The 489129-nt window shown below is 36.9% G+C and overlaps 4 protein-coding genes and 1 long non-coding RNA gene across 5 annotated transcripts; 3 read left to right on the top strand and 2 right to left on the bottom strand.

Annotated features, from left to right (window-relative positions):
* Positions 1 to 23165: 23165 nt before the first annotated feature.
* LOC100019931 (mitochondrial carnitine/acylcarnitine carrier protein-like) lies at positions 23166 to 24997 on the bottom strand. Its single transcript, XM_056806332.1, has one exon. It carries the CDS (start codon positions 24657 to 24659, stop codon positions 23754 to 23756), a length of 906 nt encoding a protein of 301 aa, XP_056662310.1. The 5' UTR covers positions 24660 to 24997; the 3' UTR covers positions 23166 to 23753.
* A 70073-nt stretch (positions 24998 to 95070) lies between these two features.
* On the top strand, positions 95071 to 141753 carry CARNMT1 (carnosine N-methyltransferase 1). Its single transcript, XM_001372623.5, has 8 exons — positions 95071 to 95451; positions 100766 to 100961; positions 101874 to 102037; positions 113579 to 113719; positions 116046 to 116224; positions 129173 to 129286; positions 137799 to 137902; positions 139121 to 141753. Exons 1-8 carry the CDS (start codon positions 95105 to 95107, stop codon positions 139220 to 139222), a joined length of 1347 nt encoding a protein of 448 aa, XP_001372660.3. The 5' UTR covers positions 95071 to 95104; the 3' UTR covers positions 139223 to 141753.
* A 31299-nt stretch (positions 141754 to 173052) lies between these two features.
* C7H9orf40 (chromosome 7 C9orf40 homolog) lies at positions 173053 to 186455 on the top strand. Its single transcript, XM_001372659.4, has 2 exons — positions 173053 to 173821; positions 185352 to 186455. Exons 1-2 carry the CDS (start codon positions 173393 to 173395, stop codon positions 185493 to 185495), a joined length of 573 nt encoding a protein of 190 aa, XP_001372696.1. The 5' UTR covers positions 173053 to 173392; the 3' UTR covers positions 185496 to 186455.
* A 36711-nt stretch (positions 186456 to 223166) lies between these two features.
* Positions 223167 to 479768, top strand: TRPM6 (transient receptor potential cation channel subfamily M member 6). The gene is made up of 39 exons (XM_007498544.3): positions 223167 to 223409; positions 294156 to 294235; positions 296718 to 296756; positions 311513 to 311690; positions 318037 to 318250; positions 338387 to 338511; positions 341020 to 341191; positions 345562 to 345736; positions 346746 to 346869; positions 351843 to 351915; positions 352032 to 352132; positions 360854 to 360988; positions 363611 to 363664; positions 367169 to 367309; positions 370973 to 371092; positions 375208 to 375491; positions 376855 to 377083; positions 379337 to 379489; positions 385689 to 385835; positions 388419 to 388547; positions 395227 to 395478; positions 398616 to 398790; positions 398971 to 399085; positions 404572 to 404771; positions 408788 to 408920; positions 421025 to 422145; positions 422341 to 422453; positions 425378 to 425504; positions 432487 to 432572; positions 432830 to 432888; positions 435704 to 435729; positions 437627 to 437677; positions 444829 to 444894; positions 450519 to 450805; positions 451352 to 451434; positions 452503 to 452708; positions 461905 to 461956; positions 468287 to 468393; positions 472407 to 479768. Exons 1-39 carry the CDS (start codon positions 223401 to 223403, stop codon positions 472538 to 472540), a joined length of 6075 nt encoding a protein of 2024 aa, XP_007498606.2. The 5' UTR covers positions 223167 to 223400; the 3' UTR covers positions 472541 to 479768.
* LOC103093110 (uncharacterized) lies at positions 283299 to 305942 on the bottom strand. The gene is made up of 2 exons (XR_469979.2): positions 305414 to 305942; positions 283299 to 283582 (listed from the first exon to the last, which is right to left on the bottom strand). It is a non-coding gene; the product is annotated as an uncharacterized LOC103093110 (long non-coding RNA).
* Positions 479769 to 489129: the final 9361 nt, after the last annotated feature.

Here is a 489129-nt window from a genome sequence, read left to right as displayed (position 1 = left end):
CCCCTGTCTATTATCACCAGTTATTGTGATAGCCTCCTAACTTTCCTCCTGCCTCTAGTCTAGCACCACAGGTCTGATGATCTTCCAAATGATCTGCCCTAATAGGCACAGCTAGTTGGCAAAGTGGATAGAGCACCAGGCTTGGAGTCAGGAGGATCTCAGTTAAAATCCAGCCTCCAACACTTTCTAGCTGTGTGACCTGGGTAAGTCCCTTAACCTTGCTTGCCTCAGTTTCCTCATCTGTAAAATGAGCTGAAGGAGAAAAGGGCAGACTACCCTAGTGTCTTTACCAAGAAAATCCCAAATGGAGTTCAAAGAGTCAAACGTGACTGAAACAACTCAACAACAAATCTTTCTAGCACACTACTCTGATCATGGCACACTTGAAGCTTCCATGGCTTCTTTAACTTACCACCAAATCAAATATAAACTCATCCTAGCACTCAAGTCACTCTACAATCTGATTCCAAACTACTTGTACAGCCTTTCATTACATTTTATATTCCAACTAAGCTGACCTACTTTCTTTCCCCCATTCTGGTCCCACCTTCCCTCCTCTCCATGCCTTTGCTGACACCATTCCCTGTACAGGCAGTGGGCTTCCTACCTCCATCTCCATCTGTTGTGCTCTTCAAGGTCTAATTTAGGTGCCACCTCTTCCATTACAAGCCTCCACACCTCAGGTGAAACGATTTCTTCCTCAGATTATTTTTTATATTATTATTTTTATTTATTTTTAATTTTAAAAAATATATTTTTATTTTATTAATTATCTGTGCTAATTGTCTCCCTACTCCATTATATTATAAACTCATTAAGAATCAGGTAGGTGCATGTGTGTCCCCAACACCTAATGCAATGCCTGCACAGAGTAAGCATTTAATAAATGTTTGTTGAAATCAATTGTCCTAATCTAACCATCTAAGTATTTCGTACTGTCTTCTTTTCCTCAACATACTGATTTCCAGTGAAAGTACCCAAATATTGTAAATTAGTCCAAATAGTATGGAAAGCAATTTTGAATTAAATTTAAATTAAATTAGATTTGGAGCAACTGAATTCAAATCTGGCCTCAGATACTTCCTGGCTTTGTGACTAGGCAAGCTCCTTACCCCCACTTGTCTAGCCCTTACTGCTCTTCTGCCTTAGAATCAATGATTCGAGAACTAAAAGTCAGGTTATTTTAAATTTTCTTTTAATTTTTTTAAAAGATGACTAAATTGTGCATGACCTTTTGACCTAAGCATCCATTTGCTAAGCACTTATGCCAAAATGGTTAAAAATCGAACAGAAGATACCAAATATATATCAAAATATTAACAACTAGAAACTAAGAATATGTTCATTGATTAATGGATGACTTATTAGATTATGGTACAAAGTAATAAATTACTACTCTATCATTAGAAACAACCAATATGAAGAATCCAAGGACCACAGCAAAAAATATATGAGATAATTTTGAGTGAAGTAAGCAGAACTAGGAAAAAAAAGAGTACAATAATTCAACCAGAAAAACAAAGGAAACTTAACCTTGTTAAATTCTGTTAAAATACACAAAACTGTCCATATCCTACAACCTCATAATTCCACTTATCAAAAAATATTCAAAAGAAATCAGGCACATTAAAAAATGTTTATAACAATGCCATTTGTAATGATAAAAAATTGGAAACAACCCATATGTGCAACAATAGAGGTAAGAACTAAGCAAATTAGCTAAGTTGAGTGAGACATTGTTAATATAAAATAATGTTAGGTAATAAGAATCAAACTAAAGTGTATACTTATTTGTGGCCGGACCTCTGTCCTCATTAACCCAGAGGAATTTATTTCATTGAGAAAATTCTCTCCACAAAGAAGATTGGTACTTGCTTTGTAATTTATAGTCCTAAGAAGTTTCCTGGGCCAGAGATTAAATGACCAACTCAGGATAACACAACCAGGCTGTGTCAGAGGCAAGGCTTAAATTGAGTCTGACTCCAGTATTGGTTTTCCATCCACCATATTATGCTTTCTCTGTATTATAACTATAAAAGGCACAATAATAACAAAAGCTATTTATCACTACAAGATTATAGCACTTCTATTACTTGATCTTCACAGCAACGCTGTGACATTGCAGCTATAATCACTATTTCAGTGATAGGGAAACTGGCTGAGAGGTTAAGTGATTTGCCCAGCCATATAGCTAGTAAGTGCCAAGGGCAGAACTCAAATTCAAATCTTCCTTCTTCCAGATATAGATAGCATTCTATCCACTTGCAATGTGATTGTACACCACAGATCAGAAGAACATTTAAAATAATAGTTTGACTTCTTATAAAGTTACTAAATTATAATTTTTTAAATCATATTTCAAACATGAGCTTTTTTCCCTCTAGGTTAGCAGTCTATAAAATTGCAAGGTAATATGCATTTAGCAGAATATAAACTAAACTAAGATTATCTTCAAGGAAAAGGCAGGCAGCTGGGTAGCTCAGTGGATTGAGAATCAGGCCTAGAGACAGGAGGTCATGGGTTCAAATTTGACCTCAGATACTTCCTAGCTGTGTGACCCTGGGCAAGTCACTTAACCCTCATTGTCTAGTACTTACATATTTCCAAAATATGGAAGTAATCATATTTTAGGATATGAACAATTTTACGATTTTTTACATTGACCCAGATGAAATTTTAGAGACTAAATTTGTTTACAGGGACACTAGCAATATATTATGAATACAATTTCTCTTCAAAAAAAGGTTCAACATAGATACCACAATGAGTTAGTAACAAGTTATTACACTTTTGGAAACACATTTGCATTCTTATAGTTAGTCCTTGATAGAAAGCAGCCATCATTCCTAAATGACAGTTTACTTGTTATCAGCTGCAGGACAAGTGAAAATTTACTGCATCAACTATTTAAACTATTGATGATAAAATGAAAAGTTATTTAGGTAATGGTATTTGGTTATTGGTAGAGCCCCAGTGTCCAACTGTGGGTTTGAGCAGCTTAAGTCTGTAAGGATCTGATCAGAAAGTCAGCCTGAAATGATTAAAATGCCATTAAAATGACAAATTAAAAGTGAATGAAGGACTTTTTTTTAACATCTTTTTGAAAAAATCACATTAATTTCTGGATAAGCCTTAACTCTCCTACCAAGAGAGCCCTTCCTTATAGGTACAGAAAAATGAAGTTTCAGGTAAACCAAACCACACGTTGACCTTATGTGTCTGTATATGCAGTAGTACCCTCTTGGACCCCAACTTGAGCAGCAAAAGAAAGGTAAGGTTTTTCAGCTCTTTGTAGAGAGTAAGTTTGTCCTACTGCTCGTCTGTCACTACACAGCATTGCTTCCAAGAAGGAAAGAGTGTTGTGTTTTTTTTTTTAAGATTATATTTAAGGCTGGTAATGTAGTATTTTAAAGTTATTTTTTAAAAAAAGAAAAACAATCCACATCCCCAGGGATCCTTTGCACTTGACACAAAGGCAAACACTCTGAGCATCAGTACTGTGCCTTTCTCAGAAACAGGTATCTGAAAGAAATCAAAACTATTAATAAGCACATGAAAAAGTGTTCTAAATCTCTTATAATCAGAGAGATGCAAATCAAAACAACTCTGAGGTATCACCTCACACCTAGCAGATTGGCTAACATGACAGCTATGGAAAGTAATGAATGCTGGAGGGGATGTGGCAAAGTAGGGACATTAATGCATTGCTGGTGGAGTTGTGAACTGATCCATTCTGGAGGGAAATTTGGAACTATGCCCAAAGGGCGATAAAAGATTGTCTTACCTTTGACCCAGCCATAGCACTGCTGGGTCTGTACCCCAAAGAGATAATAAGGAAAAAGACTTGTACAAGAATATTCATAGCCACACTCTTTGTGGTGGCCAAAAATTAGAAAATGAGGGGATGCCCTTCAATTGGGGAATGGCTGAACAAATTGTGGTATATGTTGGTGATGGAATACTATTGTGCTAAAAGGAATAATAAAGTGGAGGAATTCCATGGAGACTGGAACAACCTCCAGGAAGTGATGCAGAGCGAGAGGAGCAGAACCAGGAGAACATTGTACACAGAGACTGATACACTGTGGCACAATCAAATGTAATGGACTTCTCCATTAGTGGCAATGCAGTGATCCTGAACAACCTGGAGGGATCTATGAGAAAGAACACTATCCACATTTAGAGGAAAAACTGTGGGAGTAAAACCACTGAAGAAAAGAACTGCTTGATCTCATGGTCGATAGGGATATGATTGGGGATGTAGACTCTAAATGATCACTCTAATGCAAATATTAACAAAAGGGAAATAGGTTTTGATCAATGACACATGTAAAACCCAGTGGAATTGTGCTTTAGCTATGAGAGGAAAGTAGGGATAAGGGACGGAAAGAACAAGAATCTTGTAACCATGGAAAAATATTCTAAACTAATTAATTAAATAAAGTTTACAAGAAAAAAGAAACAGATATGTTTTCATACACATTTTTTAAAAATAGATAACAATTATAAATTCTATTTCCCTGACTACAGCTTTCTAAAAGAAAAACAAAGATTGTCTAGAGACATCTGGGTCTTCATAAGTATTAAGACACACGCTCACTTTATAAGAAAGCATCCCAACAAAATATTCCCCTCTTTCCAGGCTGAACTGCTTTTGCTTTACACAGTGATGTGAGTTTTCTGGGTTTTCCCATTACACTAAGTGATGCCAAGAAGTGGAAGACAGCCAAGTAGTATATTAGATAAAATGCTGGGCTTGGAGACAGAAAGATCTGAGTTTGAACCCTATCCCCAACACCTAATAGCTGTGTGACCTTGGGTAAGTCAACTGTGCCTCAGTTTGTTTGTTTGTTTTCATTTCTTGAGGGAGAAATTTGGATTTGGCTACCTTTAAGATCTCTTACAATTCCAGATCTATATTCTACTGAGTCTTAGCCTCTTCTATAATGTAGATTCCCTAGGAAAAAAGATTTAACCCTTTCGTTTCTTCCTTTTTAGCATGTAATTCAGACAAAAATAATTGTATCTTTTATTGACTAGTAAGCCCTTATATTCTCTGTTGGAAGCATGAGTATTAATGCCAGAGGAAATTCACTGGATTCCAAGAAAATATTTGGATCATTTTGTGAGAAAAAAAAATATCACTATTCTACCATCAGTCTCACAAATCTTTATGCCTATAAACTGTACTCCTAGAGCTCCTCAGAATCTGAAGTGAGGAAAGATTAGCCTCCTCCCCTGTGTACTGTTTCATGTTAAAATAACACCCTGTCAAAGCAGTTAGTCATAATACTGTATAAATAGAAACATATATAGAATCTACCAGCACAAGCAGTAAATCTGCCAAATACTTTTTAGTGTACTGGCAGGAGAAAGAAAAGGATTGGGTTAGACATTAATATATATTTAATGATACATCATGAAAAGAAAAAACTGGGAAATTGATAGACAGGAACTGATGAACTAACCAACTCTGAAACAAACAAACCCCAAAAGATGTGTCGAAAATGAATGGTTGCCCATTAAGAGAACCCTCTTTCCTTCCCTCCCCACCTCCCACCCCCACACATATGTTCTACAAGCTCATGAGCCTAGATCTTTCTAGGCAATTTTTTAAATCCAAATGAGCTCTTAAGCTCTAAAACAAAATAACTTTATAAATATATTCCAATTGCCTTTTACTTTGTAACAACTCTACCTACTGAGCATCTAGTTAACTAGGCATCTCAGGACACCAGCAACCTTATATGTGAGCCGAGTTCAGTTTCTCTAAAGAAGCTGATCCAAACAGTAATGACAGTAATTGCCTTCCTCTGATTCACACACTTTAGGACAGGAAACAATATTCAAACTAACAATTACTTACAGCTTTAGCAATGTAGTATTTGATAAACTCAAAGATCCCACCTTTTGGGATAAGAACTCACCATTGGACAAAAACTGCCGGGAAAACTGGAAAACAGTATGGCAGAAATTGCGTCTTTTGAGCAACATCTCATACCCTATACCAAGATACGATCAAAATGGGCATAGGACTTAGACATAAAGGGTGATACCACAAGTAAATTAGGGAAACATAGAATAGTTTACCTGGCAGATCTATAAGAAGGGAAGAATTTTTGACCAAACAAGAGATAGTGAATATTACAAGATAGAAAATAAATAATTTTGACTATATTAAGTTTAAAAGTTTTGGTATAAGCAAAAGCATTGTAGACAAAATTAGACTGGAAAAAACAAACTGAAGGAAATTTTTATAACAAATTTCTCTGATGAAGGTCATTTCTCAAATATATGGAGAACTAAGTCAAATTTATGAGAACGTAAGTCATTCCCCAACTGGCAAATGGCCAAAGGATATGAACAAGCAGTTTTCAGATGAAGAAATCAAAACTATCAATAATCATAAAAAAGGGTATAAATCACTCGACTTAAAAATGCAAATTAAAACAACTGTGATGCACGACTGCACACCTATCAGATTGGCTAATATAACAGAAAAGGAAAATGATAACTGTCAGAGGGGATGTGGCAAAATTGGGACACATGTATTGCTGGTGTAGTTGTGAACTGGTGCAACCATTCTGGAGGGCAATTTGGAAGTATCACCAAAGAGATGTAAAATTGTGCATGCTCTTTGATCCAGCATTACCATTACTAGGTCTGGATTCCAAAAAAGATTTTTTAAAAGGGGGGGCAAGAGGACCTACTTTTACAAAAATATGTATAGCAGCTCTTTTTGTGGCAGGAAAGAATTGGAAATTGAGATGTCCATCAATTGGGGAATGGCTGAACAAATTGGGATGTATGTTAGTGATGGAATACTATTGGTCTATAATAAAGGATGAGCAGGATGATTTCTGAAAAAGCTGAAACTTGATTACATAAACTGATGTAGAGTGAAATAAAAAGAACCAGGAGACCATTGTACCCAGTAACAGCAATATTGTATGATGATCAAATGTGAAAATCTTAGCTACATTCAGCAATAAATGATCCAGGACAATTCTGAAGGACTTATGACAAAGAATGATATCCACCCTGAGAAAGAACTGTTAGAATTCAAATGCAGGGGGCAGCTGGGTAGCTTGGGTGGATTGAGAACCAGGCCTAGAGCCCAGAGGTCCTAGATTCAAATCTGGCCTCAGCCACTTCCTAGCTGTGTGACCCTGGGCAAGTCACTTGACCCCCATTGCCTAACCCTTACCACTCTTCTGCCTTGGAGCCAATACACAGTATTGACTCCAAGATGGAAGGTAAGGGTTAAAAAAAAAAAAGAATTCAAATGCAGATCAAAGAATACTATTTTTCACTTTAGTTTATTTGTGTTTTTATTATGGGGGTTTTGGTCTTTTATGAGTATTTTCCTACAACAATGACCAAAGTGGCAGTAAAAAAAAAGAAAAAAAAGTCACAAAGATTTGGCTTTCAGTACTGTCTATAGTAGGTACTCTCATAAAATATTAGACATGGGAGATATTACATTGTTTAGACCAACACCTTCATTTTACAAACACGGAAACTAAACACCCTAGAGAAGCTGGATAACTTGGCCTAAGGTCATTCGCGTAATAGGGCCAAAGCTGGGTTTCCTAATTAGTGATCCATATTTTTTTCGGTCTTTGTTGACATGATTTGAGATTTTTAAAAATCTTTCAATATTTTATTTTTCCCAATTACAAGTAAAACAACTTTTAATATTCATTTTTCTAAAAATTTGAATTCCAATTTCTCTTCTTCCCTTCCTCTCTTATCTTCTTGAGATGGAAAGTAGTGATATGGCATACATGCAAATATCACACAAATATATTTCCATATTGGTCATGTTGTGGAAGAAGACATAAAAATATAAAAAATAATATGCTTTTATTTGAATTGACTATCAGTTCTTTCTCTGGAGGTGGACATAATTTTTCATCCTAAATCCCATAACTCTTGAGGATCATTTTATTGCTAAGAATAGCTAAGTCAGTCACAGTTGATTATTTGTACAATGTTGCTCTTATTGTGTACAATGTTCTCCTGGTTCTGTTCACTTCACAGTTGAAACAAGCCTTTCCAGATTTTTCTGAAAGCATCCTACTCATCATTTCTTATAGTACAATAGTATTCCATTACAATCATATGCCACAACTTGTTCAGCTGTTCCTCAATTGATGAGTATTCCCTCAATATTCAATTCTTTGCCACCATAAAAAAAAAAAAGCTGTTATAAATTCTTTTGTACAAATAGGTCTTTTCCCTCTTTTTTTTAATCTCTTGGGATACAGACCTAGTGGAATTGCTGGATCAAACATTATGCAAAGTTTTATAGCCTTTTGGGCATAGTTCCAAATTGCTCTCAAAAATGGTTGGATAAGTTCACAACTCTACCAACAGTGTATTAGCCTAATTTTCCCACATCCCTTCCAACATTTATCATTAACTTTCCCTGTCATTTAAGCCAATATGATAGGTGTGAGGTGGTACCTCAGAGTTGTTTTAATCTGCATTTCTCTAATCAAAAGTGATTGGTCATATTATACCTATCAGATTATGCATGAGAGGAATTTGTGAGTAAACAAGAGGAGAGCACTATGATATGTAAAGTGGATAATGTTAATTATATTAAATTTTAAAGGGTTTGTACGAATAAAACTAGTGTAGCCAAGATTAAAAGGAAAGCCGGAAATTGGGTAGAAATTTTATTGATAGTTTCTCAGGCAGAGGCTTCACATCTAAAATATATAGAAAACATTGTCAAATGTATAAGAATAGAAGCCTCCATGAATTGATAAATGGTCAAAAGATATGAACAGACAGCTTTTGGATAAAAAATCAAAGCCATATATATACATATATATATATGTATGCATACATATATATATAATGCTCTAAATGACTACTAATTAGAGGAATGCAAACAGAACAATTCTGAGATATCATCTCACGCCTTTCAGACTGGCTAAAATGATAAAAGGGGAAAATGACAAATGTTGGAGGATATTTGAAAAAATAGGGACACTAACATATTGTTTATGGAACTGTGAACTCATTCAACCATTTTGAAGAGCAGTTTGGAATTATGCCCAGAGAGTTATAAAACAACAAAGTGTGTGTGAGAGAGAGAGAGATTAATTAAAAAAATTCTTTAACAATGGTTTAATTTCTCAAATATATAAGGAAAATAATAAATGTTGGAGGGAATGTGGCAAAATTGGGACACTAATGCATTGGTGGTGAAGTTGTGAATTGATTCAATCATTCTGGAAGGCAATTTGGAATTATGCCCAAAGGGCTTTGTAAAGATTAAAATTAATATCCAATACTCCAAGTATTATATTTAATACTATTTATTTAAATTCAACTTAAAGCAAAGGCAAAGTAAAAAAACTAGAGAAACCAAGGGAGCTGCTCCCCTCCTCTATGTGGGTCCAGCCAAAGAGAGTGAGAGAGTGTGGGTGGGCAGAAATCCAAGTCAAAACCTCAATCAATGTAACAATGCACATACAGGAAAGGGAAAAGGGACTTGTGGGAATTATAGTCCAGGGCACACATTCTATACATACCTCCTTGTGATCCTTTGGGAGACCAGTCTCCCCAGTGGATCATGAAAACATAAGTAACATATAACTTGAACTAGGGATATATACAAATACTACAGTTTTTAAAGAGAAATTACAATAATTTGGGGATAACAGGAAAATAAAAAAGGAAAGGAACAAAACGAATAATAGATGCATTGACAAAAAACAATTAAGGGGCAGTCCCCTTTAGCGTAAGAGTGTACATTCAAAACAAAAGCATTTCAACGCCCCCAAAGTTCAAATTCACCATATCTCAAAGTTCACTCTGGATCTTCTGGTGCAGCGTGTGGTCTCTGCAAGCATCTTTACAGTGCCTCCTAGATTTTGGGATGTAGTTTCTTGTTCTAAATTAGGCTCAAATTCAAGTCAAAGTTCACAACAATAACATTGTTCCCCCTGAGGAAAATAATAATACAGTTTTAAAAGAATGCATATTCTTTGATCCAGTAATCCCACTGCTGGGTTTTATCGCAAAGAGATTTTTTTAAAATGAGAAAGGATCTGTTTGTAGAAAAATATTTACAGCTGTGCTCTTTGAGGTGACAAAAATTTGCAAAACATGGGGATGTCTCGATTGAAAAATGACTAAATAAATTGTGGCATATGGTGGTGATGGAATACTACTGTGCTATAAGGAATGGTGAATCGATGGATTTCTGTAAGAACTGGAAAACCTACGGGAATTGATGCAGAATGAAATAAGCAGAAGCAAGAGAACATTGTACACGGTAACTGAAACATTGTAGGAAAATCAAATGTAATTGACTTTGCTACTAATAGCAATGCAATCAGGACAATCCTGAGGGACTTATGAAAAAGAATGCTATCCACATTTAGGAAAAGAAACATGGGAGTAGAAACCCAGAAGAAAACATACAATTCATCACTTGTTTATATGGGCATATGATTTGGGGTTTGGGTTTTAAAAGATTACTCTATTATGTAAAGATTAAAATTTAGGGGAGATGGGGAGACTGAGGCAGGTAGAAATTAGTTTCTCTCTGCAAGGAGTACTATATTTTTTAGAGATTTATTAAAGGTTAAAGATTAAGAACAAGTAAGAAACATGTGCCTAGGCCAGAGGCCTAGACAAAATAACCTCACATCATGGAAGAGACGCCTCTGCTCCAAACGGAAGTCCAAAAGCGCCGAGCCCTTCAAAAGCCTTTGCTTAAATATCTTCTCGATCTCGGCCCAGGTGAGATTACAAGGCATTCTGGGGAAGTGGAGCAAAGGCTCATGGGGATTGTAGTCCTGTATTCGAGTCTATTTTTTATAATTACAAAAATGAATACTATGGAATTTAAAAAATTAATTAAAATTTCAAAATCTATGGATTATAATCAAGTCTATGCTGGGAAGAATGGATTATTCATCCAAGGTTCACTTTATATCCAATGTGATAAAAGTTTGGTTTCACGATAAATTAAAATACATATAAAAATCTTGTATATTCCACAACCCATGTAAAACAGCTGTTTGCAACAAAAGGACATACTACCTATTGATTTTTTAAGTTATTAAAAGTCATAACATTTATTAAACATAAAAAATAAAGCAACCTGAACCCTTGATTTGTAGAATTTTTTCATATCCCCATAGATAGCTTTGATTTCTTTTTCTGAAAACTACTTCTTCATATCCTTTAACTATTTATCAACTGGGGAATGACTTGTATTCTTATAAATTTTACTCGGTTCTCTATATATTTGAGAAATTGGGCTCTTATCAGAGATGCTTTCTGTAAAAATCTTTTCCCAGCTTTCTGTTTTCTTTCTAATCATGGTTGCATTGGGTTTGTGCAAATTTTTAAAAATTTAATGTAATCAAAATTATTCATTTTACATCCTATAATGCTCTCTTATTTGGTCATAAATTCTTCCCTTATCTATAGATCTAACAGGTAAAACTATTCCATCCTCCTCTATTTTGCTAATAATATGCTTTAAGTCTGAATTATGTATCCACTTAGACTATCTTGATATACAGTATCAAATGTTGATACCCAGTTTCTGACATACTGTTTTCTAGTTTTCCCAACAGTTTTTGTCAAATATTGAATTCTTGTCCCAAAAGCTTGGCTATTTGCTTTTATCAAACACTAGATTATTATGATCATTGACTACTGTGTAATGTGCACCTCATCTTTTCTACTGATCCACTACTCTATTTTTTGGCCAGTGCCAGATTGCTTTGATAACTTTATAACACAATTTAGGAGCTGGTACTGTTAGGCTACCTTCTTTCACATTTCCTTTCCTTTGATATTCTTGACCTTTTGTTCTTTCAGATAAATTTTGATATTTTTTCTAGCTCTTATGAAATTTTTCTTGGTAATTTGATTGGTATGGCACTGAAAAAGGAAATTAATTTAAGTAGTGTTGTCATTTTTACTATACTGGTTTGGCCTACTCATGAACAATTAATATGTTTTCAATTGTTTAAGTATGACTTTTTGTGAAAAGCATTTTGTAACTGTGTTCATATAGTTCTTGTGTTTGTCTTAACAGGCAATGCTTTATATTGCTTATAGTTACTTTAGATGGAATTTCTCTTTCTTAAAAAAATATTTTGTTCAGCCCCTCCCCCCACATAGAAGAAATCATTTGGTAAAATACATGTATTATATCTTTCGTGTTTCCATTTCTCAGTTCATTATCTGGAGGCAAACGTCATGTTATCCTTCAAATATTAAATTCATAGTTATATACAATGTTCTCTTTGTTCTACTTATTGCACTCGTTATCTCATGTAGTTCTTTCCAAGTTAAAAAAAATTAATCTGCTCATCAATTCTTACAGTGCAATAGTATATCATCTTAATCATACACTACAATTTCTTTAGCCATTCCCCAATTAATGGACATCTTCCCAATTTCCAGTTCAATTTTCTCTATCTCTTCCTCTTTTTTGCAAACATATAGGAATGCCAATTATTTATTTATATGGGCTTATTTTAGATACAGCAATGTTACTTTAAAGTTATTTCAATTAGTTTTTTTGGTTAATTTTCTATCATTTTCTAAGAATACCATCATATCATCTGCAAAGACAGATAATTTCGTTTCCTCTTTGCCTATTCTAATTTCTTTAATTTCTTTTTCTTGTTTTATTGGCATAGCTTGCATTTCTAGGGCAATACTAAATAATAATGGTGATAATGGACATCCCTGCTTCACTTCTGACCTTATTGGGAAGGTTTCTTACTTATCCCCATTACAAATCATATTTGGTGATGGTTTTAGATACTTACTACTTATCATTTTAAGGAAAGTTCCACTCATCCCTCTGCTCTAATGTTTTTAATGGGAATAGGTATATTTTTTCAAAAGTTTTTTCTTCATCTATTGAGAAAATCATGTGATTTGTTAGTTTTTTGGTATTGATATGGTCAATTATGCTAATAGTTTCCTAAATGAATCAACCTTACATTCCTGAAATAATCCCTTGTGGTTATAGTATATAATCCTTGTGAAATATTGCTGTAATCTCCTTAGTTATACTTTAAAATTTTTTATATCAATATTCATTAGGGAAATTTATCTAACTTCTCTTTTACACTCTTCCTGTTTTAGGTATCTGGACCATGTCTGTGTCATAAAAGTATTTGTAGGACTCCTTCTTTACCTATTTTTCCAAATAACTTATATGATGTTAGAATTAATTGTGCTTGTGTTTGGTAAAATTCACTCATGAATCCATCTGATCCTGTGGAATTTTTTTTAGGGAATTCATTGATAGCTTGTTCAATCTATTTTTCTAAGATGGGGTTACTTCCTATTCTATTAATCTATTCATTGATAGCTTGTTCAATCTATTTTTCTAAGATAGGGTTACTTCCTATTCTATTAATCTATTAAGTTGATATTTTTGTAAACATTGATCCATTTCGCTTAGATTGTCAAATTTATTGTCATATAATTGATTTTTTCTTTTTTCTAAATCAAATTAACTAATAGTTTATCTATTTTATTGTTTTATTAATAAGACCAGCACCTACTCTTATTTTCAATTTTAATAATCTCTCCTTTGATTTTTCAGTATTTATGTGTTTAATTGGGGATTTTTCATTTGTTCTAATTTTCTTTAATTGCATACCCAATTCATTGATCTGCTAAAAAAGAAAGTTCATTTTAGCGAGGCCTAGGAAATGAGCATACAACTTGCTCAAACAGAAGTATTGATTAGACCTCTCAAGCCAGTTTTTTATGAAAGTATCACAAGTCCCTGAAAGTTAAAGAAGGCATCAAAGGAATCATTTATGTAACAAGTAAGCAACATGAAGGAAAGCAGTAATGACTGACATCAGGATTTTTTTTTGGTCAACCACTTTTGGCTTCCAGGGGATGAGATGAAGCACCGCTGTTCTCAGGAGAGAGACATAGGATGAGGTAAATTCTATGAGATATGGTCCTTATATAGGTTTATTAGGCTTTGCTGCCCTTCATTGCTACAAATGAGGATTCTATTAAGAGGATGAAGTAGTATTAGGAAATAGCAGCATTGTAGGCAGCTGGGTGACTCAGTGGATAGACAGCCAGGCCTAGAGACAGGAGGTCCTGGGATCAAATCTGGCCTCAGGTACTTTGCCCTTACTGCTCTTCTGCCTTAGAACCAACACTTATTATTCTAAGGTAAAGGTTTTAAAAAAATGAAAAGATGGGTCTTTGGGGCTCAGTTAGAGTAAGACTTCAGGGCAAGGAATTGCAACCTGGGATCAATGAATAATCCTTTCTTCCCTCCTCCCTCCCTCCCTCTCTTCCTTCCTCTCTCTCTCTCATGCAATATTGAATGTAAAAATATGATTTTATACATGAATTTCTCAGAAAGGGACAGGTATATCTTTCAAAAATCATGAAAGCACATTATCTTTAAGAAAGTGGAATAATAGGCCTTTCCCTGAGTTAGGATAAGTATTTAATTGCTTTTGCATATCTTATGGCAATATTATATAGAAATTTATGCTGTTCTAAAATGAACTATCATTGTAATAAAATGATTTTCAAAAACCAGACAATTACTTTTACAATGATTACCTCTTAATCAGCAGAGTTTCTCTCCTGGGACTCTATTGGCATCTAGAATGCCATTGAGACAATTATCACTATTTTATAGACTTGGATTTGCAAAGCCATCACTCTGGTGTAATTTTGCTCCTCCTAGACATTTTGCTTAATTTAAGCTTTATCTTGCCAACTTCAAAGTAGTGTGGATATTGTGTTGATCTGGGAGTCAGGAAGAAGTGGGGTTGAATCTTTGCATCTGACACATACTAGTTGGGTGAGCACTAATCTGTTTCTGAACATGTTTCTTCGTTTGCAAAAGAGAAACATATGCAGCCTATTCACAAGATAGTTGAGAAGCTTAAATGAGATAATGTAAAATGTTTTCTAAATGTAGTCCTTGGTTTTCAGGCTATGGAGAATAGACTTAAGGAAACAAATACTATTTCAGGGTCAAATCAGTCTTTTGAACTTTAGTTTCAGTTCAAGAAAAGACACAAACAGGACAATTTTCTTTCTACCATGTTAAATTTAAAGAATATATTCCATATCCCCTCAAAAAATTGAATGTAGAATAAGTTACAATTACACACACACACACACATAAACTTCTTGGAAGGAAGGAAGGAAGGAAGGAAGGAAGGAAGGAAGGAAGGAAGGAAGGAAGGAAGGAAGGAAGGAAGGAAGGAAGGAGGGAGAAAAGAGGAGAAACTCACATGGGACAATGTGTTAAAAGTTTACCTTTTCAGGGGTAGCTGGGTGGCTCAGTGGATTGAGAGTCAGGCCTGGAGACAGGAAGTCCTAGGTTCAAATCTGACCTCAGACACTTCCCAGCTGTGTGACCCTGGGCAAGTCACTTGACCCCCATTGCCTAGGCCTTACCACTCTTCTACCTTGGAACCAATACACAGTATTGACTCCAAGACAGAAGGTAAGGGTTTAAAAAAAAAAGTTTACCTTTTCACCCTGTATATGCCATAGCTCTGAGATTCCCAAGATAGTTCAGTCAATACCATCTGCCAAGGTTCTTCATTTTAGCCTTCCTTGAATTCTTATACTCATTCCACAATTGAAGTTTCATGCTTTTAATTATTCCTGTTTTGCTACTACAGTAAAAACTCAAGAAGCTGTGTTGTTGCTTCTTTACTGTGTTTATTGTTTTTTAACTTTTGATGTTCCTTCAGCAGGTAGAACCAATTAAACTTAGCTTCTAATTAAAGAGTTAATTAGTTAAAATAAGAAGCTACCTACCACTTCACATACATACTACTTAGTTCCTCAGTCATCTCCCAGGTGAACTCTATAAATTTTTTTCACTAACATAAAATGGTATTTATTATTTCCTGATAGAAGAGGATCCCCTCACTACAAAGTACACAGAAGGGGTTCTCTCTCACACACAATTTACCCTTACTAACTCCATGACTGGATTTTTTATTCAAAATTATCCTACTCACAGGGTAAAAGTTGAGTGGGGAAAGGGATATTCTCCCACACAATCCTGCCAAAATTAGATTATTTCACTTCACAATTAGTGACATACAAAATCAAAACCCAATTATGGACAAGCTAGCAATATGCTCTTAACATACATATAGAGTGAGGTCAACTCTAAGATTGAAAACAAAAGGCAGACTTGCCTGAGATCTCCCAAATTACTCTTAAACAACTTTAAAATAAAACTTCAAATTGAATTCTGGAGTAATGAAAGATAGGATGTGAAGCAATTTTCTATCCCAAGCCAACTTACAACAACAGGAAAGGTTTTCTCTCACTGGGGTGAGAATGGAGCACTGTGCAATGTAGGAACATTGCAGTGGCAGATATTGGGGGCAAGTGAATTTGTAGCTGTGACTTCCAGAGAGATCAGCCCACCAACAGGAAAGGGGCCAGAAAACTGATGAGGAGATTACAAGGGATACTTTTTTAGCTCTGTATGCAGGACTCTGTTACACTGCCCATAGTGGATCTGGGTTAGTAGTCCTGGGTCACAGTTACAGAGTGAGAAGGAGCACTAGCATTCCAGTTCCTGTCATGCTCACAGATCAGAGCACAGGCTAGGAGACTAAAAAATACAACTCTCCTTAGATCATACTACCATGAAAGAACTGAAAACTTAAAGACCCCTAGAACTAGCTCTGAAAACATGCGTACAAAAAAACCAAAAGCCTGGGTCAGTGTGCCCATCACCCTGGGAGCAGAGACCAACTTTGATATCACGTTAAAAGTCAAGAAATAGAATACAGAAATGAGCAAACAACAAAAAAAAGAGCCTGACTATATAAAGTTACTATAGTGACAGGGAAGATTAAAACACAAACTTAGAAGACAAAAAAGTAAAAAAAAAAACATGCCACATCCAAAGTTTCAAAGAACAATATGAATTGGTTTTAGGCTCAAAAAGAATTCCCAGAAGTTCCCAAAAAAGATTTTAAAAATCATTAAGGGTGGTCAAGGGAGGTCGAGGCAAGATGTTGGAGTAGAAAGCTGGAACCTCTCTGAGAATCCTCTCCAACCAAACTTAAAATAATCTTTCCGAATGAAAATAAATACTACAGTGACATAAGCAATAAGGAAGTGGAGTGAAGTAGTTATCCTACAAAAAACAACTTGGAATCGTGATACCAGACAAAGCTAATGTAAAAATTGATCTGATTAAAAGAGATATGGAAGGTACTATAAACAATAAAGTAATATCAATACTAAACTTTTATGTACCAAATGGTATAGCTTCCAATTTTTAAAGGAGAAATTAAATGTGTTTTAGGGGGAAATAGACAGTAAAACTACACTATTGGGGGGGGCTCAACTTTCCCCTCTTAGAACTAGATAAATCTAACAAAATAAAATAAACAAGAAAAGAGAAAAGGAAATGAATAAATTTTAGAAAAGTTAGATTTAATAGCTCTCTGGAGAAAACTGAATGGGAATACAAAGGAATATACCTTCTTTTAAGCAGTACATGACAAATACTCAAAAACTGACTGTGTACTAGGGCATAAAAACTTCACAACCAAATGCATAAAAGCAGAAATAATGTGTATTCTTTTCATATTATAATGCAATAAAAATTTATAATCAGTAAGTGTCCATGGAAAGACAAGTTAAAAATTAATTGGAAGCAAAATAAGCTAATCCTAAAAAAAGGGTAGATCAAAGAACAAATTATAGAAACAATAATTTTATTAAAGAAAATGACAATGAGGAGACAACATATCAAAATTTATGGAATACAATCTAAGCAGTCCTTAGGGAAAATTTTATCTCTCTAAATACATTCATAAAATAGAAAAAAAGCAGATCAATGAGTTGGGAATGTAAATTTAAAATACTAAAAAAGGAATAAATTAAAATCCCTCAATTAAAGGCTAAATTGAAAATCCTAAAAATCTAAGGAAAATTAATAAAATTGAAAGTAAGAGAACCACTGAGCTAACAAATAAGAGTAGGAGTTGATTTTACAATATAAATAAATAAATAATAGAGCATTTATTTAAAAAAAGGAAAGAAGAAAATCAATTTACCAATATCAACAATGAAAAGGGTGACTTCACCAACAATGAAGAAAAAATTAAAGCAATCATTAGGAGTTATTTTGCCTAATTATATGATAATAAATCTGATAATGTAAGTGAAATGGATGAATATTTACAAAAATATAAATTGCCCAGATTAACAGAAAAGGAAATAGAATACTTAAATAATATAGCTCAGAAAAAGAAACTGAACTAGCCATCAATGAACTCCATTAGAAAAAGTCCCCAGGTCAGATGTATTCACAAGTGAATTCTATCAAACATTTAAAGTACAATTAATTCCAATACTATATGAACAATTTGGCAGCTGAATCCTACAAACTTCTTTTATAATTCAAATATGATGCTGATACCTAAGCCAGGAAGAGCAAAAGTAGAGAAAGAAAAAAAAAGATATATATAATACTAGCAAGAGGAATACAGTAAAATGTCACAAGGATCATTCACTATGAACACGTGGGATTTACACCAGGAATGCATGGCTTGTTTAACATTAGGAAAATTGTCAGCATAATTGACCATATCAGTAACAAAAGTCACAAGTCACATGATTATCTCAATAGATGAAGAAAAAGCTTTTGACAAAATACAACATTCATTCCTCTTAAAAACACTGGAGAGCATAGAAATGAATGGAATTTTCCTTAAAACAATAAGTAGTGTCTATCTTAAACCATCAACAAATATTGCCTGCAATGGGGATAAGTTAGAAGCCTTCCCAATAAGATCATAAGTGAAGCAAGGATACCCATTATCACCACTATTATTTAGCATTGTACTAGAAATGCAAGCTATGCCAAAAAAATAAGAAAAAGAAATTAAAAGAATTAGAATAGTCAGTGAAGAAGCTAAATTATCACTCTTTGCAGATAATATGATGGAGTACTTCGAAAATCCTAAAGAATTAACTAAAAAACTAGTTGAAAAAGTAACTTTAGCAAAGTTGTAGGATACAAAATAAACCCATTTAAATTGTCAGCATTTCTATATATTACCAACAAAATCTAGCAGCAAGAGATAGGAAGAGGAATTCCATTTGAAATAACTAGATAATATAAAATACCTGGAAATCAACTTGCCAAGAAATACACAGGAATTATGTGAATACAACTACAAAATACTTTTTATATAAAATTGAATATAAACAATTGGAAAAATATTGATTGCTCATGGATGGGCCAAGCTAATACAATTTAAGATAATAACTCAACCTAAATTAATTTACGACTGGTCAGTGCCATACCAATCAAAAAGTTGTTTTATAGAACTAGGAAAAATAACAAAATTCATATGGAAGAAAAAACAGTAAAGAATATGATGGAAATTCATGAAAAAAATGTGAAGGAAGGTGGTCTATTAGTACCAGATCTCAAACTGTTCTATATAAAGTAATAATCATGAAAATAGTTTGGCATTGGCTACGACAGAATGGTGGATCAAAAGAATAGATTAGATATACAATATATAGGGGAAAATTATTTTAGGAATCTAGTGTTTGAAAAACTGCTGGGAAAACTAGAAAACAGTATGGCAGAAACTAAGTATAGACCAATATCTTATAACCTATTATACCAAGATAAGGTCAAAATGGTTAAATGACTTAGACATATAGAGTTATATCATAAGTAAATTAGGGAAATGTAGAATGGTTTACTTGTCAGATCTATCGAGAAAGGGAGATTTATGACCAAACGAGATAGAGCATTATGTAAAATGAATTATTTTGACAATATTAAATTTTAAAGTTTTTGTACAAACAGAACCAATGTATCCAAGATTAGGAGAGAAACTGGGGAAAAAAATTTTATAACAAATTTCTCAGACAAAGGTCTCATTTCTTAAATCTATAGAAAACTAAGTCAGATTTATAAGAATACAAATCATTCCCCAATTGGCAAATGGTCAAAGGATGTGAACAAGCAGTTTTCAGATGAAGAAATCAAAATTATTAATAATCATATAAAGAATGTTCTGAATTACTCTTGGTTAAAGAAATGCAAATTAAAACAACTCTGAAGTATCACATCATATATATCAGATTAGACAGTCTGACAATAAAGGAAAATGATCAATGTTTGAGGGAATGTGGCAAAATTGGGACACTAATGCATTGGTGGTGGAATTGTAAACTGATCCAACCATCCTGGAGGATAATTTATAAGGGTTATAAAACCATGCACATATCTTGATTCTGTAATACCAGTACTAGGTCTTCAATCCAAAGGGATTTTTTTTAAAAAAGGGGAAAGGACCCACTTGTACAAAAATATTTATAGCAGCTCTTTTTGTGGCGGCAAAGAATTGGAAATGGATCATTTCAGAAAAAGCTGGAAAGACCCACATGAACTGACACAGAATTAAATAAGAACAATCAGGAGAACACTGTACCCAGTAACAGCAATATTGCATGATGATCAAATGTGAAAATCTTAGCTATTTTCAGCAATATAATGATCCAGAACAATTCTGAAGGACTTAGGACAAAGAATGTTATCTCCAGAGAAAGAACTGTTGGAATTGGATATCAGATCAAAGCATTATTATCTTTCACTTTAGTTTATTTATGCTTTTTCTTATAAGGTTTTAGTTTTATATAAGTATTCTCTTAAAACAAAGATCAAATACAAAAGTATTTTACCTGATAATATATATGTAACCTAGAAAAGAAAATGTTCCAAGGAAAAATTAGGAAAAGAAATGAGAGTGATATAAGAAAATAATTTTAGGGGGAAGCTGGGTAGCTCAGTGGATCGAGATCCGGGAGGTCCTAGGTTCAAATCTGGCCTCAGACACTTCCTAGCTGTGTGACCCTCGGCAAGTCACTTGACCCCCATTGCCTAGCCCTAACCACTCTTCCACCTTGGAGCCAATACAGAAGGTAAGGGTTTAAAAAAATAATAATTTTTAAAGAATCAAATCAATTAATTGGTTCAAAAGAATTAAAAAGCTTGGTAAAACTACTTGGTTTGTACCCCAAAGAGATAATAAAGAAAAATGTTTACACAAAAATATTTATAGTCACACTCTTTGTGGTGGTAAAAAATTGGAAAACTAGGGGATGTCCATCAATTGGGGAATGGCTGAACAAATTGTGTTATCTGATGGTGATGGAATACTATTATGCTGTAAGGAATGATGACCTGGAGGATTTCTATATGACCTCTCAGAACTGATACTGAATGAAATGAGAAGAACTGTAGAACATTGTACACAGAAATTGAAACACTGTGGAATGATCAAATGCAATAGACTCTGCTACTAATAGAAATGCAATGTTCAAGAACAATCCAGAAAGACTTATGAGAAAGAATGTTCTTCACATCCTGAGGAAGAACTATGGGAGCAGAAATGCAGAAGAAAAAAACATATGATTGATCAGTTTGATGTGTATATGATTGGAGGCTTTTTATTTTAAAAGATCACTCTATTACAAAAATTAATAATATAGAAATGGGTTTTGAGCAATAATACATGCATAACCTAGTAGAATTGGTTGTCAGCTCCAAGAGAGGGGGAGGGGAAAGGGAAGGGAGAGAACATGAAATATGTAACCATGGGAAAATATTCTAAATTATTTTTTTAAACCCTTACCTTCCATCTTAGAATCAATACTGTGTGTTGGTTCTAAGGCAGAAGAACGATAGGTGCCAGGCAATGGGGGTTTAAGTGACTTGTCCAGTGCATAGTTTCACATAGCTAAGAAGTGTCTGAGGCCAGATTTAAACCTAGAACCTCCTGGCTCTCAATCCAGTGAGCCACCTAGCTGCCCCCAATTAATTTTTTAAAAAAGCTTAGTAAAGGAGACATTGAAGAAAATAATTCCTTAGACATTACAACTGAACAAGTGAATGCTAATGACTCCATGAGACATCAACCTCACGCTCATCAGAAATTGTTCAGAGGTAATAACATGCACTTATTTGGGTATAGAAATCTGTCTTATTCTACATAAAAGTTGGAGGGAACAAAATAAGAGACGGGTGGTCTTGATAGAAGGAAGGCCAGATCAAAGGAGGCAATCATCAAAAACAAAAACTTCTGGGGATGGAAAGGGTGAAAGAGAGATAGAATAGGATAAATGGCAGGGGGGGGGGAGGGGGGAATGGAGGGAAAATACACAGCTATCATAACCATGAAAAAAAATTTCACAGTATTTTCTCTCTGATAAGGACCTCATTTCTCAAACATATACAGAAGTAAGTGAAATTTACAAGAATGCAAGTCATTCCCCATTTGATAAATGGGCAAAGGATATGAAATGGGCAGTTTTCTGAGGAGGTAATCAAAACTATATAGTCATATGAAAAAATGTTCTAAATCACTATTAGTTAGGGAAATGCAAATTAAAACAATTCTAAGGTGCCATCCCATACCAATCAGATTATCTAATGTGACAGAAAAGGAAAATCACAAAAGATGGGAATGTAGGATAATTGGGACATTAATGTACTGTTAGTGGAGTTGTGGAATGATTCGACCATTCTAGAGAGCAATTTGTCACTATGTCCAAATGGCTAAAAAGTGTGCATACCCTTTGACCTAGCAATGCCACGACTAAGCCTGTATCCCAAAGAGAAAAGAAAAAAAAGGAAAAGAAACTATATGCAGTGGCAAAAAAATTGGACCTTGAAATAAGCAACATACTTTCAGAAAAATCTGAAAAGACTTGCATGAAGTAATGCAAAATAAAATGAGTATAACCAAAGCATTATACACAATAAGAGCAATATTATAGGATGATGGAGTGTGAATGACTTAGCTATTCTTGGTAATACAATGATCTGAGACAATTCTGAAGGAACTGGGATAAAAAATGCTATCTACTTCCAGAGAAGGAATTGATGGAGTCTGAATGCAGATAAAAGCATATTTTTTTTACTTTATTTTTTCCTTGGGGTGTTTGTGTTTGTGAGGGGAAGAGTTTGTTTTCTTTCACAACATGACTAATATAGAAATATGTTTTGTATGATCTCACATATATCGCCTATACCAAACTGTTTGTCTTTTCAATAATGGGGCAAGGGAGGGAGAGAATTTTGAATTCAAAATTAAAAAAAAAACAAATGTTAAATTTACTTTTATATATAATTGGAGAAAAATAAAATATTAAATAAATGGAAAAAAGCATACATCCAGAGAGCACAAATAGAGACAGTAAACTATTGTAACATTTCAACATGTGCAACCAAAGGTTAAAAGATGTTCTGAACTCATCAACGGTGCTTGAACAGTCTCTCAAAATGTCTAGCACTTTTAGTGAGATTCTGGGCCCCTCTAAAACTGAGGAAGATATCCTAGATAGCAGGTTTATAAAAATTAAGTAGTGATGGCAAAGGTGATAATCAATTCTGTTTTGAAGGTAGCTACTACTGACTTCCCAGTTCCAAAGGCTTATGAAATTGCCTGAAATCATCAAGACTGAATTCAAGTTTCAAAATGGTACAAATTTACCAGCTAAAGAATGTCTTTAAGACAAAAGTTATGTACAAAGTTCCACTAAATGCTCTTATTTCTTCATTCTCTTTCTCTTCCCCAACCCTGACCCCGACCAATATGTAGCACCTTCTGCCAAGTCCAGTTCAGTCTCTTCCCTTCACTTGAAATTATACTCCTCCTCCCTTTGTCTAGACACCTAAAGATTTCTGAGTTTCAGAACTTAGATGTGATCCAATTAAGGACTGCCAAGGCAACCTCAAAACCAAGGAAACAGGCAGCATTTGCTGGGAAGGCACGGATCATTACGGCTGTAAAACCTTTATACAAGGATGATACACCCCCTTCTTGGACCACCTCTTTCAGTACATCTCGGAACCCATTAGGGTATTTTCCAGGTGGGGCAGTCTGGAAGCGAGACTTGAGCACATCAGGAGGGATAGCCACCATCCAGTTGAAGATGCCTGCCATGCCTCCAGCCACCACAATTCCAGCAGCACCAATTTTTCTTTCTACGGTGAAGACATTTTTCAGCCATTCGTAAGTCATGAAGTACACCCCACTGGCAGGTACATCTCGCATGAGCGTGAGCACAGTTCCTTTGAAAATGCCTCTTATTCCAGCTTCCCGATAGACAGCTTTGAGACAGTCCCAAGAACCAGTATATTTTGTTTTTCCTTGAGAAGCTTGAATCTGTAATAGGCACTTGATTCTTTCTATAGGAGTCATGATGGCCGTAGTGAACACACCAGATAACATCCCAGCTACAAACAGCTGGGGGTAAGTCAAGACGTCATCCGGGTTCTTCTGTTGCAGTTGTTTCCCCAGTCCAAAGCCAAAGAAGCAAACGGCGAATATGGGCGTGACACCAATGAGCGGTGCGCTCATTCCTCGGTAAAGGCCTCCAATACCCTCCCTAAGAAAGGTCTTTCGGAAACAGTCAAAGGTCCCAGAGTAGAGGGTAGGTTGTCCTAGCCGGCTCTTCGGCTGGGTCTGTAGCCTTACCTTCACCGTGTCCAGCGGGTGGCCCACGAACACCACGCACATGCCCCCGAAACCTCCCGCCAGGAAGTTCTTCAAGGAGTTAAGGGTTCCCTCTGTTTTCCTCTCCTGGGACACCATGGTGCTGAACTCTCAGCCCTCCACCCGTCCCCACCGCTGTCGCCTTCGCTGCTGCCTCCGCTGCTGCCTCCGTGGCTGACCGTTCTCTTGCTACATCGGGGAAGGAAGCGGGGCCTCTGGTCAATGAATGTCTTCTTAGCTGACCCCTTTTGAAAATTCCCCTCTCCCCCAATGTCCCTAAAATGGCCTCCCTACTGAAAGCCCCAAGATGGCCTCCACTCCTACCCCCACACAGGGCTATCTCCCGAAGTCTGGGGGGTGGGGGGATGGGGAAAACCTCGTGTTCTGAGACCTGAGGTCCCTCTCCCTTCCCAGACCCCACGTTTTGTACTATTTGATTCCGGAGGCAAAAGTTACTTTTCTTAGCTCTATGATGTAACAGCCTTCATTATGCCACATGCAAGATGGGCTGGAGTAAATATGGGTTCCCTACCTCCATTCAGTTCAACAGCTTTCCGCTTTTAGGCAATGAGAACTGCCTAGTTTACCGGGTCTTAGAGCCCCAAAACTTGTAATGATTTATCCTTTTCAACATTATCTAGCATTACTTTCTTTGAAGATTGTTCAGAAAGATTTTATGTAACCTCAGATTGACTGACCAACCACTTAAGTAAACCACAGAGTGCTCCCCCAAATGATGGTATTTATAGTGTTGTTGAGTCGTTTCAATGGTAGTGGACTCTTCATGATCCTATTTGGGGCAAAAATACTAGAGTGGTTCGCCATTTTCTTCTCCAGTTTATTTTACAAATGAGAAAACAAGCAGGGTTAAGTGACTCGCACAAGGTCACAGAGCTAGAAAGTGTCGAGGCTAAATTTGAACTGATAAGAAATGAGGAACAAAAAATCCTGAAAAGACATATATTAAGTAAGGCAAAGTGAAGTGAGCAGAACCAGGAGACCATTGCACAAAGTAACAGCAATAAGGTAAAATGATGGGGGAGCTAGGTGACTGACTCATTGAATAGAGAACCAGGCTTGGAATTGGAAAGACTTTTTATTTAACCAATTCTTGTACTTTAAAAAAAAAACACCTTATTATTTTTAATAAAATGTAAATAAAAATTACTTCTCCCCCATTAAAAATGGAACAGCCATTAACTGTTCCCCCACATGTGCATGTGTGCATCCGAGAGAGAGAGAGAGAGAGAGAGAGAGAGAGAGAGAGAGAGAGAGAGAGAGAGAGAGAGAGAGAGAGAGAAGAGAAAGAGAGAGAGAGAGAGAGATGGTTGCAACTGCATTGCAAACAACCATCTTTTAGAATCTGAGGTCTAAACTGGCTCCCAATATTGGAACAGGAAAGCAAACTGATATTTTAGTGATAATCAGATGATATTCAATGATATTCAAAGATAATGATATTCATAGATTCAGCTGAGAAAACTTAGGTCAAGAGTGATAAAATGACTTGTCCACAGTCACACTGCCTGTAAATGTCAGAGGTAGTATTTCAACAATTCTCTGAATCCAAATCCAGTCACCATGAAGTGCTTACAGCTTTGTCAGACACTGAAGACTTAATCTACTGCATTCTGAGCTATGCGTTGTCTTATTTTTCCTTCAGTCATATTTTTTTTCTCCCAATTACATGAAGAAATAAATTTTAACATTTTTTCTAACAGTTTGCCATCTACATTCTTCCCTCCCTCCTTCGTCTCTTCCCTTCCCAAGGTGGCAAGTAATCTGATATAGGTTATAAATGTGCTGTCATATGATACGTATTTTCATATTCATCATGTTGAGAAAGAAGACACATATTGCACATACAAGAAGTAACTCATGGAAGAAGTAAAGTATTTTTAGATCTGTATTCAGTCTCCATCAGTTCCTTCTATGGTGATGGATAGCATTTTCCACAATGAGTCCACTGGAGTAGTTTTGGATCTTTGCTGATAATAGTTGGCATTCACAGATGATTATTGTACAATTTTGCTGTTATTGTGTACCACTTTCTCCTCGTTCTTCTTATTTCACTTTACATCACTTCCTATTAGTCTTTCCAAGTTTTTATAAAGTCCTGTTCATCACTTCTTATGGCATAATAGTATTTCATTACAATCATATACCACAACATGTTCAGCCATTCCTCAGATTATGGGCATCCCCTCAATGACCAATTCTTTGCTACCACAAAAGGCGGCTATAAATATTTTTGCAGAAATATGTGCTTTTCCTATGGCTGGGTCATTGCCAGGATTGATTTTTGTGTTGCCACTGGACTTTATTGACAGAGAGACTGAGACTGATGGCTATGCAGCTTTGCCTCACTTAAATACAATTCATTGGCATGTAAAGATGTCATTTGCTCCTCTTAAAAAATGAAAGATGAACAACAGCAAGTGATGATGTCCCATCTTCTAGAAATAAGGTACTTAATCTCAAAAGTACATTTGTAAATTACATGAGTCTTTTTTTCTAGCTTGGGCACAAGCCTCAGTATTTTCTGAAGAAAATGGACAACTCTTATGCTACACTTGGAACTTTGAGATACCAAGTCCACTAACACCTTTATGTGAACTAGTTTAATCTCCTAACAGAGTAACTCAGATCTGGAGAGTACACCTGGAGTCTAATGCAAAGTAGGAGAGGATTCAGAGGGAAAACAAGGAAGATAGATAAGGAAAGGTCCTAGAATATAAACCCCAAGAAAGGTAATGAATACCAGATGGAGAGGCAAGAGCCCTGAGTTCTAGTCCTGACACAGCCACTTACCAGCACTATACTAATTTAACTACGCTAATTAAAATAAAAATTAAACAAGTTACAATCCCGTGGAACTGGTAATTGGGAGCTCTGTGTTCAAGTCCTAGCTCTGGGACTTACTGTTGTGTGGGATGAGATACAGTGTATAATTCTTAGAGTAGTATTTGGCTTGTAACCCCAATTCTCAAGACCCCTTAGTGTTACTATTCCTTAGACTAAAACTGCCTGTCCCACCCCACAAAATAAAACTTCTAGTTTACCTGACCTATTTTCAAAAACCTTGAGAAGAATTTATCTGTACCCTGGGAAGAAAGCCAACTATAAGCTAAACTGAATGAGGGAAAGTACAGGGAGTTTCAAAAGTATCATTATGGTCCTGGGAATCCCATGATAGTCGTGGGGTTTGGGGGATCATGGGGGTCTTTAGGGGCACATAATGTTGAAAATCATGCACTCAGGATTGTAAATGTCCCCCTTCTGTGGGATTGGACAGAGGGGAGGAGAATCTTGCCTCAGGATTGTCATAAAAGTCTGTGATTGTACCTAGAAGAAGAGAGGACATTTTTGCCCCACACAAGCCTCTTGTGTGGGCAGAATCCCTTTTCCTTCCCTTCCTTTCCCTTCCTTTCCCTTCCCTTCCCTTCCCTTCCCTTCCTTTCCCTTCCCTTCCCTTCCCTTCCCTTCCCTTCCCTTCCCTTCCCTTCCCTTCCCTTCCCTTCCCTTCCCTTCCCTTCCCTTCCCTTCCCTTCCCTTCCCTTCCCTTCCCTTCCCTTCCCTTCCCTTCCCTTCCCTTCCCTTCCCTTCCCTTCCCTTCCCTTCCCTTCCTCCTCCCCCCCTTCCCTCCTATCAGCTGTTTTCTCTAAATAAAGCAGTTTTTCTCTGCAAGCATCTTATCAAGTCTACAGTCTGCTCATTAGAGTGATTTCTGCTGGTACTCCACACACATGACTTTTGGACTAATTATTTCCTGTCTCTGGGTCTAACTTTGCTTAGACATAAGATAGATGGGTTGGATTAGATGAGTTCCAATGTCCCTTCCAGGTCTAGGCATGTAGAATTCTTTCTTCAAATAACAATTTGTTTCAAAACCATAAGATTTAAAAATGTATTATCATTTAGTCATTTTTCAGTTGTGTCCAATTCTTCATGACCCCATTTGGGGTTTTCTTAGCAGAGTTACTGGAGTGGTTTGCCATTTCCTTCTCCAGTTCATTTTACAGATGAAGAAACAGGTAAATAAGGTTAAGTGACTTGCCCAGGGTCACACAACTAGTAATTGTCTGGGGCCAGATTTGAACTCAGGAAGATGAATCTTCCTGACTCCAGGCCTGTCATTCTATTTTCTTGTAAGGGGCCCTTAACCATCTATTTCAACTCCTTCATTTGAAAAATGGGGGAGGGGGGTGGAACTGATAGACAGAGAGGCTAACTCAGTTGTCTCAGGTTATGTTACTGGTAAGCAACAGAGCCAGGAGATGAGTCTAGGTTTTCTGACTCCAAAATCAATGCTCTTAACACTTTACTACTCTATTCTGCCTTCTCCATGATGACAGACTCAGATCTGTCTGCCTTAGCAGACTGTTTTTCCTCCTCACATTTATTTTTATTCCTATATAATCAAAAGTGTCAATGAGATGGTTTTCTGAATCTTAGACTGTTCAAAAGGATCTCAAAGGCTATCCAGGGAGGCAGAATGTTACAGTCTTTTAGAGCCAAATAACATGGGTTCAAATTGATACTCTGATGCCACTGATTTTATTTATTTACTTATTTTTAATCTTTTTATTTATTTAATTATTTAACCTTTATGCACTGCTGATTCTTAAATTATTTGAGAAAAAAAGGAGGGTGTTGGACTAGAGAGTCTCTGAGATCCATTCTACTTCTAAAACTATGACTCTAATGTCTGGGTTATTGTGCAAACAAATGAGATATTTGTAAATTGAAATACAAACCTTAAAATATTATATAATATTACATGGATATTGTTACTATATGTCCAATTCATACCTAACCAGGAACTTCCTTTAAAACTTCCTTGAAAAGTAATTATAAAACTTAAAGACATTTAATCACAGGCAGCTCCATACTCCTCTATAGCTCATTCTTTTTGTTATTGTTTAGTTATTTCAGTTGACTCTTAATAACCCCATTTAGAGTTTTCTTGGCAAAGAACCTAGAGTGGTTTGCTATTTCCTTCTCCAGTTCATTTTACAGTTTATGACACTAGTGACTTGCCCAAGGTCACACAGCTAATAAGTGTCTGAGGTCAGATTTGAACTCTAGATGAGTTTTCCTAACTCTAGGCCCAGAATTCTATCTACTGGGTCACTTAGTTGCCCCCTCCATTCTTCTTTTAAAACACTCTACTTGTTAGAAATGTTCTGCTATCAAGCCTAAATCTGTAATTTTTTTCACATGATGCCCCTTTAAATATCATGCCATCCATCTAAGTTTTCTCTTCTCCGAGTTAAACAGTGCAGTTCCTTTACTGACTTCTCACTGATGCGATGAAAATAATCACTTTTTAAAAATAGAGCATATAATTGTTTCTTTTCTCTGAGTCCCTAAAAAAAAGTTTTATTTATGCCTTTTCTGAAAATTCCTTGCCTTTCCCATTCTGATAGAATTCTCCTTTGTAACAAAAACAAAAGGGGGCAGCTGGGTAGCTCAGTGGATTGAGAGTTAGACCTAGAGACAGGAGGTCCTGGGTTCAAATTTGACCTCAGACACTTCCCAGCTGTATGACCCTAGGCAACTCACTTGACCCCCCATTGCCTAGCTCTTACCACTTTTCTGCCTTGGAACCAATACACAATATTGATTCCAAGATGTAAGGTCAAGGGTTTAAAAAAAAACAAAAAAACCCAGTTGGGCTAAGGGAACTGGGAGTAGCTAGGTGGCACAATGTGCTTACTACAACTGGAGTCAAGAATTAGATACTTCCTAGCTGGTTGACAACAGCAGGCTCTTTGCTCTTTAGATTCCTGCCTACCATGCTTCTGGAGCACTGACTAGCTTATATGGTCTCACATTGGTTATGTGGTGTAAGCAACTAGAATGGCAGTGACTAAGTGTCTTACTCAGATCATCATGATGCCTGTTGCAAAGAGATTGAAGATTGCTTCTTACAGTGACCCAGACAAACTGGGTACCATTCCTCTAAGTCTTAGTGGGAGGGAGAGACCATTGTTTTTCAACACAGCCAAAAGCCAGACTGAATAGATGGTAGAGATGTGGGAAAGCAAGTTGCTGCTGAAAGGAGCATCATGGTAGTAGAGAATGCTTGAGATAGGGTCAGCACCGCTCAAAGTCCATGTTGGGGCCGCCATACTGTCTCTCTGAGCAGTCTCATGATTAGCTCCCCTACATACCCTTTCTAATACCATGAACAACTAAATGGAGAAATAGCACACACTTCTTACCAAGTCTGCTTTGTGCTAAGTAATGCATTGGGCAGTTAGAAAAGACAAAAATGAAACCCCTCAAAGAACTTTGTTGAAGTGGACAGATTAAAAAATAATAAGATCATAGATATAGGGACATTAATAGAGATCTAAGATGAGGAAATTGAGTCTCAACAAGGAGAAATAACTTGCCCAGGGTCCCCAGGTTGCAAACATAAAGGTAAAAGTTGAATCCAAGGTTTGACTATCAGTGTTCTTTCTACTGTACATATAAATAAATAATAAAAACAATATCTTTTGAGGAAGGAGAAAGCCCCAGCAACTACTAGATGGCCCTGGGAAGTCTTACTTTTAGAGGTAGTACTTAAGCTGAACCTTGGAGAAGAAAATAAGGATTCTAAGAGTTAAAGGTGAGGAGGGAACACTCACCAGGCATGGTGAAAGGCACCATGATTCATCAGTTTATTTAGGATTATAAAACTAAAAGAACTAAATTGCAAGGTCTGGTGCCTTAATAAAAAAAAAAAGTGAGAGATAATATATAACATCTGGGCATAATTTTACTTCATAAAAGCATGGAAATTAATACCTTAGTTTTAATAAGACCTTCCTTAGGAACAGAAAATGCTGCCACCTTTTATTATACCATTTATCCCTCACCATTTCTCTATGAGGCCAATAGGACTCAGGAAGTATTTGACCCATTTTCTGAGGAAACTGAAATAGGAGTTGATAAAATAGTCACCTAGCTAGTTAGGAATGGAATCAAGTTTATTTTGATAAAAATCTGATATTCGAGTTTCATAAGGAATTGAAACAAATCTATTCATGTAACATTTTAAGACTTACAAAGCACTTTAAGTCTGTCAAGTCAGTTTGATCCTGGCAACAAACCTATGAGGTAGAATCTATTATTAACTTAATTTTACAGATGAAGAAATTGAGTCTGGGTCACACAGCTAGGAAGCTGGCCCAGAGTCATACAGCTAGTAAGCATCCAAAGCAGGATTCAAATTCATGCCTTCTGAAATCAAAGTCCAGCACTCTAAATTGTCACCCAAGAGGCATTCCCCAATAGATAATGGTCAAAGGCTATGAACAGTGTTCTTTTGAAAATTATTTTAATTTTTTTAATCCTGAATTTAATAAGCATCAGATGAATCAAACATTACCACATATAGGGTAGAACAGAAAAAGAGAAGTGCATGTAAAGCCTTGAATCTCTATGATCTCTTATTGTAATTAATAAATTCAGCATGTAACAAAACTGTCTTGCTTATCCATTTACCTCTGGCCTTCCTTCTATTTTCTTCTGAGCATTTGAAAAATATTCTTTTTCTTTTACTTTTATCAACCCCACATCTAGTCTTCTTCTCCCTCCCAAATGTTACTTTATAAAAAAAAAGTTGGGAAAAAACAATACAACTTTTGTAACAACAAATATATATACATACATACACACATACATATATATATTTTTTATATATATATAGTCAAGCAAAAAAAAAATGATTGTCACAAAAACATTGATAGTCATCTACTTCATTTCCAGTCCTTTGCTATAACTGAAGGTGGTACTTTAAAATTGTTTGTTATACAATTGTTAGAATATAAAGAAGCTGTTGTCTCTTTTTTTACCTTCTTGGGCTATGTCCAATAGTAGTATTGGTAAAAGGATATATACTGTGATAGAGACATGAAGAAAGAGAGGTTTTGCAGGACTTGTGGACCAAGATGCAGGGCTGGAGATCTAGCTCTAGATGTCAGTCAAGAGAAGATTCCAATGGAATGTTCTCAGGAGGGGCAGTTGGGGGCTTTTGCTGGCCACACTGAGAAGAGAAACTGGGCTTTTGGACTTGGTCTCTGCTTCTCTGGCTCTGAGCAGTTGAAGTTGACACTGAGAAGAGAAACTTAGCTTTGGGGACTGGGTCTCTGTCTCTCTGGCTCTGAGCAGTGGAAGCTGACCAGGGGAGAAGCTTTTGAGTTGGTGGTCTATAAGAGTGTTGAGCTGGCCAGGAGAAAAGGAGATATTTTGAACTTTGTTTCTTTCTGGGGTTAAGCTGAGAGACCTGGCTGATTTGTGAAGAAGGAGAAGAAAGAAGATTTTGAACTGCTGTTGTCCTCCATTTCCCTAACTGTCTCAGAGTCACAGTTTGTGACTGGAATACTTCCTCAAACCTTTCTAAAATTATCCCCATAGTCTAGGGAAATCCTCATCCCTCTCACCTCAGTTTCCCATCCTGTTATCCCAATAAACCCTCTGACTGAGAAAGCAACTGGAGTATCTTTATAGTTCACTCAGGAAGGAGGGAAGAAGCAAAGACTTCAAGAAGATTTGGGAGGTGAGGGAGGCAAAAGGGAGAGGTTGGTTAAGGGAGGGAGTGAGGGAGGAAGGGGGTTAGGAAATAGATTGATCCATCATCAATCAGTAGGGATCAATAGGCAAACCCCAGAACAAACCCCAGAGTAAACCCCAGAGCAGTGTCCTCTGTGTACCAGTATACCTTGTGTGGCATCCCTCAGCATTTTTCTGTTCTACCTCCATTGCCAATAAGCAGCCTCAGGTCCCAGTAGCAGCTCTCTCACGTCATAGCCAGAGAACAGCAGTTTCTGCTCAGTTTACATTCAGTTTACCTTTATATTTCAACAAGTAATAGTTTCCATTCCATTTACTCTTTTATTACAATACTTTAGTGAATTTTCTAGTATAAATCCAAATTGTTTTTCAGAATGGTTAGAACAATGAATGGTTCTACCAGTAGTACATTTGTGTGCCTATTTTTTCATTCATTTATTTTTTGTCTTTTATCAATTTTGCCAGGCTGATGTGAATGAGATAACAAGCCTCCATGAAGACTGAAAAAAAGACCATTATATATAGTACTCGATTCCCTGATAATTTTGGAGTGAGCAGTTTCAGTTGAATTATGAGGTTAACATCTAGACTGCAGAGAGTTAAGAAGAGAAGAAATGAGATGAAGGCACCAATTGAAGACAACATTTAGAAATGAAAAAGAAGAGATATGTAAGATGATGGAGGCAAGAATGCATGGATCCAATAAGAAGTTTTTGTACATTAAAAAAAACACTAAAAGGAAGTCAAATTCTAAATAATAGTAATGATGAATTGTGGTGTCAGAGAACATGATAAAACATTTCTGTCCTTTGGGTAAAGAGGTAGAAGATTATTAGTGAAGAATATTGCATTCATTGTCCAATTTGTGTTTAAATAATAAAAATAGCTAACATTTATGTAGTACCTACCATGTACTAGGCACTGTGCTAAGTGCTTTACAAATATTTTGATGCTCACAACAACCCTAAGAGGGAGATGCTATTATGATAATAATTTACTAATATCTGAGGACACTAAGGCAAGCAAAAGTTAAATGAGTTGCCCAGGGTCACATAGCAAGCAAATGTTTGAGGCAGCATTTCAATTCAGGGCTTCCTGACTCCTGGCCCAGCCAGCACTCCATCCACTGAACTTCACAGCTACCCCTGGTACTACTGGGGATTTAAAAAAAAAACTTTTACAAGGAAAAATTCTACAGGAATAAAAGATGTAAGGGAAAGGAATATCCAGAAATGATTGATATAAAAATTAAAGGCATAAATAAAACTATAATTTTAGAGATTTAGAAAAAAGAATTATATACACTTTTTAAAAAAGATATTTTATTTTACCAATTACACAAAATAACAATTTCCCACATATGTCTTCTGAAGTTATAAGGTCCAAATTCTCTCTCTCTCTCTCTCTCTCTCTCTCTCTCTCTCTCTCTCTCTCTCTCTATTCCCTGCCCCTTCCCAGAGAAGGTAGGCAATTTGATCTGGGTTATACATGTATTATCATGCAAAACATTATTTAAAGTTGTTCATTGTTGTAAGAGAACAATCATATAAAACCAAAACCCCAAACACAAAACACAAAAAATAGTGAAAAATAGTATGCTCTGATCTGCATCGACTCCAGTAATTCTTTCTCTGGAAGTGGATAGCACTTTTTTTTGTCATGTCAATTCAGAATTGTCCTGGATCATTGTAATGCTGTGAGAGTAGCTAAGTTGATCATCATACAATATTGCTGTCACTGTGTACAATGTTTTCCTGGTTTTGATTATTTCACTCTGCATCAGTTCACATAGGTTTTTCCAGCTTTTTCTGAAATTATCCTATTCATCATTTCTTATAGCACAAAACTATTCCATCACCATAACATACCAGAATTTGTTCAGCCATTCCCCAATTGATGAACATCCCTTCAATTTCTAATGCTTTGTCACCACAAAAAGAATAGCTATAAATATTTTTGTACAAGTAGGTTCTTTCCCCTTTAAAAAAAATATCTTTGGGATACAGACCTAGTAGTGTTTTTACAAGACCAAAGGATATGCACAGTTTTATAGCTTTGGGGGTATAGTTCCAAATTGCCCTCCAGAATAGTTGGATCAATTCACAACTCTACCAACAATGCATTTAGTGTACCTATTTTGGCATATCCTCTCCATTTATCATTTTCTTTTACTATCATATTGGCCAATCTGATAGGTGTGAGGTGGTACCTCAGAGTTTTTAAATTTGCATTTCTCTAGTCATGAGGGATTTAGAGCATTTTTTTTGTATGACTGATAATTTTATTTCTTTATCTGAAAACTGTTTATATCTTTTGACCATTTGTCAATTGGAGAATGACATATTCTTATAAATTTGGCCTGGTTCTCTACATGTTTGAGGAATGAGACCTTTATCAGAAAAATTTGATATAGATTTTTTCCCCTAGTTTGTTGTTTTCCTTCTAGTCTTGGTTGCATTGGTTTTGTTTGTATAAAATCAAAAAATTATTCATTTTACATCTTGTAATGTTCTCTATCTCTTGTTTGGTCAAAAATTCTTCCCTTCTTATAGATCTTCCAGGTTAACTATACTATGTTCCTCTAATTTACTTATGGTATCGCCCTTTATGTCTAAATCATATATCCATTTTGACCTTATCTTGGTAAATGATGTGAATGAAATATTGGTCTATACCTTGTGCCTGCCATACTGTTTTCCAGTTTTCCCTGCAATTTTGGTCAAATATTAAGTTCTTATCCCAAAAGGTAGAACCTTTGGGTTTATCAAACATTTCTAGATTCTTAAGGTCATTTACCCCTATATAATGTTTACTTAATCTATTCCATTGATCCACCCCCCTATTTCTTAGCCAGTAGCAGATTATTTTAGTGATTATTGCTTATAGTACAGTTTGAGATTTGGTACTGCTAAGGCTACATTCCTTTGCATTTTTTCATTAATTCCTTTGATATTCTTGATCTTTTGTTTTTCCATATGAATTTTATTATTTTTCTAGTTCCATAAAATAACTTTTTGGCAGTTTGATTGGTATGGCAATGAATATATGTACCCTATTTTTAAAGATTATTGTTAGACCTGTTATTTTCATTGCATCTGAGTCAGTTTTGATGTATCTATATATTTGTATTGAACTCAGAATTTTCCTGATATCCCTTATATTTGATCATCCCTATTTCACACCTCTTTCTGACAAAATTGTGTATTCATTAATGTTTGTTTAATTAAGAGGTCTGGCTAATCTTTAGACTATTGTCCCCTATGCTATCACACTGGCCCATCTTCAGAACATGTGCAGCATGCTCTGTGCCTGCCCACATGAAGAGGCCAAGGATCCAACTTCTAGAAAGGTCTATTGATTTGGAATGACAGGACCTTCCTGTCCCTTTAGAATACAGACAGGGATTCTCATTATTTCTGTTCTTCATACTATCATACCACATGAAAAAGAGGAACTGTTTTATTGGCTGCAGTAAATAACTATTTATTGGAACAAGAGATGCCTTATAAGAGTACTATGAGTGTAGTCAGGACATTTCTTTTCTCTGTTTGGCTACATTCCTGAGAGAAGGAATGTAAATCTCAGCTGTAAATCTCAGAGTGGGGAGGGGCCTCTGGTCCTCCCCACCCAAAGCTTGCTCATACATGGTATATAAAACCTCTGACTGAGGTCTCAATAGTTCCTTATAATTCTTCCTTTTAGTGGTGGGGGGGGGGGGGGTGTACTGGGAATAGCTAAGACCTTGTGGGTTTTGAAAGGTTGGAATAATCAGTTCCAGAGGTCAGGGAGTTCTGGTCCATGCTGGGATTTGCTAAAGGCTGAGCAAGAGGAAGAAGACAGGCAAGATCTTAAAGTGGCATCTCTGACCCAGCCCAGAAGCAGAAAATTGAACATGGTAGGAAAAAGCTTTGTAGAAAATGCTTTCATATGAGCCTACTCTTTCCAGGGTTGAGATGTGACCCACTGATTTGGTAGAGGAAATGCCTAGCAACTTCTATTCATGTTGTATCTTCATAGGAAATATCCCTTTTGTGAAAATGAGGTGATACTAATTGGTAAATAATAATCATAGATCAGTAATATAAGGGAGAAAATGAAATATATAACTTGGTGATTGACATGATGAGGAATATACCTGAATGGGAGGATAAGCCTATAACCTGTTGGTGAACCTGTGGCACACATGCCAGAGGGGGATGCTCCCCTTCCCCTCTCCATAAGTGCCTAGGATTTTTCTCACATCACTCACCCCTCTGCCTAGCAGCCCAATGGGAATGCTTCTTCCCTCCACTGTCTGGGGTAAGGGCGGGGGCTTATATGCAGCATGAGAGTTGCATTCTGTTTTTTTCTTTTTTTTCTTTTTAAACCCTTACCTTCTGTCTTGGAATCAATACTGTGTATTGGCTCCAAGGCAGAAGAGTGGTAAGGGCTAGGCAATTGGGGTCAAGTGACTTGCCCAGGGTTACACAGCTGGGAAGTGTCTGAGGCCAGATTTGAACCTAGGATCTCCTGTCTCTAGGCCTGACTCTCAATCCACCGAGCTACCCAGCTGTCCCCGAGGGTTGCATTCTGGGCACTTGATCTCTAAAAGATTTGCCACCACTGGCCTATTGCATTAGAGAAAGATACCCTCAACTCAAGCTCTTGGAGGTACCCTTAGAACTCTAATTTACTTATAATATTACCCTTCATGTCTAAATCATATGTACATTTTGACCTTATCTTGGTAAATGGTGTGAAATATTGGTCTATACCTAGTTCCTGCTCTCCTCTGATGGGAGAGAAATAGCCTTTGTTCTGGGGCCCCCAACTCATCTTTGTGAGTAGGAGTTAGGATGAGGACCCCCAGAGTATATATATATATATATATATATATATATATAAGCTACATTAGAAAGCCCATCTGGCAGGCTATTGCATTGTCCAAAAAGATTCCCTAGATGGAGAGTATTGGCCTTTATAGATCTGGGGAACTGTAATCTCAATCCCAGATAAGTGGCAGAATGTGCTCTCTATATTTATATATGTGCTTGTTATCTCTCTCATTGGAGTATAACCACATTTTTTGAGTAGGAGTTTCAGTCTTCATCCTTTGTATCCTCTGTATCTAGCTAGCGTCATGCTTGGCACATAGCAGGTGCCTAATAAATACCTGTGGCTTCGCACAGTGATCTCATGCTCTTCCATTCCTTGGTGCAGATTGTTGGTAAAGGATTGTGAGCAGTGCAGCCCCAATCATGAGCTCTAGTGCTCAGAATGGATAATTGGCAAAGATAATTGGACAGCCTTGTCAACAATTCTGTCTGCTATCAAACAAAGTCAAATTCTAGAGTCTCCTTTCTGTGGAGGCAAAAGCAATGTTCAGCAACAGAAGAATACTTGCCTCAGCAGAGGGTTTTATCCTTGTCTGAAAGCAGGTCAAACCCATAGGTGGAAAAGAGTGCTATAATTTTTAAAATTATTCATTCAAATAAAGCAAAATGTATATGAGCAATGTAGAAATTGTTCAATATTAGAAAAATAATCAATACAATAATAAATAATACCAGTAAGAATAATCATTAAAATATATGATTATATATATCAACAGGAACAAAAAAGACCTTGGTAAGCTTTCCTATTTAAAACATCAGTTTTCACACAACAAAAGAAGCATTTTTCAAAATATAATTTTTATGTATCAATTTGAGTCCTAATACTAGCATCATATGTGATCATTAAATATTGGAGACATTCCCAGTAAAAACAGGAATAAAGCAGGTCTGTCCACTGTAGCTATTTTATTGAATGTAGTTTTAGAAAGAGTATAGAATAATTTTTTTTTAATTACAGTATCAAGTACAGATTTTCCTTTCAGATTTGAAAACAGACTAAAAGATGGTAATTCTACCATCTTTTAAATCTAAAAATATTTTTAAGACATAATGAATTAGAAGGAAAATAGTAAAGTATTCTTCTCAATATTGGAAATGGAGATAATTTTTTATCTAAAAAGAAGCCGATTTTTTTCAAAAGTAGTTTTGTTACTATATCTGAAAAAAGTGATGTCAATTGTCTATATGGAATTGATATGCATTTACAAACTGTAGCACATAGCCAAGGGATATCTGGGGTTCAATGGAAATAAGACTAAAAAGGCTGGAAGACTGATTTGAGTTCTATTTTTGGCACTTAGTGACTAACTGACCCTGGGGAAGTCAACACATTATGTGATGAATAAGTTTTGAATTACACTTGTCAATATTCACTTAAAAATTGTTCAGACTGTCAGAAAAGGCAAATCAAAATTACTCTGAAATATTACTTCAAACTAATCAATTTCCTTAAAGTAATTTAAAATTATAAAACTCATTGTTGGTGATGGTATGAAGAAAAGGAATGCTGTTGCATTGTTGATTGAACTATAAATTGGTGCAAGACAAGTTACATGATTGATGATAACTGTTGATCAGTGATTTTACTACCATATTGCGTCTCACTAGTTGGTATGAGAAGGGAAAGGAAGAGCTAGTCAATCTTCTATCCTTAAGCATCTTATTTAAAAGGGGAAAATGATTTAAGCTTATCAATGCTTAATTTATTATAATAAAAAATGTAAACAATACAAATGCCTAGAAATTAAAGGATAATTAAACAATTGCTGTTATTGTTAAGAAATAGAATTGTTTAAGAGATTCAACCTGGATTTTTATCAGTATGTGGATCTCCCATTGTGGAAGACAGAACAAATAAGCTATTTTCTTAAAGTATGTTCTTTTTAAAAATATAAATGGTTTGGAGTTTAGGATTTTATTTGGCAGTTTGTTCTTTATTTTGTTTATTTTTTACTTTGTCATATTTGATGAGTTTTTAAGATAAAAATAAAATTGTTTTTAAAATATCCCACATATGAATAATTACTTGGTTTAGCACTAAATTTATTTTAAAATTGTACTCTTAGACTTACTTATAATATATAGAATAAAATAGTAATAATAGTATATAGAGGAATAAGAAGATCCTATCTGTGGTTCTTCCTTATCCTTAAGAGATAGTTTGTGAGAAGGAAAGTGTCTACTACCTGTTTTGGTACTCTTCTAATTGCATTAGCACTCAAAATAGTGGTAGTCATGTCCACTTATGTGTTGGCTGGTATACCTACTGCCTCCATCCTGGAATGGAGGCTAATAAGGAAATTTGTATTTGCCTAGAGGCTTATGAATCTGATTAGCAATATTTATGCTGAAAATTGAAAGGAAGGAAGAAAACAACCAGGATTTATGGGCCAAGTCAATTTCCATGTAAGAAAAGCAATTCAGAGGACCAGTCATACAGAAGATAATAAATAAGTAGAAAGCCAGCCATAAAACCCACCTATTTGCATAGAATATAAATAATGAACAAGATAAATCAAAGATCTTAATATTGAGATGTTGGGATTAGGCAGAGGACCTCTTATCCACACAGAATGAATTAATAATATCATAGAATTAAGATCTTGAGCCTCAGTGGGTAAGATAGAGGTAAGTGAAAAGTACACCAAACAAAAATAACAAATAAGCAGGGTATGCTGATTAACAGAAACTTTATGTAAGGACCTTATATAGATACCATTACCTCACTGCTTGGATTTTACAAAAGAATTAAACCTTAAGGTCATATTATAAGAAATATGATCTGAAAAAAAATGGGACAAAAAAAGAATAGCAGAATATGTTAAGTGGAGGAAGGGAGAGATGTTTTAGGATCACCTAGAAAGAGTTTGCACATATTAATTAACTTCTATTTATATGACACTTTAAGGTTTGTCAAGCTTATAGACATCTCATTTGAACCTTGCGATAACATTGTGATGTTGGTATAAAAAGTGTAAAAGGGAATTTTGTCCCTGGATATCGATCACTGTTATACCTGCCACTAGTGATTGACAGTTGATCCCTCCACGGTATTCACTTTCAAGGAATTGCTGGCAATCAGTTATAGTAAAAGTTATTTTTATTTATTAAGGTAATCAAAGTAAAAGATAGGAAATAAAATGGTAGTATTTAGTTGAGGTAACTACAATTTTCCCTAATCTAATGAGATCTAACTAAAAAACTTCTCTAGCAACCACTCCACAAAGTGAAAGTTCTTCTGTTTCACACAGCAGAGGTCTGCACCTCTCTGCAGGGGTCTGGTCAGCACAGGCTAAACTTGAACCTCCCTGTCTGGGGAAATCAGCTCTACCTGTAGTCTTCTTCTCTCTCTCTACCCCAACTCTCTAATGACCAGACTTTCTTCTCTTCAGGCTACTGACTTTCCAGATTGAGTTTTCCAAACCTTTCCAGATGATTTATCTTAGTTTTTAAGTTCTTTTCCCAATTGTCTTCAGCATCTCTTAATTGTGTTTTGAATTGCATTTTGAGCTTTTCCAAAGCCTGTATCCAATTCGCTGGGATTGCTGATTTATCATTTGATGATCACTCCTCTGTTCCATTTGCTCTTTGTTCGCTGCCTGTATAGAAGCTGTCTATTGTAATTTCTTTCTTCTTTTTCTGTTGTTTGCTCATATTTACCCCTACTTTACTCCCCATATTTGTCTGTGCTCTTGCTCCTCTCATTTTTTTGTTTTGGGGTTTTTCTGTCAGTCTCCTCTCTTGGATCTTTGACATAAGATCTCTCCATGCAGTCTGTGGGGGAGGGGTGTTGGAGTTTGAGATTCCCTGTTCTCTGGAGGCTTTTGATTGGATTAAAGTCCAACACTCTGGGAGGGAGGGGTGTTGGAGCTTGGGCTTCCCTGACCTCTAGAGACTTCTGATGGGATGAAGTTCAGCTGGGTTGTTCTGGATGTGCTCTGAGGCCAAAACCTCCTGGAAGGCTGGAGCAATATGGAGGGTCTCCTCCTCTGTGACCAGGCTACCTGCTCCATGCTCCCTCTCCAGCTCCTTCTCCACTGCCTGTGTTCAACACTCTGAGCCTGGCACAGCCCTGCCCACAAGGTACACCCTCCAGACAAGCGCCTTTGCCTGCTCAGAGGTTCCCACTGCCGCTGGAGGCTTAGCACTCTAGGTGGGGGGGGGGGAAGGGGGAGAGGTCCTAGAACCTTCCTTCTGCCTTCCCCTTAAACCCAAGTGTTCTCAAATCCTGGCTTTTGGGGGGCATATCTTTTGGATTGAGTCCAGCAGGAGGGTTCTTTGGCTCTGTCCTCTTGTTAGGTTTGATTTTCAGTCCCCTAGGAGCATTCAGTTTGTGATTGGTAAGGAAGGGTTTTCAGAGGTCTGAACTTTCGCTGCTTCTAAGCCTCCATCTTGACTCTGCATCCTCCAGGCCTTTCCCAAAGGGATCACTGGAAAAATTGTGCTGCTCCTCTCTGAGTGTCCATCTTCCAGAGCGAAGTGCCCTCCAGAGCAACCGGTGAATTTCCAAATGTTCCTTCCTTACAGGTCCTCTTGGAATTCCATCCCCCTCTGGCCTCTTTAGAATTCCACCCTTAAGGGCTCCTCCGGTACATTTCCAACTCTCTATCCTGAAACCTTTACTTTTGACTAACCATCTATTCTTAATTAACCAGATTAATTAATTAGCTCTTAATTACCTATTTCATTGGTATTACTTGTATTATTGTTACCACTCTACAAATGAGGAAATTGAGGGCCAGGGAAGTTAATGACTTGTTCATGGTCCCATAGCCAGTGTTTTCTATGAAATGACAGGATTTTGAGTGTAACTCTAAAACCAGGGGAATGATGCAGAGAAGGAAAGATGGGTCAGAGAGGAGTATTGTTAAAAAAAAAAATCTATATAGAGACCAGGATCCAGAGAGTCTATACTAGCAAAAAAAGAGCAGGTAATCATAATAGGTCTAAGTGGAAGATCATTATTTAGCTGGGAACTGGGCAAGCAGGAACTGGGTAGGAGAGGAATAGAATCAGGTATCATAGGGAAATTGGAACTCAGGGGCAGCAAATCCAGTGACTAAGACACATCAGAATCTCTAGTTGGACCTCACGTCCAACCCAAACTTGATTGAGAATCCCTTCTATAACATTTGCAGTAAATAACCATACAACTTTGTGTGTGTGTTTTTCATTTTTCCCAGATTATATATAGATATAATTTTAATAATCATTTTCTGACATTTTGTGATTCCTTTTCCCATATTTTACTCCTCTCCAAGATAGTGGGTGTAGCAGTCCACCCCTAGCTATGGGCAAGGGGAACAGTTGGTATGTGCGGATTGCCTTAAAAGAGAGCATGCTTAGTCTTGAGCATGCTCAGTATTGCACATGGCTGGGAAGGCCTCTGACCCTTGACCCCAGCTTCCCCCAGGTTAGGCGGGAAAACAGGTTTCTTTGTTCTTGCCTGGTTAAGAGAAACCACACCTATGCCTTGTCATTAACCAATGAGGATCATCCCTATGTACTGTGTATATTTGCATATCAAAGGGTATATGTAACCCAGCAAGCTCCGCCTCTCTCTCTCTTTCTCTTTCAGGCTAGCTGATGGCTGTCCTGGCAGGAGCTTGGCCTCTGGCCAAGCTCCATCTTTAATCTTTCTCTATCACCTCTCTGATCTGTGTGGTATTAAATGTGGATCTCTGGACTGGTAAAAGCCTTCGGAAGGGTCCTTTGATGAGAGCTTAGCTGTGGCTCATGGAAAATTAATAAAGACTCATTCTGGCCACCTCATATCTCTACTTCGACTCCATCATCCCCCTCGTGGTATCTAAAACTTCTATCCTGTCTCTATCTTCCTACCTTAAAGCTTCTCTCCCCTCTGAGGAAGCTTTAGTGGGTAATATGATATTGTGAGAATTAAAATTAATATATAATAACTCAAGTGTTATATTTATAAAATTTATTAAAATAAAAACTAGAGTTAAAAAAAGCTAACTAATTCAAGACCCGATCTCGAGAAAGAAGAGACAGAGGGAGGAGTCACAGAAAGTTATAAACAATAATGGAAAGATGCATATAAACAAAGGGAAAAGGATGCTGGGAAATACAAAAGGAATTCTACAGAACATAGTTCAAGGGTAGAAAATTTCCACTTATACAAACATGTTATGAAAGAAGATACATATTGCTTATACTAGAGAAAAATTCATGGAGAAAATGAAATGAAAATGGTATTCTTTAATCTGCATTCAGATTCCATCCATTGCTTCTATGGTGCTCAATAGCCTTTTTTGTTATTAGTCCCTTAGAATTGGCCTGAATCCTGCATTACAGATAACAGTCAAGTCACTCATAGTAGATTATGTATTATGGTTTTTATTGTGTACAAGATTCTCCTAGTTCTGCTCCCTTCTCTTTGCATCACTTCATGTAAGTCTTGTCAGGTGTTTTTGTGATTTTGTCATTTCTTATGGCACAATAGTATCCCATCATTATCATATACCACAATTTGTTCAGTCATTCCACAATGGGTGGATAACCCTTCAGTTTCCAGTTCTTTATCACCACAAAAAGAGTTGTTATAAATATTTTTGTATAAGTAGGTTCTGACCATATAACTTTCACTTGACCTAGAGTGATGAGGAACATTCTGCCTCTTAAAGTAGTTCCTCCTCTTCTGTGTAGTCCTAATTATGTTGGGAATTTTTTTCTTTACATTAACATTAAATCTAAATCTTTGCAACCTCTACCTAGTGCTCTGAATTCTGTCCTCTGGGGCCAAGAAGAGCGAATCTAATGCCTGTTCCTCATGATGACTCTTCAGATACTTGAAGACAGCTGTAATATATACTTTTGTCTTCACTCTTGTCTTCTATTCAGCTTTAACAGCTCCAGTTCTTTCAACCTACCCTCATATGACCTAATTTCAAGGCCCTTCATCTACTTGACTGTCTTCTGGAGTCCTTCCTCAAACATGGTATCCAGGATACTACTCCAGATGTGGTCTGATCAAGGCAGAATATAGCAGCCCATTATCTCTCTTACTCTGGACAGAATTCCTTTCTTAAAGCAGTCTAAGATGGCACTAATTTCTTGGCTACCATATCACACTATTAACTCTTCTTAAGGCAATCTACTAAAACCTTTAGATCTTCTCCAGATAAGCTCTTATTTATCCATCTCTCTCACATCTTGCATTTGGACAGAGGGCATTTTGAACCCAAATATAAAACAATATGTTTATCTTTATGAATCATCATCTTATTAAATCTGGCTCAGTCAGCCTTGTAGTCTTTTAAGATCTTCTGATCCTGACTCTGTTATTCAATACTTCCTTTTCCCTCCTAATTTTCTGCTATTCAATTCAGTAAACAATTATGAGGCACTTTCTGTGTATAGCTGGGCTAGATCTTAGGGACAGAAAGACCATATACATACACACACACTCCTATTTCTGACCTCTTTTAATCAGGGGTAGAAGGAAGAACAGGGAAGGAGAAACTCAATATACACAAATATACATATACAATATACATCATATATATATATATATATATCCTCAAAACTCAAATACATAAATTATCAATTAATCAACAAATATTTATTAAATGCCTACTATAGCTGGCAGTAGGTGTTGGGAGTACAAGGACAAAAATCAAACAGACTGCCTTCAAGAAGCTGAGATTTTATGAATATGTCATTGGGAGGAAGGGGAAAACATTAATAATTGACAAGATCAGGGATACTTTAAAGAGAAAGCACCATTTGACCTGAAAGCGGAAGTAAGACAATGCCCCCAATATTCTATCTTCACATTTCATAATGTGTATTCGCTGCTGCCTTTTGGGGGGACCCAAGTTTTAGACACAAATGTTAAACACAGAGAGATACGGTCAGATCCTGGAGTGTTCTAGTCATGAGGGAACAGGGAAGAAACTCAATTAAGAAGGCATTAGAATACCAATGACAGAAAATGAGCAACAGTAAAATTTCCTCAGTGATGAGCCAGGGACAGCTGTTGGCCTGAGGATCCATATGCTTCCCCTGCCCAGGATGAGGACTAGTTCCAGAACTGGGGAAAAACTAAACCTCAGGTGAGGGGATCAGTTGCTCTACCTTTAAAAGTTATTAATAGGAGTAAAGATAGTAATAACAGGAGTAAAGAATAGAAATAGTGTGCTTAATTGTAATATTAGCTCACATTGGTATAGCACTTTACAGTTTGCAAAGCATTTTCCATGATATTTAATTTGATCTTTATAACAACCCTGTAAGGTAGGGATCATTATTATATTATCTCCATTTTATAGATGAGAAAATCAAGCCTCACAGAAGTGAAGTGACTTTCCCAGTATCTCACAGCCAGTAGGTATTGGAGTCAGGATCTGAACTCAGCTCTTCCTGACTTCAACTCTAGCACCATCTACTGCACTTCCTGGCTACTACTACAGGAGTGCTTAGGAGGGAAGGCTAAATTTCTATGTCTGAGGCCTTGTCATACTATTCAAGGGACCTGGACCTACATCTTTCAAACTAGCTACTGGTTCACACTCAATTTTACATCATTATCATAATCATGTGGGTATCTTGTTGCAGGATTTTAGGGCATTACAACTGGAAATGTTGTGGGTGCTCACTTTCCATGCTTGGCCTCCAGCTATGGATATATTTTCACTTTATATACTACATATCATACATAAAGCTACAACTATATAATGCATTCAGATATTCAAGAGGTTTTTGAGTAATCATGTTTTTTTTTTATGCTATAATTCTCTACTTTTTGTAACTCTCAGTTTTATATGTTATTGTTCAGTCATTTCAGTTGTGTCTAATTCTTTGTGTCCCCATTTGGGATTTTCTTGGCAAAGATACTTGAGTGCTCTGCCATTTCCTTCTCCGACTCATTTTATAGATGAGGAAACTGAGGCAAAGAGGGTTAAGTGATTGCCCAGATCACACAACCAGTAAGATTCAAACTCAGGAAGACTCACCCAGCGTTCTATCCACTCCACCACCTAGCTGCCCCTCAGTCTTAGAGACAAGTATATATTTATAGGAGCAGCTAAGTAGCACAGTAGAGAGCCAGACCTACAGTCAGGACTTTGTTTTATATCTGGCCTCAGACACCTCCTAGCTGTGTGACCAACTGGCAAGTCTCTTAATCCCCACTGCTTAACCCTTACCATTCCTCTGCCTTGGAACTTACAAATAGTATTGAGGAGGAGGAATGAAAGAGGGAAGAAGAGAATCTCTCTAAAGAGACCAATATGACTCCAGGGAGAGCTCATTGTCAATTTATTATTTTTTAAAAGACACATGTAGAAGCTGGAAACAAGGGCAGGTTTTAGAATGAATATAAAAGAACAGCAGATATTCTGACTCATACCAAGACTTTGCCACAAAATCATAGAACCTCAGAGATGAAAAGAATTGTGTAGTTAGAAGAGATCCTTACTTAGGTAGAGATTGTATTTGTTATATGATCTCTCAGGTCCTTCTTATTCTGAGATTATAGAATTTTGAGATTCCATAACAGGACAATTACTCAGGATTCAAAGAAAAATGATAACAGACAAGAAATTCTGTCAGGTTGTTTGTGGGTTTTTTTGGTGGGGTTACAAAGGAGAATGGTCTTTAGAGTGGGAAATATAGACCCAAATTGGATAACAGAGATGATGAAGTTGTGATTAATAAAACAAGAGCACCTAATTGCTGTGAATGAATTCAAGTCATTAGTCATAAACTAGATGACAGGACACTTGAAGCCTTGGAAGATGTTTTGCTAAAATCTAGATACACAAAGCAGTTGAAGCACCTTCAGAAGTTCCCTATACCCTATGTACCTATGTAATATAAATAAAAAGTCTTTAAGCTGGCTTTTATTAATTCCATATCCTAGTCAAATTGTACTATTAGCTAGTCCCCAATATTTCCCACCTCCACACATCACATGGCAATTCTCAATGCCTGGAATTCATTCTGTCCTCATTTCTACCTTTTCGAAACCTTATATTCCTTCATGGCTCAGGTCATTACCCATCTTCTATGATATCCTTGCTCCCCTAATATCCTTGCTTATCATCTCTTCCTTTAATTTTCCTTGTCAAATCTCTTACACACACACACAATGTAAGTTCTTTAAGGGAAATGACTACTTCATTTTTGTCTTTGTATCCCTAATGCCTAACATGGAGCCTGGCACATAGTAAGGAGATGCTTAATAAATACTTGTTAAATAGAATCGATGAATTTAACAGGATTGAAAAGCCACTATCACTGATACTTAAAAGTCTATGGAAAAATAAGATTGGAACCAAAAAGGCAACATTTTTTCCATTTTCCTCAAAGAAGGAAAGAGGATAAGAGTTTAAGAATGACAACTCCGTGTGCCTGGATTCTAGTTGTGACAAAATTATAGAATATATTTTAAAAGAATGGTTTGCAGCCTTTAGAAAAGGAGGTGGTGACCCCTAAATTTTAGTAAGGACTCATCAAGAACTGGTTATGCTAGGCTAACTTCATTTTCTTTTTTGTCAGACTATATTTATGTACAAGATGAAAAGATGTTGGCTAAAGGAGGCTACAGTTAGGTGAATTCAGAACTGGTTGAAAGACCTAACCTGAAGAGTAATAATTAATGGGCTGATGTCAATCTGAAGGGATATCTCTAGTGAAGGGCCCCAGGGACCTGTACTTGGCTCTATGATGTTTAACATTTTTCTTAATATCTTGAATAAAAGCATGCTCAAGTTTTCAAATGACATGAAGTTGGTAGGGAAAGCTAGCATGTTAAAGTAATTCTAGAACCATGGGCAAAATGTAATGATGATAAAACACAGTAGGGGTATATGAAATAACTAAATGCATGAATTTTTTAAAGTTTTTAAGTTTTCTATCTTTCCCCTTAAATGTCCCCCCCTTCCAAACTTCCCTATTACCTTTGAGGGTATCACCATCTTCCTGTCTCCCAGGTTGGTAAAGTACGCATCAACCTTGAATTCTCACTGACTCCCCTTCCCCATAGCCAATCTGTTGCCAATATCTGTCAATTTCACTTGTGCAACATCTTTTGAATGTCTTCTTTCCTCTGACACTATCACTACCAGAAGAGTGACCCTCACCTTATGCTTTCACTATTGCAACAGACAGTTGATGGGTCTACCTGCCTCAAGTCTCTCCCCTCTCACATCCATCTTTCATTCTGCTGCTGCTAAAGTGATTTTCCTAAAGCACAAGTCTGACCATATCGCTAATTCTCCTCCAAGTCTTCATCCCCACACCAAGCCTGTTCCCCTGCCACTCAATAAACTTCAGTGGCTCTTTATTGTTTCTAAGATCAAATACAAAATCTTCTGTTTGATATTCAAAGCCCTTCATAAGGAAGTCACATCTCCAACCTTTCTAGAATTCTTAGACTTTATAGCTTGCCATGTGCTCTTCCATCCATTGATGTTGATTCTTTTATGAGCATTTTTTTCTAGCTCTTCCCCCATGCCTAGAATGCTCTCCCTTTTCTATCCTGATTACTGGCTTCCTTCTGATTCCAGTTAAAATTATATATTACATAGGAAGCCTTTCCCAACTCCTCTTAATTTTAGTTTTCCCCTATTTTAATGATTTCTTATTTTTTCCTGTATATAGCTTATTTGTTCATATGTGTTTATGTGTTTTCTCTCCCATTAGATTGTGAGCCCCTTGAGGGCAGGGATTATCTTTTGCCTCTTTTTGTATGTATATGGCTAAGTATGATGCCTAGTCCAGAGTAGGCACTTAAATAAATGTTTGACTAACTTCTGACTTTTGACTATTGACTGTGCTAAACACTGGAGACACAATCAGAAAAATAAAGCATCCCCATTTGAGTTAAAAACATTTACTTCACAAGAAAAAGATAGAAGAAGAATGGCTAGAAAATTGTACTTGTAGATAAAGTATGGGGGTTTTGTTGGACAAAAAACTCAATGTGAGTCAGCAGCTGGCATGGCAGTCAAAATGCTAATGCAATTGTATGCTACTTGAAGAGGAGTGTAGTACCCAGAATGAAGGAGATGAGAGGCCCACTGCACTTCGCCCTGACCAGAACACATCAGCAATTTCTATCATATTTTGGAAAGGACACAGACATTCACAAGCATGCCTAGAAAACAAAGTGACTCATTTGGTTATATGTGAGTGTGCTCTTACAACAATGACCAATATGGAAGTGTGTTTTGTATGACAATAAAGAAAAGTAGAAAAAAATAAAAGAGTGACCCAGGATGGTGAGGGGGCACTGCGGATAACTATGTCTTATGAGGTTTGTTAAAGGAAAATATCCTTTTGCCTAGAAAAGATTTGGGGGTCCAAGAAAAGGGTCCTCAAATATTAGAAGAATTGTCATGTGGAAGGCTAAATTTGTTGTGCATGGCCTCAGAGATGCATTATGTGAAAGTTGTTAAGAACTGGGTTTAGACTTCCTAAAGTTACAAACTATCCTGAAATGGAATGGATTACCTAGGGAATCAGTGGATTCCGACATAGGTGATGACTTTAAGAAGAGACAGAATGACAATTTCTTAGAGACGATGGAGAAAAAATTTCATTTCAGACAAATGTTGAATTTGTTTATCTGGGAATTTCCTTTCATTGATAAAAAGACATGATTCTAAGCATTCTGGTTCATCCTGAAAGTCTGGTAGGAAGTCCCAAGATAGAGGAATCTAGAATAGGGTTGAGGGTAACACCTTATAGGGTCAACGGGGAACACTTTAATTAGAAGGCACATAATACAAAGAGTATGAAATCAAGCTAGTTTAGGTAATAGTTTGTCCAGAGTCAACTCTGTGCAAGGTGATTAGGGCAATACATATTTATTAATAATCAAATGAATACCTAGGAATTTCCATTGACATCAGTAAGCTTATACTCTCAAAGGAGACATAGTTGCAATATCTGTTCTTTGATGATATTGAAAATAATTTAACCAGACCAAAATAAATTTCTGGGTCACTGACATTTCTTTTCATTATATAATGCCATTAACAATAGGCATGAGTTGATAGGTGTGACTCCACTGGAAAATCAAATAAATGAAGCAGATTTTCCATCTTTCAAAGCAGTTGCACCCTGGTTTATAGATAGCACATCAAGTTCCATAAAGCCAAATGAAGCCAAGCATGCCATATGTATATGGGTTTAATTTGTTATTCTTATAATGAATGTGTACACTAAATTGTAAAAGAAAGACTCCTGAAAGTCCTGTGCTAAGTGTCTTTCCTAAAAAGCCTGTAGTTTAGAGGATCCAGAGAACCACAGGCAATCAAGGTTATATATCAAGGTTAAATGTGTTAGCATTGTAACTAATTGTAATATTGTTAGCATTCTGCTACATATTTTTAAAATTAGCTCTAATGGAAGGTGTTACTAAAACCTAAGTAGCCCCTACAGTGCTAAGAGGCCTGGAAGTAATACAGAATCCAAGAGTAAACCAAATGTCCTAGTATTAGCATTGAAGTAAATCTGATTTGTTTCAGGAAAGGGTTAACAAACTTAAAAAAGGAGACAAATCAGAGACTGGTGCTAGGAGCTGAAACTTGAAAAGAAAGTTAATGGGGTGGGAGAAGATGAGAGGAGCAGGTCCTTGTTCCTTCCACATAGAGACCAGGCTGGTCCAGGACCTCTGGTGTCAGTCAAGGGGCTTTGGGGAATTCCAGTCTAGGAAATGCTTTAAAGGTTGTCACATTAAAGGTTGTCAACAAAAAGTAGTCTGTAGTCTGTGAGATGAGAGAATAACTTTTCCCAAATCTACTTTCTGTTCCAAGAAAGGACTTCTGACTTCTAAATAGTGATAAAAGTATAGAAAGCTGGATAATTGGTATTTATATATTACCTATTTATTTTAGATTCAGTAGTTTACACAATTTGCCATTTACTTTATCATTGGTCTACATCTCCGAACACCTCTCCCCTATATGTGCTGTCTTCCTCTATTAGAAAGTAAGTTCTGGGAGGATAGGGAGTTTTAATTTTAGTACTAATCATTTTTATTATAATACGACAGCACAGTGCCTGGCACATAGTAAGTGCCTACTAAATGCTTCCTTCATCCATCCTACCAAGCCTGGTAGTGCCAAAGAGACCTGGAGCAAAGCCCAGAAAGAATGTTGCCCACTTAGTTCAATTCCTCAGAACTCAAGATTCAATAAACTAGAATGTCTGGTCACTTTGAACGTAAGATAGTTTCAGATTGTTGCCAACTCTGAGACTCTATAACACATATTTGTAATAAATGAGAATGTAGTTTAAGGAAAAGCATGATGTACTGCTTTTGAAACTATTTGTGTGAACATAAGCAAGTCCACTTAAACTTTCTAAGTCTTCGTTTTTCTTTGCCTGTAAAATGGAAACAATTTCAAGTTGACAAGCATTTACATTGATTAAGCATTTACATTGTGCTAAGTGCTATGTATATGCATATAAGCAAAAAGAAAGCCCGCCCCTGCCCTGAAAGAGCTTACTTTCTAGTAGTAGCAGATAATATATAAAGGGAAGTTGAAAACAGAGTGGAGCATGGTAAGGAAAATCCACAGTCAAGAGTTCAACCTGGAAAGAAATGAAGACATGGGTGTTCTGGGCAAAATGGAAGTTCTGAAAAGAACCAGCCTATCAAAGGGAGAGGCTGAAGGGATGGAGAAGGAATGGCGGGTTCTTCTAGTGTGAGAAGTAGTCCTGGGTGAAGTGAATTTCAAAATTAATGGGTTTCTGTGGAATGAATGAGAAAGTCCAGAGAATTGGGTGTGTATCCTGGAGAGGAAGGAAGGAATAAAACCTTTAGTACTTTTCCTCACAGTTATTGTGAAACTCACTAGGTTTGCTACTTAAAGCGCTTTGCAAACCTTAAAGTACTATTTAATGTCAGATACAATGATTACCCTCTTTAAGTAAATCGTCTGTAGCTGGAAGGGAGATTGTTTTTCAAATCAGTGACTCAATCTGTTAAGGGTTAATTCCTTTTAGAACTCTAGTGTGAAGGAGGAAAGGAAAAAGGAAATGAGGAGAGAGCCAGAAGCAGGAGAAACAAAGGATCATTTCTTGCCAATTATCTCCTTTCTCTCTCCTTAAAAGGGTAACCATCTAAGTATCTTTTATATCCATAACCCATTTCTCTACAAAAGATCTCTTTACTTTGAAAGTAACAAGTAGCAAGTTCCTTCAGAAACATGTGCCTCTGGACCTGGCTTTTCTTTCCTTTTTGTTGTTTTGTAATCCTTATTGTCTATCTCAGAATAAATACTAAATACTGGTTCAAAGGCCAAGAGCTGTAAGGGCTAAGGCTCAGCCCTTGGGGTAAAGTGTCTTGCCAAGGGCCATATAGCTAGGAAGTGTTGGAGGCTAATTTGAACACTATACTTCCTGCCTATAGCCCTGGCTCTTTATCCTCAGAACCACCTAACAGCCCCAAGGATTGGTAGTTTCTAAAGAAGCCAAAACTTCAGAAGATAGTTAACTTTAATCTTCTTTAGTAGACATTTTACAGAGTTGTATGTTGATATGTCCTACAATCTTGGAATCAATTCAGAAGATTCAGGACCCACAGCTAGTTCCAGGGCCCAGGTGTAGTGGAGAATGTGTTTAGCACCAAGTTCAGCATCTTGTGGATGAAAGGATAGCGAATCTATGGGTATCTACACACTTGGGATCAGTAATGTAATATCTTTCTCCCTATTATGTACATGGATTATTACACCATATAAATAAATGCTTATAATATGCCAGGGGAGATGGTTGCTTGGTTCTCACTGCTGTCTATGGAATGCTTTGTACTTCCTAGGTACTTATGTGTGCAGGGTACATCTTAGAGTCAAGAATCCTTGGCCATAAGATGCTTGGGTAGCACCCATTTCCACTGTTTATCCTTTTGTTCCACTGAAGAAATCATTCTATTGAATCTCCTTTGTAAGTGTTTCAGAGGTTTCCTCCACTTGAAATCACTTGAACCAGAAAACAATCACCTCGTTTGATAGAAGGAATGGCAATAATAGTCTGTAAAAGTCTATAGATAAAGTTTTAATGGGTTGATATTTTTTAACTTATTTGTCTCTAATACATTAGTCAACCAAGCAACTAGCATTTATTAATCACCTACCATGTTCCAGATATTGTGCTAAGTAGATAGAAAAAAAATGGCAAAAGAGTTCTTTTTCTCAAACAGTTAACAGTCCAATGGAAGAGAAAACATGTAAACAATTATGTACAAATAAAATGTAGATAAGAAAATTTGGGAGTAGTCTCATAGGGAAGAAACAGATTAAGTAGGACTAGGAAAGTCCTCTTGTAGAAGTGGGGCTTGAGTCAGTGAGGAAGACCAGGGGAGCCAAAAGGTTGAGATAAAGATGAATAACATTCTAGGCATACAAAATACTTCGTAAAAAATGCCCAGAACTGGGAATATCATTGTCTTTAAAAGTAAAAAAACAAACCTACAATGCTTTAGCTGTATTTGAATCCAATCTTCTTTCAACCCTTAAATACTTTCTTGTTAGCTCTCTTTTCTCCCTTCATACTCTACTTTGTATCACATTTATTTGTTACCATGCCTTATCTTCTTCAATAGATTATGATCCTCCTGTTGAGAGAAAGAATATTCTCATTCACTTTTAAAATCCCTCAGTTCCTAAGCCATAACAGTGCAAAACTCCTAGTTATCATCATTTTTTTTCTTTCAAGAAGAATGATGAGAATTGGCATGGCATAGCAGAACGAACACTGAAAGACTAATCAAGTCCAAGACTGTATTACTCACAAGTTGTGTAGCTTTAGTTGTCATTTAACTGCTCTGGGCCTCAGTACCTTCATTGGTAAAATGAAGGGATTGGCCTAAGATAACTCTCAGGTTCCTTCCAGCCTTTGATCCTCCTGATGATTTTACTGACAAAATTTTACTCAGGACCTGCATGATTTTGGTTAAGCTGCCTCAATGAGGCAGGTAGATTGGATCATCACAAAGGTCCCTTCCAACCACTAATTTTCAATTTCTTTAAACAGATGGTTTGTGAATACTTGAAAAAAAGGCAACAGTGATAACATGGTCCATTAGAAACAAGTCATGCCAGACCAACCTTATTTCCTTTATTTTTGATGGGATAATTTATTTACTTTGACATTGGTTTGTATCATAATCATGCCTTCTTCTGTGCAATTATTGTTCATGTCTTTCCAATAATCAATCAATTGGAAATATTTATTAATTTCCTGCTGTATGCCAGATACTGGACTAGATGGCGGAGGATCTATTCAATGAGCAGGAGGCCTTTTTCTTGTTCTTTTAATATTTTATAAATAGCATTGTAATAATAAGGTGTCCATTTTTCATCCTTCACTCTCAGCACAAGCGACCCAGTTTTTCTTTTCCAGTCATAGATGTACATGTACAATGACATCTTTTATCTGCCCTAACCTCTCTGCTGACCTCCAATTTCACATCTTCAGTTACCATCCAGACATCTCAAACTGGATCTTAAAGTCAATAAACTCAAAACAGATCACATTACTTTCCCCCCAAACATCCCCCACTCCTATGTTCCACAACCCAGGAGTCATCCCCACTTCCTCACTGTCTCTTGTTCCTCATATCTAATCTGTAGTGAAGATCTAATGGTTCCACTTATGTAATATTTCTAAAATATGCCCCCTTCTCTCCTCTGACTACTACCACTCTAGTGCAGACTCTTATTCCCTCATGTCTGGACAGCTACAATAGCCTGTTGGTGGGTCACCTGCTTCAAGTTCCTCTGCTCCAAACCATCTTCCATTTAATCCCTAAAGTGATTTTCCTTAAAGCATAGATCACTCCCTACTAAACAAACTCCAGTGACTCCTTGTTGCCTCAAATATAAGATGTTATTTGACATTCAAAGTCCTTCATAACCTAGTTTGTTCCTTCCTTTCGAATCTTCTTACTTGTCTCCCCAATATCCTTTCATCCAGTGACACTGGCCTATTGGATGCTCTGCCAGGAACAAGCTCCATCTCTTGGATCTGTGCATTTTCTCTGGACTGGCCTCCATGCCTGAAATACTCTCTCCCTTCTATTCCACTTACTGGCTTCTCTGCCTTCCTTTAAGCTCCAAATAAAATCTCATCTTTTATAGGAAGCTTTTCCCAAACTTTCTTAATTCTAGTACCTTTCCTCTTTTAATGATTTCCTTTTTATCCTCTGTATATAGCTTGATTTGTATATATTTGTTTGCATATTCTTTCCCTTATTATATTGTAAATTCCCCAAGGGCAAGGACTGTTGTTTGCCTTTAAAAAACAATTCTAGTATTTAGCACAGTGCCTGGCACATAGTAGGTACTTAATACATATTCCTTGATTGATTATAGCACTTGAAACAAGTTATTGTTAATACACTACAATCTATTTACTCCAACTATGATTTTCATTTACCTTTGGATAAGCTACGGTTTTGATTCATCTGACATTATGGCATTCTCTGACACTATAACACTAGCAATATACCATCCAGAGAATATTGCTATGGAAAAAAACGGCTTTTTGACCAGTGAGTAGCTTGGGATCACTGAAAGCACTGCAAAGCTCAATCTCTCCTTTTCAACTCTGAGCTTGGCTCAATTTCTATTATGATGTGATATCCATTCCTGCCCAAAATATAGTTTTACTAATGGAAGACCTCAGTGTTCATGAAATCATGCCACATAATCTGAACATTATGGTTCCTCATATTCTTTGATTTTCCTATATGTGGTTAAGCAGGCCCCTTTTGACAACACAGATCTCACTGAGAAGGCCTTGAAGTGTTCTAGGGCTCACTGAAATTGGGATAATGTGATCCCAGAACAAGATGATCTGAAAAACCTTAACTCATATAGAGTATCTCTTCTCTTCAGAGACTTTGTACAGAATATTGTACATGATACTAACTCCCTGTGTGTGCATGTCTTTCACTTGATGCTTTGATGATTACAGAGAATCATTAAATGAAACTTTATATGGTTGAATCTTTCATGGACACATATGTAACTATACATGAACATGTATACACATATATATACTCACATATATGTATTTTTATAGATGCATAAGAGATGCCTTGTTGAAGCAAAGCTTGTGCTTTTCTCCACCAAGTGAAAAGCTTTCTTTGTAATCAACAAAACCCAAAAACCTTTTGTAACATCTAAAGCTGAAACAATATTCTCTCTTGCTAAGGTAGCTAGGTGGCTTAGCATCTATCAAGTTTGATTTAGAGTCAGGAATCCTTGAGTTAAAAGCCTACTTTGGGCACTAACTCATATGCTGTGTGACCCTTGGCAATTTATTTTTCATGTTTTCACCAAGGATATCTTAGATGCATGCAAAGACCATTTTTATAAACCTTTTGTATATACATGAGAGAATAGACCAAAGGATTGGTTATTGCTGATGACTTCATGGTCATATCTTTTGTTACCAATACTTTCTTTTGGAATCTTCCTTTCTTTAAGTATGATACCATGGGAAGATCACTGGAATTTGATTCAGAGGATCAGTTCAAATCCCAGCTTTATTACTACTTATTACCTATATGACACTAACTGAGTCACTTAACCTCCTGGCCTGATTGAAATTAAGTAAATTCTTAAAATCCCTTACCAGGGCTGAAGTAAAGGAAAAAGGGCACAGGACCTCCAACCCATCTGATAAACACATCCTCCAGCTATACTGCCCAGTTGCAAACATTTCAGCAGATAGCTGACCATAGGTGTGTTTCAGGACTGTTGCAACATTTCAGAGAAATAACTAGCCATAAAATGCTCTAGGGTTTAAACAATCATCCAGGTTAAGTAATATTGTGAGGTATATATGTAAGGTCCCAACTCTGAGAGGACAGAACTGCTTTGCTGAGCTTTCCCCTAGCATGCTAGTAACAAAGGCTTTCCCTTGCTTGAATTGCATTGTCTTCGTGTGCTCTTTGGGTGGTCTGCAACTCGGACCCTAACATTTGGGGGCTCATCCCTGTGACCCCCTGAGGACCACCGTGACAAGGGAAGCTCTTTTTCCAGGTCCTGTGACAATTCTCGAGAAGTGAGACTGGGGAAGTGTGAATGGTTGTATGAATGTCTATAGGGGGATTTGGACTCTGGTTGGACATAAGGCTTAGTGGACAAGAGATCCTGTACCCCCGGATTGTAGGGGTTGTCCTATGCCAAGCTCCCAGGGAAAAGTCCTAATCCTCACTTGTTTCTGAGTGTGGACTACCAAGTATCCGCATTTCCTGTTTTTCCAAGAGGAATCAGGTCGGGAACGGTGGGAAGTGATTGCGGTGAGACGAGTGGGGAGAATTGTCCGGTGCCTTGAAATCTCATCCGGAACATGAGGGGGTTTGAGTCCCTCTGCCCCGACATTGTGTCGGGGGAACCAGAGTTCAAGTCTCTGGTGGTCCAGGGTTCAAGTCCCTGAGACTGGGGTTAAAGTCCCCAACAAGGTAAGTCCCATAGTGGACGCACTAGGGCACAGATTAAGTGAATGGGCACTGTGCACTGCAGGCACAGGACAAGTAAAAGGAGGGAATTGAAAGAGAATTCTTCATTTGTCTGTTTGTCTCTTTGTCTGTCTTGTTCTCTTTGTTATTGAGCCACAGAAAAATCCTCTGTTTGGCACTCTGCCTAACACTTCTCTGTCTTGCTCTCTTCCTCTTCTTTTTTTTGCCCTTGATCCTTTCCTCCATCCCAGTCATGGGCCAGGGGCAGTCAGTCACCTCTGGACTTGGTTCTGAGCCATTATCTGGACTTCAAAGCCTGTGCCCATAAATTGGGAATAAAGGTAAGTCTGTTCCTTCACTTCCACCACCTGCATCTCAACGGGGTAGGTTATGGAGGAGGGACTGTGCCTGCTCTGGCAGCAAGCTACTAAGCAGGAGAGAGAGTCTGCTAAGTAATAAAATCTAAATCAAGCCAAGCAACTTTAAGATCAATTGCTCAGAAGCTATTAACCCCTTCCTTGCTCACAGGAAGGAGAAAGAAGTTCTTATAAATTGTTCCACACTGATACTTAGGGACTGAAATAGGGACCTCAAAAGGTTGACAATCACTATGTGATAGAACTTAAAGATGAATACATTTTAATTGTACATTTTGGGTGTTTTAAGGTGCTCCAGCAAGTAAACGTTGTCAGCCCTGTCTGACCAAGATGCTTGTTTGAAGCAGTGGGATATTAATGCAAACATTCCATGTCCAGAGTGATAAAATGAGTTGGGTGATATGTAATTGATGTTACCTCACATGAGTTTTGGGGATTTGTTGGTTGATATTTTGATTACATTTTTGTTCTGTATAAGGATATATGTTGCAAACAGTAGTCAAAGAGTGGGTAGGATGTTGAAAATGACATATGTGAGAAATGCTTGCTCAGAATTTTACAATTATTATGAGAGTTGCTGCTAAAATATATATTTTAAGTATTGTTTGCATGTAAACAAAAGCTCATTGTAAACCTGTGCCACAGATTTTTGTTCAATACTCAGTGGTTACCTCAGTTTACCATTTTGTACTATAAACTGAAATTTATAATGGATGAGCACTATGCTAAAGATAGTGTTTCAATGATGTAATCCTTTAAATCAGAATTCGTTTGGGTTACCGATTAGCAATTGAAGTGATACCACCAGTATGTTTGTTTGATATGAGTTAGTCAGAGAAGGTGGGATGGTGTGTTGAATTTGAATTTGGAAGGAAGGGTCTTTTATCTAAAGTCCATAAAGCTTCCTTAGAGAAATTCCTGACTGATTTTGTCTTAGGTTCAGATGGCCTAAGGTCAGGATTTGATCTGGCCCTGATTTGTGTTTACTGTAGAGCTAATAAGTTCAACATTCCTGTTCAAGTTTTATGACTAAATTGTGATAAATTAATTATTGCCAAAATATGCAAGAATAATTGCTATGTAGACTCATAGGCTTTAGGGAATCCTTAGAGAGGGCAAATGGTCAGAAAAGCTTGTTTAAGGGTATGGAAATTGTTTCTGGACTGCTGATAAGCAGAAATTCTCTGAAGCTGTAATGGGGTCAGACTTGTCCTTTAAGGAAAACAGAAGGCTTCTGGGATCCAGTGGCAAGTGCTCTAAGGAGAAAGTCCCAGGATGGTTAGAGAAGGCAGCCCAAAGCTCACCTTGGACTGGACTTTCCTGACCATCTAGGCTGTTAATCGAGTGAAACAATAATGGCAGTGACAGCCTTGCTTCGTACACAAAGTCACACACTGTGTCCTTTGTGACATGAGGAGATATTTTCCCTTCTGGGCCTTCTTCCTTTGTGACATACCCATAATCAGCACATAATAGAAATTGGAAAATTAAAGTTTCCATTCCCCCAAACAACCTATTAGGTTAAAAATTGAGCATTCTCAAACTTTTAGGGAACATACTTTGAGAAGTGAGGTTTATTCATAGATGACTTATATTTGCAGCCTTAATTTTACCACAGTTGAAGTTTGGATCTTCAGCTTGGAAATATAGCTCAAAGCTTTCTCGAATTTTCCCCAGAATCTGAGGTAAAGGAATACATCTGTAAAATGTTGTCACTCAAGTGTTTATAGAGGTTATAGTTAATGAGTATTTTGCAAAAGGATATTCTTTAACAGAGACATCACATACCAGCTCTGCAAACAACTCAGGAATCCAATTTCCTAAAGGGATCTATTCCTGTCAGAAGATAATTTCTGAAGAAGTCTGTTGATTAAGATACCCAAATGCAAATGTGTAATCTCTGTTTCTATCTGGTGTTCTAGTGTTTGCCCAGATTCCCAGCTACCTAGGACCCAGACAATCACTGAGGACATGTCCCTAAGACCCTGTGCCCACAGCCTTTCCTTCCCTGCTTTCTTAACCCCTTTTACTTTAGCTCTTAACTACCTGACCATAACAATTTCTTTCCTTAAATTTTGGGTCTTCTTCTATGTTTTAAATCATGCATACCCAGCCAGCTGGACATATAATTCTCTGATTCAGCTTGAGGAAGCAGTAGCCAAAGTGGATCCCTCTAACTGTTGGGTCTGTATGAAGCACCCCCAAAGTGGAGGGAACCCCAGGCCTCTAGCCCAAGGTCTCAGTGCCTCTGAGGTGTATCCAAGACCTGAGGCTTTAAGGAGATTAGCAACCACTCCAGTTTTGGCTACTCCCCTGTGGTGGGATATGTAGACCTTGTATTTGTAACCTTGTCATCTCTCCAGTTGCTTCTAGGGTAAAAGCACTCATGGGAGTCACCCAGATGCCAGATGCCACCATAACTTCGGCAATCATCCCAGCCTGAAGCCCTGGACATGGCCTACAGTCAATACCTCTCTCTCCTAACATAGGCAGGGAATACTCTATGCCCATTCTCAGCTGTGAAGAAGTTACAGAAGACAGAGACCGCTGTCCATTTTCCCTTACATATTAGGAGAGGGTGGGAGATGACATGGGCATTGTACCCCAAGAAACTCAGGCTGACTCTTGTCAGGGAAATTCCTTTGCTCCCTTACATCCTTGTGACTCCTAGCAACAGTAAATACCTTCTCCCACCCGAAGGTGCCCAATGGTTGTATGCATCCTCAGGTTTAACTCCCTGTGTAGCTAAAGACTCCATAGACTCAAAGGTCTTAATTGGAGAGGGATAGATCTATTCTCTGTGCTGCCCTTTGGGAGGAGTGTTGCTTCTACACAGACCATATTGGAGAGTCCCTGGCAGAACTTCAGAAGAGCCTAAGTTCCTGCAACCTGGCTCTGTCCGAATCTCAGGCGTGGTACCAGTAAGTAATGTTTTTCAGACATCCCCCTGGCTCACTACTTTGATCTCAACACTTGTAGGCCCCTTCCTAGTACTTCTCCTCCTCTTAACCTTTGGGCCTCGTATCCTTAACCGCTTGGTTCAGTACAGTGATATCTACCCATGGCTACAGAAGAGGGTTCCCCATGTGATGAGGCCTTTCCCATGAGGATGATTCCTCATGGTGGTCCCTGAAAAAAAGTGAGGAATGAAGTAAAGGAAAAAGGGCACAGGACCTCCAACCCATCTGATAAACACATCCTCCAGCTATGCTGCCCAGTTGCAAACATTTCAGCAGATAGCTGACCATAGGGTGTGTTTCAGGACTGTTGCAACATTTCAGAGAAATAACTAGCCATAAAATTCTCTGGGGTTTAAATAATCATCCAGGTTAAGTAATATTGTGAGGTATATATGTAAGGTCCCAACTCTGGGAGGACAGAACTGCTTTGCTGAGCTTTCCCCTAGCATGCTAGTGATAGTGTGCTAGTAATAAAGGTTTTCCCTTGCTTGAATTGCATTGTCTTCGTGTGCTCCTTGGGTGGTCTGCAACTCGGACCCTAACAGGGCTAAATTCTAAGAGTTGAAATTTGCACAGGACATCCTCCACCATTAATGTAAACACTTATATTGAAAATTCACCCCAATTGACTTTGAGATATGTCATCTCCAGTATACATCTCTTCATATTTAGTCAAGTCCAGTTGCTTTCCTTTTTTCTGTTTTTAAAATTAAAACCTCTGCCTTCTGCCTTGGAATTAATTCTATGACAGAAAAATATCAAAAGCTAGGCAATTGGGGCCAAGTGACTTGCCCAGTGTCACACAGCTAAGAAGTATCTGAGGTCATATTTGAACCCACATCATCCTGACTCCAGATCTGGCAAGATTATCCACTGTGCTGCCTAGTTACCTCACCCCTTTTTTATTCTTGTCTTTCTTGGTCTCTGCAAATTTTGATACTATTGACCATCCCCTCCTCCTCAATATTCTCTCTTGACCTGCTTGAGACAGATCTTCCTTCCTTTTCTCTTCTAATCATTTTTCTATCTATATCCCAATCCCTATGTTGTGGGGTTCAGATGTGTACCCCTGGGGTTCGGGAAGGATACCTTTTGCAAGAATGCAAGACTCCAAAACTTATCTTAAAAACAAAACGAGAAATTTATTAATTTAGGAAAGTAGTGTTGAGAATGGCCAGGAGGATAGCAAGGTGGAACAGCAAGATGGAAGGCTCCTCCAAGAACCCATCACTTCTGGGGATTTTATACTCTTGATCATAGTGTGGACATGACTCTAGAGTGGTCGTCACTCAGGTATTTGTGTAACAGTTAAAAGAGTGGCTGGCATAAACTGTTACAGATAAAAGAGTGGTTGCCTTAAATTGTGACCGTGAAAATATGGTTTCAGGACATTGTCTTGAGTTAAATCAAATATAAAGTGGTCGCCAGGAAAAAATTCCCAAATATGAAATATACCCAAGTCAGCTGGGTTTTATGGAGATTTTTAACTAATACAATAAAGAATTAAGGAAAGAGAGAGAGTAAGGGAAACAATGAGAAAAGGGCTAGGCCAGCCTAGGCCCCAGCCCTAAGAGAGAGAGATCAGTCAGTCTTTTATCCACTCACCACAAGATTTGTCCCAAGCAAGATTCTAGTGTTCAGAGAGACCCAGCTACTCCAACTAGTCTGAGCTCCAATTCAGCTTTGGCAAACTGAAATCCCAGATGCCTTTTCTGACCTCCTTTTAAAGAGAATTTTCTCCTATGTCACCTCCCCTAGGTTCTCACATCTACCAGTCACAGTAGACGTTTTCACAGGACTGACCATTCTTAATTCACACCTTCTTTAGTTCTCAACTTCTCTGGGTAGACTAAAACTTCTGAGTAAGTTCACACCTCTTTGCCCCTTACAAGTTTGCAAGTTTCTTGACCTTTTAGTGATTAATTTGACCTTCATAGGTACTTAGCACCCCTTTTGTATTAGATCTAAAAATAGACTTAGCTTAAGGGCTTTTGCCTCACTATAAGTATAAGTTAAGTACTTTATTGTTCACTTTATTGTTCACTAAGGAGTTTACAACTTTATCTTCCCCTAAATTATGCTTAAGTATGGGTGGAGTAATGTTAGAGTTCTCACATTCCTGACTAAGTCCCTTCATTGTTTAAAATGGGGAATGGTCTTAACCAAATGTTCTAAGGTAGAGTCTGAGAATTTTTAACATTCACAAGTTTGAGAAATTTTAAGATTCACATTTGGTGGGGTGGGGTGGTCATCTGACTGGGGTCTGCCTGGAGACATAGGGAATGACCTTCATAAAGATTCCTTAGTTTTAGGGAACAGACAGATGTCTGAGATGTAGCCTGATAGGATCGAGGTGTAGCCTGGAGGTGCATCTCTCTGTCCATCTTAAATCTAAAGAAAGATCAAAGGAGGACAATCATGACAGGGTCTTATAGGGGTCATTGGATGTTTTAGGCTAGGAGTCATGAAGATGTAAAGGAGCAAAGGAATTTCCCTGATAATAGTTTGCCTGAGCTTCTGGAGGTACAGTGCTCATGTCGCTTATATATGAATGTATCCCAGGATTCTCTCTTTGACCCTCTTCTCATACTCCCTCTCTGGGTTAGGTCATCAGTTTCAGTAGGTTACATAATGCAAATGAATCCCAAATCTAGATATCCAAGCCTCATTTCTCTCCTAAGTTGCTGGCTACCATTTCTAACTGCTCTAACACATCTCCATTTAGATGTAATATAGATATCTCAAACTCTCACAGACATCTTAAACTTAACTTTTTAAAATGAGACTCATTATTTCCCACCAAAAAAAACTTACTTCTTTTTCTCTCTAGGGCAACAATATGCTTCTAGTCATTCAAATTTACATTCTTGAACTTACATTCAATTCTTTATTCTCTCTCAGTGCCTACATAGCTGATCATTTGATAAGTTCTGTTAATTCTGTCTCTACATCTTTCCCATCCATACATGTCTCTCTACCCACATAGGTACCACAGTATTGTGAAATTGATTATTGATGAACAGTTAAGAGTTTTAGTTAATCACTCTAATTAACATCTGATTCAGATTTGAATTAAATACTGTAGGCCTTAGTATTAAAGTTCATCAGGATGATTTCAGAAAGAACTAGAAAGACCTATATAAACTGATGAAATAAGTAGAACCTGGAGAACATTATACACAATAACTGAAATATTGTGGAATGATCAAATGTAATAGACTTTGCTACTAACAGCAATATAATGATACAGGACAATTCTGAAGGACTTATGAAAGAGAATGCTTTCCACCTCTAGATAAAGAACTGTTGGAGTATAAATGCAGATGAAAACATATGATTTGTCACTTGTTTATTTGGATATATGAATTGGGGTTTTGGTTTAATAAGAGTATTCACTTATAAAAATGAATAATAAAGAAATGTGTTCCATGTGATAATACATGTATAATCCAGATTGAATTTCTCCTCAATTCTGGGAGGGTGGGAAGGAAAAAGAGGAGATGACATGAATTGTATAACTGTGGAAAACTTATGTGGAAATTTGTTCTTAAAATAAAATAAAGATAAAATATAAAAAATACATAACTAAGTAGTAAAGTTCATAAGAATTTACATATCCAAATCTTAAGACTGGAAGCTGGTCCTATCTCTTGAAAGAGATAAGGAAGATGAATGGTAGATGAGATGTTTTGCCCAACACTGGATCTCTTCAGTGTTAAATGGGGTTGGTTTCAGGAGTTTCTAGAGGTTGTTAATGAGCTCTGTTTTCCCCATTGTTAGAGAACATGGAGACCCATCTCTTACAAATCAGTGTGCTATATAGCCCACCTTTCACCTTTTTTATAGCTCAATCATGGTCTTGGTTTAGATTGAGTTTCTGGACTTTATGTAATCATGTAAACTGTATTAAAAAGCTGCTTTAATTATAAGGAGGTTTTGGTCACTAAAGGGTGACTGACCTCTATTATTGGCAAGTTCCAGCCTTGCTAATAATTATATTATGCACAGATTTTGGTGCCTCAGTATTTTTCATTAAAGATTTCTGTAGTGATAATTTAGGGACCCAAGATAGGACCTGAATAACATACCAGTTTGCCTTCTCCAAGGAAACTTCTCTGTGCAGAGGATGCCCTGGAGATTTGAGTCAAGGTAAGTTTCGGAATGGGAGATAAACTAGTCAAAAGTTTGTCTTTCAAAAACCCTGTCTTTTGATAAAGGAAGAAGGAATCTTATTGAAGATAAACAATTCCTCTCGTGGGAGGGGAAGGGAGATTTACTTCTACAACAAACTAGAGAATCTTTTTTTTTTCATAGCCAGAGCAGCATCTCCTATACCTAGGAAAAGTTTTGAGGGACTTAGCTATTACAAAAGTAGAATTATAAAACATAAGAAGGCCTTAAAGTTAATTTGCATACTAGACTTTTAATAGAAAACTTCAAAACAGAAAGTAAAAACTTTACAGGGAGATTTGAAAAAAAAAAACCTGTTACATTTACCTCCACTTTTCTCAAGTGTCAGTTCACCAAGGCAATTAAAAAAAATCAGCTGGAAAGGCAAAATTTTTAAGTAATCATTTGGCCATTTTCCAAACAGTTACAGCAGTCTTTAGGGTCTCCTTATTAATTCTATAAGTCATGAACAAGAGGCCAGCTTTGTCAAGAAAATCAGTAGCAGCCCTAAAGATGTCTTGAACATGTCACTGTGGTAGTTTGGAAAGCAAGGGCTACTGGTTGGAGTGTTCTGAGCCTTTAAGAGGGACCCCCAGTAGAGTATCTTGGGTTTTATTAAATTCATGAGCCAAGAATCACATCTCTGACTATATGCTCTCAAGGTATCTGTAACCCATGTGGCCGAGTAAATGAGTCACTATAGAAAGCAAGAGTTGAGGGTGAAACCTGAATTACATGACTCCTTGGAAAGGAATTCTTGAGGGATAAAAACAGAAAAGAAGGGTATGCCAATCTTTAGGATTATATCTCTAAATTATTGCCTAAAGGTAATAAGTTCCTTAGCAGAGAATTAGACACCTTGACTGGGACAAACTGGGAACAGCTCACAAGTCATAGATCTCTTTCAAAAGGGTACCACTCTGGGGTTACTTGTGGTAATATTCTCTAATTAATCCTCTCAAGTTCACTTATGATTGTCTGCTTATTGCCCATTTAATAGCAATATTCCTCCAGAGGTTCAGAGCATCCCCACCCCACTCGCAGAAAAATTACTGAAATTTTAGAGACAAAGGCATATACTGTTAAGCAAACAGTGATCTAAAACTTCTGAGGACTAAGCTGATAATTAATTTCATGTTAGAAAAATGCCCATTGAACAATCTCACCCAAAATGAATTAACCATGGTATGGGTTGACGAGACATGCACACTGCTTTTTATTTTTAATAATATTTCCTTTTTAAAATAACATGTAAAAATAATTTTAATCTTTTTTAAAATTTTGAGCCAAGTTCTCCTTCCTTCATCCTTCCTTCCTGACTCAGCAAGCAATCTTATATAGATTTTTCATGTGCAATAATGTAAAGTGCTTTTCCATATTAGTCATTTTGTGGAAGAAATTCTCAAACAAAAAAAATGAAGAAAATGAACAATAGTGTTTGTAGTCTGTATTCAGACTCTATCAGTTCTTTCTCTGTGGGCAAATGGCATTTTTCATCATTCATCTTTGAGAATTAGCTTATCTTTTATTAATTTGAAATTTTATTAATTTGGAAAATTGTATTTAATTAATTAATTTAAAATATTTTTCCATGGTTACAAGATTCATGTTATTTCCCTCACCTTCACCCACCTCCCTCCTATAGCTGATGAACAATTCCACTGGGTTTTACAGGTGTCGTTGATCAAGATTGTTAAAAATATCTTTAATTTGGATGGGGGAAGGAAAGTAATACAGAGGGAAAAACATAAGTATTGTATTTATTTTAACATAGAAGGGATGAAGGAAAGGGAAAGGAGAAAAGGTGAAATCTAAATTCTTTAACCCACTAAATAAATAATATCTGACTTACACTAGACTAAAACTTAAGTTATCTAAAAGCAAGTCCAATAGAGTCAGTCTCTCACAAAGAGTCCTTGGTGAGCCAGAAACAGGAGTCCAGCTGATGTCCTCAGATGTCCCAGCAGGGTAATGATCTTTTCCCCAGTCTGGCTGTCCACTAGGAAGACTGGAGTTATTCTTTCACCACAGCCAGAAAATCCTCAAAGCCAGTTGTTTGATGGATGGGTTCAAGATGATTCACAAATACACCTGTCTCCTTCCTCTCACAGGTCCAGAGTGCTATTGGGAAAACTTTCTCTTCAACAGTTTGGAATCCGAATAGCCCTGGGAGAATTCTGAATCTTGAGAGTTTGTCACTCAAACTCTTTGTAATTTCCCTTGCTACAAGACCTATTTCTGTATTATTGATATTTGCACTGGGATGATCATTTAATCTATATCCCCATTCACATCCCCATCAACCCATGTGATCAAGCAGTTGGTTTGTTTTTTCTGTGTTTCTACTCCCACAGTTCTTCCTCTGAATGTGGATACTGTTCTTTCTCATAAGTCCCTCAGAATTGTCCTGGATCATTGCATTGCTGCTAGTAGAAAAGTCCATTACATTTTATTGTACCACAGTTTGTCAGTCTCTGTGTACAACATTCTCCTGGTTCTGCTCCTTTCACTCTGCATGAGTTTCTGGAGGTCATTCCAGTTCTCACGGAATTCCTCCAGTTCATTATTCCTTTGAGCACAATAGTATTCCATCACCAACATATACCACAATTTGTTCAGCCATTCCCCAATTAGAAGGCATCCCTCCATTTTCCATTTTTTTTGCCATCACAAAGAGTGCAGCTATGAATAATTTTGTACAAGTCTTTTCCCCTATTATCTCTTTGGGGTACAAATCCAGCAATACTATGGCTGGATCAAAGGGCAGGCAGTCTTTTAATGTCCTTTGGGCATAATTCCAAATTGCCATCCAGAATGGTAGGATCAACTCACAACTCCACTGGCAATGTATTAATGTCCCAATTTTGTCACATTCCCTCCAACACTTATTACTTTTCTTTGCTGTCATCTTAGCCAATCTACTAGGTGTGAGGTGATACCTCAGAGTTGTTTGGATTTGTATTTCTCTGATTATAAAAGATTAGGAACACTTTTTCATGTCCTTATTAATAGATTTGATTTCTTCATCGGAAAATTGCCTATTCATGTCCCTTGCCCATTTATTGATTTGGAAATGGCTTGATTTTTTTTTGTACAATTGATTTAGCTCCTTATAAATTTGAGTAATTAGACCTTTCTCAGAGGTTTTTGTTATAAAGATTTTTTCTAATTTGTTTCTTCCTTTCTAATTTTGGTTGCAATTGGTTTTATTTGTTTTTTTAATTATATTTTATTTGATCATTTCCAAGCATTATTCATTAAAGACAAAGATCATTTTCTTTTCCTCCCCCCACCCCCCATAGCTGACGCGTGATTCCACTGGGTGTCACATGTGTTCTTGATTCGAACCCAATTCTATGTTGTCAATATTTGCATTAGAGTTTTGTTTAGAGTCTCTCCTCTGTCATGTCACCTCTACCGCTGTAGTCAGGCAGTTGCTTTTCCTCGGTGTTTCCACTCCCATAGTTTATCCTTTGCTTATGAATAGTGTTTTTTCTCCTGGATCCCTGCAATTTGTTCAGGGACATTACACCACCACCAATGGAGAAGTCCATTACATTCGATTATACCATAGTGTATTAGTCTCTGTGTACAATGTTCTGGTTCTGCTCCTATCGCTTTGCATCACTTCCTGGAGGTTGTTCCAGTCTCCATGGAATTCCTCCACTTTATTATTCCTTTTAGCACAATAGTATTCCATCACCAACATATACCATAGTTTGCTCAGCCATTCCCCAATTGATGGGCATCCCCTCGTTTTCCAGTTTTTGGCCACCACAAAGAGCGCAGCTATGAATATTTTTGTACAAGTCTTTTTGTCCATTATATCTTTGGGGTACAGACCCAGCAGTGCTATGGCTGGATCAAAGGATAGACATTCTTTTGTCCTCCTTTGGGCATAGTTCCAAATTGCCCTCCAGAATGGTTGGATCAGTTCACAACTCCACCAGCAATGAATTAATGTCCCTACTTTGCCACATCCCCTCCAGCATTCATTACTTTCCTTTGCTATCATGCTGGCCAGTCTGCTTGGTGTGAGGTGATACCTCAGAGTTGTTTTTATTTGCATCTCTCTGATTATAAGAGATTTAGAACACTTCTTCATGTGCTTATTAATAGTTTTGATTTCTTTATCTGAGAACTGTCTATCCATGTCCCTTGTCCATTTATCAATTGGAGAATGGCTTGATTTTTTGTACAATTGATTTAGCTCTTTATAAATTTGAGTAATTAAACCTTTGTCAGAGGTTTCTATGAAGATTTTTTCCCAATTTGTTGTTTCCCTTCTGATTTTAGTTACATTGGTTTTGTTTGTACAAAAGCTTTTTAATTTGATGTAGTCAAAATTATTTATTTTACATTTTGTGATTCTTTCTATGTCTTGCTTGGTTTTAAAGCCTTTCCCCTCCCAAAGGTCTGACATATATACTATTCTGTGTTTACCCAATTTACTTATGGTTTCCTTCTTTATGTTTAAGTCATTCACCCATTTTGAATTTATCTTGGTGTAGGGTGTGAGGTGTTGATCTATTCCTAATCTCTCCCATACTATCTTCCAATTTTCCCAGCAGTTTTTGTCGAATAGTGGATTTTTGTCCCAAAAGCTGGGATCTTTGGGTTTATTGTATACTGTCTTGCTGAGGTCGCTTTCCACCAGTCTATTCCACTGATCTTCCTTTCTGTTTCTTAGCCAGTACCAAATTATTTTGATGACTGCTGCTTTGTAATATAGTTTAAGGTCTGGAACTACAAGGCCCCCATCATATGTTTTTTTTTTTTCATTATTTCCCTGCATATCCTTGATCTTTTGTTATTCCAAATGAATTTTGTTATGGTTTTTTCTAAATCAGTAAAGAAATATTTTGGGAGTTCAATGGGTATGGCACTAAATAGATAAATAAGTTTGGGTAGGATGGTCATTTTTATTATATTGGCTCATCCTATCCATGAGCAGTTAATGTTTTTCCAATTGTTCAAGTCTAGTTTTAGTTGTGTGGAGAGTGTTTTGTAGTTGTGTTCATATAGTTCCTGTGTTTGTCTCAGGAGATGGATTCCTAGGTATTTTATTTTGTCTAAGGTGATTTTGAATGGGATTTCTCTTTCTAGTTTTTGCTGCTGAGCTGTGTTGGAGATATATAGAAAAGCTGATGACTTATGTGGGTTTATTTTGTATCCTGCAACTTTGCTAAAGTTGTTGATTATTTCAATTAGCTTTTTGGTTGAATCTCTAGGATTCTTTAAGTAGACCATCATGTCATCTGAAAAGAGTGATAACTTGGTCTCCTCCTTGCCTATTTTGATGCCTTCAATTTCTTTTTCTTCTCTAATTGCTACTGCTAGTGTTTCTAGTACAATGTCAAATAGTAGAGGTGATAATGGGTATCCTTGTTTCACTCCTGATCTTATTGGGAATGCATCTAGTTTATCCCCATTGCAGATGATATTAGCTGATGGTTTTAGATATATACTGTTTATTATTTTTAGGAACGAACCTTCTATTCCTATGCTTTCTAGTGTTTTTAATAGGAATAGGTGTTGTATTTTTATCAAAGGCTTTTTCTGCATCTATTGAGATAATCATGTGATTCTTGCTGGTTTGCTTGTTGATGTGGTCAAATATGTGGATGGTTTTCCTAATATTGAACCAGCCCTGCATCCCTGGCATAAATCCTACTTGATCGTGGTGGATGACCCTTCTGATCACTTGCTGGAGTCTTTTTGCTAGTATCCTATTTAAGATTTTTGCATCTATATTCATTAGGGAGATTGGTCTATAGTTTTCTTTCTCTGTTTTTGACCTGCCTGGTTTTGGAATCAGTACCATGTTTGTGTCATAAAAGGAGCTTGGTAGAACTCCCTCTTTGCTTATTATGTCAAATAGTTTGTATAGTATTGGGATTAACTGTTCTCTGACTGTTTGATAGAATTCACTGGTGAATCCATCAGGCCCTGGGGATTTTTTCTTAGGAAGTTCTTTGATGGATTGTTGGATTTCATTTTCTGATATGGGATTATTTAAGAATTCTATTTCCTCTTTTGTTAATCTAGGCAGTTTGTATTTTTGTATATATTCATCCATATCACCTAAATTGGTGTATTTATTGCCATATAATTGGGCAAAGTAATTTCTAATGATTGCCTTAATTTCCTCTTCATTGGAGGTAAGGTCCCCCTTTTCATCTATGATACTATTAATTTGCTTTTCTTCCTTCCTTTTTTTAATTAGATTGACCAGTACTTTGTCTATTTTTTTTTTGTTTTTTCAAAGTATCAGCTTCTTGTCTTATTTATTAAATCAATAGTTCTATCACTTTTGATTTTATTAACTTCTCCCTTAATTTTTAGGATTTCTAGTTTGGTTTTCTGCTGGGGGGTTTTAATTTGATCGCTTTCGAGTTTTTTTATTTGCTTTTCCAATTGATTGATCTCTGCTCTCCCTACTTTGTTGATATATGCATTCAGGGATATGAATTTACCTCTGATTACCGCTTTGGCTGCATCCCAAAAGGTTTGAAAGGATGTCTCGCCATTGTCATTTTCCTTGATAAAATTATTAATTGTTTCTATGATTTCTTCTCTAACTAAACTATTTTGGAGTATCATATTGTTTAATTTCCAATTAGTTTTTGATTTGGTTTTCCATGTACCTTTACTGATCATTATTTTTATTGCCTTGTGATCTGAGAAGGCTGCATTTATTATTTCTGCTTTTCTGCATTTGTGTGCTATGTTTCTGTGACCTAATGTATGGTTAATTTTTGTGAATGTGCCATGTGGTGCTGAGAAGAAGGTGTATTCCTTTTTATCCCTATTTATTTTTCTCCATATGTCTATTAATTCTAATTTTTCTAAGATTTCATTCACTTCTTTCACCTCTTTCTTATTTATTTTTTGGTTTGATTTATCTAAATTTGATAATGGGTGGTTTAAGTCTCCCACTAATATGGTTTTACTGTCTATTTCTCCCTTCAATTCTCCTAGTTTCTTTATTAGAAATTTGGGTGCTATATTATTTGGTGCATACATGTTGATTAGTGATATTTCCTCATTATCTAAAGTCCCTTTTAACAAAATATAATTACCTTCCCTATCCCTTTTGATCAGGTCTATTTTTGCTTTGGCTTTATCAGATATCATGATTACCACTCCTGCCTTCTTTCTGTCAGTTGAGGCCCAGAAGGTCTTACTCTATCCTTTAATTCTGACCTTGTGGGTGTCAACCCACCTCATGTGTGTTTCTTGAAGACAACATATGGTAGGGTTTTGGATTCTAATCCATTCTGCTATTCGTCTGCGTTTTATGGGTGAGTTCATCCCATTCACGTTCAAGGTTATGACTGTCATTTGTGGACTCCCTGGCATTTTGATAACCTTCCCTAATTCTAACCTTTTTTCCTTCAGCTCTACCTTTTAGTCCAGTGATTTACTTTGAATCAGTCCCCCTTATCTCCTCCCTTGATATGTTTCCCTTTTTAGTCCCTCCCTTTTTGTTCCCTCTCCCTCCCCCCTGTCTTTCCTTCCCCTTTTGTTTTCCCTCTCCCCCTCCCCCCCTTGGTTTTCCCTTCTCCCTACCCTTGTTGGGTAAGATAGAATTCAAGATCCCAATGGATCTGGATGTTTTTCCCTCTCAGAGTTGATTTCCCTGAGAGTAAGGTTTAAGTAAAAACTCTCTTCCTCTCCTGCTTATAAGAGTTTTCTTCCCCTCCCCTTCCCATGTGAATCTTTGTGTGAGAATGATTATTCTATTTGGTCTTTCTTTTCCCCCTATTTACACATTACATTTTCCCCACCTGTTAGTATACATAGATTGATAGAAATGTAGTCCTTATAGAAGAGAGTTTGAGTAAAAGAAGAAGATAACATTTTTCTCCTTTTCCCTTTCCTTCATGTTTACCTTTTCAGGTATTCCATGCTCTTTGATTTTCGATATCAAACTTTCCACAGAGCTCTGGTCTTTTCATTGCAAAAAGTTGGAAATCTTCTATTTTGTTGAATGCCCATACTTTCCCTTGGAAGTATATAGTCAGTTTTGCTGGATAGCTGATTCTTGGTTGAAGACCAAGCTCTCTTGCCTTTCTGAAGATCATGTTCCATGCCTTATGATCATTCAGAGTGGAACTTGCAAGGTCTTGTGTGACCCTGATTGGCATTCCTTTATATCTAAATTGTCTTTTTCTGGCTTCCTGTAGAATTTTTTCTTTTGTTTGAGAGTTTTGGAATTTGGCAATTACATTCCTGGGAGTTGTCTTTTGGGGGTTTAGTGTAGAGGGTGTTCTGTGAGCTCTGTCAGTGGCTGTATTGCCCCCTTGTTCTAGAATCTCTGGGCAATTTTCTTTGATTATCTCTTGTATTACGATGTCGAGTTTGCTGTTTATTTCTGGCTTTTCTGGAAGTCCAATTATTCTTAAATTATCTCTTCTCCCTCTATTTTCCAAATCTGTCACTTTGTCAGTGAGATATTTTATGTTCTCTTCTAATTTCTTGCTCTTTTGGCTTTGCTTTATTAGTTCTTGCTTTAAAGCCTGGTTTTCTTTTACAGTTTGGTCAAACTGGTTTTGTAGATGCGTGAATTTCTTTTGCATTATTTCCCACTTTTCCTCCCAGAAGGCTTCCATCTTTTTGATCATTTCAGATTCAAATTCTTCATGGGTTTGTGGAGAGTTTCCATTTCCTTTGGAAGTTTTCAGAGCATTTGCTTGTGTTTCCTCTTCTATCTCCTCTGTGTTTTGTATTTTTGCTCCATAAAATGTGTCCAAAGTCGCCCCCTTCTTCTTGTTTTTTTCTTTTAATTTTGGGACTTTTGTGCTTCTGTGGAGTTTGCCATCTCTATCTGAGTGGGGGGAGGGGAATTAGCTTTTCTTATCTCTGTCTGTTGTTCAGAGGTTTTAGCCCTAGGCAGATTGTCTGTTCTATGCAGTTGTTGTTCTGTCTTCCTGGGAAGCCAGGAGTTGCTGGTGTGTCCCTGTTACTGCCCTCCTCTCCTCAGCACCCTCCTGATGCTTCTCTGTTGCCTTACTTCCATGCTCTAAGCCTAGCTTGGCCCTTGTTCCTGTGCCTTAGCTGGCCAGATGAGCCTGCTCTCTGAGGGGGGAAGGGCTGCGGCTTCCTGGAGCTCTGAGGGCTCCTAATGAGATTAGCTTTCCCTGAGTTCAATTTATGCCTTGAGGCAGGCACTTTTTTTGTGAGACTCCGATGGAAGGATCCAGCCAGGGGGTTACAAGCTTCCCCCTCTCTCTCTGTTTCCCTGCTGTCTGGGTGCCCCCTCGACTGGGTTAGGTTGTTTTCAGGATGTAGCCTTCAGAATAGCTGGCTCCCGAGGCCCTTTTGCCAGTCCTGAGGGTTGCTGTTGTTTCAGAAGACCCTGCTCTCTGAGGGTGAGGGGCCCCGGCTTCCCTGGGCTCAGGGCAAGGACTCCTGATAAGAAGATTAGCTTTCCCTGGGTTGAATTGAGTGTGCCCTGAGGCAGGGACCTGAAACTTGGATGGAGGGATCCAGCCAGGGCGTTATAAACTCTCCCCCATCTCTCTGTTTCCCTGATGTCTGGGTGCCCCCTCGACTGGGTCAGGCTGTTTTCAGGAAGCAGCCTTCAGAATAGCCGGCCCTGGGGTCCTTTTGCCAGCCCTGAGGGTTACTGTTGTTTCCAAAGACCCTGCTCTCTGAGGGGAGGGGCCGCAGCTTCCCAGAGCTCCGAGGGCTCCTCCCAGGGGGTTATGAGCTCCCTGTCCCTCTCTGTTTCCCTGCTGTCTGGGTGCCCCCTCGACTGGGTTAGGTTGTTTTCAGGAAGCGGCCTTCAGAATAGCAGGTCGTGGGGCTCTGAGGTTGCCTCTGCTGCCTCGGACTTGGTCTCGGTGCTCTGGGTTGGGGGGGAATGGGTCCTAGGACCTTCCTTCTGCCTACCCCTTAGGTCCGAGTGGTCTCGGGTTCTGGCTTTTGAGTGGGGGCGTACCTTTTGGTTCAGGTCCAGGTTCAGGAGGAGGACTCCCAGGGTCTATGCTGTTGATCGTTTTGAATTTCGGTGCCCTAGGAGCATTCGGTTTGAGATCGGTAAGGGAGAGTTTCAGGAGATCTGAACTTTAGCTTTCTCTAAGCCGCCATCTTGACCGCAATTGGTTTTATTTGTACAAAAACATTTTAACTTAATGTAATCAACATTATTTATTTTACATTTTGTAATTTTTTCTAACTCTTGTTTGGTCTTAAAATCTTTCCTTTCCCAAAGATCTGACAGTATACTATTCTGTGTTCATCTAATTTACTTATAGTTTCCTTCTTTATATTCAAGTCATTCACCCATTCTGAGTTTATCTTGATGTAGGGTGTTAGATGTTGATCTAAACCTAATCTCTCCCATACTGTTTTCCAATTTTCCCAGCAGTTTTTGTCAAATAGTGGATTTTTGTCCCCAAAACTGGGGTCTTTGGGTTTATCATAGACTGTCTTGCTGAGGTCACTTACCCCAAGTTCATTCTACTGATCCTCCCTTCTGTGTCTTATCCAGTACCATATTGTTTTCATTACCACCGAGTTATAGTACAGTTTAAGATCTGGTACTGCTAAGCCACCTTCCTTCACATTTTTTCCATTATTTCCCTTGATATCCTTGATCTTTTGTTCTTCCAGATGAACTTTGTTATTGTTTTTTTTTTAATTCAGTAAAAAAAAGTTTCTTGGTATTTTTATGGGTTTGGCACTAAATAATTAAAATAGTTTGGGTAGGATTGTCATTTTTATTATGTTAGCTCATCCTATCCGTGAGTAATTATGTTTTTCCAATTATTTATATCTAGTTTTAATTGTGTGGAAAGTGTTTTGTAGTTGTGTTCATATACTTCCTGTTTTTGTCTTGGCAGATAGATTCCTAAGAATTTTATATTGACCAAGGTGATTTTAAATGGAATTTCTCTTTCTAGCTCTTGCTGCTAAGATGTGTTGGAAGTATATAGAAATGCTGATGACTTATGTGGGTTTATTTTGTAACCTGCAACTTTGCTAAAGTTGATTATTTCCACTAGGTTTTTAGTTGATTCTCTAGGATTCTTTAAGTAATAAGACCATCATATTATTGGCAAAGAGTAATAGCTTGGTCTCCTTATTACCCATTTTAATACCGTCAATTTCTTTTTCTTCTTTAATTACTACTGCTAGTGTTTCTAGTACAATGTTAAATAATAGAGGTGATAATGGGCATCCTTGTTTCACTCCTGATCTTATTGGGAAGGCTTCTAATTTATCCCCATTGCAGATGATGCTTGCTGATGATTTTAGATATATGTTGTTTATTATTCTTAGGAAAGGCCCTTCTATTCCTATACTTCCTGGTGTTTTCAATAGGAATGAATTTTGCATTTTGTCAAAGGCTTTTTCTGCATTTATTCAGATAATCATGTGATTTTTGTTGGTTTGCTTGTTGATATGGTTAATTATGTGGATGGTTTTCCTAATATTGAACCATCCTTGCATTCTTGGTATAAATCCCACCTCATCATAATGAATAACCCTCATGATCACTTGCTGGAGTCTTTTTTGCTAGTATTCTATTTAAGATTTTTGCATCTATGTTCATTAAAGAGATTGGTCTGTAGCTTTCTTTATCTGTTTTTGATCTACCTGGCTTTGGAGTCAGTACCATATTTGTGTCATAAAGGGAATTTGGTAAACTCCTTCTTTGCTTATTATGTCAAATAGTTTGTAAAATATTGGGATTAGTTGTTCTTTGAATGTTTGATAGAATTCTCTTGTGAATTCATCTGGTCCTGGGGATTGTTTCTTAGGGAGTTCTTTGATGACTTGTTCAGTTTCTTTTTCTGATATGGGATTATTTAAGTATTCTATTTCTTCTTATGTTAATCTAGGCAATTTATATTTTTGTAAGTATTTATCCATATCACCTAGATTGCCATATTTATTGCCATATAATTGGGCAAAGTGGTTTTTAATGATTGCTTTAATTTCCTCTTCATTAGAGGTGAAGTCTCCCTTTTCATCTCTGATACTGTTAATTTAGTTTTCTTCTTTCCTTTTTTTATTAGATCAACCAGTACTTTGTCTATTTTATTTGTTTTTTTCAAAGAACCAGCTTCTAGTTTTATTTATTAATTCAATAGTTCTTTTACTTTTACTTTTATTAATTTCTCCTTTAATTTTTAGGATTTCTAATTTAGTTTTCTTCTGGGGATTTTTAATTTGTTCTCTTTCTAGTTTTTTAATTTGAATGTCAAATTCATTGACCTCTGCCCTCTCTAATTTGTTAATATATTAACTAAAGAATATAAATTTTCCCCTCAGTACTGCTTTGGCTGCATCCCATAGATTTTGAAAGTATGTCTCATAATTATCATTTTCTTCAATGAAATTATTAATTGTTTCTATGATTTGTTTTTTAACTAACCAATTTTGGAGAATTTACAATTAATTTTTGATTTGCCTCTCCATGAACCCTTGCTAATTATTATTTTTATTGCATTATCCTTGAGAATTATCTTGGATCACTTTTTGCTAAGAAAACTAAGTCCTTCAAAATTATTTATCATACAATGTTGTTGTTACTGTGTACAGTGTTTTTCTGGATCTGTTCACTTCACTTTGCATCAGTTCATGGAGGCCTTTCCAGCTTTTTCTGAAATCATCCTGTTCATCATTTCTTATAGCACAAATGCATTCCATTACAATTATATACAACGGCTAGTTCAGTAATTTCTCAACTGACAGACATCTCCTCATTTTCCAATTCTTTGCTACCATGAAAAAACGAATATTTTAGTGAACTAGGTCTTTTCCCCTTTCCAACTGCTTCTTTTTTTTAACCCTTCCCTTCCATCATCTTAGAATCAATACTATGTATTGGTTCCAAGACTTGCCCAAGGACACAAGGGTAGGAAGTGTCTTGGTTCAAATTTGAACCCAGGACCTCCCATCTCTAGACCTGGCACTCAATTCAATGAGCCATCTAATTCCTCTCCCACTGCTCCTTAAAATGCCTACTTTTGATTACTCTGTTATGACTGTATCCCTTTCTGTTGCTCCTTCATCCTATTCTTCCTCCACAATGATAAAAAAGAAATTTACCACATAAGAGAAGGGGGAGGTCTTATTTGTGCTTTCTGTTCATTTATATTGCAGGTGTTTCCTAGCATTTATTTTGTTTTATGTCAGGATAATTCAACCTATGATTTTTCTTTGGGCCTGATCAACCAGAAGAAAAGATTACAAATAGTAAGTTTCAAAAGTCTTCAGAGAAAACAAATTTTTCTTTTCTCACTATATTTCCAACACTGGCCACATTGGAAATTATAGAGATGATTAATGGAAGCTAATATAATTTACTTGGGAATATTCTTGCCAAGGCAAACTCAGGAACTATATGAACTCAATTACAAAATACTTTTCACATGAATAAAGTCAAATCTATATAACTGGAAAAATACTAATTGCTCATGGGTAGACCAAGAAAATAAAATAAAAATGACAATTTTACCTAAGCTAATCTACTTATTCAGGGTCATATCAATCAAACTGCCCCAAAATAATTTTATAAAGCTAGAAAAAATAATACCAAAATTTGTATGAAAACAAAGTCAAGAATATCAAGGGAATCAATGAAAAAATGTGAAGGAAGGAGGCCTAGGGGTACCATATTTCAAATTGTATTACAAATCAGTAATAATCAAAGCAATTTGATACTGACTAAGAAATAGAGTGGTGTAATGGAATAGGTTAGATATATGCCTACTAATCAATGACCATAGTAATTTAGTGTTTGATAAATCAAAAGATCCATGCGTTTGAGAACTCACTATAAGACAAAAATTGTTGGGAAAATTGGAAAATGGTATGGCACCACCTGGGGATACATCAACATCTTACATAATTTTCCAAGATAAGGTCAACATGAGTACATGATCTAAACACAAAGGGTACTTGATACAGTTCCCTGCTAAGGAACTTGTTACCCTTACAATAAACAAATTAGAGAAATATGGGAAAGTCTGTCTGTTAGATATATGGATATGAGAAGAATTAAAGATCAAACAAGAGAAAGTAAGCATTATAAAATATAAAATGGATTGATTTTATTAAATTGAAAAGAATCAAACAAACAAAACTGTCTAAGATTAGAAGGAAAGCAAAAAGCTGGGGAAAATTTTTTACCACACGTATTTCTGATAAAGATCTCATTTCTCAAATATATAGAGTACTAAGTCAAATTTATAAAAAAAAAAATCATTCTCCAATTGATTAATGGTCAAGGGATATGAAAATACAGTTTTAAAATGAAGAAATCCAAACTATTTAGTCATGAAAAAATGCTCTTATTCTCAGAGAAATGTACATTAAAACAACTCTAAGGTACCACCTCACCTCTATCCAATTGGCTAATATGATAAAGAGGAGAAATGATAAATATTGAAGGGCATGTAGGAAATTTGGTACATTAATTAACTATTGGTGGAGTTGTGATCTGATCCAACCTTTATAAAGAACAAATGGAACTATACCCAATGGTCTCTATAACTATATATACCCTTTGATTCAGCAACCATTACTAGGTCTATATCCCAAAGAGATCCAAAAAAGGGAAAAGGACATATTTGTACAAAAATATTGATTATAGTTCTTTTTGTAGAAGTAAATAATTGGAAATTATGGAGTTGTCCATCATTTGGGGAACGGCTGAACAAGTTGTGACATATGATTGTGATGAAATACTATTAAGCTATAAGAAATAAAGAGCAGGGTGATTTCAAAAAATATATATAGAAATGCTTACATGAATTGATTCAAAGTAAAGTGAGCAGAACCAGAAGAATATTGTACAGTGAGCAATATTTTCTGATGAGCAATTGTGAATGACCTAGTTATTCTCAGCAATGCAGTGATCTAAGACAATCCCAGAGACTCATGATGAAAAATGCTCTATTCTCTGAGCCAGAACTGATGGAACCTGAATGCAGACTGAAACATACTATATTTCATTTTCTTTTTTCTTTTTCATTTGAGATCTTTTTCACAAAATGACCAGACTAATATAGAAAATGTTTTACATGATTGCACATGTAAAAGCTATATCAGATTGCTTACTATCTCAGGGAGAGTAAGAGGTGGAAGGCAATGAAGGAGGGAGGGTATAAAGGGGGGAGAGAATTTGGAGCTCAAATTTTTTATGAAAATGAATGTTTAAACATTGTTTTTATATGTAATTTTGGAAAAATAAAATATTTTAAAGGAAGTTATAGGGATGAAAAGAGATATGAAAACTAATTAAAGATTAAATTTTTTAAGATGGGATATTTTCTCTCCTAAAATTTTCTAAATTATGATTTGAATTTTTAAAAGAATATTTTGATGGGTTCTTATGGTATCACTAAACTGAAAAGTTTAAGAACTGTTTATTGATCATGAAATCTATGCAAGAGAGTTTCAGTAAAATTCAGAGAAGTGTTAAGAAGAGCCTAGGAAAATAGTGGAGAAGATATTTGAGTAAAACTCCTAAGAGCTTAGATAATTCCATAAATCATAATTTAAGACCCTTATGTTGCTTATTGCTTTTAAACAAACTTGAAGACACCAAGCAACTCCTGTTATCAGCCCCTACATTGAATCCTAAAGCTCTCTTAGTGAGAGAAAAGCTTGTTTCAAAATCAGGAAACAATTGAAAAACAAAATGTAATGTTTTCTGTGAAGACTATAATAAATTAAGGTAAAAAAAAACAGAAGAAATGGATCTAGTCTTTGAGTGATTTGAAAGGAAAGAGAACAGCTAGATGGTAAAGTAGATAGAATGCCATGACTGGAGTCATGAAGATTTATCTAGAGTTCAAATCTGGACTCAAGGGCTTACTTGCTGTGTGGTCTGGGCAAGTCATTTAACCCTATTTTCCTCAGTTTCCTCATTTGTCAAACAAGATGGAGAAGTAAATGGTACAACACTCCAGTATCTGTGCTAAGGAAATCCAAAATGAGGTCATGAAGAGTTGGACATAATTGAAAAATTACTTAAAAACAACAAAAAAGAGGAAAAGTTATACCTAGATCCCATCAGAAAATTAGTCTCCATTGAAGGGTTTTTTCAGTCGGATAATTTCTATTAGTTCTAATTAACTAAAATGGTATTTTATTAAAAGTAGGTACTTTAAATTTAGAAATTATTGTGATATAAATCAAAGGATACTTCTAATGCAAATCAGTGTTGATCTTCTGACAAGGGGTCAAGTTCTGTTATAGATCATAAAGGATAATAAGGAAAAGTAACTGTGGAGGTTGGAGGCTGGAATGCAGGGAATGCCTCTGATAAAACTAATGGGAGCAGAAGCTTCTTACCCACTCTGAGACTCCTGTAGGCAAAACTTTAATTAGGGAGAACCAGAACCTCTATAGTATTTGATAATGATATTCAATAATATTTGACCATCCTCTTAAATTTATACAACTGTTTGTTTGAAAAGAGGGAAAGAAGAGCTGGGTGGCATAGTAATATGGCTTTGGGGTCTTCTGTTCCAAGGCAGCTTTCTTTTTATATCGCCATCATTCTTTTATATCTCTTATGTTGTATCAGTCCCAGAAGTTCTTGTGTGGTAGCTGAAAACTGCATGAGGTCTTATGAATATTACAAATTTTATATGACGATAAGTTGATAATTCTGAATCACAAAGTTAGTACATTTGGAAACACTTTCTGAGTTCCTTGTTATTCTCTCAGAATTGCTAGTAATAGAAGTCCTTTAATTTTGTACCATTTCCTGAATTCCATATATCTATTAATGGTACCACCATTATCCCAAGCATTCTTATTTAAAATGTTGGTGAAATATCTGACTCCTTCCTCTTCTTCAACATAACACATTTAACCAGTTTTTTATGTCCAATCAATGTTATCTCTGCACATTTCCCAACCTAGAACAGCATACTAAATCTAATAAAAGAAAATTTAGTGGGAATATAATGGGTTACATAGAGTTAAAAAACTGACCTAGCATGATAAGAATTGGGAATTTTAGTGGATTATAAGCTCAATATGGACAATAGTATGATGTAAAAGTTTACAGGGCTGTATTAAGAGTATCTAAGAAATAGCAAATATCTTTTGCATGTTATACTGGTTAGGTTGTATCTGAAGTTATTTTGTCCTATTCTAGCCATGATATTATGAGGGCACTGATTAGCTGGAAAGTATCCAGAGATGGACAGTCAGGTTGATGAAAGACCTCAAGCTCATGGTATATGAGAATTAATGGAAGGAAAAAGAAAGTTTTTTGCCCCATGAATAGTAGACACAGTGGGAACCTGATAGTTTTCTTCCAATTGGGTGAATTCAATATCTGGGGACCTCCAACCCATACCAATCCCAGAAGACTTCCCAGAATGAGTAAGCATCAGAAGAGCCATGTGTCTTAATTTGCCAGCTTGACATGAGAGATTCCTGACTGGAGGAAGTTAGGGGATGTGACATGGGGACTGAGGTTAAACCTTGGTGAACTGGAGGATCTTGGAGAAGGACTTAGACTGAGCTTGAAAATCTGGCACATGAAGCAGACAAGGGGTTGCTCTCTGTCACTCTTTGGGCTTGTGAAAGGAGCCCTATCTTAGTCTTCCTGGCATATATCTATGTAAGCCATCTCTGGAAAATGGCAAGGTGGGGACCACACCAAGCTGCAAATCCAGGAATTCAGTCTCTTGGGCTCTGGTCCCTTCCTAAACTCAAGCCCACTCTTTGGCTGGCCTGAATTTGGCCTGATCATTGGGTAGCTGGGCTTTCACCCTGATTTGTGAAATGCAGTGGGGGAAGGCAGGGTGTTGGTGGCTGGATCTAGGTTCTAATAGTGTAGAAGTAACTCAGTTGGGAACTTTTTTGAGTTAGATAGGCTAGAAACCTTATTTCTTTCTTTCTCTTTACTAATAAACACTTATAAACTTAGTATAAAGTCCCAAGAGTAATTTTTATTCACTGTTTTGAAAACTTTTGAAAGCCTTTCAAAGTGAAAGGAATTTGATTTATCTTTGCTTGGTAATGAGCAATGGGTAGGAATTATAAAGAGTAAAATTTAAGATTGATGTCAGGAAAGAGCTTCCTGACAATTAAAGCTGATCCAAAGTAAAATGGGCTGCCTCCCAAGGTCATAGGTATCCCCACAGGGAAAGTCTTCAAAGCAAAGGTTGCAAGAAAGGAATCTTGTGGATGTTCAAGGATTCTTGTTCATGTATCAGTTGGACTGGATAGCGTTTGAGGTATCTTCCAAATCTGAGATTTTTGTGAATCTGAGAATCTCTACAACCATTCCTGTTTCTGTTTTGTTTCAGTTTTTTTCTTGCCTATACTATTATAATACTCCTTAATATCTTCTCACCTCCAGTATTCTCCAGATGTAAACCATCTTACCTAAAGCTACCAGACTGATTTTCTAGGTACTCTTTATTCCAGTTCTTTGACAGAGAGAGAGAAAGAGAGACAAAGACAGATATTGAATAGACAGAAAGATCATTTAAAATAATTTTAAAATATAGGGGGGAGCTGGGTGGCTCAGTGGATTAAGAGTCAGGCCCAGAGATAGGAGGTCCTGGGCTCAAATTTGGCCTCAGATACTTCCTAGCTACATGACCCTGGGCAATTCACTTTACCCCCATTGCCTGGCCCTTACCACTAAGACAGAAGGTAAGGGTTTAAAAAAAATTATATATATATATATATACATATATATATATATATATATATACACTGAATCCCAAATTCTCTACTTTCCTTGCTCAGTTATATATAACATATTTCCCTATTAGCCATGTTGTGGAAGAAGGCAAAATAAAAAATTTAAAAATAAAGTAAAATAAAGTACTCTTCAATTGACATTCAAACTTTTTCAGTTCTAAGGAGGTAGGTAGCATTTCTCATCATAGTCCTTCAAAATTGTCTTGTATTGCTGAGTCACAGTTGGTAATCATACAATATTACTCTTACTTTATGCAATGTTCTCTTGATTCTGCTGGCTTCATTTTGTATCAGTTCATCTTGGACATTCCCTCAATGACCAACTTTTGCCACTATTATACTATAAGTATTTTTGTACATGTAAGTCCTTTTCCTTTTTTTTTTTATCTATATAGACAAGATATAGAAGATATAGACCTAGTAATGGTATTGCTGGATCAGAGTAAGCACAGTTTTAGAGCCCTTTGGGCATAATTCCAAATTGCTCTCCAGAATGGCTGGACCAGTTTATAACTCCACTAACAGTACATTAATGTCCTGCTTTTTCCATATCCCCTCCAATATTTCAAATCTTGTGAATAACAATGACTATTTTTATGACTTTGGTCAAGTCAGTCAACTTCTCTAGGTCTCAGTTCCTTCATTTGTAAAATGGGGTTAATAATGCTGGAACAAATATGATGAAATTTATTACCTTCTAGGTTATTGTAAAGATATAAAATGAGATATATAAAGTGCTCTGGTAACCTTAAAAATTCTATTATTATTGTAAAACAAACTCAGTTGACTCCTTTATTTTTCTCTTTGGGGCTAACTGCATTTGGTTATGATTACTCTATGTCATCTTGGTTCACTCACAGTAAAGAGTATCAACATTGGCACTCTAGTTCATCTAGTTTAGTTTCTCTAATAATATTTTCATTGTTGGACAAAAAGCTTCCATTTTTAGTATTCAGTATTTATGTTTAAAGATAGTATCATTCAACAATGTGTGACTTTAACCCCTTCTACCCCCATTTCTACCACTTTACCATGTCACTATGGAAAAGATCTGAGATATTTTGTATTTTTCATGCTTCATGGGCCTTGATGGCTAAAGAATTCCTCACACTATGGTCAGCCTTCTGATAATGAGCTTTATGGAACATCGATTTATAGCTTAAAAGGCCTTTAGATGTCATGTATCCAACTCTCTCCATTTACGAATGAGGAAACTAAGGCTCAGAAATGTTATATGACTTGCTGAGAAATCCTCTGGCTGTTATCTGAAGCGGGATTCAAACTCAGGTCTTTCTGATTCTAGGGCCAGCAGTCTATCTACTCTGCCGTCTAGCTACCTCAAGGTAAAGCAACTTGTTCAAGATCAAATAGCTAGTAAGTAGCAGAGCAAGGATTTAAACCTTATTCCTCTAAATCTGAATCCAGTATCTTTTCTACCATACCATGTTGTCTCCAACAGTATTTAGTAAAGCTAGTCCTCAAATAGCAGATGTAATTACTATCCTGAACCACACAAAGCCTTCTCTACTTTCCAAAAGTCTATCAGATCATATGCTCTGCTGGTATAACATTTAAAAACACAGGGTCACCTATGTGCTATAAGTATGAAAACAGAACTTTTATGGAGGTTAATAGCTTAAGAGAATGTCTTTATACCTGGATTTAAGACTGATAAAAATCTCTCACAATATGTTCCTGGATATGATAAAGATATATGTACTGAATAATAGTTTAGTTAGGTACATTAAGAACTGGTTGAATAACTAGAGCAGAAACCTCCCACTCCTCCCCCAACAATAATGATTTATGTTGATAAATGGCTAATAGAGACTTCTCTAGTCAGGTGCTACAGGGCTAGGCTGTCTTTATTCAAGATTTATTATTAATGACTTAGCTTACAATATTTTGTATTGACACAAAGTTTGAGACATAAACTAATGTTAGATAATAGAGACCCAAGAAAAGTGTACAGTTGAAATGAAGGAATAAGATGAAATTTATTTGTTTATATCTGAGTCTCCCTCTCTCATCCAGCTTGGAAATTCAGGGGTTACTCTCAGGCTTAATCCCACTACTAATTATCACTAGAGCTTTACCCTGCTCCATTTCTGGCCTGGGTCAGGTCACTATTTCCTAGATAATACCTTAACTTATGCCGGGGCTTACCATAGAAACTCTGAACAAATTAGGGGAGCATGAAATATACCTGTCAGGTCTACACATAAGGTTAGATTTTATCAACAAGAAACAGAGAATATCACAGGATAGGTATAAAATGGACAATTTAAATAACATTAAATTAAAAAAGGTTTTGCGACAATCCTACCCAAATTAATTACTTATTCAGTGCCATACCCATTGAACTACCAAAAACCTTTTTTGCTAAACTAGGAAAAAACATAACAAAGTTCATTTGGAAAAACAAAAGATCAAGGATATCCAAGGAAATCATGAAAAAAAAATGTGAAGGAAGGAGGACTTGCAGTCCAAGATCCCAAACTATATTATTTTTTTTAATTTTATAGTATTTTATTTGATCATTTCCATGCATTTTTCATTAAAGAAAAAGATCATTTTCTTTTCCTCCCTCCCACCCCCCGTGGCCGACGCGTGATTCCACTGGTATCATATGTGTTCTTGACTTGAACCCATTGCCATGTTGTTAGGATTTGCATCAGAGTGTTCGCTCAGAGTCTTTCCTCTGTCATGTCCCCTCAGCCATTGTAGTCAGGCAGTTGCTTTTCCTCGGTGTTTCTACTCCCTCGGTTTGTCCTCTGCTTATGGATAGTGTTTTTTTTCTCCTTGATCCCTGCAGATTGTGCAGGGGCATTACACTGCCACTAATGGAGAAGTCCATTACGTTCGATTATACCACAGTGTGTTTGTCTCTGTGTACAATGTTCTCCTGGTTCTGCTCCTCTCACTCTGCATCACTTCCTGGAGGTCGTTCCAGTCTCCATGGAACTCCTCCACTTTATTATTCCTTTTTGCACAATAATATTCCATTACCAACATATACCACAATTTGTTCAGCCATTCCCCAATTGATGGGCATCCCCTCATTTTCCACCCAAACTATATTATAAAGCAGTGGTCATCAAAACAATTTGGTACTGGCTAGAGACAGAGAGGAGGACCAGTGGAATAGACTTGGGATAAGTGACCTCAGCAAGACATTCTATGATAAGCCCAAAGATCCCAGCTTTTGGGACCAACATCCACTATTTGATAAAAACTGCTGGGAAAATTGGAAAACAGTATGGGAAAGATTAGGTTTGGATCAACATCTCACACCCTACACCAAGATAAACTCAGAATGGGTGAATGACCTGAATATAAAGAAGGAAACTATAAGCAAATTAGGTGAACACAGAATAGTATACATGTCAGATCTTTGGGAAAGGAAAGACTTTAAAACCAAGCAAGAGCTAGAAAAAAATCACAAAATGTAAAATCAATAATTTTGATTATATCAAATTTAAAAGATTTTATATAAACAAAACCAATGCCACCAACATTAGAAGGGTAGCAACCAATTGGGAAACAATCTTCATAACAAAAACCTCTGACAAAGGTCTAATTACTCAAATTTATAAAGAGCTAAACCAATTGTACAAAAAAACAAGTCATTCTCCAATTGATAAATGGGCAAGGGGCATGAATAGGCAATTTTTTCAGTTAAAGAAACTAAAACTATTAATAAGCACATGAAAAATACTCCAAACCATTGATTAGAGAAATTCAAATGAAAACAATTGAGGTACCACCTCACCTTTATTGGATTGGCTAATATGACAAAAAGGGAAAGTGATAAATATTGTAGGGGATGTGGGAAATTTGGGACATGAATGCATCGTTAGTAGAGTTGTGAACTGATTCAACCATTCTGGAAAACAATTTGGAACTCTGCCCAAAGGACTTTAAAACAGCAATACCCTTTGATCCAGCAATACCATTACTAGATCTGATCCCAAAGAGAAAAAAAAAAGTGTGTGTGGGGGGGAAGGGGGAGCCTACTTGTACAAATATTTATAATAGCTGTTTGTTGTGGCTAAAAATTTTTTATTTGAGGGGATAGCCATCAAATGGAGAATGGCTAAAGAAGTTGTGGAATATGATTGAAATGGAATGTTATTATAAGAAATGATGAACATGGTGATTTCAAAGAAACCTAGAATGACTTATATGAACTGATACAAAATAAAGTGAGCAGAACCAAGAGAACACTGTTCACAGAAAGAATAATATTGTATGATGATCAACTATGAATTTAGATATTCTCAGCAATGATGATTAAGATAGTTCTGAAGGACTAATGATGAAAAATACTACCCACCTCTAGAAAAAGAACTGATGGAGTCTGAAAGCAGATCAAAGCCTCCCATTTTTCACTTTATTTTCTTACTGAATTTTTTAAAAATTTAGTGATATGTATCTTTTCCCACAACATGATGAATACGTCAGGGAGGTGGAAGGGGAGTGAAGGAGGAAGAAAATTTGAAACTCAAAATGTGAGAAAATGAATGTTAAAAATTGTTTCTTGACACTTCCCAGCTGTGTGACCCTGGGCAAGTCACTTAACCCCCATTGCCTAGCCCTTACCGATCTTCTGCCTTGGAGTCAATAGGACAGAAGGTAAGGGTTAAAAAAGAATTGTTTCTACATGTAATTGGGGGGAAATATTACTGGGGAAAAGAGAAATACTGGACTTAGTAAGGACACTAAGTTGATACAGCCCACTGCTCAAAACTCCTGATCTCAGGAGATCCACCAGCCTTGACCTTCCAGGTAGCTACATTATAAGTATGCATCACCACACCCACCACTAAAATAAAATTTAATGGGGGTGGGGGGACACAGTTAAGTGGCTCAGTGGATTGAGTCAGCCTCAGAGATGAGAGGTACTGGGTTCAAATTTGACCTCAGAAACTTCCCTGTTGTGTGACTCTGGGCAAGTCACTTAACCCACATTACCTAGCCCTTACCATTCTCCTGGCTTAGAACCATTACATGGTATTGATTCTAGGATGTAGCTAAGGGTTTTTTTTTTTTTTTTAACCCTTACCTTCCGTCTTTGAGTCAATACTGTGTGTATTGGCTCCAAGGCAGAAGAATAGTAAGGGCTAGGCAATGGGGGTCAAGTGACTTGCCCAGGATCACACAGCTGGGAAGTGTCTGAGGCCAGATTTGAACCTAGGACCTCCCATCTCTAGGGCTGGCTCTCAATCCACTGAGCTACCCAGCTGCTCCCGAGGTAAGGGTTTTAAAAAAATTTAATAGGGAAAAACATTGTGTACTTAGATTAAAAAAAAAAAAAACCTTCACAAGGACAGCATGGATAAAATATGAGTTGATGGCATTTCAAATGAAAAGAATTTGGAGTTTTTAGTGGACTACAAACTCAAGATGATAAGGGAGGGGGCAATGTATACAATACCTCTGTTTCTTAGTTTCTTTATCTTTTAAAACTAAGCTCATGGGGGCAACTAAGTGGCTCAGTGGATTGAGAGCCAAGCCCAGAGACGGGAGGTCCTGGGTTCAAATATGATCTCACACTTTCTAGCTGGGTGACCCTGGGCAAGTCACTTAACTCCCATTGCCTACCCTTACCACTCTTCTGCCTTGGAACCAATACACAGTATTGATTCCAAGACTGAAGGTAAGGGTTTAAAAAAAAAACAAAAAAACTAAGCTCAGATTTCATCGAGGCCTTTTACAATAATGCCTCTGCCCCCATTTCCCTACCCTCAGCTGCTAGTGCTTTCTCATCTCAGATTATCCATCCTCTATGTATACATTATGTATCTAAATATTCACATATTTTCCCTATTATAATAGGAACTCCTTGAAAGCAAGGATTATTTTTGCCTTTATAACCCCAGTCTAAATGTTTGTTGATCAACAATGTTCATTGACTAACAGAAGTATCATGTACAGAATGAGATATGGGAGGGTCCCACAGTAATCTGACACAGTAGTCAGACCACATAGGAAGCATTGTTTTCCACTCAAGGTGTCAAATTTTAGGAGGGGCATTAAAAAGTTGATTTGAAATCAAAGAAAAGTAAACGATATGATAAAAGGACTCTAAGACATATCCTTCAAAGATAATTTAAAGAACTTCAGGATGTTTAGTCTAAACTTAAGAAATTGTACTCACTTCAAATATTTGAAAGAGCTATAGCAAAATATTAGGCTTATTCTACTTAGCCTTGAAATGTAAAACAAATACTTAAAAATGGAATTTTCAAGAAGAAAATCTTGGTTTAATATGAGAAAGAACTTTCTAACAATTAACATTGCCCAAAAATGAAATAGGCTAGATGGAAAGCTAATGAGTTTGCTAACCACTTAAACAAAACCTGGGTGATTACTTGTAAAAACAATTAATTCCTCAAACAGCTTTTAGACTATGACTTCTAATGTACCTTCCAACTGTAATTATCTGGGGCTAGAGCAGTCTTATAGTTGTAATTCTTCAAAGTAGAATTTTATACTTTTAGAAGGAAAAGATTTTAGACATTGCTTACTTTAACACCCTCATTTTATAACTGAGAAAACTGCAGTTTAGAGATGTGATCTGATTACCCAAGGTGATTCAACTGGTTAGTGACTTTGTCAGATCTTCTTATTCCTGTATACTTACTCGATAATGACTGACATTTAAGTTGGTTTTAGAATTATTAATCAATCAACAAGCATTTGTCAAGTGCTTATTATGTGCCAGGTACAGTGCTAGTTCCAGTAGATATAAATACAAAGAAATTAAATAATCCCTATTCCCAAGGGGTTTATATTGTAATAGGGAAAGATAATACATATTGATCATATGCAGAATAAATATAAAGAAAATAAATGCAAGTAAATACAAATAATTAATTACCATATAGTTTGGGAGAGTGGACACTAGCAACTAGAAGGATTAAGAACGGTTTCATTTTTAGGTCTTTCTTGAGTCAGATTTTGAAGGGAGTCGGATTCTATAAAGCCAAATTAGAAGAAAGGGTTTGTGGGGAGAGGGTGTCAGGCAGTTCATAGATATACTGGAATGACAAATGTGAAGAACAGAGAGAAGAATAGTTTAGTTGGATGGAAGCACTCAGAGAGATACATTAGGGCTAGGTTGTGAAAAGGTTTAAGAACTAAACAGAAGAGTTAATAGTTGACTACAGGGGCAATAAGGACTCCCTAGAGTTGATTTTTGTAGGAGAGTGACATGGTCAGATTTGTGCTTAAGGAAATTAAGGAAAATAATCTTTGGCTTAAGGAAAAAAACACTGTGGAGGAAGGACTGAGGCAGAGTGCCCAATTAAGAAGTTGTTGAAATCTGGCAAAGAAATGATTGGGGCCAAACTAGGTGGTAGCTATGTGATGAGAGGATTCAGACTTTAGAGGTCACTTAAGAAAATTAATTGCATATTACATCTATCTTTCCCCCCACCCTTTTAGCATTATCCAATTTAGTTATCCTCTTCATTTATTAGATGCAGCTGCACAAAACTTTTAACTGTTTCAAAAATCAAATTCTGCAAATAGATTTAGTATATTGATCAAAAATCATTTATTTCCTGGTCACAAGTTAGGCAGTACTTCCTATTCCTGGGGGTTAGCTGAAACTGGGGGAATTTTAAAGTGCTTTGCATCAAGCAACTATGAGGCTCTGATGGCACAAAATTTATACTCAGGGAAGTGTAGTTACAAATTTAAGTTTTACATAATTACTAGACACAATAGTCAAAAATAAATTAGTAGGTGCCAAGAGTATATGAAATTGGTTATTACCTGAAGGAGGGTTCAGGTTGAGGGATACAAAAGCAAAGATGAAACAATTCTTACTCTCAAGGAACTTATAGTCTAGTGAGAAAGACAAGCACATAAATAAATATATTCAGAACAAATGTAAAAAGAATAACTACATGGAAGATGTATATAACCTTACAAGAAGAATACTTGTATTAAAGATTACCTCACTGGGGTGGATGTAAAACACTTTTGACAATGCAAAGAGCTATACAAGAATATGCTTTATTATTCTGGTATGTTACTATTTAGAGTTTGCATTAGTTTTTGATAAAATTCCTAGAAGGGTATTTGGTGCTTAGCAAAGCATAGTAAATAAGGCTTAGTTGGTAACCTGGATAACAAAATTCAGCCATCAATAATTTTTTAGACCCAGACCCAAGAAGGAAAAAAAGAGGAAAGAAAGGCAGAAAGATCATAAAAATATCTTATCTTTCTAAAATGCTGTAAGTTTTTCTCAGAAAAATTCTGAGTAAGATAATATAAGGACTCAAATTCATTTAATAAAGATTAATAAAGATAACTCTTAAACTCAAAAATCTACTTAGGGTAAGAGTTGGTAAGGATCCTAGAGCTGTAATACCAGTGATCTTTTCATATCATATCACATTTAGAGATGTGAAAAGTGTTGGGAGTTCTGGAAAGTCAATAGGTAACCTCTTAGTCAGGCTGCCTACCCAAAGACCAAGTGTGTTATCAAATGATCACAGGCTATAAATTAGAAAAGACCAGGTCCTTTCTTCTCCTTTTACAGATTAGTAAATTGAGGACCAATCGGAGGAATAATTTGCTCAAATATTTACTAAGAAACAGTTATAGAATATGAACCCAGATCATCTGACTCTAAATCTAGGGATCTTTTCATGACAGTAAATTCTATTCCACGGTATGTGGTATTTGTTCCCAAGGAACATAGACACTGTAAATAATTTGACCTTGATCATCCAGGAGACAGGAAACCTGGGCCATAGATCCTGCATAGGAAATCTTGGAAGGTAAACCAGCTTTGTATGGTTTAGACTTTGAGGTCCTTTGCAGTTCTGAGATTCTATGGTGAAGAAAAATTGTCTGGCAGAAAATCTTATCTTGGAATGTGAAGCTAATTTTTTAAATCTCCTAATCTGATGTTTTAAAATATTAGATTAGTATAAACTTTAGGTCTGACTCTAAAGAACTCTTCTGTGATAGCACATCATGTTCTAAGGTTTGTTCTAAAAGACATGGCCATTTTGTCCTCATTATTACTAGACTTATTGGTGCACAAACTGCATCTAAGACAGTTTTTTACAGGTTGTGTTTGTGAGGTAAAAGAACAAATTAATAAACAGTTTACATTCATACAGAAATTTGAAAGTTTCCAAAGTGTTTTACATGCATTAATCTCCTGGATCCTCATTAAACCCTTTAAAAATAGGCAATATTATCCTATTTTTAGATGAGGAAGTCTAAGTGCTTCTAATTGGCTGTGTGAGATAAAAGAAAAAACAAACAGCTGACATTTATATAGTTCTTGAAAGTTTGCAAAATGTTTTACATACATTTTCTCTTCTGATCCTCATTAAATCCTTGTGAAGAAGGCATTGTTATCCTTATTTTACAGATGAGGAAACAACTTGTAGTAAAGTGACTTGCCCAAGGTCACAAAGCCAATAAGAATCTGATGCAAGATTCGTGGGTCTTCTTGACTCGGAATCCTGCTTTCAGAATATATATATATAAATTCCCCTAGCTTGTAAAACCCTCCAAAATCTGGGACCCCTCCTAGGGAGTTCCAGTCTTATACCGTACTCCGTTTTCCTCTCCACTTACTCTTAGATCCAGTGACAGGTCTCCTTGTTCCTAGCCTTTGCACTGGCTTTGGCCCATGCCTGAAACTCCCTCCTCATTCTCCATCTCCTGGCCTCCCTTAAATCTTAGCTAAAATCCCACATTTTTCAGGAAGCTTTTCTCAATTTTCCGAAATCTTAATGCCTTCCCGGTTGATTATCTTTCACTTACTCTTCATACTAAGATCTTGTTTGCACACAGCTGTATGCACTTAGTCTTCTTCTGTGAGCATCTTGAGGGCAGGGAGTATCTTTTTATTCTTTGGTCTTTCTTTGTACCCACTGGCTGCGCTTAGAAGGCGCTGATTTCCCGGTAGGCTCACTAGCTAAGTGACAATGGTATTGTCACTCTACCCCACCCCACGCCTCAGTTTACCCATCTCTGGGGTTTTACATCCTACAGACAACCCTACCAGCAGACCTTACAAGGAATCAGCGCAGTCTCAGGCCCGGGGTCTCCCAACTAGAATCTCCTTTGCCCCACCCCTTCCTCAGGCCCCTCCTATCGCACGATCCGCCCTCCTCCCTCCCATCTCCTGTCCCTCCCAGCCCGCGTGCAGCTGTCGCCGTGACGTCGTTGCGGCGTTGCGGACGCCGAGTTCCATAGAAGGGGAAGGGGGTGGGAGTGGGGGCGGGGGACGGGGCACTGGGGCACTAAAGAAACGGGCAGCTCGCGGGTCGAGCTCGAGCCCGACCGCCAGTCCCACTGTCCCACGCGCGCCTCCGCGACTGCCTGAGGGAATAGCCTCAGCCGCGAGGGCCCGCGCGGGGGAGGGGCAGAGGGCGGGGGAGGAGGGGGAGAAGGGGGCGGGGGGGGCGGGAGCGGAGAGGATATGTCTGCCGCGTGCGCGGTCTCTCGGAAGGCTGAGCAGCAGCCACCACCTCCGCCGCCGCCGCTGCCGCCGACAACACAGTCTCCGCGAGAGGAGCGGGCCAGGCCAGCGATGCATCAGCGGCGCCGACCTCAGCCTCCCGCCACTCAGCCGCCGGAGGGCGGAGGCGACATCAGCGGCGGCACTGGAGGAAGAGGAGAGAGCGAGGACGTGGAGGTGCTGTTCTCGGCCGGGCGGAGGGGGCCGTCGGCCGGGGCAGCTGCGGCGGCGCACAGTCCCGAAGAGGAGGAGGAGCGGCTGGAGCGGGAGCACTTCTGGAAGATCATCAACGCCTTCCGCTACTACGGGTAAAGAGCCGTCCTCCCAGTCCTCCACCGACCTCCCCACCCCCCTCACCCCTTCTCAGCCTCCAGCGCACCCTTGGGGCTGGGGGCCTCACCCGGGGCACGCAACAATGCCCACTTGTCTGCCTTCAGTAGGTACCCACTCCACTTCTCCCGCTTCGCTCCCAGGCATCCCCGTTCCCTCCCACCCACCCACCCCCAACCTGAGAGTCACCCATCCCGCGGTCTCCTCCTGTTTGAAGTTGACTTCAAACTTCCCAGGGTGACTGTCCACCTCCAAGCACACGCCGTGTGCTCATAAATGCTCGATAAAATGTTTGTTGAATTGTATTGCATTTCAATCGGATCTGAGGATCCCTGTTTTTCCTTCAATAATGGGTTTCCCATCTTTTGAGATTAATCAGTTGGTCAAGTCTGGAAGCAAAAAGAATTTTTTAAGCTCCTACTAGTTTCTCAGGAAATGTGCAGAACGCTGAGAATGCCCAGAAAGGCATGAACAGCCCTGCCCACAGGGAACTCACGTTCTACTGGGCAAGACTACATGCAGACAACTTTTTACATACAAGATCATGTACTAGGTATACTGGAACTAATCTCCGAGGCAAGGGTAGAGGGTACAGAATTGGTACCTCCCCAGCGACGACTCATTCTGCCTGAAGTACCTCCTAAGACTTTGAATCTCCCCCCCAATATTGATGTCAGTTGGCCAGTCTACAAGCATTTTATTAGGTCCTTATTATGTGCCGGTTCAGAGCGAAGCTCTTGAGGTAGAAAGAGTGGCAGTCATAATTACATTCTATGTTGCATTTTATGTGTCAAAGACAGACTTTTATAAAATCTTATCTCTAGCACTGTACTTACTTTTATTAAATCCAAATTATAAATATTTTTAAAGCCGGATTTAGAAAGAAGAGTTTTTAGTTTTCTCATATGTCATAACGACAACATATTGATCAATACTTGCTCAATATATTAGCACAAACAATTCTGTTTTTTTTTTTTTTGCTAGATTCATAACATGGTTTGAGGAGGGGAATTTGTATTTAACAGAGACAGGTTTTCATTTAAGTGGAATTAAGTCTCAGACCTTGTTTTTGTCATTGCTTTTTACTTATGCATAACTACTTTAGTCCTTAAAAATTGATGCTGATTGAACTTTGAAATACACATCTTTTGTAAATGCAGACAGGTGAACTGTTGTGTGATGCAGCATATTTGTTATGTTGAAGGTGGGTGGAGAATAATTTGCATTGGTTCAGTTTTGGTTTTATAGATGTTAGAAATTTACAAAACCCAAGGCCTTAAAAAACCTGCTACTGTTACTAAATAAGGAAAACTGAAACCAGATTAAATAGAGTCTGATCTGTCTTTTACATTGGTACTCCCATTCTGCCATCTGCACTTATCTATAGATAACAATAGTTTTAGGATGGATGTCTATATATTGTTAAGATACCCCCTGTATACACAAAGGACAGGTTTCCATCCTTTGCAGCATGTTGCAAAATGCCAAGTTAGATGCTCTTAGTGGAAGTGAAAAATAATTTTAGTTATCACAAATGTCAACATAACCAAATGAAGCCTAGATAACAGTAGATATAAACCATGCATGACATCAAGACAGAAGGGTCCTGGTATTTTTAGGGGAAAGGCGGGAGGCAATGCATTTTCTTCAGCTTCCCCACACTAGGCAAATCTTGTTCTTTTAAAGGAATTTCTTTGAATCAGCTCAGTCAGAAATATTAGATATAATCTAGTCCAGCCTCCTGCCTTCGACCTAATTAAGTAATTTTCCCTTATCCTATTCTCTTCCCTTCAAAGATGAGCTGGTGGAGAAAATTGTTAGTAGTGTTTTAGAAGTGCCTCGCACAGTGCTTCAAACATGGTGTATGCTTAATAAAATGTTTGAATTGAAGATAGTCCATTATGAGCTTTTTGCTGGTAGAGACACTTATTTATCTTGCATTTTCCTCAGGACTAAACACATTTTAAATTATATCACCCCTTTTATGTTACTGTTATTAGTGTGCATTGAGAAAATGTTAATTTAATGAAGTGAACTAGCTTGTTTTACTGTTGTGGAACTTTTCTAGTTATAGAAACTTTTCTATAAAAAACTCAAAGTGCTCTCTATCCAAAAAACTGTTTGGAAATTCCTCCAAAGTTCTGTGTTCCTACCACCTGTGCAAGAAATGTCTTGGCAAAATATGTATTGGTTTAATTACAGAAACTCTTAAGATTGCTCCCTTCCTCTGCCAGCGCCAGAAAGGAATTAGTGTGGAACTTCAGTTTCTCCAGGTTTTATTGACCCATCATATATATATATATATATATATATATATATATATATATATATATATATATATATATATATATATATATATATATATATATATATATATATATATATATATATATATATATCTTCTGACCTCTTGTACAAATGAAAACAGTAGCATTGTGACAGAAAATTGAAGTAAAAGTGGGAAGTACAGGGAGAGTTGTAGCTGAGCATAAAGTAGGCATGAAGAACATGTACTCCTAGTTTATTTGTAGAAGGTGATAGGGGAGAGTGAGAGGATCAGGGACAAGAGAAAGAAATATAACTAGTACATTTTCTTCTTTTTAAAAAATGTGGAAAGGTTTGGAAACTCCATAGAAGTGCTATGAACTTGTTTTAGTTTAGAGGAGATAGTTTATTTCAGTGATTTGAGACATTCTTACAATCATTGCTTGTTATGAATTACAGTTATACTTATCAAATGACTGACTAAACCTAATAGCCTGTTACTTGGAGATAAAGTGTTGCTTTCTAAATATTCCACAGATCAGACCTCTGATGTCATTTCTTTTCAGTATATGGTGACTAAAGTACTCTGTACTCCCTTTTTAAAATTGTCCTCCCTATAACTCCTACTCCCCACCCCCCCAAAGTTGAAGGATGAGATTGGGAGAAATTTCCCTTAAATTTTGTTAAGGTTTCATTTGCATTATTACCACTTTTACACTTAACTAACCTAGGGAAGAAACATTACCCTATTCTTCCTTAAAGACAAAGTAGCAAATAGATTTCTCTCCCTCAAATGCTTCTTTATAGTCTTGTTTTTTTCCTCTTTATAGTTTGTAATTCAACAAGTGTAGCACTTTTTCTTGTTTTTCTTACAATGTGTGGTCATTTAAAATTTTAATTTCCTAGGGCAAGAATTGTACTTTGATTATTACACACACACACACTTAAGTTTTGTGTTGGGCAAACACTTTTTGCTTAATAAATATTTTGTTGTTGAAAAATTTTCAAGTAGTGCAATTGTTTTTAAAATAATAGATCAACATTAATTTAGTAATAAAACATGATCATTTTACTCTGCCAAGTCACATAATCTTAGAGCTGGAAGGGACCTTAAAGGTCAAGTTTAACCTGTAATCATTCCATCCCCTTAGTATCTTCCACAAATTCATTAGATTCTTAGACACCTCCAGTGACAAGAAACCTGTTTTAAATGCATTAAAGACATTTTTCTGTTTCTGGTTACCTGTAGATAGGATTTGAGAACTGGTTTTAGAATTTTAGAGTTGAAAAAGATTTTTTAAATACCCCAGACTGCCATCTTACATGAAACTCAGAGAAATTGACTTGTCAAATCTCACTTAGCTAGTTAGTAATAGACCCAAGAATATTGAATCTAAGTGTCTTGGTTCCCAAATTTTTCCTCCTCTATAATGGTGCCTGTCTGCAAAACTACTAATTACAGGATCCTGTGATTTAGAGCTGGAAGTGACCTCAGAGCTCATCTAATTCAAACCCTTACAATTTTACAGTTGAGGGAACTGAATCCCTAAATGGTGGTGACTTCCCCAGTTAGAAAGTAAAGGTAGTAAGTTGCAGAGTGGGCATTCAAACTCTAGATCTCTGAATTTAAATCAAGCATTTCCCACATTTTGCTTCATTGTTATCCTATCCAATGGAAGGAAACTAGCTCAGACCTTGATAATAAAAATTATGCATCAGTGATTTTTTTCTTGATAAATTTTCTAATTGTTAAAAGCTCTTAGATTTTGGTTATTTGTAATAGAAAAATAGGTACTAAAGTCAACATGAATGACTTAAAAATATTACACTTATATGTAGAAAAGGTTGTTATTGCTTGAGTAAGTTTAGGAAGGGGCAGGATAAAAGGTCTGACAGTATAGGGAGGGAATTGCAATTCTTTTGCAATTACAGAGATTCCAGTTGGTTTTTAACTGTCAAGCCAGGTTGTTGTCAGATTTGGGCAAGAGCTTCATATGAAGTTCTTTATAATTGAGATAGTAAAAAGAACTCATTTGGAATCAGAAGACCTATAGTTTCTAGCTGTCACTTCTCAGCTTGATCAGTGACTAGTTGCTTCTGGGAATATCTTCTTTTTTCTGGTTTTATAAATCTTTGTAAAAAGCAGTTTTAGAAAATAGTTATCAGGAAGATTGGAATACACACTTGTTAATCAACAATAACATAGAGGCATTTCTCATGAGGCAAGTTCAATTACTAGGGCATTTCAACTATGGCATTCATTATACTTGAACTGTTTCATATGGCCATTTATGATATAACATTAAAACACTACTTACCACAGCACTCTTGGGTACATTTCAAAAAGTAAAAAAGTATTAACCATAAGCAAGTTCTCATGGTATAATGGAACGAGCCCTGGATTTGGGGATCAGGTGGCTGGAGTGCAAATGTCATGTGGCCTCTTGGAAACAGTCCCAGAGAAGTGTAGAACTTTTCCCTGTATACTACCTAACAAATCTTTTGAGCAAATGAGATAATAAATATTTTGTAAACTATAAAGTGAGACATTAATATAAATATTATCATTAATAAAATATTTTGGGACAATTCTCTGCAAAATTAGTTGGTAGAAAAATTTAAAACATTTAGCTACTTTGTCTAAATACTGTATTTAAGTCCAGATGTTTAAATATTTCATCTGTAATATTTCAATTCTTCATTATTTTTGTTTTTGAATCTTCCCCTTATTTCTACTCCTTTTGTGTTTTGAAAATGTTTTCCAAAGTATTCCAGACTACTTTTTGTTTGCCTTCTATGAACAGGAACATTCAGAGCTTAAAATGTTTAATGAGCTAAAAGTTACAACTGAAAGTAATCATCTACAACATGGTCTTTAAATTAATTGAAAATTAAAATAGCTACAATTGAAAAGTATTGTGCCATGACTGAACAGTATCTAAGAACAAAATAGAACAGCTTTATAAAAAAAAGATGATTATGCTTTGGTTTGAATCCTTGTGCCCATAACTTTTTTGTATTTTCTAGAACAAGTATGCATGAAAGAGTGAATCGAACAGAAAGGCAATTCAGATCATTACCAGCTAACCAACAGAACCTACTTCCTCAGTTTCTTCTTCATTTGGACAAGATTCGGAAATGCATTGATCATAATCAAGATATATTACAAACCATTGTGAATGACTGCATACACATGTTTGAAAATAAAGAGTATGGAGAGGATGTATGTAAAACCAGACTATATTATTTTAAATTTTAAAATTCTTCCACTTCTTAAATTTTGAGTATTTGTGACCTATGAATACCCTTTTCTCCCTCCTTGGTTTTATACTAATCATGCATATTAACTGCTAAAATAAACTTAACTTGAGAGAGTTGAAATCAGAGTTAGTAGTACATATTAATCACTTCCCTGAAAAGCAACCAGCTTTTCTAGTATGCTAGTCACATAGTTGGCACTAACTCCAGAATTAATTAGCTTGAAAACTTTATTTTTTTTATTACTAATATAACCATTCACATTTTAGGTGGCCTCTTTACTTGATTACTCTTGTGCTGTCATAATAGTGTTTAGTCACTCCTCAATTTAGACAGTATAGTTATTTTGTTATTAGCACTATAAAATTAATACTTAAGACCCCAGGTATTTTTACCAATGTAGTGTATCCATTGATATACTATCCTTTTAAAAAAATTACTTTTTTGAAATCTAAGGGACTGGCAGTGTTGGAAACTGAAGTCCTTTTTTTGTATTCACAGGATAGGTACAGTTGGGCTACTCCAGTGTGAGCTTCTCCATCAAATGACCACTACTATCACCTGGAGGATCTTTCCTCTTGTTCGGTCTCTATGGCAGCTCAGGTTTGGTCCCCTACTGAGTAAAGACTACCCAATTATGTGGTAGTTTTTTGATAATGGACCTTAATCTGTTGAGGGCTGAATTGAGACCACCAAACTCATTTCACTTAGGATCTCAAGCTGCACTTAAACCCTGGTCGTAGAGGTGAGAAGCAAGAGGTTTATCCACTAAGCCACCTGTAATAGTTCTCCCAGTTGTTTTTAGCATGTCTGTTGAAATTATTCAAGATTATTTTTTTAAACTGTTTTTACTCACTGATGTTTATATTTTAAACAGGGGACAGGGAAGATTATGCCAGCATCTACATTTGACATGGATAAGTTAAAATCTACATTGAAACAATTTGTGAGAGATTGGAGTGAAACTGGGAAAGCTGAAAGAGATGCCTGCTACCAGCCAATCATTAAAGAAATTGTAAAAAATTTCCCAAAGGAGAGATGGTAAATCATGCTTTTGTTTTTAGCCAATTTCATTGAGATTAATATGGTGACATGTTTTTGGTTATAGAACATTTGTCAGTAGTACTTAAGCACTAAGGGGCTCATTCCAAATACTTTCTGCAGCAAAAATTATGTTGCTTCACCTTGAAATGAATTTATTGAATTTTTGTACTGTTAAGGCTGTAGTATTTTTTAAAACACCCTACTTTATGGTGGAAAATTTAAAAGAATGCTTTTAAAATGTTTTAAATAAGTAAGGGAAAAATATATAACAAAGAACCTGTTTGAAAATTATTTTCAGAATGGTAATTATTAATTATATTAATGATATCAGATATTTTGATATGAGATTGCTATTGGTGAATAGTATTTCAAATGATCTCTTTTGATTCATAGAATTTAATATTATTGGTAACAGTATGATACCAAAATCTTTGGATATTTAGATACTTTCAGGTTAGAAAGGGAGTATCTTCAGCTTTAATGAAAATGAAATTTCTGATACACCCTGTTGGTACTCAGTGTACAAATGGCTTCTGTTCCTGAAGTTGGTGAAATTACATGTTAAGAGTAAGTGACAAGTTCTTGTGGAAGCTCATTTTACCCAAGAGCCGAAGGTATTGTTATTATAGGATCCTTTCCATTACATTAATCTTTTGGGTATGGTCTTAAAACCTAATCAGTGGGAAAATACATTCAGAGCTTGGGGAAAAGTAAAAAATAGCATGATACAATGGAAGTATGGAGTGAAAAACTGTATTCAAGTCCTGGGCCTCTGCTACTTACTGCTATATTAACTTGAACAAGCCATTTCTGCCTTGTTTTCCTCATGTGCAAAATGAAAGGTTTGGACTAGTTGACCACCAATGTCCTTTCCAACTAAATCTTATGAGCAAAGAATGAGCAAAGCTTTCTTTCTGGTCTGTATCTGGCTCATAACAAGAATGGGAATGTGTATTATAAAAAGATAAAGCGGGAAGTTTGTACCCCGAGGGAAGTTTGGATTTTCAGTATGGAGAAGGGGGAAAGAGAGAAGAACCCCCTTCTCAAAGCGGGGTTCAGAGGAGACAGCAGATGTAGCGAGTTGGCTCAGAGAGAGGAGAGGGGATTTGAAGATTTTCCCCTTTCTGCCTTCCCTCCTTAGCTAAAGCTGCTCTCCCCAATTAGCTCTTGTCCCTCTTGTCCCCCCTCCACTACTTGAGACCAAAGGGTCTCCTTGGGGAACATAATTTTTTTAATGTCAACTCAATCAGATAATACAAAAGGAAATAACAGGCAGGGAAGAATGAGAAAAGGAATATAGGAAAAGGGGGTCTCTGTCTCTATCTAAACCCTTTCCTCTCCCTCTTCAAGTTTGGGGGGAACTCAGACCTTGGCAACCCTGAGAGCCCCCTGAGAGAAAGTCAGGTTGACTCACCCCTGGGCAACAGGAGCTGAGGTAAAGTCTGCTCAGGTTTCTCTTCAGAAAGTCCCTTCAGTTGGGAAGTGTTGGGGGGAAAGATCTCTGGACACCAGGAAAAATGGATAACCCTCAGGAGAAAGTCTTTTTCCTAGCTTCTCTCTTTGGCTTCTCAAGATCAAGAGACCCTCACTGCTCTCCCAGCCAGTCTTCTCCTCCTGGATTCCACTCCTCGGGACTCTCCCCCGTCGGGGTGATCAATTTCACATGCTCTTCAGCCTGGCACTTTTTCTCTAGTGCCAGCCTCTGTCACAAACACAGTGTATTGGGCAACACAGCTCACTTTGAGGAACCAGTTCTTCACAACTGCTTGGGCCATCACTTTGTACAAATGGCATATTGCTAATAAATTCACCTGAGTAAGATTTCATTTAATAATTATTTTTATTCTGAATATCAAAGGATTTCTATTTCACTAGCATTTTCTAATTATAGGAATACTATCTGGACTGGTTTTAGTATAGGGAAGTCCAGATGAGGAAACTCCCTTTATCAGTGATGGTCAGCACCTTCTCAACAATTTAATTGTCTCATGAGAATTTCCCAGAGCACTGACAGATTAAGTGGCTTTCCCTGGAACTGTACTGCCCAGATGTATCAGAGGCAGGCCTTAAATATTAAGTTTCAGACTTTTGTGACTTTGAGGCTAGATTTCTAGCCACTCCTGGCTCACCTTAATGAAGATAAAATAATTGTAACTTTTATTTTTTGATGAATATCAGGAGATACCTGGCCTGACAGGAATGCATGTTACACACGTGTTGGATTTTCTTTCTTCATCTTCCACACTCTTGGGATGTAACTACTGATCTTAAGACTTTTGGGCCCAGACAAGTTCCTGGGAACCTAGAGCTCTGGCTTAAAATCAGTACTCCATTCCTTACAGTTCTACCCCATTCTTTTTAAAAAAGAAAAAAAAAAGAAAAAACAAGAACCCCATACATTAAATGATCCTTTCATTCCCTCAGTCTTTAGCTATGTTTTTTATTGCTAAAATCATATATATATATATATATATATATATATATATATATATATATATATATATATATATATATAGCTAAAAATTGCTAAAATAAAAAAAAGAAAGAATCAGTACTCATTTCCTCATTTCTTTGCAGTCTGACTTCTGAATCCACCCTCTGATTGATACTGCTCTCTTTGAAGTTACCATTAGTTTCCTAGTACTCAAATCTGATGACCTCTTTTCAGTTCTTATCCCTCTTGAATTCTATAGCTTTTTTATTGTTGATTGCCCTCTTTTATTGGATATGTTCTTCTCCTTTATATTTTGTAATACTGCTTTCTTCTCTTCACCTTCCTATCTGATGCCTTAGTTTTCATTTGTTTCTTGTTCTCTTAGCATGAGTAACTTCTGGAACTCTGTCCTGGGTCTTCTAAATACAATATTTTGGAAATTTTAAAAAAACAATTAATGAGTTCAAGCATCTTTTTTCAGATGACCCCCAAATCTGTTGAGATCAAAATTAATACTACCTGTAGTTTCTATGGTATTGCTACTAGAATATAATTAATTTTTATGCTATATGGATTTTTTATAATTGAGTCTGCATCTGCCAAAAGCTACCTTTCTTTATCCTTGAGTTGAACTCAGAAATTTTAACTTTGACTTTGAGTTAGTTTAAAGTTATCTTCATATCCTATTAGGTAACTTAATGCCATCCTCAAAAGATGTATTATCTGTCCTTGCCTCTCCTTATGCAATTAGGGGAATTTTTATCTCTTCCTAAGAGAAATAAAATCTAATAGTTTTGGCCCCTAGCAAAGACTACAAGATGCAGATGGATCCCATAAAATAAGATTCTTTAATTATCTGAGATAGGGTGCCCCATGAAGAGGGGTTGGTTTGAATATAACCAATGTTGTTGTCCCTATCCCCATGATTCTATAGCCAATTACTTTGTCTTCCCCAGCTCTGTACTTAAAACTAAATGAAGGCTGGTGAACCCTACTTTGGGGTCTTTGGTTACTACTAGTCTAATAAATGTTCATGCTTAGACAGTTATCTCTCAGTTTACCTTAATTTTAAAATTTAATAGTATATCATCTGGTAATAATTTCTCTCTAAAACTAGTAACATTTCATCAAATGCTTGCTGATATATCTATTTGTGGATATTCTATAGGCATCTCAAACTTCACATATTATTTCTTCCTGTAACATTATTCTTCCAAACTTATTGTTTCTTTTGAATAAACTATCCTTCCACATCTTCCTTGATTCTTCCCACTCTTTTAGCCTACATTGCCAATAAGTTGACAAGTCTTTTCAGTTCTATCTGTGAAACATTTTGCACATCTTTCCTTTTTTGTTCATTCACACTCATTCCCCTTATTGAAACCCTTATCACCTCTTGCCAGGACTACCTCAGTGGATTGAGAACCAGGCCTAGAGACAGGAGGTCTTGTGCTCAAATCTGGCCTTCAAATACTTTTGAGGTATGTGACCCTGGGCAAATCAGTTGGCCCCAATTACATAGCCTTTACTGCTCTTCTACATTAGAACTGATACTTATTATTGATTCTAAGACAGGTGGTAAAGAGTTTTTCTTTTTTGAGACAGAGAGAGAAAGTTTGAGAGTGCACAGCTCAGAAAAAAAGCTGATTTTTCACCTGGTGGCATTACTTTGGGACTTCAGTGGCTTTTTCAACAATTTCTCCCCCTTTTCAGCTTCCTTTTGTGTGTTGTATTCCCCCATTAAATTATGAGTTCCCTGAATGCAAGGCCTTTCTTCTCTTCCCTGTCTTCTTTCTCTTTTTTTCCTTCCTTCTTTCTTTCTTTGGAAAATAGATGTTTATTAAATGCTTTTTGACTGACTATAGGGTACTTTCTGTAAAGTTTTTCTGTAATCCTCCATTCTCAAGTAATTTGTGCTATCTTTCAGTTTTATTAGTACTATATATGTTTTTGTGTACATATAATCATAGGATTATAAATCTAGAATTGAAAGGGTCCCCAGGTGCTATCTAGTCCATCCCCACATTTTGCGGATGAGGACACTTTGGCTAAATGACTTGCCCAAAGTCACATAGGTATTAAGTAGCAGAGGCAGGAGTAAAATCTAGCTCCTCTTATTCCAGCTAATTCCACTGTGCCACACTGTCTCCTTCAATCCACCCTACCCTTTAAGGACAAATATTGTTTCTGTTTGGGCCTTTGTATTCCAAGTGACTTGCATGTAATAAACATTTAATAATATTTTAATTAAGTTTATAAGAGAAAAAAAATCAACTGGTAAGAAGCTAAGGCAGTTATTCCATCTTCCACATTATTTCTTTCGTGAAATTTCTATTGTATGTGTATGGTGTACCTATATCATGACATGAGCAATATGGAAATACGTATTACATAAAAGTATGAGTATAATCGATTCATCACCTGGAGGGAGAGGGGGAGGGAGGAAGAAAAATCTGAATTTTAAAATGTCAAAAGAATTTGTCAAAACTTCTTTCTGCCTGTAAATGAATAAATAAAGACATCAAAGAAGGTAAGGCAGTGAAAAAATGACAAAAGAATTATGTATTTATTCCTGTACCCATTTTTTGCAGTGGGAAAGTTTCACAAAATCTACATAATTAAAAAACTTCCCCTTATCCTAAACTCCTTCTTTTCTTACTCCTTTCTTCTGCTTTTAATTGAAGTCCTTCTTGCTTCCTTTAAAAAAAAAAACAAAGGGAGCAGCTGGGTAGCTCAATGGATTGAGAGCTAGGCCTAGAGAACTAGGTCCTAGGTTCAAATCTGGCCTCAGACACTTCCTCACTGTGTGACCCTGGGCAAGTCACTTAACCCCCAGTGCCTAGCCCTTAACCACTCTTCTGTCTTAGAACCAATACACAGTATTGATTCCAAGATGGAAGGTAAGGGTTTAAAAAAAATTTTTTTTTAATTAAAAACCCCCAAAAACCCTTACCTTCTGTTTTAGAATCAATTACTAAGTATTACTTCTAAGACAGAAGAGTGACAAGGATTAGGTGCTAGGCAAAGGGAGTTAAGTGACTTGCCCAACGTTACATATCTAAGTGTCTGAGGTCATATTTGAATCCAAGATCTCTAGGCCTAGCTTGTAATCCACTGAGCCACCAGCTGCCTCCATGTTCCTTCTTGATTCTGCATCATGGGCCATACTTTACTGTATTGGCTGCATTTTCTTTTCTCTTAAACATCTCTTAGCCCCAATACACACTCTCACTGGTGTAATAAAAATAATCCTTGCTCCCCATTTTCACTTCCAGATCCTCTCTTTACCATCATTATTCAGCAAACGTTTTTCCTTTGAAATTTTCACAATCCAAATTTATCTCCCAGGGCCAATCCTGGTGCCCATTATCTAACAATTCCCAGGACATTCTCCCTCCTTCAATGAGTTCAGCTCTTGGCTCACATTTCCCAGCTCCTTTTCACATATGAGGGAGCTTCAACATACATGTTCAAATGAGCTCAAATGTCCAATTTTCACAGTTCCTGTGTATTTACTTCCTGTGATCTTTTCTTTCACTCTTGTCTCTGCTATGCACAGTATGGTTATAGGTTTGATCTTTCCATTACCCTCAAGTTACCATTTCCATGTTCACGAACTTCAGAATTTCTTTATCTGGTTCTTTATTCATTATGACCCTTAATTTTGTTGTTCATTCCATGACCTCCAAACCTTTCATTCCCTTAGTACTTTCCCAGTTCAATTCAACCTTTTGTCTTGTCTTTGATCAAACCTTGGTAAACCTCACTTTTATATCCCTCCCAACATCTCTTTAGCACCTACTTAAATGTTCCTGAATACAACTAAAGGAAGTTAAAAAATACATATACTAGTCTAAGTCAGCTACAAATTTGTAATCAGATTTCAGTTGGGCCCTCTGTGCCATAAGACAGTCCTATAATTCCCTAGTTAATTTTCATTTTCGTTCCCCACAACAGTTCCAAATTTTTTAACTTGGAATTTATAGACCTCCAAAAGGTTTGTGAATAGATTCCAGGAGGTTCCATGAATTGGATTTTTAAAATATTTTGATAAACCAAATAATTGTTATATAATAACACATATATATTATAATAATAAACTATTGGTTTCCTTTGTAATCCTATGTAGTTTATTTTATGCACTTAAAAACATTATGTAGTTTGAAGGGCAGCTGGGCAGCTCAGTGGATTGAGAGCCAGGCCTAGAGACAGGATGCCCTAGGTTCAAATCTAGCCTCAGATGCTTCCTAGCTGTGTGACCTTGGGGAAGTTACTTAACCCCTAATGTCTAGCCCTTACCCCTCTTCTGCCTTGGAACCAATACACAGTATTGATTCCAAGACGGAAGGTGTAAGGGTTTGTAATAATTAAAATTATGAGGATGGTAGTAGCTTAATAACTTTACAAAGTAGTAGGAGTGGTAAAGAGAGGGAAAGGTAGGAAAGAGGTAGAGAGATACTTAACTTTCTAATCTATTGGCCACCATGATGGCTTGTGATTAAACCTGACATGGGTTCCTTCAGCTCTTCACCATCTAGTCAGAAGCCCCTTACTTCCTGCTGGGTCTCCCCTTTATAAGTTGTTTTCTCCACCCACTAGCTCTAACATGTCACATATCAGGAACCAACCATAGTTTCTAAATTTGCCTGGGCTGCCCTTTAGAATCAGTTTCCTGTCTAGTTGGTTCCTTGGTTCTTTAACTTCTTTTCTCCGGGGCCTTATCTATACCTGAATTTACTCAGTGTTCTGTGACTTCCAGATCATTGAGAGATGACGTTTAAAAAAAAAAGTGACCTAATGGAGAGAAACTTGCTTCTGACAGGTTATAAAAACAAAACAAAATATTATGTAGTTCGAATTTTTTTTTAGTATGCTAGAATTTAACACAGTAACAAAGTTGTTCTATTTATATTCCCCTTCTGAACTTCTTGTTTTCATCTGTATGTTACTCTCCTTGCTACTTCCTATTCTTTAAGGAACTAAAATAAAAAATTTCCTTTTTATTATAAATTTACCCAGTATCAACAAACATATGAGTATTTCATTATTCAAAGGGGATTTTTTTTTTAAACCCTTACCTTCCGTCTTGGAGTCAATACTGTGTATTGGCTCCAAGGCAGAAGAGTGGTAAGGGCTAGGCAATGGGGGTCAAGTGACTTGCCCAGGGTCACACAGCTAGGAAGTGTCTGAGGCCAGATTTGAACCTAGGACCTCCCGTCTCTAGGCCTGGTTCTCAATCCACTGAGCTACCCAGCTGCCCCCATTCAAAGGGGATTTTTAAAAAGATGATGTATGAAACTTAGGTAATTTGGGGTTTTTTTAAGTATTCTAAAATTTAGCACAGTAACAAAATGACTCTGTATACCCTTTAAAACTTGTTTTCATCTATATATTAGTATGGTTCATTAGTATCTTATTTTTTTTGCAGTTTTATCATTGCCCATTAATTTATCTTGCCTTCCTTCTAACATGTAAATGCATGGGCCATGTCTAAAAATTCATGCCTCATTTTATTCCTTTAATCAGTCACTTATGACAAGAAATGGATGGCATACTCCAAAAACATGATTGGTCACTGCATTTTGATGAGGTCTTTGGTATTTAAAGATTATTTTCTTCTACACTGTTGTGATCATCATGTAAATTATTCTCCCACTTCTACTCACTTCATTTTGTCGGTTTATATGAATTTTCTGAGATTTCTCTTAATCTATCATACTTGACCTTTGTTATGGTGTAATAATACCTATAAAAAAGTAATACACTTACTGAGGGTTTGTTGTCATTATAACTATGAACATAGTTTTATTCAGATATTATTCACTTGATTTTCTCAAAGAAAATAGTAATATTTCATAGTTTCCCTCTTTATTTTTTGTCAACCTTGTAAAACATAAACATAAGAACAAAAAATTTTGCCTTATGGATCTAAATGGTCTCTAGTCATTTCCACTACACTGTTCTGTTTACGTATTTATTCAAATAGGTTTTACTGATACCTTTTAGTTTTCTATTGTAATATTTTCTGAGTGTATAATAACACACAGTTAAATAAAACCAGCCTGCAAGGTGACTCATCTGACATGTATGACTGAGACTCATTCCTTTATTTTCTTATTTTCCCTGGGTCTGAGATTCTTAGTATTTACATCCAGTTGTCCTCTCTATGTATAACTATGCAAGTATGCATTTTTGAATGATAGATCTGAAGCAAAACACTTCTAAACTTGTTCTTTGACATATTTGCATTTTGCGTAAGCTGCAGTGCTATATAGGTTCATTCTCCTATTGTATATTTGGATCATAGAAAGCACTTTTTAAATAATGTCATTAACATGGAAAGATTCAAAGCCTTAACTGGTATGAGGAAAGAAAAGGTAGTGTTTCTCACTGTAGAAATATAACAGTCATTTTCCCTTTGATCTCTTAGGTACAACTTCTCAGCTAAATAAAAGAGTCTAATTCTCGCATGTATTTAATCCTTTTTTATTCTAAAAGTAGTATTTTTATTTTCACAAAAATGAACAGTGATTAATGCAGATAATCATCTGTGACCCCCTTGTTCTTTTTAAATACTTGAGATCCCAACTGAATGAAGTAAGATTTCAGTTCTGTTCTTTTTTTTTTTTTAAACCCTTACCTTCCGTCTTGGAGTCAATACTGTGTATTGGCTCCAAGGCAGAAGAGTGGTAAGGGCTAGGCAATGGGGGTCAAGTGACTTGCCCAGGGTCACACAGCTGGGAAGTGGCTGAGGCCAGATTTGAACCTAGGACCTCCTGTCTCTAGGACTGGCTCTCAATCCACTGAGCTACCCAGCTGCCCCCAGTTCTGTTCTTTTATAGGAATAAGTTTCCTCACTGAAAAAATTTACTAAATCCTGTTAATTCTTTTCTTTCTAAAGACTTGATTTTAGATGAGTGGGAAGTATTATTTTATAACAGGACCTTGTGTTTTGTGAATTAAATCCATGCTGATTCTATCAGGTGGTAGATAGCAAGATACTGTGCTTGTTTTTAAATGCCATCCCTTAATGAAAAAACACTTATCACCTAGGTAAATAATCTCCTTTTTTCTATTTGGGAATTGTTACATTCCCTTGCTTTCCCTCTTTGCTTTGGATCAGGGTTCTTCTTCTTTTCTCTATGGATCAAGAACATAATCCAGTAGCATATCTTCTTGGATTTTAGCCACATGAAAGGTTCCTTCTTGTGATTTCTTTTCTCAGTTCTTCCTATTCCATGTTTTTGTTCAGCTTAACTTTTCATTTTTTAATCCTTACCTTCTGTTTTAGACTCAATACTGTATATTGTATATATACAGTAAGGGCTAGGCAATGGAAATTAAGTGACTTGCCCTGGATCACACAGCTAGGAAGGGTCTGAAACCAGATTCAAACCCAGAACTTTCTGTCTTTAGCCCTGGCTCTCAATCCACTGAGTCACCTAGATGCTCCTCCCCACCCCCCAACTTACTTTCTGAAGGATTAAAGTTATACAGAAATTCTTTGAGGAGTCGTGGGTATACAAAAGACTAAAGTAACATTTTGGAGGACATGTGAGCACTGATACTCTCAGGGCAATAGAAAGAATAGTGGATTTGAAATCATAGGGCTTAAATTTAGGTTTGAATCCTGGTTCTAATATCAACTATTCTTGTGACCTTGAGCAAGTTACAAAACCTTTTGGGTCTTAATACAAAAGAACAGTTCTGCACCTTTTCTGTATATTTCATCTATATAGTCTCCCGAACATTTCATCTTTGGGTTTATGTTAGAAATCCTGAGAGAGAAACTGAGATGGATAGGGGTGGGAAATGTGAAGCAAGGTGTACTAAAGGTCGTTCTTTTTATCACCACCTTCTCTCTTTTTTCAGTTGCTGGCTCTCAGTGGGATAAGTAAGAACAAAGTCGTCAGGGAAAGGACAAAGGAAATTCTGTGACTTCTCTGAAACAACTCTTAACGTTCCTGGATTAGATATTTTAATTTTTAAAATAGGGAAATATTAAACTAAGTTATTTATAATAATTTTTACTCCAAGATACTTTATTATTTGTTTTGATGTTGGATATTCTAAATTTGGAAGACCTTTTCCCCCCTAATACATTTTTTTGAAAATCTTATTCAGTAATGTGAACTAGGCTTTCACACTAAAACTTTCCAATGTTAATTAGAGATGACAGAGGTTGGTGAGAACTATAAGCTTTGTTCAAATCCAGTTGCCCTTTTATTTTATTTTTCTAGTTGTTCCTTTAAAAAAAAAACCTGATTCTCCCCCTTTCCACCCCTCATCCCATATCCCAGGATGGAAGAGAAATCCAAATTTAAAACTCAGGTGATTTGCTAATGATTCCATTATTTTAAAAAATTTAACTTACAGACATTAAAGTTTATTTTAATGTCTGGGGAAATCTTTCATTTGTATGTTACTTCATGTAATTTAATTTTTATAGTTTACTAAGTTGCTCTGTCTAGTGCAAGCTTAGAAGTTTTAAACCAGTGTTCTGATGCTCTTGAGATATTTGGGGGAGTACAAAAAAACTTGAATTACAGAAATGGTAGCTTGGGGGGACTACTGTGTACTAAGCATTTAAACCATTTTTGGCATGAGTGCTTTAGATTGTTAAGTGATGTTTTACAGTAACAGACTTATTTGTTACTTTTTCTTATTTATCTTTTTGCTGTTGTTTTCTGGTGAAATCTCCCATTTAAGCCCTAGTGCAGCATGGGAGTTACCCTGAGTTCTTGAAGTTGATGACAGTAAACCCTGAAATATACCCAAGTTGGAAAAGCTTTGAATACATGCCTGATCTGAGGACTAATCTTGTCAAGTTTGGAAATGCTTATCAATTTGACCACATAATTAATTTTTTTGCCATATCCACCCCCAAAGAAAATCTATTGATAGTAACTTATATTCAACTTCTTAAAGTATTTAGGAGAAATATTTTATAAGAAATCACTTTCTTGGGGGGTGGGGTATAACTTTTGACAAGCCTACTTATTTTCTTAATTAGCATTTTTAATGGTAATATTGATTTTTTTAAAAACTCTTGTTTTACAGCATTAAGGGTTTGGACTTAATTGCTATATTTTATTTAATTTCAGGGATCCTTCCAAAGTAAATATTCTGGTACCTGGTGCTGGACTAGGAAGATTGGCCTGGGAAATAGCTATGCTAGGTTATGCTTGCCAAGGAAATGAATGGAGTTTTTTTATGCTCTTTTCTTCCAATTTTGTACTCAACAGGTATTTGTATTTACTTTCTACTTGAGATGTAAAATTCCTAGAGAAGAATAACATGTTGCTTGCTTATGTGAATTTTCATGCATATTTTAGATGCTCCTTATTTTAAAATCACTTTGCATATAAAAATATTTTTTTATCCAAACACTTAAGATTTAAATGTTGGGATAGAATAAATAACTGTAAGGAAATGAATGATATTGTAGATCTGGAAGAGGCATTGGTCATTGGTCTAACAACACATTTTTGCAAATGAGGAAATTTAAGATTTAGAAGCTTAAATGACTTTTCCATGGTAACATGGGTAATACAGTAGCAGAACTGGAATTTAAATGCTAGTTTTCTGACTTCAAATCCAGTGTTCTTTCTACCATACCACACTGTTTTCAAGTCCGATAGGTAGTCTTTATACAGAATAATTGAATTCTTTTTGTGGGGGGAGAGGACTTTAGGAATTAGATATTTTTATTGCACCTGTAAAATTTAGTGTTCAGTCCCATGAGAAAAAAGGTCAAGGTAAATAAGATGATTCCTCAAGAGGAGACCTCAGAAACCATCTACTCCAAGCAGTATTTGGAAAAAAGGTTTTCCTCTACAATATACCTGACCAGTGGTGGTCATTTATAGTCTTTGCTTGAAGACCTTATGTGAGAAAAAAACCACTCTTAACTCTTCATTCCACTTATAAAAGAAAAAAAACAACAACTTTTTAACAGTATTGAGCTTGAATTTGTTTCACTGGAAGTTATACTCATTGTTCCTTCTTCTGCCATGTGGTGGTAAGCCATACTTGACTAAATTCATATAATCAACATCACTTAGTTGAACAAACCTATCAATCAGGCCACTGGGGTTAAAAATGCTACTTTTTAAAATCTAGAACATCAGTGAGTGTTAAATTATCTCCTTAAAGACTCAATTAAGGAGGATATTAACCAAGAATTTTGGAGTTTTGATACCAACAGTCTTAAATTTGTATACTAGAAATTTGTCTAATTTTGAATCACTGCTATCTTTTTTTAAAAACCCCTTACCTTCCATCTTAGAATCAATACTGTGTATTGGTTCCAAGGCAGAAATGTGGTAAGGACTTGGCAATGGAGATTAAGTGACTTGCCCAGAGTTACACTGGTAGGAAGTGTCTGAGACCAGATTGCTACCTTTAAAAGGAACACACTATGCTACTTTAGTCTAAAGGACAAAATAGTAGAGTGGATACAGGGAATATACTTCAATTCAGGGAGACCTTGGTTCATTCAAATCCCACCTCATATTTACTAGCATTGTGACTCTAGGTAAGTCATTTAATGGCTCTGGGTCATATCTTTATTCATATCTTTAAAACGAGAGTCTTGGACTTGATGGCCTTTCCAACTCAAAATCTGCAATCCTTTGATCTTTCCATTTTCTAATTCTTAGGTGCTCACATTTCCAAATTTGAGAATTTAAGTAGTAGTAAAGTAGTGTCTAGTAAATTTTTTGATTATGTTTTGTATCATATTTTAGAATAATGAACAATATAGTGAGAAGAGCACTGGATTTGGAGTCATAGGATTTGAGCTTAAATTACAGTGCTACTACTTGCCACCTATGTGACCTTGGGTAATTCAGTTAAGCTAAAGTTGCTTCATTTATTAAATTAGGGGATATGACTTAGGTGGAGGCAGCAAGTTGGCTTAGGCATGGAGTCAGGAAGATCTGAGTTCAAAAATGGCCTCAGACTTAGCTGTGTGACCCTGGACAAATCACTTAAGCTCTGTTTTCCTTAATATACTGGAGAAGGAAATGACAAAATACTCCAGTATCTTTGCCAAGAAAACCCCATGGGATCCAGAGAAAGAACTGTGGAACCAGAAATGCATTAGAAAAGTATATGCTCGATCATATAGTGCAATAGGGATGTGATTAAGTTTTTTATGTTAAAGGATCACTCTACTGCAAATATGAATAACATAGAAATATGTTTTGAACAATGATACATGTATAACCCAGTGGAACTGCATATTGGCTTTGGGAGGGGGAGAGAGAAAGGGAGGGGGGATTATGAATCATGTAACCATGGAAAAATATTCTAAAAAGAAATTAAAAATAAAAAGAAATTTTAAAAAAGAAAACCCTATGGGCAGTAATATTGCCTTGCTGTGGTCCATGGGGTCACAAAGAGTTGGACACAACTGAATGACTAAATAACAACTACTTAAGTCCCTTCTGGTTCTAATTTAAGTTACATCTAAAATATGTCTCATCAAAAACAGTATTTTAGTGTTAAATAAATAATTCCTTGGGTAAAATATTTAGTTAAAACAATGAAATTTTCATGTTTTTGCAGATGTTCTGAAATTAATACACATAAACTTTATCCTTGGATTCATCAGTTTAGCAATAACAGAAGATCGGCTGATCAGATTCGACCAGTCTATTTTCCTGATGTTGATCCCCATAGCCTTCCTCCTGGTTCTAATTTTTCTATGACAGCAGGAGATTTTCAAGAGATATACTCAGAATGCAGTAAGTTCAAATCAAACAATTACAATAAATTATATCTCTATTCTAAATAAGATGAATCAGAATATAGCTTAGATCAATTCTTTTATTGACAAAATTTAGTTCAGTAAGTATATAGTAGTATTAAGTAATTTTGCAAGACGTTGGAGATAAAAAAAAAACCATTTCTTGCTTTTGAGAGCCCTATACCCAAGTTATAGAGCTAAGAAAGAACAAGGTATTTGAGGGATCATAGTTCAGACTGGCTAGAAGTGCTGTTTTGTTTTCTAGTACAATGTTAAATAGGGTTGGAAAAGGGTAGGTTGGAGTCATATTATGAGGGACCTTAATTTTCCTACTAAAGAAATTTTACTTTATTTATGATAGGGAAGCATTAGTAGTTTTGGAGGAGAGTTCATTTTCGTTGAAGAAATATTTATGAAATGCCTAACATGTTCAAGACAAAAATGAAATAGTTTCTGCCCTCATGGAGTTTATATTGTGAGAATTTACAATGTACATAGATAAGTAATAAAAAGTAATTTGTGGAGAAGGGAAGAGCTCTAACAACTAGTCATGGAAAAGAGTAGGAATGGCCTTCTGAAGCAAGTGAGCTGAGCCTTGAAAGGACTACAAATTCCAAAAGGAAGTCATATAGTAGAACATTCTGGGAAGGAAAACATTTAATGTGAACTCACAGATGCAAGAGAGAGGAAATGTCATATGTAAGAAATGACAAATAGAACAGTTTGGCTAGAGTACATAATATATCAGGAGAGGAATAAGGAATTAGGAAAGAGGCAGATTTTGAAGTATTTGAAATGCCACATAGAAGGGCTTGTATTTTATTTTAGAGGCAATAAGGAGCCAAAAAACTTATTTAATAGGAAAGTGACTTGTACTTTGCGAATCTCAGCTTGTCAGCCAGATGGAGGATGGATTGGAGAGGGGAAGATTGGAAGTAGGAAGCCCAGTTAGGAGGCTGCAGTAGCCCAGACAGAAGGTAATAAGTTCCTGAACTAGATAGTGACCTTGCAAATAGTTAAAGGATGAGGTGGGATGGGGCAGAGCCAAGATGCTTGCTTAGTAGCCGCGAAAGTTGAATCCACTCTGATAATCTTTCCAAACCAATGTTTAAAAAGCACCTCAAAATGACACGAATAAAAAATCAACAGTAAGGCTAAGTGAGGGAGCTCTCCTGCTGAGCACAACTTGAAAGGTAGGCAGAGAAAGTCAATTTTCACAAATAAGGGGGAAATGGAAGCAAAACTGCACACAGTGAAGTGCTAGCTGCCTCATGCCCTCCCAACCCCAACCCTACTGCGCCAGGTTCCAAGCCTAGGCATAGGGCATCTTTGGGATCCTGGGATCCTGCTGTAAAGTTAGGGAAGAGAGATCCTGCATTTAGAAGAGAAACCAGTCTCATGGAGAGATCAGCTGAAGAGAGCGGAGGAGGGGCAGGGAGTGCCAAATGTAATGGAAGAGATTATCTTAAGAAATGGAGGGCAGGAGACTAGAATGAGATTGCTTCAATAAAGTGGCAAGGTGCCTCCTTCAGCAGAGTCCAGGGCTCCCGAGATCAAATCTATCTCTATAGGGCAAGATGATCCCTTGTGATTCTGCTTCCCAAAGGGGCATTAACTGTTAGCCTTTCAGGGTTTTAGACATTGCCAACTGCCAAGGAGAAGATGACACTTTCCTGGGTCAGAAGGTACTGAGTTACTGGGTTCTGAAAATCAAACCCTCTAGTGGTGAGAAGTGTGACAAACCCAGGTTTTTGAGAGGTCACAGGAGAGGACAGGATTTCAGCTTGAAATCCTGTCTCAGTGATTTCAAATCCTAATCCCCTTTGTTATATTATCTAGAGACAGGCCCAAACCCAAAGCCCTAATTTTCAAATGATTTTTTGGGATCAAAGTAGGAAAGGAAATGGCATAGGTATGAGGGAGAAAAATGGGAAATGGGTAAAAGGAAGCCCTAAAGATTTTCCCCTCTTGCAGATTTCAGAGTCTGGAGGCCAAAGGCTTCTCAGCCCTGGCCTCTCCTTTTTGCCAACTGCTTTCTTGCTTCTACTCTTAAACTATCTAAACCTTAAAAGTACAAGTAAAGAGACAAGTAAGGGAGAAAGAGAAGAATGCCCCAGGAAAGGATCTGGATGACTGGTCGGTCCAAATCCACAATCCCTCTTGAGGATTTTGAATAGCTGTAGTTGAGAGTCTTAGTGGAGATATTTCAGGGTCTCAGAAGGGAAAACAGATCTCAAATGGATGGGCTCTTTATCAGCTTTCAGGAAATGCACATTTCTCCTCCACCTCCCAGGCTGGAAGAAAACAGTTCCTATCAGTTGGCTCTGAGTTCTGATTCCTCCTCAGAACCCTCAGCTTTCTCCTCGCCCTTCCTCCACTCTCTCTTCAGCTGATCTCTCCGTGAGACTGGTTTCTCTTCTAAATGCAGGATCTCTCTCCCCTACTTTATACTGCCTACACAACAACAGAGCACCCTACACCCCAGACCCACCCCCTTGAAGTCCCAAGCCCTGGCACCAGACCCTATTGAGGCCTGGAAGGATGTCTTTAGCATATGGCTTGTTCAAGCTTGTGCTATCCTGAAGCCCTTAACTCCAGGGAAAAATAGCTCAGAGTGCTGCACCCTGTAAGCCATCGACAGAGGAGTCGGAATCATCAGCTTTTAGAATTCCCAGCCCATAAGCAAAAAAGGCTGGAAAAATGAACACCTAAACATAGAAAATTTCAATAGTGACAAAGAGCAAGGCACAGAGTCAGTAGGGGACAGTGATATCCAAGCAACCATATACAAAACTACAAAAAAAAAAAAGAAGGGAATTGGTCTCAGGTGCTGGAAGGACTCAAATTCAAAAATGAAATAAAACAGGTGGAAGAAAAATGGGAAAAATAAATGAAAGTAATACAAAAAGAAAATAACAGCTAAAAGCAAAATTGGTCAACTGGAAAAAGAGGAAGAAATCCAATGAAGAAAAAAGTTTCTTGAAAAGTAGAATGGACCATATGGAAAAGGAGGATCAAAAGGTCATGGAAGAAATTCAGTTCTTAAAAATTAGAATTGGGCAAATAGAAGCTAATGACTTTAGGAGACACCAAGAAACAATAAAACAAAATCCAAAGAATTAAAAAAGAAAAGAAAATAGGAAGTATTTCACTGAAAAAAAAAATACCAACTGACCTGGAAAATAGATCTAGAAGAGATAATTTAAGAATTATTGGACTACCTGCAAGTCATAATAAAAAAAAAAAGCATAGACATCGTAGTATAAGAAATTATCAAAGAAAACTGCCCTGATATTTTTGAACAAGAGGGTAAAATAGAAATAGAAAGAATCCAAAGATCACCTCCTGCAATAAATCCCAAAAAATTTCCAGGAAAGTTATAGCCAAATTCAAGTGCTCCCAGGCCATGGAGAAAATACTTCAAGCTGTCAGAAAGAAACAATTCAAATATCATGAAGTTCCAGTCAAGATTACACAGGATTTGGCAGCTTTCACTTTGAAGGATCAGAAGGCTTTGGAATATGATATTCTGGAAGGCAAAGGAAACAAGTTAACATAAAAACTTGACTATATTCTTTTAGGGGAAAATGTTGTCATTTAATAAAATAGATTTCCAAACATTCCTGAAGAAAAGATAAGATTTAAATAAAAAATGTAATGTCCAAATACAAACTTTAAGAGAAGCATAAAAAAAGGTAAATAAGAAAAAAATTAAGGGATTCAATAAGGTTGAATTGTTTATATTCCTATATGGAAAAATGATTGCTATAACTCTTAAAATTTTTTGTCACTATCATAGTAGTTAGAAGTATACAGTCAGAGGATACGATAATAAACTTTTTAGGATGTTATGCAAAAAAATAGGGGTGAAAAAGAGGATTACATTAAGAAAAATAGGAAGGGAGAAGTAATATGGGGTAAATTATATCACAAAAAGATTCATGGGGGTAAAAAAAAATTTATTACAATGGAGGGGAGGATGAGGGTGGTGATGGGTAATACTTAAACCTTACTCTCATTGTTGGCTCAAAGAGGGAAGAACAGCCAGATTCATTGGGGTATGGAATTCTATCTTACCCTGTAGAGAAGAGGAAAACCAGTTGGAGGAGAATACACAGATAGTTATCATAACTGTGAATGTGAATTGGGATGAAATAGTGAAAGGGGAAGAGGCAGTAGGTAGGAAAGAGATTGTGAAGGTAGAACCAATAAGACAGGGTGGCTACTGATGAGATAAACAGGGTCAAAGGGTATATCTTCCTCTCTGCCCCCCTTATATAGGAAGCCTTTCTTTAATTGTTATTGCCTTCTCAATGTTGATTATTTTCCACTTGTCTTGCATTTGTCTTATTTGTACATAGTTTTGCATATTTTCTCCCCTATTAGATTGTGAGATAAGAGTTGATAAAGAGTTGGATCTGAAGTATGGGGAAGAATAATCAGTTCTATTTTGGACTTGCTGAGTTTGAGGTACCTGTGGGAAATCTGGATGCAGATGTTTATCAAATAATTGGTAATACAGGACTGGAACTCCAGAGAGACAACTGGATATGTAGATTTGGAAGTCATCTATGTAAAGGTTAAAATTAATGGTTGGATGATGATTATATGAAATTATGTGTTTGCCAGTATTTATTATATCTTGAGTCAGAAATATATTTACAAATAGAGAGGAAACAATAAAGAAGAGACATATGAGGGAGATAGTGAAGTTATCTATCCTATCAACCTAAATGTTTTGTTCTAGTTCTGCTTAATATAGGAAGAGATTAATTAGCTATCAACCAGGAAGGCTGGTAATGAATAGCCACACAGCCTCCTCCAAGATGGAAGCTAGTCTCTCCAGAAGCTAGGAAAGGGGTCAGCCTTTTACTCAACCAATGAAGTAATCCAAGAGTCAATCCAAGTAGTAGCCAAGCTCCAAGCCCACAATCCAAGTTGTAGTCTCTAATGAAACTCCCTCAAAGATTATCTAAGACTATCTCCAAAAGACAGTCTCTTCAGACTATCTTTTCAAAGACAATCTGCTCTGAAAATGTTCAGGGCTTGCTTTTTATGGTGACTTCTTGTCCTTTCTTTCCCCTCTTCACAGGGACCAGTCACAATTTCCAAATTGTCTAGCACTGTGGAAACTGTCTAGCAGTGTCTGTAGGATTGACTTCTCACCTTCTGAAGGTTAAGTTCTCATCAAAAAGATTCACAGATTCCCAGCTGATTGAATTTCTAAGGGTGTGAATTCTCTAAGTACCTTGCTAGCTTCTCACCTAGTTCTAAATAGGGTGTTTAATCTTTGTTGATTCAATTCAAAAGTAGACAAGGGGGAGTTAATCCTGTCTTCAGTCTAGTGAGGTACTATGTAGGGGTACTTAAGTTAGTGTTAAGTCAGGATAGATAATAAAGAATTCTCTTTCACACCTGCATAGAGTTAATTGAATCCATAATAGCTGATGAAATCACCAAAGAACAACAGAGAGAGAGAAGATACCAGGGCCTAGGACACTTCTGTGAGGGATGTGTGTGCCTAGAAAATGGAACATTATATATTAAAGCAAAGCACACTGAATAAAGAAGTGGCTAGATAAATAAGAGAATCAAAAGAGAGCAATATCTTGACAATCCAGGAATGGGATAGTACATAGGAAAAAGTAAAGTACCCAAAATAAAAAACTGCTTTCAAGATCAAGAAGTATAGAAAATGAGAAAAAGTCTTTAGTAATTAGAAGATTTTCTTGTTATCTTGGAGAAAATCCATCTCAGTCATGTGAAGGTTTCTGGCATGCAAATTGTAAGGAGTTGAGACTTTGAGGAGGGGTTGAAGAGATAGGAGTAAGTATAAAGAGCTTTTACTAGGAATTTGGCTGTGAAAGGAGATAGGGCTGTGACAGAGAAAAAAATCCATCAGCAAGCATTCATGTTCCTGCTGTGTGCTAGGCACTATACATACAATGGGAATACAAAGAAGATAAATAACAGCCCCTGCTCTTCAGGAGCTCATAGTCTAATGAAGACAACATGTAAATAGCTATGTTGAAGCAAAATATACACAGGATAGAATGGGGATAATTAGTAGGTGGAAGAAACCAGCAGTTAAGGTAAATCAAGAAAAGTTTTTGTATTGGAACTTAAAGGAAGCTAGAAGGAAGAGAACTCTAGGCAAGTCAGAAAGCCAGTGAAGATGCTTGGTGATAGAGTGCTCTATATGTGAAACACCAAAGATGATAATGTTATTGGATTATAGAGCATGTTGAAGTGAATAAGGTATAAGAAGACTGGAACAGTAGGAAGGGACCAGGTTGTGAAGAGCTTTGAATATCAAATAGAGAATATTTATACTTAATGCTAGAAATGTAAAAAGCCACCGAGGAATGAATATGAGAGTGACATAATCAAACTTGAACTTCAGGAAGGTCATTTTGACAACTAAGTGGAATTTTAGCTGGAGTAGGGGAAGACTTGAGGTCAAGAGACAAGCTAGCAGGCTATTTTCAGTATGAGGTAATAAAGACTTGTACAGGTTAGTGGCAAGGTCAGAGAAAGAAGGGAGCATAAAAGAGATGTTACAAAGTTAAAATTATAAAAAATTGTATATGGAGGGTGAAAGAAGGTGAGTAATCAAATATGACACCCAGTTGTGAGCCTGGGTGACTTAAGATGATGATTCCCTCAATAGTAATAGGGAAGTTTGGCAGAGGGGAGGTTTGGGAGACAGAGGGGAAATGAGGAGTTTAGTTTGTGTTGTGGAGTTTAAAATATCTATGGAACATCCATTTGGAAATGTGAGCCTGGATATTAGGGCTATATAAGTATATAGAATCATCAGCATAGGGATAATAATTGAATCTGTGGCAACTGATAAGATCACCAAGGGAAATGGGGAAATAGAAGAAGCTATAGAACAAGAGTCCTGATGGATGCCTATAGTTGCCTAGCAAAGGAGTCTAAGAAGGAGCAATTAGATAGGAAGATAGCTAGAATAGTATAGTGTCACCAAGATCTAAAAAGAAACTATCAAGAAGAGGGTGATCAATAAATAGTATCAAAGTTGTGGAGAACTCAAGAATGATGAGAAATGAGAAAATGCCATTAAGATTTGGCAATTAAGGAAGGGAGGAGGGTAGAGCCAAGATGGTAGAGGAGGTACACAGACCCATCCGATCTCTACCAAATTGCCCTCTAAACAACTATGATAACAATGCCTGAAAATGAATTCTGGAATAGCATAACCCACAAAAGACGTAGAAGACCGACATGAAAGATCTGTTGCACTGGGGTGGAAATAGAGCACACCAAAGCAGGCCCTCACTGTGGCAACAGATCTTGGGGTGACTGAATGGCAAAGGCTTTTTGAGCTCTCAGCCACGGGTGATGAGGAGAGTCAGACAACTGCCCAATAGGAGATTAGATGGATCCCTTTGCTGTCTGGGTGCAAGACTCTTGTCACATTGCCCATGCACAGATCCAAGTTGCAGTCATGGGTCAAAATCTCAGATTGAGAAGGAGCATTAGTACACATTAGTACTTGCAGCCACAGGGATAAAGGTGGAACACAGGCCAGGGTCGTATTAATATGTCTCTTTAAATCATACCACCTTGGAACAACTGAAAGCTAATAGATCCCCAGATCTAGCTCTGAAGTCAGCTGCATGAAGAGCCTGAAGGTTGGAATAGTACTCCTTTCATCACAGGAACAGAGCCCAACTTTAACAGTTTTTAAGTTAAAAAAAAAAAGAAAGAAAAAATTTAGAAAATGAGAGAAACAACAACAAAAAGAAACACAACATAGAAAATTATTTTAATGACAGGGAAGACCAAAATGCAAGATAACAAATACAATACTGCTGCCTTCAAAGCTTCCAAGAAACATGAATTGATCTAGTCCAACAATACCAATTAAGCACCTACTTGTCTGCCAGGCATTATATACTATAATAGATACTGTGGATACAAATACAATGAATAAAATAAATTCTAGCCATCATCCTGGAAATCAGCCCCTGTGAAGTTGCAGCCTAGCTACTGCTCCTGTAGTGCTGCAGCCATAACTATTGAAGACCCAGAAAATCAATTTCATCACCAAAGCCCTTGGCATTGTCAAATGATTATGGATCAGGTATTGATATGTTTTTATCACTGAAATAACATTTAAGAAGTATTTCCATGTACTTTGCTGCTGTAATCTAAGGATTATGGGACCTCTCCATGACTTGGAAACTTTAATATGTTGTCACCATTAAAATGGGAATTCCTTGAGAGCAAAGAAAATCTTTTCTTTTTGTATTTACAGTGCTTTATCCATAGCAAGTCCTTAATGCTTCATTCATTCAATAATAGGAAATTGATTGCTCCTTGAAGCAGTTTATTCTATTTTTTAAGTACCTTTTTTATGCCACTCATTTTTTCACTAACTGAACCATCATCTCATTGCTGCCATCATTGAACCAATCCTTGTAATGAAGGGAAAAATCAGTAAACAAAAACAACTGACAAAAGTCCTGTGTATGACAGTATGTGCAACATTTAGTTCCTAAATTCTTCCACTTCTCTACAGAAAAGAAGAAAGTGTGTTTTGTGAACTCTTCTCTGAGACTAGCATTATTCATTTAATTTCTGAGATTAGCTACTTTTAGTATAGTTTTGTTTGCAATATTTTACATATATTGTTCTGTATACTTCTGCTTAGTTAACATTAGTTCATACATGTTTCATGGAATTCCTTATATTCATTATTTCTTATGATGGAGTGGTATTCTATTCATGTACCACAGTTTGTTCAGCCATAATCAGTGATTTTCTGCTTTTTGCTTTCCAATTTTTGCTGCCACTAAGAGTACTGGGCATTGGGCAGCTAGGTTGATACAATGGATATAGTGCTTGGCTTGGAGTCAGAAATACTCACCTTCCTGAGTTTAAATCTTACTAGCTGTGTTACCCTAGGCAAGCCACTTAACCCTGTTTACTTCAATTTCCATGTCTGTAAAATGAGCTGGAGAAGGAAATGGCAAACTCCTCCAGTATCTTTGTCAAGAAAACTCCCAATTGAGCTCACACAAAAAACTGAAAATGACTCAACAACAACAAATAGTACCACCAAATATTTTGGTGTATATGAGGTCTTTTTGTCTTTGACCTTGGGTTATGTGCCCTAAAATGGATAGGAACTTTTGTCATGTAGAAACCATTGGGAATTTTACAGAAATTCAAGCTCCTTTTCTTGGCATTCACAGTCTGACATCTAGATCTCTTGCCTTATTTCATATTGCTTCCTTTGATACACTTTGTTTAGCTAATTCAAACTGTGTGCTCTGTCCCCTAAACATGCTCTGAACTCACGTCTGTGCCCTATTTCACAGTGATGACTTTATCTTTTTTTTTTACAGTGATGACTTTATTAAAAAATGCCCTTACTCCCAGCCTCACTTACTGAATTTCTGTCCATCCCACAAGCCCATTTGGATACCATTGTTTCTGTGAGGCCTCTCTTGATCTCTGTAGTCGTCCAGTCCCTCCAAAAATTCTTGCATAGGTTTAATCACCTATGGGGGGAGAATAGAAAATAAGGGTATGAGGTTTAAGGACTAGAGAAGAAGAGGCATGAATTGAACAGACAAGAGACACAGAGAGGCAGATCTTTAGCATGTCAGCAGGCCAGCACATACAGAGAGTGTCTGACCACACTGCACTGTTTATTATAGGTTTCTTGCATTGAGGGTTTTTGGGATGTCAAACAAGGGAAACAGTAAAGGTATTAATATAATATTGGCATCCAATTACAAGATAAAAGAACGAGTTGCAACACAATTGTAAAGCCAGGTGTTCAGGAATAGTATTTAGTAAATCTATCATTCCTAGTGAAAATACTTATCCCTTGTGGAAACCCTGGTTCAGACCTATTTAAATGGAAAGTCAGGCCTCTGTGTTTCCAAAAGATCCCTTCAATATGTCTGCCATCAGCTGCAGCTCTTCACAATAACAGAGTCTTAATTTTTAAGTTCAACAAAATTTAAGTCCACTCCAATTTAAGGATTCAGAGATCAATCATGTGAAATTTCAGAAATATATCTATAAGTCTGAACACTTTGCTTATTAAAGTCAGCTTTTGAATACATCTTTAATATCGCTATGGTTCTTTATAACTGAAACCCTTCAATCTTTCTTGTTAGTGAATCCTTTTCCTTTGAATTTCTTACTCTTTTTGCATTTATTGTGTAATATTGTTTAATACAGTTCTATTTCTTATTTTCCTTTTAGACTAAAAATTCCCTGTAGGCAGAGGCCATGTCTTACCTAAGCTTTGTACCTTATCTGACTCCTCAGGTATACAATATAAATATTTGCATGAAGGAAAAAAATAGTTTTGAATTGTGCTTTGTGTTTTTCAAAGTGACTTTAACATTCATTATCTTAATTGATCTTTATAACAGCCCCACAAGGTAGGTGATGAGGAGTACCTTATCACTATTTTACAGATTAATAAATTGCAATTTGTCAACCCAATATCATACAGCTGGTAAGGGCTAGAACCTAGGCTTTCTGAATCCTACTCTTTACCCAATACTAATAATATTTTGTAATATTTTGGAGAAACATTTTCCACCCAACTGGCCCCAAAATTTGGCACATATGACATAGCTAAAACTATATACTATTTTTTAATATTATGCCCACACCATTCAATTCTACCTTTCTCATTGATCTGAATAGATAGGCTCCTTGTATACTATACCATAGCCTCTTTAAGAGTGGAAATCCATTTTCCCTGAGGTTTCTTTTGCCCACTTTGACTCCTAATTATCAGAAGCGCAAGCACATGAGTATACTTTAAAAGTAATTTCTGTTAATATGAAATAAATGCATTCTTACTTTATAGTCTCTCTGAAATCTGCTCTAAATCAGTTGTTAATCTTGGTACAAATTAGAATTTTAAATGTAAAATATCTTTTTTTATCTTAACTGATTTAAAGAAAGGGAAGAGTGAATTAGAAAATTTTTAAAAGGTATTTTAAGACTTCACTCACTATACTTTCTAAAAATAATTTGCACATTGATTATCTTATCATAGCTATAATCTCTCTTATAGACAAATAATTTGATTAATCAGTTTGATATCTTGATTGTAGCAATGGCAAGATTTTAGCTTCAATTGCCCAAATATTGTCAATTTTACCTTTATTTATAATATCTCACATATATCCTCTTCTTTCCTTTGACATTGCCACCATCCTGGTGCAGGCCCTTCATCATCTCACACATGGACTATTGCAATAGCCTTCTGATTAGTCTCCCTCACTCAAGCCTCTTTACTCCAGTCCAGCTTTCATTCAACTATCAGATTGATCTTCCTTAAGTTCAAGTCTGACCATGTCACACATACATATATACACATCCCATCCTCCCATTCAGTAAACATCAATGACTTCTTATTACCTGCAGGATCACATGTAAAATCTTTTAACTTTTAAAGTCTTATTTATAACTTGGCCTCTTCCTAGCTTTCTAATCTTCTTCCATTTTACTCCTCTCATACTCTGTTCCACTGACACTGACCTCCTTGCTATTCTTTACACAAGATACTCTTATCTTTAGATTCCTGACATTGTTATTGACCATCTGCTATATATGGATTTCTCCCTCCTCAACGTTGCCTCATTTCTCTGGCTTCAAGTTTCAGCCAAAGTCTCACTTTCTACAGGAATCCTGTCCTCATTCCCCTCAATGCTAATTTCAGCCATCTTTTGATGATCTATTTATCTTACCTATATCTTTTTTGTACATAGTTATTCACATGTTGTCTTTCCTATAAGACTGAGCTTCTTGAGAGCAAGGACTGTTTTTTGTTTTTCTTTGTATTCCCATCACTTAGCACAATACCTAGCACATAGGGGACATTTAATAAACAATTGTTACTTTAAATTTCCTTCTATTATATGAAGAATTTATAATTCTAGAAGAGATAATTTAATGATTAATTTTTTAAATGTGGTTTTATAGACAAAACAAATTCTTTAACTAATGTAATAATTTGTGTTGGACTTTGGAATTATAGTCTCAGACTACTTTCCCTTGACAGAGGAAACACATAGGCCTTTATCTACTATAGGGCTGGACCCCTTGGTCATAGACTTGATGGTAGTATTTATCTCTTTCTTCTTTTTCCCTTCCAAAGGAAAGAGACTTTTCTTAAGTCTCCATCTTGTTTAAAGTAAAAAAGTTACTACAGCCCTTGGTAAGCTATAGTCTGGGCATTATTGTTCCTGCCTTTCTCCAAAAGAACTTAGAATTTGAGTGACACAGAGAGGATGCCAAATGCTTTGGTTTAGTCCTGCCTCCAATTGTCATCCTTATTCCTCTAAGGCTAATTAAAAAGTTGTTTCCATACTAGAATAACTAAAGCTACTAGGGCAGTCCAAAGATTCCTGAGGTACTTATGAGCCTTCCACAAAGCAAGAATGAGTCTCAAATACAGTATCCAAATACAATCAGTAATTGCTTCTTAAGTCCTAAAACCACAATATTAGCATGTATATAACTTGTGTTATATATTAATCTGATATGTTAATGCCTACAAACAACTTGATAAAGGTAAATGTACTTATCCTTATCTGTATCATTACCTAACCAGAATTATTATTGCAGATCTCACTCAGGTTTTATTTTCTTAATTCACTTTCTTAACTAGTCTAAGTATATATTTGTAAAGACATTATCCTGGAATCCAGTGTTAATAGATCAATTCAGTGTTTACTCCAGATATTATATTTGTTTGGCCTTTCTCTCCATATTGTCTACCCATTGCCTCACTCTCAAGATTATCAATTTTTGGAATTTTCCATTTTCATATCCTACAATCTACTTCAAGCTGATTGTATTGCCCCTCACCATAGATTTATTGCCAGACCACAGCATATTCCAAGCCTTTTATTTTTCTTTCTTTGTTTTTTTTCATCAGATACCTGGGACTGTATTGCTACCTGTTTTTTCATAGACACAGCCCATAATGTCATTGATTACATTGATACAATATGGAAAATACTGAAACCAGGAGGAATTTGGATAAATCTAGGTAAGTTGTACTATGTCCATAGACTTTTGTGAGTTATTATGTGTCATATTGTTATCCAACCATGCTAGGTTGAAATTTCAAAGGTGTTCCGGCTTTACTGCTTAACTAGCTATGTTAACTGGGTTGAAGGTTATTAAAATTTTTTGCGCTGAAATTTCCTTATCTTTAAAATGATGATAATACTTCTTTTATAGTACTATATACCTTACAGGGATTTTTTTAGGGGAATACATTATAAGCCATAAGGTACTCTATTTGAATTGCTGCTCATCCCCTCATACTTTTTTCTAATTTTTTAATGAAACTTAATACCTTAAACTTTGTATCATTACTATATTTGTATTTAAGGCTATCATAATTTTGTATATCCAACAATCTCCAATTTTTACCAGCCTTTTCTAAACTTATCTAGAAAAGTTGTAACAAAAACATTAGAAGCCTGGAAAAGGGTATGGTAATACTAATTCATACCCAAGATAAATCAGTAACTAGGCTATCTTTTGCATGGTTTATAGACACTTTGACTTTATGAAGTTATATGTGAAACTAATTACTCATAATATCTGTGTCTGTTAGTGGAAAGAGTACTGGACTAGGAAGCAGAACTGAGTTCTAGTCCCAACTCCATCACTCAACCTGTTTGAATCACAATTTCCTCATTTTTGAAATGGGAACAAGATACCTAATCTGTCTGATTCACAGGGATGTCTTCTGGAACAAATGAGTTTCTTATGTAAATTGTGATTTTTGTACCTTTTCTTTTCTTCCATGACTAGTCGGAAATACTAAAAACCAAATGAAAAAGAATGATTGGCAATGGGGGGACGAGGTTTGTACTACTTTTTTTTAAAAATGTAGACTTAAGTTGTCAGCTCTTTCCTGGCCTATAGGGAAGGGAATTTCCGGACCTAATCTTGATTTTTCTTGGTCCCTGGGGGGTGGTATTATGATAGCTATTGAGACTAATACTCAGCCACTTGATGTGGTTATTCCCTAAGGAGCTCTCACTGTAGCTCTCTTTTCCTCCTTGCTTAACTGCCATCTGTATGCAGATGACTCTCAGATTTGTATCTCCTGTCTGCTTTTCTGAGAGTCAGACCCGCAAATTTATATATAGATATCAAGATATATTATACTAGAACCTTGAACTCAGCCTTTTTCAAATTAAGCTTATCATTTTCCCTTAACTGTTTAACTTCCTAACTTTACCATTTCTGTTCATGGAATCACCATTCACCCAGTTTCCGGTATATCTTTGACTCTTCCTTTCCCTTAATTCTCATATCAGTTACTTAATCACCCAACTGGATTACTACTATAATATTGTCAGAATATTCTTTTGTCTAAATTTGATCATGCTGTTTTCAGAAATCTTTAGTGTTACCTTGTTGCCTCATGAGTGAAGTTTCTACTCTTCTTTTCAAAGCCCCTCCAATAACCTAATACACATTTCCTTTCCAGCCTTATCTCTTATCACTCTCCTGTGAATTTCATGCTTCAACCAAATAGTACTACACTTTATCCCCTAACCCTTTGTTTTCATGTCTGCTCTATGCCTTTCCTTAGTTTTTTCTATATAACTGGAATTAGTCCCCTTCTTAACCTCCTGAATTTTTGCCCCTCCTTTAAGTACCACCAGTTCTTAGCCATTTCCTCTATTCCCAAGCATTTCCTCTTCTTCCTCCTTCACTTCTTTAGCACTTTGCTTTGTAAATTACACTCTGATGTAACATTGTCTACTACAGTTATCATGTTGGTATATTATCTCTGTACTAAACTGGAAGGATTATGAAGTTGGGGACCAAGTCTTATCTAAATTTTGCGTTTCACCCTAAAACCTACTGGTGTGCTATATCTGTAGCAGATGCTTAGCAATACTGGTATTATAATTTATGATTAATAATAATTGTTTGATGAGTGAATAAATATTGCATACAATTTTGTCCATTAAAGTGCTCTCTGCTAATCGTGCAATTGGCATTTCAAATACATTTAAATATATCCAGTTCTCTAAGAATCTGATGAGAGGCCTATTTGGTTTGACAAAAGCCTAAAAACTTTGTTATGTTTAGAATTGATCAAAAGTTGATTAGGTAACCACAGAAAGTAGAAGGTTTCCCATTACTAGAAGCTGAATTATCATTTTAGGATTGTGATAGAGGGTATCCTTGTTCAGATAGGGGTAGAGCAGATGATCTCTGAGATCTTTTCTAATTTTGACGTTATAATTCCCTGACATTTTATAAAAATCTTTTAAAGCTCCATGCAACTCTTAAGATAGGCATAAGGACTAGACCTGTGATTTCATTATTATAGAAAACTTTAAGGTGAGGAAACTCCATTCCTCAGTGTAGGTTGTCTCTTTTTTTGGAAATTTATAATCTAAATAGTTACATAGAGCCTACAACTAGTCTGACAAAGGCAGGACTTGAAGGCAAGATGTCCTGCCTTCAAGATCAGCTTCTCCAGTGCAACTTTAAAGTTATTGATAATTTTATTTTTGTATACATACATGCATATATATATGTATATATACACACATACATTTATATATACTTATCATATATATTTACATATACACACACATACAGATGTATGTATCTTTGGAATCACAAATGTGTTCATTTAAGTTAGTTTCTTAACTTTTTTTTTACCATATTTTACAATAGACTATTATAGTTTATATTTTTAATAAGACATTTTGAAGATTTCTTGTATTTTTCTTTTTCTAGCTGCTTTTCCATGACAACTAATACATTGTGCACATATAGGTGCTATGCCCCTTTCAGTTTTTATACCCTCAGAAAAAGCCTTAGACTGTTCAGCTCTAGTTAAGGTTGTTAAGTGTTAAGCAATATGTAGGGCAACTAGGTAGGGCAATGGAGAGAGCAACAGTCCTAGAATCAAGAAGACCTGAGCTCAAAATTGGCCTTGGACACTTATTAGCTATGTGATTCTGGGTAAATCATTTGACCCTGTTTGCCTCTGTTTCCTCGTCTGTCAAATGAACTGGAGAAGGAAATGGCAAATCACTGTAGTATCTTTGCCAAGAAAATCCCAAATGACATCACAGAGTCAAACATTGCTGAAATGACTGAAAAACAAAAAAGCAATATGTAAGTGAATCCAAAAAGTCCATTAATCTATTAATGATCCTATATTTCTTTACATGTCCCTCCCCACCTACAGGAATGATCCATATTCATAGTAGTTCGTTTTTTTCAAAGGCTAGTTTTATGTCTTAGTCCTTTAACATATACATATTTCATATTTTTTAAAAATGATAGTCCTTAACGAAGTTTCTATCATACTGAAGGAAGACAACATGGCATCATAGATTTAGAACTGAAAGGGGCCCTCATTGAATCCAATCTCCTTATTTTGCAGCTGGGCAAACTGAGGCCTACAGAAGTGCAATGATTTACCCAAAGTTATATAGGTGGCAGAAGTGGGATTTGAACTCCAGTTTTCTTAACTTCAGATACGTTGCTTTATAGACTACATCATTCTCCTTTTTTTTTTAACACAAATAAATATAATATATGGTAGGAAGTGAAAAAAGGACAAAGGCAAGGTGTAGAAATATTTGAGGTGTGAGAGAGCACCAGCAACTAAGGAGTTCAGGGAAGACTTTATAGAGGAGTTGGCAGTTGAACTAAGCCTTGAAACATAATAAGGATTTTGAAAAGCAAGATGAATGAATTCTAAACTTGTAAGTGACTTAAAAACACATAGGAATAGGAGATGACCTGTCAGTTTTAGGAAGTGGCTAGTAGTCTAGTTTGGCTGGAACCTAGAATATACAAAGAGGGGATGATATGAAATAAGATTAGATGAAGGAGTTGGTTAGAGCTAGATGGAAGAAGAGTTTGTATTTTATCATAAATGCATTTGGGAGCCGATAAAAAGTTTTTGAGCAAGAATGAAATGATAAACCCTGTGCCTTGGGAAGATTATTTTAGTAACTGTGAAGAGGAGATTTAAGAGAGGAAGAGGCTTCTGGGAGGCGCTGGAGCAGCTGTTGGCAGCTGCTGCTAAGTGCAGGATCCTTGTACCTCATGTTTGCTATACTAGGGCAAACGGCGGCATCTAGGTTTAGAGAGCCCCGTGGAGGGAGAGACTGTGATTGCATCGGAAAGCATCCACTGCTGCGGCGTGCATTGCTTGGATTAGGAATGGCTGACGATCTGGGAGACGAGTGGTGGAAATCGGAAGGTGTGGGAGCCCATGGAGGCAGTGGCAGTGGCAGCAGTGCAGGTCTTTTCTGTGGCCAAGAATAAGAAGTCCAAGCCCCATTTAACAGCTTTTCAAATATTTGAAAGTATAACCTGCGGATTTTCCATGGGCTGGATTCAAAGAAAGAAGAGGCTAAGAAGTTAGATGGATCTTGTACCTTATTTCCCCCCACATATCTGTGAATGTTTTGAGTACAACTTTTAAAAACAAAAATAAAAACTTAAATATCCCTAGTCTTAGATACTATGTGATGCAAAGTCAATGCACTGTGTTTTCAGGCTGAATGCCCTCTCCCCCACCCCCCAATGATGGTTCCTGCTCCATCATGCACCAAGATGTTGGCCCTTGACCTTCTTGTTCTTCTGCAGTTTTCCACATCTTTCTGCTGGTGAATAAGACTTGTCATGGTGGCCACAGCCCCTTTGTTACCTTTTCCCTCCTACTTGAAGATAAGTGTTAGATTTAACCATCTTTATGACATGCAGCTTTCCAAAATCAGAATGATGAACTGGTTTTTTGATGTGCCCTGATGGTGGCTTAGTAGGAAGTTTCGTGATTACCATAGACTTCAATTTAGGAGTCCGTGTTGGAACTGTCTGCTGGTATACCTCCTTGATCTTGAAGTAAACAGAAGAAAAGACAGTTTAGTTGGTCGACATGGAGTGATTCTATGAATAGTCAGAATGCTCTGATTTTCAGCCAGAAGGGTGGCTTCTTTCCTTCATTCAGGGCAAGGAGACCTGTCAGATTAGATATGGGCAATTGGGAACAGGTTGAAGAGTGGGAAGTTTGACTTAAGTTTGAGAAAGAGAAGGACTATTTTTTTTAATTGACAATTAGGGGCAACTGGGTGACTCAGTGGATTAAGAGCCAGTCCTAGAAATGGGAGATCCTATATTCAAATCTGGCCTCAGACACTTCCTAGCTATGTGACCCTGGGCAAGTTACTCAATCCCGTTGCTTAGCCCTTACTATTCTTCTGCCTTAGAACCAAGACACAGTACTGATTCTAAGATGGAAGGTAAGGGGTTTAAAAAAAATAAAAAATAAAATAGACAACTAGATGGTATATCAAATAGAACATTAGATTTGGAATCCATGAGATATGAGTTCAAATGTAGCCTCAAACACTTAGTAGCTGTGTGACCTTGCTTGGACAAGTGATACTCTCTATCTGACTATTTCCTCATCTATAAAATTGGGATAATAACATCTGTCTCCCATAGATGTTCTGGAGATACAATGAAAGATTTGTAAAGCATTTTGCAAAACTCAAAATTCTGTAAAAATACTAGTTGTTGTTACTATCTTTCTCTCACCAAGTAAAAAAAAAACTTGTCTATCTCTTAGAATGATAATATATATAGCAAGTCTCAACATATTTCCTTTAGTCATGAGAAGCAAACCTTGAGCTCTCATATTTTTTTTGTAACCACATGATTTAATAAATAACATATTAAAAAGTGCTTTCTCATGGTCAAAAAAAAGAGAGAGAGGAAGAGGCTGATGTCAAGAAACCTGTCAAGGAAGGGTATTAAAATTTTTCAGTATTAAAAGAAATCAAGATGAATAACTTGAGTTCCTTGTGTCTAATCAATTAGTACTTTACTTATGTAGTCTTATTAATATAGTTAGAATTTTTGCTTGCTTTTTTCATGAATACTATTTTAAAATACTTAGCTTCAAAATAGCTTTCTTTTGTTAATAGTATTTAAAATTTAACTGATTAATCTCAGAGGAAAATTGAGTTTTACTTTTCTTTTACTTAAGGAGAAAACAAAATTGCTAGATTTAAAGATGTGCACTTTGTATTCAGCATAAGGGATAAATCCTTTGACAAAAGACTTCAGGCATGGAATGATATTGTTGTTTCTGGAAGTCTAAACATTTATTTTTATTAAAGGATATAAATAAGATATGTCATTACCCAAGCCTCTGCCTTAAAGGTTGGTTTAGTTCTTAAGATGGCATCAAAAATCTGAATATTTGTTAACAAGATGGTCTGATTGTTTTGTTTAAAAAATAGTCTAGCAGTAGAAAGGATTGAAGGGCAAAAGAAAATGAATCTAATGAACCTTCAGGAGCAAAAAGAATAGAAGCAAATTGCCAGGACTCAAAGAAATAGATAATAAAGGCAAGTAGAAAATATAGATTAGTCTTTGACATGATTAGCAATTAATATTCCTTCACTATTTCAAAGATCTATGATTTCCTCAGCATAAATATTTCCTTTACTGCCTCAAATTACATCTCCACTGATTATTGCTTTATAATATTTGAAATTTTCTTTAGTCAGAAAAGTTAATCTCCTTGCAACTACCCTGTCCAAAAGCATTTTTGAAGATATTAATTAGACTGGTCCTGAGATGATATTTATGAGCCCATTCTCTAAACCTTTCCTCTTTGGTGTATTGCCTTGTGCTTCTCTGGCAGGACCTTTGAGAAAACAGGCAGTGTCTCCATCATTCTGAGGCAGAGGAGTAGAAATTCAGCTATGAAAAAGAAAAATAAGATTTTAGATAAAGATGGGGTTAAAGGATTGAAATTGTATTTCATTTTGTTTTGTGGTAGGAGAGAATTGCATATGTGAAGGCAAGAAAAAAAAGAATAATTAGTAAAGGGAGAAAAAATAAAAGATGCCAAAAAGAAAAGAGATAAATATAAAAGCATTATCTTTTCATAGACGGAAATAGATGGAATCTAAGGAGTAAGTATAGATATTAGCTTTTTTTTTTTTTTTTAAACCCTTACCTTCCATCTTACAATCAATCCTGTGTATTGGCTCCAAGGCAGAAGAGTGGTAAGGGCTAGGCAATGGGGGTCAAGTGACTTGCCCAGGGTCACACAGCTGGGAAGTGTCTGAGGTCAGATTTGAACCCAGGACCTCCCATCTCTATAGATATTAGCTTTAAAGAGGAAAGCAAATACCTGGCCCACCTCCTACTTTCTCATAACTCTCTTTGACAGTCTGTCTCTCCTATATTTCTATCCATTTTGTACTTTATCCTTCCGAAAGTACCATTTATCTTGGATTAAGATGTCCTTCCTCCTGGAAATTTCTCTGTATATTTTGTGAATTGTATTATATACATTTGTCTTCCCCTCCCCTAGAAGGATGTAAGCTTCTTGAGGTCAGGAATTGTTCTTTTTTTTATATGACCAATGGTCTATTGTAGTGTCTGGCTTAGTAAATGTTGAGTTGGGCTGTTGGATTTGTCAAAGACTTGTGAGAATGAAAGAACAGCTGCTGTTAAGCTTTTAAAAATGAAGAAGAGGGTTTGGGAGAGAGTTCATGTGGCACAGATCTCAGTGAAATAGGAAGTGAGACCATCTGTTGAGTGAAGAAATGGGGACTGAATAGAAGTGAGGTTATTTTGGAACTGTTCTAACATGGAATATGATAAGAAATTAATTATTGTGGAATAACACAGATAGTAGGTTGAAGCTGTGGATAGCACACGCACAGGTCAGGCTTTTGAGGTTCTATCTTCCTCTAGAAGATTTCCAAAGCATGGGAGCAAGAGTGTAAAAGCCATGATGGAAGTGACTCAGGGTTGAGAATTGGCACTGAAAGAAGGTAGGGCGGGTAGGGTATGGAAGTTGGTAGTAATTGTGAGACAGCCTTGAAGTAGCCAACTGTGAAGTCTGTTTTAGTTAGAAAAGGAACTAATGGATATTGGTGAGATTATGAGGAATCAAGAAAGATACTAGATAGTTTGTTTAAAGTCATTTTATTAAGTTTGCCTTAGTAACAGTTTATAGACTGATTAACTTTCTGATAAATTGAATAACAACAGTAGAAAAAAGATACTAAAATTGTTTAGAACTAATGGGGGAGGGAGAATAGAAAGTGGTAGTTTGAGAGTAAGTATGGTTTGTAGAATTAGAGCTATTTAGAAATTACATAGACCTTATTTAAAAAAAAAAGAAATTACATAGACCTACTATAATATAGTGTACTTTTAAAAGCTTTTATAAGCCAACTAGAGGTCTTCATTAAATCATACTTAATTCATGATTTTTTCCTGTCCTTTTTGTTTTCAGTTTCATTATGTCTGTCTAAAAGAATAAAAAATGCTTTCCTTTCTTATTATGAAGCTATTTATTCCTTTAGCCCTTATTCATCTTCAGATTTTTAACCTAATAAAACATTTAGTTTATTATTAGCTGAACTATCATAAATCTATACAAGATGCTGTTTGAACCTTTTTTCATGCTCTGGTAATGTGCATATTTAGAAAGTAGGTAACTGATGCATTTTATTTTTAAAACATAGGTCCTTTACTATATCACTTTGAAAATCTGGCAAATGAACTTTCCATTGAATTGAGCTATGAGGATATAAAAAATGTTGTTCTTCAGTATGGATTCCATATAGAGGTAAGAATGGAATACAGATTAAGTACTGTCAGTGCTTATAATAATTTAGTTTGTAAAGTAAAAGAAAATTGTATTAGTTAAAGAGTAGCAGAAAAATCTTAATTTTTTGTCATTATTTCTCTAAACATGACTGATATTCAGATTACTATGAGGGAAGAGAGCAAACATTTGCCCATAGGTGCATATATCATACCAATGATTGACATAAGGATTAGACTGGATACACAGTCTTTTTGCTGTTTTGCTGTTTTATATTTGACCAGCCTATGCTTTCTCAATAATGCTGAATCCTCAAAAGAAGAGGCATTATGCATATAGATAACAAGTGCATCAACCATTTGTAGGTGCTGCCTAGGGAGCCGAGAAGATTCCTTTTCCTTATCTCTCCTCTAACTTCATTTCTTGTCCCTGACACTGGTTACATACTAAACTGCTGTGTTCTTTGGCACAGAAACTTACACCAATTTTCTTTGTCTTAGTACATTCTAATTCTCTGCTTGTACTCACATGAAATGGTAGCTAGTGTCATTGGTTTTCTCTCTATTGGAAAAGGTAAAAAGCAAAGACTGAAACAATGCTCTGAATAATGTTTATATTTACTTATTATGTGCTGTGTATTTTTCAGCAATGATCTTGTTTAGCTGAATATCCAGAATAGATATACTGAGTTCTAGAATGTCTTTTACAATGTTTTCATTGTCAGTATTAAAATATAATCTTATAAATACAGAAGATTTCAGTTTTTTGAAAAATAGTTCACTAATTCACATTCTAATCAATTCAGTCTAGGCCCAGTTACCTCCAAATATTTAGTTTATCTTGGCCCTATGTGTGATAGAAAGGTTTGTTATTTAAAGAATTGAGTGGAATTATACGACATTTTAAAGAATATTAGCAAATTATATGTAAATTATGTTGCTAGTTAAAAATGGATATTGACTTCATTAAAAGCAAGACCTCTACTTTGAACATGAAGGCTTTTTTGTTTGCTGCTTTGTGTATTTGAGGCTGCATTTTTTTTCTTTTTTTTACAAAATCATAACTAGGTGATTTTAAGCTAATTTAGATATGTATTTTCCCAATTAGCCTTAAATTGCAAGGCTTTAAAATTCTCTGATAAATTTGGAGCCATGTAGAATTTAGAAGTATGAACCTGTTTACAATCTAAATGAGCCATTTAACATCAAAAACTGATAATTGTAACATTTTCTACGGCAGGTAGAACAAGAATCTGTTTTGTCAACGTACACTGTGAATGATCTCTCTATGATGAAATACTACTATGAATGTGTGCTGTTTGTGGTTCGTAAACCACAGTAATTGTCTCCTGTGAGATCTTCAGGAAAAAATCATTAATGGAGCAAACGTTGAAACAAACAACACAAAATTAACTATTGGTGGTGAACAGGACACAACCTCAAATCAGTGGTGCCTTCTTTATTCCTAACAGGATTTAGATATAGTGTCTATTTTCTTAATATATGTCTGTGGCTATCCAGACATGTACTATGCCATGGATATTTGTACTATACGAGTGAGTGAAAGTGAAGGGAAAATCTTCAAATGTACTTTTTCCTTGAAGTGCAGAACTGTTTGTCTCAAGTAGAAAAACTATCCTTCTGTGTCTTTATGAGGCTGCCCTATTGTAAGGCTGCTGCACTAATGATTCAGTAGTATTGAAATCCTAATACACTTTTGGCCTTGTTATATACATTGTATACATTTAGCTCAAGAAATGTCTAAACCATCTTCATTTCAAAATGAGACTTTTTCTCAATTTGGATCTGAGGCAGAATATCTAATGGGTTTCTTTTATCATTAAAATTAGTTGATCATTTCTGCAGTCCAACTTGATTTAGAGTAGTATTAAAAATTTTTTTTTATGGAATATCAAATTGAATTAGGTCATCAACAGGTAAAATGCATTTAAATGATCTGTGAATTTTGGTCATACTAGACAAATTTTTTAAAAATACTTATTAGGTTATTTTGAAACATTTGACAAGACCTTAGAGAGTGAAATGAGGCATAAAACCCTGCCAGGAAAATGTAATAAATTGGAAAAATGGGAATAAGACTTTGCCCACTTATTATGTAAGACCTCAAGCTATAGTCACATATGGAATTCATCAGTGTAAGTGTTTACATAATGTTTTTCTTTTAGCTAGGTTATCTGAATTATTAGTAACCAGGCACTCTGTTTAGAATAACTATACACTAAAATAAAAATTATTACACAGTAAAATCTGTACCATGGTAACAATAGGTGTGGTGTGATGTGGGAAAATTGTGAATATGAAAATCAGGGTTACATTTCTGCCTATAGTATACACCTTAAATATTGTTAGCATCAGCTATTAATGTAATTTTGAATTAAGCAGGTCAATTCTAATGATTGTTGGCGGCTTTAAATTTCTACCTCTAGTAGTTCCTTTCTGGAGGATGTTTGCTTTGTGGAAACTGTAATTTGCAGGACCTATCACTTCCACACTTAAAATTCATAGAGGGGAGGAATTGCTCTTGTTGAAGAATTTCACAGATTACAATGTATTGTATGAAAAAACTTGTGGTGAAATGTATTAGATAAACCTACTGATTATAATAATGTGCTGATAAAACGACACTTTTATTTGTAAGAAAAGTTCTGGGAAATCTTTAGTTATATGTTTGTTTTCAATGAAGTTAGGAAGTCATAACTCCATTAAGGTGTCTTATGACCCCATTCACTACTTTCCTGTACTTGCATATTTTAATAGGTCTTCTGTGACCTTGGTTTTACAATGGAAATAAGAAAAATTCCCTGAATTGCCTTATTTGTTGGAATATGAGACTTGTAAGGACTTTACCTTATTGAATAATTTTTTTCTTTTTTTGATTCCTGAGTACTTGCAATATTGATGTAGAATACCATAAATTATTACCTCCACAAACTAATTCGAACTTATCTTCAAGAAACAAAATAAAAAGCATACTTTGTTAGAGAAGAAAAAGGAAGCTTTAAAGGAACTTTACATGTCAAAACCCTTTGAAAAGTTAGAGCATGCAAAATGGAGATAACTTAGAAATACTTCACTAAACAGTTTACTGGTATTTCATTTTCATACATGGGTCAAAAATAGTTGATGATCTTTTGACATAGAATTAAAAGCAAGAGTATAGCAACATGTGTGAGTCAGCTTTATTATTACTAACCTATATTTTTTTCTATTTTCTGCATCTATCATATAATAATGTAACAATCTTCCAAATTATATCTAGTGTTTTAATTGGTTAAATTCAGAATCAGTTGTTTCATTTTTTTCTTTTCCCTTCAGTCTATCTTTTTTATCATTTTATAATGTACATTTTCATTCATCTTTTAAATATTTACATCTGAAATATTCTAAACTTGAAAAAGGTGGCTTAGATCAATAAAAGGCTCCAATGGAGGTTATGATTTATTTTTTATGTTTAATTACCCCTTATCACTAAATTGCATGTTCTTCATTGTTACTTTTTGAAGTATTCTATATGCATAAGCATTTTCATCCATTTATGTTTTAATAAAAGGGAAATAAGCATGTATTTTGCTTAATTTTTCTTGCCATAAGGTAAAACAACACAGGTTGATCAAGTGTGCAAGATGGAAAGTGTAAAATACAAAGAAAAGATGTATAAATCACAGTATAAAACTTCAAGTGAAGTTGTTTGGCGACTATAAAATGTACTGTATTGATATGTAATCTTCATTCTAAAAGCAGCTAAAATTGCTGAATTGGAAGCTTCATGTCTGCATGAACTTTCCTATATTTTTAATTGTGTATGATGGACTTAATTTTTCTTGAACATTAAAATCTGCGATTGCTATGAAAGTATATCAGCTTGATCATTTGCTTCTAGGCAGTGGGGTCAGTGGAAACATGGGATTTGGAGTTTGAGAACCTGGGTTTGAATCTTACCTTTGTGATTTAACTGTGTGATCTTGAGCAAGTCACTTAAACCTCTTTGGGCTTTAGTTCCTCTTCTTAAGGTTCTTTGCAGCTCTAATTATGTGAACCTTTGAGGTTCATAATCACCACAGGACTGATGACTTGAATGCAGGAATAGAGGCAGCATGAGAAAGCTGAAAGTGAATTGGCCTTAGAGTGGAGAGACCTAGATTCTAGCTTTATCTCTGCCAAAAACTTGCTTTTCAGTCTTTATAAATCACTCATTCTCTCTGAGCCTCAGTTATCTTATATAAAGAAATTGGACCAAATGATCTTCTAAGTTCTTTTTAAGCTCCAAAATTTTGTGATTGTTTGACATATTTTCAAGAGCCCCCGAGAGTCTAATCTTGCTTTTATGCAAAGCGTTTGAGAATCTTAAAACTTAAATCAAGGAGTTACAAGGACTCCAGAGGTCACCTAATCCAGCCCCTACCCAAAGGCTCCTGGAAGTTTTATGTATCATTCAGATCATTGCCATCTCTTTAGTCCATCTTGACCAGAATCACTCAATGGGGAACAGCAGAGGTCTTCCAGGCGAGCTTCCCACCTAGTACAGGAAAATCTATCTAACTTTTGAACGCTTCCAGTGATAGTAGCTCACTGTTAGTCGGTTTGCACTCATGAAGTACCTACTATGTACCAAGAAATGAAATTAAGAGCTGCCTCACAAAACAAACCATTTCATTCTTGAAAGGTAGAAAATTCTTGAGACTGAATCAAAATCTTTGTAACTTATACCTATTAGTCTTCATTCTACCCTCTGAAGTTGCAGAGAAATTTAAACCCTCCTATGTATAATACCCCAATTAGTACTGGTCTAGAGATAGGCCATAATTCTATTCTACATATACTCTTAAAATGAAAAACAATATACACTGAAAATAATACAAATTATAAGCCATAGTTGAATTTTAATCATATTGGAAAAGAAAAGACAGCATGTCTTGCCAGACTGACTCTCCCTAGCTACTTCATGGACGTGATTTCTAGACCCTTCACATGATTTATTACAGTTTGTGTCCCTTTGAAAGTATATTGCCAGGGGGACCATTCAGCATGACATACCCACATCAAAGAAGGCACTGTGCTCTAGGAGCAAAGCAGATTTGAGCAAGTGTAGGTGACATCTCCATCCCAAATGCTTACTTGGCTATTCATGCCTGATCTGTAACAGCCTTCCAAATTCATAGTGGCCTAATTGGTGACAGCTGGACACATTGTAAACTGACTACAACATAGTTATGCCACTTTGGTCCTCTTGAGTATGAAAGACAATCACCATCTATACTACTTCATTTGGTGATCTCATAGCTCCTATGCATTTGTTACCTCTGTGATGATTCTCAAATCTTCCTAGCCTGCCCTCACCTTTTCTGCTGATCTCTAATCTTGTATCTCCACCTATCTTTCAGACATCTTAAACTCAACATATTTAAAACTTTCCCCTTAAACTCTCCTCCCTTCCAAACTTCCCTATTAACTTCAAGAGTATCACCTTCCTCCCAGGCCTCAGGTGCACAACCTAGGTGTCATCCTCCACCCCCATACCCAATCTGTTTTGCCAAGACCTATTGGTTTCCCCTTGGCAACATTTCTTGGGTGTGCCCCACTCTCCTTCAGACACTACCACTACCAACCAGGTACGGGTCCTCATCACCTCCTCTTTGGACTATTGCAATAGCCTTCTCATTGGTCTTTCTGCAATAAGTCTCTCCATTCTCATTTATCTTCCATTTAGGCTGCCAAAGTGATTTTCCTAAAGCACCAGGTCATCTATGGCATACCGCACCCCACTTCCACCCTCATTCAGTACACTCCAATGGCAATGCTATCGTGTCCAGGATCATATACAAAATCTATTTGGCATTCAGTTTTTCATAACTGACTCCCTCCTTCCCCTCTTGCCACACACACACACACACACACTCACGTACCTTTCCAGTCTTCTTGAACCTTACTTCCTCCATATACTCTTCGATATAGTGACACTGACCTTGCAATTGTATGAACAAGACACTATGTCTCTTGGCTCTGGGAATGAATGTTCTTTGCTTGTCCTCCGTACCTGGAATGTTCTTCATCCCTACTTCCTGGTTTTCCTGGCTTCCTTTAAGTCTTGACTAAATTTGAACCTGTAGGAAGTCTTTCTCAACTCCTCTTAATTGTGTGCCTTCTATCTTTTAATTATTCCTTATTTTCCCTGTACATCGTTTGGTCATGTTTATTTATTTGCTTGTTGTTTCCCACAGATTGTGGTCTTCTTGAGGGAAGGAACTGTCTCTTCCCCCCCCCCCAGTTTTATCTTTATTTTATTTTTTAATAACAAATTTACACATAAATTTTCCAAAGTTACATGATTCATGTTGTCTCCTTCCCTTCTTCCCTCCTCCCTCTTTCCCAAAGTTGACAATTCCATTTGGGTTGTATATGTATTATAACGTAAGTGAATAATCTTATAAAACCAACCCCCCAAAATCATATACCCAAATAAGCAAGTGATAAATCATTTTTTCATTTGCCTTTCTACTCATAACAGTTCTTTCTCTAGAGATGGATCGCATTCTTTTTCTTAAGTCAGAGGTACTGTCTTTTGCCTCTTTTTTGGATCCTCAGTGGTTAGCACAATGCCTGGAACATAGTAAGTACTTAATAAATACTTTTTTGATTGACTGAATTTCCTCTATAAAATCAGATTTTAAGAACAGAAATAATCTGTTCTCAAAATACATAGGGCAGTTTTGAAAATTATTTGAAAAATAAGTACAAATGGATTGAGAACTAGGCCTAGAAATGGGCAGTCTTGAGTTCAAATGTGGCCTTAGACATTTCTCTTGATTACAGACACTTCTAGCTAGGCAAGTCGCTTAATGCTTCCCCCACCCCCTCCCATTGCCTAGGCCTTTCCACTTCTCTGCTTTGGAACCAAAACATGGTACTGCTTCTAAGTTGGAAGGTCAAGATTTAAAATTTTTTTTTTCATTTTTGAATAAAGTGTATATATGGAAGTACTCATTTAATTTAGGATTTGGTAAGATTAAAAAATTTTAATTAAAAAAATGAGGGTTGGACTAGATTTCCCACTTTAATATTCTTAGATTCCATTTTGGGGCCATTGCTTACAACTGTTTTTCATTCCTATAATCCTAACCCTATTTTGTGCCTTTATCACCTCTTACCTACAAAGAGGACTACTATTGCAATATCTTTCTAACTGATCTCTCTGCCACAAGTCTCTCAAAATTCCAATTCATCCTTTATTTGGCTACCAAGATGATATTTTTGTAAAGTGTAGGTCTGACCACCCTTTCTTCCCTCCTGAAATTCAGTGAGTTCCAGTTTATCCCCAAGATAAAATAAAATGGCATTTAAACTTGCCATAATCTGGTCCCTTTCTACTTTTCCAGCCTTCTTGCACCTTTTTCCCATGTGCTATACTATCTAATTTGCAGTTTCTTGAACATAACACTTGTTTCTGTGCTTTAGTGTGGAGGATAGTGTAAAGGGGGGTGACTAGAACTAAAAACTTAAGAGGCTACATTCCATTAAGCCAAGTGGTAGCTCTGTTTTGGGTCATGTGGGTGGAAAAGTGGGTATGGAGGCAAGAAGAGATGCTATGGATACATAATTAACCAAACTTGGCAATTACTTGGAGATAGAAGATGAGGCAAAGGAAAGAGCTGAGAATGACATGACAGTTTAAGAACTTGTTTGGACTGGAAATGTGGTGATTCCCTTGACAGTAATAAAGAACTTTGAAGAGGGAAAGGAAGTTTCATGGGAAAGGTGGTATAAGATGCTGGTGAAATGCTTAAACTGTCCAGCAGGTAGCTGGCTGTTGATTTGGGAGTGATGAAATTTAAAGAGTACAAATGAAACAGGAGTTATTTGTGCAGAGATGGCAACGATAAACCATAGGAGTAGTTGAGATCACCATAGGAGGAAAGCCCTTGTATAGGGAATATAGGCAGATAATGAGCCTTTCCCAATTTTGATTCCTGAAGCTCCTGTTTATTTTTATGGTTGAGCTATTTGTATCTTTTGAGATAATGAATTTCTAATGTCCTGACTGAAGAGGGATTTTTGCCTATCTCTTCTTGGGGAGAACTGGTGGTTTAATTGCTTTGATCATTTCCTTGGATTATGGGAAATTTGGTTAGCAATGAGAGGCCACCAAAGGAACATGGTTGCAAAGCATATGTATTAGTTTATGGACCTCTGGAAAGATCATCATTTAGGAGGTGTCAGTAGGTGAGAAAACCTGTTATTTCTGCAAGGATCCCTTTTAGTTTTAATGATGAATAAAAAAAATCACCCTCACAATTTATTAGCCACAAAAAGGAGGAATCTCTGATCAGGACAAAATTGTTAAAAAAAAAAACAAACATTAGCTAGCTCTAATATTTAAATCTAAATTAAGTTCCTAAATTGAATATTTTCAAATTGATCCTGAAATGGAAAAAAAAAAACTGACATTTTACATCTGTTCTATGTGTCTGTCTATCTGTCTGTGTCTCTCTGTCTCTGCATCTCTGTGAGTAAGTTTATTTCAGCCTGTGGAAAAAGTCATTGAAACTTTTTTTCTAAGAGATTGTAAATTGGGCAAGTAGGACTTGAGTGAGTGTTGACTGTTTCCTGTCTGTCTTTGTAAATCTGTGTTTTCATATGTTTGTGCACACAAGCCAGGATTTTGGAAAACAAAAACTCCATATAATTTATGTGGTTTTATAAAACTGGAGGTCTCACATAGTGAATTTTGAGTTGATATTCCTTATTTTAGTAGGAAAGATAAAGAATATCCCTTAAAATGCTAGATTTATTGTTTTAACAGCCAAGAAAGTAAGCCATACATCAGATTAAGCAGAGCAAACTTAGCAGGAATGCTTTAGAAAAGTTTCTTTGAAATGGGGATTAAAATTAAAGATAAATAAATTATTAGAGCATTTAATTGGATGTTTCCTAAACTTTGAAGTGAGATAGAAATTACTCTTACATTAATTGGAAACTCTACTGTAAATTATATGACCATTATGTATTTAAATTCTTAAGAATTGTTTTTGACTCCACCCTCAAAATGAGAGAAGTTTTGTTCAAGTAAGCAACTGGAGCTCCATGTGATGTTTACTTGGGGAAATCCTATTATTCCAGTTGATAAAATTTCAGAACTTAATTGTTCTTTAAAGAATTTTGATATTTGCTTTAAAAAGCATTTTATTTTATTTTAAACCCTTACCTTCTATCTTAGAATCATGATTCTAAGGCAGAACAGTAAGGCAGACAGTAATGATGAACCTTTTAGAGACTGAGTGCCCAAACTGCAAGCCTCATGCTGCATGAGAGCCCTCTGTCTTACCCCAGACAGGGAAGGGAGGTTGTGCTCCCATTGGGCTGCTGGGCAGAGGGGCAGGTGATGTGAGAAATGGCCTCAGGAGCTCATGGAGAAGGGGAAGGGAGCTTGCATGTATGCTATAGGTTTGCTAACATGGGGCTAGGCAATGGAGGGTGACTTGCAGAGTCACACAGCTAGGAAGTATCTGAGGTCAGAATTGAACCCAGGACCTCCTATATCTGGACCTGGGCCTCAATCCACTCTACCATCTAACTATCCACTAAAAAAGGCATTTTAAAGAATTTTGGGGTGCTTCCATCTTGTAACGAATGGTGAAAATGACAATAATTCAAAAGTTAAAGATTGTATGCTTATAAAGAAAGAAATGAGTAAACTAAAGTTTGAAGATCTATTGGTTTGAAATGCTGTTGGAATAAATATTATTGAAAGGAGAATGTTTGGTGAAAATTTTGGGAAATGTAGAATTTCATGTGTTTGTATTATTCAGCGGTTCTCAACCCGTGGGTCGCGAACCCGGTGGGGGTCGAATGACCAAAACACAGGGGTCACCTAAAGCCATTGATAAATACATATTTCCGATGGCTTTAGCCACTGAGAAATTGTACTACTTTGCAGCAAGATCTCGGAAAGAACAGAGACCCTGCTGCCTGCACATTGTACTAATATTAGTTACCTATCAGCAGCCCTCCCCCTATGAGGGGCGATGGATTTACCCTGTTGCCTGGAGACTGGACTCAAATAGAGACCCAGAGAGAGCACCCAGGCGCTGGCTCCAGAGGGGTTAAGAACGAGTCCTGGAGCGGATAACTCCTGGAGCTGATAACGGAACGGAGTAACCCCAGCAAAGTGAAGCCTCAGCTCCAGCTAGAGGGAGGAAACAGGAAGAAGAAGGCAGTGTCTGTGGACCCCCTCCCCAGGCAGTACTTACTTCCCGCCCCAGTGCTCAGGCTGCCTCCTGCTGGATTAATATTTCTCAACATAAAATTAAATATTGTTTTTGTGATTAATCACCATGTTTAAATTATGTTTGATTTGTAGCAATGAGAATACATAATGCATATCAGGTATTTATATTCCGAATCATAACTGTAGCAAAATTACAGTTTTGAAATAGCCACCAAAATGATTTTTTGGTTTGGGGTCACTGCAACATGAGGAACTGTATTGCGGGGTCACAGCATTAGAAAGGTTGAGAACCACTGGTCTTATTGGAAGCAATAGTACTAAAATTTTAAAGTTTGATTTGAAAGTAATATAAAGTAGAAACAATAGTAAATTAGGACTGCCCTGAAAACATTGAATTCATGAAAATTTATTTGAACTAAATTGAATTGTGTGCTCTTAAAAAATGGCTAATTGGGATAGACTAAAGCTTAATATATGACTGTCAGTTTGGATATTGTGAATTGTTTAACACAGAATTTGAGATATATAAGAATTCTATATCAGCCTTTTGATTTTATTGATTGTATGTAAAAGACTCATACTGAATAATTCTGTATGCAGTTTTCAATGTGATTGGTGTACTGTATATATTAGGAATTTTGTTAATTATGAGATCTTATGAAATTTTTTTTCATATTGCCAAATTATATTATGGATAAAATTAATGCCTGAAATGAATTTGATTATACTGTCTGTTGGAACTAGGGTTAAATGATAAATTCTTTTAAAGTCTTGATTCCTTTGGATTGTTGATTACTGTTGTAGTTTTCAATGCTGAAGAAATGATGCAAATTGTTTGAAACTGTCCAATTTGGAAATATAATGGATAATACTATTTTTACTGTGAAATTGCTTGAGTTCTTAGAGATCTGCCCCAATGTTGAAATCTTGGAAGTGTTTAATTGAGCATAATTCAAAAGTAAAAGCAATACTTAGTGAAATTTACTTGAATTATGGTAATGAGAGCATGTAGAAGATGGTGAATAAAGTGCTAGATTAAAATATGAAACAGGTTGTTAAGGGACTTTAATCAAAGGCCATTTGAAGATTATGGGGCTTTTAATTAAAGTTCATTTGGGGAAATGTTAACATGTAAATTCCAGGTAAGTAGGAATGTTAGGAGTTTAGTCTGCTTTGAGCAAAGGGTTTGAGGATAAAAAGTTTGAATGCTTTTAAAGGCTAAAATAAGTTTTGAGCTATGGTTAATTTGTAAATGCCTATGTATTTTATGATTTGTTCAATTAAAATTTAAGAACTATATTGCTTCCCCACTACAAAAAAGGAAACTTTTTGAGGGTAAAAGAGCGGCAAAGTCCAAGCCCTCCTAAGAATTTCCAGATAGATGAATTGTAATAGTATCAGGAAATCTTATCAGTTAGGTCCCTTATTGAGTAGTAAAACTCACTAAGGACTGGGAAAGTATTAGAAAAAGAAAAGAAAGAAAAATGGGGAATCACCATGTAGGAAAACCTAAAAGAAAAAAAAAAAAACCTTGCAGATTATCCTTTATCTCTACGTTTTCAATCTGTATGAGCAAAGTTGTTAGGCCTGTGAAAAAAGCTTGCTTGGGTTATGGAATTTCTAAACAATAAAATTGGATTTCTAAGAAATTCTAAGAGAAATTATTTCCAATGACTGATTTTTATGCCAGGAAGAGTTTATGATTAAGAAAAGAAGAGAACTAATCGAAATCTTTTATGTGTGTGAAACCTGGCATACATATTATTATAACTCCATGAGAGTAAACTTAATCATATTCAGCCCTAAACTGTGGTTAGTGCAATTTGTCATTGGAGATAAAAACTTTTGGGACTGTAACTAATGTTATTTTGAGTTTTGAATTCAGGTATAGTTGTCTGATGGATCATTAAGTCCGTAATCCACCATTAGAGTAAAAGCCATGCTACTCAGAAGGAGTGTGATCCTGAACTGTTAAAAATGAGAGAATAATCTCAGCACAGCTGAGATGGGATCCTTCTAACTTATATTAATAGGAATGTTCCCACCTGATTATTCCTGAATCTTGCTGTGTGACTCTTACCTGAACTCAAGCAAAGTTGAGGATGTTGGCATATGAATCACTCTGTGCCTTTAAGGCTTCTGTTAGAGGGACCAATTTTGATGCTGTTATAACCTTATTCCTGCTTTTTCCTTTTATAGCAAATTTATAATCAGAGCAAATGGTTAATAGAAGTATGAGCACAACGCAAATTTTTAAGCTATGTTCAGTGTAAATGTATAGTCAGTCCATATGTCAAACAACTAAAGCAAATTAGTATTTGGACTTGTCATTTGCCTACTAAGACATAGTCATGTATAAGATTAAGTCCATTTGAATGTAGTTAACAGCTGAACAGTTTTATTACTGGCAATCCATTTGGTATACACTGTTCTCTGTATGCAATTGGGAGCTAGTTAAATCTGTACCATACCCCAAGTTTTTGTTTCAGTTGGAATATAGTTAGTCTCTTTAAATTGATTCATTTGTGTAATAATTGAATTGCAAAAAAAGAGGTTATTTTTTTTATTCAAAGATATTTTATTTTTTTAATTACATGTAATAACAATTTTCAACATATGTTTTCCAAAATTAAGTGATCCAACTGTCTCCTCTCTCTCAAAGATGGTAAACAATTTGATCTGGGTTATACATGTATCATCATGCAAAACTTAATTCCATATTGATCCCTGTTGTAAGAGAACACCCAAATAAAACTAACCTCCCATAAATAAACTAATGTGAAAAATACTCTGCTTTGATCTGCATTTGACTCCAACAGTTCTTCCTCTGGGGGGTAGACAGCATTCTTCTTCATAAATCTTTCAGAATTGTCCTGGATCATTGTAGTGTTGTGAGAGTAGCAAAGTCTTTCACAGCTGATCATTGTATAACATTGCTGTTACTGGGTACAGGGTTCTCCTGGTTCTGTTTATTTCACTCTGCATCAGTTCATGAAGGTCTTTCCAGGGTTTTCTGAAAGCATCCTACTCATTGTTTCATATAGCATAATAATATACCTTCCCCAACGTAGACCACAATTTATTCAGCCATTCCCCAATTGAGGGGCATCCCTTTAGTTCCCAATTCTTTGCCACCACAATATGAACTGCTATTAATATTTTTGTGCAAGTAGGATCTTTCCCCTTTTTTATGATCTCTTTGCGATACAGACCAGTAGTGATATTACTGGATCAAAGGGCATACACAGTTTTGTTTTTTAAACCCTCACCTTCCATCTTGGAATCAATTCTGTGTATTGGTTCCAAGGCAGAAGAGTGGTAAGGGCTAGGCAATGGGGGTCAAGTGACTTGCCCAGGGTCACACAGCTAGGAAGTGACTGAGGCAAGATTTGAACCCAGGATCACCTGTCTCTAGGCCTGGCTCTCAATCCCCTGAGCTACCCAGCCGCCCCCAGCATACAGTTTTATAGCCCTTTGGGTATAGTTCCAAATTGCCTTCCAGAATGGTTGAATCAGTTCACAATTGCACCAATAATGCATTGGTGTCCCAATTTTGCACCATCCCTTCCAATATTTATCACTTTTCTTTCCTGTCATAATGGACAATCTGATAGGTATGAGATGGTACCTCAGAGTTATTTTAATTTGCATTTTTCTAATCAAGAGTCATTTAGAAAAATTTTACCCATATAATTACCGATAGCTCTGATTTCTTCATTTGAAAATTTCTTGTTCACATCCTTTGGCTATTTGTCAGTTGGGAAATGACTTGTATTCTTATACATTTGACTTAGTTCTCTATAAATTTGAGAAATTAGACCTTTATCAAAGAAATTTGATATAAAATTTTCCCCCAGTTTGTTGTTTCCCTTCTAATCTTGGTTGCATTTATTTTGTTTGTACAAAAGCTTTTATATTTAATATAATCAAAATTATTCCTTTATCTCATTTGCCCATAAGTTCTTCCCTTCTCCAAAGATCTGCCAGGTAAACTATACTATGTTTCCCTAATTTACTTATGGTATTACTCTACTTTTTTTGTCTAAACCATATATTGATTTTCACCTTATCTTGTATAGGGTGTGAGGTACTGGTCTGTACCTAGTTACTGCCATACTATTTTCCAGTTTTCCCAGTAGAGTATGTGTTAAATAGTGAGCTCTTACCCCAAAAGCTGGGGCCTTTGGGTCTATTAAATACTAGGTTTACCCCTATATATTGTATATCTAATCTATTCAATTAATCCACCATTCTATTTCCTAACCACTATCAGACTGTTTTAATGATTACTGCTCTATACTACAGTTGAGATCTGGTACTGCTAGGCCACCTTCCTTGATTTTTTAAAATATTAATTTCTTTGATATTCTTGACCTTTTCTTCTTCCAGATTAACTTTTATTATTTTTTTTAGTTTTGTAAAATAATTTTTTGATAGTTTGATTAGTATGGCACTAAAAAAAAGGAGTTGTTGCTTATCTTTTTATATATAAGATTCTTAAGAGCATCTGATCCTCCTAAAGTAATTGGAATGTGTAAAAATGGAGATTTGAACCCCATACTTCAATTCCCAGAAGTCCTTGGTAGTTCCCAGAATTCCCTAAAATCTCACCTGAGTGCTCACCTGGGCCGAGAACACAATTTGTATTTAAACTGACTGTACGGCCTACTTGCTCTCTCTGCTTCCGCTTCTAGGCTCACAAGTCTCTACCAGGCAAGCAAAATGTAGCGAGTGGGTTGCACGTGCTTTTCTTATTTTGTATTTCGTTATTTCTTAATTCTAATAATCTTTAATAAACCTCTAAAAGTATAATACTTCTGGTAGAGAAACTAATTTTAAATGTTAAAAATGAAAAGTATTAAGAAAGAACAAGTTAGACAGTCCTGAATGTTAAATGTAAATGATTCTTCCAGTGCTTAAGACTAATTTCCATTTTTCTTTGAAGTTTTCCCTGTGCTTGCTTGTATCTCAGTCCCTTATTGACTCTGTGTTTCACTCTTTGCCTCAACTAGTTATCCAAGAAGTAAAATGTAAAAGTTGTATTAATTTGCATTGAGATCTGCTTTGTAAAAGATTTTAGCAGGCACATCTAAGGACTCCCTATAAGTAGCTTGGAACCAAAGAAGCAAATGTTTGAGAGAGCAGACCTATCTCAGGATATACAAAAGAAGATGTTTTTAAAGATAAAACAACTGTACAGGACATCTGAGATCTGAAATGAAACTTGTGGACATTGGGGATGGGTTACCAAAATGCAAAAAGACTTGATATTAGTTAATATTGATATTCATTATTGTATTGTTTTGGTGTTTGTATATTGAGTTCTTTTTCACTTTCTTAATGTTTTTGTGGCTTTAATGTCAAGATTGTGTCACAAGAAAGTCACAATAATGGATTGTGACTAAAAATGACGTCCCACTAAGTTTTTCCTCTGCCCAGAGAAGGAAAATTGTCTCTCAATCAAAATAAAGGAAATTTTTAGGGTTGAGTTGTTTCTAATAACTTTTGTGATGTTTATCATAACTTGAGAACATTAAGATTATGAAATGGTGATATATTCCTATTTTACAATGTTGTAGCTCCAAAAAGTCAGTGTGCCCCAAAGAGTTCCCACATCTTCTCTTTTTCTTATTTAACTCCCATTCTGATGTACATTCCAAAAGATTGATTCTTGTGTTGTGTAGAAATTCCCTACATTTCCTAATCCTGAGACCAGAAACACCATATAAGCCTGTACCCTTTTTTCAGTCTCTTGGGGGACCTTGGGTCTATCCAACACCCCTCCCCAACCTTTTGTGAGTTTTAGAATTCTTTCTTTTTTTTTTTTTAAACCCTTACCTTCCGTCTTGGAGTCAAACATGTATTGGCTCCAAGGCAGAAGAGTGGTAAGGGCTAGGCAATGGGGAACAAGTGACTTGCCCAGGGTCACCCAGCTGGGAAGTGTCTGAGGCCAAATTTGAACCTAGGACCTCCCATCTCTAGGCCTGACTCTCAATACACTGAGCTACCCAGCCTCCCCCTTTGAATTCTCTTAATAGAAATAAACATCTTTGCTACAGAGCTGTATGTTTGGTTTTAAAGGTTAACTATATGTTTATACATATATATTTACATATATATGTTCAATAAACAAACTTCACAAATAGGGGATAGATACCACTAATTAGCAACTGTGACTAATATCTAGGGGTTTTAGTGGACTAAAAGGTCAACAAGTATCAGGAGTGTGACATAGTAGTTTAGGGATACTTGGGACAAAGTAAAATAACTAGTGACATAATAAACCTTACAACATTTTACATCTTAATTATTTTTTTACTATGCACCATATCTTTTTCCTTACAGTCATTGTTCTTATGGTATTTGGCATTGTTCACAAGATTTTTATACTTTTGCATGTTCAGAGTAATATCCATTCTTAAAAACTATATAATAAAAAACTGAAGAACAATAACAAGAACCCAGTGAAATGTGTGAATGGAACAAAATCTAACACCCACCTGAAGCAGATCTAGTGGATAGAAAAATCAGCCCAATTGGGCTTTTACCTTGTTCTGAGTCAGCCTGCCTGTCAGTAGAAGTGCACATTCATACCCATAATTGCTGTAAAATGAAATCATATAAAAAGTATTGCTCATTCAAAAATATTCATTTGCCAGATAAAAAGGCTAATGCTTTCCTAATCAGTATTAAGAGAGTTGAGTCCAGAAGGTAGGACGTAATCATTCTACTTTATTTTGCCCTGCTCAGAGCACAAAGTACCATTTTTAGTTCTAGGCAATATTTTAGGAAGAATGTAGCAAGCTGGGATGAATCCAGAAGATTGCCCAAATAGTGAGAGAACTGGAGAACTGACAAACCAGAATGACCTGAAGGAAACGACAATGCTCGTCCTGAAGTAGACTTGGGGAGACATAAGCTGTCTCCCAAGTGTCCAAAGGCCTGCCATGTGGAAGACTTGTTTTACTTCTTTCCAGGGGCTGAACTAGTAACAATGAGTGGACCTCATTGTTGACAAATTCAAATTTAATATAGGAACAAACTTTCTAAACTTAGAGCTGTTTGAAAGGGGATATATCGATGGTCTCAGTAAAAAGTAAATTCTTGATCCTCAGAGGAATGACCATTCATTAGGGATGCTATGGAAAAAAATCCTATATAGATTCTAGCTGAACTAAATGGCCTCTGAGGTTACTTTTCAGAGAACCAACTTAAGTCCTATAATTCTGTAGGATCACTGATAATCTCTGAGAAAACTTTTAATGAAAGTGAGTACAGAATCGGAATCACAAAGATTATTAAGGGAATGAGGACAATAGGGATAGACAGTAATGCTTAGACCTTTGGCATTCAAAGAAGAAAAATGGCCTAGATAATAAGATTGAATGAAGCTTTGTTCTTTTTTTTTTGGAGAGGGAGCATTGATAGAGGGTGTTTAGGCAAGAGCTTCATGCCGTTAATGGGCGCTTCTTGAGATCAGGGACAGTTTTTACTTTTCTTGTGCCTGGCTCCTAATAGGTGTTTGTTGACTTGCTGACAACTTCCATTCACAACAAAACTTTTAATTCTATTGACAACATAACAGAAGTCCAACAGTGCAGCATTTTAAGAGGATGCAGCAGTCATCCTGAAAATGGGTTTCTTATAAGAAGCCCAATGCATATATCCATCTCTATGTGAATCTGCCCTTGTAAGAATCAGTGTGCTCTTGGAATTCTAAATTAGCAGGCTCAGCTTTTCCCAACATTTTGGACATTTGTTTTCATTAGCCATCAGATTTGCCCATTTCCTATTTACCCACAGGACATGACAAACACGGGCATTATCTTGGCCTTGGCTCATATTGCAGAGTTAAATCTAAAAGAGGCCTGGGAGAAATAGAAACAAGGAGAACAACTGCTATACTGAGACAAAGGAAGTTTTGTTGTGAAAATGGAGGGGTTTTTTGTCCTTCTGGCAACAAGAATGAATATAAAAAACCAAAGATACAATAGTGAAATGTATCATAAACTAAGGATGAGAAGTGATGAAATGTCCGATTATCTCCAAACCCACAAAGCAATTGTTGAATCTCTCAAAGTTGGAAAGTTCTTTGGGGTCTCAAAATTGGTCAGTATTATCACTGAGCATTTTCTAAGCCTCAAGCAGCACCTCAAAAATATTAAATCCTAAGAGGAACATTTCTAAAAGTGTGCAGTTCCATGAATCAGTCCGAAGAGTTCAAGAGAAAAAAAATTATGATAAAGGAGCACAAAGCCAGTCTAGTCTAGGTTGCAATTCTTACTGTTGTCACTGGTCAAGTGCTGCTGCAAGTTCATCTAATGTGTATCAATGTTCTGAGGCACTCATTGATAGCAATCTGCCGCCTCTTTGTGGCAACATTTTCTCTTTCGCCAAAGTTACTGCCAGGCACAGGGACACCTGAGATTAGGGTCTGATGTATGTGGGATAAGCTAAGAATACCAGCAGCAAAAGTGGCATCATGCTTGTCTCTCTCCTTTGCCACCATAACCCTGTAAGCATGAAACAGAAGCTGCCCTTGCCTCCTTCATGGAGTCACAATTTTAGTTGGAAGGGGACCTACGTGGTCATCTAGCTTAAACAGTAACTGAATAAAATACCACCAAGAGGTTATTTGACTTTTTCCAAAATCTCTTATGACCTAAGCTCACTAACTACTAAAGCAGCTCATTCCATTTTTAGACTGCTCTAGTTGTTAGGGAATTTTTCTTGGCCTAAGAGAGAGTTGGATTGGAGCACTTCCTTTGGATCTGGGCATGTACTCTTTGGTTCCATGGGGAGGGATATGTGCTCTGGTCCCTTGCTAAAGGGCATGACTGTAAGCTGCTGGTTTGTCACTCAGTCCCTATGAGAGAGGGACTGTGCCAAAAACGACTGACTGACACACATTAAGTTGCCCATTCTGGGAGCCACAAGGAGAGACAACTTGGGGTTTCAAGGATCTGTGATTTTATTGGTCCAGGTAGTTTTTCTAACAATGCAGATTGTAATCCCCTTTGTGCTTAAGTTTTTAAGAGTTGCAATGACCGAAAAATTCATCATTCTATCACTAACATAGGAAGGAATCTCTTTGAATTTTACTATGCTCATCCTCAGATGACACAGAGTCCATTGCTGGACTTGTACTTAAAGCCCTTTCACCTGGGTAAAACTTAAATTTTGATGATATAGCCTTTGAGAACTGAAATATCTCTATATTGTGGCAATACATGATGGCAGGACTTTAGGAGAAGAGTAAAAATCTGGTTAGGAAGAATTTTATCAGAAAACTGAAACAAAAAAGGAACTTTGATACTTAAATTATCTGACAAATAATTGAGTCATGTCTGAGGTGTTAGTGTTGTGAATCTTAAAAATTCTCAGACCCTACTTCAGAACACTTGGTTAAGACCATTCCCCACTTTAAACAATGAAGGGACTTAGTCAGGAATGTGAGACCTCTACTCCACCCATACTTAAGCATACTTTAGGGGAAGATAAAGTTGTAAACTCTTTACTGAACAATGAAAAAAGTACTTAACTCATACTTATAGTAAAGCAAAAGCCTTAAGCTAAGTCTATTTTTAGGAAGGTGCTAAGTACCCATGAAGGTCAGGCAACTTGTAAACTTGCAAGTGGCAAAGAGGTGAAAACTTATTCAGAGGTTTTTTCATGTGTGAATTACTCAGAAGTTTAGTCTACTCAGGTGTGAATTAAGAATGGTCTGTCCTTTGGAAAATGTCCACTGTGATTGGTAGATGTGAGAACTTTGGGGAGGTGACGTAGGAGAAAATTTTCTTTAAAAGGAGATGAGAAGTTGAGAGCAAGGGGACTCTCTCTCAAAGAACTCTCTCTGGAGATGGAGCTGGCCAAAGCTGAACTGGTGGGTCTCTGAACACTAGTCTTGCTTGGACAAATCTTGTGGTGAGTTGATAAAAGACTGACTGATCTCTCTCTTAAGGCTTAAGTCTTAAGGCTGGCCTAAGCTGGTCTAGCCCCTTTCCTGCTATTCCCTCTTACTCTGTTTCTCTCCTTTTTCTTTAATTCCTTCATTTGTATTAATTAAAATCTCCATAAAACCCAGCTGATTTGGGTATATTTCATATTTGGAAATTTTTCCCTGGCGACCACTTTATTTTTAATATTAAAAAAAAACATATCTTTGCGGTCACAGTTTAAGGCAACCACTCTTTTAAATGTTACAGTGTTATGTTATATTGGTATTCCAAAAACTACATGATAAGAGAGTTCTTTGGATAATGATCATTGCTTCACAAGGTGAATTTTACTACCAATTTCTCAGCAATCAAATCTTTCTATGCCTTCTTATTTCTGTACTTGTTTCTATATCTGGACAAATTAGTTTTAGAGATGTGCTAGAGTCAACTGGCCAAGACACTTCTAACGTTTTCAGTGTGAGCATTTACAACTCAGAAATCAGCAAATGCTACAAATCAGGCCTTGATGTATTGTGTTGTTGAATCTAGACATAAATGATGGAGAAAATGTTAATTCAAATTCAAATTAAAAGTGTTTTATGAGAGACAAGCTTGGAAGCAAAAAAGTTACTGGTAATTTAAAATAAAGTCAGAAGGTAGGCTAAGAGAATTGTAGAGTTGAAAGGTAAACTCTTTGAACCTGTCATTTTACAAATAAAGAAACTAACATCTAGAGAAGTAAAAGTAACTAGCCTGGGGGACAAGGAAGAAGAAAAAGAAGAGATTCTAGCCAACCCTGCTGATGAAGCTGAGGAAGACAAGGAGGTGGTACATGGAACTGTATTGGAAATGGAAGTTCATCAGAGAGAAAATGGGTCAGCTATGATGGCTGCATGGGCCAAGCTGATGACAGATGTTCAGACCAGGATGAAAGCAGCAACCCAAGTATTTTCCCTGGCACAGTCAGAAAATCTTGATGAAGTTGTTGCGCTTTTTCCTACAAAGACCAAGTCCAATACAAGTGTCTCAACACCTCAGAAATCTCAGAATGATGAAGTTTCTCCTATGCCCACCCTTCTGCCTCTTCTGCATAATAATCTGCAGACCTGGTGCCAGACTCAATATCAGCAAAAATGGCCAGAAGCACATTCTATACAAGAGACTTATGAACCATATGTCACCTTCTGAGCAAGACATCCCTACAATAAAAGAAAAGGCCCAGTAGATAAAAATCAAAACAGAAGAGGATGCTCAAGGTGAAAGTCAGTTAGAGTAGCAGAGCCATTCACAAAAAAAAAAAAAGAAAAGAAAAGAGAGGCAACAAAGACTTCTCTGGTCCAGATGGCCAGCCTGGCAGTAAGGGGCAGGCACATGGCAATGGCAAGGCCAAGGCCAAGGTTGTGTGGTGTAAAAGTTATATTTAATGGTTGGATGTAGTTTATTTATCAAAATAGAGGGGAAACAATAAAGTAAAGACATGTGAAAGAGGTTAGAGAAAATATCTATGCTAGTCCTCAGCCAGGAGAGCCGGTAGTGAGTAATCACACAGCCTCCTTCAAGATGGAAGCTAGTCTCTCAGGAAACTAGGAAGGGAGTCAACCTTTTCACTCACCCAACAAAGTAGTCCAGGAGTCAGAGTCTAAATTGGAGTCAGGATTCATGCTGCAGTCTCCAATGAGGTTCCCTCAAAGACTATCTCCAGGAGACATTCTCCAGGAGACTCAACTTCACCAGCCTGCCAGCCAAAGGATTTTGTGGCTTTTATGGTGGTTTTCTACCCTGCCCCTCTTCACAGGGGCCAGTCACAATTTCCAAAATTGTTATGCCTCTCACCCTCTAAAGGTGGCAATCCCCTTTTGGAATTCACACCTTTGGATTCACACATTTCTGAGTGTGTGAACTCTTAAAAGAATTCAAAAGTTTCTGGCTGTTTGAGTTAGAAAAAAGGGTGGAGTTCTTCCAAGTATCTTGCTGGCTTTTCACCTCTAAAAGTGTTAAGGTTCCTCCTAGGAGTAAGAGTTTGTGGACTTCCCTTACTTTTATGGGCCTATTTTGCTTTTGTTGATTAATTCAAAAGTAGACAAATGAGTTAGTTCTTTCTTCAGTCTAGTGAGATACTAAGTAAAGCTACTTAAGTTATTGTTATTCCAAAGTGTTAACTCCAATAAGGCAAAGAGACCAAAGGATTCCTTTGCACAAGTGCGAACTCAGAATAGACAAAGAGAACCAAGAATTTCCTTTCACAGTGGCCTGTCTTTGTATCTTCTGAGCCTGCTAGGACCATGCAATCAGATTCCTCATGATGGTGTATAGTGCATGGTAAATCTTTTCAATGATATCCCTGTTTCAGTTCAGAGTCTCTGAGTTCCATTCTGAACAGACCTAGGTAACTGAAGATGACATGTTGATCCCTCTCCTATTATTACCAACCTGTTTTTTCCCACTACCTGATGTAGAAGACAATTGGTTGTGCCCCAAAAGTGTCATGATTGTATAATTGAAAATCTGTTACCCTAAAAAAGAACTACATATCCCAAGAGCCCACTGACTTCCTGTCATTATGTAATTCCGTAGACAGAGGACAAAAGGAATGGGAGTTGAGGCTCTTCCTCTCTTTGGCATGATGTAACATCAGTGGTGATGGTGATAATGTGGGGAAATTTGAAAATGGCTAACCAATCATATGCACGTGGCTTTTATTTTTATTTTGTATCCTCTTTATTCCTTGATTTCTAATCATTTTAATAAACCTCCTAAAATATAATTTTTTTTATTATTTGAGATATAATTTTAAATTTTACAGTTGGCAACCAGAAGGGACAGAGAAAGATAACCTAGATAATTTTTTAAAGCCACATTTCTTCTGCCAAGGCTTTTGGCCCACCCCACCCACCCACCCACCCACCCTCTCTTTGTAGCTGCTGCCTTTTTCTTTCCCTGATTTTTGCCCAGTCACCCTCCCTAGGGGCCTGGCTATTTTCAATTTGAGGACTCTTGCCCATCTGCTTGAGTCCATGTTCCTCAATTCCTCGCTGCTGACTCTAGCATTGCTGATATTGCTTCCTCCAGACCTAGACCCCGATCACTCATCCAGCCCGGTCCCAGCCTCAGGCTCCAACCCCAGCCCCCAGCCTCCAGAAATCCTCCTTCTGAACTCTGGCTCTGCTCCTAAAGTTGGTCTCCAACCAGAACCTGACTCCTACCTCTATTGCTGATTGCTGCCACTGAGAAGCTAGGAGTCAGGAAAGATGGTAAAAAATGGGGGTGTTCTTTCCTTAGGCAACAATTAGCCTCCATGTGGAAGGGGACCTAGAGGGCAGGGGGAGGAGGAGGAGGAGGAAGAGACTCCTCCAAATAGGAAGTTGATTACAAGCATGGTGTATTCTATGAAAGAGCAGTGCATTGCCTATTTCAAACAGCTTCCAGCTTTAGAATGTTTTTTCATGAGTTCACTGATCCTTTTACTTATCTTACCTGAGATTCAGTGGAGAAATTCATCTCCCTGTAACACTTTGCCATTTGGGCCTGCCCAGTTTGAGATTTCTAAAAACCTATATTCTCCCTTGCTATGGAAGACCCAAGAGTGCTGATAAAAGAGATCTCAACAGATAGAGAAAGGAACTTTAAAGAGTTTGGAGGTGGAAATTTTAAGCTTTTTCAGACTTCATTTTTTTTTTTATGAAAGTCTCTGTATTTTATTGAATTTTGCTGATTGTTTTGCTTTAAGATTTAATTTTGTTGGGGGCAGCTGGGTAGCTCAGTGGATTGAGAGCCAGGCCTAGAGATGGGAGGTCCTAGGTTCAAATCTGGCCTCAGACACTTCCTGGCTGTGTGACCCTGGTCAAGTCACTTGACCCCCATTGCCTAGCCCTTACCACTCTTCTGCCTTGGAGCCAACATACTGTATTGACTCCAAGACGGAAGGTAAGGGTTTAAAAAAAATATATTTAATTTTGTTGTTTTGTAAGGATAATTTAGGGTCATGACTTAATCTAAGTTTGATTTTTGGTCACCAGGGGATATCCCAAATAAAATACCCAAGTTAGTTTGGAAATCTATGGTGGTTTATTCAATACAGAGGGAAGAAATCAAGGAGAAGAGAGAGGGAAAGGGTATAGGATTTCTCCCGCCTGACCTGTGCCAGGGGGAGTTCAAAATCCTCTGCCACGAGGTTTCTGAAGAAGTTTAGAGGCTTCTAAGTGGATAGTGTTTGGAAGGTAAAGGAGAAAGAATCAGCCCTAACTCCAAGAGAGCTCAGAGAAGAGGACGCCTCACCTGAACTAGGTTACTAGGCTTCCTCCAATATGATATCAAGGGAAAATCACCACTAACCCAGGCAATAGCAGCTGTCATGCCAAGATGCTGAAATGCTCAGCAAGCTGCTGTCAGCCACCTCTCCGCCGCCAAAGAGGCCAGAGAGAGGAAGTGATGTGAAATATATAGACGGTTTTACATCACTTTCCTGCATCTCACCTGTACCAATGGTAGCTTAAGCTTGACTTAGGACAGCCCAGAGCTCTGTCAGCTGTTTCTGATTTGTCATTGCTAGCACATGTCTGTCATAGGCCATCCTCCTAGATATTTAATCCTTAAGTATGTATGGGTGTAGACATTCCTGATTTTGTTAGACTAAGTAGAGTGGAGTAATCTAAAGTTCACAGTTTTAAGTTCATATATTAATGTATTCAATACTATTCTGTTATACTGAATCAGTTTAATCTACTGTGTTTTAACCATTAGATATATTGTTACCGTTCTCCTCTAACCACTGAACAAAATATTGTAAAAGCCCATAAACAGCTTTTTTTTCCCCCTTCCATTTTGCATTTGTTAGTTGTCAGATAGATGATGGATGGACTCAACCTGGCTAACAATCTTTGGAGAATTTATGAGCTAAGAATTTAAATGGTAATTCTAAGGGGTCTTTGGAAATATTTTTTAATTAACTAGTGGTTTCTAAATGGATGGTTTTAAAAAATATTTATATTATAAAGAATGCTTTATTAAAGGTAGAGAAACAAAGAAATGTTCCTACCAAGGTGTTTCTATGAAGCAGGAAGTCAAAAAGAGCTCCTGCAATACTCTTTAATTTACTTCCACCAGAACAATCTAGATTTCTTGGTGATGTTCTAGAGTTAGACCCAAATAAGTTTTACTTTGTTTAAAAATATATTTGCCAAGATTGAAAGATTTGCTACATCTGTAAAAATTATGACAAATATCCCATCAGTTCATAGGCTTCTTTTATGTCATACAGCAACTTATATGAAATATGATAGTGGGTTTGTTGCTATTATAATTAACTGGGTTATTGTGAATTTGGGGGACTTTGGTACTTCTTTGAATGTGCATTTTCTACTGTATCACTGTTTTATTCTGAAAATCATTTGTACTCACACAGTGGTTAAGTTAAAGAAGGAAATGGATCTCATTTTTTTGGGTGAAAAACCTTTGTATTCTACCTCTCCTTAGCTGACACAGTGTGTCAATGATTGTAAGCTATATATTTTTTATTTTTAAAACTTTTTATTATTGTTTTTGCTTGCATGTGCAATACACTATTTCAGTTTTATTTTTTCTCTCCTTTTTGTATTTGAAACACACCAGCAGTATTAAAAAGATTTTCTTTAACTTTTTGATTTTGCAGTAATACACGTTTAAAATATATTTGCTATACTTCTCCATTAGTGGCAATGCAGTGATCCTGAACAACTTGGAGAGATCTATGAAAAAAAAAAACACTATCCACATTCAGAGGAAAAACTATGGGAGTAGAAACACAGAAGAAAAACAACTACTTCAATACATGGGTCGAGGGGATATGGCTGGGGATATAGACTCTAAATGAACATCTTAATGCAAACACCAACAACATGGAAATAGGTTCTGATCAAGGACACATGTAATACCCAATGAAATTAAGCATTGGCTATGGGAAAGGTGGAGGGAGGGAAGGGAAGGAAATAATATGATTCTTGTAACCAAGGAATAATGTTTTAAATTGACTAAATTAATTAATTTGAAAAATATATATGTATATATATTTGCTATAATAATGCATACCAAAAAGTGTTAGACTATAAAAATGATGCCACTGATTGTTTAAAAATATTATGGGACTTTGCTTAATGATTCTATCTGATTCCAGGAGAGGGGAATACAAAAAGAGCCATTGAACAGTGCCAAAAAGGCACAAAGCTACTTGCATGGTGCCAAAGAGCACAAGGTCAAAGAGACCAAACCAATCCTACGTGGATTGATGACATTCTTCCCAAAGAGTGCAAGGACTTGAACCTAGTGAGAAACTTGGGGTTGCAGCACTTGACATATGTTGACGCAGGACTCCTTGAATCACATCCCTTGTGAAAAATACTTTCTATGACAGTATCTAACAATTGGACATTCTGGCTCCCCTACCCTGAGAGTGAAGGTAAAATCAGACCAGGGAATGACACTTCCCTATCAGTCTTTTTTCTCTCTTATAGTATGGCAATTTCTTATAGTCTTGGCTGCAAATGGGTAAATGAAATATTACTACATTTTGTCCTACAGACTTATAGGATAGAAATCACTTTAGTTGGGCCCTGATTCAAGGACCTGTTATAGATTTATTTTTCCTTTACTTAGAATTTTTACACATAAGACTTTGATAGTCTATATTTCATTCAGAAATTATCTTTTCTTAAAATTTGGATTTCTTTTATGCTTTTGATTTCCCTTGCCTATTGATTCGTATACCTCATAACTCAGCCATGCATCCCTAAGTGATTCCTGTGTTTTTCAATCACCCTTTTCAGGGGGGTATGTATAATTATTATTATTTTAAATTGCAAAGTTTAAATTCTTTTTGAGAGTAATTTTAGGCTAAGAAACATGCTAGCTCTCTGAATCCAAAAAATGAACTCTTTGGAGAAGTCACCACGAAGATGCCTCCATTGGCCATACACTGCACCAGAAGATCCAGAGTGAACTTTGGGATATGGTGATTTGAATGGTGTGGGGTTATATTCATTTGTTTTGTATGTATACTCTTATACTGAAGGGGACTGCCCCCAATTGGCTTTTTGTCAATGCACCTAGCAATTATTGGTTTTGTTCTCTTTTCCTCTTATCCTCAAATTATTGTAATTTCAAAGTTAGTATGTTTACAAGACCCATTGGAGAGACTAGTCTTCCTTGGCTCTCAGAGGGGAATGTATAATTGAAAATCTGTTACCCTAAAAAAGAATTGCATATCCTGAGAGCCCACTGACTTCCTGTTGTTATGTAATTCCTGTAGATAGAGGATAAAGGGAGTGGGAGTTGAGTCTCTTCCTTTCTTTGACATGATGTACCAACAGTGGTGATGGTGATAAGGTGGGGAAATTTGAAAATGGCTAACCAGCAATGGGCATGTGGTTTTTATTTTTATTTTGTATCCTCTTTACTCCTTAATTTCTAATGATCATTTAATAAACCTCATAAAATATACTATTTCCATTATTTGATATTAAATTTTAAATTCTACATGATGGACAATATTCTGTAACTAAAAAGGACCAAGGCTACAAGACTGCTTTTCATTTCTCCCAGATACTAGTTTAAAAAATGAGTTTTCTTCCTTTCAATTTAGAGTTTCCTTCCCAGTTAATCTTGGGTAGCCCCTGTTTCCAGAAGGATATAATTTCCACCCAGGATTTTGGTAAGGATAGAAAAGTCCCTATAAGTCAACAAGGTAGGAAGAATCCGACATTGGCAACCAAGTGTGTGTGTGATATTGTTGGCAGCCAAAGAGAAAGAAATGTGAAAAATCTTACAAGTAAATAAAATTTAAGACTGTTTACTACTCAAAAAGAAAAGTGTTTTATGAGTATTTTGGCAGGTAGGGGAAAGGAAGATGCTGGTTGTTAAATATTTACCAGCATACCCCTGGCTATAGTCTTAAGTCACAAGGATCTTTTTGGAATTATTGGTCTGCATGTTTTTATCAAACCAATCAAACATTTCTGAAGCATCTATGATGAACCATGCACTGTGCTGTTGGGGTTATAATTAATAAAAAGAAAGATATCCTCTGCCCCTGAGGACCTTATAATCTAAAGAAGGAGAGATAACAGGCATAATAGGGCAAGAAAGGGGGGAGAAATAGAATGCTATTACCATATAAACTATCCATAAGACATGGAAATCACAGGGAAAACAGATCAGTTATTTCAACAGATCTATAATCTCATAGATGCAAATTTTTCCTTGAAAGGGACTTTCAAGTCTCTTCAGCCTGTACAGCTTTGGAAAGATGAAGGTTCTAAACTAGTTCAGCTGTGTGAACTTATCATTAATGGTTCAGTGTCATTTTGGAAGGAAGTCATTAAGTGTTCCCCAAAGATATTTTTTCTTTTTAAAATAACCCTTACCTTACCTTCTATTTTAGAATCAACACTAAGTATTGGTTCCAAGGCAGAAGAGTGGTAAGGGCTAGGGAACTGGGGTCACACAACCAGGAAGGTTTTTAAGGTCAGATTTGAACCTAGGTTCTACTGTACTATCTAGCTGTAAAGATACATTCTTAACCCTGTGTTTGGATTTATATCAGGTTTGGATTAAGCCATGTGTATTTAGAAATTAAAATTCTACTTTGTAATCAATTCTAAATTGTATTAACTTCAAATTATAATTAATTCTGCATCTGTTGAAGTCCCCTTTCTATTTCCTTTGGTTAAGTTCAAGAATTCAGATTCAGCCCCACTCTCACCAGCTACTTCAATGATTAGTCTGACCATAAGTCACAGTAATTGGAAGGATTGTAATCTTCTATACATTAGCTCTTGGGTAAATATCAGGATATCTGATGTTACCTTTAAGTCCTGAAGTTAACTCTAAGAGAGACACTGTCCCCGAACTCTCCTTGTACCATTAAGTAAAGCTGTTATCTCCCTAACATACCTTTCCAGGTATGAGGGAGTTTGCTAACTCTGACCCACTAGCAAAGACTACAGGATACAGAGGATTACATAAATCAATCAGAATTCCTTAATGACAGAGGGAAGTGATCACTAATTCCAAATTAGTACTAGCCTTAATTTCTCAAGAAATCCAATCATATTGTTCCAGCCCTGATGATGCTGTCAGTTCTGTAAGTAATCGGTGTTTTTCCACAAATCAAATTCTGGTTTTTGTTCACCCCACTTCGTTGAGCTCTACTAATAAACTGACAATGTTTGGAACTTTGTGCCTTGGTTTACCTTAATTTAAATCTCAATGATATCAAGATTGCTGGTGACAGAAGATAGGGAAGCATAGGTAACAAAAAAATTCAAACAGGTTAAGTTACAGGAGAAATATCAGTTTATTAGTAGACTACAAGTTCAATGAGTCAATAATGTGACATGTCAGCCAAAAAAGATAATGCTATTTCAGACTGCATTGTATTATCTATTACTAGGAAGGTGATATTCCCACTGAATTCTGCCCTAATCAGACCACTTCTGGAGTACTGTGTTAAATCTTCTAAGTCAAATCTTTTTAGGAAAAATTCTGATAAGGAGACCACCCAAAGAAAGGCAACCAAAATAATAAAGGGCTTTGAAGTCATGTCATGAAGATCAGTTGAAGGAACTGAAGATGTTTAACTTAGAGAAAACATCATACCTGTCTTCAAGTATCTGATGGACTGTCATATTCTTCAGAGATATGACTTCTTCGGTTTGGTTCCAGAGAACTAGGAACAATATAGAGGATAAATCTAAGCTTGATGTAATGAAAAAAGAAAATTAGAGCTATTCTAAAGTCAAATGGATTACTTTAAGAGGTGGTGGGTTCTCTCTTACTAGAGATATTCAAGAAAATATTCAATGATCCCTTGTGAACAACAATAGTTTTTTAAAATTGAATTTTATTTTTTCAATTACATGGAGAAACAATTTTTGACAATTGTTTTCTGACATTTTGCAATTCAGATTCTCTCCCTCCCTCTCTCCCCTCTCCCAAGCCAGTAAATAGTATGATATAGCTTGTATCAGTTCTTAATGCAATAAATATTTCCATATACATATTATGACTACAGACACATGTCAAATATGCAATAAAAAAAGTCATGAAAGAAATAAAATGAAGGATGGGGTGTTCCAATAGTTCCTTCTCTGACTCTAGATATAATTTTTTTTCATCATGGGGGTTATCATGGAACCTTGTTTTGCTTATATAGTATAGTACTTCACAGTTGATCATCATACAATACTTCTGTTACTGTATGTTGTGGATGATATTGTAGTAGGGATTCTTTTCTAGTACAGATTGGATAAGGTATTCAAGGTGTTCTCTACATTTCTTTCCTCCTCTGAGATTGTGATTCCATATGAAGTCCATTCAACACAGACATAAAAAAGAGCATTCAGGTTATCCAGAAAAGGTGATCTTGTTATATATCAAAAGCAAATATTGCCCAAATGTTGGAACTGAATCAATATGTCAAAAAGATCTCCAGCACATGTAGATATCATTTTTTAACTGTCGATATAATTTCATATAAATTAGAATTGGAACTAAAAGGTGCCTTGTAAACTACCTAATCTACCTTATTTTGCAAATAAGAAAAATGAAAATGGGAAATAAGAGACTTATCCAAGGTAAGCCAAGACTAGATTCTAGGTCTCTTTAACTCCTGATTAAGTGCTTCTCCCCCTGCCCCCATTCATCTTTCTACTTTAGGGTTAAAAAAAATTCCCTCAATTGTGTTTGATTTACAATATTGGTAGCTATGGCTTACAAATTCTCAGCAGTTACAAAGACATAATAACTCTTTCTTATTCTGCTGCTCTATGAGTAGCTTACAAAAACAAGAAAAATTAAAAGCTGTTTAGCCTCATGCTGGAAAAAGCCTCTTGGTTGAGTTATTATTATTATTCTGCCCTCACCTTCAGGCACTCAACTCCTCTCACTTTTCCTAGTTCCCTCCTGGCTATAATAGAAACCCCCACGTCTACAATCAACTACTTCAGTGCTGTCTTTTCTTGCATCCTAGATGCCTCTTTTGTAAAGTGGAAGAAAGAAACAGAACTAAGAGCTTATTCTTTCTGACCAATAGAACCTCTGTTTTCAACATTGCCCAATGATGATGCCCTTTTTATTCTTCTCCGAGTCTGGCACACCATCTAAATTTACTCTAGTTGGTTTTTGTTGTCTTTTAAGTCATTGACTGTACAAAATGCCTGTACTCTGGAAACTCATCTCTTCTTATCTCTCCTCCACTCATTAGTAAATGGTCTCACCTCCTTAAATGAGAATAAAAATGCTTTGATGTGAATACTCTCATTTATCCCTTACCTTAATCTCAGCATATCCATGGCCTTAGAGCTTTCCAGGCTTCTCTCTAAAGCTAACCTACTCATCTCTGCTCCCAGTATTCATCATTTCTTAACTCTGCTCCAGGACCTTACTCATACCCCCAAATATAAAAACCTTTATCCTTGGCATTTCCTTCTCCACTGATATGCATCTTCAGGCATGCTCAGGTCTACCCACTTTGTCAAAACTTTTCCATTTTAGCACTTGGACCCTCCTTTAGGTTTGCTATCCTTTAATAATAACTAGTTTTGCAATTTGATCTTTTATGGAATTTAATCACTCCCACAAAATTCAAATTGGGCAAGTTAGGTGCACTGCCATTAGAGGAGAAATGACTGCTCCAACAAGTTTTTGCATTCTCATGGGCTGGAATCATGGATTTTCAATTCATTAAAAATGAAATAAAAAATGGCATGCTATTTATTAAACCTTTACATTATCAAAAGAGCTAAATGCAAATATTAACATTATTTTAATATAGAACAGACATTCAAAAGGTTTTTTAATGTGTGAAAGGAGTTTACCTTAGATGACAACTTCAGTAAAGTAAGTGCACATGTCACTTTTCCTCTCTGGTCTTCACCTGTTAAACCAGAGTTTAGACTAGATTACCGAAAATATTCTAATGGGTTGGATTAGATAGTGGAGGGGTTCCTTCCAATTCTTAAATTATGTGATCCTTTCCAATTATAACATTGCCATTCTGTCATCTACTCAAGTTTGATGGATGGGGTAGACTAGGGAAATGAAATTGATTTGAAAGTGGGAAGAGTTTCCAGCAATCACTTTATAGAATGAGAATCAGGATTGCCATTGTCTTTCTATTTTATTTATTTTTGCCTAGTGAAGTACTGAAGTCAACTTGTACCGGCTTGGGAGAAGTGATCATTAATTCTCAGTGTGAACATTTACAGGCAGAAATGAGAAAACTGCAAATCAAGGCCTGGTTTATTGTTTTATGTGTCTAAATGCAAGAAAGTGATGGAAAAAAGCGTAATAATGTAGTCCAAGTTTACAAGTGTGTCATTTAGTCATATATTGTTTCCAGAGAGCTAGTTGTAAAATATTTACCAACTCACTCCTGCTTTCATGCATTCCCTAAATGTGCAAAGTTTTAGAACCTATCTGTAGGCACCAAGAGATGTTCTATTTGCTCAAAAGGAAATATAAATGACCAATTCCCCATAAAATAGGTAGGGCATCCTCATTATGAAGAGAACTGCCAAGATGAGCATTTAGGGCTTGCTATTTTATAAGGCTATCATTCTAATTAGCAAGACTCACAGAACAATGCTATGTTTTGCTAGTGCTGTCCCTAAATATGTGAGGCATTTTAGAAGTCTAATCCCTGCTTCTGTCTAGGGATGGCAGAATTGAACAGACCCTTAAATGCAAGGCCATGTGACAGGCAATGGAGATACAAGAACAAAAACATTTCTTGCCCTAAATTTTATATTTTAATGGGGGTAGAAGGGGAGACACAAATACATGTACTATATATTTCAAGTAATTAAATCTCTGTACCTCTGATGGGGGTTTTCTAGGTATCTTAGAAGTTCTTTCAAGTGGTCTACAAAATGTTTACGACATGTAACCCAAGATCAGATGTCACTGTGGGACAATCAAGGTTTTTTTTTTCCTTCATGCTTTTGAGTAGTGAATGTTTTATACTTTGCAAACCAAAGTATAAATAGTATTGTCAGCAAATGTGATCAACAGACCTAATTTGAGTTGATGCTGAACCCTAAGGATTTGGGGGCTTTCCTATCCAAACTTCTGCCTTATACCCTCCTTTATAAATTGTCTCCCCCTTTAGTATATTAACTCCTTGATGTAAGGAACTTTTTATTTTTATCCTAAGTAACTAGCTTAGTGGTGGGAACCTAGGAAGTGTTCAATAAGAACCACTTCATTTTCTTTTTGCTATGTTCAGGGAGAATTTTTCATTGTTTCTGAACATGATTCATGACTTTTGTATTCTTGGAAATGTCTGCAGGTTTTAGAACTATAATTATAGAACTCTTTTTAAAAAATAGTATGACTGATGGAAATTTTAAGTGACTGGTTATTATCTTGGTATCTTCTGAAAACTAAGTACATCTTTACATTTTTTAGAAATATTTTGGTGTGCCTAAATCAGAAGTTGAAAAGGTTACTTTAAACAAAATCTTGAAAACTGAAATTTATGTGATCTTTTAAGTTAGCAAATCTTAGGATCAAGTGTTTGTTGGCACCAAATTCACTATGGCTGTTCATAAAAAAGTTATGGAATATTAGAGTTGGAAAAGACTTTAGCAATCATCTAGTCTCATTTCACATAGAAGAAAATGGGCTCAGAGAAATGTTTGCCAAGATCACAGAATGAATTAGTGGCTCAGTCAGAATCAAGATTTTCAATATCATCTAATCCAATCCAGTAGTGCCTTGCCAGAGGTCACTGAAGCACTCCTGATGCTCAATGCTTGAGTGGTTAAGTACCTTGCTCAGGGCCACATGGTCAGTATGTGTCAGAAGGCAATACTTGAATCTAGGTTTTCTTGGCTTTGAGGCCCACCTCTCTTGTGTAAAAATAAAATACAAAATAACTTGGGGCAGGGCAGTTAGCAGTTTGGGATTGGGGTTATAGTGGCATTTGAATTGAGCTATGATGCAAACAATGCAAAGTTGGATGATGAGAATTCCTTCTCATGTCCTGGCTCAGCCACCTAATTACCTACCTAGGCCAGGCCACTGACTCTCTAGGTCCCAATTTGCTTCTCTACAAGAAGAGGGAGTGGGACAGGTTCAGATACTGTAGACGTCTCTCCCCAAGGGTGAACAGATTAAATAATTTTAAAGATCTTCCTTCACTACCATGAGGCCTGGGAAAACAGCTGTGGCACAGGGATTTGAACCAATAGACCTAATTCCCCACTTTTGACACTTCCCACGACTAATACTACAAACAAAAGCAACTCAGAAAAGTCACTCAGTCTACCTTTGCTCATCTATAAAATGGGAATAACACCTACAACTCTGAAGACAAAGTAGCAAGGAAGAAAAGAATAAGCAGGGCAGGTGGACCCCTTTCAGTGGGGTATATAGGTTCATGTGCGGCATTTGAAATAAGCTGGGTAATCACCTAAATGCTGGGTTAAATTTTAACTCCCAAGTGAAACCCAGCAAGGCTTACAGACTTTAAATTGCAGATAAGTTGTCACTCCATATTCAAACTCAGAAAGATACTTAAGTGGTTTGCCACCTTTTCCAACTCATTTTACAGATGAGGAAACTGAGGCAGACAGTTAAGTGACTTGCTCTGAAGCTGCATTTGAAATCAGATCTTCCTGACTCTGCGGCCAGCACTCTATCCACTGCACCACATGGCTGCTTTTTACAAGGGGATTACGTTTAGAAAAAAATGGCTAAAAATAATTTACTGCCGATTTTGAAAATTAGTATTAAAAGCCTCATTATTAGTCTCTATTAGCCAAGGACCTTTAGTTCCTACACAGGTTTAAAAGAATGCCCGGTGACGGATGGGGGTGATGTGGGGTTTGTAGGTGGTTAGAATTTGGACTTTTTTGCCCCTTCACTGGAGAGCGCACGAAATCTCCAAACATAGTCGAGGTTTAGCTACTTTGCCCGGCTCCAGCGCAACCTCCCCCTCCCCCGCCAACTTCCGGTAGTGGAGCCGCTACCAACCAGCAGCTCGCTCAGCTGAGACCGCCGGCACGGAGCACGCGCGCGCCGATTCGAACCCCGCATCGCCCTTGCTACCACCTCTCCCTCCTCCTTCTTCTTACCCCCTCCCACAGACACCTGCGCGAGCGCAGAACCCTCCCAGACCCCAGGCTGAAGGTTCTGTGCCCACGCCAGGCTCCTCGCGCGCGCCGCAGTTCCCCACACCCTCTCCCCGCCCCGCCTTCTCCCGGACCCGGAGCCCTAATCTCCAGTCTGCCCCTCCCCCCTCCCCGTCTCCCGCCGGTTTTGGAGCCAGGCTTGGCCCCAGCCTAGGCCTAGCGGGCTCATGGCCAAGAGGCGCGCGGCGGAGCCGTTAGCATTCCACGTGCCCTGGAAGCGGCTCCTGCCCTGTGACCGCCTGGACGACCCCGAGCCGCTGCCGCCACCGCCGTGGGTGCCGCCGGGGCTCGGGCCGCGGCTGTCAGTGAACGGCTCCGAGCTGCGCCGCAAGCGGAAACGGGAGGACGGGACTATGGCGGAGCCCCTGGCCTCCCCCAGCAAGCGCTCTGGCGACGCCGCAGGGTCCGACGGCACGGCCCCTGGGGACGGGACCCGCATGGACACTGGGGAGCCCAAGCCACCAGCCGAGCCGCGCGGCTCCGCGGAGGAGGAGCCCGGATCGCGACCGCTGCTTCATCCCCGCGCCTCAGAGTCCGAGCGGGGTGCTGGGGAAGACGCACCGCGGCCCAGAGACGCCAGGCCCCAGGAAGAGGAGGTAGGTCAGGGCAGGGGCACTAGGGCTCCAGTCTGCGCTTTCCCGCCTTCTTCCTTGGCCGTCCCATCCCTGGGTGCCGGAGGCGGTCCTCCGCTGGAGAAATGAGATCGCTGGGGCCCCGCGACTCCGCACATGCTCAGTTTGAGATAAATAGTGTGTTTGGAGACGATGAATGGTTCCTGTAACCCTCCTATGAGGAGCCGAGCATTTTGAACTGAGGCACTTCTGCTGCTCCGGCAGCTGAGGAAAGATCCTAAGATGGTAGCTTTAGAGCTAGAAGGATCCTGAAAGGGCATCTGATCCCTCACTCTCATTTTACAGAAGAAAAGAGGCCCAGAGAAGGTAAAAGTATATGACCCAAAGTCACAGAGTTAGTGGAAGAGCCAGGATTGGTACCCAGGAACTCTGACTCCAAATCCACTATTTATTCAGGCTAAATCCATGGGCTTTTCTTCTAACTAATATGATTCCCAGCCAATGATTAATAAAAATTCACATTTATATTTAGTTCAACAAAAGCGTATTCAGTGCCTACACTGGTAGGCAAAGGAAACTGGCCCTTCCCTCAAGTAACTTATACACTACTAGTGCTTATGATCTATGCAGCTAAAAGATTTGCAAAGTGATTTCCTTGTAACAACAGGTGAAATAGGTAGTGCAAGTATTATTGGCCTCGGTTCATGGATGAGAAGAGGCTTGGAAAGATAAAGTTAGTAGCTTTGTAGTTACACAGGATTAGTGTGTTAGGATTACATCCCAAGTCTTCTGGCTTTCCACTAAATTTCGTAACACTGTTGAATTAAAATTCGAGGATTTTCACCACATTATGGATGAGGAAGAAAAATGGCAATTATAGAATTGAGTAAAAGTAAAATACCAGCCAGAGTCGGGATTAGCAGCCTGGGTGAAAACCGAAAATGAAATGACTTAAAAACAAACAAACAAACAAACAAAAAAACCCTTTACCTTCCATCTTAGAATCAATACTGTATTGGTTCCAAGGTCGAAGAGCTATAAGTACTAAGTAGTGGGGGTTAAGTGACTTGCCCAGGGTCACACAGCTAGGAAGGGTCTGAGGCCAAATTTGAAGCCAGGACCTCCAGTCTTCAGGCCTGGTTCTCAATCCACTGAGCCACCCAGCTGCCCCTCAGAGTGTTTGAACTGGCATTTGTTAAGTGTTTACTACCTGCTTGGTTTAGACCAAACTTTTAAAGATAAGGTGCCATTCTCTGCCCCCCCCCCCCCAATCCGCTCCCATTGGGCTGCTGGAAGGAGGGATGGGTGAAGTGTGGAATGTCCTAAGCAAGTGTAGAGAAGTGGAGGGGAGAGGCCTGAGCACTCAGCTACACTCCATACACTCCAGCTCTGAAGTCTATGAGCCACACCCCTTACCCCCATGTGTTCCCATTGGCTGCTGGGTAGAGGGGCAGGGGGTATGAAAAATGTCAGGACCAGGGAAGGGGAGAGAGCAACTCCACCCAAGTCCCTCTGCCTTTCTGGTAATGAACTCTGGGGGTGGAAGGCAGTATACCCACAGAGAGCTCTCTGCATGCCATGTTCACCATCACTGGCATATAAGAAAAAAAAGGAAACAACCTTGGTCCTCTGGGTAACTACATTCGGTTGTAGGGTCTTAAGATATGTATGTGTATACATGCATAGTTGCACATGCTCAAGCATGTTTCATAGTGAAGTTCAAATAGACACTGAATTTGAATAATGCAGGAATGTTTGACTCCCTTTATATAAATGTGTATATATGCACACACATATAGATATATATTTAATGAATGTATATTTACAAAGTACAATGTAATATTGGGAAGCAGGCAGTAGCAGCATCTGAGGGGATCTAGAAAAGCTTCTTGTAAAAGCTAAATTTTGAGAGAAACCAGGTATTCTAAAATGTGGAATTATTAAAAAAAAAAGAATAAAATAAATTAAATAGAGTGCATTCTGCACCTGGAGGAAAGCCATACAAAGGCTTAGAGATGGGAGATGGATGGCATGAAATTTATGTGAAGTTCCTTCTAGCTTGACTTCCTAAGTGCAGGAAGGAGAGTAGAATAACAAAATTGGAAAGGTATGTCTTGAAGGGCTTTAAAATTTAAAAGGTAATACGTTTTAAGATTTGCAAAGCACTTTATATAAGTTATTTGATCCTCACAACATACTCTGTGAGGTATGCCAGAGGTAAGGTGTGAAGAACTTTAAAAATCCAAATAGAGGAATTTCTCTTTGCTCCTAAAAGCAATAGGGAGCCATTAGTGTTTTTAGTAAAGGAGTGTGACATGTTTAGAATTGTGCTTTATGAAAATCAACTTGACAGCTTTATGGTCTTTTTGTTCCCAAATGGGGGGAGGAGGGGAGTTTTTCTCGGTCATAATAAATGATCAGAGAAGATAGGGCCATATGTCTATTTTTTCAGTTGAGCATAAGAACAGTAGGGCCCACTGTTTAAGTATATTTCATGGTAAAAGTTCAGGTAGACAGTTAATTTGAAAAAAAAAAAAAAGCAGGAATATTTGACTCCTTTTATTTGTGAACCAGGTTAGATCCATTTCTAGCCTAATAAGTTTCACCTGGTATAGATCCTGGAGGTCTATCTCTTTTTTTGTTTAAATTATTTTAAAATTCATTTTAAAAAAGTATATAGTCTGTCTCCTTCCCATGTCTTTTCACCTGCCAACGAATAATTAAAAAAGAAAAATGAAACTTATGACAACTGTGCATAGACCAGCAAACAAATTCCTACATTAGCCATCCTCAAAAATGTATGTCTCATTCTGTATTTTAAGTCCAAACCCTCTCTGGCTGGGAGCAGTTGGAATATTTCATCTTCAGTCCTTTGTACTTGTAGGTTAGAGTTCTAATGTCATTCAAAGTCAATTTTAAATTTTCTCCCTAGTTTTGCTCAGTTTGTTTACTCTGCATCAGTTCTGAGAAATCTTTCCAATTTTCTCTGAAACTATCCATTTCATAATTTCTAAATAGTATAATAGTATCCCATTACATTCATATGCTCCAATTTGTTTAGCAGTTCCCCAGTAGGTGGGTACCCCTTTAGTTTCCATTTTGGGGCTACCACAGAAAGAACTGCTATAAATATTTTTTTATATATATTTTTTTCTCTTTTTCACCTTTTGGGTTATGGGCCTGGTAAATACCGTTATAGCTGACCATAGGGTATTCAGAGTTGAGTAACTTTTAAGAAAAGTGTATTTTTAAACATTTCTAACCTGTCATTTAAACTGTAGAAGTTGCTGTTTTAGACTGTTTTCTTACAAGCATTAAGTAGGAGCAAATGCCATTAGGTTTATAATGGTTTCAGTCTTCCTTACAGATTTACATTGGTTACTTCAGCACTATTCCTTGATTAAACCATTGTATCTGCTGTTGGAAAAAAAATTAAAGATCTTATTTTTAGTAAAATAAATAGGAGCATGGTGCTTTTATTGAATTCTGTAAATTTAGCAACTTATTCTTTTAAGCAAATTCATGATTAAATACACATTCTGTATGTGTATTTCTAAGTTACTATGTTAAGAAAAGTTATAAAGTGGAAATGGAGGAGCAGGTAGAGATAGCTTTTCTCCAATTTGCTAATTAAAATGAAACCTGCTTAAAAGATTTCCTTCAAATTCAGGATATCTTTTTCTGACATGAATATTAGGTTGTAGAGAGGAACAGAGTATGTCTCTTACTACACTGCATGATCATGGGCTAGTCATTTAACTCTGAGACTGTTTTCTTGACTGTAAATTAAAGATAAGCATGCTTCTTACCACTTAAATGGCCACTGCCCAATTCAGTCATCCACCTCTGCTTGCTTAAAATATTGCACAGCAGTCTCCTAATTGGTCGCTCCACCTCAAGTCTTTCCTTTCTAATTTCATCTCATGTAATTACCAAAGTGATGAGTATTTGAAAAACACTGGTTTAACCAAGTCACCTTCCACACCACTCTGGTTGTGATAAATGTTCTCTTTGCATTTCTAGCACTTCCTTGTATTGTTTTCTTCCATATGTAAGAGTGAAAATTATGAGGCTGGCCATAAATTGATAATTTTATTAATCAAAAGTAATAGGGGAAGGTAGCAAGTGATAACATTTGTACAACCCAGTGGAATTGCTTATCGGTTCTGGGAGTTGGAAGGGAAGAGGGGAGGGAAAGAAAATGAATCATGTAAACATGGAAAAATATTTCAATAAACAAACAAATAAATGAAAAACTAAAAATAAATAAATAAAAATAATAGGGGGAAAAGTTGGAAAAATAGGAGAGAGATATAAAAGGTACTTTACTCATTGCTCCATTTAGCTTGCTATTCAGCGGCTGCCATTAGGGCCTCCTACACATGGTCACTATGCAGTCCAGTCAGCAACAAACATAGAAGTGAAGAGAGCCAAATCCCCTCCTGCCTCAGTTTGTCAAATCTTTTCTCTACCCACTAACTCTCACATGGGCTATCTCAGGAGCCAACTATGACTTTCTATTTTGCCTGGGCTGTGGGGGGCGGGGGAGTGGAGGTTGTGCAGGGGCATGACTCAATTTACTCAATGATTTCCTTTACATAATAGAGTTCAGGCTCACCACAATTACATTGTGTATGTGTGGAGTGGGGGGAGGGTGTAAATCTCCTTCACATACATCTATGAGGCTACTAGTAGTATTACTCAGTTAAAAGATAAACACAAATTTAGATCCCTTTTTTTCACGTTCATGTTCTACTTCACTCCATTCCATTCTCTTCTATCTATACACATTTTCTAGTGGATATTATTAGCTCTGTTGGGTTCAGCTATTATCTCTGTGAAGACAGCTTACAGAACTACATATTTAAACCTTCAGCCCTATTGAGTCCCTCATCATCAATTGCCTTTAGGACATCTCTGCTTAGATATCCTATAGGCATCTCTTAAACTAAATACTTTAAAAACATCTCATATTTCTCCCCAAACCAACCTATCTTTTTACCTTCCTTATTCCTATTGGAGTCAGGCACTACTTTTCTTCTAATCATCTGACTTATCCTTGATATTTTACATTCTTCATCTCCCACATTCAGTTAATTGCCTAGTCACAGGAACATTTTGATTTTTTTTTCTAGTCCCAGTGGCAAGAACTAAACTCCCAATGAGGTGGGATCATAAGCATGGTAAGAAGATGCATTTCTCTAGAGTGGTGGCATTTTGTCATGCTCACACTGAGTAAAAGGGAACAAAACTAGGCTTGCTCTAGAAGTCAGGAACCCAGTGATGTTGAACCTTTTGGAACTTTTTAGGGACCCCTTGCCATTCTCCCCACCCCAGACTGCGTGCTCATACCCTGCCTTGCCATTTTGGGCTTGTAACAGTTAAATTAGTTTCTAGTAATAAAACTATTATATTTTATGAGGTTTATTAAGATTATAAGAAATCAAGGATACAAATAATAAACCACATTCCTGCCCATGGCTGATTAGCCAATTCAGAACCCCAGTGCTTTGCTTATTTACTACATCATTGCAAAATGGAAGAGACCATTTGGGAGGCAGAGAGAGAGAGTTAAATACTAATTGTGATTTCACCCAGGTGGAGACTCAGGTGAGATTATAGGGAATTCTGGGAAATACCAAGGACTTCTGGGGATTGAAGTCTGGGGTTCAAATCTCCATTTTTACATATCTCCCTGTGATCGTATTGGGAAACCAGTTTCCCCAAAAGGATCATGGAAACATAATCAACTTAAAGATTGCAATAATTTGTGGGTAAAAGGAAAAGAAAACAAAACCAATGATTGCTAGGCGCATTGACAAAAAGCCAGTTAGGGGGCAGTCCCCTTTGGCATAAGAGTATACATACAAGTAAATGTTCAATCAACCACACCCAGAGTTCATTCTTGATCTTCTCGTGCACAGCTTGTGGTCTGTGGAGGCATCTTCATGGTGTCTTTTCCAAACAGTTCAGTTTCTGGATTTGGAGAGGTAGCATGTTTCTTAACCTAAAATTACTCTCTCAAGGAATTTAAACTTTGCAATTTAAAATAATAATGATTTACATTCCCCCCCCCCCCCCAAGACGGTGATTGAAAAATGCAGGGATCACTTAGGGATGCATGGCTGAGTTGTGAGGTATATGAATCAATTGATAAGAGAAATAAAAATCAAAAAATCCAAATAAAAAAAGATAATTTCTGGATGAAATATAGACTATCAAAGTCTTATGTGTAAAATTTCTAAGTAAAGAAAAAATAAATCTATAACAGGTCCTTGAATCAGGACCCATGATCTAAGCAATGATGCATTTACCCAGTCAGTAGCCAGGACTACAGAAAGTTGCCACACTATGAAAGACCAAAAAGGGACTAGATTATAGGAGCCAGGTAGGAGCAAAATTTTGGTACATGTCTGTAAGTATTTTCACAAAGAGTGTGGATACAAGGAAGGCCCACGTCTTAACGTATGTTTAGCGTCACAACCTTGAATCTCACACTAGGTTCAAGTCCTTTGTATTGGCTTAGAAGTGCGTCAATCCTACCTGGATTGGTTTCTTCTTTTTTGACCTGTGTGCACTTTTGGCACAATTCAGGTTTAGCTTTGTGCTTCTTTGGCCCTGTGCAATGGCTCTTTTGTATGTCTTGTCCTGGAATTAGACAGAATCATTAAGCAAAGTCCCATAATCTTTTAAAACAATGGCATCATTTTTATAGTCTCAAGCTTTGGGGACATGCATTGACATTATAGCAAATTATTTTAAACATATTACTACAAATCAAAAAAGTTAAAAAAATCTTAATACTGGTGACATGTCCTTCAAATATAAAAAGGAGAGAAAAACTAAGAGTGAAATAGTATATTGCACATGCAAGAAAAATATAAAAGTTTTAAAATTCAAAAATATAGCTTATAATCATTGACACACTGTGTCAGCTAAGAAAATGTAGAATACAAGGTTTTCTCACCAAAATGAGATCCATTTCCTCTTCATACCTGGCCATGAACCACTGTGAGTACAGGCAAATAAATTTCACAAGGTAACTTTTTTTTAAATAAAGAACAATAGTACAAATATGTAGGTATCCATATCCCCAAAATTCTCAATAGTCTAGCTAATTACAATAGCAAACAAACCCACTATCATATTTCACATAAGTCGCTGTATGACATTTTTAAAAGCCTATGAACTGATGAATATTTGTCACAATTTTTACAGGTGTAGCAATGTTTCAACCTTGGCAAACATATTTTTGAACAAAATAAAACTTATTTGGGTCTAGAACATCATCAAGAAATCTAGATGATATTAAAAAATGTGGCAGAGGAGTTTAGGAAAAACCCAAACCTCTGTACTGTTGATGTTGCGTAAAATGAGCTGAAGAGTTATAAATGAGAGATGCTCCTCTTTTGGGAGTCACCCAGAGGGGTACAATGCCCTGGGATTAACTTTCTATCTCCTTTGGTATGGGACTGTGATGTCCCATTCATTCACATTTTTATAAATGTGGGAGGTGGGAATTATAATTACATTTCACTTTAGCTACTAAAATGGACCTTACCTCTTGTTAGGGGAAGGCAAAATGACCAGAGTTGTTGGGGAAAAAAATATAAAAATCATTTCTAAAAGACCCCTTAAAATCAATTTGAGATATTTAGCTCATTAAATTTTTCAAAGATTGTTATACAATTTTAACCAGTTTTTATGAAGCCTATCCATCCTTTAGATGACAATTTACAAATTCAAAAATAGAAAAAGTTGTTTTTATATGGGCTTATTCAATAATATTTGTTCAGTATAGTTATAGGGGAAAAGCAACAGAATATAACAGTAGTTAAAACCAAGTACATTAAAACGATTCAGTGAAACAGAATAGTATTGAATACATTAATATATGAACTTAAAACCAACAAAATTAAATCTTAAACAAAACAATCAGCAAAATTCAATAGAATACAGATTTTTATAAAACGTTGCGGTCTGAAAAGTCTTAAAAATATAACCTCCAGTCTCTTTAAAGTTATTTGGGGGTTTTTGTTTGTTTGTTTTTATCCATTTAGATGCCTCTCGTTAGAAGGCAGAAGATTGGTAAGAGGTAGGCAATGGGGTTCAAGTGACTTGCTCAGGGTCACACAGCCAGGAAGTGTCCGAGGCCAGATTAGAACCCAGGACCTCCCGGCTCTAGGCCTGGCTCTCAGTTCACTGAGCTGCCTTCCCATAGTGAGGGTGGATTTTTGGAATCTCAAATTGGGCCAAGGAGTTATAGGGAGATGAAATTCTCTCTTGAATCATAGGTGAGATAAATAACAGAATCAGTGCACTCAAAAGATATTTTTTTAAATAAGCCATGCTTGTAACTTCCTGTTTGGAAAGTCTCTTCCTTCTCGTTGTCACCTCCTTTGGTCCCCTGCCACCACATGAAGGCTAATTGTAGCCTAAGGAAAGATCACCTCTGTTTTTACCAGCTGGTGTTTGATTCCAAAGACACAGGAGCAGCTACCAGCAGCCTGGGTCCTGGGGCTGGGCCAGGGGCTGGAGCAGGAGCCGGGCGGGCAGGACCAGGACTAGGTGAGCATTCTGGGTCAAGCAGGTCCAGAGCAGATGACTGGAGCACAGGAGCGGATAGCAGGCAAGCAGGCAACGGGAGCGAGCTGAGTCAAGAGGCTTTGCTGAAAAGCCTTGGAGAAATGTGGCTTAAAAAACATTATTTAGGCTTTTAAAAAAAAATTTTTTTTTTGAGAAGTTCTCATCCAATCTTGTGGTTGCCATTAACTATAACAGTTAAATTAGTTTCTAGTAATAAAACTATTATATTTTATGAGGTTTATTAAGATTATAAGAAATCAAGGATACAGATAATAAACCACGTTAGTGCCCATGGCTGATTAGCCAATTCAAAACCCCCATGCTTCGCTTACTTAACATCATTGCAAAATGGAAGAGACCATGTGGGAGGCAGAGAGACAGTTAAATACTAATTGTGATCTCACCCAGGTGGAGACTCAGATTATAGGGAATTCTGGGAAATACCAAGGACTTCTGGGGATTGAAATCTGGGGTTCAAATCTCCATTTTTACAGGCCCTTCCCCTTGGCTGTATGCAATGTCCCACCCACCCCTGCGTTTGGGAGCAGGGCTGAGCTCAGCAGAAGGGTTCCAGTGTCCCATATCCTCCCCTTGTGTTCTGGGGGGGCTGGCCCGGACCAACCATCTCCCCTATGACAGTGGAGGGAGACTAGGGTGCCCCACCTCCTTTATTCAGGGGTGGGGCCAGGCTCCCAGCCAGCCAAGTCAGGGGCCTATATATGCCCAGAGAGGTTTCTGTGTGCCATCAGTTCACCACCACAGGACTAACCTAAAGAAGAGAGTTCATCACTGCCCACCCCCTTTCTAGTACCATATGTACCTTCTCCCAACCCCAATCCCCAGTTTAGCTGGAATAGAGAATGTAGCAGGGGCCCCCTTATCCATGGAGGGATATGTTCAAGACCTACTATGAATGGCTGAAACCTTAGACATAAATAACTGCTGGCCCTATGTATATGTTCTCCTGGCTTCTGCCCCTTCAAAGCCCCCCTCCCTCAAGAAAAAAACCCACCACCACCAAAAAAACCCCAAACATCAATAAGTGAAAGAGAAAGAAAGCAAAAGCAGTAGAGAGTGGGAGACCTGACCTTACCTCTTCATGGTTGTATAAGGAATTAAATTAAGGGTTTGACTAAATATATAAGAACTCTAAAATAATCTTCTGATCCCCGATTTAAAATATTATAGCTCAAGAAGCCAGGAAAGGAAGGCCAGCTACTCATTCATTCAAGAAACAGTCTGAGAGCCAAGGTCACAAGTCAAAGCTGAGGTCTGCAGTCCAACTCCATGATCTTCCAAGCTGAAGATTCAAGCTAAAGATGACTACAACAGAAGTAGTTCAGGACTTTTATAATCACTTCTTGTCTCTTCCCCTCTTCACAGGGGCCAATCGCAGCTTCCAAATTGCCTAGCACTGCCCAGGGGGCAGTGTCTGTGGGATCCACTTCTCACCCTCTGAAGGTGTCAGCTCTTATCAAATGATTCACAAGTTTCTGATTGATTAGGTTAAAAGGATGGAACTTTCCAAGAAAGTGACTTGTGAATTCTCTTACTTGGTGGCTAACAAAGTGTTAAATAGGGGTGTTTTCCGTAATTTGGTTGATTAAATTAAAAGTTGCCGGTTGATAGACAAAGTTTGATTCACACTTTACAATCACTCCTGTGATTCTTTGGGAGACTAGTCTCCCCAATGAATCATTTAACATAACCACCTTATACCTCTAAAGATTTCTAGCTAAAGGTGCATATCATATTGCACTTTCTAAGAGGAAACTATAATAGTTAGAGATAAGAGGGAAATAAAAGAGAAAGTGCAAAACCAATGTTTGCGCATTGACAAAAAGCCAATTAGGAAGCAGTCCCCTTTGGCATAAGAATTTACATTCAGAACAAATTTGTTTAGCCCCCCCTTCAGTTCAATCAATTATACACCAAAGTTCATTCTGGATCTTCTGATGCAATGGAGGTTTCTTTTTTGGCACTTTCTCTGAACAGTTCATTTTCTTGATTCAAGGAGTTAATGAGCTTCTTTTCCTGAACTTTTTCTCAAAAAGTTTTAAATCTTGGATTTTATGAAAATTATACAGTTGATAGAGAGTAGGGCAAGCAAAACTTTTCTGGGATATGGGGGCTTACTGTCCTTGAAAAGAGTAAAATCAAATAAGGTAAGAAAGGAGCTGTGCCCTTAGTCTATTGGAAATGTCAGTGTTCAAAACTTTGTTAAAATTTCATTTGGAATTGTCTTCTGAGAAAGATTACAAACCACATAGGAAAATGTTGTGACTTTGTAGTCACAAATCTATTCTAATTATTTGATCAGATAGATTGTTGTTATCTTGGTTACATTCACCACTTGGTTTACTTCAGAACAATTTTTAGCTGATAACCAGAAATCAAATACATCATCAAAAACCAAGAATGTACCAAGACTGTAGACATTTCCAAAGGGAGCATTTAAAAAAAACAACAACTTTTAACAGGAGTTTCCTTACAAGCTTGTTAAAGTGACTTATTCTTTGGGAGAAATATTCAAGTTGTATGTGTGTGTATGAGTACTGAAACATCCTACATAAAAAGAAATGTTGTACTTGTACTGTTTTTTATAGATTTAGTTTCTTTATCAACAAGTGAAAAATTCCATGCGTGTGCTGTATATAGAATATTTTTCAAGACAGAATAGGAGAGAATTGCAGAAAATTGTTGACTAGGAAAATCACAAACCTTTCTTAACTCCTATTAATAAGTAATAGTTTATCAAATGTATAAAGTACTGTAAATTAAAACATGCAAATATATAATGAAGTGTGTTTTGGTGGTGGTTTTTAAGTATGTTTATTTTTGAAATTCTAAAATAAAAATTGGAAAAGCTTTTTTTGTTTTCCTTTTTAAAAGGGAAAATTGTTTCTCTTAATGACTTATCTTTCATCAAAACCACCGGTTGATTTTTGTTTGTTTTTATCCCTAACAGCTCATTGAGGAATTTTGGCAATATAACACATTCCAGTACTGGAGAAATCCTTTGCCTTCCATTGATCTGTCAGAGATTGAGAAACTGTCTGAAGCAACTCTTGCCAGCAAGGATGAAGGTGTTGAAATTGACATGGAATCTTGACATATGGATCTGATACAGATGGAATATTGGTTTAAGATTTCCTTTAAGGATGATCATCTTCAGAAAAACAGATGCTTCGGATATTTTGAGGTGGAACCTTCTTGAAAAAACAAGGGAAGGACTTTTTACAAAAATTACTTGGACTCGCTCTTGGTCTATCTGAAAGGGATTTTTCATGGGTGGTTAAGGACAAAGTACAATTATAACAGAAGTATTTTAAGACATGGATGCTTGAAGAAAAAAATGTTTAAGCTTTAAACATGACTTGTCTCTATCCAATTTAGGAGTTATGGCAGTATTAGAGGTGATTGAGAACTATTGGAATATTAAGCCAAAAAAGAGTTAGTTGTGGTGCATGAAATTAAGAAGTTTTATAACAAATGCTGGTAATAGTAAATAATATATTAATACATTTTGTTACCTTTGTTCTTAGTTGAACCAAAAAAGCTGAGTCACAACATCTATGCAAGCTAGAAAGGTGACTTTGTCAGGGTGTTCTCTCTTTTTGAGAACTAATGATGTTTTTAAAGAACACTTTCCTTATGCTGTGTAATGTAAAGTAGTGGACATTTCAGTAAGCACTCTTCTCATTTGTGCTTGTATAGCTTTTAATATGATTTGACTTATGTCAAGTTGTGCCAAAATGCCCAATCAGATAGATATGGAGCAATGGGAAATGATCAGGGGCTCCTTTTCCCTGGGGATTAAGGGGAAAGAAATTTTATCATACAATCAGTTTGGTTGGTTTAGTTTTTTTTTTAAACTAAATGGAAGGTTTTTTTTTTTTAACTGTAAAAAAATTTGTCTTAGTTAGACCATTGTACAATTTCTTTGACTTTATCATCTTATATATTTATTATGACCAAGTTTTAAAGTTTGTTTATTATTACTATTGCATTATGGTAAGCTTTATAAAGCCTTGCTAAAGAAAAATAAAGTTTCTATTGTGTGTTTAAGTTATACTAGTGTCAGTGATTAAGTTAACATTTGCATAGCTTTCAGATTATTATCTTTGTAATTGCATAAATTTTCTTGTTTATCTGTTTGCATTAGATACAGAAATATCCTAATTCTGTTAAGGAAAAAAGGAAAACCATATGTTGTCTTGTGAGCCCTGAGTGTAAATAATAGGTTGATGATGAGAGACAGAAAGGATTTTGGGGGGAGGGATATATTTATGTGCATTTCAAAATTTTTAGTATGTATACCGTATCCCTTTTGCAAAAGTGAAATTATCATAGTAAAATGCTTTTTGGACATAGGTATTCAGATTTCCTGGAATTTCATAACTTTTCTATATGAGCACAATCTACCCTAAGATATGAACATCAGCTTTATTTAATCATTTTTATATCCAAGGGTTTACTTGACTTCAGCTAATACTAAAAGTTGATGCCATAAGTAAATATATGATTCATATTTACTAGTAGTTTAAGGTTTTAAAGATTCATTTCACACTATAGAATGGTGAAATAGAATATCAAAGGACTTTGTGCAGGTATATGGGCCTATTCATTGGTTCAGATCAAGATGAAACATAATGATGGTACACGTTAGAGGGAAAGTTGTCAATTTAGGGCCATCTAGGTCAGCTCATACTTGAAAGGAACCTCCACTTCTAACATAACTAACAAGTGGTCCCTTTTTTTTTCTGCTAGAAGACTCAAAAGAGAGGCCTGAGGGAGCCCAATCGACTTGTGCACATTTCTGATTTTTAGAAAAGTTTTCTAGATATCCAGCCTAAATTGGCATCTTTGCAACTTCTATCCATTGTGCCTGGTTCTGCCCTCTGGAACCAAAAGAACAGGTCTAATAATACTTTTCCTCCTGGATAGCCCTTAAAAGATTTGAAGCAAAGAGTCATTTATTAAGTGCCTACTGTGTGTCAGTGACTGTTCTCAGCACATATTTCATGTGTTCCTCACAACCTGTGAGATAGATGTAGTATTATTATCCTCATTTTATAGTTGGACACTGAGGTATATAGCAGTTAAGTGACTTGTTCATGGTCACACACCTAATAAGTGTAACTGAATTTGAATTCATGTCTTCCTGGCTCCAGGACCAGTGTTCAGACCACTGTAACATCTAGCTATTAACTCTGGCTTGCCCCTCCTCATTTCTGTGCCATATACCTAATTCTTTCAATTGATCCTCATATGATAAAGGATGATCTGCATTTAGTATTACTAAAATTTTATCTGATATAATCAGAGGTTCAAAGATAACAGGATAAAGATGGACTTTAGGATTCCATCTGAATTTATGGGCAGCTGCACCAAATCTAATCTACAAGAAGGTAGGCTCTGAAATCTTTAATTCTTGACAAAGAAATGTGCCTAACTTTTGCTTCGGTAACAGTAGATCTTCACAAAAGTGAGTATACTGTAAGTCTTCCTGGGCTTTAAAATTTGATGTTTATTTCTTTGTGAGTTTAAAATAAATCCACTTCCAAAGGGAGAGAGGGCATTTTTTTACCGGACATCTGAATTCTTATAGTTAATGATCATTTAAACATTTAAAAGGAATAGTAATTGCAAAATTAAATTATTTTTAGTATGTTGAGAAAAGCACTAAATTGATTCTCATGATACGGCTTTGGACAAGTTATTTAATACCTCTAAGCCTTAATTTTCTTATGCATAAAGTGCAAGCACTGGACTAGTTGATTGCTACAAAGTTCGTTTTATCTCTAACATTGTCACTATAAGATAACTTAAAAAAAAAAAAGCTTTTCAACTTGTGACCTGGACTAACATCAATTAATGTATATGATTTTAGCTTTACTAGTCATTTGGACAAACTTTTATGGTAAGTATTTGAATGCACGTGGTTCTGTATAAATATGGGATACATTCCTCCCAAGCTCCCCACCTCAGTTTTCTTTTTAGTATATCTGTGAGATTTCAAAGAGATCTTATGAGCATCCTTTTTGGAACTAATATGGTATTAATAAGTTCCTGCTTTGTTGATTAAGTGCTAAACAAAGATACATAATGTATTTCCTGTCCTCTGCAGCTTAGAATCCAATAGGGGATATAACATTTACATAAGTAACATGCAAAACAGAATGATAAGCAAATGAGAAATATTTGAGCACAAGAGGAGTCCAGAGTCTTATGACTCATGAGGTTTGAGAAGGGAGAGTTTACCCATCACAAAAAAAAAAGTAGGAGTCCCTGTATAAGCTGAACCTTGAAGGTTAGAATTTCAACCTGTGAAGATGGTATGACATGTGTAATGAGAAATATGATGAGCACAGACACAGAGGTAGAGTACATTGGTAAAATGGGAAGTCATCCAGTTTGGCTGGGGAATAGGATATCCGAAGAGAATAATACTTTAGTGAAAGTACTGTATGATACTATTAAGTCTCTTTATGTTAAATATATCTAGATTAACAGTCATTACATGCCCTTACAATAGAGACAGGTTCAGCATTGAGTGCATAGCATGTGAAAAAACATTTTGCTGAGCTCTAGAGATACAAAAAAGGTAAAAACAAACCTTGCACTCAGGGAATTCAAAAGGTAAAGACTGTATACATAGCTAAATACAAGATGTAAATTAGGTGGAAAAGAGGTGATAGGAGTAACCATAGTCTACAGATTAATCAGTTAAGGCCCAGAGAGTTATCTATGCTACTCATTCAAAGAAGTCAGTGACAAGGGGGCAGCTGGGTGGCTCAGTGGATTGAAAGCCAGGCCTAGAGACAGGAGAACCTGGGTTCAAATGTGTCCTCAGACACATTCTCCCTGTGTGACCCTGAGCAAGTCACTTAACCCCCACTGCCCAGCCCTTACTGCTCTTCTGCCTTAGAACCAATACACACAGATAATGATTCTAAGGTGAATGAAGTCAGTGACAATTTGAATGTCAGGCCATCTGACTTCTATTTCAATATTCTAGAGATTAAGCTCCTTGCTGCTGGTTTTGTTTCATTTTTTATGATTGTATCTCTAGTACCTAATATGGTTGGTATGTAATGATGCTATAAATGATTGTTAAAAATGCTAATGGATATCTAATCTAGGAAAATAGGGCTAGACTAGTAAAAATCATTTTAAGGGTACTCTTCAAATTCTAGTGGGGGAGGGGGGTTAGCCCTTTTCCCTGTATCATGGACCTTTGACAGTCTGGTTAATTCTATGGACCCACCCCTGCTCAAAACAATGTTTTTAATGGCAAAAATAAGATATATAAGATTACAAAGGAAATCAGTTCTATTGAAGTAGTTACCAAAAATCTACTTTTTAAAAGTTCATCAACTTCAGGTTAAGAACTTATGTTCTAGGGACTTCCGGTTAAGATGGAGGCTTAGAGAAAGCTGAAGTTCAGATCTCCGGAAAACCCTTCCCGACCGATCTCAAACTAGAAGCTCCTAAGGCGCCGAAATTCAAAACGATCAACAGCACAGACCCTGGGAACCCTCCTCCTGGACCTGGACCCGGTTCAAAAGGTACGGCTCCCCTTAAAAGCCAGAACCCGAGATCCCTCGGACCTCAGGGGTAGGAGCGCAGAGTCCAAGGCTCCCGGAAGCGGCAGCCGCGCCGGGCTCAGAGAGCAGGGTCTGAGGAACAACAACCCTCAGGGTCTTCTACCCAAGTCCCAGTCCGGGTGAAAGTTACTGCCTGGGGCTTCCGCTGCAAAGAGCCGGTCTGTCCGGGTGAAAGTTACTGCCTGGGGCCTCCGCTACAGAGAGCTGGTCAAAACAACAGCAACCCTCAGGGCGGGCAAGACAGCCTCACGGGCAAGACAGCCTCACGGGCTGGATCCTGCTATCCAAGTCTCAGTGAAAGTCTGTGCTCTCGGAGCTTGGGGAAGCGGCAGCCCATCCCCCCGCAGGCCGACGAAACAGCCTCACGGCCAGGGATTCTGAAGGCAACTTCCGGAAATCGAGCCAGGGGGAGAGTGTGGCCTCGTGGTCCGACCCTTCCATTCCAGTTCCAGTGAGGCATATTCAGTTTAACCCAGGGAACGCGCATAGAACCAACATCTGCCCAGGACTAAAGCCTCTGATCACCAGACAAAGACAAGAAAAGCCAATCCTCCACGTTCAGAGATGACAAATTCCACAGAAGCACAGAAGCCCCAAAATACCAAGAAAAATAAGAAGAAAGGGGCGACTCTGGACACATTCTATGGAGCCAAAATACAAAATACAGAGCAGATAGAAGAAGATATACAAGAAAATTCTCCAAAATCTTCCAAAGGAAATAGAAACTCTCCACAAACCCATGAAGAATTTGAATCAGAAAGGACCAAAAAGATGGAAGCCCTCTGGGAGGAAAAGTGGGAAATGATGCAAAAGAAATTCACGCATCTACAAAACCAGTTTGACCAAACTGTAAAAGAAAACCAGGCTTTAAAGCAAGAACTAATAAAGCAAAGCCAAAACACCAAGAAATTAGAAGAGAACACAAAATATCTCACCGACAAGGTGATAGATCTGGAAAACAGGGGGAGAAGAGAAAATTTAAGAATAATTGGACTCCCAGAAAAGCCAGAAATAAACACCAAACTGGACATGGTGATACAAGATATAATCAAAGAAAATTGCCCAGAGATTCTAGAACAAGGGGGCAATACAGCCACTGACAGAGCTCACAGAACACCTTCTACACTAAACCCCCAAAAGACAACTCCCAGGAATGTAATTGCCAAATTCCAAAGCTATCAAACAAAAGAAAAAATCCTACAGGAAGCCAGAAAAAGACAATTTAGATATAAAGGAATGCCAATCAGGGTCACACAAGACCTTGCAAGTTCTACACTGAATGATCGTAAGGCATGGAACATGATCTTCAGAAAGGCAAGAGAGCTGGGTCTCCAACCAAGAATCAGCTACCCAGCAAAACTGACTATATACTTCCAAGGGAAAGTATGGGCATTCAACAAAATAGAAGACTTCCAACTTTTTGCAAAGAAAAGACCAGAGCTCTGTGGAAAGTTTGATACCGAAAATCAAAGAGCAAGGAATACCTGAAAAGGTAAATATTAAGGAAAGGAGAAAAATGTTATCTTCTTTTACTCAAACTCTCTTCTATAAGGACTACATTTATATCAACCTATGTATACTAATATGTGGGGAAAATGTAATGTATAAATAGGGGGTAAAGAAAGACCAAATAGAATAATGGTTCTCACACAAAGATTCACAGGGGAAGGGGAGGGGAAGAAAACTCCTATAAGAAGGAGAGGAAGAGAGGGGGGGGGGGGTTACTTAAACCTCAATCTCAGGGAAATAAACTCTGAGAGGGAAAAACATCCAGATCCATTGGGATCTTGAATTCTATCTTACCCAACAAGGGTAAGGAGAAGGGAAAACCAAGGTGGGGAGGGGGAGAGGGAGAACAAAAAGGGAGGGAAAGAGAGGGGGGAGGGGGAGGGAACAAAAAGGGAGGGACTAAAAAGGGAAACATCAAGGGAGGGGACAAGGGGGACTGATTCAAAGTAAATCACTGGACTAAAAGGTAGAGCCGAAGAAGAAAAGGTTAGAATTAGGGAAGGCAATCAAAATGCCAGGGAGTCCACAAATGACAATCATAACTTTGAACGTGAATGGGATGAACTCACCCATAAAACGTAGACGAATAGCTGAATGGATTAGAAGCCAAAACCCTACCATATGTTGTCTTCAAGAAACACACATGAGGCGGGTTGACACCCACAAGGTCAGAATTAAAGGATGGAGTAAGACCTTCTGGGCCTCAACTGATAGAAAGAAGGCAGGAGTGGTAATCATGATATCTGATAAAGCCAATGCAAAAATAGACCTGATCAAAAGGGATAGGGAAGGTAATTATATTTTGTTAAAAGGGACTCTAGACAATGAGGAAATATCATTAATCAACATGTATGCACCAAATAATATAGCACCCAAATTTCTAATGGAGAAACTAGGAGAATTGAAGGAAGAAATAGACAATAAAACCATACTAGTGGGAGACTTAAACCAACCATTATCAAATTTAGATAAATCAAATCAAAAAATAAATAAGAAAGAGGTAAAAGAAGTGAATGAAATCTTAGAAAAATTAGAATTAATAGACATATGGAGAAAAATAAATAGGGATAAAAAGGAATACACCTTCTTCTCAGCACCACATGGCACATTCACAAAAATTGACCATACATTAGGTCACAGAAACATAGCACACAAATGCAAAAAAGCAGAAATAATGAATGCAGCCTTCTCAGATCACAAGGCAATAAAAATAATGATTAGTAATGGTACATGGAAAACCAAATCTAAAACCAATTGGAAATTAAACAATATGATACTCCAAAACCGTTTAGCTAAAGAAGAAATCATAGAAACAATTAATAATTTCATCAAGGAAAATGACAATGGCGAAACATCCTTTCAAACCTTTTGGGATGCAGCCAAAGCGGTAATCAGAGGCAAATTCATATCCCTGAAAGCTCATATTAACAAACAAGGGAGAGCAGAGATCAATCAATTGGAAATGCAATTGAAAAAACTCGAAAGCGATCAAATTAAAAACCCCCAGCAGAAAACCAAATTAGAAATCCTAAAAATTAAGGGAGAAATTAATAAAATCGAAAGTGATAGAACTATTGATTTAATAAATAAGACAAGAAGCTGGTACTTTGAAAAAACAAACAAAATAGACAAAGTACTGGTCAATCTAATTAAAAAAAGGAAGGAAGAAAAGCAAATTCACAGCATTAAAGATGAAAAGGGGGACAGCACCTCCAATGAGGAGGAAATTAAGGCAATCATTAGAAATTACTTTGCCCAATTATATGGCAATAAATACACCAATTTAGGAGAAATGGATGAATATATACAAAAATACAAACTGCCTAGACTAACAGAAGAGGAAATAGAATTCTTAAATAATCCCATATCAGAAATTGAAATCCATCAAGCCATCAAAGAACTTCCTAAGAAAAAATCCCCAGGGCCTGATGGATTCACCTGTGAATTCTATCAAACATTCAGAGAACAGTTAACCCCAATACTATACAAACTATTTGACATAATAAGCAAAGAGGGAGTTCTACCAAACTCCTTTTACGACACAAACATGGTACTGATTCCAAAACCAGGCAGGTCAAAAACAGAGAAAGAAAACTATAGACCAATCTCCCTAATGAATATAGATGCAAAAATTTTAAATAGGATACTAGCAAAAAGACTCCAGCAAGTGATCAGAAGGATCATTCACCATGATCAAGTAGGATTCATACCAGGGATGCAGGGCTGGTTCAACATTAGGAAAACCATCCACATAATTGACCACATCAACAAGCAAACTAGCAAGAACCACATGATTATCTCAATAGATGCAGAAAAAGCCTTTGATAAAATACAACACCCATTCCTATTAAAAACACTAGAAAGCATAGGAATAGAAGGGTCATTCCTAAAAATAATAAACAGTATATATCTAAAACCAACAGCTAATATCATCTGCAATGGGGATAAACTAGATGCATTCCCAATAAGATCAGGAGTGAAACAAGGATGCCCATTATCACCTCTACTATTTGACATTGTACTAGAAACACTAGCAGTAGCAATTAGAGAAGATAAAGAAATTGAAGGCATCAGAATAGGCAAGGAGGAGACCAAGTTATCACTCTTTGCGGATGACATGATGGTCTACTTAAAGAATCCTAGAGATTCAACCAAAAAGCTAATTGAAATAATCAACAACTTTAGCAAAGTTGCAGGATACAAAATAAACCCACATAAATCATCAGCTTTTCTATATATCTCCAACACAGCTCAGCAGCAAGAACTAGAAAGAGAAATCCCATTCAAAATCACCTTAGACAAAATAAAATACCTAGGAATCTATCTCCCAAGACAAACACAGGAACTATATGAACACAACTACAAAACACTCGCCACACAACTAAAACTAGACTTGAACAATTGGAAAAACATTAACTGCTCATGGATAGGACGAGCCAATATAATAAAAATGACCATCCTACCCAAACTTATTTATCTATTTAGTGCCATACCCATTGAACTACCAAAATACTTCTTCACTGATTTAGAAAAAACCATAACAAAGTTCATTTGGAAGAACAAAAGATCAAGGATATCCAGGGAAATAATGAAAAAAAACACATATGATGGGGGCCTTGCAGTCCCAGACCTCAAACTATATTACAAAGCAGCAGTCATCAAAACAATTTGGTACTGGCTAAGAAACAGAAAGGAAGATCAGTGGAATAGACTGGGGGAAAACGACCTCAGCAAGACAGTATACGATAAACCCAAAGATCCCAGCTTTTGGGACAAAAATCCACTATTCGATAAAAACTGCTGGGAAAATTGGAAGACAGTGTGGGAGAGACTAGGAATAGATCAACACCTCACACCCTACACCAAGATAAATTCAAAATGGGTGAGTGACTTAAACATAAAGAAGGAAACCATAAGTAAATTGGGTAAACACAGAATAGTATACATGTCAGACCTTTGGGAGGGGAAAGGCTTTAAAACCAAGCAAGATATAGAAAGAATCACAAAATGTAAAATAAATAATTTTGACTACATCAAACTAAAAAGCTTTTGTACAAACAAAACCAATATAACTAAAATCAGAAGGGAAACAACAAATTGGGAAAAAATCTTCATAGAAACCTCTGACAAAGGTTTAATTACTCATATTTATAATGAGCTAAATCAATTGTACAAAAAATCAAGCCATTCTCCAATTGATAAATGGGCAAGGGAAATGGATAGGCAGTTCTCAGATAAAGAAATCAAAACTATTAACAAGCACATGAAGAAGTGTTCTACATCTCTTATAATCAGAGAGATGCAAATCAAAACAACTCTGAGGTATCACCTCACACCTAGCAGATTGGCTAACATAACAGCAAAGGAAAGTAATGAATGCTGGAGGGGATGTGGCAAAGTAGGGACATTAATTCATTGCTGGTGGAGTTGTGAACTGATCCAACCATTCTGGAGGGCAATTTGGAACTATGCCCAAAGGGCGACAAAAGAATATCTACCCTTTGACCCAGCCACAGCACTGCTGGGTCTGTACCCCAAAGAGATAATGGACACAAAGACTTGTACAAAAATATTCATAGCTGCACTCTTTGTGGTGGCCCAAAACTGGAAAACGAGGGGATGCCCATCAATTGGGGAATGGCTGAACAAACTGTGGTATATGTTGGTGATGGAATACTATTGTGCTCAAAGGAATAATAAAGTGGAGAAGTTCCATGGAGACTGGAACAACCTCCAGGAAGTGATGCAGAGCGAGAGGAGCAGAACCAGGAGAACATTGTACACAGAGACTAATACACTGTGGTATAATCGAACGTAATGGACTTCTCCATTAGGGGCGGTGTAATGTCCCTGAACAACTTTCAGGGATCCAGGAGAAAAAAAACACCATTCATAAGCAAAGGATAAACTATGGGAGTGGAAACACCGAGAAAAAGCAACTGCCTGAATACAGAGGTTGAGGGGACATGACAGAGGATGGACTTTAAATGAACACTCTAATGCAAATACTATCAACAAAGCAATGGGTTCAAATCAAGAAAACATCTAATGCCCAGTGGACTTACGCGTCGGCTATGGGGGGTGGGGGGGAGGAAAAGAAAATGATCTATGTCTTTAACGAATAATGCTTGGAAATGATCAAATAAAATATATTTAAAAAAAAAAAAAAGAACTTATGTTCTAGTATGATTTTACTTAAACATATATAGGCAAAATATAGGAAGGATCCTTTGAAGAGAATTCAATTCAACAAATATTAATTCCTATGTACAGAGCACTCAGGTACTGCCTCAAATATCTCCCCTGCCCCCCATTTGACATGTGGCTGACAAAGTGATTTTCTCAAGGTTGGAACATGTCTTTATCCTACTCAATCAACTATTGTCTCCTTATTGCCTCTAGGATAAAATAAATTCTTCTCAGTATTTAATACACGGGCATTTTAGCCAGGAAATAAATGTGAATTTCTTGTTCTTGATGTAAAATAGAATAAATTTGCATTTAAGTTCCCTGCAAATGATTTCCTAATTTCTAGATTATTGAATTAGAAGGCAGATTACCTGGCTACCATCTCAGACTTAGTAACTGACTTCCTAGAATTTTCACAAGATCCTCTGGGCTAGTTTCTTCATTTGTAAAAACGTGGTGACTACTATGCTATTTGAATTAGAGGAAAGTCCTCTAACAGATTATTGTCCCAGATAATTTAAATACAACCAAGAGGTTTTAATGAAATTCTTTTTAGTATAGTGCCACTTTGAACTTTTCAGGTGGTACTTCACAGAACTATATAAATGAATTCATATAAATGACTCAGGATCGTTAATCAACTTTTAAAAATATGTTGGCTTGATCTATAGAAAAAAGCTAGTAATTAACAGAATGACAAAGGGCATTATTGCATAATTCTATGTTTGAGCATTGCAAACAGTATTTTTATTGTTGTTAATATAACAGATACATTTACAAACTGTATTTTGTAAATGTGTAGGTGCAGAAGTGTAGGTGGAGTAAATTATAGCCAAAAGTGATTTAACCCTAAACACTGCCACATTCCAGTGTTATAATACAGCTGTAGAATACAGGAGACAAATTATAAATATATCACTTTCTGCCAAGTACTATGTGTGTTTAATATGTCTTTAGACATTTGTATATATTGATAGAGATGTCTGTCGTTCCTATGTAAATCATAACTGGTAGGAAGAACTTTTTTCTAGTCTTTCATTAATTTAAAAGATTCTGTTCCTAAAATTTCAAGAAATTGTGATTTGTGAAATTTTAGGGAATTATTGTGATTTGTGATCTAGTATTTTCAATGTAATAGTTGCAGATGTGTCTTGACTTTCTCACACACCTTTGGTTTTTAGGTAACAGTCCTATATCTTCACTAGGTACTAATCTCTCACAAAACCCAACAGTTGGAAAGAAACTCATTTAAAATCCAGTTCCTATCTGACTAACAGTTCTTTCTATAACACTACTGACTATCATCTTTTTTCTACTTTTCCAATAAGAGGAGACTCACTGCCCCTCAAAAGGAGTGCCTTTCACTTTTGGATAGCTATGATTTTGAGGAAATTTCCTGCTCAACTCCTTCCATTGACTTGAATCTGTGTCTCTACCCCAATGAATCTAGTTTTTCCCTTGGGACCAGACTGAACGATGTTAATCCATATTTCGTTTGTCAGCCCTTCAGATAGCTAAAATGCTATCCTATACTTCCTGAACTTTCTCTTTAAACAAAATGCTCTCCTTTGACCATTCCTGGTATGGCATGGTAATCCTCTCACTTTCCTCCTTGGTATCTTCTGGATCCTCCAAAACTTGTCTTTCCTTCCTAAAATGCATTTATCTTGAATTGACCATATGATTCTAGATAGTTTCAGGCCAGGATAAAATACTGGACTCTTCTCTGCCTTATTCTGAAAGCTTTGCCCCTCCGTAAAGCCTAGGATATTAGTGGTGATATTTTTTTGGGAGGTAGGGTGGATGGGTTGCAGTATCACACTAATGATTCACATTGAACTTGCAATCCACCAAATCCCCAGTATTTTTTATGTAGCACTTTAAGGTTTGCAAAGTGCTTTACAAATAGGGTCATTTTATCCTTACAACACCACTAGTAAGTAGATGCTTTTGCCGTTACTCTCCTATCTCTAGTCATGCCCAACTCTTCATGACCTCATTTGGCAGATACTGGAGTAGTTTGCCATTTCCTTCTCCAGAAGGAGGTGCTATGATCCCCTTTTTATAGATGGGGAAATGGTCTGACAGAGGTTTGCTTGGAGTAATATAGCTAAGGAATTGTCTGAGACTGGATTTGAATTCAAGTCTCCCTAACTCCAGTTACAATATCCCATCCACTGCACCACCTGGCTGGCTCAAAGGACACAGGTTATCTCATCTTTCATGATTTTTGAGCAATACTTTGATCTACCTGAAGTGGAAGGCCTCAGTGACTAAGATCTCTTTCAATTCTAAATCTGTGAAACTTATCTTTATGGTTGGGTACACCAACTCTGCAATTCTGCATCCCTACATGATTCTCGCCCGTGTCCTCCTCTAAATGCCTCCACAGGTAGATCTACCTGATGAGTTGGGAACCTTCTTTTTAGATAGCTTGAAGCTGCTTGGATAGAGTAGGAGCCTATTATCCGTCAGTCTTGCTCTTATTGCCTCGCTGATCTTTTCCCTTTTTTCTAGGTGTAGAGGTCTCTTAGGAGATTTCTTAATGCCACTTCTGCTGGCTGTGTTCAGCGGCTTATTCATTCGCATCATCTACATTTCGGCTGACTTTTTGTTGTTCCTCCATCTTAATTATTTGGAGACTCTGGTATTCCATGACTCACCCTCTGTCATCACCAGGAGAATGTTTAAAAAGAAATAAAAAGAGCCTTTGTTTCAAGGAGAAGCTTGAGGTCATTAAAAAAAAAAAAAGCACCCATTCTCCCAAGATCAGCTTAGGCTTCTTTTGGTCAATTCTGGGGCTCCTTCATCTGTTTTCAGTATCTATCCAAGATACACGTATTTCTAATGGACCAGCTCTATGGAATGTCCAGCCCCCTGCATGAATCAATTGACTTTCTTCCCTTGTTTTTTTCTTGTGTAGTTAGTTAGGTTGAACTCTTGAATAAACATGGATCTGATGTAGGAGAATATGCAGCGATGCAATGAGCATCATTGTCATCCATGCACAGCAGCATTGGAATACCTTTTCATCTATAGAGAATCCCTCTCTTACTGGACTCTTATAGACCTCCTCAGTGATAGTAGTAAATGCCCTTAGAAAGCATACATTTGGGGGCAGCTGGGTAGCTCAGTGGATCGAGAGTCAGGCCTAGAGATGGGAAGTCCTGGGTTCAAATTTGACCTCACACTGCCTAGCTGTGTGACCCTGGGCAAGTCACTTGACCCCCATTGCCTAGCCCTTACCAAGCTTCTGCCTTGGAGCCAATACACAGTATTGACTCCAAGAAGGAAGGTAAGAGTAAAAAAAAAAAAGGAAGAAAGCATACATTTCTGGCTTATGCTTCAATAAATCAGTGTTGTCAAACAAAAATCTGCTCTATCTTTTGGGCAGCCTAATATCATTTTAACATATGCAAGGGAGATAGCTTGATGGAGCATTTTGTTCTGACAGGATCTCCCTCTAGCTAATCATATGCTTTTTAATAGTCGATAGTAAGTCCCTTACTCAAAAGGCAATTATGAGATTATAAAGATGTGGTCTGCTATAGGGAGCGTCTTGTAAAAGCCTCACTATTCCTTTTTCATATTTAAATTGATAATTTATTAACCATTTACTATGGGCCAGATACTATAGTATGCACTGGTATATACAGAGTAAAAATGAAATCATATTTGACCCCAGAAGCTTAGATTGTATTGGAGGGTTTAGGGAGGCCGAGCAGTCTAATGCTTCCACCCCTCAATATATAGACTATACAGATAACCTATACATGTATGTTGTTCACTTGTGTCTGACTGATCCCATTTGAGGTTTCCTTGGCAAAGATGCTGGAGTAGTTTGCCATTTCCTTCTCCTGATCACTTTGCAGATGAGGAAACAAAGGCCAATACAGTCCAATGACTTGCCCAGGGTCTCCCAGCTAGTAAGTATCTGAGACCAGATTTGAACTTGGGAAGATGAGTCTGACTGTAGGCCCCGCGTTCTGTCTGCTGTGCCACCTCGCTGCCCTATCCTCCCATTGAGGAAAAGTTCTCGCCAGCACATTAGAGGTTCCTTTTGGTATTATAACATTTCATGATCACGATCGTAGCCCTCTACCGGTCCATTTGTTATTGTTTGCTCCAGCTTTTCCAATTATGTGTTCCCTTGATGTTACATTTATACTACCACTTGGGTACAAGTCTTCCCATGTATGATGTCACAGCCTGAAAACACTATGTGTTTCTCTGTAGCCCTTTGTGCCAATCTGGAGTCTTGATTCTTCAGGGATTGTGATCTTCCAAGAATTATACTCATATATAATATTGGTATTAAAAAAAAAAAAAGGAGTTTTGCACTAGAGAGCCCCTGGAAGTTGTGAAAGTATCTTAGTTCCCAAGTGAAAAACATTTCTCATTCTTATTCAGTTCTGAATTGAATACAATGACTAAGATATATATAGTGTTCGAGCAATTCAGGAGGCTATTTCTCTGACTGAACTTCATTCAGGGCAAACATTTTTCTTTGTTGTTATACCTTTGGGTCATATTTGTTTTTTAAAATCCTGAACTTAGTAAACAGAAATAATTTTATGTCCATCATAGAACAAAAGGAAAAGATGACATATGAAACAGTGAATTTCTTGCATAGTGCCTACTTTTGTCTTCAAAGTTATAATAAATTAAATACGTTATACAAATTTCAAAGCTATTTTGCTGTTCTATGATTCCTTCTGGCCTTCCTTCTTTTTTAGTTTGTGGGAGATCATCTCACTACCTCCCTTCTGTCCTAGTGAAAAAACAGGAAATATTCTTTTAAAATGTCTATAATTAAACAAAATAAATTTCTCTTACTAGTTATGTCCAAAAATGATCTTGTTCTGGATTTTGTGACTGTCAGCATTAGGTCTGGAGGGAAGTAAAATGATTCATCAGTCCTCTGGGATCATCGTATTTCTTACTATAACTTTCCCTTCTTCCAAACCCATCTGGCCTTTCCAGATGATAGGTTTTATTTAGTTTTTATCAGATGAATTACTAGATGATCCTTTTTTTGAATAGTCTTTAAAGTCCTGTAATGAAGGAGTTTTACATCCATTCAGTTTTTCCCCTTCCTCCCCCAAAAAGACCCCAATCCTCAAGGAGCCAGAAGCACTTGTACCAAAGACTACCCAGACTCATTTAAGGTCCTGAACAATCAGTTTTCTCACTAAATGGTGATAATAACTATGGTACCTGCTTCATAGAGTTTTTATGGGGCTCAAGTGAGAATGTTTCTATGGCACTTTGCAAACATTTTTCAAGAGTCATATAAATATCTTTTTTTTTTTTAGGCTTATAGCAGTACAGTATGGTAGAAAAAACATTGGCTCTATACTCAGAAGACCTTGGTTCTATTTGACCCCAGAGAATAAAACCAGGTGCAAGGAATAGAAATTGCAAAGAGGCAAATTGAGACTCAATGCCAGGAAAATTTTTCTGACAAGTCTGTGGACTTGTTAGTGGATTGCTTCTCTGAGCTTTCAAGAGGCGGAATGACTATTTGTTGGGTATGGTATAGAAGGGATTTCTTTTAGGTATGGAGACTATTGACTCCTCCAATTGTCAGGTTTTTGCAGTTCAAATCCTGCCTCTGTCATGTGACATTGGGTAAGTCATGGACCTCCTTGGGTTTCGTATCTATTTGTTACAATTATAACCACAATATGTGACCAGAGGTTTGAGGCACCCAATGTCAATTTCACCAATAAAGGGCCCTTATTAGCTGTGGATCCATCATGCAGATTAGTTTTAAATTGGGGGGAACCTAAGCTTGAAAGAAAGGGATTGGACTCATTAGTCTCTTGTTTCTTGTACTCCTACATTCCCAATCCAGAGCTCTGGAGAAAATTACTTAAGATTTAGTTTCAGCTTATGTTTAACACCTTTCCAAAGGGGAAAATAAAAAGGTACTCAATGTATAATAATAGATCAGGCATAGAACAGCCTTTTAATTCCTTTCTACAAAAGAAATGCTCAGGACGCATAACCTCTAAGCACACATTTGACAGAATATTTAATTAGGAACAGTAATATAACACACTCCTGAGAGGTCAGACTGAGACATCAGAACATGACGAAACGTGCAAGGCCCCTGAACTGGCATTTTACATTTCTCTTTTTACTGCACAGACAATCCCCTCCCAGTTCTGAAAAGCTCTGGTTTGTGTGTCTATCTATGCATGTGTGTTGAGTTTTGCTTTAAAGTCAAAGGTTAATAAGCTCTTCATGTTGGGGTGGTGATGCTCTCTGATGCAGAAAATCACCCACCACTAATTAGTTCCAACCATAGCACCCAAGTTTGCTGGACCTCTTGAACTTGCAGAGTTGTTGGTAAGTCTGGAGATGGGATAGTGATTCAGTTTTCTAATATAGTCTGGGAAGGAAAGAAGTGCAAAGTGGAAAAGCAGCTAAGGGCCCTATGTTGCACATTCAGCTCACGTAACCTAAGCCTGCTCTGTCTGCCATGTAGGAATAGTCGTCACACTGCTGAGGTGAAAGAAAGGGTGACCCCCTCTACCTACCCCTCTGTGGAGTTTCAAATGGTCAATTTATTCTGCAGATGGGAAGAGAACCAAGCTGAGGGTGGCTCAATCATTTTTAAAATATCAATGGAGCCAACAGCTTCTCCTGCTCGGCAACCAGTAAAGGGATTACTTTACCTCAGTATCCCAGGTCCTTTGGTGCCAAGTTGTTTTTCTGAAAGTTGTCCAAGTTCTGCACTCTTTGGGGGCATTTTCCAATCCAGTCTCTGCCATATATAAAACAACAGGGCTGAACTAGATGCTTTTCCAAGTTCCTTCCAGCTCTAGCTCTCTGATTCTATTGCCTTCAAAATTCAGAAAATGCTTGTTTGTACTAATGCCTCTGTTTCCTCACTTATCGCTCATTTTCTATCCCTTGAAATCTGGTTTCCAGCTTCACTATTAGACTGTAATTGCTTTCTCTTAGATTACTAACGTATTCCAAACTGCTAAATCCAAATGGCCTTTTCTTAATCTTGATCCTTCTGACCATTGATAGCATATGATGTTGACAACCCTCTCCTCTCAGATAGTTTTCTTCTCCAAGAGACTTGGCTCTCTCCTGGCTCTTTTATTAGCCAGGCATCTTAGGCTCCTTTGCTGGATCCTTTTCCATGTTGTGGCCCCAAATATAGATGCCCTCCAAAGCTCCACCCTGGGCTCTCCTTTCCCTCTGTGACTTCTCAGGATCTTATCAGCTTCTGTAGGTTCAATTATTATTACTATTCACATTTGACTTTAAACTATATACCCAGCCTTCCTGTAAAAGAGATGTGTTTCTAGCAGACAAAAATCACATGATTATCTCGATAGATGCAGAAAAAGCCTTTGACAAAATACAATACCCATTCCTATTGAAAACACTAGAAAGTATAGGAATAGAAGGGCCTTTCCTAGAAATGATAAACAGTATATATCTAAAACCATCAGCAAACATCATCTGCAATGGGGATAAACTCAAAGCCTTTCCAATAAGATCAAGAGTAAAACAAGGATGCCCATTATCACTTTTACTATTTAATATTGTACTAGAAACACTATCATTAGCAATTAGAGAAGAAAAAGAAATTGAAGGTATTAAAATTGGCAGTGAGGAGACCAAGCTGTCACTCATTGTGGATGATATGATGATTTACTTAAAGAATCCTAGAGAATCAACCAAAAAGCTAGTTTAAATCATCAACAACTTTAGCAAAGTTGCAGGATACAAAATAAACCCACATAAGTCATCAGCATTTCTATATATTTCCAACACAGCTCCGCGGCAAGAATTAGAAAGAGAAATCCCATTCGAAATCACCTTAGACAAAATAAATTCTTAGGAATCTATCTGCCGAGACAAACACAGGAACTATATGAACACAACTACAAAACACTCTCCACACAATTAAAACTAGATCTAAACAATTGGAAAAACATTGATTGCTCATGGGTGGGACGAGCTAACAATAAAAATGACCATCCTACCCAAACTTATCTATCTATTGAACTTCCAAAAAACTTTTTTACTGAATTGGAGAAAACCATAACAAAGGTCATTTGGAAGAACAAAGGATCAAGGATACCCAGGGAAATAATGAAAAAAAATACAAAGGAAGGGGGCCTTGCAATCCCAGATCTCAAACTATATTACAAAGCAGTGTTCATCAAAACAATTTGGTACTGGCTAAGAGACAGAAAGGAGGATCAGTGGAATAGACTTGGAGTAAATGACCTCAGCAAGACAGTCTATGACAAACCCAAAGACCCCAGCTTTTGGGACAAAAATCCACTATTTGATAAAAACTGCTGGGAAAATTGGAAGACAGTGTGGGAGAGATTAGGTTTGGATCAATACCTCACACCCTACACCAAGATAAACTCAGAATGGACGAATGACCTGAATATAAAGAAGGAAACTATAAGTAAATCAGGCGAACACAGAATAGTATACATGTCAGACCTTTGGGAAGGGAAAGATTTTAAAACCAAGCAAGACTTAGAGTCACAAAATGTAAAATAAATAATTTTGACTACATCATATTAAAAAGTTTCTGTACAAACAAAACCAATGTAACTAAAATTAGAAGGGAGGCAACAAATTGAGAAACAATCTTCATAACAAAAACCTCTGACAAAGGTCTAATTACTCAAATTTATAAAGAGTTAAACCAATTGTACAAAAAATCAAGCCATTCTCCAATTGAAAAATGGACAAGGGACATGAATAGGCAGTTTTCAGTTAAAGAAATCAAAACTATTAATAAGCATATGAAAAAATGTTCTAAATCTCTTATAATCAGAGAGATGCAAATCAAAACAACTCTGAGGTATCACCTCACACCTAGCAGATCGGCTAACATGACAGCAAAGGAAAGTAATGAATGCTGCAGAGAATGTGGCAAAGTGGGAACACTAATTCATTGCTGATGGAGTTGTGAATTGATCCAACCATTCTGGAGGGCAATTTGGAACTATGCCCAAAGGGCGATAAAAGACTGTCTGCCCTTTGATCCAGCCATAGCACTGCTGGGTTTGTACCCCAAAGAGATAATAAGGAAAAAGACTTGTACAAGAATATTCATAGCTGCGCTCTTTGTGGTGGCAAAAAATTGGAAAATGAGGATATGCCCCTCAATTGGGGAATGCCTGAACAAACTATGGTATATGTTGGTGATGGAATACTATTGTGCTAAAAGGAATAATAAAGTGGAGAAATTCCATGGAGACTGGAACAACCTCCAGGAAGTGATGAAGAGTGAAAGGAGCAGAACCAGGAGAACATTGTACACAGAGACTGAGATACTGTGGTACAATCGAACGTAATGGACTTCTCCATTAATGGCAATACAATGTCCCTGAACAATCTGCAGGGATCTATGAGAAAAAAAACTATCCTCAAACAGAGGACAAAATGTGGAAGTAAAAACACTGAGTTAAAGCAACTGTTTGACTACAGGGGTGGAGGAGATATGATTGAGGAGAGATGCTAAATGAGCGCCCTAATGCAAATACCAACAACATGGAAATGGGTGAAATCAAGGACACATATGATATCCAGTGGAATCGCGCGTTGGCTAGGGGAGAGGTGGTGGTAGGAGGGGGAGGAAGAAAAGAAAATGATCTCTGTTTCCAGTGAATAATGTATGAAAATGACCCAATAAAATAATGTTTAAAAAAAATCCAATATGAAAGGAGTCAGCCTTTTACTCACCATGTCTTGGGTCCAGTCAGCAGATTCTCCTCCAGCCTCCACTCCAAAGAAAGAAAAAAACTGCCAGTAGAACTGCACTCAGGAAGTTGTCACTCCCTTTTAAAGACACTTTCTTTTATGTCACTTCCTGTGTCTTCCCCTAATTTTTATGTGGACAAATCATAGTCTAAAGCCTTGTTTAGGACTGCCCAGGAGGCAGTTAGTTGATTCTGATTTGTCACCCACTATTGCACATGTGGGTCCCAGACCTACCACTTAATGATTAAGTGGGATGTTTACACTTTTGGTGATTAGATCTAAAAATGGGCAGATCTCCCCACAAATTTAAGTAGGGGGGGTTACACTTTTGGTGATTAAATCTAAAAATGGACAGGGGTTACAATTTAATCTTCACAATCTGGGGAGAGTTAATTAATTTCATTCTCACAGTCAGAGGACAGTTAAGTTTAATCTTCACAGTGCTCATTGGGATTTTCTCTGCTGGTCTTCAATGATTTAGGACTATCACAGCTCTCTGCTATAGAGCTGTATTCCTTTCCTCACCCCCACTCAACCTATCTGTGAACCTTAGATTATACTACTCTACTTAGTCTAACAAAAACAGGAATGTCTACACCCATACTTAAGGATTAAGTATTTAGGAGGATGGCCTATGACAAACATGTGCTACCAAATGACAAATCAGAAGCAATTGGCAGACCCCTGGGCTGTCCTAAGTCAAGCTTAAGCTACCATTGGTACATGTAAGATGCAGGAAAGTGATGTAAAAACCATCTAAATATTTCATGGCAATTCCTCTCTCTGGCCTCTTTCCCCAGAGATCTGGCTCTGGCTGGCAGCGTACTAAGCATTCCAGCATCTTGGCATGGTGGCAGCTATTGTTCAGTTTGGCAGTGAGTTTTCCTTGATACTATACTGGGAGAAGCTGAGTTACCTAGTTCAGGTGAGACATCTTAACTGAGTTCTCTTGGAGTTTAGGCTGATTTCTTTCTCCTTTGCCTTCCAAACATTATCCTCTTAGAAATCCTCTAATCTTCTTCAGAGACCTCATTGTGGAGATCTTTGAACTTCCCCTGGCACAGGCCAGGCAGGAGAAATCCTATACCCTCTTCTCTCTCTTCTCCTTAATTCCTTTCCTCTATATTAATTAAAATCACCATAAATTTCCAGCTGATTTGGGTATTTTATCTGGGATTTCCTCTGGCGACCAAAAATTAAGTTATATTAGGTCACAATCCTAAAATTATCCGCACATATCTAAGATAGTAAATCTCCCTTGAAAAGATTATTCAATTGGGGAATGACTGAACAAATTGTAGTATCTGTTGGTGATGGAATACTATTGTGCTCAAAGAAACAATGAACTGGAGGAATTCCATGTGAACTGGAATGACCTCCAAGAATTGACGCAGAGTGAAAGGAGCAGAACCAGGAGAACTTTATACACAGAGACTGATACATAATGGCACAATTGAATGTAATGAACTTCTCTACTAGCAGCCATGCAATGATCCAGGATAATTCTGAGGGACTTATGAGAAAGAATGTTATCCACATCGAGAGAAAGAACTGTGGGAGTAGAAATGCAAAAGAAAAACAACTGCTTGATCACATGGGCCAATGGGGATATAATTGGGGACATAGACTCTAAGTGATCACCCTAATGCAAATATTAATAATATGGAAATAGGTCTTTATTAATGACACATGTAAAATCCAATGGAATTTCTTGTTGACTATGGGATGGGGGAGAGGAGGGGAGGGAAAGAACATGAATCATGTAACCATGGAAAAACATATTAAATTAATTAAATAAAAATTTTCAATTAAAAATACAAAACAAAACAAAACCAAAAAAACCCCAAAAGGTTATTTAAGCTTTTTTTTTCATCTTCTTAGCCTAAAGACATGAGAATCAGCAAAATCTGGAAGATACTCTCAGGCTAAGATTAAGTCTATAATTGTGACTTTCTTATGTTGGTGACCCAAGTCTCTGGTCCCAGATGACTAATTAATTTGAGATTTGAAATACTTTTTCACCCTGTTATATCTCTAAGTATCAATCTGCATCTCCTCATACAATATTATTTCAGGGACTTTACCCCCTAAAATAACAGAAAAGCTATGTGGGGACCTCCCTTCAGATTCATATAATTAATGCTTCCGAGGGCAAGAACAAAGGCCTCTTCTACATTTCTAGTCTTCTTATACTTTACTTTCCATCATGTCCTTTCTTAAAAAATGCCCTTACCATACTAAGAATCAATTTTGTGTATTGGTCCCAAGGCGGAAGAGCAGTAAGGGCTAGTCAGTGGGGGTTAATAACTTGCCCAGAGTCACATAGCTAGGGAGTGTCAGAGGTCAGATTTGAACTTAGGACCTTCTATCTCTAGGCCTGGCTCCCAATCCCCACCCCTAGTCCCCAACATGTACTCTTCAGTTCAGTAACACTGGCCTCCTAGCTGTTCCACAAACCAGACATTCCATCTCTAGGCACCTGGGATTCTCTTTGGAGGTCTCTGTCTGGATGCCTCCTCCCCTCTTCCCCTCAGCCTACAGAACTTCCTGACTTCCCTCATCCCAAATCCTACCTTTTACAGGAAGTCTTCCCCAACCATCTTTAGCCTAGTGCTTTCCCTCTGTAATTATTTCCCATTTATCTTGTATATATAGCTTTTATGTTTGTTTCCACGTTGTTTTTGCCAATTCCTTGAGGACAAGGTAAATTCTTTGTAAATTCCTTGAGGACAAGGACAGTCTTTTGCCTCTTTTTGAATTTCCATCATTTAACTCAGTGTTTCTCACTTAGTAAGCACTTAATAAATGTTTATTGATTGAAACTAAAGTGCTTTCTGCCTCCAGCTTATATCTTTTTTGGGGGGTTAAATTCCAGCCTTTATTATGCATAAAAACTAGCCACAAAATTACTGGGATTTATCTAAAATTCTTGCTGGAGTTAAACCTAACTGGTTTTTATTACAAATATATTAGGTGCTACTAAACTTTTAAACTTTTAAAAATAGAAGTATCTGGCAGGTGTAAAGAGGACCTATTAACGTAGAAAACATTGGAGACAGAGTCTAGTTAGGAGAAGCCTTTTATCTAGTTAATTCAAGGAGGGTAGAGTGAAATTGGGAATATCCAAATCCCAAAGTGAATAGTCATAGATAAGGAATAAGTAAAAGTAAAAAAGGACCAAAGGAAAGGCACTCCTTTTGCCAGCTATTGTTTGTCATAATTCTAGAAATATCATCAATAGAAGCGAAAAAAATCAAAGGCATCAAGATAGGCAAAGAAGCAACAAAAATTTATTGCTAACATGATGTTTTATGTATGAACTTCTAGGAAATCAGACCCTAATTAGTACAATTAATAATTTCAGTAAAGTAACAGGTTATAAAATAAATCACAAAAATCAACAGCATTTCTTTATATTGTTAACAAAATCCAGGCTAAAATAATAGAAAGAGAAGTCCCACTCAAAATCAAAATACAAAAAATACCTGGGAGTCAAACTACCAAACACTTTTAGTGTCTGCATACATAAAATTTCACAATGTTACTTAAAGAAGTAAAGAACAATTTAAATAATGAGTGTTATTCAGGATTAATAGGTGGGTTTTGCCGATGCCATAAAAATTATAGTACGAATATAGATAATTTATAGATTTAGTTATAAAACAATCAAACTGCCATGGAAATACTTTATAGAACTAGAAAAAGTAATCATTTAAATTCCATTCAGAGAAACAAAATACTTACAACAACAAGGAAAACAGTAGAAAAAAATGGAGAATAGTAAATCAAACTACATTATAAAGCATTGATCATTAAAGCTATTTTATACTGATTAAATGCAGACAAATAGATCAACGGAATAGTCCAGACAAGGAAAAATGCAAAACATCTTAACTCAAAACTTCAATGGTCAATAAACTTGATGCATAAAACAGATACAATAAATTTGAAAATGTTACTTAGGAAAAAATCTTTCTACCTGATAAGAATTACTAAGAAAACCGGAAAGCAGTGAGGTAGAAATTAGATTTAGACCATCTTATATCATATACCACAATAAGTTCAAAATAGATATGTGAAGTAGGAGTTATGCCTATTGGGTGAATTCTTAAACAAACAAGGAATAGAGGTAAAATATGAAAGAAAAAAAGATAATTTCAATAACTAGAAATTGAAAAATCATTTGCATGAATAAAATTAATACAATTGAAAAGTAAGGAGGTATTCAGTTGGGAAAAAATGTATCATATCTCAAATAGGATTTGATATTCGTGTTATATAGCAACAAAGAGAAATATAGAACTAAAAACTATTTTAGTAAGTGACCAAAGAATGTAAACAAATGGTTGTAAAAATAATTATAAACTACGAACAACTTAGTTCAAAATTGCTAATAAGAAATATGCAAACTTGAACAATTCTGAGATTTTATTTCATGCCCAGCAAATTGACAAAGATGGTGAAAAAAGGAGTCATTAGTGTTAGACTGCAGAAAGATAGGAATACGAATGGGATTATTGGTGGAGCTATGAATTTGGACCAATAATTCTGGAAAACAGTATGGAATTAAATGAAGGAAGTAACTAAAATGTCCATAACCTTTGACCCAGAAATTCTTGGGAATTTATTCCAGAAAAGCTAATATAAAAAAAAGGCACCACATATACCAAAATGTTTAGAACAATTCTTTTTGAACTGGAGATAAACTAGTTATTCATTGATTGGGAAATGGCTAAACAAATTGTGCTTGTAAAAAGGTTGGAGTTAAGAGGATCAGAGTTCAAAACTTGCCTCAATCATTTATTAGCTATGTGACCTTAGGCAAGCCTAGAAAAGATACTATCTTCTTCAGGTTCCTCATTTGCCGAATGGGGTTAATAGCACCCATCTACCAGAGTTGTTGTAAGGAAATAAATGAAACAGTATTTAAAGTGCTTTGCAAATCTTAAAGTTTAGTATCAATGCTAGCTATTATAATGAATACAGGGAAACATGAGAAGATTTAAATAAACTGATGCGAAATGAAATATCAGGAAAGGAAAATAATGTGCACGATAACTGCAATGAGATAATTGAAAGAAAAACTACAGCAAAACAGTTGAAAACAAATGCCACTGATACAAAGCAAAGTGAGCAGAACTAGGAGGACAATGTATACAGTAACAGAAATGTTATACAGTGATAAAATGTGAAGGACTAAACCATTATTAGCAAAGCAAGTCTCCAAGATAATTATCAGGGACTCAGGATAAAAATACTTTCCTAAAAATAACTGCTTGAATACATGGGTTGAGGGGATATGGTTGGGGATGTAGACACTAAAGGAACATCCTAGTGCAAACATCAACAGCATGGAAATAGGTTCTGATCAAGGACACATGTGATACCCAGTGGAATTGAACTTGGGCTACGGGAAGGGTGGGGGAAGGAGAGGGAGGGAAAGAATATGATTTTTGTAACCAAGGAATAATGTTCTAAATTGACTAAATACATTAATAAAAAAAAGAAAAAGAAAACGCTCTCCACAGCCAAAGAAGGAATTGCTCAGAGTCTAAGTGCGTATCAAAGCATGCCATCTTCTACAGCATTTTCTTCATGAGATTTTGGTTGTATGTATGATATCTGTCTGTATAACCTGCATGAGATGATTCATTGCCTCAGGGGGTAGGGAAGAAGGTGGGGGGGCAGAAAAATCTGAATTCTAAAATGTCAGAAAACAATTGTCAAAAATTGTTTCTACATATAACTGAAAAAAAAGTAGAAAAAATAAAGAAAACAAATACCCTGATATTATAGTGACAAGCATAACACCAAAAAAGAACTAGGAGAAAGGACTCTCCTCCTCCCTTCTGTTCTTTACAAAGGTGAAGGACTATGGTTTTGGGATATTACACATGTCAGACTTTATCAATATATTGGTTAGTTTGAGTAAACTGCTTTCTCTCCCTCTCTTTTATTCTTTGTTACAAAGGGTGACTCTCTGTGAATAGGAGATAAGGAGAAATACACTGAAAAATGTAGATGATATTAAAACAAAACATATCTCTAACAGTCACTAGCCTTCCTGAAGGCCAGACTTGCAATGTTTCACAATTCCCCCAGGGTTCTCTGGCATTCTTATAGGGATATAGAGATTTCTAGTCTTTCTGCCATTGACTCAAGCCCACACTGATTGTATTTCCCCAATTTTACGGGATTTTACAGCCCAGTTCCATGTAACCATTTAACAGTCAGATGAGCTTTTACAAAGGAATATTTACTTAAAAAATGTAACAACTATACAAGCATTCCTCCCTCCCAACACTTGGAGGCAGCAAAATCTTCCCTTTTATCACTTTCGTCTCCTGGGAGGGAGATTTGGCTTAGAATTTAATTCAGTTCCTTCCAAGTCCAAACCTCTTCATGTCACCTCCTTGAATCCCAGCACCCTGACCTCTCAGACCTTCACTGATGGACTGTTTAAATTAGGGTGGTAGCAACGGGAATAAGACAATGGTAGACGTAAAAGAAATTATGAAAGAAGTGACAGATTGTATGTTGTCTGTTGGGATTTAAAGAAACCACACAAGGTGGGCCAGTTAATAGTAAAAGAAAGAGGTCTTTTAAATTGGCATGTTTAAGAGAAGTCCATGTGATTTTGCTAGTCAAGGGGGCATTCAGGGAAAGTCAAGTGAAGGGTTCTAGGACTAACCCCCAAGCCATCAAATTGAGCCGAGCCACAAAATTGGACAGGGAAGGAATACAACCAAAGGTGTTACCTAGAACCTTGGATATGAATGTCTGTAGGCCATTACAGAAGAGTAGAAACCATGATGATATCAAAAGAGACCTTTCCCAGATTTGTAGCCTGAAATTATGTGATGTAAATCTTGGGCCCATGCTTCAGGCTTTTCTCATGTTTGTTGCCTGAGATAATGTTATGTAAGTATTTAGCCCATTATGCTTCAGTGTATATGAAGTATGTCTTGGGTCTGATCCAGTTGTTTTATTGAGCAGAAAGGCTAAATTGTTTCCCACTATTGAAGATGCTCGTAATCATATGAATAAGCTATGAAAGTAGAAATTGTCAGCCTAAAAACACCCCAAATCAAATACTTATTGAAAGGGGACAGAAAAGAAGGAATGTAAAACAACTTGCTTCCAGATCCTAGATAGGTAATATGTTGGAAGAGAAAGATAATTCTAAGTGGGGTAAAAACAAAACAAAAACCCAGAAGTTACATGTTGGCAACATGTTTTGTTTTTTTTTTTAACAAGAGTTAAAGATAATGTTGGCATTTGGCACCTGACTGGGGAAATCATATTAACAGAAAAAAGGAAGTTAGGAACTAGGATTAGGTTTGTGGGATAAAAAGGTTCAGTTTTAGACATGTTGAATTGGGCAAGGCTTTGGGAGTCATCTTTTGTAAAGGTGATAGTTTGAGGTGTAGGAATCAATAAGATTAATTAATTGATTTTTTCACCAATTACATGTAATAACACATTTCCACATAAGGTTTCTGAAGTTACGTGATCCGAATTGTCTCTTTCTCTACTTCCCTCTCCCCTCCTGGAGCTGGCAAGCAATTCAATCTGGATTTTACATGTATTATCACGCAAAACATATTTCCATATTACTCATTTTTATAAGCTAATAATCTTATAAAACCAAAGCTCAAAAACATTGACCCAAATGAACAAGTGAAAAATCATATGCTTTCATCTGTATTCCTACTCTTTGGAGGTGGATAGCATTCTTTTTTCATAAGTCCTCCAGAATTGTCCTGGAGAGCAACTAAGTCTATCACATTTGAAGATCAGTTGTTTTTTAAAGAGAATGACAGAATTTGGAGAAAATAAGTTTAGGAGCTGGAAGGAAGAGGAGTCAGAGGCAGAACTGTCAGGGAAGTATGAGGAGAACTGGGAGAATTAGTTGTCCTTGAATGAGCAAAGCACATAGTTTCTAGGGGAAAAGGTGATCAGCAATGTCAAATGCTCCACAGAAGGCAATGTATAATTATCCTAAAATCCAAGGTTTGAAATCTTTTGGAGAAATTTCAGGAAAAGAAACTTACTAACACCCCCAATCAAGAAAGCAAATCTTTTGAAGGTACCATAAGGATGCCTAGGGAAACCACACACTGCATCAAAATATCCAGTGTGAACTTTGGGATATAACAAACTGAAATGAAGGGGGTTGAACATATTTATTCTGAATGTAAATTATGCCTAAGAGGAATGCCCCCTAATTGGCTTTTTGTCAATGGCTTTTTATCAATCCTTGTCTTTGCTTTATTTCTCTTTTATTTCCCTCTTTTCTCCAAAATATTATAATTTCCCCTTAGAAAGTACAATATTCTATACATCCCTAGTAAGAGAATCTTTAGAGGTATAAGCTTGTTATTTGAAATGATTCATTGGGGGAGACTAGGCATGTTAATTTCCTCAAATCCTAAATTGGGGAGATTTCAACATGCTCATCTCCCAATAGAATCACTGAGGGGACTGTGAGAAAGGAATCAATCTCCCTTTGTTTTAATTTAATCAATCAGGGACTTGGCGGTCCTTATCATTGAAATATGTAGGGATACACAGGCCCACAGTGAAAAGAAGTTAAAACCAGTGAGACAGAAAATTGCTCCCACAAGCACTGCCTCCCTGGGCAATGCTAGGAAAATTAAGGAACTATGATTGGTTCCTGGGATGTGGCATGGGAGAGCTAATGGGTGGAGAAAATGGCTGATGAAGGTGAGACCTTTAAGGGTCTGGAGGGCATTCGGATTGACATTCACATTCTGATGGAGATTCTGATTCCCATTCTGTTGGTGACTCTTGCTGAAGGGACTCTCTGGTTCTGGTGACTCTGAGACATTCTTGCTCCAGTGACTCTTGCTGAAGAGACTCTCACACTCTTCTGACTGGAGGTTGGACCTGAAGGAGCCTTTGTCTGTGGTGAGCTTCAGTCCATCAGAATGGCAATTAGGGTATTTAGCTAGGCAACTCTTTACATCTTTCCTACATTTCCCTCTTTTTACTATCACTACTTTAATGTAATAAATTTACTAAAGCTACTAGCAGCCTTGTAATTTAATTTTTATTATTACAGCAAGGGTCATGAAAGTTCATAGAATCAGAGAATTCTGAACTCGAAGGGACTTCAAAAACCATCTAATCCTACCTACTCATTTTACTAATGAGGAAGCTGAGTCTCATGCAAGTTAATTGTCTTGCCCAAGGTTACAAAGGTGGGATTTGAGCCCAAGTTCTCTCACTCCAGTCAATGCTTTTTTTATTGTACTCCAAAAAGTCATGAGGTTTAAACATTTTGAAGTCCCTGATGATATTTAAGAGGTATATTTGCAAAGTACATATTCATAAATTGAGGAATTCCTACAAACTATAATACATGAAGGTAATAGAATATTACTATGCTTTAAGAAATGACATGACTGCAGAAAAATTTGAAAAGACTTACATGAACCAATAGAAAGTAAAGTAAACAAAGACCAGAAAAACACAAATAATAAAACAGCAACTGTATAATAGAAAAAAATGATAGCCACAAAACAATTGGAATATTTAAAAAAACATAGAGAACAAGGGGAGAGAGAAGGAAGGAGGGAGACAATTTGGTCCCAAAGAAAATAAATGAGAAAACACTTTGTTTCTTTAAAACTGGGAGTCATAACAGATATATACAATAACAGAAAATTTTCAAAGTGTTAATAAGTTTTAATAAAATTTTATTCTGTTCTTTTTTTAAAGGTAATTTGTTATAAGTAAAGAGTGTGTGGGAGAGAAGAAGAGGATACGTGATATAGGGAGAAACTTCATCACTAGTCTATGTATAAAGAAAGTATATCAATAAAAATGTTTTTAAGAATTTTATTTGAGGGGGCAGCTTGATGGCTCAGTGGATTGAAAGTCAGGCCTCAAGATGAGGTCTTAGGTCCAAATCTGGCCTCAGATACTTCCCAGCTGTGTGACTCTGGGCAAGTCACTTAACCCTATTGCCTAGCCCTTACCACTCTTCTGCCTTAGAACCAATACACAGCATTAATTCTAAGATGGAAGATAAGGGTTTAAAAAAAATTCTATTTGAATAGTTTGAAATTGGCAGAATGCATAGAGAAAGTGAGACAGTTGAAAAGCCAGCCAGTAGAGACCATTTTTTTTTTTCAATTTGACTTTGAAAGGAAGGAGTATTAGGAATGACTCAGGTGTAATAACTCAGGATACTAGAAAGAACATTTTGTATTCAGCTTTAATATCTGTTGTTGCTGTTCATTCCTTCAACATGTCTGACTCTTTATGAATCCATGGTCTTCTAGACCCTTCTATCCTCTGCTATCTCCTGAAGTCTGTCTTAGTTCATATTCATTGCTTCCATGACACTCTATTTCCTCTCATCCTCTGCCATCCCCTTCTTCTTTTGCTTCAATCTTTCCCAGCATCAGAATATTTTCCAATGAGATGTCTTCTCATTATGTGGTCAAAGTATTTAAGATTCAGCTTCAGTATTTGTCCTTCCAATAAATAATCTGATTAAGTACTTACTATTTTGATCTCCCTGCTGTCCAAGGAACTTTTAAAAGTCTTCTTTAGCACTATAATTGGAAAGTGTCAGTTCTGGAGGACTCAGCTATCCTTATAGTTCCACTCTCATAGCCATATATTACTATTAGAAGAATCAGAGCTTTGACTATGTGGATCTTGCCATAGTTTTCCTTCTAAGGAGCAACATCTTACTTTCATGGCAGCAATCACCATCGTCAGTGATTTCTGAACCCCAAAATATAAAATTTGACTGTTTCCATTTCTTTTTCCTCTATTTATGAGGAAGTGATAGGACTAGTTGCTATGTTTTTAGTTTTTAAAATATTTAGCTTCAAGCCAGTTTTTACACTCTTCTCTTTTATTCTCATCAAGAAGCTTCTTAATTCTTCACTTTCTGCCATCAGAATGATACATTCTGCATTTCTGAGGTTGTTGATATTTCTTCTGGCATCCTTAATTTGGACTTTTGATTCATCTAACCTGCCATCATGAATGATGTACTCTGCATGTAAGTTAAATGAATAAGGTGACCCTTGTAATAGAGAAGGGAAATACAAAGAGAGAAAGAAGAATGAGGGAAAAAGGTAAATGGGTGAAGGATAACCCTGTGTTCTACCCCCTTGAAGACTGGATTTCAAAGTCTGGAGGCCAGAGGCTTCTGGGCTTTGGCCTCCTTTCCTCCCAATTGCTTCTTGTCCCTACACTTAATGGATTAACTAAATTCCAGAGTTCAGTCCAAGACACAGGTAAGGGAAAGAGATTCAAGGGAAAGAATCAGATTGGTTCAGGCCAGAGAGAGTCCAACAAATCCCTCTTGAGAATCAGGTAGCTGTAGACAAATCCCAGAAAAGTTGTTGAGGATCCTTGGATAGAGACAGGTCCCCAACCAGTAGAGAAATCCAGTTGAGCACTCCCCTGAGCCTCAAGAAACCGCTCCTTCTCTCCTTCCTAGGCTAGAAGTCCCGTCTGCTGCTTCAGAGTTCTTCCAGAACTGCCAGGATTCTCTTGTCCCTCCTCCCCTGCTCCTCAGGCTGATCTACCCCTCATTTCAACAGCAGGGTCTCTCTTCCTTACATTACACCCTATACAATCTTGTCGTCCTTTTCTGATTTTAAACCATTCAGTGATTCTGTGCTCAGTTCTAACTGTTGCTTCTTGCCCTACATATTGGTTCCAGAGGAGATAAGTAAAATGATCTGGTACTCTCAACTCTGAAGACTTGGCACATTTTGTTGTGATCCACATAGCCAAAGGCTTTAGTGTATATATGTTTCTGCAGTACCTTTGCTTTCCTTGTAATCCAGGGAATGTTGATGACATTTTGTCCTCTTTGAAACCAGCCTGCACTTCTTATAATTCTCAGCCCACCTGTTGTTGCTGAAGCCTAGCTTGCAGAATCTTAAGCATAACATTGCTGGTGTGTGAAATGAGGGCAATTGTTCAGTGATTTGAACAGTCCTTTGGCATCATCCTTCTTTAGGATTGTAAGAATTTAAATTTAGGTTTCATGTTAAATAAGAGAATTCTAAAGTAATATTGTGGCTCCTGCTTTAAAAATATTACAGCTAAAGTCAAAATGACTTTTAGCAGCTTTATTTACAGAGGTGGAAAGAATGGAAGTGGAAAAATATAGATAAAGAGACAGAAAGTACTGCCTAGCTACAAATACCCTGAGTTTAATCCTAAAGTGTTCAGACTGCAAATGCAAATCCAAAAGTGAATCTCACCAGAATCCAAGCCCTAATTAGGAAGCTTCAAGCTGAAGAGCCAGGAGATGCTGAAGAATCTGCAGAGAACCTTCAGTGCACACGAGGCTAAGACTGCCAAGAATATCACCAGAACTCACAATGAAGGAGAGTGTGTCCTACCAAAGCTCCAGTGAACCATTTGATAATGCCAAGAACATGGTAGAAAGAACTTTCTTTCAGTAGCTTCAGTATCTGGGGCTGCTGAGAAGATTTAGGCTCTTTTGACTTCAAATACAAGTGCCAAATCTCATCTCCATAAAGATTGCTTGCCTAGATCAAGGTTATGAGGACAGGGATAGTGGGTGGTCTAGGAGGTACTACTATTCTTGGATCTCTGGGGCTTAAGGTCCCCTTTAGAATGTAAGCTCCTTGAGGGCAGGGATTCTCTTTTACCTCTTTTTATATCCTTAGCACTTAATATAGTATCTGGCATGTAGGCTTTTGTTGTTTTTCAGTCCTTTCTGTAATGTTGGTCTCTTTGTGACCCCATTTCAGATTTTCTTGACAATGATACTGCTCATTTGAAAGTTGAGGAAACCAAGGCAGAGTTAAGTGACTTGCCCAGATTCACATATCTGATAAGTCTCTGAAGCCAGATTCTGCCTGATTCCAAGCTTAGCTCTCTATACATTGCACTACTTAGCTGCCCCTGGCATATAGTAGATGCGGAATAAAAGTTTACTGATTGATTCACTTGACTGTCTCTATCCTGTTTTGAGGGGGTGGGGGTGGCGGCAATGATTTGAACTGCCTGGAACATCAGCTAAGATGCCACTGAGTCTTTTGAACACCAGAAATATCTGGAATAATTAGCTTTGCTGACCATGTGATAAATAATAAATCTGATTTAAAAGCTAGAAGTGATAAACTGGTGAGAGAGGGGAATTCTCTGCAATATTCTAGAGATATGTTTTAGAACAATGAAAAGAAATATTATTTGGCTATGTGAATTTCAAAACTACTCAACCCTGTTCAAACCATTCTTTAGAGGATGGGATTTGGCTATTTCCTGATCAATAACAATAGAGATACTTGGAATGACAGAATCAGGTCTTGGAAACTACAATCTCCACCCTACTCAGGGTAACAGGATTTAGGAAGGGCTACAGCAAAGCTCAAGATTTAATTATTTGAGTTATGACCTTCAACAGACATGTGCAAAGGGGACAGACCTCTGGGTGGTCCTGGGTGAAGCTAATGTCACCATTGGCACAGGTGAGACACAGGAAGTGAGGTAGAGGACAGCTGAGGAGTCTGGGGACTTCCTGTGTGGGGGAAAGGAGGTGGTTGGAGCCTGGTGCTTGGAGTGGAGGCCCTCGGACTGTTTCTCCATTTTGGTCACGTGAGTGATAGGGACTGATCTCTTTTCTTTGCCTCGGCTATCCTTTGGCCCAGCCTAAGCAGAGGGGGTATTTAAGCCCTATTTCCTTGTTTCCCCTTTCTCTCTCTCTCTCTCTCTCTCTCTCTCTTTCTCTCTCTCTCTCTCTCTCTAATACCTTTCTTCCTCCTGTTAGTAATTAAAAACTCCATAAAAGGTTGACTGCTGACTTGAGTTTTCATTTAGGAATTACATAGCTGAATTCCTTGGCGACCTTAAATTAATATATATCAGTCTTTTACAGTGATTTCCATATCACAGCTACGGGGTCATGTTTGATACTTGCTAAGCATTCCTGATACTTCAAACATTGCATAGAACCTTAAAATATTAAAATCACCTTTAAGATATATGTTGATTATTAGGAATAATACAAATAGTTTGCATTTATATTGGGTTTTAAGGTTTGCAAAGTGCTTTAAAAATATTATCCCATTTGGTCCTCACAACAATCCTGGGAGGTTGATGCTATTATTATCCCCATTTTGCAGCTTAAGAAACTGAGGCAAACTGAAGCCAGGTGACTCACCCAGGGTCATACAGCTAAAAGTATCTGAGGCTGGATTTAAATATGGGTCTTCCTGACTCCATGTCTAGTGTTCTATCCACAGCACCCTCTAGCTGCCTTATTTTAAAACAATAAAAGCATGCTTCTAAACAGGATGTGGCATATGAAAATAGTGAAACATTAAGAAACAATCAATATAAAGAATTCTGAGAAACTTGGGAAGATTTTTATGATGTGGTATAAAGTGAAACAAGGAAAACCAGGAGCCTAACATATATGCTGATCATAATCAGGTATAGGAAAATAGAATAAAATCCATGAGAACTTGGCTCTATCCAGTGATCGGTCTTGGCCATGGAAGACTGATGATGAAAACATCCCTCTGTTCTCAGTACAGGACTAGTAGTCTTCAAGTTCCTAATGGGGCATGTGCCATAAGCTATCATTAACCAGCATGTTTGTTTTGGTTAACTGCATCGTGTTACAAGAGAATTCTATGGGGGAACATTGAGAAATAATGGCAATGTCAAAAAAGTCTATGCATATATTAATTTTTTCTTTTCTTTTTCTTTTTCAACCCTGACCTTCCATCTTAGAATCAATACCGTGTATTGGTTCCAAGGTAGAAGAGCAGTAAGGGCCAAGCAATGGGGGTTAAGTGACTTGCCCAAGGTCACATAGCTAGGTCAGATTTGAACCCAGGACCTCCATTCTCTAGGCCTGGCTCTCAATCCACTGAGCCATCCAGCTGCCCCCTTTCCTTTCTTTTTAAAAGAAAAGAACACATTGGCATATAAAAGAGAAAGTTGACTTTTTTGTGTGAATTGATTTATAGTGCTGAAATAAGGGAACAGGTAAAAGTTACTGTAGTAGAATGACTAAAGTTAGTTTCATATTCTTTAAAAAAGTCAAGGAAATTAGTAGAAAGAGAAAGACAGATAAGGGCTGGAAATACCACCAGGCAATGCAGTTGCTATCAGGAGAATGAAATTCCAGAGATTATAAACACAATCAACCTTGATAAGTCTCTAGTAGTTTCTAGAGCAGCATGGTCTATATTTAGAGGCCCAGGCGGGGAATCATCAGATTCTCTCAGACGTTCTGAAATGCACCCACCTTTTTTGTCCTGATGGTGGAGTGGAACTCCATAATATGGCCACAGTGGAGCACTCGGCCCACAGAGCCTTCCCCAGGCATTGTTCAGAAAGTTATTTGAAGAGCTCTCAGTATTTCTAAAATAAAATAAAAGAGAGCGAGGAGAGGGATGTGATTTCCTTCCCTACTAAATTTTCCTCTTCATTTATGAGTATAACTAAGTGCTGTTCATATATACTAGCTGCTATGCATGACGGGTAATAGCAAGATTCAACTTCAGATTAAAAAAAAATGCTTTTCCCAGGGGCAGCTGGGTGACTCAGTGGATTGAGAGCCAGGGAGGTCCTGGGTTCAAATATGAACTCAGACACTTCCTAGCTATGTGACCCTGTCCAAGTCACTTAACCCCCTTACAGCTCTTCTGCCTTAGAACCAATATGCAGTATTGATTCCAAGACAGAAGGTAAGGGTTTAAAAAAATGCTTTTCCTTCTAAGACTTCCATTTTTGTATCTTCTTAATTGAAGTTTTTCCATTTTATTTTTTTTTATTTTTTAATTTTTATTAAACCCTTACCTTCCATCTTGGAGTCAATACTGTGTATTGGCTCCAAGGCAGAAGAGTGGTAAGGGCTAGGCAATGGGGGTCAAGTGACTTGCCCAGGGTCACGCAGCTGGGAAGTGTCTGAGGTCAGATTTGAACCCAGGACCTCCCATCTCTAGGCCTGCCTTTCAATCCACTGAGTCACCCAGCTTCCCCCTTCCATTTTATTAAGATATTTTAGTGATTAATTTGATAGTTCTCAACAAGCACAAATATTTCTGTGCATAAAATTGACAGAAAAAGAGGATTATATATGAAACCAGGTATCTGCCATGTATTGCCTTTTAAAAAAATTTTGTATTTGTATATCTCTGGCACATAGTAGGTTCTTTGTAAAGGCTTGTTGGTTGATTGATTGACTCTGTGAGCACATGAGTTAGTGCTTTACCACTGTTCTATGCCATTGGACTGAGAAATTGTGAAGACTGACTTTTTTCTTTTTTCTGTTTTTGAGGATTTAATTTTTTGAACATTGGTAGGGGTTTTGTAGGGAATGTTGATGCTGGAGGAATGTAAAAATACTAAGACGTTCAGTAAAATCAATAAGCCATTATGCCCTTTATGCCAGTGTCAAAGCTATAAAAAGGCAAAACCAATCCCTGTCCTCAAGAAGCTTACAGTCTAATGGAGAAGACAACATACAAGCAACTGTGAACTAACAAAATGTATGCCTATAGATATGAGATAGCCATATCTCTCTGTAGGCGTATATATGGGTGGGTGATGAGAGAAATGTCCTCAGATGTGTGCAGAGATGAGGAGAGGAGTAGCCCCCTCCGGCATGCTCCAGCATACATACCATCAGTTTGCCAACTAGGCAATGGGGGTTACATGACTTGTCCAAGGTCACACAGTATCTGAGGTCAGATTTGAACCCAGGAACTCCCATCTCTGGCCCAGGCTCTCAATTCACTGAGCCACCTTGCTGCCTCCCAATATTTTTTAGAAATTCTTGTGGATTATTTAACAAACAAACTTTATCCTTTAGAAAATCAGAATGATAAGATCATCAAATCTTGCTTTGAGGGTGGAAGTGAAGGAAATAATCATGAGGTCCTTTAAATAGATTTTTGAAGTTTAGTATGACTATTCCTTTATTAAATAGGAGGGAATTTATGAGAAAATGATTTTCCTTTTTCAGTCCAATGACATTAATTGGGTATCCTAAAAACCTTTAGGTTTTTAGTTCTGTAGGTGGTCAAGGATATAGGAGAGATGTATGTAAAGGCTAAAATAATATTTATAAAAGTCCTTTATGCTGATTTTCTATAGTGAGAACCTTAGGTCCATACTAGGTAATGACACAATTGTTAATCATTTCCCTGCCAGATACTTAGTCACAAGTTCCTGGTTACAAAAGTGAAATCACCTCATCAGGTTTAAGCACAATTAAAAGCGTTTCACTCCATACCGGGCTAAGGTTCATTGCAATTTCTCCCTTCCAGGGTAAGCACATGGAAATTTGCAGATCTGTTTCCATCAATTGCTACCTCAAGTACGATTTTATCTGATTGTGCTGAGGATGGAAACTTCAGCCTAAAACTCAGTGTCTGAAGGCCAAGGAAAGTTCTGTTCTAGCTGAGGGAATGAGGAGGGTAAGTAATTTTTTTCCTCAAGAGAAAAGTTCCTCTTCTCAGGAAGGTGTTTCATAATTCTCTTTCTTTTATTAGTTTGGTGTGTTGTTGTTTAATAAAGAAGGAGATAAAGTGGAAAGGATTTTCCTCCTATCTCTGAATTCTAAATAGCCACTTGGTTTTAATTTATGGTTCTTTTTTTAGGATTGTTTCATAGACTAAGAAAAAAAGGAAAGCTCCCATCTTTAACACTAGCGTAACAGCCTTTTTAGTGGCTTCTTTAAAAACAATATTATTTAACAAACTACCTTTCTTGTTGTTAATGGAAATGTAATTGAATGTCATTATGTAGTAATGAAAGTCTGATGAATAAATGGATCAGAAATGATTCCACATAGATTAAAATTACCTAAATCGTATTGTTTGTAAATGAAAAACAACTCTGGAACAAAATGTTTCTTGGTTAAAACGAGTGGGAGGCAGAATTGAGCAACCTTTGAAATGCTAGACCATTCTATTTCTATTAACAATATTGTTGTTTCAAAGTCAAGTATTTATAGACAATAAGCTGATCATTTTTTCTTTTAAGTTTCTTGGAATTTGGGGGGAAACAATTATCTCACTGAGGTGGAAAAGATAAGTGTGTTTCTACTTCTGGTCTTTGTAAAGGAATATTGGGTGGGATCAGAGCTATCACTTGGAGAATAGTAGTCATGGGTTACTTTCCTTGAGCAGCTTTGAATCGTTCTCCATTTCATTTCAACAATATTGGGGGTGTTCTGCTTTGCTATAGTTCTAGCTCTCAGTAAATAACTTGATGATACATTGACATCTCTTGAATGTGGGAAGCATCCAGACTTATGGATTTTATAAAATATCTTACAGTCATTTATATAATAATTATTGAGTAACAACCCAAAATCGAGGCAGGGCAGCAAGTGGCGCAGTGGATAGAGAGCTGGGTTTGGAGTCTGGAAGGCCTGAGTTCAAGTAGGGCCGCAGACATGTACCAGCTGTGTGATTCTGAGCAAGTCTCTTAACCTTATTTGTCTGTTTTCTCATCTGAAAAATAAGTCACCAGAAGGAAATGGTAAACCACTCCAGTATCTTTGCCAAGAAGATATCAAATGGAATCATAAAGAGTTGGCTATGACTCAACACCAAAGGGCTGAGACAAGTAATAAAAGTAGAATACATGACATTGCTTTGGAAGTACTTAATGTAAGAGGAAAGATGATAGTACAGGGCTTAAAGTGGGGTGGAATGAGGTAAAATGACATTCTGGGCCCCATTTAGAAAGCTTTAATCTCATTGTTCTTTTTTCAGAGTAGGTAAAAAATTATCTGAAGTACTATCTATATATCTCTTCTTGTGCTAGTCAATGCCTGTCACAGATCTCTCCCCATTCCACCTATCTTCCACTTAGAATAATAGCTTGCCTTTATATATTATTTTAAGGTTATCAAAGTGTTATACATATATTATTTCATTGAATCCTGAAAATGACATTGAAAGGTGGATGCTATTATTATGCCCATTTTACAGATGAGAAAATTGAGGCTGAGAGAGGGTAATGAATTGTTCAGGGTCACATATCTATTAAGTATTTGGAGTAATAAATGAATTTAAATCTTTCTGCTTTTAAACCCAGCATTCTTACTCACTCCATCTAATTGCTTTTAGTAGAGACATTATCCTGCCTACTTAGCATTTCCCCCCATTCTTCTGGTTGGTTTAAATTTTATAGGGACCACATTCTGAATATAGCAAAAATACAATGATCTGAGTGTTTAGCACCTATCTTTTCAGGTCTCACCAGCTGAGACCTTTAGTATTTGCTATCATTACTGGTCTAAGTTCCCAACTAGACAGTGAAGATTTTTAAGGACAAACCAGAACTATTTCATAGAATCATAGAACTCGAGATGGAAGGGACCTCACAGGGCTTCCAGTCCAAACCTCCCTCCCTTTATTTAATGAGGAAACAGATCTATGGAGGTTAAGTGACTTGTTCAAGGTCACACAAGTAGAGATTCAGATGTTGAATTTTAACATAGGTTCTCTGATTTTACAACCAATGCTCTTTCCAATGTACCATGTTGTCTCTTTATATTTCCAGTGCCCTAGCACAAGTGTTCAAAAAACGTTTTGGGGGTTTGCTTGATTATCAGAATATGGAACCTCTTTGGGTATGAGTAGTTAAGTTTAGTGATAAGGGATTTGAGAGGAAAGGGCATTATTCCAACTGTTCTTCTTACCTCACCCTGAGGCACTGAATATTTAAAAAAATGTAGCTAAAGGTAGATAAATATACAACTACCTTTAGCTGTCCAGAATAAGGATGTTTTTGTTTTTTAAACACTGCCTTCTGTCTTACACGTATATGAAATATTGGTTCCAAAGCAGAAGGTCAGTAAGAGCTAAGCAATTGGGTTAAATGACTTGCCCAGAGTCACGTAGCAAGGAAATGATGGAGGTCATATTTGAACCCAGGGCCTCCTGTCTTCAGACCTGGCTTGCTATCTGTTTACGTGTTGAAGACAGCAAGTATATTTGTCCAACTGGAACAGAGATCATGGGCTTGGCCCCAGAACTCTTAGTCAATTGACAGTTAACTCTGAAGGTCACAATCTAGACTTTTCATTTTTATGTGATAGCAATTCTGAGAAGGGGAGTGACCTCGTCATCTATAACTTTTCAGCAAATAAAACAGTGCTGAAGACGGCTATATTGCTGTGCATAGGACAGACAGAAATGAGTGAGTTAGATATGGAAAGGTTAGTAGGAACATATCTGTTTGTAGCAAGGACCGGGGCAGCATTGGCTGTGGAAATGGACAAGAGGGTTGGAGAAATGTTCCAGGCACTTAGCAGAATATGGCGATGAAGTATACAGAAGAAGCAAAGAACCATCACTTGAAAGCATAGCGATCCCCTTTCGCCCCCCCCCCCCCCCTTTAAACTTGCATACAAGACCATCTGTACATTCTTTCTTGTAGCAATGGAGTATCTCTGTGATCTGGCCTTAATCTGCTTATCTAGTCTTCTCCCTTGCTGCTTCCTAACATGAATTCTTCATCCTAGTCCTGCTGGCCATATCTCTGGGCCCCTAAAAATCGCCAGGCTCATTCTTCGTTATTATTTGTCATTTTTTAATTGATGTTTTCTGTTTCTTCCATCACCAGAATAGTTCATGTATTTCTCCCATTCTCCCACCCCAAGAGCCAATCTCTATGACAAATAATTTGTTTTTGCTTTTTTTAGAAAGGGGAAAAATCAGTTAGCCCAATTGATCGATACACTGACAAGGTGCAAAACATGTGCAATACGTAACACCTATATCTCTCCCCTCCACATTAAGGGATAGGTTGGGGTGTCTTCTTATATTTCCCCATTCAAGTCGCACTGATCTCTAAACTTTTGTTAATTTGATTTTGATTTTTTATGTCTTTCCATTTACATTGTTGTAATTACTTTACTCTGCATCAGTTCACACAGATCTTTCTATGTTCTCTATATTCATCATACACATTATTTCTTGTCACCCAGAACTTACCCTTACTTTTCTCCTTAGAATCAATACTGTGTATTGGTTCAAAGCCGAAGAGTGGTAAGGGCTAGGCAATGGAGGTTAAATGACTTGCCCAGGGTCACACAGCTGGGAAGTGTCTGAATCCAGATTTGGACTCAGGTCCTCCCATCTCTGGGCCTGGCTCTCAATCCACTGAACCACCCAACTGCCTCTTCAGCATAGTAATATTCCATTATATTCAGTTGTTTAGCCATTCACCAATTGATGAGCATCTGCTTTGTTTCCCATGATTAGTTATCACAAAAAGTACTGTAATAAATATTTTGGAGTATATAGGGACTCCCCCCTTCCCCTTATCAATGGTTTCCTTGAGGTATAAGCCCAGAATTGGAGTTCCAGGTTAAAGGGTTTGGACATTTTGGTCCCTTTATTTGCCCAATTCCAAATTACTTTCCAAAGCAGTTGTACCATTTTGTAGCTCCACCAGTGATGTATTATCATGATAACTGGCTTGTTCTTGACACAATGTCTATTGATTATGTTTTCCTTGTCAGCAATGCCTTTTCTTTGCTCTGTATCCAGGTCTTATCCATCCTTCAAAGTCCAATTAAATTCCTACTTGGTCAGCTGCTCTCCCTTCTCATTGGTCCTCTAAGCAGTTAGTGTCTTTCTTACTTAGGGATTCACTAGCACTCTGCTTGCACCCTCTGCCTCTCTACTCATGCATGTGGTCACTGAATGAAGGAATACGTGTAACCTCTAATGAGAAGGGCTGAGCTAATTTTCTCACATTCTTTGGCTCTTTATAGTTTTCCCCTAGAACATGCAGAGGAAGGGTTGGGGAAGGAAATAAGCATTTATATAGTGACAGGCAGTGTGCTAAATGCTTTTTACAAATATTATCTCTATTTGATCTTCACAACAACCTTGTGAAGTAGGTGCTAGTATCATCCCCATTTTATAGTTGAGGAAACAGAGGCAAACAGAAATTAAATGACTTTCCCAGAATCACAGAGCCAGTAAGTGTTTGAGGCCATATTTGAAATAAAGTCTTCTTGACTCCAGGCTCAACATTTTATCCAATGTGCCACTGGCTGCTACCAGAAAGAAAGAATTACTTATAATTTAGGTTCTGGTTCATATTTAGGGTCTCTTCAAAGAGAGAAGTAGAAAGATATTAAATCTATAAAGCAGATCAATTATAGGATATCTATTTATATCCTTTCCATGAAGAAATGGTGACAGCATATAAGACTCTTAAGGCCATATTGACAGAAAGCTTATGAGGTAGCATCAACACCTTAGCTACTATTATACTCTCCCAAGAAGTCGATTCTTGAAACATCAGGATATAATGCAGTTTGTAGGACTAATAAAAAGGCATTTTACATTGCGCCTTGGGCTCTTCACTCTCCAACAAGTCTTTCCACATTCAGTTCTTCTGGCAGTCAGGGTCAAGGACTGAGCTTCTTGATGTCAATGGTGATCTTCTCTGATTCAGAATCCCCCTTGCTGACAATCAAGTCTAAGCAAAGGACTTGAGACTTCCAGTCTCAAACTCTGAAGGCTGCTTCCAAGCCTGGAATGTGTCCTTCTTGAAATCATTAGTTAGTCACCTATGTTAGGCGGAGGAATGTAAATCAAATGGGTCAGCTAGGACTCTGGGGTTGAATCTTGTGTTGGCCTCTGAAAGACATGCTCTTTAGCTCCCTTAGGGCCTTGCCACAGTATCTTTCCCTTGCTCTCTCATGACAAGTCTAAGGAGAGAGAGCCACTTTCCACAAGAAGAGTAAGTCAGAAACTCTCTCCCTTTTAAACTGATGTAGCCTCTCTTTCCCCATATCCTAGGGCTAAGAGGCAAATAAGGAGATTGCTTCTTCATCCAAAAGCACCCTAGTTCTCCTAAGTCACCATACAGCTAGAAGGAAGGCAGGAAGTTCTGCATATGCTTAAAGGAGCAGGGTACAACTGCCATTATACATGTATGCACATCTTGTCTTCCTAACTAGGTCATAAACTTTTAGAAGGGAAGGGTCAGAACTAAAATTTCTTCCTTCGTTCCTTCGTTCCTTCCTCCCTTCCTTCCTCCCTTCCTTCCTTCCCTCCTCCCTCCCTTCCTCCCTTCATTCCTCCCTTTCTTCCTTCCTCCCTTTCTTCCTTCCTCCCTCTCTTCCTCCCTTCATTCCTCCCTTCCTTCCTTCTTTCCTCCTTTTCTTCCTTCCTTCCTTCCTTCCTTCCTTCCTTCCTTCCTTCCTTCCTTCCTTCCTTCCTTCCTTTTGCTTTCTCTGTCTGTCTGTCTTTCTTAGAATCCATATTAAGAATAAGTTATAAGCAGCTGGGTAGCTCAGTGGATTAAGAGACAGGCCTAGAGACAGAAGGTCCTAGGTTCAAATCTGGCCTCAGACACTTCCCAGTTGTGTGACCCTGGGCAAGTCACTTGACCCCCATTGCCTAGCCCTTACCACTCTTCTGCCTTGGAGCCAATACACAGTATTGACTCCAAGACGGAAGGTAAGGGTTTAAAAAAAAAGAAAGAATAAGTTATAAGGCAGAAGAGTGATAAGGGCTAGGCAATTAGAGTTAACCTTGGAAGATATGAGACCAAATTAGAACCCAGGACTTCCCATCTCTAGGCTTGGGTTTTTCCATCCATTGAGTCACTTAGCTACCCCACATTCATTATTTCTAAATGCTTCTTCATTTAGAATAGTGTTTCATGACTAATGTTGAACTGATTAATGAATGAAACCAAAGGTAGTAGTCATACCTGTTGTTTCAGCTAATTGGAGGTTGGAAGTTGGTTTATCTCTTGAACTCTGGAGTTCTAGGACTCAAGCTAATCCAATCATTTTCTGAACTAAGTTCATCATTAATATGATTACACATTCCCTCTCCCTAGTACCAAGGGGGGGGGGGGGGAGGGCATCGGGTTGCTTAAGGAGGAGTCATTGAACTCAGACAGAAATGGAAAGGAACAGATCGAAGCTTTAAAGCTTCCAGAGTGATCAGAGTATTATTGAGTTATGAATAGTTCCTGCACTTATGGGCTGCTGGAGATAGGGAGACTCAGTCTTTTTAAAAAGTAAGAAAGAAAAAAAGAAAAGAAAAAGAAAATGAATGAGTAATGGGCCTATAGAAATTAAGTTCCACTATGCCCAAAGGGCGATAAAAGACTGTCTGCCCTTTGATCCAGCCATAGCACTGCTGGGCTTGTACCCCAAAGAGATAATGGACAAAAAGACTTGTACAAAAATATTCATAGCTGCGCTCTTTGTGGTGGCCAAAAATTGGAAAATGAGGGGATGCCCCTCAATTGGGGAATGGCTAAACAAATTGTGGTATATGTTGGTGATGGAATATTATTGTGCTAAAAGGAATAATAAAGTGGAGGAATTCCATGTGAACTGGAACAACCTCCAGGAAGTGATGCAGAGCGAAAGGAGCAGAACCAGGAAAACATTATACACAGAGACTGATACATTGTGGTACAATCGAAGGTGATGGACTTCTCCATAAGTATCAATGCAATTTCCCTGAACAATCTGCAGGGATCTAAAAAAAAAAAATACTACCCACAAGCAGAGGATAAACTGTGGGAGTAAAAACACCGCTGAAAAGCAACTGCTCGACCACAGGGTTGGAGGAGATAAGACTGAGGAGAGACTCTAAATGAACACTATAATGCAAACTCCAACAACAGGGAAATGGGTTCGAGTCAAGAACACATGTGATAACCAGTGGAATCATGCGTCGGCTATGGGAGAGGGAAAGGCGGGGGGGGGGGGGGGGGGGGGGGAGGAAAAGAAAACGATCTTTGTTTCCAGTGAATAATGTATGAAAACGACCAAATAAAATAATATTAAAATTAAAAAAAAAAAAAAAAAGAATACCTAAATTCAAAAAAAAAAAAAAAAGAAATTAAGTTCCACACAGTTGTAGGGTTAAAGGAGAAAATAGGGGGAAGAGTGGTAAAAAAAAATACTTAGAGATAAGAGAGATAACAAAACATTGTTTAGGAGGAATGTCAACACAGTTATATATTTAAGACATTTAACCCTTTATGGTTATGTTGTTCAGTCATTTTATTTGTCAGAAAGTGTTAGAGTTTTCTTGGTAGAGATACTGGAGTGGTTTGCCATTTCCTTCTCCAGGTCATTTTGCAGATGAGGAAACGGAGGCAAAAAAGGTAAAGTGATTTGCTGAGGATCAGTCAGCTAGTAAATGTCTGAGATCAAATTTGAACTCAGGTCTTCCTGACTCCAGGCCTGGTGTTTTAATCCACTGGGCCACCTATCCACTCCTTTTATGGTTATAGGAATTCTCAAAAAGTTTAAGTTGCTTCTTAAATGTTGGTTTTAATAAAAACTTTCATCAGATTCACAGAATATCTTTTTAAAAGATGACCTCATAACCCTATTTTCTAATAATTATATTAGAATGTAATGATGTAGTTCCACAGTTCTAAACCATAGCAGCTTAGGTGGCATGCTGCAGAGTAGAGTGTGCTAGCTTTGGAGTCAGGAAGACCTGAGTTCAAATGTGTCCCTAAATACTTAGCTAGCTTTGTGAACTGGGGAGGATGCCTCTGCCTCAGTTTCCTCAATTGTAAAATGAGAATAATAATAGCACCTTCCTCCCAGAGTTTTTGTAAGGATCAAATATGAGATAATATTTGTAAAGCATTTAGTACAGTGTCTGATACAGAATAGTCATTTTTTCCCTTAAAAACAAAACAAAAAAACAACCCTTACTTTCTGTGTTAGAGTTGATGCTAAGTATTGCCTAGGCAATTGAGGTTAAGTGACTTGTCCAGGGTCATACAGGCAGTATCTGAGGTCAAATTTTGAGTCCAGGACCTCCTGTCTCCAGGTTTGGCTCTTTATCCACTGAACCACTTGCTGCCCTCATTGTAGGCACTTAATAAATGCTTTTTTCTTTCTTAGCTAAAAGGTTACAACCTCTACTATATTACGCAGTATTAAAAAAATAAAGTGCTGAAGTCAGTGAAAAGACTTGGGTTCAAATCCTAGGTTAGTCATATACTGCTTGTGTAATCTTGACAAGTCAACTAACGTCACTGGACCACGGTTTCTCCTTTTAAACTGAGGAGACTGGACGAGATGCCCTCTAAGGTCCCTTCTGTCTTTAAATCCTACATAAATATCTTTTCTAATTTCAAAGAACTCAAAACGCTCTTCATATTGATTTGGTAAATACATGGTGAGAACAAAGTTTAAAACTTGTCTGTAAAAAAATCTAATATACCTTTTGATTCAGACAATATCATATCCTGGAAGTGTTGATTACAGTGGCAACAAAGTGCTTTTTCAGCATTTCCCTCAAAGAGCTGGACAGAGATGTTTTATGGCTAAGTCTTTGAGTGATACACCTGACACTAACCTTTGCGCTCCTCCTCTGATAACAGCCTGTTTATGAAGTCTGCAGGATCCAAGCAGACACTCACAGATTTCAGAGGTCTTTAAATTCAATTCTTTCTTAGGTTAGCAAATATCTTTTGGACGTCAGAAGGCTCCTTCTTTTCTTGTCTTATATCTAAGGTTCTTTTGCAGCTTCCCTACCTACAACCAAGGCTTCTATTTTGTTGTTTTAGTTTTAGTTGATTCACAATGAATTGTTATATGACGGCTAGAGAGTTGCCTTAAATCCAGAAAGACTTAAATTCAAATTTTGCTTTGATACATACCAGCTGTGGAATGGCAGACAAGTCAACCTCTCTGTGATCTGAGATTAGAAAGTTAAAATTCAAAGATTCTGACCTTGTTTAGATGGAGGGAGTTTCTTTTCTGAAAAATCCCCTATACTACTGGAATTGTAGTCCTTATCCCTAGATCAAAGATAAGGAGGCATTGGACAGGTATATGGTATAGTAGATAAGTGCTAGACCTGGAGGCAAAAAGTCATTTTTCTGACCTGGAATCTGGACTCAGACACTTGCTAGTTGTGGGACTTGGACAAGTCCCTTAACCTTGTTTGCCTCAGTTTCCTCATCTGTAAAACATATGAGCTGAAGAAGGAATTGACAAACCATATCTTTGCCAAGAAAACCCTAGTTGGGATCACAAAGAGCCAGACATAACAAACTACTCAACAACATGAGAAGAAAATGGACAAACTTTTATAAATAATATTCTGTAGCAGACTTCATTTTCACATAGCTGGTTGAAAAGTGCAAAGAACCCAAGATCCTACTGTACTTGTTATTTGTTGACTTTACTAAAAAGCATTTTACACATATATCTGATACAATGCATGAAATACCATTCCATAGGCTCTTCTCTACCAAAGGGGCTTCCACATGTGTGATAAAATTATACAAGATTTCTTAGAAGATGTAACAGTTTGATGACCTATGATGACTGTCAAGGAAGGCAGAAAATAGGAAGAAGTATGCTCACCAATGGTGTTTGCTTCTGTCACTGAGGATGTCTCATATACTTTCCAAAAGGATCTCCCAACTTATCTTCAATTACAATCTTGAGTTGCCTAATGCACCCCAAGGTTGTGACTTGCCCAGGATTACACAGTAAGTATGGGTGCAAAGTAGAATTGAGCCCAGACTTCCTGATTCCAAAGCCAGAGCTCTCCCTCTTCTTTCTCTCCATTCTCTGTTTCCATCCTCATCTCTTTTCCACTCCCCTCTCTTTTCCATAACCTTTCCATAAGAGTTATCTCATATCACAATGGGGTCTTCAGTAGCCACAAACATATCACCTACACACCTAAAGATATGGAATGGGGGTAGGGAGGAACAGCTAGGTGGCTCAGTGGATTGAGAGCCAGGTCTAGAGATGGCAGTTCAAATCTGGCCTCAGATACTTCCTAGCTGAATGACCCTGGGCAAGTCACTTAATCTCTATTGACTAGCTCTCAATGCCTTAGAATCAATGTACAATATTGATTCTGCACATATTGATAAAAAAAATGAAGACATGAAACAGATTTGTGAATTCATTGATATAAGGAATTCTTGGATGAAAAAACTCCCTCTATCAATGCAAATCCACATCTTCTTTTTAGTGTTTAATTATATTTTTATTTGTTTTAAAATATTACCCAATTCCATTTCAATCAGGTTTGGGCTGCATTCAAGTGGTGCAAATCCATACCTTCTTTGCAATGTATAGTCTTAATTACCAAGAGCACTGAGTCTCACCCAAAGTCACCTAGCCAGTATGTGCCAGAGGCTCTGAACTCTTTTTTTTTTTTTAAACCCTTACCTTCCATCTTGGAGTCAATAATACTGTGTATTGGCTCCAAGGCAGAAGAGTGGTAAGGGCTAGGCAATGGGGGTCAAGTGACTTGCCCAGGGTCACACAGCTGGGAAGTGTCTGAGGCCAGATTTGAACCTAGAACCTCCCATCTCTAGGACTGGCTCTCAATCTACTGAGCTACCCAGCTGCCAGCTAAGTCTAGCTGGTTTCAGAGATAATTCTCTATCTACTATGCTTTGCTCTTGAGTAGATTATTTTCAAAGATTTGTATTGACATGGAATGGAATTGGTAGGAGGAATGCAGAATGTAGATAAGACCTAGTCTCTACTCTCAAGGAACTTACAGTCTAAACATTGAGATAAGAAGCTTATAACTGTTATGAGAAGATGTGGCAAGAAAGGCACAGAATAATACCACATGTGAATCAGAAGGGGGAAGTGTCATTTCCAGTAGAAGATAACAGGAAAGACATGGGATTTAAGTTGGTCTTTAAAGGGCACATAGGAATTTGGATTAGGCAACTAGGTAGTGCCAATAGAGTGTGGACCTCAATTCAGAGAGATTCATCCTAATTAGTTCAAATCAAATACTTACTAGCTATGTGACCCTGGGCAAATTACTCAACCTCATTTGCCTCAGTTTCTTCCTCTGTAACATGAACTGAAGAAGAAAAAGGCAAACTCCTACAATATTATTGCCAAGAAAACCCCAAATGGGGACACCAACAATCACACGTGGCTGAAATGACTGAACAACAAAAAGGAATTTGACAGAGACCAGGTATCAGTGAGTGAATGATAAAGCATCTATTAAGCACTTAACTATCTGTGGAAAAATTGTGCTAAATATACAAAGAATAAGAATACAAATTCTAAAAAAGTAAACCAGTCCCTATATCCAAGGGGCTTACATTCTAAAGAGTGAGGTAGCACTTAAGAGGTTTGAACATCAAATCAGATGTAATATTCTGGTGGTCATTAGAATGCTGAGGCAAAGTGGATTAAATGCATCTTCTTTAATGCTTTTCTATTAATAAAATCATCTTGGTTTCTGATATTAAGCTAATCAATTGTGCCAAGAACATTGGTGATGAGAACTTTCATTTCTGTGTCTTTAGTAGCTAAGACTGCTGAGGAGGTAGTTGTCAGGTGTCCAGAGGAAGTTGCCAGGTGTCATCACCATAAGGATCCCATCCTTGAACTATGACAAGGCTGGAAACAGAGCCAGGGTTTTATGGGATACTGCAGCTTGTTCTTGGTTGATGTTGGTACATTGGGCCTCTTCTACACAAAAGTTGTTGACTTTAGTGAATGGCTATAAGGGCTGAACTGTAATCAGTGCCAGTGGTCTTGGAGGCACTGTTATCCTTGGGGCTCTTGGGCTCAGAATCCTGGACTGTCTCCACCATGGAGTCTCTGAAGAGCTGGGAGCAATTGAGTTCCTGTTCACTCTCTAGGGCCACTAGCTCAGGCAAGTCCAATGCTGAGAAAAAGGGTAAGGTATAAAGATTAAAATTTTGGGAAACTGAGGCAGGTAGAAATTAGTTTCTCTCTGCAAGGAGTATTATATTTTTATGAGGTTTATTAAAGGTAATATAGAATAAGAAAGCATGCGTCTAGGCCCAGGGGCCTAGACAATAGACAACCTCACCTACATTATCAAAAGAGCCACTTCTGCTTGCAAGCAGAAAACAGGGAAGAAAAAAGAGACACAAAAGCCTTTGCAATCAGGTTAAATACCCCATCTCTTCTCGGCCCAGGTGAGGTTTTCAGTGAGATTACAAAGCATTCTGGGGAAGTGGAGCAAGGGCTTCTGGGGATTGAAGTCCTGGATTCAAGTCTATTTTTTACAAAGTAAAGACATTTTTCAGCATATGTTGGGGTTAGGGCAGTCTCTTTCATTCAGTCAACTTTTGTTCATTTGCCCTATGGGTTGTAAATAATTTTTTAACAGCTGTGTACTTGAAAATAGTTTATTCTTACTGTCAACATGAAATCTAGGAACTCCAAAATTGTAGCCTAGTTAGATTCCCTTCAGGATGGATTCTCACAGGAACAAGGAACAAGTACAAGCTTTGGAGTCTCCAACTTACAAACTAGTCCTAAAACTTGGGGCTCATCAAATCTAACTAGGCTATAAGTCTGGGGTTTCTAGATTCCATGTTGACGTTACATAATGTAGTATCAACCTTGAAAAACATAGAAACCCCAAAAGAACAAGTCTTTAATCAGGATGAGGAAGACAATGCTTGGATTTGCCACTATGCAGTCAAGTGCTAGATACAACACAGAGCCAAAGCTCTGGCACTCTGGGAACAACATCTCCTGGAAAAAGCACCTCGAAAGGAGATTTTTCCAGTGAGCTAAAGAACTTGGGGTCTTATATACCTTTTGGGGAATAAAGGACAGGAAAATTCAATTGATTGGCTTTACAATGGACACAAGGGAAGGATGATTCCAGCCAATGGCTGGACTAAGTGAGAGAGGTCTCTGATACAATGGGAGAAAACTTCTAAGACAAAAAGGGTATTTAAGATTTAATTATATCTACTATTTCTATCTAAGCTGAGATCTTTGGGAACTTTAAGGATTATTGGTCAGTCTGGGGCTTGCCTTGAGGTAAATTCCCAAGGGACAGGAGCAAATGTGGGGCTTCCATAAACAAAGTTGACAGTAGGAAATGCCTTCCCTCCCAGAGACTCATTCTTAGTGTCAACAACACAGAACTTCAGAGCTCAAGCAGTCACCAGTCTCAGCCTCCCTGGGAGCAGAGATTATAGGCCTGAGCCATCAATACCCAGTGTGACCGCTGAGATTTTCAGAATTTATACAGAGCCATGTTGACTTCTTTCAGAGTTTAGGAAACCATTTACAAGCTGCCCAAACTGGAAGAAAAACAAATCTTTTTTTCTTTTAGCCAAATTATCAGATATATTTTTATTAATGTACAAGAGTACAGAACAGTAGAGCAAAGTGGATAGAGATCTGGCTTCAAAGTCAGAAAAATCTATGCTCAAATCTTAATTCTGACACATTGATTTGTGGCCTTGGGCAAATCATTTAACCTCTTAATGTTCCAGTGGTATTAAACTCAAATAAAAACTGGGCCATTAACATTGGTAAGGATCTGTGGTGACTTAGAAAAACCACACATTAGCATTATCTATGTTTTCTTGCATTTTCATTTTATTTATTTATACTATTTTACTTTTCTTTTCTTTTTACTATTTTACTAAATATTTTCCAATCACATTCTAATCTGGTTCAATGTGTTTGACCTTCTGCCTAGGCAACTTTCTAGGAGTGTAATTTGCAGGGAAGGTGCTGACCTGTACTCATTGGGTGTGTTTCTTTACCTAGGAGACTTCTATGCCTCTAAATCATAGGCCTAGTTCCTACCAAAATGATCACGCTGTACAGTAAAACACAATCATATAGTTTTTAGCTAGCATTTTATAATTATTAAACAAAAAAAATTATATATGCTCTACCCTTTGTCAACCTTGAAAAACCCGGAACCACTAAAATAGTTAGAAAGAACAAGTCTTTAATCAGGACAAGGAAGACAATGCTCTGATGGATGCTATCCTGAGTCAAACACTAGATACCACACTGAGACAAAGCTCTGGAACTCTGGGAACAATGCCTCTGGGAAAAGGACCTCCAAAGGAGATTTTCCAATGACCTGACGAACTTGGGGTCTTATATACTTTTGGGGGGAAAAAAAAGACTGGAAGGTTCAATTGATTTGCTTTACAATGGACACAAGGGAAGGAGTCAGAAGGGAGAGACCTCTGATTTAATGGGAGAAACTTCTAAAACAAAAGGGTACTTAAGATTTGATTATATCTGCTAATCCTATCTATGCTGAGATCTTTGGGTACTTTAAGGTTTATTGTTCAGGCTAAGACAAGGTCAGTCTGTAACTTCCCTTAAGGCCTGTTCCCAAGGGACCAGAGCAAACTTGAGGGTTCCATAAACAAAGTTGAAACCCTATAGGAGATGTTTCTTTTGGTTAGATCAAAGATAAACAAATGGTGTATTTTAAATTTGGTTAACAAAAAGACATTCACCCTTGTAGAGTCATCTACAATAAACAAGATATTTCCTCCATTGATTTAGATAAGAGTTCTCTCTTCTTTAGGAAACTAATTATATTCCTTAAACTGATTAAGTTTTATAATTAAGAGAGACTGATTAGGTCCTTTGATTTAGGGGAGTTCAGGGATGTTAAGAACAAGGACACTATTATAATATTAATTCTTTTTTTTTAACCCTTAGCTTTGTAAAAGGGAATTCTTAATCCCTTTCTTCTAATTTAACTAATGACCTGGAAGTACCAGGCATCAATTCCAAGGCTAAAGAGAAGTAGGGGCTAGACCATTAGAGTTAAGTGATCTGCCCAGGGTTATGTAGTTAGAAAGTGTCTGAGGCCAGATTTGAACCCAGTAAAATATTGATTATTAATGTTTGTAAGGCAACAGAGAACTCAGTATTGTATACTTCAATACTCATCCTCTATTTCCTTATCTTCAAAATTAGGGAATTAAAAACTAATGATAATATGAAAGACAGGTTAAGATAAATATTAATAATAGAGTGCAAGTTAAAAATAACTGAAATTTTGCCTCACACTCAGCAAAGACTATTAAAGAGGAAAATACTCAATGCTGATGGTGTCTTGGGAATACAGGAATGTACTGTTGGTGAGGTTAATTGATTCAACAGTACTGGAAAGTCATTTGGGATTCCTCTAAAAATTTAAATGACAACAAACACCTAAAATGTCCCATGTACCCATTGCCCATAATCAGAGATTAAAAAGGATGGTCCCAAATATATCAAAATATTCGTTGAAGCAATTTTTGTGATGGTAGCAAAAACCTGGAAACAAAGTAGGTGCTAATTGATTGGGAATTAACTAAACAAACTGTGTTAAAGAAATGGTTAGATAGTGGAATATGAATGAATTTTATTGCACTTCTGTAATGATGAATATGATGGAAAAACATATAAACTATTGTAGAATAAGGCAACTAGAATTAGGAAAAGTAACATACACTTACTATAGCAATGTGACTGAAATAGAACACTAAACACTTTGTATTTATAATGACCATACTTGACCCTAGAGAATGTTTTTAAAAAATAAAATAAGAGAGAGAGAAGGAAGGGATGTACCCCAAGAGGGAGGGTCTGGGCTTTTGGTATGGAGAGGGGGGGGGAAAGAGAGGAGAACCCTCCCTACCACAAAGCAGGGTTCAGGAGAGACAGAAGATGTAATAGATTTGCTCAGAGAGAGGAGAGGGGGTATTGAAGATTTTCTCCCCTCTGCCTTCCCTCCTTAGCTAAAGCTGCTCTCCCCAGTTTGCTCTTGTCCCTCTTATTCCCCCTCCACAATTTGAGACCGAAATGTCTCCCCTAGATCCATTCACTCACACTCAGCTTGGGGAAGAGGTAACTAATGTTAACTCAGTCAGGTAATACAAAGGAATAATGGGCAGGGAGGAATGGGAAAAGGAAAATGGGGAAAGGGTGTCCCTGTCTCTATCTAAATCCTTTTCCTCCCTCCTGGAGTCTGGGGGAACTCAGATCTTGGCAGCCTGAGCCCCTGGAGAGAAAGTCAGGTTGACTCACCCCTGGGCAACAGGAGTTAAGGTAAAGTCTATTCAGGTTTCTTCTCAGAAATTCCCTTCAATTGGGAAGTGTTTGGGGGAAATATTTCCAGTCACCAGCAGGAAAAGTGGGTAACCCACAGGAGAAAGTCTTTATCCACCTTCTCTCTTTAAAGTCTCAAGACAGAGAGACCCTCACTGCTCTCCTCACCAGAGTCTTCTCTCCTCAGGATTCCACTCCTAGGGCCCCGCCCCCGTCGAGGTGATCAATTTCATATACTCTTCAGTCTGGCACTTTTTCTCTAGAGCCAGCCTCTATCACAAATCCTCCATTTCCTGTTGTTCCCATGGTGCCACCCTGGTCCACACCAGTTACTTATCTTCTATGTCTATTCTAATCTATCTATGCTATTTATTATTCCCATCTAACCTCTCCCCTCTCCAAATAATAAATCTTATCTTAATCTGTCTATTTGCTAATCTAAATTCCTATCTTAGGCTAAGACTGAATTGTGGGAAGAGGGTTAGGATTATGTACCAACAAAAATTTTTTTACAATCTAACAATTTTATAATACAAAAATCATCCCTATTGCAATCAATATAAAATTCAAATATTAAGTAAAATCGAACTATCCTATGCCTTATCTAATGCTAATTCCAATGTAACAATTCTAGCAGTCTAGATTTTTATAAGATTTCATGCTGTTTGCTACCCTATAGAACTCGAACCAGTCTCTATCATATTACTTCCAATTTAGTGTCACTGTCCCCTAAGTCATATTTCTTACAAAATTCTTCAAAACTACTGACTCCTGTATTATACAGTATTTCTTCTACTAATAAAGAGTTTTCTATGTTTTCAATTGCTGAATCAGAATCAGAATCAGAAAACCTTGTTTGGTCTGAATTCAGGTGTTCACTATGCCAATTTGTGTCCCATTCATCTAAATCTATATGAACTTTATCATAAAGCTTAAAGTACTCATAAGGTTCCTGTTCTTCATCACTGTTTTGTTCAACTATTATTGTACCATTTGGTACTGTATCATCTGGGTCTGAGTCTGACTCTTGGTCACTAATTTCTGTACCCTCTAGGTCTTTCATTAGCTTTCGTTCAGTGACCTGTTGTAATTCTGTATCACATGTTGTTAACCCATGAAGATAGATGGCAGTATCTCTAAGTTCATTAAGTGAGATGGTGTCAAACTTAGGGCAATAATTCCTGAAGAAATCCTTCAAGTGCTTATCACAGCCCTTGAGAAATTGTCTCCTCACGTGTACTTCTGCTTCTTTTGAATCAGGGCTAAAACCTAACAGTCCCTCAAATTTTTCAATAAGGCAATCAATAAATGTACTTGGGGGTTCATTTTTTTCTTGAGATAATCTGTCAAATATTCCCCATGCATTGGATCTTTCTGACAATTGCTTCATACCCTCCAGTAGATCCTCACGGCATTTTCTTTGATAAGCCATCGATCTTGGATTAGAAAAATCCAGATCCTCAAAAACTTCTGGCCAGCTCTTGAGTGAGGAATCTTTTCTAGTTTGCTCAATAAAATTTTTATGTTCCTGGGGTGTAAAAAGTTCAGATAAAAGAATTTCTACATCCTCAAAATCTGGTTCATAGAGGCAAAATTCTCTTTTTAGTTCTTTAATTGCAAGATGAGGCTCTAATAAAAATTTAGGCATATGTTTACATAAAAATTCTAAGTCATGGGTGGTGAATGACTTATGAATCTTTGCATGTAAAATGCCAGAGTTATCATTGACCTTAGCTACATCACGCAAAGGCATAATCTTTTGAGCCTTTGATGCATTTGCAAGATTGTTAGCAGATGCATTAATTGGTGCCTGTATGTTATTGGCAAGGTCATTTCTCCCTACTGCACCTAATGGTGTCCCAGTATTAGTATTAGCAACTACATTGTCCTTATTAGTCTGTCCCATCACGTCCCTAGTCTCCTCGTCGGTTCCCTTACCCAAGCTTTGTTTTCTCTGCATGTAATCCTGGTACATCTCAGTTATAAGAGGGATCTGACCAAACAATGTCTCTAATCTTTTATCAATGACTAGAGCATGTACAGTTTTCTTTTGGAAAATCAGGTTGGCACTAGCTTTGATATTCTTTAAGATGTTAGTCACTACTGTGAACACAAAATAGACTTGGGATGTGATTTGCTAGAGGTAATTTACATCTACATAGTTCATTGGCAACTGTGTCCATACCATAGTCATTTTGGTTAATGTCTCCAGAACATTGTCTATCATCCCTGCCACTGTATTATAAATGATACAGTAGCCCCAGTAAATGGCAATTATTCCTAGCACAGAAGACCAAAGTATTAGTTGTAACGTTTCCCATTAGATGTTTTCTAGACTCTAACTGCCAGGAGTTAACAGTTAGAAAATGGTTATTTCCCCCACAAGCTTTAGTTCTAGCTAGATAGGATCCAAGATGGCTAGATCCTCTCGCTGATCGTCCTACTACAGCCTCCCTTTTACAATAGACACTCTCTCAGTATTGTAACTGACCAGAGTGGCAGTTGGTAACTGACTAGTTATCCTTCCCCCCTCCCCCAACAAGGAATGAAGATGTTTTTGATCTTGTGTGGAAACTGCTAGGCAGAGTCAGGAGTTATAATTGACAACTGACATTTGATGGCTGTTGGTGATGGTTAGTCACTAAAACTTTTTTTTTTAAATAAATGGGGTCCTTTTAAATCTGGGGTGCCAACTGTTTGAAAAAAAGATATAAAAAAGAAGGGATGTAGTCTAGAGGGGAGGCTTGTACCCTGAGGTATGGAGAGGGGGAAGGAGAGGAGAACTCCCTACACAGCAGATGTAACAGATTGGCTCCGAGAGAGGAGAGGGGGTTTGAAGATGTTCCCCCTTTTGCCTTCTCTCCTTAGCTAAAGCTGCTCTCCCCAATTCGCTCTTGACCCTCTTGTTCCCCCTCCACTACTTGAGACCAAAAGGTCTCCCCTTGATCCGTTCACTCACACTCTGCTTAGGGAACAGATAACTATTTTAATGTCCACTCCATCAGATAATATAAACGGAATAATGGGCAGGGAAGAATGGGAAAAGGAAAGTGTCTCTATCTAAACCCTTTTCCTCCCTCCTTAAGTTTGGGGGGACCTCAGGCCTTGGAGCCTGAGCCCCCCCGAGAGAAAGTCAGGTTAACTCACTGCTGGACAACAGGAGCTGAGGTAAAGTCTATTCAGGTTTCTCTTCAGAAAGTCCCTTCAATTGGAAGTGTTGGAGGGAAAGATTTCCAGTCACCAGCAGGAAAAATGGGTAACCCTCAGGAGAAAGTCTTTATCCACCTTCTCTCTTTGATGTCTCAAGATGGAGAGACCCTCACTGCTCTCCTCACCAGAGTCTTCTCTCCTCAGGATTCCACTCCTGGGGCCCCTCCCCCATAGAGGTGATCAATTTCATATACTCTTCAGTCTGGCACTTTTTCTTTAGTGCCAGCCTCTATCACAAGAAGAGATGGGAAAATTTACTTTTCCCTTTTTGAGAGAGGTGGTAACTTAATTTGTGGAATGATATAAAGTTTCTCTGTCAATATGTCAGTTGATTTTATCGAATTTTTCTGTATGTCTTTTAAAATCTTTGTTATAAAGGAACAATGTGTGTGTGTGTCTGTGTATGCTAAGCAGAAGAGTGGGAGGGATATATTTAGAAAGTAGTGGTAAGGTGATATAAAAACAAAAGAGTAATAGCTAGCATTTATATAGCATCTTGAATTTTGCCAAGTGCCTTAATATGTAATCTTACCTGAAAGTCTCAAAAACATTCTGAAGCAGATGAGGGAATTGTATTGGAGAAAGTTTAAGTGACTTGGAAAAACCTCTAAAAAAAAAATAGAGGGTTGGCTATAGAGTTTCTCTAATAGCTTTCTAGCATACTTCTGGGTAATAGATAAGTAGATATCCCTGGGCTTTAAGAAAATGGTGGGGAGAGCTATAAAGACATGTGAGGAATTCTTGTCTATTTAAGATCTAGTCTGGACCATGAGTTTGGACTTTGGTGACATGGAGACTTTTAAGGTTGTGAGCACAAGGAATTATGAAATGCCAGTGGGAGGTGGCACAATTATGCCAATTTTCTAGCACACGCATATACATAGTAAGTCCATTGGAATGTATGTCTGTAGTTGAGGTGAATTCATTCATTCAGCAATTATTTATTAAGTGCCTACTATGTACCAAGTGCTAGACACTGAGGATAGAAAGATAACAATAATTCTTATATTCTAGGCACTACTACCAATTGACTCTGACTTTAGGCAATTAATTCTATATGGCCTTAGTTGTGATAATTTTTCAGTAACCCTAGTATTACTAGGGTTACTAGGGTTTCCTTAAAGGAAACCATGTCTATGATCAAATGTGTATTAACTAGATCAAATTGTTTAGCTCCTCAGGGAGGGGAAGAAAGGAAGGAGGAGGAAGGGAGAGAATTTGGAACTACAAATTTTAGAAAATGAAAGTTAAAAATGGTCTTTACAAGTATTTGGGAAAGAATGTAATATATTTTTTAAAAAAGGAATGCATGTCCATTTTTTTCCTTCAAATTAAGAGTTGTTTTGAGTCCTACCTTATAGTAGAAAAGTCTTATAATAATAACAGTGATTATGCTTGGTTAATAGCAGGAGAAGCTGGTCATTTGATCAAAGAGTATAAAATCAAGTATAAATTGAACCAAGCTACTTTTCAATTTGTTCATGACTTTTAGATTATTAGAATTTGGGGTATATTATGGTTATGCTAAAAAAAACCCTTTAAATTAATAAAATTTATATGTATTCTTTGGAGATATTTTTCTAAAAAAGCAGATTGAAATAGAGATCAAGACTTGTAGTCAAGAGAATTGGGGTTCATACTTATATACTTACTCATATACTTAACTTGTAACTTTGGGCATACTTTTTAACCCCTTGAACTTCAGCTTCCTTATCTATAAAATGGGGATAACATACCACATTGTTGATAGAATATTTATCAGATCTTGTCAACTCTCTGCCAGGAGATGCATAGCATTATTCTTTGTTCTTGGTCCTCTGGAATCATGATTTGTTATTGCATTGTTTTGAGTTCTCAAGAAACAAGGGTTTATTAAGCTCCTATGCACCAGATCTTATGGGGTCAATGGGACGTTCAGGAAGGATTAGCACCTCTATTGTGAAGGCTTGTTGAGACCTTTTTCAGGGATGCTCGGTTACCTTTGGAGTACACTTTTCAGCTAACTTTCACCTGCGGTTCTAAAAGCAATAGCATGCACAGTGGCCACACTCCAGTAAAGTATCTTGGCAGATGGACTAAACCAGATTGAGGGTAAATCAAATCCATTAGTGAGTTAGAGGGATGTTTACCTCAAGCATGGAAGACTTCTAGTGGAATGGGCAGATGAGAGCAATTTGTTCCAGTGCCTATGAAGAGGACTTAAGCAGGCATTGTGGAGTAATGAGAGATGTGTCAGACACTGAAGATATTCCAAGGTTATCTACTGCATCCTGGACCATCACTAGTCATATAGACTTTTGTCTTGCCACTGGACTTGGATGATTCTGGAAGAGTTAATTCTGCCTCATTTAGACCCAATCATTGGTCCTCTTCAAAAAGAAAGAATGAACAACAAGAAAAAGACACTATGCTTGACACAGAGACAAAGAACGAAAGTCTCAGATCTCAAGTAGATTGCTTTCTATCAGTGCAACTAATTAAATATGCATAATAACTATTTCCATTTAATTAATTTAAACTCAAAAGTCACAACAATTTTTCTATTACTCTACCTTAATCAGACTCCATCTTTTGTCATTATTTTTTATTTAATTTAAATATTGCTTCATAAACACAAATACATTTTACTATTATTAAGCTTATTAATAAACATACAAAGAACAAAAATGAATTTCATGGTTAGTTGTTCATCATTCTGTAAAAGGACCAAAATGACATCACTATATTGGGGTCATTGGACAGTGTATCTGAATGGGACTGATCAGACCACAAAGGCCAATGTGTTTGGCATTTGAACAATATGGTCAGTTCATCTGAGCTGCTCTCTGCAGTAGAGTTTGAATGCTTAGCAGCTCAGCTCAAGAAAAGAACTTAGAGTTTGATACCTTATCTTGCCAGTTGATCTTCAGAATTTTCCTAAGACATTTCAAGGGGAAGTGATTCTGTTCCTGGCTTGGTGCTGGGTCTACTGTCCAGGTTTCACAGGCATACAGTAATGAGGTCAGCACAACGGCTCTGTAGACCTTCAGTTTGGTAGACAGTCTAATACCTCTTCTCTCCCACACTTTCCTTCAGAGCCTTAGCCTCATCATCTATGTGAACATCCTTGAAAAGTATACTGCCAACGGAAGCGAATTTCTCTGCAGCATTCAAAATTTATCCATTTGCTGTAACTAATGGCTGGCTTCTTGGTGTTGTAATGGATGGGGGAATGGAGTCACCCACCATGATTACTTTGAGACTAGAGAGTGAGAGAGGTGGGATGGAGTCAAAAGATGGAGGGGAGGGGAATAGATTGATCCTACCCTCTCTTCCTCTAGTGGAGACAGCACCAATTGTCTTTTAGAGGGACAGGATATGTCCCTTCAGAGACTGGGTTAAATATAAAGTCAATGACTGAGGTTAACTCTCCCTCTTTGAGGGAAAAGTATAGCTTTCTTCTCCAAGCTTCAGTTCTCTTCTAGGATATTATGAGGCAGGCAACTTAATCTAAAAGGAATAATTCTTTTATTCTAAAGTGACACAAAAGACGGGGAGAATAGGGTTGTTGAGGAAGATAAGTGGAAAGTGGGAGGTCCCTAAGAACTAACAACTGATCCCCTCCCCAAATCCTGAGGGTTCAGGCTGTCTACCTGACCCCCCTTGGTCAGTTGTGATCTTTGTCTTGACTTCTATCTACCCTAGTTGTAGCATGAAGTTCACAGGACAACTTTAGGGGATAAAGAGAGAAGTCTTCTTTGGGTGGGTGGCTTTATAATAAAGTCCTATCCACTCCTTTTATCTTTATCTGTATCCCTGGGCTTTGGGTATCCTGAGAAATGGTCACTTCTCAGAAGGTCTTCTGTCTCAGAGGTTTCTCTTAGACCAACCACTCTAGAGGAGTTCCCAAAGAGAAGTGAGGTGATCTGGCAGTTTCTCCTCAGTCCTCCTCTGTTCCTTTTTTGGAATCTTCTATCCTCCTTGCCCTTTCCCTGCTTGAGTTGCTCTTTTTACCTGCTGGATCTATTTTTCTCTCTTACATTGTTAATTGTCAGGCCAAAATTAGCACAAGTAGCAGAGAATTGATCCCTCCATGTTCTATTGCATCCCAGTCTCAGAGGCTGAACTGAATATGCCATCATTTTTGAACAAAGTTGTGTACCAACTATCCCTCTACTTTAGCCTTGGCTTGTAGTCTTTATGAGTTAAATAATTTACCATCAGTGCAGTAGCTGACTTTGATGCTGTTTTCAAGCTCATTGAAGGCATCCAATAGCATCACTGAAAATATCATGCTAAGAAGCATGGGAACCAGCCCACAGCCCTGCTTTACTCCAGTGGTGACTGGGAAAACATAAAAGCATTGTCATATGACAGTACATCTATGTCACAAGATGACAAGCCTGTCATGAAGTGATAATTCTGTGCCATGCAACAACATATATACACCAATGGGGACATGTATGGTCTGATGGCACGCAATGACATGCCTTGCCAGGAAGATAATTGTCTAGTGCCAACATGATTGTGCCATACACTGACATTCTAGTGTCATACAATGACTCAAATGAATCATATGGTATAGTGGCAACATGCCTTGCTACACACACCACAGTATGCCATATTATGATATATCTGTGTTATGTGATAATATGGAATGACACTCAATGTACCATACAATAACATGGCTACATCATTCACTGGCATATCAGTACCCTACAGTGTCATTCTAGTGTCTCATAACACACTCCTGCCATGATAATGCATACAATGACATATGTGTACCATGTGATGACATGCAACAGCCTAGCCCTTACCCCTCTTCTGTCTTAGAATCAACACACAGTAGTGATTCTAAGGCGGAAGGTGAGAGTTAAAAAAAATTCCTTAACTTTGATTTATGTGTAGCCACCCCACTATGATACCAAAGGCTATGACTTTGAATGGCAAAAATTAATTTTTTCTTTTTTTCTACCAACATGCCTCATGCCTGATCTTATAAAAATCCAAATAGCTACCTATAAGTTTAACCTTCACTGTGATTGTTGTCAGAATAGCCTGATGAGAAAGCTAAAATATTCCACTGATTTCATCCCTGACACCTCAGAGGAGGAAACTGAGGCCCAGTGAGGTTAAGGGACTTGCCTCCGGGCACACCACTAGTGCCTGAGGCAGGATTTAAATCCATGTTTCTTACTACCAAGCCCAGTACCCTATCTTCCATGCCATGGTGTTTAGGAATGGAGTGTGTGTGAGCAAGAGCAAGAAAGCCAGCTCAGCCAGCATATAAGAAAGTAATGTGTAATAAACCTGGAAATGTAGGTAAGAGCCAGCTTATGAAGGGCTTTGAATGCCAAACACAGGAGATAATAGCTCTAGCCACTCAAGTTTAGTGGGCATGAGTGACCTATACTTCAAATAAATTGCTTTGGCAATTTTGCGAAAGATAAAATTCCACTATGTTTTTCCAATACAAAGATTTTTTACCAGGTATAGCTTTCCTGGGAGCATGGTTGATCTCAGTTCAACTAGTATTACTATAATACCAAACTGGAGTTCTGATTCTATAAGTATATACATATAATGACTCCCTTTCCTCATAGTCCAATTCCTCAAACCTTTAAGAATTGTGATTCCCATGAGTCTCATTTGTGTCTGTTTCTGGGAGAAAGAAAAAGGAAAGTCATAAATCAGAAATTAGACAGTTGTCGATAATTCTTAAAGCCCATTTGGAGTAAACACAGCTTCCACTTTATAGCAATGAAGGCAACAGATTCTAGAAATCTTTAGTGGCAATAATTCTAGACTAGGTGTTTGGAGGGGTAGCTAGGAGGCACGGTGTTTAAAGTACCTAACATGGAGTCAGGAAGACTCCTCTTCCTGAGGTCAAATTTAGAATCAGACACTTATTAGCTGTGTGACCCTGGGCAAGTCACTTAACCCTGTTTGCTTCAGTTTCTGCATCTGTTAAATGAGCTGGAGAAGAAAATGGTAAGCCACTCTAGTATCTCTGCCAAGAAAACTCCAAATGGGGTCACAGAGACAAGACTGGAATGTTTACACAATGGCAAGATGTTTGGAGACTTAGGATTGTGTCCTGACTTTTTTGTCCTTGACCCTTCTGGCTGTCACATTGCCTAATTTGTAAAATGAGAGAGTCTGACTTTAATTATCTCTAAAGCACTATATATCTGTGATTTTTAAGAAGCAGTAGCAGGAAAGTGTGGCAATTAGCAGGTGCATTCTTGCACCATGCAGAAATTTAATGGGACACCTGGGTGCTGGCCTGGCTTTCCCTGCCATAGGGTGGGTGAACTGCCCTTGTTTTATTTGTATTAATAAGAGCAACAACAATAAAAGCCCTTTCTGTTTGCCTAGAGTTTTCCTGTTACACAGCACTGCCAAAGGATCTGGTATCTGCCAGGGCATCTCATTTACAGCCCTTGCCTCAAGCAGTCTCTAGGGTGGAGGGAAGAAGATCTTCAGAGTGGATGGGGGAAGGATTTTAGGCTTCTTCCTACCTCTACTTTTTGGATCATCATTTTCTAATTCATCATCTAATCATTGGATTAATCCTAGTGGAGGACCGAGAGAGGCTTGGGAACTGGAACAAGACCAACCAAACCAAACCAAACCCCTCCACTCCTGAAACGTGACTTCACCATCAGGAGACTTCCTTGACACCCACATGAACTATGGAGCCTATGGAGTTGTATTGGTTCCATGATCCTGCCTGGGGTTGGGCAGTGTTGGGCAGTGCTGCAGGTGGGAGCGATGTGGCCCTAGGTGTGAGGATTGACATGGGGCAGGGAGCCAGGCAAATCATTACACTGAGTGTCTCAGAGGCAGACGTTTCAGTTTTTTTCTTGGCTCCCTTTGAGAATGTGTCCCTGGTATTGCGTTAGGTAATCCTTGCTTTGCAAAACTCTTAAAAGGTAGGCTTGAGCAATTCAATTTAACAAGCATTTTAAAACTTCTATTATCTGTGTGTGAAGCACTAATACTAACAATAGTTGTTGTTCTGTTCTGGCTCTTCATGTCTCCTTTTGTGATTTTCTTGGCAATGATACCAGAATGCTTTGCCAATCATGACCCCTTTTGTGATTTTCTTGGCAATGATACTAGGGTTCTTTGCCATTTCCTTCTCCAGATCATTTTACAGATGAGGAAACTGAAGCAAACAGGGATAAGTGACTTGCCCTGGGTCACACAGCATGTAAGAATCTAAGTCCAAATTTGAATTCAGGAAGATGAATATTTTTGACTCTAGACTCCATGCTCTAACCACCTAACTGCCAACAACAGTCTCTCTTGAGAATCTGATGCAGCATGAAGTAGAATCAAGAGACCACAATATAGTGCAAAGTCATGCAACAACATGGTAAAAGCTAGAATTTATTTAGCTCTTTATGATTTACAATATGGTTTACATAGGTTATCTCAGTTGATCATTGCAAAAACAACGAGAGGTAGGTGATATTATTCTACCCATTTTACAGCTGAAGAAACTGTCAGAGTCTAAGTGGCTTGTCTAGGATCACGCAGCTAGAAAGGATCTGAATTCAGATTCAAATTCTGTTCTTCCTGACTCCAGGGCTAGCAATATCTACTGAAACCACCTAGCTTCCCATAAGAAATGATTCAGGTCTTTCCAGTTTGGAAACCTGCCATTCTTGGGTCTTTTGGTACAATAGTTAATCAAATTGTTATTGCAGAGGTTGAATACATCATTCATTATCTCCTCTTCCTATCAAGTTTGTAGTACAGGAATCATTTCCTTCCATTGAAGTTATGTTGAGAATCTGATACAGCATGAAGTAAGCAGAATCAGGAGACCACGACGTAGAGCAAAGTCATGCACTAATGAACATGAAAAGAGCAGTGATTGTGATGAAGTCTTGAGAGAAGAGGAGAAAGCTCTGCTCTTTTCAGCAGAAAGGTGGGGAAACTCCCTTGAGACAGACACAGGACCTGAGGCCCAGAATAAGATATCTATTTTTATCTATGTCGATTTTTTTTGGAGTTACAGTGGGCTTTTATCGAAATAAATTAACAAACCCAAGATTTTACCAACCATCTTTTCTGAACTTTCTGAACCAAGTGGTATGGATTTGTTTTTTTGTTATGACAATTATTTATGTGTGTGTGTGTGTGTGTGTATAACTGTGCTTCTGGGGAAAGTTGGTTGGTATAATAGTGATATTAAAAAAAAAGAAGAAAAGAACATGAATTCTAAAAGTACAGAGGGAAGTGGGGAGTGGGGCTTAGAAGGGGACAGAGACAAATTAGGGCAGCTAGGTCGCATTAGTGGATAGGGTACTGGACCTGGAGTCAGGAAGAATTCCAATTCAGCCTCAGACACTTTCTAGCTGTGTGACCCTGGCAAGTCATTTAACCTTGTATTGCCTCCATTACCTCAACTGTAAAATAAGGATAATAATAGCATCTAGCTCTCAAGGTTATTATGAGGACCAAAATGAGATAATAATTCTAAAGTGCTCAGCATGTAATAAGTTCTTTGTAAATGCTATAGTTGACTGACTAAAGAATATACTCTCAGACTTATCAGAAGAGGTCATTGTTATGGTTGTTTTTACTTTGCTGCAAAGAAAAACTCATATGGTGCTGGGGGAATATATTAATCATTGTGGTATAAAAAAGATCCACAATAAATAACCCTTCTGAAAAAATGCCTATAGGAACAGGAGTGAATATTATTTTAGCCAATAGACTAAATTTACAGATGAGAAACTATTAAAAAGTTAAAGGTAAAGGCTTGAAGTATGAGTCTACCAGTACGAGCCTTCAATGACAGAGAGGCTCCCTATGAATCTTGTTTTTAAAATGACCTTTGTCATTGAATATGTTCTTCTGATTCTGATAAAGGTGGGCACATGTGGGACTGGAAATTAAATCGATGAAGTCATTGAGCGTAGAGAATTCAAGCAATGTCTTGAACAGTATTTGCTAGAGAAGCTATACTCCACCTAATTCTGAGATGTACTGTACACTCAGACTTACTGGGATGTGCTGGTAAAGAGTTAATCACATTCCAAAGAATGTATCAATGACAAACTTAAAAAAAATAACTTTTACCTTCTTAGAATCAATACTAAAAAAAAAAAAGCCATAAGTGTTGGGCAATTAGAGTCAATTGACTTTCCCGGGGTCACACAGCTAGGACATGTCTAAGGATAGATCTGAACCCAGGACATCTCCTTCTCCTGGCTCTCTATCCACTAAGCCACTTCAGTTGTCCCATAAGGACATACTTTCAAATTTAGTTGCATTATATCAACATTTTCTTCATCACTTTCTTAAATTCAAATAGTCAAGAAAACAACAAAGCAAGCCCTAATGTGGAGCATTTTCCACTTTCTGAGGTGTAAATAATCACATTGAAATTTAACAATCAGATCTTTGGAGCATGTTAGGAGGTCACTCCAGCATTCTCTCTCCTCACTTATTGCTTTTGTGAATGTGAAATCCCATTCTCCCTATGATTTAAATATATTCTATAATTCTGTAATACTCTATAGCTATTCTGCTCCTGCTACCCTCCCCTCCCCATGGGTCACAGAAGCACTGAGTCAGAACCTCGGGTAGCCATGTTAAGTAACACTGTATTTCTGATATTACTTCTGACTTCCCTTCCCTGTATAAGGGTTCTAATCTCTTCTTGGCTCTGTCCCAAGTGTTCTACCAGGGGTCTGCTCCAAAGGATAGTGTCTTTGATTGTTAACTGGGGTCTGGCTTTGTTGTGAGACTAGACCCCTCTCTCAATAAACCTATTGTTTTTTGGCTTGGAGATTTGGTTTTGGTTTTTGTGTCTCGGTTAGTAAATATTTACCATACTCCCATCCTTCCTAGTTTCTTTTTCCTCAGACTCTTGGGTCCATCACTACTTTCTCTGCTTTCCCCACTCAGAAATCCTACCTGAGGGAAATATTTCATCTCTCTAGGCACCCTGGGAAAAACAGAATATGCTAATCTGGTGAATCCCTAGCTTTTTGGTTTAGGGCACACACTGTGCTGGGAGGAATAGGGCACCCTACAGAAACTCACATATGCCATGGTAAATGTGATTTTCCTCATAATTTAGGGCGGTAGCATGCACATGAAATTGGTGTACCATTTACACCTTTTTTTTTTACAGTGAAAAGCACTGTTCTAATCTATTGATTCTCACTTTGTAAGCTCAGACCCCTAGCGAGGCTCTGAGCCACTACTGACAAGGGAACACAAATCCATATATCCACCACCCAAGATCTCTGTCAATCTGTTAGAGACTTCAGTTTTAGAGAATTGCTTAAGCACTGAGGAGTGAAGTGACTTGTCCAAGATCATACTGCCAGCCTGTATCAGAAGCAGGAACTGAATTCCAGGCTCCTTAATGAAAATATAATAACAGCTAACATGCTGCTCTTAAAAGTTTGCAAAGCACCTTATATTTCTTGCCTTATTTAACTTTGGTGAGGCAATTGGGAATTGTAGATGCTTTTATTATCCCCATTTTATACAGGAAGAAACTGTCTTCTTACAGTTTATCCCAGGGCAATCTCTGGACAATCTACTCTTCCTATGACACTGACCACCTTGCTATTTCATGAACAGGACACTTCATCTTTTGGCCCTGGGGCATTTTCTCTGTCCATCCCCCATTCCTGGAATGATGCTCTCTCCTTCATCTCCTCCAGCTGGTTAACCTGGCTTTAAGTCTCAAAATCTCATCTCCCACAGGAATTCTTAACTCTTCTTAAATTCAGTGCTTTCCTGCTGCTGTTTCCTACTTATGTGGTCTATAGCTTGCTTCTTATATATTTGTTTGGGTATTGTCTCCCCCATTAGCTTGTGAACTCCTTGAGGGCAGGGACCACATTTTGCTTCTTTTTGTAGACTCAGAACTCAGCACAGTGTCTGGCACAAAGTAAGCACTTGATTTAAATATTTTATTGATTTGCTGGAGCTGAGAGAGATTAAAAGACTTGCCCAAAGTCATATAGTTAATAAGTCTCTGAGGTCTGATTCTAAGCCTTAAATTTCCTGTCCACACAACACTGTTTAATAACAAGTACTAATTAAAATATTCTTTTTAAGGAAAGAACGAAATCCTTCAGGTAGGACATTAAGTTCTGATCTGATCCTTCATTCTAGTATGGATGCGAATCTGTATTCTCAAAAACTGTGCCACCTCAAAAAATTGGAAAATGAAGGGGTACCCTACAATTGGGGAATGGCTGAACAAATTTTGGTATATGTTGGTGATAGAATACTATTGTGTTCAAAGGAATAATGAACTGGAGGAATTCCATGAGAACTGGAACAAACTCTAGGAATTAATACAGAGTGAGAGGAGCAGAACCAGGAAAACATTGTACACAGAGACTGATACACTGTGGTACAATCGAAGGTAATGGACTTCTCCATTAGTGGCAATGCAGTGATCCGAACAACTTTGAGGGATCTATGAGAAAAAAACACTATCCACATTCATAGGAAAAACTGGGAACAGAAACACAGAAGAAAAACAACTGCTTGATCACATGGGTCAATGGGGATATGATTGGGGATGTTGACTCTAAATGATCACCCTAGTGCAAATATCAATAATATGGAAATAGGTCTTGATCAATGACACATGTAACACTCAGTGAAATTGAGTGTTGGCTACGGGATGGAGTTGGGGGAGGGGAGGGAAAGAGCATGAATCATGTAACCAAGGAAAAATATTCTAAATTTACTAAATTTTTAAAAAACGTGCCACCTGAAAGAAAGATCTAATAGATCCTACCAAGTTGGAAAAGATTCTAGGCCTCTTAGTGAGCTATATGCCCATCATTAGACAGTAACCTCACTAAATTCAGAGAGGTTCATCCACCAGTTGATGATTTTTCCCCAGGTGTGGCACTGACACATAGTTCTTCATTATTTTATAAAGCATTTTTATTATGGTAAGAAATCTACCTTTTAAGGAATTGACTTTGTTTTGAAAAGACTCCAGGTACAAAAAAAAATTTTTTTAAGAACAATTTATCTCCTTTTTCAAGGTAAATATATGACTACCTCATGGTATAAGATAACATTTATTAAATGTCTACTATGGTCCAGGAATTAGGCTAAATCCTGGTAATACTAAAAGAAGCAGAAGACAACCTCTTCCCCCAAGAAGTTAACAATCTAATGAGGTAGACAACACACAAATATGTACAAAACAAGCCATATACAAGATAAATTATTATACATATATATTATACATATACATATACAGAAATATATTAAAGAAGAGAAGACACTAAAATTAAGAGGAGTTGGGGGAAGTTTCCTGTAAAAGATGGAATTTTAGTTGGGACCTAAAGAAAGCCATGGAAATCAGGAAGCAAATTTGAGGAGAGAGCATTCTAGGCATGAGGGAAGGCAGGAGAAAAATGCCTGGAGCAGAGAGATATAGTAGCTTATTAGTGGAAACCTCAGGAAGCCACTGTCACTGGATTGAAAAGTATATATGGTGGATTAAAGTGTAAGAAGACTGGAAAGGGAGAAGGGGCTGGAATAGGAAGGGCTTTGAATGACAAACAGAACATTTTGTATTTGATTCTGGAACTGATTGGGAGCCATAGAGTTTATTGAGTAGAGGGGTGATAGGTTTAGAATGGTGCTCTTGGAAAATTATTTTGGTGATTGGAGGACAGATTGAAGTGGGGAGAGACTTGAGACAGGCTGACCCACTGCAGGATTTATTATAATTACCTAGGTGTGAGGTGATGGGGACATGCATTAGAGAGGTGGCAGGGTCTGAGGAGAGAAGGGAGCATATTGGAAAAATATTGCAAAGGTGAAATTAACAAGACTTAGTAAGTTTGGATATGAGGGGTGTAACTGAGAAAATGTGGGTTTCAAGACTGTGAATTGCCAAAACTGTAAAGATAATTTTTAGTGTCTTGATTTAAATCAAAAATAAGTGGTCGCCATGGGAAAAATTCCCAAATATGGAAATACCCAAGTTAACTGGGTTTTATGGAGATTTTAATTAATACAAATGAAGGAATTAAGGAAAGGGAGAGAGAGAGTAGAGAGTAAAAAGTATGAAAGGCCTAGGCCAAATGGCCTAGGCCTGAGCCTTAAGAGAGACTAGTCAGTCTTTAATCACTCACCACAAGATCATCCTAAACAAAACTCCAGTCCTTCACCAAAATCCTCAACTCCTGAACTGGGTTCAGAGACGTAGCTCCTCCAAACTAACTCCAAACTCCAACTAAGTTCAGAGAGACCAGCTCCTTTTAAAGAGAAATTTCTCTTATGTCACCTCCCTTAAATTTTCACATCTACCAATCACAGTAGATGTTTTCCCCAGGACTGATCATTCTTAGTTCACATCTTCTTCTGTTATCACCTTCTCTGGGTAGACTAAAATTTCACACCTCTTTTGCCTTTTATAAGTTGCTTGACCTTTTTAGTGATTAATTTAGCCTTTATAGGTACTTAGTACCCTTTTGTATTAGATCTAAAAATAGACCTAGCTTAGGGTTTTTGCTTCACTATAAGTATGAGTTGGGGACTTTTCATTGTTCAGTAAGGAATTTTACAACTTTATCTTTCCCTAAAGTATGCCTAAGTATGGGTGGAGTAATGTTAAAGTTCTCAATACATTCCTGACCAAGTACCTCCATTTGTTACAAATAAGGGACTAGCTTAACCAAATCTTCTAAGGTAGAGTCTGAGTAGTTTTAAGATTCACAGGGGACTGAGAGATAATGAGGAACCTAGGAAGACTCTTTGGTTCAAATATTGAGGAACTAGGAGGATAGTGTTGCTTGGTAGAGTATCAAGGAAGGCAGGAGGAGTGTAGGATTTAGGGGGGAAAGATAATGAATTCTGTTTTGCACTCATAAACTGTCTACTGAACATCTAATTTGAGATATCTGAAAGGCAGGTGGATATGAAGTGATTAGAAGTCAACAAACAGATTTGGGTAGGAAATTGAGAATTGTCAGCCTGGGGATGGTATTTAAATCTACAGGCACTGATGCAATCACCAAAAGTAAAGGGAGTAAATAGAGAGGAGAGGCTAGGACAGAACCCTGTGAGGTCCGTACAATTATAGGCTGTGGTCTGGGGGAGGACCTAGCAAGGAGACTAAAAAGTATCAGTCTGATAGATAGGAGGAAACCCAGGAAAAGTAGAGTCAGGAAAACCTAGAGAGACAAGAATATCAAGGAGGAAAGACATCAACTGTGTCAAAGAATTAGGGTTGAGGAAAGGTTTCTGGATTTATCAACTAAGAGATCTTGGAATCATCACAATAGATCACTGATCTTAGCATAGAGATGATCTAGATTTGAAGCCTAATTACAATACCTAAAACTCAATCTTTACATTTGTAAAATGGACCTAATAATAGTTATAGCATTTACCACTAGATTCTGATGATATAGTCCATATAGTAAAGTGCTATAAAAATGCCAGATTTGTCTTTTCTATGACCTTAGAGTGAAAGAATTTACTCTGCCTACAGGCCAACTGGGGAGACATTCCTGACAGGTATTGTCCTTTTTTTGTTGTGGTTCAGTCATATCCCACTCTTCATCATCTCATTGTAAGGATGAAATTAGAAAATAAGTACTGTTTTATTTGTTTAGGGATAAAAAGTAGAGTGCTGGCTTGAGAAAAGAACTGGAGTTTGAAGCAGAGCTGAAAGAGCATGTTGATTTCAGATATTGACAGTTATAACCATTTTTCTGTGTCAATTACTCTCTCTGGCAATTGCAAGTTGGTCTCTGGCAGTTGGCAGAGACATACTCTCAGAGACTCTATCTCAGGGCTGGAGGAGACAATATCTTTGCTTCTCTCTCTGTCTGAGGGAAAGGTCTGAAGGAACTTAGTGTTTTCCTTTCCCAACTTGGGAAACACTATTGACTATATATTATGGTTTTATAGTCTGTTTAACTCTGAGAAGACCCAAGAAAAACCTGGTCTTTGGTTGGGACTCTGAGTCTTAACTTCATTCTTGTTGAGACTCAACCAGCTAGCCTTTGCTACTTTATAATTTGAAGGCAAAGTTAAGATTTATAAGGATGATAGCAGTAGTTTTTATTTAGATAGTATAAATTTGGGTTAGTCAGATCAGGGAGGAGTAGTGTAGCCTGTGAAACACAGGAGAAGTGGTTCCTTGTGGAACCTGGGAGTTTATTTGGGTAGATTTAGAATCCCTTAGAATTAGAAATCCTTTATTTATCCTTATATATTTCAATAAACATTTTATTTTTATAATAAGCGTCTCTTTAGTGTCCTTGTGCCTGGCCCTGAAGGGAAGTTCACATTTGAGCTTCACTTCATCACTGAGGATACTTTTGATTCATCCTATCTAAACCCACCCACCACCTCCCAACTTTCCCTCAAGTGAAGATGGAGTTAATTTATTGAAAGTGATGATATTAGATTCAGATCTTTTTGACTAGCCCTTGCAAACACAAAAATAAAAAGAGAAGAGGACCTTAATCTTAACCTCAGGGAATTTCCTTTCTACTTGAAAAGCAGAATAGTAAATATTATATAATTTAAGGAGGATAGGGAGTGATTTTGACTAGGGGAATTAAGGCAGGTTTCTTGCAAGAACTGACTTAAGCTAAGTCTTAACAGAATCAAAAACTTATTTGAGTCAGATGTGTAGAGAAAGAATAAGAATCTTTCATTATGTCCCAGGTACCTGGAAATCTTTCCCCCCTCTTTTTGAGGTAGAGGAAAGAAGAGTAAATTTATAGGTCTTCCTTGGTACTGTCAAAGGAGATAAAAGCATGCTACTTTGTGCAGTAGCATCTTTTTTGTGATGCAAATACTTTCCTCTAAAATAATTTTATTGTTATATTTTGTTTTTACATAATTTTCATTTTGGAATATATTCTTCTCTCATCTCCTACCTACCTGGTGAGCTATCCCCTGTAAATTCCAACATTGTGATGGAGCCAGCTAGAACTGGCTCTGAAGAGCTGATTGTTAAATTTTCAGTGTGATCATTTTCACCTTGGAAATAGGCAAATGTTACCAAGTAGGCTGATTTGCTGTTTGAATGATTATTTAGACTTATGAATGTTAAGAATGGAAAAATGTTAATAAATTTAATGTAAATTGGATTTTAAAATGTCATTCCAACCCTACTCCCAATCTGTTGTTAAGCATCTACCAGCCCATCTTTGCATATGACAAAAAATATTTTTTGAAAAAGAAAAAGTTTTGATAAGACTAACCAACAGAGGTTATGCTACATCCAATATTCTATATTTGGTAAAAGAAACAAGGATGTAATGCAATTGTTTTCTTCTTTAAAAAATTCTGAATCTAACAAACACCAAATAAAACAAATATTTCCACATATATAATGGAATGGGAGAGGATGTACATGAAATTGTGAATATCTCCAATGCTTTTCTTTTAAAGTATATAATAAATTTAAAATGTAATTTTCAAAGCACTTTTGCCTATCTGAAATTCCTTCTGATTTTCCTTTTTTAGTAACCTCTTTTCTCTCTTCCCTTTCGTCCTAGCTTACTGAAAAGCAAAGCAAAACACATGTTACAAATATATATATTAAGCAAAACAAATTGTCTTATTAGTCATGCTTAAAAATGTATGCCGCACTCTGTGATGCACATATGTTTAAATATTCTCTCTCTTTCCTGCTAAAAAGTAATGTTATATCATCTCCCTCGCCCTTCCCCTTTCTCCCTTTCATATTCAACAAATATAGTAGCTTGGGCAGTCCAGAGGAGACCTAAAATATAGCTGTTGGAGCTTTGATTAATATTTTAAAACAAAATACAAAACTCCCAAACACTTGAAGATGTTTATTCCATTGTATAGCCCAGAAAGGAGATAGCATTGTTTCTTGGATACTCTCTGGGCTGGGACTGATTATCATACACAAAGATTTCTAACTGTTTTCAAAATGTTGGTCTAAAAATCAATGTATGAGCATTTATTTATTAAGTATCTATTATTCAGACAGGGATTTGTGCTAGGTGCTAGGGATACAGTAATAATGAAACAGTTCTTTCTATTAAGGAGATTATTTCCAATGGGGAAAAGGTATGAATATCTATGTTCAATATATATATATATATATTAAAGATATAGAGATATAGATAAATAGATGGATAGAAAGAGACAGAGGGACAGACAGACAGATATAGATAGATGGATAAAGAGATGGATAGATAGATGGATGAATAGATAGATGGATAGATAGACAGACAGACAGATAGAGAGAGATGGATAGAGAGATGGATGAATAGATAGATGGATAGATAGACAGACAAATAGATAGATAGATAGATAGATAGATAGATAGGTAGATAGGTAGATAGGTAGATAGATAGAGATAGAGAGATAGAGAGATGGATGAATAGATAGATGGACGCAGCAAGGCACTGTGGAACGCTTAGGGTGTGTTGGAGCACAAAAGACAACACGGCCATCCAATGCAGCTGAGGAAGTCTCCAGGTGTAACGACTTTTCGTGCCACTGGACCCAGGCTTCCAATGCCGAGAGAGTGGGACTGTCTCTGTGCATCGACTTTTCCACTTAAATCTTCATGCACAAGTGTCTCTGTGCACAAAAACACACAAAAACAATAGTCATCCTCAGTTACCAAGCGACTACTACTACTACTATAGATAGACAGACAGACAGATGGACAGACAGACAGACAGACAGACAGATAGATAGATAGATAGAGAGAGAGAGATAGAGAGATAGATGGATAAATGGATGAATAGATAGATAGATAGACAGACAGATAGATAAATAGATGATAGATGGATAGACAGACAGACAGATAGATAGATAGATAGATAGATAGATAGATAGATAGATAGATAGATAGATATTCAAGGTAGTTAAGTAGATGGTAGTTTTGGGGAAGTGACAGGAAAGTCTTTTTGTAGGTGGTACTTAAACTGAGTCTTGAAGGAAGAGAAGTATTTTATGAGGAGGTGAAGTGGAAATATATTCTAAAGAAAGGGTTAGGAGGAGGGGGAAAGAGAGGATGAGAGAGAAGGTCAGTTTGGCTGGGCGTCAGAGCATAGGAGGGGAAGTAATAATCTGGAAGGATAGATAAATAAATGAAATAAAAAGTTGGATCTCATAAAACACATTAATATTTCATTTAAACTCCAGAAAATATCTAGTATTTGGGTTAGCATCCTAGAATCAGGAAACTTTTTAGTGATTCCCTCATTACTCTTGGAGTACCTAGGTTTATATTGTGGGAGGACTAAGAAAACTAGAACCAGAACATAGTAGCAAAAAGTAACTTTTATTAAAGGTGCTAATGATTAAATGTGGGAGAGGAACCTAGTGGTTCAGTGGATGGAGAGCCAGATCTGGAGATGGAAGGACCTGGGTTCAAATCTGGCCTCAGATGTTTTTTAGTTGTGTGACCCTGGGCAAATCATTTAAACCCTAATTGTCTAGCCCTTACTGAACTTATGCAAAGGTAAGGTTTAAAAAAAAAAAAGATTAAATGGGAGAGTCTATGAATTTAGCAGCAGATGGAAGCCCTGGGCTTCCAAGATTAAATAAAGTTGCCACCTGTACAGAACCTTTCTTGCATCACTGACTTGATTCAAGATGAAGACTTCAGGGAGCAGCTGGGTGGCTCAGTGGATTGAGAGCCAGGCCTACAGACAGGAGGTCCTAGGTTCAAATGTGACTTCAGATACGTCCTACCTGTGTGACCCTAGGCAAGTCACTTAACCCCCATTGCCTAGCCCTTACCACTCTTCTGCCTTAGAACCAATACATAGTATTGATTCTAAGATGGAAGGTAAGGGTTAAAAAAAAAGATGAAGACTTCAAAAGGTCCTTGAAATCCATACCTTCAAGTACCTCTTATTCAACTGCCTTAAGTTTGAAATTTAGAGTCACATAGATCTTGCAGACAGCTGTTAAAAAAAAAAAATCAGAGTGGGGAGAAGCTAGATGGCTTAGTGGCCTGAGAACCAGCCCTAGAGATGGAAGGTCCTAGGTTCAAATTTGGCCTCAGATACTTACTTGCTAGTGGTGTGACCCTAGGCAATTCACTTAACCCTGACTGCCTAACCTTTACTGCTCTTCTGCCTCAGAACCAATACCTGGTATTTATTCTAAGACAGAAGGCAAGGGTTTAAAAAAAATTAAGGGTGCTGCTGGTCTACCTGATAGAACAGGTTCTGCATAGCATATTCTGTTGATCAGGTTCAGAAAGGAGTAGCTATTACAGCTGAAAACAAGAGAGAGGCCCTTTGTTTGCCTTATCTTTCAGGAGAAGTCTGACAAATTTCCTGTCTATTGTAATTTCCAGCACTGCTAGTATGATGGCAGTGAGTATACATGCTTTTAGAACAATTATAAGTTAAGTAGGACAAGGGAAGGAGAAGGGAGAGGTTTTAAAGGAAAGAAAAAATATATGAGAAAAAGGGAAGAGGAAGAGAGAAAGGAAGTTTAGGGAAAAGAGTGTTAAAAAAAAACAAACCTGAATTGTATTTGACAGAGTGCTACAATGAGATCCAATGGAATGATCATTCCATTGATAGCCTCTCTTCATTGTGAAATTATCAGATAAAAATTGGAACCGGTCAAAGTAGTCACTAAATGAATAATCTAACATGCCTTTTCTGACCTTATTCATGTCTCAGCCTTTTCATTTACTCTATGATGACTCCTTTCATGGGATTACCACTTTAGAAAGGGCCTTATGCTTTTTGCCCAACTTGGCTCTCTGGAAATTCCACCCATTCTCCTCCCTGGCATGGCCCAGAAAGTACCCTTTCTTTCCCCTTCCTTTTTCTACCTCCTCTTTTTTTTGTTATTTTCTTCCATAACAATGGAAATTCACAATGGAAACACCTAGAGATTGTAGATGTATTATAGGAATGTATTTTTTTTAAAGGCCAGTTAGTTTTTGACATGTATGAAGGAGAGTGATGTGAAAAAATCTGGGAAGGAAGACTGATGCCAAGCTGATTTATCCTCCTTTTATGGACTCCAGTTAGGAGTTGATTGCAATAATCTTAGTGAAAGGTAATAAAGACTTGAACTTGAATGATAACTGTGAGCTGTCAGACGGGTAGAGGAAGAACCAGGATCTAATAGCATCACCACCTCTGAGGATGGAGAGTGTTTTTAGGAAAACAGGACTTGATCAGCTTTGTCAAAGACTGCCAACAGGTCAAGAAAGAGAACTGAGAAGTGGCAGCTAGATCTGGCAATTAAGCAATCAAAGGTAACCTTGGAGAGAGAAGTTTTAATAGCCTGGTGAGGTCCAAGACTAGGTTACAAGAGACTAAAATCTGAGTAAGAAGTAAGAGTATAAAAAAGTGAAATCAGAAAAGGCTTCTATATAGATAATTTCCTCTGGAAGTTTGGTTTTGAACAGGAGAAAAAACATAGGATAATAGCTTTAAAAGCTTTGACAAGACTAAAGTGGGTTTTTTAAAAAAGCAGTTTTTAACTACAGGTATCCTTTCATTTAATTAGGAAGGTTCCCACTCATGCCTTGTTTTACTTGCCTACCTTGGACTCTGTCTGTCATTCCCCTTATTCTTCTTACTGGGATGGCCCAGCAAAGTACCTTTTCTTTCCATTCCCTCTTTCATCTCTCTTTTTTATTTGTTATTTTCTTCCATTACAATGAAAACTCCTAGAAAATGAAAATTCCTAGAGAGGAAAAACAATCATGTTATCAGAATGTGTTTTTTTAAGGCCAGTTTTTTCAAAGGCAACAAGGAAGGACCTGCGTAACTAAAGAAACTGGATGGTGAAATGGATAGAGAGCTGGACCTGGAGTCAGTCTGGCCCCAGATATTCATTAGTTTTGTGACTTTGGGCAAGTGACTAAATCTCAGTTTCTTCAGCAAAAAAGTGGAGATGATAATAGTATCTACCTATTAGAGTTGTTACAAAAATATTTGCCAAAAGCTCTTTTAAAAAATGGCAAAGTGTTCTAAATCTCTTATAATCAGAGAGATGCAAGTCAAAACAACTCTGAATTACCACCTAACACCTAGCAGATTGGCTAACATGACAGCAAAGGGAAGTGATGAATGCTGGAGGGGGTGTGGCAAAGTCAGGACATCAATGCATTGCTGGTGGAATTGTGAATTGATCCAACCATTCTGGAGGGCAATCTGGAATTATGACCAAAGGGTGCTAAAAGACTGTCTGCCCTTTGATCCAGCCATAGCACTCCTGGGTTTGTACCCCAAAGAGATAATAAGGAAAAAGACTTGTACAAGAATATTCATAGCTGCGCTCTTTGTAGTGGCAAAAGTATTGGAAAATGAGGGGATGCCCTTCAATTGGGGAATGGCTAAACAAATTGTGGTATCTGTTGGTGATGAAATACTATTGTGCTAAAAGGAATAATGAACTGGAGGAATTCCATGTAAACTGGAGTGACCTCCATGAATTGATGCAGAGTGAGAGGGGCAGAACCGGGAGAACATTGTACACAGAGACTGATACACTGTGGTACAATCGAATGTAATGGATTTCTCCATTAGTGGCAATGCAACCACTAATGCATTGCATTGGCATGCAATGCAATGACTGAGCAACTTGGAGGACTATTCACATTCAGAGGGAAAACTGTGGGAGTAGAAACACAGAAGAAAAACAACTGCTTGATTACATGAGTTGAGGGGTTATGGCTGGGTATATAGACTCTAAATGAACATCCTAATGCAAACAACAACATGGAAATAGGTTCTGATCAAGGACACGTATAATACCCAATGAAATTGTGTATCAGTTATGGGAAGGGGTGGGGGGAGGGGAGGGAGGGAAAGATTATGATTCTTGTCCCAAGGAATAATATTCTAAATTGACTAAATAAAATAAAAAAGAAGGCACTTAACACTCTGCCTGGCACATAATAGACACATCTGCTAGTTATGATTATTAGATAATGTGAGTTTAAAGAAGAGAGAAATGAAATTATCAACTAGGTGGAGACTGGGTCTGACTGTACAAATAGAGGGGTTGACTTTGTCATTAAGGACCACTTCTTTATCAAGAGATGATGACACAGAAGGGCAAAATGGATAATGATGGAGGTGTTTTGAGATATTGAATATAGGAAAAGGGAGATCTTATGATTTCAGGGCAACAGAATATAAGATCTAGACCTTGAAGGGATGTCAGAGGTCATCTAATACAAACTGCTCATTTAACAGATGAACTGATATATGGGAAAGTTAACTGGCTTGCCTAATGTAGTAAGCATGAGAAGAAGGATTTGAATACGGGTTCTCTGTCTCCAGAGTTGGAGACTTCTTTTCTTTTCTTTTCTTGTTAAAAATAACTATGATTTTCTTCTGTTTTTCCTAAGTTTTGATTTTATTATATTTCTCCCCATCTTATGGAGTCACTGATTTCATTTTGGTAGATTCTTGTTTTTAGGGAGTCCATTACTTGTATAAGATTCACCACTTATTCTTCCAAGCCAGACATTCTGACTTTGGAGTCTGTGAACTTAAAAAAAAAATTGGTAGGGGGCATCTGGGTGGCTCAATAGATTGAGAGCCAGGTCTAGAGAGTTCCTGGGTTCAGATCTGGCCTCAGACACTTCCTAGCTGTGTGACCCTGGCAAGTCACTTAACCCCCATTGCTAAGTCCTTACTGCTCTTCTGCCTTGGAACCAATACACAGTATTGATTCTAAGATAGAAGGTAAGATTTGTTTTTTTTTTAATTGATAGCTATATTTCAATATAATCCATTTCCTTTGTAATTTGTATTTTGTTTTATGCCTTAAAAATATTATTTGGAGAAGGGGTCCATAGGTTTCCATAGACCAAGGATTTCATGACTTAAAAAAGGTACTAGAACTACAGATAAATGGTCCAAGGATATGAGCAGGAAATTCTCAAGGGAAGAAACCAAGACTATCTATCACCCCCCCCCCCAAATATTCCAAATTACTACTAATCAGAGAAATGCAAATTCAATCTATTTTGAGATTTTGTCACATATCTATGTGATTATCAAAGATAGGGGGTGGGGGGAGAAGATGACAAATGTTGAAGGGGTATGGGAAAATAGTCACATTTATGAATAGTTGATGAACTCATGAATGGGCACACCCATTTTGGAAAGAGGTTTGGAACTATACACAAAAAGTAACTAAATAATGCAGGACCTGCCCTTTGATCCAATTTTACCACAATTAGGCCTATACCCTATAGAGGTTGAAGAAAAAAATAAGGGTACTCTATATAAAAAAATTTATAGAAGCAATTTTTTTATGACAATAAAAAAAAATGCAACCTAAAGAGATGCCCACCAATTGAGGAGTGGCTGAATAAATTGTAGTATCAAAATATAAAGAAATAATACTGTTCTAAGCTATTTATTCTTCCAGTTCTTTCCTCTAAAGCTTTTTTTCATTAAAAAATGATCATTTTATTTCTTTCAGTTATTCATGTAATATTTGTGAAAATTCCATTTTCTCCTTTGAGATTGTGCATATAGTCATGGAGTTACTTTCTACTTCTTAGAGATTTTGGGGCATCTCTAGATCTATAATGCTTTTTATACTGTTTGGTGTATTCTTTGTTTTACTTAAATCTCCAACTTTGGTTCTTGAATTAAAACTTGGTGTGATGGCCACACTCTATTTCCTGTTGCATATTGGGATGGGGTGGTTGGCACTCTCTAGTTTTACCTTGGAATGAGGTAGCAGGAATTGCCGAGCCTTGGAAGTTAATAAGTCAAAGATCCCAGCAGTGGGTACCAGATAACTTAGGGACCTGAGCAGAAACTGTTGGACCTTAGAAGTTAATATGTCAAAGGTCCCAGCAGCAGTAGGTCCCAGATAAGAGCTTAGGGACCATAAATGCTGGCAAACATTTCAACAATGGTATGTACCAGACATGGACTGGGGGGCCATGCACGCTGGAGGGAATATATATCCCAGCATCCCCAGACTACAATTGGAACTCTATGGCGGAGCTCCCCTGGTGTGTGCTGCTAGTGCACATCAGTTCAATAAATGGCCCTCCTGCTAATTGCATTGTCTTTTGGTCTTCCTTGGTGGTGGGCGAAAACCCGGACCCTAACAGGGTCACCTGGGTTCTTTTTCCCAGGATTAGATTTTCAAGGTTCAAGACACTAGACTTTCAGGGCTCTCTATTGTGTCTCAGGACAGAGACTAGGGACTTTGGAGCTCCTGGGAGAATGGGCTATTGTTCTCCAAGTCCTGCCATACTGGTTGTTGCTACTCCTAGTAACTTGTGAGGTTGCTTCTGTTAGATTCTGACCACTATAGTGATTCCTAACCTCTTTGGAACTTTGTTGGTAGATCCATATGATCTCTTTGCCTCAGAACACAGTACCTTGCATGCTTCTTTCTTGTGTCTGGACATTCTTAGAAGCTGCTGATTATCTGTTTTGGCCCTTGTTTTGCTGATGGCCTTTCCCTTTGCTAGTTAGGGAATGGCTGACTTTTTGTGCAATTGTGGTGTGGAAGAAATAATTTACTATAGTTTTTTATTGGGTTTCTTGATTATTATTCAGTCACCAGTGACACTTTGGATTTTTGCTCTCATATGTATGTGGGACCTCTGTGTTCTACCTCAATTTTGGATGTTATCTTGTCAAGAATACCCAATTCCTGTAATTCTGAACCCTTAGCTGCTAACATACCAATGTTAGCCCTAGATGCCCATTTCCTTATCCTCATTCATCTCAGTTTAGTGACAGAAGATGGATAGAGTGAGAAAGAAAAATATTTAATAGGAAAAGAAATTAATTATTGAGCTAGAATTCCAGAGGGTCCAGTGGAAGGAATAGACAGATTTAGAGTGGATTAAAATAATAAATCAACTCCTTCCTGTCTTATAGCACTTGCTGATATCTAAGGTATGAATGTTTATTGTTGATGTTCAGTCTTTTTCAGTCATGCCCAATTCTTCTTGACCACATTTTGGGTTTTGCTGGCAAAGATTCTGGAGTGGTTTGACATTTTCTTTTCTAGTTCATTTTGCAGATGAGGTACTGAGGTAAATAGGGTAGTGACTTATCTAGCATCATAACACTTGTAAGTGTCAGATCTGAAGTCATGAAAATGAGCCTTCCTGACTCCAAATCTGAGAGCTCTGTCTATCCACTGTGCCACCTTAATGTTCATACTGAAGATTTATCAACACAACTGTGACTTTGCCATAATACTTTTGACTATTTCTATGCCATTCTGCCTGCTCTTCAGCCTTCACTTTGTTTTCCCTTCTCGATTCCCTAAACCCTTTACTTCCCAATTCTACTTGTGTTGAATAGTAATTGAATCAATATTACTATTCCTACAAGGAGATCTCAATCAATTTCCCTAATATAATAATAATAACAACTAGAATTTATATCACTTTAAAGTTTGTAACATTCTTTGTTTGTAACAAATATCTCATTTGTTTGTAACATTTGTTTGTAACAAATATCTCATTTGATCCTCAAAACAACCCTGGGAGGTAGATGCTATTGTGATCACCTACTCTTTTGCAGATGGGGAAACTGAGGCAAATAGAGGTTAAATGACTTGCCTAGGGTGATGAAGCTAGTGAGTGTCTGAGGTTGAGTGTAGAATTAGTTCTTTCTGACTTCATGGCCAGCATTCTTATCCAATGCACTACCTCTAATCACTGTTCTTTCTGGCCATACTTGGCCACCATTCCTCTATATATGTTGTCCTCCATCATTAGAGTGAGACCAAGGACTGTATTGCTTGCCTATTTTTATGCCTTCTAGTCTTTATCAGTGCCTGGTACTTAATAAACCCTTAAATGCTTTTTCATTCATTCATTCATTCATTCATTCATGATGATATAGGTGTTTGAAAGGATAAAGTTAATGAATTGTCAACATGGAAATCTAGAGATCCCCAGTTTATTTAGTCTGAGGGTATAAACCCCAGATTTTGACCTTGTCACAGGAGAGATTTCCCCCCGGGGGGAAGGTCCTTCTTCAACAGACAATAGACATCCACTTCAGCCTTGCCACAGTAGGTAGCATGTCAGTCTTGCAAGCTGAAGGTCCAGAGTTTGATCCTTGGAAGGAGGGTGTGATATACTGGGAGAAGCTTCTGGAGACAAAAGAGCTATTTGACTTTGAATGGGATTTACCACCCCACCTGAAGTGGATATCTATTGTCTGTTGAAGAAGGACCTTCCCTCAGGAGGAAACCTCTCCTGTGACAAGGTCAAAACCTGAGGTTTATACCCTCAGACTAAATAAACTGGGGATCTCTAGATTTCCATGTTGACAGAGTTTATAGCTAAGATAATAATCGGAGTAACTTGTGTAATAGGGCAGCTAGAGGGAACAGTGGATAGAGCACTGGACTTGGAATCAGGAAGATTCATCTTCATGAGTTTAAATCTAGTCTCAAACACTTACTAGCTATGGGACCCTGGGCAAGTTACTTCATGCTGTTTGCCTTAGTTTCCTTATCAGTTAAAAAAAAAAGAGCGACCTGGAGAAGGAAATGGCAAAATACTCCAGTATCTCTGCCAAGAAAACTCCAAATGGGATCATGAAGAGTCTTACACAACTAAAAAATGATAAAACAACAAAAGGCTGTGTAATGTTACAGAAGGGCTTGAACAGTCAAGTGTGTGAGCCAAGTGAGGAGAAGCCAGGGACCGACAGACTGGATGAATTCGCTAAAAATTTTGAACTCAGAGAGGTGGCAGAATATGAGTGGCTATTAGTATTATTTACAGCAATAATAATAACAGAAGCACCAACCTGTCTGGGTGATTGTGGAGACCAGCACCGTCAAGTGTTAGGATATAACCATAATAGTGGACTACACTACACCATTTATTATGACTCTTTTGCCCTCAGTGGAGAAGTATAAGTCTTACAATTTTATTACTTAAGTTGTGGGATCAAAGATTTAGAACTCAGAGAAGAGAATGTGCATTCTATATAGTATTTACCCTGTGGGGTACGTGATGTTATTACCTCATATTTGCAGTTGTGGAAACTGAGGCAAAGAGAGGCTAAGTAACTTGCCTAGAATCATCTAGTTATTAAGTATCTGAGGTGGAATTTGGAGTTTGTCTTCTTGACTCCAGGCACAGCACTCTCTCCACTGTGGCACTTAGCAGCCTCAAGAGAGCTTAGAGTTCATCTAGTCTAACCCTTCCCCCATACTTCCTCATTTCCCGATAAGGAAACCGACTTTTAATGCAGTCTAGAATCAAGGAAATGATTTTTTTTTCAAACAATGCCTTTAAGCCAATTGGTTTCCATTTTCATTGTGATGTTATAAATGAAGAAGTTTTACCTGAATTGATTTCCCATGATATTGTAAGAAGAGAACTACATTATTCCCATAAGGAAGAAACCTTGAAATGACCTCAAAAGGCTTTTTTTGGTTTGTTTTTGGTTTTTTTTTTAAAGTGGTGTTAGATGGTGCAGGTTGGTGGCTTAGTGGATAGAAAATCAGGCCTGGAGATGGGAGGCCTCAGACTCAATCAGACATGTCTAGCTTTGTGATCCTGGTCAAGTCACTTAGCTCCAATTGCCTAGCCTTACTCTTCTGCCTTAGAACCAATATTTAGTAACCATTCTAAGACAGAAGGTAAAGGTTAAAAAACCCGAACGAATTGGTTATATAAAGTAAAAGCTAGGATAAAAAAAGGAGGTATGGTTCAGATATAAGCAGGTTTTGCTTTATGAAGAGGATAAGTTTGCATTTGCCACTGTCATCTACAAACATAATCATGAAAAATGGGATTTCCAATATGGCAGAATTTTAGAAAAATGTATAAACCCAGTGATTTTGCTTGTACTATATTACTGCACGGAAACTGCCTCAGAATAGTTTTCTGCAGCAAATTTCTTTTTTTTAATTTACTTTTAATTAAAAAAATATGTTTTTCTATGTTGACATGATTCATTTTCTTTCCTTCCTTGCTCCAGAAGCCGATAAACCCTTCCACTGGGTTGCAGCAAATTTCTTTCACCTACATGTAGTCTGGGGGAAAATAGAGTTAAATTTGGTGAATATTTATTATGTATTTACTATGAGCAATCAATCAATAAGTATTTCTTCATGTTTATTTTTTTAAGTACCCTTACCTTCTACCAAGGCAGAAGAGCCATAAAAGCAAGGCAATCGAAGGTAAGTGACTTGCCCAGGATCTCACAGCGAGTCTGTATCTGAAACCACATTGAAACCCAGGACCTCCTATCTCCAGGCCTCCTAACTGTCCCAACAGATATTTATTAATATACCATATTCCCAACATTGGGATGGGGTCTGGGAATAAAAAGAAAAATAACAGATTTCAAGGAGATAGGTTGGGGAAATAACAAGTGCCCTTTTAAGGAAAATCCAAAGTATATGCACAGTAAATAAAGCATAATTGCTTAGGGGCACTAGCAGCTCCCCTGGTACTCAAAGAAGGCCCATGTGGGATGTGGCCCTTGTGTTCAGCTTGGAAGGAATTTGGAGATTCCAAAAAACAGTCATGAGGGGGGAGTGAATTTTAGGCTTTGGAGAACAGACAGCCTGTGGAAAGGGTTGGAGATGCTAGGATCTTACTAAATGCTTATTGGTTTGTTCCATTCCATCTCCCAGTCAAATTGGATTAACTGCTGTTTCCTCATTCACAACATTCCATCTTCCACCTCCAGCCCTTTACTTAAGCTGTCCTCCCCAGCCAGAAAAGCACTCCCTCTTTATGTCTGTCTCAACAAAAATCTGCCAGCCCTACTACTGAAGAGCTGCAGATACAAGAAGTCAAAGCAAAAAGGTCCTATATTCGAGGAACTCACAGTCTCATGGGGGAGAGAACATGTAAGCAATTCTGTGTGAATGGAGTGTATACTGGATGAAAGTGGAGATAAAAATCAGAGAGGCCACTAGCATTTAGAAGACTTCTTGCAAAGGGTGGGATTTTAGCTAAGACTTGAAGGAAGCATGAAAAATTAGGTCTGAGTAAGATTTTGAAAGACTTATTTATTATTTGTTTATTTATTTATTCATTCATTCTTTCATTTATTTATTTTGAAACCCTTGTCTTCCATCTTAGAATCAATACACTATATTGATTCCAAGGCAGAAGAGTGGTAAAGGCTAGGCAATGGGGGTTAAGTGACTTGCCCGGGGTCACACAGCTAGAAAGTGAGGTCAGATTTGAACCTAGGACATCCCATCTCTAGGCCTGACTCTCAATCCACTGAGCCACCCAGCTGTCCCCTTGAGGGACTTCAAAGGCCCAGTAAAGAAGTTAGTATTTGATCCTAGAAGCAATGGGAGTCAGCAGAATCTAAGGAACAAGGGGCTGTCATGAGCAGACATATGCTTTAGGATTCTCACCATGGCCACTGTGTGGAGATGGATTAGCAAGGGAAAGCCTTGTCCAGAGAGAGGTTTTGAAATATGGTGGTGACTTTGTTAGTTGAAAGAAGTGGTTGAGATACAGATATGTCATGGAGGTAGGGTTGAGAAGAGTTAACTACTGATTGGATGTTAGGAGGATGGGAGAATGAATGCTCCAAAAGGAATGCTCCGAAGTTCTCAACCGGAGGCTCAAAGGTGGCACAGTGAATAGAGCAACAGAACTGAGTTTGAATTCAGCCTCAGACATTTATTTGTTGTGTGACTGGATAAGTCACTTAAACACTGCCTCAGTTTCTTCTTCTGGAAAATGGGGATAATTATAGTACCTGCTCTCAAGTGTAACAAGGGAATCACTTTAAAAGACTGATATATATTAATTTAAGGTCGCCAAGGAATCAGCTATGTAATTCCTAAATGAAAAACTCAAGTCAGCCGTCAGCCTTTTTTGGAGTTTAATTACAATAGGAGTAAGAAAGGAATTAGAGATAGAGAGAGAGAAAAAGGGAGAGAAGGGAATAGAGCTTAAATACCCCTTCTGTTTAGGCTGGGCCAAAAGGCCCAAGCCCTTAGATAGCTGGGGCAAAGAAAAGAGATCAGTCCCTATTACTCACGTGTCCAAAATGGAGAAACAGTCTCAGAGGCCCCCACCTTCAGCTTCCTTCAGAGCAAAACTTCTCAGAGCCCAGGAACCACACCGACCAAAACCTCAACCCCCCTAGTCTCCAGACCCTCCTATCTTTAAGGACACCATCCAAGTTGCCTCCCCTCAGTCCTCACATCTACCAATCACTCTTCATCAATTTCCCTGTCAATGGAGGCTCTAGCTTAACCCAGGACCGCCCAGAGGTTTCTGGCTTTTGCACATGTCTGTTGAAGGTCATATTTTTCAAATGATTAAATCTTTACTCCTTTGCTACAGCCCTTTCTAAATCCTGTTAACTTGAGTATGGTAGAGATTGGAATAATTAAATTTTGATCTAGGCTGCAGCCCTTACTCAATCCTATTAGGACTGAATAGGGTGGAGATTTATTCCAAGTATCTCCATTGTATCAATTCTAAAATCAATCAAGACTCAAAGAAATTCCTGTTCTATGCTTAAGCATAGGTCAAAGTCCTTTCCATTGTTCAGCAAAGGGTTTCTGTCCTAAAGTAATCTTAAGAAGGGAAGAGAAGGAACCTCCCATGCCAATGGGATTCCCATTCCAATAGACTATCAGTAAGAAATTTTCCAAGTATGAAATATCCCAATGGTGAAATTTCCAACATTTATAAGTCTAAGGAATTTTGAGGTTTACACAAGTAGTTGTGAGGATCAAGTAAGATAATAATTATTAAGGGTTTGGTGTAGTTGTCATAGTAGTGGTGGTGGTGGTGGTGAAAGTTCTCTGCCTAGAGTCTTAGAGATCTGAGTTCAAATTTGATGTCAGGCTTGTACTAGCTCTGTGATCCTGGGCAAGTGACAACCCTGCTTGCATCTTCTCTCAACTGTAACATAAAGGAGAAGGAACTGGCAAACCATTGTCATCTCATTGCCAAGAAAAGCCCAAATGGGTTCACAAAGAAGGGGACACAACTAAAATAGACTGATAACAAATCTCCCCAGAGTTATTGGGAGGATCAAATGACATATTTGCAAAGCATTTAGCACAGTGTCTGGCACATAGTAGATGCTTAATAAATGGTTAATTTAATCTTAATAGAGGATCAAATGAGTGGGTGAAGTGCTCATAAACCTTGATGTCCATAAAGAAAATTTAGGTTGTTATGAATGTTTTTTTATATTGGTTCCAAGGCAGAAGAGTGGTAAAGTGGGGGTCAAATGACTTGCTCAGGGTCACACAATTGGGAAATGTCTGAGGTCATATTTGAACCCAGGACCTCTTGTCTCTAGGCCTGGTGATATGAATGGTTTTTAAAGGCAGCCGCAGACCAAGTGGGGAATTTGGGAAGACCAAACAAGGTTTAGACCCGTGACAAAGTCAGAGACTGTTTGACTAGGACCAAGCTTAATATTTGAGGAACTGTGTTGCAGAGATTTTTAACCTGGAGTGGGTCAGACCCTTTTCTTGGGTAGATTTCAGGGGTTGTGGGGGGAAACTGAATGGGGGGAAAATCCCCAAACCGTCTCAAGTGAAATTTAGCATTTCTTTCATGGAGGGAGGTAGGAAACAAAAAGCATTCCGGAGTCCCATGGGCTTCACCAAAGTGCCAAAAAGGTTAAGACCATTTGGATAGGGTCAGGTTCCAGGAAGGAGGACAAGAATTAGAAGAGCAAGTGCTGAAGAAAATCTGGAAGGAAGGCAGAGGTGTCCTGGGAAGGGCTTTAGGGCGGTGTAAGAGGGGAAGGGGAGGGACAGTGCCGAGTCTGGGATCGTGATGTCCAGAAGAGCTGCTAGGAACAGTGAAAGAAAAGGCACTGTAGGGAGAAGCCACAGGACAAGGAAACTGGCTCCAGGTGGAGAAAGTCCTGGAGACTGGAATCTCAGGCACTTCGAGATTGCTCTGCTGACTCCCTTAGGAGAAGCAGAGGGAAGAATTCTCCAGCCTTGCGCATCACCCCAATGTGAGGCAGCCGGGTGGCCCTGACGAGATGAGAGTTCAGTACAAGGTAATCCCAGGCCCTTGGAGATCTAGTCGGAGTTGGAAGGAGGACGGGCTTGGGGGAAGCCGGGTTTGCGTCCCCAGTAGTCTCACGTCGGGGCGCTCCTCTGATTGGAGGCCACTTATCCAGAGGAAACAACCTTGCAGAGAGTTGGCAGCTCTTTCCCCCTCCTAACTTTGCACGCTTCCTCCTCGGCTCGGAGTCTTTTCAGCGAGTGACTGCAAAGCTCGGGAAGGGAAGGGAAGGGAGGAAGAGGAAGCCCCGGAGCCTCGAGTCCTTATTTCGCGGGAGCTTTTAGCCTGGGTGTTTTTAGCTTGGATCCAGGCAGCGCGTTAGAGTCCAGGTGCAAGGGGTTGAGAAAACGTAAGGAATTGGAGGCGTCTCTACTCCACTGGAGACTGTGGGGGTGTCATTTTTAGATTGGGCAGGGGCTTCCTTAGATCACAAAGCCCTCATTACAAGGATACTAATGCTGAAAATGTGCTTATTTGGTATTCGAAATCCAATACCGTTTATGTTTATTTGGCTTGGAGCTCTTCAGAGTGGAGCAGTGAAACCACCCACCCCAATTTGGAGACCGAGGACTTGGGTTCTAATACTGACTCCATGATCTGAGTGCATTATTTTTCCACTCAGTTATCCCGGTTCGTTTTTGTTCTTCCCAACACTAAGAACAGTAATACTAAATCGAAAAGAGATTACTTGATTAAAGTCCGAAAATGCTGTACCATGGAATGAATGCTCTGCTGCTTACAGACTATTGTAATGGAGGGCGAGTCACTCAACCTCTCAGCCTCAGTTTCCTCACTTGTAAAATGAGGGAGTTGGGCTAGACTATGAACTAATAGCACCAAAGCCCTTAGGTATATGATGGAAGTGTGTGGGTATGTGTTTGTGTGTGTGTGTTTCCATTGTAAAGCTAGCCACAACAAAAGATTTTGTAATTGGATAGATTTTTTCAGAGCAGTATTTCAGACTTCATAAAATTAATGCATAGGGTGTGCCCTTGAAGTCTGGGAATCCAGCCCCATTAATACAAGCATTTTCATTAAATTATGTATATATGTATGCATTTATGGATGCATATGTGTGCACACATGTATTAATAACTGTTACAGTGTTCACATAATTAACATAGAATATTAATCTATTGTATCACTATATTAATAGTTAACAATATAATACTTTATATAGACAAAACAAACATGATCCTTTATACGTACAATATTTTATACATTTGTGTAACTATATTTTTTGCACTTGTGATTTCTTCTGTGTGGGGAGCTCCTCTTGCAGAAATTCCCCCCTTGCTCATGAATACCTTCAAGTATTGTGCAGCTTAGGGAGTTGCATGAGGGTGCTGCTTAGGTTTCTGAAGGCAGCCAACATATGTCAGAAAAGGTCTTCTTGACTCCCATACAGGATTGCTACATACTATCCCAAGCTGCCTTTCACAAGTCTGGACCCATGCATGTTTTCATTTTTCTGTTCACATTATGTACTGATGTTGTATGGAAAAATCAGCCTTGATTGTCTGAGGTAGGGAATCAGGGTCAACTTTGTTTCTTGTCCCCCTCCTCCAGTAGGAAATCTTTGCTGAGATGGGTTTTGGAGGATAGTTTAGATTTCTTTAGAATTAATTGATAAGGAATTGCTCACTTGGCTCTGGTGGAATGAGAGTCACTAATTCTATTCTTTCTAGTGAGATGGAGGAACCTGGGCCCCCTCCTTTATTATTTGCTCTGACCTTGCTTCTTAAGATCTTCTCTTCTCCTATCCAATGACCTGTGGACACCATGAACTGTTATCTGACCTGTCTGCTCCTTCCTTGTTTTCCCAGCTTCCACCTGGGGCCTGGGGCTGTCTTTAGATACCATTCGTTTACCTTTGGGCATGATAAACGATTGAGGGTGGAGTCTGCAACAAATCTCTATTCAAAAGCAAGGGGCACAATTTTGGAAACACTTTAAAAAATATTTCTAGAGCTTTCTTTTATGAATCCTCCTTTCCCCAGCTCCTTGAAAACTATTCATATAAAATGTATATATCACAAGAATTATATGTGTCCACATATATACATATATACATGTATGATCTACATGCTTTTTTTCTGCAAGATTAAAAAAAACAAACAACCTTTCTGTGTTTTCAGGCTGGATTTCCTGGCTTCATGAAGACCTATTACCAATTGTGCTTTATTTAGATTATAAATTGTGTGGATTATTACTATAATTGACCTCTGAAGAAATCTGTCCCACTAGTGTCTTATTTTTCTGATTATATTCCCAGGGTTTGGCATGTAATAAACTTTTAGGAAATGTTTTTTCATTCATTCATTCACTCATTCATTCATTCATTCATTCATTCCCTTTGCTCAGTCACAGACAATATTTTCCAAGTGATTTTGATAACAGGAATCTTTGATGGTTTCATAGATTTCATTCTATTTTGATCCTGACAATTGAATTAGTACTACATGCTGTCCATGATTCTGTTTTTTAAAGGCATGTTTTACATATAGTACCCACTGTGTGCCAGGTCCTTTGCTAACTGCTTTACAGATCTCATTTGATCCTCCCAATAACCTTGCAAGGTAGGTGCTATTGTTATCTTCATTTTACAATCGAAGAAACTGAGGCAAATAAAAGTTGTCACTTTACCAAGGGTCATGTATTTATTGTGTCTGAGATAAAATTTGAATTCAGATCTTTTGGATTCCAGCCCCAGCATGCTATCCACTGAACCCATCTAGCTACCTCTGCCCATAACATATTAAAAAAGAATCAGAAGTAAACCTCAGGTGTATTGGGGAGTTAATGTAGCGACATGGAGAAAAATTGCCAAAGATGGAAAATCTTTGTTAGTAAATCTTTATTAGTAAATTTTTAATTTACTAAATTTAGTAATTTTACTAAAATTAGTAAATTAGTAAGTAGAATCTTTATTAGTAAAAAGGATAATCACAAGCAAAAAAGCATGAAGTTAGCTAAAATCAAAATCAAATTGTGACCTCAAAGGCCAGGCAATGCCATATTTTATCCTTATGTATTGTATTATTCATAAACATCTCTTCAGTTTATACTACTGTTTGAACTTCATCTCTTTTTTAGGAGTCATAATCCTTCTGATAGCACACAGTTAAACTTCTAGGGTACAATCTAAGATTTTATTGAGCACTCAGAGAGTAAATCATTCAGGACAAATTCCAAGAAGGATCAGTTACTAATGCTGAAAAATTTTTCATTGAGAATCAACTGGCTCCAGTCCACTTCAGTTTACAATCATATGACACCTAATTCAGTTTCTTTTTTAAACTTGACTTTCCATCTTAGAATCAATACTGTGTATTTGTTCCAAGGTAGAAGAGCAGTAAGGACTGGGTAATGGGGGTCAAGTGACTTGCCCAGGGTCACATGGCTAGGAAGTATTTGAGGTCAACTTTGAACCCAGGACATCCTGCCTCTAGGCCTGGATCTCAATCCACTGAGCTAGCCAGTTGCAATGCCTCCTTCCCCCTTCCCATAACCCCCCAATTTCAGTTTTGAGAAGGCTTGGAGTCAGTATCCATGGCAAGGTGAGAGAACATTCATAGGGAGTGGGGATGAAGTTTCTCTCCTAAATGTCTTATTATCTTGTCTAGACAGAGGAGAGGCTCTCAGCATTATGAATTGGCCCCTAACAAGTGTATGTCCATGGTATTGCTTTTTGATGATTAGACTTACTTTTCTGCTTGATTTTAAAATAAAATTTAATATACAATGTCTATATGTGTATATATGTTTATATATATCTCCATATCTGAATTTGTGATTTTCTTAGTAAGGGAACTCTCTGGATTAGAAAACTCCCTTAATCAATGAAGTTCAGCACCTTCTCTACAGTTTATGATCTTAGAATAGATTTAAAAAAATTGTTTCTGTGTTATAGACCCAACATATTCCCCTATTCCCACCTCCCATCCCATTCCTGAGGGAATCCTTTATAATATGGTATGAAGAAACGAAAAAAAAAATTCCACAAGCAAAACATATCAAAAGAGTCTTTTCATTTGAGTTATTCCACACCCAGGCCCCAGGGAACTCCATTCCTGGAATTCACATATTGGAAATCCCTTCTGACCCTGTGGCCTCTCCCTGGATTAGATTACTTTCCCCAGAATGGGAGGCATTTAAGCCCAGGCTGTCCCTGTCTCATTCTTCCTCCTTCTCCACAACCACAGATACTGAAATGGTTTGCCATTTCCTTCTCCAGATAATTTTACAGACGAGGAAACTGAGGCAAACACAGTCTCACAGCTAGTAAGAATCTAAGACTATATTTGAATTCAAGAAGATGAGTCCTGTAGCCATCTAGCTACCTTCCCAAATTCATCATACATAAGAAATCCCATCATAGTAGGTTTCTAATAATTATTTATATTATAATCCTATTTGTTTCAGATCTCTGCCATTTAAGATTTCATCCTATCAGGTAAAGTGTAAGATAATAGAATATAATTCTAAGAACTCTAGAGCGATACTGTTTCAAAGATGTGTGATTTTATTTTTTTAGTCTGAGTACTCCTTCCATGGTTAGTGATCATAATCACTATCTTCTTATGACCAAGGAGATCACTAATTAATCAGAGCCTATATATTATAATACTAATTATAACCATAGCTGGAAGATATCTTAGAAATCACTCAGTCCGACTGCCTCATTTTAACAATCAGGAAAACTAAGTCTTTGAGAAGTGACTTACCCAAGGTCATGAGGGTAGTAAGTGACAGAGCTAGGATTCCCACCCACACATGCTCCCAGCTCTCTTTCTATTGTTACATGCTGCTTGTCCTCAAGGGTTATTACTGGAGTGGAAAATCTCATCTATTCCCTCACCTTTCTCACTATCCAAACTGGTATCAGCCTCTTTTATTTGGTAAGGCTAGTCTTAAAAAAAAAAAAAAAATATATATATATATATATATATATATATATATATATTTGCTTATATCTTTTGTTTGTTTCCCCCTGTATCCTTCCCAGAGTTATCTCTTTGAACAAGGGCTTTTTTTAAAAGGAAAAAGCCCCCAACCCCAATCAATAGAAATAAAACCTTGAGAATAGGTGCCATATTTCATACCCATGAATCTTTCACCTCTGGAAAGGAATTGGGGCAGGGGGAGGTCTCTTTCTACTTCTTTGAAGCTATATTTGTTTTTTGAGATTTTGTGGTTGCTGAGCCTCTCTTTCCATTGTTGTAGTCAATGTTTATGTTGCTTTCTTGGCTCTGCTAACTTGTTCTCTTTGGTTCATGAGTCTTTCCATGCTTCTCTTTATTCATTGTATTTGTTATTTCTTGTAGCCAGCCATATTCTATTATATTCATAGACCATGATATGTTTAGCTATTCCCCAACTGGTACCATGCATAGAGTACCAGGCCTGGAGTCAAGAAGACTCACTCAAGAAGACTCGAGTTTAGTCTGGCCTCAGACACTAACTAATTGTGGGACCTTGAGCGAGTCACTTAACCCTATTTACCTCAATATGTCATTTGCAAAATGAACTGGAGAAGGAAATAGCAAACCATTCCAGTATCTTTGCCAAGAAATCCCCAAAAGGGGTCACAAGGAATGAGACCCAACTGAATGACTGAACAACAAAAATTCTCCAACCAGTGAGTATCCATCTACTTTGTCTCAAGGTCTTTCTTGCCTTCAGAAGTGCTGCTATCCATATTTATGTATTTATGTCGACTTTTTTTTTTAATCAGTGATCAACTTGGGGTATTTTAGGTTAGTCTTCTGATGATGACAGACCGAAAGCTCTTCATATGATCCATACTTGAAGCCTTTCCAGCTTGGTAGGATCTGCCAAAGCACACATTTTACTGGTATGACATTTGAGAAGCCAGGATTACCTGCCTACTACAATGAAGCACTGGAGTAGAGAGTGCCATATTTTCAGGCATGTCTATTGTGAGAATTTGTTTTGTTGGATTATTTGTGTTTTTGAGGTTTTTCTTGTTTTGTTGGGGAGGATAACGAAAAGCAGCGGGAGGAACAGATTATAAGTACATGAAAAAAGAAATAGATGGATTTAGAAATGAGGCATTGGAATAGGAATTGAGGAATAATAATCTGAACAACTCAAAACCATTTGGCACTTAAAAAGAACCTTCTTGACAGTCCTATGAAGTAGGTGGACAAGGCATCATTATTTCAATATTCCAAATGGGGCAACTGAGACCCAAAGAGGAAAATTGGATTGCAAGTCATGTGGCTTGCAAGGGCTTATAAATTTTAGAACCAGTATACCTACCCTTTTATTTTTTAAATCCAAACCTCACAAGCTGACCTTTCATTTTGAAGTATTCCATGAAAAATCCAGAACTTGGATTTTGAGAGTAAAGATGATAGGAAGTAAACAAGCCTTTATATTTATGTTTATTTATAATCAAAGAACATTTCATTTATGCTCTTTTGTTGTGACATTACATTAATTTTTTTACATTTCTCCTCTAAGTTGGGAATCTTCTCTTGTAACAAAGAATTAAAAGAAGAGGGGGAAAAAAGTAGTTCATCAAAACCAGCTAAAGTATCTGCTATGGCTTACAGTGTGTGCAGTCTTCACACCAATAATCCTGTTTTGTGTAGTACTTAAAATTGTTTCTTTTGCCTGGCCCACTTCTTGGTAGAGAAGAAAGGCAATTAATATTTTTATCTCTATATTTAGTTTACTAACAACATTTCTATTTTCTCTCTGGGGATGGGTTTTGAATCGTCTGGTCCAGCAGGAAGTTCTCTCTGGCTCCATTGGCTTTGGTTTCACTTGCACAAGTGAACTGGATCTAGGAGAAGTTGTCTTCTCCAGCCTGTCTCCAAGAGACAAAGGCTGCAGTATATTTTGAATAGTCTGGCCAGGCTGATGTATTGTAGAGTTTGTTTCTCCAGAAGGACAGAAACAGAAAGGACTTAGAAGGATGCCTTTGGTCCATTTTTTTCCTTTTCCTTTGTCCTTCCATCATGTCTAGGGTGAAAGGGTCTGTCCTTATATATTTTCTTCCAGCATTCATTATATTTTCCAAACCCAGTAGACAAAACATGTTCTTGCATAACTGATAGCTATGAAAACCACCCACCTCATCTCACTTTACATGATTGATACTGAGGTTCTGCCTACAAACACAGACCCATCCCTCCATCCTCAAAACACCTTGCTTTGATTCAGCCATTCTTGCTATATCTGTCTTCCCTTTTGTAGCAAACTTTGAAAAAACTGCCTACAAATAAGTATCCCTATTTGTTTTTTTCTTGCTCCCTTTACTACTCTGCAGATTGACTTATAACCTCATCATTCAACTGAAACTGGTCCCTAATGTTACTAATGATTTAATTGCCATATTAAATGACCTTTCCTCAATCTTTATCCTAACCTTCTTGACTTCTATGTAGTTTTTGACACTTTCTATCACCCTTTATTCCTTGATACTTTTCTTCCTTGGTTCTCTTCCTACCTGTTTGACCACAGCTTCTCAGTCTCCTTTCTTTGACTTTCATCCTCATCAGGTCCTCCCACCATAAGGCTCTCTCTTGGGTCATTTTTTTCTGAGTGGTCCAATCAGTTTTTCTTGACTTTTGATTCTTATCTTTATACTTATGACTTTCAAATCTGCTTCCCTAGTCATAATCTCTCTTCTGAATTTGTCCCACATACCCAACATAAGATATCTTAAGCTAGATGTCCTGCAAACATGAATGTATCTGTGGGGGATGGGGTGGTATGGTATTAAAGTCTAGAAACTTAAGAGGCATTTGGAGGAACTCACCACTGAGAGAAGGGGACCATTGTGTCTTTTTTTTTTTAAACCCTTACCTTCCGTTTTGGAGTCAATACTATGTATTGGCTCCAAGGCAGAAGAGTGGTAAGGGCTAGGCAATGGGGGTCAAGTGACTTGCCCAGGGTCACACAGCTGGGAAGTGTCTGAGGCTCGATTTGAACCTAGGACCTCCCATCTCTAGGCCTGGCTCTCAGTCCACTTGAGCTACCCAGCTTCCCTCCCCCCCCCTTTTTTTTATGTTAGAGACCAAAATATTTATTTAAAATGGACAGTTTTCATATTTAAAACTTCTGCTGGAAATTTTTTTTTTAAAAAACAGATATGGAAAGGTTATATCATAGTAGAGCCTTGGATCATATTCTGCTGGGCAACTCTTAAAGGTCTCCATGTATTTATTTCTTTTGTGAGAATAATAAGTGTAATTCCAAGACCCATAGCAGACAGATTAAGCATAGAGTAGTTGATCGCAATAAGAATTGTTTGGAAACGTAGCCAACAACACAAAGTATTAAACATATTATTCCAATTATAATCATCATTCCATCACTGAAGAGAACAATGAGGAGTTTTTGGTATTTGGTCTGGACATTTACTTCTTGAGTTCTCTGTGGAGAACCGACTACTGGAGCATTGGTGTTCTCCATAATCTTCCTTTGGGTCTTGTGTTCCTAAGAACCAGATAAGTTTTTTGACTGATTTGCTTTCTATAGGTGGCTTTACGGTGCAGATGTTTAGTTGATGAAGGCAGTTGAAGGGCACGACTACAGCTGAGGTGTGGTGTGGATATCTGAAAAGAGGCAAAATTGAGGCTGTATGTTAGGAAAACCTTATCATTAGAACTATTCCAAAGTCCACCATACTTGCCTAGGCAGTCCTCAAGATCAGGAGATCAGGCTAGATGATGCATCAATCCATTAGTCAATTCACAAGCACTGATTAAGGATCTCCGCTGGGTAACTGTCTCTGCCCTCATGGAGCTTATATTCTATTGCAGAAAATATATTTATGTATGTGAATCTACATCTAATATAAAAATAAAAGTAAATACAGAGTAATAACCAGGAGGAAGCAGTGATGGAGAGCCCTGGAGCCCAAAGGAAATGGTTGTTTGAGCTTAGATAAGTGAAACAAGCTAGGAATTATAAGAGGTGAAGTTGAATAGGGAGTGGAGGGACAGCTTGTACAAAGGCAGAAGGACATAGATGGAGTGTCCTAAGTGTGGAATAGCAAGAAGACCAGTTTGGTAGGAATGTAGAGAGCTTGAAAGGGAGTAATTTATAATAAACTTGAAAAGGTAGCTGGAGCTGGATTACAACAGACTCTCAGTGACATGCAGAGGAGTTTATATTTCATCTTGGAGGCAATAGGGAGTCACTGGAGTTTATTGAGTAGGAGAGTGAAATGGTCAGCCCTATGCTGTAGGCAGGGATATGCTGGTAAATGTTTAACAGCTGGCTCACCAAAAATACAGGACTCTTTAAGGTGAATCTGCATTATTGACATTTTCTCCATAATTCTCTTGCTGATTTCTATGGTGCAAATGCTCACACTGAAAATGTAATCAACTGATCTCTCACCCCTAGGCTTTGTGGAGGTTGGATTGGTGAAGATTTTGGGCAGGGATAGCCATTAAGAGACAATTTCAAGAGAGCAGAATAGAGGTGATGAAAATGATTTACCGAGGTAGTTATGATGAGGATTGTTTTTCTAGTTAGCCATGAAAGTTCCTTCCAGTTAAAAAATTCAGTGATTCTGTGATTCATTACCTTGTTTTATCTCCAACATAATCTTCAATGGCTCATTTCCCATTGCCAACAATTATGTTCAGGTATCCCCTTTCAAAATAAAATAAAACAAAACAAGACAAAAGAAAAACCTTCTCTTGATGCTTACATCTCTTTAGGATAATATTCCAGATCCTTCATCCCTTTCACTGCTAAAAGCCCAGGAAGAGTACTCTCTATTGTGTCTCTACTTCCTTTAAATTAGTCAGCCCCATCCTTTTAGTAAGCTCCTATTAAATGCCAGGCACCTTGCATATTATGTTCCAGGTCCTGAGGATACTAAGATAGGTTAAGACCTGGGCTTGCTCTCAGGGAGGAAAGGTGAGGTTCAAGTAAACCAAGCACAAATGATATAGACAGGATAAATTGGAAACAATCTCAGGGAGAATACATTAACATTTTACAGATGAAGCTCCTGGGACAAGTGATTTGTTCATGTTTGCAAAAAGCAAGAATTCATTTGAGGTGGGATTTGAACCTACGTCTTACCAGACTTTAGATCTAGCAGTCTTCCTACTACACTTCCCTGTTAGTACTAGAGATGAATTTAGGGTAGAATTGAGGTTTGAACCATGGAATCAAAGGGAAGGAAAATACAGAGAAAAGAACCCTGGGACATCAGAGAAGGAGACAAAAAAAAGTGGAAGTTGAAGAGGTAGGAAGAGCAGTGGAAGAGAGCATCCAATAACCAGAAAGAGCAATCAACAGAATTGAAGGGGGCAATCATCTTTGGAGCCCATTTTCCAATGCCATACTAAAAAATAGCAACGACTGCAAAAGGACCCCCAGAGAAATAGTTCCTCATATGGAAAATCTTCTCATTGAGAAGGAAGAAGAATAATGAAAGAAAATGAAGGAAGAAAGGGGCCTGATACAAGAAGCAAACTTTATAGAGTAAAAAAGAAAGTGAAGAACAGACCTCAGAAAAAAGAAAAGGCCCAGAAACAAATTCACATCATGTGATAAACTACTAGTTGTTTCCTGAACTCCAGATTCTGAATATTATCTCTATGTAGCATTCCAAGCTACTAGAGTGTATTCTAGGCTTAGGAGACAGCCTGACTAAACCTCAAAGAATGAGAATAAGAATAGCATTTCTAAACCTTTTTGATGTTTGCAAAGCGGTTTACAAATATCTTACTTTATCCTCACATGAACCTTGGGAGATAGGTGCTATTTTCATGCCCATTTTGTAGTTGAAGAAACTAAGGCAGAAAAATGTAAAATACCTTGCTCAGAGCCATACAGCTAGTAAGTATCAGAGTCAGGATTTGAACTCATCTTCTGGACTTCAGTCTTTAGTAGCCTGTAATCCTGCACAGAGCCATTATATACACTCTTTTGTAGCCTAACCTCTCTTCCTCCAAAGAATCTTTCATACTTCTCTCCTCAGAAGGAAATATTCCCTTCTCAGTTTCCTAGAGTATTTTGTCTGATTCTCTCTCCTTTGCCCTTATGACACTCTCCTTTGTATTATTACCTTATCTTTGTACTTGCCATTTCCTCCTTTGTAGGAAATTAAGTCCTTGTTGGCTGTGGCTGTGTGATTTTTCACCTTTGTGTCTCTCACTTAGCAGCATTGCACTCAGGAGGCTCTTAGGAAAGGTTTGCTAAATTAAATAAAACTGAAACAAAAAGAGCCCCAAAGACCAGAGTTCTTGATGGAATGAGAACAACTGATATTTACATGGTGCTTTAAAGTTTGGGAAGTGTTTCACATGACCTCATTGGAGGTCACAACAGAAATATTATTTATCCCCTGTCTAGATGAGGAAACTGACTTGTCCATGGTCCTGCAGTTAATCACTGATGATAGTGACTTTCAGAAGGTCAGAGTGAGGCTCAATCTCAAAGGTAAACAGGCCCACCTAATCTATTTGAGTTTTGGAAAAATGGGTCTATTTTATGCACAGGGTATTTTTAATGGGACAAAATGGACCTGTGTCCTACATCTTACTCTCATTAGGAAAGAGAAGGAATCGTTCATCCACAACTGATTTATTTATGAAAATGTGTCCACCTGGTGTTCTTCAGATCTTTGGCCTGGATCAGTTAATCCTTGCTAACCTTTGTGACTACTGTCAGTCTCTGCTTTAGCTTTATAAACAAATAACCCACAGCAGGGTTTTGTCCTCATCTTGCCTTGTTACACACAGGCAGGCTTACTCTTTGACCTGATGGTAAACAAGTGAACATTGTTGGATTAAGAAAGACAAGTAGCAGAAAACCTAAAATTCAAGGCATTATTTGGAATTCTCAGACCAATTTCTGAGATCAATGACTAATTTAAGCCTTTAATTAGTAAGGTTTTCAACAATCTGGAAGAGAAATCATAGGTAAATACTAAGCAAGGCAGCCTGGACCTTTCTGTCTGGCTGTTTTGCTGTTTAAGTTCTCCAGCCCTTTAAAGTCAGGACCCTTAAGAAAGAAAACATTCTTGATCACCAGCTATGGTGGGGGAGACATTTTGCTTTGGGAGATGCTTTTTGAGCCCAGGGACTCTGTCTTTCTCTTTTTCTCAGTTTCACAAATAATGTTGTCTTTTCTTGTGCACTGACTACCCTGAGTCATATCAGAAATCCTCTTGATAGAATGTAAGCTTTTTGAGGGCAGGGTATTTTTCATTTTTGTTTTTGTATTACTAATACCTAGGAATGTACATTGCACAGAGGTAGTAAGTAGGCTTTTTGAAAAAAAGGTGTTTTTAAAAAACTCTTACCTTCTGTTTTAGATTGGATATTTAGTGTCAGTTCCAAGGCAGAAGAGCAATAAGGGCAAGGTAACTGGGATTAAGTGACTTGCCCAAGGTCACACAGATAGGAAGTATCAGAGGCTAGATTTGACCCCAATATTTCTTCTCTCTAGACCTGGTGATCTATCCACTGAGCCTCATTGCTGCCCTGTAGTAGGCTCTTAATGCTTGTTCTATATAAATATGGATGGATCTCTAGTACCTCTCTATTTTATCTCTCTCTCATTCTGTCTATCTTATCTCTCTATGACATGAGACATTTCATTTACTCAGAAGAAAAACTTATCTGTATTCTGGAATTTCTTTTTTTACAAAAAAATAGATAGACCATTTATTAAAAGTGCTTTCTATGAGCCAGGCACTGTGCTACATGCTGGAAATTCAAAGATTAGCAAACAAGACAGACCTTGCCTTCAAGATTACTGTATTGAGAAATCAACCCAAGTTAGATATTTTAGCTTTCATTCAAGTTCTTTTCTTTTAAACCCTTACCTTCTCTCTTAGAATCTGAAAAGTGACTTGCCAGCAGTCACACAGCTAGGAAGTGTCTGAGATGAAATTTGAACCCTGGATGTCCCCTCTCAAGGACTGTTCTCAATCCATTGAGCCACCTAGCAGCCCCCAGGTTCTAAATTATAGGATGTCCCCTCCCCCCCCAAAAAAAAGGAAGATTATTTTTCATTGCATGGCATAATGCACTACAAATAGAAGATCTCAATATATGGTTTAGATTTCATTGTCTCCTTCCATGGTGACAGACATTTCTGTAGAATGCTAAAAAGCAAGACAAGAGCCTACATGGATAAGCAGGAATCACAGAGAGGTGGAAGATAGAACTATCTGGGCATCATCAGTTTAACTTTCTCTAAAATGAGAGGATCAGACCAAATGGTTACTATGATCCTTTCCTGATCCCAATCCTATGCTTCTGCTATTGGGGAAGTGAATAAAAGTTTAACATCTGCTAAATATTTTAAAATTTAAAATAGTCTGACTACCTGTTATCTGAGCAACAAGCCATGAAAACATGCATGCATAAAATATATTTATTTCCATAGATCTGTGATCTGGGGAAGATGGTGTTTATAATTCAGGGTTTCAAAGCCATGAGTTCATGTTCCCATACCTGAATATTATGTGCAGGTCCTAAGAGCTGTTGTCATGACTTTTAGTTCGTGAGTGGATTCTTCAGAGTTGTTTTAATGAGAATTTCTTTGTTGACTGTTACTTTGAATTATTTTTCAGCTGGTAGTTTGCATTTATCCTTTTGAAAACCACTTATAGTGGTTCAGTGGATTGAGAGCCTGGTGTAAAAATGGGAGGTCATGGGTTTTGATCTGGCCTCAGACACTTTCTAGTTATGTGACCCTGGACAAGCCATTTAACCTTTTTTGCTTAGCCCTTACTGCTCTTCTGCCTTAGAACCAATGCACAGTATTAATTCTAAGATGGAAAGTAAGGGTAAAAAAAAAAAGCTTGCGTACAAGTGTTACTTGTTCACCCTCAGTCTGTCAGTTAGGTGGTATAGTAGACACTTAATAGTTGTGTGACTGTCATTAACTGCTCTCAACTCAGGTCCTTCATATGTAAAATGGAATATTAATGATCTGTCCCTCTATGGGTTGTTATAAAGAAAATTATCTATGTATATATCTCACTTAGTAAACCTTAAAGAACTATATAAATGCTAGCTACTGCTATTGAAGAATGAAAAGTCATATGGATTAGTATCAGTTCTCTGTAGATTTTAGATATCTTGACTTTGATTAGAATTATTTAGTGCAAAGACTTTTCCCAATCCATATTTTCTTTTTTCATTCTAGTTACAATGATTTTATTTGTGTAAAACTTTAAAACTTTAGATGATTGAGGTTGTCTATTTTGTCCTTTTCAATCTGTGTAGTTCATTATTCTTCCCTTATCTGTGTATATTGAAGATATATTCTTTTGTTTTCTCTTAATTTTTTGATGGTGTATCTTTTTAGGTTTAGATTCTTCTAAAATTTACACAAAATACGAAGTTTAATTAAATTTATTTTCTGCCAAAAAGTTTTCCAGTTTTCACAATAGTTCTGTCTCCTAAAGAGAGAGCCTCAGTAATTTCTTGAGTTATTGAATTAACTGCCTAGAGCATTCGCTTACAGGTATTGATAATCTAATTAATTGATTCCAATGTTGTAATCAAAGGAAGCCCAAAAGAAAGTCGATCTTAAAACTATTTCAGAATGAACTTTGGGCCTCATAACATTGCATATATGGCAAAGTTCTCATTTTAGGTTTTAGATGTTCTTAAATTGTGTGTGCACATTTGCATGTGATGGTCTCCTTTGGCCATCTGGTGAAGCCCATGAACCCCTTCTCAGAGTAACATTTTTAAATGCATAAAATGACATACATAGGATTGCAAAGGGAACCAATTATATCGAAGTACATTCACTGAGATATTAAAAGTTCTAAGTTCAGGACCCCCTTGAAATCTATCCATTGATCACTGGTTAAGAACTTGTGGTAGAGGACAAAGTCTCTGTTTAAAGGCCGACTTCCTCTCCTGTTCTTGACTCCATCCCTCTCCAGACTCTTTGGCAATCTTAAGCCATCAATCATTCTTCCCTCCTCCATTACCCATTTAAATAATACACAGGGGCCTCTAAACATGTGTAGATGTCTTCAGAACTGAAAACAAGCAAACCAAGAGATAACCAAACTTCCTTTCCTTCAAATGTCTGTCCTAGCTCCCTCCTTCCATATTTCACAGTTATCTCTACTCTTTCTTTTCTTTCCTTTCACTCCTGATTTCTTTAAGACTACAAAGCCCCTAGATAAGGCCAATGGGACCCTGAGAGTTTAACTGACTTGAACCTAATCCTAGACCTTCTGACTCCAATGACAATGGTCTTTTCATTAAGCCATGCTGTTTTCCTTCCTTTCCTTCTACTTCCTACCTCTCCACTCCCTTCCTCTCCACCAAACTGATGTTTTAACTTCAGAGAAATTTTGGTCTAAGTCAAAGCATTGAATGAAAAGAAAAAAATCAGCAACAACAGAGTTGTCTTTGTAGTATTTCCTGCATTCTGACTATGTTTATTTACCATGGGTTGGTACCTCCTTAAAGCATGTCTGGTAAGAGAAAAAGAGATCCCTCTACTTGAAATTCTGTTTAGGACCGTTGCAATAAAGACTTTCCTTCCTTAACTGGAGGAGCTTTTTGTAAGCTACTTTACAAGACTGCATATAGAAAACACGTACAAAAATGTATCGCTAGACATTTTTTCATGACACAAGATTTGGTAGGCCACTGCTTATTTAGTCCTGTTCAATACACTTTGAGGATTCCATGAAGAGTGGTAGACTTGTAATGCTCAGTGAAGTCCTTATATTATCTTTGCTCTCTTTTAAAGAATTGCTATTATTTGACTCAGCAGATCTACTGCTTACAAACTCGAAATCACCTTCAAAGTATATTCCCTTCGAACCATAAAGCAAAACAACTTAAAAGAGTGAATGCTATTAATAGTACATACCAGTTTTTACTTTCCTAGTTGGCTGTTACAGGAAAGGGTGTGTACTTTCATCTGAGCAATTTAGTGTCAACATTATTTAATGAATTTAACCTGATATTTATTACTGTTTAATATTGCTCACATTTAGGTAGTGGTATGATGTCTTTTGGATTGTTGGTTTTTTCTTCTCCCATTCTGTATCATTTCCTGTAGACCATTCCATGTTCTTCAGAATTCTGCATACTCATAATTCCTTAGGACATTAGAGCCCATTAAATTCATGTTCCTTAGTTTCTTCAGTCATTCTCCAATCATGGAATATATAGTTTGTTTTAAACTTTTTTTGCTGTTACAAATTGTGTTTGCTATGACTTTTTGTACAGGTAAGTCTTTTCTCACTCTTCTCAATCAAAAATGATTAAGTTCCTTTTGTATGTCATACACTGTGCTGAGGTGTATGGGGTGCTCAGGGAGGAGTAGTATCTCTGGTATGGAGGGTTTGTCATGCCCTCCTAGGGCAGCTCTCCAGCCTCTGACCCCCACCTGACACCCAGCTCTCACTTGTGGCTCCCAGTAGCTGCTAGCATGCGGCAGCAGCCACACCCCGGACAACAGCTTCGACAGGCCAGCTAAACCTGGTGAGGGTAGCCATTGGGTCGTCGACCCCTGGTGAACCAGGGCTTTGCTCACCCAGCATGTGAAGACTGCTTCGGCCGAACAGAAGGAAGAAACCAATAAGAAGGTTCAACGGCTGAGATGGCGACGCAGCAAAGCACTGTAGAGCGCTTAGGGCGTGTTGGAGCACAAAGGACAACACGGCCATCCAATGCAGCTGAGGAAGTCTCCAGGTGTAACGACTTTTCGTGCCAATGGACCCAGGCTTCCAACGCCGAGAGAGTGGGACTGTCTCTGTGCATCGACTTTTCCACTTAAATCTCCTTCACACACAAGTGTTTTTGTGCACACTCATCAATATCACAGATGAAAGCGCACAAAGACAATCGTCATCCTCGGTTACTGAGAGACTACTACTATATACACTGTGCCGGGGCTGTATTAGAATACTGCATTATGTATTAGAATATATTAGAAAGTCAGTATTGGCATATTTGTTTGATTAACATCTTTGGGCTATAAACCCAGTAGTGGTTCAAAGGTTCTGATATTTATTCATTAATATTAGATGTTTCTTTTGAGAAAGCAGTATTTCCCAGTTATTAATAATTTCTTCTAGCAAGAAAATGGATTACCTAAGGAAGTCCTATATTTCTGATACTCTTTAAAAAAACCAGTGGAAAATTCAGTCACCATAAAAACATGCTTAAGAGAGTCTACATTTCCCCTGGGTGTTTTGTGTTTTCTACAGGGAGTATTGCTAAATGTTATATGCTCCGAGTGCTGTTCAGTAGCAACTTAGTGAAGGGCCGCCTCTTGAAGGTTAAAGACTTACTTTTATGAGCTTTATTTCTTAATTAATTGGATTTTGGGAAACTTTTTCCTGTGACTTGCTCTTGGCCCAAATGGATCAGATTGGGTATCTCTAATGTTTTTGAAACACAGAAGACCCCCAAAAGCCAAATCTTTCCATTTCAATTTTTAGACCTACTCCAGATGTAGCCTTCCTTTCTATTTGTCTGAAATTGAGGGAGAATTCATTTACAGTTGGAGAGGCCAATCAGTAAGAATTTGTATCTTAAGGGGAAATGAGTTCCAAATTGTGGGTTTCCTTGGAAAAACCCAAATGTAAGCTTTGGATGCCAGTTTGAGACTCCAGCTGATCCCATCCTTTTTAGCCTATAGCACTCACCTAATAATCATTCATTTTTACTTGTCAGCTCAGACAAACCTTCCCATAAAGTACATTGCTTAAATACATTTATGGAGCACCAAACAATGGAATGACAATGACAGAGAGTACACACTACTTTAGTCACTTAATCATTATTGATGGAGAGTGTTTTTATTTTGATAGTTTGTCACCAACATTGTCCACTATTTTTGTTGCCCATTGTGGTTGCCTTTTGGCTCTTGTTTCTTCACTCTACCCTATTTCCCAAATATTTTCTCATGTTTCTTGATTTTCATATTCACTATTCCTTATGCTCCTCTTCCATGCCATTCTGCTAATGCATGTATTTTGTTCCCAGATTTTTGTTGTCATAAGTTATGATGCTATGGATGTTTCTATATGTGTAGGGTTTTCCTTGTTGTCATTATCTCCTTTGGGTCATCCCAGATGAGCTATAGATTACCATCAATTAAAAAAACCAATTCCCAAGTCTATCTGTTCTTCACAGAAGCAACTCTTTGCTTAGATCTGGAGTTTGCTTCCTTGTAGTTTTATTCTATTTTATTTTGCCTTTATTCTAAAAACTGAAGATGAAAGTCCATAGGGTTTGCAAGAAATGTTGATTACTGGTGGGTAAGTGCTTGGTGCAAATCTGGATAGGGAAAGGCTGCTCTCACATCTATATGGCTGGCCCCTTGTTGATCCAGGTGCCATGATTTCTTTCAGCAACCCATTCATTAGTGCAAACTCTAGGTCAGGGATAGCAAACCTTTTTGAGATGGAGTGCCATGCCCCTCCCACACCCACATGCTGGTAACACCCTGCCCTCCTCTGACCCCACACTGGGAGGGAGAAAGCCCTCTCATTGGGCTGCTAGAAGGAAGGGTGAGTGAAGTGAGGAATGTTCTCAGTGAATGTAGTATGGAGCAGGGGAATGGCCTGAGCACTCTGCTCTCCTCCAACTCTGCCACCTATAAACCACCTGCCTTATCCACTGTGCACTCCCATTGGGCTGCTGGGCAGAGGGGCAGGGGATGTGAAAAAATGTCATCAGGCACAATGGAGAGCAGGAGGGAAACAGTCTTTCTAGGAACAAACTCTGGGTGGTGGTGGTAAGGGAGGGTGGCCAAGTGCCCACAGAGAGCATTCTGCATGCCATCTTTGGTTCCTGTGCCATACATTCTCCATTACTGCTTTAGGTGAAGGATATCAACATTTTTGTACTTTTTCTTTCATAATACCAAACATTTATCTGACTGATTATATTAACTCATTTTTGCATAACGAATTAGCCAAATATTGTTGGTTTTTCATTTGGCTTAACAATTAGTTACCAGTTAACAACAGTTGGTGCTGCTTACTTTAAATGTTATAGAAACCTGTAAATACTTAGCCTTCAGTGGTTTGGCCCTGGTATTTTAAATGGCACTAATGTGGCTTAAGATATTTCAGGATTTTTTATCTTTCTAATCCATTGATATCACATTGCATTTTCACTCCCCTTCAATAAGACTGATAGTTGTTTTTCTCTTTAGTCTCAGAAGTCCTGGATTGAAGGAGTCTTCGACAAAAGGGAATGTATCCAATTTATACCCAGCTCAAAAGATCCTCACAGGTATAATGTTTAATAAATAATTTAGATATACACAATATATATATATATATATATTTGTATATGCACACATATGTACTCATGTATATGCACTCATGTATATACACATACATACTATATATACACATCTCTCTATAAAACCCAAACAGTATTTAGAAGACATTAAAAAGTCATTTGGGAACTCAGTTGTGTTTGTTTTGAGGATTCAGAAATATTTCTGGAGAATTTAGAAAGGAGTTCATAATCTAATGTGGGAGACAACATTAAATTAACTATGATATGAGATATAGACAATCTAAATGGAAAGTAATTTCATTGGGAAGGCCCTGGGAATGGGGGACTAGGATCTGAAGAATTTCAGAAGGTAGGATTTGATCTGAATCTTGAAGGAAGCCAAGAGATTGAAATGATGAGAAAGAGCATTTCAGGCATTTCAGTCACTGAATAGCTAGGTAGTACAGTGCACAGAGCATGGGGCTCAGTGTCAGGAAGACCAGAGTTCAAATCCAGTCCTAGACACTACTTGTGTGACCCTGGGTAAGTCACTTTTTGCTTCGGTTTTCTCTTCTGTAAAATAAGCTGGAGAAGGAAATGGCAAACCACTTCAGTACTTTTGCTAAGGAAACTCTAAATAGTGTCATGAAAGAGTAAGACAAAATTGAAAATGACTAAAGAAAAACAGCCTGTGCAAAGGTATGGAGTTGGGGGATGGAATGTCAGTATCTGGGAGGCTGTGGAATTTGAATCGCCTACCAGAGCTTTTATATCTTGAAAATTGAGAAGCAACTTGATTTTCCTTAAAAAACAGTAGGTGGTGATTGAAGTCCAGTGTTTTGCTTATGGGCAACACTGTATTTTTAGATTAATTTCACTTTTTGGGCAGTTACTCTACTGCTCTCATTGTTGTATATTAAATTGCTATGGTTAATTGCAAATAGAGCTTTTTCTTATCTACTTGAGATGGCAAGAAAGTGGATATCAGAGGGTGTCTTCTTAGTTAAATATTTTCTAGTCACACCCTGAGTTTTAACTATGACTAACAAAATGTCAGGAAGTTCATTTTGTTTGGCCTCCAAAAATGTTTGCCAAATTCCAAAGTAAATCTTTGCCTCCTCCAGTGGTTTATCGGGTTTTTATAACTTTGAAATGAAGATTATAGTCTTGTGGCTCCTTTTCTTATAAAATGTAAGATTGCCATTGTAGAACTCTGAATGTCTAGAAAAGATTTAAAATAATGCAAATTACCAGTCTTCAGCCCTGAAAGCATTATAATCAGTTGCACATATGATTCATTTTAGGCTACAGTTTCTAGGAAAAGGTGATTATTTATTTACAATCCCATGAAACATAAATTAACATAAACATTTTTCCCACCTCAGGAAGCATAAGCAACTTAATGATGAGGCATGGATAAATGAAATCTTGAGAGAGTCCTAAGTTCTGCTTTTTGGCACAGCCAGGTGGCTCAGTGAATTGCACTGGGTCTGTAAGTAAGGAAGATTTGACTTCAAATTTGGCCTGGGATGCTTCCTGGCTGTGTGTTCCTGGGCAAGTCACTTGACCCTGTTTGCCTCAGTTCCGCATCTGTAAAATGCACTAGAGAGGAAAGTGGCAAAACTCTCCAGTCTCTTTGCCAAGGAAACCCTCAAATGGGATCACAAAGAGTTGGATAGGACTGAAACAACTAAAAAATTACTGTCTATTTCTTAGAGTTGTTATGAGGATTAAATGAGATAATAGTAAAGCCAGTAGCACAGTAGGCTGATAAGTAGTAAATGCTATATAAAGTTAGCACTTATGCTATTATTTTTTATTTTTATTTTGAAATTCCTTCTTCATCTAAATCTACTCATACCTGATCATAAGGAACAAATATAAATGATTTCATTTTCATAATATTGTACAATCGACCTTTGTGATCAAGTGAGTCAAACCTCTTCATTTTGCAGATAAGGAAATTGAGACCCAGAGAGAAGAAATGATTTACCAAGGTTATGTAGAAAATAGAGAATGGGTAGGATTTGAAACCAGATCCCAAATCTGTCCACTGCATTAAGCTAATTCTCATCTTCACCTTTTGGTTGAAAGTTAGGCAGTTTTTCATATATGACCTAGAGAAAGGTTTCTGAATAAACTATAATCTCTTGTATCAAATCTCTGGTATCTGGCATTCTTCTTTACTTTGTTAGTTGAGATTTGTTTGTTTAAAATTCTAGCCTAAGATAAGAATTGTCAGCTGAGAAGAGTTAACTCCTGGAGAGAAAACCAAGCTTTTGGGTGACGTTTTCTTCTTTGATGATAGGTAATCAGTATTTGATAATTATGCTGATACTATTAACTATAAGATGAGATAAATTCTTTACATACCCCCCAAAGAATTTACTATGTATCTATTACTAAGAAAACAACATTTATACCTTCTCTGAAAACTTCATTTGTCTTAAAATTTATGCATAAATTTATATCTGTTTATTCTCTTCCTTAGATGCACTGCAGAATGCCAAGTGTGCCAAAATTTAATAAGGTAAGACTAAAATAAAGAAAAAAGAATTGGGGGGACTTGGGGTAAGTAATTTTAACATGTTCCTCTCTGGTAGGGTTTAACAAGTAGTCATGTGGTGAGTGTAAAGTGGGCTTGCCTTGTTTATATGTATCATCTTTCTTCTGCTACTGAAGGACTACACTTTCTATAAAGAAAGAGGAGACTTTGGGAGTAATGTCTAGGCAGGGTGAAGCACTGTTCAGATAAATAATTTAGATTAGCCTGAGTGGTCAACAATGACCTATTTCCAGAGAACACTACTTCAAGATTCTCCTTTTAAAAAACAATTTAAACAAACAAACAAATTGAGTTACAAGGAATTTTTTTAGGCAAAAAACTATTTACTTCAGTGAGTTTAGGTATAGTGTGAGGGGAATGAATAAGTTCCAAAGAAAAGAAAGAACCCTTAGGAAGATTTTTGATGTTTTGAGTAGTTTGTTTTCTTGGAAAAAAATTAAAAGACTTGGATTAAAAAAAATTATGGGCAGCTAAGTGACTCAATGGATAGAAAGCCAGGCTTGGAGGTGGGAGGTTCTGGGTTCAAATTTGATCTTAGACACTTTCTAGCTCTGTGACCATGTGACCACCAATCTAGTGATGGCAATCCTTATTGAAATGGAGTGCCAGGTCCCCCTTCCCAGAGACTGTGCTGTGACCTTCCCCTCCTCCAAGTGCCAGGCATGCCCCATACCTTACCCCACACAGGGGAGGGAAAAAACACTTCCATTGGGCTTCTGCGCAGAGGGGCAAATGAAGTGAGGAATGTCCTCAGTGAGTATAGAGAGGGGGAGGAGAGTGGCAGGAGTCCTCTGCTGCCTGTGAGCTGCTCATTTTACCCCTTGTGCTCTCCCATTGGGCTGTGTGGGTAGAGGGGTGGGTGATGTGAAAAAAATATCATCAGGCAAAATGGAGAGTCGGAGGGGAGCAGCTCCTCTCAAGCCCCTCTGCCTTTCTGGTAACAAACTCTGGGGGGTGGTATGGGGTAGGGAGGGTGGCCTCAGGGACATCAGGGATACAAACAAAAAATTAAAAAGGTTGTTCTTGTCCTTGAGATGTTTACCATCTTAAAAAAAATATTTTTACTGATGTCTTTGGTTTTTAGGTTGTCTACATTTCCACCTTTATCTTTCCAAAGATCCATCCTTTATAACACAATTTAAAATAAAGGAGGAAGATTTTAGCAAAACCAACGTGTATGTGTGTATGTGTATGTAATTTTATATGAAATATTTTGCACTCATGAACTCTTGAGTTCTATCTCTTCTTTGGGACCCAGTTTGTTTTGGCAATTTAATAACATTGATTTAAAAAAAAATTTTTTTTTGTGTTTGTTCTTTATGTTTATATGGTAGTCATTGTGTGTTATTTCCCTTAATTTATTTCACCTAGTAATTCATGTACATCTTTTCATGCTTCTTTGTATTAACCATGTTCAATATTTTTTAATAGTAATTTTCAATTATATTCATGTACCACATTTTGTGAAGCCATTCCCTAATCAATGAGCATTTATATGATTTATGGTTTTTTACTATAACAAGAAGTGTTGCTTGTTTTTGGTATTTATGGAGGCTTTCTTTTCTTCAGTGACTTTCTTGAGGACATATAAAGGGATCTTTGTGTTAAAGGGCATAGACATTTCAATCATTTTAATTGGGCAAAATTGATTTCCCTAAAGGAAAGCGTATATCAATTCACCAACTCACTAGCTCCACAAATAGTGCATTAGTTTGCTTGTCATTTGACAGCCTTTCTAAAGGAGACATTCTCTTTTACTGTCTTTGCCAATTTTGGGAGGTATGAGGTGAAACCTCAGATTTGAAGTATTCATATGATTGTTAATAATTTGGAATTCTTATTTGGATAACTATTCTTATCATCTGACTATTTATCTATTGTAGAATGGCTCTTTGGTATATATATTTCTGCAAAGTGGATATTTTTGAATCCCATGCCATTTACATTTTTATCTAAGTGATTGATGAAAAATGTTTATTTTTAACATTCCTTTTTTACATTTAAATTTACAAATTCTCTCCCTCCCTTCAGTCCCTGTTTGAAAATGAAAGCAATATTATATCAATTATTCATGTGCAGTCATGTAAAACATATTTCTATATTAGCCACATTGCAAAAAACTCAAGAAAAGTAAAGTGAAAAAGCTATGCTTCAATCTGCACTTAAAGTTCATTAGTTCTTTCTCTGGAGGTAGACAGCATTTTGATGAAAAATGTTAAAAAACATATCCCAGGACTAATCCAGATCTCTGAGTATATACTTCACTTGAGAATTCCTTCCTAGCTGATTTTGAACCACCAAAGGCTATTTTTGGGGGTCTTGTCATTCAACCAGTTCTGAATATACCAAACTAGACTATTGTCTTCATCCACATGTCGCCAGCTTGTCCAAAGGAATAGCATGTAAGATGCTGACAAAAATTTTGCCAAAAACTGGGTCAATTATATCTGTAGCATTTTTTTTAAACCTTTACCTTCCGTCTTGGAGTCAATACTGTGTATTGGTTCCAAGGCAGAAGAGTGGTAAGGGCTAGGCAATGGGGGTTAAGTGACTTGTCCAGGGTCACACAGCTGGGAAGTGTCTGAGGCCAGATTTGAACCTAGGACCTCCCATCTCTAGGCCTGGTTCTCAATCCACTGAGCTACCCAACTGCCCCCATAAGTAGAATTTATACATGTAGCATTCTTCTAATTTAATAGTCTTGTGAATATCAGAAAAGGAAATGAGATTAGCCTGATATGACTTTTTCTTGTTGAACTTCTACTGGCTTGTGGTAATTACCACTTCCCTTTCTTGCATCTATCAGTCATTGTAAGCTTTTTGCCTTTTTTAAAATAGAAAATTGTGATACCATTTGTTTGCTTCTGGCCTTATGACACCTGAAATTCACCATTCCTTAGAGATAACCATCAGGAATCAACATTTGTAAAGTATTTATAGTACTCTGAGATTTTTAAAATGCTTTTTCAGGAGACCTAATTGGTGGTATAGTGGAAAGAGCGCTGGGCTTAGAATCAAGAAGGTCCGAGTTCAGATATAACTTCAGATAATCTTTGGCTATGTGACCATAGGCAAGTGCTTCCTGCCTCGGTTTCTTCCTCTGTAAAATGGAGATAATAATAGCACTTATCTATCAGGATTTTTGTGAGATGTTTATGAGACCATGTTTGTGAAACAGTTTTGGTAAAGTGCATAGTCCTGCCTGGCACATAGTAGGCACTTATTTGTTTATTTCCTTTCCTCCCTAGGAAAAAAAAAATGAAACAAAAAAGGAGGTGGTCATTATAGAGGAGTTGGTTCCCAAAGGAGAAATGACATCATTTGTCATCATAGTGTCACCAATCCTCAGCACAGTCACTGGCATATAATAGGCACTACTTATAAGTGCTTATTCCCTTCCCTCTCTCCTGCTCCTATTAAATAAACACCTTTCTTTTGACTTCAACTTGACAACAAAACTTTTTGTGACATCCATCTCAAACCTCAGGTCACTTAAAGTTTTGTTGTTCTCAACTAGTTTCTTAAAGGATTACCCCAGTGATATATATCGTTAGCAACATTTATTTGTTTTTGTTTATTTAAATCTAAATTATTTAAATCAGTTATTTAAATTTAATTTGAATTAGTTTATATGATTTGAATTACTTGAATGATTTAAATTTACTTAAATTTATTTCTTAAATTCTCTCTGCATCTACAGCAGTCCCTTTAGACACCCTCTCTCATTTCTTCTTCATTTGATCATTTGTGTTTCTATTTTCATGCCCTGTTGATCATTTTTGTTCTATTTTTTCTAATCTAATCTTAAGATTATTTTCTTTGGAAGACAAAACAGAAGCAAATTTGAGTCGAGTAGTTTGACCTTCTGTCATCATTTTGTTTCTTGTAAAGCATTTTGCAAACTATAAAGTACTATCTAAATCTTATTTATTATTGTTAATAATTCCCCTTCTACCCAGTAGCCCTTGGAATACTTGAACAATGTCTTTATGCTTCATTCTAACATTTTTTTCTCATGCTAAACACTTTCAATTCTTTGATTTGATTTTTGCATGGCATGTTGTCTAGTTTTCTTGTCCTTTCTTAAAATAATAGGTTGAGAACAAGAAACGGTGTTCCTGATGTGATGTGACAAGCAGAAAGTAAAGCAGGACCATCACCTCCCTAGTTCTGTACCCTGGTCGTCTCTTGATGCTTTTTTGGTTATCATGTCACACTACTCATTCATATAGAATAAATAGTCTAAAAAAATCCCCTGATCTTTGATATAGGAATTATATTTTTCTTCCACCTACTCTGTCCTATATTTATAAAGCTAATTTTTTTGATACAAAGAGAAAACTTTACATTTATTGCCATTAAGTTTTATTCAGTTGGTCTATTCTGGCTTGTCACTGCATACTGTTATCAAATGTGTCATAGTCATATTTGACTATACATTCTTTCTCTCAAGAGAGAACTTGCAATGAATTGATATTGATCCTTTAATGATGGAAGAGAAGGGAATAAATATTTCTATAGCCTACTATGTTCCAGATGCTGTGCTAAGTGCTTTTAGAAACATTATCTCATTTGATCCTTAAAACAACCCTGTGAGACAGATGCTATTCTTATCCTTATTGTACAGTTGAGTGCTTAAATGACTTGCTTGGGATAATACAGCTAGTAAGACTTGTCTGATGACAGATTTGAACTCAGGTTTTCCAGACTCCAGGCCTGGCACTCTATCTATTGTACCACTAGTTACCTAAAAATTCATGACTCACTTTTGAGTCCAGCCAAATGTAACAAATTCCAAATCCACTTATTATTCACCTATTATTAGGTTGATTTCTCTCAGTAAACAATGATAATAACACGAGGAATTGTCAAATTATTTGCTTAAAATTTGTTTACATTACCCTAATCTATCAGTCTAGGAACGGTCAAAAAAAGAAATAAAGTTCGTCTACCATGACCTGTTCTTGAAATCATGCTTACTTTTAGAAATCTCTGATTGTCATTCTAAATATTCACAAATAATTCTTAAATATATGTTCTAAAATTTTACCAGGAACAAAGCTAAGCTAATTGGCCCAGAGTTGTAGGCTTCACCCTCTTTCTTCTTCTGAAAATAAGGATATTTGCCCTTTTCCAGCCCCTGGATTATAAATTCTTTTAAAGTAGACAATGGCTCAACAATTGCATATGCCAATTCTTTCATTACCCTGGATTGTAGTTTATCCAGGTTTAGTAAACAGAATTCACAGAAGGTACATGGATACTCTTATAAACTCCTGAATTATCTTCAGTTTTTACTCTCTGTAGAACATTTTTGTTTTATTCTTTCTAATACAAAAATCATTCTCTCCAGAAGAAATAAAAGCAAAATTATAGTTACATAGTTCTGTCTTTTCTGTGTTTTCTGTTGTTATCTCTTTCACCTGTTGTCATCTCACAAATCCTGTTATATAGTTTTATTTTATTTACATTTCTTTATTCCCAACATCACTAAAGAGGTCTCTTTTGACTTTTTGTTTTTTTATTTGTATCTTTAATGCTAAACACAGTGCTTGGCACAGAGTAAGCTCTTATGAGTGCTTCATTCATTCATTTGTCTCTTATTAGCTCTTGTTCTTTTGGGCTTTATGTTCTTATATGGCTATGTAGCACAGTAGATGGAATGCTTGACCCAGAGTTAGGAAGACCTGAGTTCAAATTTGACCTCAGTCATTTATTAGCTGGGTGACCTTGGGCAAGGCACTTAATCCTGTTTACCTCAGTTTTCTCATTTGTAAAGTGAACTGGAGAAGGAAAGGGTAAACCATTGTAGTATCTTTGCCAAGAAAACTCCAAATAGGACCATGAAGAGTCAGACACAACTGAAACAACTGAATAACAACTATATTCTAATATAATCATGCTACTCTTTTATAGTAATCCTACTTATTCTATCATCTGATAGTATTCTATCTGAGTTAGTCCAGGAGTTCCCTATGTAGGCATCTAAATCTCTTTCAGCAATTCTTTTTCGTTGTCATCAGAAAAATTTCTGCTTATGTCTCAAGAAATTAATTCTTAAAAGTTTTTTCCTTTTGGGATGACATCTGCAGAATGATAGATAATTGGATCCTTTCTAACTTGACACTGAAACCTTTGAAATTTGCTCTTTGGAGACCTGGAAAAGACTGTAGATCAAAAGTGTCAACCTTGTGACTGATCCAGTAATATAATATGAAAATATAATTGGTCAGCATTTAACAAAATAAATAGATATGGTTAATTTGCAGTTTTCTAATTCAATGCACTTGCAGGATCTGTTTCTCTTTGCTTTTGACATCACGCTTTACACTGTGCCTTGCCTTTGCTTTCTTTACTCATTAAGAGTTGTCTTTTGGAGAACTCTGTGCCACAAGTAGAACTTGAAGCAAGGTCTTTGTGACTCCAATGTCACTTCTATCCACCATGTCTTGTTACTTTTTCTTCCCATGCTATTGTAGCCTTCCTCCTTGAGTTGATTCTGGAGCACTGTGTGTAGGTAGCTGGGAATCCTTACTGGAATGGTTTATGAAATTTTCTACCCTTAAATGATAAAATGACATAATATCTGTAAAATACTTAGCATAGTGCTGGCACATTGTAGATATTTAATGTTGATTTCCTCCTTCCTTTTCTCTTTTCTTTCTTCTCTTCTTCCTTCTTTAGTTTTTGAGAAGAGATTGGGTAGGTTGGTAGATGAAATTTAGGAATGAATTGGACCTTGTGTTCCAGCACCTTATGGAAGGTAAGGCAGATATTCAGGTTGAATGAGGAAAGCCCCTGGATTGACCACATGGACAATGAGAAGATGTCAACCAGAATACATCTTGGTGGGCTTAAATTTCTTGGTAAAAAGGCAGACTTGGTTTCCTCTAACAATAGTAGTGCATGCTTTTTTAGTAACTTAAGCTGTATGAAATACTTCACATGTGTTACACTTGGTTCTCAAACAATTGTGTGAAATGGACAGTTATCTCTATTTTTCGAATGAAGAAACTGAGGTATGGAGAAGTTAAGTAACTTGTATAGGCTCTTGGAATAGAACTCTTATCAGATCTAGGTGCTGGGGAGTTTAGATGTTTTAGTTTTAGAGAAATCTGTGGCGTCTGGACTGTTCCATCCAGTAAAACACTAATTTTGTGCTCACTTAATGGGCAATTTACTTCTACTTTTGAAATCGGACCACCACTTTTTGGCTTTTGCTTGTGCCTTATTTCTGACATCTGCCTGACTAATTGGTTTAAAATTTTCATTGCCTGGGCTACTTGTATCAACTACTTGCTTGCTTAACATGACCCAGCAATCTTAACCCTCCACTCCTAACCCTGTCTCTTTCTGGCACACAGCTAGTGTTGATAATTCTTCTCCACCTTAGGTTATCTCCCTCTGAATGCCAGTTGTCTTGCCAGGTAGCTGATGCCCTCTGCTGGTGTCTGAAAAACCAATTTAGCCCCCAGGCTGTCTCTCTGTTATATAACACACAAGTGGATTATACAGACAGGTAGATAGATGCCCTATCCTATGTTCTCAAAGAATACAATGATAAACATCAGACAATTTAGCAATAGGGCAATCTATAATATATACATAAACATACACATATATATTTGCATAAAATTTTATATTGGTCTCTTAAACTCTTTGTAATCTTAGCTCTCATGGATTCACTTATCTCTATACAGATTACTCCAGATGTTTGTTTGCTTGTTTCATCTCTCTCTCTCTCTCTCTCTCTCTCTCTCTCTCTCTCTCTCTCTGTCCAACCCTATTCTTTCTTTCTTTCTTTCTTTCTTTCTTTCTTTCTTTCTTTCTTTCTTTCTTTCTTTCTTTCTTTCTTTCTTTCTTTCTTTCTTTCTTTCTTTCTTTCTTTCTTTCTTTCTTTCTTTCTTTCTTTCTTTCTTTTATAAAACCATTACCTTCTGTCTTGGAGTCAATGCTGTGTATTGGCTCCAAGGCAGAAGAGTGGTAAGGGCTAGGCAATGGGGGTCAAGTGACTTGCCCAGGGTCACACAGCTGGGAAGTGTCTGAGGCCAGATTTGAACCTAGGACCTCCTGTCTCTAGGCCTGGCTCTCAATCCACTGAGCCACCCAGCTGCCCCCAACCCTATTCTTTCTCCTGAGATCCAGTGTTTAAAAATATTTATTTTTTATTCCACAAAAATGCAGACATTAACGAGTAAAGTACTCTAGAATATTTTTCCATGGTTACATGATTCATGCTCTCTCCCTCTTCTTTCCTCCCTGCTCCCAGAGCTGACAAGGAATTCTATTGGGTTATACATGTATTATCACTCAAAACCTATCTCTGTATTTTTCATTTTTGTGATAGAGTAATCTTTTAAAACCAAAACCCTAAATCTTATACCCATATAAGCAAATGATAAGTCATATGTTTTTCTTCTGCGTTTCCACTCCCACAGTTCTTTCTCTAGATGTGGATAGCATTTTCTCATAAATCCCGCAGGATTGTCCTGTGAGATCCAGTTTTGAATAACCAGTCGATTATTGGATAGTTGGAACTTGTTGATGTATAAGCATCTCAAATTCAATATGCAAAATAGATATCATTACTTTTCTCTCCAAACCAAACTCTCTGATTTTACCTTTCTCTTTGGAAGGATATGCTCTTCTTCCAATTTCAAAGACTGACAATGATGTGGTCATCTTTGTCTCCTCATTTTTGTTCATCCCACATATCTACTTTGTTGCTGTCTTGCCAGTTTAAATTCTTCAAATTCCTCATTTCTGTTGTCTTCTCTCCATCTACTTGGCTACCATGCCTGTTTAGTCCTTCACCACCCCTTGCCTAGCCTACTGCAACAGCCTCCTGTAGCTTTCTCTGCTTCAAGTATATACTCTTTGCAATCTATTATTTGCCAAAGTGATATTCAGAAAGCACTTTTTGACCATGTCTCTCTCTTATTCAAGAAACCCCCCAAGCTCTCTATTGCCTCTAGGATCAAATACAAATTCCATTTTCTGTTTTACAGAGCCTTTGACAATCTGGCTCTGGCTGACTTATTCTTTTTTCGCTATCTGACAGATCTCATCATATATCTTCCACTTTCATGCCTTAGTATAAGCTGCCCTGTCCCACCCTCCTTTCCACTCCCCCCATGCCTGGAACACTCCCTTTTCTTAACTGTCTCTTGGAATCCCTTTGTTGTTCAGTTATTTCAGTTGTGTCCAACTTTTTCTGATCTCATTTTGAAGTTTTCTTGGCAAAGATGCTGGAGCGGTTTGCCATTTCCTTTTCCAGCTCATTTTAAGAAATGAGGAAATTGAGGCAAACAGGGCTAAGTGTCTTGCTTCAGGTCAACCAGCGTGTGAGGTCAAATTTGAACTCGGGAAGATGAATTCTCCTGACTGTCTGGCATGCAAAGTTTACCTCATGTGCCGTTTTCTATATGAAGACTTTCCTGATCCCCTTGCCTGCTAATGCCACTTTCCACAAAATCACTTTGTACTTTTTTGTATATATTTCACATATGCTTATTTTGTATCCAACTCTTGTGTGGATACAATATATGTAAATGATTTCTCTCCTGACAGACTAGAAATTTCTTGAAGGCAAGGACTGTTTCATTTCTCTTTGTATTGCAACAAAATATCTGGCTCATAATGTGTGTTGCATAAATGCTTGCTGATTAATTGAATGCCTTTAGTTTTTTTTTTTAGTCTTTCCTCATAAGTAAACTCCTGTGAGGAAAGTTTCTAGAATTATTTCTCTCATTTTACAAATGGGGGAACTGAAGTTCAGAGAGATTAAGTTAACTTGCCCAAGATCCATTTACTAGTATGTCCTACTAGTACTACTGCTCTCTATTGCTCTCTCCACTTACTATGTTCCCTGGGCCTTGCCATCTTGTTCCTGTCTTTGTACTTGGTCAAAGAAGAGGTTCAATGAAAAATATGACCACATCAATATGAAGTGTTTTATATAATTTCATGACTGGAATAATATAATTCTATAGATTGTTTAAAGCAATGTATACCTTCAATCATAACACAACTGGCTTTCATATCTTGAAATATGAAATATGAAATATGAAAAAGACTTTAGGATAATAAGATTTTGAATCATAAAATCCCCATAGTTCTTATCAATGTGTTGTTGATATTCATTCTGCACTTAAATTTTAAATCAACTTTCAAAGTTGCCAAAACACATTTGCTCTTTCCTTCTTCTTTATGCTATTCAGTGACTCAATGTAACTTCTTGCATATTTATTCTCATGCACATCCACACTCTTCAGTTTTCCATTATGTGATATTATAACTTAATTTTCCTTAATGTCTTCCTGAGCAGCTGGGTGCATAGTGGATAAGTGCACTGGGCCAGGAGTCAAAAAGTTATTTAGTCATTTTCTGCAGTGTCCAACTCTTTGTGACTTTATTTGGGAGGTTTTCTTTCTTTTTTTTAAACCCTTATCTTCCATCTTGGAATCAATTGATTCCAAGGCAGAAGAATGGTAAGGGCAAGGCAATGGGGGTCAAGTGACTTTCCCAGGGTCACACAGCTGGGAAGTGTCTGAGGCCAGATTTGAACCTAGGACCTCCCATTTCTAGGCCTGGCTCTCAATCTACTGAATCACCCAGCTACCGCATTTGGGGTTTTCTTGGCAGAAATACCAGAGTGGTTTGCTCATTTCATCTCTAGCTCATTTTATAGATGAGGAAACTGAGGCGGACAGGGTTAAGTAGCATGCCCAGAGTCACATAGATAGTAAGTGTCTGAGATCATATTTGAATTCAGGAAGATTAATCAATCTTCCTCTCTCTAGGTCTGGCACTCTAGAAACTGTGCCACCTAACATACCCTGGAGTCAGAAAGATCAGTGTTCAAGTCTTTCATCAGACACTTACTAGCTATGTAAACCTGTGCAAATCATTTAATCCCTGCATAAAATTGGAAAAGAATGGTAAATTATTACAGTATCTTTGCCAGGAAAATCCCATAGACAGTTGGTCACAAAGAACCAGACAAGACTGAACAACACAAAATTTCTTCCTGGATGTATGTTCTTCTATGAAAGAAAAATGAGACATCTGCTCTTCTGATATAAATATTCTATTTTTAATTAGTCATTATCCTCCCTAACTTTAGTCCTAAAAGTTACTAGAACAATCTAGATCTGTGTCCTTTTTCCTTTTTTAAGGGCCCTTATTTAGTAATTCCCTTTTTTATTTAGTCATCAGGGCTGCTTTTCTCTTTAATACCATATCTATTGTAAGTCAGTATTTTTTTTTTAATATTTTATTTGATAATTTCCAAGCATTATTCATTAAAGACATAGATCATTTTCTTTTCCTCCCCCCCACCCCCCATAGCTGACACGTAAATCCACTGGGCATTACATGTTTTCTTGATTTGAACCCATTGCTATGTTGATAATATTTGCATTAGAGTGTTCATTTAGAGTCTCTCCTCTGTCATGTCCCCTCAACCGCTGTAGTCAGGCAGTTGCTTTTCCTCGGTGTTTCCACTCCCATAGTTTATCCTTTGCTTATGAATAGTGTTTTTTTTTCCCTAGATTCCTGCAAATTGTTCAGGGACATTACACTGCCACTAATGGAGAAGTCCATTATGTTCGATTATACCACAGTGTATTAGTCTCTGTGTACAATGTTCTCCTGGTTCTGCTCCTCTCACTCTGCATCACTTCCTGGAGGTTGTTCTAGTCTCCATGGAACTCCTCCACTTTATTATTCCTTTTAGCACAATAGTATTCTATCACCAACATATACCACAATTTGCTCAGCCATTCCCCAATTGATGGGCATCCCCTCATTTTCCAGTTTTTGGCCACCACAAAGAGCGCAGCTATGAATATTTTTGTACAAGTCTTTTTGTCGATTATCTCTTTGGGGTACAGACCCAGCAGTGCTATGGCTGGATCAAAGGGTAGATATTCTTTTGTCGCCCTTTGGGCATAGTTCCAAATTGCCCTCCAGAATGGTTGGATCAGTTCACAATTCCAACAGCAATGAATTAATGTCCCTACTTCGCCACATCCCCTCCAGCATTCATTACTTTCCTTTGCTATCATGTTAACCAATCTGCTAGGTGTGAGGTGATACCTCAGAGTTGTTTTTATTTGCATCTCTCTGATTATAAGAGATTTAGAACACTTCTTCATGTGCTTATTAATAGTTTTGATTTCTTTATCTGAGAACTGCCTATCCATGTCCCTTGCCCATTTATCAATTGGAGAATGGCTTGATTTTTTGTACAGTTGATTTAGCTCTTTATAAATTTGAGTAATTAAACCTTTGTCAGAGGTTTCTATGAAGATTTTTTCCCAGTTTGTTGTTTCCCTTCTGATTTTAGTTACATTGGTTTTGTTTGTGCAAAAGCTTTTTAATTTGATGTAGTCAACATTATTTATTTTACATTTTGTGATTCTTTCTATGTCTTGCTTGGTTTTAAAGTCTTTCCCCTCCCAATGGTCTGACATGTATACTATTCTGTGTTTCCCCAATTTACTTATGGTTTCCTTCTTTATGTTTAAGTCACTCACCCATTTTGAATTTATCTTGGGGTAGGGTATGAGGTGTTGGTCTATTCCTAGTCTCTCCCACACTGTCTTCCAATTTTCCCAGCAGTTTTTATCGAATAGTGGATTTTTGTCCCAAAAGCTGGGATCTTTGGGTTTATTGTATACTGTCTTGCTGAGGTCGCTTTCCCCCAGTCTATTCCACTGATCTTCCTTTCTGTTTCTTAGCCAGTACCAAATTGTTTTGATGACTGCTGCTTTGTAATATAGTTTAAGGTCAGGGACTGCAAGGCCCCCATCATATGTGTTTTTTTTTTTTCATTATTTCCCTGGATATCCTTGATCTTTTGTTGTTCCAAATGAATTTTGTTATGGTTTTTTCTAAATCAGTGAAGAAGTATTTTGGTAGTTCAATGGGTATGGCACTAAATAGATAAATAAGTTTGGGTAGGATGGTCATTTTTACTATATTGGCTTGTCCTATCCATGAGCAGTTAATGTTTTTCCAATTGCTCAAGTCTAGCTTTAGTTGTGTGGAGAGTGTTTTGTAGTTGTGTTCATATAGTTCCTGTGTTTGTCTTGGGAGGTAGATTCCTAGGTATTTTATTTTGTCTAAGGTGATTTTGAATGGGATTTCTCTTTCTAGTTTTTGCTGCTGAGCTGTGTTGGACATATATAGAAAAGCTTATTTATGTGGGTTTATTTTGTATCCTGCAACTTTGCTAAAGTTGTTGATTATTTCAATTAGCTTTTTGGTTGAATCTCTAGGATTCTTTAAGTAGACCATCATGTCATCTCCTTGCCTATTTTGATGCCTTCAATTTCTTTTACTTCTCTAATTGCTACTGCTAGTGTTTCTAGTACAATGTCAAATAGTAGAGGTGATAATGGGCATCCTTGTTTCACTCCTGATCTTATTGGGAATGCATCTAGTTTATCCCCATTGCAGATGATATTAGCTGATGGTTTTAGATATATACTGTTTATTATTTTTAGGAACGAACCTTCTATTCCTATGCTTTCTAGTGTTTTTAATAGGAATGGGTGTTGTATTTTATCAAATGCTTTTTCTGCGTCTATTGAGATAATCATGTGGTTCTTGTTGGTTTGCTTGTTGATGTGGTCAATTATGTGGATGGTTTTCCTAATATTGAACCAGCCCTGCATCCCTGGTATAAATCCTACTTGATCGTGGTGGATGATCCTTCTGATCACTTGCTGGAGTCTTTTTGCTAGAATCTTATTTAAGATTTTTGCATCTATATTCATTAGGGAGATTGGTCTATAGTTTTCTTTCTTTGTTTTTGACCTGCCTGGTTTTGGAATCAGTACCATGTTTGTGTCATAAAAGGAGTTTGGTAGAACTCCCTCTTTGCTTATTATGTCAAATAGTTTGTATAGTATTGGGATTAACTGTTCTCTGAATGTTTGATAGAATTCATTGGTGAATCCATCAGGCCCTGGGGATTTTTTCTTAGGAAGTTCTTTGATGGCTTGTTGGATTTCATTTTCTGATATGGGATTATTTAAGAATTCTATTTCTTCTTCTGTTAGTCTAGGCAGTTTGTATTTTTGTATATATTCATCCATATCACCTAAATTGGTGTATTTATTGCCATATAATTGGGCAAAGTAATTTTTAATGATTGCCTTAATTTTCTCTTCATCGGAGGTGCTGTCCCCCTTTTCATTTTGATGCCGTTAATTTGCTTTTCTTCCTTCCTTTTTTTAATTAGATTGACCAGTACTTTGTCTATTTTGTTTGTTTTTTCAAAGTACCAGCTTCTTGTCTTATTTATTGTAAGTCAGTATTTCTAGTATTACACATTAATGGATAAAGCAACATCCACTTATCTTTATTTAATCAAGTTTTGTTTAGTACTTATACAGTTTTATTTAGTACTTAGAAAACAGTGAAAGTTGAAGAAATAAATAAGATCCATCAATTTAAATCTCAAGACCCACTGAGTTTTAGAGTACTGCAGAACCTTGTGCATGTTCTAGTCTATCACCTCCATTTTATAGTTGAGGAAGCAGGCTCTCAGAGGTTAATTGATTTGGCTTTGCAGTTAGAGAGCTAGTTAATGGCAAAACTCTGGATAGTTGATTTTATCAATATTCTGTGTATACCAGCTTTAAAACCTGGACAAAATATGGGAAAATTGCACAGTGTTGCCTACAATAATTAATTGGCTTTAATTTTAGGTGTTATTGTGGACGATTGATTGGAGACCATCATGAGTTGCCATATCATTGGGCTGCATCTTCAACCACCCAAGGCCAAGAAGAAGAATGGTCTGTGGAAAAACACACAAAGAAAAGTCCTACTGATACCTTTGGCACTATTAACTTCCAGGATGGAGAACATACCTACCATGCCAAGGTTTGTCAATAATACCAAGAATTTCATCAGCTTTAACTAACAGTAATCTTATTTTAGTGCTTTAATACAAGGAGAAATATTAATTGTAAAAAAGATAATTATGGAGACTTTGTTGAGAGACAGTATCAATCCCGTTTCAAATGTGATTTATCCCAGACATAGTAAGGAGCCATACTTGAGATGCAATGAGCCCTCCCAGATGTGAACTAGAAAGAGTACCTGTCTCACTGCCCCATGGCTAGATGCTTAATAAAGGAGAAAGTTCTTTACAGGCATTTATTGAATGATGAAAGATCTTCTTTTTGGAAAGTTCTACAGGAAATCTGTGGAAGAACTGAGCAGTGGCTAAAGTATAATTATGAGAACTTTTAGGCATTTCCAACCAATTCAGTTTAACAATCACGAGGCTGGGGATACAAAGAAGAAAAGTGATTTTATGTGTGTATGTATATAAAATAAATAAATAAGCCAATATTGTTCCTGCTCCTAAGGAGATTATAGTCTGCTTAAAGGCATTAAGGCTTGTGCCCACTTGACTATATTACAAGATAGAGTGTGTTGGGGTAAAGAAAATTAATGGGGGACTACACTTTCACCAAATGGATCAAGGAAGGCTTCATAAAGAGCAAACACTTGAGCTAAGCCTTAAAGGAATGATTTTGTCAGATGATGAAGAGGGGAATGCATCCCAGGCATCAGTGGAGATGGTCTCCACAGAAGTTTTGAGGCAGCTTTAAGCAATAGGTGGAATCCAGTTTGTCTGGAATATAGAAAGAGTGAATATGGAAATAAAAAAAATATATAAGGTGGGAGCAGCTGGCACTTAATGGATAGCAAACCAGGTCTGGAGAGAGGAAGTCCCTGGGTTCAAATCTGGTGTCAGACACTTCCTAGTTGTGTGACACTAGGCAAGTCACTTGACTCCCATTGCCCAGCCTTTACCACTCTTCTGCCTTGGAACCAATACTATAGATTCTGACAGAAGGTAAAGATTAAAAGCAAAATATGAGGTGGAAAAGGAAGACTGAGCCAGTGGTACAGAAAATTTTGAGGAAGGAGGGAGCGAGATATGGAGTACAGTAAATGTTATTAGAGAAAGGGTCTGAACAGTAGGATAATATGAGGTGATTTGTCCTTAAAAGGGAGAAGTGCTAAGTTATGGTGACATGAATGAATGAATGAAGAAGGCATTTCCCAAATGAGCAAAGAACTATGCTAATCTCTGGGGGTACAAATAGATAAGTATGCTAAATATCTGCTCTTATGGGGTTGCCATTTCAACAGGGGATAACACATATGGAAGTCTTTAGTTGCAAGTCGGATGGAAAGTCCCCATGAGTGCAGAGGCAAAGCAGATGGCAATGCCTCTTTAATGTCATTTCTACTGATAAAATTGTATTGGTTTCTGATGTTGAATTATTTGACAGTGCCAAGCACTTTTATGGCAAAAAACTTTCTTTTCTGGGTTTTTAACAATGCGGATATAAAGCATTTTTAGGAGTAGTTGCCAAGATACATCTTCACAGAGACTGCTTCTCAGGATGATTGCAGGCACTAAGGTGGATGCATATGGATCTCTGGAGTTCAGGAGCCTGGGCTGTTTGTATTAGAGTCAGAGGAGAGATGGTGATCTTGGTGATGGTTCAATTTGTCTGTCCCTTGCTACTTCCTTTCTCTTGGTCAGGGTTCTCTGTGGTCCCAGTTTGGTTGGCATACCTGCCCTTTAAGTGGCAATTGGTAGGGATGGCTACACTGCAGGAGTTGCTTCTCTCGAGGATAGCTGTGAGAGCTGAGGTGGAAGTAGGACCAGGGGTCTGGAGGGTCCTGCCACTCCTAGAGCTCCTGTGTTCATCTGCCTGTTGGTGGCAGTAGTTGAGCAGTTGTTGCTTGAAGTGATGAGGAAGGTGGACTCTTTCTCCATGATGGTTTTTCTATTCAATGAAGCCTAGGACTGGGTTGGAAGCATCTAGAGTGGTCTGAGGGACTCTGCTCTTGGGCTTAGAGCCTGGGTTATGTCCACCGGGGTTTGAAAGGTAGTGGTGATCTGACCTGCCTGCCACATGCCACTCAGGATGCCTTAGAGGAAGAGGTCTGTAAGTAGGAATGCAACAACCCCCTGTTAGCTTTTCTTTCTATTTGTGTATTTGGAGAGTGGGAAGACATGAATGAGACATCATTTTGTAGTGGATAGGGCAGTCGGGAAGAACTGAGTTCAAATTTCTTTTCAGACTCTTCTATCTATATAACAAATCAGGACAGCTAGATGACACAGAGCGATAGAACATTTGGGCAGGACTCAGAAAGACTTGAGCTCAGACCCAGGCTCACACATTTACTACCTGTATGTCCCTGGACAAGTCACTTAACCTTGTTTGCCTCAGTTTCCTCATCTATAAAATAAGCTGGAGAAGGAAATGGCAAACCATTCTAGTTTCTTTGCCAAGAAAACTCTAATTGGGATCAAAGAAGAGTTGAACATGACTGAAAAAAAAAGAACAACAATGGGAGGGGCGGTCCCTTAGAACATATTAGGAAAGGGAGGAGAGGGAGAAGGGGAAATGATTTTTTCTTGGGCAAGTGTTAGTTACAGAGATTTGGGTCTTTGTTAGCCAGAGCAAAGGCAAACGTGTTATGTTGTGAGAAGCTTCTTCTTCTTTTTTTTAACCCTTACCTTCTGTCTTTGAGTCAATACTGTGAAGGCAGAAGAGTGGTAAGGGCTAGGCAATGGGGGTCAAGTGACTTGCACAGGGTCACACAGCTGGGAAGTGTCTGAGACCAGATTTGAACCTAGGACCTCCTATCTCTAGGCCTGGCTCTCAATCCACCAAGCTACCCAGCTGCCCCCTTGAGAAGCTTCTAATTAGAATACTGGTAAGAATGTTTCTCTGAAGATCCTATTTCCCCAGGTATAGTTCCCTCAGGTGATTAGTACATAAGGAGCCAAAGTTTCTTGCAAGTGGGTGAGTCTTGGAGGATCCACCTGGGGGGGGGAATGGGAACAGTTTATTTATTTACTTATCCATTCATTCATTTATCTCTCTCTCTCTCTCTCTCCTTTACCTTCAATCTTACCTTCAATATACACAATACTGTGTATTGGTTTCAAGACAGAAGAGTGATAAGGGCTAGACAATGGAGGTCAAGTGACTTGTTCAGGGTCACACAGCTAGGAAGTGTCTGAGGTCAAATTTGAACCCAGGACCTCCCATCTCTAGGCCTGGCTTTCAGTCCATTGAGCTACCCAACTGCCCTCTGAGAAGGGGTTTTAACAAGATCAAACTTGTTTACTGGTCATGTCTCTACAAGAGTGGCAGGCTAGAGGTTCCTTTGTTCATCCATTAAAGCAGAGATGATTAATACAGGATGAGTAGTTTTCAGGGTACCTGTGAACTTCTGTGTGGGGGAAAAAAACTACATCTTTATTTTGACTAATTCTTAAATAAAGTTTAGTGATTTCCCTCAATTATTTAAAAAACATTTTTTCTGAGAAGATGTCCATAGGCTTCACCAGATTGCCAAAGAGGTTCATGATACAAGAAAAGTTAAGAACTCTTGTCATAAAGAACCTAGAAGCAGAAAGAATGATAGAGAGGAAGTTTGGAATTTCATTTTCCTGGAAATCATTTTAAAATGAATATTGGGCTTTGAGACTAATGATTCAATAATTTAGTTCACTCCAATGGTATATGTAGAATTGATATTAAAGAAATATTTTCTCAAAGATAAAGAGGCTTGTTGAGATTAGCAGGAAGTACCTATTAAAAATGAACTAGGAAATGAACCAAGAAAAGAAAGTGGATTGTCAGTTTATAAACTTTATAATTGGGGTACCATCAAATTTTCCCTCAAGTTAAAAGAATATTTTAATTCACTGTAAGCATTTAAAGGCTTGCAAATGATGAGGCACTGATTTTTAGTTAAATTTTATTTTTTAATGAATAAAAATAATTTTCCCTATTAAGTCCCTATTAAGTATTTTTAAATTTTAAAAAGAAAAGTAAAACCCTTATAATAGAAATGCATAGTAAGGTAAAACAGATTTCCACATTGCCCATTCCCCCCAAAAAATACATTGTTCTGATCTCCTAAGTCTATTACTTTTCTGCCAGGCACTGGACAGTATGCTTCATCATTAGCTCTCGTGGAATTATGGTTGGTTGTGTTTTTCAGTGTTCTTACAACTTTCCTGGTGATTTTTTAAAAAGTCATCCTAAAGTAAATTTTGGCAATCTATGTCTTATATACTTGTGTTTGGAAAAAAAAAATCAGTGGCCTAAAATCACAGATTTTCTGAGTAGAAGGGGAACTTAAATACTATCTAGATCCCATCCCTGAACATGAATCCATCAACAACACAGCCAAGAAGTGGTCGTCTGACCTTTTCTTGAAGATCTCTAATGAGAGAGAACTGACTGTATCCTGGGACAATCTATTCCATTTCTGGATTAATCTAGTTGCCAGTTTCCCTTACATCAAGCCTAAATTTGTCTTTCTGTCTGACTCTTTGCTCCTAGTTTTGCCCTCTAGTGCCAAGAAAAGACCAATTCCTCATCCACCTAATAGTACTTTATATGTTTGAAAGCCAATGATAATGTCCCTATTAAGTATTTGTTTCTTCATTCTAAGCATCTATAGTTTCTTCAGATGATCTTCATATGGCATAATCTCAGACCATTTACCATCCTGATAATCCTCCTATGGACGCCTTCCAATTGACCAATGTCCTTCCTAAAATGGGATGAATTGGAAATTAACTCTATAGTCCAGATGTGAACTGACCAAGGCAGATTGTATTACTAATCTAACTATTCTTCTGTTCAGCTTCTACAAAAGGATATTTATTTTGAAGACAGAGTAACAACAGAAGGACAAACGTTGTCTAACATCTGAGAACACTCATTTTAAAAAAAACTCTTACCTTCTGTCTTAGAACTGGTTCTAAGGCAGAAGAGTCGTAAGGGTTATGCAATGGGGGTCAAGTGACTTGCCCCGGGTCATACCACTGGGAAGTGTCTGAATCCAGAGTTGAACCCAGGACCTCCTGTCTCTAGGCCTGGCTCTCAATCCGCTGAGCTACCCAGCTGCCCCCTAGGGCATTTTTTCTTATAACAACTTGGTCTTTGTGCCAATTAAATTCAGATTTATTCTATTTTGAAAAAAATAAAAAGTATTGGGCCCATTGAGTTTCATATCCAAATTTGGCATAACCACTGGATAAATTGGAGTCTCAGCTAATGCTGGGCTGGGCCTCACAGCTTTTTCCTGACGTCTTGATTCTGGACTGGCTGCAGCAAAACCCAGCATGGACTCTACTCTTGGTGTTCATGGCACTTGCTCTCATGAACTTTCAAAGGTTATAAGGCCATAAATATCTTTAATCTCTTTCACTTAGAAGCAAGAAAAAATGTACATATCAATATCATAAATCAGAGCAAGGTTGTGTACACTGGGCTTCATTCATACTGGCTCCAGATGAGAGGGAACCCCAGGGTCCTCCCTTACCTACTGCCCTTCGCCATTCATCTGCCTCCTTCAATGCCAGCAAGTCTGGGAAAGTGCCAAAACCAAGAACTTACTATCCAATTATTCTTTAATATTATTTACACACTTACCAAAGTTGTTGGCTTACTCCAGTTATATTTAGTATATCTCATAGCAGATCCACTTAACCTTGGTGAAGTTACTTTGGAAATGGTTGGAGGTTGGTCAACCAGGAGAGGAACTGACTTAAAGTTCTGAGAAATAGCTTAAAGATGTGTGTGTGTGTGAGAGAGAGAGAGAGAAAGAGAGAGAGAGAGAGAGAGAGAGAGAGAGCGAGCAAACATCCCAGTGAATTGAAAAATGTCATTTATCCTATCTGTGCCTCATGTATAAAATGGGAATAATAATAGCACCTACTTCGTGGGATTGCTATGAGGATCAAATGTATTAATATATGTAAAAGCACTTTGTAAACCTTAAAGTGCTGTATAAATGCTAGTTATTATCATCAGTAATAATAGTAGAACATTATTACTAGTATGAGTAGCTAGCATTAGTAACAAAAATTGTGGATATATAGAGTAATAATCGCTCCAATATAGTATAACTTATTAATTTTTTATTATTAATTGAATATAAGTATATAACCAATTATACAATATAATAAACTTTTAACATTTATGATAATATACGACAATTACAACATATAGTACCATTATATTTTATTAATAACTACTAATATAATATTAGATATACAGTATAATAATTTTATGAATAATTATGTTTTTGTTAAAAGGTTCACTGTTTTAGTATTATGCTTAGTGCTACTATTTGTTTCATTTCTCTGACTGTATTTATATTTCAGTATATACGAACATCTTACGATACAAATTTGGAGCAACTGTTACATCTGATGTTGAAAGAATGGAAAATGGAACTGCCAAAGCTTGTCATTTCTGTTCACGGGGGCATTCAGAACTTTGAGCTGCCTTGCAAACTGAAGCAGGTGTTCAGTCAAGGGCTGATCAAAGCTGCAGTGACAACAGGAGCATGGATAATCACTGAAGGCATCAACACAGGTAGAGCTCATCACCTTCATCTGTCCTCTTCATTTTCCCCTTTGCTCTTTGTTTGGTCCATTCTGGGCAGAGGTTTAAGGGGCACAATGTCATCTATACTTTGTAGAAATCCTAGAATATGTAGTGTTTTTGTGAGGGATTACGTTACAATGCTAAATGACCTGAAAATCAAACTGGGAATATATGACATGTATTTGAGGAAAATGCTGGTACTGCAAAAATGTAATACCTGGATGTTAAGTTTTTTTTTTTTCTGACAAAGAAGCAAGGAAAAAAAATACCCTACTTTTCTTTCTGGGAGTCTCCAATTATGGAAAAATTAAAAAAAAACAAAACAAAACGTTTTTAGTTTGTGTGATCCATGTCAGCACACATTTCATTAGTTCATTGATGTTGTCATGTCTACTTTACAGGTATTTCATTCCAGTGAAATGTAATGCAATTTTATTGGATACATTGAATCTGATTAAAATATTTTTTAATATCTATTTGTCAAAACAGATCATTGCTTCCCTCCTAATTAGAGAAATGCAAATTAAAATAACTCTGAGGTACCACCTTACACCTAGCAGACTGGCCAATATGGCCGCAAAGAAAAGTGATAAATGCTGGAGGGGATGTGGCAAAATTGGTACACTAATACACTGCTGGTGGAGTTGTGAATTGGACCAACCATTCTGGAAGGCAATTTGGAACTATATCCAAAGGGCTTTAAAAGAATGCCTGCCCTTTGATCCAGCCATACCACTGCTGGGGTTGTACCCTAAAGAGATAATAAGGAAAAACACCTTTACAAAAATATTCATAGCTGTGCTCTTTGTGGTGGCAAAAAATTGGAAAATGAAAGGATGCCCTCTGATTGAGTAACGGCTGAACAAATATGTTGTGATATATGTTTGTGATGGAATATTATTGTGCTAAAAGGAATAATGAACTGGAGGAATTCCATGTGAACTGGAATGACTTCCAGAAATTGATGCAGAACGAAAGGAAGCAGAACCAGGAGAACATTGTACACAGAGACTGATACATTATGGCACAATTGAATGTAATGAATTTCTCTACTAGCAACAATGCAATGACCCAGGACAGTCCAGAAGAACTTATAAGAACGAATACTAACCACATCCAGGGAAAGAACTGTGGGGACAGAAACACAGAAGAAAAACCATATGATCACGTTGTTCAATATGGATATGATTAGGGTTTTGATGTTAAAAGATCACTGTACTGCAAATATGAATAACATGGAAATAAGTTTTGAACAGTGATACATGTATAACCCAGTGGAATTGTTTGCCAGATTCAGGAGTGGGGAGGAAAGATCAGGGGAGTGGGGAATCATGAATCATATAATCTTGGAAAATTATTCTAAATAAAAAAGGGGAAAAAAAGAGAAATTCCCATATTAGTATTAAAAAAAAAACAATAAGAAGAAAAAACTCCAGATCATTGCTGAGGATTCCTCTGTCTCTCCTAACTTTTACTGCTAACCTTGAAAGACAACCAGTGACTGTTTCATATATGATTTTCTATCTCTAACATCTTTTCTATGAGTCTTTTTCTCTATTCTCCCTGCCAACACCCTTGTTTCAACCCCCACTGTTTGTATTATTATAATACTGTTCTAATGAATAGCTATTTATTACTTCCACATCTTCCTGATATCATGTTGCCATTCTTCTAAAATATTTTTGTTGCCCATCTGTTGATGCCCAAGTAAAGTTCTGATTCCTTTCTTGGAATTCAAAGCCCTTTCCAATCTGTTAACATTTCCCCACATTTATGCCAGTGAAATCATAGGTCTTTATCTCTGTCCCTATCACTTAAAATGTAAAAGATACTGTAATCTATGTGTCATATTTAAGGATAAACAATTGCAAGTTTCTGCTCTTAAGGTACTTACTTATAGTCTAATTTGGCAGATAAAACAAAACAAAACAAAAAAACCACCCCCCAAGCAAAACCTACTTAATAATATAGATTATTATTGTATGTGTCACAGGGGATTTATAAATAAATTGCTGCTGTATTTTAGAGTAATACATTTTCTCATCAAATATGAAATACTGTGTGAAATCATGCTAGAAACCTTTTTTTGTTTCACAAATGTGTATCTAGTAGAATGCCTTCTGTGTGGCCAATTTTTAATAAATGCTTTTTGGATGAATGAACAGATGAATTGTCAGGAGTCTGATAAAAGGGAAATAGAAGATTAAGAAAAGGGGAAGGTTTTATCCCATCATTTATGGGTAATTAAGTGGAGTATTTTCAAATTTTCCTAGGGTAGATACTGTTCACATCTTTATAAAGGAGAGATTTACTTGATTTCTAAGTCCATTTTTATACTGCGTATTTTATTTCTACTGAAAAGATGAAGGAGATCATGGAATTTAGGGAATAAAAGAAACGGATGAAATTGAACAAGGCTTTGTCCTATGTTCATGCTTGAAATTTTTAAGTCTTGGTGATGATGAAGGTAGTTCAGTTACTTTATGGTAACATTAAAAAAAATATCACAGTGTGGAGCCAAGATGGTAGAGTAAGAGTAGGAAATTACCTGGACTCTCTTAAATACCTCTCCAAATAACTTTAAAATAATGCTTCAAATTGATTTCTTTCTTCCTTTCTCTCTCTCTCTCTTTCTTTTTCTTTCTTTCCCTTTCCCTTCCATCTTGGAATCAATACTGTGTATTGCTTCCAAGGCAGAAGAGTGGTAAGGGCTAGGCAATGGGGGTGAAGTGACTTGCTCAGGGTCACACAACTGGGAAGTGTCTGAGGTCAGATTTGAATTTAGGACCTCCAATCTCTGGTCCTGGCTCTCAATTCACTGAGCCACCTAGCTGTCCTCACTCACACTGATTTCTGAAGTAGCAGAATAACCAAAAACTCAAGTGAAACAATTTTCCCACCTAAGAGAACTCGTGAGTGTGACAAAAAAGAAGCCTGCTTCACTGCGATGGTAGTTGGCTTGGAGTGCTACACAAACCATGTGGTGCTAGCAGCAAGTCTTGGAGGGAACTATAGCAGCAACAGCAACAGCTTCTAGAGCTCTCAGCTCACAGATGGAAAGGGGGTTGGACAACTGGTAAGAAAGAGATTGCAGGTGACCCTTTGCTGATACTGGGTCACAGTTTCAGGGTAAAAAGGAGCTATAACACTCAAGTTTACAAGAGAACAGAGGCTTGGTCACAATTCCAGGGTGGGGAAGGGGGGTTTGTAGTTAACTCAAAAGGAAACAGAGGCCTTAGTTTTATTTCTAAGGCAGAAAGGAGCACTAGCACTTGTGGCTACAGGACAGCAGTGGACCTGATCACAGTTTTAGGGCCAAAAGAAGCAATAACAACGGTGGTTACAGGGAAACAAGATTCTTTCCTTGGTAAAGATCAGAGTGTAGGCCAGGTTCATACTGTCACATGTAAAAATTAAAATTAGATCTCAATAATAAAAATATTGTATTTTAGGAGATTTATTAATGGTCATTAGAAATCAAGGAATAAAAAGGATATAAAATAAAGACCATATGCCCATGGCTGATTAGCCATTTCAAAATCCCCACTCACCACTGCCATGCTCCCTGACATGGCCCAAAAGATGGGACCCTCCATGTCTTTGCCAAATATCCTCTGTCTACAGGAAGTACATAATGACAGGAAGTCAGTGGGCTTCCAGGAAATGTAGTTCTTTTTTAGGGTAACAGATTTTCAATTATATACCCTTAAATTATATTACTTAAAATTTTTTTTTTTTACCAATTACATGTAATAAATTTCAACATAAGTTTTCCAAAGTTATGTGAAACAGATTGTCTCCCTCCTTTCTTCCTACTTCCAAGAACTGGCAAGCAATTCAATCTGGGTAATATAATTCATTCTATTTAGGAAGCGATGACAACCTACAGACCCTCAGAACTAAGCTTTGAAAACAGAAGCACAAAAAACCTGAAGCTTGGGCCAATATCTATTCCACCCCGGGAACAGAGCAAAACTTTAAGATCAAGTTAAAAGTTAAGAAATAGGCTAGAGAAATGAGCAAATAACAAAGAACCTGACCTTAAAATGTTACTATTGTGACAGTGAAAATCAAGATGCAAATTCAGAAGATAAAGATGTCAAAATAGTCATAAGCAAAGGAGATTTCAAAATGAAAACTCCCAGGGACATTATGACTAAATTCCAGAGCCCCGAGATAAAAGGGGAAAATATTACAAACAGCAAGAAAGAAATAATGCAAATATTGTGAATCACACAAGATTTAGTAGCTTTACATTAAATGACTGGAGGTCTTAGAATACAATACTCTAGAAGGCAAAGAAGCTAGAATTACAACCAAGAATAACTTACCCAGCAAAACTGAGTATAATTTTTCAGTAGGAAAATTGATATTTAAGGAAACAGAGGACTTTAAAGCATTCCTCATGAAAAGACTACAGCTGAATAGAAAATTTAACTTTCAGTATAAGGTTCAAGAGAAACATAGAAAGGCAAATTTCAAAGAGAAGCATGAGGAATTCAATGAGTTTAAACTGTTTACAATCCTACATGGGAAGATGATTATTGTAATTATTAAGAACTCTGTAATTATTAGGGAAGGTAGAAGGACTATACATAGAGAGAGTGAGTGTGTTGACTATGATAACAAAATAAATTTAAGGCTTGAACAAGAAGCAATTAAAACTATAATCATATAAAATATTTGAAATTGTTACTGATTAGAGAAATAAAAATGAAAATAACTTTGGGGCACTATCTTGCACTTATCAGGTTGACTAATGTTACTAAAAAGGAAAAGGGCAAATTTTAGAGAGGAAATGGAAAAATTGGGACATTAATGCACACTGTTGGTGGCACTGTGAACTGATCTGACCATCTTGGAGAGCAATTTTAAACTATTCCCCCCAAACTATAAAACTATGCATACCCTTTATCCAGCAATACTACTACAAGGTTTATATCCCAAAGAGATTAGGAAAAAAAAGAAAAAGCATCTATATGTTAAAAAATATTTATAGCAGTTATTTTAGTGGTGGCACCGATTATAAATTGAGGGGATTCTCATCAATTCAAAGTGACTTATCAAGTCATAGTATGTGATTGTGATGGAATACTATTGAGCAATAAGAAATGATGATCAGAATGCTTTCAGGAAAACCTAGAAAGACATATGAACTGATGCAAAGTGAAGTGAGTAGAACCAAGTAAATATTGAACACAGTAACAGCAATATTGCATGATGATCACACTGTGAATGACTTAGCTGTTCTCAGCAATATAGTGATCTAAGAACCAAAGTTATCTACCTCCAGTGGAAGAACTGATGGAGTGTATGCAGATTGAAGCACACTTTTAAAAATTTCCCTTATTTTTCTTGATTTGGTCTGTCTTTTTTTTTTTTGCAATCTGACTAATATGGAAATGTTTTGCATGACTGCATATGTATAATCTATATTGAATTGCTTGCTTTCTCAAAGAAGGGTTAGGGGAGAGCATTAGAAAGAGAATTTGGAACTCAAAATTAAGAAAAAAAGAATGTTAAATTTTTTTTTACATGTGATAAAAAAAAGAAATGTTAACAAAAAAGATCTCAAATCATAGCACCAGTTATTGGTCAAGGAAATTTCAAAGTATTTAGCACTAAGGGCTTTTAACTTTTTTTCCCTCATCTGGCAATCTGGTAAAGCCTATGCATCTTATCTCAGAAGAATGTTTTTAAATGTATAAAATGAAATGATTAATATTTTATTTTATTTTATTTATTTTTTTAATTTTTATTTGGTCATTTCCAAACATTATTCATTGGAAACAATGATCATTATCTTTTCTTCCCTCCTCCCCTCCCACCACCACTCCCACAGCCGCAATTCCACTGGGTATCACACGTGTTCTTGATTCAAACCCATTTCCATGTTGTTGGTATTTGCATAGAGTGTTCATTTAGAGTCTCTCCTCAGTCATATCCCCTCAACCCCTGTAGTCAAACAGTTGCTTTTCATCGGTGTTTTTACTCCCACAGTTTATCTTCTGCTTGTGGATAGTGTTTTTTAGATACCTGCAGATTGTTCAGGGACACTGCATTGCCACTAATGGAGAAGTCCATTACCTTCGATTGTACCACAATGTATCAGTCTCTGTGTACAGTGTTTTCCTGGTTCTGCTCCTTTCGCTCTGCATCACTTCCTGGAGGTTGTTCCAGTCTCCATGGAATTCCTCCACTTTATTATTCCTTTTAGCACAATAGTATTCCATCACCAACATACCACAATTTGTTCAGCCGTTCCCCAATTGAAGGGCATCCCCTCATTTTCCAGTTTTTGGCCACCACAAAGAGTGCAGCTATGAATATTCTTGTATAAGTCTTTTTCCTTATTATCTCTTTGGGGTACAAGCCCAGTAGTGCTATGGCTGGATCAAAGGGCAGAACTATGCCCAAAATTGCCCTCCAGAATGGTTGGATTAATTTACAACTCCACCAGCAATGAATTAGTGTCCCTACTTTGCCACATCCCCTCCAGCATTCACTACTTTCCATAGCTGTTATGTTAGCCAATCTGCTAGGTGTGAGGTGATACCTCAGAGTTGTTTTGATTTGCATCTCTCTGATTATAAGAGATGTAGAACACTTTTTCATGTGCTTATTAATAGTTTTGATTTCTTTGGCTGAGAACTGCCTGTTCATGTCCCTTGCCCATTTATCAATTGGAGAATGGCTTGGTTTTTTGTACAATTGATTTAGCTCTTTGTAAATTTGAGTAATTAAACCTTTGTCAGAGGTTTTTATGAAGATTGTTTCCCAATTTGTTTCTACCCTTCTGATTTTAGTTACATTGGTTTTGTTTATACAAAAACTTTTTAATTTGATGTAGTCAAAATTATTTATTTTACATTTTGTGATTCTTTCTATGTCTTGCTTGGTTTTAAAACCTTTCCCTTCCCAAAGGTCTAACAGGTATACTATTCTGTGTTCACTTAATTTACTTATAGTTTCCTTCTTTATGTTCAAGTCATTCACCCATTCTGAATTTATCTTGGTGTAGGGTGTGAGGTGTTGATCCAAACCTAATCTCTCCCACATTGTCTTCCAATTTTCCCAGCAGTTTTTATCAAATAATAGATTTTTGTCCCAAAAGCTGGGGTCTTTGGGTTTGTCATAAACTGTCTTGCTGAGGTCATTTACTCCAAGTCTATTCCACTGATCCTCCTTTCTGTCTCTTAGCCAGTACCAAATTGTTTTGATAACCACTGCTTTATAGTATAGTTTGAGATCTGGGACTGCAAGTCCTCCTTCCTTTGCATTTTTTTTTCTTGATTTCCCTGGATATCCTTGATCTTTTGTTCTTCCAAATGAACTTTGTTATGTTTTTTTCTAATTCAGTAAAAAACTTTTTTGGTAGTTCAATGGGTATAGCACTAAATAAGTAAATTAACTTGGGTAGGATTGTCATTTTTATTATGTTAGCTCATCCTACTCATGAGAAATCAATGTTTTTTCCAATTGTTTAGATCTAGTTTTAATTGTGAGGAGAGTGTTTTGTAGTTGTGTTCATATAGTTCCTGTGTTTGTCTCAGCAGATAGATTCCTAAGTATTTTATATTATCTAGGATGATTTTAAATGGAATTTCTCTTTCTAATTCTTGCTGCTGAGATGGGTTCGAAATATATAGAAATGCTGATGACTTATGCAGGTTTATTTTGTATCCTGCAACTTTGCTAAAGTTGTTGATTTTTTCGAGTAACTTTTTGGTGGATTCTCTAGGATTCCTTAAGTAAACCATCATATTGTCTGCAAAGAGTGATAGCTTGGTCTCCTCATTGCCGATTTTAATACCTTCAATTTCTTTTTCTTTTCTAATTGCTACTGCTAGTGTTTCTAGTACAATATTAAATAATAGAGGTGATAATGGACATCCTTGTTTTACTCCTGATCTTATTGGAAAGGCTTCTAGTTTATCCCCATTGCAGATGATGTTTGCTGATGGTTTTAGATATATACTGTTTATTATTTTTGGAAAGGCCCTTCAATTCCTATACTTTCTAGTGTTTTTAATGGGAATGGATATTGTATTTTATCAAAGGTTTTTTCTGCATCTATTGAGATAATCATGTGATTTTTGTCTGTTTGCTTGTTAATATGGTCAATTATGTGTATGGTTTACCTAATATTGAACCATCCTTGCATTCCTGGTATGAATCCTGCCTGGTCATAGTGGATGACCCTTGTGATGACTTGCTGGAGTCTTTTTGCTAGTATCCTATTTAAGATTTTTGCATCTATATTCATTAGGGAGATTGGTCTATAGTTTTCTTTCTCTGTTTTTGATCTGCCTGGCTTTGGGATCAGTACCATGTTTGTGTCATAGAATGAATTTGGTAGAACTCCTTTTTGGCCTATTCTGTCAAATAGTTTGTTTAATATTGGGATTAGTTGTTCTTTGAATGTTTGATAGAATTCATTTGTGAATCCATCTGGACCTGGGGATTTTTTCTTAGGGAGTTCTTTGATGGCTTGTTCAATTTCTTTTTCTGAAATGGGGTTGTTAAGGTAATGTATTTCTTCCTCTTTTAGTCTAGGCAATTTATATTTTTGTAAGTATTCATCCATATCACCTAGATTGCCATATTTGTTGCCATATAATTGGGCATAGTAGTTTTTAATGATAATTTCCTCTTCATTAGAGGTGAGGTCTCCTTTTTCATCTTAGATATGGTCAATTTGGTTTATTTCTTTCCTTTTTTAAATTAGACTGACTAGTACTTTGTCTATTTTATTTGTTTTTTCAAAGTACCAGCTTCTAGTCTTATTTATTAAATCAATAGTTCTTTGACTTTCAATTTTATTAATTTCTCCTTTGAGTTTTAGGATCTTTAATTTAGTCTTCATCTGAGGATTTTTAATTTGTTCGCTTTCTAATTTTTTAATTTGCATGCCCAATTCATTGACCTCTGCCCTTCTTAATTTGTTTATATATGAATTTAAGGATATAAATTTCCCCCTGAGTACTGCTTTGGCTGCATCCCATAGGTTTTGAAAGGATGTCTCACCATTGTCATTTTCTTCAATGAAGTTATTAATTGTTTCTATGATTTGTTCTTTAACTAACTGGTTTTGGAGAATCATATTGTTTAATTTCCAATTAATTTTTGATCTACCTCTCCATGTTCCCTTACTAATTATTATTTTCATTGCATTGTGATCTGAGAAAATTGCATTTATTATTTCTGCTCTTTTGCACTTGTTTGCAATGTTTTTATGCCATAATACATGGTCAATTTTTGTGAATGTACCATGTGCTGCAGAAAAGAAGGTATATTCCTTTTTGTCCCTATTTATTTTTCTCCACATGTCTACTAACTCTAATTTTTCTAAGATTTCATTCACTTCTCTTACCTCTTTCTTATTTATTTTTTGGTTTGATTTATCTAGTTTGGATAGGGGAAGGTTCAGATCTCCCACTAGTATAGTTTTTCTATCTATTTCATCCTTGAGCTCCTCTAGTTTCTCCTTTAAAAATTTGGATGCTCTGCCATTTGGTGCATACATATTGAGTACAGATATTTCCTCATTGTCTATACTGCCTTTTATCAGGATGTAATTACCTTCCCTATCTCTTTTAACTAGATTTATTTTTACTTTGGCTTTGTCGGATATCATGATTGTGACTCCTGCCTTCTTTTTGTCAGTTGATGCCCAATAGATTTGGTTCCACCCTCTTAATTTCACCCTATGTGTGTCTACCTTTCTCATATGTGTTTCTTGTAGATAGCATATGGTAGGGTTTTGGACTCTAATCCACTCTGTTATTTGCTTGCGTTTTATGGGTGAGTTCATTCCATTCACATTCAGAGTTATGATTACTAGCTGTGTTTTTCCCAGCATTTTGATTTCTGCTCCTTTACCTGCCTTTTCTTCTTTCACTATTTCCTTCTACACCAATGTTTGCTTTTGAACAGTCCCCCATGTTCCCACCCTTATTTTACTTCCCTTTCTACCCCCTCCCTATTTATCCCCCCTTATTTTCCCTATAGTCTTTCTAAAATTAACCCCCTGCTCCCTCCCTCTCTTGTACTGCTTCCCTCCCCACCAGACCTTTTGTTACCCTTCTACTCCCCTATAGGGTGCAAATCTATTCTCTGCCCCCAATGGATTGGATTGTTTTCCCGTCTTTGAGTCACTTTCAAATCACGTAAAAGTTGAGTATTTCCTATCTCTGGCCTCTTTACCCTTCCAGTGTATTGATGTTCTCCCCCCTCCCACCATGAGCTTCTTTATGACATATAAATTTACCCCTATTTGCTTCTTTTCCCATTTCTTTTAATATTAACCTATTTTTAAGCTCTAGTTATATATATATATATATATGCATACTTATGCGTATGTATTTTTGCATGCATATATCTATATAACTATTTATGTCTTGTCCTTTCATCTTATACAGTTTGTTGCTGTTCCCTCTAAGTATACTTCTTCTTGCTGCCCAGGTAATAACAACAGTTTTTAAGAGTTACCAATGACCTCTTTTCTTATAGGGATACATATCATTTTAACTTACTGAGTCTCTTAAATTTTTTTTTCTTTTTTCCCCTCTTTTTTAATTACCTTTTGATGATTCTCTTGAGTTCTGTGCTTGGACATCAAATTTTCTGTTCAGGTCTGGTCTTTTCTTTACAAATTCTTGGAATTCTTTTATTTTGTTGAATGACCATACTTTCCCCTGTAAGAATATAGTCAGTTTTGCTGGGTAGTTGATTCTTGGTTGTAGACCTAGTTCCCTTGCTTTCTGGAATATCGTATTCCATGCCTTTCTTTTTTTCAGTGTGGTTTCAGCCAGATCATGAGTTATCTTCACTGTGGTTCCTTGGTATCTGAATGACTTCTTCTTGGCAGCTTGTAATATCTTTTCTTTGGTCTGATAGTTCTTGAATTTGGCTATAACATTCCTGGGTGTGGTCATTTGGGGATTAAGTACAGGAGGTGATCTGTGGAATCTATCAATCTCCACTTTTCCCTCTTGTTCAAGGATTTCGGGGCAGTTTTCTTTAATAATTTCCTGTAATATAATGTCCAGGCTTTTTCTTTTGTCATGGTCTTCTGGTAGGCCAATAATTCTTAAATGGTCTCTCCTTGAACGATTTTCTAAATCCTCTGTTTTGTGAATGAGATGCTTCATATTTTCCTCAATTTTTCCATTCTTTTGGTTTTGTTTTATAGAGTCCTGCTGCCTTGTGAAGTTGCTCAATTCTAATTGTTGTATTCTGGTTCTTAAAGACTGGATTTCATCCTTAGTTTTTTGGTCGTCCTTTTCCTTTTGGTCGGATTTTCTTTGGAGGTCATCTTTCATCTTCTTCACCTCATCTTTCATCTGCTTTGCCTCATCTTTCATCTCCTTTGCCTCATTTTCCAGCTGGTTGATTTTGGCTTTCAAGACACTATTTTCTGTTTCTAGATGACTTATCTTAGTTTTTAAGTTCTTTTCCCAATTGTCATCAGCCCCTCTTAATTGTGTTTTGAATTGCATTTTGAGTTCTTCCAAAGACTATATCCAATTTGCTGGGATTTCTGATTTTTCCTTTGCTGATCCCTCCCCCTCTGTTTCAATCGCTCTTTGCTCATTACCCATGAAGAAGCTGTCTATTGTAATTTCTTTCTTCTTTTTCTGTTGTTTGCTCGAGTTTATCCCTTCTTTGCTCCCCGTATTTGACTGTGCTCTTGCTCCTCTCATTTTGTTTTAGTTTTGGGGCTGTCAGTCTCCCCTCTTGGAGCTTTGTGAGATCTCTTGGTACAGTCTCTAGGGGAGGAATGTTAGCTTCCCTGTCCTCTGGAGGCTTTTGATTGGATTGAGTTCAGGTGGGTTGGGCTGTATGTGGTATGAAGCTCTGAGGCTCTGAAGACTCCTGGAAGGCTGGGCCTCCCTCTTTCCAGTTCTCTCCAGCTGCTTCTCTGCTGTTTGCAAGTACCTTTGCCCACCTCCCTGAACTCTGAGGAGTTCTGATTGAATTGGGTTCAGCTGGATTGATCTGGTTGTGCCCCGAGGCAAAGGTGAGGCTGGAGCCTGATGGAGGGACCCAGCCATGGCCCATCTCTCCCTGGCTTCCTCCCTGCTGTCCAAGCTGGATGCTCCGAGCCAGGTGCCCCGCTGCTCACAAGGTAGACCTTCCAAACCAGCACCTTTGCCCACTCAGAGGTTCCTGCTGCTGCTGCCGCTGGCTTAGCCCTCTGGGTTGTGGGGGAGGGGTCCTGGGACCTACCCTCTGCCTTCCCCTTAGCCCTGAGTATTCTCAGATTCCGGCTTTTGGGGGGGGGTGTACCTTTTGATTTGAGTCCAGAAGGAGGGTTCCCCGCTTCTGTCCTGTTGTTCAGCTTGGATTTCGGTGCCCTAGGAGCATTCAGTCTGTATCGGTAAGGAAGGGGCTTCCACGAGGTCTGAACTTTTGCTGCTTGCTAAGCCGCCATCTTCATGATTAGTATTTTAAAGGAAATATATCAAAAGAATTACCATATATTAAAACCAAATCCATGTGTCTCAGTGTAAGAATCTGTGAGATTTGTCCTTCTTAATTTTGATGGTGTTCTGTGAGATACTGGAAAAAGAGAAATTTTAAAACACAGAAAATTAGTTTTATATTTTCTCAGAGCATTTTGGTGGGCATATGGATTTTGGAGTGAATGTCCTGAATTCCCCAAACTGAAACAGGCTTGGGTGCCAGAACTTTCTTTGACTTGAGGGATTAATTTGCTTCCATCTTTCTCTGTATATAAAAGCTCATACAACAATATATCATGGATAATACTGAGTTGCTGAAGACATCAGTTTTAGTGGTTCCATACTGGATGACCTTCTGAGGATCTTGGCCTTAGACACATAGAGAGCAGAAGATGGGGTGTACAGTGGCCCTTCTTGGCTTATTGGTTGCTTCTTCTCACCTTGGTCATAAAAGGAACAGCTGGGTTGCTCAGTGGATTGATAGCCAGACCCAGAGACAGGAGGTCCTGGGTTCAAATTTGGCCTCAGACACTTCCTGGCTGTGTGACCCTGGGAAAGTCACTTGCCTAGCCCTTACCACTATTGTGACTTAGAACACACAGTCTTGATTCTAAGACAGAAGGTAAAAGTTTTAAAAAAACAAAAAAAAGTAAATAACTAAACGAATGCAGGAAATTTAATATAATTTCAGTGCCATATGTGGCTGGACCTGTACAGTCAAAGGTGAAAGAGCTTCTTAATTCATTTAATCAAGGGAACCAGAAATAACTGTTTCTTCAACTTGATATTAAGGCAAGCTTCAGAAAACTGGCTTACCACAACATGTGATAGAGTAGAATGTACAAGTGGGGTCAGATGTAAGTACTAGCAGAAAATGTAGAAGAAATGGGTATCAACAAGGTGTGAATGAAGGGGAATTTCAAAGTTTTTTTTGGTTAAAAGTAACTCTTCTTCTGACACATGGCTGAAACTCTAATAAGCAATTTTTTTACTTTTGACTAAGGCTGTTGCTCCAGAAAGTTCCTGTTAAATTTTAGGTATTATAAATTGCCTAGACTAACAGAAGAAGAAATAGTTTTCTTAAATAATCCCATATCAGAAATTGAAATCCATCAAGCCATCAAAGAACTGCCTAAGAAAAAATCCCCAGGGCCTGATGGATTCACCAGTGAATTCTATCAAACATTCAGAGAACAGTTAACCCCAATATTACACAAACTATTCGACATAATAAGCAAAGAGGGAGTCCTACCAAACTCCTTTTATGACACAAGCATGGTACTAATTCCAAAGCCAGGCAGGCCAAAAACAGAGAAAGAAAACTATAGGCCAATCTCCCTAATGAATATAGATGCAAAAATCTTAAATAGGATACTAGCAAAAAGACTCCAGCAAGTGATTAGAAGGGTCATCCACCATGATCAAGTAGGATTCATACCAGGGATGCAGGGCTGGTTCAACATTAGGAAAACTATCCACATAATTGACCACATCAACAAGCAAACCAACAAGAATCACATGATTATCTCAATAGATGCAGAAAAAGCCTTTGATAAAATACAACACCCATTCCTACTAAAAACACTAGAAAGCATAGGAATAGAAGGGTCATTCCTAAAAATAATAAACAGTATATATCTAAAACCATCAGCTAATATCATCTGCAATGGGGATAAACTAAATCCATTCCCATTAAGATCAGGAGTGAAACAAGGATGCCCATTATCACCTCTATTATTTGACATTGTATTAGAAACACTAGCAGTAGCAATTAGAGAAGAAAAAGAAATTGAAGGCATCAAAATAGGCAAGGAGGAGACCAAATTATCACTCTTTGCAGATGACATGATGGTCTACTTAAAGAATCCTAGAGATTCAACCAAAAAGTTAATTGAAATAATCAACAACTTTAGCAAAGTTGCAGGATACAAAATAAACCCACATAAGTCATCAGCATTTCTATATAATTCCAACACAGCTCAGCAGCAAGAACTAGAAAGAGAAATCCCATTCAAAATTACCCAAGACAAAATAAAATACTTAGGAATCTATCTCCCGAGACAAACACAGGATCTATATGAACACAACTACAAAACACTTTCCACACAACTAAAACTAGACTTGAACAATTGGAAGAACATTAACTGCTCATGGGTAGGACGAGCCAATATAATAAAAATGACCATCCTACCCAAACTCATCTATCTATTTAGTGCCATACCCATGGAACTCCCAAAAATTTTTTTTACTGATTTAGAAAAAAACATAACAAAGTTCATTTGGAAAAACAAAAGATCAAGGATACCCAGGGAATTAATGAAAAAAAATACAAAGGAAGGGGGTCTTGCAGTCCCAGATCTCAGACTATATTATAAAGCAGCGGTCATCAAAACAATTTGGTACTGGCTAAGAGACAGAAAGGAGGATCAGTGGAATAGACTGGGGGCAAGCAACCTCAGCAAGACAGTATATGACAAACCCAAAGATCCCAGCTTTTGGGACAAAAATCCACTATTTCATAAAAACTGTTGGGAAAATTGGAGGACAGTGTGGGAAAGATTAGGCTTAGATCAACACCTCACACCCTACACCAAGATAAATTCAAAATGGATGAATGACTTGAACATAAAGAAAGAAACTATAAGAAAATTAGGCGAACACAGAATAGTATACATGTTAGACCTTTGGGAAGGGAAATACTTCAAAACCAAGCAAGAATTAGAAAGAATTACAAAATGCAAAATAAATAATCTGGATTACATCAAATTAAAAAGTTTTTGTACAAACAAAACCAATGTAACCAAAATCAGAAGGGTAGCAACAAATTGGGAAACAATCTTCATAAAAACCTCTGACAAGGGTTTAATTACTAAAATTTATAAAGAACTAAATCAATTGTACAAAAAATCAAGCCATTCTCCAATTGACAAATGGGCATGGGACATGAACAGGCAATTCTCAGCCAAAGAAATCAAAACTATTAATAAGCACATGAAAAAGTGCTCTACATCTCTTATAATCAGAGAGATGCAAATCAAAACAACTCTGAGGTATCATCTCACACCTAGCAGATTGGCTAACATGACAGCTATGCAAAGTAATGAATGCTGGAGGGGATGTGGCAAAGTGGGGACATTAATTCATTGCTGGTGGAGTTGTGAATTGATCCAACCATTCTGGAGGGCAATTTGGAACTATGCCCAAAGGGCGATAAAAGACTGTCTGCCCTTTGATCCAGCCATAGCACTGCTGGGCTTGTACCCCAAAGAGATAATGGACAAAAAGACTTGTACAAAAATATTCATAGCTGCGCTCTTTGTGGTGGCCAAAAATTGGAAAATGAGGGGATGCCCCTCAATTGGGGAATGGCTAAACAAATTGTGGTATATGTTGGTGATGGAATATTATTGTGCTAAAAGGAATAATAAAGTGGAGGAATTCCATGTGAACTGGAACAACCTCCAGGAAGTGATGCAGAGCGAAAGGAGCAGAACCAGGAAAACATTATACACAGAGACTGATACATTGTGGTACAATCGAAGGTGATGGACTTCTCCATAAGTATCAATGCAATTTCCCTGAACAATCTGCAGGGATCTAAAAAAAAAAATACTACCCACAAGCAGAGGATAAACTGTGGGAGTAAAAACACCGCTGAAAAGCAACTGCTCGACCACAGGGTTGGAGGAGATAAGACTGAGGAGAGACTCTAAATGAACACTATAATGCAAACTCCAACAACAGGGAAATGGGTTCGAGTCAAGAACACATGTGATAACCAGTGGAATCATGCATCGGCTATGGGAGAGGGAAAGGCGGGGGGGGGGGGGGAGGGGAGGAAAAGAAAACGATCTTTGTTTCCAGTGAATAATGTATGAAAACGACCAAATAAAATAATATTAAAATTTAAAAAAAAAAAAAATTTTAGGTATTTAATTTGGAGAGTGGAGTTAGGTTTTAGAAATTATAAAGTTTTATATGTATAAACTGTCTATCGAAAAATCAGTTAGTGGGAGTGGAAGATTCAATTCTCACTCAAAGCAGTGCTACAGCCCAAGGGAGGTGGGGGGGGGGAGGGACAACAGAATTCTAAGGCTCTGGACAGGCTAGTGGAGCCATTTAAACTTTTAAAAGGCTATCACCATGTGTTCCTGGTGGCCATCTTGGAGTGGCCATCTTGAAAGAATTTTTTTAAAATTTTGTGTAATTTGTAACATCTTATATATTGTATATTTCTTAGACAGTGTACTACCACCTGTACTGTTATTAATTCTACATGACTGGTTGATATAAACATATCCTCAGACATCTTAGGTACAATTTTATTGTTCATGTGGGAGTACATGTTGTACATCTGTTATGTTATTTATTGTTTGGTTTCCCAAGCATAAGTTTGATTGGATGAAACCGGTCATGGAAGTCAAGCTGATTGATGTATTTGCTCATGTTCCCCTAAGTGTGATCTTCTGTTTTGTCCTGTATAAGTCCTGTGCACCTGTGTTTGTTTTTGGGAAATGGCTAAAGGTAATAATCACATCATTCACTAAGTATTCTGAGTTAAAGGTCATGGCAACCCATATGAGATACTAACTTGACAATATTGAACATTATATAAACAACTTACATATAAACCAGGGGTGTGGAAACAATGCTGACAATAATAATAATAATAATATCAACAATAATAAACCATTAGGAGACTAGAACAAGAAGAGGCAACAGGTAAAGTCAATCTATGTTCCCTTAGAGATCTACTAATAGTAACAAAGAATGAAATACACAAAGTAAGAATCCATAAGAGATTTTCTCCAGTGGACCTCGAATCAGTACAGAGAAGAACCCCAAATTTTAGCGATCTGCTCAAGCTGTTCTGTTTGCAAATGGTTTAGGTGGTAGACCTTTAGTATATTGTCCATTTGAGAGTCTGCATATTGATCACCAAAAGCTGGAAGGTACAAGTTTGGCTTGGTGATTGTTGACAGATTGACCAAATTGTTTGAAGCTTTCTGTCAAATGCAAATACAGCTAGCTTTGTGGTGAAAGTGTTGATTAAGGAAATTATACCTAGATTTGGAGTGCCACTAACCATAGACTCTAATAAGGGATCTCATTTCATCTAAGACATCCTGAAAAGAGTCTATGAGAATTTAGGAATAACACCAAAATATCATGTTCCTGATCACCCACAACATTCAGGTCAGGTAGAGTGTGTAAATAGGAAACTCAAGACTATGGTGGGGAAGATCTGTGCTGAAACTCATCTCAAATGGTCAGAGATTCTTCCCATAGCTTTGTTTTACCTACGTATGAAACTAAGAGCAGATTTATATATATCATCCTATGAAATGCTCTTTGGTCATGCTCCACTACAGGCAAAAACTTGTAAGGCAGTCTATACATCTCTCTTAGGAGGAGATTGTCAACTTGCTTCTTACTTAAATGCTTTACAACAAAGACTCAAAGAATTACATGATATGGGAGTATTATTTCAAACTGGTCCTTTGGAGTATTCTCTTCATGATTACAAACCAGGAGATATGGTATGTGTCAAAATTTTTGCTAAAACACCAGCAACACAAGAGAGTTGGTTAGGTCTTACAATGTTGTTTTAGTTTCTCCATCTTCAGTAAAAGTTTTGGATAGAGATTCATGGTATCATTGTTCACATATAAAATAAGCACATGGTATTAATAATGAAAATGTACAAATCATAGAAGAAGAAAATGAAGAAGAGATTGTAGAAAGTTAGAATCATCAGTCAAATTGAGTCTGCAGTCAAAAAGATCAGTAAGGAGAGGACCATTCCTGCATAAGAGGATAGAAGAGGACAATGCAGATGAAGAGAAGAATTCAGAAATTAAAGGACATTGTTAAAAGATTGAAAACATAAATTTAAAGACTGGGAAATTTGCAATGAAGAGGATTACAGGATTAATCAACTAATGAATTAATATTTTGAGGTAATGTATTATAGCACAAAATAACAGCACTTATTCACACACAAACACAAATATATTTACTGCTATGGAATTGCAGAAGAATTCTTCAAGCAAGAAAAGATGAGAAGAGAAGGAAATATCTGAAGTAGTAGTAAGTATATATTGCATGCAATGGTAACATAACACTAACATAACAGTAACACTGACATTGCACTAGCAAAATTATGATATGGCAAAAGTAACAACATAACAAAACATAAACACAAAACATAAACATGGTTAGGTTACATTGAATCACTACTTGAGTGAGTGAAACAATGTATAGTTAGGATACTAACATTGTTATAATAGCTATAAATAAGTTAGTTACTAACAAAACATAGTTAGATACTTAGATTTAATTTAAGTATAGAAATCCAGTTAGAAGAATTTTGAAGATAAGGATTAGTTAGGTAGAATTAAGTAGATAAGATAAGAAAATTAGATACTGACTTGCACTACATCATATATTACACAACACAAATAGCATATGACAGCACATATAAAACAAAATTGTAAATACACGTGTGAGTATAAATAGTGTGTATAATAGGATTGTAAATTAATTGTATTATGGGTATTTATATGCATATATGTAACATATAACATATGTGGAAATAGGAATTGTATATATGTGTATATGTATAACTTACATGCATACATTATATGTATATGCTATATATGTGTAAATTATGTACATAGCTCACTTATATCTATTGTTACATGTATTTGCATAAGCAAATTTAATGTTTGGTTTGATTTTCAGTGTAAAACTTATGCAATGTTGTGTTTATTATAATTAAAAAAAAATTTTTTTTTAAACCCTTACCTTCCGTCTTGGAGTCAATACTGTGTATTGGCTCCAAGGCAGAAGAATGGTAAGGGCTAGGCAATGGGGGTCAAGTGACTTGCCCAAGGTCACACAGCTGGGAAGTGTCTGAGGCCAGATTTGAACCTAGGACCTCCCGTCTCTAGGCCTGGCTCTCAATCCACTGAGCTACCCAGCTGCCCTCTAAAATTTTTTTTTTATCTAAGGCTGATGTTAATGTACTACAACAATAGTACCATGCTCTGTATTAGCTGATAAAAGTAGTATTTTGAGTTTGATGTTTGCATGGAAGTTATGCTCATCTTTTGTTTTGATGTTATTTGCTTTCCCTTAATAACAAGGGCAAGGACTGTCTTTTGTCTCCTTTTGTCTCAGCTTTATTGCACAATGACTGTCACATGGTAGGCTCTTAAATATTGATTGATTGGCTGGGGGAAGTTGCTGGTGCTAAGGGCCACCTACTTAAAACATCTGCTTGTAAGGGAGCAATACATTCTTTTTTTTTTTTAAACCCTTACCTTCCATCTTGGAGTCAATACTGTGTATTGGCTCCAAGGCAGAAGAGTGGTAAGGGCTAGGCAATGGGGGTCAAGTGAGTTGCTCAGGGTCACACAACAGCTGGGAAGTGTCTGAGGCCAGGTTTGAACCTAGGACCTCCCATCTCTAGGCCTGACTCTCAATCCACTGAGCTACCCAGCTGCCCCCGGAGCAATACATTCTTACCTTCCTCCTCATTCTCTCTTCAAGTCACCACATTCTACATAAAACTCTGAAGGGCAATGGGGAGGTAAAAGGGCATAATGGTAATTATCAGGACCTTTTGTTTGACCTATGAACTGGATATTTGTAGGAATTTCCAAGCATGTTGGGGATGCTCTCAAAGCATATTCCTCTCAAAGCCTCAGAAAAATCTGGACAGTTGGAATTCCTCCTTGGGGAATCATCGAAAATCAGAGAGATCTTATTGGAAAAGATGTGAGTAAAATAAGCCTCTTCCCTCCCTTTGAAAGCTAACTACTTATTCTTGTTTTTGATGGTAATCGAATGAAGAACTGAATTTTTCTTCCCTTAAGCGAAAGTTTTCTTGCTAGTGAATTGTTCCAATTTTAGTTATTAAGAATTGTCAAACAGCCTTCTAGTCTGACAAGTCAGCTGTAATTGTATTAACAAAAATGCCTTTCCTATAGGTTGTTAGGACATCACACTTCTGAAAAAGTGTTATCTTAGCAGCACAATCCTATTCAGTTTTTATGTCTGAGGCTTCTTTGAAGTATTGAATCTTATAGAAAGGGAAACATTGATTTGAAAACAAATAATCACTAGATTTTGATTTTGGTTTTGATTTCCTCAGTTCTTTCATATGATTCTTACTTACCTAGCAGGGTAATTCTCTTGACAATTGCTGAAGTAGTTTAGCTGAGAGGTTGAGTATGCCTATTAGGCTCATAACAAATGTTTGTTGGTGTTTGACAGCCTCATCATCTCCTATCATTACTACTACCATCATTTTTGGCAATAACTGACATTTAGATCATCCTTTAAGATTTGCAAAGTCCTTTATATCTACTACTCATTTGAGTCTTGACTCGCACATAAGGGAATTGAGACTTAGAATGGGAAAATATTTTGTCCATCATAAGACAGCCAGTGAGCATTGAGATAGGATTTGGATTGAAGCCTTCCTGACTCTAGTTGTAGCTCTCCATTCATTCAGGTAGAGACGGCTGAGAGATAATATGTTTGTCAGTCAATCAATAAGCACTTTATTGGGCAGCTAGGCTGTTCAGTGGATAGAGAGCCAAGCCTGAAAGTGGGGGATACTGGTTCAAATGCAGTTTCTGATATTCCTAGCTGTGTAATCCTTTGACAAATCAATTATCCCTGTTGCCTAGCTTTTACCATTCTTCTGCTTTGGAAGCAGTACTTAGCACCAATTATAAAACAGAAGGAAAAGGTTTAAAGAAACAATATTCATTAAATATTCCTGACTTGGGTCTTCTTCACTTCAGGTACAGCACTCTGTGGATACAGAGAGTACTGAATGAGAGACATGACATAGTTTGGTCAGTTGAACAGTCAATCAAAAACATTTATTAAGCACTTACTATATGCCAGATGCTCTGCTAAGTGCTTAGAAAACAAATGTAAAGAGAAAGATGATCTTTGACTTCAAGGAGTTTCCCTTTTATGGGAGATGAAGACATGGTGGACTTGGGATACCTTAAATGGAAGTTCTGGGAGGACCCATCCAGGGAGGGGGGAGAGGCTCACTGGAAAGTAACTCCAGTGGATAAATTCCAGGATGAGAGTGCTGTGTATTGGTGAAAGGAGTATCTGTATCTGAAAAAGTCATGAATCCTTGTATAGCATTGTTGAAAAAAGATGGTGCTATTTTTTCCTATAGGATAAATTGCTCTTTCATTTATTTATGGCTTCATTGATTTTTGACTTAGAATATTGACTGATTGATTGGGTTCAGTGAAATTTTAAATGGCAGAGTTATTTTCACCACTAGGGATCACCAAGAGCTATGATTTCTTCAAAGAAAGTAACTCCAGGACCTCTACAGCTTTAGTAGATAAGTTCTACAGAATAGCCTGAGGCACTTGGAAGTCAAGTAGCCTACCCAGGATCAAGTCAACACTTATTAAGCACTTACTATATGCCAGGTGTTGAGTTATGAACCTGTCTTTAATCTTTTTCTTTTCAAAACCTTATCTCCTGTCTTAGAATCTAACTATTGGTTCCCAGGCAGAAGAGTGGTAAGAGCTAGGCAGTGAGAGTTAAGTGATTTGCTGAGGGTCATACAGCTGGGAAGTGTCTGAGGCTAAATTTGAACCTAGGATCTTCCATATCAATGCTTGGCTTTCTATCCACTGAGCCACCTAGTTGTCTCTTTTTTCCACTTTGTGATTCCACTAAAATGAATGTGAATTCCTGGAGAGTAGGGATCTCTAACTTTTATAGGTGCAGCAAAGTGCTTTGCACATAGTTTGTGCTCAATAGTTGCTCATTCATTTATTTATTCAAAACCAACCCCTGATCTTAAGATACAGAATCTGAATTTTATGCTTTCTTGAGTTCAAGCCCAGCACTCCATCTACTCTGTCATGATGCTTCTATTATTTTCTTTATTATTATTACTATTATTTTACTTCTAATAAAATGAGAAGCTTCAGGTTTCCATATTTTGCATGTTTTAATTTTTTTTTAAATTGGACCTTGTGATTTCATTGGTTAAGGGGATCTTAAGAAACTTTCTTTTATCAGTGTAGTTTGGTATCTATCTTCAGTTTGAGTTAATTAAAGAATTAATTGTGTGTCCTATTTGCTTTGTGTACATCTCAGACCTTAGTACTAAGTTCATTTGGTATGAACAAAACCTGGTTTGATTAACCCATTCATTTTACAACTTTGATTTTATAAGTCAGGACTTGGACTTTGTTCTCATTCTTGGCTGCTTTTTGGTCTCTGATTTCTCAGGTGGTTTGCCTGTATCAAACTCTGGGCAATCCTCTCAGCAAGCTGACCACCCTCAACAGCCTACACTCTCATTTCATTCTATCAGATGATGGTACTGTGGGAAAACATGGAAATGAAATGAAGCTGAGGAGGAACCTAGAAAAATACCTTTCCTTGCAAAAAATACATTCCCGTGAGTAATTCTTGGTTTGTCAGTCAACAAATATTTATTAGTATGATCAAAGAAGATGCTGTGCTGGGTACAGGGAAGCTTATTATATCATAGAAAAAAACCTTAGAGGCCATCAAGTATAATTCTCTCATTTTTCACATAAGGAAACAGGCAAAGAGAGATAAACTGACTTGCTCATTTTTTCATAGGTGGTACATATCTGAGGTAGAATTTAGATTCATATCTTTTCTTCCAGTACCAGCACTCTAACTACTTATCATCACCTGTCTATAGTGAATAGGAAGAATGAATGCAACTATATATATTTAATCACAATGAACAGAATGAGATAGAAAGTATTTGTGGGAATAATGAATCCTCTGAAGTGGTTACATTATTCAAAATTTTCCTGAATATTTCCATTAGATTGGGACCAATTACCATAATTTACATAATTATAACTTGGGACCTAGCTAAGTACTAAATTATGTGGTAAGTTTATAAAGAGTTTTAGAGAGATTGGGATGCTGATAGGATATGGAAGTTGTTGTTGATAGCCAAGTAGGGAAGTCATTTGGGAGCCATTGAAGATTTCTGAGCAAAGGAACAACAGTAGGAACAAAATGGTGTTTTAGGAAGAGGAGAAAGACACTATGCAGTATGTTGGGGGGGTTGAAGGAGAGCTTGAAAGCTAGGAGATCAGTCAGGAGGCTATTGTAGTAATTGAGCAATGAAATAATATGTTTTGATTAAGGTGGTGGCAATGGGAATGCAGCTTTTACATTTAGAGCAAGAGCTTGATCTTTTTTTCCTTCATAACCAATGAAATAGGCAGCTAGGTGGCACAATGGATAGGGTACTGGACTTGGAATCAAGAAGATATGATGAGTTCAGATACTAGATGTGTGACTGAGCAAATCATTTAACCTCTGGATGCCTTAGTTGTATGTAAAATGGAATCTGTAAAATGGAATAATAGCGTTTACCTTCTAGAGTTGAGAGGCTAAAAAAAAGATATTTATAAAGTTCTTTGTAAACTTCAAAGCCCTGTATAAATTCTAGCTGTTATTAATAATCATGTTGTTGATGCAGAAGAGATCTTACCAGAGAAATACTAGAGTTACAAACAATAAGATATACCAAGAGATATCCCTGGAAAGAAGAACTTATATCCTTCTGGACTACTGACAGAAGCTTGAATTTTCTTTGACTTTAGTTTTTGATTCTGATTTAAAAAAATTTTTTAATGCAGAGTAGTATAGTGGATAAAGAACAGGAAGACCTAGATTCAAGTCCTTCCTCTGTCACATACTGGTTATATCATCTTAGGTAAGTCACTGCACATCTCAGATATCTAAGCATCTCCCTAATGCTAAGTGCTGTGAAACAGTAAACAGTTGCTGTTCTTTATTTGTAGATATTCCTTACTGGTAGTTGACTTGATCAATGAAATCACAAATCTTTAAAAAACCCAACAAAACAAGCCTCACCTCTCATACCCTTAGAAAAGTAATAATTAAATCTCATCAATTTTACAGACTAATTGGAGGAGCTGAGATATAGGTTTTGATAATAGAAGGGAGAAGAAAGTTCCCAGAGCGACTTGGGTGGTGAGAAGTGAAGCTACGAAAAGAACCCATAAGGAGAATAAAGGCACAAAGCCATGGTTCTTTAGATAAATTTTGTCCTCTTTGACATTTTGACTGAAATTTCCCTTTTGGAATATGTCAGGATCCCCATCGCTGTTGGTGCCTCTTCCCCTAAATCACTTTGTATTTGGATGTACTTATATGTGTACATGCTGTGTCCCCTCCATGTCTCCTATCCAAACTCTTCCAGGTCAGGGACTGTTTTATTTTCCACTTGAAACTTCCTAGGCTTAGTATAATACCTGACACATAGTAGGTCTTTAATCAATACTTATGTGTTGATTGATTGATTGGCTGAAGTCTCCAATGGTTTTTCAACAATTTTTTCTCTTCTCATCAGTATATTTCTCTAATTTCCTGTGAGCTTTGTATGTCCTGGGTATTTACAGATGGAGGTGTTTCTTTCAAGGACTTTAAATGTCAAAGGTTTTATTGTATAAATTACCTTCAGGGTCATTTTTAGGATACTATTCCTTTCCTTGATGGTGGTGCTGATCTTTTTTAACTTTAAAAATGAGTGGTTCCAAGGAGATATTATAAAAAAAAAAGGCGCAATACGTCAGCATTTCTCAGAAGAGTACTGGTCTCCTTAACTAAAGGACAAGGCACATTGTGCAAGCATGCTATCATATTGTCTTTTTTTTTTTTGCTTTAAAGTAGACAGAATGGGAATGCTAAACCAACTATTCATTCATCCATTAAAAATAGGATGAAATATCTTTGTTTCTTTATGTTTTTCTCTATCATTTTTCAGTCAAATAAATATGTATTCTTGAATAGGACTGGGATTTGAAGAAAGAAATTATTAGATCATTTGGTGACTCAGATCTAATACAATTAATAAAATTGCTAAGAAAAAATTCAACTGCTGTACAAGTCACTGAGTTCAACTGTTTGGAATATGGCCAATATTGCTTAGTTAATTTTCCAAAAGGATGTGCTGACAGTTTCAAATTTGAAGGCATGGATTATAGTTGGCTTAAGAACAAAACAAAACAAAACAGAACCTTTCCACAATCTGAGTCTCCCTAAAAAGGAATAATTCCCTCTTGAATCTGTACCAATGTACCAGAAAACTTTTATTTTGATAGTCTCATACTGTATTGTATGCATGGCCACTCTAGTGATGTACAAGTTCACTTTTCCACGACCCTTCAGAAATCAATCTTAGAAAAAAGTGCCTGTAATAGAGGCAAACTCACATTTACAGTATTGCCAGGACACTTTGTAGAAAACAAAAAAAATATACATATTTTTTTCTTTTGAGGGATTTAATTATTTCCTTCCATGTAAAAATACAAATACCAATATTCTCATACTTTAATAGCATAATGCATTTTTGAGATGATTTGTCCCTTTTGAGGAAGTATAATGTTAAAAATTATAGTTATGGTATCAATTATATCTTATTAATATAACTATAGTAAAAGCATTTGGTTCCCATTTTGGAACAAAAGGCACTAAAATGATAGAACTTAAAAAATTTAGAAAGTATTCTGTTGGTGATATAGCAATATGGAAATAGGTAACAGTACATACAAATAATTCTACTCCATTGGGCAATGTGTCCCTAGGTCAATGGTCTTAGGGTATTCCTAGTAGGTTGTGAAGGAGTTAGAAACTTCAGATTATACATGATAATGTTTTGGTAGCATGTATTTAGATTTAACTATTCAGAATATTTTAGTCATCCATTATGTCAGCACATATGATAAACTTTAATAATTAGAAAAGCCCCAGTCTCTTAAACTTCTAAATGATGTTGTTATATTCATTTATTCATTCATTAATTCAACAAGCACTTTTGAGTGTTTACTATGTACTAGGTACTGTTTCAGGTGTCAAGTCTACAGAGGTGAAAATGAAACAGTCCCTGATACTAAATTGGGGAAATCTCATTTGTTTTAAAGAAGAATGATAAGGGCATTGTAGGATTAAAAAATGTTTCAATAAAAGTACTGAACATCAGTATTAAATTTATACAATTAAAAAATAGAACTGAATAATCATAAAAATCCTTTAACTTATAAGAACTTTTAGATACAAGGGTTGAAGGTATATGGGGAAAATATCATTACTTTTTTTACTTCTTGGTTTGAAAAAACTACTGTACTTTCATTGAAGTTATGCATGACTTAATAGATTAATTCTAGAGAGTTATTTGAGGAACAGAGAATTTAAATGGTTTGCTCATGTTCACACATTTAATGAACATTATTGGAATTTGAACTCAAAATTTGCCTGACTTGCAGTCCATTGTAATATTCTTCCTCCACAGACTTTTATTCAAGACTCCAAAAATATAAAGGAAGATATTTTTCCAGACCTATCATTCATTAGCCATCAGATACCCCATGTCTTGGTTACCAAAAATGCAGAAATAATGCAATTTTTATAGATTTTGTGGTAAATTGATATGACCTGCAGTCCTTGAAAACAATGTCCAGGCTTTTAAATTCTTGTACCCTACAGAAATGAGTATAATATATAAAATAGAATTTGAATATATTTTTCAATTTCTTTTTATTTCTTCTTATTTTTGTTTACCTTTTTAGAAGAAACATTTCACTCTGAGAGCTTTGACATATATTGGTTTAACTTACTTGCTTGATTTTGAAATATCTTGCAAAACATGGTGAATATGTAGAGAAGAGATTGACTTGTCTTTTGGGAAACAAATTCTGCCTTTGGGTTGAGAACTGTACCATAGATGACAGTTTGGTTTTCTGTGTTCCAAAACAGGAATGGGCCAACGTGTACCAGTGGTGGGTCTGGTGGTAGAAGGAGGTCCTAATGTAATCCTCATGGTGTGGGAGTTTGTCAGAGACAGTTCCCCAGTTCCTGTGGTGGTCTGTGAGGGCACAGGCAGAGCTGCTGATCTCCTGGCCTTCACTTACAAACACACAGTTGATGAAGGGTGAGTTTGATGTCTGCTCCTATGCCAGGGTTATTAAGAATACTGAATTGGGCAGGACAGACATTTATATGAACTTTAGGATAAAATAGAGCATAGGATGGTAGATTTACTTGGAGCTGAAGGAGACTGTAGAAGTCACCTAGTTTTATTTGGAGCTCAAAGAGACCTTAGAAGTAACCTAGTTTTAGCTTCTCGTTGTTTAGATGAGGAAATTTAGGTTCAGAGGAGTGACTTACTCAAGATCACACAGGTATTAAGTGTCGAAGTATCTCCTCAATTAAGGAAGATGGGAGCATCGACACTAAAAGTTTCCATTATGGGTCTCTTTTGTGTTTATATTTAGTTTATGCCAAATGTTTATGTTTAGTTTATGCCAAAATGGTCTTTGGAGTCGTAAAAAGGAAGGATTTGGGATTTGGGAAGAGAAGAAATTAACTTTCCCTTTTTCCCTAAATTCAGACTTTTTAATTATATATATATATATATGCATATATATATATACACATATATATATATTTATATACAAACATATATAAATATAGCTAAGTGAAACATACATCCTCTCCCATTTCACATTTCTCTCTTTAGACAAATAAGCAGCTTTGATTTGCCCACCTATAGACATAGTGCAGTATTCTGCCAATGTTAGAAGTGTAGATTTGCTGTTTTTTAAAAAAATGGCTCCAGGTAAACAAAGTTCGAGATCTAGAGCTGAAACAAAAAGTACCAAGTCTTTCTTCTTTCACCCTTCCCTTAATCTGACTCACACTGTTACCATCCAGTGCCCTCGTAGGGGACTTTATAATGGTACTTAATTTCAAGGTCTGGGTATTCTGTGACCACTTTGAACCTGTGCCACACTTAACTCAAACTATGGATTCATTTTGTCTCTAGAATACTTAGAGTCTCAAACTAGTTGCTAACTGCATTTTCTAGTTAAATTTCTTCTATTTCTGATTATTTCCTTCTCTGTACTATATTGGATTATGTCCATTTGTCTTTCTCCCAGGGAACTCCGTCCTTTGGTGAAGGAACAGATCATTCACATGATTCAAAACACTTTCAATTTTAGCCTTAAACAGTCCAATCACCTTTTTAAAATTCTGATGCAGTGTATGGAGCATAAGGATGCTGTGAGTATGATTAATGCATCTTTTCTTTCTTTTTTTTAAGACTGAAATACTTGACTTTAATAAATGTCTTTTTCCTCCTACAAAATTCAGTTTTCAGTTTTAAAATTATAGTTTATTCTATACTATACAGTTTGATATTCAATTCCATCCCTATATCCCTTACACTAATGTTTCAAATCCAACACAATTCATTTAGGCAAATGTGAATTCAACAATTCCATTCAATTTGACCTCAATTAAGCATTTGCATGACACTCTGCTAGGTGCTGAGGATGACAAAAATAAAAAAGGAGATAGTTCTTATCCTCAAAGAGGTTAGTTCCTGTTGTTGGGTTAGAATTTGTGTTCCTATAAGAAACTAAAATATAATTTATGTGGCTAACAAGTGCCATATAACTTGACTAGGTCTGCCATATCTTTTACTCACTTAAAATTTTATTTAAATTTTTATTAATATCTTTTGCTTTCACATTACCTTTATTCACAGATATATCTTTCCCAAGAACACCTTTTTAAAATAAAAAATAAAAGAGAAAACAATTTAATCAATTCCAAACAACATATTAATTGTGAGAATGTGAGCATAGTTCCACATCCTTAGATCCCAAGTGCAAAGAAAAGGAAAGCAAGCATATATTATCTAAAACAAACAAACAAACAAAAACTCTTACCCTCCATCTTAGAATCAATATTATGTATTGGTTCCAAGGCAGAAAAGCAGTAAGGGCTAGGCAATGGGGATTAAATGCCTTACCCAGGGTTGTACAGTGAGGAAGTATCTGAGGTTAGGTTTGAATTGGGACCTCCCATCTCTAAGCTTGACTTTCTATTCATTGAGCCACCTAGCTGCTTCCCTGTATCTTTTTTTTTAATTAAAAAAAAGAGAAAAAGGGAGAATAAATAAATAAAAGAAAGAAAAATTTAATCAAGCCCAACCAATATATTAACTGAATATGAGAAAATATGCAAAATTCCACATCTTTGATCCTCACTAATGCAAAGAAGAGAGACAAGAATGTATTTTAATACCAATATTTGTTATGAAAGCCAAGAGGAGAGAAACATAAAGACAGTGCTATATTCTAAAGTATCTTTATCTTATAGATAGTTTTAGGTACAGTTGCTTCACTTATTGGGCAGTTGTGGAGCAGGTTTCAGATAGGGGCAGTAATGCAGCCTAATATTCAATCAATCAGTAGCCACTTAATACAAAGAAAGGCAAAAGACCAATTCTGTCCTCTAATACTTGGCCTAAGGGAGCCTGAGACAAGTAGAATTTGAAATTTCCTAATTACTCACATTTTGTTTTATTCAATAATTTTAACATGTATCTCATGAAGCATTTACTGGATAGCCTAAAAAGTAGGAAAATTTAGGAGAAAATTTTCTAGGACTGGAATGATCTTTCTTCCAAGGCTTTTCAAGCCTTGTAATTTGTATAATTTGTATTTTTTCATCTGGAAAATCTGAAATGTTAAATATATTTTAATACATGGATTTGGAAATAAGATTCTAAATAGTTGAGAGTTGACTATATTCATGCATACCTGAAGTGTTCATCACATGATTGGAATTGGTGCAATTGTAATTAGAGAATTTTTAGAGTTAATCTAGGCTAATATTATTTTTATAGATGAAGAAATACTCAGAGAATTTGTTATTATTTTTAAATTAAATTTTACTTTTTTAGTGAAAATCCACCTTTTCTCACTCTACTACCCAACTGAGAAATCAAGAAAAACAAAACCCTTGTTACAAAAATGTATAGTCATGCAAAAGAAATTCTTCCATTGGCCATGTCCAAAAAGAATATTCCTGTGGATGTGGATAGTATGTTTCATTATTAGTCTTCGGAAATTGAGGTTGATTATTATGTTAGAATTCTAAAACCTGTTTCAAAGTTTTCTGTCTGCAATATTTGTTATTGTTGCATATATTGTTCTCTCTATTCTACTCCCTTCAGTCTGCATCCATTCAAGTGTTTCCAACTTTCTCTGAATCTTTTTCTTTTCTTATAGTATAATACGATTTCATTATATTCCGATTTTATGACTTGTTCAGTCACTTCCTATTTGATGGGCATTCCTTCAGTTGCTATTAGGAAAAAAAACCCTCTTTTAAAAATATTTTGATACAAATGGATTTTTTCTTTTATCTTTATGGTATATGGACCTATTGGTGGTATTGCTGAGTCAAAAAGTCTGCACAATATAATAGCTTTCAGGACATAGTTCCAAATTATTTTCCAGAATGTCTGGACCAGTTCACAGCTCTACCAACAGTACATCCATGTACCCATTTCCCCCACAAGCCTTCTAGCATCTGTCATTTTCTTTTTTGGTTATCTTTGCCATTTTGATGGATGTGGGGTAGACCATTGCTAAGTGACTTTGTTTAGGGTAGTTAGTTTGTGACAGGTAGTTAATTGGAGAACTGGGATTGAAATCGGATCTCCTGACCAATTCAAGGCTTTCCCCATGCTGATGTAGTTAATATACTTTTCATTGGGAAAAATCTATAGTATTAGATGAAAAACCTTTTAAAAAGTTTTATTTTTTTTAAATACTTATTATTTTTACTCTCCACTTCATTTCCTTAATTAAAGTATTAAAAAAAGAAATCCCTCTTAACAAACATGCAGAGTCGAGTAAAATAAATTCCCATATTAATCATGTCCAAAAATGTTTGCCTCACTTTGAAAAATCTTACCTGTTTTATTGGCTCATCTTTATCTTTCCTATTGATTTAGTAATAATAATATCTCAAATTGATGTAGCAACTAAAGTTTCTAAGGCAACAACTCTATGAAGTGGTTTTATTTAAAAATTTTTAATTTGAAAAGCTATTTTATTTTTCCAATTCCATGTATATACCATTTTCCATATATTTTCTGAAGTTATAAGATCTAAATTGTCTCCCTTCTTTCTCTCCTCCTCCTCCTTGTGGAGATGGTAAGCAGTTTGATCTGGGCTATATATTGCATTATCATGCAAAATATAGTTCCATGTTGTTCATTGTTGTAAGAGAATATTTATAAAATCAACCCCCCTCCAAGTAAAAACATAAAGAAACTAAAGTGAAAAATCACATTCTTTAATATTCATTCAGACTCCAATAGTTCTTTCTCTGGACGTGAATAGCATTCCTCGTCATAAGTCCTTCAGAATTGTCCAGCATCATTGTATTCCTAAGCATAGTGGTCTTTCACAGTTGATCAGACAATATTGCTGTTACTGTGTACAGTGTTCTCCCAGTTCTGATTGTTTCTCTTTCTGTCAATTCATATGTCTTTCTAATTTTTTTCTGAAATCATCCTACTAATCATTCCTTACAGCACAATAGTATTCCATTGCTACCACACACCACAGTTTGTTCAGTTATTCCCCACTTGATGGACATGTCCTCAAATTCCAATTCTTTGTCACTACAAAAGAGTTGCTATGAATGTTTTTGTACAAATAGGCCCTTTACTCTTTAAAAAATTTTTCTTTGGGATACAGACCTAGTAGTGGTATTACTGGAATAAAGTGGATGCATTGTTTTATAGCCTTTGCCTTCCAGAATGTTTAGATCGGTAGTGAAGTGGTTATGTACTGAAAAATAGGGCTTAGATAATTAAGTCCAGATCATGAAGTTGTGTTGGAGTTAGGACTGAAAACCATGTCTCCTGGACTTTAAAGCCCCAAACTATTTCTACTATACTATAAATGGTAGCCAGGTGGTACAGGGGATAGAGCATCAGGCCTTTGATCAGGAAGATTCATCTTGAGTTCAAATCTGACCTCAGACATTTACTAGCTGTGTGATACTGGGCAAATTAGTTAGCCCCATTTATCTCAGTTTCCTCATCTGTAAAATGAACTGGAGAAGAAACTAATAAAACACTGCAGTGTCTTTGCCAAAAAATCATCTCTAAATGAGAGGACATAACCAAATAGTATTTTATCATACCATCTTGCCACTTGTAGGAGATATTAATGGTGTTCCAGGAAACATTATATTTGTCTGATGCCACAGATTTCCCACTTATCTGTTTATTATAGTAGAGCTTCTGTGTTTTCAGAGGATATAACTCCAAGATCTACTGTGGATGGCTAAAATCATGGATATAAGCAAGCACCTGCTATTCCCATATATAATGTGTTTTTCTTTTACATATATATGATAAAGTTTAATTGATATGTTAAACACACAAGATATTATATACATTAGATACAGTAATAATAAAGTACATTGTACATTATTATAAAGTATTATATAGTATTCTCTCCCTTACCCATGAAATATATGTCAGAAGACCCTCAATGGATGCCTGAAACCTTGGATAGATTTCACTTGTGACTATTAACACTTATGTTAACTTCATATATGGTATTGTACTCTTTCTTCTCTGCTTCTACTCCTTGGTTTGGTGCTTCTCAGCCTCCACCCCACCCCTAAAAAAACCCAAACAAACGACTTAAAAAAGAACCCTCCAGTGTAAGCAGAACTGACATGGAGAAACCAAGACCACAGCTGTGGAGGGTGGTCTTCTGTTGCAGAGAGAGACTTTTGCTCCACTTTGTCCAGATGCTGGCCAGTTCTGTCTGTCTACAATAGGTTCCTCCTTCCTCCACATGTCCCTGAATGCCATGCTTGTCCCCTCCCTCATGGGACAACAATCCCATTTCTACCTGCCTCCTTCTCCTGGAAAGACTTTAGGTTACAGAAACCACAGAAAGTGAAACTAGAAATAAGGGGGAACTATTGAACCCATCTTAGGTGTTTTAAGGGGAATAGATATTTGAAATAACTTCTTTTTTAGATCATGTGAATAGTCTGGTTTTTTTCCTGATGATACTTTCAATTTGTTAGTTCTTATCTAAATGGTCATGTTCTATTTCTTGCTTAAGATATTATATTGGTGACCTGAAAGGGAAATTTGCCTTTTTTCTCCCAAATGTATGTCATTTTGTTTTTTTAACCTATTTCAGATCACCATATTTGATGCTGAGTCAGAGGAGCAGCATGACCTCGATTTAGCAATCCTGACTGCTCTGCTAAAAGGTGAGGAAAATTCAAACCTGTTTCCCTGAGATTTTTCAGGGATGAAGAACTTCTCACTTTCTCTTTCCAGCCAAAATAAATGAGTTTTTTGAGTTCAACATTTCCTTTCTTTCCAGGTACAAATTTGTCAGCCTCAGAACAATTAAACCTAGCAATGGCCTGGAACAGAATGGATATTGCTAAGAAGCAGATTCTAATTTATGGACAACACTGGAAGGTACAGTGAAAATATTTCATTTGTGGCTCTGATAGGAGAGACCCTGAATTCCTGTTGCTGAAGTATCTAGATACCCTTTTTTTCTTTCTTGTCTCCCCACCACCCCCTTATTGGGTTGTAGGAAAGGAATGTAAAGAACTCTGTCTATAATGACTTTATAGTCAAGGGACACAGGGTACAGAGAGAGGTTCCTTGGATTCTACTTAGATGAATGATACCTGCTCCTGAAGACTGTGGCTTTAATATTTCTCCTTACAAGGGTCCCTGCTATGTCATGGATGCATTCCTGGGGTTGAGACACAGGATGCCCTAGGAAGGTCTCTTCTAACTCTCCTCCAGGAACTAGTTCCACTGCTGGGGTTCGAGTTTTCTCAGCAGTATGACTTCAGGAAACATTTTGGCTTCCTCTTACCCATGTGTATGAGCATTGACTTAAAAGTCAAAAGACTTTTGACAGACACTACCTGTCCTTGCCTTGGCAAGTCATTTAACTCAATTCCAGACTTACATTTCTCACCTGTAAAATTTAGGACTTCCAGGGTGGCTTCCTGCTTTAAATCTACTCTCCTTTTTGTCTGATTATGCTAGATAGAAGAATTCATCAATACCTAAATTATTCTGTAGTGATGTTAGGGGAGCAGTTAAAGGATTCTTAGTAATCACAGCTGAAAGTATCTAATGATAAAATGTTTAGCCCTTTACAATTGTGAGAAGTATATAAATATTAGTTTTTAGGAGTACTTCTCTCCCACTTCAGAGTGGTTTTCCCTGCCTTCTTTTCTTCTTTAAGGCTACCCGGATGATTTTGAATTACTCTATTTCATGAAAATTATTCTAGAGAGGATGAAAGTATCAATTTATGTATTCTTTTTTTTAAACCCTTATCTTCTGTCTTGGAGTCAATACTGTGTGTGTATTGGTTCCAAGAAAGAAGAGTGGTAAGGGCTAGGCAATGGGGGTTAAGGGACTTGCTCAAGGTCACACAGCTGGGAAGGGTCTTAGGTCAGATTTGAACCTAGGACCTCCAGTCTCTAGGCCTGGCTCTCAATCCACTGAGCTACCCAGCTGCCCCTAACTTACATATTCTTAGGCAACTTTTTAAAGAGTGATAGCATTCTTATCCAGTGATGGCAAACCTATGGCACAGGTTACAACTATGGCACACAGAGTACTCTCTGTGTGCCCCCCCCCTCCCAGTTAATTACTAGAAAGGCAGAGGGACTCTTGAGAGGCCACTCCCCTCCCCATCTTTATACTTGCTGAGCACATTCCTCACTTCATCCACACCCCACCCAGCAGCCCAAAGGGAGCACTTTCTCCCTCTCCTGTGTGGAGAAAGGGGGGGAAGGCACACTTGGCACTTGTTGGGGAGACAGGCATGGCATTCAGTCTGGGGAGTGGGGGTGGGCCCTGATACTCCTTCTTTCTTTATTTCTTTAATTTTTTCATCATAAGTTATTTCTTTAGTCAATTTAGAACATTATTCCTTGGTTACAAGAATCATATTCTTTCTTCCCTTCCGCACACCTTCCCGTAGCTGATGTGCAATTCCACTGGATTTTACACATGTCCTTGATCAGAACCTATTTCCATGTTGTTGGTGTTTGCACTAGAATGTTCATTTAAAGTTTACATCCCTAATCATATTCCTCTCAACCCATATAATCAAACAGTTGTTTTTCTTTGGTGTTTCTACTCCCACAGTTTCCCTATTAATTTGGACAGTGTTCTTTCTCATAAATCCCTCAGACTTGTTCAAGATCACTTTATTGCCACTAATGGAGAAGTCCATTACATTCGATTTTACCACAGGGTATCAGTCTCTGTGTACAATGTTCTCCTGGTTCTGATTCTTTCGCTCTGCATCAATTCCTGGAGGTCATTCCAGTTCCCGTGGAATTCCTCCAGTTTATTATTCCTTTGAGCACAATAGTATTCCATCCCAACATATACCACAATTTGTTCAGCCATGATACTCCTTCTTTAAAAGGTTCCCTGCCATTTATATATATCATCTCCCTCAAGTCCTTCTAAATCCCAAAAATGTAAGCAACACTATTGTTAATTACTCTTTTGATATTTATGACTGATTATTTTGGATGGAGTGAAAATATCATACCAAAGAGCCTGTGTATATTGTATATACACTTAAATAGTGCAGCAGAATTCTTTGTGTAATCAGTGTTTAAAGGGTATTTATACTCATAGGACTTTTGTAAAGTGAAAAGAGCTTTGGATTAAGAGTCATTAGGCTTTAATTCTTGCCTTGTCTCTGTTGCCAATAAGCTCCTAAAATGCAGATCTGATCATCCTCCCACCCCTTCCCTCTTTTTTTCCCCCATTATAAAAACTAAGTAACTAGTTCCCTGTTACCTTCAGGATCAAATATAAATTCTTTTGTTTGACTTTTAAAGCTCTATACACATCTAATTTCATCCTACTTTTTCTGTTTGATTACACAGAACAAACACTATAGTTCAGACAACATTCATTGATCATTCCTCTCATGTGACACCCATTTTCCAATTTTTTTGCCTTTGAATTAATTACCTCCCACATCTGATATGTTCTTTCTCCTTTCTTCTACCTTTAAGAATCTCTGGTTTCCTTCAGGACTTCCTTTAAGGATCATCTTCTATATAAGGACTCTTTCTCAGATCTCCCCATTTGTAAGCACCTTTCTCTTGCCTTACCATGAATGTGTTTTACACATACTTACACATATATGTATATATATATATGGATATAACATATATTTATATATCAGGAATTTTTTTTTCTTAAACCCTTACTTCTCTTGGAATCAATGCTAAATATTAATTCCAAGGCAGAAGAGCAATAATGGCTAGGTAATGGGGGTTAATTCACTTACCCAAAGCCACACAGCCAGGAAATATCTGAGATCACATTTGAACCCTGGATCTTCTGTTTCTAGACCTGACTCTATGTACTAAGTTACTTAGCTGTCCCTATGCTAGAAATTCTTAACCTTTTTTTTTTTTTGGTGACACAGACTCATTTGCTGGTTTGGTGAAGTTTATGGACTCCTTTCTCAGAATAATGAATGTTTTGTTGATAATTTGCATAATTAAAAGAAAGACTACATTCATTTTATGTAGAAGTGAGTGAAAATAAGTTGTAACTTTTTCCAATCTAAATTCATAGGCTCCCTCCCCTCCACCCCAAAGTTTGCCCAGGTTAAGAACACTCCTCCATTAATAATAATATTATTAGCTAGCATTTCTATAGTGCTTTATATTTTGTAAAGTATTTACATATGTTATGTATTAAAATTAAATTGTGGTTGGACTCTGAATAGTATTAGGTAGTCTCCAGGGATTTAATTCTAAATCTCAAAATGAATTACTAAAGTAAATAAGAATTTATGGTAGTTTATTTACAATATTTACAATAGAAGGAAGATATTAAGGAATGAGAGAGAGAGAAAAAACTCTGGCTTCTTCTGATATCAGTTAGAAATTCTAAGTTCCAGCCAAGGGAAGAGAGTCTCAAGAAGTTGAGTCTTTCCTGGAGGCTTCATGCCTCCATAAAGGTGGGGTCACTAAGTCAGTTTTTCACTCACCAAGGGTAACATTCTAAAAGAAGTCTAGGTGTTCCTCTTCTAGTCACTCGTCTGTCCTTTACTCCAAGCCTGATGACTGACTCTCTGAATGCCATCTTCCCTTCAGCTCAGTGACTGTTCCTTCACTCCAGTCTTTTTTCCCTCTATTTAAAGACCTTTTTCTCTTGTGTCACCTCCTCTAAATTTTTATGTCTACCAATCATAGCAGACGCTTTTCTCCAGTTCTGCCCATTCTTTAGTTCTCACCTTCTTTGGTTAGATTTTCTCCAGGACTCTTTAGAGTCCTTTAGTTCTCTTTAGTTCTCAACTTCTCTGTACTTTTTGGATTACTTAAAACCTCTTTTGTTAAGTTCACCTTTTGTAGTTAAAATCTAAAATTAGATTGTAATTTAAAAGTCTAGCTTCATTATAAAGTAAGAGCTAAATACCTTCCTTGTTACAATCAGGAGATTACAATTTTATCTTCATAATAAAGAAAGAGTTAAGTATCTTCATTGTTATAATCAGAAGATAGCTAAATCCAATCTTCACATAACTCATTTGAATATAAACTCTCTAAGTGTAGGGATGACTTTTGACTCCAGCATAGTGAATGACACAAAGCACTTGCTTAATAAAAACTTGTTGTTTGTGTTATACATCCTGGAGACAAGTTACTTAGCATATATGTATCTCAGTTAGTTTTCTCCACAAAATAAGGGAATTTGACTAGAGGTTCTCCAAGGTCCATTCCAATTCTGACATTCTTAGGATTTAGAGTATGCTTTTTCTACTTTTAAATGATGATAGTTGTGTCTTTTGTGAATTTTTAATAGCCATATCCATTAATGATGAGTTCCCTAGTTCCCTTGTTATGCATAGGATCTTCTGGCACTCCTTAATGTCTTAAAAAAGTGACATGAAATTACTGTTGCTTTTTTTCCTTCCAAGGAGGGCATCATATTACCATTGGTCCTCCCAATCTTTCTTTTTCCCTGAAGGAAAGACTAATATTAATGTGGTGTTGTTTATATGTATTTTTTTTAGTTACTAGAGTGTGCTTTATCATATGCAATACCCTGTGAAGTCATTTGTGTCCCTATGTTCAGTTTCTTGGTTAGTAACAAGTACTCCCCTCCCACCCCCCAAGTTATTGTTTTCATGGGAAAAATATGATTTACTTTATGGCTTGGTGTTTAGAAAACATATTACATAAAAAGCAGAAGTTTCCTGAATTTACCTTATCTCTCCATTACCAAGTGCCTTTAGTACAAAGACTGAATCATTTTGTTCTTTGTATTCCCCATATTGCCCAACAAGCCTGCCTTGTATATAATAGACTTTTAAAAAAATTAAATTTATTTTTTCAGTAAGCATTTTTGTCTCCTATCCTTTCTTCCCATTAAAAAATAACAAAACTCTTGTAAAAAATGAATATAATCAAACCAATCAAATGACAATATTAAACATATCCAAATATATGTGTTTTATTGTTTTCCCTCTTTCTTAGTATGTGGGTGGGGTGTATGGGGTGCTCAGGGAGGGGTAGTATCTCTGGTATGGAGGGCTTGTCGTGCCCTCCTAGGGCAGCTCTCCAACCTCTGACCCTCACCTGACACCCAGCTCTCACTTGTGGCTCCTAGTAGCTGCTAGCATGCGGCAGCGGCCACACCCCGGGCAACGGCTTCGACAGGCCGGCTAAACCTTGTGAGGGTAGCCATCGGGTCGTCGTGGACCCCTGGTGAACCAGGGCTTTGCTCACCCAGCATGTGAAGACTCTTTTGGCTGAACAGACGGAAGAAACCAATAAAAAGGTTCAACAGCTGAGATGGTGATGCAGCAAAGCACTGTGGAGTGCTCAGGGCGTGTTGGAGCACAAAGGACAACACGGCCATCCAATGCAGCTGAGGAAGTCTCCAGGTGTAACGACTTTTTGTGCCACTGGACCCAGGCTTCCAACGCTGAGAGAGTGGGACTGTCTCTGTGCATCAACTTTTCCACTTAAATCTCATTTATGCACAAGTGTCTTTGTGCACACTCATCTATACACCATAGTTGAAAATGCACAAAGACAATCGTCATCCTCGGTTACCGAGAGACTACTACTACTACTAGTATGTGGGTAGCATTCTTCATCATTCGTCCCCTGAAATTATGATTGATTAGTACATTGATCAAATTTCTTTGAAAGCCTGAGACAAGAACCACGTAGCATTATACTATGTGAAAGGGAGTTGTTGCATGTTTTTGAATTTGTATCATTTGAAATTAATTATGTAAAATATGATATTTGGTTCCAGACCAATGTAAATTTGCTGTGTGAATTTGGAGGGTCATTATTTCCACTATTTGAGACCCAACTGTAGTTTATTAGTTCAATTCCTTATTTTATAGGTGAAGACATTGAGGCTCAAAGAGGTTATTACTGTTCTAAGATCATATAGTTAATATGTAATAGACCCAGCATTCAAACTCAGGCTCCCAACTCCAGATCCAGAGTGTTCTTCATCAAAATTATCTGGGTGTTAATTTCCTCACTTTTACTCCCATTTCCTGTCATTTTTTTCTATTACCTGTTGACTTCCTTTGTGCTTTTTTTTTCACTTTTTTTCCCCATTCACTTTCATTTAATTGAAGGAACTTGTTTGGAAATAATATGTATCAGAGTATATTCTTTTACTTTATCCTATCATGTGGATTTTTGATGATATCTGGGTGCTGTCAGGAACCAAGTTTGGGGCATAATTGCTATCACCATTAACTATTTACTTGCTTTGAGTCACATATAAATGCTATACTTTTATTTTTTTTTAAACCATTACCTTCTGTCTTGGAGTCAATACTGTGTATTGGCTCCAAGGCAGAAGAGTGGTAAGGGCTAGGCAATGGGGCTTAAGTGACTTGCCCAGGGTCACACAGCTAGAAGTGTCAGAGGCCAGATTTGAACCTAGGACCTCCCATCTCTAGGTTTGGCTCTCAATCCACTGAGCTACCTAGCTGCCCCCTAAATTCTATGTTTTTAGCCCATTTCTGAGAAAGGCTGTGTTCCCCTTCTAATTTTTTGCATCCTCAGAACTCAGCAGAATGTCTGCCATAGAATAGACACTTGATAAATGTTAAGTTTATTAACTGAGTCCTACCTTATTTACCCCAATCCCAAATTTGTGCTCAAATGATTTCTTGTTCTAAGCATCCAACCTACATGTCAAAGAATCATATTTTAAATTTTAGTACTATTGCTAAAATGCCATTTTGAGGCCCCTGAAAATATTCTTCAACTCTTTCCAGTTTTCTCAAAATCTCTCTTGTCACTAATAACTTTCTTTGTTTCTAATCAGATTAGAAGATAGATGCAGTATTTACTTAAGAATGAAAGAAATGTTTTTAGAAAATAAGGGTACCCTCAAAAAAAGATAAAAAAAGAGAATAAACAACGTATATGGAAAATATCTAAACAATACTTTTTATTTTAGCAAATAACTGGAAACCAAGTAGGTGCCCATCAATTGGGGAATGTACTGGAAAATGATTAAACCTAAAGAAATGATGAAAAGGACAGATTTTGGAGGGATTTGCATGAAATGAGCAGACTATGGGAACAGGTTAGACAATGATTACAACATTGTAAAGGAAGAACACTGGGAACTTCTTTCCCTGACCAACATAATGGCCAATCACAACTCAGAGATCTTCAGATGAATGTGCTTGGCAGAGAGGTAATGGATTAAAGAGGTAGAATGAGGTATACTTTTCCTGGCACAATCAATGTGATTTATTTTGTGTAACTATATTTATATAAGGGGAATCTTATTTTCTTTGAGTCGGGGAGTGGAAGAATAGTCATAATGATAATTTAAAAAGGAAGAAAAGAAAGGAAGAAATGAATGAATAAATGAATAATTAAATGAATAATTAAAAAAACAGACAATAGAGAACAGGAGGGAGTTCTGAAGGATTCACAGGCAAGCAAGCAGGTAGAATTGGAACTACCAGGTTAAAATTTAAATACATATATTTCTCCCTTTTCCCACTCAGGTATATACAGTGCACATTCAAGATTTCACAAGAAGTTTACTTTTTCTAATTTTCTTTTTTATGGGCAAATGCTCATAGTTGTTAATATTTGTCAAGTTTGCAAGAATAAAAAAGAAAATAAAAAAAACAACCTGAGGTGAAAGTTTAAATTCTATACAAATTTTTTTCCTTAAGGAAATTTTATATTTATCCCAACTCACTATCTGGAATATAGATCTTGAGCTGGGAGGGACCTTGGAAGCCATTTAGTCAAAGCCCCTAATTTTATGGATGACAATACTGAGGTTTGTGGTTAACTGAATTTCCCAGTGTTGAAAAGATAGTAAATATCAGAGGCAGGCTTTTAACATAGGTAATTGGTCATTTAATCTTGTTTTTCTCAGTTTCCTTATTTCTAAAATGAACTGGAGAAGAAAATGTCAAACTCCTTTTGTATCTTTGCCCAGAAATCCCAAATGGGGACATGAAGAGTCAGACATGACTGAAAAAACCCAAACAACTCTTGTAAGATTATAAGTTGTGAAGGAGTTGCTGACTTATATTAATTATAGAAAGTTTCCTCATTCAGGGGTTTCTTATACCAAAGAAATCATAGGCCTATCCCTTATTTACATTCCTCTGACTCCAGAGCCAGTGATTTTCCACTGTACCACGCAACCCTCCCTTGGGTGCAAAGATAAATGACAACTATTGTTACCGTTTAGATAAAAACAATATTTTGAATTTTTAGACAGAATGGGAAACTTTAAATGGCATTTTTGAAAAAATTCTTTTCTTCAACCTTAGAAACAATACTGTGCATCATTTCCAAGGTAGAAGAATGGTAAAGGTATACTATGGGTATTAAAGGGCTTGTCTGGGGTCACATAGCTGGGAAGTGTCTGAGGCTAAATTTGAACCTAGGACTACCCGTCTCCAAGCTTGGTTCTCAGTCCATTAGTTCTAAATTGTATTTCCTAGGAAAATGCCGGTGTTTCAAGGTTTCATCCATTTGACTCTTTTTTTTCTCTCTTTTAGTTCTTTAGTACCATGATTAAAGCTGGGTGGGACCTCAGAGGTTTAGATATAAAAAAAGGGGTCATAGTTCTCTTCTTAATTCTTCTTGTTTCCTTTGTACCTTGAAGGCTGGGTCTTTGGAACAAGCCATGATGGATGCTTTAGTGATGGATCGGGTAGATTTTGTGAAACTCTTAATAGAATATGGAGTGAACCTGCACCGGTTTCTCACTATTTCCCGGCTAGAAGAGCTCTACAATACAGTAAGTATTGCAAGTGATTTCATCACCCTTGGGATTCAGGTACCCTATTCTAGGATTTGTATTTCATACTTGAGAAGAAATATAGGAATTAAATTGGGATGGTTCGCAGAAAGATAGACTTTTATATCTAAGGTGAAAATTGAGCAGAAAATTCAGTTTTCTACAGTGGTATTTCTTTACCTATTTTTACTTTGACAAATGAACTTGAATAAAATATTTGACCAAGAGTGATGGTACACAGCTACAATCATCTAAACAGAGGCTGAGGTTAAATGAGTTATCTGAGGTTATACAGCTAGTAAGTGTACAAGTATTCCTGACTCCAAGTCCAGTGCTTTGTACACTGTGTTGGATGATGAGGATGAAACTGGTGGATTGTTTGAGCTCTGAAGTACTGAGCCACACAGTAGGGGTAAGCTAGTCTGGTGTCTGCACTCAGTTTAGTATTGATATGGTGAGAACCTGGGAGCTGGAAGGCTATTAGACTACCTGAGGAAGGGGTGCACTAGTCCAGGTTGAAAATAGAACTCATTCATATTAGAAGGACCAATGGCATCAGGTGATGTAATAATGTGCTTGATCCTTTGAGACAATCTTAAACTCCATTCCTTTTTTAAGTTTCCATTATGGTTAGCAATGAGAATCGCCCAAGAGTGACTATTGTACTTCTAGCCTGGGTGAAATAGAGATTCCAAGTCTTTAAAAAAGGAAAAGAAATTAAAAGAAAATATTTGTAGTATGCTGTTTTTATGTTGAAATGAGTTATTAGTTAGCCTAAAGAAATTTACTACCAATAACATTAGAGTATGTTTGGATCTTAAATATATTTTCTGTAATAAATATCTCACTACTCCACCAAATCTTTGACGCCTTATCTACTCCCTGACCCCTAAATAAACCACATGTGTAGTCCTTCTTCTGAGACTTTCCCTATGTCATCCTTTCAAATTGGAATGCCTGTGATGCTCTTTTGAGCTGAGCTAAATCCTTCCCTCCTTTCAAAGCACAATTTTAAGTCTCATAACTTCCATGAAGTTTTTTCTGACCTCTCCCAAACACCAGTGTTCTGAAATCCTCTGAATTCTGAACTCCTGCATATGACTTCTCCCCATTCCTCAACATGTGCTCTCTTGGATTTTAGGGTTTTGTTTGGTTTTATGAGACTGTATCTGCCTATCTCATCCAGACTGGAAGTAGCACAGTGACCCACTCCCATTGCTGACTGGCATGGAATCTTTGTCCTGCTTTGTTTCTGATCTGGACTGGTTCGTCTCTACTCAGGCGGCTTGGTGACATCCCTTTTTGGGGGGCTTCCAATAATGGTGCTGGATTTAGTTTGGATATTCAAATTGGATATTCAGAATCGGTCATTTAGAACTCAGCTCAAAAATCAGTGACCTTTTAGTAGCATAGATTATAGTTGTGGGCCACCACATCTGGATTTTTTTTTTCTTTAAATTTAGGTAGCTGAATGGCATAGTGTACATAGAGTACTGGATCTGGAGTCAGGAATCCTCCTACACTTACAAGCTATGTGGGTATTCACTTAACCTATAGACCTCTGTTTTGTCATCTTTAAAATGGGAATAATAATAACATCAGTCTGACAGAGTTGATGTGAAGTTCAGATAACATGTAAAGTTCTTTGCCAATCTTAAAGTGCTCTATACATTTAAGCTACTATGCATGTATATTATTTACTTGGCTAGATTACACACAAATTAATGGCAATGTGGACCTGAAATTAAATTTTTTTTCTCAGAGCCTAGGTTGTAGCAATGTCCTTCACCAATAGGCAGTCAATGAATGTTTATTGATTGATTAATTTATATATTTAGATAAGCTATATGAAAAAATTAATTTTATAAAGTATAATAATATATTAAGCAGAATTGTTCTGACTTCTAACATATGATTAATTCATAACTTTTAATATATTATTCTTACTTTTAAATGATTTTCCAATATAATTATGTCAGTACTTAGGAAACAGACAATAAAGGCATCAAATTTAAGTGAAAGCTATTGAGAGTGTTTAATATTCTCACATGTGATTTTCTGTTATGATAATATACTTTTCCTTAATCCATGTTAATTTAAAGCATATTGGTTTTTAATTCTATAGTGACTGAAATTCTCAAGAGAGAGAATTTCTTAATTTAAAAATAATTTATTTTTTGACTGGTCATGATATCCTAATTATGGTCGAATGACTCTCAGAACCATCATAAGACAAAGGAAAATGCTTGATCCATGTATCCATATGCAGTTTTTGGGAGCTCATTATTCAGTTCCTCCCTTAAACATCCCAAGAAATCTCTAATTGGCAATCACTAATTAGGAAGTGGTCCATCAAACCCATATCCCTTCCCCAAACTGACATGTAGTTTTGCACATATGCTGGAAAAGTATCACTGCAGAACTTTCCTGTTAGCCAGTCTATGAAAGGACACATTCCTCAGGACAAAGAGAATGCAAAATTTTATAGACAGTGGAGCCAAGTCTTAAATCTGGGTCAGAAACTCTTCCAAATAGAGAAGAACTGGGCTGTTATAATCCAGGATTGATATAAAAATAATACAATATATGAAAAATACTCACAATACTTATTTGTTATTACAGAAACAAGGATCTGTCAATGTGCTCTTGAATCATCTTGTTCGAGATGTAAAACAGGTAATCAACTGGATATTGAAGTTCTGAGAAATACAGAAAATTTCTTAGTATGTTTCAGAGTTCAGAAGCTTTAATTCTAGAAAAGATCTTAACTATGTAGTCATATTCACTCACACTATTGAAGAGGAAACTAAGATGAGGAGAGGTTCAACGTTTGGCCAAGAGCCAAGGTTTAAACCCTAGGCATCCTTATTCTAGCTTTAGTGTACTTTCTAACATACCATGGAGGGAGTCACCAGTGAATGGAAAGTTATGAACACTTCATCCAATTTTATTTTTAACATGAGTTCTCATTTTTGAAAGAGACTTTGGAAAAAAGACAGAGATGATAAAACAAAATTTGTTTTTGTTCACTTACTTTTTAATAGCTGAACCCATTATTTACTTAATCTTTATTACTTTTATAAAATTTTAACACTCATTTCCTTCCTTTGTACCCTGAACTTCTAGCTTTATTTACAACTGTAAATTAGAAGTGCCTTTCCAAATATGTAATTGTTATCATTCTTTTTTAATGGTTCATTGTTTAAGGCTCCTCCCTCCCCACCATCTCCTATTCTATTAAAAATGATCTTTTTGAAGTCAAATATATTGGTAGGAATTTTTATTAGTTTTTTGTTATATGGTGAAAGGAATTTGTAGAAGATTATATTTTGGAGAATGAGTGGAAAAAGGGTGTCAGTACTATACATTTTTGCTTATGGATGCATTTGTGGGCTCTGTTGCATTGCAATGGTATTTATTCAGTACTTCCACTAATTATACGAAATCTTTGTTACATAAATGCCAGAGAAATGAAGAAAGTAGATGAAAGTAGGTAATCTTTAAGATTGATAAGGAAGAAAAACATTAACTTTTGTTGCTAATTCACAAGGGTAAATGGAATGTGAGAAATTTCGGTCAATGAAAACTTTACATTTTTCCAGACATCATGTGCCACAAAATTAGATTGCCTTCCATCTTATTTAATGTTATGTGGATTTTCCTTAGAATCTGCTCATTTCAGTGGCCACACTCAGGCCTCCATCATCTTTTTTTATTTTATTAAAAATGAACGACAACTTGAATGTGAACAAATTTTAATTTAGTACTGTTGTAGCAAATAGACTGAATTCTACAATGTTAGGCTCAGTGATCAGATTTGTTTGAAAAAATATTAATTACTTTCTCAAGTACTTAGGTAATTTGTTGACTAGTACAGGTTTTCTCTTATCAGCCAAGTGCCCCTGTTTGTCACAGGTTTACATACCATATTAAAGGGCTTTTCAAGAATTCTTAGTAATTATTTTGGACTACAAAATTATCTTGTTGAAGTTATTAATCAAGAATAAGATGTTTATGTAACAGAAAAGGAAAAAAATCCAAGATTTATTTTTGTTATTATATTAAGATAATCATATTTATATGGATTGACATATATCATATTGTCATATGATATATTATATATAATACATATCATAATATGATAATCATATTACACATACCACTTATATTGAGATAATCAGCAATAAAGCTTCGCAATGGACTCTAGTTTGAAGTTAAGGTGTGACAAATTGCAAATTAATTAGCAAGCCTTTTTAATGCACCAGCCACTGTGCAAAATGCTGGGGATTCAGAGAAACAAAAGTGACAATTAAAACAAACTAATATGAAAAAGGAGGCCTGATTGTATCCGGCCCATATAACAGAAATTGTTGATGTCATCTGATACTTTGCAGTGTGTATGAGCCCGCTCATTCATTTTTGTGATCAATTGCTAGTGGTCTAGCTATTTCAGCTAAAATATTAAAGTCTTCACGTTAATTTACCTATAAGTTTGAGACTTCAGTAGTCTTCTGCGTATTCCTACTGTGTGTCCCTATTACACAATAGGAAAGTCTCAAATTCCATTATACATTAACTTCCTTGTTTTACTTTCTACACATTTCTTTATTTCAAACATTTCAGAACATGCATTTATATATTTCTCTCTCTTTTTTTTTTTTGTTCTGGGATAAAAATCTTCTCACATCTCAATGAAAGAAAGAGTCAAGTGCCAATGTGCAACTTTAACTATCATTCATTCTGAGTCTTCTTAAAGTGTTTGCCCTCCATTTTCAATGAGGACTAATGCCCTCATGAGTGATATCTTGACTTGGATTTAAGTGAGACAGAATTGCATAAAGTCAGGGGTGGAGGGAGGGCAGCTGGATAGCTCAGTGGATGGAGAGCCAGGTCTAGAGACAGGAGGTCCTAGGTTCAAATCTGGCCTCAGACACTTCCTAGATGTGTGACCCTGGGCAAGTCACTTGACTCCCATTGCCTAGTCCTTACTGCTCTTCTGTCTTGGAACCAATACACAGTATTGATTCTAAGATGGAAGGTAAGGGTTTAAAAAAAAAAAAAGAATTGCATAAAGACTTCAGCCTCACACTGTCTTCTAGTCATTGAAGTGTAGTAGTAAGAACAAAAGTCAGGATGACTAGCAATGGTCTACAATGCAGTGGATGACCTTTAATGCTCTCTTTGATGCCTGATCAAGCTCTAAGTGCTCCATAGTGTCTGCTTCAGTTGCTTTCATGGCCATTAGTACAACTCATTCTCATCTACCCATTCCCATTCAGTACTCTAAAGAGTATGGAATTCATTATGGGTTTCCAAATCTCTTTTGAAGTCTATTTGCTATTTGATCAAGGGACCTCCAAATAGACCCAAATCAGGATTATAAATCTCATTGATTATTTTCATGAAATTTTGTTACTTGCTTCCCATTATGTTTGTCTACTTCTCTGTGATACCAGACAGCTCCCAATTTCATCAGAATAGATAATCTAAATGTAGTGGTGAGTCAGATACTCATTGTGGGAAAAAAATTGTGCCTTTAGAGAATAAAGGATTTGCCATAATATGACTGAACTTTATGGATTATTCTGGATCATTTTTCACTTTTCCCCAGAGCCATAAGCTGATAAGAATTACCAGAATGAGACTTATTTGTTTTTCTAAACAAGAAAAGTAATACATTCTATACTGACCATAAAACTGATTTCCTGGTCCTTTATACATGGAAATATTTGTGGCAGCTTTTTTTTTTTGTAGTGGCAACTATAAGGGTTCCCATCAGTTGGCAAATGACTGAACAAATAATGGTTAAATAAATATAATGGAATATTATTGTGCAATGAGAAACAGCAAAGGGGATGAATTTAGAGAAACCTAGGAGGACTTGTGTGAACTGATGCAGTGTGAAATTTGGGGCCAGATATTTGAATTTAATGATGATAGTGAAAGGCATCCAGGGGCACTTCAGTAAGAGTGAATATGCACATGTATGTATCCTTGCTAACATGTAATTCAGTACACATTCAGCTTAATTGATCAATCCACAGTGAGCTCTAATGGTGATTGAATATCATATATTGACCAGTTCATTTGATTGTAATATAGTAATAGCACAAAGGAGGAAAATAAAAAGTGAAGAGAGGGAGAACATATATTGATGTGCTTTAAATCTTTGAATTATAGAGCAATCTTCCTTCAGACTACAGAATATCATTGATTGATATTGGATTGGTGATAGAGTACCTTATTGGTGGAGCATATCGGAGCAGTTACACAAGGAAGAATTTCAGAGCCTTGTATAATAACCTCTGCAGAAAACATAAGGTAATGTCAATGAAGAGTATGAGCAAAATGCCTCAGTCATTGTTTTTGGTGACCCTGCTCATAAATAAGACCATGGATTTAGAGTCAGAAGGGACCTTGTAGGCTATTGAGTACAACCCACTTATTTTAGAGATGAAGACACTGAGGTCTGGTTAACAAAGTTAAGTGACTTTCTGTAAAAATTAAAATTAATATATAATAACTCCAAATAGTATATTTTATAAGATTTATTAATAATCACTAGAAGTAAAGGAATAAAAAGGTAATTATCTAACAAAATAAAACCACATTCCCAGGCTAACTACCTGCTCAAAGGGCCCACTCCACCAAAACTGCCAACAGGAAGGAAAGAGAGCTAGATACCGACCTCCACCCAATTTATATCCTATCTATGTCAGCATGTAATGACAGGAAGTGAGTGGGGTTCTGGGAATTATAGTTTTTGTTGGGGGTTGTAGTTTTGAGAGTAATAGATTGTAATTTCACACTTTTTCAATGTTACTTGGGGGCTGTGAACTGAGTCCTTTGGCCTCCAGGGTTAGTACATTTTCCATTATATCATATTGCCTCTTCATGTTGACATTTCTGTTTTTTTTTTAACCATCTTGATTCCTGTGACTTCTGTATACTTTATCTCAGCAATATACAAGGCTGTTTTTCACTTGAAACTTCAGGACTGGGAACTCCAAAATCCCCTTTCTTATCACAATCTGTTCTTAGTCCATTGCCTTGCTACTTCAGAAACCAAACTTCATCTTCATTTGACTTTTATTCCCATTATTCCTTGTGGTTTGCCTAGTTCATCAGTGTGCTTCTGGTGTCATTTCCCTCCTCACATCCTTCCCTATGATAAGAAATTTCAATATTGCATAGTGTGTAATTAGAATTTGTCTCCCCAGAACTCTAAAACCCAGCATCCCATTTACATGTTTACCTACGTCCTTACATGGGGAGGATATACTTTGATGTAACCCCGCCACTCACTCTCTTTTCCCCTGATTGCGGCTGGTGGAGGTTGGGTGAGAGCCAGGCAGGAGAAGTTTGCTCACATGGTCATATTTAAGTTTTGTACTTTGTTCTTTTATTTTCTTCTCCTTCAAGTTATTATTAACAAATTCTATAAAATATAACACATGGAGTTATTGGATATTAATTTAAATGTTACAATAGTCATCTTAAATCTTTAGCCCTCTAGCTGCTGCTGTTTCTATTCTTCTAAATCCTCAAATATAGGTCACTGCCAAAGTATGCTTTTTATGCCTCTACTCCCAAGCTTTTAAGGAATCCTAGTTGAAGTACCTGTACTAGATTAGACATATTATATTTAATCTTGACTGGGTCTTCACAACATGAAGGGAAAATAAAAAAAAAATTGTCTCTGATTCCCTTTCACATCTCTCCTAAGAGTTGTTCCAAACCTTTCCTCCATCCCTTGAGCTTCTCCCTTCTCCATAGATGCCTTCAGTCTTGCTTTAATAAGAATATTGAAGCTGTTTTTTATAAGATCTCCCCCCATCTCCCTTCCCTCACACTCCTCTATATCTTCATCTATCCTCATCTTAGGCTCCACATATCTGGTCTCAGTAGATTAGATGGTTTTCTACTTTATCAAGGATAATTCCCTCCCTGATTACCTTCATTTCATCTTCTCTTCTCTCCTTTGAAAGTCTTATTAACCATTCTCCTTAATTGTCTTCTCTGCCTTTGTTTCTCTGCCTCCCCTATCTTTCTCTGTCTCTGTCTCTTGTTCTCCCACTTTCTGCTATTTTTATGAGCACACACAAGTCTCTCTATACTAAAAAATTCCTCCCAAACTACCATTCGCCTTCTCTCTTCTCCTTCACTCTTAAGGTTCCAGGAAGAGTATTATACACTATTGCCACTTTCATTAAACTCACATTTTCATGACCCCTTGTAGTCATTAAAAAAAAACAAACAAAAAGCTATTATCTTGAGAGTGCCAGTAGCAGTATTCTGGAATAAAGATAACCTTGGTCATGGTGTGAGCCTTAGGGGAATTAGCCTTGGAGGATATTTCCAGCTCATTAAGGGACAGAGATTGGCAGAGAAGGGTGATGGTTGATATTTATTCCTATTCATGCCTATGCCTTCCAGGGCACATTCACCTATTTCTCCATTCTAGAAATTGAGGATCTAGTTAGGACTGGAACTGAGATTTGGTTGCACTTATTGCCATCACTAAACTAACAAGAAAACCCAATAGTCATAGAATAATAAAGTTGGGGGAAAAAACCTTAGAGACCATCAAATCCAAATTCTTTATTCATCACATTGAAAACCAAAGGTCAAGAAAGAGGAAGAATCTTGTCCAAGGTCACATAAGAAATACTAGAGTTAGGACTAGAAACCAAATTTTCCCTTAAAGAAACTGGATTTTGTCTATTACTTATAGATTGGTATTATGATGATCCTGCTAATGGATTATATTTGGGGCCTTGGTTGGCAAAGGGACCTATGAGATCGGAGGATTGAGGATTTGGAATGGGAAGCACTTTAGAAGTTATTAAAAATATTATAAAAAATAAAATCAATCCCTTTATTTATAAGATGAGAAACTGAGGCCTAAAGAGATTAAATAATTTGCCCAGTGTCATAGAGCTAGCAACTCTGAGAGAAGAATCAGAACTCAAGTCTCTTAGGCTCACTGGGTCTCAGTTCCCCTATTTGTAAAATGAGGGGATTGGACTAATTGGCTTCTGAGAATCCTTCCAGTTTTAGATCTATGATCCTATGAGCTTATGACTTCTTACCCAGTCCTCTTTCTGCTATACTATGCAATAGGTCACCGAAGCTGCTTATGTTAAATTTATCATGCAGTCAAAGAATGTGGATTTCCATGAATAATACCAACATTTAGTCACTGAACTGTGTAAACTACCTTATATTATCTTTTTCTTCTTTTATTCATCATACAATGTCTACTTAAAAAAATACAAAGTATAATTTTCATGGAAATAAATGAAATGGGCCAGTGATTAATGATTTAGGAGGCCAAGTTTTTAAATTTTTTAATTATGTACACTTTTACGTGGCTTTATTTTTGTTTTACTCATTAATATAAAAAACCACAAACTTCAAAAACCTCTCTTGCATGAAAAGCTGAATGATATTGCCATAGGGTCCCTGCTTCTGAATCTTAGTGCTTATGCTGTATAACCTCTGGAGAAATACCAATAACATTCCAACTTAACCTTGGAGCTGCTTTTGTACAGAGATTTTCTCTTATCAGAACCCTGAATCTTGATTACATTTTCTGTGATTGTTCCAGCTATGGAACTTCTATTGATGTTAATGTGAATTTCCACATAGAGAGTGGGCACAGAATATGTAAGAGGGCACAGGAGGAGAATTGTTTGCTGAGATTTTTAGGAAAGAACATTGTGCTTTCTTAAGAAGTGAATAGTTTTGCTCTGCCAGGTACATTCCACTCTGGAGAAATCCAATATTAATCATGGATGAGAAAGTGAGCCAGTCACTCTTTTGTAGGCTAGGACTTCATTTCTGTGGTGTTCAATTTCTAGGTCAATTCAGACATGAAATACTGATTGTTAACAATTTCATCTCTACCTCTTTCTTGTTGTGTCTTTTCAAACAATGACAACAACATCACCACCACCACCACTACCAAAAAACGACAACTAGAGAGTAAGTTTATCTCATCCTTCCCATCACCAGATCAGCCATTCAAGAAGCCTGGGTGGATCTGCTGAAAACACTTTGCATTCCCAGTTCATTAGAACAGCACAACCATACAAATTCAAGGTATCATTAAAATGTTTATAATATTTATGTAACATATATTTATATCTTTTGTCTTCGTTACCTACATTTCCTAATGTATCCCTGCCTCATCTCCTCCCTAAATGCCATCTTTTATAATTAAGTAAAGTTAAAAAAGGTCTGCAAAATCATTCAGTCAACAAACATTTATTGAGCACTTGCTGTGGGTCATGAGTGTACTAAGAGCCAGATTCAAAGGCAAAAATCAGTCCCTTCCCTTGAGCAGCACACATCGCCATGAGGAAGATAAGATGGAGATAACTATCAGCATACAATCATATCTTTATTTATTTATATTTATATTTCTGTAGCATATAGTAGATAATCTTAGAAGCAAGGCAGTTGTAGTAGAGGGATAGGGGGGAGAGAGAGAGAGAGAGAGAGAGAGAGACAGAGAGAGAGAGACAGAGACAGAGAGAAGCCTCTTGTAGAAGATGGGATTTGAAATGATTCTTGAAGGAAGCTGGAGCCAGAGGTGATGAGGCAGGCTATTCCTGACAAGGGGAAAGTCAGTGAAAAGGCATTTTGTGCCAGGAACAGCAAAAAAAGCAGGTGATGCTAGATTGCAGATATGGAGAAGGGAGTTAAAAGGTTAAGATGACTGGAAAGATAGGAAAAATTGAGGTTTTGAAGTGCTTTAAATGCCAAATCTCAAGCATTTTATATCTGATCCTGGAGATAACAGGGAGTATTGAGTTTACTGAATAAGTAGTAGCATGACTAGGCCTTAGGAAAATCAATCAATCAATATTTATAAATCCATAAGCATTTATTAAGCACCTAATATGTATCAGGTATAATGCAAAGGATATAAAAGGGAGTGCCAGTCTGTCCTCAGGATGCTTAAGATCTAATGGGGAAAACAAGATTTTTTTACTTGCATTCAGGTTTTGTTCAGGAAATTCTAAATGAAAAAAAAAAAGCCTCTTCATCAAATGAGCCAATTTTCATATTCCAGGTAGAAGGAAATTAGATATAGGTACAATGACTTCACAAGTTTTATATATAATGGTGATATCCCTAAAGTTCAGATCACTCCCCTTCTCAGTAAACTCCCATTGCTCTCTCTTACTCCTAGAATCACAAAAAGAATCCTTTGTTGGGCATTTAAAGCCCTTTTCAATCTGGCTCCAGCCTAGCTACCCAGATGGCATTATGTGTCACTTCCCTTCCTAGCTTCACATAGTCTATTATGGCACAGTCAAGTGGGCTTCCTTGATGTACATCTCATTTCTTATTTTGGTGCTTTTTGGAGTTCGAATGACTCTCACCTTACATCCTTCCCTTAAAATCCCTTTTGTTGTTGATCATTTGGGACCCCATATGGGGTTTTCTTGGCAAACATATGAGGGTGGTTTGCCATTTCCTTCTCCATCTCATTTTACAGATGAGGAAACTAGGCAAATGGGATGAAGTGACTTGCCCAGGGTCACAAAGCTTCACTAGCTCCTCCCAAAGTTTAATTCATGTCATCTAAATAAAGCCTTTCTTAACTCACCCAACAAGTATATATATTACACACACACACACACAAACACACAGATACACTGCAACTGTATTTATTATGTGTTTATTTGGTGAATATTTGTATTTATTTTACATATTATCTTCCTAATGTGAAAATAAGAGCCCTGATTCCAAGGACTATTTCATTTTTGTGTTTGTGTCTCCAGAATCCAGCAAGTGCTTAGCACATAGAAGGTCCCTAATAAATGCTTATGGAATAAATGTTTATGGATTGATTAGTTAATTGACACACATTTCAAAAACTATATTGTGCTTTTTCCTTATTTGAACAAAGAATATCTTGTTTGGTGCCTATAGTAGCATAGTCTTACTTATTACTACCTTAACCTATTCTCTGGCTGCTTTCTCCCTCTCCTTTTTCTCTCACACCTCAAGGAAGAAGCCTGCCAACCAATTCTAAACAAATAAACAAAAATTAAAAAAACAAAACAAAGCAAAACAAAAAACCTAAACCCTTTTGAGGTTTTTATTCATAATCAGCCTATGATAACCTTCTCTCTAAAGCAAGTTGAGGAAGAGCATTTCTCCTTCCTCTTACTCACAAACCTTAGATTTTGACTTACTTGACTCTTCATGCCTTCTCTTGTTATTAATTTTTAACTTTACTTACCCCTCATAAATATGTGGCCAAGGAATGTATGGAAGATGATTGGTTTTGTACCAGTACTGCCCCAATCAGTCCTCTATCTCCCAAGAATCAACCCAACTCTGAGATGCCATCAATTTTTTTCCCTTTTAACCTTCACCCAATAGAACCATTCATATTTCTGTGCTTGAAGATGCTTTTTGTTAAAAAGTTACCTCTGGGAGGAAAAGTTGCCATCTATCCCTATCAATTAATATAATTTACATTGTACTGAAGGAAATAGAAGAAACTAGTTAGAATTTCTGCCTTAATTTAAACACTGACAAATAATGTGAAGATGGTGTTGATTTTTAATGTCATTTATAAGATTTTTTTATTCAAAGATTTTATTTTCCCAATTACATGTAATAACAATTTTCAATATGTTTCCTGAAATTCTAAGATCCAAATCATCTCCCTCCCTCCTTCTCCTCTCTCAGAAAATTAAGCAATTTGATCTGAGTTACGCATGTATTATCAAGATTTTCTTTTTTAAGAAAGTAGTACAAACACTTTTTTTTGTAAGTCCCAATAAATTTTCAGAGTAGAAAAATATTTTGTGTTTTCCCAGTTTTCCTGGGTATTTTGCTATAGAATAAAGTCAAATATTAGTTATTCAATGGTTGATGAGATTCTAGTTTGTATATTCCTATTCCATCCTTTCTCCTACTTAGCATCTTTTCTCTCCTCTTGCCTTTGAAATACAGGAAAAAAATTTCAGGGCCTTAAAAGATGACCTTAATGAAAGAGATTTCAGTAACTTTCCTAATATCATTGTTGGAGATTTTGGTATTCTTATTGCATACTCTTTTTTCCCCCTTATTGAATGCTGTTTTTTCTTTCTGTTTTATACATACAGAACATACTTCCATATTGGTCATTTTATTCTAAGAGAATACACATAAAACCAAACCCCGAACAAAAATCATAAATAAACTAATGTGAAAAATAGTGTGCTTTGATGTGTATCTGAATCCAACAGTCTTTTCTCTGGATGTGGAAAGCATTTTTTTGCCATAAATCCCTCAGAAATATCCTGGATCATTGTATTGCTGAGAGTAGTTAACTACCATAATTGGTCATCCCACAATATTTTCATTACTGTGTACAATGTCCTCTTGGTTCTGCTTATTTCACTCTGCATCACTACATATAACACAATTTAAAAGAGCCACTATAAATATTTTTGTGAAAGTAAATCTTTTCTTCTTTTCTTCTTTAGTGTAAAAACCCAATAGTGGTATTATAGAGTCAAAGCGTATGCACAGTTTTATAGTCCTTTGGGAGTAGTTCTAAATTACCTTCCAGAATGATTGGATCAGTGCACAATTCAACCAACATTGTATTAGTGTCCTAATTTTGCAACATCTTCTCAAGCATATTATTGATGGACTCTTGTTTTTTTTTTTATCAACCCTCAACTTCTTAAAGAAACCACATTTAGATTGTTTCCCTGATCTATATCACCTTTATTAGAAGAAGACAGAATGTGAACAGAGTAAGAGAATAGAATGGGAAAACAAAATAAGGGAAAGTTCCATTTATTAGTTTGGATATTTGTTAGCAATTTTGGTGAAATTTTGTGGGGAAAAATGTTAGGATTATTGACTTGGATGTTGTTTGGAGACTATGACATTTACCTAAACTATTAACTAAGATGTTTGGAGACTATAATTTTAGCCTAAACTGTTGGCTAAGATGGCATTTGGAAACTATGATTTTTCTTACCTCTATAATATTATGATATAATTTTGGTTTGCTAGCAAGAACACTTGAAAATAGCATGGACGAGTGATGGATTTGTACTTCTATATATTACATAATGCTCTACTTTCTAACTTGTTCTTTACAATCCACTGGAATAGCATCAGTTCAGGGCTCTATAATGTATACATCCTGTGACTCTGAAGAGCCAGGAATTAATTCCCATTTTACCTACCAACAGGACAAGACAGTAGTAGGCCTTCATAAATCAAGAAAGAAGTCAAAGGAAGAACAAAATTTACCAGAGGATCCAGACTCTACTGGCTTTATTTACCCATATAATGACTTGCTGGTTTGGGCAGTGTTGATGAAAAGACAGAAGATGGCCATGTTCTTTTGGCAGCATGGAGAAGAAGCTATGGTTAAGGCAGTAATTGCTTGCAAACTGTATCGTGCAATGGCACACGAAACTGAGGAGAGCAACATGCTTGATGGTACCTCAGAAGAGTTTAAAAATTACTCAAAGTAAGACTTCTCTCTTTTACTTTTACTTTGAACAGTTGGGTATTATTTTTGTCTTTCAACTTAGAATGCCTAAAATAAGAATTCATACTGATATATATATATATATATATATGTGTGTGTATATATATATATATATATATATATATATATATATATATATTTAGCCCTTTCTTTATTATTAGGGTCTTAAAGTATCCTAAGGCAGCATATTTTTGCTCATTTTCCTCAATGAAGAGGCAATATAGTTTAATGGAAAGAGTATAGAATTTGGAGTCAGAATCCAGATTTTGCCACTCACATAGCTATATGACTTAGCCTAGTCACCAAAGCTCTGTGGTTTTTAAAATTTTCTTCCAAAATGAAGGTCCTATACTAGATGACCTCCCTAAATCTCTTCAACTCAAAACAATTTGATAACTCCAAATTGAAGGTAATCACTCTTAATTTGGGGTAAGCCTAAGTATGAGAAAAATAGATACTTAATATTATTCAAAGGGCTCAAGAAGAATGTTGATGTGATGGGTGAGGGAAAAGATATGCTATTTGTTTTATGATCCTTGTCTTCATATCTTTAGGTTGCTATGATGAAGTAAAAAGGAGACCCGACAGAGAAAAAATAGCCTTAATGGAAACAAATTTGTAGTTTTTTTATATTCTAAGAATCTCTGAGATGGAAGAGCATCAATCTACTAATAACAATGGCATTTATAGATAAAAAAAACCCATAAAATCCTAGGACCAAGGAGGTATTTCAAGCAGATAAGAATTTAAACAGATTTTATTTCAAACAGATAATTATTAAATTTTGAGATAGTTTAATGGAAAATGATTCTAAAACCTTCTTTTGTCATTTATTTCTAGAGTTTAGTGGTCTTTTTTTGTTGAGGGTAGCTTTCCTTGTATAATGTAAAAGTTCTCACCCAAATGATTTCTGGTGGAGCCTGGACTGAATAGGGGGAAGGTGCTACTACCAGTTCCCATCCCTCTGGGCCACATGGGTTTTTCCATTGTGAAAGAGTATAGGACCATAAGCATCTCTATATCTTTTCCTTTTCCTGCTCACATCCTTGATCATCAATCAGTCTCAGTCTTCAGAGAAATAATAATAACCTCATTTCTTTGAAAAGGTTATTTAATTTTAGCCATAATGACACTTCTGAATCTATAGTTTAAATCCTTTCATTTTGTCCCATATGGATATGGAAAACAGCTGGTCTAATTATTTCCTGTAATTTCTTACATATCTATATTTTTAAATTTCTTTCTTCAGCAATTCATTAATTCCAGTAGCCTTTAAGTATTTTTAAATCCCCAGTTCATTTCAGTGTTCTGATTCATGTTCTTTCATATTTTGTAATCATAGAGAGTTTGGTCAGCTTGCTCTGGATGTACTAGAAAAAGCATTTAAAAATAATGAGAGAATGGCCATGAAACTGCTGACCTATGAACTGAAGAATTGGAGTAACTCCACCTGCTTGAAACTGGCTGTGTCTGTTGGGTTACGATCTTTCGTTTCTCATACTTGTACTCAAATGTTACTGACTGATATGTGGATGGGACGTCTGAAAATGGGAAAGAATGCCTGGTTAAAGGTAATTTTACATACCTAGGAAAATCATCAAAATAATTATACCATCTTAATTGCATATATTATTTACTACTCACATAGTATTTCCATGTTTGGGATCTCATTTGATCTTTATAGCACACAACACATGGATGTAGGTGGTTCAGATGTTATTCCCATTTTACAAGAAAAGAACCTTAGGCTCAGGAAGGCTAAATACCTTGAATAAGGTCATAGCTAATAGGTAGTTGTGTAAATAAATAGTAAGTCAGAACCTGATTATTTGTCTTCCGGATCTAATAGCAGTAGTTTTAAAAAATTCTCTGCCTCTTTTTCTACATGATTCAATTGGTTTCTTGATTCTCTGATCTGTAAAATTCCTGTCCTACATTCCTCAAAGGTGTGTTCAAAGTTGAAAATTTAGAGAGATGTGAAATTACCAGCTTGCATGGTGATAGTTTTTTCTTTCTTTCTTTCTTCTTCTTCTTCTTCTTTTTTTTTTTTTGGTTTCTATCAGCCTGCTGGCCCTCCTTGGGAGGGAAAAATGGAAAACAGTTTTCAATATTTTCTATTCATCATTTATACTGTATTTTGCCTTGTATGACTATATTATAACTTATTTTGTCCAATGTTTCACCTTTTCACCCAAATGGTCATCTCTAACATCCAGACCACTATAAATTCAAAGCAATTACAGTCTGGAATTCTTAAGGGTACTTTAACAAAGTCTTAATTACAATTGGCCTTTAACTTTCCATTCTGGCCTTGAGCTTTACTGCATGGTTGAAATTAATAAACATGTGTATTGAATTCAATGAAAAGAATAAATAACAACTTTTATAATCAACACAACACTTTCCCTCTTCCCTTTCCTTTCTTTACCTTTCCTTCTCTGAAGTGCACTGAACCAGACTGTTTGCTAGTCAATATTTTAGCTAGAAAAATAAATGACTTACATTCTAATTCATTAGTAGTTAGACTCTGTGTGTTGAGCCTGAGTTTGGAAAGAGCATTAGGTTTTCTTGGGTAGTGAAATTCCTAATTGATGAAGTCTACAGAAAGATCTCAGACATAGCTTAATTATGGGAAAATATAGGTTCGACATTTAAGTAAAAAATAATATATTTCAGACGTATAAGGTGAAAGGTTCTAAACTAGTTCTTGAAAGTGGATACTGAAGACATTAGTTCAGCGATCATCTGTGGCCCCCAAAGTCAACATAGCATCAGGAAGGAGATAAAAAATAAAACCATATAAAATTCTGTTCTACATTAAAACCATGTTATGTCTATGGGGACAATATTACTTATTGTTCTATCCTTCACATCTAAAAAAATTCACTCATCAATGCAGCAAAATTTGAGAAACTTTTGCATGGAAAGTCAGACTGGAAAAATATTTTATTACTTGAAAGATGAAGGTTGAGAGGAAATTATGTTTATAAGCTAATAAATTATACAAGTACAAATAAGATTATCCTTTATGTAACAGATATGTGCTAAGGTGAAAGGCAGTGTAGATAGAGGGAGGACCTCTGAATAAGGACAACTTGGGTTCAAGTCCTAGATGACATGTCATCCTGTGAAGTAGGTTATTTCATTTTATAGTACTCCAGGCAACTATCTAAGAAATTGCCTCATTGAAAGTTGCCCACATATATGATGGTGATAGAATACTATTGTGCTGAAAGGAATAATGAACTGGAGGAATTCCATGGGAACTTGAACAACTTCCAGGAACTGAAGCAGAGTGAAAGGAACAGAACCAGGAAAACATTGTACACAGAGATTGATACACTGTGGCACAATTGAATGTAATGGGCTTCTCTATTATCAGCAATGCAATGACTCAGGACAATTTAGAGGGACTTATGAGAAAGAATGATATCCATATCCAGAGAAAGAACTGTGGGAGTAGAAATGCAGAAAAAAAAGCATATGATTGATCATGTAGTTTTATGGGGATATGATTAGGGTTCTGATGTCAAAGGATCTCTACTGTAAATATGAATAACATGGAAAAGGTTTTGAACAATGATACATGTATAATCCCGTGGAACTGCTTTGTTGGCTTCAGGAGGGGGGAGGAAAGAGCAGGGTGGAGGGAAATCATGTAACCATGGAAAAATATTCAAAATTTAAAAAAAGTTTCCCACATCCTTGAAATTACAGATACTAATTATGAAAAAAATTTTTTTTTAAGTTTAATGCTGCCCATCTACCTTATGTAATATGCTTTTGGGGTTTAATTAATTTTTATTCTTTGTTTTCTTTTAAAGGTCATCATAAGTATTCTTTTACCCCCCACCATACTAACATTAGAGTTCAAAAGCAAGGCAGAAATGTCACATGTTCCCCAGTCACAAGACTCTCAATTTACATGGCATAATGGTGACCAGAGTTCCAGCAGTATTAAAGAAATCCTCTCAGTGGTAAGTACAATATGGAAATGAACTGAATTCTCACAAGATTGTTGTTTTTCCATTCCCCCTTCCCCAAACTACCCAGAAAACTATTTTATGACTTAATGTCCATCATAACTCAGCCAAAATGTTTCAGCTTTGGCCGATTTATTTATATTCATAAAAATGATCCTGAGGCATGACAAGAGGTTGAAATGCTTTTTGAAGCTTGAAACTATACTGAACATGACAATATTTTTGTCTTCTATCCACCCCAGCCAGGATTCTCATTGGAAATTTGTAGTTGTCTGGGTATTGTTTTTATGATATGATATGATATTGTTTTATGATTGTGAAGGTAAATATGTAATTAATCAGAATGCTTCATTCTCTAGTCATGATAAAGAACTAAATGTTTTTCATATCTAAGTAGCTAAATTTAACTTCACTTTTGTTGTGTGATTGGCAGAAGGGATTTCTTTAGTACTTCTGAGTAACCACTAGTGGGGAATTCCCACATTTCTAGAATAATCAGTTACAGAATCATAGATTCTTACTTTTTATTGGTATCTTCTCTACTCCATTCATACAAATATCTGCTTTTGTTGAACTCTAGGAATACTGTTGGATTTTCCCAGTCTATATTTATGCTAGTGCTTTTCCCTTGAGATTATCTCCAGAGTAATTCTGTCTATATTATATGTATATATATATATATATTTGTTTGCATATTGTCTCATTAACAGTCGGGACTATTTTTATCTTTCTTTGAATTCTCAAGATTTATCTTACTTCCTGGCACACAGATGATGCTTAATAAGAGCTTTATGACTTTCCTTGCCTTTACTTTGTGTCTCAGATGAACTCGCCTTTCTGATTTACATTGCTATTTCCCTCTTTTTAGACCATCTTCATAGAGGAATTCAACATATGCTTTATTTATATTTTTTATATTGAATTTCGTAGACCCCTTCATAAAAGGGCATCATCTACCTTTGATGGGGCAGTAAGCATCTTTGATGACATTTAATACCTTTAAGGTATTTTGCATTAAAATGTATTTTCTGGAGGCAGCTAGCTGGCTCAGTAAATAGAAAACCAGATCTGGAGACGGGAGGGTCCTAGGTTCTAATCTGTCCTCAGACAGTTATGCGACCCTGAGTAAATCATTTGACCCCAATTGCCTAGCTTTTATTGCTCTTCTGCCTTGGAATTTGAATTTAGTATCAATTCTAAAATGGAAGGTAAGAGTTAAAAATGTATTTGCTATATTACATGCAAGAACTATATTACATTATAGACTTTTAAAATGTATTATGTGCTATATGCTATATATAACTATAATTTTTTATATAATCATAATGCCATAATATGCAAATTAAGATCAAACAAGGCCCAGTGTGTACAGTGTGTATGGCTCTAACACAAAGTCCTAAACTGGGAAATAAGATTGGAGGAATGGTTAAACAAAAAAATTACAGGCAGAAAGTACTATTAGGGTGATAGGGAGACCGAAGATATGAATGTAGAAGAGAAGGACACAAAATATCTATAAGCAAAGCCTCATAGAAGTCATAGGTGATGGTGGAAGATAGGAAAGTTAGAGATATATAGTTCCTACAATCCCAAAGAGAAAATTGGGATGTGGGAGCCCTCTAGGATTAAGAAGCATCTCATGCATCTATATCCCTAAGATGACTTTGTAACTCACAAGTCTTTTAGATCCTGGTTCCTATTCCTTATTCTCTAGAAATTTTAATCTCCCCTTTTCCTTCTCACTAGTCCCCATTACCATGGTACTGCAGGTAATGGAAGAGAAGGGAAGGAAAGTTCCTGATTCTGTAGTATGGTTCAAGGTCAGAGAGAAGGTGTTACTAAGTATCCTAAATTGGAATGTTGGAAATTCTTCTGTAGACACATTTTTGCACATGATGTTTATGTGACATAACATTGTACTTTGGATACCTCTTGGTTAAATAATAATGATGACAATAGCTATTCATATTTAGTTTTTTAAGTTTTATAGAGCACTTTCCTTGTGAAATAGGAAGTAGTACATATAGTATTACAATTGAGGAAATTGAGGCACAATGTAATTGAGTGCTTGTCATGGTCATACAATTAAAAAATGTTACTGAGGTTCAAACCCTTATCTCTTGACCCTAATGAATTGTTTTGCACTGTACAATCATTGTGTTAGCTGACCAGAAAATCTTCTGAATTCTTCTGAGTTCCAAATATGTGCTTATTTAAAAAAAAAACCCAACTTTATTGATGTAAACATTGGAGCTGTTTCTTCTGATTTTTATTTCAGTCTGCTTTTATATACACACACAGAGACCTGGAAATACATACTCACACATTTAAAAGTCTAATTGCTTCTCCCTGGAGAGTTACTACAAATAAAGTAGGCACATATTAGCTAGCTCCTAAGAGTTTTCTGAAGAATGCTAAAAACACTTATCCCTTGCGGTGCTATGCTTGAAAAGTCAGTTAAGATTGAGATTTTTATGGGCTAGATAATTGCATTATTACAGTAAAGACTCTATAATTATTTGTAGTAGGGGGTTTATGTAATTTTAGTACAGTACAGGAAAATTGGTATTTATCTTTCTTGTAATAAGTCTTTCAAATATAGGATTCACTCTGCTTCTGAAACATTCTGCTTAGTTATATGCTTATTTTGTACTTATCCCTTGTGTTTTGAACAATAAAGGATTTATTGATATGAACACCAAAGAATGTTATTTGAGTATATAATGACAAAAAAGGTATTTTAATTTTCTCACAAGTGTTAAACAAATAACACTTGCTGAATGTGTGTATAGGAAACTACCGGTCAGCCTCTCAAAAGCCATTTCTTTTCCAAGAATGAAAAAACCTTTGGCACATATAAGTAGAATGCCTGGAAGCTAGAGCCTTCCACTAACTGGTCAATCTCTCTTGACTGGCTGAGAGTTACTCAGTGACTCCTTTCTTTTGTCGATTGGGGAATGACATGAATTTTTTTTTGTAAATTTGTCTTAGTTCTTTATATATTTGGGAAATTAAACCTTGGTCAGAGAGTTTTGTAATAAATTTTTTTTTTACCCAGTTTGTTGCTTTCCTTCTAATTTGGTTACATTGATTTTGTTTGTACTAAACCTTTTTAATTTGGTTTAATCAAAATCATTCATTTTACATTTTGTAATATTGTCTGTCTCTTGCTTTGTCTTAAATTCCTTCCTTTCCCACAGATTTGACAGTTCTGTGTTCACCTAATTTATTCGTGATTTCATTCCCCATATTTAAGTCATTTACCCATTTTGAATTTATTTTGGTATAGGGTGTGAGATATTGATCTAGGCCTGATTTTTCCCATACTGTTTTCCAATTTTCCAATCACTTTCTGTCAAATAGTGAGTTATTGTCCCCAAAGCTGGAATCTTTGGGTTTATAGAATATTAACTTGCTGAGGTCATTTACCCCTAGTCTATTGAATTGATCCACCCTTGTGTCTCTTAATGACTCCTTTCTTGAAAAACAATTAAACTTGCTTGCACAGATAATATGACACACTTCCCCAAAGCTCTTGAATATTTGAAATTTGGTTGTAACATAAGTATTCTCCAGCTCTGACTTCTGGAGTGTTGTAAATAAGATTGATAGTTTGGATATTGCCAGAAGGGGGTGCTCAAAATATGAACAATTAAGTACCATAGTTCAACCAATCAAGCTTGTTTGCCATTGTGGAAACTCCATCTTCTTTAGTCTAATCATTGTAATAGTGGGTTGTTTTTTGTTTGTTTTTTGTGTTTTTGCTGATGGTGATATATGACAAAAAGGAAAAAATGGGCTAAGGTAGTTTAATACTGAATTTTAAAAATTATTATTATCCTGCTGTCTCTTTAAGTGAAAGAAAATCATCTTAAAAAAGAATTATGTTGCAATTTCTGTGCAGAAACATGAGTTTATTCTGTTTCTCATGGCACAGAACAGCTACAATGAGAGTCTTTTTCAAGAAAAGAGACAAAGAGTTCTTAAAAAGAAATAAAGGATGCAATACAGTGGAAAGAATGCTGTTGACTGAATAAAGAAAAAAAATTTAAATTAGTAAGCATTAATTTTCTTTTTCCTTTTTCCCTTCCATGAAAGCAAAAACAGAAAACTACAAAGCCCTTGTATGTATATGCATAGCAAAACAAAACAAATTCCCATGTTGGACATGTGCAAAAATCTGTTTCTCATTTTTGGTGTCTTGGGTCTATCACCTCTCTGTCCAAAAATGGGTAGCATGTTCTGTTTTGGGAGTCAGAAGACCAGGGTTCAAATCTTGACTCTGATACTTGTATTTGTGTAATATTAGGCTATTTACTTATTTTGGTACTTAATCTCCTTATCTATAAAATGATGGTATTGTATTAGATGGCTTTTGTGTTCTCCTTCCCTTTTAAATCTATGATCCTGTTAACTTGAACAGCTAACTTTTCAGATCCTGCCTCCTTAAAAAGATTCCTTGCTTTCTCCCTCTCCCTTGGATTTGAATTTAAATTCCTAAATTGCATTCATAATTATTTTGGGGCATAGCACTTCCAAGATTATAAATCCCATTTTTTCATGACAGCCCTGGGAAGTAAGTAGTGAAAATGTTATTCTTCTATTTTACAGATGAGGAGATACTCAATGATTAAGTGATTTGTCCAAACTTAGTCATCAGAGTTGGAACTCCAGCTCTGGCCTCCTGCTTCTTATGTCCTGTTTTCTTCCCACTACAGCTGTAGACTCTTTATCATGGCACTTTACTCCTGCAAATTTAGCATTCTTTCCTAGGATAACATTAGTTAGTATTTGATTATCTCCACTAAATTGGCATAATAACCAAGGGCAATTCAGATCCAATGGAATGCCACAGTAGAAAAGATATTACAACTAGAAGTTATTTCATCCCATTACTGTGATTACCTACTGAGCTCTTCCTAAGTGGTATTTTAGGGCATTAAGATCTCACTGTAAGTCACTGATTTTCTAGGCTATTCCAACTTTATTTTTGCTCCAGCCAGTTAGGATTCAAACTGATTCTTCTGGCTCTAGGCAAAGTTCACAACTCAATGTGTCAAGGCAATGGGATAATTCAATGATCATTCACAGTTATTTAGGAAAGATAGATTACTTATCTGAATAGACTAGGTCACATAATCATATCTCCTGAGATTGTCCTTTTGTATAAATGACTACTTTTCAGTTGTGTAGGCTTGGTTTTGAGGGATAGATATATTTGTGATACTTTAGAGATTATTATTGCTCTAAGTAGAGAGAGCTCCTACTAAGGGGAAAAACGCTTTAATGGTAGGGGAGAAAGACCGAGAGACACTAACATGAATACTTCCATTATTTTAGAATAAATCAATGTTTCAAGTGGAAATGAGGAGTCACATGTAACCCTTATGTTTTGTGTCCCTTTATCACTATACTTGTATTAGGGCAACCAAGATATAGAGTCCACCCTAATTCATATGCCTTAGACTAATAAAAGTATAGGATATTAGCAAATCTGTTTTTCTTTTTCCAACAAACTGTGGCCAATGTCAGAGGCTGACCAGTTGAGAATCCAGTGTAATTGTATTTTATGAATGTTATAAGTGTTTGTGGGAAATTGACCCTATTTAGAAGCCCTCTTGCCCCATAAAGACTTATTTCTCATTGTGTTGCTTGTTACTTCTCTTTGTCTGGGCTTCTGAATTAAATGGGATGTAGCAAAGTACTCGGCAGTTCTAAGCCACCAGGAGCAGGTAGGTGGTACAGTAGAGAGTGCCTGTAATGGGGTCAGGACTCAAGTTCACATATGACCTCAGACTTAGTCTGAGTCCCTTAACTCCGTTTGCCTTGGTTCCCTTACCTGTAAAGTGAGCTGGAGAAGGGAATGGCAAACAACTTCAGCATCTTTGTCAAGAAAACCCCAGATGGGGTCACAGAGTCAGACATGACTGGAACAATAACAAAACAGATTTTGCAGCCAGTATGTGTCAAAGGTGAGACTTGAACACTTTTCCTGCTTCCAAGACTAGCTTTCTCTTCCCTATGTCACACTGTGCCTCTCCCACAGGGAAAGTGGATTCACTAATTGGGTGGTTTCCAGAAGAACAAATTGCTTTTTTAGGCTGTTTCTTTAAAATAATCAGTAGAACGGTATGTTTTCCTGAGAATAAAACAAATGTTTCTCCACTTTTTTTCCCCCTCTTTAAACTACCAGAAGAATTATGATTTTGAAAAGGGATCTGATGAGAAACCTGATGATAGCCACAACTTTGCTTCATATCATGGACCCCAAAGCCTTCCTGGAACCAGAAAAATTTATGAATTCTACAATGCTCCGATTGTCAAGTTCTGGTTGTACACGGTTGGTCATTGCTTCAAGTCTTATTAACTTTAGTAATTAGTGGTTTCAGTGGTTTTGCTCCTTACAGAAAAGCTACTAAGAGCATGGTTGTTTTTTTTTTTTCTTCAAGAAGCAAAGGATATACAAACTGAAGGGAAGATTTTTGAATGTTTGAAATGATGGTGTAGAAAATAGTGACAAGTGTAGGAAAGTAGGGGAGAGGAAGAGAGAACTCTTTCAGGAATCGGAATGGAAGTTTCTCCTGAAGCTTTAGGGTCCTTTTTATTTTTTTTGGGGGGGGAGGGTCCTCCTTTTTTTATACTATGATATGATTTCCTATGAATGACCTAAGAGAGTTTCATAATTCCTGGAATGCAATGTTTTCTCATTGACTTTTTGAAAAAAGGCTTATCTTCTGTCTTAGAATTGTTACTAAGTATTGGTTCCAAGGCAGAAGAGCAGTAAGGGCTAGACAATGGGGGTTAAGTGACTTGCCCTGTGTCACATAGCTAGGAAGTGTCTGAGGCCATATTTGAACCCAGGACCTTCCACCTCCAGGTCTGGCACTCTATTCACTGAGCCACTCAGTTGCCCCTCTTATTGACTTTTTGAGGAAATCTTGCTAGATTAGATTAACAGGGGCATAGATTTTAGTGGTAGCAGAAAGAATAGTGGACTGGATTCATACGACTGACTGTGGTAGCTAGATGGCTAAATGAATAGAATTCTGGTTCTTGGAGTCAGGAAGATCTGCGATCAAATCTAGCCTGAGACATTTCCTGGTGAATGACTTTGAACAAGTCACTTAACATCTATCTTAGTTTCTCCAGCTGTAAAATGAGGATAATAATAGCATCATCCTCAGAGTTGTTGCAAGGATCATATGAGATAATATTTTCCAAGCAAATAGTATGGTGCCTGGCACATAGCAATTGCTTCATAAATGCTTTTTTTTTCCTTCTTCCCCTTTGGTGGCATTGAACTATAACTGTTACCTTGACCAAGTAACTGTTTCTTGGTTTTTTAATGAGAAAGAAAGGTTGAAATAAATGATTTCTAAGGACCCTTCAGTTTCAGTTAATGATCCCAAGTCTATGGCATATGTCTTCATAGTTTTCCATGAAAATCAGCACATATACATACTTTATAGAAGCCAGTTAGAAAAAAATAGGCAGGATAAAATAACATTTTTTAAAAAGTCAAGCTTTCTGTAAACATATCAGGTTCTATTTTGGATGGTGGAGAACTTGAGAAAATAGAAATTTTGTGTTCTACAGAATACATAGAACCTATTTTGAATTTACCTAGTATTTTAAATCAGTGAGAAGTATATTAGAATAAGTAGAGGGTTGGGGGCTTGCCTCAAGTAGATTGATAATTTCTGTATGAGGTTCATAAATGAGGTCCAACACATATGTTGCAAAGTTACTATGAAAAAGTCTGAATGCATTAAATAAATGTAGGTCCTTTTAGATATACGCTTTTGCAGGGGAGAATACTCATTGAACATATAGAAGTTCTGTTATGATTCTTGGGAAAAAGGATCCATAATGTCATTTTATTCTTTAATCCTCTCTTTGGTGACTACAGTGCTCCTATAAAATACTTGTTCTCTCAATGTAGTTCAGCCTTGTCTCTATTAACTTAAGAATTTCAAAGAGTTCTATCTAAAAGATTAAGTAACTGGCCCATGGTTAAACAACCAGTTTGGAGCAGAGCTGGAACTTGAAACCAGGACTTCCTGATGAGGTTTTGATAGAAAACGGTGTCAAGAGCTTATTCATGCCTTCTATTGAATAAATGAATGAATGTAGAGGGATTTTTAAAATTATTGCTTCCAAATATCTTATCATTGTATCAAAAAATCAAATCTACCCTGAGAAGATTATGGTTTGCTGCCACTGAGAATTTTCAAGACTATCTAGTCAAACCAATAACTTATACACAAAAAAATAACATGAGTGGCTTATATAGCGAAAATGATGAGGAATAAAAGAGTCCTTCCACTATATCCATGAAACATAAAAGCAAAATAAAACAAATCAAAAGGAATATCTCTAATAAAATAGATTCTTCATGGAATTCTGATAAAAGACAATGATTAAGAATAGTAAAGGATGAGAAGACATTGATGGAAGACATTTTGTATTCAAGCTGTAAGTAGTAGAGGCAGCTAGGTAGAGAATTGCATTGACCACTGGGCTTGGACAGGGGAAGACTTGAGTTCAATTCTGGCCTCAGTTATTTACTTTTAATCTGAATCTGGTCAGTTCATTTAACCACTGTTTTGCATCATTTTATTCAAGTCTGAAATAAGAACCATGGTATTTTTATTTTCAGTTCCAAATCCTTTCCTTGATTTCAACCCCTTTTCACCCATTGAGAAGCAAGAAATATGATTCCTATTATACATATGAAGATATACAGACAAAATTTCCATATTATCTATGTTTCTCCCCCCAAACAAGAGAAATAAAGAAAAAAAGGCAATTCCCAAAGATAAATTATAAAAATGTTTTGTATCATGGGAGTTTCCTTAGGATAATTTTCTAATTATATTACTAGCTCATTGATTCCTGTAATATATGTATCCTGTCTCCACAGATGGCATACTTGACATTTCTCATGCTCTTCACATATACTGTCTTGGTAGAGATGCAGCCTCAACCTACAGTGCAAGAGTGGATTGTTATTATCTACATTTTCACCACTGCCATTGAGAAAGTCAGGGAGGTAAGTTCTTGAATTTTATCCCTTTCTGTAAATCCTTGTTTTGGTAGAGGAAACTGGCTTTTTTTTTTTAAAGGAAAATGGGTTTTTATTAATATATATGGGAAGGAAATAAGCATTTAAGGAGCATCTCCTATGTACCAGGCAATATGCTAAATATTTTTACAAAAAGTTAACATCACTTGATCTTTACAACACTCTTTTGAGGTAGGTACTATTACTATTCCTATTTTATACTTGAGGAAGCTGAGGTAAACAGATTAAGTGAATGGTTCAAGGTCACATGGCCATTAGTTATGAACCAGATTTAAACCCAAGTCTTCCTGCATTTAGGCCCATTTTACAACTGAATTATTCATGAAGTAAAAGAACAGGACTATAAGTGGTTACCTTAATTTCTTTTAATTTAAAAATTTAAAAATTTCTATTGCTTTTTTAAAAAATTATCAAATTTTCCCCATTATCTCTTCCCTGCTCTCTCCAGAGACATCTAATAATTGCAAATAATATTTTAAAGAAAAAAAGAAAAAAGTCAGCAAAACTGATCAATACATTAAAAAAGGCTGAAAGTATATGCAGTGTATCACATTCATGACCCCCCCCCCCCATTTCTATGAAGGAGTGGAATGTAGGTGTCTTCTCAGTCTGCTTTCTAACCTGTGGTGACAGATAACTTGTTAAGGGAAGAATCACAACAGAATAAAATCCCCCTCATCATTATCTGAATGTTCCAGCCACTTGCTATCGTTAGAGAATTCTAAGGTCATTGTCTTCTACAGAAACTTCTTGTTACCTTTCCCACTCATGGTCTTTGGGGAGGAAGATTGCTTCTTTCATTTGATACCAATGAACAACTGCTAATAGACTTGCCTACTATCTGTACTTAGACACATTCTCTTTGATGGTATCATGTAATTTTACAGTCTACCATATCCTGACCTCTCTTATATTTGTCTTTTATCATCCAGATAACAGTATTGTTAAAGTGACAAAAGTTATGTAGTGTGAGTCCAGTTTTAGCTGTCCAAAGGTTGATTGAAACTAACCCCCTTCTCTCTCCTCTGAGTACTTCTTACAGGAAAAAAAAAATATTCCTCTCTAGTTTTTTACTTGTCTTTAAAATAAAATTTATTTCCAGTTCCAAATTCTCTCTCTTCCTTCATCCTTTCTCCACCCAATGAGGAATTAAGAAATACAATGTCAATTATATATGTAAAATTATGCAAAACATATTTCCACATTAACCATTCAACTTGCCTTTAAAAATTGGTGTTTTCCCCATATGCTTATAGCATGCAATTACTATCAGATATAATTATGACCTATACTTTTACAGGTTTCAGTGAGCATATGTTCCCAGGTTTTAAAAGTCATATAGAATTACTTTCATTTATTTCTTCCTTTGGACAACTTGTTTAGTATTACTTAGTAAATGCATTTTTAGCATTAAGATATATTGTCTATTACTACACTGGAACTTACACTGGAAGAGATATCTTCAGGGAAATAAAATGTGTGTGTGTATGTGTGTGTGTGTGTGTGTGTGTGAGAGAGAGAGAGATCACGCCTATGCTGTTGTTTTCGAGGCTTTGGGGAAAATACTTATTATAGTTTCATCTCACTGCTTGTTAGACATTTTATCATTCAGGTAAAATTTCCTGGTGAATGCCTGGTGAATGGTTTGTTATAATAATAAAGCTTAATTTACAGAGCAGAAGATGGGCTATGATAATAGTATATGGTTGATTTAGTTATAATAAATGATCAACTATGATAATCTAGTATGACAGATACATTTTCTAGGACTAGTTCTTATGAAGTACCAATCTATAATAAAAGTCATTGATTGCTTGTGATTTACTGATTATTTCCCAGTTGCTAATTTACTATGAAAGTTAAATAAAAAATTGTGCTATAATATCAATATTATTAAGTTTAAAACTCTTAGAAACTGATGAAGAATGAAATATGCAAAACCAGGAGACCAATTTATACGATGACTAACAACACTGTAAAGACAAACAGCTTTGAAACTTTTAAGAATAATGATCAACGAGATGATCATTCCTGATTCCAGAGGATAGCAGATGAAATGTACCATCCATCTCCTGATAGAGAGATGATGGATTCAGGATGCAGAATGATGCATTTTTTTTTGTTTTTGGACACAGCTAATGAGGGAATTTATTTTGTTTAACTTTGCATATTTGTTTCAAGGAATTCATCACCCCCCTCCTCCTTGTGTTAGGGGTTAAAAAGAACAGAAAAATAGATTTCCATGAGTTAGAAAAATTAAAAGAAGGATGACTTGTAACTCATTTGTTGGCATATTTAACAAACATTTATTACTCGCCTTGTTACTAGGTCCTAGTATATTCAAAGCAGTATTCAAGGAATTTAAGAAAAGATGAATATAAATAAGACATGGTTTTGGGTCCAAGGAGCTTATTGTCTTATAAGGGGGATTTTACACACATTCAAGTATATTTTACACACAGTCAAGTATAAAGCAGAGAATAAAAGAAATGCTAATAATATGCTATGAAAGCTACAAAGAGGAAGATATCCTTACTGGTTTCAGAGTGAAATAGCTAATATACTATTCCTAAATATTATCTGACTTAACTGTTAGGTTCAAGTATGATGTTTAGAGTCAGTAAGCTGGTTTGGGGAAGGGTAGCCTGGCAGTGCCAGGCCCTGAGCTAATAAACACAAACAAAAAACACTGGGCAGGTGGATTTAATACATAAAGGAAAGTTGGAAAGGGGATTTGGGGGTTTTCTAATCTAATTTACTCTATCTATCCCCACCAGATCTAACAGTCCCTACAAAGGGATTTCTTATTAGAAATACCCTACTCTATTTCTCCCTAACTCAAATTTGCAATCTCTAATCTTAATTAACCCTCACTTATACCCCCCTTTGATAGAGTTAATGAAAAGGGTCTGTGTAAGGATTTTCTAAGGCCAGGGAAAGTCTTACATCCCAAAGGATCCAGACATGATCTCATGGTCTTGTAGCTGGATCAGGTTCGCCAGGGATAGTTTTGATGTCAAATAGCAAACCAAGAACTCAGGAAACCAAGAAAAAGGATAGACTCCAAGAAAAAATACAGCTGGTACCTCCAGAGAGCTTTTTTCCAGAACGTCAACTGTCTTTCTCTCCCAGTCTCAATCCCTTACAAAGTTCTAGAATCTTCCTGCTGGTCTAATGTCACTTCTCTGCAAAATCTCACTATTTTCCTTACAACAAGAGTCAAAGAAGACTTCATGAAGAGATGGTACTTGAATATTTCACCAGATAGAAATGGGAGTGGAAAGAACAATGCAAACATTAGAAATGTCATGATGAAAAGCATAAAAGATAGGAAAAACTTAACTTTGTTCATAGAGCAACAAATATTCCAGTTTGACTACAGCAGGATACACAAAGTTGCATGACATGAGATGAGACTGGTACCATTTGGTGAAGGGTCTTCAATATGAGGCTAAAGAGTTTAGTTGTTTTTTTTTTAGGCAACTACTTGCCACTAATATTTCATGAACTAGGAAGTAACATGATGAGAACTTTAATTTAGGAAGTGTGTGGGATGAGATGTAAATAAGGAAAAATATTAGGAAGTTATTGTAATAAGACGGAATGAAAGACAATGGAATTTTGTGTTAGAATTGATAGACTTGGTAAGGAAGAGACACCATATAGTCATATGAGCCCATAAGGGAGGAGAAGAAAATAAATGTATAGAAATTTTAAGATTTGGGGGGAAGATCTTGATCAGTTCATTATCAGATCACCTTAATAATCACAGCAAAATAAAAGATGATATCTTCTGTTGAGTGTGAGAGGCATGGATGGGAGTAGTACTGAGAGCTTGAGGGGAATAGAGGAAGTTTGAAAGCAATCTCATATCTAAAATATATTGAAAACTTTATCAGATTTATAAGAATAAGAACCATCCCCAATAGATAATAGGAAATAGATATGAACAGATAATTTTCAGATGAAGAAATCAAAACTATATATGTATATGAAAATTATATTCTGAATCACTACTGATTAGAAAAATGGAAACCAAAGCAATTCTGAGATACTGTCTCATGTTCATCAGATTGGCTAAAGTAATAAAAGGCAAAATGGCAAATGCTAAAGGGGATGTAGAAAAATAGGGGCACTAGTACTCTGTTGGCGGAGTTGTGAAGGGATCCAGCCATTTTGGTGAGCAATTTGGAATAACACTGAGAGAGTTATAAAACTGTGTATATATTTAGACTCAGTAATACATAGCTGGGTATTTTTCCAAATAAGGGAAAAAAGAAGAACTTATATATTCCATAATATTTATAGCAATTCTCTTTGTGGTGATAAAGAACTGGAAGTTGAGGGTAACCATCAGTTGGGGAATGGCTAAACAAATTGTGATTTATGATTGTGATGGGACACTACTATGCCATAAGAAACAATGAATAGGCTAATTAAAAAAAAAACTTGGAAAGAACTATATAGGCTAATAAACAGTGAAATGAGTAGAACCACGTGAGTATCATACATTGCTACAGATTCAATTCTTGAAGAATAAATTGTGAATGTTACCTCCAGAGAAAAAAACTGAAAAATGGAAACACATAATTTATGTATACATATCTGTATCCTAGTCATACTATGATGCAAGGAGTGGAGGGAGGGACTGAATTATTTGCAAATAAATTCTATTAATTAAAATAAAAGCTTGAACTGGTCACAGTGGGGAATATAATCATACTTCCTCAGTGAATTATGACTCTTGGCATGGCAGTTCTCTATAGCAGTGTTATCACAGATATAGATGTCTCACTACCACAGCCCCCCCCCCCCCCCCCAAAGTAAGGGACCAAGTGATGATCAATAGTATGAATTTGTGTTTTTCAATTAAATTATTATTTTTTTAAACAATGAAAATCAACTTCTCTTCCTTCTATCCTCTCCTCTTTAGGGGAAAAAAAAAAGAGAAACAAAACCTCAGTAACAAATATGTATAGTCAAGCAAAATAAATTCTCCCTTTGGTCATAATTACCATTCTCCATCACAAAGTGTATAGCATGCTTTGTTGTGAGTCTCTGAAATTCTTGTTGGTTATTGCATTGATCATTTAGAAAATTTTCCAAAATTGTTTGACTTTATGATAATGTCATTTCATAAATCATTCTGCCAGTTCTGCTTACTTAACTCATATTAACTTAAAAACTCACATAAGTCTGTCTAGGGTTTTTTTTTTAATTGTCTTCATTATTTCTTATAGAACAATAGTGATGGAATGCTTTGTTGTCATTCTCCATTTGATGGGCATTGCCTCCCCTTCTACTTCTTTGCTGCCTATACAAAAATAGCTGCTATAAATATTTTTCTACATATCAGTCCTTTTTCTCTTTTTATTTCTTTTGTACATGATTATGATTAATATGATTAACCTATGATTAATATTGCGGGGTCAAAGAGTATACATAGTTGAGTAACTTTCTGGGCAAAGCTTCAAAATATGATCTCGATAAGCTAGTTTTCTCCAGCAGGCAAGTTGAGATTGGTTATAGAAAAAAAGATTGGAGAAATCTAGGATTAAGAGTTGTCATGACAGACCAGGGAGAAAGTCAAAGAAGCTAATGGTGGAATTCAGATTAGGTAGGGAGATACATAAAGCCAAGAGAGGACCTGGTAGAGTAATGAGAGGCTCTGAGATTGGATGCTGAATGTGAAGTAGTTTAGTAGGAGAGAACTGATTATGAGCAGAGATGAGGAATTTCTGAGCGTTTTGAATTTTGGTATGTTTTTAGTTAGATACTAAAAAATATAAAATAGCAAAACCTCATCTCTCTCTACCTCAAGGTTCCTAATCCTCTCCACCTTTTAAGTCCAACCAATGTTTTGTGTTCAGATCATTTCTTTTCCCATAGTAATATATTACTACTAAGAATAGATAAAATCTTTTCATTTGTAATCCTTGTAGTTTGAGAATGAAGTTTCTAAAAATGTGGTCATAGTAAGACAAAATTTTTTCAGACTTCAAAAAATGCCTTGAAGAAAACCTAAAGAAGTTCAAAAGGAAACAGATAAGTAGGATAACTTTGAAAATAACATTTTGAATTTATCTTATAATTAAAAAAAATAATCCTACCTAGCAGAAATTCTCAGGTTCATATAAATTATCTCTTTCTGTTTGATTTTTTTATATATAGAAATGTTAAGTTTTGGTGGTTGGAATAGTTCCATCCTTTTCCTTGCTTAACATCCTTACTTAACAAAAATTTTTACCAAATTATTTATCAGCATCATCATCACTATCAACACTATCAAAATACATTTATTAAACTTTTCTTTTGCTATAGGTGAATTCCCTTTTGATATATGGTTCATATATTCAGATCAATTTAAGTCCCTAAAATGCCTGGAAGGAAGGACAAGATTCACTTAGTAGAGCTGAAAGAATGGTGGAGATAGAGTCACACATGGGTTCAGATCCCATTTCTGTTATTTTCAAACCATATAACTTCAGTAAATCACTTCTAGGCCTCATTGTCTTCATCTGCAAAACAATGAAGTCAGACTAGATGACTACTGAGATCCCTTTAAGCTCTAAATCTATGATACTGGAGTCTTATGATTGATGTTTCATAGTTCCATTAACTTTTCCTGTCTCTTTTCCATCTCTAGATATTTATTTCAGAACCAGGAAAGTTCATCCAAAAAGTGAAGGTGTGGATTAATGAATACTGGAACTTAATAGACACTATTGCCATCAGCTTGTTCACAATTGGTTTTGCCCTTCGATGGGCTGATCCCCCTACACAAACAGCTGGAAGGTTAATTTACTGCATAGATACTATATTCTGGTATTCTCGACTCTTGGACTTTCTTGCTGTGAATCAACATGCTGGTCCATATTTAACCATGATTGGGAAGATGGTAAGTATTTCCTGGTCATAGTGATTTTTGTTTCTTTGAAAAAATAGCCTTCTCTAGTATTTTTAGAAAGGTACTGGGGTAGGTGACAACCTTAAGTTTTACAAAGTTGTTTGTCTTTGTATTGCTATTATTGTATAACTTTTTCTTTTGAGACTTATTTCTCACTTCATTATTTCAGTTCATACAAATCTTCCCAGTTTCCTCTGAAATCTTCCCTTTCAACCCTTTCTTATTGCATGATAGCATTCTATTTCATTCTTTCACCATAATTTGTTCAGTCATTCTCCAACTGATAGGCACCTTTCAGGTTGTGTTTTTTTGATTTCATTTAAAAAAGTGAGCTATAAAATTTTTGTACAAATGGAGTTTCTTTTTATCCCTTTGGACATTGTTCCAAATTGCTCCCCAAATAGGTGAAAATTCCAGTAGTGTATTATTGTACCAAGTTTTTCAGATGCTCCAGCATTTACCATTTTCCTCATTTGTTAACTTTGCTTATCTAATAGGTGTGAGGCAGAACCTCCTAGTTGCTTTAATTTGCATTTCTCTAGTTCTTAGACATTTAGATCATTATCAAAACTATTGTTGCTAGTATTTTGGATTTTCCCCCTGAAAACCTTCAGTTTATATCCTTTGATCATTTGTGCGAAATAGTCTATTAAAAAAAAGATTTCCTGTAACCCCAAGATTAGCTTTTATATACTTTGGGGGACATTTATAAATCAAATGATTTCTTTGGTATTTATACTCCAACAGTTCTTTCCCTAGAGATGGATAGCATTCTTTTTCACAAGTCCCTCAGAATTGTCCTGGATCATTACATTGCTGTTAGGTCATCTTTGGAGAACATTTATGAAAAAGAAAGAGATTACTCTCACTATGCCACTGGTACTTTGTAACCATTATTTGCTCCATGGATTCTATATTAGATAACATTCATCAAAAATATAGTACTGTCAAGCTGAGTGTCAATTGATGTTTAAAGTAAAAGAAGAAGGAAATAAACACTTATTAAATACCTATTATATGCCAGGCAATGTGCTTATTCCTTTTTATAAATATTATAATTTGATCCTCACAACAAACCTTCAAGGTAAAAGCTATTATCCCCATTTTATAGTTGAGGAAAACACTGAGGTAAACAGTGGATAAGTGACTTGATCATTGTCACACAGCTGATGCCAGAGGGCAGATTTGAACTCAGATCTTCCTGATGAGGCCTACTGCTTTGTCCATGGCCCTAGTAGCTTCCACAAACTCATGTATATGGTTAGCATTGAGGACCATGGTCTTTTAGTTCACTCCCAAGATGTTTTCTGGAATAAAACAGTCTTTTTTTTCCCTCTGCAAACTCTATGGGAGTGGTTTTAGTTTTCTGCATCTAATATTTTCTATTTGAGTAAGCTTAGGTTCTTTCTGGAGAGAGTCAAAGTGTACTCAGATGCTCTTTTAAATATGGTCCTTTCTGGGATAGTTACTGGTCCTAGGATGAGAAAGTGAAAAAGGTTTGGGTGAAGATATTATACTAAAATGGAGGAAAAGGGCATGAAAAGAAACATAGATAAATCTCAGACAAACAATTTTTTTCACAATTTTGTCCAGGATTCGGCTGGTTTGAGTATGCTTGGTCTTACTGAATTTATCATTTAATGTGGTTTACATATAAAAAGGTCTAAAAACCTCAATAGATGGAATTGATGTTATTTTGGCAGTTAAAATGAAAACTTGACCAAACATTTACCTAATGTGAGTTCCTTGTAATGATATTGCTAAAAAAGAACCAGTTTGATTAGAATTCTACTTAGCTTCTTTTGAGTATGCTAAATGAGATGCTAAACCTCCAAGAGAAGAGCAATCAGTAGAAGGAGAAAGGTAGGTTTCTGAGTGATTAACTGTAGAAACATTCCAGGAACACTTAAGATTTAGTTTTTTTTTTGTAAGACTGGTGTGATGAATTTAGTTTGTAATAAATAGTAATCTGTGCAACACTATTTTCTTGTTGCTGTAACTGGATACTCTGGCTTGACTAGGGGCTGCTAGTATGGGGACACACCTGAGGGTACCTAGTTACAATGAAGATAGAGGTACTACTTTAGATATAGAGAGATGTTGCCACAGGGGAATGCTCTGGGGTCTGCCTACTGATCTCTATTGATGGCTAATAAATTAATCTATTTACTAATCTCCCCCTCCCTTTTGCCCCTCCCTTTCACCCCCCTTCACCTCCCAGTTTCTTCAAAGAAGCCTTTGGCTTCTTCCCTCCCCCCTGAGTGAACTATAAAGATACTCTTTTCCTTTTTCAAGTCAGGGGGTTTATTGGGAAACAGGATGGGAAACTGAGGTAAGAGGGATGAGGGTTTCCCTAATATGTAAGGAGAATTTGAGGGTTTGGGAAATCAGTCCAGTCACAACTGTGACAGAGGGACAGTCAGAAAGATGGAGGACAACTGTTATTCTTTTCTTCTCCACAAAGCCACCAAGGTCTCTCACCCTAATTTCAGAAGCCCCCCTCAAGGGTCCTTCAGCCTGGGACAGAAAATAATAATATTGGTTCTCAGCTTCTTCCCCCTTCAGCCAGGCTTGCCTCCTTTGGTCAGAAAAGAACCCCCAGAGAGTCAAAGTCTCCTTTCTTGGTCAGTCACCCCCAGAGAGAGAGAATCCGTTCCTCCCCCTCCAGCTTCAATTGCCTCCTTCTAGGAACATTCCATTTGGAATCTTCGCCTTGAATGACAGACAAGTCCCCAGCTTTGTTTCTTGCATGACTTGGGTTGTCCTGCAAATCCTCTCTCTCTTCATGTCTCTTCCACAAGTTCTAATAGAGAAAGGATGGCCAAAATTATTTAATCTCAAAAGGTTGTTGTTGTTTTTTAAACTGTGGGCACATTTGACTTAAAACATTCAGAATTAAAAAAAAAACCCACAAAAACAAACATGACAGCTTTGGATATACCCAGAGTAAGGCATTTTTTTTTTTGAGTCAAGTACAAAAATGTAATAGCTAAACAATTATAGTGACAAGAGATAGATTTTTTTCTTTTACTAAATTTGGCTCTTGTACGTTATTACTTTGTGCTTTGTGTCTAAATGAATACTGTGGTTGTGGCCCCAGATCATTATATCCATATTTTGTTTTTCAGACAGCAAATATGTTCTACATTGTGATCATGATGGCTATCGTGATCTTGAGCTTTGGAGTGGCTCGAAAAGCAATTCTTTCTCCACATGAGTCTCCATCTTGGACACTGGCTCGTGATATTGTGTTTCAGCCATACTGGATGATGTTTGGAGAGGTGTATGCTTCAGAGATAGATGGTAACTAGACATTTTTCTATTTTTGGAGAAACTAAAATTTTGTAGATTGTTACAATGATGAAATCTGGGAGTTTATGATCTGAACTTTTGCGATATGTTATGTTGTTCATGGTCACATAGCATGATAAATCATACTGAGTTAAATAATGCCAAAATGTGGCATGTTTTCTTTATTTGTAGTTTGTTCAAGTAACCCGGACTGCCCTCCTGGTTCCTTCCTCACTCCATTCCTTCAAGCTGTCTACCTTTTTGTCCAGTATATCATCATGGTGAATTTACTGATTGCTTTCTTCAAGTAGGTACCAGTTTTACATAGTATAAACCAAAACTGTCTAGGGATGATTTGATTGGGTAAGAGGTTATTGCCTCTTGGTTACATTAACGTCACACATATATAGATGCCTGTGGTTTTGGTATTGTGTTTTACAATAGAGAATTCTACTTATTAATTTATTTTTTCAGTTACTAGAAACCATTTTTTGACATTTTTGAATTTAGATTTTCTCTCTATCTCCCTTCTTTCCCCCTCCCCAAGGTTGTAGGTAAATAGTCTGATAGGTAGATTATACCAGTGCTTCCACAATACATATTTCCAGATTGCTTCTATCATGATAGAAGACACATACATACAAAAAAAATTCATGAAGGAAATAAAGTAGAAGATGGCAGGCTTTGATTTGCAATTGGACTTCAACAGTTCCTTCTTTGGTTGTAGATAACATTTTTTCATCATGGGTCTCTTGTGGATATCTTGGAAACTTGCTGTGCTGATAATGGTTTAGTCCTTCACAGTTGATCATTGTGTAATATTTCTGTTATTGTATGCATTGCTCTCCCAGTTCTGCTCATCTCATTTTCATTAGTTCATATAAATCTTTACAGGTTTTTCTGAACTCATCTTGTTCCTCATTTCTTATAATGCAATAAATTCCATTACAACCATATCCCATAACTTGTTCATCCATTCCCCAAGTGATAGGCAATCCCTCAGTTTCGAATTCATTGCCACTACAAAAAATGCTGCTAAAAATATTTTAGTACAGGTAGGTTCTTTCCCTTTATCTCTGTTTTCTTTGGGATACAGATTCAGTACTCTTATTTCTGGGTCAAAGGATATGCATTGTTTTATGGCCCTTTGACCTTGGTTCCATATTGCTCTCCAGAATGGTTGTATCATTCACAGTTCTACTAACAGTGTATTAGTGTCCTGATTTTTCTACATCCCTTCTAATACTTATCATTTTACATTTTGGTCAAATTAGCCAGGTGTGAAGTATTTCTTAGCTAGTATCAGATTGTTTTGATGATTATTGCTTTATAGCATAATCTAAGAACTGGAATGGTTGGGCCTCCTTGCTTCATTTTTTAAAAATATTGATTCCCTTGATATTTTTGGCCTTTTGTTTTTCCAGATACATTTTGTTATTTTCTCTAGTTCTAGGAGATAATTTTTGGGTAATTTGATTGGTATGGCACCCAATGAAGAATTTTTAATATAAACATAAAACTATTAGAAGGTGAAAAAGCAAAGTGGTGAGAGGAGACTTGTAATGATGAAGAGGAAAATAATGAAAAGGATGTGGGCCAGAATGGTGGGTGAATAAAGTATTTATAAATCATAATTAGTAGAAGTATTGGATGCAGATATAAGTTGGTGGAATAAAGACAGGGACTCACCTGAATTCTTCCAAATTCCTCTCCAAACAACTTTAAAATAATGCCTAAAATCAAATTCTGGAGTGGCAGAACCATCAAAAGTTTGGGGTGAAAGAATTTTTCTTCCCAAGATAATTCAGGAGATCAACAGAAAAGGTCTATCTTATTGGGGTGGTGAAGGACATTGCATCATAGCCTGTGCCCCAGTAAGACAGCAGAGGGCCTTGGGGGTGGCTACATCAGGGGTGGCTTTGGGAGCTTCCAGCCCTGATGGTAAGAGAGTCTGCCAACTGATCTGTAGAAGATTATAAAAGGTTCTTTGTTGGCACTGGGTGCAGAACTTTTGACATGGCCCATTCTGTACATGACCCATTCAGACCACTGTCCCAGGGCAAAGAGGAATACCAACTTACTAGTAATTATGGCTGCATAGGAGTTTGGACCCTGGTCACCATTCCAAGGCAGAGAAGAGTGCTTCTGTTTGCTCATTGATGAGAGGTTAGGTTAGGAAAGCAGATCTTATACCTTTCCTTCCATGTATTACCATGTAAGAACTGAAAACTTATGGACTCCAGATCCAGCTCTGAAAACAGCAACATGAAAAACCTAAAGACTGGGACAATGTTCACTCCACCCTGGAAGCAGAGCTCATCTTTAACAGAACGTTATGCCAAGAAGGGGCAACTGGACTTGTAGTCAAGAAGACTCATCTTCTTGAGTTCAAACCTCAAATACTTATTAGTTATATGACCCCGGACAAGTCACTTAACTCTGCTTCAGTTTTCTTTTATTAGCTAGAGAAGGAAATGCAAAACTCTCCAGTATCTTTGCCAAGAAAATCCTAAATGGAGTCATGAAGAGTTAGACATGACTGAAAAGAGAGATTATTTCAGAGATATTATAAAGAAGATTTCTACACTGGCTAGAATTTTGGACTAGGGACAATTCTGTAATTTTTCTCTCTTTTAAGTGCCTTTAACCATTCAACAAATTCAGCATATTTAAACAAATGTTCATTAAGCACCTGTTTTGTGCAAGGGACTATGCTAAGTTTTGGGGATATAAAGACAAGCAGGACCTAACAAGGAAGATCTTAAGTGAGGAATAGAAGTTGAGAAAAAGAATTGAAGAGACACAGGTGAAAAATATACTATTTGGTAAATGATAGTATGGTATGGAAGTAATTGATATGTTATTTTCATGGACTAAGGCTTCAAGAAGTTGTTGGGGGAGCCTTCTGCTTCCAGGAGCCAAGGACATTCTGAGATTGCCCAAAGTCATCTCAGAACAACCATACACACAAACACACACGGATGCTTCAAAACAAATTCTGGAGTGGCAGAACCAAAAATAAGCCAAGAGGAGACAATGTTGCAGCCCAAGAAAATGTTAAGGGACAATAAGAAGGACCTGTCTCACTGGGGTAAGAGGGGAGGTAGCATGAGGAACAGTCAAGTACAACTTGGCATCAGGAAAAACAAGAGCAGGGATGCAGCCATTGCAAGCACATTTGAGGAAGTCTTCAGAAGGAGGAGCAGCCCTGCACTTATGACACCTGGGGAACCAGCAGCTAGGGAACAGAATCCACCTCAATCCAGTGCACACAACAAACTGGGGAACCCAAGGACAGTACTCCCTCCACTCTAGGAACAGAACTGAACTTCGACATATTGGCAAGATCATGAAGAAATTGTTATGGATGGGGAATGAAGAAAGTCTACTTACCTCATTAAATAAGTGGCACTTGTTATTTATAATGGCTGATTAAGGCTGTTATCAGTTTGTGCCTTGGGGTCTTCTCTAATTCAGGTGACCATTTTGGTGCCTTTCAAGCAGAAACCATCTTTTATTGCAAAAGCTTTTCTTATAATTAGAGCTGTCTCAGAGCTCCCCCTCCCTGGAACTCTTCAGTCAATGGCTAAGCAATCATGTTGAGGTATTTTCTGTAGTTTCTTGTTCAGTTATAGGTTGAACTAACTTTCCTCTGAGATATTTTTATCTTGAACCTGTGATTCTTATTTCCTATCATATTGTTGACTCTTAATACCCAAAAGATCCTGAAGCTTTTCTGATTATCTAAAAGTCTCGAGTAGATATTAAATTTTTAAAAACCAATTAATATAGGAAGATAATTCTCAGGCTTCACAATGAAGGAGAGATGATTGATTATCTTTGTACTTTGATTCCTCAACCAAAAAATGTGCCATTGCTGAAATTGTGATCACAAATATGACAGATTGTTTTTTTCCTCATGAAATATTTAATTGATTATGATGATATGGATGCTGACAAATATACCTCATCAGTGGTAAGGAGCCTAAAATAAACATTCTAGGGCTACTCACTTTTTCATCAAAAATTCTATCATTCAGTAGATATAAAGCTATATCTGAGTAACATAATTTGGGTAACTTTTAGGGGATACCTCACCAATAAAAAATTTCTGGAGGAGGGGTATGATTACTATCTTCAAATATTTGAGAGGCTGTCATATATGAAGATTCAATTCTGAAAGAAAGTGGTTAGAGCACTGGGCCTAAATTCAGGAATACCTGGGGCCAAATTTGCCCTCATATACTTCCTAGCTATGTGATTATGGGCAAGTCATTTTACTTCCCATTTGCTTCAGTTTCTTTATCTGTAAAATGGGGATAATAAGCACCTACCTCCAAGAGTTTTTCTGAGTGTCAAATGAGATAATAATTGTAAAGCACATAGTATAGCATCTGGCACATAATAAGTAAATAATAATAATAAGTAAATGTTAGCTAATATTATTGTTCTCATTATTATCCTGTAAATTTGGAGGAGAAGAAATGGGTAGAAGATATAGGGAGATTTAAGCTCAGTATATGGAAAAGAGATCTTGAAAAATACAACAGGCTACCTTATGAAATACTGAGTCCTCCATCGTGGAGCAGAGTACATCAGGGATATGGCAGAGAAGATTTCTATACTGGTTAGAATTTTGGACTAGGCAATCTGACAGTTCCTTAATTCTGCCTATTGAGTGTCTTTAGTCATTCAACAAATTAAGGTAATTTGAGTCGTGTTCATTTAGCATCTACTTTATGCAAGGTACTACGTTAAGTTTTGAGGATACAAAGACAAACAGGACCCAGTGCCTAGAGCTGTGCTAGAACCATGTGCCTGGAAGTGTGTTATGGGATAGGGGTAAGAGGGAGAAGGATATAAAATATTTCTAAATTATGCCTCCTGTCTTTTGAGAAACTTATATTTTTGTTGAATTGACAAGATTAACTTTCATGAAACAAGTGGTAGCCAATATGATAATTTGTATTAAAGTGCTAGGTGAAGTGGTTCGAACCTCAAAACTCATTACATTTAAAGTTAACATAAGACACGCAAATGTTGTGAAAATTTTGAGACAGAGATCATCAAAATTGTAAACTCCCTGAGAAGGGACTACGGCATTGGACATAATAGGGACTTAATGAGTGCTTATTGAATGAATGCTAAATAAAGCATCTAGTTTAACTGTTTCCATTTTCTAGATGAGAAAACTGAAGCTTGAAGCTCTTTCCCATTTTCTTTTTTTATAAGAAGCTTTCTCAATCTGATATATAATTTCACTGAAAATTTCAGTGTACCATTGCCCATAAGAAATATCTTTTCTCATGGAGGAAGTTCATATCATTAAATTAACTGCATTAAAATAATAAAATTAGAAGTGATCATTGGAGTTTGGATGCATTCATGCAGGGTTTACTAGGTAAGTGGAATTTCTTTGTTGAATATTGTGTAAGTGATTTAGCAAATCTCTGGTGTATATTCTGTTTCCCCCCAATGAATTTCAAACATCTGAATTTTCCCTTAGGTTAAATTGATGCACCATGAGGACTAGAGAGTAGTTTTTGTTCATGATATCAAAGTGTTGAAATATTTTCTCTCTGGTTGGAATTACTGTCTTTTGCACATCTTCCATTTTAATGTGCTCCCAGGGATTACTGATTGGAAGTAGAACATGTAAGGTCATTGGGCATTTGTTTTACTAGCATAATGTTTTGGTGATATAATAAACAGATCTCCCATAAACACTGGGAAACAGAGATAATTAGTTAGCTTGAATTATTTCAGAATTGCCTCTCTTGATTCCTTTCACAGCAATGTTTTCCATCAAATGAAGGCCATTTCCAATAAACTCTGGAAATATAATCGCTACCGTTACATCATGACTTATCATGAGAAGCCATGGCTGCCTCCACCGTTCATCTTACTGAGTCATATATTCCTCCTATTCCGTTGCTTCTGTCATTACCAGGCACCAAATGAACTGGACCAAGAAGAGGGTGATGTTGGATTGAGTAAGCATTGGCTAGCTTTCTGACTTGAAGAGAAAAAGTAAAGGCAATGAGATGAGTTATGATTGCAAACCATTGGAAATTAAGATCATTACTGATGATTGGAAATTAGCAAAATCTGAACAGATTCATCAAATTTTATCACCATGGAGTGCATGACCCCATTGGTGATGACTAAATACGGAGGGTGTCTTTGTAGGAGAAAAGATGAGCAAGGTTCAAATTGTACTTGGATGAAGAAAACACTTTTGTTAAATATTAAATCTGTGGGCAAAGTACCACCAATTTGGTCATGAACACAAATTTCAATGTAGTTATAGCAGCAGTAGTAGTAATAGAAAGAAGAGGAGGAGGAAGAAGAGGAAGAATAGGAAAAGGAGGATTAGAAAATGAAGATTCACACAATACAATCGGATTTGTTCATGATTTGCCTTCACTTTCCTAAAAAGGAAGAGTCTTTGAATAGGCAGAAGTGAGATGAAGATATAAGGTAGAAATGGGGAAAGCGGATAAGGTAATCTTTGTTCAGTGTTTGATAAGTGAACAATCTATTTTCATTGGGTATGGTTAGTATGGTGCATTGCTTATAGGCTTAGTGCACCTGGGACTGGTCTTGAAAGGAGTTTTTGTGTTTGGGAGTTTTTTGGGTATGTGTGAATTTCTAGAAAATACCTTACCCTGTAGATACAGACACAAAGCTTTTGTAGATCCCAGTACAGGAGAGGTTCACCTGCAACATTCTGTATCAAAGAAGCCCAACTCAGTTAATTCCAGTTGGGGATCCTTGCTGAACTTTGAGGAGAGTGAGGACCCAAAGTATAACCTCCAGATGGATGCCAAAGTGATTTTCCAGTGTCTAGCTGTTACCTCTAGGATCAAATAGAAATTTCACTTCTTGGCTTTTAAAGCCATTCTCAATTTGGCCCCAACTCACCTTGCCAACCTTATTTGTGCTTTATTCACCTTCCTGAATGCTAAATCCTACCAAATTGACCTTCTTGTTGCTCCTCACAGATAATACATCATCTTCCATTTCTTTGCCTTTTTTTCTGGCTCCCTCCCATGTCTGGAATTCATCCCACTTTACCTTAACCTTGTAGATTCCCTTAGTCCTCTTCAGAACTCTTCATTTGCCTCCTTCTCCATGAAGCCTCTCCTGATCTCCCTACTCATCACCTTGTCCCTCAGTTATATTTAATTTATTTTCTATATGCTTATTTCTTATTACCCATAATTTCCATGGATAGAATGCAAATTCCTCAAGTTTGTTTACTTTCATTTTGTCCTTATATTCCCAGGCCCCAGTCCAGTGCCTGAACATAGTAGATACTTAAAAGCTTGCTGATTGACTGGCTTCTGAATGGCTTTCCCCTGAAGTATAAGTGGTTAGAGGTTCCCTTTCTCCCCCAAACAAAACAAAATAACATGAAACCAAGGACCTCTCTGCTGCTCTGTGTGGGTTCCTTCATGGCTAACTCCTAGACAAGTTGCATTTTTGGTGGCATCAGTTTTACCGCTATCCAGAAATAATTTCTTCACTATGCCCTGTCTTGTCAATAGGTTCACACAAGCCTGGGAGCCAATAAATTATATAGTAAATTCCTTGTAAGAATTCTCTGAGAAGGTTCTCTAAGGGTTTTCTTCTAGATTAGTGTACTGTTTATAAGATTTGCAGTTCTGAGCTCAGTGGTTCTGCCATGGTAGACAAAAATCCGCTTTCCTAATTGGAGGAACTGCTATTTATTATTTGCTGGTCTAGAGTGTTTCCTCTGGAATGTGTGGTATATATAGAGAGTGATGCTATGATTGCTCTCATTTATCCCTTGTCCACTTACTGAGGGAAAGGGATAAGTCATGAATGAGGCTGATCATCCCCTTTCATGTACTTACAATCATTCAATTCTGTTGAATTAAAACTATTTACAAAAGCCTACTATAGACCCTAACTATGTCACTTACTTTCTACTGGGAAGGAGATGGGGAGGAAAATGACAATATGTGCATCAATAATAAGTAAATACAAAATACAAACTAAATTGACCCCATGCTTTGTCTTGGCTTCAATTTAGCCATGGCATTGGGCAAAGCAGTTAGGTGGTGTGGTAGCTAAAGTGCTGGGTTTGGAGTTTAGATGACTCTTCTTCCCAAGTTCAAATCTGTCTTTAGACAGATTTGTGACCTTAGGTAAGCTACTTAACCCTGTTTTCCTCAGTTTTTTAATCTGTAAAATGAAAGAAAGGGCAAACCACTCCAGAATTTTTGCCAAGAAAATCAAAAAAGCAACTTATTTGGGATTAGCCTTGGAGGAACCATATACATAGTAGAAAAATTGACTGAAAAACCACCAAACAACTTGGGCAAGTCACTTAAACTATCGTGGCCTCACTTTCCTTCTTTATAAAATTAGGGAGTTGGATTAGATGACCTCTTAGGTCCCTTCCAATTCTAGTTATGTGATTCTATCCATCATAGCTATGAATTGGCAAAGAAATGTACCTGAATCAACATGGAAAAGGAAGGAAGGAAATATGACTACTGTATCTCAGGCACTGCACTTAGTGCTTTACAACTATCAACTCATTTGATATTTATAACAACCCTAAGAGCTAGGTGTTGTTATCCTCATTTTACAGTTGAGAAAACAAAGGCAAATAGAGGTTAAATGACTTGCCCAGGGTGCTATTGTCTCAGTCTGCATTTGAATTCATCTTTCTGGTCCCAGACCCAGTACTCTATCCACTGCACCATCTAGTGGTCAGAAGGCAGTTGGATTCATCATTTTTTTAATGCAATTGCAAACCCACAATTCTGAATTTTACATTTATTACCATATGATTACTTTGTGTTGTGTTTCTCTATTGACTCTCTGTTATTATCAGAGGACACACTCTGAAATTCCATCTTAGCCAACATGTTCTTAATAAGTCAGCCTGTAATGTACAATCCTAAAGGAAACAAGTGTTTTGAAGTTCAATCAGTAGCTGGGGTTTTAATGAGACAAGGATATCATTCTACATCTTATTGTTTAAAGGCAACAGAGCTAAAAGTCTTGACTTCTTGGTAGGTAAAGTTTGTTTTTACACCCCATGTCCCTTTGCCCCCAGCCTCCAAAGTCTAGAATGTGATATTCTCATGCCACCAAATTTAGTTATATTTGCCTGGGCAGTTTCCTTTGGACATTCTGAATGTGGAGTTCTGCTCCTAAGTAATCATGTGCTAAGCACAGGACCATAGTGCCACCAGGTGGACATTAACCAGAAAACATGTTGTGCTTTTCAGGCTGCTGCTATTGGGGACACCAAGAACTTAGCTATGATACTTTCAAATTTTTTTTCTGACTCATCTGGTATTTCTTAATGCAAAGAGAAACCATGGAAGATTTTCTTCCTTTAAATTATCTCAGAATTAATTCTGTAAATTCTTATCATGGATGAGTAGAATTTGTATGCTAACTTATTAAAAACTTCTTTCCTTCCCTCTTTCTTCCCTGTCTTCTTCCTTTTTCCCTCCCTCCCTCCCTCCCTCCCTCCCTCCCTCCCTCCTTCCTTCCTTCCTTCCTTCCTTCCTTCCTTCCTTCCTTCCTTCCTTCCTTCCTTCCTTCCTTCCTTCCTTCCTTCCTTCCTTCCAGCTTTCCCTTTTTCTTTTTTGGAAAATCTGACAATCTGAAATAATTTGCCTTGTCCCTTATTATATAATTTTCATTATTAAAAATATACTGACATGTGAATGTATTGAACAGAAGTGTTTGATCTCCATTATTCCATTCTAAATCACTTCACCTATTTATAGAAAAAAAGCAAAAAGCATAGATGGATGAGTTGTTTTTCTGTCCCAGGGATGGGTTCTCTTTCTATCTCAAGAAAGAGGAGTCAATTATGAAAACATTTTAGTAACATTTAACATTGGTTATTTCCTTTCCCAGAAGAAATAACTCCCTAAACATGTTTTTAGTTTCTTTTAAGGGTAGAGAGGGACTCTGTTAGATATGTTTGGTGTTACACATTATCTTTTTTCTTTAGAACTCTACCTGAGTGATGAGGAACTTAAGAAGCTCCATGGTTTTGAGGAACAGTGTGTAAAAGAATACTTCCATGAGAAGATGGAGAACCTGAATTCCAGTTGTGGGGAGAGGATACGAGTGACCTCTGAAAGGTAGGGCTTACTTTTTTGTTTTTTTGTTCTTGAAACTTAACTGCCACGAAAACATTGTGATAGGTTGTAGGGTCTTTAAGACAGGAGTGAAGACTAACTGTAAAAGATTCATCAGGCTCCTAATATTAAGCTTCCCACAAAAAGCAATCTAAATGGTGTAGTGGATAAAACACTGGGCCTGGGATTAGGAAGACAAGTTTAAATCTGGCCTCAGACAATTACTAGCTTTGTTATCCTAGGCAAGCCACTTAATCCTGTTTGCCTCAGTTTCCTGCTGCAGAAGGAAATAGCAAACCACTCTAGGATCTCTGCCAAGAAAACAAAGCCTAAATGGGGTCATGAAGTTGTATACAACTGAAAATGACTAAACAATAACAACTTTTTTTTTGAGCAGTGTGCAGATGAGAGCAAGGTCACAGTGTTTATGCCTGGTCTATCCTGATAGTTTTGTTTTAACCATTGCCACAAATCATTTCCTTCATTCCAATCGGAAAAACAAGCCTTTTTTGTATATTTCTGTGTTGATCTGATACCATGAATGGAAAAAAAGATAGCTAAAAAGCACTTCACAGAATCATGGAATTTGAGAGTTGGAAGGGATCTTTAGTAGCTGTGTATTAGTGGGGATCAGGAATCAAAGTTTGACAGGTCTCTGAGAGGGAGGGAACAGATAAAGAGAAATACTACTTCCTTTCCCACACAGAGCTGTCTTAGAGAAAGTGAATTTGGATCTCTATCCAGAGCTGAAAGGGTACGAGGAAATCTCCTTCAATCTCTGGTTTCTGTCCTCTTCTTTGGATGATTGTTATCTGTGATCCCCTTAGTACATGGAAAAAGAGATGTCCATTTCTTTGGTAGGTTATAAGATCTATTTATTAGTTGATAAGTCTGGAATGGTAGGTTAGGGAAGAGGGAAACAGGAAGTTACTATTCTATTTTCTGCCTAAAGTTTCTTCAGGGGTTGTGGCTCAGGTCTAGGGACCTAAGTCCCAGAAGATCTTCATATCTTTGTGGAATTAGTTTGGTGTAATTTCCTGAGATAGAGATACAGCCTTGAAGGAAAGTCTTCGGAGTGTATAGTTTCTTCCCAAAGGGAAAAAGTCTCTATCCACCACTTACATGGAAAGATGGTTAATCTGGGTCTCTTCAGATCAACAAAGGATTGTAACCAGATAAGATCAATGAGATTGCTCCTTTCCCTCTCAGTTCAGAAGGACAAGAAGAATATTTTCCCAAATGTCCACCTGTTTTTCTTAGCTGGAGATTCTAGTCCCATCCCCCATTGGCAGACAAAGTTCTATTCCCTTCTTGCATGAGATTTCATTGTAAAATCCAGTCTTTGCAATATATTGTATCTCTCTCTTGTCCACAGCTGTCTATCCCAAGCCAGGCATAAGAGGCTTCCCCACAAGAACAGAAATATAAAAAGTGGTCTTCTATTCTATCTGAAGACCTCTAAGGAGCAAAACCCATCACATAGCTAAGCAGCCTATTCCAATTTTGAATAGCTCCAATTGCTGAAAAATTTCTCCTGACGTCAAGCTTCTATTGCCAGTTCCCACCACTGGTCTTTGTTCTGCCTAAAGGGACCATATAGAAGTCTAAGCTTTTCCTTTTATGGCAACTCTTCAAATACTTTAAGATATCTTTCTCTCTCTGGGTCTTCTCTTTTCCAGGCTCAACATACCAAGTTCTTTTAGCAAATACTCAAATATCTTTCCTGTTGCCCTCTTCTGAACATTTTCTGGTTTAATCGATGTCCTTTTTGAAATGTGGCATACATTGTGATGAAATACTATTTTGCTAAAAGAAATGAAGAGCAGGATGATTTCAGAAAAACCTAGAAAGACCTAGCTGAACTGGTGCAGAGTTAAGTAGGCAGAACCAGGAAAACATTGTTCATAATAACAGCAATATTGTATTATGATCAGTTGAGAAAGTTTAACTATTATCAACAATATAGTGATCTAGGACTATACTGAAAGACTTATAACAAAGAATATTATTCATCTCCAGAGAACAAACCATTGGAATCTTGATCTGGAAGATCAAAGCATATAATTTTTCATTTTATTTTATCTGTGTGCATTTTTATTTGGGGGTTTTGATTTTATATGAGTATTCTCTCACAATGACCAATATGGAAATACATTTTGCATGATCATACATGTATAACCAAGATCAAATTGCTTACCATCTCAGGGAGGGGGGACAAAAGAAGATGGTTTGGTTCTTCAGAAAATTTGGATTTTTAGAAAACATGTTAAAAACATTATTACATGTAATTAGGAAAATAATATATTAAAAAAGAAAAGAAAAGGAAAAGGATAGAAAAAATGTGGCATCCAGAACTGAGCATAACACTCTAGATGAAGTTGGATAAGAAAGAGTACAGTGGGACTATCACTTTGCTCTCTGTCTTTAGAAACTGTCTTTCTCTTACCATAGCCCAACATCATTTTTGATTTTTTGGCTGCCCAACTACACTGCTGACTAATATTTTGTGAAAAATGTTTACTTATTTTTAGCATCCTTTCTTTTTTTAAAATTTGAGTTCCAGGGGGCATCTGGGTAGCTCAGTGGATTGAGAGCCAGTCCTAGAGATGGGAGGTCCTACGTTCAAATCTGGCCTCAGCCACTTCTCAGCTGTGTGACCCTGGGCAAGTCACTTGACTCCCATTGCCTAGCCCTTACCACTCTTCTGCCTTGGAACCAATACACAGTATTGACTCCAAGACAGAAGGTAAGGGTTGAAAAAAAAAATTTGAGTTCCAAATTCTCTTTCCTTCTAGCTCATTCTCGGTCCACTTAAAAGCCAAGGATTTTGATATAAATTATATATGTGAAATCATGAAAAATACATTTCCATATTAACCTTATTGCAAAAAACTCCAGGAGAAATAAAGTGAAAATTTATACTTCAATCTTGATTCAGAGTTCATCAATTCTCTTTAAAGAGGTAGATAAAATTTTCAATGATCAGTCAGTCCTTTGGAATTATTTTGGATCGTTGTTTTAGTCAGAATGGCTAAATCTTTTGTAGATGATCACTCTTATGGTATTACTGTTTTAATATACAATGATCTCCTGATTCTGTACAATTCACTTTGCATCATTTTATATAGGTTTCCCAGAAACTATACCTCTCATCATTTCTTATAAAAGCACAACAGTATTCCATCACAATAATACCACAACTTGTTTAGTCATTCCCTAATTGATGGACATCCCCTCAATTTTCATTTCTTAGCCACCTTAAATATTTTTGTACACATACACCTTGTCCCTTTTTCTTTGATCTCTTTGAGAAAAATATCTAGTAGTGGTACTTGCTATGTCATAGAGTATGCACAGTTTTACCCAAGTTATATAAGCCTTTGAACATAGTTCCAAAATGTTCTCCAGAATGGTTGGACTAGTTCATTAGTGTACTTATTTTTGCAATTCTCTTCCAGAATTTATCATTTCTAATAGGTTTAAGGTAGTATCTCAGAGTTGTTTTAATTTGCATATCTCTAATCCCTAGTGATTTAGAACATTTTTATATGACTATAGATATCTTGGATTTCTTCTCAAAAATGCCTGTTCATATTCTTTCATCGTTTATGATTTTTATATTTTTATAAATTTGACTTGGTTTCCTATGTTGTTGAGAAATAAGGTCTTTATCAGAGAAACTTGCTGTAAAATGTTTTGATTGTCTTTTGATTGGCTTCACTGTCTATGACATCTTTTAGAAAAATGTGGTTTCTCTGATTACCTCTTTTAATTAGGTTTATTTTTGCTTTTTCTTGATTGCTACTCTTTCCTTTTTTTTTAACTTCAGCTTAAGCATAATAGATTCTTCTCTAGCCTTTTATTTTATTTAAAAAATTATTTAGGATATTTTTCCATGGTTACAAGATTCACATTCTTTCACTCTCTTTTTCCCACCCCACTTCTGGAGCTGACAAGCAATTCCACTGGGTTACACATATGTCATTGTTCAAAACCTATTTCTATATTATTTGTATTTGTAATAGTGTTCTTCTAAATATATCCATTGTCATATATCCATCGAACCACAAAATATGTTTTTCTTCTGCATTTCTACTCCCACAGTTCTTTCTCTGGATGGGATATCATTCTTATACATACCTCAAGATTGTCCTGGGTCTTTGCATTGCTACTAGTAAAGAAATTCATTACATTTGATTGTGCCACAGTGTTTCAGTTTCTGTGTATAATGTTCTCTTGGTTCAGCTCCTTTTGCTCTGCATCAGTTCCTGTAGGTCTTTCCAGTTCACATAGAAATCCTCCAGTTCATCATTCTTCAAAACACAATAGTATTCCATCATCATCAGATATCACATTTTTTTTCAGCCATATCTCATTCATGGGTTACTCCCTCATTTTCCAATCTTTTGCTACTATAAAAAGCTTCAGTCTTTTATTTTAACTGTTGATGTTGTGTTGGTGGGTAAGTTCCTTGGTTATTCACATTTGTTTATTTAGACAAATCCCATTTTCTCCCTCACTGGAATTGTTTTTCTCTTTTCTCTTAAAAAAAATTCATATTTTTGAGGCTCAGGTGGATATCTCAGTGGATAGAGAGAACCAGGTCTGGAGTTGGGGGGACCTGGTTCAAATTTGGCCTCAGACACTTCCTAGCCATGTGTCCTTGGGCAAGTCACTTAATTCCATTTGCCTAGCCCTAACTGCTTTTCTGGCTTAGAACTGATTCTTAGTATCAATTCTAAGACAAAAGATAAGATTTTTTTTTAAAAGAAAAAAAAGTCATGTTTAAGCATCTCAAATCCATTTCATGCCAACTTTCCCTGAAGCATTTTAGTCCATAGGATCCAATATATCTTTCCTATGTACTTTTAAAATCTGTTTTCCCAAAGTCAGACTATGAATGTTGGTCAGATCATAAAAAGAATTCCTCTCCTTTATCACAAACTGGATTATGGAATGGTTACTCCCCCTTACCCTAAGGTTTGATTCATGTCTGCACTATTGAACACTTCCCTCAAACCTTCCTAACTTCTTTGTTCTTGTTGAGGGTATCACTATTCTCCCATTTAGCTTAGCTTGAAACTCTAAGTGTCAGGCACGATTTCTCACTTCCTCACCAATCATGTCTAATTAACTGTGAAGTCCTGCCATTTCTACTTTGCTAGCATCTTTTGTATATGTCCCCTTGTCTCCTCTGACTCTGCCACCACCCTAGAACCTGGACTATTGCAATAGTCTTCTGGTTGGATGGTCTTCTTTAAGTCTCACTCCACTCCAATCCATTCTCACTCAGTTGTCAAATTGATATTTGTAAAAGTGCAGGTTTGACCATGTCACTCCACTCCTTCTTCCCTCTCCTGCCCCATTCAATCAACTCCAGTAGTGGGAATCTCCAGGATCAAATATGAAATTCTCTCTTTGGCCTTGAAAGCTCTTTATAAATTGACTCTTTCCTACTTTTCCATTCTTCTTATTCCTTATTTCCCTCTCTATATATTCTGTGTCCTAATAACACTAGGATCTTTCTTCTCAGACAATGTTCTGTTTCCTGATTCTTAGCATTTTTACTGGTTGATGCAAATGCCTAAAATCATTTCCCTCCTTATGTCCATCTCCTGAATTTTCTGACTTCTTTTACGTTTCAGCTAAAGTCCTATCATCTCAAAGAAACTCTTTACAGTCATTCTTAATCTTAGCTTCTTCTCTCTGAGGTTATTTCCAATTTGTCCTACATATCATGTCTGTGAATATATATATATATATATATATATATATATATATATCTCATATATTGTGTATAAATCATGTCTGTATATAGCTCTTTTGCACAGCATATTCTTCAATAGATGATGACACAGGACTTTTGTCTGTCTTTTTTGGTATCTCTAGAGATTATTTATTTATGCTTTCAGGTATTTATTTTTAACATGCATTAAAAAAATGCAAGTTCCAAATTCTCTCCAGCTCTTCCCCCTTCCACTGAGAAGACAAGCAATATAATAACCATTATATATATGTATGTGTGTGTGTGTGTACACATATATATGTGTATATATATTTATATATACACAAAGTGGAAAACATTTCCACTTTAGACATGTTGCAAGAAAAAAACAGCAACAAAAAGTTAAAAATTGAAAAAATATATATGCTTCAATCTGTACCTAGAGTTCATAAATTCTTTCTCCAGATGTAGATAGCATTTTTGATCATAAGTCCTTTCAAATTGGCTTGAATTTTTGTCTTGGTCATAGTCTTTCACTAAGTTTTTCATAGTTGATCATCATCACATATTGCTGTTACTTTGTACCATATTCTCCTGGTTCTGCTTATTTCACTTTGTACAAGTTCATAAAAATCTTCCCATGTTTTTGGAAACCTTCCTTCTCATTATTTCTTATAGCACAATAGTACTCCATCACAGTCATAATTCACTATTTCTTTCGCCATTCTCTAATTGATGGGCATCTCCTTAATTTCCAATTCTTTGCCAGCATTAAAAAGGCTGCTATTCATATTTTTGTACATATATATCCTTTTTCTTTTCTTTTAATTTCTTTGTGTCACTATTGCTTATTACAGTGCCAGGCACAAAGAGGCACTTAGTAAATGATTCTTGATTGGACCCCAGAAACTTGGTCCACTTTGTTAATGGGAATCACATAGCAATAGAATTTCCCTTTGTCACCTTTTGCAGAATAAATTTTTCAATAAGGGAAATCAAGAACATACTTGGTAGTCCTCTCTCCTTTTGAGAGAGAGCCAGAGACATGATAGGGACAGAATGATTGAAGTATTTAATAAGCACTTACTACATTCAAAATACTGTGCCAAGCTTTGAAGATAAAGGAAGAAAAGTAAGAATGTCTTTACTCTCAAAGAGCTTATCTTTTAATGGGGGCAACATACTGAAAGTTTCTGGTGTAAGTCAGATGGAAAGGTTCCCATGATCCTTAGGGTATAGCAACAAAGCAGATAACAATGTGTCTTCTTTAATGTCACTTCCATTGATAAAATCATAACATTTTTTGATATTTAGACATTTGATGATGCCCAGGACTTTGGTGACAAGAAACTGATTTTCTGGATCTTTGATAAATATGGCTGTTGCACCCCATTGGAGTAGTAGTTGGGCAGAATCTCCACAGGTGTTGCTTTCTTTAATGATGACCATAGATAGGCACTGGGTTGACATAAGTATAGTTTAAGTTCTTTTAGAGTAGGCATTATTTCATTCATTATATTTTCATCCATAGCTTCTAATATTGTACAGTGTTCTACATGTAAAATAGATGCTTAATTAATTTGTATTGATTAAGTTGGACTGGTAGGCTTTTGCCATCCCTTCCAATTTTTATGAGTCCTATGAGTTTATCCAGACTCTGTATGGACAGGAGATATATTTTTTTCATCTTTGTACCCCCTTTATTAGAGATGTGAAACAAGTGCCACTGACAACAATGTAGTAGGAACAAGGTTAAAGTGTGATTGGGAAATATTTAACAAAATAAAAAAATACAATAGAACATAATGCTAATATGTGAGTTTCCAAGTCAACATGCAGCCTATAGAGATCCTTATATATGGTTTAGAGGTTACCATTTCTATTTGAGCTTGTTATCATTGCCCCATATTACCTAAGAGTTACTAACATTTACTGTAAAATATGGTCCAGAACAGCCCCTAAACAGAAGGTCCCCCTTGGGCAGCTTGTCAGAGATTTTGTTCCTAAACTGTTATGGTGCTTGACCCCTTTCTCACTACCCTTCTCCCTTTACTACAAACATCTTTGTTTCCTTCACAGTGTGAGAGACAACAAGAGACAGAGGCAGAGACAGACAGAGATAGACAGAGGGAAACAGAGAGGCAGAGACAAGTAGACAGAGAAAGTGGAAAGAGAAACAGGGACAAACCCAGAAAGATGGAGACACACACACACACATATATATTTATATGCACACACATACAGTGTGTATATTTATGTATATGGGTGTGCATGTGTGAATTTATGAGAGAGAATGAAAGAAACAGAAAAAATTGGAGCCAGAGGAACAGAGGGAGCCAGAGAGCCAGAGAAATCAAAAGAAAAACTGAGACAAACACAAAGAGAGAAAGAAAGAGTCAGATGTCTGCTTACTTATAGTGTGTATGTGTGTCTGTGAGAGATAGACAAATAGATAGACAGATGCAGACTGTAAGGGCGGTAAAGGGGTTATTTTATAAAAAAAAGGTTGGACTGGATTATTTAAGAATAGGGTCTCCAGGAATTTAATTTGTTCCAAAGATATTTATTTATAATTTATTACAAAATATAGAAAGAATGAAGTAGGAAATCAGAGAGAGGATAGGGTAAGATATCTAGATAATTTACTCCCTGTCCCTGGCTCAACCCAGGCAGGGAGAGTTAGTCCTTAGCTGGAGAGGCCTCAGCAAAGCCAAGGACCTTGGGAAGTCTCTCTCAAGAGGTGGGTCTCTCCTGAGGCTAGTTTCTTCAGAAAATCCATGAAAGGAGTCAGCTTTTTCATTCACCACATGTGTGTCCGTCCAAATGGAGAGATTCAAGGACAGCCTCACTTATGTACAGAGTCTTAGGTCCAGTCATCAGGTCTAGTCAACTCCAAAGAATGAACTTTATATATAACTTTATATATAAATGAATAATGAACTTTATATATAACTTCCTCTCATAGGAAGTTATAATTCCTTTTAAATTCTTTCTTTTGTGTCACTTCCTGTGCCTTCCTACACTTTTTACGTGGACAAATCATAGTCTAAAGCCTTGCTTAGGGCTGCCTAGGAGGCAGTCAGTCAATTCTGATTCATCACCCACTCTTTCACACGTGGGTCACAGACCTCCCACTTAATGATTAAGTGGGATGTTTGCACTTTTGGTGACAAAATCTAAAAATGGGCAGGGATTACAATTTAATCTTCACAATCAGAGGAGTGTTAAATTTAATCTTCACAAGACACAGAGTCCGAGAGAGAACTCTAGCAGATGTCTGGATAAAGAAATCTCCTTCCACTACTAGATTAACCTTTAATGACAAGTTTGTGATCTTTTCCCCAAATTCTTAATTTATTTTCTCCTCTTGTTAAGATGGCATGCAGTACTCAAGAAAGTAATAAAAGCATGAAACAATGCAAAAACTAATAATGAACACAGAGAAATATCAAAATGAAAGTTCCAGCATTTGTTTTGAGTGAGACTTATTTATAGGCAAGTGAGTAGGTAAGGGAGACTTACTGAACTACAAACAGGAACTTTTGAGGACATTTTCAAAAGTGGTAAATGTTTCTGGCCTTGATAATCTTTTATTGTGTCTAATTTCCCTTCAATGATATGACATTTCTTTTCTTTGATACTGGCATACACTAATTACTTTTATGCTAACATATATACCTACATACATATGTATATATATAGATTTTTTTTTTGTTAGAATTTTTGGTTCATTTTGGTTCACAAATGCAGTGAATTAAGTAAGACAGGAAAAGAGGAAGAAGGAATGTGTTTACAAGGTAATTTTATTAGGTTTGGAAGGGAGATAGGAGGGAAACAGAGGGTTAAAGAGGATGAGTATACACAATACACACATGTATGTAGTAAGAGACTACTATGAGTTGATCAGGACTGAGGAAAAAGGAAAACATGATGAAAATGGAAGAGGCAATGAGTTAGACAATTTCTCTTAACCTGAAAGTTTGGCTTTTGTTTGGAGTTGGTTGTTAATGTTAATTAGAAAAACATAATCTTGGGATAGCTAGGATCATAGATTAAGAGGAAGGAAGTAGTCATATGAAGCTGATAAATCATAGATTTCTATCTAAGCCATTTTGTTTATTAATTTTTTCACCCCGTCTATCATCATTTTGCCCATACTGCTTTACTTTTGACTCTGGGCATTTGACTCAGTATTTCATTTTCCTGGCTAACTTTTCCTTAGCAAATTATGCAAAATGATATTATTCTTAGATGAGCTATTTTTCACTCTTTTTTTTTTGAAGAGAGGTACAGGGAAGGGAAGTGACTTTTCTAAAGTAAATACAATGAACCGCTAGGTGAGATCCTCTTGAGACATAGCATTTCTTTGAGCAGAAGTAGAGATGAAAATAAATATAAGAGAAGGCAGCTGGGTGGCTCAGTATATTAAGAACCAAGTCTAGAGATGGGTGGTCTTGGGTTAAAATTAGACCTCAGGCACTTCTAGCTGTGTAACCCTGGGCAAGTCATATAACCCCCATTGCCTAGCCCTTACCACTTTTCTGTCTTGGAACCAATGCATGGTATTGATTTTGAGATGGAAGGTAAGAGTTTAAAAAAAAGAAAAGAAAAAGAAAAGAAATATGAGAGGGGCAGCTATGTGACTCAGTAGATAGAAAGCCAGACCTGGGTTCAAATTTGACCTTAGAAACTTCCTAGCTGTGTGACTCTGGGCAAGCCACTTAACTCATATTGCCTAGCCCTTTCCACTCCTCTGCCTTGGAACTGATATTTAGTATCAATTCTAAGACAGAATGGTAAGGTTTAAAGAAAAAAATAAATACAAGAATAGATACTTTAGAATACCAGTAAGGCTTAATATACTAGGACTTTGACTCAAATAAAAGAAGAGATGTATTTAATTAATACATCTGGGGTATGCTAGTCTAACTAAAATGTATTTCACAGGACATCAGAGCTTTTAAAAATAAATGTCTCTAAAAGCTGGAGAATACATTGAAAGGGTAACCAAGTTATCCCTCCAGCAGGTCTATATTGTACACGTTATCTGTGGCTGTGAAGAGTTGATGGTTTCAATTGTATCCATTAGGTATGTCTGCTGCTAATGGGACTTAATGAGACTCCATTAACTGGGCTTCATATTGTACTGGTTTTCAATTGCAGGAGACAGCACCCTGAATAGAGAGGCACTAATTAAGTGTATTTCTTGGAAGGGAATTTGTGTCTGTCTGTGGTGTGTATTTCTTTTTGAAAGAACCCTTTCCTCCCTTTCCTCTCCTTTACCTCTCCCAGCCCCCAACATACACATTATTATTTTTTTTTTACCAGGCCAGGGGGAATTTATTAAGCTTTTATTAAATATAGAAGTTCAGTTTTATGACAAAAGAGTTATAGGGAAGACTCAACTCATCTAGAGTACAGTAAAAATTGCAAATGTCATGTTCTTCATTCTCATTTCCCTAATGATTATGTAGCAATCTCCTAGGCATAAGAAATGGGCACATTTTTCTATTCATAAGAACTTTGGAATAATCAGGAGAAGAAAAGGCTTGGGGAAATTGATGTATAGGGCTACCACAGTGTTAAGGCTCCAGACAGAAAGTTAATTGAGATAGCAAAATAATTATTTTGACAACAAGAAGAGTACTTAGCCAAACTGAGTCTCAAAAATCCTTTCCTCTTCCATAAACTATTACTTATTTACATTTGACACTTTGGATTTTAATTATTACACTGTTCAAGAATTAATTCACTTATTTTGAATATTCTTCACTGTTTTATTTTTTATTATTATGTAGCACATCTATAGCACTTTCAGATTTGCAAAACACTTTATGTATTGTCTCATTTGATACTCACAATAACCCTCTGATAGAATGTCTGGTGGTACAGTAGATTAATTAGGAAGACCTGAGTTTATATTCTGACTTCAGATACCTTCTCGCTATCACTTAACCTTCATTTGCCTTGGTTTTCTCATCTATAAAATGGGTGGTAATTATAGCATCTACTAGGAATAAGATGAGATAATAATTGTAAAGCACAGTGTCTGGCACAAAGCAAGCACTAAATGTATATATTATAAATTATTATATCACATATAACACATTTCATATAAATTATATTTTATATACAAACTATCCAAAATATTATTATTACTTCCATTTTATAGATGAGAAAACTGAGACTGAGAGGTTAAGTGACCTGTCCAGGATCATACAGCGAGCAAATGTCTGAGGCAGAATCTCAACTCAGGGCTTGATGGTTCTAAGTCCTGCACATAGTTACTATACAAGAAGAAAGCAAAGTGGGGATAATCAATTTTTTTCAGGATTAAAAAAAATTTTTTTATTGTTGTTCTTCTCCTCTTTCTGCCTTCCAGGGTTTCAGATATGTTCTTCCAACTAAAAGAAGTGAATGAGAGAGTGTCCTACATAAAGGAGTCCTTGCTTTCTCTGGACAGCCATGTGGGACACCTGCAAGATCTCTCTGCCCTAACATTGGATACATTGAAAGTACTTTCAGCTGTTGACACCCTGCAACTAGAAGAAGCCTTTTTGGCCAGCTCAGAGCACTCTGTTGGTAGAAAACTCCCCCACAGCTGGAGCAATGTCATCTGCACAGAGATGCTGAGCAGCTTGGAAAAATCTGGGGGAGTCAAGTGCCAGTACTATAGCATGCCCCCATCCTTGCTTCAGAGCCGGGTGAGAAGCCAGAATCTTTCTGGAAGGCAGAAGAGCTCCCTTTTAGAGATTATGAACAGCCAAGAAGAGAACCAGGAAAAGAAAGGAACATCAAGTGGTCCAGTTACAGTGTTCTTTAACAGCAAATTGCCTCCAAAGCTTAGTCAGTTACTCCTTATTTCTTCTAGTCCAACAGAGATTTCTCCTTTGGCAAAAGATGACATGTCTCTATCTCCTACAAAACCTGCAGCTGGGCCCAAGTTAGGCTGGTTGGCAACAGAGCAACAACAGACCAGACAGGAAAATTGTTCTCTTTGTCTGAATTGTCAGACATCAGCTGCTGCTGACAAAGAGTCAGTTGAAGACTCTGCCTTGCCTAAACCTGCAAGAGAGAACAATGGAGATCTCCTTGTGCCCACTACCAATTCTTCCCCTTTGTCAGTAAAAATGACTTCACTTCCTTTCCACCCAGACAGTCTGAGAGCAGGAGGTGGCTATGTGAACTTGGCATTTTCAGAAGGGGATGATGAAACTGGAGTGTTCAGCTCAAAGAAAAAATGGCATTCACAGTTACCTTCCAGTTGTAACTTGGCTTGTTCAGACTCTGATCCCTGCCAAGTCCAGTTGGGGAGAAGCAAATCCTTTAATTCTAACTCAACAAGGTCACTCCAATGCAGTAACATTTCAAAGTTAGGGTCATGGCTCCAGCCAAGCACAAACATTTGGATCAATCCCCTTCGTAAAGATTGGACCTTTCTCCACAATGGCAGCTTTAGATCTTACAAGGAGGAAAGACTGATGAAGACCTGCAAAAATAAAGGCAAGAAAAGGGTATTTTTCCATCTATACTAAATCATCTGTTAAAACATGCAGATTTTCATGAGGTCTATGACCTTTGTTTTCCCCCCATCTTTTCTTTGTTCTAATTCTACTTTATAAAAACAATTTCTTTTTCCTGGATAGTGACCTCAATCTTCCATTTCCTGTTTATTGTATTCAATCATACCTTCCACAGATTGTTCAAGATCCTCAGAGAAGTGCCAGTCAGTGTGGACCAAAGCAAAATTTGGTAGTAAAGAAAGGAAATTGTTAAAAGAAAAAAAGAAACTACAACAATTTCAAGTTCCGGTATGTGTGCACTAATTTCAAATGCCAGATTTTCTTCTGGCTTCTCTTGGTTATTGTTCTGATGTAGTCAATTGCCTTAGCCATGTTATTTCTTATTTCAGAATACCACATACAGTTTTAGAAAGATGACCCACAAAAGAGATGCTGTATATAATAGTATGAAGAATTGAAAGGCATTTCTTATCTACTTTTGCAATATTATTTTATTATTACTATTTTGTAATATTATTGATTACTTTCAAGATCTTGTATCTCTGTGCTTTGAGACCTTCCATGGGCAACAATAGGGGATCTATAGCAAAGGAAGCTACTTTTAATCATGTTGTTGAGCACATTCAACTCCTGTCTTTTTATTCTCTTTCTTCTCTCTCTTTTCCCAACACTAGTCCGGTTAGAGATGCCTGCTGTCACTCGGGGACATGGCTTAAGCTGCTGAAGGCATTAGTCATTAAAAAGATTCTCAAGCCATGTTTTCAGCCTATTCAAACAGGCACCATTTTATTGTTTATGCATACAGTAGCCTCATTGCTTATCGGATATCACTAAATAAATATGAACTCAATTTCTCTGATCCACTGTTAATGCTTGCTATATAGAACAGATCAGAATTTGGAACTCTTGTTGTTCCAACTTTCAAAGTAGCTCATGAGTGGGAGGGAATGTGGGAGGAATGGGTGCTGATAATCAGTCAAGAAAGCTTTATTAAGTGTCTACTATGTGCCAGGCATTGTGTTGATGATTTTGTTGTTGTTGTTGTTCTGAAGATAATACTAAGATGGGGGAAAATAAAATTAATGACCTAAAATTCTAATGGAATTTTGGCTTTTTCAGGTTTTTACTTTCTTTCATTTTTTCTTTTCTACCCCTGGGGAAGAGAAAGAGTACTTGATCTCAGAAACTTGAACAAAGCATTTAAAAATGTAGAATATTCTTTTTAAAATGTAATTTAATTTAAACTATTGGAATATCCTTATTTTACCCCTTGAAAACAAAAATTGAGTCTTGGGTTATGGGGATGTGATTCACTTTAATTTACATTGTGAAATGTCAAGGCTTTAGAATTGATGGTTTTTTTTTCTTCTCAAGCCTAGTGACAGAGTACTAGAAGATGTTGAATACAATTTGATTGACATTTCATATTAACTCCCCCTCTTCTCATCATCCCTTACCAAGAACTACTACTTGTGTTTTTATTAATATAGCATTAATGTTGTCAAGAAAGTATAACTTCAGATTATATTTATTGACTTTAGAAAGTAACAGACTCAGCCATAAAGGATGGCCAAATATTTACCTTTATAAAGGTAATCTGTTTTGAATACCCAGGTTGATGCTTCATTTTGGTATGAATCAATCAGGGATAGCCAATAAGAATTAACTTTAAATAAGGGACTCTAAGCTTATTTTGAAGACTTGTCTACAAATGATCCAGAGGGACAATGTGCAGAACAACACCTCTCTTTCTTTGATACAGTTTTTGAAGATGGACTCTATCATACAGCCTTATAAATCTAAATTGAACCATGAAATTAAGACCACAGATTTAAACTGCATCATATTCTCATACTCCAAGATCTATACTCAAATTTTTGTTTTCAAGGGATAAAGGACTTTCAAAGCCTTTGAATCTTAGTGCCACATTTTATAGAAGAAGAAAATGAATGGGGCCCTGGTCAATCCACTTTACTCTATTTGCCTCAGTTTTCTCATCTGTAAAATAATCTGGAGAAGAAAATGGAAAACCACTCCAGGATCTTTTCCAAGAAAGCCTCCCTATAGCATCACAAAGATTTAGACATGACTGAATAACGGCAAGGGCCACATAGTTAGGAAGCAGTCATCTGAGACAAGATTTGAACCCAGGTCTTCCTAACTCCAACTCCAGTACTATCAATTACTCTACCTCAAATACATTCCCATGATAAATCCTCATTTATCAGTCCTATAATTTCCTCTCTTAATATTCCTCCTTTTCTTCCAAAAACAGATTTGTATCAAGGCAGCATGTAGGATCATAATATTATCTAATGTCTCTGCATAGGAATTTTTGAAATAAGTGAATATCTTATTTCTGTGATAGCTTTTGCTCTTTGTTATCTCTCCCTCCTTCCTTCCCCCCTCTCTTTCTTTCCCTGCCCCCCCTCTCCCTGTCCCTCTTTCTGTCTATCTCCTTGTCCTCCCTCTTTCTCATTCTATGTCTTTTTTCAGACTTCTGTACAGAAGAGACAGCATCATTTTAAAATCTCTAACCATTAAATCTCCAGTTCTGCCTGGGATGGCAATACATTCTTTTCCTGAACAGTTTTGGGAGAGTTCACAGTAAATAGGTATAGGATTGGACTGTCTTGCTTAGATATCAGTTGGTCAGTCTAGAATACAATGACAGATATAGATTGAATCCACATGGTATAGTTTTACAGAATATCAAGGAATTTTCTGCCAGTTTCTGGGTTATCTCTGTTCTCTTTTAAGGGCTTTCTTGCTTTCTGTAGTGCCATGGATTTTATGCTAGGCAAATCTGATTATCCATTTTTTTTTTCTGAGAGCTGCTTATTCATCTAGATTGTTCCTAGGGGTCATAATGACCCTTCAGAATTTGGTAGCAAACTAGCACCAATTTCTTGGCCTGGTTCTTGGATTTATTTCATCATTATGAAATAAATTTAAATTTTTAATGTTTAGAAAAAGTTCTGTTTCTTCTGGGACAACCTAGTCTATGATGAGTGTATAAAATCATTTTTTTTTTTGAGGGAACTCCAACCTGGCAATGTGGTGTGACTCTTCAGTGAAGCTGTTGTGGTTGGGGCATCCAGCCTCATGGCTAATAGATAGACTTGGGTTTGGAATAGTTCAAATGCCCCAAGTGATACACAATCATCCTTTCAGATGAACAGTTCTTTACCAACATCTGTCCTTTTCTCCAGGTGATTACAGTGAACAGCTGCTTTCCAAACACACAGATGAATTCAGAACCAGCAGAGAAAACTTTTTCTGGGGAAGAAAAGGAGGACAATAAAAACTGGCTTACCGTCTCTGAATTTAGTCAGATAAGTATGTAATGACTAGTGATGATTTCAGAAATTTAGAATATGTCTTTAGAGGTTTATTGCTATGTAAATAGGAACCCTGACTATTGAAGGTAGTGAATGTTTATTTTATCAAAAGCACTTAATAGAGCAAACTGGGCTAATCCTGGCCTATGATTCAGAAATTAATGCAGAATTGAGCGAAAAGTGACAAACTAATATTAAAAATGAATTAAATTATTTGGAGGAAAGCTAGAATAGTAATCTTAGAGCAAAATGGTGCTTCCTAGGAAATAACCTTTTCCTGATTTTTTTCTTTCCCTATTTAGTGTTATAGTGTTGTAGGGTGCAGAGGTGGACCCCCAGGTTTGGGAAGGGTACCTTTTGCATGAATGCAAGACTCTAAAACATAGCTTAAAAATAAAAAGAGAAATGTATTAATTTGGAAGGTAATGTTGAATCTGGTCAGGAGGGCAGCATAGGTGGAATCCTGCCTCCTAGATGGAATAGCATGGGTGGAAAGCTGCTCTTTGGGAGGATAGCATAGATGGAAAAGTGTAAGGGCAGGTTGCAAAAGGGGAAAAGATGGAATTTTGAAAGAAGAGTTGAGTGACAGCAAAGACTGTTGGGAGCAGAGGATGTTGGGAGAGAAGAAGGGACTTAGCAAAGCTCTGTGGAGAATTTTGGGCTTTTGAGCAGAGGCCTTGATCAGGCAGGATGCATTTCCTTGCTGGGGATCTTGCCAAGAGCCACAAAAGGATTCATCTGTGTCTTGCCCAGAAATTACTCCTACCAAGTTGTTTCATCAATTTAATACCTAAAGGATCATCTCAACTGAATGTCAGACTCTTCAGACCCTGGAGGGTCATGGACTTTCTGCCTGAGAGCCTGGCTTTCTCCTTTTGCCCCTTGCACCTGCTCTATTCCCTAGCCCTATAATATAAATAGGATAGAGAGAATTAGTGGGTACGGGAAGGAAAAACTCAAGTTGGCTTGACAGCTGCTTGAGTGATGGACCTTTTAAGGGGGACAAATCAGGGATCCCGACTCCCTCATTCCTTATAGTCATCACTCATAAATTCTTTCTATATGCAGTCATATTTTCTTGTTTCTTATTGCTAGGAACTAAAAGGAAGAGTATCTGTTGTGACTAGATCTGCCACAACAAAGTGCTAACAAAGACCCCTTCCCCACTGAGTCAAAGGCTCAGGGAGGCTTGTCTCTGTAACATCCTCATGCCAGGGAAATCTGGGGTACCTCTTATATCACCTGAGAGGGGACACCTTTCATCATCCCATCACCCTCACACAACAGGAGATCCCCAATATCCTGAGTAGCACCCCTTTGACAGCATTACCCAGGAGTAGTGAGTGAGAGAAAGTTGGGGCCAGTCCATCAAGGTTCCTATCACTCAATACTGTTTCCTTCCCAACAAGCTCCCTATAGATCAACATTAACTATCATTAATATAACACCAAAGTCCAGTTCATTAATAATCCTTACAAAAGCTGTCCCCCAGATGCCATCAATTCTGGGGATTTTATACTCTTTACAACAGTGGAGACGTGACTCTGTGCCATGATGAAAACATGACTCTAGTGTGGTAAACACTCAGGCATTTGGTGAGTTTTGGTCATCTGACCAGGTCTGCTGAGAGACATAGGGAGTGAGCCTCATAGTTTAGGGGACAGATGGATGTCTGAGATACAGCTTGATGATATCAAGGAGGTGTGTCTCTTTGTCCATCTCAAATCTAAAGGAAGATCCAAGGAGGATAAACCTCTCAGGGTCTTATAGGAGTTGGGTTAGGAGTCACAAGGATAGAAGGGTACAAAGGAATTTCCCCGCTTACAGTTTGCCTAAAACACTTCTATAGTTTTAGGGGTACAATGCCCATGCCATCTCCCCCCAAATATCTAAGGGAATAGGGGAAATGGTCTCAGTCTTCTAAAGCTTCTTTATAGCTGGGAATAGTTGTAGAAGAGTGAGAGAAGTATTGGCTATAAGTATCGTTGAGGTTTTCAGGCTGGAAAGGTTAAAGAAGTTGCAGTGGCATCTCCGTGACTTCTATGAGTGCATTTACCCTAGAAGCAACTTGAGAAGTGACAAGGTTACAAATGCAAGGTCCACATATCATCTCACAGGGGACCAGCCAAAACTGGGGTGGATATGAATCTCCCTGAAGCCTCAGGTTTTGGGTAAGCCTCTGAGGCACTGAGACCTCAGGCTAGAGGCCTGGGATTCTCTCTGCTTTGGGGGTGTTTCATACACAGTCATGGGGACCTGCCTTAGCTACTGCTTCCCCAAGATGAATCAGAGAATTATCTGTCCAGCTGGCTGAGCATGCATGATTTAAAACTGAGGAGAAGACCCAGAATGTAAGGAAAGGAATAGTCATGGGTTAAGTTAAGAGCTAAAGTAAGAGGGGTTAAGATAACAGGGAGGGAGGGGCTGTGGGTACAGGGTCTTTAGGGATGTGTCCCCAGTGAATGCCTGGGTCCCAGGAGCTGGGGACCTGAAGGTTTGGAGATCCAAAGGATGTGTCCAGTGACTGCTTCCCCTGATTGGCAGACAGGTCACAAAGGGGAGAGTCAGTCTCTAAGGATGAAGTGAAGAAACCAGGACTGGGGCAAAAACTAGAGCAACAGATCTGAACAGAGAAAATTAGAACAATAGAAATTGATATTAAACATTAGCATTTGGATATCTTTAGACAACAGACTCCATCATCAGAAATCATTCTCATGAAAGGTACCCCTCCCAAACCTCAGGGGTTCAACTCTGTACCCCACAACAATAGGAGTAATTTTTTGTAGTTTTTTTGCAGCCAATTGTTCATCAGACATCTCCCCTTGTGTCCTACTCTCTCCTCCTTGGGTTTATGAAATATAACATACAATAAAAGGATAAAGAAATAAAATGAATATTGGAGACAGAGCTCCTATATAGATGAAAAAATTGAGAATTTTTTATGTTTAAGTATAATAAATATTTTTAATCTCGATTTATCCTACCTTTCCCTCAAATTTATTAAATAGATAATTCATATAGAGCATATTACAAATGAGAAAGAAAAACAAAGGAATGGTCTGCTATTGTCTTGGGCAAGATTGGCTCTATTGTTAAATTAAGTTGAAGGATAAAAAGCATTGTTGGTAAAACACAAAAACAACAGCAATAATGCTTCAGTTCTATAAAGTGTGGGCAGTTTCTCTACATCACCCTTGTTCAAACAGTCAATGATCATTTTTGTTACACACACACACACACACACACACACACACACACACACACCTACCTCTTTTCATTTCATCTATAGTTGTCTGAGAGCTGTGCTTGAAAGTAAGAGCAGTGGATAATTGGCTTTCTCTTTTCTTTCTCCCCTTTGCTTTCTTTTTCTTTCTCATGTTTTGTCTCTCTTCCTTCCTTTAACAGTTTCCTTCCTTTCTCCCTTCCTCTCTTTTTTCTTTCTTCTTTCAGTGAGAGGAATATACAATTTCTGAAGAGTATTAATAGTAATAAGTGACTGGAAAATCAATACATCAGGCTACTAAGTGCTATTTATGGTTTTCTTGGGAAACTACTAACAAGAAAGACAAAGGAAAGGAGAACTCACATTTAGAAATTATAGAGGAAAGGATAAAATTTGTAATGATCTGTGTTGAGTATGTGATTGTTTTTCTTGCATGACCAAATGCTTGTTATCTATGCTCAAAGTGAAGACCAGTTTAACCTTTGGAAGGGAATTTAAAGGTTCAAATAATGACATCTATTCTAAGAATTTTCAAGAAAAATGAAGTATATCCATAATAATGAAAGAATGGTTAGGACAAAAAGAATCTGAAGAGGCAATGAGGAATTCTGATTCATATCAGGAGGTTTGAAAATGAAAGAACATGATACAGAAAAGAAAGGGGAAAAAGAAAAGTCACTGACCATTTGGAGCTAAGAAACATGCTATTTCCCTAAGAAAAGAAACCTGGACACTCTGAGCCTGAAATGGTTGCTTGACCTCCAATATATTCATAGTGGCCTTTAGGGGAGAACATCTGGTGAAAGACAAGTCTAATAGTGGGAGCTGGTGATTTCCTGAGGGATACTGGAGGATACTGAGGCAGCTCTCTATAAATCCAATAATAATTATTACAGGGGCTTTTGGCTTCCCCAGAACATATCTCTGGGTAGTATCTGGACAGATACAGAGAATTTCTGAAGATTAACCTGGTGAATGACAACTACCTGCTTCTGGTAAAGATACAAATGATGTAACCAGATGCAATCTATCTAGAAAATATTGCCAAAAATTAAGAAGGCTTGAATAAGAAGCTGAAACATTTTAGTTATAAAACATCTTCAGAAAAGGAAAGCACATTTCAGAAGTAAACTGATAGTTAAGAAGATGGTGTCCGTTGTAGGTTTGGGGTGTATTAACCACAACTTAATATAATTGTAGAACAGGTATTTGAGGGTTTCAAGAAAGATAATTCTCAGAGTTGCATAAAAAGGAAAGAAAATGGGGCCTGGAGACTGTGGGCCAGGGAACAATGAACATTCTGAGACAATTAGACCTGTCAAAGCAAAGGTTGTGTATTGCTGAGTAGTGGGAAATTAGATTAGATCGATGGGGATGGGGTCAGATGAAGAGGATTGAAAGTCTGGCTGTGGACATTGTAAGACTTGCTTTACTTAACTCACAGAGTAGATGAAAAGATCAAATGAAATAATGTGTGTGTAGGGCTTTGTAAACCTTCCAGGATAATAGTTGTCATTGCTGTTACTCCAGATGCACTAGGCAGTGGCAAGCCATGTTTTGGAGCAGAGAATCACAAATATAAAATAATCATAAGCAAAGTATTTAAGGCATGCTTCCTTCCCAAAGAGGATCTGAACCCAGGTCTTGAATTAGTTGTGCAATTTCTACATAGCTTTATTAGAACAGATCATGACTAACTTAATGCCTTTGTTATTTTAACACAGTTACTAAACTGGTAATAATAACAATAGCTAACATTTAGATAGCATTTTAAGCTTCATAAAACACTTTGCATATATATTTTCTTTTTTGAACCTCACAATGACTCTGTGAGATAGGCGCTTTTGATATTTTACAGATTGAGAAAACTAAGGCTAAGAGATTAAGAGACTTGTTCAAGGTAACATGGCTGGACACAGTAACTCCTAAATTCAAGTGCTATTCTCTCTCTGACACATCATCCTGTTGCCTCTTGAGAGAGGTAAATCAGAGGAATGCTACAGAAAACTGTCTACTTATTTGGATATTACTTGGTAAAGTCTGTTATGGTAGAGTGGAACAGATATGAAGAGAGAGACAAGATGATAGTATAATTAGGTGCATTTGGAACTGACTGAATGGCAAGACTCAAATATTAATCAATGCCATCTTGGGGAGACAACATGATATGGTCGAAATGGTAACAGATCAAATCTTGACTTTCCACTTCTTTTGTGACCTTGAGAAAGCCATATAATGTTTTTAGGTCTAAGTTTTCTCAATTGTAAAATTGGTTTGGACTAGATGGCTTCAAATAGCCTTCTGCGTCTAAATCAATGATCCTTTGATTCTATGCATTATCAGATACTTCATTTGGGCATTATGTGATCAATTTTTATGTTTATACCAACTTCTAAAATTGTCTGCTAAGACTTGGAGCAATTGTGATCCATATAAGTGGAGTATCTTCTCTTAAAAAGATACACCTAGAACATATGCCCATTCTCTATGCAGACTTTAGAATAGAGGTTAAATCATGTTTCTTTTGAAGTTATAGATAATGTGCTAAATAACCATTAAATATGACATTCATGGTGTAACAGTACTTCACTTTTTTATTGCAGCATTTTACTGCAGCAAAAACACAACAGAGTTATGATTCCATCATAGCCCATCATTATGTGGGAGTTATAGAAATAATAATAGCTGATATAGTGTTTTCAGGGTTTGCAAAACACTAGAAAAATGGTTTGCCCAAAATTATTTCACTTAACACTCATAACAACTTGTAAAAACTATTCTAAAGGTTTTGGGGTAATTTTAATTTTTTGTTGCATCTATGATTTTGAGAGAAAGCTTGGACTTGTATTCAAGGAGATTTGAGTTTCCTAGTCACCTCTGCTTAGAATAAGGTCATTAGGAAAATGTCCTGGTCACCTCCAGTGTTTTGCTAATGATTATTAATGAGTGATGCTTTCAGACTAGCTAACATCAACTATCATTTTATTTTTATTTAAAATTTTTGACACGCTTTATCTTCTTTGTTTTCAAATAATCTCTCCATACCATTTTAGTATAAATTTAAAAGCTTTTTTGGGGGGAGGGAGGCATGGGTGTCTCTATATTTCTTCATATTCTCCCTATTTCTGCAGTAATTATATGAATGTATTAAGTGTGCAATGTCATCCTCTGGTATAGAACTTAAAAATGCTATAGTCTGAAGCCAGAAATGAAATAAAAACAGTTTTTTTCTTTTTTTCTTTTCCTTTTCTTTCTCTTTCTTCCTTCTTTTCTTTCTTTCTTTTTTTTTAATCCTTACCTTCCATCTTAGAATAAATCCTTTGTATTGGTTCCAAGGCAGAAGAGTGCTAAGGGCTAGGCAATGGGGATTAAGTGACTTGCCCAGGGTTCACATAGCTAAGAAGTATCTGAGGTCAGATCTGAATCTAGGACCTCCTATATTTAGGCCTGGCTCTCAATCCACTGAACCACCCAGATGCTCCATAAAACCAGTTTTTAACTTGATAAGTATGTATTTAATTCTTTAGCACTTTTTTTTCTGGTGGGGAGAAGAGCTGAGACCTATATCTTTGACCTAAATTTTCCCCAAAATGTTAAATAAATGTACTGTTTTCTGACCTTTTTTTTCTTCCCTTCGGCTTCTTGCTTCTGATCCCAAAGTATATAAACACTTCTAATTCTCTTTTGGGAAGAAAATAAATTATTTAAATAAAAAATTTATAAAGATTTTAATTTTCTTTTAAATTACATCTAGAACCACATATATCCCAGAAAATGAAATCTCAGGAAACTGGAAGACATTCCATATGCATCAGTGATAATCTGAAGCAACCCCATGAGGTAAGAACTAAAGAAATTTTATTGGACAGGGAATGTATAGACAAAACTTTTCTATCTTGTTGACCTCATTAATTTCAACTTTATGCCCTTTCATCATAGGTCTTTAAAAGAAGAACATGACTGAGTGTGGGGGGGTGAGGTGGAGAAAATTAAGATGTAAAATTTGTTTATCATAGAATGCTTTGATGATATTTTCCTGAAAGTACAGGGCTATTACATATATTGCATATCCATAACGATATTTCTTTCTTTTTTAGGATTTGAACAAAAATTCTCATTGGACCTCTATGAAGACCAGTCAGAATCAGAACTCAGTGTGAGTGTTTTGGAGTCCAGTAAAATACATTATATCAGTATTTCTGAGTATTTCTGCCTTCTAGCTGAATCTGCAGATTGCTAGGCAAAGATTTTCTCTCCAGAGAAATCATTAATATGGGAAAATGGCTACATTTTCCTTTTAGTTTCAGAAGGGTAATGATTATTGGTTCATACACAATTTATATGTTTTAGCCCAAATGTCTCAACCCTACCCATTTTTGATTATGTGATATGGCTGTTTTTTACCTGGGTTCAAATCTCATCTCTGCTTATTACCATCTACATGGTTTTGGCCAAGTCAATTTATTCTTTCCAGGCCTCAATTTCCTCATTAGCACAATGTGGTTGATTATAATAGATGATCTCTATTGGTCTCTTTCTGCTTACATGATACCATTATCTTAATTTTCTTTATATTTAACACTATAGCCAGCAACTATCACTAGATTGTTCTGAGTATAACCATTCTTCTCAACTTCTTGGTGAAAAACCTATTGATTTAGGTCTTGTTGAGATGAGTTGGAACCAATTGAATGTGAATTATATAGTAGAAATAAGTCTTTGGCACTTTTTAAAAGAAAAAAGAGGAGACTTAAGTTATACCAAGACTAATTAGGCTTATGTATCTTATTTCTTTTCATTTTTTGCCCTTCAATTTCCAAGAGAATCTTTTCTTTTTACTCAGGCTTCTTAGTAACACTCTAATTCTTTGCCTTAGCAACAGCTCTGATGATAAAAGCAAAAAACTTAGGAATTTTAGCAGATCTCTGGAACTTTTGTGGTCCAAGAGAATAAATGGGAAGCTCAAGTGAAAAAATATTTTATTTCAATGGTAGTGGGTTTTGGATGTCTCCAGTTAAAAATGCTATGACATGAATTAGACACCTAGCATTAGAGGTTAACCTTCAACATCAGTATCTCTGTAAAACACTGGTTTTCATCAAGTGAGTTTAAAGAGTATCTTCATTCTCCATCACTTGTGTTGATCCACACCTCCCTTCCAAAGGAATTTATCTGTAAAACTTAAAAAAAAAATTTTTTTTTAAACCCTTACCTTCCATCGTGGAGTCAATACTGTGTATTGGCTCCAAGGCAGAAGAGTGGTAAGGGCTAGGCAATGGGGGTCAAGTGACTTGCCCAGGGTCACACAGCTGGGAAGTGTCTGAGGCCAGATTTGAACCTAGGACCTCCCATCTCTAGGCCCGGCTATCAATCCACTGAGTTACCCAGCTGCCCCCTATCTGCAAAACTTTTAAAGATAAAAAAGTTTGTGACTTTTCAGCCTCAGTCTCCTTATTTGTGAATGGGAATAATAATAATAACAGCTAATATATATGTGCATATATATATCACTTTAAGATTTGTCAAGTGCTTTAAAAATGATATTTCATTTGATCCTTACAACAACTTTGTGAGATAGGTGCTATTCTTAGCCCTATTTTACTAATCAGGAAACTGAGGCTGTTAGATGTTAAATCACTTGTCTGCAGTTATATAGCTAATAAATGCCCAAGTTAGGATTCAAACTTAGGTCTTTCTGACTCCCAAGTCCAATGCCTTATCTACTCTGCTACCAAAGTATAATAGTAATTGAATGATAATAACCATCATGCCTTTTTCATATGTTTATCGTATGGATATTAACATGCAAACCTTAAATTGCTATACACATGAATGACTCCTATCTTTTCATGTGAGGGTATGGATTTATATGTATACATAGATAATCATAAGTGGCAATGCACTAAATTTAAAAACAGTGCCCTGAAACTATAAAAATTAACTACTTGCCCAGAGAAACACAGTACATTATTTGTAGAACGAATAACTGACTTTTATGTCATAGAAAGGAACTCTTTGCTTTCTTTGTTCTAAAACCACATGGATACAGAACAATATCATGCATGATGCATAGATGATGGGGAACAGAGCCAGAGATAAAGGATGAGTATAATTACCATAATCATAATAATGATAGCTAGCATTTATATGGTGGTGCTTTAGGGTTTGTAAAGAGTTTTCTAATTATTATCTCATGATTCTTATAACAACCCTAGGAGGTAGGTGCTTTTATTACCTACATCTTATAAATGAGATAGCTGAGGCAGAAATTTAACTGAGGTTAAGTAATAATAGCTAGAGTTGATATTTATATAGTGCTTGCTATGTGCCAGCACAGTGCTAAAAGCTTAGCAAATATTATCTCATTTGAATTTCACAACAACTCTGGGAGGTAGCTGCTATGATGATTCCTATTTTACACATGAGGAAACTGAGTCAAATAGAGGCTAAGTGTCTTGCCCAGGGTCACAACTAGTAAATGTCTGAATTTGAACTGAATTTTTGATTTTTGATATTTGAACTGAATAGGTCTAGGGTGCCTCCAGCTTTTAAAGAAATACAGTAACTCTGTAACTAATGAACCTTTTGTTACTCAATAATTCTTGCCCATTGATTCTGTTATAAAGAATTGTTCTATTGTTGATCAGTGATTTTGTGGCTAGAAAGAAATTTTCCCAAGTTCTTTTCTGATGACCAAATACAAGTTTATTTTTTGGTATTCCGTAGGGCCACAGTGTATCTCTGAGGGCTTTGATCTAAGAAAGTGACTGTGAGGCTCTATATTGTTTAGGTTTTTAAAGTTCTTTTTCACTTCCAAATGGTACCTTGCCTTCAGAAGATTTAGACATTATTTTATGTTGTAGCTGAATCTTGACTACATAGCTTTTATTGTGACTTAGTATTCTGTTTGCTACTATTTTTAATTCGTGAAAGTGTTAAAACACTATCTAAATTATTTTCTTTTGAAACAGGTCAAGAAGTTTAGAAGGAATTGACAGTAAGTCTTAACATTTTTAAAATTTATTTTTATTTTAATGACTCTTAGTAGTTATCCTAAAAGTAGTTATCCTAAAAATCCTAAATTTTATGGGTGGGCGTGGCAAGGTGGGGACTTGGTACCTGGATACTACTTGAATTCTTTACGTAACTTTGTATGTGTAGATATAGTCACAATGCTTATTTCACCAATTTTGCAAGTATTCTATAGCTTCTTGCTCCAGCCATCCTTTACACATGTTCCATATGGCAAACTAGGAAGTCCACTCTGTCTAGAATGTTCCTTCTCACTCTCTCATCATAGTACTGTTGCTCTTCCCTCTCAAATTTCTCAAAGTAATCATCATTCCTAGTAGATAACCAAGGAAAGAAGAATCCTTTTACTTGAAACCATTTCCCTTTCAAGGAAGATCAGAAAAGAGTTTGTATTGTTTATCTTTAGCAAGTAACAGCAAGCCCAAGATTCCTTGGAATTAGGGCCATTCTGTTATTGGTCTTTTGGTTGTGAAGTATTAGCATGATGATTAAAAGTGGCTTGGTGTAGGAGAAAGAAATTTTGTCTTACTTGGAGTCAACAGAAACTTGACTTAATTCCTGACTTGAGATATTTCTGGCTGAGTCACTTCTCCCAGTATCAGTTTTCTTATCTGTAAATTGGGAATAATAATAGAAATACTATCTGCATCAAAGGTTTGAAGTGAGGAAAGGCCTGGAGAATTTAAGGTTGTATAGTAGGGATTTTTAGCATTACTTTATTTTATTTTTTTAACTCTGGAGCTTCTGAATTTTGGTCAAGCCTATGAGGGCAATTAGATGGTATGGGGAATAGAGCACTGGACCTGGGGTCAGGAAGACTCATTTTCCTGAGTTCAAATCTGGTCTCAGACACTTAATAGCTGTGTGATCCTGGGCAAGCCACTTCTTGAACCATTTTGGGGTTTTCTTGGCAAAGATACTGTAGTGGCTTGCCATTTCTTCTCCAGCTCATTTTAGAGATGGAAAACTGAGGCAAACAAGGTAAAATAACTTGCTCAGGGTCACACAACCAGTAAGTATCTGAGGTTGGATTTGAATTCATTAAGATGAGTTTTCTTGACTCCAGGCACCTAGCTGACCCTTGATGTAGTTCTTTAAGGTTTATAATGCACTTTCCCTGAAACACATTTGATACTACAATAATTATCATCACCATCTTAAAAATGAGGAAGCCAGAGGGCCAGGAGGTTAAATAACCTTGCCTCAGGTCACATAGCTGGTAGGTGTCCTAATCATATACACTTTCACCTTATTTTATATATTGCCTCAATAACTTCCAATGTTGGACTCAAGCAGTTAGAAGTGGTCCAGTTGGAGTAGAAGGTACTTTGGTGACACTGTTCCCTGTGCTTCTGAAACCAATCAGATTGACCAGTGTTCTTTTACCCCACTCTCTGTCCCCATCCTAAGTGTTTGCCTCCTTAGGTGCTAGTTTTTGCCCCTATTCTAGGTCAGTGAAGTGGTCTGCCAATAACTTGCTGGTAATAATGTGGTTATGTGAGTACCATTCCTTTGTAGGGAGCCAAGAGAATTGGGCTTGGGGAGTATTGTGAAGTGTGATGGGCAGCCGAGTGCCTTTTACAACCCAGAGCTGTAATTGGCTCAGAGAAAATACATCTCTGAGGCTATATTGCTTGTCTTTCTTCAATTCCCTATATAAATATGTTTGGAAATATTACATTGATGATTGGAAGCTGTCAGGGTAGCATTCACAATAATATGTTTAAAGAATATTAGCAATCTTTTCCAAATACTGAGAAGCCATTTTGATGAGTCTATTCAATAATAACTTTGAAAGCAATATATTCCTAAGTATTTATCACCAGTCAAGTAATTAAAATGCCAATCTTCTCTAATTTCAGAGGCCTCAGCCTATTTAAAAACTACTCACGATCTGCACCATCATTATTCAGGTGAGAAAGATCTTCATAAAATAGGTGAATTTATACAGTGCTGTAAGGTTTGTAAAGTACTTTATATTATCTCATTGGGTCAACAACTCTAAAATGGGTACAATTACATTATTCTCCTCTTATAGATGACAAAACAAAGACTGAGAGGGGTCAGGTGAATTGCTCAGGGTCATACACATAGCTTGAGATAGGATTTGAACTCAAGTCTTTGTGACTCTTAAGTCAAGCTTTGGATCTATAATGATGCCTCATTGTATATATGCCATGTGGGCTAAAACTTGGGGACTTTGTATTTGGAACTTGCCAAATTCTGTTTATAGTTTCCAGATTCCAATTATGTTCATTCTAATGAAAAGACCTTTTACTTTGTTTTAGGATAAGAAGTTTGTATCCAATTTTCTTTAGATTTTGGCTACTTCTAGAAATATATTTGCCTAATAAAGAAAAATGAAAGATGATTTTGAAATTTAATCCATTGCATAACCAAAGGCAACCAGCCTAAGATCCAAGTACATGGTGTCATCTTCATTGGAGGTAGAAGAAGGACTTTAATTAGTTTCTTAGGAAGCAACTGTTGGGCACCTCGTAGGTACTCCAAAATGAGTAGAGTAATAGCTTGCAGAGTGGGTTAAACAAAGTGTCTGCTGTCTGCAAAAGGACCTGAGTTTCCTGGAGCTGTATGAGGCTCATGGCTAGCTGAAAAGGTTAGCCCTGAAAGCTCAAGAGATCAGTGAAGAATACTGCCCAACAATGCTAAACCCAGGAATTCCTGCCTATTAATTCTCTTCTTTATATCCTTCTATTGTTAATCAGTGACTTCATGCCTATGAAAAAAAGTTTTTAAAAAGTTTAATCTACATCATTAATATTATGCTTTCTTTTAAAAATATTTTATTTTTTCTAATTACAAGTAAAAACAATTTTTAACATTCATTTAAAATTTTTTGAATTCCAGATTACTTCAATTTCATCTAGATTAGACATGTGCAGTCACGTAAAACATATTTCCATGTCATATACAACTAAATTTTTAAGTCCTTATCTGATAGCTAAAAAGGCAAGCTCTGTATGTGTGTGTGTGTGTGTGTGTGTGTGTGTGTGTGTGTGTGTGCGCGCGCGCGCGCCCTAGGGCTTATAGTTATCTCTGGTGGTTCTGATCCATGCCTCTATATTTATTTTGGTAAACTTCTTCCCTTCACTAAGGTTGAACTCATCATAGAGATAGAGATCAATTGGGGATCCACCTCTAGTCAAGCCCTGTTCCCAACACTGTCCCTTTATAATGTTTAGTGGTTCCTCTTCTCTCTTCTTTCTACTTCATGTTGCTATGCCATTTATGATCTGCCACTAAACTGAGTTTAATTAACTTCAGTTCTTTTAATTCCTTTTAATATCAATTCAACACCATCACTTATAAAAGGGCCTACTACGTGCAAAGCACTGTGTTGAATGGTGGGCATATATAACTAGCTTTGCCACAAATCTTATTCTTAGTAAATGCAACTCATATTTACAGAATGTTTTAAGCTTTGCAAAGCACTTTCCTTAAAAGAACCCTGTAAGGTCTATGGTAGGATAGGGACTTGGACTGGATCCATGATTCCATTGATTTTAGATTTCCAAATTAGGAAACTTCTTTGAGTAGTATAGGCAGATACCTTTTATTCAATGTATAGCCTTAAAGAGCTGCCTGTAGCACTGAGAGATTAAATGAAAAGTTAAATGAGAGTTAAATGGCTCAGAGTAAAATAGTATGTATCAGAAGCAGGACTTGAACTCACATCTTTTTGGTTCTGAAATGAGCTACATACTATACTGCACTGCCTCAGGCCGTATAAATATTATTATCCCCATTTTTTAGTTGAAGAAATTGAGGCTCAGAGATGCTATGAGATTTGCCTATAGTTGAGCAGTCAGTAAGTATCTGAGTCATGATTCAGACCTATGTCTTCTGATGCTATATCTGGAATTTTGTACCACTGTCTCCTGCTATCTCTAGGAGCTTTCAATAAACTTGTACACAAATAGTAATGATACACAGTAGGGCAAGTTAAATACTTAAGAGAAGGATGGTTCATTTTCTCTTGGAAGGTCAATCAGAGAACATTTCATTGAGGAAATGGCATCTGAGCTGGCCTTAAAGAAAGGAAGAGAATTCAATACAAGGATATTGGGTAGGGGAGGCCATTCCACGGATGGAGAATAGAATGAAGAAAAGTATGAAAATGAGAGAGAGATGCTTGAGAAGAGGAGGTAAGACTAGTTCAATTTAGCTGGCAGGACAGTGATGTTCTTACAGAAAAGTTAGGAGAGAATAAATGACTTAGAGATTTGATGATGATTTCGTTTTTGGACATGATGAGCTAAGGAACTGGTGGCATGTTCAAGTGGAAATATTTAGCAAGGCTTTGGAAATAGAGATCTGGTCCTCTGGGGATAGGTTGACTCTTTAGCAGTAGGTGTCAGGATTACATCTCTAGAATAGTGGGCTGCAACAACAGCTGGGGTGGACTTCAGGGAACAGTGCCTTTTTCTGGGGATGGTCCTCTACTTTCTAGGAGGGAATTGAGTGGCCCCAGAGATGGCTGTGAACACTTACTTTGTGTCTTAACACTGGAATCAAGACTCTGGAGAAATTTCACTGGACTTATTTAGCATCCTGGCTCAAATGGAATTATTTCCAGAGACCTATCCATGGAAGGGTAGGCAAACTGGACCATAGTGGCTTTTTTGGCTTTGTGCAGATATGATTAGGTTACCTGATAGTTGTAAACTGCCAAAATTTGGTTGCCAAGACTGTGAATGTTAAAAACTGTAAATGTCAAACTCTGTAAAGGTTTTGGTCAAACTGTAAAGTAGTTTTTAGTGTCTTTACTTAAAATCAAAAATAAGTGGTTGCCATGGGAAATTCCCAAATATGAAAATACCCAAGTCAGCTGGGATTTATGGAGATTTTTAATTAATATAAATGAAGGAATTAAGGGAAGGAGAGAGACAGAGAGATAGACAGAAAGACAGAGACACAGAGAGAGACAGAGAGACAGACAGAGAGAAAGAGAGAGAGACAGAGACAGAGACAGACAGACAGACACACACACACACACACACACACACACACACAGAGAGAGAGAGAGAAAATAGCCAAGTAGTAGAAAGGGCCTAAGGGAGAGCGAGTCAGTCTTTATCACTCACCACAAGATCATCTCCAAGTAAGCTCCAGTCCTCACTTCAACTCCGAACTCCAACTCCAACTCCAACTAACTTCCAATCCCAAAACTCCATTACCTGAACTGACTTCTCCTTTTAAAGACATTTTCTCTTATGTCACCTCCCCTAAGTCTACCAATCACAGTAGACTTTTTCCCCAGGACTGCCCATTCTTAGTTTTCACCACTCTTTAGTTCTCACCTTCTCTGGTTAAATTATATCTTCTGAGTACTTCACACCTCTTTGTTAAGCTTGTCTTTTGTAAGTTGCTTGACCTTTTAGTGATTAATTTAACCTTTATAGGTACTTAATACCCTTTTGTATTAGATCTAAAAATAGACCTAGCTTAAGGTTCTAGCTTTACTATAAGTATGAGTTAGGGACTTTCATTGTTCAATCAGGAGTTTACAACTTTATTTTCCCCTAAGGCACTGTCTGAGCAGGGTGAAGTAATTTTAAAAGTTCTCAATATATTACTGATCAAGTACCTCCATTGTTACAATAGGGGAAAAACTTAAACCAAATCTTCTAAGGTACAGTCTGAGCAGTTTTAAGATTCACATAGTTGACTTCCAAAAGAATGAGGATTACTAAGTGTTTGACCAATTCAAGGCATTCCTGCAGGTTTTCCAAGTCATTTAGTAATACAAACCATTAAACTTCCATAGTTCCTGTATTTCGAGTAAGTAAGTGTCTTCATTGGACAAGTCCAACCTTTGGTTATCCAATTTGAGGAAGGGGAACCTACCATTTTAGGAGGTGGCCTATTTCACTTTGGGATTATACTAATTGTTGGGAAATTTGTTTAGTGAAGTTATAAGGATAAAAATTTAGGTCCAATGTAGGGAATTCAATTTAAGTTTAATATAGGGAAAAATTTAGGTTCAGTGTAGGTTCATTGCATGGAATTGAATGTAGGGAAAATTTATTTTTGGGAGGGGGTGTGGTATAGGTTGGAGTAAATGGATATTATGGACCTTTTCAAACTTTAACATTTAGTGAATGGGTTTAAATTTATGCAGGAATCCACTTAAACTCATCGTTAAGCATGTGGAAGATTTATTTGATCCTTTTAGGGATGCTTTGGCTTGTATAGTAATGACTCACACTCTACTCCATTCTCAACCAGAAATATATCTAGAATGTCTAGTTTTACTACTCTTCCCCATTAATGGTGCTTAATTATTGTTTGGTCATTTCAGTCCTGTCTGACTCTTTATAATCACATTTGGGTTTTATTAGTAGAGATATATGGAAGTGTTTTGCTATTTTCTTCTTCAGCTCAGGCAAATAGGATTAATTGACTTGCTCAGGGTCACACAGCTAGTAAGTGTTTAAGGCCAGATTTGAATTCAGGAAGACGAGTCTTCCTGATTCCAGGCCTGGTACTCTATCCATTGTGATATCTAGCTTCCTACAAGCTTAATACTATCTAATGTAATGTGGAAGGGTCTTAGAAGGATGTAAGATGTTTTAACCCACCTAGGAACTTCACAGGGCCAATTAAGCACCAAACCCTTTGGTTATGAAACAGTTTATTTTTAACAAAAAGGGATAAGGGGAACTGATAGGTATGACCCTGATGCTCTTCAAGCTCCCTCCACCTGGCTCCCATGTCTCCTGCTTTAGTAGAGCCTTCTGTTCTTATTTAGGCTTACCTACACCTCTTTATGCTATCTACACCCTTTCCCAGGCTATCTGAATTAACCCTAATCTTCCCACCAGTAATTAATGAAGAAAGAAAGGGAAAACCCTTTGGGTTTGGCTACTGTACTAAATAACTCAAAATTATAGATGGAAAGCTTTGAATTACCTTGGCCAATAGGAATTCTGGTAGTTGGACCACTGCCAGATGATGAATGGACTCAGGGAAATTAGCTTTCTCCAAGTAAACCCTCTACTTGGATTCCAAAGATTTTCTTCATGAAAATCCTGACTGTCCAGGGAGAATCTCTTGGAGCAAAACTCCTTCCTCCTTCAGCTTGGAATTGTAGGAACAGACAAAACCCACTCAGATGATATCCAAGAAGGAAGAGCAATTCAGTTATTTCAGTTTTAGACTCCCATGGTTCCTTGCTACCCAGAATCCTTTCCCAAGGCTTATCTTAAAATTCCTTTCTTTCCACTAACCCTAGAAAACAAGACCATCCCTAACTTATTCCTACACTTGTATTGCCCAGACTCTCTCTCTCCCTCTTTCATTTAGCTCAATCAAACCAATAAGTATTTAAATGGCTACTGTGTGTGTCAGACACTGGGCACTGGGATACAAAAACAGTGAACAAAACTACCTAATTGGAAGGAATTTATGTATATCCTAATGGAGGACACAAGTATACATGTATATACAGAATGAATTCAAAGTAGGTAAATTCAAGGCAGTTTGTGAAGGGATAAAGTAATCAAAAAAAGAGGAAAAAGCAGTTTGTCAAAATTAATGAATGTATCAACCAAATTTTTTGAGTTGTTATTTATTTTTATTCTTTTATACATAACATGATATACATAACATAATAACATAATGCACATGATTTGTTATAAATATGTAATAAATTATAGTAAATATGCTTATCCAAGAGAAACCAATTCTCAAATGTTGAAAAATCTGTCTCATTCTTTTAATTTTTTCCCCCTTCCTTCAAGCCCTTCCCATTATCTTTCCTCCCTCCCTAAGAAGGCAGGTATCATATAGCTTGTACATATATTATCATATAATACATAATTCCCTTTTTATCATGTTGTGAAATAAGACACATGTTACTTACACTAAAAGAAAAATTGATGGAGGAAACAAAGTGAAGAATGGTATGTTTCAATCTGCATTTGGACTCGTCTGTTCCTCTTATGGTTGTGGATAGCCTTTTTTCATCATGGATGCTTGCCTTGTTGATAATAGTTAAGTCATTCACAGTTTGGTCATCATACATTATTGTTATTGTGTGGAATATTCTCCTGATTCTGCTCACTTCACTTTGCATCACTGCATATAAGTCTTTCCCAGGTTCAATCCAATCTGACACTATATACAGTATTGCACAGACTTAGTCTTTGCCTTGTATATCTCTTCTTTAGGACCAAGGTGGGACATTAGAATTAATACAGTGTTTGATTTTGATTTTGTTGTTGTTCTAGGAAAACAGCTCATCAAAGTTGAGTCATAAAACTATATCTACATTTGGAATTTATTGTAGTATTGTTTTCAGAGACTAGTAGCTATAGAATGAGACCCTTTTGGTATTTTATTCATTAAATCCCATTGGATAATAATAGGCCTAGGAGGTAGATGGATCCCTCCACTTTGTGAGTCATTCTGCAATTAATTCCATTTGACTGTATTTTGGTGGATCCCAGCTTCTTTGGTTCTTAGTTTAGAGTATTAACACTGATTACATAAGTCCAATAGCAGTCTAGTGCTCGGTCTGTGGCTGTAACATTGGAAAAACTCTGAAGAGGAATAACATAACTCATTTAGACATCGATAGACTATAATACTCTCCAAATGCAGACTGTGTAATTAAAACTGTAGTATTGGGTTCCCTTGGTAAAAGAAAGTGAAGTGTGCAGATCCTAACAGCAGATGTCCTCATAGTCTACGTAGTACACCAGATTCACTTTAAAGAAAAAAGGCAACCAAAGTAGTAACACCATTGATTGAAATAGGTGCTAACAATATGCCATGTGTGCAATGGATTTATGGTTTGGGTACAATGGAAATACCATACCTGCTTTAGGTCTTGTTACATAATTTCTTGTAATTTGTTCCTAATTCAATAATATCTTTTTGGATAAAGGTATTTGTTCTTATGATAATAGTACTGATTTTAGGCAGAGATGAAAAATATAACATTAGCATTACTTGAATAGATATTGGTTTGGAGACAGCTTTCTGACCTGATGATGCATGCTAAATAGAGTTAAATTTTCTTTTTTTTTCTTTTTGGCAGCTGTTGAAAGGAACAATTTAATGAGGCTTTCTCAGACCATACCATTTACCCCAATACACCAATTCGGTAAGTTGCATAAATAACTATCATCATTTTTTGATGTTTTGAGAAATTCTGTGAACTCAACAGAGCAATGAAGCAAACCTAGCAAGAAGCCATTTTGGATTCATTTCATTGTGAGTTGGTTTGCCACTTAATCAGATGAATGGTTTGATGACAATAAAAAAACAACCCCCCAAAACTAAACAAATAAAAACTCTTGTTAACTTGTCAGGTCAGGCATCTCTGGTCTAGCTCTTGGAGCCTGTGGCTTAGGACTGTAGGGAGTAAGCATCGGTTGAGATGGGGTGCAGTAATTCTGCACCTGGCACTCCATGATTCAAGACTTGGAAGTAAGTCGGAGAGAAAAGAACAAACCAACCATGCTTAATAAACACAGAGAAAAGCGATCAATGTCAACATGGTGAAAGCCATCAGAACTGTGAGAGAAATGCTGGGTGTATTGTTTTTTATTTGTTTGTTTTCTTTCATGCCCACTAATTGCTCTTAGCTCAGAAAAGAAATGTTGGTTTTAAAGGCTGGTATACAAGAGGAAAACAAACCCTCATTAGCCAAGGCTACTGAGACTTTGCTAGTAGAAGGCACAAAGAGATTAACAAGGTAGGATGGGCTGCTGCTTGGATATTCCTCCAGATCCAAGATTTTATAAATTTGGGCATTCCCTTTAATCATGCAGATCAAATCATCCATGCTGTATCCTTTTGTGTTATTCTTGTCCATATCCTCAATTAAGCATCAACCATAGTAATGGAAGGCCTTTATCTGCTTCTTTGAATATTTCAAGCTGTAACACTCAGGGATCTTCATTATGCCTCACATAAGCTTCCCTCCTCTTTTTATTGTCACACACATCCTTGAAGATGTCTTTTACTATATTGATTTTGCATAAGACATCATTAGGAATATGCTGCAGACTGTTTACACCCACTGTCCTCAAACTTCATTAATCCTGTCAGTAAAATCTACACTGTGTGCAGGAGGCTGAACTTTCATTGCTATCCTTTAATAGCTTCCAGCCACTTATTCTTCTTTTTGGCTCTAAAATGGTTTTTGCTAATATTTTGTTAATATTGCCTTAACTTCTCTAGGCATTTGATCTCTAGGGACCTTGTAGGAATTTACTTATAAGTAATTCAATTATTGATCATTAAACATTGATTGAATGTGGTATACTTATATTTGAATACTTTAAGGGACTTTGATTTTTTTCAGTATGGGTACACTCCCAGGTGATGAAAATCTCAACCTGTCTAAACCTTAAGGAAAGAGCCTTTCTGAAATGCTGTGGCTGAAAATATCCATTAGCTGATGACCAGCTTTTTGCTTATGATCCTGGATAACTTTGTTAGATGGTCTTCTTATTAGTGTCATCCAAAGTATAAAATACAGAGATATATGTTCCATCTCACATTAACAGTACGAATGAATAGAAGCATTTCAAAGAGTAGAGACTGAATGTGTATAAACATTTGGGTCTTCTATACATTTTCCCTACCACCTTCCTCATTTCTTTTCCTTCTCCTCCCTATACATTCTGCTCCAGGGCTAAACATGTTCATGGCTGAACATCTCCCTTTAATAGATCTCTTAAAGAATTTGTTTGGGCTAGCTTTTAAATGAAGCTCTAATAATTTTTTCCTGCTTATTTATTTAAAAATTGTTTTGAGACTTTAAAAAATATTTCTTCTATTTTCCCTTCTTCCTTCTCATTCTTCCCAGAGAGCAATTCCTTGTAACAAAAACTTTTAAAAAGGAAGAAAGGGGGAGAAAAAGTTCAACAAATCTAATCAACACATTAAAAAAATCTGATGTCATATGATTGTTGACCCCCCCAACCCACCCACCCCTCCCGGTTTGTAAAGGAGCAAGTAGATATATCTTTTCCTCTCTTCTTTTGGGTCAAAGATTGGCCTTACAATTTCTTAACATTCAGTGCTGGTTTTTGTTGTTCTTTCTGTTTACATTGTTGTAGCTATAAGGTTTATAATTTTTTGGTCTCTACTTGCTTCAGTTTGCATCAGTTCATCTTTCCCTATTTTTCTCAGCAATCTTTATTATTTATTATGGCAGTATTATTATATAATTATAATAAAATAGCAGTATTATTTCTTACATATTCTTATAGTTCTTATATGTATATTTCTTATATAGTAGTGTAAAATTCAAGAAGAAACTGGATATACATAAGGATTCCTGTGAGCTGCATATTGACTTAGAAAACCACATATTAACCTTATAGAAAACTACACATTAACATTATTTATGCTTTATTTTGTCTTAATTTATTTAGTTAAATATTTCCCAGTGCAATTTAATCTGATTCAGGGTTGCCCTTGGAAGTATTGTGGACCTATTCTGACACTTCTGTTTTACAGCACAATAATATTTCCATATTTTATTCAAACTCCCACTTAATTAGTCATTCCTGAGTTTATGGGTCTCAAAAAATTAAGACTGAAAATTTAAAGAAATACTGACATTTTTAAGATAGAATTTTTTCCATATGGAAAGTGTTACCCTTGAGTTCTGAGTATCGACCAAGTTCTTTTTTATTCTTTTAAAATTTAATCATATTTCTGCAATTAATCAAAACCTCTTCACCACCACCCTCCCCTGTCATTGTAGAGAATGAAAAAAACAAAATCCTTTTGACAAATATGCAAGGTCAAGCAAAACAAATTCCTTCATTGGCCACATCCAAAAATCATGTCTCAATCTGCACCTTGAATCTATTATCTTTTTGCTAGGAAATGGGAGTGTGTGCATCATCCTTGATCCTTTGGAATTGTAGTTGGTCATTGCACTGATCATAATTCTTTGGTCTTTGAGAGTTACTCATCTTTACAATATTGTTTTTATATAAATTATACTTCAGGTTCTTTTTACTTTATTCTATGTCTGTCCAAAGAAGTCTTCACAATTTCTCTGAAATTATCTTTTTCATAATTTTCCTGCACAGTTTTCTATTACATTCATACAAAGAATTTGTCCCCAGAAAAATTTATAAATATTAGTCTTTTTAAGATTGTAATTAAGTAAAAGAAGCATAATAGGTAGAGAAATGATACTAGGAAAACTTGGGTCCCAATAATTTCTTTCTCATATATGTATACTATAAACACACATACATATATATATATATAGTGTTACCTTGGGCAAGTCACTTAACCTCTGTGTGTTCTAAGTCAACTCTATAAGACCATAAGTTGCAGAGCACGTATTGACATGCAGTGCTAAAAGCTTTTTATCATCTGGAAACTCCCTTTACCAATGAAATCACATGTCCATTACCTCTCCACTTCTAACTGAGCATTGGTGTCCAGAATTAAGAAAGAAGAGACAGAAGCTTTTTCAGTACAATTAGAAAGAAAGATGGACTGGTCACATGTTAAGATGCAGCTAGCTAGTATAGTGTGTTAAGCAATGTGCTTGGAGTCAGGAAGATGTGAATTCTAATTCTGCCTCACTCACTAGCTATGTGACCCTGGGCAAATCTTTTAATCTATATTTGCTTTAATTTTCTCAAATAGAAAATGGGGATAATAATAGCACCTCTATCTTCTAGGGTTGTTGTGAAGATCAAATAATATTTGTGAGGCACTTTGTAAACCTTAAAGCATTATAAACTAGTTTATTAATACTACTATTTTATTATTGTTATGAATAACTAACTGGTGGTCAATCCATGTGTTCCATTGTTATCCATATAATATCCTGAGAAATTTCCAAGCACATTGGGTGTCAAATTTATATAAGGATATGGATAATAGGCAAGCATGAAGGGGGAATATATTGAGTAATACTCAAACTGATGAGTTTAGAGATCTATTGGCATATTGGAGTACTGAAGATCTCTACCTTTACTAGGCTTTTCTTTGGCTGTCAGAGTCAATATAGAAGCTGAATTAGCTCTGGATTCAGAGAACCCAGAGAAGGGTTTAAATCCTTCCTCTGCTGCTTACTACCTGTGTGACGTTGGGCAAGTCTTTGTGCCTTATTTTCCTTATGTGTAAAATAAGTAGATTTAACTACATGGCCTCTAAAGAAGTCTCTTCTATCTCTATATCTCTGATCCCATGACCCTATGATAATTAATTTGTTGTTTGTCCATTTACTCTTAAGACTTTTTAATTTGGTTGAATGGATCAGTGTTTGCATTCTTTCAGTAGAATCCACAGGAACACAAGGTCACTTCTATGATCCAAAGCACATTTGAGAAGGATGTGAGGAGGAACAGTTCTTTATACAAATAATAGAGGATTAGTTTAATTTCTTTTAAAATCAAGGAGTAGGGAATAGAAACATAAGATGGAATGCCAAATAATCAGATGTCACTTGAACCATTTATTTTTTCTTTTAGGAAACACTCAACTTTAACAATGAACTATCCCAAAAACAATTAGATTTTTTCCATATTCAGTTAAATACCTCAATCTACATTGTAATCTAGGATTAGAATAATTGAAACTCTCTTTTACTAGTTAAGTACAAGAAATCTGGGATTCTGATATCCCAACTGAAAATGAGAATAAAAATATTTTTAGCACCTTTAACAATATATTCTAAAAACTCTTTATCATTATAAGTCATTCAGGAATGCCTTCCTTCCTTCCTTTCTATTTACTGTGTTAGACTTTACTTCTGGCTCATTTTTGTGTGAAAACATCACTGTGTCTTACTGTCACATGTAATTTTCCTTGATGAAAGGGTAACAAAAATGGTGTCAAGTACAGTGTTTCTTGATGTTTTGATTGTTTTTAAGTGTGGTATATTAATATATCTATTGTACCATGCTGCTGAATTAGTGTTATTAGGACAAGCACTTGAATTGTTTCTTTAGTTTTTGTGATATATTATTCTGAGCCCAGGTCACTAATGATCTTTGTGTCTTCTGTAGAGATAACTGTCTGGCTGCAGTTAGAATTTTGGTTGTTGCCAGTGAAAGTTATTTTCTTTAAATATTAAAGTTTTTTTCAGTTAACAAGCATTTGTTTTCTCTCTTTCCATATCCTTAAGAAGGAAAAAAGAAATAAAATATTTGAAACAAAAATATAAAGTCAAGCAAAACTTCCCTCACTGATCATGTCCAAAATTGTGTGTCTCATTCTGAATATTGAGTCCATCACCTCTCTGGTAGAAGATGGTTTGTTTCACTTCATCATCAGCTCTCTGGAATTGTATTTGATCCCTGTAAAGTCCTGAACTTTCAACTCTGGCCTTATAATATAGTATTCTTTAACTAAATGAAGATGCTTCTCTTAGAATGGTTTCCTTTTTTTATTTTGAGAGATGAATCTATCTTAACTACTTCAATATTTTTTCTTTTTAGCCCCACTGTACTATAGTTAAGACATTTGACTTTGCAGAATAGTCCAGAGGTCTTTATCCTCTGATGTATTTGTCAATGAGGACTCTTTTTGAATGAGAAATGGCAAGATTTAGAAGCTTTTCTGAGGACAGTGTTTCCTTAAGCAAAACTCTAATTATAAGTTATGACTTCACTGGGGTAAATTTGATATACAGTAATCTTTTACTACCGTTGGACTGATTGAGCCTCCTTATAAAATCTTGTAATACTAGACAAATTCTTTGATGTTTCACCTCCATCTCCCCCCTCTCTCTTTCTATAGCTGGAGAAGAAGTGACCATCTATAAGCTAGAAGAGAGTTCTCCTTTGAGCCTTGATAAAAGCATGTCCTCCTGGTCCCAACGTGGAACAGCTGCAATAATCCAGGTCTTATCCCGGGAAGAAATGGATGGAGGACTCCGGAAAGCCATGAAAGTGGTCAGCACATGGTCTGAAGATGATGTGATCAAGCCAGGGCAAGTTTTCATTGTCAAGTCCTTTCTCCCTGAGGTGGTGCAGACCTGGCACAAAATATTCCGAGAACATACTGTACTACATCTTTGTCTCAGAGTAAGTGTGGGTTTTGAGAGGTAGTGTGCTATGATGGGAAGAGCACTGGCCTTGGTATCTGTCACTTATTACCTGAATAATCTCAGGCAAATTACTGATCTCTCATTGCCTCAGTTTTCTCCTCTAGAAAATATCAGGATTGGAGTAGATGGTCTGTAAGGTCCATTTCCAGACTACATCTTCGATCCTATATTGGATGTGTATTGCTTAGGGGATAGAATGGTAGACTTTTCCTGACCCAGTGCTATCATTTCCAGTGAAAAGTGGGGCCCGCTTGATTTTCTTCATTGGGAAGTTAAAAAACAAACAAAAAAATTAAAACTTTGGTTGTCTGAAAGCAAACATTTAAAGGAAAGCTCTTTTAACAAATATCAGTTATATCGATATTTAAGAAATATCACCTTAGTGTTCTAATGAATATATTTAAGAAACATCACCTTAATGTTCTAATGAATATATTTAACAATGATTATTGTCTATCAGGAAGATAATTCCTTTTCAGCATTCCTGCTAAGCCAATCTTTATAAATGTGTCCCATTTTTTAGGAAATCCAACAACAAAGAGCTGCTCAAAAGCTGATCTATACCTTCAACCAATTGAAACCACATACTATTCCTTATGCACCAAGGTAAGAAATCCTTTGCAGTTAGATCTGTAAGGCCAAACAGGATCTTCTCAGTCTTATACTTATTTTACATATCCAGAAGCATTTATCATCAGAAATACTTAGATTTCTGGGTAAATGTCCCACTATCCCATGTTTTTGGGTTTGTTCCTTATATAATGTATAATGTAGGGGAAAGAATCCCATCTAGAGTCACAGTTCAAATCTTGACTCTAATTCTTCCTTTCTCTGTGACATTGAATAAGTTTTTAAATCATTTTTGGCCTCAATTCCCTTAGATGTAAAATGAGGAGGTTGTAGTAGATGGCTTCAGAGGTCACTTTAGCTCTAGCCTCATAACATCTAATATTAAAAATTGTCATTAGTGTAGTCTGGTTTTACTCTGCAGATGCTGTTCCAGAATCTACCACCACTGACATTTTAAAAGTCAAGGATTATGGGACTGCATCTTGAGTTGGAAGATGTAGTGGTAATTTGTCTTCCTTTATTATACTTTTTTACAAAGGTTGCCAGGTGGTACCTAAGGAACAAGAGAGGCTGTGCAGCAAAGGGATCTTGGCCAGTATTTGATATCTGGAAAGTAGGCTCACAAGTATCAATATTATCCAGATACAACTCTGAAAGAAAAGTTGTCTGGTTATAAGAGTAATTTTCCTATTACCATGTAAGAAAAGGAGCTTTGTAAGAATTCACAACACTTTTTAAAAAATTATTTGAGAGTTCTTGCACATCTGTATTCATTTAATAAGACTGATCATAATTTGGTACTGAAGACTTAACTGTAAAATTTTATTGCTACTTTTACAAGGAACTTTTAGAGCACGAAATGTAAAGTTGGAGATAGTGCTTATAAAGAATTGGAGGTTTCTTCAAAGTGAAAAGGAGTTATAACTTCAGAAAATGCCCCTCTTCTCATTTTTAGTCCTTTTGGACATGACAACTATCTGGCTTGGGTTATGTTCTACCCTCTTAACAGTCTTGCTTGTGTTAAATCATGGGGTATAGGGGGAAGGCCTATATTTTTGCCTTTTGTTGCCCCATGATGGTCTTTATCTTTTTCCTCCCCAACAGGTTCCTGGACGTCTTTTTAATATATTGCCATTCTGCCAATCAGTGGTTGACCATAGAGAAATACATGACTGGTGAATTCCGCAAGTACAACAACAACAATGGAGATGAAATCTCTCCCAGCAACACCTTGGAGGAGCTGATGTTGGCTTTTTCTCACTGGACCTATGAATATACCCGAGGAGAGCTACTTGTTCTGGATTTGCAAGGTGATTGACAGAATGGTCTCTGCTGAGACCTGCCAGGAATGTTTCTAGAAAATGAAGTTCTGATCTCTACCTTTTTGTAGCTGTGATAAACAATGATTCCCCCCTCCTCCCCCAACCCCTCCAACAAAAAAATAGTCCAGGTGTTTTTTGTGATTGTTGCCATTGTTATGGGGTTTTAAGAGTAACAACCACTGACATTGTGTCCTTTTAAAATATCCATTTCACAACAAATTATCTTTTATACTAGACTCCTTTCTCTGTCTTTGTCATTTCATTTCATTCAACAAGCATCATATTTAAAATTTCTATTATGTCCCAACTCCCCCCCCAAAATTAGGGTTCTAAGAACTGGAGATAAAAGACAAGACTGAAATAAATCTTAACCCCTAGAAACTTAAATTCTTTCTCTCCCTTCTTCCCCTCCTTTCCTTCCTTCCTTCCTTCCTTCCTTCCTTCCTTCCTTCCTTCCTTCCTTCCTTCCTTCCTTCCTCCCTCCCTCCCTCCCTCCCTCCCTCCCTCCCTCCCTCCCTCCCTTCCTTCCTTCCTTCCTTCCTTCCTTCCTTCCTTCCTTCCTTCCTTCCTTCCTTCCTCCCTCCCTCCCTCCCTCCCTCCCTCCCTCCCTCCCTCCCTCCCTTCCTTCCTTCCTTCCTTCCTTCCTTCCTTCCTTCCTTCCTTCCTTCCTTCCTTCCTTCCTTCCTTCCTTCCTTCCTTCCTTCCTTCCTTCCTTCCTTCCTTCCTTCCTTCCTTCCTTCCTTCCTTCCTTCCTTCCTTCCTTCCTTCCTTCCTTCCTCCCTCCCTCCCTCCCTTCCTTCCTTCCTCCCTCCCTCCCTCCCTCCCTCCCTCCCTCCCTCCCTCTCTTCCTCCTTCCTTCCTTCCTTCCTTCCTTCCTTCCTTCCTTCCTTCCTTCCTTCCTTCCTTCCTTCCTTCCTTCCTTCCTTCCTTCCTTCCTTCCTTCCTTCCTTCCTTCCTTCCTTCCTTCCTTCCTTCCTTCCTTCCTTCCTTCCTTCCTTCCTTCCTTCCTTCCTTCCTTCCTTCCTTCCTTCCTTCCTTCCTTTTCTATTTTGGGTAGGGGTCAACCATACCTTCAGAGCTAACTTGGATATGTATATGTCTATATAATGTATTATATATACTAAAGGTTTACACACATACTTTAGAACCTTTCTTGTGATCCAAAGAAAAATGTTATTGAGCATTTTGTTGTTTTCCTGAAGCCTTGGAATATCAAAGCTTGCTAAAGGTACCTTAGATAGAGCTCAATTCATCCAAACCCTACTTGAAGAATTCTATTTACTATACTCCTGACAAAGTTATCCAACTTTTGCTTGAAAATCCCCAGTGTTTTGTAGCTTACCACCAAGGTGGTCCATTGCACATTTTAATATCCCTAATTGTTAGGAAGATTTTTCTCATGTGGTGCTGAAAACTACCTTCATAGCTGGTACTGTCCTGTGGGACCAAGAAGAATACCCCCCCCCCCAATCAAAATACATGACAACCCTCCAGCTATTTAGAGGCAACAATTATGTCTTTCTTAACCTCCCTCTCTAGGATAATTCCTTAGCTTTTTCAACTGACATCAACTTTAATTTCATATAATATGGTTTCCAAAGTTCTTTACCATCCTGGTATCTCTCCTGAGGATATGCTTTATGTTGGCACTGTACTTCTTTTCTAAAACTTGGACCCCAGACCTGAATGCAATATTCTAGAAATGATGTAATCTGAGCCTAGTGGGATGATCACCTCTCCTTTGGATTCTATGCCTTCCCATTTATGTAGGTTCCATCACTTTGACATAGCCAAAAGGGGACTTAGAGGTCATCTACTCCAAACTCCTTATTCTACCATAAGAAAAGAGCTTCAGAGATCCTAAATGACTTGCCTAAAGTCTCCCAGATTGTAAATGGCAGAACTGAGATAGGGATCTCAAGTCTTCTAACCTCAGATCCAATACTGTTTCTACTGATGCTTAACTTATTTGCATTTCATGGCATTTACAGTTTTGTGCTGCATGAAGCATGGTTTCGATCTAAAGCTTTCCAACTTCATGGCCTCATCACTGTCATTTTCATAATTGGAAAAAAATACAATAGAAATTTAGAGGTGATATTTTCAGAATTTTGAGATTGCCAACTTTGCAGTTCATTATTTTTACTTCTTTTTGTTTACTTTTGCATTTTCTCAACTGCTTATGAAAGAGAACAGTCAGATTATTATAGGGTCATGCATTTTAATGTCACAGCATCATCTAGTCATGATTTTGAAGGATTTTGAATTTTGAAGGGACTTTGAGAGTGTAAGTTTCTCATGAGTAGGGATTGTTTCACTTTTCATACTTGCATTGCCAACATAATTCATAATGCCTTGCACTTAAAAAAATACCTGCTAATCACTTGATTAATTAGATGTGTCCTAGACCAACCCCTCTGAGGAAATGGAGACCCATGTAGGAAGGAGACAAAGAGAGGGGAAGTGACTTGCCCAATTCACATTGGTAATAAATTGACACTTAATAAATACTTGTTAATTGATTGGAGGTCATTTAATGCAAACCTCTCATTTTATAGATATGAGAGAGAGAGAGAGAGAGAGAGAGAGAGAGAGAGAGAGAGAGAGAGAGAGAGAGAGAGAGAGAAAAGAACTGACTTGCCCAAAGACATATTGGTGATAAGTAGACAGTAAATACTTGTTGATTGATAACTGGGGGTCAACCTTCTCATTTTATAGATGATAGAGAGAGGGATGGAAGAGGAAGAGAGAGAAATACACAGAGACAGAGACAGAGATACAGGGAAAAGAAATAATTTGTTTCCCAGGCACATAGGTCACATACATTGTAAGTAGTTATGTTGAGATTTGAATCCAGGTCTTCTGATCCCAGACCTGAAATATTCCTACTATACTACACTTTTCCATGGAAGAATTGCTTTTCTTAAAATAATATATCTGCAGATTTTCCATATATTCAGGAAATGACCATGGTATACTCTTTTAAAGTATGCTAATCATATTGCAGTCTCTCTAGAGCTGTTTGCTCACTTATGGCTCTCCCCAGTTTCCTAAGTCCTGGTTTCAAAAGTGAATATTATTAGGGGCATGCTGGTCATGGAGATCTAGCATTAGAAAACCATTCATCATTGCCAGTGCTTGAGAAGACTTAGAAAATCTTGCCACTGAGTAATGTGCCAACAGATATATAGCCCCATTATCTATAACATATGTATAATTAATTATATTTATTGAAAGTGATCTTGTTGATGAGAAAGAAATATATCTTCTAGCCTCAAAAACAGTATAATAATCCAGAAGGTAGTATAAATGAAGTTAAAATAGGGAAGCCAATTCAAATTTTAAATGAATATTTGATCTATCAAACTCCCAAACACTAATGCCCAAGGCATCTGTTGCATAGCTCAAATTTGAGAGGTTAATGATTTTCATCTGTATTTGAATGTTCATGCTTTGTGTTTGGGGTGGAGTTGGTCAAGACCAAAAAAAAAAAATGAAAGAAGAAAGAAATAAAAGAAACAACCACCAAGAAGCAAAACCAAACCAAATTTTAAGGCATTAATGATGACTCTTCAGTGTGTTTTATATTCCACTTGAATAGTTTTTTGTTTAATACTGTTTCTGTTTGGGGATTCCATGTCTCTTAGTAAGCCAAAGTGATTTTAAAACAACAAATGTTATGATGATAGTATTAGGAAAAAAGAGAACTAACTTCAAAAAAGCTTTTCTTTTATAGGACAACTATGTCAGTTTTAGAAATGTCATATCCCCAAATTAAGAAAAACAAAACAAAAGTAGGTCACCCCAAATAAATTATGTCAAAACATCAACCTTCAATGTAATAGTTAAACAGAACATCAGAGATGAACATGAAAAAATGTTTGGCTTGCTGAGAAGGCATGAATATTTGGAGGAATCTGTATATCTTCCAAACCAGGTAGGCGAGGGGAAGTAAGGACATACTAATTACTTTTCAGATCAATAAAAGTGCTTAAGATGGTCTTGGGACATTTTTTTTCTACTTGTATGAAACTCCAATGGAGTTGACCTCTTGTCACATGAGTGTGCTGATGAAGAAAAGTTAGCATTTATAAAGGACCTACTACAGACTAAATCACATTAAGTCTGTGTGTTGGAGAGTAGCTCTGAAGTCATTAGAAGACTTGGCCCAGGCTGATGTTCCAAGTTGTGCCTGTGCTGCCAGAAGATCGTATCTACTGGAAAGCAGTATCTTTTTTTTTTCTAACTATCTTGGTGTAGGCTACATTGATGGAGTAAGGAATGCCCACTATTTTATCAAGGGAGTAAGAAAGGTGATGTGAATGGGAAAGAAGAAGCAGTTTCATCTTCTGCCTTCTTGTACAAGTAGTAGTGTCAGTCAGATATTGTACAATCATGCCCAACTGTGGGAAGCTGAAATCCACAAGGACTAGCTTACCAAAGTTAATGATCTGTTGCCTTGTCTCCATCCTGATTGAAATATCCTGCCGTTTCCAGCCTTTTTGCATTTAAAAATCAAATAAATGAGGGCCTGAATCATTCCGATTACACTTGTGATCCAACATCAGAAGCTTAGCATGCTCTGAAATGGGAATTAAAACAATTGCATTTCAAATAACACTAGTACTTAGCATTTATATAGCTCATTTTATTTTCAAAGTACTTTGTGGTTATTAATTTGTTCTTTCACACAGCACTCTTCAGAATAGGTCAGTATAGTTTTTTCTTTTTCTTTCTTTCTTTTTTCCTTTTAAACAGTAGGAGAAATTTAGCCCAGACAGATTTATTGAAGACAGTGTATGATAACCACAATTAGAATTCATGGCTCAAGTTTCCTTGGGAGTGTGCTCCATGTTGTTTTCTCATAGATCTTAGATTTAGATCTGGAAGGGATCTTGGAAGTCATCAAATCTAACCCCTCTTCAGCTTTACATATGAGGAAACTGAGTCCCAGGAGCAGTTATGGGGTGAGTCTGAGGGAGATTTGAATCCAGGACTTCATGATTCCAAGCTCAACACTTTATTCCTTTTACCAGACTATCTCTTTTTGTTGACAAGCATTTCTTCTGATCTTGCTATGTGGCAGGTCATGTGCAATTTATGTGCTGTGGATAAAAAGAAAAAGAAAGTATGAAATAGCTCCTGCCTTCGAGGAGTTTGCATTCTCTCAGTGAGATTCATTCCTCTTCATAGTTTGCTTTTAGAATTATAAATAATCTTAATAGCATAATCTTAATAATCTTTTTTTCCATGACACAAAAACATTTATATGCAGAGTTGTGTAGGTGAAAGAGTTCTACATTTGGAAGAAGAGGACTTGGATTTAAAACCTGGACCTCAGGTTTCTCCTCTGTAAAATGAAGGGGTGGAAATAGGATGCCTCTAAGGTCTCATCCAGCTCTAGCTAAGCCATCCAACTTTCATAAATCTAAACCTCACTAGACCTCAGTTTTCTTATATGTAACAGGAGAGGGAGGAATGAATTGAACTAGATGACCCTTAAGGAACATTTTGGCTTTAGATTTATGATTTTATGAAGGATAAAGGCAGAATCCAATATGCTGAAATAAAGTTTACCTATTTGGTGACATCTTTGTTTCTATGTTGGACCACAATGATGACACTAGCCCAATGATGCTTACTCAGCCATAAGAATTCCTAGAAAAAGTTGCTTAGAATATATTCCTAATTTGTTATTCTATTTTGTCCTATATTTCGGATGTCATTTCTATTTTGTTGTTGTACAGTTGTTGTAGTTGTGTTGGTTTTCTTGTGACCCCATTTGGGATTTTCTTGGCAAAGATACTAGAGTGGCTTGCCATTTCCTTCTCCAGCTCATTTTAAAGATGAGGAAACTGAGGCAAACAGGGTTAAGTGACTTGCCCAGGGTCTAACTACTAGTTAAGCATCATGGTGATCCCTGATTCCTAAAATATACAAAGTGGTATATAAAATTATATGTGCAATTATATTGTTTTGGTTATGAAGAAAAAGAGATCATGAAATAGCCCCTGCCATCAAGGAATTTGTTTTCTATCAGTGAGAGTCATTCTACTTCATAGTTTGCTTTTAGAGTTAGGAGTAGTTTTTTTTTTTCTTGTTAAAGATACTGGAATGGTTTGCTATTTTCTTCTCAGATCATTTTCTGAGAAAACAGTGACAAACAAGGTTAAGTGACTTGTCCAAGTATCTGAGGCTGGATTTGAAATCTACAAGATGAATCTTCCTGACTCCTGGCCCAGCACTCTATGTACTGCATCACCTAGTAGCTTCAGTATTTCTTTATGTTTGTATAAATATTATTAGTGTTGCATTGTGGAAAATGCACTGAATCTGGAGGAAGGAAACTTGGGTTTGAATTATGACTCTAGCATTTAGTGTCTCTGTGACTTTGGACTAGTTGCTTAAATTCTCTGGCCCTCAGTTTCCTCATCTGTAAAATGAGGGGTTCAGAATAGAGAACATATCTCATTCCGCTCTTCTCTAATTAAACTGACAATCTCTGATTTACCCATTGCCAAACTCATCTCAGAGGAACAGACAGAAACCAAGATCCAGAGAGAGAAGGTTGCCCAAGATCACACAGCTAGTATTTTTCTGATTAAAATGGGATTTAAACCCAGTGGGCCACTGACTCTCAAAATCAATTTGACCTGCTTAATATCAACCCCTGAGAGGCTGGAATAGCCCTTTGGGGTATTTGTCTACACTTGGAAGGAATTGCCACTAGGTGGCACTTTTTTCACCAAGTTGTACTGTCCTTCAATTTGGAACTTTCTAGATGATCATAATCTTAATAAAAGTGGGCATTTATAGACCACTTTAAGGTTTGCAAAGCACTTGGCATATTCTGGCTCACGAGCTAAAGTCAAAAGTGTATCATTTTGTAGGCTATAAGAAAATAATCTCTTTTTAATGAGCCATATAACTGTGACAGAATAGAGAAAGAAGAATGAGTGAGATTTTAAACAAGCAATAACCTGCTTTTAATATGCTTTTAATTTCCTAAACATGATCTCACTCAGTTAGCTAAATCTGATTTAAGATCTGGCACACTTCCCATCTAGACTGACAACTGACTCACAAGTCACATGGAAGTATTTGGCCCTGTTTTCCTGGGAGCCCAAACATCCCGGAAGTTGCATATGTTCAGCACCTGGGACAGTAGCTGGCATATAATAAGTGCTTAATAAATGCACGCTGGATTGGATTGGCTTCCTTAGGTGAAAGCTGGAGAAAGTTCCATGTGGCAGTCTCAACTGTCAATTATCATGGTACTTGTACCCCATCTGTCTGAATATTTTGTTATTTATTCCTCAGAATTCCGGAGCTTCTCTTGAATTCTCTATTTACTCTCAAAACTAAATTGAAAAGGGCAGAGCATCAAGGCTGTCGAGCCCTCTCCAATTTCTCTGTGACCTTAGGCAAGTCAATGAACTTCTCTGGGTCTTTTTTGCCCATTCAAGAAGACTGAAGAGGGAAACCTAGGCATCTTTGCCTTTCTTGAATACTTAACTGTAGCATCCCTTAAGATTCTTCTCCCTGATACCCATACCCATTTTCCAAATCAGTAGGTAAAGTGAGACATCAACTGCACTTGGTCTTTTATTTCTAAGCTAGACTATTCCTTTAAGTACAGATTCCTCCCAGAATTTAAAACAAATCTTAGTATACTTTTATTTATTAAACAAAATGAAACAAAACAAAAAACCCTTTACCTCCTGTCTTAGAATTGATACAAGTAAGTATCAGTTCTAGGGTAGAAGAATGGTAAAGGCTAGGCAATTGAAGTTAAGTGACTTGCCCAAGGTCACATAGCTAGGAAGCAGCTGAGGCCAGATTTGAAAAATGTATCAGTATACTTTAAAAAATGTAATATAAGCAAAAATGATTTTTTCAAGAAGACAACAGGCTTGGTTCTCTATAAAATAGTGAAACCCAGCTTTACATGGGGAAAAAAAGTCCATCTGTTTTTTTTTACTAATTCTTTCTATTATAAAGTTGGTCACTTTCAGAAAAGGAAAGTTCCTATCATAAGTAAGGTATTAGCAGAACTCTATGAATTATGCCAGAAGTTGTATAATTACCCTACACAGGATGAAGCCTTTTCAATATTAAGTTCTAAGTAGTACAGAAGAAAGAGCATTACTCTAAAGTCAGAGGACTAGATTCAAATCCCACCTCTGCTACTTATAAAATCTGGGCCAAGTCACTTCCTTTCTCCCAGGCTTAGTTTCCTCATTGGAAAAATAGCAGAGGTGGGTTAAATAGGTTCTTCCAGCCCTTGATCTATGGTCTTATGAACATTTGAACTTTACAGTAATGCCCCATTCCCATTTGACATATGAAGTCAAAGCATTATTTTACTTAAAATAAGATCTCATTGTTCTTTATGATAGCAGGGTGATTGTTTTTCCCTACTGTGGTTAAGACTAAATCTTTACCTGAATCATATCAATAAATAGTGTCCATATATAATCTTTTCTTCAGGTTCATAAACACTATATGTTACTTATTCAGTAAGTGAAAATGAGATCCTTCTGGTGTTTAAGAGTATGTGTGCACACACGTGTATGTGCGTGTGTGTGTGTGGGGTGTTGGCATGAGGGGAGAGGGTTGGGCATCATAGTTCTAGGGTTAGATAAGACCTTTGATGCTATCCAGGCCAACCCTTCCATTTTCACATGAGGAAAGGGTAGCCCAGTGAGATTAAGTGACTTGCCCAAGTCACATAGTTAGTGACAGGCAAAATTAAAATCCAGGTTCACCTTCTCCCTCATGTCATATGTAAATTTGTCATAGAAGCTTCTTTTTGTTGTTGTTTTCAATTATTGGGAGTGGGACATATTATTTGGAAGAAAATTAATCATGGATGAAGTTTATATGGCATATCAAGCTGTGTAGTACTTTACAGATATTACCCCAGTTGAGTAACGTAACTATGCTTTGCAAAAAATCCTGTTATGCCCATTTTACTAATGAAGAAACCAAGGTTATTAAATGACTTGCACAGGCTCACACAGGTAGTGAGTGTCTCCAGTCTTCCTGACTCTGACTGTAGTTCTCTCCACTTCCTGATCAGATGCTAAGCAATAAGCCAGTTTTATTATATTTTATTTTGAAGAATTTTCAGTAAAAATGAAAAGCCTCATTTAACTAATGTATTTTGTATCTTTTTTTGGAGGTGTTGGAGAAAATCTGACAGATCCATCTGTTATTAAACCTGAAGACAAACAGTAAGTTTCTTTTGATTTCTCTGTTGTCATTTAGCAAACCCTGAGATTGTAGTAGTTGCTAGTTTTGGCAGGGCTGAGGATATAGTAATAAACATGATATGGCAGCAGGGGTAGTGAGATAGGAATACTTGGCTCATCACAGCTTATGCTTTTGCAGTACTTTTCTTCCAATGAAGTCAGATCCTTTATGGTCTTAATTTCTTTCAGTGTCACAACCCCCAAGTAAACTTTCAGCCCTGTATCTTATAGTAAAATGGCGCTCTTCTTGATAAAGTAACCCAAAATACTTTATGAAGTAATCTAGTGATAGATAGGGGGGAAATGTGCTAATTCCAGGAATATGGCTTCCTCTAATGCCCTCGGAGATGACAATTCTTTGCATTTGTATCCTCCACTGAGGAACTTGGAGGCTTTTCTTTGGATCTTTTTAATATCTTGTAGTTAACAATGCTATTATTATCAATTATTATATATTATTAGACAGTGAACTTTTGAGAGCAGGTTTTGTTTTTTATCTTTGTACTGTCATTTCTTAGCATAGTATACCTGCTATGCAGTAGGCACTTGATGCTAGTTGAATGACCAGTATGACACCAAGGGTATTCATCCTTTATGCTTGTTACATGACCATCCCACCTCATTTTCTTTCTCTTGTGCTTGGTATCTTTTTTTTTTCCTTTTGCCACTTCTTGGGTCTAAATCATCATTGGTAATAAATTATAATCTGCTAAAACCCACTTTGCATTCTGAGTTTTTGCACTTTGCATCACCTGCAGATTTGATTCTTTTGAGAGTAGCAACTAAAATCTCACTCTTTTACAGGAAGCCTTTCCCAAATTTCCTTAATTCCAGTGCCTTCTCTCTGTTAATTATTTTCTATTTTCTTTGTATGTTATTTATTTACATGTTGTCTTCCTCCATTAGATCGTAAACTCTTTTAGGACAGGGACTGTATTTTGTCTTTTTTTTTTTTTGTATCCTCAGTGCTAGGCATAGTGCCTGGCACATAGTAAGTTCTTAATAAATGTTTATTAAGTGATTGATTGTGGTGATTCCCCAATTCCTAAAATATACAAAATGCTATATAAAATTAGTCAGACCTCATAAGGGGAAATATGTAGTTTTGACTACAAATAGAATTCTTATTAAAACTAGTTCAGTATTTTTTGATAGAAATGCATGTTCTAGTTATGAAAACATGCATTTTCATTTGGGGAAAATAATCTATGATACAAACTAATGCAAATATGATTGAACCAGGATTTTTAGGGGAGAAAAAGGAGATGGAGTCCATACCTGTGATTTTATTGTTGATGAGGGAACTCCCTCAGTTTAGATTGGCATCAACTTTTCAGTTTATAGCCTTGTTCACCTGGGGCTCTGAGAGGTTACATAACTTGGTCAAACTCGCACAAGCTAGTATGTGTCCAAAGTGGAACTTAAATACTAGTTTGCCATGCCTTATCTCCAATCAAATATTCCTAAGATGAATCTCATCCATATTAGTACACACACATATTCTGTCCCACCCTAATTTAGAAAAATTTTATAGTTCACAGAATTCTGTTCAGAGCCCATTTTATGCCCTTGGGGAGAGTGCATAAAATTTTTATTGCTTTTAGCTTGTATAGGACTTTGATATTTTTGTGCTCTTTTTTTTTTATCAACCCAAAGCTTGAGTTTGAACAATAAGTAATAGTTACTTTATGTTGCACATACTTTCTTTCTGATTTTGTAGTGTAAAAATTATATTTCTACTAATATAAATATATTTTTATGAGGTTTATTAAAAATCATTAGAAATCAAGAGGATACAAAATAAAAACCATGTGCCCATGGCTGATTAGCCCATTTAAAATCCCCGCACTTAGTTTACCACTATACTTGTTACATCATTGCCAAGGAAGAGAGCATGGGAGGTGTTACTGCCAGTTAAATACCAATTGTGATCTCGCCAACGTGGAGACTCAGGAGAGATTATAGGGAATTCTGGGAAATACCAAGGACTTCTGGGGAATGAAGTCTAGGGTTCAAAATCTCCATTTTTTACAGTAGTAAAATTCTTTTGTGTCTATCATGAGCTGGCTGTAAGTGTACTTTGTCCACTAGCTCATCAAACTTTAGCTTCCACAGGTGTTCCCTTTTAGATTCTCTTGATATTTATATTTTCAAGGGTTTTCTGTAGGACTGGACCAGCCAAGATGATAATTGATAATAATTGCCCCAGAATTTGTGGATTGACTTTCACTTTTTGAAGTTTTAGGTAGGAGCAGCAGTAGTGTGTTACCCCTTGGGACTTATCATCTGGCATCATGGTTATTTGACTGGCAGTTGTGGAGATTATTCAAGATCCATTCTTTGTCAACTGGGTTGACTGTAAAATATATCCTCCTTCATGGGGCATAACAGTTTTTCATGGAAGAGCAGTATGGTCCAGAATTAGAAGTACATCTTTGGTTTATCTACCCATGAATCTTTCTTCACAGGCATTGTGAAATGGAAAGTTGGCCAAGTGTTCCAGTGTATGCAATGGGGACTTCAGTCATATATCTATTACTTTGTTTTATAGATTATTTTCCCCAAAGGCATGTGTTCATAATTAGATCAGGTGTCTCTATAAAGAATTATAGAACTAAATAAATACAGGACTAAATTTCATAATTTAGATCATAAACTATCATTTTCTTTAATAGTAGCAAGTTATCTACTCTTATCTTCCTGAATTTCTAATTGAGTTTCATTCAGTTTAATGTGTTGCAATGGATAGAGTCATTGGAACCTTGGAGTCAGAAGGCTTGGGTTCAAACCCTGCCTTTGACACATACTGACTGTAATCCTGGGCAAGTCACTTAACCTCTTAGTTAACTGCTCCAGGCAATTCTCATATAAGTTAGGAAACCAGTTGCTGATCTATATTAGTGGAGAGAGTTTCCCCATTGGAGAATTCCCTATATCATTGAAATCATAGATCCAGTGGGGGAAAAAAAGGATACCTGAGCCATCACAGAAGACTAGATGGAAGACCTGCCTTGAAGTCAGAATAACCTATATTCATTAAGTATTGCCTTTGATACATTCTACCTGTGTGATCATAGGCAAATAAATCACTTAATCTCTGTATCTCAAGGACTCAAGTGCAGAACTAGCCAGCCAGTCTGCATGGTGGGGAGAATTTTCTCACCAGTATTTTCTTAAGCTGATGAAATCAAAAGTCTGGACAAAGACAAAGATAAAATCACTGAGGCACAAGAGTGCTGGGCAGGGTGGGGGGCAGTACAACGACAAAAATGACCAAAGGGACCTAGATAAATAAATGCACAAAGCTAGTCAAGAGCACTAATTACTAGGTGTATGAAGTGATCAGAATTGCATTGTATAGAAAGAACATGGTCTGGCTACTTGTATTAACTCTTTTGATCACCTTCCTGGGTGGTGGTAGCCAAAGTTCACATTGGTTCATTTCTAACTTGTGATATATTATTGGTAACTAGCAAATGTATCTTTTGTATGCTCGATGCTTCGTTCATTTTTGACATTTGACAAATACGAAGCGATGATGTGATGTTCTTTAGGAAGGCTATGTATAGCTGGCACTAATTAACGCTCACTTGCACGTGGAACAAAACTACCACCTGCTTTTCGTATGTTAGGAGGAATATGAAAAATAGCAAGTCTCAAGGAGTGGTGGGTTTTTTCTTCTTCTACTTCTTTATCTGAGACTATGAGGCCATAGACATGTTGCAGGATACAAGTGCAAAGCTCTTTAAAAGTCACATGTAAGCCAATGCCCACTTAAACACACATCCTCAGGAAATGTTTTAATCCTTCGGATTTATTTTGTATTCTGGTTCTGAGGCATTTACATGTACCTTCATTAAAGATTGTGGGAAGAAAAAATATCAGCTTATGTTTGGTCACACCTTTTAAATTCTGAGAAATGGTATCACGTATTTGGAAGTATTGCTCTGGACATAGAAATTTTACGTATGTAATACATAAATATTCTCTAGTAAAAGATTGCATTTGGGTCATGCTGAAGAGATAAACAAAAAGGAATCATTCAGTTTCTGAGACTAAAATAGCACTTAAAGTTTTTACTTCTTAAGCATTATGATGTATAGTCATAAATATGGAATAAGTCTACTGTTTTCCTTCCTTCCCTCCTTCCCTCCCTCCTTCCCTCCTTCCCTCCCTCCTTCCCTTCCTTCCTTCCTTCCTTCCTTCCTTCCTTCCTTCCTTCCTTCCTTCCTTCCTTCCTTCCTTCCTTCCTTCCTTCCTTCCTTCCTTCCTTCCTTCCTTCCTTCCTTCCTTCCTTCCTTCCTTCCTTCCTTCCTTCCTTCCTTCCTTCCTTCCTTCCTTCCTTCCGTCCCTCCGTCCCTCCCTCCTTCCTTCCCTCCTTCCCTCCTTCCTTCCCTCCTTCCCTCCTTCCCTCCTTCCCTCCGTCCCTCCTTCCCTCCTTCCCTCCTTCCCTCCTTCCCTCCGTCCCTCCGTCCCTCCGTCCCTCCGTCCCTCCGTCCCTCCGTCTCTCCGTCCCTCCTTCCCTCCTTCCCTCCTTCCCTCCTTCCCTCCCTCCCTCCTTCCCTCCCTCCTTCCTTCCTTCCTTCCCTCCCTCCCTCCCTCCCTCCTTCTCTCCCTCCCTCCCTCCCTCCCTCCCTCCCTCCCTCCTTCCCTCCTTCCCTCCCTCCCTCCCTCCCTCCCTCCCTCCCTTCCTTCCTTCCTTCCTTCCTTCCTTCCTTCCTTCCTTCCTTCCTTCCTTCCTTCCTTCCTTCCTTCCTTCCTTCCTTCCTTCCTTCCTTCCTTCCTTCCTTCCTTCCTTCCTTCCTTCCTTCCTTCCTTCCTTCCTTCCTTCCTTCCTTCCTTCCTTCCTTCCTTCCTTCCTTCCTTCCTTCCTTCCTTCCTTCCTTCCTTCCTTCCTTCCTTCCTTCCTTCCTTCCCCACCCTACCTCCTCAATTAGTACCTCATCACAGTGGTTCCTTACGATCTTCACTGATATATATATATAGAGAGAGAGATGGTTAAGAAGGGCTAATTTATGCAGCTTTGTAAATACCAGCAGAGCTGGAATTTGTAAATGAGGTTGAGTGACCAAGAAAGTTAATCCTAGGTGTTTGTTAGCTCTGAATTCCCAAGGGATTTCCTCTACCTCTTTCCCTTAGAGCATGGAGGCAATATGAGATGAAATTGACATCAACCCTTAATCTGAGTTTGGCACATCTTCAGAGCAGCTGCTGTTGTTCTGCCAAAAGGAAGTGGAAATTGAGATAAATGCTTCAATACTCAGAGGGGGGAAAAGCCCATTTTTACACTGTCTTTTTTTTAAAAATCACATTCCTTAGAAGTGAAGTTTATTGTTTCCTTTTGTTATATTTTTATTCTCTCCTGCCTCCCCCCTCCTTTTTTTTTCTCCTTAGGACTTGGCATTTAAGAGCCATAATTGAGATCAGATTTTTAAAATGTGTTTTTCTACTCTGCATGTCATTAAAATAAAATATTAGCTTTCATAAAGTTTCTTTGGAAGCATTTTTGTGTTCTGTGTTCTGGGATGTCTAGAGCATCAATTAAATTTTTTAAAGAATAATGGTTGTGTGGTGTTATAATTAATGAATATTGATCGTAGAAAGTACATTAAAAATCTGTTGTAATTATGTGGTGCTCTTTAAACATGCTTAATATATCCAGATTCTATTTATTATTTTGTCACTACATTTGGAATGTGTTGTTTCTTTCTACCAGTGAGCTAAGAGAAGTATTACATTCCCAAGAGGGATAATAGCTGTAGAGGTTAGTACAGCGGAAGGCAGCTTTTAGAATCAACTTGTTCATAGAGCTGTTATAGCCCTTTGTCATGTATTTCTTTGAGATGATACAACTTGTATTTTGGAAATTGTATTTGGATTTGAAACAGTGCATGTGAAACCAGTTAGTAGGTGTGTTCTAATAGCAAGACTAATTTTATTTTGCAGCTTCTCTATTGGGTACCCTGGACGAACACTCTATAATGAATGTCATTCCTTTCTCTCCCAGGCATTCAAAGGGAGCTCTCTGTATTTTGTTTTACTATTGTGCATAGAAAATTCTCTCTTCGATCAGATTATCGTGGAAATGAATTTCACAGTAGTCCATAGAGCTTGGTACAAGGATTTAAGTGCATTTGAATTTTAAATGTGCAAACCTAACATTGTTACTTCTCTTCTAAAAGTTCTCTGTTCTTTGTTGGCTCGCACAATTTTACTGGGTTACTATGGGAGACTGTTAGGTATCTTAGAGAATCCAAGTCGGGTTCCTTTTTCTTAACTGTGATCTAATTGATATTCTGATATTTCCTCTAGATCAAGAGGGATGGTGTTTGGACCAGCAAATTTAGGAGAAGATGCAATTAGAAACTTCATTGCAAAGCATCGTTGCAATTCGTGTTGTAGGAAGCTCAAACTCCCGGGTATGCCCCCAAACTATTTTATTTTTCTCTAAACAGATATCTCTTAGAACAACATGCATAGCAGCCTGGAATTGAGTGGGAAAATTACAATCATATTTTTGTCTCATTAAATTTTAAAGACTCAAAAAGGATCAAAGGCTAGCGATTGATTTTAATTTCTGTCAGTCTGTGATCAAATAGCATCATGTTAGATTCTCATAGCATGGAACTTTTGAAGAATAATTCTCAACAGAGGAAACAGGGTGAGAATTTGATGCAAGAGTCTGTAACTCTCTTCCCTAAGCCTTCTCCACTACCCATAATTTTTTCCTCCTTATTGATTTTTTGATCACTGGGCTGTATTGTCTGGGATTTCCCTACATTCCTTATTTATCTGTCATACACTTTGGTGGGGGTTGGGAGCAGATGAGGGTTGTGGGTCACATGAGAAACAGCACCTGTCTGTCAAGTCAAAGTGCTATGGTATTCATTATATCAACCTGTCACTTTAAACACACATTCTATTATTTCCTTTTTGGAGTTGATATGTGACTTTGTTTCCAGTGGGACCTTCATTGTTACCACTACAATTACTTCTAACATAAAAACAAGTGGCTGAAGGAATCACCCCCAAACACCTCACTCTGATCTGAGTTCTTGCCACATGATTTTCTTTAATTCCAAAAAACTATGCTTTTAGTTTGGGTCAGCATGCATAGGGTTTGATTTTTTCCTCTCCAGTTTAGTCATAAAAATGTTCCTTAAGAATAGGGCATGACTTTTCCATTCTGAGGAACTTTTCACTTCTTATAGTAAAGTAACTTGCCCTTTCCAGAATGAGCTTTCTTTGCTCCTGTGTGAAGTAAATTTATGGGAAAATTTAGATGCCTGAAGGGTCATTCCTAGTCCAGTTAGTGAAGAATGAAGTCTACTCTTGCACTTATCCTCCACATGTACATGCTTTTTAATAAATAAGTGTTTTTAATGAATTCATTCATTCCAAAAACATGTGTTGGGCAGCATGCCAGAGTAGATATCAAATCCAGCCTCTGAAAAATACAGCTGTGTGACCCTGGGCAAGGGACTTAACCTCTCAGTATCCAAAGGAATTGCTTTAGACTCTTAAGTTGCAGAATAGTTAGTGGTAGGCATTGGTAGACTTTTCTCACCAGGACTACTTGATCAAATGCCCTCATTCCAATTGATGTAAAATTTTTCAGTCCTGGATTAACTTCAAACAGTTGTTAAAACAATAGTATGGATGCAGTAATAGAATTGAGTCACTGGGACATAGAGATTTGAGGATGAGAGTGATTGGGGCTGGTGCAATCATATATTGACCTTACTTAGTGGAAAGAATTGGTACTAAGGTCCTCTGTTTTTATGTTAGTATCTTGTATACCAGATCTTGATACTTAGATTCATTTGAAACCTGATTCATTAAAAAAAAAATCCTTACCTAATCAGGCCATTCTTTAGAAGATGTGATTTAGCAATTTCCTGATCAGTAACAATGGAGATACTTGGAATAACAGAATCAGTTCTTGGAAACTACATTTCTCCTCCCTTCTTAGTTTAACAAGATTTGGAAGGTCTGTATCAAACTCAAGATTTAATTACCTAAGGAAATGACCTTCAACAGGCATGTGCAGAAAAAAAGGACAGACCTCTGGGCTGTCCCAAGTCAAGATAAATCATCATTGGTACAGATGAGATGCAGGAAAGTGATGTAAAACTGTCTAAATAAGGCACAACACTTCCTCTCTCCTCCTCTTTCCCTGAAGAGGCTACTCTGGCTGAGAGTGTTCTAGGCATTTTGACATCTTGGAGTGTTGGTAGTGAGTTTTGCCCTTGAGCTGATTCAGGTTCAGGCATCTTAGCTGAGCCCCTTTGGAGGTCAGGCTGATTCTTCCCTCCTTCACACTCAAAACCTTACTTTCTAGATCTCCTAATCTTCTCACCAGGTACTAGCCCCTTCCTTCTTCTTTCTTCTTAAATCTCCTTCACTATATCAATTAAATCACCATAAAATTTCCAGCTGAGTTTGGGTGTTTCATTAGGATTTTATAAATAACATCCTTGGTGACCAAATATAATTATTAAATTCAGTCTCAACCCTAATTTTAAACCTGACACCTAGTATCAATTCTAAGAGGAGTGGCAAAGGATAGGCAATTGTTAAAAGTTTGTGACCTGCCTGGGGTTATACAGCTAGGAAATGTCTGAGGCCAGATTTGAACCTAGCTTTTCCTGACTCACAGGCATGGTGCTCTATCCACTGGGTAGTCCTAGCTGCCCCACTGCCTGATTTGGTTTGAAGCTAACTAGGCCAGTCTCCAGAAGCTGAGGACATTGGGCAATGTTAAATGAAGCAAAGTACAGGATTAAGCCATTTTTTTTTTTTGCAATTTATTCCCTGAAGATCATTGGTCTTGATTGATGAAATCAAATGAAGTGGTTTCTCATAGTTGTCTCACCTTGTCTCCCAATTTATGTTTGGGGATATTTTTTGGAGGCCCTGAAATATTTGGATACTTACCTAATTTGCTAGGCACGATCTGCTTCTTTCTAATCTCCCAGCAATATCTCATTGAAATTCTGATATTCTGAAACCTGAAATTCTCATATTATTGAATAATCTAAGCACTTTGACTTTAATAGATTTTTCAGACAATAATTAATACTGTATTTTTTTAAACAAAAAAGCTAGCACCAGGATGGCTATCCAAATAGAGCCTTCAGGTTGCCAAACTTCACAAATACTTCTGCGGCAATTAACTGGTCTTTGCATGTGCTGTAGCAGAGACAGAATTCATATCTTAGAACCAGGAGACCTAGATGATTTGTAGCAAGTCATCTAACCTCTTTAGCCTCAATTTTCTTATCAATAAATAGGAAATAACAATTTGCAATATTTATCTCACAAGATTGTGGTGAATAAAATATTTTGTGAACTTTAAAACATAATATACATCCATATATATTGTTTAAACCAGATCTATGATTTCACAGGAGCACAGACTTAGACCTGGAGGTTATCTCAGAGGTCACTGAGTTCACACATCCCCACCCACCCCATTTTCCAGATAAGAAAAAATTGAGGCCCAGAAAGTTTAAATGACCTGTCTAGGTCCACAGAGCCAATATATGCCAGAGTTTGGACAGGTGCCATGATTTTCAAGTTATTATTGTTTTTAATTTTCTTTCATTCTCAGAGGCATTGCCTTTCTCCTGGATCATTCTGCTTAGGGTTGGATATTTCTTCTCCAATTAATTCACTAATAATCCCCTTAAGTTAAGAGTTCCATGTTTCCATTCTGAATAAATTTTCACTGCTTAGAATATGCTGATTTTCCCTATTATTGAGTGATAACATGGCATAAAGGAGTTTGTCAGGAAGTAAAGTCAGGAAAAGTAAAAAAAAAAAACCCTAAAACTAAAAACTTGTAAAGTCCTATCTCTGATACAAGCAGGTTATGAAACCCTGGGCAAATCACTTAACTTCTAAGTAACTCTGGCAACTCTCTAAGGCTGTAACTTGCTGAAAGTTATGGATTCCATTAGTAGAAGGAATTTCCTCCTCAGAAGTTCCTTCCAATAGTAAAATCAAATCACCATTATTTGGGGGGAACCCCCCCCACAACATACAACAAATGACTATTATTATCTCACTCTATGTTCATTTGGGGCTCAAATTCTTGGCTTTTCCATCCAAAGATCACATTGAAAATATCCTATTTATTGCTGTAACCATCCAAACTAAGTTAAGGGCAGAAGATATCAGTTAATCCTCTTTTATTCCATCATTGAGATAGCAAACCTCAGAACCAGCTTGATGAATCAGTGTAAAGACTCATGGTGGTGTTTCTTGGCATCTGTGGTTAAGGATCAATCTCAAGTTGTACTTGTTAAATTTGTGGACTTGGACTGATTCCTATGGGAGAAGCTTTAGACATGTGAAGCCTGGCTTGACCAGATGAATAGCTAGCTTACCTTCAAGGCTCTTGTGTGACTGACTTAACTTCTTCCCATAGATCTGAAAAGGAATGACTACAGTCCTGGGAGGATCAATTCTACTTTTCAACTTCAAAGAAAAATAGAACCAGCCAAAGGATCTGTGACAGAAGAGAGTGTTGGTGACCCCAGAGAAGATCTCACACGCTTATAATGGAGAATGGAGAAAAGGATTCCTGCTCATCCTCTGAATTCTTGTACAAGCTCAATGTTGGGCAGTTTTGACACTTGTGTATATTCTATTGCACACTCTAGGGCTGATTGTAGGACTCAGCTTTTCAGATGAACATTGCTATTCTGCCAACAACCCAGTGGGTTCTTGAAATATGGGCTCCTATAGTTCTTCACCCTCTGTATTAATATTTTTCATATATTCTTAGTTCTGATGTCTGTGCGAAGACAATTAGAAATCATGTTGGCATGTATTTCATTGCATTTTTGTCTTGCCACTAAACTTTAGTGGCTGAAAAGAGAGAGTGAAGCCTAAGATTTTGTGCAACTCTGCCTTTACTTGGATCCAGTTTATGCACAAGTCAAAGACATCACCAGTGATGTCATTTTGGTCCTTTTCTGAGTATGAAGGACAACAACCAACCAACCATGTATACCTCTGTTCCTCTATTGGTCACTTAGGGCTTTTAGAAGTTAAACAATGGGTAGTCAAGAACCAATGGGATTCATTTAGTTAATTTTTCTTAAGTAAATGTTCTCTATGCTGCCTCTCATCATCACAAACAACTATAGTATTTATTTATATATGTACAGAATGCACTTCTATAGTCACTAACTCCTCCCTCTTCTGTAGAACACAGAGAGAGAGAGAGAGAGAGAGAGAGAGAGAGAGAGAGAGAGAGAGAGAGAGAGAGGAGAGAGTCTGTGTGTGTGTGTGTGTGTGTGTATGAGCACTGACAAAGGGGAAATGGAGAGGAAACTGGAGTACCATTTGCATAGATTGTAGGACATCACTGATGCACAGACTGATTAGAAATTTAGAGCCCTGTTGAAACCTGGTGTTGTCACTGCACTGCACGATACCAGAAAATTTCAGGTTTCTCAGGAAACAAGGAGAAGGTAAATGGAAAACCAATTCTTTTGTGTCTCATTCCAAGTACAAAAATAAACTGAACTGGAGGATACCACAGTTGTTTTTTGCTTGTCTAAGTTCAGGGTGGAATGTCAAATAGATAAAGGAGGGTTTACTAGATTGTTTGCCAAAACATTCATTCCTTTTCTGGTTTCTAGTGCCACACATGTAGTGTCTTTGTGGGGAAAATAACTATGTGTTCAGTCCAAGGGATAAAGATATGATTTCTAGTTTAAAAACAGTAAAACAACATGGTATCAAAGAGAAGACTGTTTATATTTTTAAAGTACAACTGGAGAACATGTGATCATGAAGACAAATGCACTAAGGCACAAAGGAAAAAAAAATTCTGAAGGTCAGGAGATTTGCTTACACTCTCTAGGCCAGATTTCTTTGGATGTGCTTTCTCAGAACAAACTGTATATGTAGATGGGAGATGCTTAGCTTGGGAGTGGTACTGCAGAAAGGACACTGCTTCTGAAGTCAGAGGACGTTGTGGTGGTGATTGTACTTGTTCAGTCTTTTCCATTTGGGTCCAACTCTCTGTGATCTCGTTTGGGGTTTTCTTGGCAAATGAATAGAGTGGTTTTCCATTTCCTTCTCTGGCTCATTTTATAGATGAGGACACCGAGGCAAATAGTTTGAAATGACTTGTCCAAAGTCACAGAGCTACTGTCTAAATCTAGATTTGATTCATATCTTGTGTTTGGTGCAACCTGTGCACCCTTTGGAAAGTTACTAAGACCTCCCTGTGCCTTGGTTTCCTCATTTATAAAATAAGATCAGACTACATGGCCTCTAGAGTCCTCTCCCACTCTTTATCTATGATCCTAAAGATAGAATATCATTGGAATCTGCCTCCTTTTAAAATGCTGTAGTTCAGTGACCATGAATCTCTTGGACTTGGAAAATTCAAGATCATCTTTATCCTCAGTCCTTAGTTTAGCTAATTTGCTCTGGAACACATTTTCAATGCTCAATCCTGCCAGTATGGCCAATTGCTGGGACAGAGAGCTAGACCCGTAGTCCAGAAGACTTTGGAGTCAGGAAGACAGGTTTTAAATTCCTTCTCTGATAATAACTGGCTGGGTGACTCTGGACAAATCACTTAACCTCCTTGGGTCTTGGTTTCCTTATCTGTAAAATGGGTAGGATAGATCTCAACCTTCAGGGTTCTAAATCTATGATCCAATGAATTCTTACTCTGGAAGATTGAGGATGCCATGCATATGGAGATGTTTGCTACTGATACTATTCAGGATGCTGTTGTATGAGTGGCAAGAATGGCATTTTTCCCTCTAAGCCTTTTAGTTGGTCACAGATGGCATTTTATTTGATTTTGGAATAATGGTTAAGGAGGGTAGTCAGGCAGCAGAGAGAGGAACTCTACCAAAATGTTCATATATGTTTAGGGAATATATGTTTAACTAGTTTTGAAAAATCTATAAAGGGTCTGTCTGGCAAACTAGAAATATAAACTTCATGGTAAAATGTTTGTTACATAGATGATGAAAATTAAAGATAAATACACACTAGTTCTAAACTTTTGTACTCTTGTTGCTGGTTTTTTCAAAAATTTAAACCTACAGTCAGTAGCATTAGATTTTTTAAAAAAGGTAAACTGTAAGAAGAAAATAATTATAGGGATGGCAAATATGCAATTATCTAAATCTCAGGGACAACTATTTTGGGATTATCTAGGATTGATTAACATTGGCAAATTAAGTGACCTGTCTGCCTGTCACTTCTATCATTAAATAACATTTTCCTCCCTAAAGGCTATGAAACCCTTTTAGGTCTTGACTTAAATCAATAGTTCTTGATGTCAGTCATGTTGGCCAAATGCTGACCTCTGAGAATTCATTCAGCTGGAATGAATTCTTGAAGATAGGATGATTATTCCTTTTCAAACAATCTGCCCAAAGGACTTGCCAAATTTTTGGCCTTAGGGGCATGCATTCCTTGCTCTGTCTTTCTGTTGAGCTAGATGATGGACTGTTGGAGGAGGAGAATTTTTATCACATGGATGTCCATATTTGCTTACAATTGGTCTAAGTGATCTTTAATCAATCTCAAGAAACTTGAAGGTGACTATTAAACCCAATAAATTGGGACTATATCATACATATATAATATGTATCATATGTATAGTATTACTACTACATAACAAAGTGTTTAAGGGAAAGATGGATTGCTTTGAAATTGGGAAGACTTGGGTTCAAGTCTCAACTCTCACATATTGCCTCCTTGACCCTGAATAAGGCACCAAACCTAGGAATTGTGAAACTGATCTACCTTGGGAAAGGGAATTTTCTCTATAAGAATTCCATAAACCAATGAAATCATAGGCCTGGAATGAAAATAAAAACAAAAAATCTAATTAGAAAAATAGTGTAGTAGGTAGAATATTAATTATGAAATCAGGAAGACATGAGCTCAAATCTTTCCTCTGTCATTTACTAGATAGATATTTGACCACAGATGAGTTATCTTTTTTAAAAAATTGATCCTCAGATTACTTTCTTTAAAAACAATTATATTTTCATTAAATTTTGTTTTTATATCACATTCATTTTCAAATGTAGCTCTTTATTCTCTATGAATTGAGCTACTCTTGCAGCAAAGATTTAAAAAGAAAAATAAACTCTAGCAAAACTAATGAACACATTAGCTTTGTCTGGCAGTATATTTCAAGTTTCACATACAATGTCCCTCATCTCTGTAAGGAAGGGAGAGAGGTACATTTTTTCAGCTCTACCCTGGGGGCCTCAGTCTCTTATCTAAGACAATCCATTAAAATATAGACATTATGGTCTATATTGGTAGAGAGTTACCACATTGATATATCTAATGAATAAAATTGGGGTTAGTATTCTTGAAATAAAAGATTTATCTGATTACCAATTCTTTGAAATGCATCTAGTCCATTGCTCTGTATTTTTATTTTTTAGGACATGACCTTTTATAGACTATACACATACATTCACACAAACATGTTTCTGACCCTTGCCTTCTGTCTTAGTATCAGTTCTAAGATAGTAGAGCAGCAGGGGCTAGACAACTGGGGCTAACTGACTTGTTCAGTGTTGTAAAAATTAAAATTACTCTCAAATAAAAATATCATATTTTTGGATATTTATTAAATGATCATTAGAAATCAAGGAATAAAGAAGATACAAAATAAAGACCACCTGCCCATGGCTGATTCACTCATTTAAAATCCTCACACTTAGCTTACCACCACCACCCTGCTGGCTGCAAGCCCAAGAAAGAGACCCAAGAGGACTGCCCACTCACTAATATCCTCTGTGTACAGGAAGTACATAATGACAGGAAGTCAGTGGGCTCCGGGGAAATGTAGTTCTTTTTTAGGGTAACAGATTTTCAATTATACATACCCCCTTGAGATCTGTGGGAGACTAGTCTCTCCAATGGATCTTGTAAACATAACCAACTTTGAAATTACAATAATTTGGGGATAAAAGGAAAAGAGAACAAAACCAATGATTGCTAGGCACATTGAGAAAAAGTCAGTTAGGGTGCAGTCCCCTTCATCATAAGAGCATACATACAAAACAAATGCATTTGACCCCACACAGTTCAGAACACCACATCCCAAAGTTCACTCTGGATCTTTTGGTGCAGTGTGTGGTCTGTGGAGGCATCTTCATGGTGCCTTCTCCAAACAGTTCACTTTCTGGATTTGGAGAGGTGGCATGTTTCTTATCCCAAAATTACTCTCAAAAAGAATTTAAACTTTGCCTTTTAGAATAATTATACAGTGTCACACAGCTAGGAAATGTCTGAGGCCAGATAAGAACCCAGATCTTCCAGTTCTATGTTCAGTCTCCTAGGCACAATATCTTGAGAAGCAGTATGGATTAGTAGATAGAAACTGACCTTGAATGCAAGAACACCAGGGGGGTCATGTCTGATCTGACCTTGGGCAAGTCACTTAAGATTTAAGTGCTCCCTATCAGTGGTGTCAGACAAAAACAGAAACAAGGCTACTAAAGCATAATAAAAATCCCTCCAAGCATGTATCCTCTCAGGGAATCACATATTTATGTGATCTATGTTTTATTGCATTTTTATTTATTTTGTTAAATTTTTCCTAATGAAATTTATGTTTGACACCTGCTCTAAATAAACATCATTTTTTTTCTTAATGACATCATATTTGACGCCTTTATTCTAAACAATTTCTTACAATTATAGGTTGAAGAAAAAGCTGGTCATTTCTCTGTTTGGAGGTTGGGGTTTCCTATAGTAATGAATTCACTGGCCCATTTCCTTTCCCTCTGTCTTAAGAACCAAACTCTCAGCTAGTCCTTATTCTCCTTATTCACTGTGGCATTGATAATGCCACACCACAGTTTTTCTACTCTCCCCAGTCTTAAAATAAAATGTTAATTCCCCAGAAGACCTCTAGAAATCATCACTTTATTCCTCTGAAAAAGAAGATAGATTGAAAAGTCATTTGAAAGATGGGCTGTTATCAAGATATGGCACTATTTTTTTTGACTTGCATCTCTCCAAAGTATGAGAAAGGCAGAATTATTCTCAGAGGTTGGGATTTGAAGGCTGTATGTTTACCTCTTTGAAGTCTTGGTATTTAATTTTCTGTAGTCATTTCTTGGGCAATTTTCTAAGAAACTCGTTGAAGCTAATTTATCATAAGTTAAAGTCAAATGACAGAAAGGATTCCCCCCCCTTCCCTCTTAACAACATTCTATTCCACTGAGGTTAGCTTCTGAAGAAAAATGAGACTTAAAGAGTATTTCAGATCTCTTGCAACATGGGTGGGTGCATTGAATAGAAAGGGATCTGGAAACCACGCTGATTTAGTCTTTGACATATAGGAAATTATCATGTGATCTTTCTTCAGAGACTCTGATGAGCTGATAGAACTTTGCATTTTTATGATGTGAAAAGCTTTCCTTGAAAATAATTAGATAAATTCCTTAATATTTCAAGGAGGACTAGTTTCATACTTAAAGCAATGGAAGTTAGAAGCCTTGGTCTCTCCTCCTACTTCTTTCTCAGTCTTTTGGGTATAATTGTATAATTCACTTAACCTTTCTGTTTCTTCCAACTGTGAAATGTAGAAAATGATATTCCTTCAAATGAAGGTGAGGAATAATGAAATCACAGTTTCAAAAATTCTTTGAACCTAATTTTAAAGGCATGTCTCAAGCATAATATGCAGATCAATAAATAATAAAGAATTTTTATGTTTTGATATTTTATTATTTATTAATAATATTCTGGTTAAATGTAAACTTTTTGAGACTGGAGAATGTTCCATTTTTGTTTTTGTATCTTCAGTGTCTATTGTAGTACCTAACATATAGTAGCACTTAAATATTTTTTTAATTGATTGGATGTTTATAGGAGTTCTGTGTGTGTTTTCCTCTTGGATTTTCTAAGTATGACAGGATACAAATCCCAGATACTGACCCCTTCAGATGATATGAGAATCTAGAAGGTCTTGCTTTACTGCATTAATGTGCTGTTAGTCTTCAGTTGGACCATTTTGGTGTATCAAAAAAAATTCTTGGGATGTTATAATACATAATATTCTTCACACTTCTTCATGTGTTTTTAACTGGAAGGACTGACGGTGGTAATTGTGGTAGAGACACGAGGAAGAATAGATGAATATGGGTGTTCAGTATGGTTCAGAAGAGAACGTATATTGAGTAGATGGCTTGGTTGTAGTTCAGTGAATGCCTGAGTAAGGTTGCAGGTCTGTGAGTCTGAAAAAAGTTCCAGGGCAAAATATTTGAGTTATGACAGAGAACTGCTAGAATGTTTTTGTTGGGGTAATGGATGACACCTGGATTTTTTTTTTTTTAATTAAATGACCAAAGCCAAAGTGAGGCAGTACTATTAAGTCTATAAGCCTAGAAAAGAGAGAGGAAAAATAATAGGTAGATACAGGATTCTCACAACTTTTAATTTACATCTGCATTAGACACTAAGCAAGAAATAGCATGGCATATTGTATAAAAAGAGTTCTGGATTTGCAGTTAGAAGATAGAAGCTCGAATATGAATTCTGCTTACACTTTTGTGTCCTTGATCATCTTTAAAAAATCTTTTTAAAATGTCCAATATGTAAATATGTTTTGCATGATTGCATGTTTGTAACCTAGATTAAATTGTTTACCATCTCAGAGAGGGGAAAGAGGAGAAGAGTGGAGGGAGATAATTTGGGGCTTAAAATTATAGAAAAGGAATAATAAAAATTATTTTTACATCCAATTGGGAAAAATAAAATATTATATTTAAATATTTTTCTGAGTTTTAGCCTCTTTATTTTTAAGATGAAGGATCTGGATTGGATGATTGGGGAGTTCTTTTCTAAGTTAACCTGATTCTTAGACTCTGTGTCAAAGGGAATGGTAAGAGTATGGGGAAGCATTGCTTAATTTGACATTTCTGATGTGACCAGCCCAAGATCTTTCTTCCATTAAAAAGAAAAACCCTCATCTTCTATCTTAGAACCAATATTGGTTCCAAGGCAGAAGATCTAGGCAATGGGGTTTAAGTGACTTGCCCAGTATCACACAACTAGGAACTGTCTGAGGCCAGATTTGAATATAGGAACTCCTGTATTTAGGTCTGACTTTCTATCCACTGAGTCATCTAGCTGCCTTCATAAGTTTTTATGGTAATGTTATAGAATCTCCTTAATTAGAGTGATAACTACTCATATCCATTCTTGAATAATCAGGTAGATAAAGAATGACTGCTTGCAGACTATGACTTGAAGTTGGATAGACACAACCCTTGTTTTGGTCCATCTATTCCAATTGTATAGACACAGGGACAATGAGCTGGAACTAGAATTTAATAAGAGAGTGGGTACAATTGTTTTGTGGAAATTTTAAGGCAGTTTTTTTTTTCTATTTGCATGACTCAATTTTCTCCTTGAATTTGAGGTCCAACTCTTTAACAACAATATTCTTTCTGGCATAGCAGGAGCCTAATTAGTGCCTATTGATTGAGTCTGATGATGTTATATGACTATCATGGGATATTATAGTTAATGATCATCCAAAGTGTGATGGAGAAGGAGAGAGAGAAGCATGAAAGGAAGGGAGGGTGGAGGAGGAGGGGGGAGAAAGAGAGAGAGAGAGAGAGAGACAGAGAGACAGAGAGACAGAGAGACAGAGAGAGAGAGAGTATAATGGATGACTTTATCTGAGATGTATGACTAGAAAAGAGGATGGACTTGTTATGTAGCAAGAGTCAAGGCTAGCTGATGGACAGCCACCTGTGCAATTGGTATTGATGCAATATAATGTGAATTAATGGAAGGCCTCTATTATCTTGGACAGATCCCACTATGGGAGATTTATGGGAGGATGAAGACAAGATTGTCATGGATTGAGAAAACATGGATGGGTCTCAATGTACTGAAGAGAATGATTGATGAAATCACAGATTTATTGAAATATCATAGTAATGAATGTTCCAAATATTCCAGAAATATAATGTAGAGGAAAAATTTCCTATTTTATCATGTAAGAGTTGGAAGAAGTCTTTGGGTTCACCCAATTTTGCATACTTCTTTTCTTATATGAGGAAACTGAAGCTTAAAGAATTGAAGCAACTTATCCAAGGTCACACAACTAGTTAAATGACAGAACTAGAATTATAATTTAGATCTTGACTCCCAGTCCAATCCCATTGTTTTTAGTTAGCATAATTTCAAAAATCATTCAACTTGAGTAAAATCTTAAAGAAAACTTTTCTTTCCTTCCAAAAAAATTTTTTCCTCTTTTTCGGGGTAACTCTCTAGGCACGACATGAGTAGATTTTAAATTGGCAAGCCTTGATGCTCTTCCCATTTAGATGGGCCAATTGAGATTTAATCAGCTATGACCTTCAAAGGGGATAAATCCTTAGAACTGAGATTTCTGAATTCTACTTCATGAAGAGACGATAAGGCATTTGCATAGTGATGGTATAAATCAAAGTCTTTAAGAATTCTGTTTGCTCTTTTCTATAATGGCATGGAAAATAACTATTTAAATATCATATTTGAAGTGACCTTTGAATACTATATCCAGTCTTATTCCATATTTTTACTCTTCATGCACATTCCATTCTTGTCAAACTGACTTACTAGTTGTTTGTCATACCCACCATTCAATCTCCTTCCTCCATACCTTTGCCCAGGTTGTCCTCCATTCCTGGAATCTATTCCTTCTTTACCTCTACATAGAATGGAGCTTTCCTTTCACGGTTTAGCTTCAGTGCCATTTTCGATAGCAAGATTTTTTTTTCATCCTCTCAGTATTGTTCCCCTCCTGGGATTATTTTATACTTCCTTTATTTAAAAAAAAAACAAAAAACAAAAAACAAACCAAACTCTGTTCTTCTGTCTTAGAACCATATCATAACTTAAAACTATATATATGATAGTAAGTATTGGTTCTGAGGCAGAAAAGTGGTAAAGGCTAAGCAAAGGGGGTTAAGGGATTTGCTCAGGGTCACACAACTTAGAAGTGTCTGAGGTCAGATTTCAACCCAGGATCTTTTGTCTCTTAAGTTTGACTCTCTAACCACTTAGCAACCTAACAGCCCCTATGCTCTCTTTTAATATACTTTATACTGGTTTATCTGTGTACATGCTGTATAATCTCAGTATTTGTATCCGTAGCACCTAACAGTGCCCTGCCTAGAGCAGGAATCCAAGTTGAATTGAATCAAATGATCACAAATCAATTACGTCCTTATGTACTATTGACCTGCTGGGTGATCTGCTATCATTCTGTTTGTCATTAGCTTTCTTGTCTTTCCATGTGGCATTTCTTGAATTTTTCTAGGAGAAAATTTTATCTCTTTGTCCAGGGGACCTATAGTTAAGAGGCAAAATGAAGTGGCTAGATTTAAAGCCAATGATCTTCCTTTACAACAATGGAACAGAATGTCAATAATTTCTTTGCATTTTTTAGCACAGATTGGAAAAATGTTTTTTTTTTCTCATCTTCAGGAACATTTAAGATATTCTTCACTTTAGGAGTTCTTTGAGCTGTTCAGAGCTTTATATATATGTACACACACACACAATATATATATATATATATATATATATATATATATATAGTATTACATTATCTCATTTGATTTTTCCCTTCCTAGAAGGCCATTATTATCCCCATTTTACAAATAGGGAAACGAAGACTGACAGAAGTTAAATGATTTGTCCAAGGTCACATAGTAAGTATCTAAGGCAGGATTTGAATTCAGTATTCATAAATTCAAGTCTAATAATCTATCATATCATCTGGTTTCTCCAATCTCACCCATTTGTTCCCTGAACTCAAAGAACTTGCAGACCTTGTTAAAAATCTCTCTTTTCAATTTTCTATAAAACAAATAGCCTTTCTGTGTTATTATTATTTTGTAGTGGCTAATTTCAGTTGACCTTCCTGTCCCCAAGAAAAATTTAAATGGGTTAAGAGACTGTTAGTTTGGGGAGATTTATAAGAAGTATGAGTTTGCTGCCTGCCTGACTCCCCACCAGCCCCGACATTTTCCCCACCACCCCTCTAAGCAATATCATGTGAAATCAAACGTTCACCGCCCTCCTTTCTAAATTGGATACAACCCAGCTAGCAGGCAAATAAGCAGTGATGTAAGGGTAACTATTTACACAGGAAGCCTATTAATATACTGTACAAATGAGGTTCCTGGGGAGAATGTTAATTCATTTCCTACACTGAGTGACCATGATCACTATACATTTTTACCATGTCAATAGTTAAGTTTGAGGGAAAGACTCATTGAGTCTTATGTGTACTCCGGTTCTAAATCCAATGATCCTCTGAAAGAAACAATTTCAAATGAGTTAATTGCAATCAATTTTTCATTTGGTTTCTGAGGACCTTAACAGATGCCCTCATTTTACGTCATTAAATCATAGTGAGTCAATAAATATTTATTAAGCACCTACTATGTGCCAGATACTGTGTTAAGTACTGGAAATATAAAAAAAGGCAAAAATCTTTGCCCTCAAGGGGCTTACAATCAAATGGGAGAGGCAAAAAGCAAGCATATATTTAAAAAATTATGTATAGAATAAATAGGAAATAAAAGGGAATGTATTAGAATTAAAATGAGGTGGGATAGACTTCCTGAAGATGATGGAGTTTTAGTTGAAACTTGAAGGGATCCAGAAATGCCAAAGAAGTACACAAAGATGAAGAGAGAGTGTATTTCAGGACCAGGGGAAAGCCAGAGAAAACTTCCAGGGACAAGAGATATCTCATTCCTGTTATAGCCAGGAAGTCAGTGCCACTGGATTTTAGAATATGTGGTATGGAGTAAAGAGTAAGAAGACTAGAAAGATGGTGGGAAGAGGCTAGGTAATGAAAGACTTTGAATGTCAGAACAGGGTTTTGCATTTTATTCTGGAGATTGTAGAGGCCACTGGAATAGGGGTTGGCATAATAGGGATACTTTAGCAGCTTAATGGACTAGAGAATGGGAGAGCTTTGTGGCTAGCAAGCCAACCAGCACGTTATTGAAATAATCTAAGTAATATCAGAGAGAGAAGGCAACATCAGAATATTTGAAAGATGCTGAAGAGGTGAAAAAGTCTGGGAGTATTGGAGTATCCTTAACATTAGTAGAGAATTTAGAATTTAGAAGGGAGAAGGAGATTGAAGTTCGGTTTTGGATCAGTTGAATTTAAGATGTCTAATGGAATTTAGTGTGAGATATTTGAAAGGCAATTGGAGATGCAAGATTAGAGGGAGGTTATGGCAAGATTGGATGATTTGGGAATCATCTGCCTAAATATTATCACTAACTCTGTGGGAACTGATGAGATCACCAGGTGAAGAGAGGAAGAGAAGAGGGACTAAGACAGAGCCTTGAAAACTACCTCTGGGTTAGAAGGTGTCACATGAATGAGGATAGAGCAAAGGAAACAGAAAATGATCAGAGAGGTAGGAAGAAAACCAAGAGAGTGCTCTCCTAAAATAGAGTATCCAGAAGAGGGCAATCAACAGTGTCAAAAACCCAAAGAAGCCAAGTGGAATAAGGATTGTGAAAAATGTCATTGAATTTGTCAATTAAGAGATCATTGGCATGAATAGGCAGTTTTCAGATAAAGAAATAAAAACTATCAAGAAGCCCATGAAAAAGTGTTCTAAATCTCTTATAATTAGAGAAATGCAAATCAAAACAATCCTGAGGTACCACCTCACATCTAGCAGATTGGCTAATTTGACAGCAAAGGAAAGTGATAAATGTTGGAGGGGAAGTGGCAAAATTGGGACGCTAATGCATTGTTGGAGGAGTTGTGGATTGATTCAACTATTCTGGAAGGCACTTTGGAACTATGATCAAAGGACTTTAAAAGATTGCCTGCCCTTTGACCCAGCCATATCACTGCTGAATTTGTACCCCAAAGAGATAAAAGGGGAAAATATGTATACAAAAATATTTATAGCTGCACTTTTTGTGGTAGCAAAAAATTGGAAAATGAGGGGATGCCCTTTCAATTGGGGAGTGGCTGAACAAGTTGTGGTATCTGTTGGTGATGGAATATTATTGTGCTAAAAGGAATAATGAACTGGAGGAATTCCATGGGGACTGGAATGACCTCCAGGAAGTGATGCAGAGTGAAAGGAACAGAACCAGGAGAATATTGTACATAGAGACTGATATACTGTGGCCCAATCAAATGTAATGGACTTCTCTATTAGTAGCAATGCAATGATCCAGGACAATTCTGAGGGACTTATGAGGAAGAACACTAGCTACATTCAGAGGAAGAACTGTGGGAGTAGAAACACAGAAGAAAAACAACTGCTTGATCACATGGATCATTGTAGATATGATTGGGGATGTAGACTCTAAATGATCACCCTGGTGCAAATATTAATAATATGGAAATAGGTCTCTATCAATGACACATGTAAAACCCAGTGAAATTGTTTGTTGGCTATGGGAGGGGGTTGGGAGGAGGGGAGGGAAAGAACATGAATCATGTAACCATGGAAAAGTATTCTAAATTAATTAATTAAATACATTTTTTTAAAAAGATCATTGGTAGGTGGCAGCTAGGTGACTCAGTGGATTGAGAGCCAGATCTAGAGATGGGAGATCCTGGACTCAATTCTGGCCTTAGACACTTCCTAGCTGTGCGGTCCTAGGCAAGTCACATAACTCCTTTTGCCTCATCCTTACCACTCCTCTGCCATGGAACTAATATACAGTATTGATTTTAAGTTTACAAAAGGTAAGATAAAATATAACTTATAAAAAGAGATCATTTGTAACTTTGAGGAGAGCAATTTCTGAGAAATGATGTCTGGGGCCAGTTTATAAGTAGTTAAGAAAAGAGTGAGAGGAAGTTGAGAGCAGCAAAAGTGAAGACAATAAGGTAGATGGTCTCATGGAGTTTAACCAGAAAGGGCAGAAGAAGAAAGGAAGGAAAAAGAAGGAAAGGTGAATTTTGAACTAGGATCATTGTTTTAGAGCCAGAAGGGTCCTTAAAATCCATCTAGTCCATTTCCCCCCATTTTATTTTATTTATTTATTCATTCATTCATTCAAAAAACCCTTACCTTCCGTCTTGGAGTTAATACTGTATATTGGCTCCAAGGTATAAGAGTGGTAAGGGCTAGGCAATGGGTGTTAAGTGACTTGCCCAGGGTCACACAGCTGGGAAGTGTCTGAGGCCAGATTTGAACCTAGGATCTTCCATTTCTAGGCCTGGCTCTCAATCCACTGAGCAACCCAGCTGCCCCCTTACCCCTTATTTTAGAAGAAGAAATTAAGGCAAGCAAAGAGGTAAAGTTGAATTTGAACCCAAGTCCTTTGACTGTACAGTGAATGCTCTTTCCAACATAGAAAATAGAGAATTTATTATTTATATTTATATTATTTATACTTATTTGTATTATGCATTATATTTATTGTTTATAATAGAGAAGAAGGTGATCTGCCAGGGTCAGCATAGCCATTCCTCTGAGGGAATGTTCCTGTGTAAAGTTTCAATATTTCAAGGTTTTTTTTTGTTTTTTTTTTTTAATGAAGGCTCTAGGAGAATGTCCATTGGGATTTTTAAACCAATGAAAGAGAAGTGCTTACAAAATGGAAAGAGAAAGGGGAAATGGAGTCTGAACATGATAAGCTCTAGGATGACTGCCTTAATGAATAAAACATGATCAAGAAAATGTTCAGATTCATTGAACTATAGGAATGTCTCTAGAATCATCCAATATTTATAAATTCCTACTCAAAAGGAGTTTGCATCCTAATGGGGGGAAGGTAAGATGGCCAGGTGGGGTTGGGGGAGATACAATAAGCTAGATAGCAGAGTGGATAGAACTTATCAACCAACATAGATTTAAAACAATGTACAAAAGATGGAAACACCACCAGATAACAGAAGAAGAATCTGAGAGTGGCACTGCTATATAAATGTGTGGTATAATGGGGAAAAAAAAACACAGAATCTATAATCAGGAAGAACTAAGTTCAAATCTGATTTCAAACACTTACTGACTGTGATTCTGGGCAAGTCAGGTAGCCTCTGTCTGCCAGAGTTTCCTCAACTAAAATAATATTATCTGGTGAGGGTCAAATAAGAAAATATTTGTAAATCACCTTAAAACCTCAAAGTGCTATTTATGTGCCAACTATACATAAATATGGAATAAAAATAAAGAGATTACATAGAAATAGATACAAATTGTTTAAACACAAAGTTGTTTGGGAGGGAGGGCAATAGTAACTGATTGTTGCTATTGAGTGATTTCAGTCATGTCCAACTCTTCATGACCCCATATGGAATTTTCTGAGATACTGGAATTGGTTTGCCCTTTCCTTCTCCAGTTCACTTTACAGATGAGGAAACTAAGGCATATAAGATTAAGTAATTTGCTTGGGGTCACACAATTAGTAGGTGTCTGAGTCAAGATTTGAATTCATGAAGATGAGTCTTCCTGACTCCAGATCTAGCACTGATCCACTGTGCCACCAACTACCTGATTAGTAATTAGGGGGATCAGAAATTATTTGATTTCTGCCTTATGGAAAGAGGATTCTTTGAGGCAGAGGCTTTCCAGGTATGGGAGCAGCACAAAGATATCTAGATAGGGGATAAAGCATGTTTAAGGGACAGAAAGCAGGACAATTTGGCTGGATCTCATCAAATTAGTCTTACAGTTTTTGCAACATTCTGTATCTATAGTCCTTCCATCTTTATACCGAGAGGAGAAAAGTATTTTTCCTTATCTGGTCTCCAAAATCAAGATCATTTATTCAATTCAGAGAAAGCATCATGCTATGTTGTGAAGTGTGCTCTATTTTAGTCAGAGGACTTATATTTGAATCCTTGCTGCTTCTGTAACTAGGCAAATCTCTTTGTGCATCATGTCCTCATCTATAAAATTACACTCTAAAGGCCTTTTCAGTTCTAAATCTATAGATATTAATGAGTTCATCTACCTTGTATGTTATTTATCTTACTGTAGACTTTGTTTATATTCCTTTCATCACTTCATACAAATCTTCCCATATTTCTCTGAATCTTTTACCATGTAATTTCCCCTTATATTCACAAACAGCATAATTTGTTGTTATATATTGTTATATTCCTAAATGACATTTTATTCAACCATTCCTCAATAAATGAGAACCCATTCCCTCCCCCTGCTTTTTTACAATCACAAACTGATTCATTTTTCTACAGAGGAAAAAAAAATCCATAGGAAAAGTAAAAGTTTGAGATTTCCCTCTGAACTAGGCTTTCCATTAATCTGAAGTAGATTCTCAGGATCCTATCATACTCCAAATGCCCTTTATTTTGGTGCAATCAATCAATATTTATTAAGTACCTACTATGTGCCAATACTATGTTAAGTAGATGCAAAGAAAGGCAAAAGGCAGCCTCTGTCCTCAAGGAGCTTACAATCTAATGAAGGAGACAAAAAGATAAGTATATATATATATATGTGTATAAATATATATAAACATACAAATAAATTATATACAAGATAAGTAGGAAATAATTATCAGTAGGAAGGTATCGGGGTTAAGAAGGGTTAGGGAAGGTAGAATTTTAGCTGGTACTTAGAAGAAGCCAGAGAGATTGATAGTTGTATTAAAGGAAAGCAAGAATTTCAGGCATGTGGGACAACCACGGGGAAAGTCTTCTTTATGGAACCACCAGGAGGCCCGTGTCCCTGGATTGAAGAGTACCTGTTGGAGGGAGTAAGATATAAAGAGATGGGAAAGGTAGGAGGGATTTGGCTAAGAAGGGTTTTGAATACTAAACATAACATTTGATATTTTCTCCTGGAGGTAAGAGGAAGCCACTAGAATTTATTGAGTAGGACGAGGTGACATGATTGAACTAACCCTTTAAGAAAACCACTTTAGTGGCTGAATGGAAAATGGGTTAGAGTGGGGAGGGACTAGAGGCAGGCAGAACCTCTAGTAGGCTATTGCAAAGTTGGAAATGATAAGGGCCTTCATTAGAGTGGTGATAGTGTCAGAGCAGAGAAAGGGAAGTATTGGGGAGATGTTGCTAAGGCAAAATCGACAGACTTTAGCAATAAATTGAATATGGTGGGTGAAAGAAAGTGAGGAATCTAGGATGACTCCTAGTTTTTGAGCCTGCAGGAT

Source organism: Monodelphis domestica, chromosome 7 (genome assembly GCF_027887165.1).
Source record: "Monodelphis domestica isolate mMonDom1 chromosome 7, mMonDom1.pri, whole genome shotgun sequence".
In the NCBI taxonomy this organism is placed as follows: domain Eukaryota; kingdom Metazoa; phylum Chordata; class Mammalia; order Didelphimorphia; family Didelphidae; genus Monodelphis; species Monodelphis domestica.
This window is presented reverse-complemented; position numbering and strand designations above follow the sequence as displayed.

Bases quoted from the DNA above. Each gene is read 5' to 3' on its own strand.
- TRPM6 (XM_007498544.3), top strand. The intron at 363,665-367,168 runs GTAATCAACTGG...TTTGAATTATAG, and splicing joins TTGTTCGAGATGTAAAACAG to AGCAATCTTCCTTCAGACTA. The intron at 444,895-450,518 runs GTAAGTTGCATA...CTCTTTCTATAG, and splicing joins TACCCCAATACACCAATTCG to CTGGAGAAGAAGTGACCATC.
- LOC100019931 (XM_056806332.1), bottom strand. From the start codon at position 24,659: ATGGTGTCCCAGGAGAGGAAAACAGAGGGAACCCTTAACTCCTTGAAG.
- CARNMT1 (XM_001372623.5), top strand. From the start codon at position 95,105: ATGTCTGCCGCGTGCGCGGTCTCTCGGAAGGCTGAGCAGCAGCCACCA. The intron at 102,038-113,578 runs GTAAATCATGCT...ATTTAATTTCAG, and splicing joins AATTTCCCAAAGGAGAGATG to GGATCCTTCCAAAGTAAATA. The intron at 137,903-139,120 runs GTAAGAATGGAA...TTTCTACGGCAG, and splicing joins AGTATGGATTCCATATAGAG to GTAGAACAAGAATCTGTTTT.
- C7H9orf40 (XM_001372659.4), top strand. From the start codon at position 173,393: ATGGCCAAGAGGCGCGCGGCGGAGCCGTTAGCATTCCACGTGCCCTGG. The intron at 173,822-185,351 runs GTAGGTCAGGGC...TATCCCTAACAG, and splicing joins CCAGGCCCCAGGAAGAGGAG to CTCATTGAGGAATTTTGGCA.